The 487,587-nt window shown below is 41.0% G+C and overlaps 9 protein-coding genes across 24 annotated transcripts; 4 read left to right on the top strand and 5 right to left on the bottom strand.

Moving 5' to 3' along the window:
- Window positions 1-20,137: 20,137 nt before the first annotated feature.
- On the bottom strand, window positions 20,138-75,021 carry FBLN5 (fibulin 5). Its single transcript, XM_072864876.1, has 11 exons — window positions 74,507-75,021; window positions 72,296-72,350; window positions 69,788-69,839; window positions 68,384-68,626; window positions 41,675-41,797; window positions 38,344-38,460; window positions 37,259-37,378; window positions 34,311-34,433; window positions 33,642-33,768; window positions 30,555-30,750; window positions 20,138-28,515 (listed from the first exon to the last, which is right to left on the bottom strand). Exons 1-11 carry the CDS (start codon window positions 74,521-74,523, stop codon window positions 28,354-28,356), a joined length of 1,335 nt encoding a protein of 444 aa, XP_072720977.1. The 5' UTR covers window positions 74,524-75,021; the 3' UTR covers window positions 20,138-28,353.
- Window positions 75,022-90,839: 15,818 nt separating this feature from the next.
- TRIP11 (thyroid hormone receptor interactor 11) lies at window positions 90,840-123,968 on the bottom strand. Its single transcript, XM_072864126.1, has 20 exons — window positions 123,525-123,968; window positions 120,857-120,933; window positions 119,611-119,721; window positions 118,178-118,453; window positions 117,267-117,335; window positions 116,378-116,543; window positions 114,302-114,667; window positions 113,586-113,626; window positions 112,076-112,279; window positions 107,969-110,998; window positions 107,087-107,227; window positions 106,679-106,872; window positions 105,019-105,182; window positions 104,583-104,686; window positions 104,145-104,244; window positions 98,085-98,166; window positions 97,281-97,395; window positions 96,601-96,723; window positions 95,132-95,279; window positions 90,840-92,996 (listed from the first exon to the last, which is right to left on the bottom strand). Exons 1-20 carry the CDS (start codon window positions 123,661-123,663, stop codon window positions 92,788-92,790), a joined length of 5,859 nt encoding a protein of 1,952 aa, XP_072720227.1. The 5' UTR covers window positions 123,664-123,968; the 3' UTR covers window positions 90,840-92,787.
- Window positions 123,969-126,101: 2,133 nt separating this feature from the next.
- Window positions 126,102-147,250, bottom strand: ATXN3 (ataxin 3). 8 transcript variants are annotated; one of them, XM_072864134.1, is made up of 11 exons: window positions 146,679-146,836; window positions 142,813-142,977; window positions 142,236-142,280; window positions 140,805-140,890; window positions 140,327-140,393; window positions 137,817-137,904; window positions 137,432-137,564; window positions 133,205-133,380; window positions 132,633-132,784; window positions 131,819-131,907; window positions 126,102-131,162 (listed from the first exon to the last, which is right to left on the bottom strand). In XM_072864134.1, the coding sequence occupies exons 1-10, from the start codon at window positions 146,700-146,702 to the stop codon at window positions 131,860-131,862; spliced, it is 984 nt and encodes a 327-aa protein (XP_072720235.1). In that variant the 5' UTR covers window positions 146,703-146,836; the 3' UTR covers window positions 126,102-131,162; window positions 131,819-131,859. The 8 variants fall into 8 exon arrangements, 7 of the variants coding, with proteins under 7 accessions (XP_072720235.1, XP_072720238.1, XP_072720234.1 ...); XM_072864133.1 differs by having other exon boundaries at window positions 126,106-131,162; window positions 132,665-132,784; window positions 146,679-146,835; XM_072864131.1 differs by having other exon boundaries at window positions 126,108-131,162; window positions 132,665-132,788; window positions 137,432-137,546; window positions 146,679-146,835.
- A 123-nt stretch (window positions 147,251-147,373) lies between these two features.
- NDUFB1 (NADH:ubiquinone oxidoreductase subunit B1) lies at window positions 147,374-150,233 on the bottom strand. 2 transcript variants are annotated; one of them, XM_072864139.1, is made up of 3 exons: window positions 150,100-150,233; window positions 148,919-149,063; window positions 147,374-147,712 (listed from the first exon to the last, which is right to left on the bottom strand). In XM_072864139.1, the coding sequence occupies exons 2-3, from the start codon at window positions 149,056-149,058 to the stop codon at window positions 147,676-147,678; spliced, it is 177 nt and encodes a 58-aa protein (XP_072720240.1). In that variant the 5' UTR covers window positions 149,059-149,063; window positions 150,100-150,233; the 3' UTR covers window positions 147,374-147,675. The 2 variants fall into 2 exon arrangements, with proteins under 2 accessions (XP_072720240.1, XP_072720239.1); XM_072864138.1 differs by having other exon boundaries at window positions 148,919-149,060; window positions 150,100-150,230.
- A 6-nt stretch (window positions 150,234-150,239) lies between these two features.
- On the top strand, window positions 150,240-163,757 carry CPSF2 (cleavage and polyadenylation specific factor 2). Of its 2 annotated transcripts, none has more exons than XM_072864128.1 (15): window positions 150,240-150,379; window positions 151,049-151,234; window positions 152,729-152,888; window positions 152,980-153,085; window positions 154,643-154,772; window positions 155,104-155,219; window positions 155,799-155,986; window positions 156,372-156,662; window positions 157,817-157,917; window positions 158,257-158,457; window positions 159,129-159,281; window positions 159,865-160,090; window positions 161,956-162,255; window positions 163,241-163,375; window positions 163,482-163,757. In XM_072864128.1, exons 2-15 carry the CDS (start codon window positions 151,086-151,088, stop codon window positions 163,572-163,574), a joined length of 2,349 nt encoding a protein of 782 aa, XP_072720229.1. In that variant the 5' UTR covers window positions 150,240-150,379; window positions 151,049-151,085; the 3' UTR covers window positions 163,575-163,757. The 2 variants fall into 2 exon arrangements, with proteins under 2 accessions (XP_072720229.1, XP_072720230.1); XM_072864129.1 differs by having other exon boundaries at window positions 150,273-150,383.
- Window positions 163,758-237,264: 73,507 nt separating this feature from the next.
- SLC24A4 (solute carrier family 24 member 4) lies at window positions 237,265-334,054 on the top strand. Its single transcript, XM_072864900.1, has 17 exons — window positions 237,265-237,421; window positions 239,894-240,004; window positions 294,783-294,859; window positions 296,046-296,120; window positions 298,207-298,291; window positions 302,569-302,672; window positions 303,394-303,468; window positions 304,474-304,499; window positions 305,203-305,256; window positions 306,330-306,472; window positions 311,329-311,498; window positions 313,529-313,673; window positions 326,665-326,831; window positions 329,081-329,195; window positions 331,335-331,447; window positions 332,091-332,156; window positions 333,902-334,054. Exons 1-17 carry the CDS (start codon window positions 237,265-237,267, stop codon window positions 334,052-334,054), a joined length of 1,836 nt encoding a protein of 611 aa, XP_072721001.1.
- Window positions 334,055-343,978: 9,924 nt separating this feature from the next.
- Window positions 343,979-414,417, top strand: RIN3 (Ras and Rab interactor 3). 2 transcript variants are annotated; one of them, XM_072865637.1, is made up of 10 exons: window positions 343,979-344,284; window positions 364,451-364,637; window positions 368,369-368,483; window positions 386,708-386,780; window positions 389,836-389,927; window positions 394,536-396,023; window positions 398,491-398,799; window positions 407,479-407,610; window positions 411,028-411,191; window positions 413,133-414,417. In XM_072865637.1, exons 1-10 carry the CDS (start codon window positions 344,238-344,240, stop codon window positions 413,439-413,441), a joined length of 2,916 nt encoding a protein of 971 aa, XP_072721738.1. In that variant the 5' UTR covers window positions 343,979-344,237; the 3' UTR covers window positions 413,442-414,417. The 2 variants fall into 2 exon arrangements, with proteins under 2 accessions (XP_072721738.1, XP_072721739.1); XM_072865638.1 differs by lacking the exons at window positions 343,979-344,284; window positions 364,451-364,637; window positions 368,369-368,483; window positions 386,708-386,780; window positions 389,836-389,927 and adding an exon at window positions 393,348-393,507.
- Window positions 414,418-421,099: 6,682 nt separating this feature from the next.
- On the bottom strand, window positions 421,100-449,658 carry LGMN (legumain). Its single transcript, XM_072865229.1, has 14 exons — window positions 449,504-449,658; window positions 442,145-442,326; window positions 434,086-434,183; window positions 433,117-433,198; window positions 432,494-432,579; window positions 429,723-429,798; window positions 429,185-429,247; window positions 428,184-428,250; window positions 426,402-426,520; window positions 425,628-425,717; window positions 424,753-424,950; window positions 423,921-424,091; window positions 422,803-422,870; window positions 421,100-422,007 (listed from the first exon to the last, which is right to left on the bottom strand). Exons 2-14 carry the CDS (start codon window positions 442,280-442,282, stop codon window positions 421,968-421,970), a joined length of 1,296 nt encoding a protein of 431 aa, XP_072721330.1. The 5' UTR covers window positions 442,283-442,326; window positions 449,504-449,658; the 3' UTR covers window positions 421,100-421,967.
- A 16,546-nt stretch (window positions 449,659-466,204) lies between these two features.
- On the top strand, window positions 466,205-484,811 carry GOLGA5 (golgin A5). Of its 6 annotated transcripts, none has more exons than XM_072865209.1 (13): window positions 466,205-466,346; window positions 467,147-467,762; window positions 470,592-470,813; window positions 471,873-472,107; window positions 472,687-472,810; window positions 473,658-473,861; window positions 475,039-475,209; window positions 475,862-475,990; window positions 477,942-478,040; window positions 479,696-479,921; window positions 481,181-481,286; window positions 482,578-482,641; window positions 484,304-484,811. In XM_072865209.1, exons 2-13 carry the CDS (start codon window positions 467,198-467,200, stop codon window positions 484,382-484,384), a joined length of 2,226 nt encoding a protein of 741 aa, XP_072721310.1. In that variant the 5' UTR covers window positions 466,205-466,346; window positions 467,147-467,197; the 3' UTR covers window positions 484,385-484,811. The 6 variants fall into 6 exon arrangements, with proteins under 6 accessions (XP_072721310.1, XP_072721313.1, XP_072721314.1 ...); XM_072865212.1 differs by having other exon boundaries at window positions 471,888-472,107; XM_072865213.1 differs by having other exon boundaries at window positions 470,685-470,813.
- The last annotated feature ends 2,776 nt before the right edge of the window (window positions 484,812-487,587 follow it).

Below are 487,587 nucleotides of genomic sequence, written 5' to 3' on the forward strand. Positions count from 1 at the left end.
AGCTTGCTGGTTCACACCTCAGCCAAACACCATGTTTATGCTACCTCTGTGCCTTTCTGCCTTTCACATCCAGGAGATGCAGTCAATCCCAGTCATATAAAACCTTCAAAGAGCATAACAATACCACCACAGCTCTCCAGATGATTAACAAAAACACACAGAGCAAAAGCTGCTTCTGCTGCAGGTGAGATGGACTCTCTTTGACCGTGCAGATGCTGCAAAAGGTTTAGCTTCCATGGCCAGCTGTTCTGTAGTTTTGTTTCTGGGGGAAAGCGTCTGGGAGCTGTGCACCAGTCTGATCAAAGCTCTTTGTCTGAAGAGGGGTGGCTTGTGACCACTGCATCTCGAAACCGGTTAACACTAGTAAAACAGCTTAAATGGTTTTGAGAAATTTGCCTCCAGGTACTTTGCTGCTGTAGCAGCAAGGACAGCAAGTGCACCCACCTACACACATAGTGCCGTGCATGGGCATAAACTTGCCAAAGACATAAAGCCCACAGTTTAGAAAAAAGCCCTATTTTGGGGGGGACTGTAGGCAGGTCTGATTTGTACCATCCACACAGGGGAGAGAGGCACTTCAAGTGGGTCTGAGCACTTGAAAAGACAGGACACAAGCTTTTGTTCTGACTCATTATAAACCTAGGCAGTAGTGGGTTGTCTGGAGGAAGAGGAAAAAAAAAAAGGAAAAAAAAAAAGTCACGCCAACACACACCTACCAGGTGCATGATAAAAGGCTCATATCTATGCCTGTTTTAGGAGAACCCCACAACAGTGATATCTGCAGTAACTAGTGGGTGTGTGTGTACATACACCTTCCTTCTTCTGCTTGTAACTGCCACTCGGGGAAAAGCATGAAAGCTCTGCGAATTTGCACACAGAGATTATTACAGTTCTTCTGCCTTCCAAGAAAATGAAGAAAACATGAAGCTTTCCTTTCTTTTGTGCCTGCAAAGAGAAAGGGATTTCACCCTGAAAGCAGTGGATCACAAAGGAGATGCTGAAATAACACAAGAGAAGTTATGAGAAGGCTTTTGAAGGACCAGAAAGGCATTCTTGTGAGAGACATCTTAAAACAGTTTGACAGAAACATAATAAAGAGATGCAAAGCTCTCCCAGTGCAGCAAATAAATGAAGAAAAAGTGTAATTACATATTTAGAACTGAAAAAAAAGACTATGCATCATTAATCTAGTTTAGATGATGGGGATTTTATGATGGACCGTTGCATAGCTTTCCTGGGGCAAAGAGCCTAGTGGCATTGTTTAAGCAGTTACACAATTAAATCTGGTAACAGAAACAGACGGTAAAAAGTTGCTGGGAAAAGTGTCACGCTCCATGATGCAAACAAACCACTAACTGCCTAGGCACAGGAAGCACCTTCCCGCGCTGGTAAGTGATGGCACAACGGCCCATCGGGGGAAGCTTTATGGGTTCCTCTCGCTGATGCCAGAAACAGGAAACTGAGCTGAACGGACCACTGGTCCAAACTGGCACAGTCCTGTCCTGCAAACTCCTCTCATTCACTTACAGTTTGCTAAAGCAGTATCTTGCTTTTGGAGACCGTTATGCGTCCTTGTCCCACCCTCCTCAGTTACTAACACCACTGGATTTCAACCAGTTACTCCTGCACTGAGCAACTTAAGCAGGAAGACACTTGGGTGCCAGGTTAAGATATTGTTTGCTGGGCTCTCCTAGAGATAACAGTTGCACGTAAAGTTTAAAACCCTTGTAATCAGCAGGAGTGCTCAATACTTCACTGCTATCAGTCAGGATGTGACAGTTGTACAAAAATATTACGTATTCAGCTTTAGCAGGCTTCTCCTGAGGCAAAGAAAACCACCTCTGAAGTAAATTCTTAGCTGACCTGTTGTCATAACGGTAAAAGCTGAGCTCACTGCGATCCCACAAGCTGCTTTACATGTTCTCCTGCCAAGGAGGTCTAGCTCTAACTGAACCAGGGCAGAAGCTTTGCCTGGAACGGCCACATCTTCCTACATGCAGTTGTGAGAGACCATGCCGTGTCCCACTGCAACTCTCCCTTCTCCCTCCAGCTTCTCTGCCCAGACAAAGATGATCTAATATATGTCTCCCTTCGTGCAAGCCCTGAGCTGAACCCTACAGAAGGAGCACTTGTGCAATCTAGCTGTGGTCTCCTTCAGCTCAGCAGCTGCTTCTTCCCAGGGCTCCAGACTGGAGGAGGCCAAATGGCCTTCAGCGCATCTGCACACGCAGCCCAGGCACAGACCACCAAACTGAGAGTACGTCACAGAGAAGAACTAACTGCTCTTGCCTACTTCCCTGAAGAAAAATAAAGCTGAGCAGGTGCATGTGCTTGAGCTATTGTGCTACAGGAACAACTGCCTCTGCTTTCCAGGCACCCCTTGGAGAAAGGGAACAAGCCCTGGCACAAGTACATGATCCAAAGTCGTCCGCCTGACACGGCCCCCAGGGACACCCTGACTCTGGCTTAGCATTATTGCCTTGCACCTGCAGCCCTTAAATGCAGACTTAATCCAAGCCTGCCCCAGTACGCAGAAGATTAATAATATTATTTACAAGGGCCAAAAGAACAATTTTCATAAATCTGAGCCAATTTTTCTCATGCAAGATTTATATTTGAATTAAGAAGGGAACATTATAAATCTATCCCATGATAAAGCTTAAAACTTGGGATTTTAATATGCTGAATCCCCTATGCTCTGGGCTGTAAAAGTTGATAGAGAGAGTGTTTCTTCAGAATGCTGCATTAGGCAAGTAACCAATTCATCCAATTACTGAACTGACAACACTGTTCCTGTGAACTGTAGATAAATTCACTGACTTGGACAAGGATGTACAATATGGTATGTATTGGGGCAGTAAACACAAAAGAATAAATCCATTATGTTGGACTGCAGATCATTTTGGGCTCAGATGGAAAACAGCAAAGCAAGAGTTGAAGTCAGGACACCAGAAAAGAAAACTTAGGAGGGTGAAATATCTGTAAAAAGAACTTGGCTTTTGATGAGAACATGGAAATAATTCAACATAAGATAAGTCCTTCGCTCTAAGCAGATTAGGAAAAAATAATGACCATCACCGATGGTTACTTTATAATCTAACTTAAAACTTAAGACTTTCTTTATGTATTCTGTGTCAGGTTTTAATCCAATTTTTTCTCCTTTTGCAGTAATGCCAGGAAGCAACAAAAATAGAACTGTCAGCAGTCCTTCTATAGCCCTGATACCAAAGAGAACTGGAAACATCTGGATACATTTTTCAACAGGACAGCCAAGAAGAAGGTATTTTAGGCAAGAGCATCTGCCTGTGCAGTGGAGTTCCCTAACATGGCTAAACGTGTCTAGCTTTGAAAAGATGGCCCTTGGAAACCAACTCAAAGCAACACTGAAAGAGAGCACTGAATGGCATTCAGGACTCCTCAGCCTCTGCCATGACCATGGAGCCACAGAGAAAACACATGGATACACATACCATATCCAGACAGCTAATGAAAAATAGCTCCTCCTGTATATATGAAAAAAGAAGAAAACCCAAACAGTTTTGCATGCAAAAATACAGTTTCATTACTATTAAAACTATTTAAGGGAACCTTGTTGACCTGCAAGAGTCAAGACGGAATATTTCTTTACATATATATATATATACACGCATACACACATCTACTGCTTTGTTTTAGGTGAAGCAGTTTTTTATTAGTTATTGTACATTAAATATTTAATAGTTATTTTACATATCATTATTACTCTCTTTCATGATGAAAACAAAAATCTTTAAATTATGGAGTTTCCACAGGATGAGGATTCCCTGTTCAGCAGTTCTGCTCCACACTGTCACTCTGTAACCAGTTACAGCATTGTGGTGAGAGGAAGGAAATATGTAAGTTGTATAAATGAAGGCTAAAAGACTATAGCGGAGATTAAGAGAGGAAACAGGTGACTGCAGTACATCTCATATATGAAAACAGAGTAAATGAATGACTCGAGAACAGGAAATGGGAACTGATCTTAATTAATTCAAATCCAAAACAGATTGGGAGTATGGCTCTGCAGGGCACGTGCACTGAGCTCAGGAAGCTGCCTAAACATACTTTAAAATAAAAGCCCAGGAGGATCTCATCTTTATAAGGTACAACTATTTATTATTTTTTGGTTTAAATCCACCCAGACCAGGGGCCCACAACCACTTTTAACAGCCCCAGGAGTGCCTCTCAGAGAGCTGTACTGGCTGGAGTAGTTGGCAGCTGCCCAGGCAGATGAGTGGTAACCAGGCACTGCATAAAAGAGGTATTTTTAAAGAATTTTGCATAGACGTTGGGAGAAACCAGCAGAAATCAGAACTGTCTCAATTTTATGTGAGCATCTAACATCCCATTATTGGCCAAATGCTGCTACAACTATGGGGCACGGTGGTGGGGCTCTGCTCCCTTCTGAGAGGACAGAGGTCCTGAGAGCAGAAGTTGGCAGCATGAACTTACCATTCTCTTTTTCCCCTCAGGACAGATTTGCTTAAAACAAAGTGAACAATAGCTACACCATGAACGTACGGGGTTTTTTTATCCTGTTAAGTTTAAATCAACACTCTTCACAAGAGATTTTTGACCCATGATTTCACACATTGGTGAGACTAGATCTGGAAGTACACGTACCACTGAACTAAACGAAAGGCAGGATGATTCAGGGAGATATTCTGTATTTAGTCAAGGTTTCATGGAGAAAACTTTTTAGCTACTCCAGTCACTGCTGAGCAGACAGAGAACCTGAATGGGAGAATGACAGAGAGTTCCCAACCTAGAGGCAAACAATCCCATTTTGCAAAAGTAAATTGGAAAAAAACCAAACAAAAACCCAACCCAGAACTAAAAGGTTTTGAATTTTCCTCTACTGCAAAATGAAACTGGCCTTGAGAATGTTTTATTGTCACCTAGAAGAGCAGTACTAAACAACGTTTTATGAATCTCTCAGAAACAGGAAACAATTTGGTTTTCTACCAGTTCACCACCAACTACAGAAGCACTGCTAGCTCAAGCTACTTTTAAACCTTGTTCTGACTAACCCTCCTCTCTGTATGGCAGGTGCTTTCCTCATCAGTAGAGGTACACACACAGCAGACTGGATGCCTGAATTTTGTCAAGAGAACCTGCCCTTAGCCCCCCTTTATCTGCCCCCTCCAGCCCCTGCCAAGCCCTGGTCAAGGGTTGGGCCATCTTCTGGCCGCATCAACCACCTGATGCTGTACATGCTGGCCCAGCTTCAACAAGCAGGGTGGACAGGGACACATCCAGCCCCCTCGGCCTGGAGGCATGAGGGCTCTGTGGGAGCAAGGGGTTGCATTCCTGTAGGTGGAAGGGACCCTCCCACAGCTCTGGTGACAAGGCTGCCCCACAGAAGCCAAGCAGCCTTCTAGCTCTCCATGCTTCAGATGAAGCTGAGGCACTATGCCCTGCTGATGAGGCCGCAGGGCTCCGGGGCCCAGCATGCCGCCCTCTGCCTTGCCGGGCACCCAGGGGAGCTGGGCAGGGAGCCAGGCACCCACCTGCCCAGGCTGAAGCGTACTGTGCAAGTCCACATCCAGGCTCTAGGCCCCAAAGCATAGGTGCCAAATTAATTTAAGTGCCTAATAGGTTTTGAGGCGACTGGGTCATGGTCCTTCTAGATTGCTTTCTTGGACTTCAAAGCTGGTTTAACTGCCAAAGCAGCATCTCCAGAACTTGCTCTTCAGGCTGGACCCAAAGCTCATTGCAATGACCACAAGATCCCCCCAAACACCAAGGGCCTTTGTTTGGGGCCCAATTATCTGTTCTCTCCAGTTTAAGTGTGGCTATTAGATCACTGAAAAACAAAGCTTCAAAACAAAGTCACCAGGGTACAATTTACAGGAAAGATAAGCATCAGATTGCTGACATAACTTTTTTTGGCACTGAATTAATGTAAACTTCAGCTGCGATGACAGGCAAACAAACACTCGTACTAAGCTTAAAAGAAGTGTCCTCACTAATTCTGCACGGTTTGATGTATTAATGTGAGTAAGAGATATGACGCAACACAGATGAGTTCAAACCAAACCCAGGATTTGAACCTCTTCCCACATGAGGCTCCTCAGTTTAGGTCCAAAGATTCATCCCGGACGCAAAAGGCTATCAACATAATTTTTCTCTGCATAAGCAATCTTGCTGATGAAGCCTGAATAGCGTTAGTAACCAGAATGACAACATGACTTAACCCAAACTCAGCCTGTCCTACTTAAAGTCAAAGCCCGCTTTGCCTTTCACTTTAGAGAGACAAGATCTTAGGTTCTCTGCTGACAGAGATTGGGTGTTGTCCTACTTAGATTAGAGAGAGAATATTTACCAGATTTAAGGTATCTTGGGAGATAGCAATTCAGAGTAAACAAAGTCATTCTTTTATAAAATTAAACAAGAGTCCGAAGAGGGGAGCAATAGGTCAGGATATGCATCATGCAAAATTCACTAAATGAAGTAAATAGCATTTTAATCAAGCAAACAAGTTCAATAAATGTTTCCACCAAAGTGAAAGGGTACTTCTGGTATAAGCCAAAGCGGGTAGGATTCCCAGGAAGACAGTAGGCCTAAGCTAGCCAAAGCCTGGCTTCCTAGTGCAGGCTGCCCTTCTAAGGCAGGTCCTCTGGCTCTGCCCACACGACACATGGGGGCTGCGTCTGCCTGTCCTGAACTTGCCTAAAGGGCTGGCTGCTACCGGAGGGGCAGTTTGGCTCTCCCTTGCCAACAACTATTCCTGTTGGAGCTAGTAAACGTGCAGCTGCATGATGAGCTGGCCCAGCTCACTGATTAGATGCAAAACTAAACCTCCAAAATAAACATTTTTTTTTTTTTAAAGTAGTTTTCTAACCCACCCTCTGGTTGACTGCAGAAGGCAGGGTCAGAACGTGCAGTGGGGAAAACGGGGGGCCAGAGCAGGGCTGCCCTTTTCACAGCCAACCCACAACCCTGGGGAGTACATTTAGAGTAACGTACATCTGAAACTAAAACACCTACAAGGATGATGAAAAGAGGCTGAGCAAAAAGCAAACCAGCTGACAGGAAACACAAGTGACAGAACAGGCAAGTAAAATGACTGAGCCTAATGATTAGGACAAAGAAAAAGAGACCAGAGTCTGAGCTTTTTCTCCAACACTGTAAATTAATAGACTCCACACTGACTGACTGAACAATCCTGCCCACATTCACTCTTTCCATAGCATAAGAAGAAAGAGGATTTAATCACCCGGGGATCCATCACCTAAATTAAGTGCAGGGAAGGGCAGTGGAATTGATGGGACTTCTGTGGAGTCCAATGTACCCTGGGTGCAGTGCTTTTAGTAGGTGTGATTTTTATAAGTATTTGCAAGAATCAAGGGACACTTTAGTAATAAATATATTTTTCTTGAAATTCAGTATTGCTTAACCACATGTATTCTGCAAATATATTTTTAATATTTAACATACAGCTGGAAAAAGGACTAGAAATTAAACGTCCCCACTCCTGGATTCATGCCCTAGCTGCTGAGTTGTAGGATCAGAGCTCACCTAATGAATATTTCTGTATTGAAAGCAAGGCAAAACAGTTTCATAAGTAAGGAGTCAGAGACCACCAGCCCAGAACAACACACAGGTTTATGGCTCTAGCACTCTCTTGAGAAATTAAAGATGCAAATTCAGAACTTAGCTCCTCACATCAGGGTAACAGCTCTAGACAAAGCCTAGAAACAATAAGAAAAGGAAACAAACAAACAAAAAGCATGGCAATATACTCCCCTGCATGTTTTTAAGTGGTCCTAATCATCTATATGTAATCTGAAGACACTTGGACTCTCCAAGAGCAACTTCTCAAGGAACACCTCGCTTCTGGATCCCTGGACAGCTCGGGCACCTAACTAATCAACACTGTCAAAACTAAAGGCACATCAAGCAGCAGACCTCAATGCATTCAGCAAATATTACTGGGAAAAACCTGAGCCTGCACAGATCAGAGACCAAGGGTTAGGACTGCAAGGATCTAGCTCTGAGGAGTGGGTGCCCACAGGATCATTTAGATGCCCAAGCACTTCACAGCTGTGGCCCAGCATATGTCCCTTGAGATCTAGTTCTCTTCTTGCACAATTACAACAGCACTGACTGGAAGTGTACGTTGTAGGAACAGCCACGATATCAACCTTTCCATTCTTATCTAGAGAAATGCATCACATGAGACATTGGGCATGTTTCCACATCGAAGGAAAGTCACAAGACCAGCTTAATTTAAGATGATACTTATTTCAGACTGCTGTTTAATAACCAGAATCATCTGAAGCACCCAGGAATCCAGCTGTATGGTATGCATTAAAAAAGTACACTGTGGCTTTTGAACAGGACAGTTTGAAGCCGCACACAATTATGGCTGCTCGAAGCTGCACACGATTTAACAGTGCTCTTGGATACAGCAGGTTATAACTTCAGTAAATGTAATGTATTTTCTGATGCTAATTCCATCCAGTACAGAAGGGAAACTCTGTCTAGCTATATTCACAACTTCCTTCTGAGTTTTGGCTAAACCATATCTTTAATTACCTGAAGTGTTCCTAGAGAAGGTGATATAGTTATTTCTTTCCTATGGTAATGCTTAGAAGTTAATTCACATAGAATATTTTTATTTTACAAGGACATTTTCTTATAGCAATACCAGTTTGAGACTGTTAAGTACAATTTAATCTCAGACCTAATTTATATGAAGATTTGATTCTGTAGTAGTTCAATATAGTTACTATTTTTCTACCTGCCTCCATTTCTCAAGGTCTGTCACTTGATAGAAAATATAGTCCCCAGCCAAATCTTGGAAGCGCACTGTCAAATTAACACTCATACAGCCATAAACAAAAAAACCCCAGGCGCTGAAAGGTCTTCACTCCAAAACCCCCACTGATACTGTAGCATGGTGGCAAGGCACTACAGCTGTGCAGCATCACCTGTAACACAAACTGCCCAACAACACTACCTTTTGCAATTCACGTTCTGCAAGTTGAATTCGTCCGTCAAGTTTTAGCCTACTTAGAAAAACCACATAGATCAACATGCTGACATCCTTAAAGAATTCTGACTTTAAATGCTGTCCCATTCAATATACCTATCAGTACGCATCAGGTGAAATGCATCAGGTGAACTACATCAGGGTTTGTAAAACAGATCGTTAGTTTTTGTTTCTCAGCAGCCTTATATTCACAGTGAGAAAATAATAATTTACAAATTGCAAAAGTATCACTGTATATTCACGTTTAAATACGCTAAGTATCAATGCACAAGGCAGTTATGTCATATTCAATCACATCAGTGATATATATGGAAGAGTCACTTCAGCAAGACAGCCCAACAAAAGCCAACCTTCCCGGCTAGTTTTGTTCCCGTTCACTCTCATGCACGGCCCATGTTGCGATACTGAGGTGTGCCACGAGTTACAGAGGCTGCTGCAGAGCGGCGATCAAATGGTTCGGCTGAAAATATAAAGCCCAACTTTACATGTCCGATGAACAGCTAGGCAAGGAAAGCAAACCACCACCTCCACCATCCGCCGCGGGGGCCCGCGGAGGGCCCGCCCGCGGGGGAGACCCGCGCCGCCTCAGGGCGGTACGCCCGGCTGCGGGCTGCGCCGGCGGCCGCCACCGCGGGGCCTCGAGCTGCCCGCGGCCGCCGAGGCAGCTCCCCCGCCCCGGCCAGGCGCTCGGCCTCGCCGGCGGCCCCTGCCCGCACCTGCCGCCCCCTCGCTGCCCGCGCCGCGCTCCGCCGCCCCCTTCTCCTCTGAGAGCCGGCGGCGGGCAGCGCCGCCGCGGCCTGCCGGGCGGAGGCTCCGGACCTCGCTCCCCGCTCCCGCCCGCCCCGGCCCAGCTCCCCCGGCCCAGTACCTGCTGGGAGGGCGCCCAGCCGCCCCTCCGCCCGCTCGCGGCTGCCGCCGGCCGCCTCCTGCCCGCAGCTCCTGCGGGACTGCCCTGCCCCGGGGCTGCGCCCTGCCCCTCGGCTCCTGCCCGGCCGCTCGCCGCCTCTCCCGCCCAGGCCTCTCCTCCCGCCCGGCGGCTGCCGGCCCCCGCCTGCCCTTCCCAGCCAGGCACTGCCGGGCTCCCCGCCCGCACGGCCCGTCAGGTGCGCTCCGGCAGCGCTTACTCGCCGATCCCTGTCGCGGAGGGGCAGTTTCCCCGCTGACTTGGGAGTCACCCGCCTCACCAAAGCTACTCACAGCGGCAGATTTATCGCCAAATAGCTGCCAGCAACTTTTCCTTGTCGCTCGCTGGACTCTTACACTGGCAAAGTCAGTGCCAAAGCTGCCCCTCGCTTTGCTAGAAGCAAAGCCAGGCCTATATTTTAGAGAGGAAAAGTGAATTTTTTACACTGTGCTTAGTAAATGGCATGTCCAGCTGGAATATGGATCCTTGTCAAGTTAGGCTTTACGTAGACACGCGAGTGAAAGCGCCTGCCACAGAGCGCGTAGTCTGTAGGGTAATCTACAGATCACAGACAGTGGATTGGTTCAGAAATTTCAGCAGGAAATTCTGGTTCAGAAGTTTCCTTGCAGGAAGCAAAAGTTTTGTGAGACTCAAGGTGGTCTCCTCTCCCTCTCCTCTCCCTTTCCTCTCCTCAATTCCGGTTTCTGATAAAGAACTAGAAGTGCTAAAATACCCCAGGAGGCAAATATGAGCGAGAAGTGGGGCTGCGTTAGTAGGAAAAAGGGATTATTTCCTCAAGGAAATGCTGTTTACACTCTAAGAGCTTTAAAATTTCCAGTCAGTGAAGTTCCGCACGGTTGCCCAAATAGCTCTTGAAGTGCAGCCTTTGGTGGATTCCCCCTCCACCAAGACTGTAGTTTTCTGACGATATTTTTTAATTTTAAATTTAATAGCACCACGGACCTGCTGCTAACTAAGAATTTCATGCCTGTCATCATGTAGTGTAACACAGCTACTTCGAGCTCCAGAGCCACTGTAAGGGGAGACCCTTTGCCAAAAGCACAGACTCATAATATTTGAGCTAACAAAGCATCTCTGTTCATCTCTGCACAGAGCCAGTCGCACAGTACTGGGGTATCACATAGCGGAGCGGCTCTGATGCCTGTTAATGGAGCTCATGAGATTATGTGTGGTCCCTATTTTAAAGAAATACCAGTAACCTGGTATGCTTCCAAAATTACCTGAGTCCTCCTGAGGTGCGCATTAAGCACACATTTCAAGGCATCTCACTGAATTAATTTACGTGATCGAACAGCTTTATTTTCACTGTTCATAGCAGTGTGCTGTTTAATTACCGATAAGGTCCCTGTATGCAGCTTGCTGCTATCAGGTTACATCAGCATTTTCATGCGCAAGGGTTTTTCAGGCTCAGCGACTACCAGTCCTGCCTGAGTGGCTCTCCAGCTGCTGGAGTCGGCAGTGCAGTAGCAGCCAGCCTTTGGGACTGCAGGTTGCCTCTCTGATGAAAGAAAGGACATTAAAAATGGTATTTTTGACAAGGCAGTTAAAGGAAAAAAACAGTTTGCAAGACTACCTTTCTTCTTTCTCAAGGCAAGGCTGTCCTCTGTAATTTGAGGGGGCCTCTTCTCACATCCCTGGGGCTCTTTTGATGGTTTGGGACACACTTTCCATTCTGCTTTCAGCTGCTTGAAAATTGAGAAGTTTGTTTCAATAAGCACAAAATTCAGCTGCACATGGTAAGGGATGTGGCCGACCTGATTTTGTATGGAGGGGGAGAACATTATTGTGCTGTGAATTTTTTTAGCTGGGATGGGAAACAAACCTCCCCCCTCCCTTAGAAGATTTTTGTCCCAAACAAATTTAGTCTGAAGATCAGCAGTGAAACGAATTTACCTCTGTTCTTTGCTCCCTAGACCTCCTTGTCAGCTGCAAATATGATCTTTCTTCCTTGCCAGCCTCCTGGCAGCATAGAGAGTGCTCCAAGCTCTGTTCTAGCACTTGCTAATCTTTCTGTAACTAAACCTCGCTTGAGAAACCTGGTGATATTCCCATGCCTCACTGACGCCTGCTCTCTGCCCCTCTCTCCTCCGTGTCCATCCCAGACTGTCACTGCAAACACTCATCCTCACTAGTTCCCAGTGCGCTGCAGCTGCTCTTGCCTCTTCATGCTGCCTCCACCCAGGGCACCCCCGATGCTAAGACCCCCAGTGCTAAGACCAAGCTAATAAACTGGGCTGGTTTTGGCTGGCTGTGCCAAACCACGGCGCTCTCAGCTCCAGAAATGCAGGGCTGAGACACTTAGCAGCTGTGTGCAGAGCCAACAGAGGAGAATTTATTAGTCTGGGCTATGCTTCACCTCTCATATCCCCCAGTGAGGCCTGTCTCATCTGTTTTGAACCCCTGTACAGCACACTTTTTCACTTGTTGCTGAGGCTGTTGGATTACAACTTCCCAGTGTTTTTCTCGGTGAAAGAGGAGTAGCCAGAAGAGAAGACTGTAGAAAGTAGCTACAAACAGGAGTGCATGTTACCGTCTTTGGGCCTCAAACCTTTAGGAAGTAGACCTGAAACAATTAAAAACCCCATGTATAAATACTGACACAAACGTTCTTGAGTAATTCTTTATATCTGCAAAAGCTTTCAAATAGACTAAGACCCTTTTTCTTCACTTTGTGCAAATACTCCAGTGAACAAGGTTTTAAGCAGGAATGTTGATGGAGGCTGCAGGTTTGCATAAACCAAGCCTGAATTCTCCCTCGTGATCTTTTGCATCAGAAATCTGATCCCACCACTTGTGCACACTCACTGAATCATGCCAGCTTCCATGTTAAAAATCAAGCAGTTCAGAGGTTGAATCATGTTTGCACAGAGGACACTGAAATCTTTCAAGCAAAAAAGTGGAAAACATCATTGCTTAGTAGTTCTTGCCTAGTTTGCAAAAGATTAAATGCAATTAAGCATTTGATGATTGCAAATAGCTTCCCCAGCTCTGTTGAGAATCCTTCAGAGCGAGCTTCTAACACTACAGCTTGTGAAATATTTTAGTTTCAGAAACTAACACAAAGTGATGTACTTAGGATCAGAGTTAAAATCCAGTGTCTACTGCAATAGCCAAGTGATGAGCTCAGCTGTCGGGACCTAAAAGTAGGGCGTTATCAGGACAAGTCCAGCACACAGCATACAACCTCTCACAGCCAAACTCCATGTGTAGTCACTAAACTAAGTTTTCTGACGCAGAGACTTTTTGAGAGAGAAAAAAGGATTTTGCAACTTAGATTTCTGAAATAGCGGAGTCCTTTTCAGCTGAAGTCTCTAAGCAGTTAATACACCTTCATTATAAACAACTTCTGCAGCCAGAGGCTTTTACTACCATTAAAGTTTTTGCAGCAGTAATCTTTATCCCCTGAGGTTTTGCTGGGAGAAACATGAAACTGTTTCCTCATCCTCCCTGTCCTACTCTCAGCTGGAGCCTGGCTTTTTCCATTCCCATCATAACCTTTTGGTTTAGCAGACACCTTCCCTCCTCTGCCACAGAGCCTGGGTGGGGTCCACACACTTCATTATAGAAAGCTGCTATAATTCAGTCTGCGACTATTATTTTTTGTTTTCTCCTTTTTTCAAATGCATGTTTAACGTCATGCTTTCCTGACATAACCCGTTGTAATTCTGTCCACCATCTGAGACTGCAGCCAGTCGCCTCCTTCCACAGCGCTGCAGAAGAACAGCATTATTGCACAATGTCCAGCATCTTTTGGAAATGTTGCTAGGATGCCTAGAGAAGCAATTGCATGGAGATACTTTGTTGTCCAAATTAGACCCTCTTTTTGCCTCATTTAGATTTGATGTACTGTGAATTTGAAAAGAGATTTTCTGGCTTGTTATGTCTTGCCTTATGGTATAAGGCAGATTTTCTTTGTACATGCACGTGTCATTAATACATTCTGATAATAAATCCAAGGAGGGCTCATCCTTCGTGCACCACAATGCTTTGGTCCTGTCTCTCCACAGCCAGTCCCGCATCTGTGAAGGCCGGAGCAATTGCTGCTGAGCCACATAGCAGTCTTCAACCTCGTAAATGGCTACCAGTCCCAAACAAGCCCAAGGCAAGGTGAGGTTCCTGGGTGGATAGCCAGAAACTGTGCTGGCCCTGGGCTAGAGTTTTCAGGCCATCAGTTTCAGCCTGGAGTGACAAAGAGGGGTGACTGTGGGTGCACATTTATGCAGGAGCAAAAGGTTCAGTTTCCTCCTCAGGAGGCATTTCTTGCTGTTGCTAGGAATGTCTAGGAATCCAAGATGATGGATCCTGTAAACTCCAGAGGCATTATAAACCTTCACCTACAGTTGACAAAAGGATGAAACAGAGCCAAAGCATACTCCTTCCAGTGTTTTCCAATCGCATCCTTTTCTTGCCTGGCTTCATTAAGAGCCAGCTGCTCTTAATCCCAGCACAGGTTTGAGAGGACATTGTCACACCTGCTGAAAAAAGATAATAGGATTAAATGTTATCAACGTATTGACAGCTTCCGATATTTTCTAGAGCTCTTATACCTGCAAGATTGTGGGTAGATGGTGCTACCCCAGATTTAAAATGAGCATGCTACATGCAAAAATCATTTGGCATATCAAATCTGTCGTTTGGATCCAAACAATTCCAGTAGTTTCCTGTTTGATTCAGTGCTTTAAGCCAATATATTTAGTGTTTGTCTGGATCCATGCAGGCTGCTGTTTGAAAACTGCATTTTCAGGGTAAAGGATAAAAGAGAAAGGAAGAACCTTATCTGCTGCTAATTTCAGGAAAGATTTGAAATCGGAGATATCTTTGAGTTCGTGTCTACCTTTCAGTGCAGTAGTTGGACTCAGTTCAATAACAGGGTTTCAAATTGTCCCCAAGCCTTCATTGTTAGGGGAAAAAAAAAACAAACAGGAAAGACCTGTTTCAGGAAAGGCTGTTGTATCACTGAAAAAGGCCCCATGCAGCACCTGACTCTGAAATACGCTTATTTATTATAAATAATTTCCATGGCGTCACATTAACAAACATAAAAGGTCATGAACTCCTGTATTTGAAGCAAATGTGTTTGACATCTGGGATCTGGCAGCAGTTCCTCCTGTGGAACAGATTGTTTGCGCAGAGTTTTATTGAAGAATAATATTAAGAATGAATTATGAAATATTAGTGTAAGCTAGTAAGAAATTATTGTCTTTTACAAGCCAGAGACATAATAGATCTCACAGAACTGTTTTAGTTCATCTGATTCAAAAGCACATCAAGGAATGATAGCTGTGACCAGCTAACAGTGAAAATCTGTGGGGTTGAAGCACTGCAGTTAGAAATGGGTTGGAAAGAGAGGTCCAAATGCAGGCAATTGCTTAAATGCACATCTGTATTTTTGTTATGCCCCCGCTCTACGAAGGGAGCGAGGAGGGAATTGGCAGGGAGCCTTGGTAGCTGGGGAAGCGGGAGCCGAGGGGGCCAGGCCACCCCTACGCACAGGCAGCCAGGGAGCAGGGCAGCCGCGCAGCTCCGGCCCCGGGCATCAGGCACCTCCTTGGGGACTTGGGGACCGGGATGGTACGGAGATGGGCAGGACACCGGGGCTGTGGGGAGCTGGACAGCGTCACAGTTTCTCTCCTCTCTTGCCCAGGCCAGTGAAAACCTCACAGGAGCAGCCCTTGCCCAATACCCAGGGGATGCTCCCCGGGCCGTTCGTGAAGCGCAGCCACCCCAGGAGGTGCTCTGCCATCGGGCTGGGATGGTGCCACCTCCTGGGGTGCCTCTGGGGTGTCTCCCCAAACACTGTTCCAGTCCCACTTGCCTGTGACACTGCCCAGAAATGCCTCTTTCAACGTGGAAGACGTGATGAGAGGCAGCGCTCCAGGTCCTCCCAGTCTCCTCGGGGCCTGGGTACCCGCCTGCCCAAGCAAAGGGCAGAGCAAGCAGCCGACCCAGGAGATGTCCGAACGCCTGCCCGGCCCCTTTCCTCTTCGCCCTTTTTTGGGACCTCAGGGCCAGGTGCTGCTGCCCTGCCCTGTTTTTTCACACCATTGTCTCTCTGGGGTCTGCTCAGGGCCTCAGAGCTGGCCTCTCTCCTGAAAAAAGACACAGGCCTGCCCGAGGACAAGCAGATGTTCCTCTCCCCAGGATGCAGGGGCCAGCCAGGTGTCACCCGCGCACAGAGCGAGGGCAACACACAAAAGGTCCTTCCTGAAAGGGACTGAGTCAAGAAACAGGCCCAAATTATGAAGCACAAAAATAATTTATTGTTTACAGTTGTAAAACTCTTTTTTTTTTTCCCCCTTCTATTTTCAGGTGAAACCAAACTTAATTTACCTTGCTTAAAGGGGGTGAGGGCAAAAAGCTGTCCCAGAAATCACAAAACTTTAAAGCCTGCTGGCCCTGTGGAAATGAGGGAGCCAGGAAGAACATCCACGGAGACCAGTGACCGGTCGCCCACAGAAGCTGGAACACAAGAAGACCAGTCGCCACAGAAGACCGGTTGCCCACAGAATGCTGTTCTTCCATCTAAAATAGCTCAGTTCAAAACGAGAGCGCACACTGACCTTCTAGCTAAAGCTTTGGGCTCATCCTTCAGGGAAAGGCAGGGAGGCAGAAACAGGCCAGTCTGGCTTGGTACTTAAAACCACTTAAGAAACAGCATAACTAGAAACAGAGGTTACCAGCCCACTCTACCCTAATTTTAACACTTTAATCCAGCTGCAGGGTGTTTGGCCGTCTTCCCAGACAAACAGACCAATATGCAGCCAACCTGCTGCCCACCTTCCCGGCCTTCACTTTGCAGGCCCGCCAGCAGCATTGGCTGCTCCTCACCCCTGCACCCAGAATCCCTGGGAAGCAAACATGCTGCAGCCACAACCCTTGCTGATATCACTAGGGATTTTAGGGCAGGAAAAAGGATGCACTCTCACCCCAAGGCAGGGGATTATGCATATTTAACTCATGTTTGGTTATACGCATAAATATCCAGAGAGGGGAGAACATGCAGCTCTTCAGAAACCGCTCCGCTGAACAGACTGAAGTGGGTTACCTTCCTGGTACAACGTGATCATACGCCCAACCTGAATGGTGCAGGTGTCACAAACCTGTGTTTTAACAGAAAGTTTAACAGCTGCAAACTGCAGGATGTTTATTCTCAACAGTATTTTCTTGACAGATTATTTTCAAGAATCCTGAGTCAGCAGTAATAACTGTAGGTACAAATACGTGTTTGCAGGACACAGTAGCTTTGCCATGTTATCTGCCTGTGCTCCCCAAGCCAAAAAGTTTATATGTATATGGCTAAGGCTGGCCTTCAATGATGAGCAAATATCCACTCGCCTCAAGTATTACATTGAGCTGTCACTATTGCTTTAACTCTTAGCTCCATAAGAACGAGATCATATGGTAGCAAGGAATTCAAGGGTGAAGGGTTAATCATTTCACTGCAGCTCGGGGATTAACTTCACATTAAAAACATGTGCATTTGTATCCAAGTGACATAATGAAAAATGCAGTGGGAGATGGAAGGTACGCTCATTCAAGCAAGCAAGAATTTATTGAACTAGTTCTTCAGGATCCTAGGAAACCTAACTGAACGTTTCTCAGCCAATGCAGTGGCTGCTCCCTCGGTTAAACTGATGTGGTGATCCCATGACTGACAAGGATTTTCATTAGCAGGCAGATGGAGGCTGTGTTTCGGTACTAGATTTTAGGGGGCCCTGGCAATCATTCCGTAACAGTGTGGTGACTGAACTGTGCAAGAGCCCAGGAAAGGAGAAATAACACAAGCTAGAAAGAGAAAAAACGGAAATGCAGAAGTGCCGATAAAGATCAGCAATCAGCTGCCATTTGGGACAGTCCTTACAAACAGTGGCACAGACTATGAACCTTGGCATCAGTGTGAACAAGCTGAGTTCACACATGCTGTCCTAATGAGTTACTGGTGTGAGAAAATGTTCACCTGTATGAGATGGGGAGCTGCCATCCAGCTTCCTGGAAAAACCACACAGGGCTCATTTTTTCCATCACTGATGTGGCTATGTGCAGGCTGACACGGAGGACAGTTTAACAGCATTCAGCAGCACCTGCAGGCCCAAGGAGTAACCAGGGCCACCAAAAACAGAGGGGAGGAGAAGGCAGGAGTTCTGGTACACAGAATACAGCCCATGGGACTCCTCAAGGAAATATGATTCATAGCTCACCCTTAAGGAAGTGCAGCAGGAGGTTAAATCCCTGCAGGATACCAGTTTTACAGCCCAGCCAAACCCCATCTCTCCAGCAGCACAATGTCCTTTACCAGCTGGCTGGACAGCACTGACAGAAGAGAAAGTACAACCTCCTTCTCCTGTCCACACTTGTGAGTCAGCTCTGGAGGTACCGTTGCCTTATCCACAGAGCTCTTGCTGAACAAAGAGACCCTTGGCTGGGAGGGTACTGTCAGAGCAGATTGGTCTTGCATTGTGAAAAGAGCAATAAAAGGGGAGGGGGTCATACTATTCAGTCCCATGTGAAACCCTGTCTAAGACAAACATGACAGCATGTATAATAAGAACAGCCTGAAAAGCAGATTGTAAGCAGCGAGAGAAGGAAGGATGCAGTGGCTCAAGTCTAGAAACCTCAGATTAGGCTACTTGAGCTGTATGCAAACAGCTAAATCTGAGAAACTTTGTTTCCTAAAGTGTCCGTTCTCCACCAAATTGAGTGGAAAGCCCAGCCGTTCAGTGACTTCACTGGTCAGGCCACTTCTACCAAGGCACCCTGGTGGGGACTGAAGAACCGGAAGTCCTTGATCATGGGTCACAGACCTACTTTCTCATTTTCTTTGAGCAGTTCTAGAGAGTTGTTTGCTTCTCCTGAAATTTTGCAGCCCAATGTTCCTGCACTTGGCCTCTCCTCTTTTGCTTTGCATGTGTGCCTGTTTCAGTGTAATTTTTCGTGAGCATGTGATTCAGAATTAATGCGTTTGTAGTGGAGGGAACTGACGTGTCCTTGTGATACTGTAAATGAGCAGCAGCAGTTCCTTTGAGTTCAAAACAACTATAAAGATCCTTATCAGCTTTGTGAGTGGCTTCTAAATCATCACAAGCCCAGTGAATGGCGTATTACCTACCTCACCTCTGTAGTGAGTTATCTGAGTGATGAGACTGCGAGAGAGCAACTGTGTGACACAAGTTCATTCACTTCCCACAAAGCAAACCAGAGCCAGGCTTGGCTGCCCTTGCAATTTGCTGAAATAAGAACATTCCACCCTCAAAACACAAACCCAACCAACAAACAGCCAAACCTCATTAGGCATGGGCCATTGAGTATGGTGTGGGTGGAAAAGCCTTTCGTGTACTAAAGTCACAAGCTATGTAGTGCAGGTGGGAGTGAGAACTAGCTACTAGTTAATGATTTATGTATGAGGAAACCAGTTCAGTCTAAATTATCTTATATTAACACTACTTGTCAAGAAGACAAGTTTATTCTGCAGAGCTAAGCCAAGTTCTGCCCGTAGCCTCATGTTCACTGCACAAACCCCTGCCTTCACTGGTCCACGTTGTGCTTCCAAGACCCAGGGCAACTGGGAGAGGAGAGTGGCACCACGTCAGGCTGGGAGGAGAGCTCATCTCCTTGGATCCGCCGGGAACGCCTCCAAGGCTGCAGCATGCAGCCTGTACACCCTCCCATACAACCTCCGAACACGTGCTGGGTAAAGCATGGCTGGTGCTTGGGGGAACTGGGCAAGGGAGCCATCCCCACCATCAGAAGCAATGACCTGCTCCAACCTTCAGTGGAGTTGCAGGGGAAAGACATGCCTCAGATACGTCAAGCTCCTGGTACAGATAAAGCGGTATTACACAAAATGTTAATTTGAGCCTTATCATGCATAAACCCAGCAGGAAATGAAGGTAAAATACACATATGTACCTCCAAGTATGGGCAAGTTTACGACATCAAAACTGTGAAAGAAAATTAGCCTCTTGAGAATTAATTGTATTTTGCTTTGAAGTTTTCTCTGCTACTGTATATATGTTACTAGTGTTTGTGACCAATAGATGTACCAGTATCACTGATCCTCACTCAGCTTGCTTTCCAGAGGGGTTACATGATTCTGGCATGAATGCTTGCAGTGATCTTACATGATCACCACTGAACCAGGTAATGATCAAAATAAACTATAATTCACTTATAATTTTTATTAGCAATAATTTTTTTTATTTTAAAAAAGCTTTAAAATAGTCCCTACTGGCGTATTCAATGTAAATTGCTCACAAGTTGTAAAAAAATACAAGAATTAAAAGCTCATTTTCTGCTACAAATGAAGTAATGGTTATAGGTTAAATGGGCAGGACGAGGGACATTGAAACCATCCATTTTAAATTACAGTATTCCTCTTCTGAAAAGAATGAAGACTACAAAATATAACATGTTTATTAATCTGGGCAGCCTGCAAGTAAGAGTTAGGGAAATGACTGTTTAAGCAGAAGCAGAAGTTCTGTGGAGCATCTGTCGAGCTGGGCAGTGAGTCCTTCTCCCTGCACCTCTACTGGTTGCAGGAGAAACTGTTGGTATAAGGTGGTGCTGTATGTGCTATAACTTAAATTGTACTTATAGGCTTCCGGCGTCCAGTGCATCTCATTAGGTGACAGGTTGGCCAGGGCAGCGTGATTTTTTTGAAAATTGATGCTGCATTCAAACACATGAATGCTGCCCTCCTATTTTTACTGAAGTGACTGTTAGCACTTTTCTGTCTTTCAAAGGCCGAAGCAAAGCTAAAACGCTTCGTACAGCAAGAGAGAGACTTGTCTCAGGGATCCTGCACACTGAGAGCATTCCTTAGTACTTTTACATTATCCTGGTTTGTCCCCCCCTTGCCTCTGGCCATGCCTGCCTCTTCCTTGGCCCATCCATCAGCCAGCCATTGTGTCTGTATCCTGGAAAGGATCAACCGTGCTTAATCCTGCCAGTGGGAGACAGGGATGCTGGAGGTCAAGGAGTGAATTCTTCCTTTTCCAGATGTTGCATGGGATGTCTTCATTCCAGAGCTATTTATAGGCTACATGGGCACTTATCTTTCTAAGGAGATAATCTCCTTTTTAATATTTTGGGTTTCTGGTTGGTTATTTTTGTCCACAGCAATGACATCATAACCAGAGCACTGAAGGTTAACTAATGCCCAAGCTCTTTTTTATTAACTTTCTGGTTCAACTGTAATTTTATCCCTCAATAATTCTCTTTTTTCACCTGTGGGAATGACTTTACACCGATGTGAACCGAATGCTGTCACTTACACCATCGTAACTCACACCAAATCAGACTGGGTAATTCTAAGTGAGCACAACCCTGGGGAATGGCAGAGGGATATGCTAGAGCTTGCTGCAGGTAGTATGCATGTGGTAGGCAACAGCTTGGTCCTGTCATTTTAAATTTTCCATAGATTTCAATTTCCAGTAAAAACACAATGAGAAATTTTATACACAGTATGAAGTAAATCTCCACCTGACATCATTAAGGAGTCCATCTCTCCTCCAGCTGAGGACATGTCTCTGAGTTTTGTGCCTTCCTCACTGACCTGGGGTTCAGCCTTGGGCTGACAGGTGTTTCTGATCGCTGTAGGAGCCCTGGGATCTCTGTAGAGCTGCTGCTGCTGTTTTGGAAGCAGCCAGTTTTTCTGTCCCCCTCCCCTCCCTGCATGGCATCAGATATCAGAGTCCAAAGGAATATTTTTAAATGATGAACTAGATTCAGGTTTTCTTGGGGATACTGATTTGAATAACAAATCTGTGTAATCCTGGCAGGCCTCCTGCCTCTTCGTTTGCATTTCACATAATCTGCAAAATTAGTCTCCTGACCAAAATGTTTCTTAAAAACAGAGATTTCTTATGAATACTAGAGAACTCTGGTGCTGGACTTCTGAATCGTGTTTGCATTATGTGTAGCCAGCCAGGAAACACCATACGTTTTGAGGATTTTGTCAAAACTAACCTTTGTAGCTATGATTTCACATATTGAATACAGAACACTTGCAGCAAGTTGCTGATGAACAATCTCCAGACAAAGGTCCCAGCCTTGAAAACCACCTGCACATGCATTACTTTGAACACTGCAGAATCTCAAGGAACTCAACATAATCACTTACAGGTTACAGAAAGGAACAATTTCTATGAATAATGCATGAGTTGTGACTCTGCAAAGGCTTGGGTGTAGCTTGATCTTTTAACAATACGTAGAGTCAAGTGCCTGCATTGGCCTTGAAGAACAGGGGTGAGGAATCATTCATGGAAGCACATCAATGGATGGCTTGAAATACCAGAGGAAATTTTGAAGTATCAAAGGATATCTCAGGAAATCTTAAAGTACCCAAAGACAGTGCCCACAGAGAAAGAGATACTGCAATCATACTACTGTTTATTTACTGGAAACAATCGTTCAGCTCTACTGTAAAAATAATACATATCTGTTTACATTTATACCACTGACACTGAGATTCAAGACTTAAAATAAATCTGGGCTAAATCCAGACCTGATGTAAGGTGGTTAGCAATCACTGACTTCAGCATAGTGGTGATCACATTGCACTCTCTCTGACTGGGCCAAATACTCTGTTTGCAAACTGGGAAAAACCTCATCCAAGGTGAGAAGAGCCTAAGGATGTATTGCATAACCATGTCCTCATCAGGCTTCTTAAAAAGCCTTGAGACTATCAAGCCAGCATGATATAGATGCAATTTCAGGAGAAAAGTGATTCATCAGGACCTAAAATAGCATCTATCACCTTCAAAACTGGGGGGTTGTGAGGTTTTTTTTAATCCTTTTCATGAAGCCAGGCTCTGCGAGCAGGCTGGGCAATCCCTTCAGCCATTCAGACCTAATACTTTGCTGTAAGGGTGCCTACTGACATTGCAGAGGGAGGGGGGTACAAAAGCAGCAGTTGGGCCAACAGCAGTGCCTGCATTTCCAGTGAAACACATGAACAGCTTGTTGTATGGATGGTGGGTGCAGAGGAACCTGGCGGGGAAATAACAGATCTGCCTTGGCTGTGAGAAAAGCAACTGAGGTCAGTCAGAGCCTAGAAGAGACGCATAGCTTGCAACTGATCTCCAAAAAGCAAAGTGAAAAATGTTATGTAGTGCCAGAGGAGAAGCGGAGCTCACTCAGCACGTGCTTGCAGTGCATGACCATAATGAGATCACTTGTCCAGGACAAACTCAAAACAGAGAATGAGTGACTTCTGGGATACAGGAGGGAATTGAAAGAGATTGAATTTTTCAGGCATTTTTGGTTGCTGAAGTGTTTTCTAAAGATCCCTTTGCTACCCAGCTACATTTCTCAATTCTTACATCAAGGTTACTGCATCATTATTCACTTGCTGGTGTAAAAGCATTATCTGCCTTGTACCCAAACTCTCCCTCGTGTGCCTTCACCAATATTAGTTGAGTTGCACGGGGGGATCAGTTCGGCCAATGGAAACCACTAGAGGGATCTCAGAAGTTTGAACTAAGAACTGGGATAGGTGAGATTTCCACCTCTGATGTGCACACTTATAAACATCAGATGCACCCTGCACTGAAACAGGTGAGGAAAGAGGCAGCTGCAGGACCAGAGACAATCCCACACAAATACCTCTGGACCATTACACTCCCTATGGCACTGACCCTTCAGCACAGGTCACCTTTCTGGGCAGGCTTTCTGCAGAATCCCTGAAAGTCTAGTTATGACCATCAGCCTCAGTCTTCATGCATGGCACCTGCTTTGGTGTTGAGCTATTCAGAATTGGTTCAAAGACTTAAAACAACAAAATGTGATGGGTGTAAATCACTTGTCTGCACTCATGTCAGATGAGGAAACACAATTTACTTGTGCCATGTCATCTTACAACTCTTTGACTTCCAAATGCAGAGCCACACTACCACAACTTCTGTAAATTCTCCTTGTATACAGATACATGCACAGTGCTTTAAACACATGCAGGGAAGATCCTAAGGACAGTTTTTATCTTTCCCTTAAAGAGCAGCAGAGTCATGCAAATTAACACCAGCTGAGGGTTTTGTCCATCCAGGGTAGAGATTTATTTTAACAATAGCGCCTGTCAGGCTTGAATAACGTTAGGGCATAATTCTATTCCTTTTTTTTTCTTAACATCTTTGTGCTATGAAATTTTCATTGGGTTCTAATACAGCTACATGCTATGGAAGATATTCAGTAGCATATTCTGTGAATAAACCAGACTGGAGAACTTGAATTACCACAAACTGTACTGATTCTATTTCTCTGCTTGCTCTAGACAGAGAAACATTAATATGTAAGTTCTGCTGATGCTGATACCATCCTCATGAGACAATGAAAGTTGACTCTTCTAAAAGCTGAGCCAAAAAAAGGTAAATATGACTACAGGCCCCCAACTTGAAAAGGAGAAGGCTCTGTGTGAATGGCCTGGGACACTACACTTGGTGATGGTGGGTGACCAGGCAATCAAAGAAGCTTAGTTATTCTCAACAAAGTTATTGTTATCAGAGAAGCACGAGTTGAAAAGCAGTTCTGTGGGATCCAGCAAACTCTTAGGTGAAACAACATTTTGTTGTCTTTGTCAAAAAAAGTCAATCCCCTAAAAATATCTCAAAGTCAAATAGGCCAGATGATAGGCCTATTTGAAAAGTAGGCCTATCAAAGTCAAATAGGCCAGAGCCCATTCAGCTCTACAGCACTGTATCATTCGTCTCTTGCCGTTCTCCTCCCTCTGGTACCTAACGCGACTAGCATGCATCACTTGGTTCATTTAGCAGAATAGATTCTCCTTCCCAATCATTATGATCTGTATCAAGGATTACTGCCATTTCTGCTTTTGTTTACTTTTATTCCAATTATTGCTCTGGCAATAGGTGCTGTACAAACATATAATGAGAGGCAATCTTTCTCCCGAGGACCTTCATTTAAACAGACATGACAGCTGACAGGCAGGAGAGGCAAAGAGCTGTCCCTCCCCAGCTCGGCCAGGAACGGCTTTGCCACCCTGAGCGAGGAGCATGTCAGAGCAGAGCCGGAGGGAAGCCACACGTACCCAGACCAGCGTCAGTGCCCTCATCTGGTGCTGGCCAGAATATTGTCTATTAACCGTATGGCAAAACCCTTTGTGTTAGAAAATCCTCTGCAATAGGTTAGAATAAAGAATCATTTTCTGAGCAGACCTGGAATTCTGTCTGCTTTTAGGGAGGCCTGGCCTCAAAGGAGAACATGAATGTATACAGCAGTTGCAAGTTTGCATTTTTAACTTTCATGCTGTAAAAAACTGACATGCATAGTCCTTTTTTTTATTTGGTGAGAATTGCTGTAATATACGAGCCTGCGATGGTCTATTGGAAACAGACCCCTGACTAGGAAATGGAGAGTTTAGATGTTATAAACTGCTAGTAATTTATTGTTTTGGGATTGGCATATATTTTAGCAAAGTTAAAGTTGGCTGGAGTGATAGTGAGTGATGAAAGATGTTATGGTGGTTGAGAAGTGGCTGAATTCCTTTGTTTCCAGACTTTTCACTTTTTTTTTAAGGTGCAGAATGTTTGTATAGAAAGTGTAATATTGTTTTATGAGTATTTGCTGGACCCTGCTAAACCCAAGCATTCAAGCTTTACTCTTTTAACAAAGTGTTTTGTTACAGAATTCCTCTGGGTTTTGATGTTTCTAAATTAGGGTTAAATCAGGTTGGTATGTGGGGGCCATGGGAGAACAGCTCAGAAGTGAGAAACTGTCTGATGTCTAACAGGGTGCAGTTCCTCTCCAGAAGGTGATGTGATTGCAGAAAGAGAGAGGACTCCTCAACTGGACATGAAGAAGCCATAATGTAGAGGCACAAAAGGGGCTTTTAAGCACTGGGAAAACTTTCAGCACATTAAGAGTTTAACGTCTTTAATGCAAGACCCTGCCTGCCCCTTGTCTGGTCTCTGGGCTACCAGAGCCTGCTTGTTTCCCATGCCTCAATTCCATCATCTGGGACACATGAGCACTTTTAGCCCCATGGTTATAAACTAGCATTCCTCCTTCCTGGTCATCTCCATTTTCCCCTCCAAGACTGTGGTATACAATGAGCCATGATAGACTCAGGAAACACATTGTTGTTTCTGATATTTCTCTGCACATTTCCTCTATATTTATCTCCTCCAAGTCAGCTACTCACAAAGCTCATTGGCTTCCTGCCCTCAGCTTGGCCCACTAAACACTGGAGTCAGGCTCCAGCCTTTTTGTTTTTACAATGAAGGACAGCCTGTGTACAGAGCTCTGAGCCACAGGATCCCAGGACGTTGTAGCAGCACGGAGGAAACTTTAAACCATTAATAAATGGAAGCTGCTAAAGAACACTCAACTCAGCATTTCATTGCTGTGAGCCATTGCATCAGGGCTTCCTTCAAGCTGAGTACAAGGAAAAGGAGCAGAGTCTGTACTAAAGCTAGGGAAAAACAACTCCAGACTAACTCACAACACTTATTAGGAACAAGAGAGTCAGTTTTCTGATGGTGTCATGCAGTCTGTGTTGTGATAACTTTCTGAGTCTGTATTCTCCCGTTTAATACTCCACTTCAATGAAGACCTCACATAATGCTTCTAGTCTGCTCCAGCCTGCCCGCATTGTAATCTTCATAAACTCCTTTTCCCAAGTAGCATTAAGCACTTCCAGTCCTCAAAAAGACGAAGCAAAGGTTATCTTTCCTGCCCTAGCGATGCTGGAGGGCAAATGAGCCAATAAGGAAAAAGCAGGGGGAAGAAGCAAAAGAGCTTGCTTCAGAGAAACTGAAGAACAAGGCATATGAACCCTCATCCCTACTAAAATAAAAGACCAAACTGCCAGTGGCTTCAACAAGGTAAGCATTATACCTCCAAACGATACAATTTTTTTTTCAAACTCCTAAACATATATATAGATTTAGCTTAGCACTGTGAGGCCTCAGCTGGAATACTTTTCACAGTTTTGGGCACTGCACTTCAAGACAGATGTGAACCAACTGGAGAGAATCCAGACGAGAGCAACAAGAATGATCAAAGGTCCAGAATATGTGATGTATGAAGAAAGACCAAAAGAATTGGGTTTGTTTAGACTAGAGAGAAACAGTCTGAGGGGAGACATGACAACAGTCTTCAGACATGTTAAAGACTGCTGCAAAGGGGAAGATAAACTGTTCTCTATTTCTACTGGAAGTAGGCTAAAAAGAAATGGATTTAAATTACAACAGTGGAGATTCAGATTAGACTTTAGGAGAAACTTTCCATTGGTTACAGCAGTTATACCTGAGAAGACATTGCCTATGGAAACTGTGGGATCCCATCGTCTGAGGTCTGGGTACTGGTATAGTGGGGTCTGCTTTGTGGCTGAGGCATGAACGATAAGACTGGTCCAAGTCCTTTTCAGCTTATTTTCCCCAATGTTAAGAATGTAGGAGAGAGACTGCACGTGAGCAGAACAACTCATTTTTTCTGAAGGAATTTGAACAGGTCTGAGCTGAGTGGTCCTTGAACCGGAGATTAGCTGCAGCCTTAACTACGGTTAGTATCACTACCTTATAACCATTACAAACTGTTTGCAACTACCACACTCAGGAAACCAGGGAAAAATGAAGTTCTGATTCTCATCTGCTCTAAAGTCCCTGGACACTACTCCGGCAGTGGAGGCCTGTGTCAGAGTCTGGGTGTAAATAGGCATAACACCCTAAACATTGTAAAACATACCAACCAGTGATAGATTTCTACGAACTCTGTTATATGGAAAGATTTAATACAGGAAGGAACCCAAACATGTGACACTTTGTTAGAAAGTAGAAGGTTACATAGTACAACATGTATTTTGGAATGAATTTACAATGAATTTTAACTATAAAATAGAATCAAAGAAAAAAGAGGTGAAACTAAGACAAATGTAGGGTGAATTGAGACAATGTGCCTGACTGATAATTCCAGAGATAATTGGCAATGTAAGTTAGCATTTCTGAGATCCCTTGTTTCAATAGGTGGCTTTTTGTTTCTGTTTCTGCTTGTTTGTCTGCTTTCCATTTATAATGAAAAAAAAGCAAGATTGCAAAAGCCAGCTTTTTCCTCAGTTTCTTTGGTGCTTTTTGCTAAGCAGCCTTGGAGCTACAAAGGTTCACAGTCTTTCAAACATAGACTCATTCTCTAGAAGTGCTTACAATGGAAAGAAGAGTCCTTAAAATATATGACCACATAAAGAATCATATGGGATCTGCTGATAATACATCTTCAGATGTCTGCATCCTGCTAGGGACTGTGCATGAAGAGGCCTCCCTCCTCAGACAGGCATAGGTCACTGGGCCTGTGGAAATACTGGTTTGGTTTAGAGCTGCTATACGTACTGGCTTCTGAGGAGAGAGTTCTGCAGAGGAGGAACCATCTCTTTTGTTTTAATGTTTCCAGGGCACAAACTCAAGGTTTAGAAGGAGTACTGTGACACATATATCCTCAGCCGGATGACAGAGCTTCCTCTGAAGTTGATGACGGTGTTAACAGTGATCATTTCCAAGTCCAACTGAATAGTACGGGGCCCCTTCACGGGGCGGGTCATCACCAGAGTAGCACTGATCGGTCCCGTTTGCTGTGCACAAAACAAGAGGAAACAGGTGAGATTTTGAAAAATGGCTCTTGAAAACTGTCATCTCAGGTGAGACCACTTTATGGCCATGGTCTTTGAGCAGCCAAAATAACACTGTTTTCTGCTGCATTGTTGGAAGCTACTGCAATTCATGGGAGGGAGAGCTTCATTTCAGCATTTGGCTCCATTTCAGTGTTTTGTACGAACTATCACCTTCTACAGTTTGCAAAGCCTTTGGGAGCACTGCACATAAAAGGAACTATTGAACATAGAAATGTGCTATTGTCCAAATGGGAAAAGATTAAAACATGGATTTAGGGTATGCACAAGCAGTGACACCTTTTTTTTTTTGTGCGCGAGGTATTATTTTGTTTGATGTAAAGAGCACCGTTACTTTGAAGCAGCAAACACCAAGGAGGGTTACGTTAACAGAGCTTGGAGAACAGATATTCCTATGTGAACACGATCAGAGTGTGTTGTATAATTGCGTATGTTAACATTGCAAAACCTTACCCTCTGAAGAGAGCTTTAAATATGTGAAGGCGCATTAGAAAAATCAGTCTTTTAGTAAGTGGAAGCAGACCTTTGAAATGTCTGGCCAGAACAGTGGATTATGAACATTTAAAAATCAGAGCTTCTGACATTAAAACCAAGTGCAATTTGTTTTCCAGCAGAAACACAAAGCAGGACCTGCTTTACCACAAAACAGAGCGTTTGCATTATCTCTGATCAGAGAAGCCTGACAAAGCCGTGAGGAGGAGCTGGGTGGGCTGCCCGGGCTGGGCCGTGGGCCCTGCTGCCTCAGCCCCCGGGGAGCAGCATCCCGGGCCTCGCTCCCCCCAGCGCCCCTTTCCTTCCCGCCCGCTGCTCTCGCTCTTCCCAAAGCAATGGGTAGGCACTACCTGCTGGCTGCCAGCCTGGCATGGGAGTGCTGCTGCTGCCAGCGGAGGGGCAAGGACGGCTTGTGCAAGCGGAGTGTTTTGGGTGACAAATGAATGGGTGTGTGATAAATAAAGAAAAGAAAACTAGCAGACTCAAGCAACGATGCTGATCGCTGAGCCTTAGCGTCTGGTGGATCGACCGAGATGAGGAGAAAAGGTTGGTGGGATCAGTAATGACTTTGCAACAGGAAAGATCTTGTGCGATGTAAGTGATCGTTCTTGGACCACTTGTCATTTCAGCATTTTGAAACATTTTATTTTTTTTAACAGTGAGAATCTGAGGCTCTCGGGAGAAATGTGTATTGGAATCTACCGAAATCCATCACGCTACTGCTTTCTGTGAGGCATGGGAACCATCAATAGCCACTGAACATCACTTAATGTGAATATCACAGCCAGGTTTTGCCTAGGGTTAAAAATCAACCTTCTGAATGCCACCACCCCCGGTGGCTGTGCCTCATTCCGTGCAGACACTTCCCATCACCCCTGTGTGTCAGAGGTGCAGTGAAGATGACTGGGGAACAGAGATGTCTTCTGAGGAAAATTCAGATTAAAAAAAAAAAGTAGTTGTGTTTTTTCTGTCAGTGTCTACATAAAATGTGTGTTCTCAGTGAAAAAAATACGTAACAAAAGAAAGCAAAGAACCCAGAAAGTCAATTCTTGGGATAAAAGGGGGGGCGGGGTTTGCTTACTTTTTTGGTTTTCAGATTTTTCAATTTCCCATGAAGAGTTTAATAAAACAAATGAGAAACGTTGACTCTTTCAGTGACAATTACTAATTGTCCATCAAATAAAAAAGGGTTTGGCACAATAGTTTCTCATGAGCATGGGAGACGTAAGCTATTCTTAGACATGGGTACAGCCCTGGACTTTCCTGAACCTAATGTCTCATAAAACAAGTGTGTTTGCTTTGAGTGGGTTACCTTCCCGAAAGAGCCAGCAGCCCCTGCAGATCAGTACACCGCTCTGCGTGTCTGCCTGTAAAAATGCCTCATACTGAAGGTTTAAATGGTATTCATTAAAACTGACTTTGGCTATCAGAAGGGTATTCAGCTAATGAGAAGATACTCCATGTTTTCTCTCAGTGAGCGCCAGACTTACCCGCATGTAGAACTCCCTGCCCTCATTCCCTGATTTGATTTGGAAGATGTAATAGGCTCCAGGGTAGCGAGTCGTTGCTTGCATCTGAAAAATGTCAGAAGGCACAGACCGCCCGGACACCATATCCATCACTCTGTACAAGATGGTGAATGGCTGATCTCTGCAACCGGCGTTTTCAGCTGGACACATGCAGCGGCTAATTGTCAGAGATAGGATTGTCATCAGGGGATACAAATTGCTGTAATATTTGATTCTTTATATGCAAGTACAGCTGCATAAATAAATAAACAAATAATGTTGTCAACCAGCTAAAAGAATCAATGAAACTTGTAATGGATTTTCTCACTTTTAGTATTCTCTGTGTTGCTATTCTGGCCTACCTATATCTCTGCCTTCTTTTTCTTGTCTTCTACACCAAAATGTCTTGGCATCCTTTGTCTCCTTAGATCACTCCAAAATCTGTACTTTCTTTAAAGCAGCTCTGCAGGTGTACAATACCCGGTACATGTTTGTTCTGATAGTAATTTAAACTGAACTGCCGCAAAATAATGTTAATTATTGGATCATTTCACTGATGGTGCTACATAAATGTTGTATTCTTTGTTTAACAATCTTTTACATACTACATGAAGACATACAGTGAGACATCCTGGATCAAACAAAGCTCTAGCATCAAATGCAGAGCCCTAAGGAAGAGCAGGATAGCAAGCCAAGCGTATGATGCTTCCACCAACAGCCTCCAGTTGTGTGTGACTCAGGAAATTCTTGAAACAAAAATGTCTTCTGTGTATTCATCAGCCCTTAATGCATTTCTTAGCCATTAACTTGTCCAGCTTCCCCTTACGCCCACGTGAATGTTTGGCATCCACAGCCCCCTGTGGCCAGGAGCTCCACGGCCCCCTTCACCTCTCTCTGCACTGCCCCTTGCTGACTTCGTCTGATGCTTCCAGCTCTTCTATTGAAAGGACAGCGCCCAGTCAATCCCTGCTCATCCTCCTCACGCAACTCAGGGTTTCATATTTGACCCTGTTCATGGCTGAAGAGTCCTAACTTAGTTGTTTCTCACAAGGAAGCTATTCCATACTTTTGATCATCCTCATTGCTCTTTATGAACCTTTGTCCAGTTATATTTCTTTTGAGAGAAGGGGAAAGAACTGCACGGTCTTGAAGATATGGGTACACTATGGCATGTGCTCTAAGGATATTCTCTACCTATTAACACCTCAAATTCAGATTGCTTTTCTGACCTCTAGTGAGTACTGCAGATCATGGAACTGTCTATAACAACCCTCAAATCTCAGTTTGGATCAGATGATGATCAGATCAGTGCTCTTTATTTAATTTGTGAATTTGGGACTGTCTTTTTACTTTACATTCATCTACACTGAATTACTTCTGCCATTTTTATTGCACAGTCATTGAGGCTCCTTCTGTAATTCTTTTCTGCCCACCATTTTCTCTACTGTCCTCAGATACTGTTGCAGACTTTGCCCATCTCATGGTTTATCCTTTTTCCCAAGTTGCTTACAAATATGTTGGACAAAGTAGGTCCAGCTTAGACTCTGCAGAACTTCACTGTAAAAGCTGACAATTTAATACTATACTCTATTTTTTATCTTTCAACCTCTTATTCTTCTGTGCCTGGGACTTTGCTCTTACTTATGGCTGCTTAATTTCCGTAATAACCTTATATGAGGTTCTTTTCAGAAGCCTTTGGCAACCCAAACAGACTGCATCAGCCCATATGCCCTAGCCACATGCTGCTGATTTCTTCAGAGAACTCTAATAAAGTCGTGAGGCAGGATGTCCCTTTATAAAAGCCATGTTGGGGAATTTACTTGAAAAGAGTTGGGTCTTTTTGCCTATTTTTTCTATAACCTCCACTAGTGACACTAATTTCAGACAGTTCATCTGGCATGTCCCCCATAAAAAGGCTCCTGGCATTACAAACACCCAATTCCTTCCCCAGAAAACACAGATGCAAAGAATTCTCGTGGCTTTTATACTGACCACTTCTAAACATATGCCACAAATTAAATGCAGTCACATTTAGACATGAGCCAAAGCCACCAAACACAAAGCTCAAGAGATCAAGAGTTCTGGTGCAAGTTGATCTGCAAGGACTCCCTAGTTGGGCTCTGGGGAATTCAGATACAGGGGCTTCAGATATTTCAAATTCCAGTTTAAGACTCTACCACCTCTGAAGGTAGGTAAACCCAGAACTGGAAGAATAGAATGTGTCTGCTCCTCAGCTGCCCTAGTTCAGAAAGCAATTCAGAAAACATGAATAAATTATAATGGAAAGAAACTGATTCTTCATCTCTTGCCTTTCTATAAAATACATTAGGCTAGCAAGCAATCCCAAGTAATTGGGTTTAGTGCAAACACTATGGATGAAATACTATGGGCTGCAATATATAGAGATCTGTCTGGAGCTGAAATATTTTGAGCCCCAGGCAAATACCTACAAAAAATGTAAAAGAAACAGGCAATTTTTAGAAATGTGTGATCTATTTTTTTTCTCGCTCAAATAATTCCAAATTTAGATAGTAACAGTGCTAACAGCCCCATCCAGACATACCCAATTTCTGGACAAGGCAAATCACTCTGTGGACTTTTCAGCACTTTTAACCTTTAAGCAGTAGGAAACTACTTGTATCCTGCCATAACTATCATCTAATTTTTTAAAGTACTTCCCAGACATAAGCTAGTTAATATTTACAGGAAATACTCATACTAATAAAACAGTCTGCATTTGAGCATATATGAAGTCAGTTAGTAATGTAAGTAAATGTCTCTTACTACATTACAAACCTTGCTGTTTTCTCTACTCACTGGTAAGTGTTTTTCCAGTCTAACTTCCCACACATCTGAGTATTATATCATATCCCACCTGGTGACCCAGTAAGGAATTGCACTTTCTTATTTTTATAAAGCTTACCAATGGTAAATGCAGCAACAGCATGTATGTATAGCTCTCTAGACACACTTCATGTCTGTGTTGTAAAAATGCAGCTTATTTGGTTCACTCTAGATACACTTCACACAGATAGAATTTGCTTTTGTGGCTGTGGGTATGTTACTCACTTCTCATTAATCTGGATATAAGGATCCTCACATCTTACTGGGTCTAAACATTTATATTCTCCTGGGATATTGAAACACGTTTGCTGCGGAGTGCAGGTGAAGTTTCTGTTTTCACATTCATTGATATCTAAAACACAAGAAACAAGAGAAAGGCTAAAACAGGGAAATATGTGCAAGACACCACTCTTACAAACCGGTTTCCATCTTAAGGAATTGTCCCAAAATTCATAACACTCTTGCACCATGAGAAGTGGCCTTTTGATAACTGGCCCCTCTTTTAAGATCAGTTTTTACTCCATTCATTTCTGCTTATTGGAGTGCTCCCATATGCTAAGTGCTGCAAAAATAGAAGAGAAATTGGCTGTTCAAGCTCTCTGACCTCAGAGAATGGGAAAACTAAAGAGATGTGCAGCAGAGAGGAGAGCATCTGAGGGCTTTCCTGTGTAGCTGTTTCCTAGTCAGTAAAGTCTTGCTTACGCCAACACACCATTCACCTCAGTGGGACTATTCACGTGATGACATTCTTACCAGAATTACATAATTGGCCCCTACGAGTATTTCACTGTGCAATGCCAAGACCAAGCATCTCAATTCTTGAAAACCTCTTTCCAGACACAGGACCTATTTTCTGGTCCCCTTGGGTTTTAATCAGCGCAGGAATGTTCTTACCTTGGCAGCTTCTGCTATCGTCAAGCAAGTTATAGCCCGAAGGACAGATACAGTAGTAAGAACCAGGCGCGTTCACACATTCATGCTGGCAGAGGAACTCTGAGAAGCTGCATTCGTCCATGTCTGCAGTGGCAAAACAAAGTTTAGTGTCTTTGGCTTTAGAGTCAAAAGAGCAGTCCCACAGGCAGGAGGCCATCCACACTACGTGCCCATCACCCCAGCTGGAGGTTGGCACCCTCCAGCTCCCTAGATCTGCAGCAACCTGGCAAAATACTATACAACAAGTTCTTGGTTAAACATTTTTCTCCTAGGGAAACCAAAGCTGCTGCTGAACACAATGCATGGCTTTTATTTATTTATTTTTCTTTTTGAATACCTGTCACCAGTTGGCAATGTTTTCAGTTCTGTTTTACGTCAGAGATAGAGCTACTCCAACAACAAAGCTGCAACTGTAATTTGAAAGGAGAGATTTGGCAGTGGTTCTCTTTTCTTTTTTTTTTCTTTTTTCTGGAGAGTAAACTTCCCTTTCCCAGGGCCACATGGGTCTCAGCACTACTCCTTTAGCCAGCCTTGGCTGTTTTATGTTTCTTAGCCTCTAGCCAGTTACTTCCAAGGCATTCCAGCAAGACTACAGAGCTCATCCCAGCTTGGGTCAGACCTACTGGAAGGCCCAGCCATCTCCCAGATACCCAGGAAGCTAAGCAGTCTGTCAAATCTCTGACTGAAAGCAGAAACTGTGCTCTTTTCGCCTTGCACTCATGAATTGACCAGTCATTGTATTCTGCAGAACTGTGCTCAAGCGAGAAAGACGAACTTCAGAGCTGCACATGGAGGCACGGCGACTGAGGGGAAAACACATGCAAAGGCGCTAGACTGAGGGAGGCTGCAGTTAATCATTTCCTTATTTCCCTGGTCAGGGGAAGAAAGAAACAAAGGCCAGAGCCCCAGCCAGGAACTCCCAAGTTCTTATTCCCAGCTCTGACATGTTGATTCTCCCAGGCAAATCACTTTTACTCTTCAGACTGAATTTCCCCTTCTTCTAAATTGGGCTCAGTCCATTTATCCATTTTTGGTGTTTTGTGCAGATGGATTGGAAAGTATTTGAAGTCCACATATGTTAAAGTGGCTTTATGGCTGCAACCAGTTCTTATCAAAAGGGAGATGAAAGGAACTCTACACCTCCTGTTATTGTGTGATTTGCCCCAGCGAGTTCGCTGAAAAAAACACCTTCCTGACAAAACATGGACCGAGGGCTGACTCCATAAAGGGACCGATATATCACCCACCTCCTCGAGGTGTCCTAGCCCAGACCTCCAGCACGTTGGATTCATATAACCTGTGCTCAGCTGCTGTCAAGTGCTGGAGGGACTTAAAGCCCCGAGGATCCTACATTTCTGCTGCTGAGCCCACACAGGACAGACATACCTTTGCTGTTCCTAAACACTTTTGGCATTCTGCTGAGTACCTGCAGAGGACAAGATGGTAGGCATTTCAGACCACATCTAATGCGTATGCAAGACCTCTGTGATTAGAAAATAATGCCAGTGTTGGGAAAGCCAGGTTGAAATCTCTGCCTCTCTCCTTGAAATGGGGCAGGGATGCCTCCCATCTTCAAGGTAAGCTGGCTGCTAGGCCATGGACTAATCCAGCAGCTGTTGAAGTACATCTGGATCCTGGGTGTCTCATAGGAGTGTGCTCCTAGCCAGGCAGTCCCTTTGCAAGCCTCAGCGATGTCTAGTGATGGCTTGTGAAGAGAAAGAAGCTCATCCAGAGAAATTTGACCTGCTTTGACAAGCATTTTCTTGGACAGAATTGTCAAGAAAAGGTTTTCTGCTTGCATTCTGGGTGGTGGAAAGTCCTTTTTGCTGGCTTAACTCTCAGACATGAATGAGGCTCAAGCACCACCTCTTCTGTCACCATTTTGTACTGGCAATGTTTATGTGGCATTGCATTAAACTTAACTGGTTCAGGCCCCCAACTAGCTCAGGAGCACATAAAAAGGTGCAGGAGTCTAACTTAGAAGCAGAAAGTCCATTAGAAAGCAGAAAACATAAGTTAGGTGTTGCAGCTCTAAATGTTAAATGCATAAGACTCTTCGGAGATTTAAGTTTTCGTTCCTTCCCTTTCAATAAGGAGGTTTGCAGGGAAGAGCAGCTTTGGAAACGCTAATGTATACAGATACTGCATATCACATGTCTCTCTCAGAAACAGCATGTTACATCTGTTTACTGTAAATTAAAAAACAAGTATTTTCCAGTGCATTTTTCCTTCCAAGAAATATTGGCGGGATTCTCTAATTTTATCAGGCTGTGAGAACATTAAGCACAGAAATAAGTTTTGCCTTCAATTAGAATAAAGCAATAAAATAAAAACAAAAACAAGAGAGGAAAAAGCACAGTGACATAAGCACAGTTTCTTCTGCTATGTGCTGAACAGATTAGCAATAGCTATACTACGAAACCATATACTGTTTCTGAAGTGTAGCCGGAGCCATACAGGGGAAACTGGGGAAGGTTTCAGGCAGAAGTGTGCAGTCGTAAGTGCAAGAGGAATACATACATTCAACAGACAAATGGAAAAGTACTTTATATAAAGTATTTCTTTAATCATGGAAGAACATTCTAGGACTATCCCTACTTTACTTGCTCTAATAAAGCTTCCTGTTCAGCATTACAAAGCATTTTCTTACGTTTTGCTGTTATCTTGGAGCTTTTTAATATTGAGCTTATTTCTTTAAAAGCATTTGCAGCCCTCCTCCATTGTGCTTTTCTGGGTATTTGCTGTGTGCTTTAACTGGAAAGAAGATCATATGAGTTGCAGCTATCCTGCTGCTAACCATGGACCAAGGCAAAAATCTTTTTAAAAAGCATGTACAAAACAATACATTGGAAAAAGAAAACTTAATAGAATTAAAGAAATCAAAACAATAGATAACTAAAGACAGTTACCACTGCAGTTAACTCCATCGGCTTCCAGTTCGTAGCCAGGTTCACAGCGGCAGAGAAAAGAGCCGTAGGTATTGACGCAGGTCTGAGTGCAAGGATTTTCGCTTGTACATTCGTTCATATCTATGGGAAACCAATGCGCAATGCACCAGTGACTTCTCCTCAAACTCTATTTTCAATTAATTACTGTAAAGCATTTCAGAGAGATTAGCTGTACAGTCAGAATGATTTGTTCTGAAAAAATATAACCAAGTCAGTATTGTTTATTGGGATTCAGGCTGATGCCTGGAAATAGCATGGTGGAAACACAACATGCATGGAAATGAAGCATTTTGGGAATGTCTTCAATCAAAAAAATAACATGGAAGATGGAGATGAACTATTTATTACAAATGCTTCTGTCTTTATCCTGCAATTTTAAAACCATTGAACTGATTTTGTCATAACAGACCTGAGACAAAATGCAGCAGGATATTCCTGAGGAAGATAATGTAATGAGGAATGGTCCTCATGGAAACCTAGGGCTAAGACAAAACCAATTTTTTTTTTTCCTTTTAGGACATTAACAGCTTCTGGACATTATTAGCACAGACCATTTCCTGCAGCATGTGGGAAGATGCTCCCTGCTTAGCTAGGGAGAGGTTTTATGAAGAGGTTGTGTTGACTTTGTTTGAGGTAGCACATCACAGCAAAAGGTGGTCTAATGCTCAGGACCCTAGTCTGGAACTTGGGAGACTCAGATCTAATTTACTGATCTGACAGAGTTTTCCTGTCTCAGGTGTGTCACACAGCATCAGATTTTAAAAGTAAATTCAGTGCCTAAACTTGGTAATTTCAGTGAATTGAGTAACTCTGTATTTCAGGGGGCTTGGGCCTCTGTGCATATTTCTCCTGATACACTGGTCACATTGCACCTGTACCCCTCTGAGGTACTGTGAAACTACAGAAATATCTCAGGCTGACAAACCTATGAACATTTTTAAAAGCAGGGTTGGGAAGGTTACTTGTATTCTAAAAACTAAGCAAGTTTCAAGGGTGTTGATGGGTTGGGTCCAAAGATTTCAGTCACGGTTTACCATACACAGTACCTTGGCATGATCTTCCATCATCATTAAGGGTAAAGCCTGGGTTGCACGTACAGGAGTAGGAACCGGGCACATTGGCACACAGCTGCTGGCAGTAGCCGTAGCGACATTCATCTATATCTATAGATGGGAAAGATGAAAAGTAGAGCGGTCTGCATTTTCGCATGCAGGTACAAAGCAGCAAACACACTGAGTCAACAGTAGCAATAACATAGAAATAACCCAGCATACTGGCTACAGATATAACAGCCAAACTTTCAGGTGTTCAGACCCAGAGTTATAGTTAAAATACATCTCTATCCAGAAGAACGTAGTAATGTGTTTTTATCCACAGCCAACATCTATCAATATGTCCTATGAACTGATTGTTGTTGCTGTAATCTTCAGCTTAATGTGATGTCCTCAGGAAGCCCAGAGTCAGTCCCTTTAAGCAGCTTCCTCTAAGCATACCTGATAGCTGGCACAGCCCGTCAGCGCAAGCACAGCCAACGTTGTAGCAAAGTTTTGTCAGAATCAAAATAGAAACCTTTTTTACCTCCACATATACCAAAGGTACTCACTAGAAAAGCAATAAGTATTTGTTACCAAATACTTCTTTTTTTAGAGAGGATATTCTTTAAAGGCTTTTTTTTGAATAGTCACATTCACATTTTATATGAATTTTTAACTGACAAGTTACAGACTAAAATGTAAACAGTAAATTTAATGCCAAAACAGCAGTTTGGGCTGAATTGCAGCATTAGCAACACATGCAACTGACTGTTACAAGCACAAGAAAATGCTGTAAGATACGTGTGATGGTAAGTGCTGAAGAATTTTGCCCCTGGACTAACAACTGGAATGAAACACCTGGAGTAGTTGTCCTTTCCAAGGCTTTACATTTCCTTTGGTATCAACTGGCTTTTGATTTATGGAGATTTTTTTAATGGCTACTCCAGTCAATTTTCCAGAAGGAGCAAAGCAGGAAGGCACAGATTTTGGTGAAATGAGTCCCACCGTAGGTTCCAATGCACGTGAAAATCAAAATTACAGTATTTGTCCTATGGTTCACATGTATACATATATATCTGCATGAATTCCAGCAGTTCATTATTTGTTAGCTGAATTGGCTACTTCCTGTTTTAGTGTGAAATATTAAGAATGTGTCGGGAAACTGAATTCTTGAACGACTTGAACATTGACATGATGTGGTAATACCACAAAAACAACAGCGTTGTGAGTCTGTTGTATAAGTAGCTACATCCTGCAATTCAAGTTTATGTTGTTGGCCTCATTGGGGCAGTTTTGCCATAGAAAGTCTCAGGAAACCGTTATGAAAATGTCAAAAGTCTTGGAAATACTCTCTCTGTGTAAAATAACAGGGACACTGACACCCAGTTTTACCCTTACTAGCTTTTACTTCCCACTGCATTCTAAATAGCAAGATAACCTAAAGGCGAGGGTCAGCTATGGTATGTACACCAGCACTAGGCTTGTCCCAAATCCTGCAAAAAGTGACATGGGTTTTGAGTAAATTAATACCTCATTTCACTGACACAACCCATTACTTTAAATACATGCTTTGGCTTTTGCAGGGCTGTTATCTCAAGAGTGCTACATTTTGAGGATAAAGACTTTTACAGGGTTTCTTCTTGTGGGTGGGTCGTGTGGATACTGCTGTACTGGCTCCTCCTGTATGAACTTTACTGGGATAATTAAAACAGATAGAAGTGTAGCTTTTTGTAACCATGGTTTACTAACAGTGCACCAAAAAACCTGTCTCTAAAACTCAACCCAGCCCTCTGGTTACAGTAAATGGTCTTTTACTGCTTTATGCCAGCAAAAATCACTTCTCCAAGGCCAGTGGCAAGTGTGGAAAAGTGAGACTTTTTTGACACTTAGGGAAAAATATCACAACTCTAAACACAATTTGCTTTTAGCTCTTTGCATTGCCTTGTAATAATCCACCCCATGATTACTTAAAGTGGGCAATGCTGGGATGTTATTGCCTATTTTAAATAGCATAAGCAGATACTTGAATCAATTCAGCAATGAAGCCATTTCAGTTCTCTGGTATATCCATCAAGCAGTAAAGTACTTTAGATCCATGTCCAAATCCTGAATGCTGCACACAACCCTTTCGTTTGGGCTGTAACTGGGAGAAGTAAATGGGTAACAAAACAGGTGATGCAGAGCAGAATCCCCCTCCCTGCCCTCCCTCATCCCCACCCCATCACGTATGCCTGTACAACCCCCGGCACAAGTTTTTTTTCCCAAGAGAAGAGGAATTATCAGAGATTAAGGAGCGGGGGGCTTGGAGACTTCATATCCCAGGGGCACTACAAGACAGTGACTCCCCAAAGTGGCTATGGCTGCACGGACCCCAGCTTGGACGAGGCTCAGCTCTGTCCCTGCCAGGTGAGTTACACAGCAGCTGTTGGCAGTAGTTAGGAAAGCAGCCGGGAGTCAGTCCTTCACTGGAATTGGTTCTTGGGAGGAGAAAGTTGGAAAATAACTGGAGAGGCTCCAGGGATGAATGGGCAGGGAAAGCCCGTTCTCCTTCCAGCGGAGGTGTTGTGACAGGACGGTCCAGCTCCACAGAGCTGGCAGGCAAACAGCCTGTGCTGAGGGGAAAAAAATAATAAGCAGCAAACTTTAAAAAAAACCCAGTTGTATCCTACCTCCTAGGTCCTATCTATATACCTAAAATTAATATCTACTTCATCATCCCATGGGCATGTCAAGTGAGGGGAATGGGCTGGAGGAAAGGGGAGCTGGAAGGTTTTCCTGTGCTGTTTGTTGAGGGATGGTTTTTTCAACAGGGCTGAGCTAAAAGGATGAACAGGACATTGCTGCAAGAAAAATAATAAAATTGAAATAAAACTGCTTGGAAGCTACCAAAACAGCACCCAGTTCAGAGGTGATTTTTTTTCTCACCTCCAAGCAAAAGGGTTGGTTAAATCTAGGGTTTTACTGGCCTGTTTCTTGGTATCAAATACTGATCCCTTCGGGTCCACACTGTCACGGTGTCAGAAGACAGGTCTGTTTGGGAATAAATCTTTTTGTATACATGCTTGTGATTGATCTTATACGAAAGGGAATCCGTCAGACCGGGAATATGAAAATCCCACATGTTACATGGATGCTAGTCATATGGCATTTACATCTAAATTTTTGTTCCGCGAGGGAGTCTCTCTGCCAAGCATACCATTGGCACTTACAGAGATGAAAGACAGGTTCCACGTAGCCGAAGGTTTAACCGTGTACTTGACAAAGATGCTCAGTGACATTGTTTCAGCTATTCATAGGTACACATACACAGATGCTCAAATACCATATTGCACGAGGTTTTTACCTAAACACTGGCCTTCTAACAGCCAGTAGCCTTCAGTGCAGGAACAGGTATAGCCCCCCTCAGTATTTATGCAGATCTGGGTGGGGTTACACTGGTGAGAATCTGAAGCGCATTCATCCACATCTGCAACACAGAAATACAGCAAGAAAATATCAGAAATGGCAACAACAAAAGATTGTTCACACTGTACAAGGACTTGTGCTCACAATGTGTACACTGGCTCCGTGCAGGGAACCAAAGCGTGGTGGAGTAGAGAGAATGACCATAACCTGAAGTAAAATTCATAATAATAAATGTCTGAGGGCAGTGAGAACTGAGGGTGCTCATCAAATCTCTCCTGTTTGCAGATGACCCAGTGTTTCTCAGAGCTCCTCAAGAAAGCGATTGCATTACCTCGAGCTTCTTATTACTTCCACACTTGCTTTGTCACTGAACCGTGATTTCCCTGCTACAGGGCAGTGTTCAGCCCTAGGGAAAGGCTGCTGAAAGGGCTATGTAAGCCCACTGCGGAGGAAGAGATGAACGGGAGTTTGAGATGTACAAACACAACTCAGACATATAAAAAAATTACTTCCTACCCCCACCAACACAGAATATCTCACTGTAATTTTTCTGACAGAAGGTTCAACCAAAATCAACCTTTACCTGACAAAAAAAAAAGTATACTTTCCTGGAATCAATTTCCTGAGAATAAAACTCTCTTCTTTTTAATTTTTTTTACCATCCTTACTGTTTTTAATGTATTTGGGTTTTTATTACAACCCCGTAGGGTGTTTTTGTTGTGGGCTTTTTTTTTTTCCCCAAAGGAGGTGAATAGCATTCCTACATTTATATAAGCCAGGACCCTGGAACCTAACTGATTAAAAATGCCTTCAGAGTCAGAAGTTCAATTTGAATCCCTTCTTGCTCAATCTCTTCCCTGATGTTTCTGGCATCGGGTTTGCCTCTAGATGTCAGAAATGGAAATATCAAAAGATAAATTATGTAATTTTTTCAGCCAACTCAGATTTCTATGTTTTATTTATTGATACCTAAACTATTTTTTATTCCAGCATACTGTGCACTGGCCTTTGCTGAAGTACTATGTCATCCAAGCAATGCTACTCCCTTGATCCCCCCCGATTCTTATTAACCCAGACTTTGTTGGGTCATGACTGAAAGTATCTCACAAACACGCTGGGCTGGAGCAGGCAGCAGAGGGCAGGAATTACGTCTCAGTATCTGCCCCTGAGGCACCAAGCCCAGCCAGTCGGCTGTAAAATCCCAGCAGTCCTGAAATAACTGATCCAAGCTACCACAGCAGCATATCTAACATGTTCGGATATATAAATAAATACATACATATTATATATATGGAGAGAGTCTAGAGTTCTTATCTTGCCAACATCTGTACCAGAGCAATTTATGATCAGTCAAAGCTGGTAAGATAACAAGAGTGGCACAATTAGAGGTAATTAACTCTGTCAGAAATCGGTTCCCACATATTTATTGGCCAGATGAAGGTTGGCAAAATGGTGGGAGAAGTGGGAAAGGGGGCAGATAACAAGTCTAGACTATATAGGTACATAGATATGTTGTTCAGTTCAGCTATTGCTTCTGCGATTGGGCTACAAATTCTGGATCCTCCCTTCATACAGCGTATCACACATAATTGGTAGTATTTGAACACAGATTTTATCTAACCATAAATTTAATAAGAATGACATTAATGTTTTCTAAATGAAAAAGCTTTCTATTTGTCATGTTTGCTTATTGTTTGAGGAGTGGGACCTTGGGATCTGGCCAATTCTGCTGTTTCTAGCCTACCCCGAGCTTAAAAAGGAGATTTTCTTTTTCCATGCTCCCTGTTTCCATTAACATTAATAGGTGAAGCACAGTGGAGACAAAATGAGGGTCTTGCCACCTATGGTATATGGTAGCAGTGCTGTTTGAAGACTACAGATCCTCCCCTCTTCCTAAAGGTGCATCTTTCTTGCAGGGGTACAACGTGCATCCTTCCCCAAAAGCAACGGGTGGCTACGGGATCCTTTTTGTTCCCAAGTCATCTTTGTAGCAGTTGCATGAGCAGCAGTACAATCACTCCGGAAAAGTAAGACATCGATCCTCTTTTCTTTGCTTTCTACCAGGCATATTTCTTTGCTTACTCCCAGTCTTCACCTTTTGTGGTGGTATTGGAGACATATTTCCATTTGAATGCAAAATTTTTTACAACGGAGGCTGCCTGTGGAGTTTCTGCTGTCCTTAGAAAAACCTGATCAACCTGAAGTTGTCTATGCAGAGCACCTGACTCCCCGCATTTTACCCGGAATAATACCTCACTGACTTGATTAATGAAGTTTTATGCAACTAACAGGTATAAACAGCTTTACTGGTAGCATCGAATCTTTTTGCTTGGGCTGAGCGCACACACCCAGTTCTATATTACATGTCTCTGGCTTTCTCTAAGATTGCCCCTTATCGTGATGCGCCATTAAACTCTGACAGACCCAGCCAATTAAATCAAATCAATTCTTTTTGGCAAGCAGCCTTCTCAGTTCAAACAAGTAGTATAATACCAGCCTGTCTGCCAGGGGTTATTTACATTACATGGGTTCTCTAAGTGAAAACTGATATTTGCACACAGAGAAAAATGTTAGTGCAACAATTGGCTAACCATTAGGTATCCTCTTGAAGAATATAGGAGCTGGGAGACAGAGGGTGCCTTGCCCAGCCCATTTACACAGTGCAGCATACAGTGAGAACTGGTGTGATTGATAAAGTCAAAACTAGACATTTTACAGGGAAAGGAAAATAAAAAACACAAATTATTTCCACTGGGGAGAAAGCTAGCCATAAAACTTTGAGAGATTGCCTATAATGGATTCACCAGACTTAAGTGCCAGCATAGAAACTATATCAAAACACTCCCAGGGCATGTTTGGCTGAGTGGAAAATTGCAAGTGGAAACAACCTGACAGCTAGTCAATAATGTGTAAATCATTTCTTATTCTGGTTGCACAGCTTATTTCTGTCCCATTCAAACATCAGTCTTAGGTGTGTTCATGCCCTGGGACTATCACTTCAAAGCTCATTCGTACCACCTCTGCCCTTGTGATGGGTCATACACAACAGCAGAGTAAAACTGTTATGCTAAATGTGCATGATACTAAATTGTCAATCGTTTTGTTAGGTTCAAAGCAGACAAGACAAATTCAGAGAACAGAAAACTGTAAGGACTCCTCAATACGGATAGCATATGTGGCTAAGAAGTCCCTAAGATGCAGTTTTCTGGAGCCTGGAAGAGTGCCTCTGACCCAGCATAACTTGTGTTGCAGTCTTCACCATGGAAAGAAATACTACAATGAGTTGTCTGAGCCTCAAAATGAAGTCTAATCAGCTGGAGAGCAGAAGAGTTACTACAGTGAAGCAAGCTAGCAAGAAACCCTAGAAACCCCACTAACCCCATTCAAGGAGTTAAAAGATTGTGATATTTGATGATTTTGGCATCAATACCATGAAAGTATCAGATGGTGTCACCTATCACTGATATCCAAAGATGGTTTTCATTATACTGAACCTACTTTTAGTACCTTTCATTGCTGAGATCCTTAGAAAACATTATTTGCATCCCAAGAGCAAGTCTAGGTTTTACTAATAGCTGGCATTATTTAATACCTCTTCTGTGATTTTGGCTAGATTACTCAATATGTGGCTACAAGAAGAATTGCCATGAGGTGAACTAGGAAACAAATATAAATTAGATCTGTCCTCAGTGAAAACAGTCTAAGGTACCTGGTAGTTACTATGCAGGACAAAGAACTGGCACAGCAGCAGTGACCATCCTGTGGCTCATGTGCTGAGAATATATCCTGTGGGAACTCATCCTTGCTCTTCATCTTCCACTGCCCTGCTTCCTATTTGAAAAATGTGGATAACAAAATCTCTGTCGTAGTCCAGCCTCCCTCACTGTTCAGCATCTAAAACTATTTGGGGCAGGGCCTGTCCTCATACAGATAGAGCCAGTTCACAATTAGTCCATTTTTATTTGAAGCCTTCCAATCCTAACACAAATCAAACTGTACTACGAAACCCTGCAATCTCCCACTTGGTGATAAATATCAATGCCCCTGGATTTTAACCAGGAAATTCAAGACTAAGGAATTAAAAGACTAGCCTGCCACCACTCAACCAGACAGAAGCAAGAACAGGTCACAGATGTTTCTGACCTGTAGTCCTTCATGTAGCCCAATACAACCTGCCCCTATTATATGAACACTTAAAGATACGACTTTTTCAGAAATTTTGTGCAGCCTCTACATTGGCTAATGAGATCTAAAGTAAAAGACTAACCATCATTCTGAAAGCATTATGTTCTACTAGGAGACCTCAGAGGCATCAAAGGCTCTTTCAGCTAAACTCTATGCTACTCACAATGTTACTATTCTACCCTAATGGTGCATTGAACCTCAAAGTTTCCAGTAGTTACTGAAACAGAGAGAGAACTATTGACACAGTCAGTGGCAAATTGAAAGAGTTCTCTAGCTACCACTCCTCTTCTTACCCTTACAGACAGGACTGGGACTGTTGCTGTGAAATTACGTATGAAAACAAGAGGATGTTAAAGATTGTCATACCTAGTAATTTTGAGTAAGTCCAAATTTTCCCAAAGTCACTAGTGACTGGTTGACTCCTTAGTGTGCTGGTTTTGGCTTGGGTAGAGCTAATTTTCTTCACAGTAGCTAGTATGGGGCTATGTTTTGGATTTGTGCTGGAAACAGTGTTGGTAATACAGGGATGTTTTCATTATTGCTGAGCAGTGCTTACACAGAGCCAAAGCTTCTTCTGCTCCTCACCCCACCCCACCAGTGAGTGGGCTGGGGGTGCACAAGAAGCTGGGAGGGGACACAGCTGGGACAGCTGACCCCAACTGACCAAAGGGCTATTCCATACCATATGACGTCATGCTCAGCATGTAAAGCTGGGGGAAGAAGAAGGAAGGAGGGGATGTTCGGAGTGATGGCATTTGTCTTCCCAAGTAACCGTTACACGTGATGGAGCCCTGCTTTCCTGAGTAATGTGAACACAAACTGTGTTCACATTACTGCTCCCACAGCTAGTTCCAAGGGCAGAAGTTCAGGCTGAAATCCAGACTGAAATGAAAATTTGACCTGAAGTGGGAATGATTCACTTTGTTACTTCCCAACTGAATACTGAGAGCAACTGCATGGCGCATCCAGACCACTGCTCTCTGCCTCCTAAGAAATACCACCTAGAATGAACACAGAGCCTCATGGCTCGAAGCCATGAGTTTTAAAGATCTTTGGTTTACTGATGGAATGAGAGAATAGGTAGGCGGCATCTCCACATACATTTGTCAGGAAGCCCTTGCTGCAAGAGCCTGAGCCCAAATACTCCAAAATTAACCACATCCCTCTCTCTTAGCTCAGAGTGTCTGCCTTAAAAATTTATGGCTGTGGTGGTTTGGTCTAGTGACCCTGGGGTGTGATGTTCTGTTTACTTGACATTTTGACAGAGGTGAGGTGGCTGGGGCAATGGGGTTTCATTTGGGGATTGGAAGGGTGGAGAGTGTTTTTTTATATTTCTGGCTGACTGGCTGCCTTTTGTGGGATGTGATGTGCTGATGCTTTGTTTTTATTGGTACAGATTGTATTTTTAATGGATGGCAGGATGCCTGGTGACTGGATAGATATAATTTACAATGTCAAAATAAATAAATGAACTAATTGTATTTAGCATGCAAATTACTGGCTTTGTGTTTTATTATCTGTAAAAGCTAGCAGTAATCTTCATGGATTCTTTAGAATTTAGCCACATCATAGAACAATGAATAAAATTTTTAATTAATTGCCCATAAATTTAAAAAAATGCAATAATTTAAAAGCCATGCATACAAAAAAATGGGGCAGCATATTAATATAGTCAGAAAGAAAACCTAGCTGTCAAACTGCAGCTCAACACTGCATCTCACCAGGGAGGCTAATTCTTATCAGAAGATGTAGTGATCTTTTATATTGTCTCATGTCCAGAAAGAATTCAGGACTGAGGCCACTCTCATTTGTATCAATAATATCACAAGAAATCACAGCATAAAAAGAAAACCAATACTCTAATCCATTGAATTAAGACCAGACATATTCAATACTGCTCAAACAAAAGAGGCTAAAACTAGGAGACTAGAAATCTCAAGAGAGAATCATAAATGTGGAATCATGCTGTGAGTGTCTACAGGATCCTGAAGATCTGGTTTTGGTCCACTGTTTTCCACATTTGGGATAAAATGCAGAGGATCACAAGCTGGTGGAGTTACAAACTAAAAAGTGATCAGAGCTCTTATATAAAGGTAATTTGCTAGGTATGGTGGGCACATTTGAAAGTGCATTTCAAGGCAGACAAATGCAAGGTCATATATCAAGAGTAAAAAATGTTGGTCATGAAATTCACTCTGGGGTCATTAAAGATAATCACTTGAACATGAACTTTTCCTGACACAGTGTTGCTGAAAGGACAAGTATAAACATGAGAACACTGAGTAGACACAGGAAATCATTCTTACCACTGTATATTGCATTAGTAAAATAATTACTGAAATACATTTCTGGGGTCAAACATTTCAAAAAGCAGTATTGTGAAGAGATCAGGAAATCTCTGAAGAGTAATTCCAAGTCATGAAAATTTGTCTCAGAGCAAGATAATGCTCCATTTAATAATCTATTTAAGAAAAGGTTCAAGATATATTTGCCTGTGATCTATAAACATCTTCATGGAAACAAAGTTTTTAGCTGGAGATGGTCACTAAAGCTAGCAAAAGACAATGGGATGAAAGTCAGTGTTTAGGAGACAAATTCAAAATAAAAATAAGGCACAAACTTTAGTAGTACTACTGATTACCCATCTGAAAAACATAATAAAGCACATGGTAGATGTTCCCTTACTTTAGGGCCTTATACCTGAACAGTATTTCTTTGAAATATACTGTAGCAAAAAACTGTGTGCTTGAAACACCAGCTGCTGGGTAAAGTTCTATGGCCTGTGTCACAAAAAATACAGATTATGTGGTCAAATGTGGTTATGTGGTGTCTTAGTCTTCATTGAATGATTTAACACCATTCAACGCTTAGTTATTTTTATCTGTATCCATAACCATCACACCTGAGATTTGCTGCTTACCTTACATCTTTTTTCATTTCCTAGGCCATTAGGAGATCTGCCTTGGCCAATGAAACTACTGAAAATGGGGATAGGAATTTGTAAGGAAGTGATTTCTCCTTTGCCAAGATTTAAAGGTACACATGTGCAATTTTTCATTTTTTGTTTGTACTTTTATCAATGAATTTGATTTTTAGTGAGAGATATTGTACCTCTCATGTTTGTAGTAACTGCAGAAAAAATATGGAAAACTTAGAAAATGTTCATAACATTCTTATGGTAGAAGATGTTGAGTCATCAGCCTAAAGATGTTGGGCATGCCAACCACCTTCCTTTCAGGACACATAGATGATTGCATATTTATGAAGCATGAAGCAAGATAAAGAGGAAGAATGCAAGTTATTTCCACAGACAATCTGTTGAATCAAAAAGCCCAGAGACAACTAAATTGCAGGTTAGGGGAAGTGGACATGCAGGAAGTAGGAGATTGTTTGGCAAGCTAAGTGACTTTAAGAAGTGGAAAGCCAGGGGAGAAAGCCAGCAGACAAGAGGAGAAGGAGCAGAGGTGCTTAGGAACTGGACGCACCAGCCCACTGGAAGGTGAGGTCCAAAAACTGTAAGCAAAGACACTGTTCGCCTTTCTTCTGCTCAGAAAAACAGGACTTTGTGCATAAACAGGACTTTATGCATTAAAGAATACAGAAGGAAATAAAGTCCTCAAGATCAGCTCATCAGTTCAGAGACAATATCAAAATCCTTCAGGAAAAGACTTTCTTGCCAAAAAGCTACTTTTAAAAGAAAAAAAAGTTAAATAAATATATTGATGAGTTTCATTTTGGTATTTATGAGCATGTGGTTACAAAATGCATGTGGAAAGCTTACCAAAGAAGCTCCATTCCAAGGAGATGATTTGCACCTGCCACTACAGGAACAAGGGAGACTGCTGCCTTGTTAAGTCCATGCACTGGTGTTGAAAGTGGCAGGATCCGTGACTATGCTTATCTCTCCACAGACGTGGTCCATGCTCAGGGTGCTGTGACCGTTCCACTCCCTCCATGACAGCTCCATTCCCTGCTGGCTGGCAAGGTGATAACGCCCCTAGCAGAGAGCTATCATGGAAGGACGTGGACTTATCATCTCTGAGCTAGAACCACATTCTTGGAGACTTTGGTGATTAGAAGAGAAACTTTGCTTGGACTCTGTATTCAAGAAAGAAGCCAATGTGGATAACAGATTTCCAAGACGATATGCTTTTGGCAATGTGCGCTGTTTCGCAGATGGACTGTTACATTTTGTTCTATTTGGAACATACTTAGCATGCATGACTTCCTTTCTTCAGTAATGAATTCTGATAATCATGCCACAAAATTCTGTGGGTCACAGTAGTAGCTATGGCTGTGTTTCCTTCTTTTGATCAACCATTGACAAAAGTGGGTATGTTTTTGCCATCATGATTATTTGAGAGCCATTAGCACCACGGGGTTCAACACAGTAAGGCTGAAGATTAATTTGACAGTTATGAGAGCACAGGTCTTGCAGATCAAAAAAAGTTTGCCATGGAAAGTCTTCTTCCCCCTTCTGCTAGGAGGTGTGGGTGATTTGGGGGCCCTACTTCTTTATTTTATTCTGTCTGTATTTTAGTCCCGCTGTTGTACAATCACAACCCCACTTCAAGGAGCTCACCCCACTTCATGATACAAAGTTCTTGCAGAGACGCTCAAGGCTGTGACCTCGTTCCAGAATCTCTGTCTGCTCAAACACTGAAGCTCGTTCAGTCATTTATAACCCTCGGGGCTCCATTTTAAAATAATACAAAGATTGGATGTCTGTTTTTTATAGGAATAATTGCAGGCCAGGACTAAACATCCGAGCTCAGTAACATGGGTATCAGTTCCAAGATTACTTGGAACAGAGCACTTTCCCCAGACTTCTCCCTCACTCCTTATTTGGACACTGAGAAATAATTTCCTCAGTAGTAGATTTTTACTCAGTGAAATCACATGTTTTCTCAAAACTTTTTTTTCTCAAGATAATTACATTTGATAAGAAAAGGGGAGAAATAACAATGCCACATTCCTAAAGTGCAGACTGAAGCCAACTTCAAACTGCTGCTGTGTGGGGTCAGTGTTTTTCTCCAAGGATGACTGACCCTGCTGAGCTTGGACACAATCCAAGATCAACTCCCTAAACACCTGTTTAATTGCATATTTCAGTGTCTGAGGACTGACTGTTGATTGCTGAATTCATTTTCTATCTGCATCCCATATGCATTATGTTATTGGTTGATTGCTAAACAAGGATTAAAGGATTTTTTCACATAGATGGTCAACCTGGAAGTGGATACTAAATAGTGTGAGGCTTGAATCTGTAATGCTGCTCCTTCTGCCTGGTATGAAAATTGCTCAACATGTGTCACAGGTTCTCGATCTCCTGCCAGCTATCTGAGCCTTTCCTTAGCTAGCACACTTTTAACATTACTCAGAGATGATAAACAACAGCTAAACCGTGAAAGGACTTCGCTCTCTGAGCACAGTTCTAGTCCTGCTTTTGTGATTGAGATTTATAGGACAGCCATGCAGAGCAGCATGCAAGTGCCTAGCAAGGGACAAAAGGGGCAGCTGCCTCTTCCCCTTCTGCTCAGAACAGACCTGGGCATGGTTCATACACTTGGCATCACCTGCATGACCACAGCTCCTCACTCCCACCAATTACCAGGGCTCCCTGTTGGTACAAGATCACACCCAGTTGTGTGGACTGTTTTGGGTGTCCCATGAGAGCTTTTGCACAAATGCACAGTCCGCATGCTAATTCTGGGATCAGAAATGAGACAAACTTTTCAATTAAGGGCTTTGCTTAAACATGGAAACTCCATGGACTGGAGCATAACTGTACTCTCTGGATTCATGATTTCCTGTTGCAGGTTTTGCACAACTTATGAAATCCATGGTCAGTGCATGTGATTTGGGAATCTCAGTTATTTCCCCGCTGCACTTATGCTACTCCAAGTAGCTGTGGTACAGCAGAACAAGAGTGACCCAATTACCCTTCTGGCGTGGGGTAGAGATGTGTTAGCATCCTACTGATGACACTGAACCTGCTGAATCAGGAAGTACCAAGCAGCTGCTGCTCAACATGGTTTCATCTTCATCAGCAGGAAACATATTTTTCAGCTGAATAAATGGAGCGTTACTGTTGTACTACCCATTTCTCAAAATTACTTATTTTGTATGATCATATGCTACAGTGAGATCCTGTTGGTAGGGTGATGAGAGGAGCCAGTGAGCACTTACTGAGAATACTCCCAGCTGCTGGGAGGTTATGTAAGTGACACTTTCTATTGCAATGGAAATGAAAAAGATGTGCAGTCAGAGCCAGGAAATGCACACTAAGAAATTAAAAGATACTTCTAGCAAAAGGGCCTTACAGTGCTCCCTTTACTGCATGATATGAAATAGTCTCATGCAAGGACCTCTAGAGAAGGCTTATAAAATTTCACAGAAGAGAAGTAGAACCATTAACACAGAAAAAGTGAATTTGCTATGGCTGAATTGTATATTTTCTCTGCAATTCTATGGGATAGCTTAAAAAGACCCTGTAAGAAGGAATATATTAAAAATATCGGAGTTTAAAGCACTATTTTTAAACATGTCTGTGAAATCCTATTGGCTTCTCCTCCAACAAAGTCTTTCAAAGACTTTTCTGTTAGGGTACAGAGCATGAGAGAACTAAAAGAAGAGAACTGCTATTCCCACTTTTGCTCCCTGGGGAGCTTTGAGAAATCACTAGCACAAATAGTCCGGCCAGCTGTTTTAGCCAACTGGTGGTCAGTTTACATTTCCTCTAATAAGTGAACTTCTTGACCGTACATTTTAACTGAGTCATTAAGAGCTCCTTTTCCAAGTGTTTTGGCAGGCTAAAGAGGTCTGAGACTGTGAATAGACCACAATAACTAGTAAAGAGGAGAGCGGCCCTACTTTTAATACGGCAGAAGAAATTGATCCAAATGGATCCAGAAATTAAAGCCGTAATGGAAACAAAGGGATGCAAATATCCACCTGCAGGATATAACAGGAACTTTCATTGGAGGGGTTGCTTCTTCCGTTCAAATGCAGCACTTCGGATATGCGACATGACAAAAGCTTTAACTATTGCTCAGGCATGTTGTGCAAACAACTGTGGGAGTGAAGTATTGGAGACCTGAAAATACAAGAGAGATTCTAGGTCTGCAATATGTACATACCCCTAGAGAGAATTCAGTATGGATGCTCTAGTCACTCTCACAGAATACCTTGAAATCTTTAATATACATGAAAAAAGAGGACCCCATGCATATATATAAATAAGGGATCTCCATTATGGGGAACTGGAATAGTAATATGAGATTCGTCACTAACTAGTCTCTCACAAAGCTTCAGCAATCATCACCAGCATCTCATTCAGGAATGGACTGGATTCAAAGCTGCTTGGCTGGAGCATGCAAGGAGGCTCCAGCTGGAGGTGGCATGGCTGTAGATTGCCTCATGTCACTTGACCTGTGTAAGACAAACACACATGCAATGGAGACTACAGTGCTTTGTCTTCCTCCAGGAATCTAAAACCTTATTCCCTGAACCTAGCTGATAAAACCAGGGTAAAGAGCCTGGCTGCACCAACAGTGCTTGCAGAACGTGTGTCTGGACAGTGGAGCAGTTTTATATTTGCTTTAGAGGGTCTGTAGAGCTGAGCAGTTATACGTGACTCAACACCCACATCACTAGTCTGCCCAGGCAAGCTCTGCAGGCAGTGGCCGTTAGAAGTCCTTCTTAGGAAGGGAGAGCTTCAGATCTCCACCCATGGCAGCAACCCTTGCCAGCTGCTTTAGGAGCTGTCATGATTGACTACGAAGAGTGTCGTGCTTGGCACTCAGGACATTGGGGAGCTTATCTGGGGAGAAAATTGTTTTTCATAGTTCATCTGAGTTTCAAATCTGTCCATGTGTCAGCATGCTTTATAACAATCTCAAAAGCACCACAAAGCCAAGGTAATTCTTGTATAAATGTTAGGGCCTTTTGGGCTCTTCTGTGAGCAAAGAATGGGTAGTGGACAAAAGCCAGTGGAGAAGAAAAATCTTTGAGAATTATCCTCTGCAAATACTGGCTTCCAGGCTCAGACAGCTGTGTCCTCATTACTGTTAATAGCAAAGAGCTATGCATGTTGGGCAACATTCCCCTTTGAGTGTATACATAGCAAGCCATCTATTTATTTATTTCTGTGGTGGTGATCATTGGAAAATGCCTATAATCCCTGCTCAAATAACTGGCTTTAACTCAGATTTGGCATTCACTGGTTTGTAATGATTGAGCCACATTTGCTTGCAATGTTCCAAAAATCGCCGCCAGCCAACTGCGTTGCAAACCTTCCTGGATAAATGAAAACTGTGTGGATATGGGAGGTTTACTTTGTTCCAATTAGTGTGTGATGTGGATGTCTACTGGCAATTCTCCTGCTCTCCTTACTCTCAGTTCACGACTCCCTGGAAAAAGAGGTGTTTCATCTCAAAGGGCTTTTTCCCTTTCTTTCTCTCTCTCTCTCTCTCTATTTTCAAACCCATTCAGTTACCTTTAATGCATAAATTAAGACAGAAACTTTAAAGATTTGTGAAATCTTGAGATAACAAGCCCTCAAAGCAGATATGCTGAGCCTTTAGAGGCAGACAGTTGTGTTTCATTTAGCCCCAAGAACTGCCAGTTTTGAGCAGGACCACAACAGGTTCTGGATGGTTGTGAAACTCCCAGGCAGGACAAGATGTGAGGCTGAAACTGCAGCAAAGAAAATTTTTAATAAAAGTTACCTAACACTTGCAGCAGTCCTGTCCCCTGCCTGTCAATCAATAAATAAGTCGAGGTAAGGGCAGATCTTCTTCCCCTGTACTGATCCTGGCATAAAACAGATCTGTTGATCTGGATGGTCTTGACTGAATTTGCACTCCATGAAACTCAAGATTCACTTCACTGAAAAGCTGAGAATAAAATCCTTCATTTCTGATTATTGCTTCTACTTCACTATATCAGCTTCCATCCAAAGATCTTACAGCACTTTAAAATCAATGCTAAAACTCAAAGTCTATGTGACAAAGAGAATATCACTTTCATTTTATGGAAGTCTTAGATAAATTAAAGGCTAGAACCAGTATCAGACACAGGCTCCTGCACTTCAGGCACTGCAGTCTCAGAACCATTGCACAAGGCATGCTGGAGTTGACCTCTGGAAGTCACCTGGTCCAAGCCTCCACTCAAAGCAGGGCAAATTCAGTCAGGTTTCTCAGGGCCTTCTCCAGCTGAGGTTTGAACTTCTGCAAGGATACAACCTTTAGCCACAAACTTTATGAACCTCTGTTCCAGTGTTTGACCACCTGCACAGTGATAACATTTCTCCTTATATCTAATAAGAATTTCCCATGTTGCAACTTTTGCCCATTCCTGTCCATGTGCACCTCTGAGATGAATCTGGCTTCATCTTCTCTACACACTCATATTAGACAGTTGAAGACAGCAAGTAATACAATTCCCTCACCAGCCTCATCTTCTTAAGGCAGGGTAAACCCACTTGTCTCAACCTCTCCTTGTATGTTATGTGCTCACACCCTCTAACCACCATGGTGGTCCTTTGCTGGATGCCCTTCAGTATGCCCATGTCTTTCTTATGCCAGGGAACCAGTATGATTGGGAGAACTGGGTGCTTGTGAAGGCAACAGGAATCCACTGCACACTGAACTCTCTCCTGGAGGTAGCTAAGAGAAGATACTTAGAATGCTTGTATATACAGATTAGTTGTAATCCTTGCTATCAGTGTGGTTCATCACAGCAGCAATATTTTGTGAATCTTTGCTTAATTTACTAGAAACTGTTGACGTGGGAGGACTATTTCATCAGATGCTGTGCAAACACAGCTAGAATCAGGACTGCCCTGCTCACACATACAGATCTGCACATTTTTATCCCCAAGCTTCAAGGTAAGTCTACCTTCTTTGCACCAGAATTCAGAAATTGCCGATGAACGCGTGGCCAGTCATATTACCAATGTCACAGGCAGTCCCACCAGCTCTCACAGTACCCATGAAAGCTCAGAAAGACACATGTTCACATTGAGCATTCCCAAGCCAAATGGTTCAATTCCAAGTAGCCCGGCCTGAAAAAACATATTTTGTTTAGGTAATTAAAAAGGAAAAGAAGTAAATAAATAAACAAAAAAGGCAATGTTCCCAACCAGCAGGAACATTTAATGTCTGTGTTTATTCCTGGAGCAAACTCCTGCTCTTACTCTCCACAAGGCACATCCCAGTGAGTTTTCCATCATGTGGGCCTGCTCTAGTGAAAAGCTAAATTACATTTTTTCCTTTATCATAGTAGTTTCCTTTATTAGCCCCTTATTACCACATGGTCTCTGGTCATACTCAGTCATGCAAGAGAACAGGCACATTTTAGAAGGCACATTCTCCAGCACAGAAGCATGCCTAGCAAATCCTTAGCATAATTATAATTTTACCGTTTGTAGTCTTTCTAATCATCTCCAGTCAAATACTGCAGACAGTGCTTAATTCAGTGTTTCACTTCCCTCCCCAGGTCAGAAGGAATGAACCAAGGATGGATCATGTATTTCTGAAATGGTTTCATGTCCCAAGCTTCTAGATGTCAGCTTGAAATTTTGGTGGAGCAGAGCATGATGGTATTTTGTATCTTGTGACAATATACATCCCTTATCAGCTTCAGAATGCACGTGACCTGCTGGGCCATTAATGGATATACTGCAAATTGTCAGCTGCTAATTACATTTAGAGGTATTCTGCAGCCTGTGTAGGACACATCTATGCCATAACTCTCTGTGCTCAAATCTACACTCAAGTTTTCAAAATTGCCTGGGGAATAGGGAGATAAAATTTTCACTTTTTTCAGTTAAAATCATAGGCAGTGTTGGAAGTCTTATGTGCAACCCTGTAAAAAAAGTCTTATTCTCTTATGCCACTTTTCATCTGTGACTAGTTAATCCTCTTGAAAATGTCAATGATCCAAATTGTCATGTTGCAAGCCAAAAAAAAAAAAAAAAAAAAATCACTGATTTCACTGAGAATTTTGTCCCAAAATGCAATGTACTACCTGAATAACATAATACAGGTTTTACAAAACCATGTCTTCAAATAGCACTGATTTAGTGGGGAACACCTCCTTCCTAAAGCTGGCATGCTACAGTCTTTTGGGATGACTGCATGAAACCAACTGATAGCTGTCAACACACAGTTCTGGTTCATCACAAAGTCAGCCCTGCTTTTAATTCAAATAATTTCAATAATTTATTTCAAATACTTTCAATAAAGCTCCAGTTGCAGTGCTTAGTGATTTGCTGGCAACAAGTGTTGTATGTATTGCTGCACTCTGCCTTTGAAATATATGAGCATGATCCAAGGCTGCTCCAGCCTATGCCTGGTTTGGGATTCCCCACAGGGATTGCGATAGCAGGAAATTAGCAGCGTGCTATAGCTTTTGGACCACATCTCCTCTCCCTGGCCCAGTTCCTGCTCCAGGAGTAAGGAGTGGCAGTCTGGCAAACTGACTCTGCACTGCTCCGAGATTCCTCCTTCAGAAAGGGGATGTCAGGCTACCCGTTTAAGCTATCTCAGCTTTGCGTTGCTCCACCATGGTGACAATAACTGTTATTTAATGGGTGGAGGCTCTTATGCTATGAACTTTTCTCTGCAGCTAGGTAAAGCAAACAGTTTTCTTTTGTGCCTCTGTGCACACTGGAAGCTGGAAATACATCAAAAGACTCAGAAGTACAGCAACTTAAAGATACCTGATAACATCTATCCCATCCCCAACTTGTGCAAGACTCTTTCTTGCTAACAATTGTTCCAGGCAGTTTTTAAATGCTTCTGCTGATAAGTTTTCTACTATTCCTCCACTACAACATACCTAATGTATTCTTGTATAACCTGATACACTGCACTGTCATAAAGGGCTTTACTATGTTCAGTCTAAAAGTAATTTTCCTTCAGTTCCGCAAGTTATACCCTAATCAGGAATAATCATTCTTTTGTACCACCCACCATACACAACTTCTGCTTCTCTGACATTTGCAGTTCCAAGGGCTGTCATCTTACCCTAAGCTTTACAATATACTTAACTCTTTTAATCAAAGTCAGTCTCAATAATGCCCCCAATTTACTGTTGCTCTATACTGAGATTTCCATAAACTTATCTCCATTTATCTGGTAGTAAAGTACTTACACTTAATGTCAGTAGGTTGGATCCATTCTCAGCAAAACATATTGAAGGACTATTCCCTCTCTGTCCTGGGATTAGAAGTCTTAGTAACACTGCCAGAAACTGCCCCATGCTACACTGCTCTTGACATCACTGCCTTCTACTATTCATCTTCCATCAGATGGCCATGTGTTAGGTTATCTTTTAATCTGCTGCTGGGTTTCCAGTCCCTTAATTTCCTAACCACAACTGTAGCTTTTCTAGACTTCTGTGTTTTACCGTTTGTACAATCTTCCCATTCAGTGTCACCTATAGATATGTTGGGGTTGTACCACAAAATCAGTTAATGCCTTTGATCCAACCAGCAATGTACCGGCTCACCAGCTAATGCTTCATTTACTCAGGGGGCTGGCTGGAAAACAAGAATTTTACTTCACGAAAAAAAAAATAGAAAATGGAAACAAGCTCAAAATATTAGAATAAAGCAGTCATTAAAATTATTTATTTTTGTGGAAAACCAAAACAAAACCCAAACCAAACAACACAGTGTCAGACCAAGCAGTAGATCATGGATTCATTCAGGCCCTGCAAGTTTATGATGCACTCCTCTCCCCCTCCTCCTAGGCTCTCCCTGTTTAGCTGAAGCACTTCTTGTATTTTCAGTATCTGAATGCCTCATGCACACAAACAGATTTATTCTCACTGTAGTGGCATGTTATTGATGTACAGCTGAGCCATAGAAAAGCTAAGGAAATTTTCCAGAAGGACTTAAGAGTTTGTATATACACACTTGCAGGTGCCCAAATGAAGACACCATACACACCCTGACTTTCAAAAAGTGCTGAATGCCTCTGCCTGAAAACCTAGACCCCTCAAGGGTTTCCAGCTGGTTGCTCAGATTTTGAGATTCCTCAGATAAGTAGTCAATTCTGAAAACAATATTGAGCAAAAAGGTCTGAGGTCATACTGGCAGACTGTGGCAAAGACTGCAGGCCAGATCAACGGGCGTTTGCATACTAAACTTCCACTGAGGATGAAGGTCAGTGAGAGCAAGGGACCTAACCAAGCTTTGGGGACCTGGGCCTTCATTTCAGCTGTCCTGTCACCTATACGACTGCCCTATCATCTGGATCATCCTTCTCCTCACACTGCAGCATAGCCTTATACCACAGGGCACCTGCAACCATGAGTTATGGTTGAAAAGAACTAAAAGCAGAGAGGGTTTTGCTGGTGTTAAAACTGAAGATGGACTTCAGTGCATCCTGTCATCCCCAACGGGCAGCACATCCCAACCAAGAGGCAGAATGCTGAAACTACTCCCCTGAACTGGGCTGGTGATGTGTAACTCCCATTTGTCTTCTGGTAGCTTTATTTTCTTTGAAAAATTCTCTCATCTCATTGAAGTACTAAAATGGGAAGTCAGTCAACTGGCAGATGAAGGGGTCGGAGCATATTAAACTCCACACAACATCAGGCAGCTCTTCTCTTTCTGTGTGGCAGGTCTGTCATGGGTCCGGTGTCTTAGGGACAAGACAAAGGAGCAATGCCAGCACATTACCTCTGCCTATAGAGTCTGGCAAAACATACGGTCCATCTGGCTGATTTATATTGGCAAAGGAGCCAATTCATATTTTCTATATATTTTGGCTTAACATCTTGATTGTGACATATAACCATGGCCAATTTCAGGCTGGAACCAAGCAAAAAGAAACAAAGCTGACCCAAAAAATATAAGGGAGAGGCCAAGAAAAACGGTGACTTTTAAGTCATTGAGAACACTGCCATCTCTGGGCACTGTGGGTGCTGCAAACATATGCAAAAATTAACACGGGCCTGAGCAGAATGCTGGTGCTATGAAGGGCACTGAAAATAAATACGCCTTCCAGGTAAGGAGGGACACTCTATCGCATACTGAACTCTGCACGCTATGCCACAGGGAGGCAGAGAAGGCGTCACTCATGCAACCAAAATCCCTGAGGGTCTCAGCAGAAAGCTAGGCATGGACTGTCATCCACAGCCAAAACAGACGCCCATAGAAAACGAGAGAAGAACAAGACACAGAGACAATGGATTGGGGAAGAGTACTCATGAAGTCTGTCAATCTTCCAGCACCATTAAGTGACTTAATTTTCTTTCAAGCCCTGTAATTGTCTAGTTGGCAGGACTGCCTTGCATGACAGCTATCCCACAAAGGAAAGCTCACAAAAGCTGCTCCAGAGCAGACAGAGCTAATCGGTACATAGTGGCTTTAACTGATCTGGCACTGCTGAAATCCCTGGAAGTAAGACATAATAAAGGCAAGGCAGCCACAAACCCCACATATGAAACCGCTGTTAGCAGTGAGTCTAAGGAATCATTGAGAGATTAACAGCAGGGGTGAGAGCCCTGCCCTGGCCAGCACATACCTGAGGATACGGCAGGCTGGGCACGATTACTACTCCTCTGAAGTAAGTCAGATACAACCTCCTGCCAACTAGCTCTTGGTGACAGCTGAAGTCTATGTATTATCTGGCTCAGAGCCCAGGGACCAATAACCCCCAATTCAGAGACCAAGCTTAACTGAGGCCATTAAACTAACCAAAACCCAGAGTATCAGTTAAACCCCTTTCCCTTGCATACCCTTTCCCTCTGCAGTCTACAAAGCACAAGGGAGATGGGATTCCTGGGTTCTTGCCACCTTGTATACCAAAGTATCATACAATTCCAAGAAAGAGGGAAAACTGGAACACATCATGAAATAGAGAGGTCACAGTCTAGAGAGATTTTAACCTTCCTGTGTCTGGACTGTGGCCTGCACATCTAACATGGACATTGTCCCTTCTGTGCTTATGCCCCTTCTCTGCATGCAAACCAGTTATGTTTTGTAACGTGACATATTCTCATTCAGCTGTCCCCCTCTGTATGCCACTGTGCTTCCCTCCTGGCTCCCAGCCTCAGAACAGAAGAAACCAGAAAACTTTTAATCACTACTAATAAGCAGGTGAAGACACTTCCACAGATAGAATCAGTTTAGCTCAAGCTAAAGTTAAAAGCAAATTCAAACACTCCTGGTGGCCACAGTTTTTAATCATAAGGTGATCTTCTGACCAGCTGTCTATTCTTCCCTCACAATGTCTAGGAAATCTTTACCATAGTATCAGGAGTCTGGCAGGAGGAAAATCTGGTGCCAAACTCCCTGACCATAAGCTACTTATGGTCAGTGGCTTAGGCTCAAGACAGATTAACTTAAACCTAATAAATTCACTGCAAGAACTTCTGCTCCAAGATCATAAAATCTTCACCAAAGTCAATGGGGACCATAATCAGAGGTCTAAGAGTTTTTGGTCTCCAGTTGACTACCGAGCTATCTACCCAGTATGACTGTAGTTCAGTCAAGTTCAGTTGTGGCTATACTGTAGTTGTCTTTATTTTATTTTCCCTTCTCACATCATCACACATAAATACAGTCGGTCAGTGACGCTCGAAGGGCATTGACATGCAGAATGATGGACTTGCATTTACTGTTACACTTTGCCATACCCAGGAGCCTGCTATTTTTAATTCCAGTACACAGAGATGCCAGTTTTGTTAATAACATGCCAGCCTTCTTGGCTTGCGTGTTATATGTCTTGGTTCAATTTTACTAATTTCTTTGTGAGTAGTAGAAGCTTCACAAATAAACGAAGAACCCCCCTGTGCTTTAACCACCAGACCGTACTCCTCCCACACTGCACTTAGCGAGGAATGAAAGAAGGAATAATCCAAGCCACAGAAGGCTCAGTTTACCCTGCTAGAGAGAGATACGTACGGCAACCTTTTCTATCAAGCCAACTCCTCCACCACAAATGGATTCACTTCAGTGAAAAGCAGCATTTCCACCCTCATTCTCCTCGGTAAATTCTGCTGGGGGAGGATATGTTTATTGATGATCAAATTTCTGTAGGAATGACCCTACTGATGGACCCTGCTGGAAGGACTAGCTGAATCTTGCCTTTCCTCAGCCCCAGCCCATCCTCTGTGCTGGTGTAATGGTTTCCTGAGGGAGGAAGGTGCTCTGAGTGTTTTCAGATGTACCTTTTTGCCCATGAATATTTTATGGTCAGCTGGTGATTACCTTTATGAAGGTTGTTGGGGTTGTGAATAGACCAGGACATCAGATCAGAATCACTGGGGCTGGACCCAGAAGAATTACAGGTATGTTTTTCTGGAGCTGTACAATGTGCGTTTATCCAATGGGACAGGGCTATGTTAAGTATGTCTGTACTCTATGATGTTAATGATCCTTCTTCCATTAGTCCCCTGGCATATGGTCTTCTGTCTTAATATACGTAGTTTGTATTTTCCACATCTTTGTTTTACCTGGCTTGTCTAGTCTCGTTACATTAGATAATCAAGGGTCAACCATCTTGAATTGTGCTAAAACATGAAATGAGCACAGCGTAAGTAGATGGTGACTGAAAAACTCCAGGATGAAATAACCACTGAAAGCTTTTGTAGCACAGGTATTCCTGAAGTAAATGGGAGATACTGATAAAGTTCTGGGCCTTCCTCTCTCCTCTCATCTATGCAGAAACATAGACAAAAGTGCCCAGTGATTTCTAACCAGTTTAGTGCACTAGGGAAACAAACAAGTTCCACATGTCTTACTTTGAGCTTCACTGTTGTAGGATTATTAAACTGGGCCTTTTTTCTCTTGTTTGCATATTTTTACATGATATTTGTCAGGGAGTTATCTCAGCACCTATCATCTACTTGTGAAATTATCCTTGATACAATCCTGAAAATTAATTATTATTTCAGGTTACACAGAATGACCTGAAGCCCGAAAATACCCAGCACGTTTATCTATGGCAAAGTCAGGAACTGAATGCAAAATCCTCCAACCCAAGCCTTAGCCACCAACTATAGCTTCTTCTTGAGATGCTTCAGAGGCAGCTTTTCTGTTGCTACAGCAGCATGAGGTCCAAATTTATATTTCCCCATACAAAACCTGACAGGAAAACCATCTTACGAATAAAGGCTACACATCGTGGCCCTTAATTTAATCAGGAGTTGTCATCAATTACATATCCTTTCAGGAGGCTGCCCTCAACCTCTTGCAGAACCTATTCTCATGCAATCTTTCTTTTTTTTTTCCTAGTTAATCTGGACATGATGGCAGTGCTGCCCTAACAGGGACCATGCATAGCCTTCAGGAACTGGCCCTCTGGAATAGCAAAAGAGATTGTCTCACAGACCAAGAGGAAAAGGGAAAGACACAGAGCTGAACCAAATAAGGTTAAAAAAGGCAATGGCAGGAGCAGATTCCATTTGTTTCTCCTTTATACAACCCCTTCCAGAGCATAATCTCCTTGCTGCATTTCCCTCCTTTTCTTCCTCCTGTTTCTGTATGCCCAGAGAGGTGACTAGAAAAGTCACTATTAGGAGACAGCCTGGCTTAGTGGCTAAGCCATGGGATAAGGAATTCTCAGCTCTGTCTCCAGCACAGCCATGGGCCTGCCACAAATCCTGGGCACCTCCTTTCATTCCTTGTATCTTCATTTCCCTCCCTTCTCCCCAGACGCACAGATCTGGTTCCTTTATTTTGCTTGAAAACTCATCTAGGCATAGGCTGTTGTTAATGAGATTGTGCACAGGGCAGGTCAGTACAATTGCAGGCTTGGATGTGGGTTTTAGGTATGCTTGCAATATAAATGATAATGATCTAAACCCCATCTGTGCAAAGGTAATGTTTTGAAGGAAGGAGTTTCATTCCACGACAGTAGGACTGGGGACCTGTAGGTGGGGAATGTAGGAGGTCCTGGCAGTCTTTGAGAAATTAGGAAAGCTGAAGCCATGACTACTCCACAGATGAAGCTTTGAAGAACAATTGTCTCTTACGCTTGGAAAGAGAATCTTTCCATTTCCCTCTGTTTTCATGCTTCTTCCTTTTAGCTTTTGTTTTAAAAATAAAGATGATGCCTTTTTTTTAATTTTTAAATTAACTCATCTGGCCTCCTCCCTCCTTTCTGTCTCTAGATTATACTCGTCTTGCGTATACCTTTCCTAACATCTGCTTCTCTGTCTTTGCGCTCTGCTTGCTCCGATCCCTCCATTCAACCCTCTTAGATGCCTCCCCACCCCCATAATCTCTTCACATTGTGCGTGTGCATTAATGGGAGAGAAAGCAAAAATAAGAGCCCACCCATTACAGTTCTTTCCACAATGCCCAGAAGGATCTGTGTTTGAGGCATGTTTTAAAGATCATTGTAAATCAGGAAACAGCAAGGTGGAGTGAAGGGAAATTGGAAAGAGCTCTTAGCTTATGAATGTATAATGCAAGAACATGGGCCCTTGCTCCAGTTTAATCTTGCCAACAGTTACTAGACCAAGTTCCTTGAACAAAAAGTCATTATTATGACTAACCATTCTGTATTTATAGAGAAGTAGCATTAGAAGACAAACAGTTCAAGCAGCGCTCTTGTGCTAGATGTTCTTTGCTTTTTCCTGTATGTGGTCTTTTATTCCAGCGTTAATTGTGGTTATAAATCATTCCCAATCTGCTTTGGAATGAGTTTACACAGACTTCGTGCTGTTGAAAACACACATACAAGATATAAAGCATTCAGCAGCTCCAGGGGTAAAAATACCATGTATTGGGAATCAAACCCACAGAAGAATTAAAAAGTAACTATCATTAAAATATTTCTCTACCTGTTGCCTCAAGTGGCTACAGCTACTTCTGCACCATGCAGAGGACACCGGCATGGGCAAAGTGGTCACTGACAGGTGTCTTTGAGAGGCACTTGTGCCAGGAAAGCTTTTGTTTTCACAAAGGATGAGATCTGGAGATAAAAGAGTCTTGTTAAGACTGAGCGGTGAACAGGATGGGGGAAGGAACATGGACACCTAACCCCTGTCTATGACCATCCCGGCCAGAAAGAATGAAGCCAAAAAAGCTTGAAAGGGAGAAGAGTGGCTTGTATTTCTTTTTTTGCTGTGTTGGAATATATCAGTCCCCACGAGGGGGAATGTTATTTGAACCACCCGGGGTGCACATTCCTCTGAGAGCCAGGGAACGTGGGGCCTTGGCAGGCAGGCCAGGTGCCAGGCCGGGACAGAGTGACCCTCTCACGGCCTTCCTATGTTTCTGTCAGCTCTAGCAAAGGGGGGATAAAAAAAAAAAAAGAGCTTGTTAAGTCTCATACAGCTTTCAGATCAAATTTTTATCCTGTTTCACTTTGGAAGTGTCTTGAACAAGCTCAGCGCTTCAAAGCTGAGGCTGCAAATCTCCCAGGGAAGGTTCCTGTGTTTAATAAGCTGTTTTGACTGGAATTCAAAGAGAAAGTAAAGATTTCTGTTGGCCTAGCTATAGAAAATGTGGCTCAGACCTGTAACCCCATATCTGACCAGACAAAAATGTGTACTCTGTTAAAAATTGGAGACTTCTCAGAAGCATTGGCATTAGAATAGCTCTGGTTCCCCTGAAGTCAATAGCAAGAAGTCTCATCATCTCTCATGGAAATACCTGTGACTAATTTTATTTGGAAAGAAGGTGCTGGAAGGCGGTGCCAGAACACCAACATAACAAACGTGTAAGTTACATAGTGGCTCAGCTACTGGGCAAAATAGCTTCCAGTTTACTCTTTTCAACCATTCCACCACAAAATTAACCCTTGAAGGGCTTCGTATCCTAAGAGCATGCTGAATTCTGACAAGCAGGGAAGCAGAGAGCAACTGAAATACTATTAACATGATGCAATGCTTATAATTAACTTATAATAAGATGGAGCCATGACTCATGCGATTCAGACTTTCTTGAATGACCCGAGTGAAATTTTGGTGGTTTCTGAGGACCCTGTCAAGGTTCCCTGGTGCCTCATCTCCAAGGCCTTCAAGCACAAGGCTGCACATCACCCCTGTTAACTGCACCAGAAGTCCTGGAATCGGGGGATCAGTCCTTCCTACCACTGCTGCAGAGAGACATGTACTCATACCACGTTCCTTGGTGCTCACACTTGCCATCCTAGGGCACACAGATAGATACAAACACAGATACTGCATCAAGACAGTGAACGTCTCCAGAGGATTTCATTAAAAGAAAAATGAAATCTAACCCCAGCAGAGACCCCTTCGCTCTGACAGGTCTTGTTTTCTTTGTTTTTCTTCCTCTCACACAGATATGATCCACCATCTGCCCAAATTCAAACCTGATGTAGACTTTCAAAAACTGCTTCCAGCTAACTGTGGTACTCAAATGGCAGTTGGTCCTTTCCCATTTATTCTTGTTAATCTCTCTATTCACCAAACTTTCCCTCACAATTAAATTCCCATATTTGAAAGTTAAAGTGACAGAAGTGAACAGCCCTGGCTGAAGAAAGCATTAGTCCTCATGTTTCTGCCAGCGCGGATAGGAACATATATGCCCTTTGCAGGCTGGAAGGTCCACTGTAAAAGTTTCCAAAATCCACCTGTTTTGATTAGTATGGTTTGTGTGCAGCAGGCCAGAGAGAGTAAAATATAGGGCTTTCATTTCCCCTTTGATTTCAGCACTTCTTTTCCACTAACTGCTCCATTTCCTGATTCATCTACATCAAAGTTAGCAAAATGAAAACATGCCCGTAAGCCTACAAATCAGTAGATAAAATAACTAAGGTTGATCAATTTGCTAAGATCAGAAGGACTAGTGGCAATTTTCAAAGGACTGAATAGTATACATGCTTATTTTTACAGCAAACTCATCAGTTATCCCAGGACTTCAAAACACCTCATTAAAAAAACAGTTCTTTTAATTTTCCAGTAGGTATTACTACTAACGCTGGTTAGAAAATACGTTTTTCCCACCTTGGAACATAATGACGGCAATGATTCAAATACAGAAAAATGTGCCCCAAAGTAGCTGAATTTAAATCTAGACTCTCACATCTCCCATGAAGCATCATGGTCTCCTCACTAGGGAAGCAAACAAAGTACATCATCTGAAACCAAGTCCTGCCAGAAATTTCAGACAATAGGGCAGAATCAGCCCAAAAGACAAGTCAGTTTTAGCTCTTGTGTTGTTCTGCAGTAGCATTCAAAAAAGAAATGTTCTGAGTTAAATGCAGTTCCTTAGTCTACAGACAGGCAAAATTATCTATTGAAAGCTCGTATCTACTGTAGTTTGGGCTTTTTTTCTTGTCAAAGACCAGTCCTATTTCAAAAAATATTTTGATAAAAACCTTCAGACTATTAGCTACATATAATAACAGATAAAAAACTCACTTTACCATTAGGACAACTGAGACACAGAAATAAGTAGTGATTATAGATTAACTTTGTGGTAGACCTGTGGGCGACATCTCCAGCATTTACCCTGAGCAGCTGCCAATGATCAGTTTGATCCTGATCTCTTGATTCCAAGTTTGGCATCAAATAAATATTTTGGCCATTGGAACTTACTTTAGTTTAGTTCAGAAATTTTCTGTCCATTCCTTCATAACATGACATTATCAAAAGCAAGCAAACCAAAGGGATATAATCTAAATCTCCCTTAAATTTGAGTAACACAGGACCAGCTTATATCCAAGTTAAACACAGTATAAAATGAAATAAGTGAAATCAGAATCTAGGAAAAGATGCAAAAGTAGAAAACCTACCAACACAAGAAATTTTTCATAGCGTTATTGTTTTTTGTATTGGAGATTAGGGAATATCAAGGTGCTAAGACAATGTCAACACTCTGCTGGGGCAGCAATTCTTTCCCTGTGTGTTTGTGCAGTGCCTCAAACAAGGGAGTTCCAGTCTCAGCCGAAGTCTATAGTCATTAAAGCAATGGTAGTGCTAACAGTTGTGTACCACCCTCTAGATAAGCAGCGTATGTGCTCCAAAGGGCTCACAGTCTAAGTGAAGAACGCAAAGCATGGGAGGAAACAACTGCTGTTTATACCATTTAAAGGAGGAAGACCGAGGCCCAGAAATCTGAACAAGGTCACATACTGCCAAGAACTGAATCAAGGTTTCCTCAGTCCCCATCTAACGCTTCAAATGGAGGGCCATCTATCTTCTCTCTCAAGGACATAATCATAAGCATAAAGGGCATGCCTTTGATGCACTGACAAATCACCTGCCATCAGATGGTTGTTTATCTCATAAAAACATTACTTCTCTCATAAAAGTGGGTTTCCTGATTAAATAATAAATCATATCTTAGCTTGCACTGAATAATGACTATATGAAATGTAGAGCTCACATCCTTTAAAAAAAGTAGCTGAACTTCAAAAGGGCTTGAGTGATACAATAACTAAAGGACAATTGCAGGACATTTGTTTCTCCAATGTCGGACAAGCTTTAATATAAATAAAAATATAGAATAAAGATTTATACTACTTACCAGCACACTGATTGTTTTCATCCAACTGGTAACCAAATCGACAGATCAGAGGTCTTGTAACAGTAGGGTAGTTAGGAACGGGGCCTGGTGCTGGGGGCGGTGGATAAATATTTGAATAAGGATTCAGATATGGTGACCGATACACTGGGTTTGTTCGGGGTACGCATAAATAGCCACCATTCTGGTTCACACACACCATATCTCCTCTGCAGGCCTCAGGAATAGTCCGACATTCATCAATATCTGGAAGGAAATTGCAGAAGTTAAATGAGTGATTACTTCTTAATGGGACCCATCAAAAAAATAGTTAACATGTTTTTCCCAAGACTTTGTTAAAAAATTTGATACTCTCTTTGAACGGAAAAGCTAATCCTTCCTCGTGGAGCCTCACTTTGAAGTTAGGTCATACTAAAACAGGAAACATCCCATATATTCAATATATCCTGTGTTCTACTTGTTTTACTTCACTGTTAGAGGGTAGAGGGAGAGGGGAAAGCCTGCTTTGTTATTCTATAAATGTTCAGTTTAAACACTGATTTACACATGGCTACAGCATGCTACTGCCTGTTCCTGCTAGAGGGTCTGTCCAAACCACAACATGCAGATCAGGATTTCAAACACTGGTGGTTTGGTTTGCCCAGCTGTGAAACTTGGATCCTGATTTGGAACTCCCAAGCTCCCTCCCACAGAAAAAGTTAGGGATGTTCAGATCTGGGGATGTGGTTCAGGCCTCTTTCTTGCTCTGATTGAGATCATTGCTGAATTAAATTTAGAAAGATACAAATGGTTTAGCCAAACTGAGCCTTCACTTGGTTCTCAGAGCATAGAAACAGTAGGTTGCTATGACAGGGCAAGAAATCTGTTGCTGGTTTTTCCCTTACTGTTTGAGTGACTTCAATGCATGCAGAAGATGCTGCCCTGGAGACTGAATGCCATTGATAAAAAGATGCTGTAGGGCAAAGTGCGTGTTTCCCTATATTGCCTCAACAATTTACTTGGAGTTTCAGCGCTGAGCAGTGGTAGACTTTATCTGAGCCTCCAGGTGGAGGCTGCTGACAAAGATAGTAAATAGTCTGGAGGAGAAGGAGGAGGGTAAACAACCCTTGTAATTTGGCAACTAGATTGAGCTTCCAAACTCATCTCAACAGCTATTTGAGAAGCACTGATGGCCAATTAGTGTCTCAACAATGTCAAAGATCAGTATATACTTGTGCTATGTCAATACACACGCATATTTATAGATATACATATGTATTTTTGTATATACGTATACACAAACACACATATTTGTCACACAGCAATAACTTTTCAACTAAAACATACTAACAGCAGCACAATGTTAACTCAAGAAAGTCAGGATTTCTGAACCCCGATTTAAATGTATTGATTTAATTAAAGTCCTACCTAAGCACTGCCCAGAGGCACGGTCCAGGTCAAACCCGTTAGTGCATTGTTGCTAAAATGAGAAAACAAAGGACACTCAGTGGAGAAATGAGAGGGTTGCAGAGTCAAATGTTCATCTGGATTATTATGCTTAGTACAATTGCTCAGCACTATACAGTTCACCAAAATACAGTCCTTTCCCCAAAGGACAGTCAGCAAAGCATGGACCCGAGACCTCAGCACATATGCCAGCCCCTTAACTCAGAAGGTAGTTCCCTCAGGTGGTGACAGCGGCAGGCTGTTCATCTCCCCAGGGGTAACCAACACATAATATGTGATGGGCTCCATACCAGTTGTTAACAAAGTACATTCTTCTATTTTGAGGTCTTGTTTTTGCCAGAACAGGGGGGGCTCAGTTAAAAGGTACTAGCTAACTTCTCTAACAGGCTCTAAAATGACACATATAGACCATTCAGTACATACGTCTCAACATGTTAGCCATCTGACTGAATTGAAACCATAGTTAAAACATAACAACCTTAATAAAAGTAAGGCTTTTACTTTGCACCAAACTTTTTGATTTTTAGAGGTTAAATCTTTACATGACACATGTTCTAGGCTTGCAAAGTTACTTGTTCCTTCCTGTCCTATGGTGCTGGTCTTTATCAAGGCTGCAACCTGGAGTCTTCAGCACCTCCTCAGGGACCCTCAGCAGTTCTAAAACAGTGACAGTCCTGGTGATGATTGTGTCAAAGCCCATTAAAATGATTCCCTGCTCTCCCCAGTTTTTGACTGGGCCTCCAGCTATTTAGCAATGGGCCAAGCAGTTTTCACAAGCACAGGATCCTGCCAGTTAATAGGTTATACTAAGGAAGGTAAGCAAGATATCCAGAAAACAGGAACCACTGAAGTAACCAGAGGGCAGACGGATGGAGTGTGTTCAAGATTCTTCCTTTTTTGTTGTTAAGTGATAAAGACACTTAATTTTGGACTTTGTGGAAGAAATCAGTGGAAGAGCAAAGTACTTGGTTCATGTTTGGAAAAGTAGTAAGTTGTAGATGGGAGACAGGGGTGAGATGGATAACTCAGTGGAAGCAGGCCATTGCAGGAACTAGGGAGGGGACATGAGGTGAAACACATGGCACTATTTGGACTGCACCTGCCGCTTGCACACATGAATACACAAAACCACTACTAGAAGTGTCAAACAACTGTGAAGGAATTCTGCCTTCATTTATTTTGGCATTCCGAAATGTTTTGGTATCATGCTGTGGAAAGCCACGATATTCTGATGGGAGAATGTATAATCAGCCTCATGTTTTAAAGAATGTATGTACTCTACTTCTTGTTCTCTTTTCTGTGCTGTGGCATATAGACTATACCTAGGTTAGCAGGAAAAGTTAAGATGATAGTTTTTAACAAAATTATTTTCTTTTAGACAGTAGATGGTGATTCAGCAACACTGAAACTAGTGTAGAACTGGTTTCAACAAGTTTCTAGAACTTTATTCTAGAAAAGATTCCAATATTGTTGAAATGACCAGTTTCAATATCTTCAGAAAGAATTTGTTGCTATCATCTTGGTTTCAAGTTGCTTTTTGCTTAGACTTCAAAATCAATTTACGGTACAAGATGTTTTTATAAAAATAGCAATGGAAACAATATTTTTTAAATTATAAAAACAAACCCTTAAAGACATCTCAAAAATTCTCCAGGGGCATGCAAAGCATTTCCCATACAGATCCAATGTTCACAAAAATATCAATAAGCATGCCATGTGCAGGAAATTTTCAATGTAATACTAAAAAAACAACTACATTTCAGAGCCTTTTGGCAAAGGTGTTTAGAAACGCAGCTCTGGACACTGAGTATATCTGGATTATCAACTAGGAATTCAAACTTAACATGCCTTTGGGAACTGTTTTTCCTAATTTAAAGTCCACTTGGAGCCCAAGAACACAAAGAACTAATGCTTCTGCTATTTCAAGAACTGGATTGCTTTACTTCCACCCACCCTCAAAAGCCCTGCCTCTTGAACAAAAACGGTTTTGGGCATAAACTAAAATGAAAACTAGGATGCAGTCAGTCAGGATCACAGTCCAAAATTAAACAGTCTTAAGACAAGATCCTGCTATACACAGAATATACCTATTTATATGGATAAGTTTTCCAAACGTGGACGTTCCCCACCACAGAACTGAGCTGTCCCTGCTCTCGTGGGATGGCTTTTCTTATTTCCTTTTCCAGAAGTGTTCAGTTCAGAGGCAGAATCAGGTTTTCAGTGAGGTCCAGGTTTCTACAGGGATATTTTGCTGAGCTGGCAAGGATGAGTCAATAAGCTCAGTCCATGTTCAACTCCAGAATCCTGCTGGCTCCAAGTTCTCCCCTCTAAACCCTTAGACCACACAGCTTCCTTTTCATGTAAACCCCAGACCACAGAGCTTCCTATTCACCTGCTAGCCAGTTAAGTTTCATGCCATATAGCACTTCAGTACAAAACAGTACGTAGATCTCTGTGTGCACCTCTCACCTGTGCTTTTCCAGGGCTTGAAAGGCAGACGGCCAGTGTGAAAGCAGTCAGTATCCTGTAATGTGCACAGAAAATAGGCTGAAAACCTTCTGATATCCAGGCTCATTATATAGAATTAAAAACACATGGACAAATTAATTTCTAGTGACACTTCAGTGTATTCCACAGAGATTTGCTAACATGAATTTGGCCTCTGGAGAGGGAGTAGTAACACTGTGGGCCAGATTCAGATCTCAGAGTCACTAATTTTACTACGGTTTTATGCAACTGGGATCAGAATCAGACTGAACATGTCTATTAACTAATCTATTTTTTACGAAACCCCATGCAGCAGCTGCTTAATGAACAAGTGCGTAATATTCAATCAAGTATTTTTGCCCCTCTCTGACACCTTTCTTTTGAGAATATCAAGGTTTTTCTTGCATATTATGCACATTTTACAGATGGGTAAACCAGAGCACAGGCCCTGCCTAAGCTCACAGTGCAACGCATTGGCAGGGCTGCAGACATGTCATGCAGGAGGTCCTGAATCCAAGCCAGTTGTTCTAACTGCTAAACCGCAATTTCATCCCCCGGAGACTGTATCTGAGATTAATCCATTTTCTTAGGGCCAGATTCTGTCCCTTTACTCAGTCTTGAGTAATATGTTGCTCTGCAAGTAGACACACTGTGCCAGGTCATCAGCTACTAGAAGTTGCTATCTTCAATGGAGCCTTCCCCAGTTATATCATCTTAGCATCTAGTGGGACCTACTGGGTCTCTTCACTGCAAATGGAAGAGAATCCCTCGCTAACAGAGCTCCACGGCTGTATTTGGAACTCCTTACCTGGAGCATGAAAATTGTGGTCAACTAAGCTCCCACCCTCAAGTATTTACTAACAGACAGAAAACCAGGAAAGGCCAGTAAGAAATTATTTTTTTCTATGTACTATGGATTTCAGTGCTTTGCCATTGCCTTATATAAAATTTCTTCTCAATACCATTAGACCCACATCTTGCTTATCTTGGATTCTAGTTCTGAATGGCAATTGTATACAATGCGTTCCCACAAAACCAGTACAGGAAGCAAGGGATATTTTAGGTAGCCTTAGTTCTGCTACCCAAGTGAGTTGCCAATTTTCTCTCTTAGAGCTGTCTCTGATTTCCAGTGCAAACTGAGCTGCTGAACAAGACCTACAAATGCATCAGACTAAACCACACACAAACAGTGACCAACACATTTGAACAAATTTGTTTTAAATGAGGAGACAGGCACAAGCTCTGGAAAGTAAACAGAAGCCCTAAAATGGTTGTTCGTAGTGCTGCAGAGACAGATCGTGCTTGTTGGCAGCTTTTGAGTGACAAGGAAAGGCAACTTCTGCACAGACTTTTCCTTAGAGTCGGATGCAAAGCATTCAAAATACAACATTATCCATTTAGGCTTGCACTTTATTTGTTCATTCCTCAAATCTTTTTGAAGAGATTTTAAAGCATGCACTGGTATAAAGACTGCATACTCACTTTGCATATAGCGAGCATAGCACTAGAAGGAAATACAACAGGTTGTAGCTGAACATTAACTTACCTAGCAACTGGGCTACACTCTACGTTACTGCAGAGCAGTGCTTGCTAACAAAATCCCCTCTAAAACTAGTCAGACTAAACTCATATGTTTCTAGACAGTCTTTAGTTTCCGTTGTTAGAAGATGATATATTCTTTCCTCTTGGGGGGGGGGGGTGACCTTACTGCCTCATACATGTTCTGCCTGCCACCACCATCTCAAATTGCTTGTTACTTTAGATCTCAAATCCCCTCAAGAATTATTACCAGACATGCAGCACAACCTATCAACACTATATTCAGCTGGTCACAGTAGTTTGCCCAGCAGGCAAAATGTTTTAAACTAGTAATTAACTTCTGCAATAGTAACTATATTAGCTTCAAATCAATCACTGTAGCCAGTGGGATCGTTTGCTGTCGCAATTCAGCACTCCTGCGGATGCCGGGGTTCCTAAAGTGCAAAGTATAAGCACAGATCAAGAAGGAACTTGTCAGAGACAGCACAGCTTTAATAACAGACAGATTGTCTTTCCCCACCTCTGACCACTGAGATCCCGTCTCTTTGCAAATGGCTTTAGCAAGTGGATTGGCATACCGAACCCCTGCCACAGATATTTTCCACAAGTAGGTTTCCCTTCAGTAAGTAAAGAAGTTTCATGCATGCCACTTACCTTTTTAATCCTTGCATGTCCAAAACCGTTGGGGAAAGGTGGAAAAAAACCCAGAGTCTGTGCTGATGAATAACTAGAAAGTTTTTCCAAACATTACCCTCTGCTAGCACTTCAGTTCCTCAGTCATTTATAGTCCAAAGAATGAAATAGCAAGTAACGGAGAAGATCGGGAGCCGTCTGTACCTCCTCAGACACTGGAGAGAATACAGAGAAAGCACCTGGTTTTGCTTAGTTCTCTTCTGTAATTCAGCATTAAACCAATTGGAGGAGGAATGTTAAAAATGAACACTTCATTTTCTAAGTATGTTAAACAATGCAAATGGGGGCCTCAGCCTGGGACAGCTGGTTTAGATTACAAAGCTCACCAACTGGCTAGACTCCTCACAACAACCTCGAGGAGCCTGCCAGGATAAAACACTAACAGCTTGAAGGAAAGCCTCTCCCGCTGCAAACTTCACAGTTAAATGTGCCTCAGAGCAGAGAGCACCGTTATTGGACAGAAACCCTTATCAAGGGACTGGAGAAGGGAAGGGATTGTTTTCCTTGCTCTGAGAACAAAAAAAAGTCAGGCTTTTTGGAGGCCCTCTAGCCGGTGTCTCGGACGATGAATATGCAGCTCTCGCTGCTTCGTGCCAATGGCATACTGATGAAAGGTTTGACCCTCTGGGAGGTGAATAACTTGAATTCATGATGATTACAGCTACAGGAACTATATTGCTTGGGGATTATTTGAAAACAGGAATAAACAAATTAAATGCTCAAAGGAGAACAAACGGCTTGTCTACAAACACTGGCCCTTTTTAAACTGACCCCACGCTTAAGGGAGCGGTTTGTGAAATGAAATATTTCTCAGGAAAGACATATCTTGCAGATCTCCAGTTATGATTGAAGAGGAAGGAAATAAAATACTTTTTCAGGTGTTTTGCGACTTTGCCACACGCAAAGCTTTAGTAGGTCAAGCAGAACATTTATGAGATGTGAGAGGTAAGCAATCAGATGCTGCAAAGACTATGCTAGATCCAAAGATGAACACTGAAATTAACTGGAGACATAGACATTAAATGAATACTTTGAATTTCTGTTGAGTCTTCCATTTGAGGAAACCCTTTATTCCTAAGGAACATGAAATGTCCGACAAGATAGAAATCTATCATACATCTCTCTGTAACAGATTGAGAAACAGAGAAACAGAGTTGTTATAACAGATATTCATAAAACTGGCCTCTAAGCATGGACACCCAGCTTGAGATGCAAAGATTGAGCTGCTTCAGGGTTGCTGAGCACTCACGAGTCATGTTGGTGCCAATGGGAAGTGCAGGAGCTCTGTACCTCACTAACTGGCTGTAAGTGTCCAAATTACGTTTCAAAAATGACGGCACCAGACCCTCCGTGCCATTTCTGGCAGGTTGTCTCTCAGTGACTTGCTTACATCACTTGCATTGCATGGAAAATTAAACACACTCCTAGAATTATTCAAACAGTGTCAATACATTTGCAGATAAACAAGAACCAATTAACTTACTTTAAATAGACTTCCCAAAAGCTCAACAAAAACTCCTACAAGGGACTTCTGAAGAAGCTCACTGGGCATGTTGCGAGAGGAAAGTTTTGTCATGGGTCAGAAAACAGGCAAGAGAGAGAAAGCAAAGACTGGGCAAATTTGCATTGTGGCAAAAGGTTAAGTGAGTATTCTCATTACTCCGTAAGTCCAGTGTTTCTCAATACGCTCAATGATCTGGAGAGCTAACAAGTCTAAAAGTAGCAGTGCTTACTGTATGTCAGGTGTGTGAAGATCTGCTGAAACTATGAGAAACAGCTCTACAGCAAAGTAGATGATCTGAGCATCCATTTGTGTGGATGAAGAGCTTGCTTCACATACTTGTTGATACTTCATTTGCCAATCCACTGAATTTTTCTCACCATCAAATGGTAAAACCATTGTACGTGTGCCAGAATCACCGTACGAGCACAGCACCAGTCTGCTCCCAAAGAATTGCCTCAGACTAAAGAGTTCTGATTCATCAGCCAACTGGCAGAGGTGCTGCACCGCTGGAGACGGGAGGTGAATCCAGACCTGACCACCTACAGGGCTCCCTTAAGAAGGAATAATGTATGAATGTTTTGATTTTTCCTATCTCCATCTGACAGCTGGAGTGGATAAAAAGCAGAGTATAAAAAGTGTACCAAACCACAGCTTGGGCTAGTTTACAGTGTGGTGACTTTTTTTTTCCTAAATAAAAAGGATTTGATGTTACAGCTAAGTGGAATTTCTGCAGCACCTTTCTGTAACTACCATCAGCCACAAAATAACGAGATGCAGCCACACCCTTCTCACAACTCTCTTTGATATGAAGAGTTGCGTAAAGGAAGATGTTTGTGGTACATAAAACCTCTTTTGTTCACCCTATAAAAACATGGACAATTCAACATATCTTTCAACACCATCTGCTGACACCTTCACCATTTGTGCTTAGGATAGTGGCTAAACTTCAGGTCTAGCAGCACTCTCACTTCAAGGGTCTCAACTATCTCCCCATGTTAGAAAATCCACTAGTTTATTTAGATTTCCTTGACGTTTTCTTTGTCTTCGTGAGGAGGTGCAGAACAGTCCACAGTATAAAATGGGGCTCCGTTAAGTAACTGAGTATGTTCTTACGAGTTTGCTTTGTGCATAGCTAGGGTTGAAACTATAGCTCTAACTACATTTGAGCCTTGGATTTCAAAAATTGTGTAATATATAATCATAAGGGGCACATGCTACGTCATGTAACCTTAACTCTACCCTCCTTTGATGAGACGACTGAATGTATGAATTACACCATGCTCCTGCACGGAATGAACAACAGCCGGTTAGTAGGGACACTCAGCCCAGAGAACATAATCTAACGGCTTCTGAATGCTAAGACAAAAGCTGTATTTAGGTCAGGGAACTCAATAAGAGTTAACTACACTCAGCACTCCTGAACAAAAACTCTGCTTCACAAAAACAAGTCCTCATCTACTAACTTTTACAACACTTCATCTCCTTTTTTAATTCTGTCTGAAATTATACTTACACTTCTCCGGAACTGTGTCTGCCAAACACCCTTCTTAGATGTTCTTGTCATTTTTTAAAGTTCACTCTCTCTGAACATTCTCAAGGACGTCGTCAAACTGCGGGAAGAAGAGTCAAATCACACCGATCTGTACGGTGACCGGTGTGCGAGCCCAAAGTCACTGAAAGTGACAAGTCTTAGACATCTTTCACACAGCCATACAGACCTGAATTCACTAAAGGACTTTGCCAATAACTGACACTTTAAGGGCCTATGTCCAAGCTGTAGATGCTTCAAACATCCATTTTGCTCCTACCAAACCTTATGGAACCAAGTTTTCTACCAGCAAAATTGGGAAAACACTTAGAGCACAATTGCCGGGCATTTGCAGGAACAACTGCATCTTGATATTGACATGGAGCACCTAAGCTCCATGAGATTTACAAATTGGGCTTTTGCCTGACTATGGCGATCGATCTAAGTGTTCTTGGAGACTGCCAAATAAGCAAACTTTTGATATTGCCACATGTTGATATAACACATGACAGGCAGCGATTTGAACTACACACTTCTCACCCTACTGCCACATTAATAGCACTAAACACATGGGAAACTTGGTCTCAAACCCTAATTCTGCCTGAAAAAGAGTAGGGCTTGTTTCTTCCACCTCCCAGGTCAGAATCCCAATTGCAAACTCTTGGTGTTTGGGGAGGGTTCCCTCTCCTTTTTCAAAGATGGACTACCTTACGCTACCACCTGAGGTCTGCTTCATTCAGTGTCTGAATTGTAATTGCCATTTCATAACATGAACGATGCAATAACCTGTTCCAGATGGCTATGGCCAGAAGCTCAAAAGCACAGTCCCACACATATTTTCCTTTCCTAGCCAAACATAACACAAGCAAGAATTAACAGTGAAAATTAACCTAATATGTAATTTTAAAAACATCACTAGTGCTAACTAAAACTGCGAACATAGTCTCTGAGATGTCTTGTCATGTTGCGGCGATTTGCAGGTCACGCTGCTGTTGTTAGGAAGGAGAAAGCGTAACAGTTCCTGTTGTGCTGCTGTCTCTTGGGGCTCAGTTGTCTCAGTATGGTACAGTTACCACCTGTGTGAGATAGCCATGGCAAAAAGAGCCAATACAGCATCCCTTCCTTCCCTCCTGTATGGGGATGTCACCATCTGTCTGAAGCATGTATTCCTTTGGGATGACAATACCGCTGACAATACCACTGCTTCCCAAGGACAATAAGCAGAGTGCCCCTTTAATGTTGTAGCAGATGTTCTCAGAGTACCCCACCAGACGAACCACATAATTTAAAGTTTTTTTTTACCTTACCTAGCTCTACATCTTATAGATATAACTATCTTTACAGGTCTGTGGTCACTCTGATACTGGTTTCTAACAGCACGTTTTCTTTTAGGAAAAAAGTAATCAGTGGAAAATCCAGGCACCACTGGATCCATTCTGAAATGTAACAACACTAAACATGGACTGGTATCTGACTCCATTTTATTGCTTTGAAAACATATTAATCATCCCATTAAATGAGGAATAGTAGGATCTAGCAGGTACATACTGAAACCCAAACAGCTTAAACCTATGCCCAGTGAACTGCATCTGCTGCAAGACAAAACTGTTCCAGGTATAGTTCCTTTAGTGAGATCAAGTTTGATGTTCATGACTGCCTATTTAGCTGTAGTGTTTTCTAGGAAGGTCTAGGAAGGCTGCCTGAGGCAAAAAAAGAGTAATATTCTTTCTTAGAAGAATGCTTCAGTATTGTTCAGGGTTTTTTTCCCCAACAAAAGTAAGGTAAGTAAACAAACTAAAAGCTTTCTATAACTTTCCCAGGAAAAATACAGTCTTTCACAGCATTTTTGGTGCATGTGACGATGCTGAGCAGGTTCCTTCATATTACTACTCATTTGCAACAGCATGCAACATTCTTCTTGATTTTTCAATCTTAAATGACCAGCATTTGTGCTTTTAGAACTATTTTCCTGTAAAAAGTGTATAGAACATCATCCTGTAACTAAAGACATAAGATCTCCTTCAGAACTCACAGCTCCCCCTTGAGTTGTTGTGAGTATCCGAGAACATGATGCCCCAGACACTGTTAATACTTGTACTTTTTTTTTTTCTGTTGAATCTCATCCTTGGACATAGCTCTGGTAACTGCAATTCATATTTTGCTTGAAACTAGACAGACATTTTAGCTTGGTTTTGTTTATTTTATAGGATTGACATGTATATAAGCTAGGATGTGGTCTTTTCTCCTCTGCATTTTTGTCCAATGGTCTAGACAGTGTGGTTGAAAACAATGCTCTTTAATCTTATGACAAGATGTTTACCAGCCTCCTTTAACAAGAAGCGTAAATCCTTTGTGGCCAGTTTCAGCTCAGAATGACCTTCCATAAATAAAGACCTAAAACTCTTAATACTTCTGGACCAAGACTAAAGTCTGTTTCACTATTTGAGCAAGCCAACATTCAGTCTTCACAAGTGCCTGGAATAGATAAACCATTGGTCTCCAATTATGACCAGACTGAAGTATGTACTAAAACCTCCCTTAGAAATATTCAAGACCAATTTATTTTATGCTTGAATGCCTCAAGACTGCAGTGTCTTTTGCAGTTTCTCAAGATCTTCATTAACTTGTGCTCCACACCATACACGCTGGGCACGTCTGGCACAACAGCATCAGGCTGCACGTTAGAGCAGCTGACTGGAGACAGCAGTTCTCCCTTCCAAGTCAGCCTGGCAGCATTCCCTGTCTGCTGGGGCATGTGTACTGGTAAAACATCAGCTTCACCTGTGCTTCCTCCTCTCCTGGGTACTTTATTTCCAGCACATGGAATTTACATTTTGGGTGGGTTTTCTTTTTTTTTCCTTTTTTTCTTTTTTCCAGATTTTGTTGTGCATCCTTTCTCCTTTTTTTTTCTTTTTTTAAAAAATATTTCTTTTAGTCTGCTTAGACAATTCACTTTGTTTTTATCCAGAGCAAAAGATTACCCTCCGTAGCATCGAGTATATTTTGCATTTTCCATTAAAACATTTCAGGTTCTGCGCAAACCCAAACAAGTCTGTGGAAATGCCATCTCTCAGCGGGGATGTTTGAATGTTCACAAGTATGTGCACTATTTTTGTAAGGGTACCTGCCAGAACCCTGCTGATGAATCCAGAGTAGAAAAATACTTGACATCAGCCCTCTCTTCCAGAGCTTCTCTCTTTCCAAGTGGTGGAAAACATTCCCTTTTTAAACGTTTCACTCTTATAGGTGCACATATAAGCAAAGGCTGCTGGTTTCTTTTTTCAATAAAACAATTGGCAAAGATACCCACGTTTTTGGATCTTTTCCTTATCTTATGATTTCCAGGGTTATATATTAGACAATATATAGAGGTGGCAGAAAGTTTCTGTATGAGGAGAGGGATAATTTTGACTGTTTTGTATTTACTCAATTGCTTTCCTAACCCCAGAAGACATTTATAAACTTTTCTTCGATTTAGAAACTACTACACTCAATTTACTTATTCCCATAGCAGGGATTACACCATTTCACAATTTACCTGTTTACTTTTGGGGTTTTGTAAGTTAACCACACTGTTTGGAAATAAATTGGCTATGAAACGGGGTGATAAAAATGATGCATGTTGCTTATTTGCTTTCAGACTCATTATTCACCGCTCGGCAGCAATGAGGGGTGCTAGAAGGAAGCGATTCAGAATGCTACAGGTAGAAGTTCCACTGAGCAGGGGATGTACTCCTGTTGGCTAGCTCTGCTGTACGCGCGCTGCAGTGCTTACAAAGCCTTGCAAAAGGATGCAGTTTACAGCACAGATTGTTTCTTTTTTTTTTTTAATCTGCCGGCCTTTGCTTTGACTTGCGCTGGTTGTCGGAGCACAAGGAGCTCAGCAGTACCAGGAGTTCCCCCTGCAGAAGCAGCCTGGCTATTCCCAGGGACTCCAGTCTGTTCAGGTGCTGTGGGGGACCAGAACCTCAAGCAACCATGTGAAAAGTCGGTGGAACTGGACCCTGCTCCCAACAGAGGCACTTGTACTGCTAACTTGTACTGCCTGATAAAGCAATCAGTCCCCGTTTTGTCCACTGTTTCAGACCAAAATTCAAGAAGCTCAAGTTGTGCCAGATGAAGAAAATAGAAAGGAACAAAAACTCTGACAGGTTAAATGTAAAAAACAGAAAAGCAGGCCAAGAAAGTTTGAGAAACAAATCGTAAGAGGCATAAAAGCTAATAATAAATTCTTTTTCAGACACACCAAGAACAGGAAAACTGCCAAACAGTCTGCAAAGCCAACAGATGAACAAGGCATAAAAATAGTGCTTAGAAAAGATAAAATCACAGTAGAAAGTTAAGTGACTCTTCTTCATCTGTATTTGCTAGAGAAACTTCATGAGGTTCCCATAGTGGAATTAAAAAAAAAAGAAGAAAGAAGTAAAACCAAAAAAAAGATCATACTTGGGAGGATCTGCCTAAAATTGAAGTGCCAGCAGAAGAGGTTGTATAACAAATCAAGCAAATGAAGAGTAACAATTCATCAGAACTCACTTGACATTTAGAAATTAAGTGTTGCAACTGAATTTAATGTGAAGGTATGTAACAGCCAAATTATTTACCATAAGTGTAACCTCTCACAAAATTGCCTTAGTGCTAGAAGAACAGAAGGTACCAAATAAGATACTGTATTTAAAAGGTTTCCATATAATGCTTAATAACATACAGAACAGTAAATCCCATATACCAGGCAAATCAGTAGCACAGCACAGGAGACTTAGTGTTGATCTTTTAGGCATAGATTTTCTTGGAGACTATCCTTAACTACTACGTTATCTCAGAAAATTAGCTCTGATCCATGGTATAGGGATTTATTTTTACATTTACTCTATTACTCCATGCAACTGAAACTGGCTCCAGCCAACTCCTAACTGGCACCGGTAAATAGCAAACATGAAATTTTCCCAGCAAAAACTATGGAATTTGAGTATAATAGTTGTTGTTTCTTTCTAGGTCTAGGATTTAATCTACAGCCTTTGTAGCCACCCTTGGTAGCCCAAGAAAGGGTCCAGGGAATGGGCACTGAAGATGAGTTAGGTGTGGCTAAGACTCCCAGGGGTCTTGGCACTGGAACATGCCATTAGGAGGTCTGCTGAGATACCTTTGGAAGACCAGAGAAGGCAGGGAGAGGGAAGGACCCAAGAAGGTAAGTCGAACTGCTTTTTGAAGTGGAACTTCTCAGCACTAAGCCCAGCCCATCTCTTCTCCTCCACACTCTATTTTTGATAGCAGTCATAGATGCATCAGTACCCCGGGCAACTGGGGGACTCAGTGCCAAGCACAAAGTCAAGACCACGTCACCATGACAGAGTAGATGTAACCTTCTTCCTGTGAGTTACAGGCTCAGTTCAGTCTCAGTTTGGCCTCTCACCAGAGTTTTGTTTATACCTCCAGAACTGGAAGGTTTGCCATTCAGGTTTTGATCAATTGCAATGATTTCTGATGTTTCCCTATTCCATTTTAGTTTCTAATGAAAATCTTTTCTTCCATGAGCTAGATTTACTAGTCACATTTGGCCAGGGCAGTGTGGGCTTCAGGTTGACCTGCAAAGCATCTGACTATTACAAGTACCAGAACAAGGAGGTTGGAGCCACTGATTGAGTTCAGGAGAAGAACATCGCAGCCAGAGTGCTGAGGGCTCCTGAATCCCCAGTCCAAGTAGGCAGGTTCTGGGCAGCACACCACAGTCGTCGTTCTGTCAAGGGTCCAGTAAAGACAGAGGTACCCTCTACAAGATCTTTGCCTGCAGGTGGCACTCTGTAGGTCCTTGATCCGGAGTACTCTGCAGACAGTGTGCTATTCAGAGTCTGGGTTTGGGTCCAGACAGATCTGGCAAGCCTAGTTATGACTCATTCGTTTTCTTTAGAATCCTGTACTCCTCAAATTTTTGTAGTTTCATAATAAGCCTCCTCTAAGTTAGTTGAAAACAGTTAAACACATCTGTTCCTGCTCCTATTGTCAAAAATAAGGCAGTCTTCTGTTTGCCTGCATTTTTATTGGCACCCACTACTTAAGCATACAGAGCAAAGTGCAGTCTAAATATTTTCCAATTCTATTTCCAGAAAAAGTTTCAGTTTTGATGACTATTTTTCAGTGCTTCAGTCTACCATTCAAGACACTTTCTTTACTATGTTTTTATTCCTGGTACAATTTAGTGTTGGATCCATGGTATGGCATGTAAAGCAAAACATATGGATGAACCAGAATCCACTCAGTGATTTGCTCGTAATTCTGAAAACACCCTTTTATTACAAATAAAAGCGTTGCTCAAGTACTTTAATACCTTATAACAATAGAGAAAACTGCTGCAGGAGACAGGGAAACATTTTCACATAAAGGTTAATTTTACAACCAACATTTCATGTGGTTGGCTCCCCCATGACTAGCTGAATGCTGAATCATTTATTTCCCTTCCTATATGCAGTTTCTCAGACACCTGCACCTGAAGGCATTCGGGATCACTCTCATGGTCACTACTTATTCTCCTGAGAAATAATGTTTGCAGCTCTCATATTTTATACATGTTCCCATTTATATTCTTATCCACCTTGCTTTATTTGCTCAAAACTGCTACTATCTTTTACTATTGCCCTATTTACATCCAATTGCCACTTTGTTGCTTAGGCTAAATATATTTTTATTGGTAATACTATACTGACTGTTCAGGAACCACATGGATTCAGGATACCTAAGTTGTATAAATCAGGGTACCTTTATTTAGGTGTATAAATTCAGTTGCCTCTGCCAAACTTAACATGGGCTTCTGTCTATCTGGGTAGCATCAAAAGGTCAAATTCTCAAAACCTTAGCATGTCCTTAGCTCCTTACTCCCTAATTTACAAAAGTTTAGATTTGAAGCATTATGACTCTTGGCCTCCTGTTCTCAGAGAGTTGTGTTTAGCAGTGCTTCCCATTCTAGGGAGTCAGGAGCTACTTTTGCTAGGGTCTGCATTTACTAGGTAAAGATCAATCATCTGACTTTGCTCACGTGATAGAATAGTCTTTGCAGAAAGCTGCCAAATGATAAAATACACACCATTTTGAGTGTGTTATGTGCTTCTTTTCCCTGACCCCTTGGACTATTAATTATTCCGTCAACAAACACTAGGTACAAAGTGGCTGTGCTACAGTGATGGCTAATAGTTACTATTTCATAATGACATAAAAGAAATAGTTCCTAGCTGCCTCAAGTCTGTAAAACCTCTTTGGTCTATGCCCCAAACCTGGTCATGCTGTAATTCAATCCATCTTGCATGACCATCTTGAAATTCACTGAGGGGAAGCACAGGCAGCACCTGATGTTGCAAATGAAAACCTTAGGGTTAACCACACACGAGCACTGCCAGATTCCCCTTACCTTGACGACACCGGTTGATACTCAAACTGTATCCAGACAGCTCTCTGAAGAGTTAGGTTTCCTTTACACTTTAAGGGAGACAGAACAACGTTCTAGGTTGTTGGTACAGCAAGGGTCAGACTTGCTCACTTTGTTAACAAACACAAAAAACAGGCACAAGTAGTTTGTTTCCCTGATACCATTGATCTGTAGTCTGTCAGTGCTTATTGAGAAGCCATGTGACAGGGCTTCTAAACTCTGTTCTGTCAATCATTGACAAAACCCTCTAATAATAGTTGACCATAACTCAAATATTATAATCTTTTCCACTTTTCCATTTTTCCCCACAGACTTTTAAAATACTTTAAAATACTTAAATACTTAAATAATTACTTAATTATTAATTAATAAATATAATTAATTAATAAATATAAACAAATAATTAAATACTTAAAATACTAATACTTTTAAAATAGTTTTCTCATTAAAATAAATGGTTAATTGCAAGCACTGAAAACTAGATTGAGCCACAGTGAAATATGATTTCTGGTCTATTCCCTGTCAAAGACTGCATACAATTTCTTTCATTCATTCATACGATTCCCACCTGGTACACATACAAAACTCTCCACTGCTGCCAAGTTCAGCAGCCACGTGAAGTACTGACACTAAACCACAGCGCTGCTTTCTTGGTAACCAGAACGGTCTTCTCAAAGCCTGAGGCACATTGTCAGGGCTGTTAAAAAGCAAGTCTTGAGTCTCTAGCTGTATTTCTCTGGGGGCAAGCAGAAGACCACAGCCTGTCTCACACACCTCAGCAGGAGCAAATGTACTGACAAAAGTGAAGCCAAGAAGGTTTTGATGCAAGACATACAACAGATTCTTCCCCCCCCCCCCTTTTTTTATATATTTTTTTGTTATTGTTGTGGGAAGTTGTAGGAAGGCAACTCTCACGTTGCACACACTGAACGATACTAGTTATTTTTGGTTTTGTCAGGATACTCACAATGGCAAAGTACATTCAGAAAGACATTTTCTAGTCTTGGTGGCAAAGAACACCCTTTTCTTCGGAAAAAAATTCACCTTCAAAGTTTCTGCTGTCAGATGCACATTTTAGTTAGACTTCAGTAAAGGAGTGTGGATGCTAGCAAATGCATTGCATCTTCTCATCCACTTGCAAGAAGTGCACACAAGCTTTTTTCAGCAGGCTAGATTAAACTAACTCACACAATAAGCATAGAGGCCCTAAGATATTGTGATTGATCTACTCAAATATATGGCCCATACGAACATTATAGCTGGGTTTCACTATTGTGCATTACTGTGTCTTCAGTCAGGAAATCTGTTGTCCCACTTGTTTGCCAGTTTGACTTGTTCTCACACCTTCATGAAACATGTGTTAACTTCTCTGTTGTCACTGACTCTGCATGTACTTGCCAGTTAACCATTAAAATACTTAAGAGAATTTGGGAATATATTCTCCATATGTTCCTTCAGAGCAGGGGGTGTAAGTCCCAAGATAGGCTGGTTCTTGCCAAAGCAAAACTGGACTTCATTAAAATACACTACGCTAGAAGTAGATGATTGAGGACTCCTGTGTACACACAAGCTTCCTTCCTGGGTCTCTTTCAGCTGACTGGGCATTAGAACCACAATCTGAGATTGTACAGGTTTTAGGATTGTAGAGAAAAAAAAGTGTTTACACTCATTTCTACATCATTCAAAGGGTAAGAGGTTTATACTCCTAATATTTGGCAGCAGATTGATGGTTTGAGGAAGACTAGCAATGTGCAGTGTGATCCAAAGTCTGCCAGTCACTTAAGAAAATGGCAAGGTGTCTCTCCCAGTATAAATCAAATCACAAGGATCCAAGGGATCCTTTCTCTATGATCTCAGATAAGGAAACAAAGCTCAGGCCACAGCTTCTATTGTTGAATAAGAAGCTGCAGCCATCTTTTCCTTTCTTTATCAATTTAGGGCAAAATTCCATCAAAATGGAACACCGCTACAGAGGTTTGTGCAGCCGCTACCATAGGTGACCAGAACCTGTCTACTGAAAATGTGATTATCTGGGCTGTGGTCAGTTTCTGGGGCTCAGCTCAGCTGGCACGTGGCTGAATGGTCTTGAAGGCATAACCTTAGCTGTGAAGTTTCCTCTTTTGTGTATTCAGCAAAGTTCCTTCAAGCCTGAGAAGATGTTGAGTTTGACCTTTTTTAAAATGTGGCAAAGCTCCAATCCCTACCAACAGACACTGTATCTTTAAAATGGGAATTATTCTTTCATCTCATGAGCATAATGAACAGTTCTGAATTTGTCAGGTAATCAATGTTAAATTTGATCAACTTGTAAGTGTATTGAATTTATCAGATTAATTTATTCTCACTTCATTCAAAAACAAGTCTTCTGGGACCATGCTGCTACATTCACGTTTTTCTTGACTAGTGTATTTTTCTAGTCCAACTAATAAATGACAACAGAAATACAGCAAGAGAGAGTCATGTGATGTCCCATCCCCACTCTTTTTTTACCTTGAACTTTTGACTTGGTGTGAATCTGCATCTCTCTTCCAGCAATCTGAGATGTCACTCCATTTTCAGCTGTGAACTCCACAACTACATGCAAACATTTGAAAGACATTCTTATCTCTAGTTCAGTGATCTAGTAGCATACATGCTCAGCTTCTGCAGCCACAAGAGCCATCCCAGCTGTGGTACTACGACATTCACAAGAATTTATAGTTATAGGAGGAAATCTAAGAAGCGTACATTCACATTGGAAGAAAATATTGCCATGGTAATAGGAATAAAACAGAATTGGCAGAAGCAGACTTAAAAAAGGGAGCACTTTCTTTCTGGGTGTAACATTCCACATAGCTGGATCTATGAGCAGCAAGGGAGCTGCATCATGTTCCTCAAAGGGGGAAACATTGTATATGGTTCCCAAGGAGAACAACAACAAAAAAACCCCACAACCAAACCCCACCACCCCCAAAAACCCCAACCACCCCCAAAAACCCCAACCACCCAAAGCGCAAAAGAACTCAAATCAAAATGGCTACAAACAGAGAAAAAGGGGTGTTTTCAGTCTGCTTAAGTGGCCTGGGAAATGTTTTTGGTGTTACTGTGGATATTCAGAGTACTATTTATTAGCTGACCATCAGACCTTTTCAAAGGCAGGTTGGCACAGACTGCCAGAAACCTCAACGCAAGCATAGTAATTTTAAAATCTAATCTGTGAGAAGCTGCTTAATGGCAATCTTAACACAAGAGCAGAGAAAGATTAATTCACTATCAGTGCTCAAGGATGATGGACAACATCTGTGAACATTTAAAAAGAAATTAGATTTAACCAGCAATGTCCCCAGCTCAATAAGAAGGCACAGAATGACCCCAAATTACTTCATATGGTCACTTACTGAATAATAAATGCGCCTTTTTATGTATGAAAAATTAAGTTATCTTCCGATTGTTATTTCTGACAAGTAAAATAAGCCTTTAATCACTTGATACAACTTTCTTCTGCGTGGCAAAATGTTTCAGAGTTTTAGCAGTATGGCTGAACTCCCCATTTGGAATACATTTGTCCAAATTAGCCTTTCAACAGATCTAACACAACCAGCAAACAACAGGCCCATTTCTTGGACACTTATGCTGATAACATGCTTTAACAACTACTTGCTACAAAATGTATTTCAGAGTTAGATAGGTGATGCTTTCAGATACTGAAATTTAGAATGCCATACTCTTCTATAAGCTTGAGACAAACACAATAGTCCAAGATTCAGTGTTGCTGCCACTGTAAACAACATGCCATGTACAAATTATTTTTTCCTTTAAATAAAATGCCAGCAGCTGTCTATTCCTTTATTTTTTATTGAAGACTAGTTCCCATATTTAAGCTTTGCAGGGCTGCAAATAAATTCAGCAGTATATAATGGCACAACACAATAGAACAAAAATTATAGGCTGGTAATTCTTATATATTATTTTCTAAGAATGCTAATTAGAAGCTTTCCACCTGAAAGACAACTACTCAAGGCAACAAACTATTAAATTTACTACAAGGGGAAAAAAAAGAGCCAAAATAAAACAAATACATACAATGTTTTTAATTCCTCAAGCCTTACTGCTACCCCTGCTGTATGTGTATATATACATATGGTTTGTTTGGTTTTTTTTTTTAAAACATTGACAAAAGTGGATTGACACAAAGACTACTTTGGTTTGAATGTCTAGATAAATCAAAGACTTCTCTCTGTTTGAAAGAATGCATGAAGCTGTTATCCCTGCTATTTCCACAGTATACTAATGTCTCTCCACATTAAACAAATGTTTTTATTTTTTTTGTCAAGTAGGTGACAAAAAAATTTGATTTTATTCTAGTTAAATCTACTCCCAAACTGGGAGTGTTTGGGAGGATGCAACATCAAGTTTACAAGTATATCTGATTAAATGAGTTGAGAAAATTATTCTTTAACTTTTATACGATAATGTGGCAATAAAGTCATCAAAACTGGTAGTAAGACGACATCAAGGCTTAAAATTGCAAAGCTTTCATGAGTTATGCGATAATATGAAATACTTACAAGGCAAGCATCTTCCATTCTGCCTCTTCTGCTTTATCAGTCAGTCACTGCTATACATATTCCAGGTAGCCTGCCTCATTAGTAACTATTTATGCAAAATGGGTCAAGAACATGAATAAGAAGCAATAATAAAATGCAGGCTGGGAACTGACATTTGGTAAAAAAAATAAAATTTCTTTCTACACCGGTCACTATAATGTGGCAAATTATATGGCTGTGACTAACTGGTTTAATGCAGGAGAGTTTAATTTAAAAAAAAACAAAACCAAAACCACCTGTGCATTCTTTTACAGTAACAATTAGAAAGATCAACCAGTTATTCCTTCTCTTTGCATAGAATGCAGGACGAGCAAAGAACAGCAAAAAATTAGAGTCTAAAGAGGAGAACAGAAAATCCTAACCCTTATTTTTTCCACTTATATCAAGTTTGCAAAATTAATTCTGTACTAGAATTCTGTTACCTCACCACTAAAGATAACTGACAGCTTCTTAGACCAAAACTAAGATGACCATACTCTTTTTTCCTTGCAAAAACAAGGTGAAAGAGGACAATTAAGTTAAATGAAGAACTAAAATTTTCAACTACTGCACCTGCTCTTAAATTCCACAGAGAATTTTTTTCCCCCCCCACTGCTGTGTGAAAGACCCACAAAACTAACAGGATAGACTACACGAGTCACATACATACATGTGGGAAACTGGTAAAGTAAATATATACGAAACAGTTATCAAGCACAAAGTAAACACAGAAGAAAAATTAGAAGAAAAAATATATCCACTAATCTTTCAATAAAAACAAATCTGGAAGGTTTATAATAGTCTGTGAAACAGTCTAAGAAAGAAGAGAGAAACAAGGCAATGAAGTTGTTCTACACTTTCAGTGGGAAAGTACTGCCTGGAACACAGAGCGCATTTGATTTCTAACAAACCAACAAAACCCACCAATGCTGTTGTGGAATAAGCCCTAGAACAGAAACCTCTCAACCATCGGGATTTTCTCCATAGTTCAACAGACCTCCTAGGACTTAGGGACTGAAGCCTCTTATATCTCTCCTGTAGAGGATTTTCTTCTCTCTGAAGTAGCTTAATGAGGAACTCTGAAGTTCTTCAATACTTCGGGTTGGTTTTAGATTTCCCTCCTCAAACTCACAGCTTACTGTATGAATGGAGATGATTTACAGGATGCAGAAACAAGTTGTCTTACCATGTTTTATTTATTGGCATTTATAAAGCTCCTGGAAGAGAAGCATGTACGTATTAAGTTCTCTGCAATTAAAGAAAAAATTTGCACAAAAAGGTTAAGATCTGCTCAGTTAGTATATTTAGAGGATAGTGAGCAGCATGAGTCCATTTGTAATTTATAATAGGTCCATAATTTTTAAAAACTAAACATTTCCTTCTGCTCTGGCTCACCAAAAGGCAATTTTATTCTGAAGCAGCTATATATCCTCAAATAGACATGACTACAAGAACAAGAGAGACTGCACAGAAGCCATCTGATTTCAGTTTTCTTTATATTTGCTGTAGAAATAAAGGTACCTCTTCCAGTCCAGTTTAAATTAAGATGTACATTTGAAGTACCAAACTGAAACGTTCTCAGCCAAGGTAATTTCAAATTCTTGTTACATTTATGATGTAATGCAGAATTTACTTTGGTATACTATGTGTGGCTGCTGTCCTTTCAGAAGTCAAACTGCCAAATTAGTTACCTTGTCTATAATGCAGTAAAAAATTAAAAATAAAAATTCAATACAGTCAATCCACTTCCAAACTTGCATACGTCTGCCATGAAACATTAACATACTGGAGAACAGGGACTCAACCAGTTCTTAAAGTAAATACAGTAATTAAAAAAAACTTTGCTAGATTTCAAGGCAACAAAAGAAATTCATATTTGACCTCTACATAAATAAATGCAAAGATTTCTTGCATTATTTTGGTTGATTCTGTACAAGTTTCAGTAATTAATTTTATTTAAATATAACTCTTACAACAATTTAATTCAGGATCTTAATGAAAATGAGAAGTAAAGGTTGACAGTTCTAATATAGAACTTGCACAACAGTTATCTTAACACTGACTAAACAAGGAATGACATATAAAAAGATTTAGAAATTACATATTTTAAACTGAGGATGTTTCATCTCAAGTTCACTATGAAGATGACTTTTTGCAAGATGACTTTTATCCTTTAGTATGCAACTTCATTCCTCACCTGCCAAAAACAGTGTCCAAGTTATCACAGCAAAATTTACACAATAATTGACTTTGGCCTTGGTCTTACAAAGACCTATTTACACATTTGAGATAAGTAAGCTTCTTCTTCCCTTTAAATTCTACACATGTGTTCAAGCTTTAAGCCTATATTTGGATTTACAAAATCCTGCAAGATAAAAAGTTTCTCAAATATACATCTTAGACCATTAGAGTACAGTATCTTTATATATGTGAACCTATCTTTTGCTAAATTACCCACTCTTCATCATATGGACACCTCTAGAGAATGAAGCACTCACTTCCACAGTTAACTCCTTGGTGCTGATGGGTTTGACTGCTGAAAGCAGCTATTAGTCAGGGGGGAGGGAGGGGATAAAATCATTGTGCAAAAGGAGATTAACATGCCTCAAATTGCCCCCAAATGTGACCAATCCTGTAAATAAGAGATACATGTTCTAGTGTACATTAAGTAAATGTCAAATCATGTGTGGGAAGACTGCAGCTGCTCAATAATCACACTCTCATATGCTCACCATCTTATTCTTTGGAGTTTGTGTCCTTAATTGAACACCTCAAATAGGATAAATTTTAGCTGGAGACTTTTTTTTTTTTAAATTCTGGTTCTTGAAGGCCCACTACCAATGGCAGATTGTTTTAATGGAAAAACGGATCTCAACACCAAAGAGTTAACGCTGTCTATGTGTAACTGAAACAACTCAGAGTATAACTAAGGTTTAAAAATCCTTCTATTTGTCTTGAGACAATCTAGCAACAAGATAGATTTTTTTTTTTCTCAGTTTAAGATTTAACCCATGCCCAAAATGAATGCGTGCTATAAAGAAGGCAGTTATTCATGCCACCATTAGAATTTCCAAAGCACTGGTTAGTTTGTAATTAAAAGAAAAGCAAGGTACAATTGCAAACAAGTACATGACTTTTTACAGAAGGCCTCATTGTGGTAAATTATATACAACATAGTGTTCTCGTTTTCTGTAAAGTGCTACTATCATCATATTGATACAAGATCATCTATTGTTTTAGGAGGTCTTTTAGTACAGCACCAGCACTGGCATCAGGGGACACTGGCAGTGGTGTAAAAGTAGGCAACGCATCAGAAATAGGTTTCATAAGCAGATGTCCAGAACTACTAGCAGGTGTTATGAGAGGCACTGCTGCAGATCGAGGTGCTAAAAATGGATTTGTATCTGGTCTTCTGCTCATTCCCGAGACTGCAGAATCTGAAAAGTAAAAAAAAAACAAAAAAACAAAACAAAAAAACAAAACCCAACAACAAAAACACATTGTTAGAAAGCATGCATAAGTCTACACAATTTTACAGCATTTGCTCACAAACAAGGTCTAAATTTGCCTTTTACTTTTGCAATGTGAAAATCCTATTTTATTGCCATGGACTATAGACAGTCTTAAAGACTTTCATTCTCCCTATCTCCTCTCATCTTGGATCTCATCTGCCATTGCTTCTTTTGCTGAACAATTTCTGTATCTATACTTCAAGCCACCAGTTGCAAGACTGACTTAAAGATTCAGGACCTGCCAACCATATCGTGCTTGTTGGCAGCTGAAACTCAGTAACAGCTGAGGCTACCCAAAAAAAATCTATACACCTCTGTGACAGGCAACGTGAATACCCTTTGCCAAGGTTCACTTCACATGTGCAATGTCAGACATGAAATATCTGTCATGTTGACTCCAGCACTATGGAAAGGCATAAGGGCCCTTGTGCGTGCACTACAGTGCAGCACACAGGTAGGTTTCCAACCCCATGGTGTATTGGCACAGCTTCCCCAGGGTCAGCCCCAAGAAAACCTCTGTAAATAAACATCATGGACAGTGAGTCACAATTCAGTCTTGAGACAAAACTTAATGTTCGCTCATTAGTCAAATTCTAACTGAATTTTCATTTTAATAAAGTATTAATAAACTATTTTTTTTAAATCTAACAATTGACTTGCCCCTCCTCACCTTCCCCCATCAAATCCTCACTCAGCTCCAGACGTAACCTGTTCTCAAGGTTCCTACACCAGATGTAGAGCAGAAACTAAACTGACATTCCCGTATCATACTAATTGTTTGGATAGGTGATTTTATTCAGATTTTTTTGTTTTTAAAAAAGGGTCTTTCATCATGTAAACATCCTGATTCTCATAAATTCATTTCTGTGTGGATATTATACTGACATTTGTGTCCAGCACTTAAAAACTGCTACCATATGGTTTATTTCTAGGAACAAAAAACTTAAAGCACCGAAACAATTAAAGGGATATATATATAATGGGTGTCTAGTTTTAGAAGCCAGCAATTTATCTCCTGAATGGATAAAAGGAACCAAGAATTTAGTTCTTCCAGGCAAGGAAACTGGTTTTTTGCCAAGTAAAATAGGTACTTTACCTCTGAAAACAGTTATTTATTTATTTTTTAATAAACCTAAATTAAGTTTAATTTTCTTTTTAATCTTCTTTCTTGTAGTATAACAGTAATATAATAGGTAAACTGGTATTTCACAGTAGACATTTATACTTTGTAACATCCAACTATTTTAGGCAAATTGAAAGAGGGTTTTTTAGCATACATCTCTCTCTGTAGATCTATATAATACATAGGTTTTGGGGGTTGGTTTGTTTGGTTTTTTTTAAGTTTACAGTTAAAAGTTTCAATCAAAATAAGCTTCTGCAAATCAGCAGGACTGTATTAAGGTGAAGTCTTAAATGCACATAAAAAATTAAGTACAAACTGGATCAGTTAAACTGAAGATATGGATCTTACATTACTTAGACAAAAGTGCATTAATTTCAACATGCATAATATAAGCATAATTGTTCTCTGCCTTAGAAAAAAAAAAATCAAAGTTAACACTCATGCACAGCTTACAGAGATTTCAAATCAGGCCATATACTTAACTGATTTTATCTCAGTCCTCTGAGCAACCAGGTTCTACATACAAGAGAGGCACTACAAGGTTGGTATTACTTGCATTCTTCACTCAGTGAGACCCAAGCTAATCAACAGGGATGCTGAAAGTCAGGACTGGGTTTACTGATATACCATATGGAGTTGTCTGCACAGCATCTGTTTGGCTCTAACAGGTGCTGTTAAAGCCTTTCCATATCAAAGGGAATTTGGTCCCTCTAATCTTCCATATGGAGATTTTAGGAAGCGGGGTGTAGAAACAGTAGGAAGGAGGGGTGGGAGAAGAAGAAAAAAAAAAGATAAGAAAGCAGGAAAGGCATGGGGGAAGAAATCAAATGCATAGTTCACAAGTGAGGAAGCACAGAATCATTGAAATCCCCTTGAAAATTCCACCTTTAGTTATTTATGTTCTGTGTAAAGATTCAAATTTTCCTTCAAATGTTACCTTGCATTTGACTGTTGGATGGAGTACTGCTAGTTTTACCAGTTCCTGCTGCTCCTAAAGGTTTCATATCATGAACAGAGAGCTTGGGTGGAGGAAGGCTTGGGCAAGATTCTGTTTCGAGGAATTTCACAAACAATTCTGAAAAAGACTACAAGAGGCTACTAGTTATTATATTTTACTGATGCTCTGTTGAAAAGTATGTAAGTTAAAAATACATATATACATAAAACAAGAAGCTGCCAACAGCCTCCAAAGAATTTTGTACTGGTACTTAGTACTTGGTACTTAGCGAGTGACATTGAAATTTCACTTGTCACTTAGTGAGTGACAATGAAATTTCTTTTCAAAATACAGAGTTTTTTGTTGTCTCAGTAAGTGGTGTTTATGTGAAATTGATAAACTCTAAAGACAACACACATACTTCCACTATGGTTCCATTATTGATTTAAGCCGATTGTTTCAAGAATCCCATGCTGCTACTGACATTGCAGTATTTCCTGTGTCCATGCTCAAGCAAATCACTCCTCCAGAAACACATAAAACTTCAACATTTCTCTTAAAACCCACTGCTTGGTTTATTTGACAAAAGTCTCGAGCAAAGGAATCATGGAATGATTAAGGTGTCAGTAGCATCACAAGATAAAATTTTGCTTAGTAAAGCCTGTACTATACATACAAAAGCATTAATTTTCCTCTTTTACATCCATTGCTAATCAGACCACAATCCTCTGGTGGCCTAAGTGCCTGCATTATTTTAGTGGGCAAAAAACAATCCCTACACTTCAAGATAATTTACAGGAATCAATTCTCAACATGCTTTTCTAGCTCAATGACCAAAAAACCAAAGTTAATCCAAAAAGCCCAATCCCTTAGTGCTCTATCCTTGAGTGCATTACTCACTGGTTTGCAAAATGGAAAGTTCCATAGATTAACTGCTCCCATGGACCATGCTATGAGAACTGTTGCTTTACAGTATTTGAAAGCTTAAAATATCAACTTTATATGCTCTACATAAGAGGCACTGGTTGCAGCAGCTGAGAAAGCTTTTCAAATGAAATTTAAAGGACATATGGGAACACAGTCATCAGAATACGATGTCATGGGTCTTCTATACTGTTGAGTATTGCAGAATTCCAGACTCCCACATGTATTTAACCTCCAGCACTGTCAGTTTGCAAGATAAAAGTCCATACTGTAAGAAGCCAGTGATCCCAGGAACCAGTGAACAGTAACTGGATTTCTGTATTAGCCCAACACTTAGTATTGTATAATTTTCATCAATGCCTACATATTTATTTAGTGCAGAAAAAACCTTATGCCAAAGCAGTTGCACAAAACAAACAAATAATGCAAGATACAGTAGCACCAGTAAATGAAGCTCAATAAACTGATGAACCAAACATCAGCATTAACATGCAACTGCCCCATTTTTTGGACTCAAACATAGCGAATGCACAATTAATTCTTACACTATTAAAAATGTTCTGATGACTCGGCCTCAAAGGTGTACTAGGGACACTCTTTGACCCAGCTCCTCCACCAAGCCAGCCAGTCACCCATCTCGTAACTCCTCTTTGGTCTTCAGATAATAACTAGAAAGTGTTAAAAAAAAAAAGGGTTAGGAAACCAAAAATAAAGCAGCAGCTAAAAGAAAATGCAACATTGTGCTCATTATATTTATTCACCGTAACTATGAGGGAATCCTACAGATAAATAAAAACTTTAATTACCATCGAAACCTTATTCTCTGCTTCCCAAAGACTGGCAGGCTAAAAACCTGGCTCTTTTTTTAAAAATATAAGCCCCACATTCTTCACAATACCTAGTGGTACATATAAAACTGGCTTACTTTTCTGTAACTGACATATTACAGCTATTATACACAACAGCACAAAGTTAAATCCCTTCCTTTCTGCATTAGCATTCCTCAGCAAAATGAGATCCATTCTACTAAAATAATGTTATCAAAAGATTCCATTAAGATCAGCAAGTCCCGCATAAAAAATTAATTCACATGAGAGAACAAAACCCATACTTTCCCCACAAGAAGTGCAGGGACAGTGACATTTAATTTAGCAGCAAGTCATTCTATTTTCAGGTAATGATACTGCAAATAAAAAAGGAAGTCCAGTTTTCTGCAAAGTACTACCTGGTCAAGTTCTTCCTTTTTTATTCCCAAGATACTTCCCATTAACCTTAATACTTCAGGACGTTTATTTTTTGGAGTATGAAAATGTCCAACAAAGAGATTTCTCATCAGGAGCCTGCAGAACAAAGGAAGCTTGTTATACAAACTGCTCTTACCTAACAGTTGATACTGTAATACTGAGGCATTTATTCCTCATGCTCTTGCCTAACCTACAATAATCCAAATAAACAAATCTAATATAAGGATCTAAAAGGGTACTTCACCAATTTCCTTCCCCTACAAGTTATAACATTTCTTACACAATTAGTGTCCATTTGGACAGTATTAGAAATATTGTATGCAGTAAGGTGAAACTGAATTGTACATGAGCAAGTTTTGATGTAAGTACTACAATCAGGGAAAATGTTTATTCTAAGATCTTGACTCAGGAGAGCATTTAAACAGATACTTATGTGCAGTCCCAAGTCAAGACACAAGGAAGGGGACAGGGGAACCCATTTGCCTATCCCCGTTTCAGTTCTAATGGGTAAAGAGAAGAAAAAAAAAACCCCACAGATGAAGTGTACTTCTACTTAAGAAACACATCAGTAATCCAAATTTACAAGCACATTGGTTTTACTAATCAAAATTACTATTTACAACCACCAAGCAATTGAAAAATGTCAAAATAATCAAAGTATAATTACAAGATCACATACAGAAGCCCAGTTCTGCGCTACTCTTGCAGCTGTGTTAGTAACATATCTATATGTTGTGAGGAATAAAAACCAAAAACGTATACCAAGTCTTTCATTAAAGACTTACTTGTCCACTTTTCCTTCTGTGCTGTTCATAAGATTCATTAGTTTATTTTGTACATCTTCTAACATTTCTCTTCTGATCTCACCTATAAAATGTTATGTCACAGCAAATAAACAAAAATTGAAACTTCAAAATTTTGTTGCAAAACTTATTATTAATACACACGTTTTAAAATAAAAATATGCTAATATTGTTATGGTGCTTTTTAAAAAAAACAACAACAAAATCAGCTTGATTTTTTATTTAAAAAGTGTCAACTTAATAAGTGATTAATATTTGAAATCATAAGCTAAAATTTCCAGAACAATACTCAATTCTAAAGTACAGGAACACACAGAAAATAAATCAATTGCAGAAGGTGTGATGAACTGCTCTGTTCCACCTAGATAATACAGAACTGGAAAGAAACTCTGGATCAAGGTCTATAGTCCTGTGGTGGCAATCTTTTTCAAAATCTGAACAAACTGCATGTTGGCATCAGGTCTTTTGATCTCAGTACTTAACCTCAAATACTTCCTAAACCCAGCTATTCTGCATACTCTACTATCAGGTTGCTAAAGCCTTGAAGTACTAAGGAGTTCTCCAGTCTCCCAGGAGAATTACCGGCTAGCAGAGCAATATCAGTAGCTTGTTGTGGGTCTCTTTTGTTAGGACCTTTCCGGCTCCTGTTAACTGATGCAAGCTCTTGAAACAGCATGCTGGGATGCACTAATGCATCCTAGAACCAGTGCTGTGCTTCACGATTCAGTATACTGGCAAGAAAGGCTCTGCAGAGATTTATGCAAGATTCCCCATACTTTTGTGAATACAAACATTCAGTTAAAAATGCCAGAGATGAAATGCCACAGCTACCAGGAACCAAAGATAAAACTGAGGGGAAAATGGCAAACGCTTTCAGTCAGGCGTCATGGTGCCTGCAAATTAAGTGAACAGGCTAGTATTATAAGTTAATTAATATGAAGTTGTCTAGGAGTCACTACACAGATTTTCTGCCTTTCTTTGCACACTAACTCCAAGTTCCGATACTGTTCTGTAGTGGCTGCAATGAAATAAATCGGTTCATCTAGGATATCACAACACCGATAATGACATTCTTGGCCTACACAAAGGACCCTATTCTTCCTCTTCACAAACCCAAACCAGAAACTACTAGAAGAGTAAGAGAAGAGTTTAGATCCTGCATTCACTAGTGCTATAACTTTTCAACTTTCTGAAATTCCTGACCTTAATCAATGATTTGTCTACTATCGTGTAGACTCATGACATCAGAGTGTTTAATGAGGGAGATACAAATGTAGTAGCCCATTTCATTAAAAGGAGCCCTGGCATGATACTGCTATATTCACTCTTGCCCAATAATTTCACAGCACCAACTTCTCTACAATTCTAAAATTCCACCAACACAAATTACTTGTTAGCTCAAATACAGAATACACCCAATTACTCCAATCGTTCTGTGTCAGTAACTCAGGCTTCCTCTGACCTCCCACAAAACTCAAAAATAAAGCTCGTAATAAAAGAAAAAATTTCTCCTACAAGTTTTACTTGCCATAAATATTGTACAACATTCTGATTGTAAGGAAACAAGGCACAAAGTTTGCTCTTTATAAAAACTCAGATATACTAGAAACAGGGTAAGAGTATCTGATGTTCAGGTCTATACAAGTTTGTACAAAAAACACAGAGTAAAAGTGCTAGAAAAATTTATCTCACTTAAATCCCCAAACACAGGATTTAAGAACGTTGGCCGTAAAGTGTTCTCAGACAAGAAAACAAGTAATTACAAAGTACAAAGAATTCTTAGAAGGTGAACTACAAATGGCTTCACCTCAAGGCAGCAAAAATATAATTTTTCACCAAACTGGGGTTCTGCAAGATATTACCTTTGAAGTTACTTTTTTCCTAATAAAAGTACAAGTCTTAATCACACACAAAAGCTTGGCAAATATATTGTAACAGGGACTGTCCACGTGAAGACCAACTCTACCCTACAGTTAAATAAGCAGACGTTATGAGCTTTTTCTCCCCTCCCTCTATAAGGTTAAATGCTTATATTCAAATCCTATGGAAAAACTGCTGATCAACTTAATTTCCCTACCATTTTAACACTTCTTGGGCTCATGCTAATTAAAAGCGCTTCATTTAAAAAACAAAACCCACAAAACATACACTTTTCTTGTATCTATCTTGTAGTTAATTTCTAAAAAGCCTCAACATCTTTGTAAGAAAAGTGACTTTTATAAATTTTTATAGCCTTCAAATCATCTGGGATGCATGAAAAACATTCCACTCTAGTTTCCACATGACTTTCAATCTTTAATAAATGCATGCCACAACTATGTTGACACAACATGGTTCTCAATTAACACCAATAACTCCATGAGAACCCAGAGTTTTCGTACATATAGATCAAAGAGCTAGGCTGTGAAATGGATACAACCTAGTATGTCCTGTTCAAATACTCCCCGTCTTTATATAAAGATTTTACTTCACAAATATGAATTTTAGAGAGTACAGAGTAGAACAAACTAACTAGTGTCATGCTGGGAAAGTTCGTATTCAAGGAACATAAGGATTAAGCTCCTTATTCAAAACAAGTTTAAAAACAAACAAAATTATATCTATTATGCAACAATATATCTTGTAACAACTACATCCATATGCATGGAAATCCATTCCAATAACGCGACTGCTCTTTAGCACTCCTCTCCCTCAGAACACCAGGGTGAGGCACAGGAGAATTAATCCATGGTTTCAAGGTTTAAACTTACTTAAAATTATGCTACTTTGTAAGTGTGGTTAAATAGGACCCCAATACTTGAAGGAAAACATTTGCAATATAATTATGGAATGATAATAGTTGTAGGAGCATACATGGAAGCTGAGTTATCATCTGGGTCTCCATAGAGTAAAAGGGAATTTAAAAAGTTAAACTACTAATGCCACAAAAAGATAAACAAACAGCATCTGAAAACAAGTTTCAAGTAAATCTCTCTTGCTATTGCTCTACAAAGCAGGACAATCACGAGTTTCCTTTTCAATTTTTATTCATATTATGAATTTTAAAACAAATGTATCAATAATTTAAGTGAAATCTTACTGTTGTTTTCTATTTTTTCCTGGAAAAAAGATTTATATAAAAGAGGACCAACTTTTAAGGATAGCTACCCAGCTATATTCCATCCACAGTGACTATGCAACTGTATCATTAAACATATTTTTTAAATGGAATATTTCCTTCTAAAATAGAATCTTACAGTTGAAAAGGACTTAAAACACATACTTCATGTGTATGAAAAGACTGAATAACAAAAAAGACCTGAGCCAAAATTCAGCATGGACTGCTGTAAACCAGACATTTACAATAGTCTCCAGTAATTTGTTAACCATTTATGGCAATCCAGAAAACTGCATCTGGTACATCTTATACTTTTCCATTAAAATCACTTCTCCTGCCAAAAAAATCCACAAAGAAATCCTTCAAAAGATTTGGCCAACAAAACCGTGTCTGGGAATGTATTTGGCCAATTTTCAATAAGACATTATATGTTTTCTTGTGTAAATAGAGAAAACTGAGTGGTCTTTTTTTTTCCTCAATAAAAATTATGATTTATTCTACAACAACATTAAAGTGCTGTTTCTTTTATGCAACAATCCCTTTTCAATTTTTTTAACAAGTAAATCACTTGCCAATACAACATAGCTTGATAAAATACTGAGATTCAGTTTTCTCTCAAAGTTCAAACCCCTCCTGCTTTCATATGCAAAGGTTTGCAACCAAAATTAAACAGTTATGAAGACCTCTCCATCTGAGAGTGCCATATTTGCCTATGCCAACATTAATTTCAATCCAGGGTGTTTGAAAACTTTTGCTATGAATGTCTGTAGTGAGACAGAGATATACAGATCAGTCAATTAAAAAACAAATCAGTATTGAGTTGCACATTCATGTAGCAGCTTGAAATTTAATTTAGCGTGTAAAATTCGTATGTGAACTCAGGGAGCAGTCCTATGATGCCCACTTGAATGCCAAATTGCACTTAGACACAATTAAGTTTAAGTAAGTATATGTTCCATTATCTAGTAGAAAAGTCATAACTTTTTTTTGTAGAGTTCTTGCTGAAACTGTGAAGACTTTCAAATGACTTTTCACACCAACTATCTGATCATAAGCAAGTATGCTTTAGGAAAGTATTATTTATTTCAAGAGTAAGACAAATTATAATTTAAAAATGAATAGCAATAATTAGTCGTATATGTTCAGAATAAATTATCACTGCATCCAGCAGAGATGATCTTCCAGGTCTTCCCCCAGCAAGCCTTAATTAAAGGCATTTACCCAAAAATTTCCCACAGACATGGGGGAAAAAAAACCAGAAAGAGCTGTTAAGTAGCCACATAGAGTGAGCAAACCTTTGTGCTTCAAGCTCCCTTTTTAGAGCCACTTCAGGGACCAATCACAAATTTTCCTCTGATTTTGCATTTAGCCCATGTGCTCAGTGAAAGCCTGACCACAACAGAGGATGCTGCAGTAATAGCAAAATATGGTGACCCGCAGAAATAAAGAGAAAAAGAGAAAGTAGGATTCAGCTGGGAAAATGGAGGAGGAACAGATGAAGACAACAAAAAAAAGAGAAAAAAGCCTAATATTCCCTCAGCAGTCGGTACTGTTAATAAATTTACCCATATCAGAACTGTCATGCAACTAGACACAGAGAAGTAACTTTCCCTCTTGGTTCAACGAAACATTGCAGACAAAATTACAAGTCAGGGCTGAGATGTACGTACAGAAATCCAACAAAATTATTATTAGTCCTAAGTCCTGCTTTAGCTAATGCTATGACTCCTTTTCTCATTAAAACTAAAATTAATGCAGTAATGAAAAAAAAAGTGACCTTATACTCATATAGCTATTTTGTCACCTCCAAGTGAGTCTGAGCTTATAAATCTTACTGAAGTTTGATAGTCAAATACATTGTATAGAATTACCTTTCATTTTTTCCATTTGATTAGACTAAATAGCGTAAGGCCATAAAACAGAAATACATTTAAATGTATCAGTTTTTAGTAAAAGGTTATTTTGCCTTTTTAGGCTTTCCTACGGTTCTAAATGCTTAATGTGTTTATGAAAGAGAAGGCTATGTATCTCTTACTGAATTCACATTTCAGTGATGTCAGAATAAGGGGAAAAAAAAAACAACAACAAAACCACACCCCAAAACATTCACAGAATCACAAAATCAAAGAAACATTTATGTTGTAAGGGACCTCTAGATCATCTAGTCCAACCCCTCTGCTCAAGCAGGGTCATCTACAGCAGGCTGTCCTGGACCATGGCCAGTTGGGTTTTGAATATCTCCGTGGATGGACACTCCACGTCTCTGGGCAACCTAGTGCAATGTTTGACCACCTTCACTGTAAATGTTCTTCCTTTCAAAACTGTTTCTTCTGGCAAATTCCTCTACCATTTGGCCAAGTTTTGTCTTCCAATCCAAAGCAATGACATTCATCAAATTAGAGTACTTAATCTGAGAACAATATAAAAGGCATCTTTCTAAATATGAGCAATCAGGAAGCTTATTTGAAATGAGATCTAAAAATACAATCTAAAGATGTGTCCAAGACCTTTCACATAATCTCTTCAGACAGTCTCCCATCTGTGCAAGAGCTGCTCCCTCTACATCTGTTACCAACAGCACACCCTTTCTCTCTACCTCACTGTATTCCTGTGTCTATGTCAAATATGGTAGTTAGTTACTTTGGAAAATCTGACAACATTTGGTATTTCACAAAGTTTTTACAAAGACACTTACAGAGCTAAATCAAGGGCTTTGGTATTTACAAGGGGAAAAAAAACCCCAACAGGGCTTTGTTTTGAGAAAGATCCCTAACAGAAGATAAACACACTTTTTCAAATTTGCTTTATAAACAAGGAAGTCCTAAAAAGGTGGCACAGAATTACTCTTTTCCTCATAGAAGAATTTTGGTGAGTTTCTAGGAATACTAGATACCCTCCTCAGCTGCTTGGAATGTTTTAAGCAGAGATTAAAAAAATGTAGTTACCTTCTTTCTTAAGCTCTTCAATCTGCTCCTCTTTGATGTCGAGCTGCTCAGTAAGCCTTGATGCTGCATCCAGTGCAGCATTTGCCTCTTCTAAACTTTCCTGAATAGAGGGCAGGACAGGGACACAAAGAGAAGCAAGGGAGTTCACTGTCACAATTACACTAATACAACACAGATCAAACATAACAGATGCAGAGACTTCAATCGCTTGTTCTTTACAATAACTGGATTGTAAACATCCTCAGAAAATGGATGGTCAGCAGAGGAATGCTATTTTGCTGACCTTTTAGTGCCCCCCTCTCTTCCAAGGAAGAGAGAATAATTACATAACTTGATGTATTCTTAGACAGTCACACTTAACACAGCAGTTTAAAACAAAAAATTCAGTCAAGAATTAGCATTCAGTTTCATAGGGTTCAATTTCGTTATTCAGCCCACCTGCAGTGATATGACTTTTTCTTCTAAGTTTTCTGCCTTTTTCCTCCACTCTGCAGTCTGTTTTTGGTGTTTCTCCAGCTCTGCTGAATACATAGCTTTTTCTTCTAAAGGGTTAAAAATACAAAACAAAACAAAAAAAATCTTGATTCACAACATGTAAGTCCCTTTGGGATACACAATTGCAAAACCTCAGCATTATCATATCTAGTCTTCATAAGGTAGAAGTGGAATTCAAATTTCATAAATGGGATATTGACTGTGAGCTTTCACTGGGTCAGAATTGTTTCTGTAAGTTTTTTAAAAGACAACAGATTCAGAAATTCAAGCTATCAAAAAGGAAACCAGGTAACTAGTATTTTAAAAGCACCGAAATATGGTAACTATCCCAGTTGAAAAATGCTTGTTGCAATCTTTGGTATTTCTTGACAAAACTTACCCTGTTGGAATTGCTCTAGTACCATCTGCAGGTTGGCCAGTGACAATGCATACTGCTTCACTTGATCCTGTGAGATGGTGAGCTGTAGCACAGTTTCATCTCTCTGCTTGGAAACCAGGTTTAATTGCTCTTGCAAAGATTCAACTTGCAGGCTAGCTTGATGGCTTAATGAAAAATAAAATACATTATTTATGAAGACAATAACAGAAGTGATCACAGAGAAAATTAAATCCCAGCAAAAACAGTGCAATTTATAAAAATGAAGGCCATTTTTTTCCACTGATTCCTCTTAAAACAAACAAACAAAAAACAAAAAACCAACCTAACAACAGATTTTAAATAATTCTGGTACTAAAATTTTGGCAATCAAAAAAACCCCACCTACTTTTGTTTGAAGTACATTAGAAAAAGAAAAAAATAATCTTTGTTGTCCATTATTGTAACAGTATCTTTACCAAAAAAAGAATCCGTACCTTGCTAATTGGCTGCTTCAATTACTACATGAATCAATAGGTCTTTCTACCAATTTTTACTTTCAAAGCCAGTCTCCAAAAACTCAGTATATCTTGCTCCATACTGACCACTGAACGCTTCATTTAACTTCCCATTATGCAAAAATATTATGAACCTGATTTACTCCTATACCAGTCTTTTTAAAGAGTGCATTATCAGGTGGGAAATAGGCAGTATTTCTTGAATGGTATCTGACAAGTTTGATGAAGAATTAAGAAGCATTCTGATGAACAGTTTTCACAACCTTCTCCCAACTCTTCCTCTTTTTTCCTCTTCCACAATTTTTCACAACAAATTCTGCTCAACTCAGAAATCTCTTTGCTGAGAACGTTAAGAGCAGAATCCATCTTTGGCACTTAAAGAAAAAAGAAAGACTGCAGCTACATACATATTTTTTGATTAAAATACTTGTTCATTTGGATGACTGTAGTAAGATGAAAAAAGAATTATTTTGCTCAAAGTAACCAACGTTCCTCTAAATAAAACAATATTAAAGCAGTCAAGATAAGCATTGAGTAATTTTAATACTTGGGTTTTCATTGTTCTGGCTGAAAAATGTGTTTATGGCAAATAAACAAAAAACCACAATTGGCTCTAGCCCCCCAGATTCTGCTACCCATGAGAACTTCAATGCATCTTGCTTTATATATATATGCTAAAAAGAAAAAAGCTTACAGCAGTGTATACTTTCCATGGTATCAGGTATAAAGTAAGGATGTGTACTTGTCTCAAAAGCAGTTCACAAAGCATGACAGTCACATCTGTGCATTGAAGTGTATAAAACAAGACTCTCTCAAACTGAATGAAGACTTGACTTAAAAGTAAGTTAAGTCCATCTTTTTTGATTTGACAGACAACTAAATTGATGGGTTGAGGGATTTTTGTTGTTTCTAGTTCTAAGCGCTGTCAAAGATGTGACATTTCAACAGTTGCTACTAAAAGGACAAATACTTAAGTTCTCAACAGTAGCCAAGTATATTTCAAATCACCTTCCTGATTTAGAGTAACAAAAGTTCGTATCTTTTTGTTTTATCAAGTGCTTAGCATATAATAGAATGGTAATTCAGTAAAATAAAGCTATCAGTACCAGTCTATCTAACTGTGATATTTACAGCCAATGCTACTGCTGTCTAAATTAAAAGACTACCTGGCATTCTCCACTGCAGTAGATGAGGACACGAGTTTTTCTTCCAATATCAAAACTTTCTTTCTTAGCTTGACCTCTCTGTCTTCTGCAGCTAAAGCTTCTCGTGTGTAGGAGTCTTCCATTTCTAAAAGGTGATTACGTAACCTCTCCAGTTCCTGATTCAGGCGCTGCTCTTTTTCACGCAAATGCTGTATCTGTGTAGAACATACCTTAAGTTGCCTGTACTATCACTTCCCATAAAAATAATTTAAACAAATATAAAACATGTCCATTGAAGCACATTGCGTGTGTATCGACTTCAAATGCTTCTTACAAGTGATTGCTACCAAAAATAATTCAGAAAATATTACAGATGCAATTTATTATTCTTTTTTATTACTTGCAACTGTAAATTATTTGGTGGTGTACCTCACTCTGCAGGGCACTGCTCTCCATTTGCTTCTGTTTGAGTGCTACCATGACTTGGTCTCTCTCTTGCTGAAAACTAACAGCCTTTTCCTGCATTGATTTAACTTCATTTAGCAGTTGATTCAGTTCTCCTGTCTTGCCCTGTTGAAGACACAAACAAGCATTTCAAACATGGCAAATAGTTTTACCAAAGGAGACACAGTCTTTGCCCAGAAGAGTGTAAAGATAATACTGCTCTAACAAGGAAAAGGGCAGGACACCCATGGCCCTACAGCATAGAACAACATTCAGGGAGAATATTATTTTGAAGTTATTTCACTCATATTACAAGACAAAGTTATTGCTAAAAGACACTATACACATGCCTTGTCTTAACTGACTGCTGTGAACAGATACCTACCTATCTTTGGATGAGGGATATATATTATGTACATAGTGTCTCAAACACTTGTATACTTGAAAATTTCACTTTCCCCCCAGTGTTTGGAATCTATTCTCTGTGATACCCATTTATTAGGCCATGCACATGTAAAGCAATCAGCCTAGGTAGGTCAACTTGTCTGAACTTAAGACAACTAAACACATGAAGAAATCTAAAAACAAACCATAAGCAAAATATTAAGCAGCTGTTCAGTAAACGACCAATTTCCAAATAAATGAAAAATGTAGTTTATGGCTGCACAATTAACAGCTAACATTGTAAACCACTTACCTGCTGACTTTTAATTTCCTAACTTTGCAGGGGGAGGATTTTTGTTGTAGTGTAGTGCAGTAAGGAGTCACAAACGGATTTCAGGCAAACACTTGATGGCTACATACACACAGAAATGCATTACCATGTGACTAATTTTAAAAGATATTCATAAATATGAATGCACATACCTGTTCTTTTTCTTTCAACAGCTTCTCAAAAGCAAGAGCTTTTTCCTTCATTGAGTAAGACTCAAACTCTTTCTCTTTCAGCATCATTGAAAATTGCATGTTAGTCTCCTGAAGTGCTCGGAATTCTGTTTCTTTTTCCCTACACCTTGCAACTATTTTTTCATTTTCTTCTTTCAGTTTTCTAATATCCATTTCTAAAATTAAATTTCTTTCCTTAAGATTAGTCACAGCTTGCTTCAAAAGCTCATTTTCATTTTCTTTGTTACTAAGATTTTCACTCACAGAAAGTAACTGATCACTTTTAGATTTAATTAATATGTCTTTTTCCCTAAGTGATTTCTGTAAGACATCATGTTTTTCTTTGATCTGCCTCATCTCTGACTCAGTCCCTTCTTGACTCTTTCTTTCAATCTCTGATGCTGTAGCCACAGAGTCAGATAATCGTTGATTGTTTTCCTGAAGAGTCCTAATAGTTGAATCTTTTTCATGCAACTTTTTTTTCAGTTGTTCCAACTCCTTTTGAAGGAGTTTAGACTCATCACTGAGTACTTCAGGAGCACTGTGTTGAACGCCTGAAAGCTGTGAAATGGTGGAAGTCGTTGCCACAGATGGTGTTACCAAATCAAGTTTACTCAGGAGAAGATCCTTGGTGTTATGAAGCTGTCCTATGCTATGTAGAACTTGTGCTAATTCCTGACTAAAACTTTTCAGCTTCTTCTCATTCTGTTCATAACTCTCAATCAAGCCATTATAATCTACCTGCAACTTTGAATTACTATCGCTTTCAACTGAAATTTGTGCTTGAAGCTTGTGTAACTCTTCTTGGAGGTGAGCTGACTCATGCTGCATGTTCTGAACCGTGGTTATTACTTGTTGCTTCCACTCTTCCATCTTCTTTACTTGCTGTTTTAGTTTATCACGTTCTTGTAGAAGTTCTTCAAACTGGTTACTGTTAACACCTCCTGACCCGTTATCAGTACCTGTATTGGATGTCTGCAAGACAGTCAATAAGGTTTGGCATTTTTGACTTAGAGCATCTATTTCAATATCTTTTTCTCGAATGATACGGGATAAATTCTGAATAGTTTCTCTAGACATGTCTTGACTGCTGTTTTCAGATCTGTTAGATAACTTTTGATTCTCCTCTTGCAACCTTACCAAAGCTGCTTCTTTAGCAGCGACCATATCCATGATATTACGATACTCTGTTTTTAACTGACTGTTTTCTCTTGTCTTTTCACTTAGAACTGCTAGCACTTGTTCTCTTTCAATAACATAAGCTTGTAGCTGCTGCTGAAGACAAAGAACATCCTGCCTATAGGAAGCTGATGAAACTCTAGCATTGAGAGCTTGTATTTCTAAATCCTTCTCTTGAATGATCCGAGTAAGTTTGCCAACTTCATCCTTAGACAACTGATCAATTTGCTGACTTAGAGAAACATTCTTCTCATTTAGAAGCTTAATCTCCATCTCCCTTTCTTTAATACCTTTTACCAGTCTTTCAATTTCAGCTTTAGATAAGTCATGTTTTTCATTTCCATTTTCTCCATTAAGAGTCTGAACTTTGGTTTCCTGAAAAAGATTAGAGGAATCAGTCTGAATAATCTGTCTCTCTTTGTGCAACTGAGTTTTAATTTGTTCAATTGTTTTCTGCAAATTTTTAATTTCCTCATCTTTCTCTAAAGAAAGTCTCTCATGTGTGACATTCATTTGCTCACACTGAAATTTAGACTCATCTATTTCCTTTCTTTGCTCCTGTAAAGACTGCTGAAGTTGCACTGTAGTTTGATTCTGATCTTCTATTGTTTTTTTGTGAACTTCTATTTCTTCTTCAAGATTATTCTTTATCACTTTTAACTGTGTTACCTCACTTTCAAGTTCAATAATAATATCTAGAGTTTTAGGCTCAACCACAGGCGCAGATCTACTTTGCTGATCCTTAAGGCGTTCAATTTCTTCTTTCAAATGATTATTTTCTTCCTTCATGACTGCAAGACTTCTGTCTTTTTCCTCCAAGTTCTGTTTTAAGACATCCTGCTTTTTTGAAACTTTCATATATTCCTCAAGTTCCTGTTTCACCTGTAAGGCTTGATTTTTAAATTTTTCAATAAAAACCTCTTTTTCTTTTATGAGTTCTGTCAACTGCTTTTGTCCTCCTAAGCTAGTAGTCAACATCTCTTTTGTTTCTTGATGGTCAATTTCCATCTGCTCAATGTTCCTTTTAAGTTCAGCAATCTTAAAGTCTTTCTCTTGATTGAGTTTAACTAGGCGCTCATGTTCAAGCTGCAATACACTGGTATCCATACTACGTGCATTTGATAATTCCTCAATAGTTTGCTTATACTTATGTGCTTGTTCCAAAAGCCTCTTTTCTGTCTGGTTTAATTCGCTCTCTAACTGTCTTTTTTCCATTTTCAAAGCCTCCACAACAGTGTCTTTTTCCAAGTAAACTTTATTTTTCTCAGAAATGGCATCACTTAACTCTTGTTTTAGTTCTTCAATGGCTGCTATCAGCTTTCCATTTTCTGTTCTGAGATCAGACAGAGATTCCTCTAAGTCTTCATTTAGTTGTTTATTTTCTGAAATGTCATTTTGTAGTTTTGCAATTTCTACTTCTCTTTCTTTCAGAATTAGATCTTGACAAGTGTAGTTAGATTCCTGATTACTTTTTTCTGTTAACTTGCTCAAGGATACAGAAAGTTCCTCCTCTCTTTCTTTTAGTCTCTGCTGCAATTCTCCAATTTCTTTTTTATTATGCAAATTACAGTCCTGGGCTTTCCTTAATTGTTCCTGAAGATCTTTAATATTATCTTGAAGCTGCTGCTTACTTATATGGAAATCATTAAGTGCATATGAACATTGGCTTAGTTTTTCTTTCTGACTATCTAACTCCTTAATAGTTTCCATCTTCTCAGTTTCTAATTCTGATACTTTCTTTCTTTCAAAATCTATGTCAAATTTCAGTTGTTTGATGATACTATCAGTTTCTGTGTGTTGTTTTGACAGCTGCTCTTTCAGTGTAATCATATGCTGAAATGAACACAGACAAGAATTCATTAGGAGAGGAGACCCAGCTGAACTACGCATTTCATTCATCTTTATCCACTGAACGATTAAAAAAAAATTGAGAGGAAACAAAAATGTTTCCTAGTTGCCAACATAAGTTGGCAAGTAGTATCAACTAGTCAGCGCTAAATTAATTAAAACCAAATATCAAATAGGGATAAATTACATGTCACTAAAACCAAGAACACTATCTCCCCCAAAAGAACCCTAACTACCTAAATCAAGGAACAAAAAGAGAACTACCTAAGAAAAAGAACTGTCAAAATTTGTCAGGGCAGTTGGAATAGGTACGCAGCAAACACCCATTACTTAAAAACAGGGAGACACTAAATTTAAAATAACAAATTACAGAAGTGAATGCATATTTGTGTATTCTACTTTCAATTTCTTGTTTGAGCTTATTTTTAAGCACACTTGCTGTGATTAATTTCATAGGAAAACACTTTAAATGTTCAATTCCATAAAACAAACCAATATTGAAAACACATGGCTTGCAACTATATGTTCATAGGTCAAATATATCAGAACAGTGACAAAAATGTATCATTCAATTTTGATTACATATAATCAGTGACCTTTTTTGCTCCACAAATGCTTGTATTATGAGGAACTTGTAATAAAGAAAGAATTACTCAACATAATTTAAAATAATAAAAGGAAAAGAAAAAAGTTTAAAAAAATCATTCATGTTATGCATACTGTCATAACACAAAGGTCAAAACATTAGCAGGATAAAAACCGTCAAAGTCTTGTAAGGAAAAATCAAGTAGTACTTAACTGGACTTCGGAAAGTAACACCCCTTATGGATAGCTGACATGCCATATTATTTCTTTGTCCATAACGAGTGGGTTTCTTGCACTTCAGAATTTCGCATTGAGACAGCAGATATGGAGAAAGACTGGTCCCAATATTCTTTTTAAGCCTCAGAGGATAACTTATATTTCCCTGCTATCTACGTTCAGTGATCAACGTAAACACACACGCATACAAACCTAAACATTTATTTTAGCAGTTCAATAATCAGTTGCAATATTTATTACCTGAGTAGCTTCTTGATTCTGCTTGTCTAGTTCTTCCAACTCCGCTATTAATGTTTCTCTTTCAGCAATACTTTCATTTAATTCATGTTCTTTCCTTTCCAAATCTTGTCTTAACTGACTTAATTCTGAATTCTGATCCTCAGTATACGCAGAAAGAATATTCTCATTTTTATGTTGTGCACTTGCCATTTCCTTCTCAGGTCCCTCAAGTTAAAAAAAAATTCTAAATATTAGACTTTATCTTGCTGAAATGTATAAACTGTTTAGATTTGAAATGGTTTCTTTTTTCCCCTCAATTAAAAGCAAAGCATGCATTTTCATGTTAAAATCTCTAAGCCTACGTGAATATTATCCCAGTTAAAAATTCTTCATTGTGAAGTATTTGTCTCTACCATTCATACATACACATTTATTTTCTCATCACTAAGTTTAGGAGTGCAATTTACAGACTTCTGCACAAAAAGCCATGGTTTGACAAGCAAAGTTATATCCACCTCTGAGGTATGGATCCACAGCTGGGATAAACTGTTATACCTCCAAGAGATACCCTAAATATGTAGTATGCTGCATGCATAGATACCCTAAACTTGTAGTATGCTGCATTAGGACAAGAGGAAATGGCCTCAAGTTGTGTCAGGAGAAGTTTAGATTGGATATTAGGAAAAATTTCTTTACTGAAAGGGTGGTCAAGCATTGGAACAGGCTGCCCAGAGAGGTGGCGGAGTCACCATCCCTGGAGGAGTTCAAAAAACGTGTAGATGTGGCACTTCAGGACATGGTTTAGTAGGTATGGAGGTGTTGGGTTGACGGTTGGACTAGATGATCCTAGAGGTCTTTTCCAACCTTAATGATTCTATGGCGAGACAGGAATTTTTAATCAAAAACACCTGAATAATGTCCTTATGAAAAATGCCATGGGAACTCTTGAATGCATGCAAAACACAGAAGACCCCAGTTGAAAAATACTCCTGGATACAAAGTAAACTAAGCCAAATCTCTCAGGCCTGAGTTTATAAAGGACTAAGTCAACCTTGCCAAAAACTAAAGGTGTGTTCCAGAGAAACTGTATGTTCCATTGCTTAACTTCATTAGTAAGATGGAATGTACTATTGTTAGAGTACTACATGGAAGATGAGAGATATTTTACAACTGATAACAGTGTCAAAACTGAAATGTGCCAAAGTAGAAGAGGTGAAAAATGACAAATTTCACAGAATGTACTATTAATACTTTAAAAATGTATGTTACAGCAGCCTAAGTAGCAATGGGATAGGTGGAACTCCACTAGTTTTCTTTTAAAGAGTACACTGTGAAGTTTCACAAGTCAAAATGTATCATTTCTATCAATTCCACATGTAATTATAGAATTAATCTACAATTATTTCCTTGATTACAAGGTTATTTATGTAGAAGCATGAATGCTCCAAAAAAGTATAGTGCCAGAATGTGTCTTCCATCAGCCACTGTTGTTATGAACTTTTTTGTTGGCTTAATTCAGAAATTGTTTTACCTGATTTAAACTTGAAAGTCTTGCTATTTCATTTTCTGCTTCTATAAAGGAAAACAAAATAATACATAATTTTACTACTTTCCAAACAATAATAAAAACAAATAATTCTCCCACCTTGACCCAACAGAACTCTGCTGCTCAGAAAAGAATAGTTTCACAGTATTTTGTGATAAGCATCAGTGCTGTAAAAGATTCAAATGCACCATCAATCACCACTACAAAGTAGAGCATTACTTTTACAACCAAGTCCACATTAGGAGGACTTTGGTACTACAGTGTATCAGTTATGCAATATTAAAAGATTTTCTACATACAGATATACCTCTTAAACAGATGTGTTTCAGTGTTTCTTTAAGGAGGAGATACTAGCAACAGACTGTCTTTACACACAAAGTGTACTTCTGGAATTTAAATAAACAACTTCTATTGAGGCTTACTTAGTTTTAAAGAAAGAAAAACCTATCAAACAGTTGGCAGGCATGATTACTTACCTAATCCGAAACCCTTATGATAATCACGCTAGTCCTAATATGTCTCCTTTTCTGCTTAGCCTTACCTCAATGGACAACCTTTTCCTAAAGAAGGAACTTTTAAAAGGTACATATTCTCATATTTGGTTCCAAATTCCTAAAATAAATTCTGAGCATTAAAAGTGAAAACCTGTGAAGATATACTAAAAATAAAAAAATTCCAAAAAAAAATACTCATCTCTGTACCTAACAGTGCTTGCTGTAGTCTGACAACATCTTCTGGTAGTGATGTCTTTGACTGGAGCTTCTTCTCCCGTTCTTTCAGGAGAGCATCTTGCTCTACAACAGAACTTTGAAGCATACTAAAGTCAGACTTAAGATTTTCATATTCTTGCATTATTTGGATTTTTTCTACCTTTGCAAATTCTTGCTCTTTCAGAAGAATTTTGTTTTCTTCTTTGGCAGAAGACAATTTGTGATTTAACTTTCTTATTTCATCCTCTAGGTCCTTTACAACCTGCAACTCTTCTACTTTTCCTCCTTCTAGACTCTGAGCATTTTTTTTCTGTTCACTAATTTTAGAGTCATCCATGGCATCCGCGCTCACACCATCTAAAAAGCAAAAAATATTGTTTGCAATATTAACCAAAGCCAGCACTGTACATCTTTTGCTTAAAAGTCTCTTCTTCCATCTCTTTGGTTTAGACTATCCCTCTGTCAGGAGAAGACATAATCATTCTTACTTAAGTAGAAATTAACATTTGAAAGCTTACTTAAATAGAAATTAACATTTGAAGCAGTGTTATATATATTACTAGTTTGATAAGCAGCTTTTCAAATACTTACACACCCCTGGCTCAAAATAATTTTATAAGGTAAGTGTTGCAAGACATACACTGTTCACAATTTAATTAAAATATACTTGACCCCCATCTCTCTTGGTGGGGAGATGACAAAATCTAATTTATCAGGATTTGAAATCCCTCAATTTTCTAGGAATAATTTATCAAACCCCATCTAATTCAGCCTGATGCAAAATTGGTTTTTAATTTAATTAACTAAATTTCAAAGGTTTGCTGAATGGTTGTTGTAGAGAACAATTTGCTAAAAATTAGTACATCATTTGCTAAATGATGCACAAAGTTTTTCACCTAAAGATCTCATTTTGCAGAATTGATGTTTTTACAGACCCACCGTACTATCATGACATTCACCGTTCTGTACAATCCTCACAATGTAATTTCCAGGTAAGTTACAGAGTATAAAAAGGCGTAATCAAAAATGTACAGGAAAAAAAAAGTTAAATGAAAGCACACTGCTTGTGAATTCATTTCAGTGTAAGCTCAAACACTTACCCCCACCCCAGACTGTATTATCTTGTTGAACAGAACCAACAAAATAAAAATATAAAATACTCTAATTCTTCAAAAGCTGTGAGTGGTATTTATTTTACAGATAACTTGTAATGTTAAAGATATGGGATTCCTGCCTCTGACTTCAGTAAATTAGTCCTGCCAGTGTATGTACATGCAGTATATATAGTACGTGCAGTAAAAGACAGATTACATCTTTACAGACATCCAATTTTAAGAAATAAATTCCCTATCAGTACTACCTTAGAAATTAAGATGCTCTGAAAATATTTCCCTTCTTTCCAAGAAAAAAATAGATCTCTCTTTCCAAAAGGAGAGTATACTCTTTAGAAGTCTGAGTTTTAACAGATAATAAAATAGAGATTTACAGGCAAATCTTATATATTTGTGCAAAGAAGTCCCTAACGGAAACCTAACTGACATGACTGTTTTTATGGAATATGAAATACCTATAAGACAACAAAAAGCTCCTTGTGAGAACTACTGAGCTTCTCCTACAATCTAGTCATGCCACAGACTAAGGCATGGTCCTTATGGCAATATTTGAGCTTTTTCCAAGTAACCCAATTGGCAAACAGTACTTCTCACCAAAATTATTTTTGTGCTGAGATTTTCTTATCTTCAACTTTGCATGTCTCACCCACACCTATATTCAGTGTAAGTTAAAAAAACAGGAACTGTAGAATTTAGAGCACAACATTTGATACGCATAGAAAATTACCCTCTAGACTGATACATGTCAGCAGATTAAATGTAGCGTTCAAGCCAACCACAGTGAATATGAGATACTAGGACACACATGTCTTAAACATGAAGCTGAACTAAAGTTGAAATTCAAATTCCTAAACATAATGTATTTGATATCTATTGCACTGTTACATACAATTTGATGCTTTAACCAAAATTCACTGTACATTAAATAAAAAAGAAAGCATGTGGTAATAAAGACCTTGCTGTAATTGATTCTCAAGTTCTTCAATTCGCTCTTCATATTCACTCAGCTCTTCTCGGTGTCGACGACTTATCTCTACAAGCTTTTGTCTGTGTGCATCCTGCAATACTGAAAGTTCATGTTGATGTTCATCTATTTCTTGACTTAAATTCCGTTTGAGCTCCTAAAAATGTTATTAGAGAAACAGAATGGTAAAATACAGTACAGAAGCTTAAGAGAGAAAAAATACAAAAGAAAGAAAAAAAGTTTTCCCTAATAAAATTAAAGGATTTATTAAAGGATTTCTCACAGGAGAGGTCAAGTTTCTTGGCTTTTGTTGGTTTGGGTTTTTTTTAAACATGTTAAAAGACATTCCTTTTAAAAATATGTTTACACAAATAGTATGCTCTACACAACAGCAAATAATAAACCAATGTAGAGAGATCGCAACTCTTTCATAGGAAGTAGATACAGTAGGACTTATTTCTAGTAACTTTCAAGGATAACATGCAAATCCATATTTTGCATCTCCAATGAAAAAAGGCAAGATGTTTCTGAGAAGGGAGAAGAAATTATTTTGTCTATCAAAAATTCAGTCTCATAAGTCATCAACAGCTTCTGAAAGTGATTTGCCCTCATAAATACTAATGTAATTCTTTTAAGCTTACGTACTATATTCATCAAATCATATAAATACCCTTTCTCAGATAACTGACTGTTTTTAAATATAGCACAGCAACGTTTCAGTCAGCAGTACAATTACATGCCCATACACATTTTTAATAGAGAAAATGTAAGTGCTAGTGTTGTCAATATTTTAACTACGTGCACAAGTCATGCAACCATATGCAAAACCATCAAGAATAAAGCATAAGAGAAGACTTGTTTGTCAAAGTTGTCGCCTTACCTTAACAATATTTTGCAGTTTGCATATTTCACTTTGTTCAGCATCATTTGTCCCCTGCACTTTGGAAGACTGAGAAAAGAAAAATCACATATCCACATGAAAATTGTGACAAATACATGTATTTTTCACATAAGCGCTTCCTCTACTGATACTCAAAAGTAGGAAACAAAGCTAATGTGAGGCAAAATTTGAATCTACAGGAATTTTGATCAAAAAAAGATATTTTAATGGAAACATTTTAATTTTCCATGGATTTTTTTATTATTACATGCAAATGTGTAAGAGTTTGGGGTGGGGGGGTGTTACTGCACCTAATGAGACAACAGGGTTGCTTAATTTTACTTGAATATTTCCACATGGGAAAAAGTATACCTCTGGAATCAGGCTGTAGCTTGAAAAATGGTGACTCACATCAACAGCAGCTTGAAAGATTATATTCTTTCTTGTTGCAGACCATGAATTATAACTGACTCTTCTGTCAGTCCTTGATATGTAAGTAAAAACAGTATGGAAGTATTCAACTATCACTTTGAACAGTATTGTGCTGTCAATAAATAATCAATATCACAGCCAGGAAGAAGAAAAATATTTTTTGAAAGGCTGCACAAAAATGAAACCCTGAGGTAGTACTCTAGGCGAATGTTTATGAAACCCTTTTCCTAACTTGACAAATCATACATAAAGGCATCACAAAGAAGCATTTGGAAGTTAGTCACTGAATGTGTCCCTAGTCATGTGACAGCAAGAAAATTACTAAAAGATCACTAGGTTTCAGCTTTTCCATCAAATCATGTTGCTTCTAGAAATTGTACAGCATGAACTTTCAAAAGACCCACTCCAAAAACACCAAATGCAATGAAAACACTAATTTGGAGGGAGAGGGGAGGGTAAGATAGAGGGGAACCACTCACCAGTGCAATCTGCTTCCAGTGGTCAACCTCAGATTCAAGCCTAGAAACTTCATTTGACAATCTGTTTATTTCTTGTTGTGACCAGATTATATCTCCAAAATCCATGTCATCTCCCTCAAAACCTGAGGAATGTCTGACCACTGGAACATAGGAAGCTGATGTGGCAGCTGGTGGCAAAACACCAGCTCCTAACTGTGCTGACTGAGCAGCTGTCTGTACTTTCTGCAGTTGTTCCTGTAGTGCATTCTGTCTTGCTTTTAGATGGCTGATTTCCACCTGAATATACAGAATACAATGCATTGTTTCAATAAGAAGAACATCAAAATACACTTTTCTTTACCCTTTGTGGCCTTATAAAATGTGAACCAACCAACGAACTCTCCCCCCCCCAGCACAAATTACTGATCATTTCCAGTAAAAAGAAAAGGAAAAAATCCCAAACACTATCCTAATGGAGAAAAGCAGTATTAGCTGATGTTTTAAGTACTACCTCATGCAAGGACACATATTAAAAGTTTTAATAGTTTTCAGTTGAGTAAAACTTCAGTAAAAGTGTTTGCTGATTTTTTCAGCAGCCAAGGTACTCAAGTACTATAGCAAGATTCAGGGTAACAGGTAGTACAAAAAAATTAAATATTTAAACAGAGTATTCAGATATGAAAATTAAGCAATATAAGATGCTAGTTATTTATATTACATTTGATTTCTTTTACCCTTAACAACTCAATGTATTGAAAATTTACTTAATTACAGTAAACTGAAATTAGCTGCATGCACTTTTCTCATAACAACTCTGTTATTGTATTTACTAAGCAGAATTCTATACATCTCAAAAATCTCCTTCCTCTAGTTCCCACATGCATTTACAAACAAAGCAGAAATAAAAACTCCTTTTGTGTAATTCTAAGCATACTGGCAACTTTCTTCATTTAAAAGGCTATGAAATTTCATATTACAGGTTATAAAGCTGATGTTTCCATCACAAAGGGACACTTAAATTATGAAAGCTAGTTCTGTTCCCTTTAATTGTATACATTTACGATAAATAATTATGATAGCTACAGACAATATTACTGCTTCTAATGAGAATTTCCTCCTGTTGCCTTCCTTAAAGATAATTGAATCAGAAATACAAAGCAGTTTAATTGTCCTTTCTCACAGCGATTCCAGAAACAACAGAAATTCTCATTATGCATGACATTCCCAGAGAGTTTTCTCTTGTCTCAACTATCTCCTGGCAGCTCTGCTTATATTACATGATTCAATGAAATATACATCTTAGTCTCTCAGTGTCTACATTAACAAACTAAGAAACCATAACTGTGACCAATACTCCCACTGAAAGAGCACAGATACTACAACAAAGAGATTAAACAGCATAATACGTAAGTTTATTGGACATACTCACGCAAACATTTTACTCTGTATCCTACCTCTTTCTGTTGAAGCTGAGTTCGGTACTCTATAGATAACTGCTTTATTTGAAGCTCTGCTACTTCATGCTTTTCTTCTAAATCACTACAAACTTTTTTCAGTCTCTCATTCTAGCAAAAATGAGAAATGAATGTTGATAAATTCAGAACAGTTCTTACAGAATTAGAAAAGTCTGCTGAACAGTAAAGAAATCAAATTATACAGATTTCTCATGTTATTTCACTCAAAACACACAGTAACAGGAACTTCCAAGGGTGGGCCCAAAATCACGTTCATGTCCAAGCTTTCCATGTTTATATGGCATGGACTCGAGCTCACTTTCAGAAAAAGGTTTGTGGTGACCAGATGTAAATACCAAGAAGAAAAATTCAGGGCTGAATTACATCTTAGCATGATCCACAGGTGGAATTTAGCAACAGCCACAGAGCACAAACTGGAGCTAATATCTGTATAGTCCAGTATTTGCTCTCTGACATTAGCCAATAGCAGATGGCAAGAGTCTACAAAAAGGACAAGCAGGAACAGTTACTTCCCCAAAATACTATCTTCACTTCTCAATGCTCTTAAGGGCTGAAGACATACATGAAAGTTGTGGGTTTACAGCTGTAAATAAAATCACAAGACCAACAAGTCCTTTGTAAAAATACACAAAGTCACTTTCCACAAGAGCACGTGGGATTTGTAAGCAGTTTTGGAAGAGCACAAGCATCCGTAGCTATGTCAAAATGACCATACAGTAGGGCAACACAGAGAGAGAACTGCATCAGGGAACACGCACGCTCTATTCTTTGAAGCTTGCTGCGAAAGACATGCCGTCCAGCATAACCAGGCATTCTAGACCTGCTTTTATTTGTGGTCATATACGAAACACCATAAACCAAGTTTAACTCTTTACCAGCTAAAATTTATGAAAACCGAAAAGATTTTTGCATTCGCAAATTTTTCAGAGCTAAGTCTATTGCTACAGTCCAAGTCCACATGATAGGTAGGAACAGTCACAGGATGCAGCAGTTAGTTAGCGAAAGATGAAAACTCGCGCCACATGCATACTCCAATAAACAAATGTGCCCTCCTAACTGTGATGGCAGTTTGTCACAAAAAAAAAAGCGCCACATTATAACACCACTGTCACCCTTGTTTCTACATTTACCCAGGGACAAGCAACTTCAGTGCAGTATTTCACCTTTACAAGAAACAAATGTTATTTATTGCCTTTAATTACAGTAGTGTTCCAAAAATTCTTACTTCAAACTTTTGTGCTGCATTAATACTTTCTATTTCTCTGAGTCTAGAATTGGACACATGGAGTTCTGTTGCTGCATCTGAAAGAAAGTGAAAATTTTCATTTTTATTAAGCTACTTTTAATCTGTTAAGTAGATATCAGTTAAGACCACAGTTATTAATAAGTATCTTTCTTTAGACTGCTTCAATGTTTCCTAGGCAAATATCAAAAGCTGCTTTTATCAGAACACTGACAGAACTATTTTTCAGACCAGAGGGTCTTTCTGAACCTAATTTAGTTCTCTCTTATCTAGGCTTTAAGTCAGGTCACAAAACTAACAGAAAAGCACGGATTTAAGCTTTAAAATACGGGAAATGAAAATTTTTACTTGACTATTTTGTGTCACTGAATCTGTTTTTCATTTAGGGACTTTGCCCCTGATATGACAGTTGTGTGTTTCTCAGTAATCTCATGTGAGGTTTCAAAACAATAATTAGTTGCACAAAATACACACCAACCGTGACTAAATTTTCAGAAAAAAAAACACAAAACAAACAAACCCAACAAAAGCCACAAAATAACCCACACAACAAAACACCAACCCTGCCCCCCACATAAAGGCACAAAACCCCCATAAGACTTGCTTTCATCTACAAAGATGACACAATCTACCACACCAGTTTATGTAATACAAAAGCACATAATTCTGTCCTTGGATAGTCTTCCTTTAATGAGCAGCCTTCCTCAAAGAGGCTATGTTCACTTCTCCCATGTCCCACTTTTAATGGATACAATACCACGTTTCCTTTTATTCATGAGAAATCATCCTGAATTGACTATAAAGCAACCTTTACAATTTTTCAAAATTTGAAATAAATATAATTTTCAAGTAAATACTGTATTTCCTCATTTCCTATGTGCTGTTTAAAACTGATGCAGCTCAAGTGCTGCACAGGCAACAATCTACCCATGAAAACTGCTAAACTGAAGATGTTAAAGTCTATAATCCACAAACACCATCTTCAGTTCAAGTGGCAGTCAAAGCAGTGAATGTAAGGGATAATATTAAAAATTAGGAAACATCAGAAAATTAGGAAATTAAAGAAAGGAACGTAAGGAATTGCTTGAAAAGCGTTCTTTAGGCCACATAGTATTTAAAGGTCTTTACAGAACAGTACTTAGATGCCACTAGAATTTTACACCCTCAAGGCTAGTGACCTATAAAAATGTACTATTCCGAAATTTTTAGGAAACAGAAGGTGTTCATAGCAGTATCTAGCAGTGAAGTACACCTGGAAGTAACTACTGAATGTCAGCACATCTCTCTTGCACAAAATAAAGCACAAATGTGTGAATTGGAATCTCAATTTATCTTTTAAAAAGGCAAAAAGAATGCACTAGATGACTATACAGTTTAGCAGCATAATGTAAGTTTCCAAACTAAACTACTATGGATTTTAGAATTTAAAACAATTCTAATTAAGTCTTTCAGAAAAGTGAAAAAAAGATAACTTCGCAGTTATCAGAATAAATTTCTCTTCCAAGCATTTTACCTGTATACCAAAAAACCCCATCCATATGAGACTAGTTGTATCAGCTTGCCAACAAGATTTATACAATACTTTCACAATGCTTCATAGTGATGAAGTAGCAAACAAAGTAGAATTATTTAATTTCACATTTAAGATGAGTATTCAGAAGTCTTAGCTGTTCTTTGTGGTTGCTATTCTTAACACTGTTTTGAGAATGCGCATTTTCTCCAAGAAGTTATAGTTTCAAGATGGTAGACAATACCAGTGGTATTAACCTATTGATATTTATTATCACGTTATAAAATTGCCTTACTAGAAAAAGTTTTATTCAAAAACTCATAACAAAAAGCCATTAAAAATATAAACACTATAGTGTAGAATAAATTTACTATTACTTTATTGAATATCTTACTATGATGTCTCAGATTTTTTGTTTCAATTTTCTGTTTTAAATATAAATCATCCTAGCTTCTAATCCCTATAAAACAAGGGCCATGTTCTCCTGCTTGGCTGTAGGAGAATGGCAGAACTCGACAGGTTCCTCTGGGCCCAGATGAAATATAAATAACAACAACATCAGAAACACTGGACCTTTGCCTGTGTGACACGTCAGACTTAGATCACACCAGTGGCAAAAAAACCTCTGTACTACTACTACTCTGCAGTTTTATGAAACCACTCTAAAAGCAGCTAATCAAACGGGGTTTTAGATAAACGAAGCAAACAGAATGGACGAAGAGCATTGTTTGTGTGCTTTCGTTACTGATCAACACAACGCTTCACGCAATTCAGAAACTTCCGAATAATAAACCGAGAACAGGTTTACCTCTGCTGTTATAGCCTGGGAATATGTTTGTTTATTCTCCAGATCCCGAGGTCACAGGGGCGGAATAAAAACGTAAACAAAGCCAGAAAAGCCAGCAGCTCTCCCGAAAGGCACCAAGCCGCGGTTCAGCGGGACGGCTCAGCTCCCCCGCGGCCGGCCGGCAGGTGCAGGCAGCGCAGGCCCCCGCCGCTGCCGATCCCTGATGCAATCGGCGGCCGGAGGACGGGCTCCCTCACGAAACCAGGCCTACCCTCGCAGGTACGCACTGAGCAGACGGCCCCGGCACTCACCCCCCCCGCCCCGCCCGGCCCGCCGCCTCAGCCCCCCCTTACCGCCCACTTCCTCCGCGCCCTCCAGCAGGATGTCCTTGGTGAAGCTGGAGATCTGGCCGGTGAGCGAAGACAGGCTGCCCCCCACCTGCCCCAGGGACTGACCCAGCCCCGAGCCCAGCCCGCCCAGCCACGACGCCATCGCCGCCGCTCAGAGGGCTCCGGGCCTCACTCAGCCCCGCGCCGGGCGGCTCCCGCAGCTGGCAGCCGGCTCCCGCGGACCAAGGGGCGGCCTCCTCCTCCCTTCTCCTCGCTGGGGAGGGTCGCTCAGCAGACCGGTCTCGGCGACTCCTGCGCCAGCGCCGCACGCATCCCCCCGGCTCAGCGGCTCCTCCCGGCGGCTCCAGACTCTGCCACCTCGACGGTCGCCATGACACCCCCTCCCGAAACACCATGGACACCGGCCGCAGCCGGCTGGAGCGCCCCCGCGGCGGCTATGACGCGTACACGGCAGCGGAGGCTGCCGGGATACTGGCGGAGCAGCGGGGGCGGAGCCGGGGCGGGCGGTTGGTGGCGGCGGCCGGCGGCTGGGGCGGGGGCGGGGCGGCGCAGGGGGGCGGGGCAGCGTCCGTGCGAGCCGGCCGGCGTCACCCCCCGGCGGGCAGCGGGGCCGGGCCCGTGCGGCCCTGGGACGGGCTTTCTTCCAGGGGAACAAAGCCAAAACCGCGGAACGCGGCTGAGTTTGAGCTGGGCCCAGCTCGCCGGCAGGCGCGTCTCGTCGCGCGTGTAACGAGTAAATAAGTCTTAGTCCGTGTCAAAGTGAAGTTGGGGGAGCCCAGAAGCTGCCGGAGGAAGCTGTGCCGGTCAGAGCCGGTAGGCGAGGCCGGGCGAGCAGCCGGCCCGCAGCGCTGGGCGAAGCCAGCCGCGGGCGGCGGCGGGGCGGGCAGGCGGCGGAGCTGTCAGCCGGGCTGGCGCGGGGCCCGTAACGCCCGAGTAGGTGCACATACGTGGGTCACGCCTCATTAACAGAACACAGCGCCCGACTGCTACAAGAATAGAGACATGCTGTAGGTGAACATGTGCTTTTACACAATATGCAAGTTCCTGAAACACGAGGCCCCTTGTGCTTTGTACGTAGGTGCAACAGGTGCGTGGCTGGATTTCCGGCCCCAACCCCGACACTGGTCCGACGCAAAGTTATTTTTGGTTTTGATCAAATGAGGTATTTAAATTATTGGGGACTACAAGGAGTACTGCACTGTTACAGAAAAGGCAATATTAAAACAGTAAGAACAATACTGATATTAAAAAATTGCCTATGTTGGAAATAAAATACAGGGCAGCTAGCTCATTGCTAGTTTCAAATTAATAGCCACATAAAAAGACTAATAATTAAAGCACCACATCAGTGGTAAAATGAAGCTGAGAAGAAAGCATTTCTCAGGTGAAATCTTAACATTTTTTGAGAGGAACTGAGAACACAGCAGGCACAAAACCCTTGCTCTGGAGTTACGAGCTGACAAACATTACCAGGCAGCTATGGAAAAACCGGCTTGTGGCTTCCTAATGGTTTCTTGGCAGAGCCTCAGTGAAGGGCGCGTAGCTGGCCTGCAGTACTGGATTGCCTTTGTAGCTTTACTGGCTGCTGTCACTCACAGGCACCTCTGCGGTTGGGCATAGTATGTGGTCCAGGAGTTTAGCAGTTAAATAGCTGTCAGGTTTGACAATTTTCTAATAAAGATTGCTTTCCTTCTTCAGTGAAGAATTTTTCCATGAGGTTTATACATTACCAAGTTTTAAATTTAATAGTATATTTACCACCCTTACAACTCTGGAGCAATTTTTTTGAGCTAGAAATGGAGTTGAAGTAGTGTATGATTGTTTTTATTATGGATAATTGTAGGAAGTATTAGTGCTGTGATATAGCATGGAATGTAAACATGTATCTTAGTTAATTTTAATTTAAAACAGTGGGTTTAATGGAGATGAAAAGTTTACAATGCTCAAAACACCCTGTACCATTGTTTAACAAAAAGCATATGGGTCCACAGGAGAGAAAAGTTGTGTCATCTTTTCCAACAGCGTTCGGTTAAATAATTTCTATGGGAATATGTCTTAACATTTTTCAAGTAAGACCAGGGATGGCCTCCAGACTTTTAACAATATTCGGAGATGATAAAAATGTCTCCTATTGTGGTTCATTTCATAATGCCAAGTAAGGCAAGAAGTCAATAAAGTAGCACAGAGGACTTTTTTCCCCCCACTTCTTTTAATTACTACTCTTGAAAAACTAGAAACTGACTATTTAGCATTGCAACTCACCTTTTAGCTGACTGGCTTCATCCACTGTTGATAAAGGTAGACGGAAATCATCCAGTTTACTCTGTGGATTAACTAAGCTACAAAAACAGTGCATTGTGTCACAAAAAAATGTGTATTCTGGTAGCAAAACAGGAAATGTTAGCTTATTTTAAAATTAGAAAGCATACAATTTTTAAAGATGTAGCATAACTATAATCAGCACCAACTTTCTTCCTAACAGGAGTGTCTACATAAATTTTGGAGTATCAACAGATGAAAAGACAGAGATGATGAAATGTCAGTTATGAGCAACAGAAAACTACCCCACTGCTAACATATATACACAACATCTGGTGCAAAGCCCACTGATATCAAAGATGAGATTTTAATGTTTGATGATTCTGTACCCAATCCACATATAAGGGAAAGCACATATAGCAAATACTTGGGTCAAGAGAGAAACATTAGAAGCTATAATCATATTTATTTAAAAAAGTGATATCAAATACAACCATATATATTCGTGCCTATTTGGAGAGAATTTTCAAAATACCAAACAGCACTGCCATTTTCGAGTCAAAACAATGACAAAGCATTTCAGCTTTTCTTTTTTTAATCTTTTCAGTATTATATGCTTTATATACACAAAATAGTGACAAAAATTGTCTAGGAATCCAGAGCCAAAGACATGATACTGAAAGCAGAGTCTCAAGACAAAAAAAAAAATCTATTCCTGAAAATGATTTCTAAAATACACAACTATTAGGCAAGAGATGAAAAAAATATCCCCTTACAAAATCCTAACTCTACACTGTTTTGTACACATGGGGTTTCATGTAGCAAAAACCCAAATTTTATCAATGCTTGCATGCTTTAAAGACAATATCAAGGTTCTTTTTTTTTTTGCGCAGTGGCATTTACATATTACATCCCTTTCTGTTCTAACTCGTTTCCCCTCCTGAATTCACACAGTGGCCATAGTGGACAGGGTTTAAAAAAAAAATATCTAAGTGTAGTAACAATTACTTGCTTTTCTTAACAAAGGAAATAAAGTAAAAACATTTTGATTTGGTAAAAGCAGTTGGAAAGTCACATGTACTTTAACATTCTGAAGAACTGTAACTGGGGAAGGAGGCAACTATGGCAGGTTAAATACTAAAGCATTCCCTCCATGTCTGAAATGCAAGTAAGGCAAAATGTGTGTATGCAGGTTAAAAAAAGTTTATTGCAAAACAGCTCATGCTTTTAAGATGCAAACCTGGATACAGCACAAAGCAGCTACTAAAGAACTGAATATTTGGACCAGGCCAGTTTGAATGTATTAAGTATTGTTCTTACTTGAACAACCGATTATGTGTATGTGGGGAATGGGTATATATGTATTACCTGTTAGATGCTCCCCCCCCCCCTTTTTTTTTAATTATTTGAGTAACTATGAGGATTTCCCAGGAGTTGTTTATGCAAGACAGTAATGGCTTACCAAGTGAGCAACATAATTTTATATCTAAGCCCTTAAAAAAAGTTTCCACTTCAATTTTTCTTTTCCACTCCTTTAAAAGTATGTGCTGGTAACACAAATTCTACAGTAATACTTCTTTGTAAGTGTGAGTTCTAGAGTTCTCCAATCCCATTCCCCATAATATTTCTCAGTAAAAAGGCCACCATTTGTACATTTTCATCATTATTTGAAATGGTAACTAAATTCTAGAAAATTTCAGACATTTTAGAACTGTAGCACGTTCTTGTTCATTTTTTAAAAACCTGTCAGTTTTGTAATAAAGCAGCTTGCAAATGACAGTATTTGTCTGAGATACAGAAATAGAATTATTTACTAGACATGTGTAGAAGCCATTTTAAACTCCCCACCATTTTATAGATTTGTAATAGAAGCAATAGTCCAACATTGAAACACATTGGAGATTTACCTTTGTATTGGTTATTTTTAAGTAGTCTGGCAAAGTAATTAAGTACGAAAAATAAGAGTACCTTAGCTGAAAATTACATTTAAACTTGCTGAAGTTGTTTGAAGGGCATAAGGAGCCCAAATGTTGGAGGGTAAGCCAATATTGTATCAGATCAGTTTCAAGCCCAGAAAAATGGGAGCATTTAAAGAGCTCATTGACACCTGCTGTGCTTAACAAGAACTGCATTCAAGCATGACTGCATTACAACACTTTTTCCTCCTGCCCTCATTACAAGACCATGAAAGCAGTTTACAGAATTATACTTACAGAACTAATTTTGGAAGATATTTAATGTAAGTATCACTCATTCTCCCTACCCCCTTGATTTCTATAGACAGAAAAACACAAATTACAAAACACATGAACCGTTCACTGTGAGGAAGACTATAAAAATCTGTTGGATGAATGAAGTCTGAAATTCCCTCAAATATCATACTGTAATAAAAAAATAAATCAATTTCTGCTCCTTTACAATGGACTTTGGCCTAAAGCTACAACATGGGAAAAAACCTTCACCTTGACAGAATATATAACACTAGGAATAGGCTCTAAATTAGTAAACCCCTTATGAGCATAGTTCAGCCATGTTGAGAACTGTTTATCACTAAAAGAATGCACACCAAAAAAATGAGATTGGCTTTTTATTGACAGCTTCTTGGCAGGTGCACACATTTTGAACTTTAGGCCTGGGTTATAAAATATGTACTGTCAGCAATTAGTATTAGTCTTTTCCTTTGGTGCAATTAACATACATAGCTTAAATTGCTACCTCTTACTGCTTGACTAGGCAGTTATGCCTACTTCCTTAACCTTGACATTCCTCTGAAAATCAAATTGGTATTTGTAGAGTGACAATGTTTCTACATCAAAAGGAATATGGTTAGCCCTGTAATGACTGACACAGCTGTGCTTTTCAGGCACTGTTACTTTATATTCCTTACTTATTTGGGGCGATGAAGTAACTTAAAGTGACATGAAAGTTCAAATGCAAACCTCCATGCTTTAGTGATTATAAAACCATGTAATTGTCACAAGTTACAGTTAATGCAATTCAAGGGGCTTAGATTTTTTTTAATATAGGGCTGCTACACTATGTAGCTATAGAAATAATACATTTTTATTATATTCTTATAGTAGAGGATGAAAGGTCCAAGTTCAAGTACTGGTATCAAATTGCCAGCCTATACCTATTTATAAAAATGAAAGTCTTATTTCAGAATCAGTTTATGGCACAACAAAAGAAGGGAAATTAAAGCTGTGGATAATTTACAGACAAGCAAAGAAGTAATTCAGTGCTTTAGAGATTCCTTTCCTGTTTTCAGTTTCATATAAATCTTAAACCGAAAGCGGAAATTTACATCCTGAAAAATATAGCATTTCAAAATGGCATATGCGCACATGGACTTTTAAAGCCATTGTTTAGCTGTATTAGAGACATTACAGATATTAATTATAATGTGCATGACAGGATCATTTAAAAAAGACAAAATTTAAAATCAGTTTTTAAAGAGTAGTGCTGTCTCATGTCAAAACCCATATTGTCCTACACATACCAGTGGTTCTGGTGACATTGGTGGAAATTCAGCACACAGGTAAGGAAAACAGAATTTAGCCCAATTATGTATAATATAATAATATCCTAAGCTATCAAGAAACCATTGCTGTAAACAAATCTTTACTGAGAGGTAAGAGCCCTTTCATGTACAGTACTACTTGATACTGAATGTACATTTCCATCTAGCTACCATTCATTTCATACTAATTTTAATTAAATGTTACTATTGTGCAATGATATAACTTTAGAATATTTTAACAAATAAATTTGGGGTTATCTTCAAAAGATTCTTAGAATGCCTGTGCTAACTGTTAATGCATTAAGTGGACTACAGCTTACATACTCTACCTACAACATATTTCCATATAATTTATATGTAAACAGAATTTGTATTTCAAGCACCATTTAGGAAAATGAAACATTATCTCAATTGTTGCACTGAAGTTGAAAGTCAGGTTTGGTCACCCTGTTACACATTCATCCTGGATATCAAAGCAAATGTCTTGCAACATACTCATTTGTAAGACAAATGTCTTACAACATGTCTCTCACATACTTTGTTCCCCAATTTTTCTCAAGATCAGAAACAGCATGATAAAAAAATTGTAAGGTGCGTGAATAAAGGCCATTCCTGAAAAAGCTGCAACATTCTGACAGACACTCATAAAAAGCATTTCAGAAAGAACATCCACACAGACATAAATATTCATTCTTAAGAGAGCTACTTGCACAGGGGTCACTTCAGACTGCAGGAATGCACCTTATATGTGTGGCACTGACTTTATGGCACCTAAATCCCCTCCTCCTTTCTCCTAGACTCAGCTACAGCTCTTTCATACTGAAAGGCCGGAATGAAGGTTTGAGCTTGAAGAGGAAAAAAGACTCCAGAAGAGGTAGAAAAGAAAACCTGTTTAACCCAACTGAATATATGCTACTTCTACAGTAAAGACAGTGGCATAACTAGAAAGAGCATAAAGAAACAAAAACAAATAAAAAACCAAACCAAAGGCAGCAAGTTATCTGCCAAAAAGACAACAGGGCAATGCAAAAATCCTACTTGAAATATGGATCTGAAAATTTTACAGTTGGAACTGAAAGTAAAACCAGAAAGTGTTAGAAGGTCAGAAGTCACCAAAAGATTCCGGAGTAACATCAACAATACACTTAAGATTTTCTCTTGAATTGCAAAGCATGAATTTTATGGATTCATGTTTCTCCTGCAGAATGGGACATTTCGAAAGTGGACAGCAGGATCGAAAAGTTGACATTAAGTCATTCAGAATAAACAATCACAAAATAAATTATCCAAGATAAACAGAATTTAATTCTTTTTCCCATTTTAAGTGATTTCTTATAAAGAACTTAGTCATTTATGAGCACAACTTATTACTTGTATCTATTTTTCCATTAGTACTGGAGGAAATCAGTTGACGCTGGTTTTCAGCACCTTTTGTATTTTCTATAGAATTCTTAAAAACAATTTAAACTTGCTTTTTAAATGCAAGTTACAGCTGCTACACGTGTCTAACTTTGTTCATGTAAATAGTTTAAGTAATTTTAATACAGCTACTCTTGTGAACAGATGCTCTGTAGTACGAGTGCTACAGTTTTCTAAATTAGTGCAATTTTTTGTATTTGCAGATTCCCTCTAAACTCTGACCTCCAGCCCCCCTTTCATTCCTGCTTCCAGAACTCTGAAATGAACCCTGCTTGTGCAACATCCACACAGTAAAATTATAATGGAGACTTAGTGTTTTGACAATAAGAGGGAAAAAAAAAAGTTATGTCATTTCTCCTCTTCTGTATTCAAGTGGTTTCTAACAGATTCCAGAGACATATTCATGGCTGCTTGAAGCATGTCTTCTTCACTCATATCACCTCCTAAAGAAAATAAATGCATGTAAGTTGTAATAAATGTACAGAGCTATTTCTCAACTGTAGTTAAATGCTTTCATTGTTCCTTTTGTCCACACCCACCTATTCCCACCCCACCCCCAAAATTGGTGGTTTTTTTAAAAATCATTGGACATTTTGCACTTAACTTTCCATCCACAACAGTTAGTTTGTAACAAGTAAAACACATTAATCTGGGATCAGCAATACCTAATACTGGTAAGGACTACATACTTAGTTCTACTGAAAACTAGTTCCAATAATTTTGTTAGATATTACTCCAAGTTTATTACATTGTCATACAACTTTAAAAGTCATTTAGAAACCAAATTGTTGTCACAAATCCCAGAGATTACAATTTGTAATGCTCAAGCCAAACAAAACAACAAAAAGCAAAGCCAGAATTCAAATAGTCTAATAGTAAAGCTCTTCACTTTGAAACAGAATATTGATATTCAAAGCAGAACAGGCTTCAAGACAGTGATCCTTTCCTTCACTTCCAAAAAGAGTAATGGTTGTGATACATAGTCTGAATGGCTGCTGGAGTGAGAAAGAAGGCAGACAAGGAAATTTAGGAAACAGCACAACACAAAGGTGAAAGAGACAAATATTTTAGTGTTAGAAATAAGTTTAAAAGACAATACCTGGGTCAGCTTCTGGAGTGCTTGAGCTTGGAGTTGGCTTATCACATAGGTTCGGGGTCTGACCTTGCTGCTGTAGCTGTTGTTGCTGCCTGAAAGTGTTATAAATTTATAAGAGAGTAAGATTAACATCAGCATGAGACCTGTATCAAGTCTGTTTCATTGTAAGGAAGGCCAAGAGTGAGAAGTAGAAGCTGTTTGGTACAATAACACCCCTGCACCTAAAATCTCTTCAAGCACTGCACCCAGCTAACCTTCAGACACCTATCTTCCCAACATTATATTCCAAGCCACATTACTATTTTCCCAGAATTCAGATGTTCTGCATTCTTATCCTCTCATGCAAAGTCTAACTCCTCCCATCCACAGCATTTCTCCCTGGTCTTTATTTCCTGCATCATTAGGAGACAGAGATAAGAACAAGCTACAATACCCCAACTCTGCATTAAGAAGGTACTCCAGAACAGCAACATAAAATATCATCTAGAATACTTTCACGTGATGCATATTAGAGGCATCATTACCAGAAGCAAAGTCTTAGAGAAAGAATGCTGTTCTTCAGGAAGATAATTAACAGAAATTTACAGGATTTCATTTCAAATACTTCTAAAAAAATATATGTTTTCTTTCTTCACAAGACTGATGTTGCATTACTAACAGATCCCCTCTTATTTACAGGTTTCTTTTCTTCATAGGAACCACCTGGGAATAGCAAAATTCAGGTACTGTTAGGAAAACATGTGAGGAGAGAAAAGTTAAGCTGGACCTCAGTCAGAAACCCATCCATGCCCCAAAAGCACTGAAAAATGACATGTACTTTCACATGCAGTTTTCTGTCAACTACTTTACTTTTCAAAATATGCCTGTCTTCTCTTTCGCAGTTCTTCTGAAGAAAGGGAGTCTGGCTGGCTGGTGTGAGGAGACTGAGGAACATTCTGTGGTAATGAGTCCAAGAACTCACTTCGACGACTACCTAGAACCAGAACATGCCATATCCTACTAATTACAGTAAAATTAAGTTGAATGAAATATAACTTAAGAAAATGTATCCAAACTCGGGAGAAAGAAAGAGAGTTGTTGGAGAAATAAGCTAACTGCACTTGATACGATCTCTCCTCCTCACCTTAGGACCGTTTCCCTTCCCTCCTGCCACCCTTTGCCAATTTGTTCTTGCTTCCTAATGATCAATGGTAACATGAAAGTCACAACTTTTCAAAAAGCAGAAGGGAGATAGCTACAGGAAATTCTGGATTGTCCTTCCATGCCTCAAAGCCAGTCTTTTCAGAGAGCTTGATGCATGCTGGAAAGAGTGGCTGACTGAAACTGATTTCAGTATCTCCCTAAAGCATAAGCAACATGAACACTAAGAAATTAAGATGAGCACTGCACCTTGCATGCTGAGTTGAATGGCTCTGCGAAGATCAGCTTCTTCATCTTCCATATCAATTTCCTGCCTACTTAGAGCCAGGGCTCTCTGAAAATTCTCTTCATCTTCATCTAACATTCCTGTTCCATCAAAAGGATGGCTAACTTCTATTGCTTGGTCCACATCACTTCTGGGTAGCCTGTGAAATGGATACATTTATGGCAGAATTCAGACAGAAACATTAACTTCTACTGTGAGATTTAAAATAAATATTTTCTGCTTATTTAACTCTACTTTTTTTAACTTTGGAAAAAAACATTTCTATTGTGAAATTGTTATATAAACAAATATTTTAATTTCTATATGAAAAAGCACAAGAGGGCTGCAAGCAGAACTTGCAGCTGTAAAAATGAAAATATTGCAACTCTAAACCCACACACATGTTGACAAGAATCTGTTCAATAGGAAAAAACTTCAAAAACAATAAGCCTACAAAAAGCAACAATACATGTTATTCGAACCTACTCTATATAAACAGTTACACCAGCAGAATATAGTGCATGTGGTCTCCTTCTTAGGAAGCTTTGATGACCACACTAGAGCAACAGGTCCTCTGTAAACTATACACACTTTCCATGTCACTGCGAAGTAGTTTGTTTTCATTCCATCAATTTACAACACCAGTTTACCTTTACAAAGTGGAAGAAATAATAATGAATTAATTCCTCTGAAAAGCCTTAAGCCTTTTTATCAGTATGCAATTTATTCACTATGAAAAGGTGATAAAGTTATTGCAGAAGGAGTACTTTATATGCTTTCAAGGATGTTTTATATTATCAGTATGCGTCACAACAGAGCAGCACCACAACATTTACAGTGAAATTATTCCAAAAGGAAATGCTGTATGATTTACAGAATCACAGAATCGTATAGGTTGGAAAAGACCTTTAAGATCGAGTCCAACCATAAACCTAACACTACCAAGACCACCACTACACCATGTCCCTAAGCACCTCATCCAAATGTCTTTTAAATACCTCCAGGGATGGCAACTCAACCACTTCCCTGGGCAGTCTGTTCCAATGCTTGATAACCCTTTCAGTGAAGTAAAATTTCCTAATATCCAGTCTAAACCTCCCCTGGCACAACTTGAGGCCATTTCCTCTTGTCCTATGGCTTGTTACTTGGGAAAAGAGACCGACCCCCACCTCTCTACAACCTCCTTTCAGGTAGTTGTAGGTCTAGTTGTAGTTGTAGAGTGATAAGGTCTCCCCTCAGCCTCCCTTTCTCCAGGCTAAACCACCCCAGTTCCCTCAGCCGCTCCTCATCAGACTTCTGCTCTAGACCCTTCACCAGCTTCACTGCCCCTCTCTGGACACGCTCCAGCCCCTCAATGTCTCTCTTGTAGTGAGGGGCCCAAAACTGAACACGGTATTCAAGGTACGGCCTCACCAGTGCCGAGTACAGGAGAACGATCACTGCCCTACTCCTGCTGGCCACACTATTTTTGATACAAGCCAGGATGCCGTTGGCTTTCTTGGCCACCTGGGCACACTGCTGGCTCATATTCAGGCAGCTATCAACCAACACCCCCAGGTCCTTTCCTGCCAGGCAGCTTTCCAGCCACTCTTCCCCAAGCCTGTAGCGTTGCATGGGGTTGCTGTGGCCCAAGTGCAGGACCTTCCACTTGGCCTTGTTAAACCCCATACAACTGACCTCGGTCCATCAATCCAGCCTGTCCAGGTCCCTCTGCAGAGCCTTCCTACCCTCAAGCAGATCAACACTCCCGCACAACTTGGTGTCATCTGCAAACTTACTGAGGGTGCACTCGATCCCCCCATCCAGATCATTGATAAAGATATTAAACAGAACTGGCCCCAACACAGAGCCCCGGGGAACACCGCTTGTGACCAGCCTCCAAGTGGAGTAAACTCCATTCACCACCACGCTTTGGGCCCAGCCATCCAGCCAGTTTTTTACCCAGTGAAGAGTACATCCGTCCAAGCCATGAGCAGCCAGTTTCTCCAGGAGAATGCTGTGGGAAACTGTGTCAAAGGCTTTACTGAAGTCTATATAGACAACATCCACAGCCTTTCCCTCATCTACTAGGCGGGTCACCTTGTCGTAGAAGGAGATCAGGTTGGTCAAGCAGGACCTGCCTTTCCTGAACCCATGCTGGCTGGGCTTGATCCCTTGGTTATTCTCTACATGCCATGTGGTAGCACTCAGGATGATCTGCTCCATCAGCTTCCCCGGTACCGAGGTCAGGCTGACAGGCCTGTAGTTCCCCGGGTCCTCCTTCCGGCCCTTCTTGAAGATGGGCATCACATTAGCTAATCTCCAGTCAACTGGGACCTCCCCAGTTAGCCAGGACTGCTGGTAAATGATGGAAAGGGGCTTGGTGAGCACATCTGCCAGTTCCTTCAGTACTCTCGGGTGGATCTCATCAGGCCCCATAGACTTGTGAGTGTCTAAGTGGTGCAGCAGGTCACTAACCATTTCCCCCTGGATTATGGGGGCTCCATTCTGGTCCCCGTCCCTATCTTCCAACTCTGGGGGCTGAGTACCCAGAGAACTATTGGCCCTACTGTTAAAGACTGAGGCAAAGAAGGCATTAAGTACCTCAGCCTCTTCCTCATCCTTGGTCACTGTGTTCCCTCCCCCGTCTACTAGGCACTGCAGATTCTCCTTAGCTCTCCTTTTGCTGCTAATGTATTTGAAGAAGTATTTTTTGTTGTCTTTTACAGCAGCAGCCAGATTGAGCTCTAGCTCAGCTTTGGCCCTTCTAATTTTCTCCCTGCACAACCTCGCTACACCTTTGTAGTCCTCCTGAGTTGCCTGCCCCTTCTTCCAGAGGTCATAGACTCTCCTCTTTTTCTTGAGTTCGAGCCAGAGCTCTCTATTCATCCAGGCCAGTCTTCTTCCCCGCCGGCTCATCTTTTGGCACCTGGGGACAGCCCGCTCTTGCGCCTTTAGGACTTCCTCCTTAAAGAATGTCCAGCCTTCCTGGACTCCTTTGCCCTTTAGGGCTGCCTCCCAAGGGACTCTGTCGACCAGTCTCCTAAACAGGCCAAAGTCTGCCCTCCGGAAGTCTAAGGTGGCAGTTTTGCTGACCCCCCTCGCCGCTTCTCCACGTATCAAAAACTCTATCATTTCGTGATCGCTCTGCCCAAGACGGCCTCCAACCATCACATGGCTCACAAAGTCCTTCTCTGTTCGTGACAAAGAGGTCCAGCGGGGCACCTTCCCTCGTTGGCTCACTCACCAGCTGTGTCAGGAAGTTATCTGCCACACGCTCCAGGAACCTCCTAGACTGTTTCCTCTCTGCTGTATTGTATTTCCAGGAGACATCCGGTAGGTTGAAGTCCCCCACAAGAACAAGGGCTAGCGATCGTGAGGCTTCTCCCAGAAGTCTTACAGAATAGTTCGTCAGTCTCCTCATCCTGGTTGGGTGGTCTGTAACAGACTCCCACCACAATATCTGCCTTGTTGGGCTTTCCCCTGATTCTTACCTGTAGACACTCCACCCTATCATCACCATCATCAAGCTCTAAACCATCCAGACACTCCCTGACGTATAGGGCTACCCCACCACCTCTCCTGCCTCGCCTATCCCTCCTTAAGAGTTTATAGCCATCCATCGCCGCACTCCAGTTGTGCAAGTCATCCCACCACGTTTCCGTGATGGCAACCATATCATAGTTTTCCTGATGTACAATGGCTTCCACCTCCTCCTGCTTGTTGCCCATGCTGCGTGCATTGGTGTAGAGGCACTTCAGCTGGGCTGTCGTCCGTGTCTCCTTCATAGAAGAACACCCCTTTATTACACCCATATATAACACCCATTTATATAATGTGGAATTCGGATATGGGTTTCGCATTCTTTTCTACCTATGACAGAATGCACAAGCCAGTCGTAATTATAGATTGATTACTATTAACCATAGTTTGGTAAGATTTGCTAACCCATTTTACTATAATTGGAACAATATCATAATCATGAAGTTAAAAATCTGCACTATACAACACTTACACACATGGAAAGACTGAATCCTTGTTAAGGTAGTTTTTGCCCACTTAAAAATGCACCATTTTTATTCTACCAACTTGCTTTTACTGTGTTCAACAGTAGTAAGCATATTGCACTAAAGGTACTTCTAATTACTTAAGGGGGTTGTCTCCATGTAGGCATTAATCATGGAAACCAGTCATACTGAACATTATTGAAATGAAATCTCTATTTACCTTACCTCTGATCTCTTGACTGTGCTGTCTCTTCTCCAATTAGTTTTGGTCGCTGCATCTGCTGTACCCGAATCATCTGCAGTAGCTGATCAGCCTCACAGTCTGGCAGGTCACCTTTTACTACAAATATGGAATAACCTGAGAAAAATAAATCGTAAGTCTACAGCATTAAGGTGCATGCATAAACACTCTAAAATGCACACTATATGGAACACAATGATGTGCAATTTATTACAATGTAAGGCTCTACCTTTCATTATAAGGACTTGGGTTATTTCACTATTTCAATCATAAGACTAAGGGTAGTTAACTGAATACATAAGTTCTAATAAATAATGATTATTACCTACTTTTAATTAATGAGATTTAACATCTGCAAGTTACTATTACCTTCCTGTTGTAATTGAGCCAAGAAAAGTGCAAGATATGTATCTGATATTAGTTCTGGACCCATCAAGAGAGAGTTCAAGTTAAACCACTGTAATTAAGAAAAAAAAGGTTTGAGAGAACAAATTAGCATAAAGATTACTTGGTAATCCATTTCTGTACATTGTGGTCATTTTCTATGATGGAATATCCGAATAAGTCTAATAAATTATCAAATTAAAAGTCTTTTGAAGCACAACACCTATACTGCTAAAGGTTACCCTTCAAATACTCTTCAGTTAACAGGAGATCTGAAGTGCGGAAATTACTGCATGCTCTCTCCCATTACTAAACACTGGTACCAGGCAAACAGATTAAAACAGATAAATCAAAATATAATGGTAGAAGAATTATTATTTCAGACATCATTCTAAAATTCTGCCTAATCCTCATTTTAAATCTGTTCAGAGACTAATGAAGAAAGAAACCCTTCATAAGTTAATGCTGTATCTTAAGAAATTAATAGATACAGGAAACAGAAGTTGAATTCTTTCCATGAAATACTTTCATTAAACATTCTACCTTTAATAGCTGGTGATGCTGAAAACTATTGTTTACTTCTGAGATAATTTTTAAATTTAAAAATTAAGAAAAATTAACTCAAATTTAATATGCTGATAGTATAGCATAATATTACCATAGGGGACACATGAGATAAATATACACAGATCATTTCTAGTTCCCTGAAGAAGACTAGTCATTTATAATACTTCTTCTAGACAGAAAATACATTCAACATGGACAACAAAATATTCTACCTTTAAAACCCCATATATATTGCAATCAATCTGAAGAACTTTTATGCCATACTCACTCGATATTATCCAATTTTAACCAGGAAGCACCATTTCAGATAGCAGAAGGAGAATTCTATCTCCATTCTCACAAAAATGCATTTATCTACCCAAACTTCCATATATGCAGTCACACACTTGCAGTCAGACCCATACTATAATTCACCTGGAATATAGGTAAGTGACTATCTACCATTCTGTCATTTAGTCACTTAATTTGTCAAAAACACCCTTTGCCACTAGGAAAGGGAAAGACCACCAGCAGCGTAGTAGTAGGGAATAAAAAGTTATGTAAACAAATACAATGGACAGGTTACAGACAAACTTTTAAAAGGGAATATGGAGGAGGAAGGTTTGGTAAACTCATTTTGCTTTAACTGTAACAGAAGATAAGCAGGTCAAATCTAAGTCAACCTATTTTGTCTATCTTTTCTCATTACTCTCGAGACAACAGACACCTAGTATTGTCTTCATGTGGTTACAAGCCGCATGTACAAGCAACAGACATCCCCCCTCTTAACTTAAAACATTGTGGGCTAGAATGCTATCTCAAAATTTCACCCAACATGGTTGTATATATAATAAGGAATATTCCTGTACGTTTAAGAGACCATTCAGCCTTTTTGATGTCAAATATACAAAAACTGCCTGTAAACATTAGCCATACTTTTAAACTAAAGCAGAACAGCAGAGTTTAGTTTGTTTACTCACAGGTTAATTTTTTTATTTTGTTTTTGGTTTTTTTCTGGGGTTTTTGTTTTTGTTGGTTTTTTTTTTTTTTTTTTTTTTTTTAATTTGAATGACAACATAGGTAGCCACCACTTGGAAAGTGAACCAAATGGGTAAAGAGACTCTTGTCCACTATTGTGGAATCTAAAAGCTTATGCTATGAACATTTTCTATGACAAAAAACCCTGAAAAAAACCAAACACCAAAACAGCTTATGTTGTATAAAACCTTATGCAGTACAATCCACAACAATGATTGGCTACTGAAATAAAATGCTGTGTTGGCGTTACAAGGGACACAGATGTGACTTATTATATATGTACCATATACTTGTATGGCCATCCCTTACCTTTAATAACTATTTCTGGCTTATAATACAAGTGTTTCAGAAAGTTTTCTAAAATAGTGCAAAGTTGTGATTCTACTTTCCCCAACCTTATCCTGATGGATACTCTTAAATACTAGCAATCATAAATATTAATACATTTGAAATCTGAACTTCTTATACCTACTGTCCATTTAAACAAGCAAAATTATTTTTACAATGTCAATAATTTAGTGCATTAAAATAAGTTTGCATTCTATAGGGATCCTAATCCTTGTCTAGGACTTGTCTTCCCCTATCCCCTGCTACAATTTTTCTGCTATTTTGCATGCAGAAGAGAAAGAAAAGAGCTTAAGATGTCACACAGACTCTACCAGAGCTGCAGCTCCCTAGAGGACAGGTTCACTGGGGAATTGATCCTAGGGTCTTTCCCCAGGCTAACATTCATAAAAAGCTACCTGGCATTTTTGTGATATAACAAACGTTTACTATTTTTTTAAAATATGGGATACTATTAAAACAAACTGCAGCAAAAGCTTGCAAAAGGCCAACATATGGTCTACTCGCAACCACTTTTCCACCCCCATTCTCAAGTCAATTTTTAAATAAAAAAAAGACAATGTCACCTGTTTTCCTAACTTTCGAACTGTAAACCAGTGTTCCTTATAATTACAAATAAATGATTTTTCATTTCTGTAAAAAGAAAAACAGATAGATAAAATTAAGTACTCTAATATTGCAGTGCATATTAACATTTAAGTTGTTTGCTACGACTAATTTAAACTTAAAAAATAAAATTTCAGTAATACAACTGTTGATGTACAGAGTACTCATACTGCTTTTATAACGTTTAGGAAGTTGTCAACATTACTGAAATCTCCATATACCTATGATGCCACAGATACAGAGATATGAACACACAGAGGACAGATGCTCATATACACCCCCAAAAGGAAAAAATTAAAGACAGAGGGGATAATAAAAACATCAGAATGCAACAGAGGTTGAAATAGTAATTTTAAAGAAATATTTAAATCATAGATTAAGAGTATTATTTTTCTCCAAAATGAAAGCAGGGTGCTAAGAAAAAAAAAAGAATCTTACATAGGGTCGATCCCAAGCCTCTGATACTCTGGGCTGTTGAAGAGGATTAGTTCTAAACCCCAAACTTTCAAGGCATTGCTTATAACCTGTCAAAAAATAACACTTTTCATGAGTCAAAGCAGTCAAATCTAAATTTAAGCAATGCAACCATCTTAGCTGCTCTAAACAATTATACTGTTCTCATAAAACTTAGATTTCAAAACATTGCTAGGAAACCTAGGAATCACATTATTCAAAACGCCAACTCTCATGAATCCACATGCAAACATAACACACATACTATATCCACGAGGAAGTAACAAAACTAGGATTTAACTGAAATGTGTTAATAAGCTTACTCCCCCAGACAAAGCTGTAACTTCACTTCCCACAGATACTTCATAAGTTGTCATCCCTCTGCTCTCATTGTATTGCTCTGTCCCCCCACCCCAACACAATGTAATCCTTCCCCACAGTAACTACTGGAAGTTTTGTACCACTAGTGTGTCACAGGATCAGTCAGGTACATTTGCAAAAAACTCTTTGACAATAACTCTTTAAAGCTATCTGAAATAACGCTGTTAGAAATTTTAAATTTACAATTCATCCTCCTTTCAGCAAGCCAACTATGTAGCAAGTGAGCAAACCAATGACAGGACAAAAAAAAGTAGAATATAAGGAAGCAGGTTTTTTTCAGCTTCAATATTGAAGCAGCACAATCAAGAATACAAGAAATGCCAAACTGTTAATGGTTTTTCACTGAACAGAATAATAGCCCTGTCCTGCCATAAGGAATAGAGGCTCTCGAGGGATTCTGGAACATTGACAAGCACCTCTGAAAGCTTGGGAGACAGCCAAAGGTGTAAAGCATTGCCTACAGCTCTAGTCTAGACACAAGCCCCAGTTTGGTGTTCAATACCTTTTTTTTTTGTTGCTGTTCTGGTTTAACTATTTCTTATTAATTACTTTTCCATTATGGACCTTAAAATAAAAATAAAAAAAAAGAAAAAAACAGCTCTGAAGTGTGTTATAAAAACTGGAATGCAGATATTACAGCTTTTTCCATTCTGCAGATCACTGATAACCCTGTAACCATTGCCAAGGGCTCTACAGTCTATAACTTGAGAAAACACTCTCAAGTCTGCTTTTTCACCTGTAGTCTATGAGAGCCAAGGTCTACACCTGAAGTGCCCATAAGAAGCAAGAAATCAAGTTTATTGCCAGCAGGTGTCATTTCACAGTTCAGGAGTCCACACTTCTACTATGTGTTTAAGGGCCCACAAACTGAAGAACTGCAAGTCACTGCTTTTAATGGAAAACACTCTGAAGATTTAGAAGTCCAGCACTTAATCCCATTAAGCCTATAAACTGGAAACTAGATCAAAAAGCTCAATGCCATTTAAATTATATTGCATAAATAAAAAACTCTTGTCAGTACAGAGCCATGCTTACTTGAATTGAGAAGAATCCACTATCATCCATATTGACAGAAGGCTGCTGCTCAGTGTGAGGTTGCGGGGGGAAAACAGGGAAAAAATGGTGTAAGCACAAAAGGTCAGAAATAATTCAGTTTTGAAAATAAAAATAACTGCACATAATTAAAGCAACAACTAAATATGTCCCAGTCTGTAAGGCTGATTACAATGCCCAAATAAGCTTACTAACTAAAAACTCAAACCTGTAAATTAGAAATGCTCAGTGCTTAAAGGACAGACAGGCATGGGAGCTCCTGTTCCTATCTCTGCCACTGGCTTTCAAAAACAAAAGGCAAATCACTGATCCTCCTCCTCGCCATGCCTGACCTTCCTACCTGTAAGATGACGTAGCTCTCTGTAGCATTACTGTAAAGCTGTACTAGTAACATTTGAAAATGCCAAATTTAAGATGAGCAAATGAAAAGGCCTGTAAGTTATTAAGTTCTAGCGCTAGGAAATTAGCCTTCTCTGGCTATGCAAGAATAGCAGGTCTGTGCTACACAATATTAGATTTCAGGCAAATATCAAGCGATCTCAAATTAAGAAGGTTTTACCTGTAGAAACGTTCTATATTCTTCACTAGACACTCCTCCCTCTGCCATTCTCATTCTTTCTTCCTCATCCAACTGCTGTGCAATAGAGGATAACTCAACTGGACTAAAATATTCCCCTTGTAGCAAATTATTCAGACAGTGTTGAGCACACAATGAGCCTTCTTGCTAACATTGGAAGAGAAAAAAATACCAAATACAACAAAACATCATGTTAGTGTTTTACTCTGTAAAATGACTCAAACATTTCATTTTGGCAAACTTCCTGCCCTCCCAACTCACCCAGAATGCTATATATTCTTTGGATGTATTCTATAGCTTGCAGTGTAATACAACCCTCCCACCAATTTGAAGGGTTAAAAAACAACATGCATACTACTTTATTTCCTCAAAGGAAATAAATTTCATGTAAAAATGTTATTTTTGAAAACACTTTAAAAATTGCCAATGGCCTGACCAAATCACACAAGGATTCTGCAACCATCAGGACAATGGATTCTGTCCTCTTCCAAATCACTACCACATGAAAATGAAATGGTTTAGGTCTCTACTTCCCAGCAATAAATGTTTTCTCCACAGATGCTCTTATTCTTTTTAAACTTTTCTTCCCTGCCAGGTGTGGCTATTGGCAATCTGCTCTCCATATGTGGCTAAAGAAAAACAGACTGTTAGGACTTTGGAGATATTTAAAAGTATACATCTACAGAATTTGTTTCCTTCATTTCAGGTTACTCACCCAGTTCATGTTATAACCAATTTATTTATTGCTGAGAAAGTGACTAGAAGCTGGAGGAGCAGTAAAGCTCATTTTCCACATGAAATTTATGTATAGGAACTAGGTAAGAGTAGCTAATACTACTGGTTCTAAAATCTTGATGATGATGATGAGGTGACAAGAAAAAAATTTAATTCTGCATATTAAACAATGAAAATATTTTTTGTTGATAAACCATTTAAATTGAGAACACTTCAGATACTTTGTTACATATCCAGCACATTGTAGATAATAGAAATCTAACATTTTTAGACTGTCAACCCAAATTAAAAATGAGTAAATTAGAAATGTCGGTCATGATTTTGTAACACAAATTAAAAAATATCTAATCTGAATGAATGCATGTCAGGCTCCATCATTTTCATAAGTGCAGATAAAATACTGCCTTGTTAAAAAAAACCAAACAAAACCAACCAAATTACACTTTCCCATGAAAAGAAATCTTTCTTCACAAATAACTAAGCTACAAGGGCAAGACAAGATTAACATCAGTTTTTAAATCCTGCTTTTCTCTTTTCTTTTAACCAGTCCTCATTTTTATTTACATTAAGAACTCTAATGTGCATGCACTCTATTAAAAACAAAACTAAAACCCCTCAACAAAAGTCAAGAGCACCCCTCCCTCCCACCGAACCCACAGAAACCAAGAATACAAGAGCATGCCTTGGAGGAATATTGTTTAAACTTCCATGAAAGCCTCATACAAGTCATATGCACAAATCTCCCATGATCTCCCTTACAGCAGGAACCTTGAAAATTCCCTTTACCCCAGACCACAGAATCTTCCTAGGGCTTCAGCACTCATTTGAGCAATGAATTATTAAAGCTAGACTGGCTGTACAGCCAGGGTCCAAGAGAATCCAGAAACCTCCTTCAACTCATGTCCTTCCCACAACAAGAAACTCAAGACTAAACAACAGCTCCTGTTCCTTCAGGACCACATCCCTGCTGCTGGTCATATGATAAAACTGTAACAGAAGAACCTACTCAAGAATCACAGGTTTCTCCAGCAGAATTATATGAAACTGATTTAGAAACAAATAGGTATTAAAATACCTTTGAAAATGAGTTGTATTACAGGCTTAAATCTTAATTTCACTAAAAAGACATTTCTGTATTTGTACAGTTTTATCTTAATGTAATAAACATTACTTTTCACATGCACAATTTGTACATATTAAGTGCAAAATGCAGAAGAGAAAACTGATCTTACAAGTTTTTAATGGCCATAACTTTTTTTTTTGTGCAGAGAATACTGCATCTTTCCATAATCTGAAATCCCCTTGTTGAAACCTATCCTGATATAAACTGCTGCCCTGCTTTCAGCATTTTCAACCACCTGTATCTTATCAAAGCAAGGGCCAGCTTCTAAGATAGGGGCTTCTTAAGCCCTGTCCTTAAGTCCTACTTTCTGCAATTGTCATTCCCCTTTTAAAAAGGCCACATTGCTTAGGTTTTTGTTTTGTTAGTTTCCTTTATAAATACCATGGTTTTTGTGCCTTTTTATCGGACCATCTGAGGTGTGCAGATTCAAGTGGGGGGGTGTGCATGTACATGCAGCACTCTAAATATTTTGACAGGAACTGAGATAGTGCACTTGATGGAGGAAAAAAAATACCCCTTAAAAAAAGAGACAGAGGTTCAGTTAAATTTTCCCAAGAATAATAATGATAACAAGATAAAAATATTTGGTACTCCAATTTAAAACAGGCATTCAGGTGTAACTTTGTAACTGCATAACTAACTTAACCAGGGAGCTGTTATGTTTCACATGAGACACCTAAGATCATTACCCCCCCCGAAACCTGTAGCAACTACAAATTACAATCAGTTTATAACTTTGAATGTATTATGCTCTGTCACTTCAATTTCAACAGAGTTTTGTTATTAAACTACAAAGCAACTTAGTCATAAAAAAAGTTATCATTTCATTATGCGATAGGCCAGGCCACATAAAAGAAAGGTACACTTGTTTTGAACTCATTTTCAAATCTAGACTGGAACTCAAGGTCACTGTAGTAGAGGCCATAATGGCTGAAATCCAACACTCATCCTCTGAACAGCAGCTGTTTAACACCACAATGCTTGCCAAGTTTTGCTACCCAAACCTAGTTTGAAAGAACACTCCTCAGGTTCTATGGATTTCAGAACAATATTTTTTTTTAAGGAAGTTATACAGCTATCTTGCTTTATTTGCTAAGTAAACTAACCATTATGCATGATAACACTGTATAAAACCTAGTGTTAATCTTAACACAATAAAGGCACAGGGACATTGACAAAGTACATGAAACAAACCAATTCTATTTGAATAGCATTAAAGCATAAATAGCTCATATTTGGGAACCTGGCTAAACCACAGCAGTTCATAGAAGCATTTGTCCTCCAAAACAGGAAACACTGGTCAGCACACAGAAGCACAGCACATGAATTAGGATTTCCTTAACAGCTCTCCCCTTCCCTGCTCATTACAACACCCCAACCAAGCCAAGCCAGGTGAAGAGATGTGTCCGAGAGCACAGAAACAGCCCTGCCTGCCGCTGTTCATCTTCACACTCATTTCTCAGCCACGCGAGTTCAAGAAACAGAACCAGCTGTAGCCTGCACCTTCCCATACTTGAGGTCCACTTCTAAAGACCCAAGAAGAGCAGTCACCATGCGAGAGAAAACGCTAAGGCTCCACCTTGGCCCTCTTTGATCTCCAGTAACAACACTTCCCTCTCCCCGCAGGGCCGGCAGGCCTCGCAGAGCCGAGCTGGGCCGGGCCACGGGCATCGCCGCGCGAGAGGGCCCCAGCTCTCCCCTGGGACAGAGGAAACGGAGCCGCTGTCTCACCCTGACACCGGAAGGATGCCGGGGAGGGGCAGCGCGGCCCGGCCGGGCAGGGCAGGGCAGGGCACAGGCCAAGCGGGCCCCGTGGGGACTGGGCGCTGCCTCGAGGCCAGCGCAGGGACGGGAGACCCAGCCGCCACCCCGAACAGCTCCTCAGAGAAAGCACTCCTGGCCCGGACAGCCAACCGATGGCGCAATCCCCCCCTACGCCGGCCGCCAGGCCCCCGCGAGGAGCGGGACCCTGCCCCAGCCCCTCACTCACCCGCTCGTGGAAGATCGACTCCATGTTTATTGTCAACGGCCAGCAGCCTCCGCCTCACGTGACCCCCCCAGCCAATCAAACCTTCCCTTGCTCAACGACCCGCTGCAGCCAATCCGCGCAGAGCCCCCTGCTGGGCTAGGCCGCCCGCACGAGGCCGGCGCGAGGGCTGGCGGCCGTGGCGGCGCCCCCTGCCGGGAAGGAGGCCGCGGGGCTGAGCCGCAGCTAGCTCCCGCCCGCAGGGAGCGTCCCCGCCCCGCTCAGCGCAGGGGGGCCGGGGCGGGGGCCGGGGCCGGTCGGGCGCAGACGCGCTCCCTGCGCCCCGCGTCGGCAGCACGAGTGCTGGGACACCCCGGGCGGTCAGACTTCCCGCTGCCACCGTGCCCCGCAAACGCCCAGCAGTGCCAGCTCCTTTCTTGTTCTCACCAGCTGCCCGTCCCTGCCACCTTCCCGTTCTCACGCTCGGTCACCAAGCTGCCGTACCGCGCTTGCACAGCGGCTTCTCCTTTAACACTGCCACGCCAGACAGACAAGCCTGCAGGGGAAATCTGAGAAGAAACTTCTTCAGGTTCAATCAAAAAAACCAAACAGCTGTCGACCGCGTTCTGGGTCTATGTTAAGTATTCCTTTGAAGGCTAGTTCATAAGCCAGCTATAAATACATGAATTCCACACCATATGGCTCAATAACAACATAAATAGGTTTTGCATAGTTTTTCTTTATTACATAATTCTTCCTCTCCCCTCCAGAGTACGACTTCTGAGGAGAAAAGCTTCTAGACACTTATGGACTAATGGAATTCCTGGACACATATTAGTCGTGTAACTAAGTCATCTTCCAAAAAGTAAGACTGGAAATTAAACTAGCACTGATGAATTGCAGGTGTCCTTTTCTGTAGCTTTACATATTCTCTCGAGATAAAAGCCGTAATCCTATTCTTTCAACATGTGAGGTAAGAGGATGAATCAAACGAAAGTATTTTCCATTTCATCAGCATCCTTTATTTCCAGGTAGCTTCTTCACCAGGCTTCAACTCTCTGTGTGGAAAGAAAAAAAAAAAAGAGGAAAGAGACTAAAATTAGGATATTTTTTGTAGAATAATTACTAATAAATGTAGCTAATTATTCTACAATACCTTAATTGTGAGAGTTACGTACAAATTTAACTTTCCTTGCAATCATAATCAGTTAAAAATCTTTCAGTACTGATAAGCTTCCTCTATCCTTTCCAAAGCTTCAACGGATTGAGTCCTCTTAACGCCCGTTCATTTACATGGAAGCACAAACCAGCTGACCTCTAAGGAGTTAACAGACTTTTTACATAATGGGATCCAAAAGGAAAAATTCTACTTCTTTTAAATACAAAAAGTCATTACTTTAGTGGGAAGAGAACTAGGTGTGAAAGCAGAGGGGATTTTTGCAATATGCTGAAATACCAGCTCAACTTTGCCAGCAACTGCAGTAGGAAAAAGGCTAAAGTAACAGTGGGGTGGATTATGTCATAAGCTTACTTTCTTACTCGGAACTAATTTAGGTGAGGCCAGAGTAAAAAAAAACTCCACCTGCACACTGATAATAACATTCCTACTATTAGTCCATGCTATGCAGCATGATTTTTTTTTCTGTTGTTTCGTTAACCGTATGGTCTAATACAGAATTAGGAGAGCTGACATAGATGAGGCAATGCATGATGTTATCTAAATTCTCCCTGAGAAGGCAGCCAGTAAGCCCAAACTGGTCAGTGTGTATAATCACATCCTTCAGTGAAGATACAGCAGTTGCCAACATAGATGTTGTGTTAATTTTCAAAAACTTGTTTGTTATTGCTAAATGACACAAATTCATAAAAGTAGTTTAAAAGTGCTGTGATAATTTGAAATTTAAGAGAGGTTTGCTATAATCCACTGAAAAGTTGAAAATTAAAATTGAAGCACTGTGTTTCCCACTGAAGTTTTAGAGAGAGACAAAATAATGGTTTCCACGTTTCATGACTAAGAACTTGACAGCAGTTAATGATCCCTTCTTTCATGACTAAGACTGCTCTTAAAGCCTCAATTTCCAGAGGGCATTAGTGACCTAAATCCCTTCATGAATGCTTACTGAAATTCTTAGGGCTTTCTTCCCTTTAACATTTTAACAGCATAACTGATTTTTTTTTTCCATACTTAAGACTCTCAAAAAAACCAGAGAAGTACTTTGCAAAATAACAATATATACATATTTAAGAGGCATCATAAAGTAGACCTTCTATATAATAAGCTCTTGTTTCTGAAGGCAGCGAGTTTTTCATCATTCCTTCTGTCCAAATAGCATCCAATCACAAATCCTAAGGGAACAAAGATGTGAACCCAGTGGTCACGCACAGCTTGGGCGAAATTCACCATGACTGCTAGAGAGAAAAGCATAACAGGTGAGAGTTACTGATAAATCTGTACATGGAAACTGTTGCATACCTGGCACCTTTAATCTCACTTACTAGGATCCTACAACAGCATAATAAACATGAGGGCCATCAAACACTTCCTACGAGACACATGCTGTTCTCAAATCCATACACAGGTTTCTTAGAAATAATCCTAACTAACTCTTGGCCCCGGGAAATAGGATTTTATCCTAAAATGGGAGAGAAATAGAACATCTCTTTTAAGATATCCCTGGTAAAATAGTTCAATTTACATGTTCTACAGTAATTTACCCATTAAAGTAACTCAAATGATACAGAAGTCTGCTGTTCTGTAAAACACTACACATGCATTTATAAACTCCTGTAGATGAACGCTTTATTATCTGTAACAAGACCTGAAAGATAAGCTGCACATTCAGCGGGGAATTGACAGATAAGGAAGAAAGGGCATTTCCAAAACCCAGCGAGCCTTTTCCAACCTAACCAAAGCCCTCAGATGAGCGTCTTGCTGGAAGTTATAAGAGACACCGAGGAAGTCATGCAGCTGCGAGCCCAAACCCACACGCCAATTACAGAGGACAGACACAAACGGCGCCGTTCCTCTCACAGCCGCTGCGGGCCGCCGGCACACCAAGCACCTGAGCCGGCGTGGGGGAGCACGGCGGAAGGTGCTGCGCTCTCCAGGCCGCTCCCTCAGCCGGCCGCGATAGCGGCTCGGGCCGGCGCTCACGGTACTAACCCGCGAGAGGGCCCTGCCAGCCTCCCAGCTCCGCCGGGCGCGGAGCAACGCTGCCCCTAGCCTGCCTGGGAACCCGACCGTCCCCCACACGCCCGTGCCCGCAGGGGCAGGAGCGCCATAAAGCCCCGGGGCTGAGGGGCGCTCCCGCTCGGCGCGCCCGGCCCTGTGTCCCGGCCGAAGGGACAGGCGACAGGGCGAGGCGCTCCCGCGGAAGGCTGACACCGGTACCACGGAAACACCCCCTCGGCTGCTCCCGCCCCCCACGCGGGCCCCAGCCGTTACCGCTCCTCGCCGCCGCCGGGCCCCGCGCAGCGGCCACACCAAGGGCAACAGGCAACGGGCGGCGCGAGCAGGCCGGGAGAGCCCACCGGCTGCGCAGGCAGAGGGGGAGGAGGGCCTTCGCCCCCGGCGGCCTCGCGGTGGTGCCGTCCGCTGCCCTTCCACCTTCCCTCCTCCTTCTCCCCGCCTCCCGCAAGATGGCGGAGGGCGCCGTGCGGGGCGGGGGTACCGGGCGCGCGCCCCGGTGGGCTTGAGGGAGGCCGGCGCGCGGGCGGCCCGCGAGGCAGGTAGCGGCGGCGGCGCGGGGGGCAGCGCTGCGGGCCGGCCCCAGCGCTCCTTGCTGAACGCCCCTCTCCTCCCCGCGGGAAGCCGGGCTCGGCCCGGTGCTGAGGCGTGAAGCGCTCGGCTTGTCCTCGCCGAGCTCGCCCTTCTCTTCCTCCTTCTCCTCTTCCTCTCGGGACTGGAGTGGGCGCAGGGCTCGCCCCCGTAACGCTGGGCCCGGCCGCCGAGGCTCACCCCATCAGGGCCGGGCCGCTGTCTCGGCGGCGGGCCCGGGCGGCGGGGCCCGGCGGGGCGCAGGAGCCGCCGTGCGGAGCCTCCGGCCCGCCTCGTGCTGGCCCCCCCCCCCCCGGCAGTCGCTGGGCTTGAGGGGCCACAGCCCTGGATGCGCCATGTCCGGGTGCCCCCATCCGGCCCCCGGGGGGGAGCTGCTGTTAACTGTACTGCTCCTAGTGATCCTTTTCTTTTTATTCTAAAAAAGCGCTCTTTCTAATAACAAAAGATCTACAACGATCAAAAGTTAATATCTGAGAGTTAATTGATGTCCAGTAGCTGTACTGGACAGTATTCACAACTGTTGCCCTGCATATTCTCAGGAATGTATGAGGTTAGGTCTAAATAAATAGACTTTTCCTTTGGGTTAGTCACTGAAACGTTTTCTTCCTCCATTCAGATTAGTTCTTCTGGAGATTAAACACTTGGAGAGGAAAATGACATCGATTATCAAGTTGACTACACTTTCAGGGGTGCAGGAGGAATCTGCCCTTTGCTATCTGTTGCAAGTAGATGAATTCCGCTTTCTTTTGGACTGTGGCTGGGATGAAAACTTTTCTATGGATATTATTGATTCTCTGAGGAAGTAAGTAGTTCAGTTCATACACTTTTTTTTTTTTTTAATAGGTCTTGTCCTTTTCTGAAGTTTTCAAAATACCATGCAATGGTATGTGCATGGTGATGTTAAATCCAAAGTTGTTCTTTTTTTGTTTGTTTGAAATATGTTTTATGTGAAGGGAATTACACTGCTGAAACGTTTCCAGTAAAAACTTGGGGGTTTTCTTGTGAGTCTAATGAGTTACGTCTATTAACTTTAATTTTCAAACTGTTCTGTGTTTGTTTTGGCTTGGGTGTTTTGTTTTTTTTCGTAAACATGATACAGAGCAGAGTTTATGGGAGACTGACTTTGGCTCTAAACTAATTTAGAATGGTTAACTAAGTTTTAAATGAAAGAATCCTTAGTGTATGTAGGCTGAATACAAAGTGGTTCAACTCTCACCTCTTGTTTCAAGTTGGATAGACTGTCAGTCAGGAAAACAGCTTCTGTTAGTTATCCCAGCCCTGCAAAGAAATAAAGCTGTCTAGACTTCAGTACTGAACTTCTGCAGGCTTACAGCAAGGAGCTGTGCTGATGCAAGCATTGATTACAAGGTTAGGACTGCAACATGAAAATTCGTGAAAGAAACTAAGCTTTGTGATGCTATTTTTATAGATTCACTTTTCTAGCATTGACACACTTGTAGTGTTTGAACTCTTTTAACTGAGGATTATTAGGTACTAAGGATAATTTATAAAAATTTTCAAATGTCTTATCTGAGAAGCAATTAGAAAAAAATCCCCTTTTTAATAACAGCCATCAAGAAGGTGTGTGCCCCAATTACTATGTGAGGGAACAAAAAGCTTTCAGTCCAACTTGTATTTTCACTTGTTGCATATGTTTTATGCTCTCAAGTTTTTCAGTTATGATAGGTAGTAAGTTTTTAGTCTGAGTTCTTATTTTATGCAACACTTTGCAAGAAAAAAATCTTGGTTTTAAAATGAATAAAACTCCCCAAATTTTTGTGCCACTTTTCTTAAATGTTGTATTTGACCTTTTCTGTTTTTAAAGAAATATATTTTGATTTGATCCTTACCAATTTAAGGATTGTTGTGTCTTTGGTCCTGTTATTTGGTCTTTCTTATCAGAAGAAAAGTTGTAGTCTGTTTTAACTTTTTGGATGTATAAACAATTTGTAGCCTGTCTGCCCTGAGAATATTTTTGGCCCCTCAATTAATGTACTTTCTGGTGTCCAGGTATGTATTAAGGTCTTTCTAATCAAGAATTTGATGTGAAACTTGTGTCTTCCAGATCTTGAAGTTACGTTTTCAGAAGTCACTTGCATTTTTAAGTACTTGAACATTTGGAAATATCTGTAGTTTTTAATTATGATTTTAAAAACTTTGTTCTAAACCTGGAAGGATTTAAGTTTTCTTGTTTGGTATTCAGACTGTGTATGTATTCCTAAAATAGCCATAATAGGGAGTGTATAACAACATACAAAACTCTTTTCACCAACTTTTGTTGTCCCTCTTTTTGTAGACATGTACACCAGGTTGATGCTGTTCTTCTTTCTCATCCTGACCCTCTACACCTTGGTGCTCTTCCATATGCAGTTGGAAAAATGGGGTTGAATTGTGCCATTTATGCAACTATTCCTGTCTATAAAATGGGACAGATGTTTATGTATGATCTCTACCAGGTATATTTAAGTTGCTATTTTCATGCACAACGTCTTTGGTATGGTAGAGTGCTCAGGTTCTTGAATGCTCTGTATTTCTTATTTGTTTTAGTCCCGCCATAATACTGAAGATTTCACGCTCTTTACATTGGATGATGTAGATGCAGCCTTTGATAAGATACAACAGCTGAAATTTTCTCAAATTGTGAACTTGAAAGGTAAAGTTGTCAACAAAGTTTCAATAAATGGCTTTTAGTGAAAGGCAACAGAGTCATTAAGAGTTAAAGTAACTTTTTTTTAAACTGAGTAAGTTTTGAAATGTTGTGCATTTTGCAGGGCCAAATTCAGTAGCCCTGTGTTAGTCTGTATCAGCTGAATGTTTGCCTCAGTAGTTGTATGTGGAAATGAGTAGAATTTCCACTTAATGAGGAGGAGGTCGTGCCAAAGCATATTTAGACATTTGTTTCTCTCTTGTGTTTTCGTAACTTTTCTTGGAATTTGCTCACCTCTCTCAAAAGCATTTACTCATGCCTGGTGGTAGATACCTCAGAACTCTTCAGTAACCAGTAACACAAAGGAGAGCTTTCTAGAGGATGAATAGGTTGCAGAGATTAAGTTACAGCATATGGATGATTTAATGAAGAGGTCTTCACTGACTCTCATACTCGGTGTAGCTTATTGCTAGGAACTGTGGCATCCAGAGAATCAGCAGCTTTTCACTCTTGTTGAATTTAGAGATCAGAATGAAATGGAAGCCCTTTTCTTAAACAAAGACACGTACAAGCTGACCGCCAGCACCTTGTCTCTGAGATGCAGTATCTCCCAGTTCCTGAATGCTGCTTACCAAAATACTTGCCCTGTAATTTGGAAAATAGAAATGGGATGCCATCCATGAAAGGCTGCTGACCTTTTTTCAAGATACTTGCAGCAAGGCTATGTCTGTGCTGCCAACTTTTACAGCTTAAAAGTAATTTTAGTGAACAACTTTTTAAAAACATCCTACTTTTTTCGAATCACTTCCATTAAATATGAAAAGACTTGATGGATGCATCTAAGAAGATAATGTGTGTTTTAATTATTATTAAAGCTATGCAATTCTGTTCAAGTTGGTGGAATGGAGCGAAGTCAGTGAGTAATGGTGGTCTAGTTTTTCTCTGACAAAGATATAGGCTAGCACCAATGATGAGGAGCAACAGTGCATTAAAAAAAAAAAAGGGATCAGATGCTGGTAAGATCTGTCATCCCTGACTGCAGCACATGAACACCTTTCCTGGTATTGTTTGACTTGTGTGTTTGTCATTTTGGAAAACTTCCAGTTTGTGTAATTTATATGTGTTTTTGTAAGTATCTAGATAGTGAATGATATAGTAAATGCTTTGTGTTGCCCCAGAGAGGGTTCTGCCTTTCACCAGTGTACTTGCTTTCATGTGATATGTTTGTTTTTTAATTTGCTGTTGTTTAGGTCTATAGTTACAGCAGCTCTGCAGTGCCTCTGAGTACTGGTGGGAGGTGGAGGGAAGAAGTGATCTTCACTTTAGTTTATTTTTCTTTTTCTGGAGGCAAAATAGAAGTGAATTGCAAAAGATTTTGAAGTTACTGGTTAGGTGGGAAGGACAGATATGTTACTGATTTTTCATACTTCATTTGACTCTTTAATAATTCTGGCGTTCTGGCATAATAATTCTGGTGTTCAGTTGTTTAAAATTACTACCTGTTATTCAGAGTAATGGATTTTAATACATGTAGTGTACCTAAAATACTGAAAACTTTTGTAGGCAAAGGACACGGTTTGTCAATCACACCATTGCCAGCTGGCCACATGATAGGTGGCACAATTTGGAAGATTGTCAAGGACGGAGAGGAAGAAATCGTTTATGCAGTTGATTTCAACCACAAGAGGGAGATGTAAGTTCAACATAGCATTATAGATTTCTTAGACGTTGTGTTAGGTGTGCATCATTTAGTGTGTGATAAACAGGTGTGAAAGTAGCAGTGCATTTCCAGCTCTAAGACGACCACTAATTTCACTTGTGTTCAGATTAATCCATTGGAAACAAGCAGTAGCTCTGGGTTTCTTCATTCCACTCAGTTTTATTTATTTGTAAGTTTGAAGCAGGAAACATTCAGCTACTGAGGAGTTTGATTTCTGTACATGCAAACATCTGGAAGCTAGCTGTCTTATTTTTTTCTCATAAAATAGAAATGCAAAAAGTGAGATTTCACCTTTTTTTTACAGTCATCTGAATGGATGTTCCTTGGAAATGTTGAGCAGGCCTTCATTGCTTATTACAGATTCATTTAATGCTACTTATGTACAACCCAGGAGGAAGCAAAGGGATGAACAGCTACTGAGTATGTATTCTGTATGTATTCTGTTTGGGCTTGAAAATAGCACTAATGGGATGTATTAGCCACTGTAAATTATTTTTCTATGAGAAATTAATCAGCATCCAAACTAAGAACTTTTATAAAACTTTAACAAATTTTGAATTACTCTTTTCTGATGGTACTGATCATGTGGTTAAACACTTTCCTGAAAACAATGAACTGTATTTGAAAACAGTGTATTTTACCCAGTATCGATTAATCTCTTCTTAAGGGATTTTTAAATGACCTTCCTCAGCGCATTCTTTTTTAAACTCCATTTTACTGGTGGGTTTTGTTTTTTTTAAATAAAAAAAGAAGAAGAAAGAAAAAGTACTATCAAGGCAGTGAGATCTTCAGAGCTACCAAGACAACTCCAGCTCCCTTTAATTTTGGTGGAAACGTGGTTTTGGATCTCTTTTTGAAGTTTAATTTATTTTTGTGTTCAATTTGCTTTTGATTATGATTGCTAGTGTGATATAACAAACAAAAAAACCCAAGCCACAAACATTCTAATTTTGGTTCAAAGTATAAGTAGGTTTTTGTTTTGTTTTTAATTCTTCTTAGCTAATGTTTTGGAGACATTACGAGGTGATGGAAATGTATTAATAGCCGTGGATACAGCAGGCAGAGTTCTGGAACTTGCTCAACTTCTTGATCAGATCTGGAGAACGAAAGATGCAGGATTAGGAGTCTACTCTCTAGCACTTTTGAATAATGTCAGCTACAATGTAGTGGAGTTCTCTAAATCACAGGTTTGTTCTGATTTTAAAATGCAATTATGAAGAGGGTAATGGAACATGCATGCAAAAGCATTTTGTTTTTCTTTTTAACAGTAAAAAATGGCTAAATACTGGATGTTGTTCTTATTCTATAGCACGTGTTTGTGTCTCAGATCTTTCGATCAAGTAACACAGAGTCCAGTCATGGCTATGGGCATGTTAGCATAGTTTATAGGTGTTAAAAAAGAGGACTTAAAGTACTTGTTTCCGTGTTGTTTATGCTCAGCATTATTTCCACATTTGCTGAGAAACATTGATGTAATCACATGCATATTGCATCCTGTACTTCATATCAGGTTTGTACATTATTGTAGATCTTGCATTCTTATAGATAACTTTTTCTTAATACGTATTTTAGGTTGAATGGATGAGTGACAAGTTGATGAGGTGCTTTGAAGACAAGAGAAACAATCCTTTTCAGTTCCGCCATCTCTCCTTATGTCACAGTCTGTCTGATCTGGCTCGAGTGCCTAGTCCAAAAGTTGTTCTTGCCAGTCAACCTGACTTAGAGTGTGGGTTTTCTAGAGATCTTTTCATTCAATGGTGCCAGGATTCCAAAAACTCTATAATTTTAACTTATCGCACTACACCTGGAACATTAGCACGATTCCTGATTGATAATCCTTCTGAAAAAGTTATAGATATTGAGGTAAGAGTTGTCTATACATCTCAAAGTTTTTTATTGTGGGCCATATGGGGGAATATGAGCAAAATTGAACTTAGTTTCCTTTTTGATCTACTGAAAACACTTCTAGTGGCAGAGGGAAATCTGAAATCAGTATGTTGCATGTTTAACCAATTGTGGATAAACTTACATAAAAATAGGTCTCATATTAGGAACTGCAAAATGATTTTTGGTGGTGTGGCAAAATTAATACTCCATAGAGATGAGCGTGAAGTTGCTTTTACATATTTATCTTTAGACAACACTTTCCTTTATGTTTTTGTTATAATAGAAAAAATTCTACTTGCAGTTGACATACAGATCGCAATATACAATGGATTATTCTTGCTGGAAAATACTCTGGTTTTGGATGAGGGGAGGATCAAGTGAAATTAGTATAACATACCCCAGCAGAATTAAAAAGATAAGCAAAAACTAGGAATTAGAACACAATTAATTGTTATTCATGCTTTCAAATTAGTTTCAATAATTCATATACCTGTTTTAAATTATTTTCAATAATTCATATACCTGTGTCTACTTCTCTCTGGTAAACATTGTTAATTTATGGGAGTCCCCCGTGATCGCAGTGATAATATCAATCCTGATGATGCAGCTTTATTTTAGTTTTAGAATGGATTGGAAGCATTGAATTACAGTATTAGACTATTACTAGAATTCAGTATTATTCAAAATGACCTATACTCTAATTTCATTTTCAGACCACAAGAAACAAAACTTACCATTGTTTTGCCTGCTAGTATGACTTTGCCAGGTTCTTCTGGTTTGATGTCAGTGACACAAAAATTTAATAAAATACTGCTCTTCTCAGAGTATTTGCGTTCACTTATTGCAGAGATATTTCCTGAGGATGTTTTAAGACATTTTTGTAAAGCTAATTGATTTTAATACTTTTATAAATGCTTTTATCTTAAAGTAGACTCTACTAATTGATAACGTTGTCATGATGTTGCCACGCCAAGGTGCCACATGTTTGCGTAATCTTGTCTTGTATGTGATGTACAAGTTGTACTTGCCCTTGGTACTTAAATACAAATATTCTTGTCAGCAGCGTGTAGGAAAGGTATTAAAATCATGTCAGCTACTCACAATAATATTAATTTTAATTCTATTTGCAGTTGAGAAAACGTGTCAAGTTGGAAGGAAAAGAGCTTGAAGAATACCTAGAAAAGGAGAAACTGAAGAAAGAAGCAGCTAAGAAGTTAGAACAGTCTAAAGAGTAAGTATAATGGCTGTTCTTGCATTCTGCTGTTATGGTCAGAGTTGAGACTTCTGTGTGATCATTCTGCTGCTTCAGCCATTTATAGGGATAAATGAAAGTCATAGTTTTGATAGATTTGTCTGAGGGCACTGAGGAATCGGGAACGGTTGTCTTTAATCTGTTGTTATGATAGACCTGTTTCATCTGCCGTTTGACTGTGAGCTCTTTCTCAGATACATAAACTGCCTTTGTCCTTGGTTAGTGTTGTGTCAACTGTTACTTTCCAGTCAGTGTGTTTATGTAATACTAAACCTGAAGAAAAAAGAAAGTGAGGGGTTTTTTTGAATGTCATTTCAGGGCAGATATCGATTCCAGTGATGAGAGTGATGCTGAAGAGGATATTGATCAACCAACTGTACATAAGACCAAACATGATTTGATGATGAAAGGTGAAGGTAGCCGGAAAGGAAGCTTCTTCAAACAGGCAAAGAAATCTTATCCAATGTTTCCAGCCCCTGAAGAAAGAATTAAATGGGATGAATATGGCGAGATTATCAAGTATGTGGTGCCTAATGCCTACTAACATGTAGTAGCTGTGAAATAATTCAAAAATAGAAGCAATAGAAATAAAAATGATCATTTAATCTCTGTTGCAGCACTGTTATGTACTCTTCCAACCACAGTAACTTTTGAACAGTTAGGATGGTTTGCGCTAAGTCTCACAGGAACCTTATGATAGGATTGAAGCTGCAGAGTGCTGATCCTTGTCCTGTGTTCACACCTCTTAGGATGTGTTTCCACTCCAGGCTTTTTTTTTTTTTCTTGTAAATCTTCTATCTTATAAATTTTTTTTTAACCTGACTTTTTTTCTGCTTTAAATTACACATAATTTTGATAAATGTATAATGAGGGGAAAGAACATTGTTCATGCTAGAAAAATCTAGCAATACTTGTCCTATCTGCATAAGGAGCACTTGCTAGAAAAACCTCAATTTGCTAGTATTTCCCAAGATATCAAAGTTCTTTTTTAGGATAGGAGGGTGATATTTTCCAAATGAACTCTGTTCGAATATGGAAATATTGAAGGCAAGTGTAATAAAATTGTTAGCAATAACAATTTCACAATAAAACATTTCAGTAGTAATAGTCAGCATTGTTTGTTTTTATATTATGTAGTGCTTTGGTTTTACTGTAAGACTATTAAAAGCAAAATGCCTTTCATTCTTTAGACCTGAGGATTTTCTAGTTCCAGAACTTCAAGCAACAGAAGAAGAAAAAAGTAAATTAGAATCTGGTTTGACAAATGGAGAAGAGCCTATGGACCAGGATTTATCAGATGTTCCTACCAAATGTATTTCTGCAACAGAATCCATGGAAATTAAGTGAGCGTCTTTGTTTTTGTCAGTTCTGCTAGAATGGTGGCATAGGTACAGTGCAAATTGGGTAAAAGGCTAATTTGGAATTAAGAAAGTGGGGAAAGAGCTTGCTTTTTTGTTTTGGTGTTGTTTTTTTTTTCCCCCAAGCTATCTAAGTTAGTTTTTTACTAGTCTTTCTGGGAGCACAGTACAGAGTCTTACGGTTTCCCACTCTTAAGAAATTCACAGTTTGTTCCCTGTCTGATGGAGACAAGTGAAGGAGGAAGAACAAATGATACAATAGTATGTTAGCATAGGTACTCAAATGTATATATATTTTGTTAAAAGAAGAACTTATTCAAATGTGCTTATCTTGTGTTTTGGATAACTATGTAAGTGAATTTTGGGAAATTGTAATGTTAAATACACGTACATGCTGATATTTGACAATTCTGCATTTTACTGATCCATAATACACCTTGTGCTGACAGCTTTTGATGTAGAATAATTTCAAAATATCTTCTATTTTTGAATGAAATATTTTGGACTGCTCGAAGGTTTAATCTTTTAAACTAAAAAATGTTATTCTTGGGTTTTTAATTCAAACTAGAGCCAGAGTTACATACATTGACTATGAAGGACGTTCAGATGGGGACTCAATTAAAAAAATTATTAACCAAATGAAACCAAGACAACTGATCATTGTCCATGGACCACCTGAGGCCAGTCAGGACCTTGCAGAATGTTGCAGAGCTTTTGGTGGAAAAGATATTAAAGTTTACATGCCGAAACTGCATGAAACTGTAGATGCAACCAGCGAAACTCACATTTATCAGGTAAGGTACTGGAATTTGTTAGTTGTGTAACTACTGTGAGGTGTAGTAGAGCTGTATTGGCAGACTCTAATTTGGCCCTCTGTTCTTTGGGAGAGGAGGGATGATACTACCTATGTGTACACTTGGTTTCATGTGATCAAGACATTAGTAGCGTTTTTCTGTCTTCTAGGTAAGCATTCTCCTTATGCTTATTATTCATAAGAAGTGTTTGAAAGCTTAAACATGAGATCAGTGTGTTTTTACCCATAGTGCAAAAGGCAAGGTTCGTGTCCATGGGAACATCAGTTTGCTTGACTCAAGTCTTAATAGATTTATAATGCCTCTATTTAGAGTACCACTGTACACTACTTGCAATTCAGGATTCTGTTTGGAATCTGAAGGGGAGCCTTAGAGAGCAAAGAGGAAAAAAAAAAAAACCTTCGTACCTAAATAGCACCTAAGAATGAACATGTAAAGTTAGGAGCAAGTTAATGTTAAAAATAAATTACACCCCTACCCCCCAAAAAAAGTTAACGTGATGGTTCTGGGACTGAGGTTATGATAATGTGTTGCACTATGTTAATATATTGCATTTAATTTTCATGGTTAAGCTCTAAATAAGAAAACTTGGATAATTTGTGTGGAGTATGTGAAGATTATGTATGGTCCTGATTCAACTTTTGAAGTTGCTTAGAGGAAAGTCTCTCACATGCACTTTAGGAATTAGTCCTTTATTCCTTCTGTCCTTTTAAAGTTAATAGAAAAACATGAGTAGAATTGTTGAAAGAGGTACTTCTGCTTCTTTCCAGAGAAAAATCTGTTATCCTGTAGGAAGTGGAAAGTTCCAGTTATTCTAAATTATCTAGTTCTGACAGTCTTAAAACAGCAGTTTTCTGGTTTGGGTTTGTTTGGTTTGTTTTTTTGTTTTTTGTTGGCTTTTTTAAAGCTATGAGGAGTGCTAGTGTGTAAGAAATTACATGATTGTAATCTTTCACAAGATATTTATCTGAATAAAATTGTAATTGCTCCATATTTAATTTCAATTTTTTTTAATATATAAAGGGGAAATTAAATCTTCTGCATAGCTTTAGTTTGTTTTTCTCTTTGAAGCTTTCTGAATAGATGAAGTACATGGGAGACATTGAATTAGAAAATAATAGATGTGAGTGGGGCATCAAAATCCCAGTGTCCTTTGAGTCGACTGTGCTGCAGATGGATAGTTAGTTGCAGTATCCTTCATACAGTTGCAGCCTTGATTCCGCTGTGGGGATCATACACAATCTCATGTGGATAACAGTCTTTCAGAGTAGGGCTTTATTTAATGGGTTAAAGTCCTGGAATGCACCAGAGGAATCAGGGTAAGGTAATGTTTTGGCCACTTTAAAATCTGATGTTTACAGCATCCCTTCGTACAATAAGATATTAATTATAATTTTTTTTTTGAGGGTTGAAATTTGGAACTTCTGTTCAGTAACCTAAATGTATCTACAGCAACTTTCCTTAAATTCACTAAGGCCAACTGAGGAACTCCTTGCCTGCAAAAATGGTTTCTGATGTTTTAAAAAGAATTGATTGCTCTTGCTGTAAGTTTAATTCAGTTTTGCAGTTGTGTAGGTTCTTTTTTAATTTTAACCAAGACAAAAAAGGTATTGATCTCTGCTGCTTTTTAAGTTAAGTAGTGACATGAGGGTTATACAAATTATATTTTGAAAGTATAGAACATCTTGCCTTGGTGATACCAATTCCCTCCTTTCCCTTCCCAAAAGAGTATGGATCAAACCTATGTGGAGAGACAGTGAAAGGAAAACTGCTAATTTTTAAAGCTTGAAGAACTCTCTCTGTGTTTTCCATCAAACTAACAGTACTTTTATTTTTGTGCAACCCAGGTCAGGTTAAAAGATTCTCTTGTCAGCTCCCTTCAGTTCTGTAAAGCCAAGGATGCTGAGTTGGCTTGGATAGATGGTGTTCTGGACATGCGGGTTTCGAAAGTGGATACTGGAGTTATTTTGGAAGAGGGAGAGCTGAGAGAAGATGAAGACTTAGAGATGCAAGTGGATATGCCTTCTTCAGACTCTAGTGTCATTGCACAACAGAAGGCCATGAAAAGCCTCTTCGGTGACGATGACAAGGAGATGTGTGAGGAGAGTGAGATCATTCCTACTTTGGAACCTCTGCCACCTCATGAGGTACAGAATTTATGCTGGTCTGCACTTCTTTTTTGAAGATCTCTGTACTCATTTGTCTTTTTCTAGTGCTTAGAGGTTGATACTGTGATCTTATTCAAATGAAAGCCTAACTGAAACTGGATTTTCATGTTTGGTTTTCTCTTTGTTAAACCTGGTGCTGTTCTTTGTTCAGATTTTATGCTTTTCAGCAAGGATGATCTCTTGTATCCACTAACAGTGCCTAGTACACAGTACCATCTATTTGTGAAGATAAGATTTTAATTAGCATGTTTCATATTTGTGGTTAGTACTTGCAGATTTGGAAATTAGTTGGCGTTTAGTCACTCTTGGATTTTATTATGGTTTGTTGATGCTATGGAAAATACTTCATATACTTGAGATATAGATCTTTGAATTTCATATGTCTCTGCTTTCTATAGTAGTGATTTGAGAGTTCATTAAATTAATCTTTTCTATAAATTTATCCTTACTCTTCAATTAAAATACTGTATATGTGAGTAGATATTATTTTATCTTTTCATTGAATGATTACAATGCCTTCTAATCCTAGAATTGCTTTTTAAGATACTGTTGCACAGTCCTAAATGCAGTCTGTTCTAGGAGGTAGATAAATGTGGAGACAACTCTAAAGTCTGTTCAGATTCATGACAGCTGTCATAGGGGTATGCACTGATCAGCAGTACAGCTTACTGCAGCTCTGCCCCTGGCATACCATGGCTTGGAAGAGGGATCTTCAATGATAGCTTTCCATTTGTCTTCAATATGTGAGCAAAGAAGGAAACTTTTCCTTTACTTGATGGATAACTTCTAAGGCCTTCCTATCCTGGAAATGTCTTGCTGCAGGTGAACAGAAATAGAAGCTATCTTCTCATTTATAGTCCTGTAGTCTAGGCCACACTGCTGCCAACACAATGATGAGGAGATATTTGGAAAAATGGAAGGTATTAAGTATCAGAAGTATTAAGATTGTGTGTGTTGTTTAAAGGTTCTTGGACATCAGTCTGTGTTTATGAATGAGCCAAGACTGTCTGACTTCAAGCAAGTTCTCTTGCGAGAAGGTATACAAGCTGAATTTGTAGGAGGAGTGCTTGTGTGCAACAATCTGGTGGCTGTTCGCAGGGTAGGTGTTCTGTGTCTTTACACTCTTTGGTAAATAATATTCTAAATGAAAATTAAGTTTCTCAATAGTGTAAAGATAATAAATTGAAACATTTCTTTTGTTTCAGACTGAAACAGGGCGCATTGGATTGGAAGGCTGTCTCTGTCAGGACTTCTATAGGATAAGAGACCTTTTATACGAGCAATACGCCATTGTCTAAGGAAAGTGCTGCAAAGATGTTTTTACTGGAACTTTTAAAGACAATGGGGATTTCTCCCACTTCTGACTTTTTGTAGTTTTCTAATTTATACAGGGGAAATCTAATTCATAAACAACAATTAACTACCCTGAACATGTAAATAACTGCTACTGTTGTTCTTCATAAACCTGTTGGTACATTCCATGTTGTTGACTTTCAAACTCTTATGACTCGCCCTCTCCCACATAACACATTATAAATGAGTTTATGACTATGAACCCTTCTCAGGAAAGGTTCAGTTTGTCGGGACATGTTTTGGTTTCATAGGTTCCCTGCCAAAGAGTACAAAATATATAAGAGTCATTCTTCTATTCTGAAATAAGATTAGATAGGGAACTATGGGTTTGTTTTTTGTTTTGTTTTGTTTTTTTTTTTAAATAATGCAATTTAGGGGACGGTCTTTTTTTTTTTTTTTTTTTTAAATGGAGGCTAGCTAAGTACATTTTTAATAGCCCACTTAAAGCTAGACTACCTAAACTTTCCCCCAGTGTTAATCTGGCTGCATCTTAATGTTGTATCTGCTCCATGTTACTGATTTGTTCCAGAACAGCATTTCAGATTCTATATAAAGTATTAATCCGCAGGATTGAAAAATTACTTTGGAAAGGTACTCTAAGATGACTGGAAAATATTGTCAGGCAGTTTAAAATCCAGTAATTGTGTGCTTCAGAGTAACTTCTGTACAAACTTACAGAATTTGTAACCTCTAGCTTTTGCAAAATTATGCCAACTATAAAATCTGTTCTGAGTTCTGATTGTAGTACTTTCAAAGTCTAAAGCCTTTATCCATGCACTACTGTTTGTTCAGAGTGCCATGAGCCAAGTTCAGGAAGATCCTTTATCTTGAAATCTGAGTTCATGCGATGTATTTAATGCTTTTGTGCCATGTTTCATTCTAGTTGCATGTTTTGTGCCATTTTTCATTCTAGTTGGCAGTGGGACTTAGTGTAGCTGCTGATGCTAGGAATTGACCTTACTTTTTAGGTGAAGATGAGCACAGTTCTGGGCGCCTTAATTTCTCAGAAATTAAATTATGCAAACAAATGGCCTTTCGAGAGTTTATTTAATCCCTTTTTCCCCTGTCCACGTGTGAACCACCAGCTTTGGCAGTGGAGGGTTGCCTGCTTGTTTTTACATACAACAGCAATGTAATATGTGCTCTCTGTATGTATATTTAAATAAAAACTTTTGAAAACATGGCAAAAAATAGCCCTGTAGGTTATCAATGGAAAGATAATTTACTTTGCAATTCATTCTTGACAAATAGTTTTCTATCTGATCTACAGACTATTTATTCTGTTTAAAATAGTAACTTAAAACTGAAGGCTGTGTTAAAAAAAAAAAACAACCATACAAACAACTGCTAGAACTATATACTAGAAATGTAAAAAACTTGAAAATTTAATGCTGACTGAGAATGTATTTTGTTACACAAAGAAAATCTTGGCTAGGAATGACTGAATGGCTCAGCACTTTTTTTTTTTTTTCTTAACAGTGTAGAAAAATGTTTATTTTCCATTATATTGACAGCCAGAACTTCATAGAAATGCTCTGGTTTTGTAGCTGTTTTGTAGCAATGCTATGTAAATCTATATGATACTGGATGGTTGTTGGTGAATACTATTGTATTACTATTGTTGCTGATACTAATTAACTTTTATAAAGCGAAATACTTTGTACATAATCATATTGGCCTTAGGACTTTTATCTTGAGGGCTTAGGGTGAGCAGAGATCACACATGCCTGCATGGAATATACTAACAAAGAAAAAACCCTTTAGGAAATCAAACTACAAATAGTGCTGATTTTAAGAAAGGGATAACAACAAGACAGTGTGATCATACACCTTTCTATCAGTTTTGTTTGGGGGTTTTTTTTAACCTATTGATTCAAATTCAGCTAAGTTTAACAAAAGTTTAGTGTTATCAGTCACTACATTCCTGTGTGTTCTGGTAAAGAGTACCCCAAATTAGTGGCATTACTAAGGAAAAGGCTCAAGTATGATCAAAACATCTAGCTGTTCTTTTTTAGTCTATTCAGTGTGAGCGTGGCTTGAAATCAGACCTGGAAAGCTGATGTGCAAGGCCAGTAGTAGGCATCTGAGTGCTGGGACTGGGGAAAGCTGGGTTTGTGGACAATTCTGGTGGTGAGAGGGATGAAGGGGAATACAGGACATCTGTAGTAAACATATTACAGGCTGCAGCTTTGCTGTGGGGCAGGTGTACTCCTCAGCTATGCATTCATTACTTGTAATCACGGAACTGAAGCAAATTCCCATGAATTTTGCCTACTCTGCTATCAGTTCTCTGCTAGATTATTATTGTTCTTTTCTGTTTGTTTTTTTGTTGTTGTTCTTGACTGTGGTTCACTTTAAACAATAATTTAACTTCTCTGTGTAATTTTCAGAGTTACTAATCTGGTTCTTGTTTGTATCTGAAATGAAAGATTCATTTTCCCTTGCCTCCACAAAATGCCAGTGCCGCCATGGACTGTAAGCTGTATTTTCTGACTTCTGTACTTTCTTCATTAGCAGTAAAAATTCAGTAAGGAGTACCATTTCTTACTCTTCGCTGAATTGCTGTCGTGGATGGAGTGAGAGTACACTTCACTTGTAAGAGAGAAGAAAAATACACTTTATTGATGTAGAACAGGGAGTTAACGAAGTTCAATGCGACAGTGGTTTAACAAGATTCGATGGCAAGGTACACTTGATTATTTACTGCATAGGGGACAGGGTCAGACAAAACTGTCAGGGAGACCCTCCCATTGAGTCATGAGGTTCAGAAAGGACTCCCTTGCTTTCTAAACTCCTTCTCAGAGAGGAGTCTAGGTGCGGCTGGATCCAGTCCTGGTCCCAGACCTGGTCGATGGTTTATGTCTAAAGGATTATATATGCCAAATCAATCCTTTATATCACTTAGCTGAGGTTTCAAAGTTTAGCATGCTGTTAGTTGCTTACCGAGGATCTGTTGCGGTAAGGAATCTCTCAGTCTCAAGGAGTAACCTTGAGGGGCATCCCTACTCAACGGGAGATCCTGGTGTGCAGCCCACTGCCATGCAGGAGAGCTCAAAGGGCTCTTGGGCTCCTCACTATTTATGGGGGTAAGATGATTGACCCATAGTCATATTTGCATACCAGCCGCAGATTTTAGTTTCTTCACTGTGGTTAGGTGGGCACATTGCACAATAGCCCTTGGCTATTGTTATCTGTCTTCCAAATCCACTTTGAGTGGGATGCAGCCATCATGACCATATGCTTCCATTATGACCATCACTGGTGGTTATCACCTTAGCAACGTTATGGGAGATAAAGGTCAGGAGCAGGGGAAGCACACTGTCACGATTGCTCTTGAGGGCAAGAATATTAACTTCAAGTCAAACCTAGTTTTGGTACTTGCTGCCCATTTAAAAATACTTCATTCCAGGGGTCTTGGATAATTCAGATTCCTCAGCTAAGGAGAGCCAAGGGAGTGTGGAGACACAGGAAAGGCAGAAACTTGCCTTCCCCCATCTCCAAAGTCTGTAGTATTTGTGGGTAAATCCTAGCTTTTGTGTTCTCTTCTTCTTGTGCCTATATAGTAGAATATGAAGACATATTTCAAAAGATTAAGGGAATGTAGAAGCAGAACTCTTTAATAATAAAAAATAATTCTAGAATGAATTGGCTGTTCCCATTGTCTAAACATAGCTTTACCCTGAAGTTAAATAACTTTATGTGGGTGACAGTCTCATTTTTAATCATTTTACGTTGACAGTATGTACTGGAGGTGAGGTGACGCTGAAAATCTTTTTTCTTCTCCTTCCCTGAACAATATTTAGACTTAACCAGATCCACTTCTCAAAATATGCTATAATGGAAAGGTATTATGCCCTGCATTCAGTCAGAGTAACAGTCTCATGAGAGCATTTGAGATCTATTTGCTGGTAAAACTTGCTTGGAAAGGTAGGAATTCGCCTGTATCTGTACTAGCTTTTAATGGCGGTCAAACACTATTTATTTGGAATAAACAAGCGAAGAGACACCCTACCCCACCCCCCCCATCTAAATAATTGTTATAGATGGTTGTACCCTCAAACACTTAACATTGTGCAGAATCAAGATTTCTTTGATAAGGCATGACATGTATTAATATTTCAGTTAGGAAAGGGGAGTGTATCGCCTGGGGAAAACACTTAAACCACTAAAATTTTTTGAGACTTCGGCAAAAGAAATCTTACTGTAAGGATCTGAACATTGCACAATATTCTGTTTTATGGCTTTTACAGATGTTTTCATAGTTTTAAAAAGGTGGTGCTGGGGACGATGATCTCACAGTCAAATCTGATCAAGAAATGTATCCAGTAAATGGAATTTTAGGTCTTGATCTGAAAACTATATAAGGAACCGATGGTAGTTCAGGATAATGAAATGGGATCAAAAGAATCTTTAAAATTGCCTGTTGAAATTTAGTTTTAAAAATACTTCAAACAGTCTTAAGTCTTAATTTCTCTGAGACTCTTTCTGATTGGAAAATAGATAGGGCACAAAGATAAAAATTTGCATCACTAGGATTTATTTTGTAAATGGGAGTCCATTGTGAGGCTTGTTTCCTGCAAGTACAGAACACTGTTGTTAGCCTAAGTTGATGTGAGCAATATTCATCTTAAAAAAGAGTACTTTTATTCCTTCTAGTGAAGTTGAAAGCTTTCATTATAATAACACAAGCTTTTGTAGAAAATCATCTTCTATGAAGTTTGCCAGCAGGGCAAATATTCCATTGAATGTTTTGGATGGTCTAAAATTGCATCCTCCCTGCATGACAAGCAGTGTATGTTGTGAACTTTTAGCGTACATCATGCTGCTTGACCGGTATTAACCAAGGGATCAAAGAACGCATTGTTTTGGATCAATCTAAATTACTTTAATTACATGAGTAAAATTCTTAATTCCTTGTCAGAAAAGGTGTCTTAGTGTTTCTGGCAGAGAAATTCTGAAGACTGGTTGCCCTTCAGTGGTAAGTGAACTGATCAATCCTTTCAGCTCAGTAGGGCTTGCTCACAGTGGTAGAAGAGGAATATAGAAGCAGTATCTAAAAGATCTATTAATTGACAAGTATGTGTTCTTATGTGTAGTGAGAGTGTGGAAGTTTGATAGGTATGGGAGATATAAAGATATGGGAGAACTAGATTGTTCATGCAGTCCACTTTACATTTTACTCTCCTTGATAGGTTATATATTACCACTGTGATAGGAATTAAAAAAAAAGACAACTGCATTTTTGAGTAGAACTTCCAAGAAGCCATGTAGCTGTTTTCCTGGAAAAGAAGGACCCATAGAAATGCAAAACATTAAGAAGCAGCAAGTTTGGTCTATGAGCTTTAAGCAGTAATAACCTGCCTGTTGTTGCATAATCCTCTTACATGATGCAAGCTGGATCTGTGCTTCAACAGCTGAATGATAATGAACTAAGCATCTGCCAAAAAGTATAGTTTGTAACTGCAATCTGGTATTGACAAATTTTGATAACGAGCAAATACATGATTTCAGTTGTGTAGGCTTTTCTTAAGTATTTCTCATTTTCAGTGCAGTTTTTCTGAAGTGCTAAAAACTTCTCTAAAAGGTATTTTTGACAAACAGTTCTAAAGAAATTTGCAATGATGGTAATTTCAGTTAAAAAATAAAAAAACCCAAACCACAAACTTTCTGCCCAACTCAGCCCAAGGTTGATATCAGTTTTCATAAAATTGACTGTGGAAAATTACACAGGGAAATCAATGGAAAGAGTTCATCATGTGGTAGTGGCTATGGTGCGCTGGCTGGTATTTAAGATGTAGAAAATAAAGCATAATGTTTACTGTCAAGTAACAATGTCAGAACTTTTGCAGCTAAGTAACTGTTCCATCTCCAATGTATTAAATGATTTTTTAGATGCAACCAAAATTATTTTTTCCTTTGTTTGTGGCTAATCAGTTTATAGGAGTATTTAGGTGTCAATTCTGAAGAATGAACTCTTAGCAACACAATTGTTAAGGAGCAACACCTGGAGTGATCAGTTTCTCAAGCTGGTGGTTTCATCCATACCTTCATAGAGTTGTCACTTAACTCAGTTGCCTTGCCTGCAAGGAGTCTGGTCAGTCGTCTCACGGGTTCTAAACCCTAATGTTGTGACACACAGCACAGCCATTTTCTAGACTGCTTTACAGCTATGTAAATCGGAACAAGAACTCTAATCTAGGGTGAGCCAGCTTAGATCACTGAGAATGAGTTCCTGTGAAGAAAAAATGATTAATAGCTTACAAGTTAAAAGCTAGCCTTTTACTGGGGTTTGTGTAAAGTTCTAGTTTTATGTAAAACCATTGCAGTTAAACTAATCTGGAGAAACTACTGCTTCCTCTCCAGATATTTATCTTTTTGTAGAAAGAACAATTGGCTTCAGAAGTGACTGGCCAGGTGTCAGTGATAATACTTACTTTAAGGTATATTTTACAGTAATTGCTTCAACGTTAGTATCTTTTTTTTTTCCTTTTAAATCCATCTGGATAAGTTTTATAGTATGCTCATCTCAGCTGTTACTACCAGTGTTTCTCAGAAATAATTCTGAAGGGGGTAGGTAATCTGTCTTTATCAGTAGTAACACTCAAATTGTATAGAAAAATTGTACAAGGGGATTTTGAAAGATCTTTGAAAGAAAAAAATGGAATGTAGATAGAATTTAGTCATCACTAAAACTCAGTAGGACTAACTGTCAGACGTTTAGCTTCTGTATCTGCTAGTACGCAGTGGTAGAAACAGGCTTTTACGGAATACTTTCTGACGACATCGTGCAATGAACCATTCAAGTAAAAAACAAAAAAATATTACCCACATTTAGCTAACAGGCCGGTTGCATATGCTTCAAGATTTGAACCTAAAAATGTTTTCATGGTGTAGATTACATATCAGAAAGTGGGAGATGGGACATATGATAACATTGCCACCTATTTTGCAATTTTACCATATGTCTGGGGCAACAGTTGTAGCTTATCCAAGTAATTATTTGTATTAGGACAATATTGTTGTGTCTTCAGTTGTTTTCAGGAAACTTGTTTAGCTGCTATGGAGAAAAAACACTGAGCATGATGTGATCAATACTTCACTAATTATTGGCAGGTGCTCTGCAAGCCATAATAATGAACTATCCTTAAAAAGTCATCAGGGAATTATATTTTTTTTGCCATTTCGCAGCTCCTGAAGGAGTTGCACAGCTGGCAGAGCATATTGCCCGTCACCATGCCAGACTTGGCATTTGAAAGCCTGCCAGATTGCTTTGTGCTGTTGCGCTAGCCATGGATCAGCAGTGTGCAACAGTATGAAGATAGTAAGCGTTTTATTTTTTGCCCTTTGTAGGATCACACAAGTTAATACTGCATTTATAAAAAGTCCAACCTGTTTTCTGAACCTACCAGGTACTTGTGTTGCATTACCTGGGTAGGTTAGCCCTCATGCTGCACGAATCTATAAAGTATGTTCTTGATGTATTCTGGTAAAATTTCTATTAGTATCAAAGTTTGGAGTCACTCTGTATAGCCTGCTTTTCATGTTTTATGTAATTTTATTATGCTTCAGTATTTCTTTCATAATCTCCCTGATTTTACTAATGCACAATATTGCAAATGCAGTATAAAACTAGTCAACAGACTTTAAATCATTTGTGTATCTCTAAACCTCTTATGCTGATTAAAAGTGTTAAGGCTATTAGTATTTTTTATGTAACTGGGTCTAAATTTAGTTTCTGTTGCAGTCAAAAAACACTCTGGTATTGCAAACCATGATCCTAATCTGCTTCCTCTTGGAGTCAATGGCAACAGTTCTTCAGCGCAGCTTTTGTGTTTCTGTGTATTGGTGACTTGAATAGTTAATATCGTGTTTATCAAAGAAATTCAGTAGCAACTTTTCATACTTCGGATTTCTCTTCCAGAAGTGTCAAAATACTTTTGTTCTTGTGTGAAATAGGATTTTAATTACTTTTGGGCATTGTTTTCATTAATTGTTGACTTTTTAAAATGTGATTTGAGTAGCCCATAGGCTTCTGCTCCATTGGTTGGGAGGAGGGGACTGTCGATATTTTAACTTATGTTAAATTCTTCTGGTTCTTGTATGAAGAGGCAAAAAGAAAAAGAAATATTAAACTGGAAAAAGTAGAAATCATGTATGTAGTTCATACCTTCCAAACTGAATAGCTGTAAAATACCTGCATGACAGCCTCATCCTGCAAAACTGCACCTGTTTGTTCATTCTGTGTACCCTGTTCTTACTGTTTTAACAACTTAATTATTATGAAAAAGCCATAAAGTCATGCCATCATATATTAATGACTTTATTTCCTGCAATATTGTGCATTGTCTTTGGTCAGGCAAGATGTGTGCTCTTAATTTCACGTGTGCACAAGTTTTATGTCATAGCTGACAGCTTGCTGTAAAAAGCCAGCTTTAAAAAAAAAAAAAGAAAGAAAGAAAAAAAGACTGCATTGGTAATTGAGGTATTAGAATATATAGTGAAAGAAGTCATCAGCTTTGTGTTCAAGGAACCCGTTGGAAAGATTGAACATTTGACTAGTAGCCTTGCTGCTATTTATATATAAAAATGAGTGCCTTCAAGCTGATGTACAGAAATGGGTAATTTACATGATTTTTTTTTTAATACCAAATGGAAGCTTATTTTTCTAATGGATGTGTGCATGATCTCAAAAACAGCTAGAGACTGCGTTATGTGAGCTGTATATACAAGAGTCAATAATAACATACCTAAGTACAGAACTTAAGTGCTTCACATTTCTGGTAATTTTACTCCTACATTTGCAGGACTGTTCAGCTCATCATTTTGTAAGAAAGAAATAGCTTCCAAATTATACAGTTCTTTGATCTGTGAATGGAATTTTCCTTTGCTTGTGCAAAAGAAATGTGCTCTTAACAATTTTGGAATTGTTCTGAAATAACCCTTCTGGCTATGGGGGGAATACTTTTTCTTTTAAGTTGAGCTGCCTAAAGAAATTAACCATCTCCTTGAGACTGGGGAATGATATCTGCCTTGGTATTCTTGGTTTGGAAATAAGGTATGGATGGAGGGAAGAAAGAGCTTCAGACAACATGGAAGGTAAGGAGAAATAAGCAAAACTGTGATGACTTTTCTAGGGAGATGTTGTTCTGCTTTGCTCGAAAGGGTTATGGATGTCTTGTCACCTGTTCCCTGTAGAATTAGTCATGAGTTTAAGATTTGGGAGGGGAACTGGAGAGTTTTACTAGCAGATCTTTCAGTTTCTATAAGCCTATCGTGTCAGAAGAAAAGAATGGTTTATGTTTTTCTCCAGGATAAAATTAGGTTAGGATTATGAACAGCATCAGAAAGAGGTAGACTTACTCATGGATCACACAGCAGGGTCTGTAGGTCTAGGTTTGATGGCTGCAAGTGGTTTACGAAATGTTCTGTGCTGGGTGGTTTGGCTTATTTGATTTATAGTTTAGGTTATGGCTAAGGACAGGGTTAGGGGCACCAGAGTTACAAATCTAAATTTTGTACAGTCTTATGGTGAGAGAAGCTAGAATGAGGCTTGGTATTGATAATACAAATGGAGTAGAGCACTGAAGGCAAATCATGGGTCGTCTTGGCAACTTATGCCTTACCAACTGATACTGGGTTGACACCAACAACAAGAAGTTACAAGACTCTTATTTCTTGTCTGTTCATAAACTTGTAGTACACACAGCACTCCATTCACTGTCACTGGTCAAAGCATTGGTCTGTAAGGTTTTGAATACACAGTTTTGTGTTACTTGTTGGACTAAACAATATTTACTTCTGCTTTTTATTTCATTGTATTGATCACACCATTCTGCTGCTTAATAATTATAGTTCAATCATATGCAATGTAACTTTATGAAATAGGGAATTAAAGAGAGTTTTTATAGTGGGGCTCCTAAATATTGAAAAATCTTCTGAGTATTCAAGGACTTCTAATTAAGTTATTAACTTTTTTTTAATTCCTTGAGCTTTCTAAAATTGTGTTTAAAACACTGTAAGCCTTGATTTCTTATTGCAAGTGCTCTGCCACATCTTCTGTGTATTGTGGCTCTAAAAGCCTAAATGCATGGAAGTCTCTGAACAGTGTATTGCACTTTGAAAGTCTGCTGCTTACTGATGTATGTACAAGTGTAAAATCTCTCTCCTATCAGCATTGCAGCACACTTCTTATTGCACAGAGCTTTGACTTTCTTTGAGTGACTGATGAGAACTGCTGAAGTACGGCATTATTTATGTTATTTTGGAAACTGTCAAGTCAACTGCTTGGCTTTGACTCCAAGGTCTCCTTTTTCATTGTCTAGCAAATTTGTAGCTCTGGAGTTGGTAACTAGCTTATGACTCTATGCAAGCAGCTGAGATATAGCTAGCAAGGCACCTTTAATGTCTAGTCTGATGGACATCTATTTATGCTGGCAAAACGGTATGCTTCAGGGAAGACAAGGGGGAAAAGATGGAAGTGGGAAAGCAGGCAGATTCTTACTTTGTTGTCTAATTATACTTCTGTGGAATATGCCTAAGAATTACTTTCTAGATCATCAGCTTCACCCTATTTGTGATTTATGTTTATAATACTCTGCTTTAGCATAACTGTCTCCTCAAGCACAGGGCCTTTTTCTCTTTTCTACATTGGATCTGTACAAGTCTTCCACTCTTTGATCTGCTACAGTGTGTGGGGAGAAGAGCAGTTACTCTTTTACTAATACCAGATATGTCATTTAGGTGAATAGGAGGCTAGTGTTCCCATGCTGCCTGTGGAACCTGGAGGATGTGATTCAGAACATGAGAACCCGGGATTTTTCCTTGGTATCAGCTGGTCTGATTTCTGCACCAGGTCTCCTGAGTTCTTTGTGCATTTCTTTGTGCAAGGAGTCTCTGTTCACTCGTGGATACAGTGGATGGATGGTTGTCCTAAATGTTTTCTGGTTTTTTTTATTTTAGCAGGGGGACTAAGCTTGAGAGAAGAGTGCATTAAAGCAGCATACTTGAATTTCTTCCTCCGGTTTACAGTTCCATACATTCTGCCTTTTTCAGACACCTCATTGGTTCCTTTGGGACGCTCAGCAGCTCTGCTCTTTATCTTTTCTGTGAACTCTTTTACTCAACCAACAATGCTTTGTTGTTTCTACTTTTCTAGGCTTTTCAGTTTGTGGAAAGTGGCAGAGCTTGTGGCAGTTCTGAAATCAAGCCTAAATTAGGATGTAGAGTCTCAGTAGCTCAGAAAGCTTGGGGGTTATCTCATAACACTCGTGGCGTATTGACTGTTTATTGAGAGAGGAGTTGCTGTTCTTTGGGTATGTATGTATGCCTGTCTGGGGCAAGGCTGTTCTCAATTTGACATCTTCAGTCAAGAAATGGGATATTGGGCTAACAGAAGTTGTCTGCCTCTGCATTGCTGCTTGTTCTTTAACCTTGCTGTGCGATTAAACTAAGCAATTAATGGAATAAACATCCCAATAACCTAGTCACAAAATCTGTGGAAGTTATAAAGACTCTGTCATGTAGTGTTTGAACCATGAAGTCTTTTACTCCTAGAAAAACATAACTGAGGAAAAAAACTGTCTTGTTTTCCATGACTTCTAGTGAAATTTGATGTGCAGAACTGTTAAAACCAACACTGTCTTTTCAGAACGTTGCATTCCTAATGATAATATGGAATCTTCTATTGCCATCTTGAATGATAAAATATCAAGGAGGTTCTAGATTTTTTTGAGTGCTCTTCATCATATCCAGTAGCTGTAGAAATAACTCATTTCAGAAACCTCTTTGCTAGTTACTACTAGCCACATCATTAAAGAATATGGTAGAAGGCATTGTAGTTCACAGATGAAAAGTATGTTCTGTTGCTACAGTCAGATGAAAGTAACTGAAGAATTTCAGTGCAAACACCTCCTCTGTGCTTTTCCTGTGTTTGAAAAGAAATCCCAATATAAATGACTGCAAGTGCAAGTCATTTTGATTAAAAAAAAAAAAAAAGGTAGCTGTGATACCAACTCTACAGCTTGCCAGAAATAGACTGGTGTGGCTAATGTTAGTGAAGACCAGTTCTTTGTCATACAAAGAGAACTCAATTGTCCATATGCCACGTCTGGGTGTGATGTCTTGCCTGCCACGTTCATCTCCTCAGTTTCCGGGTCTGCGCTGCGGTTCATACAGCACCGTACCGCAGAGCCTGTGCTTGCGGGCTCAGGGCGCATGTTGTGCCTCAGCGGCAGAGCTCCAGCAGTGGCTGGAGCTTTGAAGGCCAAAGTGGGACATCGATGGTGCAGCTCAGTGTGGTCATAAAGAAGCTTCTTTGGAAAAGCAGGATGTATGTGTGTCTCTGTGCCCAAAATAAAGTCTTTTTTTGGGAAAGTACATAATTAGAACCAATGATACTTTTGTGTTTGAAATTACATTCTGTGTCTGAACAAACTCCTCTGTTATAATCTTCAAGTAACTTAAAAAGCCTCACTTCTGATACCCCACTTAAAAGGGTGTTTAATTTTTTTCTTTAACTCCCCTTTGTACAGATATTTGAAACTTCCTGCAGAAAATGTTAATTTGTTTTCAGTATGTATATTTTTAAAGCATGAGTTCCTTAGCAAGTTATGCAAGCCTTTGAAACAAAAGCAGCTATAAAAAGAAATCTGAATGAAACAACTTGCATAGCAATAGCAGCCCAGTTTTGGTATATATGCTAAAACAAATGGAAATATGCAGGAGGAAAAAATATCCCAAATCTAGAACAGGTAAACAAATCCAAAGTAAATCACGAGAGGATTTTCAACAATTTCATGTCAAAGACTGCTGAAGTATTAGTGCTATTCTACTTTAATATTATTTCTATATTTTGACTTACCCAGTAGTGTAAGAGCAAGGGTAGACTGAGATTACTTTTTTTTTTTTAATAGTTGGGCTCTAACACTTTTAAGCTGTGTGATGCAGAGCAGCTTGTCGCTGCATGGCCATGTACTGTGTTTAGGCAGCGGGGGCTGCGGGCTGCCCTCGTTGGGAGGCAGCCATCACCTGCCCCGTGCCGGTGCCAGCCAGCCCCGACCGGTGCGGGCAGCCCATGGCCATCAGCACTGACACGTCTGAGCAAGAGCAGCAGCCACAAGGGGCCGGAGACACCGTGCTGAGGGGACGGCTGCTCTTGGAAGAAGGTGACCCACGCCAGAGGAGGTATCCCCCGAGGGACGGCAGCCATGGGTGCCCCACACCAGGGTGGGGACCCATCCCCGAGGGACAGTGGCTGTGGGTGCACCACTGGGTTGGAGACAAAGATGTGGAGTGGCAACGGAAAACCAGTAAGAAGGAAAGAGCAGCGGGCGAGACCGTTGCCACACCATCCTGACTGACCGCCTCATCCATCGCCTCGACAGGGAGGTGGGACGGGCTGACCGTAACTGACCCAGGAGAAGTTGAGACTAGAAAGGAGGAGGAGAGCTGTTCGTGGGTGTGTTTATGCTCTTTTTTTTTTTTTTTCTTTTTTCCCCCCAGTACTCAGATCAATGATCGGAAGTTGGTGTTAACTGGCAATAAATTACACTAAGAAAACATCCCTGAGTCCCCAGGCTGTTCTGCCTGTGACAGGCCTGTGACTGCCCTCCCTGAGAGGGTCCCCTCAGCCCCACTGACCCGGCGAGCGGGAAGGTCGATTACGGGCTTGTGTAAATGTTCCAAATGGTGTCAGCCATTAGTGACTGATTAGCAATGTTACAGTCCTCATCAAACGTTCCATTTGCTATGGACACCTTTAAAAGGCTTATGCAGTGTATGATTTTTTTGCCAGATAAGTAAATTACATGGAATGTGGAATTTCTTGGCACCAAACTGCCGTTGGGTTAGCTGTGTTGGTTGCGGCATGGTTAGGCAGGCATGAGCCATCTAGCATCAAAGCAACAGATAAACTTGTCATTTAGGAGCAGACACTAACGAAGTGTGAGCTGCAACCATATGTGGAACAAACATTTTTACGGTGTCAGTCGTGACTTTCTCTTTGCTCTTGTCGAGCTGAGCGCTGCAGTGCACCGTGAGCTCTGGAGGAGGCACATGGAGAGATCCTGGCTGGGGTAAGCAGCTGAGTGCTGAAAGTTGAGAGCACTGAAGTTTTGGGAGACATGGGATTTCTGATAGAGTTGCAAGAGAAAGTTGTTTTTCTTTTTTTTTTTTCCCCAGCTGGTACTTACAGCCTCAGACATAAGGGGTCCACTTGCATTTCTGCGTGCCTAAATTTGTACTACAGTGTGTCTTACTGACTTTTTAGAATTGCATTGCCTACCATATTTTTAAACATTGGAATACATTTAACTACACATCTCTTGCATCTTTCATGATACTGATGCTTCTCTTTGGTATTGTTGTACCCTTTGCAGTTGTGCTACTATTAAACCTGTTGGACAAAGGCCGAACGGTTTCCTGGGATGGTGGATAGGGGAAAGAGTATGTTTATGTGGGGTGGGAGGTGTTAATCTGGCTGCTGGAAAGCCAGAACCTGTCCCAGGGAGACTGCAAGGTGAGATGGCGCTGGCTGTGACAGAGTCCCCCCACCCCTGGTCTGAACAAAATTCCTCCTTTACCTTTTCTCATAGCAGAGCAGTCACATCAGTTCTAGCAGTTTGCTGAAGAAAGGGAAGAATGCCACCTGGTCAGGGAGAGAAAAGAGGGACAAGGCCCACTGTCAGCCTACTAGCTTCTGCCTATATTAGCATCCTAACTAGGGGGGATGGTGTCAGACTTTTTGGGCAAGGTAATACAGAAATTTAGATACTGTGGTATGGTCACAAGCTCATCATTTTGGTATCAGGGTATGCTTAGGCTTGAGGTATTGTAAGTCTAGTAGAGCATTGCCTATTGGTTGTGAGCTGCACGCTCTGAGGAGTTACCTGATGAGAATCTACAGATGTTTTCCTCTGTTGCTGCAGTTGATGTTTTAAACTAGCCAGTCTGGGAGGCCAGGGCTGGATCCTCTGGCCGAATCTTTACCCAGCTTTTTGGATGCATTTGGATGCACCTCTGCTGAGTTTTGTGTTCTGCATTAAAATTCTGACTTGGGTACAAGGTAACTGCTTTTAAGAGTAGTTGTCTGCAGTCGTAAAGGTAACAACTATGCTGCTGTGAATACTAATGTGGGCAGCTGTCAGTCACTGAATATGTCCCACTACAGCACTAAAGTTGGGTGTGATCAAGATGTACGGGTGAATGTCAGCTCTAATGTAAGCAAATGGGACAGGAACTGCAGACTTGGGGTGGGTTAGTGGTAAAATAAATGGGTTGTATTGACAGAAAGGGCCTGCTTGCTGCTGCATTTTATGTTGGCAGGACAGGGATGGAGTACGGGTCAAATGGTTTAATCTAGCTTTCACAGTCTGGAGCTGTTCAACTTCATTTTTATTTTGGGATATAATCTGGGTTCATATGGCCTTGGGTTGGTGGAAGTGTAAAGGTGGCTTTAAGTGCCAGATGGGCTAAGAAACAGGGCCTGGACTGAGGAAGGAGCAGCATTTTCTGTTCGTTTTGGTGGTGGTTTATGTACTTTGGTCTTCTTTAATTTAATTAAATGTACACAGACATGCTTGCAGCTCCAAAGTTCCTGGGTTACGTGGGTTACGTACTGGGTGGGTTACGTACTAAATTTGTTTGGATAGAAATGGGGGAAATGGGAGTTAGTAGAAGAGTTGCACATACACTTTACTTCCTTGACTAACTTTCATGTAAATAAAACGTGAATAAGAGATGCTGTTATACAAGATGTGATTTCTAGCTACTCTTTAAATCTTCCCAGCATGTCAGGAGTTCCAGGAATCTTCTGACATACGCTGTCCTAATATCCACCTGACCTGGACTCAAGTGGTAAGTTTGTTACAGGCACTCATGCATTAGTGTAGGGCATATGGAGAAACTCTGGATTTTTAGAGTGTGTTAAATTGTGTAGTCATGGCCTTTGTAAATGGCCTTCACAAATCAGCAATTTGATAGTGCAGCATAAATATAACTGCTTATAATGATCACAGAAAAAATATTAGATGATGAAAATTAGCCTGATCAAAGTGATTATAGTGATGGGATACAAGTGTATTTTTTATTTTTTAGCATGTAGATGGACTGTTTTCTCTCTTAATTGCTTTGCTTACTTTTCTTTCCACAAGGCTTTAAAATCAGCTATTTATTCTGATGGAGCAAGTTATCAAACCTTGTTACAGTGACTATGTAGCGAATCATTCACTGGAGACCCACATGGATGAGTTACAGTAAGGTCAGAGTATAACTGTTGACCCTGATCCCTCCTGTCATAGCAGGGAATTAAAATTAGGTTTGATGAGTATGTTCAAAGGGATAGCTGCTGACAAAGGAGACATCTCACTGCAACTCATGGCTTGAGCCAAACATGTAGACGAGATGAAGGACAGTCATAAGAACTGAACCAGGAACATGAGCCCGTTCCCCAGTAAATTGTTATGTGATGGCTCATGTGGTATTAGTGATATCACTTCAATTATGTGTTGATGTGTGAAGCAATTTTTTTGCAGGTGAGCCTGAATTTTCTCTTAAAGTGGTAGGAGATACTTGTAGAGAGCAAAAAAAGTCAGCTGGCCAAACTTCCCTCAGTTTTGCAATCAGAGGCTTTAACACCAGGATGGCCATACAGGGGCATTGGTGTCAGAGCATTTCCTCAGCAGAAAGCAAACGCTTGTCCTTTTACCCCTAAGGGGGTAAGGGAAATAGTTAGGAAAAAAGAAATCATGAAAAATTGAAAAACAAGGCCACGCAGTGTGCAGGGAGTGGACTTAATTGGTTGCATTGGGAAATCATCAAGAAAAGCCCCTTCTTTTGATTTGACTCATTCCAGACTTTCTCAAGTTGTCACTTGCCTCTGTGTGTGGTAGACTAAATGGCATCTGTTTCATTTTGCTGTAGAAGTATGCCTGAACATATGAAGTGAAGCGTTTGGTTGATCACAATTATTTTTTTTCTCTAGTGCAAGGTCTCCAGGGGATCATCCAATAAAAACTGGAAAGTGCTACTGTTAGAAATAAAAGCAGAGCCCTTGAAATCAAATGAAGCCTACATGTAATTATAAAACCCACACAGAGATGGAAAACCAAAGCCAATTAGCAAATGGTATCATTTGCCTCTCTCTGGGATTTTAGCTTACAGTCTCCGCTCTTTGTTAATACCAAACACGAATGTAGATTTGATTGTCAGTAATGCTATACCATTTTGCCTTAAGAAATAATACACTGCATGCTTCCATGTGCCTATTTCAGAGACAGAAGTTTTCCAAATCCTGGTGTGGTGGGTTGACCCAGGCCAGCAGTTAAGCACCCACACAGCTGCTTGCTCACCACCTCCCCCAGTGGGGTGGGGGAGAGAATAGGAAGAACAAAAGCAAGAAAATGCCTGGGTCAAGGTAAAGACATTTTAAAAGTGAAGGAAAGAGGGTAGGGGGAAAGTGCTGCAAAGGTGCACTTGCCATCTCTCACGATCAGACCGATGCCCAGCCAGTCTCTGTGCAATGGCTGTGCTGGAAGATGTTCCACCCCCCTACCCCAAGTTTTTTATCACTGAGCATGATGTCGTATGGTATGGAATATCCCTTTGGCCAGTTTGGGTCAGCTGTCCCAGCTGTGTCTCCTCCCAGATCCTTGCCCACCCCCAGCCTACCTGCTTGGGGAGGCAGAGTGACAGACAAGAAAGCTTTGATGCCGTGCAAGCACTGTTCAGCAATAGCCAAAACCACTGGGGTGTTATAACACCGTTTTAGTCACAAACTCAAAGCACAGCAGGGCATGGTCTGCTATGAAGAAAGTGAACTTCATTCCGGCCAGACCCAGTACACCACATTTGGATACCATCTTTCAAATGAAGCAGTCCTTCCTTGTTAGATGAATTAGGTGCTGCAGGTCTGATGACTGATGAGGATGTTAACATTTCTGGCTATCTGAAGCAAGGTAAAATTAGGATAGTCTGGAAATGGGTGAAGTACCAAAAAAAGACTCAAAAGAGTTAGGTAAACCTTTACCTAATCTTAGGCAAAAAGTTTCACTGATTCCCCCTCCACCCCCCCCCTCAAATGCTTAACAGCTTCGTGGAAATAGCTTACAAATGGGCCTTAATCAAATCTCATGACGATTAATAGGAGACTTTCTGATGCATTTCCAAGGATAAACTCCAAAGAGATGAGGTAACATGAGCACTGAGAAGAGGGTAGGACTCTTTCACTCTTCATTGCTTAAAAATTAAAGTTGAACAGGAGGCAAAAGGAAAAAGGAAGGTGAGAGAGAGAAGGAAAAAAGGCTTTTCTGACTAAATCTTACTAAACTTTCTGAAAGTGTGACAAAATATCTAATCAAAAAACAATGTCTGTAGGGAACAGATCAGATTGACTGAGAGATCTAATACTAATTTTCATCCAAAGGTGGCACTAGTCTTTTGCAGTTGGAGGTTTTGTTGCGAGATGGGAAATGCAGATACCAAGAAGCCCTCAACTAATCCAACGCTTACCATTAATCCCAAACAAATCATCATTAGTATCTGGTTTTAGCCTGCTTAGTCCTTGCTGGATGGCGAATTATGTAACCTTTGTTTCATTAATGTTTAATGGAAGCTTATTATCAGGTAGGTTATCTCCGAAAAATGGGAGGGGAAAAAAATGAAAATTTGCTGCTTTCTGTTCTTTATTGTTTGTTTGAGGGATTTTTAAGGTCATCTTAAAGAGGTGAGTGAGTGGATACTTCATGATAGTTCCATGAATAAACTAACTTAAAACTCACTGAGCACATTGCTTGGCAAAAAGCAGCTGTTTGAAAAATTACATAGACCTTTTCTACTTAACTAGCAGATAATGTTGATAAACATAACTTAGAAAAGGACTACAAAAACTTATCTTTATGGTACGAAATAATTTGATCTGATATTCAGGTGCAAAAACAGATACTTTAAAGTCTTCTCAATGAATGCCTGTTCTTGTGTCCTCATACATTGTTGCAGACTGATTTTAGTAGGTATGGTATGAATAAGATGACAAAATTTCCACAGGCACAAAGTATGGCTCATTATGCTCAAGATCTTGGCCTTTTTTAGGGGGAGGAGTTGGTGCTGGAGTTGTAAAAGGAAGTCTCTAGGTGAGCATTGCAGGGAGGGGAAAGAATTCTGAGGAAAAAAATGTCCAGTGCCACATGATGTTAGGATTTTGACGTGCATATGATGCAGTATTGCAGTCGCTGGTAAGCAAATAATTTCAGAGCAGTTATCCCAGTTGCATCAGAACAAATGCTGATATAAAAGGAAAAAAAAGTTTTGTAACCCATGATGGAAATGTGTATGCTGAGCAGCAGACCTGCAGCAGATACTCTGTAATTTGAGCACGTATAATGTGTGATAAGAGAATATGTTTAATTGCATTTGCCAGATGTTTACTTTCAATCTCTCTCTTATTTTTCCCTAATGATAATGGTTCATTATCAAATTGTCAACATTTTCTCAGTATTGATAAAACTCCAGAGACACAAGAAGTCCCAGCAGTCAATGTACATAATTATTTCATGCCCATGTTGAAAGAGATGCAGTTACAGAGACTCTACTATGGCAACTGTTGGTACAGTGGTCTCACCAAAACCATAAACTGGACAGTCCTGACTTGATGTGAAACCTGTGGAAGCTTGTTGAGGATCTCTCAAGTGCACTTTCAGCTGTTGAGTCTTTTGTGTCCTTCTGAGCTTACTCACCCAGCAGTTCAACTCCTGCAAAAGGCTGAAGATTTTAGTTATTGAAACAAAATCCAGAAAGCCCTTTTGCTGTGTCTGTAAGATGTTGCATCAAAGTTGTGCCTGCTGTTGGTTGCCACGTCTGAGATTATCACCTGATGCACCTTGATAAAGCTTAAATGCCTTTCCAAAAGTGACAGACTAATCAAAAGGAAATTTATTTTTAAAGCTCTTCTTGGGAGATTTCATGCCTGTTTGTTTTTTTTAAATAAAAAAAAGCTAGTCATTCCACTCACATAGCAAATGAGTGACATCTTGAGTGTTGATGGAAGAGCACTACAACTGTAGATAATCGTTCCTAATATTGAGTCAAACTTACTGCCTCTTATCTTCTAGGAAACATAACACATTGAGAATAGTATAAGGTTCGAGGAACTTCCATAAAATTTTGAAGGTAAAGTTTGATGTAAACAGAAGTAGAAATGTTCTGACAAATATGTTTGCAACTACCTTTCTGTTTTCCTACTGCAAAGAAGTTTTATGAAATTTGAATGATCTAAAAATGATTCAAGACATCTTGAAAATTTGGTAGAAAGACATCAGCTCTTTTATTAGATTAAGGGATATCTTTTGAAAATACAAACCTTTTTTCATAAATACAGCATTTTTTCTAATAAAAGATTCTGCTTTTACCAACAAATTTTACCTCTGATGTTGTTAGACCATCATAGCTACTGCAGTGGTATATAGCTATGAGAAAATCTTTGAAGCATACAGAATGCTAATGAAGGTGTTCTGATGGTATCTTCAGGCAATATGAGTTTAATCTGTCTATTGCAAAAAAGTATACTAGGAAAATCAAATCACCGAATTATTGGCAAAAATGCCAGCAATTTCGTGAACTAAGTAACAGCATTACATGAACTTTCCTGTGCCTGCTTTTATCTGTGAGCATTGAGTGTTCATTTAGTTTATTTTGAAAAGCTCAGAACAAAAAAATAAAATTAGGTCTTTTCCAGATAATTCCAATGATTGAATGTGTTTGATTTCAGCAAATATGTTGTAGGACACCTAGAAAGCCGTGGATTCAGCACACTGGATGATTTAAAAGACGTTGATGTTACTGCTGCTTCTCAGATTACATGAATCAAAGAATTGTTTCTGCAAATAATTAATTTTGAGTTGACCATAATATGCAGTAAAACTCAAAATGACCATTTCTTATCCTTTGAATCACAAGATACCTTTGTATTAGTTCATCTGAGTTAACAGTTTCCTAGCTGTTTAAAATATTGTTTTTATAATGCATGTATTCTTCTACCATCTTGCACTCTGTATGCTCGGAATTTCCAACACATACCAGCTTGTTGTGTTGCTGTTAAATAGTATTGGGAGAGAAGCAGAAACGTCAGTTTGTTCTTAGAAGAAAGTAATGTCAAGGACAGAGGTTTGAGTATCAGGATCCTGCAAGGCATGTTTGACTCTGCTATTGCCTTGTTTAGATTTCAACCATATCCCTTTTTCCTCTTTATCAATTGGAAAATAGGAATACAAGGGTAATAAAAATACGGCTAGCTTAAAGGGAAGGTTAAGTGATAATTTATTCAGCTGATAAACATCCACATTGTGACACTTCTACTAATAGAGTGTGCTTTGCTTGGCAGCTGAAGGGATGATAATAGCCCATGGTCTCTTGGAAATGAAATTACACTGGAGGTAAGAGGCAAAATGTTGACAGTGAAGGTAATTAACAACTGAGTGCAATAGCAGGTGATAGGGTAGTTTCCCCACTGAGTAGAATTTCAAACTGAAGCTGAATATCTTGTGAAGGCTTACTTCAAATCAAAGTTCTGAGCCTTATAAATAGTGGATTCAGAACTGGAACAACCCTGTGAAATCCTCTGTGCTGAGTACTTGTACATAAGATGATGGTAATGCGGGTATCTGATCATACCTTAGTAGGGAATTGTGAACATGAATTATTATGCCTAATGCTTGTAATGTGTTCCAGGAGCCTTGGCTGAGAGATACAAATAATCATTCATTGTGATTATTTAATCTACTTTATATCAAACTAGATAAACTAAATCAGTTTGAATTGATTCCATCTTTAAAAATATCTAAAAACTGAGAGCGTAGGATAAACTTTCTATTTTTGACAGAATTTTTATTTTTCTGATATACATGGATAAAAGGGTGAATTATAAAGAACATGGACAGAGTTAAACCGCTGCATTAGAACAAGGATTGCCTTCTGATCACTTAATTCAGAAAGATATGAAACCTTAAAGCACCAGGAACTCGTTGATTCTGGGGGGTAATACTGAGAAATCACCAAGGATGTTAGCAGAGTCAAGTTCTCTAACGCAGCAATTGCACTCAGGAAACCTGAATTTCCAGCAGGTGGGGTTGGTGCCAGCAGCGTGCTGAAATGGCAGCGTGCTTGGGGTGGCTGGCAGTACTCTTTGGATATGGGTGAAAACAGTGTCGTCTGATGCCAAATCTTACAAAGGCCTGTGTGTGCCAATGTTCTGACGTCCCAAAAACTGTGGGGATTCCTTTGGTTTTAAACAATTCAACAAGTTGCCAGCAGAAGAAGTGCCAAAATATGGGTTTTATTCCTGCTCCCCCCAGCTCTCTTCTTTACTATAGGAATTACAGTAATGGAGAGAGATGTCTTATAGAATCCTCCTCCAGTGGTTTTGACCCCCTAGTGAATTACAGGAGACACTTTGTCGCTGGTATGGACTTCGAGACAGGGGTTCAGCAAAAGAAACCCACTCTCTTGTAAATTGTATAGATACTCATGTAACTTTCTACAGATGTTGTTAAGTTTCCATAAGTGTCATCTCTATTATGTTTTTAGGGAGTTGTGCCATACTCTATTACTTTCTTTCCTAAACATCAGGTGTTCTCTGCCTCAGATTTGACAACATGTTGGAATAACACTGCAACTGGAGAGAATCCCAAGGTAAAATACTCAGGCAGAGTGGAGAGCAATGGCTTCTTCACCAGCACCGGTTATATGCATAGACTGTGCTAGGTAGCGGGGAAAAGGTAAGTGTGCAGCCCTCTGCAGCTGCTGTCAGCAGCATGGGTGACTCTGTTCAGAGATCTGTACTGAGCAACAAATGCACGTGAAGTAGCAGGTGGTTGTCTGAGCCAAGTTAAGAAAGATGTGCCTAGGCACGTTAAATCCAGCTCGAATAATCTTCATCAGTGAGGACAGCAGATTTATGTTCCTATGAACAGGCTGTGTCTGAAATAGCAGACACGGCTCCCAGAAGGGATTTTCACAGGCTTTGGCAGGCAGCCTCCGGAGGGATTTTCACTGGGTGGGTGTTCCCAGAACAGATCGTGCACATTATTTTAAGGGAAAGTTAAGAAATGAAAGCATTTCCCCTCTACTTGAACACTTGGCTGAGTTTGAAACCCTTCTTTGTCGAGTTCCCGCTCTGCTGACCTGTCCGCGAGATGCCTGACAAGTGCAGATGAGGCTGGAAAATGTGCTTGCAGTCTAATGCTGGCTGTCCTTCTGTTAGGTGTCCAGGGACTGTGCTACTTCTATATGCCTGTGTATAGGTCCAGTAAAGCTGAATTGAGGGAACTGGATGATGCTGGAGGAATGGGAGAGCGCTTTGTTCCTCCTGTCACAAACTGGCTGTGCTACCATAAGTGTGCACAGTCAGCTCTCCCGAGTGTCCGTGAGAGCACGGAACGGTGACTTCTTCGAAGCCCACCAGCACAACCAGCCTGGTGGCTGAGCAGAGGGGGAAGCAATCCAGCAGCAGCACTGAGCACAGAAGCAGCAGAAAGGGAGAGCATCTGTGCAAAGGCCACAGCTTCCCTCCTCTGCCCTACACACAGGGGAAACTTACTTTCCTGTGGCTCTGTCCCTCACTGCAAACCATTCATTACGTTGACTACTGAGAAAGCAGCTCCCAGCCAGTTCCACTGCACGTTGTCCCCGCCACACCCCGTGCTCCCACTGTAGCCTCGTGCCTTCAGGTCAGCCTGGGCTCTGCACCTTTACTGTGCAAAATTGGATCTTGCCCTGGCAAGTTAATGCGATTGATCTGGCAGGTGATTTTCAGGATCGGTTCTGATAACGCCAGGTAGGTGAGGCAGCACGGACTGTGGGAAGCCAGCAGCGTTTGGGAATTATAGTGGGTTTTTTTCTCCAGGGCCTGGGGAAATTTGTGAAAAACTCCTTCAGCCTAAACCCGGTTGCTTCTTAATCCACTCTTTCTTGTCTATACAGTAAATACAAACAATCCCTAAAACAAGTGGTCCCCATGTCTGCTGGTGTCCTGCAAGTGCAATGCTGGTGTGTGGCCCCCATGCCTGTAGCTCCCAACAGTGCAGGTGATCCCCACTGCAGCGCTGCCCTGAGGCACAGCATCCGGGAAAGATCTGTCAGCCCCCAGGGGTACAAGGCTTCGTTCTGTTACAGTTTCAGGAAACCTTATTAGTTTCAGGAAGAAGTAAAAAAGTTTTTTGTTTTGTTTCTATAATGACTCTTGCTGTGCCATCTGCTGCTTTTTATTCTTGAACCTGGTGGGTGCCATGTAGCTAATCAACAACTCGGGTGCTTGCTTTCTCAGGAGCGGTGAGGACCTGCAGCTACACGCTGGTGGTCCTGAGGCCTGTGCCCTGGAGTAGCACTAGCAGGACTCCCTTGCTTCCTGGGAAAGGTGGCCAGATTTTTCCATGCTACATGATCCATACCTGTTTCATTTTACTCACCTGTACTCTGAGGTTCTGGCACATACATTCATGCTTAAAAATATAGTGGCCCTCAGCACCCTGCTGATGTAAACAGGCTTGAGTCCTACCACGACCAGTGGCACTGAATTACCTAACCAGATTTGTAAGTGTGTGTGAGCAGTTTTGGCTATTTTGATCTAATATTTGTTGACTTGAGTCTCCTAACAACTGTGTGGCCTAAGGAAAGTCCAGCCAGTGACAACACAGAAAATTGACCTTATGGTCTATTATCTATACTAGAAAACTCTTCTTGAAGGTATCCATGCCAGGTGTTTGTGTTAAAAATCATAAATCAGGCTTTGCAAATATATGGTTTGGGTTCTTTTATGTCTGCCTTTTGGCTTCTGAACATGCTGCCCAGGGAGGTTCTGCAATCTCCAAATTTGGAGGCTTTGAAGCCCCAGCTGGACAAAGCCATGGCTGACCTGTTCCAGTGTTGAAAATGATCCTCCTTTGAGTGAGAAGTTAGACAAGAGCTGTCTGGGGCGTCCCTTCCAATGGGCATTTCTGTTATTTTGAATCTGAATTAAATTTATCAGTTTTTTCCACAGTCATGAAAACTTAAAATTAACTTTCACAATTACATGAAGTCATGAAAGCATAAAGGAAACCTTCTAATGTTGAGACTTGAAATAACAAGCATGGCAGTGCTAAAGGACAATGGTGCCTGAGCTTCACTTCATAACAAACTTGAACACAGTCTCAGCAAGTTTCCTATGTGACCTTGAGAGCTAGCCCAAAAAAGACACTTTGGGACCTTATTTTAGGAACACTGGACTTGACAAAGTGACTGTCTGTCTTGAACATATCCAGTACAATAATAAAGATCTGTCCCAGCTGCATAACCTTAGGACTCTGTCCAGTGGAGATTCAGCAAGAATAATTCCCTCAGTAACATGGAGCTCCTATGAATACAAACACCTTCCTCTTTATAGAAGTATGTGGGAAAGTAAGGCTTTCGGCTATATAATGTGCTGTGGAATCACCGGCATAACAATTCTGAACAAAGCTGACACCTCCCATCTGTTTCTATATGCAGTCTGTTCAGCATAAATCATAAACAGATGGTGTCATGGTGTCAGTGTCTCACAAGTCGTGCTGCAGTCACTGGGTGTTAGCTAGGGCTCAGTCAATGCCTAACTTTGCCACTTTACCCTTAATTGTTGAGTGTGTTTCATCCATAGAAATAACCTTTTATCCATCCAAAGCCAACTGTTTGCTGGTTTCCATGGCGTGGGTGGCCAGAGAACAGGTTTTTCCACCATCCAAGCTGTTCATCTTCCAAAGCTGCCTGGCTGCAGTACCATTGTCAACAAGTTTTGCAGAGGATCAGGGGCTAGTAATGCATACTGACTCCCTCCAACCCATTTCCCATCTCTTTGCCACCCACACGGTTAGCCTGATCCTCAGAGCAACACATGCTTTCACTCTCTCATCCCACTAATTTGTTAGCTGGGGTAGCTAGTCATCTTGCTTTACTCCACTTGAACTCGCAAGCTAGGCAGAGTGTTGGAAGAATAGCCTACCTTCGCATAAAAACCCTCCCATCACTCAAGGATTTTGAAGGATTGGATAATGGTGATGTAGGGCTTAACCCTTATTATTTGTGACTACTGTTGAACATCTGGCACTTTAATAGGAGTTGTTTCTGGCTCAAAATCCAATCAGCTAAATTCTTCCTCTCTGATTTCTCCCTGAAGTTGCAGCTGAGCATATTCAACTGCATTTGAATGACTGAAATTAATTTTTCTCCTTTGTGGTTTCCTTTTTGGCCATATCAAGGATCGAGTTTGAAATTCATCTCTCTCTTGCTCTGATTTAGAGCCTAATCAGAAAAGCTGGAGCAAACTCCAAAGTTTCTTAATTCTCCTTGATATTGTTACGATCCAGAGTCTTGGCTACGTTCTGTTCAGAGAGAGGTTGCTTCTTCAAAGCTTGGATGTAAGTCCGGACCCAATGAGCTCAAATGGCTGGGAATCATCTGCGCCTTGGTTTAACTGATGCCTCTATCAGACTACTGGGCAACCACTTTTAGCAATGCAGCTGCAACTCTGTGATGTGACATTTGCTATTGACGGCTCTGTCCCAGAGCCCATGGCATGGGATGGACTTTGTCCAAAGTGCAATGAGTCTTAGTTTGCAGAGACAAAGCTCCAGGAAATTAATTCCTCACCTCAGCAGCAGCTTCAGCTCTTGGATTTCTCCCAAGCCTATGAGAAAGCCACCCTGTGAGTGTCAACAACACCTGAATGTCTTGCAAATCAGAACAGCCAAAGTTCAGCTGCTGTCCTCTCGCTTTGACATGCATGTCTGTGTTCAGAAGTGAGGCACCACATCAGTGATTTATTTCAAATAAAGCAACAGCAGACAAAACTCCAAAGCAATTTTCAGCCTGAGTAATCACTGCAAATTTGCTCCAAATGTTGAACAGATGGAATCTGTATATGACTTCTCTGAGTATAAACACAAGCACCCTGTCATATTTCACTTGCTGATGTAACAACACAGTGTGGCTCTTTCTAAAGGGAAAGTACATGAATTTGGGGGTCTGATTATTTGTTTTCTCAGTGCAGTAAAAGATCTGGTGTATTCACTTCTAAATAACACATGACAATTGCCAATTGGTTCCACTCCATTCAAATACTTGCTCAGCAAAGTGGTAGTATGAGTTCTCTGCAAAAGGTGATATCCTTGATATCAAAACCAATTTATGCTTAATTTGGCTCTGCTGTTGCCACATTTGGTTGCTTCCAATATGCAAACCGGCATGAGAACAGAAGTGGAAGAGCGGGGTCTTTTCTTGAGCTGTGGCCTCCTCCCTGGTTGAAGAGGAAGGAGGCCTTGGCAGTCCCCAGACAGGGCTTTCCTACTGTCTCCTCACTTGCTCTCTGGCTTTAGGAAAGTCTCTTACTAATTCATGCCTGTATCTGTGAACTGAGAATAGGTGGTTATTTTCCTCCCATAAAATGTTTTGAGATCTGTTGATGAAAAATACACAAGTGAATGTTCTCACTGTTATTTGGAATTTCAAATGGGGAGAGTGAGACTCTGTTCTACCTCTGCTGCTGACGTTTGTGACCCTGCATAAACACTGTTGTGGCAAAGGAGGAATAGGGGTAAGACCCCCCTACTTCTCAAAGGAATGACTGGAGACCCCGCAGGCTTCTGGTAGGTTGTCTGGGCAGGTTGTCCTGACCGTTCATGGGTGTTCCCCAGAAGGGACCTGTGCCCTCCTCCCCAGTGCCTCCACAGCTGACTGGGATCACAGTTTCCCTATGAATGTGTGGAAACTCCATTGCTGTTCCATCCCTTGATGCCTGGCTTCAACCTCTCTGTATTTTGCTTCTACTCCGAAGAATGAGCTGGGATATTCCTCCTACCTTCTTCCCCTCCACGGTGGTGGGTCTCCTAGTGCTGTTTTCACCTCCTGAGCACCTGGGATTGCCACCCCTTTCCCTCTTCCCCCTCTGCCAGCTCCAGACCTGTGAGTGATGGGAGGCATCCCAATGCCACCTGCCTTGCTGTATCACGAAAGCAGCAGGACTCTTCCTTCAGAAAACTTACTCTGCTGCAGACAAGTCCCCTGAGCTTTTCCTGCCACCTTTTTCCCAATTGCATAAATTCATCGCATCTGAAACACAACCTGAATGGAAAAGGGGCCAAGCAGCCAGACGATTGCTGTAGCTGATTGCAGCATCTGCTAGAGGCTCATTAGTATTTTAGCTTTCGGACGTAGTTGCAGGATAGATTTGCTAGCTTCATTTGCTTCCAGTAAAAGCTGCTTTAGGCCCCACACACGTGAGGCCAAGTACTCTGAGGGAGGATTTAACATGACAGGCCTATGTGTTAATGTTTTGCATAATGTTTAATAAGAAAACCAGCTGTCATTTGCTCTTAGTCAGTTGACTGGATCTTCAGCAGTTTCCAATACTTATGGCAAACTTCTTTCCTGCTGGAGATGCTAAAGGTGTCAAAACCTCACACATAGTATAATGTTTGGGAATGTGCGATATTCTGAAATGTGTGCAGGAATTTCCAGCTTCCTCTCCTTCTTTTTAGATCCTGCTATTACCATCTATATAAATACACAGACATGCAAATTTTCACACCTCAGACTTCCTTTTACTTCTCTGTTAGCCTCCTCCTCTCCTTTTTAATAGATGTCTTAAAATTCTTCACTGTCGGCAGGTTCTCATCACCAGCCTCCACTCTGGATCCAGTTATATCTGCCTGACTTTTTTTGGTTTTTTTTAAACTCTTTTCCACCTTTTCCCCTCCACTAGAAAAAGAGAGAAGGGGAAGGAGGGTTAGAGCAGTGTTCCCAGTACAGATCTCCCAAGGGACCTCTCCTCTTGTGCCTGTGGAAGTCAGGTGCTGGAATCTCTCAGCTCTGCCATTGCTGTCACAAAGCACAGAAGTTGGTCCGTGAGCTTCCTATAGTATCACTTGCTGACTCTGCTGCCTTGTTTGTGAGCTCTGGCTGATCTGATATTTGTGACAGGGGCTTGCTGTCTCCCCTTTGAAATCTCTCATACTATCATATCAATAATATTGGTAACTGAGAAGCGTGTAGTCTAGGGGCTAAAGAGCAATTTGCAATTTTGTTTTTTCACCTCTGCTATTCCAAGTCTGTCCTCTGTGTGTGTGTCCCCTCTGACATGTGAGCAATTACTTTCACACATACAGATTCAGTCAGATTTTTGTTGCTCTGAATTATTTTTTGCTGTTTTTCAGTGATGGGTGGTGTGTCATGGCTCACAAGTCACAGGATGGTGTCCTGATTCTCACATGATCAAGTGAAGGAAATTTATTTTAGTGCCCCAAAGCCCCTGCTAGTCCCTGCTTGCTATGTGCCTTTTTCAGTTACGTTCTGAGTGGCTGCATAAACCTTTTCAGGCCACATCGTTGCTGAGCCTCAACATCCTTTAACTGGAACCTCATCACCCTAAATGCGCTTTGATCTTTGCTGGCTTGTTTCCATTTGACATTCTGCCACTGTGAATTGGGAACTGCTGAGTTTTATCCCACTGTTGCTATTGGGTGGATTTAATAACACTTTGCAATCTGATACAGCACCTTCCCAATACTAAGCTAGGTAATTCTTCTAGTAGTGCTATGTATGAGAATTACATGAAAGCACATTCAAAGATACAGTTATCTTCTAAGTGACAGAAAAGGATAGTCTTGTTTTTCGCTCCACTCCTTGATAGAGAAAGCCACAACCGAAAAAAATGCAGACTTTGGAAAACCAGGGTGATAAAATCTTGTTGAAAAAATGATCATTAATACGTTCAGGGCTAAGCTTTGTCTTGGACCTTGTGTAATGAATTCTGTGGGGAAGGTAGTACCAAATGTTACTGCTTTCACGCTATGCTTTAGAGCTTTATCCCTCCTCAATATCGCTGTCTGTGGGTAGTCTCCAATACCATGGATTTAACTCATACTGCTTGCAACAGGGACAGGCTTTAACCTTGCATGTCATTTACCCTGCTCCTGAGGGAGGGGGCTTGTTTTGTAGGATTGATCTGGTTTAATTTTTCAAGACCCAGGTCATGAGCAAATATTTTTCCTCTTCACTGGTGCCACTGAGAAAGCGTTCACTTTTTCTTTCACAGGTTGGTATCAGATGGAAGATGCTTTACTGAAGAAAGAGCTAGGAAGCGCATGCCCCTGGGGACGTGACCCCAGTCAGGATGTGATACTGCAGATGCTGCTGAAAGAGAGATGACCACTCGAAACATCATGAGATTTGTCTGACGTTTCATAAGCTATCCACTTGTTCATCCACGTGAAACATAAGTAAAAAGGTCGTGTTGTATTTTATTATATTGCTCTTCCAAAATCAGAGTGTATTTTTCCAAACTCTGTAAGTTGCTCTACATGTGTTTTGTCATCTGAACAATATTTAGCCCCATTGGCACTTTTAAACTTTCTGCATATTTTAAACTGCTGCAGATTTTTCTGCAGCTATTTCATACAGCTTTCACTGTTTGAATCCTTGAAAAAAACCTTGAAGTTCCCTGTACTTACACTTTTGAGAGATGAAACTGTGCCAGAATGCCTCCACAGATCCTGAAAATGGTAATTACAGAAATGGAAGTTACATGTACGCACCAGGAACCTGGGGAGCTGCAATGTTGCAAGCTGCAAATAGATACATGGTCTACGAAAGTTTAGCGTGGTGACTGTTGATAACAGAGAGGCATGTAAGAGGACCAAAGCAAGTACTTTTCTTTCTTTTCCGTTGTTAATGCTATTTTCAGTATTACTTTTGGTCACACACGGCTTCTCGGAGGAAAGCCCCCACTTAAGTCTCTTACTGGTCTCTACTCTCTGCAAATTTATGTGACAATCTTAGCTGTGGAAGAAGAGAAAGAGGGGCTATAGTGGGGAGAACAGGACCAGAAGGCTGCTGGGTAAATGAATGCCAACTTAGACATGATGAGAATTTCTTCTCCCTCCATCGAAAATGCTAATTAAAAATAAAATTCATAAAAATCAGTGGTTTTCTTTCAATCTCAGCAATTGAACTCCAGGAAACTGTCAGTTTTTCACCTCAGCTAACTTCATCTATATTTTGGCTTTCCAAAGAAAAATATATTTTTTTAAAAAGAGCTTTACACAGAAAAGTATTTGGCTGAAACATGCTCTAGTTTCTCTTCAGATCATATAAATCTTTCATATAAATTGTATACTCTTTGTTGAAAAAAAGTTTTGAAATAAAATTTCTGGCCAGCCTCAGTCTTTGCACTCAGCACTGCAGCTGGTCTGAGGCCTCAAATCAGACTGCACGTAGATTGCAGTCATGCTGCAAATGACCTTCCTCCAGCATTTCTGAAGGTTGCTGGTTTTCCACCGAATATTTTTGTCTTGGTAGTTCCTGGCATGTGGCAGCTTTGCGTGTTACGAAAGCATGTCTCCTGTGCTGTATATAGCTAGCGCGGCAAGTGCTGTGTCTCTAAAGGTAAGAAAGCAGGACAGAGGAATCTAACATGCACAAAGAGGGCGCAGCACAGCTTTTGCGATTACCGGGGTGTTGATGTTCTCCTAGCAAGTGTTAAAGCAGCTTCGGTGCTGCTCTGACTTGGCCTGGCTCATGATCACTCACAGCAGCACGCCTACACTGGTTAGATCTCCCCAGGGCCCTTCTGCAAGCACTTTTTCCCTACAGGGCATGTACCCCAGGGCATTAACAGCACACAGAGTGTATCTGTCTTGTCTTCTCAACACTACCCGAACATGTCTCCATGCAGAGGCAATGTGTACCTGCTTCTTGGAACAGGTTTACGGCTTCTTTGTGTTCCTGGAGCTGAGCACAGGTACTGTTTTGACAGCCCGGATCCAGTCGAGAGGAACTCGGTAAGAGAGCCATGGGGTCAGCTTCTCTCTTTAGTGGGGAATTTATATTAACGTTTGTATTTTCATCAAATACGTGACTTAGAGTGAAAGGACACATTTAGCTTATAGTGTCCAGAAACACAGTCCTGTCTTTGTTGAGTTGTGACGTCACTGGTGATGAAGGTCTTGCATCGCTGATCTCAAGCAAGGACATTTTCTGCAGCTAATTTTTGAATAGATGAGCAGATACTCTAACAGACACGCTGAAGACATTTCCGTATATTCTGAAACAAATTTAGTAGCTTGATATTTTTCCTAACAAATGATGAATTATTTATGATAATTAAAGTAATTGTTTTCTTCTTCTTCTCCCATCCTCGTGTTGTAAATAATTTCTTTAATCCATCACAAATCTGTTGAGAGCAGTTGGAGAAAAAGAAAAACCTAAAAAGCCATCACACCCAAAATGCTGCTCTGCTTCACTGATCTTTCTCACAGCCGTTAGCTACTCAGTGCCCCAGTTCAGTGGAGATGGCCTCTGAAAAGATTTCTGTTGTTTTCTAGAAACCTTTTTGTAAGAACAGTATCAGAAAGATGACAGGGAACATCCATATATATTATTCACTGTTAATACCAATACCCTCTTTTGGTCTTTTTATAAGTGACACCAGGTGAAGAAATCTGTGACGACCTGCAGCAGAGCAACCTACTTAGCTCTGCTTTGAGGCAGGCCTGTTCTTAAGTAAAGGATGGCTCAAAACTTTTTGCAAATGCTATTCAGTAACTTCTTTTTTTTTTTTTATACACAGACACAGCATTGGATTTTGTAAATGCCTTCCTTGCCTGCAATTGCTAGTAGTTTTTCAGATTATGGAAAATGGGATTGTGCAAGAAACTTTCACTTGCTTTTCTCTGATCGCCTTTTACAATTTGCCTGGAAAAAGTCTAATCCATTTCTTTAATTTTTTTAAAGAGCCTCTCTGCTGCTTGTTTCCTTTGTAGGGCCATATACACGGTCACATTCATGTACAGCATGCTGCTGGCTCTGCATCTCTCAGCTATGACCCTTCTCAGAAAAACAACCTGAAAAGATAATTTCAATTGCAAAATCAACCCTTCACTTCTAGATTCATCCTTCTCCACTGTAGATAACTAACCTAATTGAGGTTTTAGGTGGATCTTACAAAGTTGAGCCTCGTTTCTCTCCATTAGCAGTAGAAGCCAGGGTGACTGAGCTCCTAACTTGTTTGACTCAAGTTACATGTCTGAAGTGTGGTGGGATGAATCCAGGTTACTGCCTCATGCCCTTCGTGCATCTGTAGTGGAGTTAAAAACAGCATCACAGAGCACAGGACCCAGTCTCGTGTGTTGGAGGCTGCTCTTGCTTGGAGCAGTATTTTGCAGCAGTAGGGTTTGCAGCAGTATTTCCTGTGTGCTCTTTGAGTCCCCCCTGAAAGCAGAACTAGTGTTTTCTGGGCAGGCTTTTTCCTGGCCCTTATTGCCCTCTCCATGCTCTGTGGACTGCAGTGAATCGATTGCCCCATCCCTAGTTTGCTATTACACAATTTTTGCTGATAGGAAATTGAGGGAGGGAGAAAGTAAGGGCAAAAATATCCATGAGGTTTGGGCTCGTGGGGTGGCAAGGTTATCTGCACTTTTAGGACTAGTCGCTCTCTTGCCCAGGTACAGCCCTATCCTGGGAAAGTGTTTGGGTATAAGGCTCTGTGTCCACACAGCTAAATAAAACAACATCCAGTAGTGAGCTTAAGCACTGGACAGTAATTATCCATATCACTTAGTTGGCAGGCTACTCCCTGCTGTGGCTGGGCCATGCCAGTTGGCAGTCTGTGTGGCCAAGGGAAGATGATGCTCCAGGATGGAAGACACCGTGCAGAGCCTGACTCCCTCCTCGGTCCCCTGACACACTCCAGCAAGCCTTGCTTCCTCAAACACTGCTGTATGCCTTTATGCCATGCTGCATGGTACGTATCTTTCACGTGGACTTGCTATAAAATTATCACTCTGCTGAAATCACATGATGTGTTTAAGTCCCATGATTTCAGGCATTTTGAATTAAACACCATCCCCTGTCCCAGTAATGTCTTAAGCCCACAAAGCATTACAAGGGCCCCAGAGGACATGCAGGGCCAAGTCTGTGCGGTGTGGCCGTGACCCACTGTGGGTCACTTGGCCTCAGTCTCAGTCCTGTTGTTATTTAGCAGTACAGATATAGGCAGAGGCTGGAGGTCTGGAGCCAGGTACCTCTGTGGGGAAAGGGCAGGTGATGGGGGTGCCGACTGCAAGACCTGGGGCTGAGGGAGCTCCGGTCTTTGGGACAAATGGGGAATAACCATCTGCAGCACAGAGGCACTGGCAAAAGGCTCTTCTTTGGGCCAACAGTGATGTCATTTTGGGATTTATGCAAGCTGATGGTGCAGCCAAATAGCGATGCCCTGAAGGGAAGGCTGAAACAGCCATTGCCTGTTGGGATTTATCTGTGCTAATTGTCCACGTCTCCAGCCCACACTCTAGGGCAAAAATCACATGATTCAAATGTCCTGTTTTAGGTCTCTAAAAGATCTTTAGATCTTAATGAAGTGAAGCACACCCTGAAATCAGGTAAACAACTACACTTGGATGAACGGTTCTCCCCTTTGTGCTGGGGCTTCTGGGGAAAGCTGACAGCCTGAGCCCATTCTGGCTTTTTTTTTTCCCCCAGTGCTATTTGGTTCCAGAGTTAAATGCAGCAGAAGTTGTGCCCAGTGGCACTGGCAGCTAGAACAAAGCGAGGATGAATGAATTTGATCACAGATGTGAATATCTGCCTGTATCAGAATACCAAAAAAAAAAAAAAGCAGTTATTTCTGATAATTTTCCTTCATGCAAGTCTGCAAGGCTTTTTCCCCACAGAAAGAGAAAATGGGAAGTACTTTTTGGTCAGACGTGTCCTCTGTAAATTCTGTGGTTTGTGCTCCTTACAACTGTAGTTACTGACTAGCAACAAGTGGTTACTGTTTTCTATAGTTATTTTTAGAACCTAGATATAAATGGTGCAATAAAAGTAGAAGGGGAAAAATAATGCAGTGCTTCGGACTTGCAATGTTTTGAAACCAGCTACTGGAGTCAGAGGCTCATGCACTAAGCGCTGGTGTACCTGGGAATGCTGGCAGGAGCTGGGTACGCATGTCTGCAGCGTGAGGAGTTAACAGCAAATCTCAGGTGACAGGTCTTGCAAATAAACCAAACATGACATCTGTAGATCACAACCTGTACCAAAACCCAGTGGCTGCATTTCATAAGGCTCACTAGGAGGCATAGGTCTGACATTTTCAGTAGTAAGCCACTAGCCTTAGGCTCTAACAGGTGGAAATTACGGATACTGTTGCCAACTAATGAATGCAGAGTTAGGCCCTGTCAACAGATCACTGAATGCTAATACTTTACTCCTGGCTTTGCCCTTGCAATGCTGGGCATGGTGAAGGTCCTTCTGTAACTAATTTAACCTTTATAACTCCATTTCCTCGTCTGCAAAATAGGGCAGTGGGTGCTCATGTTTGCAGAAAAGATCCACTGATGAGAAGAACTAGATTACAGCTTGGGGGTATGGCTGTTTGCCCACATGCTGAGCAAGCCTTTTATTTGTTCTTGTTTTGTAATGGCTTGCTTGTCCTTTCCTTCACCTTGCATGTGGCGTTCCTCTAAAGGGAACCAAGTGGGAAGGGCCATATGAGAGCCTCGATCGCACCTGTATTCCTGTGCTGAGTGTTATCTGTTAGCTATCTCTAGAAGGGTTTCCACTCAGCCCAGTGACAGGCTCAGCAAATCACTCTTTGGATGTGCCTTGCTCTCTTCCTTGTCTAGAAACAGCAGCAGTTCATTCCCTCTGAATACGGTCCATAATGTCAAAGCAAAAGCCAGTGCCTTTATTTTGCTTGTTTTGTGAAAGCTGAGTGAGAGTAATGTTTACGTGACTTTCATTTGGAATTTGAATTTCACTAAGTTCACTCAAATGTTTAATCAGCATTGCTCAAATGTTTTAGCAACTTCCTACTGAACCTCAAGACTATAATCAAACCTGAAACTGAGCAATTTATTTGCAAGCCTTTAAGACAATTCAGAAAATTATCTTCTCATGCAGAAATGCATCCTCCAGGAGCACAGAAAGTAATAGCTTTCCATTTCACCCGCAAAGAAGAATTAAATTTCATTTTTAGTTAGACTTCTGCACATTCACATCCTTCTTCTCTAGGGAACTTGTTTTACTAATAGCTACAAAGCTTTCCAAGTTCCCAGAAAGAAGCCAGAAAGGAGTGTAACAAGCAGACGTTTCCATAGGACATCAGGGTTACGCATGTACCCCAGACACGGCCCATTTATAGCTCAAACATTGTACCAAAGCCTCCTGCTCCAGCAGGGCAGCCTGCCAGTGTGGAGGCCCTGGGAGGACTAGGGGGTTTAGGTGGGTGCTCTGGTTCCCTTCCACCAGTGCAGCATGCACCAGATGAGGCTGAGCAAAACTCATCTACTTTCCCACCTCAGTTCTGCCACCATTTTTGAGCCTTACCTGCAAGAACCTCTGCCCTAACCTTTTCTAGGCTAGCAAATGCCACTGTCTGTTGTTTTACTGCATTTGTACAAACATCCACTAGTGACTAAGCACTCCATCTACAGAGTGATGTAGGACCAAGATCTGGAAAGGACCGAGGTCAAGTTTTGGTGCCCAGTTCCCAATCTGCAGGAGTGGGGTTCCTCTCTGTTCCTTCTCCCTGCCAATTCCTTCTTAACCTTGAAGGTTTCTAACCTCCATGGGTATCTGCAGTTACTAAGAAGTTCTGCAGATAGCTTCAAAAGTTATTTTTGGTAGGGCCAAGCAGGAAAACTGCTTTGCTTATGTGACAGGCTGTACTGGTCTGGCTGGGATGGAGTTAATCTACTTCATAGCAGCCTGTATGGTGCTGCTATGAAAACTAGATTGCTCAGAGGCTTGTTCTGGTGGTGTATTGGGTGTAGATGGCAAGGTTTTGATACTGGGGGTGGGGGGTGGGAATGCAGGAGTGGCCTCTGTGAGCAGAGGCTGGGGTTGCCCCTGTGCTGGACACAGCTGGTTCCAGCCAGCTCCGCAATCGACCCACAGCAGGACCCAGCTGAGCCCCTCAGCCAAGCTGGTGGCATCTCTGTGAAAGCGTATTTAAGAAAGGGCAGAAAATGCCACAGAGAGGAGGAGGGAACAAAAAGAGTGAGAAACAGCAAAAGGAACAGCAAGGTCAGAGAAGGAAGGGGAGGAGGTGCTCCAGGTGCCGGAGCAGATATCCACCACTGCCGCTGAGGGAGGACCCAAGCCGGAGCAGAGGAAAAGTGTGAGAAGGAGGAAGCAGCAGAGAGAAACTCCTCCGTGCCACTTGGGGTGAGGGGAAGAGTCTGGAGTGGAGGAGTAAAGTTGAGCCTTGGAAAGGGGGCAAGAAAGCTTGGTTTAATGTCTGTCTCCTTGTTTCTCACTACCTAAATCAGTAATTAAATATCTATTTTAACTGGCAACAAATTAAGTTAATTTAGAATCATAGAATCACAGAATGGTTTGGGTTGGAAGGACCTTTAAAGCTCATCTAGTCCAACTCCTGTGTCATGGGCAGGGACATCTTTCACTAGATCAGTTTGCTCAAAGCCCCGTCCAAACTCACATTGAACACCTCCGGGGATGGGGCATCCACAACTTCTCTGGGCAACCTGTTCCAGTGCCCCACCACCCTCACTGTAAAAAATGTCTTCCTTATATCCAATCTAAATCTACCCTCTTTTGGTTTAAAACCGTTGTCCCTTGCCCTGTCACTACAGGCCTTGGAAAAAAGCCTTTCTCCATCTTTCTTATAAGCCCCCTTTATATACTGAAAGGCCGCAATAAGGTCTCCCTGGAGCCTTCTCTTTTCCAGGCTGAACAACCCCAACTGTCTCAGCTTTTATTCATCGGAGAGGTGTTCCAGCCCGCTGACCATTTTTGTGCCCATTTTCCCTTTCTTACCTCAAGTTGAATCTGTTTTGCCCACGACAGTAATTGCTAAGTGATCTCCCTGTCTTTATCTCAACACATGACCTTTCTTGTTCTTGTTTTTTTTTCCTATTTTCTGCCTCATCCCACTGGGGGCGTGAGGGTGGAGAGTGAGCAGCTGGGTGGGAGTTTGACCGTTGGCCAAGGCTCACCCACCAGAGGTAGCATCCTTGGAGCACATTTAAAATACAATGATAGAACAGGTTTCTGCCAAAATGGCTCCTCTTGTGGCTGCAGTGTTTGCCCATGGCATACATTCAGTCCCTTCCTCTGCTTAAAAGGAGTGAAATTCTTACCACCCTTCCCTGTTGGCTATGTACTACTCTGGCTTTCTGCCTTGCCTATTAAAGTTGTGATTTAAAAAAAAAGATCAAATGTTGGCTGGACCAGAGATGGTAGGGAAGAGTAAGTGGTGCACTGGCTTGGCAGGTTGATGCTGGCTACTGTCCTGACCAACTGTTTCATGTGGACAAGTGATTGAAGGAAATGTATAAACAGTCCATGCAGCAGGGCCCAGGATCTGGGACATCCCCTCATCCACCTGTGGAATGGATCTGCTCAGCTGGCCAAAGAGTTGTACTCCCTTTTTGTCTCTCGAGGGCTTCAAGGATGTCAGTCTTCAGTTTGAGAGCTAGTAATGCAGGGAAATTATTTGGTGAAAAAGGACTCTGTCTTCTAGGGACTAGAATTTCCTAAAGTGTCTTTGGCATGCAGCAAGTCTACAGAGCTCAAAGAGATCATGCAGGCTTGCATCATGGAGTTCAAGTCCTTGCTCCAAATCAGCCAAAAGTGGTGATTTGAAATTATCTAACCAGTAGCTGGACCTGTTTCTCTCTGGCTTTAAACAGCCAATCTCAGAAATGGGCTCACAGCTGACATTTCTAAGCAGACACAACCACATGTTCTTCTTGGCGGCCTTCCCTGTTGGCTAGGGTCAGACAGCCCTTTGCTTGGTTTGCCCATTTCCAGTGAAGGCAGCTCCACCTTCTACTGCCCTGTGACATTACCTGGAGAGCCCCAAACACCCTACCCAGGACTGTGAGGTCTCTCCGGTTCTGACTAATTCAGTTCCCCTTTGGATTTAGCCCTCAGGTCAAAGTATCAAATTTTTCTTCCTTGTGACTGATCCTAGTTTTAAAAACAGGTCTCTAGAAAGGTGAAACATTAGTGTGTTGTATCCTGTAACTTTGCACATTACACAGGGGCAGGTTGGAGACTGCAGCCTCTGAGCTAAACAAATCTGAGACAAACTTTTGCAGAGACCTAAGAGCATTCTCAGAGTTCCCTCCTGAGTCCTCTCTTCCTGTGCTAATCCAAACACAGTCTTTTAAAAAGTCAGGAGGCTTGTGCTCCTCTTAATCCCAGCAAGACTCTGCTAACCATGCTGCATTTCAATACTCTGGGCACTATCATCTGATCAATTGTCTTCTCATGGAGAAAAGGCAGATTTTTCTTGTATTACCATCACTCCTGGAAAATAAAGCATAGAATAGAATAGACTAGGCTAGAATAGACTATTTCAGTTGGAAGGGACCTATAACAATCATCTAGTCCATCTGCCTGACCAATTCAGGGCTGACCAAGTTAAAGCTTCTTATTAAGGGCATTGTCCAAATGCCTCTTGAACACTGACAGGCTTGGGGCATCGACCACCTCTCTAGGAAGCCTATTCCAGTGTTTGATCACCCTCTCGGTAAAGAAATGCTTCCTAATGTCCAGTCTAAACCTCCCCTGGAGACAAGGTATGCTAATAAGCTACTTTTTCCATGGCTATACTAGGAAATATCTTTACTTAATTAGCTCAATGGATTATAACATTTACTCACAATCACACGTAGAGGTGCACTTGGGTTCAGGAAAAGGCTATATTGTATGTGCAAGGGTTAAACTGAATCAGTTCTTCCTGCAGAGTAGCCAGATGTGGTTGTTTTCCTCTCCAGGCAGACAAGCCTGGCAGTAGCACTATGAGGATATAAATCACTGTGAAGACTTTCTGTGAAACTCAGCAGTGTGGGCTGATGTGATCCCAGTTTCATCTTTCTTTGATCAGCTGTGAAGCCAAGTCTGGTGAGGATATGGTCTTGTGCTACTTTCAGGCTTGTTTGGGTTTTTCGGGTGATTTTTTTAACTTCTTCATGTCTTAGTTCCAAGTTCCTAAGTCTAGTTTAGTTGTTGACTAAAAATCATAAGTTGAAGTAGTAAGTGTCTGTTTTCTGTGAGTTTCTTCTGGGTCATGAAGAGTTGGACAGTAAAGTAGCTAGCACTGGAAGAAATAACCAGAGTCCCAAGTGCTACTTATAGCCTCTTCAGATTAATTTTTGAAGTTGTCTTTTTAGAAACTATCAGTATTATTTTGTTATATTTTGTTAGTATTATTCAGATACTAACAAAAGCCATAAAATATATTTTAAAGTATTGAGTTTTCTGTCCTTTCAGCAGCAATGGCCCTCTGTACATAAAACCTCTGTACGTAAAAACCCAGACTGGGTGAAAACCAGTGCAAACACCACCATTACTTTTCAGCCACTGGTGACTGATCAGATGAGCACAAGCAGGTGGTCCATCTCTGCTGTCACTCTTTCTGAGCAGTAATGTATCTGACTAAAAACTTTATTCTCAGGTTTTGTGTATGGCTTGAGTCCCTCTCTCTGGGAATGTGCAGTGCTGAGCAATGCAGCTAATTTTTTCCAATGAATCCAGTCATATTTCCTACATCCTAAACTGTCCTAATGGCGTATGTACCTGTTCTGGGGTCATCGTGCCCTTTTGCTTGACTCTGATCAGGCACATGTGCTGCTACACAGGGATCAGCAAACACATCCCTTCTGGACTGTTAGCTCAAACGTGTGTTCTGTTCTCTTCTAATGCGGGAATTTGGGAGAAAAACAAAACCTCTGTGACATTAACTTGGTGAATACTTTTGTTTAAGTTGAATTATCTTGAAAGGCAGAAGTAGGCTGGAACTGAAACTTCATAGCTGAAATACTTCGATTACATCTATTTTGTTGGGCTGTACCTTGCCTGAAGGTAACTTAGACCCACTGCATCTTTAGTTGATACTTAGAGAGTTAGAGTTACAGCTATCTTGTGGAAACACAGATTTGATTCATATGCTAGTAATATTTCTCTTCCCTCTTCTCCATCTCTTGCTTGGTTGAAAACTTCCGTTATTGGTCTGCATGTGTCAGTTGATAGAAAATTTCTTTGGCACATCCACATGAAGCTTGTGGATGATGTTTACTGCTCCTCAGGCTGTAACAGTAATTATCCATCAAATGGCAGGGTGAAGCCTCTAGAGACTGGAATTTCCTCTAAAATATGTGACAATTTCCTCCTGTGACAATGCTGTCCACCTTCTAACCATGTACTAATTACATATGTATACGTAAACTTCTCCCTAATTTTGTTTATGCGTTAAAAAGATTATTTGTATTAAATCTTGTTCTGATTGAAGCATTAGTTCTTAAATGCTATTTTTAGATGTCAGTGATTTAATTCTCACCACACAAGGAGATGCTTTTACCCCTAAGTACAGATGGGAAACCTGTGGCAGAGAACTCCTATGTGGCTGGCAATAGGGAGGGCCTGGTGAATGAGAGGCAGAGGAAAGCCATGTGGGTGTACAGCTGTGCTGTAGTCCCATCTACCCAAGCAGAGCTAATGGGTTTTGAATTGAGGTGTGGGGGAATCGTTGCTTCTCATACCGCTTACAACAGAGGAAACCAGGGGCCCTCACTCTCTGCTCTTCAGTGCCACCTTGTAAACACAGCTTGAGGACCTGAACAGTGCAGAGCCAGGATGATTTAAATTCATTATTTAAATAGATACAGGGACTATCTTATTGAATCTCAATGAACTGTTTACGTGTGAACCTCTGTTTGAAACGTTACCCCTAGTCAAAACGCCAGGAGAAAAGAAGCCTTCGCATTTTCATTGAGCTCCAATGTTTCATTTTATCTCATAATAAGTTTCCCTATTTTATTTCCGTAAGTATTAAGCCTAAGATCAAAGCAATAACTTTGTTAAAAAGCAATCAGTTCTAATCAATTTAATAAGCAGCAAAGGAATTGCTTTGACTAAATGCGAAGCTTTTAGCCAAGTCTCTGTGGCTAGCAGACTGTGCTTGCTGGCACTGCTCTGTGCTGCACGTCTCGGCTTCCCTGGTCCCTGCCCCATCAGTCCCTGGGCAGTACAGGGCCTGCCTCGCAGCGCTGCAGGTATCTGCGTGCTTTTCCCACTCTGGGAGTGTGAGCAGCTTTAGTCTATTCAGCTCACACCATAAAGGCCTGAATAATTACACCTTGGAGACTTTCCCGGAGCGGAGGGTAAACAGCAGGCAAGCACAATTTTATTCACTTCTAATCTAAGCAGAATTTAACTTACCCAGCTCTTGGTATCCAGCGTGGAACATTTCAGTTTATTACGGTTTTCACTTACCACTACCCCGTCCAAAACCAAGCAGTAAGTTGGTGCATGTGCTCAGGTCATTTACTTCCTGGGGCTTTCACATACCAGGGACACATTTCTGGAATTCCTCCTATTCTTTAAAACATAAAGCTCCAGTTATCTCCAAGCTTCTGGTGCTAACTGTGTTCCAGGCACCAAACTTTACCTTTTTGCAGACCAGTTAGTTAGGACAAGATATTGCTCCTCCAGAGGAGGCTGCTGTGAGCAAGGTAGGCCACAGTTCAACAACTTAATTTACTGTTCAAATTGTGCAGCTGATCTGGAATGCCAGGCAAGAAGGCAATGACTGGCACTTGCATTAGCATTATCTCCAAGATGGGAAGCAGCCTTTGCTGACTGGTTCTGCCTATTCTATCCCAAATGCTATTTCTGATATGCACAAGCCTGAAAAGAGAAGCAGGGTAGAAAAAGAGGGAAGAGCAAAATAAATACACAAGACAAAGGCTGGAGCATCAGAAGACCATCATCTGCTGTAGCCACAATTCAGACTGGCCAGTCATGCAGCACACTCTGGCAGCGCTGCAAAGAGAGGCACTCTTTGCTGTAGCCAATGCAAATATTGCACCGATGTATATATCCTGGTTACATAGGTAAAAATTTATGTAAAAATGACGAGCATTTTTATTGCGTGGCCTCAGAATCCCCTACAGAAAAGCACCCTCAAAACTCCTTCAGGTCTCAAATCTGGCTAATTACTGACCTCAGCAGTGAGTTAAAAGACAAGGAGAAAACTTTTATTTTGGCCTCTTCTAAATTAGAACAGTATTTATCAGGCCTCAGATATCTTTGGTATGAAGGCACTATTTCAATAGTTTTAAAATGATAAAATCTGATAAAAACCTGGTAGAAAATGTCCTTATTATGTATTCTCACATGGTCTTGGGAGGACACTTGAGAATCATTATAATGATCTATGGAGCTTGCACTCAAAGGCAATAAATGATTTTAGTTGTTGAGCAGTGAGCAGCCAGCATTGCATCCTCGAAGGAGGCCAGAGAAGTGTTTTAAATGCTGTCAGTGGGAGTTTTAAATCCACTCAGGACTTCGTTAGCGTTTGCATATTTTGTAAGACATTCAGATACTACTAAAGTGATGGGCAGCAAGATAAAACCACAAAGCAGAGTGCTAGTAATAGCTACCACTGTAATAGCTGTAGTTGGGTCAAGGACAGACTAAGTGCATTTGTCAGAAGTAAATTGTTAAAAGTTTACACTCACATGGACTTATTTGATCTAATAGACTTCTGTGGTGAGCTGCCAGTAAGGTTAGCTCTCAGAAAGTGAATGTTAATGCAGAGTCTGTGGATTGCTTTGCCAGTGAGTAGAAGTTCCATCTGCTTCGTGTTACCAGCAGGGATTTCAGAAAAGCTTATCATGACCTGTATATGTTTCCATTGCACAAACAGATCTCCGACCCACACAAGAAGCAAGTGCCTTGTAAAATGAGATTTTTGTTCATTACATAGAGATCATCTTTCAAAAAAGTATATAAATAATCTCAGAATTCAATCCCATTGAAGGTATAGGTTGTAAAGATCCTATTCCTACCTCTTGGTCTTAATGCTACAGACTTCAAAACACTTCTTATTTAAGAACTATCCCTTACCCCCAAGGTGAGCTGGGGGTCACTGTGCTTTAAGAGTTGCCTAATTACATATTTAACTGTAAGGCTGGAACCCTTCCATCTCTTGGGTCATAAACCTGCCTAAAATACATACTGACCCAAGATACAGTCTCTTAAGTAAATGAAAGAGCTTAGAAATTTTCTCATTGGATATTTGCCATTGAGGCTAGAATAGTTCAGAGGGGTCTTGTGGAGAACATAGCAATGGCGTGGAAGATTTGACAACAGAATTGAATGCAAGAAAAGGAAATGTCTTTAATAAAGGGCCTGATCCAGCTATACTTAATGAAGGAAGGTCTCTTACCAATGCTTTTGAAAGAAAATCGAATTGAGCTTGGATGAGATTTGAGAAGTTGCTGATGGATTTTGATACTGCTGTTACAGCTCTTAATCCCATAGGTAGGCTGCTCTGACAAGAAGGTGATCAGGAGCAATCAGCACAGCTTCACCAACAGGAAGTCATGGCTGAGCAACCTGATAACCATCTACGATGAAATGACTGTCTTGGTAGATGATTGTCAAGAGCAATGGGTATTGTCTGTCTTAACTTCAGCTCTTGACACTGTCTCCCAGAAGATCCACATAGAAAAGCTGATGAAGTAGGGGCTGAATAAGTAGACAGTGAAATGGATTGAAAATTGGCTGAATGGCCAGGCCCGGAGTGTGGTGATCAGTGGAACGAAGTTGGAGATTAGTAACTAGTGGTTTATCCAAGGGGCCAGTACTGGGTCCAATCCTGTTTAACACCTTCATTAATGATCTGGCTGATGGGGCAGAGTATACCCTCAACAAAACTGGGAAGAGTGGCTAATACACCAGAGGGTCATGCTGCCATCCAGAGGGACCTTGACAGGCTGGAGAAATGGGCTGACAGGAACCTCATCAAGTTCAACAAGGAGAAGTGCAAAGTGCTGCACCTGGGGAAGAACAACCCCAGGCACCAATATATGCTGGGGGCCACCCAGCTGGAAAGCAGCTTGGCAGAAAGGGACCTGGGGCTCCTGGTGGACACAAAGTTGAACAGGAGCCAGCAACATGCCCTTGCAGCAAAAAAGGGCTAATAGTATCCTGGGCTGCGTTAGGCAAAGCATTGCCAGCAGGTTGAGGGAGGTGATCCTTCCCCTCTACTCAGCACTGGCGAGGCCACACCTGGAGTACTGTGCCCAGTTCTAGGCTCCCCAGTATGAGAGACATGGACACATGGGAGAGAGTCCAGCAATGGGCCATTAAGTCGATCAAGGGATTGAAGCATATCTCCTACAAGGAAAGGCTGAGAGAGCTGGGACTGTTCAGCCTGGAGAAGAGGAGGCTTGGGGGTGGTGCTGGGGGAGGGGGATGTCTTATCAATGTATGTAAATACCTAAAGAGAATGGAGCCAGGCTCTTTTCAGTGGTGCCCAGTGACAGGACCAGAGGCAGTGGGCACAAACTGAAACACAGGAGGTTCCCTCTGAATGTCAGGAAACACTTTTTTGCTGTGAGGGTGACCAAGCACTGGCACGGGTTGCCCAGAGAGGTTGTGGAGTCTGCATCCTTGGAGATATTCAAAAGGTGTCTGGACACAGATGCAGCCTGCTCCAGGTGGCCCTTTTGATCAGGGGGCTGGACCAGATGACCTCCAGAGGTCCTTCCAACCTCAATCATTCTGTCATTCTGTGATTCTGTGACCTTTCCCTGTAATGGACTGTGAAGGCAGAGGATGAACTTATCATTTGATTCAAATTTAATATTGAGCATCTTTGCTCTAGCTAACTTAATATATGAGAACAATTTCTTGGTGTAATTCTTTTCCCAGATCAAATAGTTTGAACTGGAGTGTATTAAAGGAATCATTTACCTGAGACCTTTGGGACTGAAGGAATCACTCACAGGAAGAAGAATGCCTAAAAATAGATGTGGCAGATGAACATGAGCATTTCTGGGTGCCAGATTACATGTTATATAATCATGCTCATCCTTTGCCACCCATGACTTCCTCTGGATGCACACCTTGGCTTGCACAACATGAGAACAGCACTGGGGATCTTGCATCCTTCTTCTTCAAAAGTAAAAGGTGTGAAGCAATTCAGCAAAAGGTGAATCTCAGACAGCTGATGACTGGGCAGGCGCAGGTACAGCAGGGTACGGTGAGGCTGTCTCACAGAGGGCAGAGCTGTACACAGACACTAAGTAGTTCTTTACACTATTAAAGGTCTCATGACACAGCACGTGGACTGTGCTTTTCAAAGTACACTCTGCATAATTTTATTTTTCATTGCAAAGCTGTATAGAGCTTTAGTACAGGAGTGTAATCAATCACTACTGTGTTTTCTGATATTTGCTAATGATCAGCTGTGACATGCTATTTATTATGAAAGCAGCAAGTGTCTCCATCATTTCTACTATAGATTGACACTGAATAACCTGGCAAATATACTAACCTGTTCACTTGACTTTAGTTTGTCTAAATGCTTCAATCTAGGCTGTGAGTTCTTTTACTTAGGGAGCATTCATGCCTTTTAAAACAAAGCACCCTACTTGCCTTCCCTTTTAAATACCTCTACTATAAAGCAGTTGCAAACACTAAAGCCAAACCAGCAAAACATTGTGGGAATCATCAGGTGAATACTATTATTTTAAATTCACTTTCAGGTACTTTTCCTAAAAATATCAGAGATATATTTCTTGTATTTGATAACGCACATCTTGCTGATAAGCCGGGTACTAATTAGCATACCCTGCACTTAAGATTCCCGAGTGACAATCAAAGAACAAAGGTCTGTGGAATGATTAACAATCAAAGCTAAAGATAACAGTTGACTTCAGATCAATCTGATCTTTACCAGAATGCATTTGGCTACAAAGACATGAAGTAACCCCTGTAATCCTTTAAGTGAGGTTACCCCAATCATAAAGAGGCCATAAAAATAGCACTTGAAATTTAAGAGGTTTACGGTGGTCAGCGCCCTAGACTAGTTGTTCTGAAGAAACATCAAAGGAAAATATTCATTACACATAAAGCCTGCTTAGGCTCAGGAGGCCATTTAACACCTATAGCACAGCTTTCAAGCTGGGGAAAATGCACTGCTTTTTCCTGTCCTCGACACAACCGGTTAACTCTCAGTTCTGTCTCCCCCTCTGCCCCCTCATCTTCAATAAATACAAGAGATCTTCTCTTATACAACATTTAGGTGAGTTTCTTTCTTTGGAGTGTGCTGTTACACTCTACTGTAAATATGATCAACTCTTTGCTTTTTCACCTCAATGTTCTGCTTTAACTATGCTGAATCCTAAAGCATATTCTATTTTGGGAGCATCCTAGCTTTTGGCATGCTTATATATCAAGTCCTCAGCAACCTGAAAGTAGAGTGATGGTTAGTGTCCAAGGCTGCAAATCAGCTTAGCTTGGTTGCTGATAGATATGACAGAAACACGTGTCTGCAACTAGTAATTTTCTCTTGCCAGGATGTCTTTAGGGGCAAAAAGGAAGATTTTAACACATCCAGTTGAAAATCTCTCTCAGACACGTTATCTACATCTTCTTAACATACTGTTCTGGGACTGTCAGTGTAGAAAGAGCAGGAAGAACAATTTAAACCTTACTGAAATCAAGCAAATTGGATTGTGGTGGCTAAGTTCAAGTGAAAGCTTCTTGTATATGAAGAGCTTACAACTATTTGGCTGGCAGAAAGCCATGTGATCTTACTCTTATAATTAGAAGGAAACTTCTAGATGGTGATAATTCCTACTGGCTGCTGCTCCTGCTTCCTACCGCTCCACTGGCTGCACTGTGCAGGTGCAGAATCACAGAGGTACTGAAATGAATAGTGAGGGATGAACAGCAAGAAGGGAAGGCAGGATGCCACTGCTCTGTTGTCACTGCTGCCACTTGCTCTCCCTGTGACAATTCTGTTACTGTAGTTTCCACTCTTATTTATCACCTTAATGCCAAAGACTCAGGAATGATGGACTCGCTTCCCAGTGTGGTAGGTACTCTGCAAACACAGAACAAAAGGGCAATTTCTGCCTCTAACCCCGAGCTTGCCATCTAAAAATAAGATACGATCCAGCAGGATGCAGACAGCTAAATGGAAATATGTGGAATCCAGTGGAGACGTTATGCTTAGTATCAGAGGCAGGAGGCTCCAGCTACCAGCAGCCTAGCTAGCTGGTAGCATTTTGGTGACATCATGGCAAAAGAGAATTTAAGAAATATTTGAGGGTGCACATAAGCATGTCTGTGGAACTTCACCGGGTGCCTATCTTGTGTGAGGAACAAGATAAAGAGAGATGATGTGTGTTAGGGCTCCAAATAAGTGTGTCCTGACACACAGTCTGATTAGAAGCATGTTTTGATCCCTCTGAGAATGACTACAAGACACAAGCTAGGATGGGGTGAAGGGCTGAAGAGCTGGGAGTGAAAAGATGAGAAAGAAAAGACATTCATGCCATGCAAGAGGAGGAGAAAGTGAAGGATCTAGGCAGCAGCACAGGAAAATAATTTTCTAGAAGGATTTTGAATGAGAGGAGTAGATAGCAGGGATACTGGTGAAAACAACCTGTCAGGCTGAGATGTTGCCTGGACATGGGGACAGACGATGAGACACAGAGTGGCAGGGGTGAGGGGATGGCAGTGTTATCCCAGCTGAGCTAGGGAAGAGGAAGGAGACATGGTGGGACAGACTGTAGCCCTGTTGACTTTGTGTGAGAGATCACATATGTATAAGGAGGTACCAGAGAGACAGACAGATTTGCATGCAAGTGAAAGGCAGGCCCAGATGGAATAGAGCAATAGATCTGTCAAATACCTACACACAGACAACAAGTGTATGGGCTTGGGTAGTAACTGGCAAGACTACCAGGGAACAAGTATTGATGGAGAGTAGATGATCAAGGATGCAGCTCTGGGAAGGGTGCTCAGGTGACTGCTGCTGCAGAGGACGCAAAGGAGGAATAGTTAGGGAGAGAGGAGAGGGTCGGAAGTCACTGAAGTGAAGCTATGAAGACATGTGTGGTCAGCAGGAGTTGCAGTGGAGGAAGCTGGTTCAGAGCTACTCCTTGAGCTGTGCTTTGAACTAGGTTGTTAGACATCCCAGTGAGTACAGTGCTGCCATATTTTTTCCTCTGTCACCCTCCCTGTCCTGGCACACCAAGTTCTGCTGGGCATGTTTTAGCAGGAACAGGCATCTGGTGAGGCCTTTTTTCATGCAGAGAGGAGGTGCTGTCCTAAGGGCATGAGCTTGGCCAGCCACAGTAGACAGCAGATGTTTTGTGGGAGTTGTCACAGCAAAGCCTTTGCACTTTCTGGCCACTGGCAGCACTTGTTATCCCTTTCTTTTCTTCTCCAGCTGACTGCTGGAAAGAGCTAGTGGAAGAAGAGAGCAATCAGAGACAGAGTTTGCCCAAAACAGAGCTGCTTCTGTAGCAAATTTGTCCACAGAAAGCGGCTGTGTTGAGTAGGACCAAGGTGGGAGAGGGCTGAGTGGGCAGAAGTGTTTCTGGAGAAGTGCTACTCAAGTGCTACAGAAGGAGGGCAGCATTTTTATGGAGAGAGGGCCAGAAGGAGAGGTTGGGGACTTTGGTTTTAGTCCAGGTCCAGTTCATGGTGTGAGTTTGAGTGAATGTCCTACCCTCCTCTACCCTCGCTGTCATTCAGCTACCTGTATAAGGTAAGGGTAGTGTTAACTGGACGGTATGAGGTTTAACTGATACATGCACGGTGCTTAGAAAGCTCTGCATGATCCTGTTCTCAAAGTGCAAAATATTATTTACCCCAATCTTGCAAATACATTCTTCCCACTTTCCACAAGTTATTTTGGTAACTAGAGATTCTTCCACTTCCAGACACCTGTTGTTGTTGCATTGCAGTTAGAAAAAAAAATAAAACTAGCTCCATGAATTTCAAGAAACTTTGCTAGTCTGAAGGAACAGTCTGAAGACCATGAGGTTGTGGGGGATGAAGATCTCTTCAGTTTCCTTTCTGAAAGACACTTTAATCTAGCCAAACTTCTCACATGCATTAAGCCAACAGACTTTCAGTGGTTTCCCAGGTTACAGTTCATTAGTGTGTGTATCACAGAGAACCAGAAAGCACACTAAAATAAGGGCACTGCAGATCCCATTGTTGCGTGGTGCTACCAGAGAACTCGCTTCTCATGCAGACGATTAGACAGGCCGTGGTACTTCAAATATTTTTAACTTGTGATCTGCCGAGAGTTTTAGAAATAGGAGAGCTGGCATAAAGGACCACACGTAAATCCACAGTTCAGAGCATAAGGTGGTGCTCTTCCAAGCTTATGGCATCTAATAGCCACTGTAATATAAATGATACCCGCAGGTGGGGAGGATTAGTTTGCTGAACGCTCTGCTGGACTCCTCTTTCTAGAATCTGCATGCTGGCAGGTTTTCTGACTACCTGAGGGATGCCTTGAGGCCTGAGGGGCTGCTGGAAAACTGGCACTGTGGGCTAAGACACCTACCCAGGTGTGTGGTCACAGAAAATAAACACCCTTAGCACTCTCCCCACCCCACTCCAAGGAAATATCTCCTTCAGCTACATGACAAACTATGTGCCATTTAAAGGTCATGGGGAGACTAGGGAGATTTTCTGCATTTTTGTGCATTCAGAGGACCTGATCTTGAAAGGTGCTTCTTGTGGGAAGACCACAGCGTCTGCACAGGGCTCCAGCAGCCTCAGAGGCCACCTGTAGATGCAGTGATCCAGGCACACAGGGCATCTTCCAAGGACCGGGGCCATCAGTAATCAGTCTAGGTGTTTGGACTGCTCATCTGCTAGAATCAGTGCTTGTCATGGTGACTAGTGCTGCTTCCTTGGTCCCTCTACTCGGCTCCCTGGGTGTATCTCACCAGCTGTCTTGTTCTAGCTCCTAGGGGCATGCAGCTTTGATGGTCAGTGTTTAATAGTGCCCAACACCACGGGCTCCAGCACAGTATTACCACAGAGTAACAGCAGTAACAGAAACAGGCAGGAGGGGACAGTGCACCTTTTGTGCTTGATGCTGTTTCAAAAGAACTGCATAGCAATATGCACTAAATAGCTGGAGTCTGACTCCAGAGACATTAATAACTAAGCTTCATAGTGATTAAAAGCTACTGAAGGAAAAGATGAGCCTGGAAAATAAAAACAGGCTTCCTCAATCCCTTTTCCAACTGTCCTGCGAAGGAGGAAAAGGGATCTTGGTAGAAACTCTCTAAGAGTGTATTCCTTCCCTAGTTACTTTCCTGGATTTGCTGACGGATGGCACAGCTCACTGCAGAGGTTATTGGTACATTCAGACGTCAGTTTTGTAAGCCTATAATTACTAGAATCTGTGGGCTAATTAATGCTTGCATGAGAAGTTAATGAAGGACAAAGATTCTTTACTGCTGATGGTCTCAGTGAAACAACTGTCTGGAACATATGAAAAAGCTATTGTCAGTAGCAAATTACCATTACAGAGAACCACCTGAATATAAATCTCTCAGAAACGGTGACATACTCTTTATTTTGTGGCTCTTATTCTAATAGTGGACCTATGGTCCATGTGCATCCATTTGCTTCTTGGTGGGTGTCTGTACAGTTCAATGTCTCATCATTCTGCAGTTCTGGCAGAGTCCTGTTTACCTGCCACCTGAGACTTGTTCTTCTGTCTAAAAACTCTTTGTCTCTTCTCAGTCCGATCTAACTGTGTCATGACATATGATCCCTAAGCCAAACATCCAGATCTAACACCAGCATTTTAAGCAACATTAATGTCATTGTGTGTCACTGAGAAAACAAGTGTCATGTGCCCTTCACCATTTACTTCTGCAAGGTACTTCTGCACACTGTTGCTAACTTGAGCTTTCATTTGGGTGGTAGCTTTACCTCTCTAATGGGTAACGGCCAGCAAATCCTTGGACATGGACTTGGAGGTACTTTAACTCCTATCTGGTAAATCAGACTGGATGGGAGTGTGCATTACAGCACAAATCCTTCTTGAATTCAAGCAACCTAAGAGTAACAGGATAGAGGAATGTAGGTCTGGTTAACAGTGTTAACTTCATCTTCAGATGGGATTGTGTTTGCTACTCAGTTTAGAAGGAATGCGACATACAAGCGAGATGTCACCAAAAGTGACTACATTTTCAGTTTCTTTTGTCCTCTCTTGCACATTTAAGAAAATGTTATATAAAACAGAATTGCTTCTCCTTCCAAGAAAAAATCATAATTTCTGCTGAGTTCTGCTTGGCTGGTTGATGAAATTACTTTCCATGTGGGTCGTGATTATCTGGCTGGCTGGGCATGAGCTGTTCCTCATCCCATCAGGCTGTGATTCTTCTGAGATTGCTACAAATCCCATGAAAGTCCCTAAACTCTGAGTTTTACCATTAGATTTAAGTTAGCTTAAAGATATGTAAAGGTGCCAAGGGAAAGGGAGCTCCTTGTTCATTTGGTTGCTTGGGAAGTTCTTGTACATTGTTTATCCCTGCTGGTACTTGAAATGACTTGCAAAGACAAATTAGTGCACGGTTTTACTCAAGTTGTTTGTGCGTTTCTTAGGGTTAACCCCTGAAAATGCATACCAGCTAGGGAAAATGCCTTGAATGTGGCCAGTCAAGCTCTTTCACGTAAAACTAAGCCTACAATAGAGAAAACTGGCTCATCCCACAAAGACTGTCTAGTACTTGAGGCTATAGGTGACCCTACGAGCATTCTGTTTTGGGAGGGCAGTTCACGTGTAGACCTGCATTCTGGATCAAACCGTTACCATGTCACTTCTCTTGGTCATTCTTCATTGATCTTGCTGAGACAGGAGCCCATACCTTGTTTGCAGAGAGGTTATTTTCATGTAATTACTTCACAGGGGTTACAGTTAAAGGAAAAAGTGTTTTTACTGAAGAGGAAGGGAAGGGCTGCAGTGCTTCTGTTAGCACCTTCAGCCAGGTAAGGGTACACAATGTGCCCACACAATCTCATCTGTATGGAGAGTTCTTATATATATCCACACAGGGATTGTATCCAAGCCTGGTTGAAGTTTTATTAAAAGCTTATTTTGAAAATATCTTTAACATAATAGAGAGCAAAACTGGCTTGATGTCTGTGTAGCCTTGAGGAGGAAGAAGGGAAGCAATGGGAAGATTTTTCTTCTGTCCTGTAATGGATCTGATTCAGCTTGATGGGCAAGATACTGGTGACTCCTCTGCTGCAAACTTTCTTGACTTCATAATAGTCCCTGTGCATCTGTATCACTATGGAGCAGTCCTTTTTGGCATAAATACCACAATTAAATATTTAGTCATCTTGCTACAGACAGGATGAGTGACTCGTCAAAGGTCATGCAGGAAGTATAGAGCTGAGCAGGGCACTGACCTGTGGTTTTCAATAGGCTCTATTCCATATAGGAGAAGCTGTTGAATGATTACACCTCAGAGTTCAGGGAACTCTACTTTCAGGAAGGGCTAGATGACTGGGCATAGTAATTGGAGAAAGGACTAGCCCGTTGCATGGCCTGGGATGTCTGTCTGTCTTAATACTGAGTAGCACAAAGGCAAAAAAGCAAAAAAAAAAATCAAAGAAACCTGATTATAGCAACACTGTAGATTTTCTGCCCCTGCAGGGCTGGACTTAAGGGAGGATCAGTTTAGTAGCACTAATATGTAGATATATTGCAGATCAGAGTAAGCCACACCATCAGCTGCAGTTGGTAAAAACTGCTACATGTGTTAGCAGGAGCATCGAACCAAGACAAACTGTGTAAAATCCTAGTGATGCTTTAAAAACCATTTCATCTTTCAAAAGATGTCATAAATAAAAGGTTTCTTTGTGAGAAAAGATCTGGAGAAACAATAGACCAGCGCATCACAAAATAGTCAGCTCCTGGATTGTCACTTCTAAAAAGGTGAATGTGTCAGAAATGATAGGGACGAAACGAATGTGCTTGACTAAGGCTGTTCAGGGAGCTCACATGAACTTTACTAAGAGCCTTAGACATGTACACGTGAACACATTCATGTGCAAATGCAGTGCATAAGCGGTGAAGAGACTGAGGTAATTAGTTTGCTCATGAAAAACAAGGAAAATACACCAATATTTGTGCAAATGCAAAAGGCAGAGAAAGCAAACTGAATAGAAAGTAAAAAATGAAGATATGATGGAAAGTGGAAAATGCTAGTGGAAAATGTCCTGCATATTGGGTCATGTACAATAATTATTGCAGAGTTTACAAATAAGTAAAATGAAAAATAAAAAAGCACCATACTAAGACAAAAAGCAGCAACTCCAAACATGAGATTTGATATATATATGATATGATGGAAGGTAAATAATTTTCAAACATCTGACTGGCCTTAACTGCAGAGGTCAGGCAGTGATACACAAGCAAAAGTAGCGCAACATCAAAAGAGAATAAACAGTTTCTTTAAGATCAAGAGGAGAAACTGGTATTGTCACCCAGCAAAAATGAGTCATGTAATGGAGAGAAAAAAGTGAGATAGATTTTGGGCCACAGAGAGGATGGGTAGCTTTCACATCAAAGTCAAGTAAAAGCTATCTATTAGGAATGCTCAGAAAACTTATGTGAACTCAGCAGAGAGCTGTAGACATTAGGTTCTGTATTACCAACAGAGTAAAACTACCCTTGACACGATGGAGGATATCCTACAATAGTGTATTTCCATGTTAGGACTTAGACTCTCAAATCTAAGGACAGGGAACAATTCAAAGCATTTCAGTGTTGCCATAAGGAACCCAAAATGTTTTTGGTGAATGCTATTGGAACTGCAACTCTGCTCTATGCTACAAGAAAGGTAATGACAGGGGGACAGACAGACAACTGTTGTCTTATCTAGAGCAGCCTTCTAGTATGAAAAGACAGCAACAGAAAATAAACTGTGCAAACAATACAGACACCACTTTCTTGTGAACCGTCAATGAACCAGCAAGATGAACACAGTATCTGTACAAACGCAACTGACTCTTCATACTCAGGTCACTCTTTCAAGTATACCTCCAAATCACTCAAACATTGATACTTGGAAAATGAGCTATCAATTTTCCAGGTACATTGGTGGGTACATTGGTAGGTACATTGCCAGGTACATTGGTACCAGGTACATTGGTACCTGGAAAATGAGAAAAGTTCTTTACTGAAGCAAGATAAGCAAAGATAGCAGAGATCTAATGAGCTAGGGTATGGATGTCTGGCAAAATATTAAGGCATTTTTAATTGCAAAAGGTTAAGCAGCAAAAATACCCGACATTTCCAAAGCAATGATGTTGACTCAAGAATGGACGAAGCTGAACAGGCAGATAAAATTGCTAAGATTTTTTAGAGTGCTGCAAAAAGCAAAGAAAATGGGCAATAAGCTGTTCCCAGATAGAGGAACATTTTGAATAGATCTCAGTAAAAGTAACCTGGCACAATGGCTGATACTGTAGCTGATCTGTAGCACAATGGCTGATACAGTACCAGCACTACTCCAGCTCAAAAAGACAGAAGAGAGACACTTGCTGATCAGTAAACTAAAGCACTCTGAGAACTGTGGGGTCATGTAAAGATCTAACTGTTTTTGAGAAAAAGTATAGACTTACATTTCACAGGGACATTAATATGTATAGTCACTACAAACATGAGGCAAAAACATGAAGATGGAAGGTGGTGAAATATTCATTGTCTTGAGATTTGAGCATCAGCTCTTAGAAAAGACATAGGCCAAACACCAGCTATTGGAGGGAGCACTCAAACCAGGACTGCAGAGGCAGGACCAGGTGCCAGGGATTTCCTGCAGTTCCTGGAGACACGCACTCTTGCCACAAGTAGCTTCTTTGGAAAACTATATGGTAATAAATCACAAAAGAGCTACTGTTCTAAACTGAGAGGAAAATATTCTCTGTTGCTAAGGGAAGTCAGGGCTTAGTTAACTAACTCATCACTTTTTTCATGGCGGATACACATACATATGGATACAGAATATGCCTCATGATACACATTCATGGAATGATCACTATATGAATTTATTAACTCCTTTCCTATTTAACTCCTTTCATAGACATGATCTTCATGTTAATTTTGCTATTTACATTCTAGTAACTGTCATTCTTGACTACAGTGCATGGAGATGTTCCTTTGCTAGCTTTGGGCACTGGATACTCGTAGCAACACAGCATATGGTTTGGTGCCAGCTGATCTGGGTATTTACCTGGCTTCTTATGCATGTGACATTTAGCCATTGGGCTGTTCTTCTTACTGATGTCCCTTCTTTAACTCAGTCTTCATAGAGACAGAGAAGAATTCTTCTTCCGCATTTTGCATTTTGCAAATATGCCAGTTTTAGGTAACAATTTAGCTCTTTCTGGGATAACGAAGTATCATCTGGTATAGTGAAAAGTCCAAAGCACCGGTACTGTGATAACTCTCCAAATATTTTTGGCTACTAGTCTTGGATTTTCACTCCCAGGCAAAATGTACACACATCACAAATATAACTAAAATGTAATGGCAACACTTGTCTCCTGCCTCCTTGGTACCAAGGAGTTTGAGGCTTAAAATAGTGATGTGCTTGCCGCATGGATAGTATTAGATAGACAGATGGTACACTGTTCTCACTTTGTAATCATACAACCCATATTTCCATGGACCTACGTAGACAAACACGTATCACCTGCTGCCTGGTAGTCAGCATGCGAATACAAAAGGTTAACTTGCTAGGTGTGCCCTGGTAATTAGAGAATTGTCAAGTGTTTTCTGCACTGCTGAGCACATTGGTGCATGCTGATGATTTTCTCGGGTTTTTTAAAAGATATCTTTATTTTCTTTTAATAATTCCTGCTGGAATGGAGAAATGTAACAGAAACTGATGTGCACGCAAAACAGACTTCCTTCTCCCTTACTGTTTGTATACATGCAACTTGGAAAGTCATGTTCCCCTCATGCATTGTAGTTGCTGAGTTAATTAGTGGCATATCCTATAAATGAGGTCCAGTTTTCAGGGGAATTGTTACGTTTCCTTTGAGGCTCCTTCTAACACACAGACTCATGATGTAAGTATCCTAGTTTGTGCTTTGTTACTCTTTTTTTGCATTAAAAAATCCAATCCATTTTGTAAGTCATTGTCAATAGCGGCTGCAGCGACATCACTGTTTGGTTTAAGCACCTTTTCCCATTTAACTTTGCCAGGATTATACGACTTTCTATCCGAACCGTGTAAGCTCTGTAGCAGTTGTTTTGGTCCCTTTATTTGCAGCTAAGCTTATCTCAATGTGATTTCTATTTCTTTATTTCTGAAATGTTACCTTTGTTAAACTTTTGCTTTCTTAGATAAAATAGGACACAAACATTGCAGAGGTGCATAGGGAAATCTATTGTATAAACACACAGTATCTTTTTCTGCAGATATGGAAAAACTCTGTTTAGGGAATTCCTCAGATATACACACGGAATGAAACTCTGCAGTTTCTCTCCACACTCACTCTATTGGTTTAGCTGGCATTTCTCCAATAAAAAATCAAATTTTAATACTGGGTTATTACCCAGAAATATGTTGCCAGGGCTCTACAGAAAAATTTTCCTTAATTCACACTTCTCTGAACTAGTCTTGTTATACAAGCCTCAAAAATGCTCAGAGCACTGGGAAGACTTGGTGAAGCATATTATCTTTGATTTCTTATGTTGCCCTGTGTACAAGTTTATCTAATCAGATGGTGATTTCAGAAGCCTGAATCCATGACAGTTGTTAACATCAACTGAGGTTTGCTGAGTCTTTCCTTTCATCTTTCTCAGCTTGTCCGCAGCAAGTGGCTTCCAAATTGATCCAAAGCAGCTATTCTTCCTGGAATGACTATAAGGAATAGTTGGATAATGATGACTGGGCAGAATTCATTTATTACTCTTATTCTTTTCTGCATTGTCATCTCTTTTCTATGGCTTGCTATGATGTAAGGAAAAAATCTGATTCCTATGAAGCAAAAAAAAAAAATCCCATTGATTTCTCTAGGTGCTGATTCAGGTTCTGTGCCCCATTTTAGTCATAACCTTGTCAGGGTCCTGATCACAACAATTGGTGCATTGAACAATACAACAGTGTTCAAATGCTGAGAGCTGGAACAGTTGCTGAACTGACAAATGAATCCTCAGTTTTTATGTTCTTCAAAAATGTTGTAATATAGGGCTGGGAGCCATTCAAAGTTTCAGTGTTTTGCTGGATAATAAGAGCTTTTTATGGCTATATGGTTGTGTGTATGTGATGGTATGGAGCAAGGAAAAATATCAGCTTTGTTAGTGACTCTGAGTCCCATCTGTATTCTGCAGCACGCAGCTCTTGTTCTCTATGTGTCTTTTGTAGGAAAGTATTTTAATTCCTACTGGAATTCCTACTGTGAAATCACTTTTGGAGAAGCAGAGAAACTGATACTGATGCAGAGACTAATGCATCTGCCTTGAGGCTATTCTTTTTTTTTTCTTTTTTTTAGCACAGGCGGTCTAGCCCAGCAAAGGGAAATAAGATGTTAGAAAAGGTAAATGGTTTCTTCATACCTTTGCTTTCATAAACACAGAGGTCTCCCTCTTATGTACATGACTGAATAATGCCTTTTCCTCTGACTAGTTTAAAGATACCTGCTAATATCTCCAATCTCTGACAAGTGAACCCATGGGAAAGAGTAAAAGAGAGTGATTTATGTGGTGCTTGTTGAAACTGAAGGGCACTCACTGGGTTCATCTGGGGTTGCTTCCATCAGCCTCTGTGTAATTAATCTTCATTAATATCTGTGTGAGATCAAAATCAGTCCCCCCTACCCCCCCCGGATTGTTATAGTAAAGGGCATTCCCAATATACCCTTAATTTGGGGGAAATGTAGGAAGCAATCAAGTTTCTTAGTGGAATACTATAGCAGGAACTATGGGAGATATTGCATGAACAGACGTGCATGACTGGTCAAAAATGAGTGTTTGCCTGGGGACTGATTGTGAATATAGACACTCTCTGTGTGAGCAGCAGGAAGAAGGAGTAAAATCATTTGGAGAGGATGAGAAAAATGAAGAAGCAGCTTGCCAGAGGGCAATAAGAGTGACACCGAGAAAGACTTTGGAGGTGGAAGGCTAGCCAGACAGGCAACTCTCTGTTGCAGAAGGAACTGGCTGGCTGTGGCTTGGTGTTCTGATGTGATCAGCAAGACAGAATTTCACGTAGCTTTGTAAGTAAATCTAGAAAACCTCAAATATGGATGAATGGCTGCAGACAGAGAGTCTGGAAGACAAAAAAGACAATGTACAACAGGAATAGGTACTCTTTTTTAATAAAAATGCAGCATTTTGTAAAATATTCTCAATAGCTTTTCCAGTGGATAAATAAGCTACAATATTTGAAAAATCTGAAGTTAGCAGTAGACTCGGGTCCAAAATGAACTTCTGAAATGTTTGTGAATATGTCCATTTGGCTCATTACTGGTCAAAACATAGTAGGCTAAATTGTCAAAGTCCAGTGACATCAGCAGAGCAGACAGCAGCAAGGTTTGGTAAGATCAGGATTCTAGAGACGAATGCATTTGAATGTAGTTTGTGTACTGAAATGGAAAATTACAGAATGAAAATGTGTAATTGCAAGGGAAATAAGATGAGAAAGGAGACTTCCAAGAGTAGAAAGATTTTTTTAAAAAATTTTCCAACTTTCTCTCCCTTACTGGCATTGACAAACACATCCTTGAACATCCATGGTTTTTCCTCTTGCTCACAGGGCAGGGTCACAAAGACGCGAAATACATTCCTCTGCACTCCAACCCCCACCCATCCTCCCCAAACCACAAAGGCATGTGCTCAGTGCTGATTTCTCAGTGCTTATTTCTCTTTTTCAGTTATGGTGAAAATAATGTGACTAGTCATGACAATGCAAAATACAAGAATTACTTGGTTGCTAGTACCAATGCTTTAGCGGAAAATACATTTCACCACCCACTGGATCAAAAATACTGATCTGATACATCAACCCCTGCTACTACAGTACTGTGTGAGGCTCGGGGATGGTATGCTCAACAGAAGGGCATATTCTGCCATCTTCAGCAGTCTGTTAAACTAATACTTCAACTGCCTTCTGAGAACCCATGTAATAGGGAGGAAGATGTCCAGCAGATCATGCAGGAAATCAGCCTTTCCAAATTTCTCTGAGGAGATGCCATCCTGGAGAAGATGCTTGGAGCTTCCTAGAAACAAGCAATGAACAAACCTTGGCTTTCCTAACATCCAGTGTTTTCTGTGACTTTGCTTTTGGCTCCCTCTACTTCCTGATCTTCACCCTCCACTTGGGCTGTCCTCTATTCTGCCTCATTACATATGCATAGAAAGCTCCACTGTAAGGCATGTGTAAATTCAGACAAAACATGAATGCTGCTTTGACAGCATGGGACATGTGGGTCTCTGTGGGGCAGGAGGGAGCATGCTAGGCAGGGGGTTACTGCCAGAAGCTGCTCCCAAGCTCTCGCTGAATCACAAGGCTGCAAAGTTCACTCAGGTGGGTTTCCAGAGTCTTCAGGAACAGCATGTAGTGAAATTACCACTTCTCTAGTTCCCAGTTTTGGATTTCCTTCTGCTCTGCGCTGTTCTTGTGCATACTCCCCCATGAAAGGGTACATATCTTCCTGTGTACAGATTTAAAAAATAAAGGGTATGAAATAAACCAACGTCTTCAGCAGCTCTTTAGCCCTACAATGCATGATCATATCAATCTTAAAACCCCAAAGCATATTTATACATCTGCAGAAAACTCTAGCCACATTCTCAAAAAGAAAATACTTTTGCCCACATGGATTTGTAATGTAAATCACATCAATTATAATTTCATAAGCAAATATGCACAGCCCTTTATAAGTCCTCAGCACAAAGGAAAAAAAGTATGAAGCCAGGTTAGGAGAGACACCCTGTTAACTGTTTGTACAGACTAAGAAATTAGCAAGATGCATGGAGGGGCTGGATGTTTATGAGTATAACAGGTACCCGGACTCATTAGCTAGTGTAAACTGGCAAAAACAAACAACCCACAAAAGCAAAAAAGCTACTGAAGGATCAAACTCCTCCAAGTTTCAGGATTTAAACTAATCTCCAGCTACCTGGCATTAGAAACAAGCCTTCTTGTTGAGACTCAACTTCTTCAACCTTCTTTTGCAACCCCCAGTACTAATTGATGCTCAAGATACATACTGGACTAGCTGGATTGCGTATTTGTTTCCACCTGCAAAGCCTCTCCCTATCTTCAATACATTACATTCTTCAGTCCTTTGCATAGATGGATGATCATTAATACTGCTTCTTACTAAGCCTCTACAGACACACACACATACACATATATATTTACAATCTACAAATTACTTTCATTTTACTTGATGGAGTTATAGAGTGATCTATTGAGACATGACAGTGTGGGCATGTTGTAAATAATTCAAGAGTGAAAGAAGCTGCATGAGCCTTCAGAATAAATATTGAACATCACCTAAAATCAGACAGACATTTGATTTCACTTTCTTAAAATTCCTCAGGTAGCAAACCAGATATGACTGAGCAGTTTAAAAGTACAGTTGAGCTAGAGCTAAAACATTTTATCTCCCCTCTAAGCCTGCTTCTCAGTAAAGTCTGAGACTGTAAAATGTTTTACTTGCTAAATAGCACTAGATTTTTTAAAGCATGGTGATGCCTTAGTACCTTTGAGTTCACCAGAGAAATCATGAGTATTCATACTAGCCAGATATTTTATCAAGGCAAAGAAAAGATTATCAGTGTTTTGGAGTCTGTGGTAATGATTTTCTTGTCATGGCTTTTTTAACAGCCTATAAGTAAGAAAAATAGCAGCTAGGATACTTACCTGTTGTAAGTTAGCATTTGAAAATCACTGGTGAGTGCGCCAATGCTCAGTGTTTGTTGGTCACAAGTAACTCAGTGTAATCCCTTCCACAAAGCTCTGAGCCAGGGGCACTGTGTCAGTGACAGCAAAACTCAGTCTGGGTTTCATGTAACTCTACTCACATTAATTGGTTCATCTGCTTGTTGAAACATGGGAAAAAAGTATCAGACCCTGGGCATGATTATTATTCTGTCAGTGACTTTAAGTGGTTTTTTTTTTTCTGGATGATTGGCTTGCTCAGAGACTTGACGATGAGCTGAAAGATTTTTCTTCTCTTAGGACTTGGTCCAGGGTCCATCCAAGTCAATGAGCAGGAACTCAGACAAACATTGAGAAAAGCAGAAGGGTAAAGAGATTTTTCAGACAAGAGATGAAATGGGTCTTCGTTCAGGAGGGGTACTTGATGTAAACATTCAAGAAAGAGTAGCGGTGTATGTGCTTATTAGCTTCCTAACCACCACAAACTGTGCAGCAGTGCAAATCCTGAAGGCTGGGGGTTGCTGCATTCCCACCTCAAGCAAGTGGGCATGACAGGATGCCTGCCATGGCAGCTAACGCAGCCACGGCACATGGCGGGGTAGGCTGTGCCAGGCACGGAGCAGAAGGAAAGCAGGAGGCAGCCTCGCTCTGGAAGCTTCTGATCTGTTCTGGGGGGACAAAAACAACAAAACAAAGCTGTGCCCTTTTGCTTGGTTTTCATGGCAAAGTCACAGCTAAGCCTCTGGAGATTTTGTGGTTTTGTTTTGCATATAATTAAAAATTAATTAATTAGGATTAATTTAAAAACTGAAAATCAAATTTTAAGGCTAGTTAAATCTTCCAGAATACTTGCCCTTTTTTTTTTTAATTAATTTGTTAGAGTTTGGAAGGCTAAGATAGGAAATACAGTTCAGTTACACAATAGCTTGCTATGTTACATACACCTCAATGATCTGATTTATTTCCAGCTTATCAACCATCTTGATAATTTGGGCAGGAAATGTTTGATAGATTTCCAACAGTGAGAAAAACAAATTGCATAAAACACAGCCCATCTCTTCTTTTCCTTTGCACAGTCAATGCCAACAGCATAACTAATTCTGTGAGACTCCATCAGTCACAGGGCTAAATGTAACTCACTACATTTTTTAAACGATTGTGAAATAGACAGCAGATCAGTTTTCTCCAGATAAACGTTTATTTAGCTGTACTGTTATGCTAGTTCAAAGAGACTTGATATCAAATTTTTTTAATGTAAAGAATTGTATAAAATATCTTTTATCAAAAGCTGTGGAGTGAATATATTTTATAATGACCATTACAGCCTGTCTGATGCTCTGATGCTCCGCCAGCCTGTTGTGAATTGGCCTTGCTGTTTGCTTCCACGTGCTTCCAAGCCAGCTGGGTGTGGGTAGGATCTGCTCCTCAGGGTTTGCTGGTATCAAGGTCCTACCAGTGTCCCAAGCCTCAGTAGACCAGTCCCCTCATGCTCCCTCATAGTTTACTTAAGTTGTGGCTATGTGGGTATCTCTTTTACCATCGGACCCTCTGCCCCACCCTCCAGGAGGAAGACACTCTCAATAGTGCATGGTTAAATCAGTGTTTCAGACTCGTAGGATCTGGCCTGCCCTCTCTCTCCTCAAGGCACTCCTAATGTGCAGTGGCAGCTGTTTACCTGCACAGAGTATACTGTCAAGTATCTGAACAAGAAGCTCCACCAGTAATGCTTCCATCTTCTTGTGGATCCATGTGAAGAAGAAAACCATTGTTCCAAGGAGAAAGACTCTTGAGGAACTGAAAGTCAGTAGAAAGCTCAGTTGGTCCCAAGGGTGACCCTTCGAGCAGGTGCTGGGCACCCTTCCTGAGGAGGACAACTGTGGAGTGGATGCTATAGGCCACCCTGGGCACCAACAGCCAGGTGTTCGGCGTACAAGTCAAAACAGAGCTGTCAGTTTGCTAGAGATGTATCCCACTCTGCCAGTCTACAGTGATAGAATTTTTCTGGTGGCCACTGATGGCAGGAACAATTCTTCTTTTAATCATCAAGACAATTTCCAGCCCTAGGGATAGGTTTTAGAGACCTCCCAGAACCCTTCCTTTGCCCACAAGTGAAAGTACGATGGTTTTAAGCATGATCTAAAGGGTTACGAAGAGCAACTAAAGCTCAAGTCTCTAATGTTCCGTTTCTGAATCTGTTCTGAACAGAACATTTTGTGTGTGTGGCATATTTAAATGTATTAAGTGTTTCTGTAGTTAAGTTGCCAATGTGTGAAGTGAATATGATCTTCATTACAGGGTTTTTTTTGAGCTTTTCTTGCCTAACACATAGTTGAAACATTGGATTTTCTTTTGTTAGCTTCACTACAGACAACATATAGTTCAGTAAAGCTAAGGCTGTGTAAAGTCGCAGGAAATAGTTTTATGATGTGAGCACTGGCAATAGCCAAGAGTTGTTCCTTCCCATGCTTGAGAGAGGTAATTATGGTATTTCAGGATATATGGTGACAGATTGACAAAGGTATGCTTTTATATTTATCCACAAGGATAATTTAATACCCACTTCTGAGCAGAATGGCTCTGTGTATTCATTTGCATAATTGGAAGGGGCTTGCCATATCTAGCTGCATTTTTACTTCCACTAATGCTAATCTTCTTTTTCCCGTAGTCTGATTAAACTTTGCAAATATCTTGGATCACAACTCTCCAACACTCACAGCCCACTGCTATCAGTAGGGATTGATTTGTTTGAGGCAGCTGGTGTTGCTGGCCCTTAACAATACCATTTCAGTTGCCCGACCTCGCTGATAACAAGGTGGTCATCTCCAAAGAGCGGTATTATCTCTTGTGTCAAAAAGGACTTTAGGTACTGAAAATTCTGCACAGGGAAATTTTACTTTCTTGTCACAGCAAAAAGGTGGCCTCTTGTCACTTATAAGAAAGCAATAAGAACAAACACATGCTCAGCAGCAGCCCAATTAATTATACATTTTTAATTTCAAGTTACCCCAAAGCATGTCTCTGGATTTACTGGTGGACGACTTTCTTTCATGTTTAGCTGCCTCCTCACTCCATTGTTTCCATGGTAACACCTCTGAAACATTGCTTCTTTCTGAGGAGGTGAAATGTAAAGTGGCTGGAATATTTGAGTGTTTAAATATTTAAATGAAAACAACAAAAAGATGGTGGGGTGAGTCAGACATGACAGGTAGGTGACACCCACAATAGCTGCTATTAAATTGGACTATGGGGTAGCACTACCTCTGCTGTTCTCCTACCACAAGCTGAAAAGAGCAGCCAACTCAGAGGAGCTGTGCTGAACCTGGGCTATCCTGGTGCTGAGAGGCAGCTGAGCACGCTTATGAGCAAGGCTAGCTGAAATAGCCTGCTGCTAACCTCTGCAAGGAGTTAGGAATAGCAAAGAAGTTAATTTTCAGGAGTGCTGCATTTGTTATTTGCCAGTGATAAACATTTCTTGTTAAAATCGGCAATAACTACTAATTGTCTTAGTATTTTACTGTGAAGTCTGTTAGGAAGTTAACGTAGAAATACTGTAAAAAGTGTTCCTGCCAATGCTTGAAAATACGCCAACATTTGCTCTGACCATGACTTTTCATTGACAGTAACGAACACCAGTTATCTGGGTTTCGAGGAGGCTGTGCTGCAGATGTGGCAGTTTTTGTAAACTTAAAGGAAGCTTTTATGGAGGATGTTCTTGAAGTACTGCAGCTACAGCGATGTCTCTCTCTCCTGCTACACCGACCCTTTTCAAATTTGCAGTACAAGACTTGGTCTTCAAAAGTGGATGTAGTGGTGCTCATTTCCCCAGTTAGGTCGTTTCACTCGCCCTGCCAATCCACTTCAAGGTTCCCTTTGTCTGCTCCCACAGATGACTGTGCCTAGCCCACTTGCTTAGAGCCATCTCCCTGTTCTTGTGTACCAAAGCTCTCCCTTCCTTCCCTTAAATGCCTCCTTAGACAAACACCTTTCCCCTCGCTGTTCTGAACTTGGACTCTGAACCCACTTTCTCTGTTCTCCCCTCTCTTGTCTGATCATAATGGGGAGCAAATTAACCCTCCTTTCTTATCCCTTCCACAGGACACAACATGAAGCAGCAATGAAATAAATGACCTGAATTCCTCATACAAAACACTCCATTGAGCACTGTTCCCGCTCACTTGATTTCTCTGATTGCCATTCCCTCTAGACTATCATTTTACATGATTTTATACACTGAATTTATCTTCCCAGGGCAAAGTTGTTTTCTTCCTACCATCTATAAAGGAACATGATTTCTGTTAGCTTTACAGAAATAAATGGTAAGAATATTCTTCCCCTTCTCTGATTGACAGCTACAATTCCTCTTAGCTTTAATATGATAGGTTTTCAATAGAATAAATTTTCTTTTTTGAAAATCTGTGGTCAGATGAGGGGGAAAATTCCCAGAACTCTCCAAGCTCTGCTCACTAACAGTGTTAAAAAAATATGCCAGCCAAAGTAGGAGGTGTAAATTTTCTTAACGTTATTCACCATCATTTTATTTTAAAAGCTTTGATAGGCAGTCAAACAGCAATTTCAGTATCAAGATGGATATTAAGTTTCAGAGCAAGCCCACTCAACATTAGGGAGAGTTGATACTGCCTTAGAAAAAGGGAATGAACAGGATGACCTCTCTGGGTTCCTTCAATATGTTCTAGAAGTCTCTGAGTAAAGACAGTTCTCACCTTTTCAATATTGTTGTTTCAAGGACATCAGTTGCCAGGACATACATTCCTGCACTTGTTTATATAGCGTTTGGAGTCGCAGTTTGGTTTTTCTACAGTCACTAAGGATGAATGCTTGTTCTTCTTTTCTAAATGATTTTGATGGACTAATCTAATGAGGGAAAGGAGCTGCCCTGTTGAATGTCTCTCAGCTACCCCAACAGGACTTTCACTGAATCTCTTCGGCCTCCAGGCTTTCAAGCACTGACATCATCTGAAGCTTTTGTGTGTCAGAATTCTCCACAGCTTCCTCCTGTGTATTCATAAGATCACAGCAGTCTGTGGTTTGGGCTAACAACACATAGCTGTTGAAAATTTTTCTCACTGTAATGAATCAATTTTTGCTTAGTTAATGATCCTTCTCATTCTGAGGGACTAGCAAAGGGTTTTGGAAACAGATCCCGGTAGGTATGAAAGCTGAACAAAAGTGTGGTTGATTGAGGTGTGTGGAGATGTCTCCTCAGTAGCTGTTTTGAATTTCACTTATTTCACAGACATACAAAAACTTTCCAGAAAGAAAACAAATGGAGAGTATTTTACAGAATTGAATTTAGTTCTTTATCTGGGAGAGGAACGAGATTATCGAGAGCAAATAATTGTGTTGTATAGTGATGGAAGAGAGTGCTGCAGTTAACCTGCAGAGCTTTGACCAGCCAGAATCCCTCATGTTTCGCGTGATGTCACCTAACCTCGTTCCTCACAGTTATGGGTAAGCACAGTCAAATTTCCCCAAGCCTCTGGGAAGAGGGCTTAGAGTCAATACTAAGCTCAAACCCACATGTAAATTTAAGGGGAGATTTGAAGAGGAGGAAGGAATTCTGTTTACAGAGTGTGGAACAAATGAAAAATTTACACTGGGCCTAGAAGATCAAGAGGTGGGAAACAAAGTCATGTGGAGCAAACAGAGAAAAAGAATAGGGGAAGCAGAGAAGTAGGCAGAAGAGAAAGTGACTGCGAGGGCAGAGAGGAATAGAAAATCACAGGCAAAATGTAAAACCAGTAAAATCAATTGAGGCTGGGATTCAGTGGAGACAGCAAGCTTGACAAACTGAGAAAGACAGAAATGGTATGTGTGTAGGGGAGGATATGCTGTGTAACAGAGTTCCTGTAATTTAACCCCCATTTCAGTACAGCTTTATGCATGTGCATGAGTTGTTCAAATCTGCAAGCGTTTAAGCAGATGCCTATATCCCTGAGAAATCTAGTGGGCGTTAAACATAGATGCTGCGATGAATTTGGAGGGCTTAGACAACACTGATTTAAGGAGACAAATATTGAGGTTTTTCTAACAAACTCCCTTTTTTTGGTAGATATTGATTGAAACCTTATGGGCAGAAGAAGAACACATTGAATCCTACTGATGATATGCACAATGTCTCTCATTCTGTCCTGCAAGAAAACATTTTGGGGTGGGCTTACAGAAATGAATAGAGCCAATGCACCTAAATTAAAATGTGTTAACAGCACATGTGGGACATCAGGAGTCAACTGATCTTATTTTCTTGCAGCTTAAAGTAGATCACATCAAGAGCCTAGATCTGGTTGGTACCTTTTATTCTTATCGTATAGCAAGAAGATTATATGTAGCAGCCTGATCTCCTTCCTGCGCTTATGTGAGGTTGTTTATGGCATGTAGGATATGAGGAACTCTTGCTTGTAGCATTTCTGCATCCTGTGGAGAATCCCATTATTGTTAAGTGACTATTGTTAAACTCCCAAGTAAGGTCTGGGTGAGTGTGTGGCTGCTAGCTAAGTGTTGACTTTGGGGTGTAACTACAGATGCTCATCAGAAATAGAAAGTAGCATTACCCAAGATTATTAAAGAGAAGTCAGCAGTAGGAAGACTGCAAGATATAAAACACAAGGGAGGAGTTGGGTAAGTTAAAGGAAGAAGCGGTTCCACGTTATAGTGTGAGACTGACTTCTTCATAGCATTTAAATTCTGGTTCAGGGTTGAGTTATTTATAGCCTTGGAAGCAAAACAAAGGTCTGAGTTAAACTACAAAAATAACTCTGTACTAAGGAAAATTTCTGCCTTTGAAGCATGCAAAAGTACAATATGATAACACAGCTGGCAACTGTCCGCTAAAACTGGAAAATGGAGGGGACAAAAATCTGAGAATGAGTAGAAAGACATTGAGGATCTCAGAACAAGGACGAGTCCTTTGATGGGTCCTACAGTTGGAGTTTCTCTGTAAATCCAGTGGTCCCAGTTCAGGGTTTACTCATTGCAGAGACTCTGGTGGAACTCAGCGCTGATGCCAACAATGGATCTGCTTTCTAAATTTCAAGTATGATTCAGCAAAGCACCTTTCACCAATGCTTAAAGAGCCACCTGGGTATATACCTAAGAACATATGGTAGCCTGAATTACAGTTCAACATTTAAATATTGATGTGCTAATATTTGCTTTCTGCAAGCTTATACTGTCAAGTCATATTAGCATGTGCTCCTTTTCCAGGGACCGGTCCTAAATAAGCACAGGATTGCCCCCTTCTTGACAGGCAGGTGATTATGGACAGCACCAAGCTAAGGTTCTCTCCATGGCTCCCTCATATGACCCACCCTGACCAAATACCAAAAGCAGGATCCCAGTCTCCTCCCTCATCAATGCCTTTCCTCTCAGTTGAGTTTTTATGGCTTACAGGAGATTTTCTGGTCTTTTTTGAGGGAACATTGTTGGCTTTTCTTTGATACTATCTCTTGACCTGGCGGACAGGGGTTTGATACTGGGATGCTGGTTATATCAGTTGGAAAAGCTGGACTTGGACAGGCTCTAAGGGCTGGCTGGGTCCCTGTCACAAATGATCACCTTCTAATCCTCTGGGCTTCTCAGTTGATGCACTCTCAGCTCTTCTGTGCTGGAACAGTCTTCATTGCCAACTAACAGGGTCTCAGTTTCCAGTTACCCTGCTGTGCTGCTGCTGCTGCTTTTTCTGCTCCTTTCAGGGGGTGCCACAGAGAATTAATCCAAACATTATACTTCTCCTTTGAGTCTCAGCAGCATCGATATTTTCTTCTCAGATGAGCTGCTTTCATGGATCTCCTGTGAGACGCTTCCCTAATTCAAAGCCTTTTGGCTGTTACTCAGTTCAAGATACTAATTGTGCTTGAGATGAAAAACAAGCAAATTTGGCAGTGCTAGATGAAGCTAGCATTAGTCTCTGCTTCTAGTGAGACATTTTAGTGTGGGACATACATGAAAGTTAAATGATCACAATTATAAGCACAGTAATAAGAAAGAAACATTGTTTCTTGCATCTGGCTTCATTTAAGACAAGTGCTATTTTATATTTTTTCCTCTACACTTTGTTTTGATGATATTTCCCAAATACCTCTAATTTCAAAAATGTAATTCTTTCAGGAGAATTCCTAGATCTAGTCCAGAAAACATTTTTTTCTGATTATAATGGAAACAGAGAACACCCAGAGTATCACCAAACCACTCACTGTGAAGGCATCACTCAGAAAACCATTTGTGTCTTATTTGCCTCCGACATTGGATCACACTGGATCTCATACACAGCATGGATGTCTCAAATCAGAAGAAAGCATTGGGACATCATTCCAGTAATGACCTCTGTGTCAATGGCTTGAATGTACTCAGAACCTCCACGTGCGGTCCTGTCCGCTGTTGGGGGAGAGGTAACTGGAGCTGAATTCTGCAGCATACCACTTCCCTTTGAGACATCCTACACAAATAGTTACCTGACACATTTTCACAGGAAACACCAAAATAAAAGTGATTTGGAATTCTGTTCTGAAAGTTTAGTATTCAAGAACAATTTTGAGGCTGCCCTGTGATCACCAGACTGATTAAAAATGCTAATCAGAAGCTTGCATGATTAGGAGATTAGTACTGTCTGAACTTTGATCTGCCTCATTTGTGTACACAGAGAAGGAGAGACACACACAGTCACACTGAGAACTGCTTTCATGGGTAGCAGATTTCTTTTGTGTAAAGGATTCATAAAAGATCTCTTCACTTTTTTGTTTTTTGTTTCTTGCTTTCAGTTCCTTACAGGGATGGCCCCAGGGTTTCTATAGTCACTAACTGTTACCGCTAAAACAGACAACTTTCCAACAGCCAGAAAAAATAAAAAAACCTATTTCAAAAAGGCAATATTATACTTGCATTCCTGTAACTAACCATGTGCTTTGGTTTGATCCATGTGATGTTCATAGGACCCGACAGAATTAATGAAAATCCCTCACATGTGAAACTCAGGACCTCTAACAATGCTTCAATTCCATGGTCTTTGTGTAAACAACCTATAGTCACAAATATGGAATATCTGTGAATCACAGCCTCATCTCCAGACCCAAATTTACTCAATTCCAGAAAAACTTGTCATTGCATGTCTTAATATCAGTAACTCTTCAGATCAGGAGCGCCATGGCTTTGAAAATTTCTTCAGTGTAAAGAGCAAGGAAGAGAATAAACCTGGTAAATATTAAAATCACAAGCAACCTCTGTCAGCTGTGAGGAGAGACCCAACCATCAGGAGAGCCTCTCTGAAGGCATGGCCCTGGTCTGCTTTATCAGATTATAATCAGAAGATTATAAACTTATGTCAAGTGGATACTGAAAAAACAACAAATGTCTGCAATCCCTTCCAGTGTCACCATCCTTCTGTTGCTAGATAAAATCTTCATACAGAAAACCAGAGTCTTGTCAGCACCGCAACTCTTATTAAACACAGAACAAGGGGATGGCAGACTGATGTTCACATTGCCACTTTGAGTGGAAGGGAAGGCTTTAGTCCCAGAGGTGATAAAAACCCACGTGAAGAATTAGCTCTCAGGCATTATGACAGCTGACAGGGTATGCAGCGGCATCTCTACTGACATGGCCAACCAACAACTTCACTGGAGCTTAAAGGTCTTCAGTGAAAAAAACAGTCCACTATAAATAAGTCTTGATCAACTTGAGCTTCAGCTGCCTTTATCAAGCTTCCCATGCCCCTGCGCCTAATTAGCCTGTAAGTTCTTTCGGTCAGGGATGGCTTTCATCATTCTGGGTTCAACTGTGACATTTCCTACGTGGCCGTGGAGAGAAATAAAGAGACATAAGCTGACTTGTAATCTTCTCTACTACCTTTTTTGTAGTAGGCAAGAGCTTTCAGAGTTGCTTTTCCTCTCTCAGCAGCTATAAAGGGAATGAAAGAGAGGGGACTGGGGAGTGTCTTAGTGCCATTCTTCTAACATGCATTGTTTTCCTGCTTTAAAGTAAATCAGAAAGTCAAAGGCCTCTCAGAGCCTAGGTGCCCCTGGAGCTTGAACAGTTAAGGCACACAAATTTCTGTAGCTGTGTATATGCAAGCAAGCTACAAGGTTAACACAACTGCTTCTCTTTGGTTCTCCAGCTTGAGTAATCCCTTTTGCACTTGAGACAACTGGGCAGCCTTCAGCATGAATCTAGAGCAATTTCACATGCAGTAGGTACCAGAGCACCCTGAGCAGTGTGCTGCTGCATCTCGCTATAGCAGATATAATTCATAAACATAAGAAAAAACCCCCACATTTGCACAAAGATGGGAAAACACAGAGGATTAGTGATATTTTATTTGTGAAGATTTGCTTTTGTAGGCTAGGATATTTGTATTATAATTATGACACCATTAGAAACCATGCCAGATAAGAAGCGTTAGATGTTCTGAAGTAGAAGGAGAGAGATCCAGAGAGAATCCCTGAAAGGCCTTCTGTTGTAAACCAAATGCTGTATTGAAAAGAAGATCAGATGAGTTAATCCCGTTTTGTCTACATACGCTCTCTGACACGCACAGCATTTCTGGACACCTGGAGGGAACACAGAACCGATGCCTGTGCTGTTGTAGGAAATTCCCAGAACTGTTTTCGTTGGCTAACAGTAATCACTTAATTAATGTAAATAACGAAATTAAGTTTAAAAAAAAAAAATCTGCTTTGGGACAGTCTGGAACTAACCACCGTTTCACAAAATGGGTCATTCACTTTGTCGTCCTAAACACCACACGCTCGTTACAGTGCCCACTACGTACAGCGGGGACCAGAGAAGTGCCATTTCCCGCCATGGCAGTCCATCTTGAAACGCATCTCCTAAAGACAGGTGGAAGAACCCAGATGCCATCAATACCCGGCCCGCCCCTCACCGCGGCACCCCGGCACTCGCCCCCTCAGCCCTACCGCCGCTGCCGGCCCCGCCCGCCCCTTCGCCCCGCGCCCCCCGCACCTCAGGCAGCGCGAGCCGGGCCCTGTCCTCCCACCTCCCCAACGGCTCCGCACCTCAGGCGGCGCCAGCCCTGCCCCGGGCCCGGGCCCGCACCTCGGTGCCGCAGCACCCGCCGCTGCCTGTTCCCCTCCTCGCGCGGACGGTCCCGCCAAACGCGACACCGAGAGCGGGTAATTCCTGCGCCGTTTAGGGGAAAGGATTAATTTAGCCAGTTAATTCCGCACCCCCAAGAGGTGGGGGAGGGGAGGGTACATGCGCGTTGCCATGGGTGCCGGAGGAGCACCCAGAAAGTTGCGGGAGAGGGGCGGGGAGAAGGGGGCCGGGCCGGGCGCTCAGGGGAGCGGCCGTCCGCCGGGGCTGAGTGGCCGCTCGGTGCCGCGCTGAGAGCCTGGGGGCCAGCTACTCCCGCGGCGGCGGCGTCTGTTACGCCCACCTGCCGCCAACGGCCGGCGGCGGCGGCGGCGGCGGCGGGAGGGAGGGAGGAAAGGGATAAACTTTAAACTTGGCCGGGGCGGGCAGGGAGCCGCATGGATGCCGCCGTCCCTCGGTGCTGACTCGCAGCCCGCGGCACACTGTGGGGCGGCTGCTGCCAGAGGAGCGCGGGGCGCCGCGGCGCCGCTTCCTCCGCCGCCGGCCATGGTGCGTGTGGGGCGCGGGGCTCAGCCCGGCCCCTGAGAGCGACGGCTCGCCCTCCCCCCTCTTCGGTCTGCCGCCGCCGTCTTCCCCGCGCCCCCGCCTGCCTCTCTGCTTCGCCGCTGCCGACCTGAGGCGTTGGGCATCGGCTTCTCTCCGCGCTGCAGCCCGCCCGACATGGAGCCGTCTGCGGGAAGCCGCCGGGAGTGATCCCCGCTTTCCGACCAACCTGCTGGCCGCCCCCTCGGCGCCCGCGCTTGCTCCGATGGAGCTGGACGAGACGCCGCTCGCCCCCCCGAAGACCATGCTGCTTATGCTGAGGAAAGTTCGCAAGAGGCGGGAGATGGTGCTGCAGCAGCTGGGCTTCATCTGCGCCATCCTCTTCTTCGTCTGGTTCATGTCCAACCTGCTCTCCAGACTGGGTGAGTGGCTGGGGCGGCGGGACCGGCGGACCCCAGGAGGGCGGCCGGAGCGGCCCGGGGACTACCGCTCCGGGGACAGCCAGGGGTTGGCTGGGGTCAAGCGTCCGCGGCTGTTCCCGTTTTGAGTTTCTCAGTGGAAATACCCCAGCGGGCGGGCGAGGCGGGGGAACAGGGCGGGTTCCTCAGGAGAAACCCCCGCGCCGGGCAGGTGCGTGGCCGCAGCCCCGGGGAGAGGAGGCAGCGGCGTCGCCGGCGCCTGGTGGCCAAGGGCTTCCCAGCACCGAGCCCGCCCTGGCGACGGCCCGCCGCGCTTCTCGGAGGGCTTCAGGTGGGGAATGGAAGGGGAGTCACAGGGCAGCTGCGTGCCTTGGAACGGCCCTGAAGTAGTTTCCCCCCTGCCACTGCATTAGAGCTGAATCCTCTCCAGCCGCTTGTGGTCCCCTCTGCAACTTCGGGCCACCTTTCATTTTTATCCTTAGGTTGTAAACCTCCGTCAGCTACAACTGCTTGTTTTCTCCATCTGTTCCCTCCACACCTTCCCCCCCCATTACAGTGTGGATTTGACAGAAAATTCTGTATTTCAGGCAAGGAACAGTGCTTATCTTATGTTTTATAGAGAGAGTCTGTTCCATCCTTTGTGCAAGTGCCATGTTGGTAAACTGATGCATTTATAATTAACTACATCATTCCCATTCAGGTATTTTTTTCCCTCCTGCTAGCACAGTTTGGGCTGTAAGTGTGAAGCTTCAGGCCCTCTTCCTGCAATATGCTTTGCATCCCTCAGATACAAAGTCTGAGGTTGCTGGGACAGCACATGGGTCTCTAGGTAGGACTGCCAACAGTCTTTGAGGATTTAAGAACAAAATCAAGCTAAGCCCAGATCCTACATCCACATTTAATATCAGAAAATCAGATTTCAGCAGAATTAGGATGGGTCATCTGCTAAATTAAAGCTGAAGTTAAAATGTGTGCTTTAGGGAAGAAAAATCTGGTGGAACTTGTCATACTTTCTAATGCTCTTGCGCTCAAATTATTGCTTGGGTTGTTTGAGAGATATCTAGGATGGCAACAAGCCATCTATATAAGAATTCAGTGTCTTAGACCATATTAGCATATTGCTTATCTTGGAACTTTCAACTTTTTTAAATTGTGGTTTTAGAGTACACTGTTACTTTCTTTACTTAGAACCATTTGTCATGCCTGTGCCTTTTTTTATTATTATTATTTTTTCTTGCACCAGCGATTTCTTTTCATAAACTTACTGGTTTGTGAAAGCAAGTAATTGGGGTATGATTATGTTTACATAGTTTGAGGGGGGGAGGGGGTGTTGCAGATAACAGTTTTCCAAAACTTTTTTAGGTTTACATGAAAAATGTCATGACTAATGAAAGTTTTTAATCTCCTGGGTTATCAACTAAATCCCTCATAACCTAATTTTTGATGGTATGCTGCATCAGGTAGTTTTTTTTTCAGCTGGCTAATTTACAGTATATTGTATCCATAAACACTGACCATCTGTTCTCTATGTTTCTTATAATTGTGGCATCAGACTATTTTAGCAAATACTCTATCCAAACTAACTTCCAAGCTAGATTTTTTTGCAAGAGTCACTGTAACAAAGCACAAGTATTACATGATGACTGAATATAAATGCTAAAATCAGCTGTGGAAGAATTTTTGTTATTGTAATATGTTCATTTTAAATGGATAAGGCTGAGAGGGGAGTGATTTAATTAAGCGGTTCTATTCTTCCTTTGATTATTGTAATTGCATATCCTGCATTATCACAAGTGCTCCTTCTGTATTCTATTCAGCAAGTTCCATTGAGAATGCTTCTGCGAGTTTAGGCAAAAGCTCCATTGACTTCTAAAGAAGTTTGTTTTTCTTAAGACTTGTGGGCATTCACAGTGCAGTTATTTTCCATTTTCTTTGACAAGTTATGCAAGGACTGATATTATCAAGTATACCCAGCACTGAAAAGATCAGCCCCTAGACTCAGAATAAACCAAAATGTAACTGTAACGTGTCCATATGAATTTTTATTTTTTGAGAAATCAGTAATGTAATATGTGCAAGTGTAGATGACTAAATGGAAGTGTGATTGTTGCTCATGTCAGCATAGCTGGGCTGTTTTCATCCATAGGAACTTCTAAGTGTTGAGTTTCACAGGTGCAGGCTTCAGCATTTGCTTGCTGCAGAATATTTTCCCCTTGCAGGTCACAGCCAGGTATTCTGATAGCCAGAACATGCTAACAGCTCAGATACTGCACATTTGTAGCTAGTTTCACCCCTTGTAGCTAAGAGCACCTAGCATATGTATGTTGGCATGTGCTCCAGTCACACCTTGATTTTGCTGCGTTCGCATACCGATGGTCTGTCCATACTCCTTGCTAGTGGGGGCATATAGTCCAGTTAAGATGATGCAGGAAAAAATTAGCAACAGTGGGCATAACCTCTTTCTATTTAATATAGGCCGAGAATCAACTATTGCAGATAGACGCATTTTGTCAGAAATATGGAGGAATAGAAGGTTGATGGCATCACCTAATGGGACACATGAAGAAAAGAACTGTACAGAGCCAGGTAAGATGGGAAAACTTTATGATGTCTTATCAACTCTTGAGATGTATCGCGTAGTGCTGTCATGGGCAAGCTGCGGTGATATGTTAGGGTAAACATAAAAGTGTCAAACTTAAAAGAAAAAGCAGGACTGTTCCATGTAGCAATAAGGTTTATTGTGCTATATAATGCCATGATTTTATCTGAACGTTAACTTTTACCTTTGATAGACATACGAATGTTTTGGGGTCATTGCGAGACTTGTGCTGACAGTTTGATTTCTCTGATTTTGTTTCTTTTGGTGATTATTCCTACCTAGCTGATGCTGTGTATATTGTACTGGTAATGAGAGAGGTGTACTCTTCCTGAAACTATGGATAGCTAAACATGCAGTGTTTGAGACACCATACAAGCACAGTAATTTGTGTTCATTACCATTATACATTTAATCATGCTTTGCTAGTTTAATGATAAACTATGTATTCAGAGTAGGAATTTATATTGTGTGGAGAGGGATGATGAGGTAAGTAATATGGAAACCCTGGAATCCATTTTACTTCAGGATATCTAGCCTGGCCAGGCGATAATAATTGATTGAGGGCAGGGATAGATGACGCATTTTAATATCAGTGTTAGTCCACAATGCTTTCATCTTCCCATCTGTCTTTCCAGTGTGTATTTCCTTTCTCTCTCTCCTTGCCTCTCTGTGGTTTACAGTGTGTGGGAGACGAGACATTTTGCCAATGGCACTAGCCAAATTAATTTAAAGTTCAGATTCTTTTTTTTTTTTTTTAAATATGACTCTTTGATCAACTCTTTGATGACAGCAGAGTCTGTGCCTTCTTGCAAACAGTGACAGCATGAGTTCTGGGATACTGTCAGCCCTAGGCACTAGAAGAGTTTGGAGCAGTACTCCCCCCCTCAGTTACATGTTTGTTGTAATGCTGAGGCACCTGTTGGATTGAGGATCACTACTGTGCTTATGCACTTCTGAGAGAGGAGCAGAAGAACATTGCGCAAAGTATGTGGGTCCAAAAGCTTTAACTGTATCATCTTGATGTCCAAGAGCTTCTCTGCACTTCTGTTAAGAATTTTGTAGGTTAGTTTGCTGTTGTCTGTACCTGTAACTTTATGATGCTGTTGATTTGTCTGTCAAAGTTGTTCACAGACAAGAAAGAAGACAGAAATGACCTTTTGGAAACGTGTCATTATTCTTGACGATAGTCAGAAAATACTATTCTTTCCCACTCCTCTTTCATTTTTCTCCACATATGTGGATGCATCAATGTGATCATGTCTGAACACATAGTTGGCAGCACACTTGGAGCCAAGCCAACAAAAGCCACAAAATTGTAGAAGCTGGATCAGAAAGATGCCTATCAATGTTCTTGATGGGGATTTCCATGTAGTATGAATGAGAATTTTTTACAATGATATGATAAAACTGCCAAGGGAAAACATATGTAAATTGGAATACCAGGAGCAGTGTGGACTTCTCCAGATGTTTAGAACAAATAGCTCAGCTCCCTCCATTCCTCTAAAACGGTAAGATTAGTTTAAGGACAATTGGAATAAATAAATACAGTCATGTGATTTTGATGTGCTTTCTGAAATTCAGGTTGTTGAGGTGCACTTTTCTGTGTAACCACAAGAGCTGGCCAGAAGAGAGGCCCAAATATGCCTCAGGATGCTGAGGTTTTAAGAAAAATATCATGAGACTTGCATTAAATTCATGATTTCTAGTTACAGTGATAGAATTAGCCTTTCTTTTTAAAGGTGTTTCTTCTACTAGAACACAGATTTACAGATCAAATATGTCACAGGATTACAATTGTAGCATTTTTTAGTCACTTCCTGTTATTCTGCAGTTATGTGCAGCTTATCTCTGTGTATCTTCTGCAGCTGAAGGGAGGATTTATATGCTGCAAGAGTGGCTAGATGTAAGATAGCTGCAAATAAAGGGAGCATCTGAAAATATCTGAAATTGATGTTTGTTGGACAGGAATGGGTCTGTAAGAACCCACGATTATTATTGCTCTGGTTTGTGTCGCCCCCCCCGCCCCACCACCCCCCCCCATCTGGTAGCCAGAGATTGAGATTTGCCCTCTAATGAGAAGAAGGTACAATGACCTAAAACCTATCAGAAAGGAGCAAGTAGCATAGCTCATCTCCACGGGAGTGTAGCTTCTGTAACCCCATGACTACATCTGGAGAAAGTAGTCCCAGGAAAGACGAAGAGACTTGATCAAGATTGCTTAGAAAATTGGTGAGACAGTGTGGATTTTCAGTTGGAATATGCAAGCTTTCAGTTGTGCACTTATCCCAATGTAATGAAAATCTCAGGAATGTGCTGTCAAACACTTTAAATGGGTGAAATTTATTTCTCGTCCTTTTTTTTTAATCTTAAAAACAGACAGTATGTATATATGTTGTACGAATACAGTGTTCTCTGTATGCTCCTTTATGAGAAGTACTTGTTCTTACCTATGTCATTTCTGTATCTGCCTTAAGCACTAGGGGCCCTACAAATGCATCAGTGTGTATATGATATACAGCAGTTTTCTTATGTTATGTGAATGTTTTTCTATTTGTGTTTAGGATACAAGAACTTCATAATACCTTGAGAAATGCAAGTTCTTGCTGAGAGCCTGTTAATCCTTTGTGTCACTGCAGTGCTATTGCTGTGCTCCCTCTTTATTAGCTTCCCACACAAGTCTGTAGCTTTACTTCCCTTTTCCTAAAGGCTTTCAACAAAGTTAATTTATTTACTACTTCACCTCCTTTTCTTGCTTACATGCAAATAAAAAAAAAATCCCCAGTTGTCAGAAATTGCAGCTATAGAAGTTTATAAGACCATGAGATCCTTGCAGTTCGTGACAGTGGTAAGAAAGGCTCACCCTTGGTAATATATCTTGTGAGGAAAAACTCCATAAGCTTCTAGAAGTAATGTTAGAAGCTTGTGGAAGCCGCTATCTGCTAGAAGCTCACATAGCCTACGCTGTCTGAGATTGTCTCATTTACTGAAGTAGATCATTTTGTATAGTGTTCTTCTGGAAACATTATTAATGCTTCTGGGGCCATTGTATCAGAACAGAAAAAACTTTGAAGTCTTAGCAATGCTGCTTTAAAAAAGAACCCTGAGGCTCTGACGAAGGAAAGGAAAATGTATATGTGTGTATATATACATATATATATATATATATATAAAACTAGAGGAGAAAGGTTTTTCTAACATTTGGAGGTTAGAGGGACTGATATTCATTAAAATCTTAAGAGGTGCTACACGTTTTTTCTGATAGTAACTATTCTGCAGTCATAAAGAGTTATAGATACTATCTATCCCATAACAGCAGCAAAGGAACTGTAGGTCAGCTGCAGGAAGGAGGCGGAGCATTTGTAAGCACCAAGCCTACCTCAGTTCTAGTCTGGACTTAGACCAAATCCTCACCAAAGTTAACATACTGTGTAGCATTTTTCCATTAAAGATCCTCCTGGCTTGAAACTTCCCCTTTGTTGGAAGCTCCTCTGCCATGAAAAGATACAAGTCTTTATATTGTCCTGGAGCCAGACTGGAGGGCTTATAGATTGTTTGTAGAAGGCTCTGGACGTCAAAACATTTGTGAGAGCCTGGGATTTTTTAATTATTAATCTTATGCTTATTTCATATTGAGTAACTCTCTGGATGGCTGCTGTGGGTATCCCTCTGAGGGAAACCAAACTACCTTTTCTTTATGGCTCTGAAAACTTTTCCTGGGTAAAATTCTGTGGGAGGAGGGGTTGATCTGACCCTCACTTAAAGCAGAGTGATCAGAAAGGGAGAATAGTTGTCTCTATCATCTTAACAGATCTCATTCGTTTGCAACCAATTTTTTTGCCTTATCCAAGCTCTCACTTCCATCTGCCATCAGCTTGCTAGCTTGCAGTGCCATCTGCCCAGCAAGTCTGATTTATAGCTTCTCTGCTCCAATGGCTCGCCTCTTGTTTCAAAATGTTCCCATGACTCCATGTCCTCCAGAACTCTGAGTAACGTTTCCAGAGCTGTTACAAACTGGGGTGACTGGGTGGTGCGATGTTTCTAACCATGTGACTCCACTGGGTTGTGTTAGGCTATTAAAGCAACTGATCCGGACTCCTTTCTCTTGCGAATATATTTCAAGTAATCCCTGTATACAGTACAGAGAATATTTAAACTACTTGCTGTGAATTAGAAATGTATTGGAATATATCTCCGTTAGTCTTCTGACACTAGTCAGAGAGCTGCCTTGAAATTGAAAGCATCTGTGGGGTTTTCTGTCCAGCGGTTTGTCAGCTGTGGACAGTTCATGAGCTACATTGATTTTTAAATAGCTGGGGATTTGTTTCAAATGTGCTCCTCCCATTGTTATCAGTGGGTAAAGATGAATTGTGGGTTGGGGGAAAGGCAGGGGTTAGCATTTCTTTCTGAGCCATGCTGCCTTTTTACTTTAGAATTAAAAGGCACATTGTAGCAATGCTTTCTGTTCTTGCAGTGAGAGAGAAAGAATCAGTCCTCTACAGTGAAATAAAGTGTATTTCCCAGCAGCATGTGTATAACTGAGTTCTGAGTCAGGATCAAAAGTCATTAAGTCTGTGTATATTTTACAGTTAGTTATAACCTTGGGGACTCATGTAGGATGTGATGCATTGTAGAGAAACTACAGAAGTCTTACACAGTTTTGTTAACATACCATAGAGAGTACAAGAGCCTGTTACTTTTTCTACAAAAATCGATGATGGTGTTCTCACTGACTAGAGAAGACAGGACTGACTCTTCAAAGTAATTTTCCAAAAGGATAGAAAAAGCTATTTCTCTTATGTTTGTAGTAAAGACACTATAGGAAGCATCGATTTCCATCAATTTTATTTAACAAACACAGTGTTTCGTTAAATGCATCATTCTTAATATGCTGAATTGATGTATCCTTTTTTTTCTTAATCCTTATAGACACCTTAATATATAAGATCATAAACTTTGTGTAATAAATGCTGATCTAAACATACTTTTGTTTCTGGTGGAATATGTCATTTTGTGCTGATGTAACTTCTCTTTGAACAATGTGATAATGTGTCTGTCTTTTAAACAGTGTGCTCATGATCTTCCCTAGATCAAAATTCCATTTTGTAGCAGGGATAAATGCGTTAGACCCCAACTTTTAGGGAGGTGGTATTAATAATTTCACCGTAACCATTTGTTTCATGAACAGTCTAAATTGGTGAGCTCAGCATGACATGCAGGTTCTCTTACTATGCATTGTACAGTACCTAGCACAGAAAGACCATGGTCTCATTGAGGTTTTTCCCCACTAGCCTTTAGTCAGACTTGCTCTCTGCCTTGATGCATAAAAAATGTGCAACTGTGTATGATAGATGTATTGATAATGCATACATTTTGATTTAAAATGTTTCTTTACTCCAGTGTCTTATGCCCTCAAAGACCAGGAAATTTACCAGCCTTAAATATCCTATTCTTGCTTTGGTCTAAAAGGAAATGAAAATGAGGAAAGGTTTAAGAAAAAATTTCTTACTTGCTTTATGCATATGCTATTCACATAACACATAGGTGCAGTGTACAGCAAGTGTGTGTGTGTATATATGCACAGATGCACATACTTACATAGTGGAAAGACTTACTAACCAGCTAGCATGTAGCTTATTTCTGTGGCCACTTGTCATATGGTTGTGGGGTTTTATTTGTTTTGGGTTGTTGTTGTGTCCCGTCCCGTTCCCCCCCCCCCCCCCCCCCCCGGTGTCTCTGCACTCACTCTTGTCCCTGTAGATGCTGAGTGGTAAACTTTATTGATTGTGATCTCACTTGGATGGTTTTTGTTTCCAGGGGGAGATAGATGTGTGACAATTTAAAACCACTTTTAGTGCACTAGTTGAGGACAAATGACAAACGTTTAATGGCAAGTTTTTCTTGTGTGGTTCTCAAGGTCTCCTAATCAGAATTCACACCTAGATTTAGGTTGAACTTCAGATGCTCTTTGCCTAGCTTATTGATGTGGGTGTTAAAAGGGTTGGCAGGTAGATGTCATTGAAGTTAATTGGGAAAAGTGTTTTTTTTGTTTTTTTGTGAACCAGTTTAGGAAATGTGCTTTGTTTGAAGCTAAAATTTAAAAAATAACCAACCTTCTCTCTGAGCTATTCATTTTCTAGCAGTGTATTAATACTGGAATCCAAAATAGTAGAAAGAAATGAGACAAACATCTCTCTGTGCTTTCGCTCAACCTGCCAGCAGCATCCCCTGGAGAGCTGAGAACAGAAAACGAACTCCAGGGTAATTTATCCATTTCCCCAGGTCTAGGTGCCAAGTTTGCAGGAAGTAGTTTAGCACACAGTAAATGTATCTGACTAAAATGCCATTTAGAGATGTAGTAAACAAGGGCAAATGAAACAAAAAGAAATACTGTTTAATATATTACTGTACATTCTTAAACCTAATAAAAATGTTACTTGATAGAATCTTTATTTCACATGACTCAGATTTATTTACAGTTGGTTTTGGTCCAGTTGAAGCACACTGTGGATAAGGACTTTTACAAGCTAAGTCTTTGCTCTGAAACCCAGAAGCAGGCTTGAAACAAAAATCAGAATTTCTAAAATGTAGCAACTTCAGAACCAAATTTAACATCTGTGTACACAGGCCTTTCCATTCTTTAAATGGAAAAAAACACCCAGATTAAATGCTCTGGAGTGGTAGACTAAGATCTAAAGTTTCCTGTATTAGCCCAGCTCTAATATTTAGATGTCTGATTGCCTATATTTCAAACCACATTACCTAAGCATTTCTCAAATGTTAATGTAGTAATAGTGCAACATCTCTTTGTGTGTGACTGCAGACAACTCAGGCAGACGGCAGCTGTGTAAATTAGTGACCAGAGGTCAAAGAGGAAATACGTGGTAGAACAAAGAATCAAATCCAAATACCTCAGTCCTGATCTAGGCTCCTGCAAAGATAATGTTTGAACAGAAGTTTTGACTAATATGACCTCCTGAGGTTCCATCCAACCTGAGTTTTCTTGTGATCTGGTATGGAAACCAAATGAATTACATTTCACTCAGGACATATTTGAAATCTTGAATTGGGGATTTCAAAATAAAAGTTAATGAGACTTGGGCATGCAGATCTCCATGGTATTGCTGACTGTCTCACCCTCAATGTGGGGTAATGCGTGTGTATTTAGATCTGTTCTTCACTAGTATGACCATGCAGATAGACCTTTTTGTGTGGAAATCTGTTCCATTTTCCACTCAGAAAATTGTGCTGTTGGCATAAAAGCCGTGTTTAAATTTACCCATCCTTATCCATGGCAATTTCATTTTCACTCCTTGCTTTTTACCTTATTGTCTGCGACATGTCGCCATGTACTGCGTTTGAGACAGAAAATGCTGCTGTCTTGCTTTGTATCATGCACAATTGTTACCACACCTCACTTTACTGTTGTAGGAAGCGGGTTGAAAAAGCATTGTAAATCAGTCTGTGAGCATTAATCCATACTCTTGGGGTCAGCCTAGGACAGAGTCTTTATGAGGTACTGGATTGTTTGATAGATGTTAAAACTCTGCATTCATTACTTCATCTCTGTGCTCTCAGTGTCTCATCAGTCCATAACTTGGATCACCAATGTGAGGATTCAGGCAAAACTGGACAAGCACAGAACTGGGCTGCAGGGAAATAGATTATGAAAGCACCTGGAGGTAGAAAATGGTCACCAGAAGCTGCAAGAGGGATAGAGAAAGTTGGGGTTTGGAATTGGGTGGTAGAAAGACTGAGATTATCCAGTCGTGGCGCCTGGATTTGAAGGATAGGTGAATGGGACACAAAGACATGAGTGGAGGGAGGCTGAATTTGGATAATGCACCATGGGAAAATCCTAGGAATAGCAGGGCAAGGAGGCAGGCCCTGGGAAGTAGTAAGCAGAGAAAGTGATAAAAGAGGTATGAAAAATCAAAATGCGGTGAGAGGTTTAGTTTTGGTTGGGCAAGGAATCTAGAATGAAAAGCAAAGGGAGTCTCTAAAAAGGGCTTAAGTTACAAAAGGGCTACCTTTTAGCCTTGTGTTTGGCACATAAAACTGGAAGCATCAATTTTTTTATTTATTTTTTAGTTTTGTTGTTTTTTTAGCATGGATTGGGTATCAACGAAGAACATTTTCAGAGCTTGTACTAATGACACTGTCTAGATATAAGGCAATTTAGAAAGCTTCACCAAAACCAGACCCTCCTGAGCCTCAATTCTGTGTCTCTGAATCTCAGAGTTTGTTTTGAGGGTCAGAATGACTGATTTAAAAATACACTTAGGCACAGTGTGCAATTTCATTACAGTAAATTAATTTTAAACTTTGTTCTGCTGATACTTCTGATAAGAACCCTCATAATTGAATTATTTTTTCAGAAGTTACAAAATTTTATTATACATATCTATTACTGTATTCATTAATGCCAATGACTTTTTACAGAATAGACATGGTTATCCACCAAGCAGGCTGAAAATATTCCATGAACCTGCTCGCAATTAAACTGGCATCAGTCTGGTTCTACAGGAAGGCAAGACCTTCAGGCAATAAAGAGTGATGGTTTCCTTTTATTCTTTAAAGTTGACAGACATTGAAGACATTATAGTAGAAAATGTAATAGCCTTAGAAACTGAGTCAAATTCATTCCTGCTGGGACTCTACTGATAAGTTGAAGTACAGCAGAGCAGATGCTTCAGGTAGAACGCAGGCTACATGTATATGTGCTCGTTCAATTGTTTCCTTTTTTGCAACATTAAATTAATGGTTTCATGTTAATGACAGGTGCTGCATTAACGATCTTGAGAGAGTGATATTCTCTACCCGTAGTGGGGAACAGTGGCCAGCGTGCCTCCCTGCAAGCAAGAAGATAATTTAGACTCTGCCTGTTCAGTTTCCATACATACTTGCTTGTTGGACTATTCTCAGAGACTGCCAAAGCCTGATAAATTATTTTTCCCCTGCATATGATGCGCTCACTTGTTCAGTGGGTTGAGGGTAATATGACTGGATCTATTGCACAGAGGTATTTAAACCTTTGAATAGCAAGATGTAAATATTCACAGATGGTGGGAAACATTTAAACTTTGAGCTTCTAAACATAAATTTAATCCATTTTAACTTTACCATTCCCAAAGAGACTGAAATGGGGAAAATAGATTTTATTTTTTTATTTTTTTCATTTACTGTGAATCGGCATGTGCTTTGAATTTTGTGAGTTCCTATCCCAAAACATAGACTCTCAGAGAGAGGCATTTGTTCTTTAGGGCTTCTGGGAGCATATCCATGCTGGCTTACACTACCTTAACTCCACTATGTCATTACAGCCATAACATTTTACAGCAGCTGAGGCTCTGCCCTACAGATTTGTTGCTGGATGGCAAGATGCTGTTTCTGGTTTAGTTATTTGGTGAGAATCTTCTCTCTTTAAATACTTTTCATACCTTTGTAAAGGTTGCATTCTTTGCCTGATCATGTCACGCTTCTTTAAATCCCTCCACAGGTTCTTTGGCTACTGTTGCCTAAAATTGTAAGGCTTTTTCTTACTTTCTTAAGCCTTTCACCAGCCTTCCCCTTCCCTGTTGCTGGTAGCCTTTGTCTGCTTCCTTTACCTGCACTGAAACTTTGAGATGAGTTGCCAGTGTCCATTTGCCTTTTCTTTTTATTGTTATGTAGCCCCTTGCAGATTAGTATGTGAAAGAAACTATGTGGAATATTATAATTCTCTCCTTTTTGAATCTCACTTCATGAGCCATGACTATCTTGGTGCTCTCAGGAGATCAGCCAGCCGGGATTGGCTAGACAGGGAAGAAGTCAAAGCTAGCATATTAATTAGTTCTGTTTCAGTTATGCACAGGGGCTTTGCTAGTTGAGGGTGGAGGGAGAAGAGGACGGTCCCTATAGAGCTATAGGGTTGTCTGTCCTTGTTGTGAGATGCAGTGGCAGTCCCTAAGAGCGCCTAATGGAAATGGACAAGGAAAAGGAAAAAGATTGAAAAAGTCAGAGAGACTTGCCCAAAGTCTGCAGAGAGGGTCAGTAGCTAAGCTGCATTTTTTCCCCCCTTAATCATAAATTGTAGCCATACGAAGTGCATTGAGCCTGTAGCTGTTGCTGCTACCACCATCACCTCTCTGCTCTCCTTCCTGATCAGCTCATAATGACTCGATTCTTTTATTGTGCTTTTTTCATTAGAAATGTAACTTTTCACAATAGAGATGTGTTTTCCCCCGCTGTATGTTTTTACAAAGCCTAACATGGGGCACCAAGACTAGTTACTAGTATAAATGGGGCAAGGATATGCCCAGAACTGCTTCAGTATGCTGAATGTTTTTGATTTGCGGTGATACCTAAAGGTTGTCAAGTGAAGTATCCAGCTTGCCTCTAGGAAGTAAAGTGGTTACCACTTCCCAGCCAGTTATACCAGGTAGCTGAACGCTACATTAGAGAGCAATTATCGTTTCTCCTTCTCCTCCACTTTAGAGGGAGAAGGACCTATGGAGGAACCTTGGAACATATAGGTCTTTTCAATGGCTCCCACAAGGGGGTGAGGAGATGTGTGGCTGGCCCGTCTGTGGGCCAGCTGCTGTTCACAGGAAATGGAGATGAAAAATTGTGACTAGGGAAGATGCAGGTCTCTACTGTGGTGATGGTTCTACCACTGGGGAATGTTTTTTTGGGACCAGTGTGTGAGAGGGACTGTATAAAATACCAACACTCCTTTGCCATACCAGGAATAAAATGAGCACGTCTTATTGCTTGCAGGCTGAAAAAGGAAAGAAAGAGTTCAGCACTATTTTTTCATGTGTGAGCAAACCTGTGCTTGTGCCTGACTCAAAGGTTTTTGAACATATGGGGCTTTTTTTATTTGATTGGGGGGGGGGGTGAGGAGGCTTTGTCTTGGCCGTAAGTGACTTTTGACTGCGACTTGTTTTGGAACAAGTACTTCAGATTTGAAGTTAATCCATTATGGGTTTTTATTCTGTATGGGTTTACTATAGTTATTTGGTTGTCCAGGATTGATTAGTAACAGCACCTGATGGGAGAGTTCTTACTTGGAAAGACTGTCTGGGATCATCTTCAGAACTGCTTTAATCTGTGGATATTCAGGGCAACTAAGTTTAGTGAGTACTACTTAAGTAATTAAAGGTTGGAGCTGGGCTGCTTTCTCTGCAAGACAACAGACTGGTAAAGGGAAATTAGTCGACTTGGTTCAATGTTATCTTCTGTATAGCACAGAGTCTGGTCCCACCCAACTCCGAGTTTGATGTACTAACGTGTTATGGGGTTTTGACAGTAGAAATAATATTACTTTTCATGTAGTGTTGGAGGTAGCAAAACTAGCACAAATTGCTTACGTTGAAAGGAGTATTTATAACTGTTTGTGAAACAATCACGATATCCATTTTGCACTTATATCCATTTTGCACTCTGGATTCAAATTTGCTTTAAAGAAAAAAAATGCAGCCTGACTAAAAAAGAAGTCACTGCTAAATAACTATTTGTGAAATTCTCTTTACTTAGTAACTGTTTCACCAGTTTGTATCCATAGATACAGGTACAAGACCAATTTGCACATGTAAGAGAGATGTTACATTGAAAAAATGACAGTTGCTGTGGTCATACAAGCACTTCAGGTTCTTAGCAAGTACTATGTTTCTATAAGCTCAGTGGCTTTTGAAATTGGTCAGATTTGATGTAATGCATGAAATTATTTGCAGAATCTTTTGGTTTTGTTGGACACTTTCAAAATTTGATGTTTTCTCCCCCATTCCAGCCCCTGCAGGGTTGACTGCTATACACATGCCACTAGTATTACTCTTCTTCTGGGATGAGATTGCAGATGGGATGGGAATAGTGATGCATATAATATATGCTTCTTAATGAATAAAATGATCATCTTCACAACTAAAATTCTTCCCTTCTGTCCAGTAACTGATTCCAAATATTTTGGTCCTACCACATTGCTGACCCCAGACTGGACTCTTAGAGTTGAGCACGGCTGTGTGGCTCTGAGGAGGAGAGATTGCACTTCTGCCAGATACTTTTTGACAGGGGCCCAACTGTGGTTTGTGGGTCAATTCTGTCCTTCTCCAAAGGGTTTTCAGCTGTGAGGGGCAGCACATCTGATAACTTGTGTAAGAGATGAGGACCTCCAAAGTGTAGGGTGGAAAATGGCTATGTTGGACAACATTGGCTGTGTGCCTGTCTGTGCTAAGGCGCTTAGCCCTATGACATCTCACTGTGCTCAAGCTGTAGTAGGGGGTGAGATCTCATGATTCTGGAGTGCCTACAGACATGACCCCAAACTGACATCTTGGTCATTGTTATAAAAAACAGATTATAATCTGTTTTGTATAGAAAACTAAGTTCAGTCGCTGTACTAAGTGGAGAGAGTTTTTTGTTCATCTTGTTTGGAGTTTTTACAACAAAATCTTGCTTCTCTCTTTAAGTTACAGATATGTTTGTCTTTTGTTTTAGAGACTATTTTAATGTAGTAGCTGAAGTTTGTGTTCACTATTTCTGTGCCTTGATGTGAAATGCACAGGGCTGCATAATAACCTTTTACATGGATCTTTACTGCAAGAGACCCAGATCCAGTGTTTCTGCATGGCATGAGGACCAGGAAATCCTCAATTCTAGCTATGGCTGCAGCAGTCACTGCCCTTTGTGATTTTCCCCTATATTCTTTCAGTCCACAAAAAAAAAAATCCCCCCCCTCCCCAGCCCCCCGAGCAAAAAATTAATTGAACACTAGTGGGGAACCTAGATCCCCTTATCCCTTCTACAAATATTATGCAGTTAAATTGGGCTCTGAACATGAAAAGCATCTTTATAAAAATAAGCCTTGTTCTCCATAGAGAATGAAGGTGATCCTGGCTTTCCCAATGGTAGATTTGTACCTACTTAGGTGCCACAGTATAAATTCTGATTTAGAGTGAGTGTAAATGTGGTGTAGCTTGTCAGTGAGGCACCTGTTTCTTATCCTCAGATTATTCAGTTCATTGCTCTGATTGTTTCTTTTTTTCTTCTGCAAAAATACCTTTCCTCCTTTTCTGCCTGTAATATTTATCTTTAACATGGGAAAAACAAATGGATTGCTTGTTTTAGTGTATGTATCTATCTATATATATCACACTATTTGAAGTAGTGTATCAGATTAGGCATTTACAGGAGTAAAAATTCAAATTTTTACAGTCATGTTCCCAATTAATGCATTTATACTCTGCTAGTAAATATATTTGTGTGTTAAGGAAACAACAGTAATTCTTTTACAAGGGTAATTACTAAAAATGATCTTTCTCTTTATGTAAATGGTGTAGCATACCCTTCAGTGACTTGCTATTTTAGTTGCACAGTGACTTTATACACTTAATCTTGAAGAGGCAATTTGGATCGTATTATTTAACAGCCATGGATAAAAGCCTCTTGCAATTATGAGATTAAGCAGAGTTACACTATGTTTTGAGTCTTCCTGAAGTCTGATATCTGAATACATGTGCACTTTGACTGGACATGTGTTTGACTTTGACTTTTTTTATTTTCTCTCTCTCTTCCCCCCCCCCTCCCCTTTTTTCCTTTTTGCTTTAGAGAAAAATTCTGTTAGCTGAAAGATTTTCAAAGAATTTAAAAGGCTTAAATCTATGGGTGTTCCTTCAGATGCTGCTATGAGTGCCAGGCAGCTTTACCACTGCAAAATAACAAAAACCAAGAATAGAAATTTGGCTTTACTGGCTGTTGAGTTGTATGGTCTATGTTTTATGAGAAAATAATCCAGATAATTTGATTTTCTTTGAAACAAACTCGGGAAAGGAGTGTGCTTTTTCTCCCTTCTGGGAAAACGTTTACTCTCCAATATATGAAGATAATAGAAACACATAATTAAAGTTGTGAGAAAAATCATACTGTTGTGAGGTATGCATTGATGATAAAAATCTCTAAAATCTCCAGATTTTTTTTGGTTCTTCTACCACCCCCCCACCTCCGCCCAGCTTACCAAAAGTTAATTCTAACTGTAAAATAGCTCTGACTTTTTAGAGTGTGATGTATAATTGTGTTTATTTGTTCTTAATGAAAACATTTAACTTTATGATGTAAAATAATTTTATGGGGGGAAAATATCTGTTAATTCAGATGCTTGAAAATAGGACTAGGTTGGCTTTCATAAATCAGCACAGCTCTTATTTCTTGATGTTGTGTAACAGCTATTGATGTGATGCTAGAATTTAAACTTCAGAAAAAGCTGATTAGTGTAAACCTCCCACATAGCATTGAGGACAGGCTGGAGTCACATCTCGGCTAAAGTGAAATGACCCACACAAACATGGTTGCACTTCAGTACTACAGAAATAGTCCTATATCTCAAAGTTAGTCTAAATGTATGGCTAGATTTAGAGGTTTATATTTATTTACTTTTGGTGTTTGGATTAATTTTTCATTTAATTGGCATCTTTTTTTGTCCACTTTTTGGAAACGGAGACTATGGAATGGAGTTTTGCATTTGAGGTACTAGCAGACAAACAGCAGTTTCTGGAGGGGACCATTTTTGCCTCAGGACAAAGCCGTCTAGAAATGCAAGTTTGTTACAATACCCCATACTACAATGCATTCGCTTCAGTTTGAAGGGCAGATATTTAAGTATACTCATGGTGGATCTAATTCAGGATTTCACTTGGCTCACTTGAGCAAACATTCTGATTTAGTACAGCATTTATGCACAACTTTAAACATGTAATTAACCTGAAGTTGAAGTTCTTGATCCTTTCTTGAACTGAGACATTTCCAATGCCTTGAGTATCCATCAGGAAGGATCACTCATGTTTCAGCCTGTGTTCAGGCAAAATGGGGACTTACTCATGTAGGAATCAAGGGTTTTGAAGCCCTTTTTTTTTTCCTTCAAAGAAATATTTTAGCGTTGTGGCCCCACTGGCCCTTCCTAAGCCACTGTTTACATCAGTAGGACTTCTCCATAGAAAGCAAATGCAGCATTGGACTGCTTCATCTAGTGGAAGCTAGGATCTTGCTATTATTGCCTGCAGATATTACCTGCATGCAGGTTCTCTGATTTACATCAGGGATGATATACTCTTAAGAAGCACTGCTACTTGAAATGGGGAATGGAGATTTTATATGTCTTTGTCTATTGTATTTACATGATCTGTAAAGCTAGTGTGTGAGCTGACCATCTAATGACCTTTAAAAATGCAGCCTTTGGGGAGATGAAGAGGGATTTGTTAGTTGACAGATTTGTGCTAGCGAGCTCCAGGTTATTTACGGAAGTCTGGAATTTTGTGCTCTTGGATTTAAAGAATACCGTGTAATTCATATCAAAGGCAAAGTATTAAAATCTTAATTCCACTGAGAGAAATATCCTTTATTTTGGCATTCTCAGAGACATTATTCTTAATTTGTGTTACTAATGCACCTTATAAAAGAGAAAAAATTTAAAATTTTCTCTTATTGTGAAACCATTTTTCTTTCACAGTGGGACTACGTAGCAGTCTGTGAAGCTTATTCGTCATTTTAAACAGTGAAACTCTTCTGATATTAAATCATACAAAATAACAGAGTTTTCTGTCAGGTGTTTGTATTTCCTCCACTAATTACATGGTGAAAGCATTGACGTGCTCAATTTTATTGTTGAAGTACTGAAATATCCTTGTGTCATTAAAATGATTAGAGAACATATAGATAAGTAGGAGGAAGGAGGGGAGCCAAGGGAAAGGATGTTTCAAAACTATTATTGCTGCTGTTCAAGATGAGCATTTAAATCGGTATAGATGGAAGATGCTAAACTGGGTTTCTGTGGACTTTTACAACCAACTTAAAATTAATGGGTTATGCATCTGAAAAAGATCACAGTGAAACTAATTTATCTGGTGGAAAGCAAAGTAGCCATTGCTTGAAGTGTTTCCCTCTCGGAGAAGGAGACGATGAAGATTAATTACTTCCAGGCAATCTTCTTGTGCTATCTTTTGCATAGAAGTACCTTGAATCATGGTAGATGACTTTGGGTGGTAAAACAGAAACTGTAAATCTCTGTGCTTGAGGCTGTTTTTTGTCCTTGGCCTGTGGAAAAGTGCCCGATGATGTTAGCAAGTGTTGCGTGTGGTCCAAAAGCACTGTCCCCCCCCCTTAAAAATTAATTTCTTTACCTATTTCTGTGCATCCAAAGCTATGGAACTGATATTGGCAGCTTAATAAAACAAAGTATTACTGTAGTGTGAGCTGTTCCACTGTCCATAGAAATTGTTTCTCTGACAGTGAAATAACTGATATATTACTAAAAACTAATTGATTCCATTCTCATTAAAGTCAATAAGGAAAATTTCCTTGAACAGGAGGGGGAAATGGGGTGTAGAGTGGGATTTTAAGGACCTCAACACTTAGATATAGACAGATTCTCTGTGAAATCTTTGGAGTAAAGTTTCTCAATTCTCTGTATCTCAGTTGGAGTTAGATGTCTTTGGCAATCTCACTAAGTGCATCCTTAGGCACCTGGACATCTTGGCACTTCAACAGTAAGGGAAAGGTTAAACAAAACTTTCTGCCATGTTTTAGAAGAACTGTGTTTTCTCTCCGGAGTGCTGTAGGTCTCTAACCCCAAATCATACCTACAGCACTCCCAGTGAAGTCAGTGAGGACTTCTGAACACAAAATGGGTTTTTGACAAGTACCTCAGGTAGGATTGGATGCCCTCGCTACAGAATCTTTCACACTAAACACAAGAAGCTGTTGAGGTGGGGGACAGTGAAGCAGCAGAGAGCAAAGTCTCTGACTGTAGGAGAAAACTCATGTTCAAAAGTTAGCAGTTCTCATGGAGCAGGTTGGGAACTGTGGAGCTGTTTTGCCTTCCTAGCAACACTTTCTCACTCCTTTTGGACTGACTTATTAGTAAATGTGCAAAGATGCAAAACTGTTGTACTGTATGAATCAACTTTAGGTGTCTCTTTTTTTTTTTTTTGAGAGGTGGTACTCTCTTGAATTAACGACCAGTGAGATGTGAGAGCCCTAGTCTGGAAATTGAAGGATTTAGGTTTAACTTTTTAAATTAAAATGGATGTAGTAACTGTGGCTTGTGCTGAATTCAGTCTGAGATGTGTGAGGAGTACTTCAAGCATACCTAATTGATCTAGCCTCTCTAGGGGCTTTGGTAGATTTTAATATTGTTTTACCCTTTTACTGGAGAGTAGTGTTGCTCAGGTAAAAGCTAGTTGCCTCTTTCCCCAGGTGAAGGTAGCTCTGCGCAGGTGACATTGCCTAGGGAACCTGCAAGATAAACAGGGAGGTGCTGAATTCCTGCTTCCTCCAGGGACAGATAACTGCTAGCACAGACTTTCTGGATCGTTTCTTTAGACTCACTTACTCAAGTTCTGTATTAGTCCTGTTTTAGCCCTAAATTTGGTGGTGCTGATCTAATTCTCTGTGTTGCAGGCCTCATTTATGGAGTTTGACTAAAAATACTTTTCTGTCTCACAAAAGTACAATGAGGTTGCATGCATTAGACTGAGATGCTATGCTACAGTAGTGGAAGCTGCAGAATACTACAAAAGGAAAGTCATAACCACAGAATACTCGACACTAGGCAGTTACATATACCCAAGATACACTTAAATTGTTTCTCAAATTGAACATTGCATTTGAAATAACTTCTCCCTGAAAATATTTAATGACAAAATTACAGACCTTTCAAATGACATACCAAATCTTATGCTATAGCTATTGTATCTGCAAATTTAAAATAATACTCAACCATTCAAAAACAGTGATGACAGTGGTTTGTGGTTTTTTGGTTTTTTTTTTGTTTTTTTTAAACTGTTGAATATTTGGCTCTTTAGACAGTAGTGAGCACTTACCATTAAAAGTTTGGTTCCCTGTAATGCATATCATGTTGCTTGTTTATGATGAGAATAACTTCCATGTGACATTAGCCATTTAAAATTCAAGACTGTTAGTCACATAGTCCATGTTTATCCTTAGTGGAGACAGGCATCCCAAATACATTGCACACTGAGGTTAGATGAATTTGGTGTATCTTACTTTTTTGTTCTAAAACAAGCATCTTGCATAGTCAGTTCTATATGAGAGAAATTCAATCTCCAGAAACACAATTCTAAGTACATTTTGGTAAAGGCCTAGCTAAGATGGTAGGAATATGACCAACTTCTTTCTTAATTTGCTATTGTATTGTATTTCTTTACATTTTGCCCATGACTTTTCATTTTGCTTTGCTTCGTCTTAGACTTTTGTGAATCACTTTCATTAAGAGACCCTTTAACTATAAATATGATTTTGGAGAACTTGTGTATGTGTGACTTTGAAGGATGTTTAGTTATCTCATTTGTGTTGCTGCAGGCATTACTGCTCTGTCTCATAGGACAAGTGACAAGAGATGTGTAACTGAACCTTTCCATTATTCATTTCTTATTGATTACATGTAATAGAGGAAGGAAGTTTAGAAAGTAAAAATTAGGATACTGTGGTTACTGTGGTCACCTTCTGCATATGGAGAATGTGAATTCAAAACGCCAGCTGATTCTTTCTCCCATGGCTCTCATATTGGGCATTAGGAGTATTTTAGGACTTTCGTCCTCTCCTTGCTCTTCCAAGACTGGCAATTTACCCCCTAAGTGTTGTTAATATAGGGTGCTTGAAATCTACTTTTCCCACCAAGTAGGCATTGCTGACTCACTAACTCTAGCACTGTTCGTCGCCAAATTTGTCATGCAGGTTCCTTCAGTCAGGCAGCCCAGCCGCCACTGCTGCTGTCACTGCCCCAGGCAGCAGCTCAGCTCTCTTCTCTTGTGACTGAAACCTGCACGGGAGGATTCAATTCTTCAGAAGCCCAAGCCTACAGAAGCCGAGACTGTTCTTTAGACGCTATATCATGCATCATCTTACTGGTTGTTATCTTCTACAGTGTACCTTTGAGTGGTTTTTTTAATTGATTTCTTTATTCATCTACTGAGCATGCACACACGATCTATCAGTTGCAGCATTGTATATCTTGTTCATACTATATATTTTTAAATTCTGTATTTAAACAATTCGCAGTCTTTATATTCTCACTGTACATTATCAGTAGCTCCTGTGTGGAGTGTCACTAAAATGTGGATGGACTGCAGGCTTTCTGCATGTCTCACTGCTTTATTGGTCTCACTTGCAAAGTATGTTACAGCTGAGTAGCTGAGGTCGTAATTAGGCTTCATAATTTTTGGCCATGCATAGCAATGCTTCTTCCATCCAAAGAACATAAACTGTAATAAACTCGGGGCACTTATTGTAGTGTGGATCTCTCTTTAACTAGAGGAGTTGAACTGAGAGAGTATATTTCATGGAAACCGTGAGGAGACTGGGCCATCACAAGAGATTGATGTGGTGCCGTTTGTGCCCCTCTCCCTCTGCACTTACAGCTCCCCCTTGTGTTCACTTATTTGTCTTATTCCTTTTTTGGAGAATGTCCATAACCTCCCAGTCCCATGTATGAACACCGACATGGTTCTGTCCATTCAGTAGTATGTATGTTCTGATTGAGTGTATTTGACCAGAAAACAATTTTTTTTTTTTTTCTGTAAGTAAGTATGCATGTTTGCTGAAACAGTGAAGTGGAAATATTTTATTCCCTGTCTTTATAGTCCTACCATGTTCTACATTCTTCCCTCTTTGTGAAAAGCAAGTCCACCTCATATCAGTCAGATGGGTGCAGTGTAGCACAGGAAATAGAAATTTGGCTGACTGGCCAAACTCATAAAAATAAATGGAAACATACAGCATTTGAGTAGACACACTCAAGAACAGTGCTCATAGCCATGTTCCTCTGCTATAGCAGAGCATTTCCATTATGTCCTGTTACCTTTGGAACAGCAACCAAGCCTGTCCTTTTCAGGCACTCAGTGGTCAGCATTATTTTATGATTCTGAACACTTGTATGTAAATTGTATGCCCTGGAGCACTTTGTTTAACACAGATTTCTTCAGGAAAGAACTCTGAATTTTGAACTCTGAGAGACAAGATTGCAAGAGCAAGTCATTTTACTCTGGCATAATTATAAAAAAAACCCTAGGGCTAAGATGCCCAACTGAGAGATCCTGTGATGTATATCATATGCCTACTGTCACTGACATGTGCTCGTGTGGTGTGTGACCGAAGCAGGAGCAGAATACACAGTTGTGTTTTGTTAGTGTTTCCAATGTTTGAATATGCTAGTGAGTAATAGAGGTCATCTCAAGTGAATACTAATAAAACCTGTATAGTATACTGTATCCTACTCTGGTTTTGTTTACTCTAGATATTAAAGCAAAATTGCTTGTAAGTAAAATGTTTAGAAGGTTGTATTTTTTTCACAAAGATATTTTTTCCTGTCCCCCTGCTCTACTAAGGCAGGCTGCCTTAGTAACCATAAGTCCAACAGCACAAGCTTCCAAGTGACAAATTACTATCAGTACATTTTTGCAACCTCATTAAATGATCTAAAATAGCTTAATTATATAATTCTACATCTGTGGATGTTTTAAGGAAATATTTTAAAATCAACTGCCAGCTTGATCTCATGCAATACATAATTAAATTATGGCCTTAATTCAGGAGAGCATTTAGGCGCATTGTTAACAGGCTCTGCTGAAGGTAGAGATTTTGAGTGTTCTTAAACAGAGCCCTTGAAGAAAATTTAATTTCTTATTTTTGAACTAATATATTGTGGGAGAGGGATGCCCTTTCACAAACTGTGAAACAATACTATTGAAAAGAAAGATTCCTTGTATAAAAAGAAACAAAATCTATCTTCTAATTATTACCTGTTCCACGCATACATTGGATTACGCTCAAGATTAACATAGAGCAGTGCTTTGAATTTTAAGGAGTGAATGTCATGTCACCACTTCATTTATTCTGAGTTTACGACCAAAGCTGGAGGTTTCTTCTTGCATGAACTATTCACCTCATTCCAACTATTCCCCCTACCTCACTCCAAGTCCCTCTACAGATCATGTAGCATCTGCAGAACTGGTCAGCAGACATTGCTCCAGCTTGAGAGCTCAGTGAAATATATGCTGTGTTAAAGTACCTTTTCTACGTAGGTGGCCTACAACATTCTCGTATGTGAGGTCCTCACTTAATAGATCTAACCATAATGAGTAATATTAAGTAATTTATTCTTATAACCTCTCCTCTCCCTAAAGGCAGAGAATTATTATTGGACCCATTTTACAGACAGAGAATTGAGCTCAGGAGCAAATTTAAGCACATAAAGGACTGAGGCTATGCACAAGTTGAAACCAGAAGGGTTCAGACAGGATAGAAGGCAAAGGTTTTTCACCATGATGGAAGCTAGGAATTGGACCAGGTTGCCCAGAGAGGTTATGCAGTGTCCATATTTGGAGATTTCTAAAGATGTGATTGTATAAGCACTGAATAATCTGGTCTGATTTCACAGCTCACCCTGCTTTGAGCAGGAGGTTGGACTGAAGACCCCCTGAGGTCCCTTCCAGGCTGAATTTTTCCATGATCTTGTGATCCACAAAGCACAATGAGAGAAAGAAGCACCAAAATTTATATCAGAGTTCTGGCATGCACCATGGGTGTTGCCCATGTTCAGTATCCAGGTGCCAACGCTATTTGCAAACCTGAACTTCCCCTGCAGGAGTCATATAATTGTGTGCTTGGAGCACTGAGCTTAGCTGAAAATGGGGAAACCATGGCCATTTTCCCTCAAAGCTGTGGCTGAAGGAGAGGTAGCAGTCTAGGAGTTGAGAGGCTTGCTTGGGGAATTCATAGTGATTTGCATTGTTTCCATCACAGCTGAAGTGGATTCAAAGCCACGTTTCCCAGGAGCATGCCCTAATGACAAGACTGTCAAGTAGTCTGACTGAGAGTATGGTCCATCCTTCTGGCTGAAACTGTATGACTGTGCAGCCAGGAAAGCAGCACTAGTGTGCCTAAGGGTAAATGCAGGTAAAAGGATTTTATTAATTTCCGCTTTGTGTAGTGCAGAGTTTACCACTTCTTGTCTTTCCTGGAACTGACAGATTAATCTTCAATCAAGAAAGATAGCAAGCAAGAGGGGTGCCTTAATCTGTAGCCTCTTGATTCAGCCAGCAAGTTGGATGGGATAGGTATAAAGGGAATTATTTTTGTGTATCCTAGGTGCTATCACTGCCAGCTATTTTTCAACATCTGCATCCAGAACAGAGACAGACTATAAAACTGAAGAAAGAGGGGTGGTTATTTTACTGATCCCCTTTGGCATACCATTACTTCACTATTCCTGCTCCTAGGGCTGGTACCTAACATCAGCAGGCTGACGTTTGGTGTCATACAACCTAAACATCTTTCCAGCTGTGGGTTTAAGTAACTGAATCTTCTTCATCTAGGTCATAAGCTTTTAGCCTAGATCTATTTTTTTGGCCAAAATTAAAGCTTATCATGTATTTTTCTTATATTTTAAGCAATGTGAAATAATTTCATGTGCTTTATGGGTGGTTCAAATACAGAAGGAGGAACTACTGTTTTCCCCTGACTTCTTTTTGAAGTGTCTTCAAAACATTCCACTTGGCAAAACCAGAAGCAGTTTTTTGCCAAGATGCTATTTTTGTAGGTGTGTAACCCTTTTTAATACATCTCTTAAATTCTTGCTGTATTAAAAATAGATAGGAATTACACCTACCCAAAACATCCGTGATACAAAATGGACTGCCAATAAATCAAACATTTGGAGCTAGCAGAAAGCAAAGAGTTGAAAGAGTATGCACCTTACTCTTATTATGGATCTCCCATCAGTATTTTTCTGTTTTTCTCACTGGTTTTTCTATTAAGCAAAAGTATTAAATAAGTATTTGTCAGAAAATTGAGTCATCTGTGAACACATGCTAAAAGACAAGAAATTGCAGAGTACATTTTGATCTAAAAGGCATTGTAATTGTGAACCATCAAAAGCTTTTCCAAATGTCTCTTGAAACAGAGTACCTACTGTACTGTAAGCAAGATAATGCCTGCTGTTTGTTGCTACTACAGATTACTAGATGTGTTATCTTACAGTGTTGAAGCATCGAGCTGAAATTTTGTTCCCAACATAATATTTTTCAGCTTGTAAAGGGGGTATTTTGATTCTGTTCATATTGTGTTTTCTGGTCATGTATGCATGAGAAATGCTGATAGCATAAGAAAATGGAGTGCAAGATGCTCATACACACAATTACTAAAATACGCATTTATTGTATACACAGGCATGGATGTCACGTATTCATTACACAATTATGCCCCATACATACGACATATGACACAATTAAATGAGAGAAGAAAATCTAGTTAACCTCATAAAGGAAGATAGGGGGATCTGTAGCAGACCCTACTTTTATTTTTTGTAGTATTTGTGTCTGTATGGGTGAGTAAACGGATGTGTACAGCTTCCCATATGCCAGTACAGGCAATCTGTCAGAACGTGGCCTTAGGCAGGAGTAGTAGTGCTATGCTGCTACTTCTGGTGCTGTGCAGCTGGGTAGGAATTGTCTGGAAGTATGTGAAATCTTAAAGCCCCTTCTCTAAGATGCTGGCTATGGTGATAAAACTGACTTAAGGAGACCTAACCTTTGACCGCTTGTTTCTGACTCATTACTCCCATTTACTGTTACCTTTGTTGTGCTGTAAACCAGCTCAGGAAAGCTTTAGGTGAAGAGCTGCCCTTATTTGAAGGCATCTCAGAATAGGTGTACATGCATGGCTCGGATGGTGGGGAGAACGAAAGCGGGAAAAAATTGTGTGGCAAGGCAGATACAAGACAGAAACTTCTTACTCCAGCTTTGCCACCACCTGAGGCTTCAGGTTTTTTTAATTGCATGTGGAGTTACAGCCTTGGTGCAGCACCACCTAGGAAGGCTAATCTGCTTCCTGGGCCTGCACAGCCCCATATTGTGCAATACTGAAATGCCCATAGCGTGTCCACAAAAGTGCTTTACTGATTCTGGGGCTTCCAAAAAAATCTGAGCCTATATGTGATTCTTCCTCTAGCAAGAAAATACCTCCACCTTCTGCCCCAGATAAACCAAGGACTGAGCGACATTTTCTGCTCTAAGTCCAGAGACATGGAAAAAAATAGAATGACTTCGGCTCTCTAGAGGGAGAGTAGATACTGAGTGTAGATCTGATAAGTACTGTATTTTGAAATCTGAGAATCATGTGCAGGCCAGGATGATGGTCATGAGCCTCTGATTCCTACCTTAAGCCTGGGCACTGCAAATATGAACTGTTCCTTACTCAGGATGTATTTTTTAAGGTTAAACATTCTTTCAACAGCTGTGATAAACGCAATAGTGCAGGTATATCAAGTGACCAGGTAGGCAGTAGAACAGAGCTGTTTCTGTGTCCCTTGTTACTATATTTTCTTCTCTCTTTTTTTCTTCTACTTAGTGAATAGCGTTTGCAAACAGTATTTACTCTTCTGTAGTATCTAGAGCTTTGAAAGGTTGTTCTTGTCTTGCAGAAATTAGCAATTTTTAAAGGCATAAATAATACCGACTAATTACTTTCTGTGCCACATTAAAAAAAAATTAGTAGTCTTGCAGATAATTTCTTTCTGATGACATGGGCATGAAAATTTTCCATTTTAAATAGCTCCATGACAATATGAGGAAGCTCTGAATATTAAACAGCAAAAAGTTTGTAGATGTGTAACAGGCAGGTGTGTGATTTAGTTGAGGCCATTGTTGCTATTTTGAAAATGAGCTTGAGAATTATGTTGGTCTGGGAAGTAGTCTACTATGTAATTGTCTTTTGATTCTAGATATGGGGCTTCTCTAACTCATCAGGACTGCCTTAGGGCCCAATTCAAAAAAGCTGCTAGATATTATTTAAGCTACTGATGTGCAAATTTAAGTGCTTTGTTGAAATGGTGTAATAAAGAAATACAAACATAGAAGTTATACACAGGTGTTTATACTCAACTTTTTATCACTGAAAACTACCATTAGATTATTAGTTCCTTCTGTCAGTTCATCTCAAAATACTATATAGGTTGTAACAAAGTCAGTCAAATGCAACTCTTCATTTTGCTGTAGGTAGGTACACTGAGTATAACATGTTTGTCTTCTGGGGAATGACAATGCATTGCAGAGACTTTTTTAGAAAATACTAAAACTGTTATACTATATCTGAGGACCACTTAGTTTCCTTTCTTTTATTGACCAAATTATGTGTAAATTGTTGGCTCTTCCATCTCAGTGATCAAGGATTTCTCCATCTAAGCAGAATTTTTAAAATCTACTCAGTTTCATGAATCAAACTTCCCTTGGCATCCAGTGTACCAAAGCCACTGGAACCAAAGAATTAAAGCGGAGACAGAAGTCTTCTTGCTGCTCTCCACATGTCTAGGGGTTACAATTATATACAGTGCCCTCAGCATTAGATGGTGTCTGTCTGCAGTTGTTTCTCTCATGCCTATTTGAAAGAACTTGGAGTTTATTGTCTATGAAATTTGGTCTATTTTATATTGAATCAAAGCTCCGTTTGGCTACAGTCAGCCAGGGTTTAGTGTGGATTTTTATTTAATGACTTAAAGTTTAGGACAAAGGTGGTGGCGCTGTTGAGGTTTTAAGATGAAACTCACTTTGTAACTATGGAACATTACAGATTTATTTTGTTGTCTTATTACTAGCTTCACCACTATTCGCCACACTGTGGCTCTCACTTATTTGGTCGTATGTGATAATTGAGGTACATAAGCATTTTGTGCAAGGAAACAGCTTGATTTTTATTGTTAGTAGAATGCTGGTACTCTAATAGTGATAAGAAGTAATGCTGGCCTGTTTGATACATGTTCTCTTTGCAATTAGAAGTATTTTTAATCTCTAGAATAACCTGGACGTCAGTGCTGTAGGTATGCTCAACTCTTACTAAAAAGCTTAACTCTTGTTTAAATCCATGAGTATCTAGTTTAGGTGTTCTAGTGGCTGTTCAACCTTACATATTTCTCTCTCTAGCCCCTAAGTACTTCACAGTGTGATCTCTTCACAGTAGTGCCTAGCTCTCACTGAACATTCAGGAATTAATTAAAGAGAATTCCTGTATGTCCAGCTGAAGAGACTGGAAAGAGCGTCAGTGTGTGAGAAATGAAGAGCAGGATTTCTGCACCTATTGCTCTTTTAAATGCACTCATTTAAAGGACCTTCTTACAACATGTAAATAGCATGGGGGTTTTTTGTTTTGTTTTGTTTTGTTTCATTGCAAAGTACTATTAATTCCAGGTTTTTTCGAAAGTGATTTGTCACTGCTGTCATCCTTTGGGATCCCTCAGGTGTCTGTCATTGGTATTCTTTTTTCTCTTCACTATTCCACTGCCATCTTTGTGGCAGTGACTCTCATATCTTTCTTTTTGAGTTGTCCTCTGACTGTCACCAAAACCAAGCTGCTCCTAAGCTCTCTCTTCTCCAAATGCATTGGAAACTTCCCTTTTGTTAACTCAGGCTGCCAGCTTTGGTGAGATCTCAGGAGAGGGACAGCTTACGGCTTCATCTCTCATGGCTTGTAGCCAAACACATTTTCTTTTTTAACATTATTATTAGGTAACAATAAGGAATGTGTGTGTGGGTACACATACCACCAAAAGTGTTTGGAAAGGTCTGTTTGGAAAGGCCTATTCCTCAGCAAATCCATGGTTCTTCTTTTTTTCCCACTCTCCCAGTATTTTCTTCACTGTCTTTTTTCCCCCCTTAATGTAGATACTAGTGCTGAGTTGCTGAATCTGACCATTTCCCCATTATCTCTAATTTTATCCTTCCTTTCATTCCCAGTATGCATTCCTCCTGTACTCCACCTGGGTCTGATACAGTTCATGCATGCAATTTCAGTACTGTTATTTTCAGATATACTGTTATTTTCAGATGTGGAAAACAGCTGAAATCTGTAAACACAACAGTCACCTGTTGTATGTGCATCTTTTTGATTCATATGCATATTAGTAATGAGTAAATGCTAATTCAGATATAGGTTTTTTTCTCTTGACATTGGAATCCTTACTTTTGAAATGTTCTTGTTCTTCTCGATATAGAGAAGTTTGCTAATGATGTATAATGTAGCCTATGGCTTCATTTTCCTTATTAAAATTATTCATGTGTATGTGTTTGATGGCAGAATTTGACCTTTTATTAAAAATAAGATCTTTTAAAATGTGCCATTATCACACCAGCCTGAGATGACTCTGAGTATAAATGGGAGTTCTTTGGATTCAGCTGTTTTCTTCATTTTTCATAATATGGATTCACAGCAGTATAAACTGTTTTGCAATTCTGACACCTGAGTGGTGCAGCTGGGGTTCAACACCTCACCAGCAGCTCAACAGAGATCATACGGTAAGCATCAGCCCTTCATTTCCAGGGAAGCTGCAAGCCATGGACCCTTTCCAGCCTTAGTCACTGCAACCGTTTCACTGCAGTTAGCCTCCATACCTGAACTGCAAATCAGAGACACTTGTCCAGCCGAGGGAGGGTTTTCAGGGTGTTCTGAAAAGATGTGGTGTGGGATGTTGGTTTCACTAAACAGATTGCAGCAGGTGTTTACCTCTGGGTAGAATACAAAGGAATAGCATCAGTCTTGCTCGTGATCACTTTGTGCTTTAATAGTACTGGTGTGGGCACATAAGCCTAACAATTTCCCTTGTGAAACAATGAAGAAAAATGCAGATAAAGTTACCTGCTTCATGTATATAAGACCTAGGTAACTGTTACTTTGCCTAAACAAGAAGTGAATTAATTTGCTGCATTTGGTAATTGCTTTATGTTTGTACAGTGATGTCTAATTATGGGTCTGCAACTAAGATATCCTTGTGTAATAGGATTTTACAGCACTAAAATATAATACTGTTTGCATCTATAATATGTAGATACACTACATTAGTCACCAAGAACCCCTGTCAGAAATAGAACCTGCTTTTTACAAACATTTATGGAGATAAACTTGTATCTGCCTCTGTGACTCAGGGACACAGGAATACCCATCCCTGACCAAAAGAGCCCATCATCTTTTTTCTTGTTACAGAACTGAATGCCTCAATGCCCATATGCTTATCAGCAATTTGAAATAATTTATTAGATAAGTTGTTGAATATCTTGCAGTTTTATATCTCATCATGTCTTCAGCAGTAATGATGCAGAACTGTACCCTGGGATATGAGATCCTTACCTGATATAAATGAGTATAACTGTCCTGAAGTCTTTTAAAAACTGGCACTTTCATCCAGCAGGAAATGGAAATCACAAGCAAGTCTATGATAATTTGACAGTAAAAAGCAAATGAATGTTTTAACAATTAATGTAATCCAGCTTCAGAAAAGATTACTTAGTGACCTAATGTATTGTCTTTAAATCCAGAGTGGATTAATAAACAAATGATTATCTAGGGTTTCCTGGCATAACCTATCCTGCAGTAGGTTAAATAGAAGATTAAGAAACCTGGTCAGAAAGGTCCTTTCTAGCTTCAAAATGTGGAAATCTATGAAAACTGATTAGAAAAGAGGAAAGAGCATTTGCTGTGATAGAAACTTATGCTAGGATATCACCTCAGTGATTTTTGCATGTGCTTGAGAACTTGATATGAAATATTCAGAGGACAAACAATATTGCATTTCTGATTTGAACACTGGGAGAACACTGAAAAAATGATCCCCTATCAAGGGGACCATTTAAAAGAAACCACACCAGATGCTTTTTGGAAGAATAGTAGTTAGCATTTAGAAACTGGATGTTAAAAAAAAATCTTGCCCAACATGTGAAAGATGATCACTGCTTGATATTTTGTCTTTTAGTTTTTGATTTGGTTCTTAGGAAATGGGAAAACACACTGAAATTACATTTAAGAGTAACTGAGAAAATGGGCACCCTGCCTCTTCATTTTGGGGAATTGCAGGTGTTCAGATTCTTGGACATATAACCAGTCCCAGTTGAGTCTTTTTGTTTAAAGATTTCAGTCTTCCTGAAGCAGGACCGCCCACAAATGAAGAATGTAATTCTAATAATAGACTAAATAGTTTGCTTTCTCCCTTCTAACATCAAAAGTAGCGGTGGGTGAGCTGGAAGGCATTTTTCCAAGGTCCCTGTGTGCTAAGAGTCACCAAGGCGTCTCATATAGACCAGCTTAAATAAGTAGGCAAAACATTATACCACAGCGAGCTGGACACCTTCTAGGTTCAGCAGTTCCCAAGGACCGTGAGACTTCTCTAAACCTATTTTTGCACATAGTTTGTGTTATTAGGTAAATGTTTAGATTCTGGTGATAAATGTACTATTTATTTGCACTATTTATATTTTATATATCTTTTATATTTATATGATACTATTTTTGGTAAAAAAGCATCCTCAAGTTATTTTTATGGTAACTTTGAAGGTATGTTTGATAAACTGTTAGGCATGAAAGTTTAGATTTAGAAAATTTATACTATGGTTGGAATAGTGATATACACTATTCATTAGTGCAAGTCCAAAAGCACTTGATCTTTCCTTTTCTCTCTTTTTTTCTTTTTTGCTTTGTATTTGGATGCATCCCATGTGACACACCAAAAGAGAAATTAGAAATTTCCAAGGCAAATTGGATCTTACAGAAGAGGTGAAAGGTTCTTGTCAGCTTACTTTATCAAAAGCATAGACCTAATTAGTTTTTCAGGATACTGACAAAGGGTTACAGATATTTTGCTCACTTAATTTTCTTGCAGAGGGAGTAGTTTCTTTGAAAATAATTTTCAAAATTGTCTGATATTGTTTTACCTAATTTAATTGCTGGCAGTTGATGATGTTCTGGCAATGCATACTTTCAACCTCAAAGAAAAGAAGCTGAAAAAATAAGCATAGACTGGTCCTAAGGGAAACTTTAATGACTTATATACACATAAATTGAGAAATGAAGGGGATAAGCAAACAGCAAAATGAATTTTCAATTACCACTTGAGCATTGTGTGTATTTGTGACTAACATTCATGATTTTTCTTCCATTGAAAAATATCCCTCTGTATTTCAGAAGAACTTGGCAGGTGGTGTCTTTTGGGTAACAGATCTTCAAAATTAAAAATGTAATAAAAGAAATTTACTGGTTCCTTTAGGCTGTTTCAGCTTGAGTGACAGTGTTAATACTCAGTCTGTTTTTAGGGAGTTATCTTATGGGACGATGGGTGATGTGTGTGCACAAGCTTTTTATATACAGACTCAGAACTTATGGAAGTGATTTAGCTTATGAGATTTCTTTTTATAATGGCATTGCAATTACAAAAAAAACATTTAAAAATTGCCAAAAGTGTCTGGCAGAATTTGAGAGGTAATTGGAAACTTAGCAAGCTTTTGATTGTAAAGAAAGGCCTGCCTGCAAGTTGCTTGGCCTTTATCCAAGCTCATGACAATGACATAGCAACAATATAGATAACATTACTATTGAGTGTTTTAGAAAGCAGCTGTGTCCATCCTTCAGTGTTAGTTTCACCTTTTCTTTTGTACACATTTATAGTGAGATATGCCAGTTTATTCATGAAAGTTGTATTGTGATTTGTTGTCAAGAATGCTCTTCTCTTTGCAGAATGGAAGATAGTGGATTACCATGTACACAAAAATCGATTTTACAGAATATTTAGACACCATAATTTGCAGGATTAAATAAGATTTCTATGTTCTGTTCTAAATGTCAGCACTTTTGCGTGACAAGACAGATGCTAGCTTGTTCTGTACCTAACCAGAGATGCACCTCCCTACCAGTAGCCTGGGACAAAAAGTAAACACAAGCACTCTAATATCAGCACATTAAAGACAGTTGGTGTAGCTGAGCACAGCAACTCATTTCTTGTCCCTGGCAAGAGAAAGGTCTGGCTGATGGAGTAGAGCCTTTTGGGGCAGATTTTCTGCTGATCTGTATCAGTTCACATTCTACTGGATTGCATGCAATTATTCTTCATTGATGACAGCACAAGAGGTAAATAAGGCCTTTTGCTTTTTGGATTATATGTGTCATACAGTAACTTTTCTTTTTTAGCAGAGGAAGGTAAGGGGAAATGAAACACTTTATAAAGCAATGCATAGGGTGCCTGTGACCCAGATACATAGGCATTTTGCAGTGTTCCAGACATACTTTGCTAGGGCTGTCTATCCTAATATTGATAGAATAATTAAATAATTAATTTCTCTTTTATAATTTGCCAAGCAGCTAAGCATGTAGACAGCTAAGCACAATGCAATTAAGTGTGCTGTGTAGTCCTCTGTGTAATTTCAGCAGAATGCCCCTTCATCACCTGATAGAAGGACCTTCTCTCATAGGATTTGAGGAGTCATGCTGCTTTGTATCTTGATCTTTGCTAATCCATCTTATGTTTTCACATTGAGATTTCCCATTTTTCTGCTTGAAACACTTAGTAAAATTACATTTCTAAGAAGATAGTGGCATGTTTTCTTGCTTGCTTGACAGTCATCATGATGTGGGAAGTCATGGGGTTTACCAACAGCATATTTGTTAATTAAAACTGAACTATCAGTCTTGTAACTGGAATTTTATGAGCCACTTCTGCATCAAATATTGTTCAGAAATCTGATTAGATATGAATTATGTCTTCCAAAACAAATCATTTAAAATGAAAAAGAAAATGAAAAGCACCAAAGGTATGTTATAGTAATGAATTCTGCACTGCTTGACAGGTAAATTAGATGACCTGGTAGGTTTTGTCCACTTATAATTTGTATCCATGGCAAGCCACACCAGGTGGTGCTGTAATACACAAGCTTTGCAATTCTTATTCCTAGCAAGTTAATGCTTTCTTGGGAAGATAAACTGTCTATTGGCACTTTATTTTTTATTCCAGATTGTCTCAAAAGGGAATAGTACAAGCAGTAAGGGACTCGTCTTGAGCCTTGATTTTAGATGAGAGATTATTCTTGAAGCATAGTTATTGGGCTGAAATTTCTGAAAGAATAGATTTCTTAACATTCAGTTTGACTACCTTATTTTGCAAGCGGTATATTTAGTTTGAATACATATTTTAAATTTTGCATATATTAGCTATTAATAGAAATTATTTATTCTCCTCTTCTAAGCACCTAGGAAGTGCTGGAAGGTCTGCCTTTGGCCTTGTATCAGATAGCCATAGAAACCTCAGAAAAGAGTGCATCACATACAGCCAGGTAGTACTAATCACACCCTTCATGACTGGAAAAGTTTTCCAGGATTCTGTTTATTGTATCTTCATCTCCTTTCTTTCTTTCTTTCTTCTTCTTTATCACTTTCTTCTCATATTTTATATACTCTATTTTTCCTTTGTTCCTTTTTTGAGGAAGAAATGGATCAACCTGCAAAAATTTTGGAAGTCTGATTCTTTACATACAGTGCTAGGAGCTGAACTCTTAGACTGTCAATATGGCGGCTTTTCAGCTGGAGATAATTATTATGTTTTACATAACATTTGCAATTGGATTCTAAGGTAATTGGCATGTTAGAAATGTTTAAGTTGGTTATTTTACTTGAAAACATTCAAAGTAGAGTCTTAATGGAATTTCTTGTTAGATCCACTGAGTGTAGAATTTCTTATAATACAGTGCACATGGAAACCAGAATGTTAGACATTTTCCCTCTAGTATCATTGAATCTGAACTTCCTAGCTGAAATTTTCACAGTTGATTAAGGGATTTGGATACACAATTTCAAGAAAATCAAAATAGGACTAATTCCACCAGTCATCTTTGAAAAGTTGCATCTTCCTTCTTTTGCTACTAAGTATTCCTCTTTTGTGCTGTGGTTTTGTAAGACCACGAACAATGCTTCTGGCTTCTTAATTGCTTCCTTTCATTGTAGGGGATAAAAGCTGTTTATCTCAGTCCTTCTGTATCCTGTTGCGACTAGAGTTACCTTAAAATAACTGGTTTTGAGAACTTCTAAAAGATAGGAATAGAAGGAGAAGGGAGAATTATTAGTTATTAAGGGCTATATTGTAATACAGAAGAGAGCTGTATATTGAAAAGACTAGGAAGAATATCTAGGAAAATGTTATATACACTTGCTCAGGCCAACAATCTCTTAAAATAAAAAGCCCCAAACCAATACCCAATACAGTCTATTGTTTTCTTACAGATGGGCTTTATAACCAGTTTCAAATATGTTCTAATCGGTAAATGAAAAGGAACCTGAGACATTGTTCCCTCGTATATTTTTCTTATTTCTAGGGTTCTGTAAGTTTACAAGATGCCAAACAGGATACTGAAAGATATTTATCACAACTGGAAAAAAAACCCCTATCTTTCAACAGGAAGCACAGCCCCAGACCTATAGCACGTGCTAATGTCTGCCCTTATTTGAGAAAGCATGGTTACCCATGCTTTAAGATGCTTCCCTAGATTAGGGCCTAAAATAAAACGTAGGAAAGTGACTGAGGTGCATGAAGGTCCTGCAAGTGCTGGACCTGAGACAGGAAGGCTATGGATTAGAAGTGCAATTTAAAAAGTGCTGAGAGCAAGTTTGGTGCAAAGGGAGTGGGAGGCTGAGGTAAGCATGGGTGGCTTAGATGGAAATGTGAAGCTGAGAACTGGAGAAGTGACAGCAAACAGTCAGGTTGAATAATTACTCAGAAATGGGCATCCATGATCATGATGTTCAGACTTTGTTTGGGGCACCTGCACTTGAATAAATCAGCCAGATGGAGCTTCCGCACCTCCAGTCAGAGAAACATAGGACTGGCAGAAAAATTTTGGGTCATCTAGATTCATTCTCCTTTGGGACAAAACTGGAACAAACACATAGGAGATTCAGGTCTTAAAATGCCCACTCTAAATACATTCTGCATTCCCCCCCCCCCAGTTTTATTTGAATCAGTGTTATAATGCAATTTAGTGGCTGTTTCTTCATAAACATAATTGCAAGATCTCTAATAGTTAGAACTTTGAAAGTGATATTTGATGGTCTTTAAAAGTTTACACCCTACCCCTAATGCTGGGTTCTTCCTTTCTTATTTTGATACGGAGTTGCTTTTAAGTATGGCTGTTCAGCACAGCACTGTCTTCTAATATGTTTCTGGTAACCCATTATATTGCTTGCTCTATATTTTAATAAAAGCTAAAGAGTGCAAGTTATTTTACATTGAAGTCAATTTGATCTCAGCTGATGAAATTCTTCTTTTTATGTTTTCCCTTCTTCAGGAGGGTTACATAATTTACATGGTTGAATGGCAGAGGGAAGATGTATCAGTGGATTGAGTTAAGTGGGGGTTTAATTGTATATGGTAGCACAGGTCTTTCAAACCTGAGCTGACATGCTGTTTTACCTGGTTATGCAGTTTGGGGAAGTCCAAGTAGAAGAGGATGCTTCCAGTTCATTCAACTCCTTATTTTGCTCAGTGTGGTCAGAGTCTGCTTCAACTCACCTGGTAAAAAGCAGTATTGTTTTTGCTGGTGCAATTCAGTGATTCTTTTTGCTAGTGAAAACGCAGATTGCTAACAGGATCAGATAGTCTCAGAGTTTGTAGGGTTTAACACTTCAAAGCATGAAACATAGCATTGTCTAAAATTGTTTTCTCTGAGACCACAATGGCTATTTTGTGCCTCTGCACAGCATGTACTCACATTACAGTGTATTTTTTTCCTTTGCTGAATTTCCATTTAAGAAAGAGGCAAAATTTTGTGACCATTACATTTGGTATCACTAAAATCTGAAATATTTCCATCAAAATCACAAAAATAATACACACACAGAAGCATATACAGACACATATATCAAAAGTAGAAAAACACAGCTAGCTCATGTCTGTTTGATATTGTTAACTAAGCTGTTACAGATACAAAGATTTAAGTAATAGCAAGTCCAACTAACAAATATCTAAATGATTCAGGTCTCCTACATCTCAGTAGATGTCTTGAAATTGTATTTTTTATTCTTATGGGTACATTTATGTCTGATAACATGGAAAGAAGTTTTTTAGCTTGCTATTTAATGCAGATACTATTATTTACAAATCTTCAGTCGTAAAACCTCTTTGTATCCCAATCATCAGAAGAGACAACACAGTGAGAAGGGAAACAGATGATGTGAATCCAAGTGGTTTATTCAAGGTCATGTGTCAGGGTATTGCCTGAGTTGAGAATAGAATAGTAGCCCAACTGTTATAGTTCATTAATTAATACTGTTCAAATGTCAGCCAAAAAGTAATTTGGATTTTGGCAGAGAAAAGATTTTTAAATCTAAAGAAACATGATGTTGAGTTGGGCCAAAATATGCAGTTATTTTTGAGGGGAAAGCTACCATGAAAATAATTTGGCTTCAGTAAATACTGCTGGGTTTATTTTACAGTGGTTTAGAATTCAGTATTACAAATTATTGAAGTCTTGCAGATTACCTGCCCTGAACTGCAAGTTTTACCTGACCGAAGGTGTTCAATCAGGCTCTTTATATGTTATTTATTTTTGTGGGTTCATTGAGGGGAATTACAGTTGGACCGTTTTGGTTAAAATATTTTGAACATCTGTGATTCCCACAGGTTCACTCCTAATGAAATATGTGGGCAATTGCCATTTGTTTGTGTGTCCATCTCCTTAGGGAGATCACTGGGACAGTTCTTGATCTGTCTGTACTCTTCCTCTCATATTACTGTCGCTACCTCTGTTTCTTCCCTGCTCTTATCTTCTTTGGTGTTGTGCTCTATTGGATATCTTCTGCTTTGCTCATAGCTTCCTTGGCCTCCTTTTTATTTTTCTTTTGGCATAATTCATGTTTGTTCCTTCTGTTGCCTTCTCTTCTTTATAACATCTTCAGCTCTGCTCTGATGGGTTCAATCATAACTTCTCTGATGGTAATTTCCACATATGTGTATCTATGTCTGCTTCTCACACATTTTTCTGTTCTCAGATCTTGAACCTTCAGGCATTTCTTCCTGGATGTCCTCGTGTCTCATTAGCACATCCCTGAATGTTTAATCAAAAATGGTACATCATTTTGCCTCTCAGTAGTTATTCCTTACTGTGCATGTTTTGTGTAATTTCCCACTCCTCATTTTATTTTTTGTACTTCTCTCCGTATGCTCTGCACTTGTTTCAGTCCTCTCTTTCTTAGCTCTTTATGTCTTCGTAAAAAGTTTTTGATTTCTTCCCCGTTACATGCTATTTTTTCCTTAAACCCTTTTACTCCTATAGCAATTTCTTTATCAGTAATCTCTTCATCCTGTGTAGTGTTGTCTATGATTTCTTTTTGGTTTTATGACATTAACTATTGTGCTTAGTTGTATTATTATGTACATACCTTTTACAAATAGTGTATATGTAATAATGAATTTTAAGAATGCTGTGAAGATAATCCACTACTTCAGCTTCTCCTAACAAGGAGGACATGCCATAACGATGGCATGACTTTTGTGTGAACTGATTTGCAGCTCTAGTTTGTTGGATTTGAGTTGTAGGAAATTGCTTGCAAAATTAGGCTATTACTTTGATTATTTTTGACATATACGGGCCTGTAATCTCACTTTCATGTCTCAAGGATGTCAGTATGGTAGCATTTAAAGGCTTACTAGAAGGGCAGCTTGCATTTAAGCCAAATGTATGTAAACTGTCTTTGTGGAATCTCCTCCAAACACTTCCCTCCTGCAGTCTGTATCCCTTAACCCAGAGCTATGCCAGGTGGGGTGGGGTTTTTTTTTGAAGGAAAAGGAAATATTTGATTGCATATCAAACATGTGGGGAAATGTGACTTTGTAAAGTCTGTGTATATATTTTTTTTTCTGTAGGCATTAACATTATTCTGTATCCTATATCTAGTTTTCCTACAGTGCTCTTGCTGTCACCACTTTTAACAGTGCTTTATTCACTGAAGGTTAGTCAACGTTCTGATGCTTTTATGTGGCTGCACTTATTAGTAGGAAAAGATTCAACTCATCTCATGATTGCTCATGTCAGTTATTCATGGGTACACTGTTCCTTCTCTAAATGTTAATTTTAGACAATTACCATCCCCTCCTCAGCTTCTTCCAGCTGCCACTGACACCTCCTCAGCCTGCTGGCACAGCTGTGCCATCCTCCTTTTCTCGGAAGCTGCGCCTGCTTTTGGTTTTCAAACAAATTTCTTCCCACTTGATGTGGTAGCAGAGGAGCCCTGTGGACAGTACCCCATCACTCCTCCTTGGCTACAGCCTTCTCTGTCATTATTATATATTGCTGGTATTTGTTAAGGTCTACAGTTATTACTGTATGTGTCAGAATCTGTCATTTCCTTACATTTTCACCATTCACAGCCCAGTATTAAGTGTAGTGTGCCGCATCCAAAAACCAGGGCAGGCCTCTTCCAGCGTGAAACACCACTTGTGTCTTTGAGTCCTCTGATGATCCCCTGTTTTCCAAATACTTCCACAAATAATTTTGTTTATTTCAGTCTGGCAGTCACATTCCTAACTGCCACAGCACCCCTTGAGTAAAAGGGGTAAGGCTTAGCTGGGGATATTATCAATGTATGTTACTGTATATGGCTGGAATTCTCTAATACTCAGATATTATCCTTGCTTCCTTTAAGGACTTATATTCTGATTGCTTTCTACAAGGAATTTATCTTAGGTGTGGCAGCTCTTTTGGCATCACATTTTAAGAGAATGCCTAAGTAATTCAGATCATGTCTATCCAGGGCTACCACTGGTTCACCATGCAATTAGCAGAGCATAGTGCCCACAATGCCTAGATTACAAACTGGAATAAGGAGTCTGGTCTGACATAGATGTCTCAGTACTTTTTGCCATCAGTTGTGTAGAAAGCAGTACGTGGTGGTTCCAAACATTTAGCAGAACCTGTGTGCTAGCTCGGCTTTATTTTGTCTATGCTGTTTTTATATTAGCTACGTGAACTGGACTTCTGTTAACCTTGCTTGTGTGAATCCATTAGAAAAGGGCATCAGTGCCATTGATTATAATTAGTGGCTAAAATGTCAACATATGTTTCTCAATGTGTAGAATTTTGTTTTGCCTACCATTGATAATTCCTTATAATTATTCCTCAGTGTAAATAGTACTGTAGTCTAGTAGAATGTGGTTTTGCTGTTTAGTTACAGCTTGAACTGTCTTCAGTGAAATAAACTGCAAAGGCAAATATGTCTTTGCATGGTGACTTTTTTTTAGATAAGATCATCACAGGAGCTTTATCAGAGTACTTAAATAGATGCCCGACTCAAAAAACAAGAAGTCTAGTTGAAATGGGACCAATATTAATAGTAACTTCTGTAACTGGTGGGCTGGATTTGTGCTGATGACCTTACAGGGACACAGTACTCATAGCCCATTACGGAATCTAGGTCCTTGATTTATGCCTTGTAGTTTTTATGAAAAGCCATGAAAACTTTGTTTCTGTCTGTTGAAATGCACCATCCACACATTTTTTCTACTTCAGAATTGTTTTGTCTAGTTCTAAACTCATACTTGAGAGCAACATCGTGCACTGACAGTGTTTGCACTGTTTATGCCCCTGAACCTTTCTAATTCAAGAAAAATATGTGGGCTGGAATCTCAAGCTGATGTAAATCAGCAAAGCTCCATTAACTTTTGTAGAGCTATGCTTCTTAATTTCAATATTAGCCTTTCAGCAGAAATATGGTTAAGAAATGAGAGTTAAAGAGAACAGAAATTGAACTGAAATGAGTTTTACTCGAATTTGTTATGTCTGCCAAGTGCAGATATGTTAAAATCCCCATGTTGACAAAAAAAATCCATACAATTATTTTGCTCACTGAACCACTTAAGCTGTTGATTCATCTGCAGACACATTTCAAAATCTCCCATTAAATTTAGGAAAAAAACCCCAAACTGAAAAAACCAAGCTGTTACTTGGTCAACTGCCCAGTCTTATATTAAACCACAATATATACTTTCACAGTAAGAATGGGAAGAGGTTTTTCTAGTGGATGGAACAACTGCTGGAAATCAAACTGGTACATATCATTCCCAACTGTGGCATTAACAATGCCATGCTGTTGGGAAAATCATGTTCTCTCATTCAGCTTGTGTCTTCACTGAAAAATTAACTTGAATGATCTGTCTCGGATTAGCTTAACACAGATGAGAGCAACTGCACTGGAAAATAACTCAAGAGCTTCACAAGTGATTGAATGACTGCAGAGTAATTGTGTTGGTGGCTGATGAGATGTGCTAGTGTAAGCTGTAACTAGTGCTTTCTGACAAGCTAGCGAACTTGAGTCGAAGCACTGCCATGCTCAAGTTAAGGATTTTAAAAGGTGTAATCCATTATTAAGCAAGACAGGTTTACCAGGCCTTACTGTTTCACAATCCAGGTAGAACATTTTATGCCCAGTATTTGATGATTGCAAGGTAACAGAAGAAGCATTTTCACAAAACAAAAGACCAGAAAGATGGTAGTCATCTGGTAGTGTCCCTTGGTGTTTGTGTCCCTTGGTAGTGTCCCTTGGTTTGAAATTCTTGAATCCAAGCAAATCAAAATACACAGACAGGTCAGTCAGCTTACTGCATTCATCAGCTACATTCAGCCAGGTTGTTGAAGGGAGGTACAAACAGTATGAGGCATTTTCATACATTTACTCTTCCCTCTGACTGTGAAAGAGATTGGTATTACATGACACAGTGACACTGTAAGTTAAGTTAATAGATTTAGTAAGCCAAAATGAGCATATAAATAACTTCTGAAATGTTAGGTCTGGCTGTCTGGACAGGTGAGATATGATCGATCAGATCAGCAGTTTAAAGCCATGACTCCTGCTCTGCTCTCCTTACATCAGCTGAAGTTTGTGGCGAAGCTTTGTTGTCTTTGAGAACTCACTGTCCTGGTCCACATTTCTTGTTTCTGTGACCACGCTGGTCTTTCAGCACCCTTCTGCTCCTGCAGCCGTGTTCCATCAGATTTCTTACTATGATTCTGGCTCTGTTTTCTGGTGCACAGCAGGAATACAAGCAACTATCTTATTTCTGCATGGCAGGTTTTTTTCACCTAACAGTTTGAGGCAAACCTAAATAGATATATGTAGACAGAACATAAACAGAAAAAAAAAATATTCTGTGTATTTCTAATATATATTAGGAAGGTGGGTTTTCCTCTTCAATTCATCTAAACAAGTGGTAGGAGAGCAAAAACAGTTTCTGAACCACTTGATGCAATAAGATGAAGATGATACAAGCTTATTACAAGCTTATTTTAAGAAAGAAGAGTAATGCAGTATTATTCCTATATGGGCAGGTGTGAAAGCATTCTGTATGTTTTGCAGCTGATTATATCTTGTGTGGTCCTACTGCATTGAGTGGCACTGTAAAGTATGATGTGGGTAACACTGGAGTCTAGCCTCATTCAGAGCAGACTAAAAAGGGTCCCTTGAATCAGCTATTTCTAACTACATGTATTTTGCTGGGCACCATCTTGGTGTGATGCTTCTTGAGAATTTTAGATGGTGCTCCTAGAGGTTTTTTTAATTTGCTGTATATGGTCTCAGAAAGTGCTTTATAATATATCTGTCTTAAATACCTGCTACTGTTTGGTATGATTAGATGAGTATGTAATTTTCCTATTTCTCCTCTTTTTAATAATTTAGTGCATATATTTAACTGATTTTTTTTTCCTTCCTTAGCTTTCAGACATTGATTCTTTTCCTACCATGTTCTGAGACTCTCCGTAATTCCCTGTCTTCATTTATATAGTTACCTCAATGATATTTATAGACAGTGATTGTTTCCCATGGGTGTCTTTCTAAGACTCCAGATAAATGTACCTTTCTTGCCTCTCAAGGCCAGACAATGTAGTTTGGTGCCTGTTGAGCCAAGTGCAAATGTCCATTGGGTACAAATACATTTCTTAGGTGCTGATTTGGGATTTTCTGCTGAGGTATGCATAGTCTGTATGCATGCAGTGTAGTAAACCAGTCCAGGGTAAGCTGGAGAGAACCCTAGGTACCACTTTCATCAATTTGCTGGTCAGCAAGTAAAGTTTGGAAATAAATTAAAATAAAATCTGCTAGCACTCTTTAAATTGTTTGCATTTCTGATGGCTGCTTTGGCATGAGAAGTACTGTTTTCTGACTTGTTTTCAGACAGTGTACGTGCACGCAGGACTGTGACAGTGTGATGCTTGGTTTTAGAAAGCAACACTCCAAACTCACAGCTGGAGTATTTTTGCAGTAATGGAGAAATACCTGAGTTTAAGTGAAATAGCTGTGGTACCAGCAGCAGTGAAGCAGAAGCTCCAGCTGTGACCTATATATCCAGGCTTCCAGCTGGCCTTGTACCATATGTGCTGAAGCTTGTGTGACAGTAGTTCCCCTATTATTGGTAGCTGACCTGGCTAGATTAAAGAGAGACGTGTGTTGTATTAAACTATACATTCTTCTATGCTTAACTTCTAAAGTCTAAAAAAACCCTGTACTAATCTTTCATGATTGGGCTGTGACATCACTAAATCAATGTACCTTTTTTCCCTCTTTCTTTCCTTTTGCTAATTTCACTTCTATAGCCTTTGGCCTTGTACTCAGCTTCATGTGAGCTGAGTACTCAGCTTGTGAGCACTGCTCACAGTAAGATGATGTTTCTCCTTCTTTATATGAATTGGTATGAGCTTCATTGCAACAGTCATTTACAGATACTAAATAATCATGGAATAGGATTTCATGTGGATGAAGACAGTGTGAGAAGGACTGTAAATTTGGATTGTGGAATTATTGTAATGCTTATCTTTTTACCTTCCAGCAGTGGACTCTCCTGCCGTATGCCTCTATTCTGGATTAAGATCGCTTTTATTCTGGAAAAATTACTATGCGTTTAGGAAAAAATTCGCTTTCCCTGCCTCAGATCTTAAGTGCCGCTTAAGATGCTGCTAAATACGTGGAATTCTCCAAATCTTTTAAGAACCTGTTTTTTACTTACCAGATTTCATATCAAATGTGAGGCTGCTGAAGTACATAGCAGAGGCTAGGACTGAAAAGAGATCGTTCTTTAAGTACTCCAGTAGTGTTTACAGCTCCTTATTGAATTTCTAAAGTAAGGAGAAAATGCCCCAAGGGATATTGTCTGGGGAAAAGTAGCAGAGAACTGTGCAAATCTGCCATTTAAAAAATTATTTATGTAGTAAATGACTCATGACATAGGAGCTGGAGTGTTAAATCTTGGTTGCCTTAGGTGGGATTACTTGTGTGGAAAAGGTGAAGTAGGCTTTAGTGTAAGGTATAAGAAACATGTTGGCATCATTGTATATCATCGGGCAGAAACCACATACTGGAATGTGGATGTATTTGTGACTTTGAGCTAAAGCATATGAACTGAGGAGTAATGCTAGTAATCCTGTGTGCTCAGAAAGTGTAAACCTGGCCCTGCAAAATTGTGATGTTTGTTTAAAAGATAAACAACAAGTCTGGGTCTCTCTTTTGTTTGTCTTCTGGGTTTCGTAAGTCTTTTAGATTTTTGGGCTTGGGCCCTCTTCCACAAACACAAAAGCTAGAAGCAGATTTTCTGTTTTAAGTGAAAGCTGATGTTCTTACATAATTGCATGATTCCAGGACCATGGCTTCAGGAAAAGTAAAAAACAAATATCACATGGTTTACAAAGATGTAATGAGAATTGGCTACACCACATGAGCATGGCTCACAGGGAGAAACTGTTGTGCTTCTGTTTGTCCATATGAAAATGAGTTTTTCAAAGCACCAAAGGGTATATGGAACAAAAAATTATCCTAAATACTTGACTCCAAAACCTGACTTCATTATAGTCCAGTGTTTTTTAACACTGTTTTTTTTTTAGAGCTTAATATGTGCAACATGAAACAATTTTTCAAAATTCAGCTTCCTTCCAAAATAAAAGCAAAATTCAGATAATTAATCAGCTGATCTCAGCTTGTGGCATCAACAGCCTGATTTTTATAAGGGCTGGGCATGGTGTCCATGGTGAGCTGAGTTCCTTGACAATCTTGGCTTGCTTGTGCTGAACCCTCTTGGGAATTCTGGCCCCAGAAGGGTCACCTTGAGGGGCTTTCTCTGCCTTATTATTGTGTCTTTGTATTTTACCTGTTCCCTCTTGATTGATGGAGCTTTTTGGACAAAGCACAAGAAAACCCACTTGTTGGAAACAATCCTGAATTGGCAGGGGGTGGAATAAATGTTTGAGTAGGTCTTTTTACTGCTGCCTTCCAGCATTTTCCTTGTATATCCAGAAAGAAAAACTTCTAAGTAAAGAAAGTTCAAACAATACCCATGCCTGACTTTATTTTATGCCTTTCTCTGTTTGGGCTCTGTAGGCCTGACTTAAAGTCCGCTGTTGCTCTGCTACCTTGTGCCCATTTGTTTCTAGAAAACCAGTTTATTTAACTTAATCTGAGCCTAGTAGAAGATATCATTTATAGTTTTTGTGTTGTTTCAACTTGGAGAGTAACACAATTTTCCTGGATGGTTAAAATTCCTACCTGGATTTGGTATCAGAAAAACAGTAAAAACACGTATATTTTAAATATTGAATTTTATTTCCTTTTCCATGCATTTGGGGAAAAAGAATGGCATGTGCCAATACAGCTGCTTTTAAATGAGCCATACTGCAGCTTTTGCTGAAGTAGAAGGGTTTCAAAAGCCTATTATTATGCATTAACTGTGCTGAAGGCACAATAGCACAGTTTCATTTGAAGTGTACTTCTATTCTGGAAGATAGCTGCTCTGGCAGCTCTTGCAGTTTCTTCCTTCTCAGTGTTTTCTACATGTAATCTGTTCAGTTTTCAAGTAACCTGGTAGCTTTTCTAGCTACCAGCCATTCAAACTTAATCTGGGGGCTGACTTTGATCAAGTCAAATTTTGCCAGTCATTTTGCAGTTTGAATGTGGTTGTCACTTCTACTGAGGGTGCACAAGGCAGAAAATAGCCTTATATTCTATGTCATTTGAGGTCTATCTCCAGCAGGTATAAGGAGGTAGTAACACCCCATTTTATTCACTGAAGAAGGCTAGGAAGAAGGAACTTAATGGTATAGAAAAATACTTTTATAGTCAGTTTGCAAGCAGAGATGTTCATTAAACAGTATTAGTGATATCTTCTAAGGAAAACTGTTACTTCCTGCCACTCCATCTATATCCATTCATAAATGTGATCGTCTTTCATATCAGCTCTGTCACTGGTAGCCAGCTTTTCTTTTTGTCTTTAAAGGGCAGTTTTGATCCCATTGTTACGTGGCATCAATGGCGTAAGAATGCATACCAGTTTTGAAATGGGTGACATCTGCCAAATGAGCTCTTCAGATGTTCAGAGAGGAAGGAGACTTCAACCTTGGGCCAGATCCGTCTTGCTTGCATATTCAAGCAGCACAGAAAAGACATTCTTCCAGCTATGAAATTCTGTAGTGTGGGGAAATCTGTCAAGGACAACTTCTGTGGTGGTTGTCCCTTGTACACCTGCTGAAAGAGTCATATTGGTAACAAAGGGGGAGGTAGTGGTCTACTCTGATTGTCGAGCTGTTCATTAGGCATAATACAACAACAGTGTATATCAAAGCAGCTCCAATGTATATTCAGTAACAAAATTGGGGAGTTATAACCCACCTTCTGTAAAAATGTCCTTCTTTTGTGCCAAATAGAGTGTGTTGTTTCAAAGAGGGTTACTAGTCCACAGTGTCCTAAAATTATGTTACACTTTTCATAATCTTTTCAGTGAAGTGCTACAGCTTGCCTGGTTGATATTCAAAGCCCACTGGTATTGAAACCAGACTGTCATTTTCCCTGGCTATACAGCTTACTAATAGATTTGTAGTGAAATCCCCTTGCAGACGTCATTGACATTGCAGACAACGCAGCCTCTCCTTGGCAGCAGACTCTGGCCTAATTGTGTAGAGGTGAACAAACTGAGTTTATGAATGGTTAGGCTGAACAACTAGCATAAATACTTTCCATCCCTTAGTTCTGGAAGAGATTTTAAAGTGTGTCTGGGAGAAAAAAACACCCAAAACAAGGCCTCGTTGAGCTTGAGGTGATAATACCAAAAACTCACAGAAAGCAAGCAATGTTTGATTCTCCAGCCTGTTTGCAGCTGGAAGGCTTGCCTGTGAAAAACATAAGGAATGATTCTTTTTCTGTTGGGATGAAAAATTGCCTGGCCTTTTAATAACTGTCCTTTCTTATGTGAGTCACAGTATTGATAGTTAATCCAGTCATTATCCCTTTTCCAAAACTTTTATTTCTGTCAGGTAGTGATCTTGCCAGGGACATCACTTTCTACCTGTATTTAAAAAGGATGCAGCCAAGTTGAGTCCAAAACCCTGCATAGGCAGAGGGCTCCCTCCCTCAAATGAAACAAGAGGCTGTTGACCATAGAAACCATCAACTTTCAGGAAGCAAAAAATGAGGGAAAGGTGCAGGGGAGGGGGGAGGTCGAATGTATGAAGCTCAAACTGAGAAACCAGAGGGAAATTCCATGTAGAAGACACCAGTTTTTACTGGTGACTGATGTCTGTGGTTAATTCACAGAACAATCATGAGGCAGTACAATTTAAACCTGATCACATTATTTCACAATGTTTATTCAGTCCTGAGTGGAGGATGAACCATATTATTGCCCCTAAGCTGGGAAATGACATGTCCAAATAAGCCGCACCAGTGCTGGACACCGCTAGTGTTTGAACTGCTTTGGCAGCCTTGGCTCAGAGTAGTGTAAACACAGCTGAGGCAGTATGAAACAGAAAGTAAAAAAAGGGAGAAGGTGAAAAATGTTTTAGTATCCTGGTTTAGGAATCTGAGGTGTAAAATAAAAGGATTGGTGTCCTTGGGTGGGGTTTTGAAGAATACACGTGCGCTTTGTGGAAAACCAGTACCATAATCAAGGAAGATGTTAGCAGAGTTCAAAAATTCTGTGACTAGTCACTGAGACCAACAGCTTATTCCACATAAGCACTTGGAAAGCTGTCAAATGGAGGCAGGTTTAGGGCACTGCACTACACTGAATTCAGATTATTTAATGTAAGTTGTTCTTAGACTGTTAAAAAACTAGGTGTTAGTAATTTCACCTCTGTTCAGCACTGATTTAGAAATATTCATGTCCTCACTCTTAGTTAATTTGAGTGGACTTCACAGTTTTATAGCTGTACTGAAATCCTGGATCATGGTAGAGGTGTTCCAGGCAGGTTCCAGCCATCTTCTGTGGAACTGCTACTTTGCAGTAATAAGGTTGAGATAGAGCTGTATGAAGGCATCAGGCAACAGCTATCCATATGAGAAAATAATGTGAAATAACTACCTGTTGTCAGAAAGAAAAGAAAACTCATCCTGAGGTTCTTGATCTCTAGCTCTTTAAAGGCAGTTTCTAGAGAGTATATCAGCTGGAGGTCAGGGAGAAAAAAAAAATCCACGATCCCAAACCTTGGGGTCCTTTCAAAGTTATCTTGAGGACATTAAAACCATTAACACAAAGCCCAGTACACATGAAATGCTGCACTCTGATATGCCGATTCATCCCCATGTTGTGCATCCGTGTGTCATCACTGACTCCCTAGATCGGGAGATGAGATTTCATCATGCCTTTCAATTTTCTTTTTGTTGGCAGAGAATTGTTAACGTATTTTTATTTGATTGTTTGACGTTGCCTTAATGAGTGCAAATACTTTTTTATAAAAGAGAAAAGAAACTAAATGTAAGTCCAGGGTTTAATAAGGTATTAATGTTACTTTTTATTGTAGCTAATCCAGTCTTGTATAGATATTTTCATAATTTCATACTGATGGAAGGAGAGTTTTGAAGGCTATTTCATTAATACACCATCCTTTACAATACATATATTAAATGGATTTAATAGTTTAGAGTTGAGTCAGTTATTTGCTTCATAAGCTGCCACTTACCATTGCACAGATAATCGCATTTGGCAGTCCTCTTTTGGTTGAGCAATGCAAATTGAATTAATATACCGCAGAGATAAAATTTGCTCATAATTCTACTGTTTGTGAGGTGAGGGCTATGGAGGAGGATGCTTACTGTGCCTCCTGCCATATGGTACTTTGCCTGCAAATAGAAAGCTTGATCTTTGGCATCACATGGCGTTACACTGATGCACAAATGTCTCTCAAAGAAGTTGGGTGGTATTTCATGTCATTTCATTGCACTTCATTTGGATCCTCTGTTGCTGTCCAGGTGGTATAATCCATGAAACCAGTTTACTAAAGAGTTATCTCTAAAGGAATTTCCTTGCAGAATATTTCAAGTAAACGTGTGCGTTTCTTTGAATTGCCCATTCCTGATTTGCTTTAACACTGGTGCCTAGATTAGTATCGAGCAGAAGCTGAACTGAGTATTTGAGAGAAAATCCACATGTCATCCTGCTACAGAAAACTGGAAACAGCTGTCTAATGGGAATGGGAGCTTAAAGCTTGGTAATTCTTTTTTTTTCTGGATGGCATCCAGGATTGTCAGTGAATTGTTCTTTTTTTTCTTCTTTGGTCCTTGTAAGATTTTTAAGTTACCAACTTTCATGTATAAAAGCACTTGCTGAGTATACCATTTTTCTCAACTGACAATTCAGAGTTAAGGGCTTGTTAGCTTGTGGTGTTAGAAAGGGTTATTTTAAAATTTGAGATTTATGTGATTTTTTTTTCATGAATTTAGGCTTTCTGCTATTCTGTAAAAAATATAGTTTTAATGTACTATGGCACATTTATGATTTTCTAATGACTGTTAAAATTTATTATATCTAATTTGGGAAGTAGTATTTAAAAGGAGAACTTTCGTATGACACATTTTATATATGAGTAAACTAGTTTCACTGTGATAATATGATCTTTAGGTTGACTTTGTTTCCAGTGTTAACACTGGAATACATAACTAAAACAAGTCAATACTTTTCTATGAGCAAAAGCAACCCTGCTCTTCTTTCTAAAGTACACAATTGCTGTCACAATACTGACAGTGCACAGGTTATGGAAGAGGACCAGATAAGTGTATTATGCCGTTCCCTGAGACTACCTACATGTCTGTTTGGCTGTTCTGAGCTCACCACAGTAATTTCTGAGACTGTCACCACTTCAGCACCTGAGCTAATATGTGAAACGTGACAGGGGACTGACCCTCTTGACATCAGTGGTAAAGAGAATATGGGAGTGTCCTGGTTTCAGCTGAGATAATTTTCTTTATAGTGGCTGGTATGGGGCTATGTTTTGGATTTGTGCTGAAAACAGGGTTGATAATACAGAGATGTTTTAGTTGTTGCTGCACTAGTCAAGGACTTTTCAGCTTCCTATGCTCTGCCAGGTGCAAAAGAAGCTGGGAGGGGACACAGCCAGGATAGTTGATCCAAAATGACCAAAGGGCTATTCCATCCCATATGATGTCACGCTCAGCATGTAAAGCTGGGGGAAGAAGAAGGAAGAGGGGACGTTCGGAGTGATGGCGTTTGTCTTCCCAAGTAACCATTACGCATGATGGAGCCCTCCTTTCCTGGAGATGGCTGAACACCTGCCTACCGATGGGAAGGAGTGAATGAATTCCTTGTTATGCTTTGCTTTGCTTGCATGCGCGGCTTTTGCCTTACCTATTAAACTGTTTTTATCTCAACCTTCGAGTTTTCTTACTTTTGCTCTTCTGATTCTCTCCCCCATCCCACTGTGGGGGAGTGAGCGAGCAGCTGCGTGGTGCTTAGTTGCCAGCTGGGGCTAAACCACGACAGGGAGGAATTTCTCCCATTGCCATCAGGATGCTTTAAAAGTGGCTAACCTTCCTTTTGTAAAAATCTTCCCAGTGCACTGATTTTGAAGAACAGTATGGGCCAAAGCCACAAATGTTTTGAAAGCAAGAGTGATTCTAAGGTATATCCCATTCATTGCAACTCAGCTTATAAGGACCCCTGCATTCAGGGAGATGTGGTTGGAAGAAGTGATGGTTTTTTGGCTTTCAGTCAAATCTTCTAACAGATTATATTAGTACAGAATTATAAATTAGTGCAAGTTGCAGTACTGTGAAGGTTGTTGCAAGTTCAACTCTTGGTGCACAACTGTTGACATTTTACTGCTGACACCAGGTAACAACGCATGCGTTTGCTTGACAGGTATAAAGAAGCTAAATTCTGCACACAGTGAGGAGTTTGCTATCACTGAGGCACAAATACATGTGCATGAATGCAACACCAAGCCTTACTTAGGAAGATGAGGCTCTGCAATGTGAAAAGGGAATTGCATATAGGCAGAAATAAACTGAATGCAGAGGTGCCTAAAGCTGCTTGCAGTACTTAAACAAATGACACAAATTTGAAGTATTCAAGCTGGCTTGTGAATATGATTATAGAGGGGGTAAAAGTGGAAGTATGTAATTCTGTCTTCTGTCTGTTCTTTTTCCCCTTATACCTCTGCCCTGAGTGAGTCTGATGATCAACAACCCCTGAATGTCAGGGCAAAAGGTTAGGTATTGCAATCTCTAGATGTAACATGTCCTGAAGGAACAGAGGAACACGGGCAGAGGAGCAATATGCAGGCATTAGAAGGAGAAGTGGGCTTCTGTGTATATCAGTTGCCTAACTCCCTTCCTGCAAAGGCAGAGTGGAGCCGATTGCGTGTGTCCTTTCAAACAACTACAGCTCCCTTCTCCCTATGAGGAGAAGTTTAAGAGTTGTAACGGGCTTGAATGCTTAGCAGGTATTAAGAGTTGGCATGTTTGTTGCCTCTGTGAGTAAATCAACTGCTGATAAGGTGAAGAAATCACATGTCGAGGCAGGTTATAAAACCACAGATCCACGTGGTTGTTGAGATGTTCTGTCAGGCTTAGGAGATTTTGAAACTTAACTTCATTGGCAGACTGCCTGTCACAGTATGGATAGGGCATATGGGAACAATGCTCTGATGGTACCCAGAAGTAATCCGGTAACAGCCTAAGTCCAGGCAGGTGTCACTGGCATGCCTGGCTTATCCTGGCTCCTGCATACCAGATCTTCACTCCAGAGTCATGCAGACAGCTTAAGCTGTGCGGCTGCTACTATATTCTGTTCTGAGGCATGTTATTTGCATGCCTTGTGTGGCTCTTTAGCCACAGACATCTCAGCCAGAGCTTTTTATCAAAGGTGAATCATCCTTTCTGTCATGGCATAATCAAGGATTTTTTGTTTCCATCACTCAGAGAAAAAGGTGGTGTCCCCTCCAAGTTGTGGCTGCATAAGCTGCTTTTGTTCCCCCACTCATTTCATGACTGGGGAGAGGGAATGAGCTGCAGAATGATGACAGTTCCAATATAGACTTGGCTTTCTTGATGCGCTCCCTTCCCCCTCAATAAATCTGTGCTTGATAAGATAAGCTGCAGGAGCCATGGGTTTGCAACAGTACCAGCAGGATAAATATTTCTGTAGTTCTAGCTGAGTTTAAGATGATTGGTGTATGTTCCCCTCCTTTTTTTGGCAAAGGTTAGCCCCATTAGATGTAATGCTCTTCATTTCATCTCCTTCTCCCATCTGTTCTGTCTCTTTTCAGTAGAAACCGAGGAGATGTAGCTCCCACTCAGGCTGCCAGATAGCTCTGTCTCCCATACATGAGAAAATATCTCTGTGTGAAGTAGAGCGGTGCCCTGCTGTGCACACACATGAGGGCAGACCATTCTCTCTCAAACTCTGTGATAATGTCATATCCCCTCTGTCAGCTCATACAGATGAGGCAATACCACTGCCCCCGTCAGTTAAGTGATGTTGATTCCCAGGCCTAAGCTAGGAGCCAAGGGAATCCAAACAGCCTTTTCCTGAGCAACCAGGTTATCATAGAAGTAAGGAAGAAAAACAAATCTTTGTTTAAAATATTAAAATCACGATACAGCGAGTAAATAAAGAACAGTGCATGTAGGTAAAGTATACAGAATTTATAGATGGCAATTATACAAAACCTATGATTATCTGGATAATAAAGCCATAAAGACAGCAAATGCTTGTACTGAAAAACTCCAGACTTTACCTTGGAACTCACTGGCAGGTGGCCATTTCATTAAGGAAGAAATCTTACTTACCAAGCTCCAGAGCCTTGCTTAATTTCCCTGACTTTTAAAGAAGATTTTGTAGTGTCTCTATGTGAGAACAATTGCATGCCATGTGTTCTGTGTAGAGAGGAGCATTATCTTTGAGAAAAGCTGTCTTCATGTTAATTCATTTAAAATTACCTCTGTGAGGCAAGCAGATATTTATTACAAGTAGTTATTTATTATGAATAGTATATCACCAGACTATATATAAAACAAGATGGTTTGCAGTGAAGGTGGTTTGCTTTTGCTTGGTAATCAGATGCCTGGGCTCATTTCTATCTTCTGGCTCTCACCTTTGACATCTTCTGGTCTTCTGATTTCCTATTTAGTATTAACTTGGAATAAGTAAAGTCACATTAGAAAGATTAGAAAGATTAGAAAGATAGTGATTGTTATTCATGCTTCTTGAAACTTCAGTTTATATTGACTTAACCATTTTTAATGTTATACTGTGAAATATTTTACAGTCAACTGGATGAGATTACCAGCGAGGTAATGGCTTCCCAGATGACACATCTGTTTTGCCAAATTACAGGACAGGAACATATTCCCTCTGCTATACGGTGGCAATAAGGGGGATGGTGCTCCTGGCACGAGCACCTGTGATGGGAGCTGCAAACCTCTGCATAAGATTGTGTGAAAGGATGTACCCCCTGTGCAAGGTCATGTTATCATCACTAGAGCCTTACACCAGGGCTCTGGTCGCTGTTGTCCTAGTGTGTTGCTGGAATACATGTATTCTTACAGCCATGGCTTGAATGGAGGAGACAGAGGACAAATGGGGGATGCAATAAGAAAAATAGTATACATGTCCTGAATACATCCATGTGGGCATGGTGTTTTAGCCAGTGATGCAAGAACAACCATATTGTGTAAGATGCCAGTAGCTATAGCTCTGGGTCTTTTCTACCAAAGGAGAAGTATCCTTAATGCTTTTTTAGTTATTAATCATTTTAGTTAATATTAATTGTTAGTGGGCAGAATTTATTTAAAACCACATGCTTTGGGTGCTGATTAACTTTTTTCCATAATTTATTTCATGTGGTAGGGAATAACTCCTCTGAGAAATTTTGCTTTTGGCAGCTAGTGTAGCTGATAAGAAGTTCTTAAATTTGATGGTATTCCAGTATTATTCCAGAAGGGTATTCCTCCCTGATTGCTACATGGGGGGAGCGATATTACTGTATTTTACTATATTACATATTACTATATTACTATATATAGTAGTATATTACTACAGGGAACCTGCTTGGCTGTTACATACATATAAGGTTCTGTTGGCATCTTAAAAGGTTTATCTGTAGATAAAAGCATTGCAGATTGCTGCATCTTCACCAATAGTTTGTGAATTATCCTGCACCGTCTTCCAGTAAAAGACTAAGAATGTCAACTCTAAATACAGTGTCTCAAAACTACATTGCAACCAGTTTTCTCCCAGTTTAGGTATATTTCCACTATCCTTTTCCTTGTTTGAGGGTAACAGTGATGAAAACCAAAGAGAAAGGAAGATGTTTTATTCACATCTCTTGATTTTAGAAGTACTTGAATTTGTTTGGCTCAGTAGGCAAATGTCTTTTATTTACGGTGTGGTTTGCATTTGTATAGCAATGCTATTTCCTCACACTGTTTCATAAGGTCACAAATCTCTTTACAGTGCAAATCATGGCCCTTGAAGACTCTGGAGTTCTGTAGCAACCCAGACCCACTTTCTTGAAGCTAGTCCTGCTAAACACTAGTGTGCTGATGGTCTTTAGGCACTGAAGTCTTTAGGCACTCTGCATACCCTTGAATGGTATCCCATAATTCAGTGAGTGATTGGGTATTATTGTGCTGTTGTGCTGATGCATTTGTATATTTATATCCACTATTGCTTTCATTTTTCCTGGTGATTACAAAAGGAGGACCAGGAATAGAACATTTACCTAGGAGTAGGAAATCACATTCAGGAATACCTAAGCAAAATTTAGTATAGACTTATATAGTTTTTGTTCTCTGAGATTTAAAAGAAAAGATGCACCTATATCTTGGGAAAGCTCTATTCAACATATCAAGTGTTGATATCGGTTCCAGTCAGAATACAACAGTAAGAACAGGTCTTATTGAAAAGCCTAATGAAAATCAGTAATGGAATTGCAGTCAGTCATTGTTGATGAACTTTTATTTTATGCTAAATATTTTATACACCGTTAGTGGTTTTAAACAAAACTATAGTGGCTTTCAAATATTAGGTTGGAGGATTTAGAGAGATTTCATAAAATGGTAACTTTGACTTTTGGAAGGAAGGTATGATTTATGTATATAAGGTTTTAAACACTGTCTGCTGCCAGTGTATTCATTAAAAAATAACACATTTATGGTAGTGGGCACTAAGGAAAACACAGAGCTATGGGATCTTCAACTTTGCATGGAGGCACTGCTCAAGTCTTTGTCAAGCTAGACATATGCAGCAATATGTAGGTGTGTGTAGTACAGATGAGAAGAGGCATTTCTGTATTTATATAAAACTCAAAAATTGAGGACATGAGAAGTCATTCAGGTCTTTGAAAATAGATTATCCTCTCACTGTAGATAAGATTTTCAAGTGTGTTTGGTGATTTCAGGTAACTCAAATTTAAGGTACTCTAAAAAGTGTAATCTTCAAAGAGTTACAGTGCAACATGTCCTAAAAATAAGGCTGGTTTAGAGTGTTTGAAGTTTAGTAGCTAAAAACATCAACCATACCTCAAATTCTTGGTTTCTATGTTCATGGTTGTTGTTTGCAGAATTATATTGAGAAATTGAGAGAATATGCCATTGAAATTGAAAATGGAACAGCATAAATATCATATATTGTGCTCTTAAGCATTTCTTTACACTGGCAGACTTGAATATGGGGAAGATGATAATATATTCCCTCTGTTTCTTTCCCTGAGTTTAAGTATATTATGGTAAGTTCATAAGTACCTTGTGGAGCTTATCTTGTTGTCAACCTACATCTACAACTCCTTGTGGAAAGGAACATCTCTTTCTGAATAATAATTTAATGACTTCAGTGCATTTGGATTCCAGTGGATGAAATAATTTTCACCCTTAAACTTCCCAGACTCCTGAGCACTATAGATCTCTATCCCTGCCTGTCTTGTCAATCTGGCTGTTTTTTATCTCATCTATTTCTTCATGCCTTTGATTTGGTTGCTGTCTTTGTCTCCACCATCTGGAATAACTTTTTCACTCTGTTGCCTCTGTGTGGAACATAGATCCTTTAACTGACCTCCACACAACTTCACTGTCACCCAGAAATAACCCCAAAACTCATGTCTTTGCACATTCCTATTGTCCACCTACCATTTCTGTTTCATTCCTTCCTTTGCCAGATTTAGAAAGTAGACTTTCTGGAGAAAGTACTTGGAATCGCTTTAATCTTTGTGAAACGATTTGCAAGACTGTGGAGCCCTATAAAAGTTTGTAGTTAAGAACCTGATGGAAGGTTACAACCACTGCATAATTTTTCAAGCAAGGCACACTTAAAGCCAGGAATATTATTTCAGGATGAATTTTTGTGCCTGTGCCTATCACTTTGGAACTATATTTAGAGGAGACACAGAGGAGATGATAGTAAAAATAAGGCATTAAGAATGTCAAACTCTTAGTACAGTGGAGGTTCGTTTAAGTCACTGGAACAATGATAACTAATAACACCTAAGTATCAGTTCTCTGTTTTTTCTACAGAGCAGAAAAGAGATTCTGAGTTGGCAAGCTATAATGTAGTAAATAGGCAGATACGCTCATGTTTGGTCATATATTTCGATAGATGCATCCTTATTTTTCAGTCTTCTGTTTATAGATGCTGTAAAATTTTTAAAAACCCATATATTTCTCTTTCAGCCATTAATGAATTTCCTGAAGATGTATTTACAAATAAAGAACGGCAGCAAGGAGGAGTTCTGCTTCATATCATTGCCGTAAGTTTTCCCCTACTGTGCTTCATTTTTGTTTTCCTTTTATTTGTCTTGTAAGATGTTAATCATCTTAGTGGCCTTACTAAATAGAGCTCTGTCTTTATCAACATGTTTCTAATACTTTGATTTCAGTATTTCTAATGTGTCTGTATGGGTACAAATGCTCAAAAGGTAACATCTTAGGGACATGGTTTAGTGGTGGACTTGGTAGTGTTAGGTTAACAGTTCAACTCAGTGATCTTAGGGGTCTTTTCCAACCTAAATGATTCTATGATTTATGGAAGAAAATTATGCAAGTCTGAATTTGCAGTGCCTACGCATTCATCCTCTTGAAGATAAAATCCTGGCCACATGGATCACAGACTTGTATTTATATTTCATCTTGTATAAACAGGGATTGGGATTCCTTTGTTGATGACATCAAGCATGATGTGGAAGATTTTTGGTTCTCTTTCTTTCATATTGTGCCTCTATGCAAAAAATGCGATTATTATTAAAAAAAAAACCAAACCCTGAAGAAATATAGAAAATGTCATGTGGACTTTTATATTTTATTGTAGAAAAACCAAAACAAGTAAGGCTTGCAGGCTCCAGTTTTCCATTCCCATTCAGGGAAAATAAAGTAAAAAGGAGTTGTGTTTGATTGACAACAGCAGGATTAGGCCCACTGCATAAGCACAGCACATAAAGCCACATAACAGTGGGAGAACTACATGTATGCAGGGAACCAGGATCATTCCTGAGAGGCTTGGTGCAGTGAGCCATAGTCAGGGTCCGCTTATTTCCAGGTGTGATTATTTCTTGAGTATTGTTAATCAACATGGTGTTACTTTCTGTTTAATTACTTGGTCCGATATTTAATTGAAAATATAGATGATGACTGTGTAACTTTGTAAGCCTTACTCGTTACTGTCCTTTATATGAAGTCTGTTGTGGTACCCTATTCTGTCAAACTGTGGTACCTTTCATATTCTAGGGTCTGGCAAACATTCTTGTTCTAAACTTAATCTTACATTCAAGAATCTGTTTTTACGCCATAAATTGATCAGCAGAGGGATTTTTATTTGGAATGGAATAAAAAATGAAGCTATATATTTCTGCTAGTCTGAATAAATATAGCATTGCCTTCTTTCCTCTTTTCATGTACAGGAAAAATCTGAAGTATTTCCTGAATTTATTTTCTTTACAGGCTCTTTATATGTTCTATGCCTTGGCTATAGTATGTGATGACTTCTTTGTTCCATCCTTAGAGAAAATTTGTGAGGTATGTTAAAGAACTTTATTCCTCTCTTGGAAATTTATTCAGAGAATATTATAGAATCAAACATTTTGTGCCATCATTGTTTGGAGTTCATTCCTGTCAACTTTTTGGCCTCAGTCCTTTTCAAATGATTTGAGCCTTCCATCAGAAAATGAACCTGTGACCTGGGCACATTGGTCCCCCTGGCCACAATCAAGGAGGAAAAATGAAAGATTTAATGAGATCAGATGGCAAACCCACTCTTAAATACCTGAAGCATGTAGCTAGGATGGATATGACATATGGATGAGTTGGGTTTATTATTGTACTCCTAGTTTTAAAAGTCACTTGTGAAGAGAAATCATACATAGACAAATTAATGTATTGGCTATGCAAATTTTATTGCACATCTACCACTGCGTCAGCAAGGAGAAAGCAAGCGTATGCGGTCCTAGCATAAAGTGGAGAAAAGGGAGAATGCATGAGAAAAGTATGTACCTTGTTTTGATATGGAATGAGAATACATATTTTATATGCAAAAAAATAATAAATAAATGTAATTCCTTTACATAATTTTTGAGAAGACTTTGCAAAATTGCCTGTAGGATTCTAATTAAGTGAGTTGATCGGGACAGGGTAGAATTTATACTTGGCATGTAAATGTTGTGTTAGGTAAGGCTTTGATGACCTACTACAAAATGAATACAAAATATGAAACCAGATTTTAATTCCTTTTTGAGGGCAAAATGAAAATCTGATCTCCTTTGCTTTTTACCAAAAATGTGTGGGGCCACTTTCTGGAAAACTCCTGTAGCTAGTTAAAAAGTCTGTTTTCCTATGGATATATGTACTAAATTCCTGTTAGCGTTACTCAGAGCTATATACTTACACTTATTAATAGAAGAACAAATAGAAGAATAAGGGAGGTGGCCAATAATAGTAAAATACTCAAAACAGATCTTTTCTTTCCCTTTTGAGATGTTCTATCTTCAGCATGCACCTTATACTCCATACTTAAGTTGTACCAGTTGGGTTGTACCAATTAAGTTGTCACTGATCCTTCATAAAAACTTTGCCTCTTGTCTCATGTTCTGCTGAACATTAAAACGGCTAAGAAGAATTCAGATATCACACTTAGTTTGAGCTCCTGCAACAGTATGGCTGGTAATAGATCAAATGGTACAGTAAGGGCTTGTGTTTATGTTTTGTCAAGTTCTGTAGGATGCCATTTTCATCAGCACAAAATGTTGCATACAGCCTGAAAAATACAGGATTTCTGTACTGGTCCTTTTGTCACTAATCACTTTTCTATCCTTGGAAGAAAAATAAGGTACTAAAGATGAGTCTAGAGACTCTCAAAAAGGAAAAAGCTCCTCCATAAAACCTTCTTTAATAGTGCAAGGGAAAGATCTTCAGGCAGTATTAAATTGATGCAGCCCACTTGTGGAGCTACACATGTTTCTGCTGGTCTGAGAACTCTAAGTTATCTATATCCTATTAAAGCTTAAGAGACACTGTCATAAAAATAGATCTGTCTACAGTACGCAGGCCTCTCTGTGTCTAATTGGACTAATTTTGTCTGTGTCAGTGGACTCATTTTTTATTAACACAGTTGTAAAGTGAAGCCAGAATCAGGCCTGCTGTTTGTAAGATTTGTTCACAGAGGTTATATTTTTCTCTTATAGACTTTTACTTTCAAATTTTAGAAGCTCCAAGAATTGCCCTTAATTCTTGAATGATTGTGTTTAGAGTTCCAAAAGTAGATTAATTAAAACAAGTTCCAAACGTAGGTTAATGAAAACAATTTGATATGTTTACAATCTTTTTGAATGTGCAGAGATGCTTTTCTACATGTAAGCCACAATGGGCTATTCAGTTGTATATAAGTAAGTAATTTTATCTGACACTTCACTGAGTTAGGGTATAAACATTTTACTTGCCCAAAGTATATTTGCCTTCTCAAAAGGCAGTGTCTAATTTTGTATCATGTGACTGTTCATCCTTTAACAGCACTGTGGCCAGAAAATGAAGAGCTTCTATCCTTGCAACTGTAGAACTGTGCAATGTAAATACAGTAGCAGTGCTGAAATTACCAATGCTTTTCTTCCAGAAACTACATTTGAGTGAAGATGTTGCTGGAGCCACGTTCATGGCAGCAGGGAGCTCCACTCCAGAACTGTTTGCATCCGTTATAGGTATGGAGCCCACACACTAGCTTTTATGAGATCTGCTGTTAAAAAATCAGCATCAGATCAAGCAGAGGTATCCAAAAGTGCTACCATTCTTCTGTCAATTTATAATCAGCAATTGCAGCTGTCAGCTAGTCTGTGGTTCATGGTATAATTAACTACTCAAAATATCTCATGAAACTGTGAATCTCCTCTCAAAACACAGAGAGGAATGGCTGATTCTGAACATAGGAAGTAAAAGAAGAGATTTATTGCAGTCCCCTGAGAGAGAATTTGAGATATTTGATGCCTTCTTTCTTCACAAATAAAGGGAATTAATTTTAGCAAGGAAGTAGGAGAACAGGGAACATGGGAAAAGAACAAATTAATGTATAGATAAGTCAGATCTGCTAAAGGCAGAAGGACATGGTGAACATTATTTACAGAATTATTTTAAGTGATCTCTGAAATATTAAAGATTATTGGTATAGAGAGAAGGTCTAAATGGCAAAAGTAGTACCTATTAAGAGAAGAGAATGAAGGACACAGGATTACACTAATAGAGAAGGGGGAAAGCAGCAAATTTCATAGAATCATAAAATAGTTTGGGTTGGAAGGGACCTTTAAAGGTCATCTAGTCCAACCCCCCTGCAGTGAGCAGGGACATCTTCAACTAGATAAGGTTGCTCAAAGCTCTGTCCAACCTGACCTTGAATGCTTCCACGGATGGGGCATCTACCACCTCTCTGGGCAACCTGTGCCAGTGTTTCACCACCCTCTTTGTAAAAAAATTCTTCCTTATATCTAGTCTGAATCTACCCTCTTTTAGTTTAAAACCATTACCCCTTGTCCTATCGCAACAGGCCCTGCTAAAATGTTTGTCCCCATCTTTCTTATAAGCCCCCTTTAAGTATTGAAAGGCCACAATAAGGTGTCCCCGGAGCCTTCTCCAGGCTGAACAACCCCAACTCTCTGAGCCTTTCTTCATAAGAGAGGCATTCCATCCTTCTGATCATTTTTGTGACCCTTCTGTGGACCCGCTCCAACAGTACTGAGTACTGTACAGTACTGAGTAAAGTACTCCAACAGTACTTTCCTGTACTGAGGGCTCCAGAGCTGGATGCAGTACTCCAGGTGGGGTCTCACGAGAGTGGAGTAGAGTGGCAGAATCACCTCCCTCAATGTGCTGGCCACTCTTCTTTTGATGCAGCCCAGGATACAGTTGGCCTTCTGGGCTGCGAGTGCACATTGTTGGCTCATGTCCAGCTTTTCATCCATGAGTACCCCCAAGTCCTTCTCTGCAGGGCTGCTCTCAATCCCTTCGTCCCCCAGCTTGTATTGATAACTGGATGTTGCCCCGACGCAGGTGCAGGACCTTGCGCTTGGCCTTCTTGAACATCATGAGGTTCATGTGGCCCACTTCTCCAGCTTGTCCAGGTCCCCTTGGATGGCATCCCATCCCTCAGGTGTGTCAACTGCACCACTCAGCTTGGTGTTGCCTACAGACTTGCTGAGGGTGCACTCGATCTCGCTGTCAATGTCATTGATGAAAATATTGAACAGCACTGGTCCCACTATGGACCCCTGAGGAACACCACTCGTCACTGACCTCCATCTGGACATTGAGTCGTTGACCACTACCTTCTGAATGCAACCATCCAACCAATTCCTCATCCACTGAACAGTCCACCCATCAAATCCATATCTCCCCAATTTAGAGAGAAGGATGTTGTGGGAGACCGTGTCAAAGGCCTTACAGAAGTCCAGATAGATGACATCCGTAGCTCTCCTCTTGTCCACTGATGTAGTCACTCCATCACAGAAGGCCACTAGGTTGGTCAGGCAGGACTTGCCCTTGGTGAAGCCATGTTGGCTGTCTCGAATCACCTCCCTGTCTTCCATGTGCTTTAGCGTAGCTTCTAGGAGGATCTTTTCCATGATCTTCCCAGGCACAGAGGTGAGGCTGACAGGTTGGTAGTTCCCAGGGTCATCCTTTCTACCTTTTTTAAAAATGAGTGCAATGTTTCCCTTTTTCCAGTCACCAGGGACTTAACCTGACTGCCATGACTTTTGAAGTACCATGGAGAGTGGCTTGGCAGCTACATCAGCCAATTCCGTCAGGACTCTGGGATGCATCTCGTCCGGTCCCATAGACTGGTGTATGTTCAGGTTCCTCAGGTGGTCACGAACCTGATCTTCTCTTACAGTGGGAGGGACTTTGCTCCCCCAGTTCCTGTCTTGCAGTCCACCCACTCGAGAGGTGTGGTAAGAGACGTTGCCAGTGGAGACTGAGGCAAAAAATTGTTGAGTACCTCAGCCTTCTCCTCATCCGTTGTTACCAGTTTGCCAGTCTTGCTCATCAGGGGGGTACGCTTTCTTTGACCTTCCTTTTCTGGCTGAAATACCTGTAGAAGCCCTTCTTATCATTCTTTCCATCCCTTGCCAAGTTCAGCTCCAGCTGCGTCTTGGCCTTCCTGACCCCATCCCTATACAACCAGGCAGCATCCCTATACTCTTCCCAGGACGCCTGTCCCTTCTTCCACTGCCTGTGCATTTCTTTCTTGCCCTTTAGTTTGACCAGTAGGTCTCAACTCATCCATGCCGGTCTCTTGCCTTCCTTTCCTGATTTCTTACACCTGGGGACTGAGAGCTCTTGTGCTCTATGGAAAGCATCCTTAAAGATCTGCCAGCTCTGTTCTGCTCCCTTGTCCTCGAGGGCAGTTTCCCAGGGGGTCCTGCTGACTAACTCCTTGAACAGCTGCAGTTTTGCTTTCCTAAAATTCAGGGTCCTGACTTTACTCTTCGCCTGATGCATATCCCTCAGGACTGCGAACTCCACCAGTGCATGATCACTGCAGCCCAGGCTGCCTCCAATATTGACATCACCAATGAGCTCACTTGCGTTGGTGACCAACAGGTCCAGTATCGCATCCCCTCTGGTAGGGCTGTCTATTACCCGGCTTAAGAAGTTATCCTCAATGCACTCCAGGAGTCTCCTGGATTGACTACAGCTCGCCACGCTACTTTTCCAGCAAATGTCAGGTGGTTGAAGTCCCCCAGCAGGATGAGACCCTGTGAGTGCGATGCCTCCTGTAGCTGGAGTAAGAAGGCTTCGTCAATAGGCTCCCCTTGATTGGGCAGCCTGTAGTAGACACCAACCACAAGGTTCCCTTTGTTGCCTCGGTCTCTAATTCTTACCCATAAGCTTTCAACCTGCTCATGGGTATTCTTCAGAGGCAGCTCTTCACAATCTATCCATTTCCTGATGTAGAGGGCAATGCCTCCACCCCTCTTTCCTCGCCTGTCCCTTCTGAACAGCCATCGACAGCCACACTCCAGTCATGGTATTTGTCCCACCAAGTTTCAGTAAGGGCAACTAGGTCATAGCTTTCTAGCAGTGTGGTGGCTTAAATTTGATAAATCTGTCTTTAGTAAAGCCTTAGTAGGCTTTCTGCTACTATCCTGACTGACATTTTTACAAACTTTAGGGAAATACAGTCTAAAGGAATGCACTATAACCTCACGTCCAACTGACTAAAAAGCAGCAAGTGTAAGCCTTTAAGGCTCCCTGTAGCGAAAGATTTAAAGTACCAGTAGATACAGCTCTGTAGCGCATTCATGTTATCTTTGGTTCTGTCTCAGTGCTGAAGATTACATTAGATAATCCCTGGAGGTAATTTTTGTCATTCTGATACAGTTATGTTACAGATAGATATCTGAGGCATAGGTGGGTTCAGTACTAAGGGAAATCTGAAAGTCAGTACTAGAACAGGTTAAGTCTGAATCCTGGTTGTCTGTTCGAGTCAGAAGGCACACATTACTGCACCCAAAGTGGCTACCAGTTTTTTGAGGGAAAAATCTCTTACTCCTATGAGACATTGCAAGGAAGAACACACTGAATATTAAATACCTGAGAGAAAGGTTTCTGTGCTTTTTTTGTGCTGTTTCAAATAAATTCCATGCTCCTGATGTGAATGAAGATGTTTTATACTTATTTGAATGGATTACTGTACCACTAACAACCAAGCTGTGAAATACAGGACTTAGTGTTGAACTAACTAGCTAAGAAATCATTTACCTTTAATAAAAATATATATGTAGAGATGTTAAGCCAAAAATGGGGAGCTGCTAGCTAGGCTAAAAGCACAAAATATTCCACAGAGAAGTGAGCATTTATTATGAAACATGTTTTGGTTAAACTTTCAAACAATCTCTTGTTCTCAGGTAGTACATGTTCTAAGTAATTGCCTGTGATATAAAATGAAATAACAGAGGTAATAATGCATGTTTTGCTCCCTCTGCAGGTGTATTTATCACTCACGGAGATGTAGGAGTAGGGACCATTGTTGGTTCAGCAGTTTTCAACATCCTCTGCATTGTTGGTGTCTGTGGAATGTTTGCAGGACAGGTTAGTAAAATACTTATCTTTATGGAGTTCAATTGCTTACAATTTAGGGGTTTCTGTGAGCAAATGGTAAAAAAATAAGGAGTTTTAGTCAAAACCAAAAATGAGCTGGGTTTGTGAAAAATGTCAAATGTTGGAAAGAATTTATGAATGCTTTACAAAGAGCAAATGTTTGCAAAAGTTCAGCTGTAGTTTCAGCACTCTGAACATGTAGCATACAGAGGAAACTGGTTCCTTTTCATACAATACTGTGTTCACAGTCAACTGATCAGTGGCATCTGCTAGTCCTTCCTGGTATTGATGGTGATCAAAGAATCTAGGATACAAGGATGAGATTTGCTCCATCGACACAGTAGACCGTGTATTAAATTTTTTCAGGTATTAAGTCCGATATATCCACAAATATAATGAAGTGGGAAATCTTGATTTGCTGCAGTACAATGAATTGTACTTTACAATTGAAATTATGACCAAATAAAATATCATTAGTAAGAAATGTATTTCATTAATGGAAGTTTCTATATGATTTTTATTACTGGTGGTTATTATAGATCCGTTGTCTAACAGACTGATATGTCTTCCTGTTAGCATAAAACTGTGATTGGTTCCAGAATCGTTGCTAATAATAATTCTGCTCACACACCTAAATGATTGCAAGATAGAGGCCTTTGTTTTGTCTTTAAAATCACATATTTTTGTTGGCTGAAGGTGTGATATTTTTCAGGTGGTTTGTCTCACCCAGTGGGCCGTGTTCCGGGACTCTGTGTACTACACGATATCTGTGATCATACTTATTGTTGTAAGTAGTTCTCTTGCCAATTAATGTGTTTCATTGCTTGAATTTTTGGAGGACCAGTCTGCTAACCACTGATATACACAGGTAAATAATTATTTTCCTAGCTAGTTCTAGTGATGTCTGGAAGTGATGGTTCAGCCCTACAATATGGTCCAAATATGAAAACTTCATACAGCCCCACAGAATGTGCGTCCATCATGTCCATCAATGTCCATTCATTTTGTATCTACAGTCTGTAAAGTTCTGGAGGCTAGCAGATTACTGTTACACAGTGCAGTTAGCACTCTCTAATGCCCTAGGGGACTGCTTGTTGTGGAGATGAAAAATTTTCAGCTGCACCTCTATTTTAAATAGGGACGGTGGCTGTTTCTTGCTTCTACGCAGTAATTTTATTTCACAGATTCTGGGTAAATTTTTCTAAATAGAACACAAGTGAGATACCACTTTGTTCACCTAGAGCAATGTAGTAGTTCCTGAATGTGCACATTTATTGTGTCTTGTGGCAAGAAAGGGAAGACTCCACTTTGTTTTGTAATAAATATGGATCAGTAGCTGCCCATTCAGTTACAAGAGTTATATAGGGTGGAGTAAAATGTGTGTAACCACTTGGCCTAAGAGCAGAAGTAAAATGGCTGCTTTTTCTGCTAAAACTAGTCCTGTTAAAAGGACTCAGAGCTAGGTCTCTTCAGAATACAGAACTTTGCTGTCATTTACACTGCACAGCATGTGGGTACATGTGTGCATATCTGTCTGTCTTTCACATGCTCACACTGTTTTACTGAGTAGTATTTATAACAATCACTGAAAGGGATCCAAGCCTTGTTCACAAGCTTTATGCTTTGTGAGGGGCACAATCCATACAGTGAAAGTTCCGGTTAGAAAGGGTCAAAACTCAAATAGCTTCTAGCTAGGTATGGCTGATATTTATTGAATAAATTTGACTGTTTTTCAAGATAGATCAGAAAAATGGTCGACTTATGTGTTTCCTTTTTTTTTTTCTTCTTCTAGTTCATATATGATGAGAAAATAGAATGGTAAGTTGTGTAAATTATTCCCTACAATCCCATATTTGCCATCAGACTGATCAGTAAATAGAGTTGCAGTGTAATTAGCTGTCATTCATACATGTTGGGAGTATGAGCTGGATTTGACACCTGGGAAATCCTATGTATTTTCTTTGGTTATATTTTTTATGATGATCAGGGAAAACTAAAAGAAAATTTAAGAACCTGGAAACATTAACGAAGTAAATAGGCTATAGGTAAGGCCTGAAGACTCACATGTGCAGAGAGGGTAACCAAAGTTCTGCTGCTCTGATTCTGGCTCTTAAAATTTATGGGGCTGCTAGGTGTCCCAAAGAACAGTCCAAGGTGGGATCCTAGTAGAAGATCATAAGCATCTTCTAAAAGAGTCCTCTCAGAGTGCCTGGCCTGTGCTTCAACACTGAAATGACAAAAGGCCTTGGCATTATGATCCTCAGAGGGTAATATGGTTTCAGTCTGCATAGCACATTTCTGAAATATATGCATTACATTTTCTTTGCATGTTTATTGGAACCTGAGAGTCTGCTTCCCCCCCATTCTGCTGAGATACCATCTAATCTTAATGATGTGAATCCTGTGTACACAAATGTGACTTGTACTAGATGTTTAATGCACACTCCTACATAAAACTTGTAAAGCATACAGCTGTTTGAATGGCCTTTTAACACTTTTTTTGTTTGTTTGTTTCTTTGAGGTGGGAAAGCCTTGTACTCATCATTATGTATTCATTCTACATACTTATCATGAAGTAAGTGCTTTTCTCCTCTGTATGCCTTTTAGGTGTTAATTGACCATCATTCTTTTGGTGTGGTTTTGTCCTTGGCCTTCCTGCTGAGGACAATACAGCCAGTCATGTTTCTGTGTAAGATCTCTTGCTTTTTCATGCTTAATCAGTTTCGCTCTAGATTTGTGCTCAGTCAACAGCAAATATTTTCATGCATCCTTTTCATAGTGCACAGAGGAAAAGTAGCTCTCAGAAAAAGTTGAGAGAAAATGTCATTTATACAAAGATGTATGAAAAAGTCCACTGGGTACTCTGGATTGTAAGCACACAGCATGTCAGCTATTACACATATTTTGTAACCTCTGGAGAACAAGGTTAAGGAACATTAGACAGGCTGCTAAGCATGTACTGATCTTCAGATCTTCTCATACCAAATTGTATACTGACATCCTTCTTCTGTAGTGTCCCTGCCTCTGACAGGAGAGTCAGAGGTCTGACTGTTACTGCAAGGGTCTGTGAGTCCACCGTTCTACTGCAAGTTGCTTAGACTTATCTCTTGGTGGCCTCCCCTCACAAATCACCCTTTTTAGAACTTCAGCCTTCCTTTTCTCCTACATCAGGTCTTAGCAGAGTTCATTGACAGCCCTCTTAGATCCCACCCTAGTGCTAAAATAGATGCATTCTTTCTTTAGAAGGGTATAGTCAACAGTCCCAGAAATGCTCAAGCACCTGCCATGGGCAACACAGTACTGAGAGAAATAGTGAGGTGAATTGCGAGCTGATGCAGGAGGAAAGAAGCCATTGTATAGTGAATGCCCTGGCTCCAAAATCCGCAGCTCCAGTGTTTTGCCTTCACTAAATCTGCTCTAGTGTCTTTTTGCAGTTTGCTCTATCTCATGAGAGATAGGTGCAGCCCTTGCTTTCCTATCAGCTTGCCACTACATTGGATAGTCCTTTCTCTTAACTTCCTATTAGTTGCCAGAGAACATGCATCTAAGCTTTACTGCTTGCCTGCATAAGTTGCTCTCAGATGCTTAGAAGTTTGACAAGGAAATGCAGCAATCCAACCTTTTCAGACCTTTCCTTTGCACTTTCAGGTACAATGTGAGGTTGCAAAATTTCTTCACCCTTAAAAGCAAGAATGTTGGAAATGGTGACACAGTCAACAATGAGCTGGAAGATGGTAATAAATGTTATGCCTCTAGTTGTGATGACCCATCCATTCCATTACTATGGAAAGGTAAGGCTGAGCAGACAGGACTTGGAAAAAGAGTAGTGCAGAGGATATCCTTTTTATTTCTTTAATGCAGATCAAAACAGTGTTACTATTCAATCATAAGCAGGAAATTTTATTGGGTTAACTTGACAATTCAGCAGTCAGACTGCCAGATGAAAAAAACCCAATCAAAATTTTTTTTTAATATTCTGGAAACAAGCTGCTTTGCACATTGGCAATTTTGCTCCCTTTTTGACTCCTGTTCAGTGATGAGCTACAACACTGTGAAAGAAATTTTTTTTTTTTTTTTTTGCCAGGAAGAAGGTAATTTTCACTTCAAAAATTAGTTTGGAACTAGAAGCTGAGACTTGGGTGTTGAAGGAAAGGACATGGGCAGATCAGTGGGCAGTAGGGATTACGTGTTGAGTTCAGATCCTCTGAAGACTGGCTTTCACATGCCTAAATAGCTCTGCATACACTGCCAAGCACATATGTAAAATTGAGAAATGCAGGTTCTTTGCTGTCTGTGTCTTTGTCATAAAGGGGAAGAAGATGATACCCAGCTCCTGGTACTGAAGGTAAGCAAACATACCTGGGTATTTTGGGCTTTTTGGTAAGCCTGTTTTTATCACTGTCTTATCCCTCTTTTCCATTCCCTCTTTTCTCTGTAGAGAAAAATCATTCCTACCTTCAAAGCACAAACCATATAAGTTAGTGAGCTCTTGGGCTACTCTTAACAAGTGAGGCCTCCCTGCTTTGCTCTTTGCAAACATCTCCCATTCTAGGAGACTGAGCTCAGCAGCAATGTAGGTAGCATTTGGAAAGGTCCTCATGTAATAAAAAATAGTGGCAAACAGGAATTTAGAGCAGACTTAGAGAATCCCACTCTTTTCTGCTTTTAGTGTTTAGGCTGGGATCTGTTCAAGGTAGGTACTGTCACTTACTACAGGTTTATGTAATGACAGCACACTGATACTCTGGTCTTAGATAAGGTGTTTATACAATAGTTTAATAGCAATTTTAAATTACTTCTCATGGGACATTGTAGCATAACTAAATGAAGATGTCTTTGAAGTACTTTGATCTCATTTTACAATGAATTTTTAACTGATTATGATGTAGTGAAGTCTGTCACTTGGTTCAGAGGATACCTCCTAGGGCAGTTTTTACTTATGTATTCAAGTGGGGACACAGGAAAAGGGTGATCCAGTGAAAGAACACAGATATTAGTGTTTTTTACCTCTGAGGCATTTGTTGGGTTCTGATGTCATCTCCCTGCATGTCATCTCCTCTCTAGCCACTGCATGGTAAAGGGATGATAGCACAGAGTGCTTGCCTGTCCACCTATTTCCTTTTCAGGAAATGTGAAGATTATTCAGTGCTTGTGAAGAACATGCAGAACTTTTAGGAAAAGGAGCAAGAAAGCTAATAAAAGCCTGGACTCATGAGAATGGTATCTCCACTAGTAACTGTCCACAGCAGATTTCTTCTCTCATTTCTTTCAAAGATGCACCGAGACTGCAGTTTCAGTCAGATTCCCTTTACCTTCTCCAGCACCCATTACACAAATTCATGCTGCATTGGAGGGACCATTGTTCAAAGTGTGAGAGTGTAGATATTATCACAGGCAAACCCACCTGGGATGAGAGAGGACATGAAGAAGAGATTAAGGAGGTGACAGGGTTTGGAGTGAGCAGTGGGAGAGGAGGATGGCAGTGTTAGCCCAGCTGCTTTATAGATGGGTGCTTTATGTGTCAAGAAGCTGTCCTAGAAAACCATCACATGGCTGCCTGTTGCATCTCCCTCCTGTTGAGCCAAAATATGCCATGACCGATCAGTGACTCGCTGTTAGTTGACACTTGGCTGGCTTCACAAGCTGAGCTGTACCTTCCCCAGCAGCACCTTTCAGAAACAGGAGCACTGCTAGTAGCAGGGAGAGAACTAGAGCTGGCCTCTGCCTTACCTCCAAGCAGTGGTTAGCAAGTTTCAGGATCCACGGAAAAACCTCCCTTGGCTTCATCAAGGTGTAGGTCTAACCTTAATCTGATTTTCCACAGGAGGAAAGTCTGATTACTTCCCAAAAAAGAACAATTGCTTTGGGTGAGGAACTTTCTTCCTACCAAGGATGGTTAGTCTGTTGCTCAAGGTGCAGATAAAAGGGGGGTTCACATGCTGCACAGCTCTCTCTTACGCTTGTAAGTTTTATTACTTTCAAGAGCTTCCAATGGTACAATATAAAAGCTTCCATTACTCGAGTTTCAGAGAGAAAAATGAGAGCTTTTCACCGTAGGATAAATTCAATTTCAGGGGCGAGTTCTACACACACAGGTAAAGGTGAAGTATTTGTACTTTGTGAATAACGCTCCTATTTTAAAAGTACAAGCATGTGGCTCGCTGCCCTTGGCTTTTATTATGTTGACCCAAATTTCCACCATGTAGCATGGTTCGATTCCTGCCTAAACCCAGAAACTCTTGAAAGAAGTGGGTTTCTAATGGCCTGATCAGGAGTCAACTGAAGTCAGCAAGAAGCTTTCAGTTGATTTTGACAGGGTTGTTGGTGATGACCATTTGTGGTGAGCAGGAAGTTTGGGTAGTTTGTTAAAAGGAAAAGCCATTCTCAGAAGATATTTTTCTAAGGAATATCACAAAGAAGAAGCGAAAAAGGCTTTTCTCTGTCTCACATTTGAGAAAACCACTTTTGCGATTTTTAGGTGGAGCCTGTTTGTACCATATGGGGCCAACGTATGTATGCTTATGGGCACAGCGAGTGAGACTGAAGAGCTATTACTAAAATATAAGAGCAATGAGCTGCAGTAAGTCAAAACAGCTGCAGTTAGTTATATATATATTTATAGTGATGTATTCTACATCAGTGCTGAGTTTTTTATCATGGTATTTCATCAAAGCTGAGTATGTTTGGTCACTGTCTCCTTAGTGCTCTAAGAAACAGTTCAGAGTAACTGCAGTGCTTCCATGTTTTTCATAACACTGTAAGATAAAGAAGCACTTTGGAGACTTCACTGGAGAAACACACTTGAGAGCAGTTAATCTGATGAGACTGTTATAAAGATATCTTGTCTTTTTGCCTTACCAGGATTGCTGTCAAACATTTCTTTTTCTTTGTCTAACTAAAGCAAATGTTAAGCTACTGTGGTTGAGTCCTTTTCTGTGAGGATTGGTTCCTAGGTAGCCTCTTCTGTGAGGACTGGTTCCTAGGAAGCTTGTCTGGCTATATATTCCTTCACAGAAAGGCTGCTACACTCTAACTGTAAGAGTCATTGGAATGGATGTGCTCCTTATTTGTGCCATCAGCTGCAGTACTTGGCAAGGTTAATTTGTTTTAGATGTCGGGGTGGGGGGAGGATAATTGCTCCTTTATGTTTACCAAATGCAAAATTACTACTAGTTCTGTTCTCCATTAGAGATATGAAGCTGCAAGACAAAACTACAGAGTGGATTCTTTGAGTAGGGCATATTTCTTTGTGAAACCAAAGATCTCTTAATGACACTTCATGTGACCGCAGTGCACTCATTGAAAACTCATTTTAGTGAAACAAAGCAAGACACTCAAATGTTAAAGGGTAAAAGATATAGCTGTTTAGTGGTGATTTACAGGCTTGCTGGGTTTTTCTGGTTGAATGATAATGGAAGGATATACTTCTTCAACTTCAAATATGTTAGAACGTGCTTGAGACAGCAAAGCCTTTATTGCACGATGTTATTTACATGCATGCATGGATCCAGTCTTCCTCCTGAAAAACAAAAATATTTCAACACTGTAACAATGCAAAAAAATAACAATATAGATTTCAGTGTGTTTAGAACAGGTCCATTTTAATTCCTTTGTTTGAGTTGAATGTTTTCTTAGATCTCCTTTGCTTCCTGACTGGAACCATGCACTAATAATTATCTTTCACTTCTACCTCCTAAATTCTCTTCCTCTTCTTAATGTAAGTAACTTAATGCAAAAGGGGAGTGGGAGGGTGAAGTCAAGCTAAGCAAAGCAGAAAACAAGCAGCAAAGAATTTTGTTGGGTTTTTTTTCCATACATATTATTACGTGTAATAATTAATATTTATTACAGTCATATGCGTATTTCCTGCCCTGCTTTCTAACACCACATGGGTATGTCTCCTGTCTGCTGAGCCTTGCTCTGCTTGCTATGTGTAGTCTGTAGCATTTGTGAGAATATTGGTTTGTTGTTGAGCTCTGAAAGTCCTTGCCTGTATTTGTGTTGATTCCCAATATAATTTTGTCTCTCTGTTTGTGTTCTTAACATGGTAGAACAAAACTCTTAACCTTGGTACAAGTTCCTTTATATTAACAAAGGCTTACTTATAACATACATTTGTTCTTGACAATTATTTTTCATAATTTCAAATCTTGTCATGTTAGAGATATTGATAATATTCTGTGACGGTAAAGTGAAGATTTCCAAAAGGAGTGAGCACAACATTAGGGACTTCTGGATGTGCAGCACCTTGATCCAATGGGATAGCTTCAGAGGTTTCAGGAGGACTGTCTACACTGCCACAGTGCAAGTGCTTTTAGAGAAGGATTACAAAATTGTAGTGGGACATAAGCAATGAAAACTGGTACTACAGCATGAATGGCTGGGTAAAAACTGCTCCCACTCATTGGAGAGTGGGTTGGTGGCTACCTTAGCAGAGTGAAAGTCCCCTTTCAGCATGTGATCTAAACAAAGTGCACAACTGATGAGCAGATTCACCAGGCTGCAGAAATATTACAGGAAAGTCACTTGTGAATTCAAGCATTCCGATGAATATTACCCCCACCTGAGCCTGAAAAGAATGACTCTGGGTGATGGGAAGCATGGTAAGATCAATTCCACAACTAACTCTGTCCATTGTGATCATTAGTGAAGGGGATGCAGCAGTACGGCAAAAACAGTGTTGTGATGGTGGATGAGATCATCTGCTCCAGTCCCCCCAAATACCGTTTCCCTGAAGCTGGATTACGGATTATGATTACAAATAAGTTTGGACCACGCACCAGAATGCGGATGGCAAGCCGACTCATCATTAATGAGGTAGGTTCATTAAGAAAACAATAAATGACCGTGAGGCAGAGGGGTTGCCAAAGAGCCGTGCTCATAGTGATTCTGGAATTCAGATTCTCCCAGGTTCCTAGGGATGGGCTAGAGCTATGTCTTTGTCTAGCAGCTATGTCACAGCAGATTTGAAGATGGATTCCCAATTGGTGATGCTGCCTGTCTTAATGGGAGGGCAGTCACCAAGGAGGGACTCCCTTATCTCCCTGTCAGAAAATGTTTGTTTTCAGTGTGTGTGTGTGTATGTGTGTGTGTGTACATTTGGATTTTATCTGCAGCAGAAGAATTGTTTTTGATCATTACAAAAGTGGTCAGGCTAAGAAAAGATAATGGACAGGCAATCAAAAATCTTTAAGAACTGCTCTTATTTTAGCAGCACATCAGGATCACATCAGATGTATGCCTAAATCTTTAGTCCTCAGTGTAGTCCTCAGCTCAAAATGAAAATGGACCAAAATATTTTCATGAGGGGAATTTGCCCTGGACAGTTTCAGTTAACTCTTACTTGATATACTGTCACCACCATATATTGCTTGTTTCATACCCTGCAGCTGAAGTGACAGGACTGGCCAAGTGACGCTCTTCTGAGCTTGTATGAAGTACTTAGGGTGAAATCTTTGGCCTGCCAACCTTGGCTTCTATGAAGGCAGGATTTTATCCTTTGCTCCCAACAATGTCAAATCTGAGAGGTTTTTACTCTGGCAAATATATTAATTTCAGTAGTTTAGGAAATACAAGCTTTTGCAAGTTCCTAGAATTTGAACATCATAACCCAGTTCATGTGTCTACCCAGCATTGTGAATACCCCAATGAAAGAAAGCAGCACTAATACATTTGTAACAAAAGTCCAATTAAACATTTCACTGCTTTACTGTTAATTAGGGAGTCAGCTTGGTGGTGTACAGTCAAGAGCAGAAGATCAGATAGGGCACACAGCAACAGTTGACTCTATAAAAGTTCTGCTTTGAAGGCAATTCATTGATCAGAAAAAAATTCTTTCTTAATGGATATGTGCACAGAGAGCTGATACTTGCTAATTCAACATCTGCAAAAAACATTCTCTAAACCAGAGCATTTTGGATCTATGTTCTTATGTATTCTCACTGCCAAAGTTTTGCAAAGTATTCAGATATGAGTTTTCTCTATTTTTAATTACAGTGTGCTAATACCATTTTCAGAATTTTTTTGCATGTTGTGCAGTTACTTTATTTTTCAAGGCATTTCAGAGCATTTTTTAGGAAGTTGCAACAATTTGTCATAAAAAAGAGAACACCTATTGACCCTGCATTAGCTCATCTAACAAACTAAAAATGTTTATTTTTTTATAAAAGTAGGAAATTACTGTTACATCTCACATTCTCCAGTGTATTAATGGGTATATATACTGACGTTTAAAACCTATCCCTGTAATTGTTGTACTGTGTATTGGAACTGTGGCAGTCTTACACATATCTGCAGGGGCAATTATGAGCTTCATTATAGTATATACTCAGACAAGGGCAACAGGGGTTAGGCTTGCTTCTGAAATTATAAGTAGGACCTTTACATTTACCTCAAGGAATGGGAATGAGAAGAAGGGAGAAGAGTTGGACCTGAGTAGGAGAGATCCTGGGTAATGAGTCATTCATAAGCCAACTCTAATAGTGCAGAAATGTCTTGACTGTTACCACTTAGATTATGTTGCTGTTGCTGGTTTGAGTGGGAACTGGTGAGTGAGAAGTGCTTCAGGATAACCATGCTCATTAAAACATGGTGCAGAAGAACAGATATGACAACTTTCTCCATCATGGCTTGAAAGACTCCTGCCAGTAATTTTGAGGTGAATGGTCAACACTGGCCTGATGAAGACAGGTAGGCCACAGACAGATTTGTTTGTTGCTGACTGGAAGGAAGGCTTTGTGGAGAAACATCACGGCTCATGTGACTGGGGCTGGACAGACAGCAAACCCCAGATTTAAGAAAGTCAATATTTTCCAAACTATGGCAGTTTTGTCTTTGACACTGTGCAGCGTCAGCGGTTAATCCAATCTGCCAATGGCTCAAGCAAACCACTTCAGAATGGGAGACGTGAGAATATTGAAAATGGGAACATCCCTGTGGTGAACCAAGAGGAGGAAAATGAACAGGACAATCTATCTCCCTTTTCATTGCCAGGTAAGGCTTACTTTCCAGGTGTTTATAGTAAGGAAACAGAAGATAATTAAAATGCCAAACACTGGGTTGTAAGAAAAGACAACACATGTGGGGAGAGAAGAGGAAGGGTATTGATTTGACTGTCTGAAGGCTGGATTTGATGACAGTAAAACCAGGCTGGAGGCTACATGGCTAAAAGCAGATCTTAGGAAAGTGTTTTCCAGACATCATGCACAATAACGGTAGAAGTGCTGGTTTGCTAGAGGCAAAGGGAAAGCAGGTACAGCAGGTTTATATTAAAAAACATGTCAGACCAACCCAATGAGCACTGCACTGCTAGTAATTTTGAAGTTAATAATGGCCCACTGGAGATTACTAGGCCAGAGACAGATAGGTGTATAAATATATAATAACTTGATTTAGTGACTGTAGGGGAGGCTACTTGGATGAAGAGGAAGAAAGGTTTAGGAGGAGAAAGAGTGTTTAATATCTTTGACAGTGTTTAAAATTCTTAGAATAGCAGTATGTAATAATATTCACCTTTTGAAATTTTTTTGAAACTTTTTTGGCATGAAGGGCTATATATAGCCAACCTTATTATGTTGGTGCCCTTAGCACATTGCAGGTTGACTCTCCCCCAAATGCTTTGGAGATTAGATAGCAGAAATTAGATCACCCCTCACAGACATGTAGTCAGTAGTCATCTGTCACACAGTTACTGTTTAACACAAATATTACTTGGCATAAATTAATATCACATGCAGTGAAAAAGAAGGAATAATTTTCCATGTTGTATGTGATCCTAATTTCTTAGAGATCCCATTGCTTCAGTTGCTATCATTTTAGAAGAGATATTTGCGACTGAACAAACATTGAAGCATACTATATAAAGACTGGATAAAACCGTGTGTTTTCATGTGTTACTGTACTGTGTGCTCTTACAGGAGCTTCTTGCAGTCAGCAGTAACAGACTTTCATCGGGGGTGAAGAATGGAAACAAACTGATTCACTGAAGATAGGCCCATTAGATGGGCTCCCGATAATCAGCAAGATAATGAAAAAACTTTTTATTGTATGGTGAAATAAGTGGATCCAAGTCAGCAATATGCTTGTGCACTTGAACATGTTGCTAATAATAACAACAACAATAATAACAATAATAACAGTGACAGTAATAAACAACTCCTAAAAACAAAAATGTCTCCCCAGAACCACCTTAAAAATGCAGGATTCAATGCACATATTGTCAAAGAAGATTTTTTAACTGAGTTGTTTTTAACAAGTTTTGGGATTCAAGTTTTAATTAGGGCAGTACAATCATGCATTTCTTCTTACATTCCAGGACAATGCAGAAATCTTAACATGTGACAAACATTACCTGGAGACCGTATTTGGATTTGTTCAAAACTCAGACAATTTCTTTATGAATAAAAACCAAGATTTCTGAGTAGAGCTTCCTAAATGTCTGACATTCACAATAGACAAAATGCTTTGAACTCAGGAGGGAGTTATTAGTTATGCCATTGGCCTTTTTTAAGTGCAGTTTTTCTGCATTCTTGAGAAAGTCTTTAAAGATAATTGAGGTGTAACAGGCCAAAGTGGAACCACTGATGATACAGTTCATACTGGAATGGAGCAAAAGTTCAACATGAACTCAAAGAGTTGCGTAAAAGTGGTAAAGTGATTGTTTAAAAGCCTTATTGTTATCTTCAGATTTTGTTACTCCTGTTGTCTGGAGATGATTACCTATTGGTTGAATTCTCATTGCTCAACTCATATATTCTGAGGGAGAATTCTTTTATTTTTGCTGTCAGAAGTACCACTTTAATAACTTTGCAGAAAACGTAAAGAACCAGCATCATGCTTTGTTGTTGTTTAAGTACTGTGGCACAATCGGTAGCCTAAAAAAATCCTGGCATTTAAAACTGGCTTTAGGGAAAAGGTAGTATGCAGTTTCCCAGAATCCCCTCTGTTTTTCTTTTGATATATTTTCAGACCAGGAATAAGGCACATACATTTTCTAAAGATCAGAAGTTCATGTATTCTTTCAGTACTATAAAGAGCTCTATGAAGAATAGGCTTTCAGTTTCCAGTAGGACTTTCCAAGTCAACTGCTTGTAGTGTCCTAAGTAGAAAATTCACTGCAGTATTTTAAGAGCTGCAACAGAAATGGCTATGAATTGGCCTAAACCCTTTTTTCTGCTGTTCTGTAGTCACCTTTTTTAGCCTAGTTTGGGGTTTGTCTTTCCTCCTTCAAATTGCGTTCTTGCAAATTCCAGATCCTTTTGCAAGAACAAGTTTTTTCTGAAACAGATAAATGTAAGTGAAGTTTAAAGCACTACATCAGCTGAGTGATTCCCAGTAATCATTTGCCATCTGTAAGTTTTGCTTATTGTTCTCTTTTATCCTCGATCAATGGCAGTGCTCAGCAATAAATGTAGGGCTTTAGCACACAAAAATAGAGAATAAAATTGTTACCTGCAAACAGTCTCAAACTACAGCCTAGATCCCAGATGTCAAACATCCAGAGAGATTCACCCCCAGGCTGTGGTTCAGGCCCATCTTGAAACAGGAGGCAACACATAGTTTTTATGGAAACTACCTACAGTATCATACAAAGCAGCCTTTGCCTTTGGTTTCTGTGTGGGAAGAAACATTCTCTTTAAAAGAGGAATTTCTTTCTTGACCTAACCTTTAGGCCATGATTATTATCTTCCAGGAGAAAGGTTCATTTGATGCTTTGCAGTTAGATTACTCTACAGTTGTTTGGAAACAGGTCTTAAACTTTTTAAAAAAACCCACAGATCAGAATAAAGCAGGATGAAACTGAACAGGCATATATTGACAACAAAATGGTGTGTAAAAGCTCTTGCATAGCTCAGTAGTCTTTTAGAGCCCAGACTCGGAAAAGCACTTCTGTGCAGCTCTTAATGGATGCTTAAATCCCATTCGCTGTCACATGTTCAGGATCCTTTAAAATAATCAGTGTTCTCAGCTCCCGCTGGTTTCACAGAAATGAAGAACTCCTTCTCTTACAGGATTGGGCCATGGATGCTTTATATAAGTCGTGATGGTGTTAGCTAAAATAGGAATAATAATTCCCAGAGCTAAAAAGAGATGGCAATAAAGGGGATTAGCAATCCTGCCCATTTTTGTATGGATCCAAAATATGAAGACAACATGTAGGATAGAAGCAAAAAGGAATTAACAGTATCTACTAAAAACATAAAAAATGTTTGTACTTTATCGAACCAAATATTTGTCTTGCCCAGTATTCTGACTCCAACCATGACTTTATGAAGAAGCCTGGGGAAGAATGAGAGAGGACAAGTTGGCCTTCAGCTATTTTCAGCTCAAGGAACTTCCTGGACTGGGTGTAATATCCGAGTCTTTAAAAATCCTTAATGTATTTCTTCTTCATTAATCTGTCTTAATTCTCATTGAATCTTTGCAAATATTTAACACTCACAACATCCTCTGGGAAGGAGTTTCATGGTTGTGTGAAGAACCATCTGCTTTTACTTGCTTTGAACCTGCCTCCTACTAGCTCCATGTCTTCTTTTATTGGAAAACACAGTGAACAAAGCAAACCCCATGTACCTCACTTGAACACTCAGGGTACTGTGGCTCTTTGTTATATCCCCTATGGAGCTGTATGTCCTCAAGGTTGAGCTAGAGACAGAAAAGAATCACAGAATCGTATAGGTTGGAAAAGACCTTTAAGATCGAGTCCAACCGTAAACCTAACACTACCAAGACCACCACTACACCATGTCCCTAAGCACCTCATCCAAACGTCTTTTAAATACCTCCAGGGATGGCAACTCAACCACTTCCCTGGGCAGCCTGTTCCAATGCCTGATAACCCTTTCAGTGAAGTAAAATTTCCTAATATCCAGTCTAAACCTCCCCTGGCACAACTTGAGGCCATTTCCTCTTGTCCTATCACTTGTTACCTGGGCAAAGAGACCGACCCCCACCTCTCTACAACCTCCTTTCAGGTAGCTGTAGAGAGCGATAAGGTCTCCCCTCAGACTCCTTTTCTCCAAGCTAAACAACCCCAGTTCCCTCAGCCGCTCCTCATCAGACTTGTGCTCTAGACCCTTCACCAGCTTCGTTGCCCTTCTCTGGACACGCTCCAGCACCTCAGTGTCTCTCTTGTAGTGAGGGGCCCAAAACTGAACACAGTATTCGAGGTGCGGCCTCACCAGTGCTGAGTACAGGGGCACGATCACTTCCCTAGTCCTGCTGGCCACACTATTTTTGATACAAGCCAGGATGCCGTTGGCTTTCTTGGCCACCTGGGCACACTGCTGGCTCATATTCAGCTGGCTGTCAACCAACACCCCCAGGTCCTTCTCTGCCGGGCAGCTTTCCAGCCACTCTTCCCCAAGCCTGTAGCGTTGCATGGGGTTGCTGTGACCCAAGTGCAGGACCTTCCACTTGGCCTTGTTAAACCCCATACAATTGACCTCGGCCCACAATCCAGCCTGTCCAGGTCCCTTTGCAGAGCCTTCCTACCCTCAAGCAGATCAACGCTCCCTCACAACTTGGTGTCATCTGCAAACTTACTGAGGGTGCACTCGATCCCTTCATCCATATCATTGATAAAGGTATTAAACAGAACTGGCCCCAATACAGAGCCCTGGGGACCACCACTTGTGACCAGCCGCCAACTGGAGTAAACTCCATTCACTACCACTCTTTGGGCCTGGCCATCCAGCCAGTTCTTTACCCAGTGAAGAGTACACCCGTCCAAGCCATGAGCAGCCAGTTTCTCCAGGAGAATGCTGTGGGAAACCGTGTCAAAGGCTTTACTGAAGTCTAGATAGACAACATCCACAGCCTTTCCCTCATCTACTAGGTGGGTCACCTTGTCGTAGAAGGAGATCAGGTTGGTCAAGCAGGACTTGCCTTTCCTGAACCCATGCTGGCTGGGCTTGATCCCTTGGTTATTCTCTACATGCTGTGTGATAGCACTCAGGATGATCTGCTCCATCAGCTTCCCCGGTACTGACGTCAGATTGACAGGCCTGTAGTTCCCCGGGTCCTCCTTCCGGCCCTTCTTGAAGATGGGCGTCACAAGAGTTCCATGTAGAAACCTCTATAGTTTCTGTCTCTGCAAACACTGATGAGGACACTTCTTTTAGCTTCTCTGTAATGCCCCTATCTTCTCTCAGTGCTTCTTTATACTTTGATCACTAGTGGACCCAGCAGACTTCCTGCTCCTAATGTATTTGAAGTAAAATTTATTGTGAATTTTTATTCGTCTTTGTAGTTGTTCCTCAGACTCTCTTTTTGGCCTGCTTCGTGGTGCTTTTGCCAAAGTTTGGAAACGTGACTTACATGGCTGAGTAAGTCATGGAAGTCATAGGAAGTCATAGGAAGAGAGCTAGTTTCCGTAGCTTCTTTGCTGTTGCAGGAGAGAAGTTCTTCCAAGAAGGTAGTTCAGAGCAGGACCTAACTGTAGTATTCTGAAATGCTTTTTTGGAAGACCTTCCTCTTGCCACTGCCTATGTAATGGCACATCTACCTTGGAATTTTGTTTCAGAACACAAGTGTGCTTCTGAGGCACATTTCACTGTTGTCCTCACGTACTGCACTTTGATTTGCATTGTGTTCTTGGAGCTCATGAACCAGACTCATTTTGTAGAAAACTAAACTGGAAAATGTGCTCCAGAAGAGCAATGAGTGTGCTCTACCCTGGAGGAGGATACACAGGATAAATTGGAAGAGAAGTGGGCAAGGATTTAATTTAGTAACTCATCACTTCACTCTGAAAGGGCAAAGAGGGACTTGAGGAAGTCTATAAATCCCAGTTCTCCCTTAAAAAAACATTGATAAAGTAGACAGCAAGGTTAAAACATAGAAAATAAACCATGTCAAAATCCAACCAATTCAAACAACATATGGGGACTACCTCTGCTCAATTACATTTTATTTTTGTTGAATATTGTCCTGTGTAAACCTGTAGTAACTCTGAGAGTAAAGCTTGTTTCTGCATACTGGAGCAAATTCTTTTTCCAGACCAGTTCCTACTGTACCAAGAATGTGTCTTTAAGAGAAAATTATTGGCATAAATCCAAATATGCAAAGTGTGGTAAAGGCACAGGCTGAAAATAGAAATCTGAGTTATTTTGGACAGATCTCATGGTCTGGAATTTGGAACTTGTATTCTGGAAAATGGAACTTCCGAGAAAAGTGTTAGTAGTTTGGAAAATAGTCTGTTTTGGATGAGGATGAGAAATAAAACCTTGGTATTTTCCACAGGAAAAAAAGAATTGTTTCCAAAGCTCTGTTGCAGGAGAATTGCAATAAGAATGTTTTAATATGTCAACTGCCCACTTGGAAGGCTGACAAAGGTTGGGCCTTCTTGGATACCCTTTTACACACTATGTAGCCTGTCTCTAGTGTGGTAACAGAAAGAGTCTCTTGCCTCCACAGTTCCTAGGGAAAGTTGCAGAGCTGAAATCAGTAAGGATTTTCCAAGAAGGTGGAGAGGCAGCTGCTGTGTTAATTTTCCTAACAGCAAATTGAAAACCATTTTCTCAGAAATTTTTTGTTTTGCAACAAAGGCATTTTTCAGTGGAAAATAATTCTGATGGGAAATTCACAATGGATCTAGTTTGTTATATCTATTTCAGTTGTTTCTATGTTGAGTCCCATACTTGGGACAAAAGTTTATATTCCTCTGTTGTGTTTTGGATACCGCACATGGTCTTTCAGAGTAAGCTTTCATATTGGCTAATTTACATATATTAAAGTTTTCCAATCAGTCTCAACTCTGATGAGCAACAGCACTTTCTAGCGGAAATTTACTTGCTGTCTGGATTATTACAAAGCTCCCAGTGTGGAGGTGTGTATGTTACTGTTACACATTTCCAGGTCAAGATTTGAATTAATATTGCTAATGATATGTGGGTGTAAATATATCTTTGTAAATATAAAGCCTAATTAGGATCAAGGGGACAGGTGATTTAAAAATCACTTTTCATTGGGGGAAAACAGTTGGGTTTTGGTTTTGGTTTTTTTTGTTGTTGTTTTTCCAAATGAAAAATGGTAGAGAGATTTAAAAAGATAAGAAAGGCATTTAAAAATGATAAAGTGGAGCACCAAAAAAATTGGCAGCAATAATATTCCTAGGCCAGCCTGGACGTGCCTTATTTTTTGTCTAAGTTTACCATTGTCAAAAGCAAAATCCCAGAAAAATAGAAATCAACAGTAAACTCCAGGAAGCCTTCCTCATTTTGCACGTAGACTTAAACTAGAGAAAACCTTTCCCATTTTCCAAGTTACCTCAAATTAGAGATTTGTGTGAATTCATAACAATAGTTATGAAAATCCTGCGTGCCAATTAGATTCATGCTTTGCAGGGATGTTATAAATGTTTTATATCAGTCAGCTACTAATTGCCTTACGTAAGGAAATGCTTTTTTCACATGTGAAGGTTTAGGCGTGTTCTGAAGTAGCTAATGTGTGGAGCAGTGGTCTGTACTTGACTGCCACATTTTTAAAGGGAAGACTGTGGAAAAGCTATCGAATTTAACTAACTACAGTAACTTAGATCTGACTCCTGACAGTGTAGTTGCAGACTCCAGTTTGTCTAAACTCAGCAAAAATGTTTTCTATGCAGCTTATTGACTAGGACATGTAGGCTGTCTGCACTATATGCGTTTGGAACTTCTGTTTCAGGCTAGCTCTAGCTTGGTCCCATGGACTAAATGCCCATTATTATTTGGAGCACTTTTAAGTTTGTGCCTCTGCTTCAGCTTTATACTAAGGGAATCTCGTTGATGTGATGCAAGGCTGCTCTGTGTTGCAAACTAAAATACAGTAAATTGCAAACCAAAATACAGTAAATGGGGACAATCAGGAGATTTACTTCAAGGGTACACTCTTGATCTGAATGAAAACAGAAATGTAGTTTCACACTTCTGTACTGAGCTCCTCTCAACTCTGTGTGAATGTTGCAAATAGGACAGTATTTTTCCTGTAAAAGGGCACTTCCTTTAGTACCTTAAGGAAATATTCCTTTCCTCTCAGTGCTGTGTGTTGTTGACTTCGTTCACCAGGACACTACCTGTATGTGAAAGTAATTATTGTGAGCATAACATCTGGAAAGATGACAAGCTCAGAAATGTATTGAAAATTAGCAAAGGCCTCTTTGTTGTAGGGCTGCTGCTTCATTTTCAGAAACATTGTAATCAGGCTCTTCTGTAATGATACCTCTCTGAAATACTTGGCATTATTGGCTTCCAGATATCTGGAGAAACAGAAAAATGGATGTCTAAAGTAGGAAAAACAACTTCATGCAAAAAAACTCATATTTTTTTTACAGCATGGTGAAGTGAACAGCATATGGACCAGTGTTGCTTTCTTTAATAAAGCAATATTATTTCATTATTGTCGTAGGAGGTGCAACAAACAAAATACACCTTTCCTCAGCTATGTGGGTTGCCACAGGAGCCTTCAGACCCAAGGCTCACAGGAGTGGCCGGTACTGCTATTAAAACAACTGAGCTAAGGCTTTGTAATGAGACTGTTTGTCTGTTTTTGCAGAACAGCTATGTATTGAATAATAGCCTTAATGAGGATGATAATTTTCTTCCTTGCAGATGTACTAGTGAGCTAAGCAACTATCATAAAACAATTTGTCATGAACTAAAAGCATACCCCAATTTAACAAATTTATCACTAAATCATTTTAATTATTATTTTAGAGTGGGTGGTCAAAAACAAAACAACACAGAGCAGCACAAGAAGTAATTTTGAAAGAAATTAAAAAAAAATAAACATTTTCAAGCTGTATAATGTTTGTGCATTCATCTAAGCCAGGTGAAATGAATGAAGTAATCCTTTTCCTGAGGAAATGAAGTCTCACTTTATGGAGGCTGCTGCTAAACTTACTCACTAAATTCTTAACTACCAAGTTACAGCATAACAGTAGACTTCTTTAGCACTGGGTGCCACACAAGTTCTATGACCCAGCATAGTATCATAGAATGCTTTGGATTGGAAGGGACCTTTACAGATCATCTAGTCCAACCCCCCTGCAGTGAGCAGGGACATCTTTCACTAGATCAGGTTGCTCAGAGCCCCGTCCAACCTGACCTTGAATGTTTTCAGGGATGGGGCCTCCACTACCTCTCTGGGCAACCTGTTCCAGTGCTTCACCACCCTCATTGTAAAAAATTTCTTTCTTAAATCCAGTCTAAATCTCCCCTCTTTTAGTTTAAAACCATTGCTCCTTGTCCTGTCACAGCAGGCCTTGCTAAAAAGTCTGTCCCCATCTTTCCTATAGGCCCCCTTTAAGTACTGGAAGGCTGCTATAAGGTCTCCCTGCAGCCTTCTCCAGGCTGAACAACCCCAACTCTCTCAGCCTGTCTTTGTAGGAGAGGTGCTCCAGCCCTTGGATCATTTTTGTGGCCGTCCTCTGGACCTGCTCCAACAGCTCCATGTCCTTCTTGTGCTGAGGGCTACAGAGCTGGACACAGAACTCCAGGTGGGGTGTCACCAGAGCAGAGTAGAGGGGCAGAATCACCTCCCTCAATGTGCTGGCCACGCTTCTTTTGATGCAGCCCAGGATACAGTTGGCCTTCTGGGCTGCGAGTGCACATTGTTGGCTCATGTCCAGCTTTTCGTCCATCAGTAGCCCCAAGTCCTTTTCCACAGGGCTGCTCTCGATCACATCATCCCCAGCCTGTATTGAAACCGAGGATTGCCCCAACCCAGGAGTAGGACTCTGCACTTGGCCTTCTTGAACATCATGAGGTTCACATGGGCCCACTTCTCCAGCTTCTCCAGGTTGCTCTGGATGACATCCCATTCTTCTGGCATGTCAACTGCACCACTCAGCTTGGTGTTGCCTGCAGACTTGCTGAGGGTGCACTCGATCTCGCTGTCAATGTCATTGATGAAAATATTGAACAGCACCAGTCCCAGTACGGACCCCTGAGGAACACCACTCGTCACAGATCTCCATCTGGACATTGAGTCGTTGACCACTACCCTCTGGATGCAACCATCCAACCAATTCCTCATCCACTGAACAGTCCACCCATCAAATCCATATCTCTCCAATTTAGAGAGAAGGATGTTGTGGGGGACCATGTCAAAGGCCTTACAGAAGTCCAGATAGATGACATCTGTAGCTCTCCCCTTGTCCACTGATGTAGTCACTCCATCATAGAAGGCCACTAGGTTGGTCAGGCAGGACTTGCCCTTGGTGAAGCCATGTTGGCTGTCTCAAATCACTTCCCTGTCTTCCATGTGCTTTAGCGTAGCTTCTAGGAGGATCTTTTCCATGATCTTCCCAGGCACAGAGGTGAGGCTGACAGGTTGGTAGTTCCCAGGGTCATCCTTTCTACCTTTTTTAAAAATGGGCACAATGCTTCCTTTTTTCCAGTCACCAGGGACTTAACCTGACTGCCATGACTTTTGAAGTACCATGGAGAGTGGCTTGGCAGCTACATCAGCCAATTCCGTCAGGACACTGCGATGCATCTTGTCAGGTCCCATAGACTTATATATGTTCAGGTTCCTCAGGTGGTCACGAACATGATCTTCCCTTACAGTGGGAGATCTTCCCTGGTCCCCAACATGTTGTCCATTGACTCGGGAGAGGTGAGGAGAGCAGTTGGAGCTGAAGATAGTAGGAGCTGAAGAAAACGGCCTGAGGCAGAACCAAGGCCAGATATACTTAAAAGGCTTTATACAGAAGTTTATAAAAGCTGGCAAACCCTGACGCAAAAGAGAAACCAATGTAAAGTGTGTCAGGTAGGCTGCTTTGGCGATGGTGGTTCAAAACTATTCCAGGCTAACTGCAAATGGCCAGTCAGCTTCTCTGTTAACTCAACAAAAACCAGAATTGCGTTCATTTCTTGTTCCCTGAAGTCTCAAGCCTGGTTGTCATGTAATGAATGCAAATGTCACTTCCACAAACCATCTAGCTGTAAAAAACAGTTCTGTTTCATGATGTTGTGTGGATAAAGTATCACCACTAATAGAGCCAGGAATTTTAATCTGACACACATTCATTCAAACTGAGCAAAGATAAGGGAAAGGCAAGCCCTCCTCCACTAATATTTCAGTTTTCTTGGAACTGAGCAAGCATAGCAGTGCCAGTGGTAAGGCACTGTGAATTCTCACAGTTAAGCATTCGTTTAAGTAATTCAGGGCACTAGACAGGATCTTTGACAAGGTACATATTCCCCAGCAGAGGCTGAGTGCATCTATTTATTCTCTATTTGTTCTCCAGGCAATTTTGTTTCTTTTATTTGCGTTATTGAAAAGATAAATGAGACTGAATCTCCTGTGTGTAGCAGCACTGAAGTCAGTCAGATTACACGCACATCAGATCAGAACTGGATCCATAATTTTTTCCTGTCAAACAGTCACCCACTCACCCTGCATTTGGAATTACGCACTGAGGAAATTACTGGCCTAGGCCATGCTGACTTGTTTGACTATGAACCAAGCTTAGCAACTTGGGTACACAAAGAGTACAAATTAACTAGCAGGAGTCTTTTAATGATCCAAACTGTAACAAATCAAACAGGAGGAGGTATAAATTACCATAGGATATTTACAGCCTTGTTAACAGAATTAAAGTGAGATGTGAGCTAAGAAGTGTCATTTTCTGGACAGATCAGATCAAAGATAACTGTTTTAAAAATCTGTATAGCAGTATATGTAACCAGAGGGGAAAAGGACTTCCCTGTAAAATCTGTAATAGATCCCCAGTGACATGTAAAATTCTAGAATGAGAATTGACCCCAGGAGACTTCAGTAGTTTTATCTGTTAGAAGTTCCACAGCCACAAGCTAAATGGGAATAAAGAGCCAAGCTTAGACTAATATTTCCTGGTGGGCTGATGGCATCTCAGAATTCCCAAGGAAATCTCAAGTTAAGCAGCTGATTCATAACTTACGCAAGACAATTTAGTACTAGAATACATACAGAAGTAAATGAATAAAGACTTGCGTTTGGACTCACCAAGTTAAATTAGACTAGTAAGTAGCCTCATAAATTACAAAAGCATTATTAACTTTTAAATGTTTAATATTTAATTTCATCGCATCTGGTGCACATTTGTCCAGAGGACAGATTTCAATCTAATTAAATTCACTGACAAAAACTCCCATTACACAAATCCTAAATCCCAATGTCTTTGCTGAAAGAAAATTCCTGGTGAAATTGATAGGAGCTGTCACTGATTATTACCTGCCCTTTACAATTTAGCTAAATAACTTCACTGGAAGATATATCTCATAATTTTCTTCAGTGCAATCAACCATTTTTTTCAAAGTGGCATGTTTTATTAGATCTCATGCATATCATTATCCATTAATGATGGAAATCCTTAGTAGCATAATTCTAAAACAACGTAAAGAAAACCCAAGCAAAAACCACCATGCTGTTGGCTGTGATACTCTGGTTTCGCCTGATAAACAAATACCAGTTTAAAGTTCTGCCCAAGTGACCACAGTGAGGCATGTGAAACAAGTTTGTCATGTTCATAGGTTGGGTCTGTGCTTCTGTTTTCTGTCAAAGTATTTTCTGTTGCTGCACAGAAGGTACAGGTTATTTTCACTACAAGGATTTCAGTCTTCCTTTTTAAAAGGTGAGGGGGGTGAGGTTTTTTGGTTGTTTGGTTTGGGTTTTTTTTTAAATTTTGGATTAATAGTAATACAGGTATTTGAAAGAGCAACAAACCTGACCGGTAATTTTGGTTTTAAAAGCAGCCATGCTTTTAAATCAATGTAATTCTTTCATGGATTTACATAGACCTTGACAAGCTTAACTATATGATTCTGGATGTGCATGCAGAACTTGGCTGAGAGTGACAAGAGCAAGTATAGATGAAAGGTACACTGGAAAATGAGCTGACATGCACAGTTGTAAACATCCTTCTGGCATCTTCTGGGATCATCTGCTGTGTTCAAAGAGGTGTAACTGGGCCTGGGATAGTGATGGAAAAGCTAAACTGACTCTTTCCTTTCTTGTCCTGCAGATGGAAAAATGAACAAAATTAAATGGATTTTGACATGGCCATTGATATTCGTGCTCTTTTGCACCATTCCAAACTGCAGCAAACCACGCTGGGAGAGGTGTTTTATGGTGACATTCATCTTATCCACTCTCTGGATTGCCTTGTTCTCCTACTTCATGGTGTGGATGGTAAGTGCATGTAGCAGGACTTCCCATACTGAGTGAAACGTGCATCTCAAAATAGATAACAGATCTTTTGTGTATTTGTTAAAGAAAGGCATGTAATTGTAGTGCAGTCTCTTCAGCTCATACTCTAATTATTATAATTCTAGCTTTCTGCTGCTCTTTTCTGCACAAATAATTGGGCTTTTACTGTATAGGACCCAATACAGTACAGGAAGGTTCCAGCTTGATTTTCAAGAGAACATGGACATCCACATCCTACTAGTAAAAGGGAGTTTAAATGAAAATGTTTAACTCTCAGCAGCTGAGACACCTTTAGAAATTTGGCTACAGGATCTGATACTGAAACATGCATAAAAGGCAGATGGATGGCAAAATTTGAAGACTCAGAAGTGGTGTAAAACACCTTGAGTGGACTGGAATAATGCAAGAAAATCCTTCTCAGTGAAGAGTATTATGATTGCTGGTATGTTTCCATTTGCCCTAGATTTGCGAGAAGCAGTGTATCAGGTGTAGATCTGTAAATTGTTGTCAATTCAGGAGCACGCTTACTTGCAGATTTGAATAAGTTCCTATTTTTTCTTTCTTACCCTCTTTCAGTTTCTCAAGTTTACGTTTTCAGTCAGAGAAGAGGCATGAATAGGAAAACTCCTCAAATAGTTTCTGTGATGGAAAAATTAGCCATACTTGTGAAGTATAGAAAGTTACCTTTTTCTACACTAAAAGATGGAAAACAAAGAAGTTGTATATACCTGTAAGTGGAAGATTGGTAGGATGTGCTGCTGAAGAATTTATATGCCCATTTTTCCTTTTATAGGAAAATATAGTGAAGAAACTTTCATCTCATTTCATACTGGAATATATATAGTGTCACATATATACACTCATAGTCATATATATATATATACTCCTCTAGTCATGCATATGGAAGAATTTTTGTTCATGAGCTTCTTACCTGCAAAATCTTTTTTGGGTGGAGAACATCTCTACCTGCCTCAAATGCATCAGGCATTTTCAAACTGCTTTATATTTATGTTTCCTCTCATGGAAGATTGCATTTTCTGTATACATTTTGCAACTTTCTGTATAAGTTTTGCGTTGTAAAGTAATCCTCTTTTCTCTTAACGTAGACTGTGTTGGAGAAAGAAATTCATATGCCAGCCACTCATTCTGCCTGGCATAATGGTGCCAAAGCCACACATTCATTTCATACCATATGTCCTTTGCAAGGCCACGCTCTGTACCTTGGTTCCATTTGTAGGTAGCCCCTTCACAAATGAGAGATGTGCTCATGAAGGCTGCAACATAGCTTATTTTAAGAGGCAGCCAGACCTTAATACCCTGTTACCACTTGCAGCAGGAGAATCATGCCCACTCCTTTTTCTGAGTCACAGCTTGCCCCTGAGAATAAGGTTTGTGAGCGGGTTCCTAAAATACACCTTTTCTTTGGCGAAGCGTCCAGTTTTCCTCATGTAAGAGACTGGCAAACTATTTCAAGAAAACAACAGAGCTTAAAGACTTCCACCCTTAGTAGTCTCAGCAGGGAAGCAGCTGCCTGTCCCTGATTCAGTCTTCTCACTCTCACAAGGCTATTTCCTTTTCAGCTGCCTGTTCAGCCTTTTTTCTTGATGCTTTTTCAGCCTTCTTCAGATGTTCCAGCTAAATACAGTTCCCTGTCCTTTCCAAGAGCTTTGCTACAAGCTTCAGCCATTCCCTAAACTCTTTTAAAGCTTCATCTGGACTCTCAGGGGACAATATAACCAGACTTGCTCGCTTTGGGATTATATCAGAAGTCATGCAAGAAACTGGTTCCTTCTTCATGTGTTGGGATAAAATAAGTTCTTTATATCTCTGCCCCTATATCACAACATAAATTGGTTGCAGTCCTTCTGAGAATAGAACCAGCGAGAATCTTGCCATTCTTGGGAATAAAAAAAACCAAAAAACCCACAGGTTGGATTATGTCTGTGCTCCTCCTTAAAAGATCAGTATGTCCTGTTAGAAGTACAGAAAATTTAGGTTTTTGTTTGCTCATAAAATTTTAAATAATATGACCCAAAGTACTTTTCCTTTCACAGGGTTGGTTTTAGGCTGGTTATTCCACAATTATTTAATTTGCAGACATGGATAAGTATCCTGAGTCTAATCCTGTTAGGGTCCACACCAGAAATCAAAGTTAAGAGTATGCCACAACTGTATTGGAATTAAGAGACTTTCCAAATATGATAGGTTAATCTGTTTTCCTCACTGTTCAGGTGACTGTGATTGGATACACCTTTGGGATACCAGACGTGATCATGGGCATTACTTTCCTAGCTGCAGGAACAAGTGTCCCAGACTGCATGGCCAGCTTAATAGTAGCAAGACAAGGTACTGTGTCTGCTGAAGCATAACTGCAATCTGACATACATGCTCTGTGATTTGCTTCCTCCATACACACAAATTCTCAGTGCAATTTTATTATTTTTTTCTTTTATTTTTACTGTTTCAGGGCCTTGTTAAAATCCAAAACACTTTGCTAATTATTGTGAACCAAAAAAATAATCCCTGTCCTGTTATCTTTTGCTTATTGGGACTGGGCACACCCTAACATTCTAGAAGGTCATTCAACACTCAGATATCCCATGCATGGTATGTATCAGTCAGGGTAAAAAGATAAAAGTAGTAGACAAAACTCAAATATCAGCTATAAAAAACTACATCAAAGAATATATGCTGACCAGCACTTGTCCATGTAAAACTTTTACCGATTTCTAGAAGACCTCTCGAACCCAGGGAAGTGAAGTGGTTTAAGAGGATCTGGCAGAAGTGATGTTGCTCCAGGCATACTTCTTATCCAAATGCAGACTTCTTTCCCATTGGGACATATGAATAGCTGCACTGGAAGGGGTTTTAGATAAATGTCAGCTATGTCCTCATCAGCTTTCCTATCGAAATTGTCAAAGGCGTTCTCATGTATCTTTAAGTTTTGATTAAAGTTTTTTACATTTCCTTTTTTACTTGAGAAATACCTGTAGCCACATCCCTTCCTGTTGTTGAAAAACATTAAACCTGACAGTGTGATCTCCTGTACTGCAGTAGAATAAGAAAAGGTCTTAATAGTATTCTTTTCCACTATTCCAATTCCCATAGTCTTTTTTTTCCAGATAATGAGATCTCCAGCACACATCATTGGGCAAACAACAAGGGTTCTGAAGTGATAAATTAGGTACTCAAAAGCCCCACTTTTATAGTTTGAGGTAGGAGTAGTGCTGTTAACTATTGCTTGATTGAAAAGAATTATATATTTAAAATATTTCATTTTCCAGGTTGTATTATCTGTTGTGTGCAGGAAAATCTCACAAAAAGCAGTACAAAAAAGTATTCAGGATTCTTATGGAACTACCTTCCTACTAAATTAGTTTTCCATATGTAGTATTAAAGTGAACAGATTTTTGCAAGAATAGAAGGAAAACATGTTATGTTTTTAAATTAACAGACTGCTTCTTTAGATTAGTTCTTTAGTATTAGGCAAAACTACTGTAGGGATTGTTTCCTCTGAAAGTTAAGGTAAGCACTAGCTTGGCAAAAAGCAGCTCCATTCTCTCAAAGACAATACAGGGACTTCGCACTACTTGGATTCAAGAGAGTTGTTTACTGACAGATTGCAGACAAAAAGTAGAGATGGGCACTACCGTAATATGGATCCAAAGCATAACCTTTTTCTCAGCAGCTTCCTGCAAGAAGATAGTGTACTTATGGTGTGGTAGCGTCTGTCTCCACTCTGTGTACTCTCAAAGTATTTGTGGGACATGTCCCATTTATGTCAGAGTTCCTCTTCCTTTCCAGTATTTACTTCGTGGAAGTGACTGAATAGTTAGGCTAGTGCCTAAGGGAAATGAGCAGGGGCAGAGAAGATTTCTGCCTTCCTCACATCTGTTGACACTGGTGCAGAATGAGATGCCAGCCAGTGATGAGCATTAAGAGTAGATTTTGAGTAATGCCTACAGACTTCACCACCGTTCACTCTTTTTTTCCTTTCCTGTAGCATTTTATTGTTCCTGAAGTGAAATCATTGCTGATTAAGCCCCACAAAAGTGCTCAATATCTTTGACTACCATCTGGTTGGGTTCTTTTCAGGATCACTTTTCATCATTCACATGAGATAAAGGCCACGTGTCCACATACTAAATCCAGTACATGATGTCCAGGTTCCCTGTGGCTGCAGGCTACCTAGAACAAGACTTGGTTTTTTAATTGGCACTGAACTTGGATGCTGAATGGATACCACACACCCAGTAAAGACTCTCCAAGGCACAAGGAAGATGTAGTTGGAGTGAGCAGTTGGTGCGCACTTTTTTCAGAAGTCATGCAAAGATTATGGAAATTGTCTCCCTACCTCAGATACTCTGGCCAGTCCAAGGGGGCTTGGATCAATGCAGATCATTCCCCTTTAGTTTCCTCTAGTACACAGAGTAATGGTCCTATACTTTGTTTTTACCCAAGAGGTTTTTTTATCTTTCTCTGCAGGCCTTGGTGACATGGCAATATCCAACACAATAGGGAGCAATGTCTTCGACATTCTGGTGGGCCTTGGCATTCCATGGGGTTTGCAGACCATGGCAATTGATTGTGGATCAACTGTATGTATACTTGGCAAATCTTTAATTTGTTCTTTTTGTCTATTTAAAAAAAAAATCCTAAAAAGAAAGCATGCAAATGAAATTTAAAAAAAAACACCAAAGAACCCGCTGAGCATGTTATTGGTTGCTAAATAAGGTGTTATTTCTTTGCCGAGAAACCAGGAGTTAAGGAAGCAATTCTCCTTCCACAAACTGCAATTAATTCCCAGTTTGTGAACTGGAGTACATTATACTGTATAGCAGAAAAATAGCACCATGGATATCTGTTCATGGCTCTGTCATTTTCTCACTACACAGCTTCAAGCACACCTGTCTGTCTCCCTGTATGTTAGTATTTTTGTCTGTAAGATGAGAATAACAGCGTATCTCTCTCTCCTGAGGATCTTTTAACATAAAATCCATTATAAATGCTGATTTATTTTTTTTTATGGAGGTGGGATTACTTATCCATTTTTTTTGATTCCTTAATCTTCCCATTCTTCATTACGACAAACCTGTCATGGATTTCCATAGTTTAAAATGTGCAAGTCAGTCACTATTCAAAACAGAAGGTGGACCATAAATCAGTAAATTGATTTCTGATCTCCAAAGCACAGTTATTATATGCTAAGCATTTTAAAGGTCTCTTCTCTAATTCCCACAGGTTAAGATAAACAGCAAAGGACTGGTCTATTCAGTTGCACTTTTGCTAGGATCAGTGGCACTTACTGTAAGTATTTGAGCGTCTCCAAGTATTCAAATTGCAAAATACTTATTAGGTATTTACATGTTATAGAAGGACAAAATGGAAATACTTACTATCCCCGAAGCATTGATTCTTGTAAAGTGTCATTCTTCTAGTGATACCATGAGTTGAAGAGCTACCATAGTCCTCAGTGAGGACTGCAGTCTGACATTTGGTGCAAGAGATGCTGGATACATGTAGGTCCCATTGATTTCAGTGGCAGTGTTGAAATTGTGGGATCCAGTAATACTTCTGTGCTCCTGTGTCCAGCTGCATACCCCAGGCCTGTCTCTACTTTATGTTGGGACAAGACTCAGGTATGCTTCATCACCCTTTGCCCTTGTCTTTGATTTCCAAAACCAGCCTGGACTAATCAAGTGCTGTAGCCATTGAATAGGCATGCTAAATGTCATTCAGCATAAGACACTTACCCTTGTAACACATAACTTGTTAAAGTGAAACAATAATTCTGTTTCAAAAGTCAATTTTGCTGGTACTTAAGGTCCGATCCTGCTGACTCTCAGGGAACCCTCTGTGGGAAGAATCAAATCCCAAAGGTATAAAAATATCCACTTATACTAACATCTTTCACTGATTGCCTGTGGAGGATCTGTAGAGGCTCTGTAGAGGAGGGGAGCATGACTGGAGATTTCAGACTGTTGCATGACTAGGCCTTACAAAACTCCACATCACCTGTGCATGACTTAAGTGATAGAATGACCAGGGCTGTTCACTCTGCCACTAACTTCCTAATGCATCTGATATATCAGCTGTGGGAACCGGTTCTTTTCTTTTCTTATCCCCAGTTCTGCCATACTGCACAGTGCCTGTGAAACAACAAAGATGTTCTGTAGACATTTGTATCTGATGTTGCTGCATGCATATTAGTAATCAGCACTTTGGAAAAAAATGGGAGGATTATGCAGATGTGTTACTCAGCTAGCTGTCATGCCTTTCTGTGAAGAGTCTTTTCATAGCAGAAGCCATATCACCTGAGTTCAAAGCATCTGTTATTGTCTCATCTGTTTTGCTGGATACTCTGATTCACACAGACTCTCCCAGCAAAACTCAGTGGAGAGTTTTGAGCAAAACAAATAATAATTCAGAGGCACTCAATACCATTTAAAATAGATGCCTTTGTGAGGACTTCATTGCTTCGCTACCTGTAACTTGTAACTCCCCTTAGTTCTGGAGCTGAGCAAAACATCAGTGAAAGCACCTCTTCTGAAACTGTTGAAAGAATGAACATTAGGTGCTGGTGTACTACTGGGACATAAAGGATCTGTAGGGGAACACTGGAGGGAGAGGCATTCATGTAGTTCAGTGCATTCCTTTAGTTCATATTGTATCAGTGAATGAGTGCTGCCTGACTACAACGTGCCCCATGTACTGAAAATGCACCACAGACTGAAACTGAGCACCTAGGGGCCTGTTTCTCAGTTACATGAGGAACTTGTGAATGGGCCTTAAAGTGGGTTCATTTAATATTTTGTAAAAGGATCTTAGGACAACTGAGAGTCAGGCCAGAGTTTGAGTTCTTAGTTTGGGCTTTTACATTCCTTTTCTTGATCAGAAAAACATATGTTGCCTTTTTGGTCTATAAAATACTGAGAATATATTTTTATCTTTGTTCAGGATCTCTAATTCAAAAGGCTCATTTTTAGCTTATAGTGGTTGTTTCCAAAAGTCTCCTTTGGGGCTTAATTAACTAACACTTTGTTTGCTTGCAGGTGTTTGGAATCCATGTAAATAAGTGGAAACTTGACAGGAAATTAGGCATCTACGTGTTGTTTCTTTATGCTGTTTTCCTGTGTTTCTCTATATTGATAGAGTTTAATGTCTTCACCTTCGTCAACTTCCCTATGTGCCGAGAAGAACTTTAAACCCCAACAAGGAGAGAGACTGAAATTCTTCTGATTATATGTGCTGTAAATGACAGGAGGCATTTCACATTTCTACCTTCTTTCCATCAGTAATTTGAGTGTCGTTCCTGCTTCATCAGCTGACAAGCACTTTTATCTGTGTGGAAGGAAAGCATACCTTTCTTTTAACATGCTAGCTCGAGGCAACCAAAGCATCTTCCTCCTCTTTGGACATTGCTGCTCAGTCATAAAGCTGTGTGGATCTTAATTAGAACTCTAAAATGACCCATTTCTGGGACATTCTGTTGTGGTTTTCATTCTCCTTTTGCAGACAATCAACCACCACCACCAAGGTTAGCAAGAGGACGGGAGAAAAATCTTTATAGTTCTTTTGGTTTTGACATCTACTTTCCATGGAAGAATAAGAGGCAAGTTCCGAACTTTTCTTGGCTCAGTCAAAATATCTCAACTACAGGACCAGAAAGTCCAAGGCACATATCATGGCATGCACTGTTGAGGACATCATTTCCCCCTTCAAGTGCTCTGCTTATAGAGGAACTGCACTGACAGTTTTTGGTGGCAGTGTTGAATATTTATCACCATTTTCAATGAACATGAATAATGTGGCAGAGAAAGAAGAGGAAATGGTTATATGTTGTATCACTTGTGATGATGCACTCTAAAAGTCAGAGTATCTGCATATTGAAGAAGAGAATTATATGCAGAAATTCATACTTGAAAAATATGTTTTACCATTAATGAGGAATGCTGTATACATAAATATAAACTAACATTTGTGGACTATTACACCACAAGAAAAACTTTGCATTGGCCCTTGTAAACCCATTGTGTAAATTTAGAAGAAACTAAACAAATAAATTATAACTGGGTGCTCAGTAACTATCAGTTACTGTTATCAGCGGAGAGTACTATCTGAACATAATCCAGACTTTCTGACAACAAAACCCACCCTGATTATGATTTGAGTTGATTGGTGGAGGGAAGAAGCTTATTTCATCAGTCAAGCTGGTGTATTCTTCTCCATTTTTTGTTTATTCCCAGAAGCTAAATGAAGATGAGTGTCTGACACTGAGCAGTGCAGATAAGAAACACCTAGACAAAAGCAAGTCTGTCAAGAGAATATGGTCCTTGATTTGATTGCATGCAAGTTTTGAAGCATGATATACTTCTTTTTAACTCCCAGTAGAAGCCAAGTTTTGATATCCTTTCCACCAGCATAAATCTGATATAAAGAGTTACTCTGGATGTAATTGACAGCAAGATCTGGCCCAGAGTATTAAAAATAGTGGGTAACATTCCACATTGTAGCAGTCGTATGATTGCAAATCACTGAGACAGCGTATTTTGAATTGCTACTAACTTTAAAAATATTTTAAAGCCGTATGTGAATGATCACATAAAGTTTCTAAAGAAGCACAGTTAACTTTATACATAGATTTTTTTAATTTTTTAATGTTTATAAACCAAAACAAATCTACCAACTAACAGTTGATGCATTTTTAAATATATTAATATTTTGCACTTAAAACTATATATAAAAAATCCCATTATTGTGTAAATGAGAACATACTATAAAACCTTAGCAAATAAGCACTAAATCAGAAAGTTCCTTATTTTGACATATACGACAAATAATTCTGTTTAGCCAGTTCACATGCAGAATACTGTTTACACCAGGCAATGTGTTTACAGTTAAGGCTATTTAAAAAATTATTTTGGTACAAATTAAGGAGTGTATTCTGCTGTTGCATTTTTGGGGGAATTGGATCTTTTCAATGTAATCCTAAGGATAAAAGAGCAACATATTTTTTATTTCCTTTACACTTTGTTACAAATGTCAGTATTAGTATCCATTTAGGGTTTTTCATTAATTAAGTAGTTATGTAATTAAACTAGCCAGTCCTAAAGATGGCAACAGATACAGCATTATTAAAATGCTTTATTGAATAGGCAAGCATGACAGTAAACACATTTATCTCAAGTATGCCGGTGACCCCATTTCCAGGCATTCAAGACATTTTTGCTGCAGTGTAAAGCTGAGGAGATGGACTTCATGTTCATCTTTATGAGTCTTCTGTTGCAGAAAGACTGTGAAGATGCAGCACACTGCTGTGCCACTGTAGGAGCATCTCTAGTCTTACTCTTTTCCCTGCTATCTTTCAGGAGGACATTTTGCTGCTGAAAATCTTGTGATGGCTTAGACATGAGGCTGAAAGGAGCAGAGAGAGAGGCTGAGCAAATGTTTTTTTCCTATGTTCTGCTGTTGGGTGGGCTTGGAGAACTAGCTGTCTCCAAGCAAACATTTGCTCTTCTGTGCACAGCTCAGGCAGCTCAGATGTCTTTACACTACAGAAGAGTAGTTCCAAAATCTAGTTTTGAATGCCTAGTCATCAGCTGAGTTGACAGTGATGAGGGCATCAATGTTTACAGTGCCAGACCTAGCAAATTGTACTGTACCTTCATATTTCTGAGCCAGGCAATTTTGGAAGACTAGGGGCACCAATTTGTTCTGTAGCAAATATGCCCAAATATGCATGAAATTGTGTTTACTAATGCCGTGAATCCTTCAGACATAATTTAGAATTATTCTGTCTAAATTGAATATCACCGGCTCCAGAAAACCAGTGTTCTGTTGTAGCAAGAGACAGTTTCAGAAGGTAATACTGACCTTAAATTGCGTGGCCGGTCCTGTCATCTATAGCACTCCCTAAAACATAGACCCACTTCAGGACAATTTATATTGAATTTTAATACTGCATTTCGTGAAGTGATCTCATATGCATCTGCTGCTATGAGACAGGTATCATGCCATCCTTATCATTATAAATAACATTAGTAGGATTCTCCTCTGACACCATGACATGACCAGCAATGTATTGTTTGCCAAAGAATTATTAGGGCCTTGATGACACATAATCATATAAAGTAGTTTAAAGAGTCCCTATGTAGTCGTTATCCATATGCTAAAATAAATAAAGATGGCAGTTATAGACCAAGCCATGCAGATAAACTGAATGGCCCGAGAAAGATCTGATTGACAAGTTGTTTTATGTCAGATAAACCCACATCAGAATGTATCAGTAATTCAGGAGGCTATTGCCAAGTAATAGCAGACTAGTGCCTTTCATGTGCATACAAAAAAAAAATAATTTGCTCATGTGGTCAGGAAACCACTACAAATTTTGCCATTTTCCAGTCAAGAAAAGGAGTGATTTGTGCTTGGCTCACTGCAATTAGTACAGTTCTATATCGCAGCTGTTCAGATTGTGTCTGTAAAATTTTGTAGCCATTTTGTTGTACTAACCATTGCAAAAGTTAGCTGGCTGAGTTTGGAATGTATGTCATAATGTTGTGTAAGTCAATGTTCAGCTCAAGAGTGAAAAGAAAGCTGGTGGATGTGAGAGGGAAAACTGTTACTGTGATCTGAAAATTGCCAGCATACTAACACTGAAGAGTAATACAACTGAGAAAAAGATATCCCATATCCAGCAAAGCTTAATTTCAGTAGGATTGATTCCATGCTTAAAGCTAAGCATATATCCAAGTGCCTTGCTGGATTTTGTCCTAAGATGACAGTGGAGCATGGTTTCTGGGTTTTCTATCATATTCAGATCTTTTCATATTTTATTGGGTTTGTAGTCTAAAGATTTTATTTCTTTCTCAAATTAAAAGGTTTGGCCAAAATCTGGGGACTTTGCTCTGCTTATACCACTTTGGATTTCCACTCTTGTAAATAAGAGAACTGGTTCCTTGTCTCAGATTTCAAAACTGTCTATCTGTCCTGGTGTACAAGCAGGATCAAAACTGAATTACAGCTGGCCAAGGAGAGCTTTTAGGAGCTCTTTTCCACTGCAGTTTCACTGGAGTAGCACAGTCCCACATAGACCCACAGGGTGCAATCCTGTCTGTAGTGAGCAAGTGGGAGTGTTTCCATTGAGTTCAGCAGTGTTTGATTCCCTTTATTTACCATAACAATTGTACTGCATTATAAAGTATTGCCTGAGTAAAGATTTCAGGCTCAGGATCTACATGTCTAAATCTAAAAAGCTACAGTTATGGTTATCTTAATGTCTATTTGATGATCTAAGGGCTGCTCTCTGGGCTGAAGTCCAGCCTAGAAGAACACCTTAAGTCTTCCCAACAGGTATGGCATAGTCAACCATCTTTCTCCTGGCTCAGTCATCGGCGTGCCAATTTTATTTTATTTTTATATGCTTGCTGCAGCTGTAACAAACATGTAATTAGTTTCTGGATTTAGATTATATTTGTAAACATTCTGTCAACATGTAAACAAATGGAAAAGGTCTTTACTAGTCTAATACTTAGCAATTATAGAGAAGATTCTATTCTGTCTTTGATTTCCTTTGTGACTCTGCTTTAATTACACACACTTGTTTCTATTATGTGTTTGCTCTAGTTGCACAAATCCCTCATGAGTCTTGTTGTCTTCCTTTCTTGGATTTCTTGCAATTGTAATGCCATTTATTTGCATCCTACATTTAGATGTTTTTGGTAGAATGCTTTAAGCTGTGTAAATACTGCCTAATTATTCATGCCAAGGAAAGATCAGACCTAATGTAATATGAAACAGACACTAAAATAACACTGATAGCCAGGTGAAACCAAAGAATCTTCCTAATTGAAATACATCACCTTTGAGCATAATGTTTTGTCATTGCAAGTCTCAGATCTCTCAGTTATTTGTATTTAGGCACTCAGAAGAAAATCTCTGCAGCTCATGCATTTACTACACTATTTCCTTTCTATTTCTTTGAGTCTGAACTCCAGATTTTTCATTTTGTTGGGTGCTGAGATTTGTATGATGGTTACACAGGTAAATGACAGCATTTAGTTCCAGCAATTCTGTACCAAACCCTTTATTGTTCCCTTGAACTATTTTGAAAACTCTGTATGCAAGTGATCAATGTTCTACTGAAGAGAATGTTGTTCAACTGACATGTGCATTCCAGTTTCTGACCGACTGTGTGCATGTTTAAAAACCTCCTTTTGAATAACTTGAGCATATACTTTTCTCACATTTCCCCCTGTGTGGGGTCCTCATATTTTCTCCCCAGAGAACGCTGTAAAATCCTATACATCCCTGTCCTGAAATGTGAGATACACGTAGCTCCTTCTCCACAGGCTGAGATGTGTAGGGATTGTGGCAATTGGTACATCACGTTGTTCTGCTTGCTACCATACTTCTGACATACAGTGCACTGTCTGAAAGAAATGAATGATTATGGGAAACTAATGCTGTTTGGATATTTTCTTACAAGAACTACCAGTTTGAATTTAATTGAATTTATTTTTCTTTTTTACTTGCACAAAGAATGCAAGCGATCATTCCCATCTTATCACTGAGATGATCTTGGTAAACTTGAAAGACAAATATACAGGTTGATTTATACCAATAGGGAATTGTGACAAAATCTAAAGGTATCAGAATATATCAAAACCAGACAGGTATAATCTCTAGAAAGACTAATACCAACTGAGATGCTTCCTTTCAGAGGGTTTTTACAGCAAGATTATGGCCTTCATTCATATACCACTTGTGTATGCAAAGAACACTTGTAAATCTGCTTCCCCAGCAGCATCTATGTTTCAAATGGCTGAAACTCTGCAACAAAGTTATGACCAAATTCTTGCCTTCACATTCCTGGGAGTGGTGCCAGTGTTCGTTAATGTCCTGGTAGTTGGCACAAATTTGTATCAGTGGAACCAAGAGTAGAACTTGGCTTCCACTATCTCCTCCATTGCAAGAAAGTATTTAAAATAATTTATGACCACTGAAATAACTTCTGAACCTTTTAAAATTCCCTGTGTTTCATACTTGCAGGCATTTGCAGTGCACCCTTATGAGGTGCAATACCTCTTTAAATATTATTAAAACTTTCTAGAACTGCTTACTTTGAAAACAGAAAGGGATGGGTTTGTAAACTGTAAATAACAGAAATCTATTTATCATGTTATTTATTTTTTCAATGACTGTGACCTTATGCACTGTGAATGCTCTGTGATATGGGGTCCTTTGTACAGATAAATATGTCATGAAATCCAAATGGATTTAATGTGATAATTTGTTACAAAATGTTGGCATGATATTTGATTATTTTTGTTGTGAAAATTTTAAAAAATAGTTAATTCAGCATTTGTAAAAGATTATAGCAGTCAGTATTGCAATGAACTATGTAAAAATATGTACACTGTCAATAAATTATATAAACAACTAGAGTGTTTGCTGTTTTTTTCTCAGATTATGAGAACATGTGAAACATTCTCATATTTATTGTTGAAAATCTAAAATTTCAGGACCCAACCAGGATATGTGCCTGTACTTTCTTGGTGAAATCTGGACCCCGCTGAACTGAATGACAGAAGGCCCACATTTTCATCTATTCCAGGGAGTATTAGCTGGATCAAGCTATTATTTGGGGTGAGTCAAGTGTATCAGTTTGATTTGCAGCAATCCTGAAACACACGATTTGCTCTTTTGGAACTAGAAATGTGTGATTTGCTGAGAACCCGATTTGCTGTACTGATCCAGAAGCAATTATGGCAGTCTTAGAACCACCCTGATCAAGAGTATTTTGGCTGCTTCATCCCATGGTATAGTGGTATCCAGCAGGTTCACACTGAGTACTGGATGCTGACTAGAGGGGATGGAAGCAAGGTCCAAAAGCCGCACAGTACTATTTTCCTTTCCCATTTATCTAGGCTCTGGAGATACTGTGAAGAGAAGGAAACCCTCTGACCCTTGGTTGCCCATTTCCAACATCCCTGTAGTCCACCTCAGGGTCTATGATGACTTCCAGTATACGTACATAGTCTCTGGTACAGTCTGTTCTGGGCTGACAAAAAGCTTTTAAATGCAGTTCTTGGAAAAAGAGGAGCTAAGAGTTAACTTCATCTCATGTGCTGGTGTATTAACAATTTCATTAGACAAGAGTCTTCTCATGAATACTCCTAGCCAGTTTACTACCAGGAGATGCAAGTTAAAACAAAGCTTAACCTTATTTTTCTTAACCGCAATGCATGCTTTTGGAATCCCTGTTGCTGTATAAACCTGTCATTAGCCACTGTGGTTTTTTTGCATCTACAGAAGAGTCCTAGTGAAGTGGAGAAAAGGGATATCCTGCATTCCTTGACTTTTGCGTAAGGGTTCATTCTTTGGTGTATGCTAGGCTAACTTTTTCTAAGCTGGGGAAAGGAATAGATTCCTTCTTACACACAGAATTCTTTTAAAAATCAAATCAAATCCTGAATGTGGGAAGTACCTCTTTTAGTCCCCCATAGGTTTGACATGATGACCCATCATGATCTGTTATGTAACAGGCTCTATAAAAGGCACATAACCTATGGATTAGTGACACAATAGGCATGACAATTCCTATGGGCTCTTATCATATGCCATATTATTGATGCAGACGCTTCCTATTGTATAGAAAGCAGAACTGTCATATAATCTGTGCATATGCTGAAAGCACTTTATTATAGCCAAAGAGCTCATTGTACTTAAGGGCTTCCCCCATAAGCCATTTTTAAACCCTTCCAACTCAGCTGCATAAAAATACAAAAAAAGGGCTGCAACATGCTGGGGGATGGAAAGGGTGAATCAGTCCTAGAAAAGATAAGAATTCCCCCATTTGGCTTGGATCTGTCACAGAGAAGCAGCATTTTGCAGTAACTGGATATTATTTCGTCATTTAGCTTTGATAATTGTTTATTTACAAAGCGTGATACTAGAACACAGTGCCACATTCCAAAACCTGTCAAATATCTGGCTTAAAAAAACACCCAGCAAAGCTCAGACAAATTTTTTTAATGTTAAAATTTGTCTTCATATTTTAAATATTTTACAGAAATACTTAACTATGTGGCAGAAATACTAAATATTTTGCAGAAAAATATGAGATTTTTTTCATTAAGTTTGGTCAATATCTTTAACAAAACTAATTTCAAAACTTCACATTTCTGAAACTCTACATTCTTTAAATTGCAAATAGTGTGAAAAATTTCACAAAAAAAAACCAAAAATGAGCTTCTCTCAAATCATGTGAAACTGAAATAGCACCACAATACTGGATTTTTGTATTTTTCCCAATTTTTTCCTGGGTCCTTTTAATAGTTCTAGTCCTTTTGTTTCTTCTTCCCTAACAGTATCTTTGGAAATGCCTAACATTCTCTGAAAACTGATGTTCTGCATTTGCAAAATCTTAGCTCTTTGCCTAGGATGGCTGGATATTTGTGTAAACACAGACTTCCCCCATCTGGGCAGGTCCATGCAGAACAGAACACCTTTACAGTTTTTTGTGTCAGAAAACTTATTTTCCAGCAAAGCAAGGGTAAGCTCTGAGTGGGCCTGGTCCCTGTTGAATTGCAGTGGAGGGAAACAAAAACCTGGGGTAGAGTTGAATTTGTGTGATGCATCTAGGAGATTGTTCTTATGCCAATAGCCAAGGTGCATTTCAAAGGTGCCCAGCTGGTGAACAAATCTAGAGCATATTTTTTTCTTGGACCTCTGTGCCCAGAACCAACAGAAGGATTCAGAGCTGAGATCTGACAAGCCTGCAGTGAGGGATGAGTGAATCTCAGCCAACCAGTTTGTCTAAGAGGGCTAAATTCTTCATTGAATGAGTTCATCATCGTCTGAAAATGACTACATGAGTTGGAGCAAGGAGCTCCTTAATTTAGTAGAAAAGAGCATTATGTGATACAGTAGCTGAAAATTTAAAACTAGACAAGTCAAGGCAAAAATCAGGTGTGAATTTAAATAATATCAACAATTAAGCACTAAGACACCTTATGTAGAAGGGTGGTGAATTTCCCATCATGCAGCCTTTCAGTGAGGCTTTTTGACTTTCTAAGAGAAATCCTTCTAAAAGCTAGAAGATAATGTTTCTAATGTCAACAGAAGTTACAGGCTTGATCAAAAAACCCCTGAGAAAAGTTTGTCTTGTGTTACACAGAAAGTGTGACCTGATGATTGTAAAGGTCCCTCTGACTCTCCCTAGCTTAGTGCCAGCAGAATTGGCTCTGTGTTCTACACTGAGATCTAGTTTCCCTCGTGCTGACACACTGGCAGCTGCCTGGCATTTGCATTTCCACTGTGGGCTGTGTGGCACAGTCTACTTACTCTTAGAAAGCTGGGAAATTCTTTCTGAAGATAAAAGGGGCAAAAAGTGACCTTTGTCTCCCTCTCCTTTCCATGCAATTGCTTTTCTCTGCCTCTGCTTCATACTTCTGCCTTATTTTTTCCATTATGTATTCTCCTAACGTCAAATATTTCCGGAATGATAGGGCTGCCAAATACGAGTGCCACCAGCCCTGTCTAACAGCACATCTGTCAGTCCCCAGCCTCTACAGCTGGTCCGTATTCAGTCAGGTTTCCAATACAGCAAACACTACTCGACCACTTAAGTAACTCCAGGTCAAATGTGTTCTGAGACTGACTGGAGCTTCACAGCATGGATAGCTGTTCATTTACTAGCAGTCTTGCAACCTTATCATTAGCTTTTGCCTTAACTGGGAATTTTTTTGTGAAGCTGTCCTCTGCCAGTGTTAGACATTTCATTTTCTCAGGTCTTGTGTAAATATAAAGGTTTCCAAGCTCCATCTGGTTCCAGTTACTCAAGCAATAGAAATACACATGCTTCAGGAATTTGCAGATGGAGACTTACTGCTTTGCTGCCTTATAAAATCCTTTACAAAGTTCACCACACTCTGTTGCCTCCTGGTATACCTGTAGTCTGTAAAACAATTTCCCCCAAAATGTACTTAAGTTAGAGAAACAAACAAGCTGACAGTCTCAGGCCCTTCTTTCTGATAAGGTTAACCTGCCTTCACTACTAAATATGGCTTTATAACGCACGCAAGCACACACACACCCTTGACCACCAAAGACTGCCTCTTCCTGAAATCCCCCGTTCATATAAATACAGGAAGTAGAAATAAGAGAGGCTAAAATCAGACCTTCTTGGTAGTTTGCTTTCATTTCAGTGCATGTTTAGTCCTCTGCCCTCTGATACTACTGAGTCTGAAGCTGCCGCCCCTCGAAATATCATCTTCAGTACAAAACCTAAGGATGTGGAGGTTCTGCTCAGCGATGGAAAGGAATTGCTTTCTTTACCAAGGAATTCTAAAGCCACTGTGAAACAGAAGTGTCTTAAAGTTTGCTGTAATGATGAAAACATCAGCAGGAGACAAGGGAGCCAGGGATGACTCAGGGTAAGTCCTGAATATTTAGTGACTGCTCACTTTTAATAACTGTTGCTTTCCTTTTCCTACTTAACAAAGAGCTCTCGGCTGCATTTGCGAGCTGGCTGCCGAGTTGTCAGCTACACAATCACAATGGTGTGGCATGATTGTACTGTAATTTACAGTATTTCCTTTAGCTAACATGTTCCAGCTGAAAACAAACTGCAATACCTTTATTTAGCTTGAACCTTAGCTATTTAGGGAAGAAGAAGGACGAATTCCAAGCTGCAGTTTAGGGCAAAGGACAGAATAAGGGAATGCTGTGCTTTTGGAAATGTGACAAATCTTTTCTGGGAGGCTTGCTTTGTTTCTACTGAAATGCTGAGAAGTGGATAAGGGTTCATCCCTATGAGCTGATGGTCACTCCAGCTCCAGCATGCTAAGGTACGCACAAACCCTGTCCACAGACTCCCAGGAGACTTCAGATGTGCTTTCTGTTAGGAAAAGACTCCAGGCTTTCCTTGCTCCTGGCCAACAGACACTGCACCTTGCAGCGTCGAGCCCCAAGAAAACATAGTGGGAGAGAAAATGGGTTTTGACTGGGAGGACAATCAGCTGCTGGGATTCCAGGATAAGGCTGGAATCCGCCCGAGGCTCGGTTGTATCATAAAGCCCATGCTGAAGCTGAGCGTTTCTGTTTCCTGTTGAAAACAATCAGGGGAAAATTACATAGCTGCTGAAACCTTCGGTCACCCCCTTTGGAAAAACATGTAATACCAGATATTAAGTGTTTCTTATCTGTCTGGCACACTTAGACACCCTGTTTCCCACGAATAAAAGCTCCCAGATGTGTCTGTGATGGGTGCAATAGAAGAAGCCGTATAGGTGGATAGATATGGGATACTTGCATTTTCAGTCACTGAGTGTGCTGCAAGTCAAAAAAGGGATAAAATTGCAGCTGACAGGCTAGTGTGATATAGTTTCACCATAGCACTGTTCCCTAATATGCACATGGAGTGTGGGGGATGGAGGGAGAACCCTGCATTACAGCTGTCACTGTTTTTGCCTTGTTCAGTTGTTTACATTAAGTGGAACAATGACACTCGTGTTCCAAGGTACAATGCTTCAGTTCCACTTAATGTTAAACACTGAGGGACAAAGATCACACAGCCATAAGGAAAAAATGAAAGAATCCAATCCCTGTAGACCAGCAAGAGGAATTTAGTAGATGGTAATCCAAAGAATTTGCACTTTGCAGATATTCCCTGCATTTGTGATAGTTAAGATGCCAAGTACTAAGAAGCTGAAAGATTTACACTGTTTATCTCTTTTTCAGCTTGTCTGAAGGGAGCCACATGCTTCCAAAGGTTTCCTTTCAGTTTAGAGTTGCAGGAGAAAGTAAACAAGCCATAGACCCTGGATTTGGACTGTAAATCGAGTGGTTGCAGGACTATTGAAGCATGAATGGGGATGATGCATGCGTTCTGCATAAGTTTATGAGCATCTGAACAATTTAACAGAACGGCCTTGTATTTCATTAACTGATTGTCTTTATTTTCAATCTATCTCCCGCTCATAAAAAGGAATTTAGATATTTAAAAAATCTGTTTTAACTCTCTCTGTTTATATGCCACAATGTTCCTGAAGATCCTCAAAATTACAATTCAGCATACATACCTTGTGGCATCCAACACATTACAGAATTAGAAATGTGTCTAAGTGATGTTTAGCTAATTTCCTGTTATGGTCACATTGAATTAGGTGCCAATTTCACAAAGTATGCGTAGATAAAATTGGTAGCTTTCAAAAGAGATGGTAACATAAGGCAAGCTGCCGATGGAGAATTTGGACCTGATTTTAAAATTCTGTGCACAAAAATTGCACGAGCAATTGCTGAGATTGCACCTTCATTCACCATAGTCTTCAGGTTATTAATTAAATGGAAAAGCTTACTCACATGCACAGAAACTATGACAATGCAAATTATCATAGAAGTACCCAAGTATCATTCCAAGTACCCTAGCAACTTGGAAAGTATCCATGTATCCATTCCTAGTAATGACTGAAGGGTCTATTCTGCATATGGCAAATCAATAAGGAGGTTTTGCTGACTTATACCTCTGAAATGGCAGAAAGACACTGGGGAGAAATCTGCCTCCAGAATTAGTAGCTCCTCAGAGAGGAATGTGGGGAGAAGTGTAGCTAGGGGCTGGGTAGAAATCAATCTAATCAAATTCTTCCAAAAGGGGTTGGGAGAGAAACGGGAAAATTTAACCAGTAATTCTGACTTAGAGTCAGGCTAACTCCTAGGAACGTTAGTAAGTGGTGAGATCACAAACATCTGGAGAAATGCGAGCTGACTGAGCCTGGTGACCACAGTTTCATGAAAAGGTACATGCCTTCATTCCAACATCTGGCAAATGTATGGAGGAGATGATGAGGAGAGCAGACAGGAGCTGAGACAGAGGCATAACACGCAAATATTAAATAGTCCTTTGGCATAATGGCTTGTTCAGGTAGCTGGGATGGGTTACAGTGGTTCTCATTTCTGGGGCACCAGGCTGCCTAATGAAGTAATGATTGTGTAGCTTTTCAGTGAAATGTCTTTTTGGCACAAAAACCACCATCACAGTTGACAGATTTCATGTGAAGAATGTAGACTTAAAGAGGTCAAGCACTGGAGGAATCTGGAAACTGAACAACTGTCATAGGTTCACAGATTTTTAGCTTCAAAAGGTACTGTTTTGATTGTCTAGTCCAATCTCCTGTGTAGAGCAGACCAGAGAACCGCTTTGGTGAGCACCCTATCAAACCCATGACTTCTGCTGGAATGGGAGCTTTTAGATATTTCTTGGCCACAAAAGCTTTCTATCAAATGATTCTTCTGCCCAGGCTACATATCTGTCTTTGCAGTGGGGTAAATAAATCTAATACCAACATTTACAGGTTTGAACAGAGAAAACAATCTTTAAAAACTCCTCAAGAGCCATCCTTTGTAAAGGACTTAATCTAAGCTTATTTGAATCAGTAGAACAAGTCCTGTTGGCCTCAAGAGGTCTTGGACCCAATGCAAAGTACTGCTCAAAGAAAACCTCAGCCTAGGACATGTGAGGTGCAGTGTTGAAGTGGGGAAGGGACAGTTCAGGCAACTGAAAACAAATCAGTGTCATCAAATCTCTCTGCTGTCTGTCAAGCTCTGATAAGGGGTACACTTTCCAGTCCTGGGGGATGGTGCTTCTCAGGAAGGAAATGTCTGTGCTCAAGATGCATTGCACCAAGATCGGGATATTACTGTAAAGATACAAAGAAGGAGGTGCTCTCCAAAGATACCTGAATTTGGTGCATCCAGAGAGGAGACATAAAATCTCCTGAAATTCATTTATCAGAAAAATATGTTTACAACCAAACTGATTTGTTGGTGAGTACTCGCCAAACTTAGCGGATGCTTTGAGCACATTGTGCAGTGATACTGGTGGCAGCACACAAGGCAACTGTCCCTTTGTTTGCTAGAGGGGAGACCACACTGGGAATATTACTCTTGAGTAGGGAACTCCTCATCATTGCAGACAGTCTCATACCAGTGTTCGCAGGAATGGGGACACGAACGTAAGCAATATTCTGCTCATCTCCTTTCTACTACAGTTTCAGATGAATATAGTTTTTCACTTCCTGTCCTAAATGGCTATGTGCTGGTTTGTATTGTTGACTTTCAAACCTAGAGGCAGCATAGGCTGAAAAATGTACACACGTGTGCATGCTTCTCTCTTGCTCTGTGTGTACAAGTATACATGTAGAACAGTGTGTCCTGGAGAGTAGCTATGAGGGTTGCTTGGCACAAATTTGGGCTGGCTCCATCCCTTATCAAACCATGTGTACATAGTCCAGATATCTCAGAGATTATCTATTTTATAGCATTTTTCCAGATGATAGTAGGACTATATTTTAACTCATCCATCAGTAAATATAGGCGGCTTCTCTGAGATCAACAATATAGGCTTGTGAGACTCAGAAGGATATCTAAAACCACCTGAAAAATAGACATAAAAGCCAATACCTAAAACCAATCCATTAGAAAAAGAAGCTGCAGCAAGATTCACTTCCCAGAGTTTAAAATGCTTGCCCGCTTTGATTGCTAAAGAGCACAGAAACCAAAGTGTCTTAGTTTCGCTGTTTCACTAGGGCAAAATATTGTCCATCGCAGACCTTTAGCCATTATAATTTTGGAAGGGAGGATGGTTTTTGCATTTGGCAATAGAAAGAAATAGTTCATTGGAAGCATAATTAGAAAGAAAAGGCAGCTTCTGGAATGACTGACCAAATTCTAGTGCAGATGGATCTGTGAGTAGAGGGTAGCTAAGGTTATCAAAAGCCCTGTGATGTCCCAGAAGACTCGCGCTTTCCCAACTGTATCACAAAGGTATTCCCCCTGTGTAGGGAAGGGCGTATGTATGTTTGTAATTGTTTAGGTTGCCCTTTGTGAGGAATTACAAATGAATGACAATGAATGTAGGTATTTAAGAAGTCATTATGAGACTTAGCACATTTAGCGCATGTTCTCTAGAAGACCAAGGAGAGGTTATAATCCCTCTTGCCATATTATCATCAGTACAGAGTGGTCCTACAGTCAAAGGGGGTGGGATGTGCTGGGGTGGACCCAGTCTTGGCAGCCCTGGTGTTCAGAGCAGCAACTAGATCATAGATCACTGTGCTGGAAGGGACGTGGAAAGGACTTCTGAGGAATAGTTACAAACCTGAGATGTTTGGTCATTTAAAAAAAAAAAAAAAAAAAAAAGCATAATATTCTGTAGGTTTGAAGTATTCATCCTACCAAAGAAGACTTGAGATTTATCTTTCTGAATAGTTATGGATCAAAACTGAGAAAACAAGAATGGAAGAAGACTATGTTTCACTGCAGAAGAGTAGCTTTAAGAAGGCCTTCAAGAACAAGTGGAAGCAGTTAATGCAAAGTCGTGCTAAAAAGGCAATTAAGCAGCAATTCTTGGATCTCAGAGTAGGCGCTGGTCTAAGCAGTGGTCTGCAATTCAGCCTGTGTCCTAGATTACTTCCTAATCCTAATTTTGAGATTAATTCTTTCTGTGGTGTTGGGCAGGTATTTCACCATGAATAACTAAAGTGGAATCTCCAGAGTAAATCCTCATCTAGAGCCAGGTAGGAGCTAGACTAAATCACTCAGTTGTCTTTAATTTAACTTCTGTCCACCCATCCACCCACATGCACCCTCCAAGGAGCTCCTGTGACCTCTCACAGCTGGCTCTGGTCCCTACAGAGTCACTTTTCTGGTAACCAAGTATAAAATCCACCTGTCTCCTCCTCCAACTTCTTCATCCATGGGGTTCTGACTGGCTGGCAGTTCACACCAGGGCTGGCCCCCAAGGCAGTGGGATTGTGCATGGATTTCGCCTCAAGGATGCTGCAGCCACATCCATTTGCCACAGCTGCACATTGGATTAGTGATCCAGTTAGAGGTAAGGGCCCTCTCCAGCCATGAACATGCCCTTATCCTTAGGGAGGATTGGGAATGCTATTGCAATACAGAGAAGTAAGTAAGTAGACCCCTAAGTAAATGGTGCTTATTTTCAAAAATCAACCGAAAAGTCAAGACCTCGTGCTTGCTGATCTTACCCTCCCTGTACCACAGTTGTCACAGATATGAATAATAACTGAGTAGCAGCACTACAATCACCAGAGCAACATAAGAATTGATTAACTGAAATTTGTTAAGAGTTTTTAAGGTGACAAAGGCAAGATGATACTGATGTTTAGAGGAGAAGAGCTTGAAAACCACTGTTCTGTTCAGAGGAGGTACATACATTAGTTTCTCAGGGTTGCAAGATCTATAGCAGAAATTCTGCTGGTCAATTAATTATGTCTATTTTAGGAGAAATAATTTGCTCCTATGGGCCGTTCAATTTGAGGATGAAGTGATCAAAATTCTGCTAATCTTTTGTTTCGCCAGTTACATTTTTGCAGATTTTTAGGGGGGGTTGTATGTGGACAGGTAAGTGATTTTTTTGCCACTGTGAATATTTGTTGATCATTATGTCTGGGCTGGAGGGGTCTGGAGTGCTTGTTAGGTATTTTATAATGCTAAAAACCTTCAAACATTAATATTCTAATATCATTCCAGCTGTCTAGCTGTATGAGAAAATGGCTTTCTTAAAATTTGGGCACAGGTGGTACATAAGAGAATTTCATAAAGGTGCTTTCTGGTCCAGAATTTGCTGAATGAGAGGAGAAGAAAGCCCACAGCCCTGGTGGGCATGGCCTGGGTTACTGACTATGTTATCAGAGCTGTAGCACTTGTTCAAAGGTGGGTCAGTTTATCAGAATTAATAGCCATGGGCTGCATGGGACATAGTATGGCACTTGTGGGGTGAAATCAGTAGGGGCTGCCCATGAATTTGAAGAGCAAAGTACTTGAGATATGTATTACTGAGTCCTGGCCTGCATGCATACCACCTGAATGAGGGTGCGCAGCTCTTGTAGCAGAGCCAGCCAGCAGTGGAGTACTCTGAAATTCATGGTTACAGGGGCAGGACACATCTGTACTGCAAAGTGGGAGATGTAAGGGTGCTGGGCACACCCAGGCTCTGGCACTGATCTAGCTGCACAAAGAGAAACAGCAGTGAGAAGACAGCTGATCAGGCAGGCAGGCATCCATAGGAACTATCCGCCAAAAAGGGTGCACAGCATCTGCAGGAGTTAAAACCTGGCTGTCAAACCCTTTCTATACTTCCCTGCCAGAGAGGGCTGCCTGTGGTATGCGGGGTAGACAAGCGTTGTCCTTGTGCAGTGGTTGCACACCATCTGCTGGGGAGGGGTGCGGGACTGTTATGCAAAGTTGCTTGTGTGTATGCTGTATTTTCTGCAAAGACCCTCGGCACCCCACTGTCCCTTCACCACTCTGTTTAGCATGCATGGTCTGCTCTTACAATGTAGGAACACATGTGCCAACCCCATCCTCCCCCCTGACAGAGGGAATCCCTAAAACACAAATATGCACATGGCTGAGTTGGAGCCACGTGCTGGTGTCAGTCCGCAGTTGGAGAGGGGCTGCGTTCAGAATCCATCCCAGGCTGTCAGCTGCTTGCTTCTCAGAGAGGCAAAGCAAGCTTTCAGCGGGTGTTTTTTAACTGTGAAGCCTGGGGTGTGCGTGTATGTGTGTGAAAGAACATGATAAAACAGCACTGCAAAGCAGCTGTGGTGAAGCAAGCAGTGCTATTTAAGCTGTGCAAATATAATAAAGCTACAAGCATCACCCAGTATGGTAAATATTGTAGCCGCAAGCCTTTCCTCTGTCCATTTTGTTCCTCTCTGAGCTATCTAAAGTAATTCTACCCACCTCCAGAAAGGAGATCCCTGCATCAATATACCCTGCTGGAGTGGGAACGTTAAGGCAATACTTCCCTCAAGAGGTTTGGAGCGCTTAGCTCCTCTTCTCCTGCACCCAAAATAGTATAAATCTTTTTGCAAGTGAAGATGATTACTTGAGCAGCAAAGGATTAGCAGATGTGAGCATTGCATAGCTAGTTATGCTAGTCACATTTTCCTAAATAGATATTCTATTAGATGCATGCGAGCCAGGGAGTGCTAGGGAATGCAGCTCTTTTCAAATAGTTGAATATATACATGCATATCTCAGTGTGCCTTTCCCAGACTTTCCATCACCTTTCTCCTAAACAGGGAATATATTTATGTCTGAATAAAGGATTTCTGCTTTCTGCATTACTGGTACTTTTAAAAGGGACAAGGTGTTTTCACGAATCGTAATGACATTGTATGATTAATATAAAGCCCTTGCTTATATGAGAGAATCTCTGGGTGTTTCATGAATATTAAGCCTCCCAACAGCCAGCCGAAGGCAGGTATCTACTACTGCTACTGCAGGAAGGGAAACTGAGGCACAAGCTCATGGAGCTGATTTGATTATAGTCACTTACTTTGTAGCCCAGTCCCCTGGATCCTTGTTAAGCAATTAAACCCTGGCCTTGCCCCAGACCACCCTTTAGGTTTGGGGTGATACCAGGAACGGAATCCAGTTCTCAGAAAGCCTTTTCTCTTTAGTGGATGAGTTCCCTGCTGGATTTCGAAGCTGAACCAGCTTCCTCAGTGTTTACACAGCCTCTACAGCTGAAGCAAGAGAAGCAGCAAAAGTGTGTTGAGAGTGTGTGCGAGGGGAGTCAGGGGACTGCCCTTTCTGCAGTATCCTGCCATTGCCCTGGATTAGGAGGAGCATGAAACCACACCCTGAGAGTTGTTCTCTGAGGCAGGGCTGCAATTCTGGCTCAGATAATGGCCCTGTGGGGGCTGGGGCTACTGGTATTTCCTCTAGGTGACTCGTTGGGGTCTGTCGATCAACGCTGCTCCTGGTAGGGTTGAAAGACCTGTCCTGCTGCTTGAAATTATCTCCTGATCATATTAGTACTTTCTATTTGCTTTTACAAGGCTAATGAATTGTTGGGGAATTTCAAGTGCTTTGTTGAAACCAACTGAATACGTACAACCTTTTGGATGCTGGGAAAACCTTGCCAAATATAGGGAATCCGCACAGGTCAGGTGCACCCCTCCTGCGGCCCTCTGGAGAAAGCCAGTCTTTTGAAGCCTCTGTCTTGTAAAAGCAGCTGTTGGGCAGAACTGGAAGCAGCTGCAGCCCCTTGTGAACTGGATTAAATTTTGTGCTGCTTGGGAAAATTCACCAAGGAAACAGAGAGAGACCAGAAAATAGCAGAGCCTGGAGACTGACAGTTCTGCTGGCTACCTGCAACACTGTTCTGCAAATTGCTAGCAGACTTCTAGGCAAAAGAAGGTTGTCCCACATATTTGGCTAAATGACAGCCTGGGACCTGGCCCAACCTTTCATCTTGCCTGCCAAGAATTTTTCTCTCTCTTCTCTCTCTCCTTTTTTTTTTCCCCTTGAGTTCTCTCAAAGGAATTTGTCACTCCTGATACCCACACAAAAACAGAAACCAGACAAAGCTTAAAGCTTCTCCTGCTGAATCAGCAGACAGGAAAGAGCCTGGCTTTGGACAACTTTCCTTTCTGTCCAGAGGACAAATCAGTAACACAGGACATTTTGGTGTAATTCTGTACCAAACTTCCATTCTAATCCTTTCTAAGGATTAGAAGTTAGTTTTAGACTGGATCTCATTGGTAACCTTTCCAGTGAAAAGGGAAAGTGACTGTGTTACCCTCCCAGCAGGGATGGGTCCTCTGGGCTGGGAAACCGTGGTAGAGCTTGCCTGAGGGGCACTGTGAAGAGCAGCCTGTGATAGGGATGGATGGTAGGGGTTAGTGCCTTGGACTGGTGTTCTGGCATCTCCTTTTGCTATTAGACCTAGCTATCTAGGTCTAGCCTGGATTTACCCTGCCTAACTTTAGGTGTTTAATTTTTGTGTCCCATTTAGGAACCCGTGCACCCATGAGGATCTCTGGTCTTACTGGAGAAGAAGCAGCTCCAAGGGAGTAATTCAGAGTGACTGGTGTCAGTGGGCTGAAACCAAGCCAAAAATTTGTTCATGCCTCACCAGGCTGAGCAGAGAGCCAGACCAGAGAGCTAGGTCCAGCACAAACCTTCTTCCACCCTCCCACCCCCTGAGTCAGATTGCCCCAGGGTCAGACAAGCAGTGGAAGCCTGGAGGAGGGGGTGGGTGCAGCACTTATGCTTTGGGGAGGACATGACCAAGGCAGCCGTGTTATGGATTGTCTTAGGCTGCTGTGAACTCACAGCCTTTGGCTCATGATTTATTTGCATTGTAGCCCTGGTGACCAAGTGACCCATAAACACTGTTAAATGAACAAGCTTGAGGTCCTAGCAATGGTTTAGCTGGGTCCATGGGAGCTGACAGACTTGCCTTGCTGCTTGGCAGGTTTTGTAGTCATGTGCTGAGCTCCCAGCCACCGCAGGGACATTTCAGCAGTTTCTGACACTGCTCCACAAACCAGTCCCTTGGCCTCAGGCTGTCCCACCAGCACAGGATGATGAGGGCCATGCCCACCCACAGGGCAGGTTGCTCAACTTAGCCCAGCAAACTAGAACACCTCTCTCATCCTTGTGGCGGGGGACCATGCCCTTGCACCACCTTTCCATATCCCCGAAATACCCCAACAAGCCTTTTTCTTCTTCCTCTCCTTCCCCCAGGAAGGCAGATCTCTAACCTTGCCTCAGTGTGAATGCAGGCAGGGATCCTATCAGATCATAAAGCAAGAAATAAACACATTTCTCCAATGCCTAATCAAAATTAAATATGAGGAGTATGAAATTGCTGGAGTAAGGCTTAAGGATGACAGACAAAGAGTAGGTTCACAGATTTAGGTATTTTTTTTTTTTTTTTACTAATAGCACCATGTATTGAAATGCATTCACACCGATATTGGAAGGAGATCTTACCCAAAATATGAATATTCCTGTGTAAGTATGTCTGCAGATCGGTGACTGAATAACTGATTTGAAGACCCCTTGCGTAGTGCCTGAACGAGAGGGAGGACCTCTGAAGGCCTGTGCTCTGCTCCTTGAGATACCACAGGATGAAAGTTCAATGGATTTATTTCCCTTGGCAAAATGGCCATTTCTAGTTCCAAATCATGACTGAGATAAGCGTTTGCAGGTATTTCTTAGAAGAGGGGATGACTGCTCAGCTTGTGCAAGTCTGTGTGGTTAGCGCCTCGTATCTTGTGTGTCTCATATGTCTACACTACATTCACACACAGAGTGAGGAAAGCCATTGCTTTTTATAACTAGTCTGACGTTTCTCTTAATATTTTGCCCAGGGTTTTGGCTCTGACACGCCATGCAGCTTCAAATAATTTTTAATATATAGGGTTTGAAACAGAATGGCTTTATTTAAGCAAAACTACAGTATATTCTTAATGAAATTTGAATTTGGGAATTTCTCCCTCCCCTTTATTTTCCGTTTCCTTTTCCCCTCTTTGTTAAGTAAGTACAATACAGAAAAACATTCCCTGGGTTTTCATTCCTGTCTTCCTTCCTGGCCAGGTGAGCTGGGAAAGGGCAAAACCTCTGTCAATAGTCCTGGCCCTGCAGTCAAAACAGGGGTGCTCTGGGCTTCCAACCCTTCAGGTGTTTTTCAAAGGCACAGAACAAACCCATCTGTCTTCTGTCCAGCTCACAGCTCTGCTGGACCCTTCTAGAGCCCTGACACCAGAGGGTGAGGAAGGTCTGTGACTTCCTTGTGTTCTTACAGCTTAGGAAATAGTTTCTCTTCTTCCAAAGAGAAGAGTTTGCTTCTGGTTCCTGCCCCTCACAAGTCTTTCCAGAGAAATTGAAGTAGAATTATCCAGCACACACTTTCACAGGTTTTTGTTACGGAAAATGTGCTTTCTTTGGCTCCTCTGACCTTGCCAGAAATGACTCCTGGCCAGGCCTGTGTTTCAGACGCTCTCTTCTTTGCAGTGAAAGGGCCTTGCAGAAGTATAAATTATCCTTTGTTGCCTGAACACAAAGAAAAATCTTTAGTTTTGCTGATATGCTGAAATTCCTAAGAGAATCATTTGGGTTTGAAATAGGCAAAGGACAAATGACCCGAAAGTTCTGATTATGAATACGGGGGAGAAGGGCTTATCTTTAACACAGCAACTGTTTGTTGTTAGTAAGGGAGTAGGCTAATAAAACTTGCAAAGTGGTTTTGACTTGCAAAAGTATGTTTTGACTGAGTAAAAAGAGAAAGACGGTTAATAAGATATTTTGAGACAAATTGCTGAATGCAAAATATATATGTGCAAGGTTACATAAAGATAGCAGTGTAATTTGTGAGGTGAATACAAGCCAAGTCATGTTACACCAATGGGATGTAGTTACACTGTGGGGCCACAGGCAGCATATACCATCTGCATTAACTTCTGCATTAATGAATGCAGGAAACAGCTAGACTGAAGAAAAAAAAGGTCTTTGAAAGAAGGCCTCTTCCTTCAGGGAATTTCTGATGTTTGTTTTTTATCTTGTTTCTGCCCGTGTCATGGCTGTGAGTGTGAGAAGACTTGCTTGTTAGTAGAGCTGGCCTCGGTACTAGCAGTAATGTGAATTGGCTTGTATTTTGTTTGGGGTTTTTATGCATAAGCAGTTCTTTATAATATATATAACTTTGTGTATGTAAATGGAGGGACAGACCTACTGAACCTAGGAAACATAGTGAAGCTAGCAACTTAATAAACATTTAGTTGCACCTCCCTGCTCCTCGAGAGCACTCATGCGCTGAAAGATTGCTGACAGGGTCAAACAAGAGGCTTTAATAGGGGTATTGCCACTGCTTCACTGTAGGCACTTACAGCCAAGCTTGACTGACTTAGGAGGAAGAGCAGCTCTTCTAGAGGAGCTGCGAGCTGGCCCCTAACACCTGAGATGGGCACCCCTGCAATGGGAGCTCTCTCTGAGTGACTAGAGCAGAAACCCGAGCAGGTAACGCCGCTGCTGCGGTTGGGTGATTTACGGGAAGCACTGCAAGCAGCCCCTCCTTCTCCACTCCTGAGTGACTTGGCCCTGCCGCTCATGCTGCTAGAGAACGATCATTAGTCTTAATCACCGGGTTTGCGCTCTGATGAGTGGCAGTGGTTACGTGTCCCTCCCAACATCAGTAGCTCCCATCCAACAAGTCTCCTTCAGAGCTGACCTGACTCCTGACCTTTGAACGGGGGCAAGATTCTGCTCAGTTCAAAATCCAGATAAGCTGAGGTCATGTGCTTTGACTGAATGATGGCAGTAATGAGGAAAAATACATTTGCTAGCTCTAAACCTGGTACACGGCAGCAGCCAGGGCACCAGAGCTTAGCACAAGCTAAGTTATTCTGCCAGCGAGCTCCGTGTTTTTGCATAGAGCCTACTCCTGTGGCTCAGCTAACCTCCTGAAAGCTAGCTCAGCTATCCTTGCTGTGTTCTGCAGGCAGCAGTACAAGTCCACACAGTTACTTCAGTGTGATGCTGGTCTATCAGACCTTCAAACTGATCCCTGTACGGTATAAGACAGCAATCTGGTGTCACCTGTGAGCAGAAAACTGTGGCCACTTACTGCTTAATAGATTGACACATGAATTAGCATTCTTCCACCTGCACAAGTGGCCATTACGCCCTGCCCCCCACGGAGTTTAATAGCACTTGCTCATTTTTGTGATTTCCTCCGTCGATATCTGTGACCAGGGAGGTGAGAGCTCGGTGAGCTGGTGAGTGATTTAAGGGCAGATGAGCTGTCCCACACCTGGTCCCTCTGTGTCCATTAGTGGAGCTCCCAGGCAGGGTGATGACTTGCTCCACTTTGGCAAACGTATGTGAACACGTGCGGGCAGGGTCCAGCTGGGGAGGGGTGGATGCCTGCAGTCTGTGCGTGCAAACCCCTGCTAGCCTTCACAGAGGCGGGCAGTTTGGAAATCCTTGGCAGGCACGGAAAAGCTCACAGAAGTGAGCCTTCAATTGCAGGGTGCAAAAGTTCACTGCTGAAATTGAGGGTACCTGTAACAGAAAGTGGAGTAGGTGGGGAACGGAGAGGTTTGCTGAGCTATGAGGTCTCAGGGTATCTAGGAGACCCTTGGTTTGCCTTACCTTTTGTCAGCTGGAACAGCTGCTGCCTTGGCTGTTAAGCATGGTGCTTTCCAGGCTGAGCAGAAAGGCCTGGAGATGCAGAGCATCAACTGTAGATCAAAGACCAAGCAGACGAAGGGTGGACATAAAAGTAGAGTGGAAACAAGGAGAGCAGTGAGCAAGAGGAAGTGCTCTGCCAACCACAGGTTGTCCGCAGACCACAGTTTGAGAAGCACAACTTCCTGAGCTACGCGTTTGTCACCAAGGTGGACCAGTAACACAAGCATTCTGCAAGGTAGGAAGGACTACTGAAGAGGCAAGCCTGCCTCATGGGACACACTGAGCCTGTCATGTCACTTCCATTATCCAATTTTTCTGTATATCTGAGAACCTTACAATGCAGGAAGCTCCCATGGCTTGCTTAACACTCTACTTCTTTTCCCTTTCTTTTCACCTATCGGACAACAAGAAACTTGTTTTTTATTTCTGACTAAAGGGTGGCAATCAACTGCGTGTGATCTCTGAAGACCTCAAGAACTTTCTTCTCTTTCTGGTTTTTGGGTTTTTCATTGTGTTTTTTTCCTGTTTGATGGTTTTATTTTTGACAGATCTCTTGGCTCTGTTATGAAAAAGCATTTATTAAAGCCTGAATTTTCTGTGATGCAGTGTTAACACTTGGTGCACAAAGTTAGCTGTTGTGCTATGGGTTCTTCCATGTGTCACTTTTCTGCTTTCCCATCTTCCTAATACTCTGCTTTATGATGAAATGATTCAAGAATTTTACAGATGACAGAGCCCCTGTAGCTAGGTTGGGTGCAGTGCCTCAGTTCCACCACCTGATGGAAGAAAGAAACGAGAATCCAGCAAGGTGACCCAAGCCTGGTCCAGAGAGTAAATGAATCCTTCTCTTCCATCTTGGTTTAGTTTGATCTGAACTTATCAAGTGAGCGAAGATGGGATGACTTATGAGAATAACGAGAAGGCATCGAGAAATGACATCTAAGATGGAAGCAAAATAAAGCTTGATGTCCTCTAGCTGGGGCACTGTATAACTTCCCTCCCACTGAACTGAAAGTAACAGCACATGAATTCACATGTGTCTGGACAAAGGTTTTTAATGAGTCTATCTAATCAGAAGTTATATCAAACCGAGGAAAGCAGAAGTAGCTATGTACAGCAAGGGTCTAACTGATGAAACCTTCTTGCACTTGTTTTGCTGCTACTCGGGTAACTCTGATTGTTCCTTCTCCAGTATGCCGGGTTCAGAACTTCATGCTCTTTTCAGCAGGAAGGTGGCTATGAAAAAAAGGGATACGGAGATCTGCCTCTATCACCAGGGGCACAGAGCCCTGCAACCAAGTCCAGCTGGGCTGGTTGTGACACGGGATGTAAAACAGGGCTGTGAGTTTTCTATCAGTCTTTTAATCTCAGCACCATCATCTGATCCATCTCCATGAAGCCCCGTGCTCCCAACTCTCTCTTTTAACCACAGAAATTACCAACATTGTCCATCTACTTCCACTGGGACTGGTGTGTCAGCTTCAGGAGCTTCTGTCTTTTCCTCCTGCTTCACGTGCTCCTTGTAAACCGTGTTGCTGTGCTTGAAGGGTTTCCACATGTGAGCTTCAGACACAAGCTGGCTTGTCCTGAATGGTATCCCTTCAGTACCAGGTGGCTTTGGTGCAGAAGGTTGCTCTTCACCTGGCACATGGAGTTTATGACCACTTGTCTGTCTGTCTCCCTCAGTAGCAAGCCAGCTGGCACACATTTTAAGACCTGTGGTGCCTGCTCTGCTATAAATGTAAATATACCAGAGTATCTCTTTCCTTAAGGACAGCACAGCAAACCCTTGCTCTTGCTCCCTCTTGATGTCTTCTAATATTCAGGGGGAGAAATAAAAACAATAAAACATAATAATAAGCAACTAGCTCCTAATTCTTACACCTGGACTACTTAAGCAATGTGAACACCCTCAGTCTGTACTTATCAGTGCACTACAGAGCATCTGTTCTCCGATTTAAGATTCAGATTTAATGACACCTGACGCATCTTCTCAGATCTGGTCTGGTGACAGGCAGAAGCCGCAAATGTGCAGGAGTGAAGAATTTATCTGACAGTCCCTGCTGCTGTTGCCTATGGTTTCTGTGTGTCTCGGCTGCCTCAGGGAAACTCAGGGTGACCAGGCCTATATAGGACAGCCAGGAAGACCTTAGTGTCAGCAAGTTTGTGGCAATATTTCTAAAATCCTTGCAAAGGTATGCCCACGTGCATTAAATTCAGTGGATTATATCCTCTTACCGTTCTGATGATTTCTGGGAATATTCAGCTGCCAAGTGTGGCTCTTCATTTCTAAAGCAATGAGTCATGGTGGTGTTATTACTTCAGTGTACAGTCACTGTGCAATAATTCAAATCACTATTGTCATCATTATTACTTCCAACAAGCAACCTGATACCTTCTGCCAAACTGGGGCAGGTGTGTGAATGTAATCACTGTGCAATTAATTAACCTGTGTTGCCAGTCAGTATGCAACACACAGCTCCCTTGCATCCCAACTCAGTTCAATTTAGCAGAATGGCTGCAGGATTTAAAAGTACTTTGCAGTAAGAACTCAATAAAAACAATGAAAAGCAGACAGCTCTAGGGCCAGCTTTTCAGCTTCGCATCACACCTAACAAAAATCACACCTGCCTGTATCGGTCAAAGGGTTTTGCAGGGCTGTGGGAGAAGGAGGAGAGAGTTGCATGTTATTTCTGAAAACTGTGAGCTTAGAAATCATGTGATGCATGAATTCTGAGCGAGCAAAATAGCAAAGGTTGGCTGCTCACCGCAGTGTCCCCGCAAATCCCTTCAACGGGCAGCACAGCAAGAACCTGGGAACTGCCTGGGCTCCCTCCTCTCTGTGCAGCTACAGAGCTGCTGCGGAGCCAGATTAAATTGCTGGATTAAGCACTCCCGCAGCCAGCATCTGGATCTTTGTGACAGCTGTGCCCAGGAAAGAAGTCAAGCATTGGTGCCCTAACTGCGTCAGCTGGTGTGGCATGGGTCACAGCATTACAGCTGGAAAAGGTCTGTTAGGTCATTCACTCCTGTTTCTTAGCCAGCACAGGATTTGACTCAATAAAGTGTTTGCTACTGCTCTAAACATGGCATTTTAAGAGATTTGGGCAATGCAATCCTCTTCCCCTTCTCTTGGGAACTTATCCATCATCTGTTATAACTCGCTGCCAGGAAGCGTCTAGCCCAACATTCCCCTGTTTTAATATGATCCTATTAATGATTCTTCTTGCCTTTCATTTTTATCAAGGCCTCCCCTTTTGCTGAGCTGTCCTGTCCTCCCCCTGTACAGGTACAATAGCCTGCTTAGTTCCTTCTGGGCTGGGCTGGCTTTTGAGGGGAGGATACCCCACACCGGGGCTCTGAGGGGCCCCAAAAGGCTGGGTTCCTGTTCTGCCAAAAAGCCTCGTCCACTGCCCTTAATTATCTGCACTGACAGACCCCACACACTCAGATCGTGAAATGTTTCCATTAAGACAAATATTTTCAGATTCTTCTTTTTTTATCTTGTATGTCTAAGTTTGGAATGATTTTCTATTTTTCATCCATTCTCCAAAACTTGGACGATGGGCCCTACATGCAGCCGCATGCATTGTTGGAAGGTCAGTTCTGTTATTTTTCTTCACCAGTCTGTTGTTCTTGTTGCCAAACCCACGTTGCTGCTGTGAGCAGGGCTCCATCCAGACAATGTGCCTGTCGGAGGGAGCAGAGGGCTGGGCTCCTCTGCCTGCATCAAGCCTGGATTCCCCCATGGGGAACACCGCGCCAGTGTCACTACATGCCTGGTGCTCGCCCGGTCCAAGCTGCCTTGTATTACTTCCTTGTCTTTGCTGATATCCCTCATTTCCCTCCAGGCAATGGGATTCCTGAGCGTTAGTGCTTTGCTGGCCCTTTTCTTTTCGCCTTTCGTGATTAATGGGTAGCAAAGTTCAGCATCCTGTCACCCTCTGGTGCCGCAGCAGGACACTATCAGCATTGGCCTCCTTTTGATCTAGGTTTCACACATCACTAGCAAGATCAGATTCATGCTGGTGTGACTAATTTGGGGAGTAGTGTTTGCTAACAGTGTTATGGAACATTTCATTATAACTCACGTTTCTTTTCCTTCAGCTCATTACTTTTTTCCCATTACCGAGCATGAATGTTGCCATCCAACACATGTTTTCCTTTCACATGGTTACTAGGCATTTCTTTTGGTTTCTACTGTAAAGAAAGAAACCAAGAAATGAATCAGGTTCACTTCCAAAAGCTGTCCTCCACTGTTTTACTCTATACGTTCAGATGATACTGATTAAAATCATATACTGTTGCATCTGAAAGAAATTTCCTCACCTGTGTGACAAGCTGGACTTTTATCACAAGTGAAGAGGGAGTGTTTCACATATTTCTATTTGCTTTTTTAAGCATGGTTCTCTCATTCTTACTGTCTTGGCTATGATCTCGGAAATGGATTGATTAAAATCAAGGTTCTGTGGACTAATACCCTGAATCAGCATCTGGGATTGCAGAGGAACATGTATTTTCTAAGGAAGCTGTCTCTACAGGGTTGCAAAAGAAAAAAACTACTAAAAATAAGATCTCACTGATGGTTTTGGGATTTGAAAGGCTGTTTTTATAAAAGCTAACTTTTGGGATAAGCATGCTGTGTTAGGTTAGGCCTTTGAAGGACCCCTCTTTTAGTAGTTTAGGTCTGACCTTATTTGAAATGTACTACTTTAAGATCTGTATCTCTAAAAATAAAAGGAAAACGAAAAAGACTTGAAATAAGACCAAATCAAAAGTGAGAGCCCTCCTCTTTTCAGCTCTGACATCTAAGCAGCAAAGCTGGTGCAGAAAAACATATTTTGTGTATGTTCTCCTACATTTTCTTTACTTTTAAAATCACTTAATCGAATGACAAGCCCATATCCATGAGTCTGTAGTCTTATCCAGTAGAGCTCTTACCACCAGGCCTTTCAGCACAAGTATTTCCACTGACTGCAGTGCTAAGCACATGTATAAATACTTTGTTGAATGAGCACCATAGCTAGAAAACAGCATTTAATACCAGTCTGCCATTAGACTGCAGGGACTAAAAATAAACAGAATTAGTTCTTTGTGTCTCTGATCAGAACAGGAATCTAAAGGAGAGCGTGTCCCAGATCTTTAATATTCTCAACAGCATAATTTCAGTATTCTTTATGTCTTGTACAGCTGAGAATAAGCTCTGAGATATAAGGTGCGACTGGGCATTGCTAACGTGGTGCTCCAGGATGGCCCCTCTCTTGTCACTCAGCATCTCCCATGCATCTTTTTGGAGCTTCCAATTATGTCTTTAGGACTGGCCAAAATGACAAATGTGGCAGGAAAAAAAGAGGGAAATCAAGTCTTCGTTTCCTCCCTCCTGAAGGTCTCTCTGGTGTTTCCCCATGTTTCCTGTGCTCCCTCCGGTTCCCCTCGCTTGGCGCAGGGAAAGGGTTCACTGTGTCTGTGCCCTTTGAGTCTTGTCCTGCAGGACTTGCTGCGTCGTGCTGAGCAACCTCGGGCTGTTTGCAGGGCTGCACCCTGAATTATTCTCCTGCTGCAGATCAGCCTTTGGGAATCAGCAAAGATACCTCTTCTGTAGTGGGTAACTTGCTGCTGAATGCATCCTAACACCTCCTCCTCCTCCTCCTCCTGTACTCTGTGAGTGACAACGGAGGTGGAAGATTTCCCCCTCCCCATGAGCAGCCGCCGGTGGCTCCCTGGGTGCAGGGGTGGAGGAGTGTCCACCTCTGCAACCACCAGCACCAGCACAGACTCGTCAGTGGCGACGGGAGGGCTCAGTGTTATTTTTAAACAGTGAGATGTCTTAGTCTGCCTTTTTGCAAACTACCTAAGCTGGGCGCAGAGGGTCGCTGCCAAAACGCAACAGCAGCTGAGGGTGCCTCTAGCTACTGCTGTCAGGCTTCCTCCGAGAGGCTCTGAGAGCGGGGCGAGACACCACACGGGTGCCCATCACAGCTCCTGCGTGATCAGAGAAGTGCTGACAGTGGCATGGCCACAGGGTGAGCTGCCTGGTGTAGGCTGCCTGGCCCCTGCACGCCTCAGACGGACACTGTGGCTCGGTGTGTGCCTATTCCTGGCTGCGGGCGAGGTCTGCGGCCCCTTTCCTCTGACACATCACTCCCTTTGAAGCTGTGAAACATTGCTCTGACCCCTCAGCTGGAGGATGGGGTCCAGGAGACAGGCATGCTCTACCCTCTGCAGTGCTGGCTGCCTCTGTGCATCCCTTACCTCTGTATCTAGGTACCTGTGCTTAGGCAACGTAGATGGATGAGCTGAAACCAACAGACCACAGCGCAAAGCACCCTGCAAGCCTGTCGTCCGCAACCCAGGTGTGCATCATTAGCCTGAGGCTGTAGTCCTTAGGACGGGGCGTATCTGTCTGCTGGCCTGCGCACCCACTTTGCCCCTGTCATGGCAAGGCGTCTGTGGTCTGATGCCCCTTGAGGAACTCTCCTGGTGTGTAAGTGCCTCTGTGTGTGCCTGTGTGTTTGCATTTACAGTCCTTACTCCCCCCAAGTTTTGCATTTGCAGTTCTGCTTATAAGGGACTCCCTTGTTGTGTTTCAGCCCGATCAGAGATACCAGCGAAGAGGGAAAAGAGACACGTTTCTGTCAGGCCACTGCCCTGCGAAGCTGCCTCCCGCTTCCAGGGATCAGCATCCTTGATAAACTCATCAAGACCTGTCCCATCTGGCTTCAGCTGAACATGAACCAGGAAAGGGCTGGGGCAATACTCGGCAAAGAAACAGCAGGGGTAAGTCCAAAGCGGTTTCGGTTCAGATAACCACATTTCCTGTCCTTGGTGGAGCTGGTTAGGAGAGCAGTGGTTTTTTTCATGTGGAAGCAAAAGTATTTAGCAGACTACACTGTTTCCATTACGCTTTGATGCTTTAGCCACTCAGAACAGCGCAAGACAGAAGTAATGGCTTTGGGGAAGCAAGAAATCTTGTCTCTGGTTTTATTTACGTAGCATGTAGATTCATGGAGATGCCTTCCCATTCACCACCATACTCATAGGTATGTTGACTATGCTATATTGGAGCAGTAAAAAAAAATCCCTGAAGAAAAGGCCCTTAAATTCTGGGAGCTGCTGGGAGTCGTTTTTATTGCAATAATTGGTATCTGGTCCCCATAAGCCGAGTGTTAGAAAATGGCAGACTCGTGCAAAGCTCAGAGCTTGCTTAAGGAGAACAGCTCTGTAGGAAAGGGAGCTCCCCATTCCCAGGGCCTCAGAGGTGGGGCATGGCAGGGAGTAGGTGGTCCTGGCTGGGTCTGGGGAAAGCAGATGCAAATGACCTGAGCCGATGCCAGAGCACAAGGGGAATTCATTCACTCCTGCTCTGAGGAGGTTTGGACCTGTCCCTTGGCTGAGTCAGTCTATCCCAGGGATAAAGCTGGCACAGCCAAGTGACAACCTCCAGTGGGACTCACCTGACCAAGCTGGACTGTGCAGAGCACCTCACCCTGAACCAGACTTCTCAAATAAGTTGGACAAATTATTCTCTTTGTTTTTCTGCACTGACTGTAAGAGGGAGACCTGAGTGACTGTCTCTGATATAGCTGTGTATGGCCCCAAGCCTCCTCGGTCATTAGCCACTCCCTGCAGGCAGGGCTGCTCCCCACCCACGAGTGGCTTTGGGGACAAATCTTGCCTCTGTTCCTCCTGCTGACACCGTCCTCGGGCAAGGTCTTCAGCTGCAGCTCGAAGCAGGCAGGAGAAGAGCTGGTGCATCAGAGGTGACCCACAGCAAGGGGACACCTTGCCCACGGCAAGGGGACTCTCCTGCCCACTCTGAGCCCACCCAAAGCCAAATCAGCACCGCACCTTTCCCACCACCAGTGAAAATGGAAGAGACTGGTTTGCGTACCGGTCCTGACCCAGGCAGTAGGGTTAGGTACAGCTCGGAAAACCCACCTCCCTCTCATCCGAACAGCCGTGGTCCAATTTTAGCCTTTGGAGTCATGGCAACCAGTCGTGCCCATCAGGAGAAGAGAAGTGATTCATTTCCAGGTTTCACTTCTCTCATTGCTTACATTTAATTTCAGATGAAGCACTTGAGCAATGCAATGTGCCGTCTGAGATCCAAGGTCACAGTAGTCTCTCGAGGTGGGTTAGAGGGACCGTGCTGTCATGTGGGTGGTAGGACCTGGGGAAGGGAGGGCCTCTATGGCTTTTTCCTACCTGCAGACACTTTCTGTGATGCAGAAGGTGTGGACTGCCCTGCGTTAGAAATAGGCCTGTTTCAGGCACGCACCTGTTTGCCACGCATTTGTTTGGATTTCTCTGCACTGCTGGTGGAGCTGAGCCCGTGGGGTTCAATTTCTTATGAAAGGCAGAGGCCAAGATGCGAGGTTGTGAAGCTCCCCAAAACTGCCTGTTTAGCATGGATACTTCAAAGTAACAGGAGATGCCCTTAAGACTGGGACTCATGCAGAGAAAGGTCCTGGTTTCTAGACAAGCGTTTTTTTAATTCCTCTGTCCAATAAATTAATGTTTTCTTGATAGATTTCCACTGCATTATAGTTGATTAATAATTTTATCAACTCACACTTCTTCTTTCTACTATTAATATCCAGATTCCAGCATTATCCCAATTTTTAATTCAGTTTTTATAAAAATACCTTGACTCTCTCCTGCCAAAACCTGCTATCAAAGAACAGATAAAGGTGAAGATTACTTTGTCTTTGTATCTGCAGCTTCAAGGTACAAGCTAAAAATATCCTTGACAATGAGCTTCAATTAGAAACACACTTAGGAGCTCACACAATACAAAGAATGAGATTTTTTTTTCTTTTTTTCTTTTATCTTTTATCTTTTTTATTCTTTATTTTCTATTTTCTTTTTTCTTTTTCTTTTGTCTTCTGTCTTCTTTCTTCTTTGTTTCTTTTTTCTTTCTATTTTCTATTTTCTTTTTTCTTTCCTCTTTCTTCTTTCCCTTTTCTTCTTTCTTCTTTTTTCTTTTTTTTTTTTAATTTCACTGGTCCCATTGGTGGGAACCAATGGCTACAATGGCTCCACTGGTTCCAGTTAAAGAGTCAGGGGTCTCTTATCAATGTGTATGAATACCTGATGGGAGGAAGTACAGAAGATTGAGCCAGACCATTCTCAGTGGTATCCAGTGAAAGGATGAGGTACAGTGCGCATAAATTGAAACACGGGAAATTCTGTTTAAACATTAAGAAAAGCTTTTTTACTGTCAGGATTATTGAACATTGGAACAGGTTGCCCAAGAGGCTGTAGAGCCTCCATCCTTGGAGGTAATAAAAACCTGACAAGACACAATCCTGAGTGACTTGCTGTAGTCGATCCATCTTTGAGGATGGGGGTTGGACTAGATGATCTCCAGAGTTCCTTCCAAGCACATCTCCTCTGTGATTTTGGAACCAGTCAATACACTTGAAGTCAGTGCTGCCATCCAGATGGATCTTAGACGAGCTGGGGGGACAGGGCTGGCAGGAACCTTCTGAAATTCAACAAGGACAAAGGCAAAGCGCTGCCCCCGGGAAGGCAGACCCCCGACAGCGATCCGGGCTGGCACTGCCTGGCTGGGCAGCTCTGCAGGAAAGGCCCTGCAGGGGTGGTGGGCAGCGAGCTGGGCACAGACCCACTGAGGAGAGGCTGTGGGACCAGGGTTTGTTCAACCAGGAGGAGAGACAGCTTTGGGGGGACTGCACAGCAGCCCCCTGGTACCTACAGGGAGGTCATGGAGAAGATGGAACCAGGCTCTGCTCAGCACTGCATGGTAGGAGGACAAGAGGTGACAGGCGTACATTGAAACCGGAGGGGTTCAGACTGCGTACAGGGAAACACTTTCTCCCTTTGAAGATGGTAATTGCTGGGACAGGTTGTCTGGAGAGGTTGTGCAGTCTCCACCCTTGGAGATTCTCCAGAACTGTCTGGACAAAGTCCTGAGCAACTTGGTCTGGCCTCATGGTTTCACCCAGGGGGTTGGATGAGAGCCCTCCTGGGGTCCCTGCCAGCCTGAATGATCTTCTGGTCCCATGAAAAAACTCTGCCATGAGACACTGTGGCCACCAGAGCCTTTGGCCTTATGTTCCACTTGTGGACACTTGAATCCTTTCCCTCTCAACGTACAAGAGACTCCCTTGCTTTAGACCCAGACTGGGACATTCTAGGGTGAATTGTCCATGATTTAGGGCACTTATGTGAGGTGCATCACTTGACAAATTTTAAGTGCAGCTTTATACTCTTCAGTTAGTGAAACAGTTTGCATTAGGCTTAAGCCGGACATCAGTGATGCATAGAAATTTTGCTAGTTCCTTCGCAGGTCTGAATTTCACCCAGGTGAAATGTCCCTTTATTCATTATTTTTGTCATGTAAAGTTCAACCAAGTGGAACAAAGCTAAAATAAGGTCATTTAAGGGTGGATTGTACAGATAATTGTACAATGCCAATGACCTAAAATAAAATTCAGAAGCTCACATAATGTAGCTAAGCTCTTGACTCCTTTCTCCTTTTTCAGATATTCTTGGTTAGGAAAGAGGGTAACGTGAACAACATGGTCCTTGCAGTCCGCCTGCCAGTGCAGAACGAGGCTCCCGGTGTGCTGGAGTACAACATTAAAGAAGAAAAATCAAGTAAGTTCTTTACATTATTTGGTCTTGCTCTGATTATTGTACTGAATCCTCTTGTGATCACCAGTATTTATGTAACCTCACTTGCAATGAGCAGGTTCCTCTTGTGACTGGCAGCAGATCTTGCTTTTACGGTGTAGTTCAGTTAATATTTCCTGCAGCTGCTTTACCTCAGCTCCCCTGTGGTTCTGCACCTTGTGTTATCATTTACAGACTTGCAACAGGAAAATAAAACAGCCCCAGACAAGCAGGCCGGCGCTTTGATCAAGTGAGAGGAGCTGCCTTTCACCAGGTGGAAGTCCTGAGCAAAGCGCAAGACACTGGCAGACTAAGCCTTGTTAACTCACTGTCTCTACTTCTGCCACTGAATTGGGGCCCACCAGGCACCTGACATCTGCTACACTCCCTTTTCATGCACCTCATACACTCATACTGAACAACCGGCTACTCCTGAACTGTTTGACTCTTGACTGTTTTCAATGCCTCACTGTTTCTGGGAAGCAGCTGGGTCTTGGGGCTGGTGGTATCGGTGCTGTTCCTGATCGGACAGCCAAGTCTGCCGTGAGCAAGCAAAAATGAACCCAGTTCACAGCCAGCCATGTCTGATGCAGCCCTCGGTGTAAATGGATGTGTAAGGCATATGATTTCCACTTTCCAAGAAATATTGGTAAACACAGGAATTTTGGGATAGTCATAGAAACACACACTTGAAAGAGTTCATCAAAATAACTTCACACTATTTATTTGTATGAACACATCCAAATCCTCTGTCACTGAGCTCTGCCCCAAAGCCAGCTCCCCCGGGTATATGTTTTACTCTCTGCTAAAACACTTGTGTTTCTGCTGATCAATGTTGTGGCTTATTTCTTCCCCCTTGACAGTTGCTCAAATGAATTTTTTCCTTCTCATATGTTTCTTCGCATACCTCTGCATTGTAAACAGACTTTAAAGCCAGAGGGACAAGTGAATCTCTTGATCTGCTCTAATCTCAAGCACAGACCACAGGCTGTTGCAGCGTTGCTCCTGCATAGAGCGCAGCTGCCTGCCTGGCTGCTGCATACCCCCAGGAAAGCTTTCTCTCTCATCTGCGTGCACCTTGGAGCATGCAATTGCAGAGATGCCGCACATGTTCAGTGCTCCTGCATGAGGGCAGGAATAGCAAACCTTTTGCCACAACTTCAGGTGTCCAGATTAAGAATACAAGGGCAAGGGTTAGCTGCAGGGTGGGGATAATTTTTTTTAGTTATTTGAAGTTGACCTAGGGCTTAGATTTTGCATGGTGGGGAACTGTTTTCTGATGACTCAAGTTTTCCTTTGGATAAAAGTTAAAAAATTGAATCCTGCCATCCTAAAAATGTCATTTATAGAAATGTTACTTCTTGACTTGTGTCCTGTGCCATAAAATCTGATTTCTTTGAGGACAGGCAAAGTAAAATGTCGTACAAAAATTTCACTGTGAGCTAGCCTAGCTAGAAAGACTTTTCTGCCATATTTTTCAAACTTACTTGCTTTCTATTTCTACTTTATCAGTAACTTAACACAAAGAACACAGCTTTCTGGTAGGAACAAGAATTAAATCAGTTTCCACCACTTTCATACAAGTTGCAAAGTAAGTGGAGGAGGGTAATTAAAAATTAGCTCTCATTCAAAAAGCAGGAGAACTGCCACCACATGTGCAAGCAATCCCAGCGGCCATGAGGCTGATGCATTCCTATGGTGGATATTCACATTATTTTTAGCTTGAGTTCTGTCAGTGTTGAGCTGTAGAGAGCCTTTCAGTTCTCCATCCCACACTGTTTTGACAGGAGCACACTGGGCTCAGACATGGTCTTGCTTTTGCTTCCTTTCTCATTTGGGGTAAGTAGCCTGGCTTTTGAGTTTAGAAGAAATCGAATTAATTCCAAGGACTATATCTGGTGCAAGGGGAGATGGTAAATCTTTTGTGTCTCGGAGTAACCTAATACATTAGCTTTGATTTATTGTCTCTGCATTACTCCAACTGCTTTCTAAACTTTTTTAGGAAAGAAAATTATATGTTGTCCAAATGCTTTAAAAGAATTAAGACTAGAATCTGAGCTTCCTTGCTAAGTACCCTGGTACATTTGGATTGCCTTAGTTTAATGAAGTGCCCTTCACTCTTCCCTGGTATTCTGTAAGTGTCAGGGTAGGAGACCTCTGAGCACCCCCAGAGACGTTATCTTGCTGTGGAATGCAAGTCTGTTGAAAGTTAGGTGTTAAACTTCCTGAGAGTGTGTAAAGCACGCCAGCTGCATAGCCTGAAGACCACTGTAGACTGGCAGGGTTTTTCCAGGCATCTAGTCTTTAACTTCACAAAGTCCCTCTTTAGTTCTTCTGTGCTTGCTAAAAGGAGGCTTCAGCTTGCCACTGAACACCGCAAACACCAGGTGGATCCTCCTGATAGCTACCTGTTCTTTGAGTCTGCATGAAGTGGAGTAGAGCTGCTGCCCTTCCAGTGCCCTTCAAAAGGAGCAGCTGTAATTGCCCTGCCATTCAAGAATCCCCCTTCCCATCTGTACTGGGGACAAGCAGCTTTGGTATTGCTGGCCTGCTCCTAGTATTTCCTTTCTGAGTTGACACATAAGCAATGATCTGTGTAATGTGCCCCACGGAGAGCCGTTTGTCCCTTTCTGAGACCTGAGGCCTCCTAAAGGATTTGAAGAAGTGGGAACAAGTTCTTCTCCCTGTTACCTCTGTTCAGCTTGTTAGAATCCACAGACGTGACGCATTCAGATATAAACTGAAAGCTGAAATTGCCTTGACACATATAGTTCAGATTTTGCAGAGATCCTCCCTTCCAGTTAAAATCCAAGTTGCAACCCATCCCAGCTTACTATTTTGGAGCACCTTGCCAGCTGCTTCTTGTCCTTCTCATGAGGACTCAGTGCAATCTCAGCTTCACAAGTGACACAAAGAAGGATGCGCTATCCTTAGAGGTGACAGGATGGCTCTCTGCCATCTCTACAGCGATGTCCATTTCTTACTTTTACCATATGCAGCTTTAAACTGCAAGTTTTACTGCTCAGCTGTTTGTAAAAAGCCATTCTCATCCCCTCCTACTTTTCAGATAGTATCTGAAGAGGTTGTCCCCCGTATCATAATGACGGTGCGGAGGTTGCTGCCCAGACCCAGAGGTCCATATATAGATGGCCATTCAATGAAGTACAAAAAACCAGAAGCTTCCTAGCATTGCACTGGCAAATAATGATGGATCATTGTTTTTTTCTTTCTTTTCCCCAGATCAGGTCTGCTTTGTTGACGTTTGATGAGATATTTAGGGAAGTATAGTTTTCTGAGGGGAAGACCGGATTTAATTGTGATTTTTTTTAAAAAATGGAAATCCCCAAAGAACCCATTAGATAAGAGGGTCAAGAAATGAAACCTCTTTCCATTTTTTCGTGGGGAATTTTAACCTGTTCTGTGAAGTAGCCCTTAGAATCATAAAACAGGAGAATTAAGAGACTGGATTTTAAAATTTTTCTTCTGGTTCTTCATCTTTGGTTGTAATTCCTGCAGAGACAGGAAGGCTAAAGCCTGGTTGCAGCAGCAGGTATGGTAGAGACCCAACAGCAGATACCACGTGGTTCATCAGAAAGTTGACAAACCCAGCAACTTTCAAAGCCTTGGATCTCTGTGGTTTTGCTTCTTGGCCTGAAGGATCCCTTACTTCTTACTCAGAACAGTGGAAATCTCCCAGAGAGAAGGCTTGTTACAACATTTCTTCCATTTAGAGATGCAGTGTTGGGAGATACCTCTCAGACTCTGCTAAAATCTCAACTACTTTGTGCGCTTTCAGTTCTGAGAACTGTCCCTTACTTCTGCTTCATCCCAAAATGGAGCCCTAGAACTGAGGACCTCAAGAACTGAGGACCATTTCCTCAGCTGAGTCCTACCCTTGGCCTTTCTCAGCAAACCAGTTGTAACCTGTTCCCCTTTATGCGTATACAGTCAGAAATCATTCCACTGACATCCGTGACATTGCAGCACTATTTCTATTAAAAAGAAAAGAATCAGGTGTTTAAAGTAAAAGTGCATGTTTGAAGTAAAATATACTGAGAGCTTGAAAGAAGCATCTGAGTATGATAGACCACTTGGTGCAGGTACTGACAGTAGCTTTTACTTTCACAAAGAGTTATGAAGTCACATGCCACAGGGGTAAACTCCTTTGATAGAAGAATGCTCTAGCACCATATACTGAGTGTAATGGTTCCTTTTTTCTGGGGAATCTTGTGAATTATAGCTGAAAATCATTTGATTTCATGAAACACATGAGTTAGCCATGTACTTCTCAGGAGACTTGCACATATGCTTTGGTGTGGAATGTGTAGTAATTGTTTTCCAAAATCTTCTGTACCAAAAAAAAAGGATGTGATTCCTTTCCAAATATGCAAGGTGACGCAAACAGGAGAAGTATCTGCAATTGCAGAGTAAAGAAGAATATATTATTCATATTATTAGAAATTTTTATAGAAATAACTATGGAATTTATTTGCCAAGTCAGTACTGAACTCCTTGGGCTTATGTCCTAAAGGGTTTGAGGCTGGCCTGATCCTGTCATGGATGCCCGCTCTTGTAATCATGCTCCTGCTTCCTGCCTCCCCCATCGTTGTTGCTGGCTTTGCTCACTTGGAGGTTTATTTTCCTGAGGCTGTTCACATGAGCCCACATTGTGGAGTTGCTGTCCTTGTTCCTTATTTAAACCGTACCTGTGTGGGACAATCTGCCACCAGATTGTCTTCCAATGCACTGGGCCAAGGCTGAGTTGAGCCCCCAAAATCAATGAGTGCACAGCTGAAGGAGGGGTTTGTAGTGAAGCCTTGCCTGTAGTGTGGTTATGTCATTTATTACAGGAAAATTCTGAGATTTAAATTAAAACTCTACCTGCTCTGACCCTTCCGGCTTCTCTGGAGACAAACACTGAATGAGCTGGAGCATAACGGAGGTCTTGAAATAACCTTAACACAATCAAATAGGAAAGCCTAAATAAATAATCTCCAAGTAATACAAAAATGTCCAGATGACTATTAATACCACCTTTGAAAGATGAGACACAGTGCCACTGGACACAGTAGATTATACTAAATTTCTGATTTATGGACAGCAGCTGTACTTCAGGTTATATGGTATGGCTTGTGGTAAGGACCCACAATAAACCTTGACAGAAAAGATACAGGCAATTACTGCACTCAAAAGCAGTTTAAGAGCAATCACTGAGTATTGCTGCAAAGTTGCAAGTCTGGTAGCAAAACGGATGTTGATAAAGAAATCCAATGTCCTGCCGTGGTCACCTGATTTGGCCTTTCTTAAAGTTAGACCGAGCTCAGGAAGTACAGGCTGGAGCCTGATACGAAATGCTTGAGACAGTAAGGATTTAGGAGAAGACCACAACTCCAGTAAAACACACAGCAGCAGTTTACCTGCCTGGTTAATTCTCTAACTGTTTTTACCAAAGGAAATCTGTTTGCCGTGAAAGTTCATGAGGACCTGACCACTTTGTACATCCACCACCCACTGAGCTCTGTCCATCAGGACAGAAAGAAGAGTTACACCAGGTCTAGAGGCAGCAGGAAGGCAGGCCTTGCTGGGGGGTCAAAACAGCAATTTAGACAAGCAAAGGTGTTCCTTTGCACACTGGATTTTAAGAAGGGTGGAATCAATCAGAAAAGGGAAGAGATTATTTAAGGGCTGAGATTTCACAATCTACTTTCTTGCCTTAATAATTCCTAATAGGTGCAGTCTAATGCTGTGAAAGCAAGCTTAACTCTCAAAGCCAACTTTGTCCATCATTACCAAGTTACTTCAGCCACTTCTACACTTCCATTCCTCCTTCCCAAGCATATATGGGGGGAAAAAAGTTTTTTATTATAGACTAATGCCATTTGCACAGGATAAAAAGGGCATGTGCAGTCATTCTGACTGGCCTGTAGCAGTAACAGATGGTAAGTAAGCAACAAGTAATCAGGCTGCAGCATGTATACAGAGGGGCATTAGAGTAACATGGGGATGGACTTTGTTCATCTTTGCAGGCTTAGCTCTAAACAAAGCTGCTGAAAGCCCAGTCTTTATAGCCCAGCCAGCCTGATGTGAGGGCTCTGAGCACGCCTGGCATGGTGGCAGAGCTCAGATGCAAGGGATACAAATTCCTGCCTGTGTCCCTGCATGGGTCGGTTGGTCCAAGCGCTGTGTGAGGGCACGCATCGAGTGAGCATGAGGCAGGGAAGAGGAGGCAGATTGACTAGGAACAACTCAGTAGATGCTCTTTGTTGGCTCAAACACCTTCAGATGCTGATAATGACTTGCCTATTGCACTCTGCTGGCACCCTGGCCACTATGGCCAGATATGGTCCATTATGGCAGATTTCCCTGTTTTATTTTGTTAACATTTCTTTTAATACATGTTGCTGAGGCTGGATTAACAAATTCAGAGCCCAAAGTCCTCGCTGCTAACATGGCACAGCATGGTCAGGTGGTATTTTCCCACATGAACTGCATTGAAGTACTGCACAAATGAGGTCATGGGAAAAAATGGGAGGATAGCTCAGTTACTGCAGCCTACTCACAATTTAGCGATTTTAATGAGAGTGGGCAGTTGTGCAGATGATCTTTGTGATATGAATATTTTTGTGGAAGTGTTGGCAGCTCTTGCAATAGCTTCCTCAGTTTTGCAAGTCTTTGCTAACACCCTGCCTGCTGGAATCAGGAAGTAGAGTGAAGATAGACAGAATTTTTTTTTTTTCCAGAAAGAGAAATAACCCTCACAATTGCAGAGAAAAATCTAAAGATGTAACCTTAAAATTTCTTAAAGACTCAGAAAACAGAAGATATAGGAAAACACCCTATAGGAAGACAATCTCCCATTTTAAAAATTAATTTTAATTGCATTTATTTTGGATCCCTTCTGAACTGGAAAGGAGATGGAAAACGTGGAAATCTGTGGTACTGACTTGAGGTCAGAAACATGGGATCTTTCACTTCATAGCTAAAGTGAATGAACTGAAGTATGTGCTGGTATTCCTGACACTGACTTCTAAGATGAAGCCATTTATTTGGGTAGTACTTGCAGATTTTCACAGGAGGTTTTCAAGACAGGGCTGGATGAAGACTTGAGCAACTTGGTTTGATCTCATGGCTGACCTGGCTTTGAGCAGGGGTTTGGGCTAGAGACCTCCTGGAGTCCCTGCCAGCCTGAGTGATCCCATGAGACGAAACCAGCCAGTGAGACTGAGTCAGTCTGTGGGCAAGCTCAGGGCTGACAGCAGTTCTCAGAAGGGATGTCTCAGCAGAGCAGCAAAAGCAGTTCCCATTCTCTAAGACCCAGGTTCTGGGAGAAATACTGCTAAGATTTACAGAGGGATGGTGGGGAAAAAATGAATAAAACATAAATATTTCCTGGGTTAGTGTCTCACCTGTGATCTCCCCAAAAACCATAACCTTCCTTTCTTTGGTAGATACCTTGTGTACAGGGGAAGGGAGAGAATGTGCTCAGTCTATTTAATCAGTGCAGATTTCCACTTGAATTAACTCATATGAGGTATCTCAATGTGCTTGAAAAGGCCCTGTAATGCCCTACAGATGCAATTATATGCCCCTCAGCATATTGCAGAGCTGAGCTTGCTGCGGGCTGAGATAGACTTCATCATGTGGACCTCAAGGCTCCTGGACTGTTTAGCACAGGTGCTAAAGGGACTCTTCAGTTGGAGTAGGACAATCCAAGGAGTAAATGTACCTCCTATCCTTCCCAAGTCGAACCTGTCGAGACAACCTCTGGCTCATCAGAGGGCAGGCAGAAGGGCCTATCAGAAAGTATATTTGGTTACTCGTGTTATCACTGTAATGGTACCATAGTTCTTTTTTAAAGAACTTTAACTGAAATGGTTGGCCATTTCGCAAATGGTTGGCCACTTTAACCGAAATGGTTGGCCTCCTTGAGTGGAAACCCTGCAGCTTTCAACACCGGAAAGAAGAATTCTTAATACTGTAAACTAAGGCATGAAAAGCAGGGTAGGACTATTTATAGCTCTGATTTCCTCTGAATAGATGAGAGGCTAAACCTGACATTATAGAGTGAAAAGATCAAGTTGGTTTTTTGGGTTTTTTTTTTGATACCCCATGCTGCTATTCAGCGATAAAGTAGACAAGAGGGGACTGCCTTGGCAACCACCTCATGAACCACGCTGGAGACTTGTCTACCAGCCAGGAAGGTCATTAAGCATCTTCAACTTCAGGTTCACCATAGAATATGATTTTAATATATATATATATATATATATATATATATATATATAAGGCAAAAACATCAGAACATCAGTAGTCCCAGTAACTAGTAGTTAGGGTACTGCAGCCTCATGAGCACAAGTAGATGGAAAAGGATGTGGGCACTGTCCCTAGGAGAGACAAGAGCCAGGTTTTAGGTTAGTTCAGGCTGTAACTTTGTGCTGACACTGCTGTCACAAGAAGCACTCTTGCCGTCCCTCATCTGCTGGCTGCGTGTGTCCGTACCTTCATGCCCTTCTGGTCCCCATCTGCCTCTCCCTCATGCAGGTTATGGCTGGGAAGGAGTGAGCAGCGTGGACATGGGGACGTGAAAGCAGGACGGAGTGGTGGGGCAATGCTTCCTTAGAAGTGCTACCATGTGCTGGGTTATGTGAAATAAAGCCTGGAAAGGAGAAGAAAGTGATACGAGGGTGGAGAGACGGCTGGTGACTTTGGGAAGGGTGGTAGCAGACTGGAGACAGAGGTCTGGGAACAGGGTGGAGAGGGGAAGCAGGCAGTTAAGGACGGGGTCACATCCTGTAGTGCTGGATGACTGCGTGAGCCTCCGAGATGCTCTGGGAAAAGTCGAAAGCAGGCTGCCCATGGAGGCAGGAGCCCAGCAGAGCTGTCCTGTGGTGCAAGAAGAGGAGGCTGCAGGCAGGGGGACAGCACTGTCAAGATGGGTGGGAGGTTGGTGCAAAACTGTGCCCAAATTGCTCCGTGGCAGCCAGCCTCCTCGAGGCAGAGCATCGCAGGCAGCGTGCTGACGAGCTGCCTCTTCCCCTCCCTGCCACACTGAATTCAGCTTAATTTTCCTAAGGAAGTCGGTGTCATTGCACCCATTTTCTAGACTGAGAGCTGAGGCACAGGTTGCTGAAGGGGCTTGGCCAGCCATGCACCACCAGCCCTGAACAAGGCCAGCTCCTGGCCAGCACTGTATTTACCGGGCTGCAGAGAGGCCCTTTGCCTGCTGAGCACTTGACTGACATACTCAGCACTGAGGTACCAGTGCTACTATTCAGACTTTTTTTGTATGCTTTCTGTATACCCTGACAGGCAACTCTGCTGCCGTACTGTGAGGGAAGCCAATTTTTCCAGTTTACTTCAGAGGAATGTCTTCCTTTATTGTTGTGTGATGGAGTGTGTGATTGAGGCAAAGTAAGAAACTGTTGTCAGCTCTGGGCCTGACTAGCCTGAAAAAAAGCAGAAATTTGCTGGAAAAAATAAAAACAGAGTTATCAAAGCCCTTGGAAGAGAAGATCCCTCTTCCCTTCTCTCGCCAAAAATGGCTGATTTCCCTAATTCCGTCTCAATTAAGCAAATCGTACATTTCAGCAGCAGAACTTGTCCAGACTACTTTTTTCAAGGATTAGCCAGTCGATGAATAAAAGTTTGTGTATTTTTAGCAGGGGAGGCTGGAAAAGCTGAATATGTAGTTAACCTTAAGCTTCAAATTTTAAGCAGTTTAATTGCATATAAGAAGGCCTCTGGGCATGCAGGCTAGGATCCTATTTTCCCGCAATAAATGACTCCTGTTCAGTGTGGTAGACACCTTGCCGTTAAGGAGAGTAGACTGATGAATGTTATCTTTTAAAGCGGTTCGTGTTGCTGACATGGTGTGTCTGTGCAACAGCTTTGACTATGTAGAGCTACCCTGGTTATCTTCGGATTAGCCTCGCTCAGACACAGATAACAATCTGCCTGCATCACCCAGGGCTCAGCATGGGCTAATTTCCCCTGTTTATGCATGCTTCTCATCAGTGAGAAAAGTCTGCCGTTACCTACACAGCTTCTTGGCATGAAAAACCATTGAGCAAGTCCACCCCATGGCGTGGGAGAACTGGGCAGCTCTGCCCCAGCCCTGGCCTCCAGCTCAAGGAGTGCCGTTTTGCTGCTGCTTTCTGCTGGATCTCATCTGCCTCCACAGGCAATGCAAGGCCAAAGGCCACCTCTGTGTGGGCTGTTTTAAGGACACAGAAGACATTATCATTGTCTGGTCTACCGCCTGTGGTTTGATTGGAGATAGACTGAATGATTTCTAGTCCCTTAAGGATGTCTAACCTAGACATCTTCCCAAGGTTAGTCCGCCTGGCAAGGATGAGTTCTCCATTATCCCCATCCTTATTAACCCTGAAAATTGAGTTAGTGTCAAGGAGTTCCCACTCAGGAGACTACTCTGAAGGAGGAGCCCAGAGTCTTGGTTTGGCAAGAACAGCGACCGAGGGCTTGGGGGATATTGTAGAACATGGTGTGAGGACACAGTTTATAACCTGTTGTGCAAGTTCATAATTTCTCTTCTAAATGCAGGCATGCAGAAGGAAAGCAGAAAGTCTCACCAAGTCCCGCTCATTTGAGCCGAGTTCCACGTCGCTTTGACACACTGCTTATTTTAAAATATAAAACACTTTTAAAACATAAAACACTTTTAAACCATACGACACTTGTGCAGCTGCTTTTTAAACATGTAACAGTGCCGGGTTTCTGTGTGGTTTACAAGTTGTTTTGGAAATGTTCTAGTTGCTTATAGCAGGTGAGGTTTTTTTCTTTTTTTTTAAAACTCTCATCCTGAAGAGTTACCTCCCCTCTCTCCATGCAAACATTTTCATTTTTACTTTAGGCTTTAAACCGATAGGATTGTAGGGAAAGCCTGTTGGAAAGAAGCCCTCAGGGTCCTGTTAGCTTTGTTAATCCTCACTTTGGCTTTTTTTTTTGCCTTATTTTTCACTCCCAAGAGGCATAATGCAAAATCTGTGTGTAATCAGAGCTAGAGACTATGCGTGCTATTCTAGGATAATATTGTCTTACCCTACTCTGCTTAGTACCTTGAACATAACTCAAAAAGCTTACTGGTTTTAAAACAGTTACTCTAAATCAGTACCCATAATACCAGTGCCCTTGTCTCAGTGGCTAAACTGGAACAAATTATAATTTTTGCCCTTGGACAGCATTTGCTATCTGAAGATCTTAAAGAGCTTAATAAACAAGAGTTTAGACTTGTAAATAAGGTAAATAAGATACTGCTTGAAGTAAAATGAGGGCAGTAAAGACCTCATACTTTGACCTTTGAGTAGGACCCTCAAAGTCAGTGAGGGTGCAATCTGTCCCACTCAGAAGAGTGGGAATCAGAAGACCTTATTCTCTCGGGTTGGCAACTAGGTGGGATCACAGCTCTCAGAAGCAGAAGTATCATTTTTTCCTTTTATTGTCTACCCTATTGACCTCTGCCATTTCAGAGTGGGTTGGTCCCTTTCATCCTGGAAAGGGATGGTCTTTCTTTCTGGAAGTCTCTCACGCAGAATGTGGTTCTGGGTACTGGATGGCTTCCCTTAAGATGCTGAGAAAACTTCCTTTTTCTATATGATTAACCTCAACTCTATAGTATTTCACGATGTTTCTCAGAGCCAGAGAAATAAACCTTTCTCCAAAGTAAATGGAAAAAAATGGTTCTTAATAAAATACATCTGTATGATAACATATATTTTTCACATAAGGATTGATTTTCATGATTATCTGTACAACCTGGAAATTGTTCCTAAGAACTAAAACCCCAGAATTTCAAATCATAGTGTCCTTTCCTGTTACATGAGGCACAGGGGAGACCCTTTATATATCTGAAAGTTTCGTTTACTTCACAAAGTTTTACCAAAGAAATTTGCCTTCTGAGAGCAACTTGCAAGCATCTATATTCAGTTTGTCTTGTCAGCCATAGCCCTGAGCCCTGACAGTTTGAATCACCATGCTGGGCAGCATAAATCTTCTACTGCCATTGTAATGTATGGGTGGATGCTGAATGACCTGTGAAAATGTGAATTCTCCAGCAATGATCCCACAGTGCTCAGCTGCTTACAGCAGGGGCCACACCAATTGAATGTGTCACCCTACTCCCCTTGGTGTCCTCGGGAGACCTCTCAGTCCTCAACATTTCTGAAAGGCTACGTTTTCCCCTCATCCCTGCTGTGTGACAGCAAGAAAACAGACCCTGTGTGGCTACATCTAAAACTCCAGCTAAAGCTCATGTGGCCATCTGGTCCTAGGAAGAAGTCCTGGATCTCCCCAGCCTCTGGATGAAGAATCAGTGCAAACCAGGTGTGGAATTTCCACAGAGTTTAAGGTGTTTATTCGAGCACTGAAAAGGAGATGCAGGGTGAGGATCTGACAAGGAAGGCAAGTGCTTTCAAACCGAACAGCCATTCGCCAGACTGTGCTCTGCTCTTCACCCCTGAAATGGCTGGCAGTGCCTATGGGCCTGCCGGGACTGTTCACATGGGTATCTGTAAGGAAAGCACTGAGGATCTGTGACACTTTTCTTTTATCTGGGTTAGCTGTGCTTGAAGTACCCTTGAGAGCCACTCTCAACCCTTTCGAAACACTAATCGCAGTAAGGAGGAAACAGAGCAGCAAAATGACTGTAACACGTTTCTGCTCAAGCATCCTGCAGCAGAGGCAACGAGACCAGGCAGCAGGAGGATTTTATGGTGAACTAAAGGCACAAAATCTAAGTGGACACCAAGGTGCTGCCCATCTGCTTGGGTGAATGCGGATGAGCCAAAGTACAGTAGAGCGGCCAAGACCACTGTGGCTGCGAGATGTGAGGACGGTCCTTTTTCTTAGCACCAGGATACGCACATTGTGCACAGGGAAACAGTCAACTCTACCAAGTGTCCCCTCCACTCAACCCCAGCCTGAGAAGAGTGCAATAGCCTGTGTTTTGCATCTTCTTTAACAGCATTAATTTTGTTCTTCACAATGCAATTATATTTTGTGAAAAACATAGTCTAAAAATAGATTTCTCTTACACTCTAGACCCAAGCTCATTAACACTTTATCACTTTCATAATTTCTTAGTTTCAGTTTCCCAGGAACTGCCACCAGCAGTGATTTTTTTCATCATGGCCTACAGATTAATCCATGTAATCCTACAGATTAAACTCTGTAGGAAACCATAAAATTGAAATCCTGTGAGAAAGCATGAGTTGGATGCACAACAGAAGACTCTGGCAGAAGGCCAAACTGGGGAAGTTTCTGCCCTTCCTTGATGAGGGGAAAAAATAGAAACAACTGACAGTTTCATGAAAGAATCACTAGGGAAGACAAGAAAGACAAAACAGACCTGGGTCACCCGAGACAGTTTAGAACTGTGCAACCAAAAAGGAAGCTACAGCTTAGACATCAGATGGAAGAAGTCGAGGCAGCAGATTACAGAAGAAATAAAAAGGCCTTGAGAAGAGAAAACAGATAAACAATGGCAGTGTTTTACAAGAACATAGCACTTGAAGGTCATACAGACCATCCAGAAAGTCATCAAAAAGTAATGCAATGTCAGGGACAGTTACTAGGAACTTTCAACAGAGCTGTTGCAGAAAGACTCTGTAAACACCCAAGGACTTCTACCAAGGTAATCTAAATTTCCCTCTATCCAGCTAAAGCTCTTTCTCTTAATATCACCACCAGCCTAGTGCATGAATAAGGGCCAGAAGGATATTTGCACATGCTCAGGGAACTGAAGCAATAACCTGAAGGAATTATGTCACGCTCTCACCCATCTCTGTAAAGCACAGCAGGTATGACAAGCGCAGTGTATCGTGACAAACACAATAGCCTTAGCACCAGGGTTACAGTAGTCACTGCAGTCCTCTATTACAATACACAGGGCTCATTCCCCAGGGGCAGGAAACTGCTGACCTGGCCCATGCAACAGCTAAGAACGTCAGCATCTAGAAGTAGGAAAGTCGGTAACCTCTGCCTTGGAGTGATCCCATCTTCATAGTGAGTAAAGGGCTGAGGGTAGCAGAACAGCAGCAAAGCTGGCCACTGCTGCTTACTGCAAAGGTCCGTGCAAGCAAGGTCATGGCAACTGTGGTATCAAGCCAGAGACTTATATCAAAGGAGGGGAACACCAATGAGAGGTCTGGTTAGGAGACTGTGGAGTTATAATCTTAAAGTAGAAACAGAAAAGTAGAATCACTCCCATGATGACAAATCTCACAGTTTGCCAGAATCTGGAAAGATAAGAGCATCTTAAGCACATCCAAGCAGGACTTCTGAGATGGTTGTGTTCTCAGTAGTCCACTGTCAACACAACTGCTGCAGAATAAGGAATTCACAACTTTGAATTCAGATGTCTCTGAAGGATTACACAGGTATCAAAAAGAGTGAATAGGACTAACAGGGCCATTAGAGAAGAAGAAGCTGAAGTAATTGGGTCCCATAAGCCTATGTAAGCAGTAAGAAGATGGAAATCGGGGTGATTTGTCCATGTGACCAGAACAAGACTAGCAAACACAATTCTGCGGGGAAAAATCAAAAAGGAAAGGAAGGCAGAATGCCCAGGGACAGTGTGACTCAAAAACATCAGCATCTGGATGGAGAAATGGTGGGGAGATCTAAAGAGTAAAGGAAACATGAAGACAGATTCCAGTCAGTGCCTAAAGATTACACTCTTCAGAGCATGTTGGTGTAGTAAAGGGAAAGATAAGACAATCATAAATATTTATAGCAGCTCATAACCTGGCCATGTCCTGTTCACTTACTGAGTTGCACAAAGGACACAAAACAGAGTATGGTCAACAGTGAACCACTAATTCATGTTACTAATGCTTCCATCACCCATAAAATTTTTTTCAGTTAACTCTGATATCTTTGTTTCAGACTGCTCAAAATTGCCCACTGATCTACACATTTCCCCTTTTATTTCCTGAAGGTGAGTTTTTTCTGTGGGCTTCTAAATGTCAGGTAAAACTCAATATGCTTTGGCAATACATTTGGCTCACAGAACCCAGCCTATTTCTGCTGTTGCTTTTGATCATATTCTTGACATCCTGACACTGTTCTGGTGAGATGTAGAGATTTTTGTGCTCTTCCGGTGCCCTGGCTGTAGTTTTATGAGCCCAAGAAAGGTGAAATTTGTCTCTGCAGTTTTCAGCAGGATTACAGCAGTCTGGCAGAAAAGTGTCTGCTTGTAGCTTTTGCAAAAGTCATGAGTTCCTATAAATGGCAACATCATGATCCCTCCCTGAGCAGCAATGCTCACGTCAGTGAAATGCCCCCAGCTACCCACAGCACATCCATAGCCAGAGAAAAGCACCTCTTCCTGACTGTCTTCCCAGAGCAGGGTGCCTCGAGGGCAGTAATGGCACCGGGGGAGAGATAAATTGTCCCCAACAGTCAGCAGAGCCCTTTTAGCTGTACAAACGTGCTATTTTCTGCATCTTTCCAAGAATCAGAAACATGCTGCAGGACGCACTTAATGGTCTTCACAAGCAAATGACAACCATTCCCACAAGAGATGTTCCTATACTGAATCCATCATCCGCCACCTGACAGCAAAGCAGTCAGGAACCACTGCTTATCAGTGATGCCTGCTGGTGGTCAGCAAGTGTCTAGACAAAAACAGGTTAAGGAAAAAGAGTTACAGTTTTTCCCAAGGAAGACCTTCCCCACAGGAGATTGCAAGGCTTTCCCCATGGGTGCTGTGCTGGGAGCAGGTCCCAGTGGCTGTGGTAGCCCTGTGCAGGCTGCTTGACACTGTCACTGTTCAGAATAAATTTTGGGCAGAGTACCGATCCCGGTGGTGCTAGTATCTTGAGTAATGATCTAAAGCAGTGTTTTGCTATTCTTATTTGTTTGCAGGCCACCCAAAAATGTCCCAGCAGAGCTGTGGGTCTCTCTATGATGAATTCCAGCCTGCTGACAGATACACTTGATTTTGTTACCTTCTATGACCGCTCAGAGCAGACCCAGGACAATCCAGTTTCTATATATCACCTGCTGAAAACTCCTGACCTTAAGCTCCAGCAGCTCTTGTACCTAGACTGCTTTAGCTATATAATTCCTGGTGATTTGTGGTGGTTAATGCTTTTTAACTATATATGGGAGGAAGAGTAGCTGTACAGCGACAAAGCACTTCTATGTGGATACTCCTGACACTGAGGGGCTCGAACTAATATTCTTTTGTCTAAAATTCAAGCTCCCAAGTTGCAGTGCTTCCTGGCACAGAAACAATCGTTAGTCCCAATCCAAGCGATCTGCTCATGTCTGTAAACATGTACAGGTGCAGCCTGCTCTCCTACGTACACCTGCAACTCGAGATGCCAAAGTGAACATGTGGTTCTTAACAGAAGAAAAGTCCTTAAAACCGTCATCCGCACAAAGGGCTTTATTTCATTGCTGGAGATTTGAGTGAGTTCAGACTCTTGGGTTTTGGTTAATTTTCTGGAACAGCACTGGGTTTTGTCTTTCTGTTTCCTGTGTCAGCTGTGAAGCAGATGGATTTCAAACTATAGAAATTGTTCATGGTAGAAGTTTAATGAAAATCCCTGACTGAAATATGATTCTTACTAAGGAAAAAAGAAAATACTTGCTGAATATTTATTTTTCCAGTTGTGGGAGAAAAGTGAGGGAAAGGGATTGTTTTGCTCAAAGTATGTTTTAAACTCCATGTTGCAGTCTGGTATCAGTGTGCACATTGAGGTTGATCTGTTCGTGGTGATCCAACAGAAATTGATGTTAGGAATGACTTCCGAGAATTACATGGCCTTTGCCTCTTTAAAAAATGCCTACATTGGTGTATTCAGCCCAAAATAGGAACCTGCAGGGCCTGGGCTAGGACAAAGGGAGAAGTAAAAGGAGGAAATGCCTTGTTTGGGGAATGAACCGTGAAGCTGAACAAGAGGCCAGCTTCAGCATTTCCTTCCAGTGGGATTCTCTGCTGGCTGGAGAACAAGAGCCAGTGCACGGAGCCGGGGGAGAGGAGAGCCAGGCGGCTGTCTCCCTCCTGCAGGTGCTGGAGGCCCTGCTTTGCAGGGGAACTACTAACTAGGCAGGCAGGGCAAGGGGCTGGAGACGTTTCACAGGGCTGTGAATCATGGCAGACCAAGGAAGCTGAATTATGATAGCTGAGCTTCGTGTCCACAGCTCTGAACTCTGGCCTAGGAAACAGAGCGAAGGAAGATGCAGAGTGGCTGCGGGCACCGCTATGTGGGTTTGAGCTGGTGCTGCTCCCTGAGGACTCCTGGCATGCCCCTGTGGCAGGAACGGTGCAGATTTGGGGCTCCAGTTCTCCACCAACAGTAAGCAGGCATTTTTGAGAAACCACCGCAGATTTCCTTTAACTTGTCAGCCTCTGTTTGCGATGGTGTGTTGTGCACATACGGGCATAGACAATTTGTGAGACTGTAAAGCAGAAGCAAAGACGGAGACCTGTCTCCTGCAGATCCATCTCTTTTTCTCTGCTTGGGGTTATTGGTCAATGTGAAATTTTCTCCACCAGCCAGTGAATTTTTTCTAGCTTAGCAGCCAAAAGCTCTATAATAACGTGTGACATTTGGGCTACACAATGCCATAGTATGCTGTTATAAAGGAGGTCATCTAGAAGAACTCTGCAATGTGGTGTACATTGTATTTTGCCACTTAAAGGAAAGTGCTGTCGCTGTATAACATAATGGGAGGGAGAAGAGAGAGGAGATAGATACCAATAGGCTGTGCTCACACTGCCTGTGTGACCCTGGTCAGAGCCCACACACATAGTAATGAAATAGTAATTTCTATTTTTTTTCCTTCAAAGCGCTTTGTCCATACAGACCAAACCAGATTCCAGCATGGAGAGTCACAAGGTCAGCCCCATATGTATTGCGGATCTGCACATCCTTAGAGATAGATGGGCTTGTAATGAACCCTTTGGCTGTGACCTGGGGTTTTTTTCTTCCCATTGTTTCTATTACTGTCACAACACTCTGATATCTTGAGCTAACCATTCAGAACGCCTGGCTGAGACATTTCTTCTCTAGTGTTTCCCTGAAGAATCTCATTGCGTTTGGCTGTCTGAAGCCAATTCTTTACGCTTCTTCATATTAGCCCATGCAAATACTGGACAAGCACAGAATACAAGATGTGTGAGCCAAACCCACCATACAGCTCAAAGAAAACAGTTGCTGACTGTCTTTTTTGTTTTTCATCAGTCCTGTACCTGGAAGGATCTGTCCTTGTATTTGAGGATGTCTTCAAACTGGTTGCCTTCTACTGCGTCAGTAGGTGAGTTGTATTCATTGCTTCCATGGAGGGATCACTTCACTCTCCCCTCTGGACTGCCTTTCCCCAGTATCCAGTCACAGCACAGCCCCAGCTGTTTCCTCTGGTTTCTTCTAACCTGCCAGACCAGGAGGTATTTCAGATGCTAGTATCTACAGTGGGGCCAGATCACCCAGTTTCTAGCCAGGGACACCATAACCACAGCTGTCCCTGAAACTGGAAGCTTTGTCTGAGGAAGGTCTGTAGGGCTGCACCCACAAAGGACCAAGGCACAGGCCTGGGGCTAGCAGGGCAGGGAGGAAAAAGGTTCCCGGATTAACTATCTCTTATTAAAAGCAGCTTTAAGCATCCACACACACCTGGCAGCGACTTAGCAAACCTGCTAGAGGACTGTTGCCTAAAGAACAGCGGGAGACTCGGAGCACTTAGTCACCTACAGGGAATCTGTCAAGGAGAGTAGTCCTGAAACAATTCCTGTTCTTTAGCCAAAATTTAAAAATAAAATAAAGCAATAAAGAACAGACCTTGGTTGTTTGCTCAGCGCAGAAATACCAAACGTAGTGGGCACAGAGATGGGAAAGACCTGTAAGGTCATTTTCATTAGAGCAAGGTTTGATCAGCAGCTGATGAGTCCCTCTGTGTAATTAAACCTGCGTGTCTGCAGCCTCCTCTAATCTGTGTGTTTGTGCTCAGCACACTGCAGTGTTACCTCCACAACCTGCTTCCCCCATTCCTGCTACAGCAGGCCTGGTTTTGAGTTGGATGTAAACTTTTGACCTCCCCTATATAAACTTAGATGACTCTTATTGTAGCTATTTCCATTTAAGAGAGGAAAGAAGATTCAGGATATGTTTACAAGGCAGTCGTGCTAGTGACTTGGTTAGGTCACATAGTAGGAACAGTCTATCTATGGTATGATACAGCAAGCTGCAGCTTACCCAGCCAGTAATACTGGCACTATTTTGGGGGCTGCTTCTGCAGCCAGCTGAGTTCAACGCTGCTGGGCCAGGACTGCTACCCACATGCAAGGGACCACGCTCTGTCTCACCCCCGTCAATAAAAGACATTCAGACATCGAGATGTGTATAGACCCTACAGAATGGGCATAAATTAACCCCTGGCCATATAGAAAGATTTCTGTCTTACCAAAGGAGCAAAGAAGAGTCCAAATGCAAACAAGAATTGGGCATTTCTAGTCAAATGGCTGGTGGGAGGGAAAATCTGCTCACTTCTGCTTTCCTGCAGAAAGGATCATGGCTTAAGAAAGAGTCCCAGAAAGAAAGAAAAGCTTTTCTGTTAGTTCCTGTTATAGATGTTACTTCTGAGTGTCAAATACACATTCACATGGTTCATGTAATTTCTCAGGTCGCTGTCAAAAGACAGGGTAAATAGGGAATAATTTTCTGAGAGAAGCAGGTATTAAAAAGGCTGCTTAGGCACTGACCTACCATTTGCTGGCAGCTTGCAGGAGCTCTCTGTGATGGTGAGTGGAGAGGCCTGTTCTCAGGGCTGTAATAAATAGTCATCTATAAATAGCTGGAAACAGGTTATCAGGGCTGACAGGCTCTTCTCAAAAGAAAGTTTGGCCTGCCTAGATTACCTTAGATCACAAAAATAACACCTGTAGGTAACAGGTGACTTGGTGGCTTTTCTGCAAGCTGCTGCCCCATGAATAAAACCAGATTTTTTTCTATCAGGGTAATGTCTTCATGTTTCCTGATTTTTAGATGTATTTTTCTACCAAAAAAAAAAAAAAAATAGAAGGGAACTACTCATGCATATAACAATAACAAACAAAGCAAGCAGAAGGTCCATGGACCCTCTTCCTCTTTTAAACCTGATATCTGCCATGAAAAAAAAATAATCCTGGGATCACATCAGCTTATGCCAGACAATGTGACAACAGAATGCTCAGTGGTGCACGGAGAACCCATGGAGTACGCAGTACATCAGAAAGATATGTGTCTCTTAATAAGGGCAAAAATAGCCCCCCTGCATTCATCTGTCAACAGATCGGTCCTCCCCAGGTCTGCAGTCACACACATTTTTGGGGTGTGCATTTGCGTAGCAGAGACCACCGAATCACAAGGGCAGCTTTTTCTAAAATAATTTCCTGCAGCTTGCAGAACATTTTGTTAAATTTTTAATGTGTAAAATTACCCTGCACCATTCCTTGCTACCTTTTAGGGACTATTATTAACTGGCTTTTGTAGTCCTCGCTAGAACAGGAATTGAGGTAGTAACAGGTTTAGCGAATTGCCATTGGGCAAGAGGCAAACCTGAACTGTTCACCACCAGCCCAAGAGCTCCACTAAATTATTTGAGACTTAGGGTGTATTTCAGTGAAACCCAACTAACATCCTCTGAGAAAGTGCATCTTCTTTTCAGTAAAAATACAACATCGTTCAAGATGTCAGAAGTCTGAGAGTGCAGAGTAGAGGGATATATGTGTTTTCTCAGTGTCATGCAGCACTTCATTGTTGTCGGCCACTTCACCCAGGGGCTTCCCTTCCCCAGGAGGGGTCTTCCTTCCCTAACCCCACTGTGTCTTGCCGTGTCCCCGTGCCTTACACTTACACTGGTTTTTAAAAGAGGAAGCAGGGTGGGGAGAGAGGGATAAACAGAAAGAAAAAGGACTGAAAATCCCCTCCACACCAGAAAGAATGGCTTTTCTAATTACAATAATTACCATTTGCAACACCTCACTTTTCATGGGAAGGTATTTCAACCCTTGTGGCCTCCTCTGAGGTGAGAGCCGTTCCTGCTGTTTTCAGAGGAGGAAGCCAAGGCACAGTGATTAAGCCAGCGGCACGGTATGAAGCATCACCACAGGAGCTGGTGATTTCTTGTGAAACCAGAGCAACTCAGGCCGGCACAATGTCCCTGATGTCTTACTGGCCATGAGACCTTCCTTTGACAACATCCAGGACTTTGCAGAACAGGGCTGAAATTGTGAACCAATTCAATCAATTCAGTAAAACCAACGGTAAAATCTGGAGTTCCTAACAATTGTGGGGTTTATTATTTTGTTGGTTTTTCACTGTGTTTCTTTTAACAGAGATTTGCTGCCCTTCACCCTGAAGCTGCCACAAGCAATATTAGAAGCCAGTAGCTTTCAAGACCTTGAAATTATCTCTAGTCTGGGGATAGGTAAGTCCCTCAAAGCAGCCAGGGTTTCACTCAGACTTGTGAGAACCATGGTGCCTCGCACAGACATAATGCAACTGGTGGACAGATGAACTATTGTCTTCAGAATAGCTGAGGAGACCTGAATGCAAGAGAGAAGATGTTTATGATCTTTATGTTTATAGAAGCACACTGAAAAAAAGGCCACTCACCCCTTTGGACATAAACCTCCGCTTGGACTTCTGTGCAGGTCATGGGACCTACAGTCTCACTGTATAAGCTGGGGCTTTCAACAACTGATGTGCGGCACAGCCTCTCAGGATAGCTTACACACGTTGGAAATAGTTGGCATCTGAGATATACGAAAAGAGGAAAACACCTTTGCAATTTCCCCTTCTGATGTGCGGGGGCAATGCTGATGGAAGTGTGATATTTTTTAATTTTGATATTTCTGCTTCCTCTTGTAGAATTTCTAGTTGGCAGAGAAACGTGTAGTGTCTCAGCATGTTCTCTCACCTCACACTAATCAGATAGAAAAAGGAATGTTATTTTTAGTGACAGCACCAAACGAGCAAATTTTAGATCAGATGTATAAAGTTACAGAGTTGAGAAATGCAGTTCTGTTAACTAAAGGAGGTCTCCTTCCTATTCCTTCCCATTTAACTTCACTTGAGACAGCTATTACAGTTAGCCACTCTCAGCTACTTTGCTTTTCAGTTTTCCCTTAGCTGTTGAAAACAGACAAACAATGGTGAAAGCTGAAGAGTTAGCTCACTTAGAGATACTCACTACCTCTAGTGAGTATCTCTAGGGCTTTGGGGATCTATTTTTTGATCTTCTGCATTATACCTCCCAGAAGGCATGGGCAAACCCCACTGGTTTCAGTTCAGGCAGCTTTGTTGAATTTGACCATCAGATCTGCCTCTAACACTTTCTGCATCCTCTGTTTTGAATATGTTCCAATTTGTCAAAGCATCTTTGAGTATGGGTTTCCAGCCAGCACTTCTTGCTTAAAGAAAGCTCCTTTGCACCTTGAGATAGCAAGTTGTAAACTTGTTATTAATTTTATTATAACAACTGTAAACATTTGGATTAAAATGTAAGAAGTGTATCATGATTCTCCAACCTTCTGTCTAATTTGAGCCAGCAGAGGAGATCCTGACACAGGCAACAGTCTCCAGCAACTTCTGAAAGGAAGGATTAACTAAAGCACAAGCACCAAAGCAATGTTAGTTGTAGTCTTCTTCTTTCTCTCCTGTACACTGGTGGTCATAAAAATGGTGATGCTTGGAGGTTTGCTTGCTACAGTACATTGCATGCCAGGAAAGTTTCTGGCAACGGAAGAAAACCTGCTGTTGTGTAAAGGTTTCCTGAGAAATTATGCTAGCTTCTTGGAATGCCATGCTGTCTCAGTAAAGTCAAGTCAAACAGGCTTAAGTAATGAGTGATGCTGTTTACTGCTTCCTGGAACAAATTTCCATGGGTACAAATGTGCACACAAACAATAAGTGCTGCCCAAAGTGGAACTCCCAAAGGAAAGCTAGCATTGTTTGAAATTCTCACATGTTTCTTTTTAGTTATTTCAAAGTTATATGTTTTTTGAGGGGGTAGAAGTAAGATGTCTACCTCCAAGCTGGATTGTTCCACAAAGGATCTGGCTGTTATGTACATTGTCAAAGAGGATGTACTGCAGGCCCTCTAGTCCTGACCTCACTGGTACAGAAGGCATTTTAGCAGGAGAATTAATATGATTGCACTGCACAGAGCACATACCATCACAGACATGCCAAAGTCTCAAAGAACTGCTTAATTATCCCTCCCAGAGTGTAAGCTAAGGGAAGAGCCAGGACAGCAATGGGAGACAATCAAAATGCTTTTCCTGCTGTATGAGCCAGTGTGGCTGGGCTGGGAAACACCCTCTCTGAAGCAGCTGTGTAACCCTTGGTAAGACCACCTCATCTGGTCCTTCATGGTCTGAGTGGAGCATTGCATTTTCATCACAGTGTCTTATCCTGACCACTACTGAGAAAAATAACCAACTTCCCTTTTGTAGATTGGTTTACTCACCATTTCCTCAGCCCATGAGACTCCACAGCATTATATTCAGACTTAAGCAACTTGCACTGTCTTGCATTTGCTGATACCCAGCAAAGTTGGAGTGTTTAAAGGAAATCGTACCCCAGACAGCCTCAGACGTGAGGGAGTTGGCAGTGCGATGCTATTATGTGCAGTTGCATCTGCATGTCTACTCCGAAATTTTGCTGTCAAGAGTGCTGCTGTTCCTGGCAGCACTAATTTTAAGCTTCTTTGTTCTCCTCCCTCTCATGGTAGGAAACCAGAGAATAAAGCTGTTGTAACCTCAGCCTCCCTGAGAAAACATGCTGACATGCTTACGAAGTCAAATTAGCCAGGGACGCTAGCCTAGGCGGCGAGAGGCTAAATCGGCAATTTTATCCTGAGGGGAATGGACAGCCTTTTAGTTCACCTGTGCATGGCTTACTCTGTGCCTGTGTTATAGAAATGCTTGGTTAGAGGGAGCAGAGCGGCAGCGAGGAGTCAGCCTGCCCGTCCTGCCCTGCCTGCAGCACTTGCACCTGCTGGAGGGAAGGGGACAGTCCCTGTCCCTGGGGCAGCTGGCTGTGCCCCGGGGACCACATCACTAGCAGAGGGAGGCAAGGCCAGGAGCGGGCTCAGGGCACTGAGGGGGAAAGGCACAGCCCCGCAGAGGGCAGGTCATGGCGGCAGCAGAAAGATGGCTTTGCAGCAACGGCGTGGAGCTGGCTGCAAGTAGGAAGCCATCAAAAGTCACGGCTGCACCGGGGAGCAAAACGGGAAGAAGTGGCCTGTCTTTGGGGATGCAGTGGGCAAGGGAGAGATTTTATCTGAATGTGTTTCACTCCCGAGTTCTGCGTTGGCTTTAGTTGAAGAGTTTCTTTGCTCTGTTTTGAGTTCTGCTATGACCTTCCTAACTAGATGTCCCTTTGAGCTTTTCTGGGGTGTTGGTTTTTAGGAAGAGGCACAGGCAGACCCTGCCCAGGGCTCTGTCCAGCTCAGCCCTGCACCCTCTTCACTGTGATGGGCTGGGGGCTACGCTGGTACAGCTGACAGGAGAACGGGGCCCTGGCAAGGCACAGCTGAAGGCACCGTCCCAAGAGCTGTACCGCGTGCTCAGCACTGAGGGTCATCCCACGCATATGCAGCCCCATCCATCCCCTCTTGGGCCCAGCATGTGATGTTTTTGCAGTGAGACAGGCTTGACACCAAGCACAGGGCAGGGTTCAGGCGCTGTGTGGCAGCCCCCTTCGCATCCCCTGTAAGTCCACCCAAAAGAGTGTGCCATCAGTGTCAGCTCTGTGTCCAGGGACCAAGCATGCTGACATAGTTATTTAGTTATCTGCATCCTTGTGTTTCCAGGATTTCCCATCTTCCCCTTGTCCCTAAATCTGTGGGCATCTATACAGTCCTCACCCAGTGAACACCTTCAGAGGTTTATACCCTTTTCCTTGGTCAGAACACATGAGGTTTGCAGGATCCTGTTTCCTGATGCTTCCAGTAGTGGACCCTGGATTAGCAGCTCTAAGAGTGATTAAAAGCAATCAGACTGGTAAGACAAGCAGGTTTGAAAACTCACCTCTGGGGGAAGGGAAAAAGGTTAAATGTGATACTGAATCTATTCAAAAGATGCACAAACGCTTTGTAATTTTTTTAAAACAAGTTATTCAAAGACAAATTCTAATAAGAGGTTTGAGACATACAGAAATGACTACTTCCATCTGAAACACCATCTTCCTTTTCCAGTCACAGCTGATGGCACTGAAGTACTTAACTATTCTTTAGTCCTTCAGTATACAACCTTCCTGTGTACACAGTCTTTTGCACCATCTTTCCTCTCTTACACCTTCAGGCAGGCAGTGTCAAGGCAAGGTACAAAACAGAGAGTGGGCATGGCTATGGATAATTGTCATCCAGAGCTATAGATGTTAATGGTAATTTTAATCTGTGGAGGTATTTAAAATCATATGTTTCTGGACTGGTTGTACTGCAAAGCAGTATCAGACCTCTGTGTAGAACAGACTCTGCCACGTGAGCTTGCTGCATAGTAGAGTCATCTTCTGATGTCTCTTGTGCTCCTGATGCATGGTGGATCCAGGCTGTATATCTCAGCCCTGCACCTTCCCATGGTCAGCAAGAGAGAGACAGAATTCACTTGAGGTCTTCACACCCTCACCTCAGGTATCCACAGCTATTTGCATTTGGAGGGCAGTGATCACTGAACAAGCCATAGACCCCTTTTCACAATCATTCATATTTCTTAATTGTACCTTCCTGTTCACACTGCATAGACTGCACAGCATTAACAGTTTTCACTAGATGAGTGTCCTAAAATTGGCAAGAAAGAGGTTTCTGGTGAAGCTTCTGAGCTTGTCCCCTGGTTTGAAGTATCTCACACACATAAAGCAGGCAACCCTTTCTTCACACTGTTTTGTGCAGAGGTGTGAAAGTTTGCATACCATTTCTTTTAACAAAAAGTAGGACTTCTACATACCGTTAGCAGCTAAAATTCTCTCAGAGCATTTTTTCATTCTTCTTTTCTTTCTTTCTTTTTCTTTCTTTTTTTTTTTTTTTTGACAGATTTCTGGGATTCTTCCTTAAACCACAGAAGAAGAGGAGAGGAGTTATCCCACCCTGCAAAAGACTCTGCTTTCAGCACTGCCCAGGCAGACAGTTTAAGATCTACACAGTGTTTTGCAAGTAGCACAAACCACTGCTCATGTGAAATTGAGCTGTCAATAGGAAATGACAGGCTGTGGTTCGTGAATCCTATTTTTATAGAAGAGTGCAGTAATCCTTTTCCTCCAGATGTACCTTCTCCTAAAAGCCATGCTGTGAGTGCTGATCTCCCCCCTGCCACCATGCTCGCTGAAAGAAAGTCTCCCCGCCGCCCCCCACCACCTCCACCGTCTCACGCTCTCGTTCAGAAACCTTCTCTGAAGCTCCTGTGGGATCCCATGACTGCCTGTGAAGAAAACGAGCTGCTTCTTCAGCCACTAGGAAAGAGCATCAAGGAAATGAAAATTGAGGGCGGTGACAATAAAGAGAAAGAAGGGAAGCGGAGCTGCTCAGTCAACCAGCCCTCGGCAGTGAGCCCCAAGAAGGGCTCCCAGCCCTCTGTCCCCCCACGGAGGCGGCTGTGCGAGAGGACCTCAGAGGAGAGCTGTGTGGGTAAGCCTGGAAGTTGTGAAACGCTGAAAGGGGAACGGACAGAAGAAAAACAAGATACAAATACAGAGAGCAGAGATAAAAGGTTGCTGTGCAAAAAAGCTGTAGAAATGCCTGGGGAGGTTCCTGAAAGGGCCGTATCACGGTTTCAGGAGACAAAGCCCGAACCTGCAGAGAAGAAGGAGGACATGCCTGAGATAAAAAGCAATGCCATTGAGAAAGGAAAGTCCCCTCCTATCCCACCACCAAGAAGGAAGAGGCTTTCCCAGGTACCGAGGATCCCCAACTCCTGCCAGTCGAAGCAAAGAACAGTGGCAGAGACGGCCACAGCCACGGCGCAGGCTTTGTGCACGAGCAGCTCAGCTACAGTGGCAGGTGGTCCCACTTGCACACACACCCAGACTGAACCGGGACATGGCCGCAAATTCATCAACTCAACTGAACTGAAAGGTTCGCGCTCCTCCCTGGAGGGCCCGGGAGGCAGCACCGTGGCTCAGGCGTCAGCGTCCGAGCCAGACTCCTACTCGACCAGCAGCACAGAGGATGACCTGGAGGTGCTGAGTAGTTCGTCCGGTAAAAAGACACACTCCATGATCTTGGTCAAGGCCAAGAACAGGCTGTCCTTTGTGAGCCTGTCCAATGTCTTCACAGTCTTTTTGTCTAGTGACAGGAAGCTGCAGAAGAAGATAGTGGAGCTGGCACAGGACAAGGATTCATACTTTGGCAACCTGGTGCAGGACTACAGAGTGTACAGTTTAGAGATGATGGCAAAGCAGAGCTCCAGCACAGAGATGCTACAAGAAATCCGGATGATGATGACACAGCTGAAGAGTTACTTAGTGCAGAGCACTGAGTTGAAATCTCTGATAGACCCAGCCTCCTACACCGAGGAACAGTTAGGTAGGTGACTGTGCTTTACTCATCCTCGGGCAGAATTTGGGAAGGTGAGGAGGAAGACAGGATTATGCAGACACAGGTTCTGCTTTACAGAGTTATAAACCATCTCCTAAAAGCTGAGGGGTGCGAACTGAAGTCTACTCTGTGGTTGCCAGTGCTTGGAGGAGCAGCTCTAAAAACTGGGAGACCCATGAGGGGGAAAATCCCATTATTAATGTTTTAAAGGGAAGAGTTTAAGGAGAAGAGATGTGTGTTTGTGTGTGTGAGACATATATGTCTCTATATATATGCATATGCATATACACACATACAAACATGAGTGTGTGTGTGTATATATGTGTGTATGCATAGGCACATACACACAGAGCTGTGTTCACTGGAAACACAAAAAGCCAACTTCCCTCTGCACAGCTGTGTTTCCCATGGCCTTCCACGTCCACTGCCCCACACTCTGCAGTGAGGATGGAGAACTCCCTGCATGTGGCAGCCAGATCAGGGGTCAGTCACTGTCTCACAAGGAGGGAGAAGACTATGATGATTTTGAAGGGCAGGTTGGAGGAATCACTTGATCCTGCTCTGTGCTCCTCAGAGCTCAGAGGCTCAGAAGAGCTGCCTGCTGCAAGACCACTGCTGGCTCCAAAATGCAGCATTCACCTCTCTATGCCACAGACGTAGTTTGCCTTTGGGGAGGAAAAATAATGTTTTTGGCTGTTTAGGGGTGTTTTGTTGCTTTTCATTCAATATTCTGCGGGGGAGTAATGTGCTACTTCCCTCCTTGCTAAGAAATGGACTAGCCTGTTTAATGTACATTCATGAGGGAATATACAAAGAGCTGTAGGATTTTTTATCCCAGTCAAAGCCGTACAGCCAGAAAAAGCATGCATGCATGCACTCACATGCTCTTTTGACTTAAAACTGTTTCTTGAGGACCTGAGAACCAATGCAGAGCTATTTATGAGATCCCTAAGTTGGCTTAAAGCAAGCTGGGAGCTGGAAGACCCCCAACACAGAACATGGGCAACCACAGAAGTCACCAGGGATTCCAGGGGATCCTGCAGCTCCAGTATTAGGTGGGACCCAGCTAAGTGGTGAGCCAGGACCCAGAGGCACTCAGCTGACAGTTTCAGCAGGCCCTGCTGACTTCTTTCTCACCCAGCAAAGGCTTCACATGACCCTGCAGTTTCCCTAGCAGAACAGACCTGCTGCCAGCCCCTTGCCATAGCTGGAGAGGGGAGCTACAGTTTCACTTCTCATGCACCTCATGTAACACCTGCAATTTTTGTCCTAATAACCCCTTTCTTTGAGGCAGAGAGTGCGTCAGCACAGAGAATTCTGTCTTGAATCTTGATTAGGGAAGGAGGCAGAAAGAAGAAGTGTCCTTGTTCTGCTTGGTAGAGCTGTGTGTATGCAAGGATCCCCCCACGTTGACACAGACATGCCTGGTTAGATCTAGCCCTGTTCACTGGCAGTTCCTTAACAGGATGACATGGCCCGTCAGCCTCGGGAGGACTGTTGTCTTCTGTGGAGGACAGGGATTCCCACCATGGGAGATTTACCCTTTGAATTTGCCCTGCTTTAGGCTGACTGAGTCTCTGGATTCTTTAAAATAGTCACATTTTGTATACATGTTACTGCCCTCTGTTTCATTCCTCACTGAGTGAGTGGATGAACTCTTTGACAGTGACCTCAGTGCAGGGGTGACAAGAGGATCCCTTGCAGTCCCTCTAGCTCTGCCTCTTGTTTCTAGGAGTCAGACAACAGACTTTCTCACAGTCTCTCATGCTTCCTTTTGTCTCCTGCTAAATATTAAGCAAATGCTCAACCCACACAGACTGTTTCCTCATCCACAGGTGGCGTAAGAGGTGACTTAAGTATCAGTAAGTTAGAGTCACTTGAGCAGTAAGGGTGAGAAACTTCTGACCAGATGTTGGTGTCTGCCTCTGAGCTGGTGGCTACAGCCCCTTTTCAGTCACTGCGGAGAAAGGGGTGGTTTGAGGATGAAATTTATTTTGTCCCAAAGAGAATATCTCAAACAGGTCAGAGGGAGATGTCAGAAGGGACATGAGATGAATCCCACCTGGGCATCTGTAAGGGCAGGGCAGTGAAAAGAAGCACAGTTAGGTGAGGTTCCTCATCTCTTCCCAGAGCTGGCTTTCCTGCTGCCTGACAGTGCCACACCGCTCAGCCAGGAGTCAGGCAAAAGCAGCAGGGGCTGCTGGTAGCAGGAGCTCTCCTACGGCTCCAGTGGCAGAGTCTGCACATTGATGTTCATCTCAAGCCCATCCAGGGCTTCTGGAGGGTGTTGGTAATTAAACATTTACTTTCTGGGGTGTAATTTCTGTTCCCTGCTCACAGCTATGCAGTAATGCATGAATAACCAACCACATGCTTTCTTAGGAGTTTTACTTGCACCAGTACTACTGTGTTGATTATTTGTCATGGATTTTTGTGTTCTCCCTTCTCTATGCAGAAGTGATTGCTGAGACAGCTTTGTACAAATGTGTCCTGAAACCTTTAAAAGAAGCCATTGATTCTTACTTAAAAGAAATCCACAACAAAGACGGATCTTTACAGCAGCTAAAAGATAACCAACTTGTGATACAAAACACAACTACCACTGACCTAGGCGTCACGACCAGTGTGCCTGAAACCGTTGTGCTGGACAAGATCTTTCACAAGTTCACAACAATGCACAAGGCCTACTCCCCAGAAAAGAAGATTGCCATCTTGCTGAAGTCCTGCAAGCTCATCTATGACTCCATGGCTCAGGGAAACCCAGGTACAGCACTGCTACTGAAATGGTATCCCTCACTGGTCCTTCTCCATATATCAAAGGAACAGGGTTTATGATACAGTTGATGTGATAATATTCAGATTGGAGGTAACAGCGATTGTCAGTGTGTTTGATATCAGCTGTCCACAGGTTGTGTTCAGAATGGGCTGGTTAGTGACTGTGAAGTTCTCTGCACTAATAACAGGTATAAGATGTTACCTGGTTAACTTTAAGCCCCAGAACTCCAAAAAACAGATGTCTGTAAGTATGTATTTTACAGGTAAAGTCCTTTTTGCACAGGTCTTCACACAGCTCACCATAAATCCTCAGAGCTCTGTCTCAGCTTGTAGCAGCTTAATGGTAAATTCTAGGAATGGGTCTTTGGGAAAAGTCTCTTGATTTGGCCTTTACGAAGTTTTGCCTAAATTCAGGAGGCGATGCAGAATGCTAGTACTGTTTGTTACTAATTACTGATGCTCCAGTAAATTCCAAAAGCCACTACTATGCTTCTTCAGTGTGAGGAATTATGTGCTCTGAGTATAAGTATAACCTGAGCCTCAGGCCAACCACTAAATGCACACATTAAGCCCTTGGCCTGCAGACAGGATGCGTACTTGCAGATAGGTCAGGAAGTCCCTTCCTCCAGGAATCTGCCTTGCCAGATTAAGAGCTTTCTTTGTATACTGGTGAGCTGATGACCAGCCATGCATAAATTTGGAGAGAAGCCAGATATTAATTTGCAACAACCTGCGGTTGTTCAAGAACTCACAATCTCCAAAGGTGCTTTTAGCTGTTCTGCTTTATTCTGTACTGACAACAGCCTTGGAGCACTCATACAGGAATTGTAGTGTCCCTTCTGAGCCTCACCTCAGGGTCATCCCTTGGACAGTATGCAGCAAGTTTCAATGACCAATCTAGACACATTAAGAGCAGAGCAAGAAGCCACCGCAGGGCTGAGCCTATGCTGCAGGGCGGGTAGGACCTCTGACTGTCTTCCAGTATTATGAGAAGATTTGGACACATGTAGGGGAATTTGCTGTAACTTTGTTAAAACAGTTGTGTTAAGTTTGAGAGTAAATTTGGTATAGATCAAAGACTGACATGCCTCATTAAAACCCACACAGGAGACATGGTCTCCTTCTGATGCTGATGGTACGTTACATGTCTCTCACACCTCAGCTCAGGGCTGGAATTTCTCTGTTGCAGGAAATGCCGTTGTGTCATTTTATGTAACAGAAATTAGGGGTCAGGGAAATAATTCTAAAAACCCTACATGTTTTAAAAGATTGGCATTCATTAAATCAGAGGATTTCATCGTGGTTTGCTATGCTAACCAAGGCACTTCATTTCGGCCAGCTCAGCTGTTTTCTCATGTTGAGTGCTACTGCAAGCAGGGTGTAGGTCAGAAGTTGACTTCACCCATGTGTCCAGTTCCCTCTCCAGTATATATGATCAGTGATGTGTATCAGGGCCTGGTCAGAAGAAAACTGGCCTGGCATTAAGGAAATGTACCCCAATGAATTCAGACCAGAAAAAGAGATTAAGGGGAGGAGAATGCTATAGTCTAACTTTCCAGAAGACAGTGGACTTGGGGAGAAATTGAGTGAAACGTCCTGTAGACCCACTTAGAAGTGAAATGTGTGAAACCTCTTCCACAGAATGAGCTGACCCCAGATCACTTTGATTTTCCACCTGACAAAGACAAGCATTCAGCAAAGAAATATTTTTCTGACAGGGAATTCCCAGCTGGTGGTGTGCAGAAGAGCACGCTGCGGGCTGCTCAGACCCGATTTCAGGGGGTAGGAATTCTCCTCCTGCTCTCTGCCCATCTCGAGAGCAGCGGCCCAGGGCCCCTTTTGCTTTCAGCCAGCCCTGAGGCAGCACAGTGCTTTTTGCACAGGAAGAGCAGAGGCCATGCTTAGCTTCCTGTGCAATAGTCTGTTCTTCTTTTAGCTCCTTTTACTCACTGCTGAATTAGGAAGTTCCCTCCCCTTCCAAGATCAGTGCAGGTGGAACACAAAATTAATAATTCCCTTGGCCGCAGGACCAAAATCAGTCTAACTCTGTCAGAAAAATTATCTGTTCAGTAACATAGTAACTATTTATGTCATCTGGTTTAATTTGCAGTTTGGCAACTCAGGCCAGGTCTTTATTCACTTTAGGCTGGCTGTAGGATGAGCTGACCTGAGAATATGGTTTCGTATCTCGAAGCAAAGTGCAAATACCACCAGATCAAGCACCCTTTTTTTTCAGACCCATATGAAAACACAAGTTTTTTAACATTTTGAGACCCGTGTACAGCAGTCCAGATTTGGCCAGGATGTCCCAACAGGTACCAAGTTTTCTTTAAAACTAGGGATAGGTTTACTCAGGAACATCTGTGCCTGTGGTAGTGTCCATCTTTGCTCTGCTGAAAGAGTCAAGAAACTTTGAAGTCAGCCTTGACTGACTCCATGTATATTGAGCCATTTTAAGAAAGGAGTTCTTTGGTTTGATTGCAATTCATACTACATGACAAAATCTGCCTGAAAAATTGGCTGTGATTGAACTCCCTGGTACTTAGACTATGAACTGAATGGGTCAGAACCTCAGCTGGTTTAAACTAACATTTCTCCCTCAAGTTGAAGGCAATCAACTTGTGGATCTGATTCATCACAAGGAATTAGGAAGGCAAGTTCACAGTCTTTGTCAATACACCTTTCTCCCAACAGACCTCTGAGTACAACTACAAGATATAGATCTATGTTGAAGTAGGACTCATCTACAGCTACATCTAGCTGTAGGTGGCCACAGATGGTTATCATGTCTAGCTTCTCATAGACAATGGGGACTTAGTCAATGGAGTTCAGTTGATTCATCTGGCTAGATGTAGGTGCATGCTTTGGGGTGAGATGACTCATGACAAACTCCACTGACGATATCGATTACTTCATCACTGGCTATAAAAGGAGTTTAGGGGTACTGGTTCAGATATTCACATGTACAGTGTAGGCAATGGTATTAGTAAGTGAATCCTCCCCAAAGGGACAATTATGATAGCATTGCAGTGTCTCACTGAGCTTTTCCAAGTTCTGTGAAAACTTAAATATTTAACAGCAACATATGCCTCCAAGAACATAACCTACAATCTAAAAATACGTAACCTGCCTGCTAAAGATACTAGGAATAGTTAGTAAGAATAATATGGCTTAAAAGAATAGACAAATAAGAGTTTGGAAACCCACACCACCCCCCACAAACTGGCTGGCATTTTTTGGTGGCATTTGTTTATCTGTGCACTAGAAAAAGTAAGAGGCAGGACTCATGGGGAGCTGTAAGCTCTCAACTCTCTGACTGCTCTTACATTTGGAAGGCATGCCCCAATACCCACAGGGAGAGTTGGGCGCATAGCTGATTTATATAGAAGCACTGTAATCTTATGTAGAAAAAAAATGCTTATTATTTATCTTTCAGAAATACCTTTAGTCAGACAAAATGTCAAAGATATATTGTGTGATAGGAGTAGAATGAGAATCTCTGCTTTTTGCTCTATCAAAAACACAAGTGACACTTGTGTCGTGATAAACAAGATGCAAATCTGCAATATGTGTGGTGTGTACTGGCAGTGGTGAGCCTGGAGCACCCAGCCTTGTCCTACCTGGAAGCTGCCGCTCCGTGGAAGAGAACTGATAGAAAAGCAAAAGTAGAGGAGCAGTAGGCATTGGTTTATGAAGAAATACTGTGTGAGACAAACAGGCCAAACTTGGTCAGTCCATGAGTGGGGAAGATCAGGCATGGAAAGGCTCTAGGCTTAAGTTGGAAGTTTGAAAGATGGGGAGACTGCTTTCTAAGGAGATTCAAGAAGAATGAACAGAGGAACAATTTTCTTACTGCAGTATTTTTAACTTGTGGACTACCTAAGGTTATGAAGCTTCATTTTTGGAGCATCTTTGAACTGCACAGGGAGCTGGAGTATATAGTTCAAAACCAGTTCTGTACTAGTAACGGAGTTGGCTAGGCGACTGGCCCTAAAACATAACATTTAATAATTTCTATTGCATAGTTTTGCATGGCTAATGCATAATCTGCTTTTGGAAAAAGAGGATAGATAGGACATGTATTCCATTGGAATATTTCTCTTCCTTAGCTTTTAGGATTGAGTTTGTCATCCCCTATAGAATTGAGCAGGATATTAGTTGCCCTAATGCACTCCTGTATGGCTCTGCAGTTGACAAAGGCATGGACAGGAAGCAGTGTGTCTTCAGTGGGATAGATAAGCTTATGAAAAGGAAACTGACCTCAAATACTTCAGCAGCCAGTGTAGAACCGATGCTAGAAGCTCCTAAAACTAAATCAGAGCAATCCCTCCACACTGCTCATTATCACATCTCACTTCTGAGAAGGAAAATAAAGCTATACATAACAGTTTTACTTTGTTACCTTTAGGAAGAGGATATTTGTATTTAGGTTACTATTAATGAAGGCTGATGGACTAGAGATTATATCTTTTTTCTGGCTAGCGCAATTTCTACATTTGAATTAAAGAGCCAGTTCAAATTTTTCAAGGGGAACGAATTCCTCTGATCTGTAAAACATATGTTTTTGAAGTGGATTCATGCTGCCTGCATGTATTAACTCTCTTAATTCAACTATACCATAAATCAAACCTTGCTGAAATAGTATGGGATAGACAAGAGACAGCAAAATGCTACTGAGTGGAAGGATGGTCACAATCTTTTCTTACAATTTTGAACAAATGTCAGTTAACCTTAGGTTTCCCAGCTATAAACTTAGGCTAAAATTCATATTTCCTGGAGAGCTGCTGCTAGACATCATGCCAGTGTTTGTAAACTATTAGAGCAAGGTACAGAGCATCATCACTGGCTGCTGGTTGTCAGAATATACATGGAGGGAAAAGAAATGCATGAATGTGTTAAAATAGGCTGTAATTTCTTTATGGAGGCTTGGGCAGAATTCCAGTTGCTTTAAATCATGTATTTAATTAATACCCAACTATTCAAGCACTGCATCCCAGCCAGGAGCTGACGTTGTATTTGCTGTGCTATAAACATAATAGGATGAGTTTGTGGCAGAAGAGAAGGCTTATTTTAAGCTTCTTATAGATATTTATGAAATAAATGTTTCCTGATCCTGCAGGGAAGAAGGGGAAATAAAGCAAGCAAGTCATATCTGGAGTAGGACAACACCACCTTGAACAAGCAAGCTCAGCGCCAGTGTCACTGAGACCACTAGCAGGGTCAGAGCTACATTTAACTCTGACAGCTGCAACCATACCCCTCTGTGAGAGACCACAGATGGAGCTAGACATGCAGGTCTGGGAGCTTGGCTCTGGCCCAGATTGAAAGTGGAGCTGAGGAGGCAGCAGCCTGCAGAGGACATCCCTGCTGCATCTCCCAGATGGACACTGGTTAGTGCCCTGGTGCCTTTCATGGCACAGGGATCATGTGGGTTGCAGGATGCTGAGCAGCACCAACCTCTCAGCCTTGGCTCACAGGCATTGTTTCATGTATCGTTGTGCCTCCTGCTTCTGGTCATATTTGAGTTGCTGACAGCACCTATGGATGGACTGAGATACAGGGCATCTCAGGGCCCTACTTGGTCTGACAGCTGTACATGTCTAAGCTAGTCCCTGTGCCTGCTGTGACATCCAAGGCCAGGAGAACAAGGTTCAGAGTTCTGCCCTCTCGGGTACCTGTCCTTGGCTCCATGTGCAGTCAGTGGAGAGAAGCTGTTACGATGCCTACAAGGAGTAGGCACAACATACCACGCCTGACCTGCCCTAGGCAACACTGGAAGTTTGTAGCAACACATGCAGTCAGAGCTAGATCCTGATGATTAGCTTTGTTTTTCTCTTGTGACACCTACAGCTCCTGCTGACTTCAGCTTTAGCTACAGACATGGGTATTTAAGAATCAGGCTTCATATTCCCACAAGTGAATTAAAATGATGTCTAGTAATTTATGCTGGTTATGAGCATATAGCATATGGAGAATGAGTACTCTTTCCATTATTGCAGTCAGACATCCCTACTCTGAGTTTATTAATCAAAAAAAACCTGTATATCAGATTTTCATATTTCAGCCACATAAACAGATGGGAGTCCAATAATACTTCTATGAAATCTTAAAGTTGAGAAAGGTTTATAACAAGGGCTGGTGGGCAGAGGAGCTCAATCAGCTTATAGAAATGAGATAGACAGCAATGAAAAATAATTGACTCAGTGCCTGCTTGTACATACAACCACTTCTCAGCCAATAAAAAAAAATAGATTCTGTAGGAGTTCTTGAAAAGTGTCCTCTAACTTTCATTTCAGTTGACACTAGAAGCTGATGGCTGGAGACATGGAATTGTTTAGTTCCAAGTTTCTGTTTCCACTCTGCATTGGTTGGTCAGTCCGTTGTCTGGTTGGTGATCTCTTTCAGTGACATTTTATAAAAAAAAAACAGCATTTTTTTTCCAGTGGATAGGAATTCATGTTGTGAAGTAGCAACTTTCTTGGATGCCCTAGCAGACACAACATGGATTGGTCATGAAAAAGAAGTGGTAGGGAAGAGAAAATTCTGCTGTTGGTGTTGCACTGGAAATCCCTTCGCCTTCAGGAAACCAGAAGCACCCAATCCATGCCATTGGTCAGTAACTACTACATCATAAAGAAAAAGTTTTTAAAGAAGGGAAAAAGATGAGACTCATAAACTCTTTGGTACTTCATCTTCCTTTACAATAGTTTTATACAGAACTAACTCTGTTGGCATCTGATTTACGCAAGTCAAAAGGAGAAAGGACTTTTCTCTGTGCAGTTTTTCTAGTACATTTTCATTTCTCAGTTGTGTCATCTTTTTTTGCTAGACAATATTAAATAACTGTAATACTAAGCTGCTTGTATTAAGGTAATATATATGACTGTAATGAATTGGACCCCTCACAAAGCTAAAGCTTTCACAGAGACATAAGCCAAGGCAACAACAGACAAACAAAATGTCCATCCAGATGTTAATGAAACAAAAAAATAATTTTATATTTTGGTTGAAGACCTAAGGCTGTGTCATTTAACTAAAGGCAGCCATAATAAACAGAATTGAAAGTGTTAATCCAGCTTTCATTAAATAAATTGTCTATGTTATGGCGTGTGCAGATTCTGTTAGAAACAGACTGAATTACAGCCCTGAGCCCTGACAATCTCTCATCCTCCAACACTTTGTTTAAACTGGATCAACTCTCTGTTCACTAGATATATTACTGGGTTTATTTGAAAGCCACACTTTTTTTTTTTTTTTAATCAGGGGCTAAGCTCATGTTTATTTGAGGCTTCAGAAGAATATCTTTCTTTGCCAGGGGAGAATCTGTGTCAGCGATGAATGACAAAAAAGGAAAGCTGACTCATGGCAAAGATTTGAAATAAGTCAGTGGGAACATTTGAGAAATAGGAATTTATGCTCAACCATGGAAGAGCATGTGGACTATGGGCCAAAAATGGCTAGGGCATAATTTCACCAAAGCTACATCTAGGGTAGCTTTGATTCTTTGAGGTAAGGCAAACTGTTCTCAAGTGAGACGCACATGGCCCATGAAACCAACACATCCAAGTGCTCAGGTGAGGAAACCTGCCCACTGTCCGAGGGAGGACATTCAGAATGAAAGCAATCTGGGCTTAGGTTAAGAGGAATGGTCAACTCTGAATGTTGGGAAGATAGGCCTGTGAAGCAACTCGTTATTATGGGTTGTCCATGATGAATTTATGACATGTTGGTGGAAAGTTAAAGCATCTTTCAAATAAGAAAAGTTATCCTTGTGTTCTTTGCGGTTTATGCAGTGCAGCTTCAGTTTGGATTCTATTTTAAGTAGTAATTATTTATAATGATGACTGTTAACATGTATGCTTTTTTGTCCTCAGAGATCCCAAAGAGCTCCTACAGATTACATGTAAGATCACTTTGTTGACTTTGTTGATATGAATGTTTTAAGCACAGGAAATCTTGAGCCCATGAGGATCTGTTCCTCTAGCACCTGCTGAACACCAAGTCCAAAAACTAGTCTAAGTCCAATGTGAAATGCTTTTTGTTTTCTTAGCTAGACACCATGGCTGGAAAGATGCTTCCTCTTAGATCCTAGCTCTTGGGAGACTATTTTAATTAGGAACATGTAGTGCAATGTTTTGCCTTCTGAAGGAACATAAACACAGAAGTCCTCAGTCCTAAAAACCACTGTCTCAAATTCTGTTTTCTGCTCTTTGGTCCCACACAGAGCGAACCTAAGAGAATAAATACCCCTAATGCATGTAGGCAACTTTGCTGCTAATATTGCAAACTTGAATTGCAGTCTTGATGGCAGTGTCAAATCAGAGGGCTAAGCTGGCAGCCTTTGCATTCTTCAAGGATTGTCACTTGTCTGTGATCCATGAAGTTTAAGTTTCTCTTTCTCCAGTTAATAAAGAATGGAGGAAATGGAGCTCACTAAAATTTTTCAAGCTCATATTTTGGGCTTGAAACAAGTTTACCTACTTTTTAAGTGAACTAACTTTCCCTTTTTCAGCATTTTTTCTTTGCTGACGCTTTCGAGCTTTAACTTTTCAGATAATGTAAGCTAAAGTCTGCAAAGGACATGCCAGCTGAGAAGCTGTCACTGTTGTGTGGGAACGTGTCTTTGTGGTGAGTTTATTGGGACCTCTCTGTGTTTCTCTTTGCTCAGGGAAGCCGTACGGTGCCGATGACTTCCTCCCCGTGCTCATGTATGTGTTGGCCCGCAGCAACTTGACTGAAGTCCTTCTGAATGTGGAATATATGATGGAGCTCATGGACCCTGCTCTGCAGCTAGGGGAAGGTAGAGTATGGTGTTTGCTCCTGGGATATTCGCTTTGGAAATCATTATTTACTTTGCTTCAGTGCAGCAAGGCGCTGGCTAGATTTTGTGGATAAGCTTTGACCAAGCTTTTCAAATCTGAGGCTCTAAAATTATTGTCAAACACTTAACTGTTTTTAGCAGTACAGTGCCCTTAGACACCAGCTAGAAAGGCAGGGACCCAGCATAAACGAGAACTGAGTTGCTGGATTAGTAACCTAAACAGAGACATCTAGTGTTCCTTGGCCCAAAGGCTGAAAAGTTAAAAGGTCTTTGCCTAAAATTAAACTGCTGATGCAATCCATTGTGCGGACACTTTTATTTATTCCAATGAGAAAAGAGCACATTTCTTAAACTGCATTGTATGCCTGGGGCCATACATCATTCTCATGGTCGCTCTACTCTTAAATTTGAGTGACCCCTTTGACAAAGTTCTCTGGCTGAGTATCAGAGTGAGGCAGAGAAAAGTAAGTCAGCTTAGAGAGGCATATTGGGTTTGGATGTGAATAAAGACCTCTGCTATTAGAGGGATAAATACCCCAGGGAACTGTGGGCCTTTAGTTTCTTAAATATAGCTTGGGAAGCAAATGCTACTAACAGTGACAGGGTTACGCACTCTGAATTAGGAACACAGATCATTTTTCACCAAGTAGTCACTAAACCAATAAAATGGGGTTTGTTTTAGACTTTGTTTTGGTAAATACTGAGGTTCTAGAAAGGAGTCCTGGATGAACAACAGCAGACTAATTTTATTTATATTAAATGGAGTTATAAGGCTTAATGAAGAGCATGTCATCCCAGCACAAGTGCAGAGGTGGGCGAAAGTAAATACTAACAGAATGAGCAGTAGCAATAAAATTGTATTAGTGAGGGGTTTCTGCACAGGCTAATTTTCCTGCTGAAAAGAATTGTTAGCAGAAAAATGTTAGCCCAAGCACAGCATTTTGCTGACATGACTAAGCTGGTTTTGGTGACTACACTGCCCACAGGTTCTTCATTTCAAAAGGGCACACTACCAGGCTGGTTACTGAAGTCAGCTGGGTTGGGAGCTCAGGGTATCGAAGGCAAAGCTGGGTGGAAGTTCTCTTAAGTCAAAGATGCAAAGACTGTGTGAAACGTGCACTCCAGTCAAAGGAGAAAAATTTTGTGAGGGAGTTCCAGATCAAACTGGCAGAATATCACATCAGAAAGGAGACTGAGAGTAACTGAAGATACAGGGAACGGAAAAAAAGAACGCCTCAGTGAAGACAGCTCTGAGATCGCGCAGCGCAGGGCTAAAAGAGGAACTGGCAAAAGTTAACCTGAGTGAGGCCTTTCAAAGTTAAATGGTACAAGGTGACTCAGTCACAGAAATAAAAGGAAAAAAAGGAAAGCAGAAGTGAGAAAACTGTGAAATTACGTCAGGTCAATACACAAAATCATTTAAATCTGACCTCCAAATTAAAAATGTACTTTGAATGAATTTTATAACAACAGTGATGTTGACTACTGGGGCAAAGGCAAGGACAGATGATGGGGAATGACTCTGTGGAAATGAAGATACTGGAAAGTGGAAGAAAAATTAATTCTTAAAGAAAATGTAATGAATTCCTGTTGTGGGGGACTGGGAGACCTTCCTCCCTGGATTCTGAGTGAAGGGATACACCAAGTCGCAGGTCCCCTGACTCTGCCAGAGCAGGAGAAATACTGAATGACAGACGAGGGAAGGTAGTAACTATATTTAAGAGGGGAAAAGTGGCACTTGCAGGCTCGTTAGCCTGTTCTCAGCAGCACTTTGTGGGAGACAGTAAAGAGAGAGGTTTCGGTGTATGCAGACCTACGTAGCTGTGGCACATTCCTCATCGGATCCTCCCAAGTACAGAAAGTCAAATGGCAATGTCTTGGTATCTCCTCTCATACACCAAACTTTAACGGCGCTCTAAAAATACTGCTCTTAAATAAAATGCTGTCTTAGCCACCACTTACGCAACCAGCCACAATGGCTGTGGAGCTCCTCGGAGCCTGAGGGAGGGCTGCGGAACTGCCGGCGGGCTGGCGGGAGGCTTGGGTGATGTGGGAGTGCCATCTAGGGGCAACTGCAATTATTACGAAACTTCTTAAAAACGGGGAGCTCCGCCCAGCTGGCGGGCAATTTGTATTCGTCCCTGTGTTGCCGGCACCCGGGCTGAGGGGGGCAGCAGCGGGGGATGGCGCAGAGGCCGGGGCGGAGGGCCCGCCCGCCGCGGGGCTCGCTGTGGCGCCGGCCCCGCCGAGGCCTGGCCTCTCGCCGGCTGCAGGCCGGGCGTGCTCTCGCCTGGAGGCCCAGGGGACGCGTCCCCTTCCCCGCTGACTCTGGGACACTGCGCTGCTGCTCGAGCAGCTCTGCAGGCTGACTCCTTCCCTCTGTTCAGAGGAGACCCTGGCCCGAGCCTCTCCCTCGTCAGCGGAGCTGAGCCCGGGAGGCAGCTGGGAAAATGAGCACTTTTAATTAACCCGGCGCTGGGGCGGTGCCCTGGCACGGGGCTGCCCCGCAACCAGAGCAGCAGCTTCCTCATATTCAACTCTGCTCTTATCAGGGCTTATCTTCATCTCTGTTGATGAAGCCTGTTCTTACCATGCTCCAGCTGCTTCCCTGGCTGCTGCAGTTGGTTATTTATTACCTGCTGCAGCCAACAGCCCAGCAGTCAGGGAGTTTCTGAGGGAAAAGGGCTGGCTGCAGGCTTTCACTGCTTTATCCCGTTTCTCTGCTTTACCAAGATTTGTCCCACAACTCCGAACAGTCCAGGAATTACTCTCAGCCAAACATCTGGGTACCCTGTCTAGTTGATAGAGATGAAGGGAGTGGAGGGTAACTCGTCCTTGCGGGTCTGAGACATCCTTCAACGGTGCTGAGCCCACAGGGGACCCAGGCTCTAAACATTTCAGTGAGGTAGCTAGAGTTGGAGGGGCTGAATCCAGGCCTTGTACTTTTCCTACAGAGTACACTACAATTGTTACTATTTCCTTGCATTATGGGGACCGCTCAGGAGCCCGAATTACAGACCTGTTGCACTGGCCCTGTTAAACACAACAAAAAGATGGCCATGCCCCAAAGAATAAGCCGTCTGTGGTCAAAGGCGTTGGTTTGGGTTTGTTTGTGAAAGCAGCTTTTGTAGTAGTTTACGTTCAGCCTGTGTTTCCTCCTAAGGCATCTACAGCCTCAGCATTCTGGGCTGTGAAGCAGAAGCGTGTGGAGGACACTGGTCATTAGGTCTCCTTTCTCTTGGGTTAAGGTCAGATACCCCTGCACTCCCTGCAGCGAGGCACAGACAGCGCAAGTGTTAGACAGCTGCACTGCACAGGCACAAGCAGGCAGGGTCGAAGTGGAAATGAATGGCCTGTGCTGGTGTGATGTTCATATAAGACCTTCTCCTTTCACAGGCTCCTATTATTTAACCACCACCTATGGGGCCCTGGAGCACATCAAGAACTACGACAAAATCACCGTCACGCGGCAGCTGAGCATGGAGGTGCAGGACTCCATTCACCGCTGGGAGCGACGGAGGACGCTGAACAAGGCCCGGGCTTCTCGCTCATCAGTGCAGGTAGCTGGCATTATTTTCTAGGGAAAAAGCCTGGAAGATGAACATGCTCTCTCCATACTTACAAATTTTTAATATGATAATTATTTTAAAACAAAATTAACCCAAATCACTGTTGAAAAAACAAGAGTACATATGGTGCAAGATTTCCAAATCTTAAAAAACCACGCCTCATTTGAAATACATATTGCTTACAAAATGCATTTTGAAGTCTTGAAGTACCCTCATAACAATATAATTTTAACTATAACTGCAGTGATTTTGTTGTTCAATCTCGAAGGAGGCATGCTAGGAGCCTTCGCATGTGGAGAGCTGCGGCAGGGAGCCCCTCTTCTCCATCACCCTTAGGGCCTGGGAAAATCGTGGGCTAAGCTGAGGAGATGTGAGCAGGCTACACAGCGGTAGTTCCTAGATGGCATAAAGCTGTAGGAGGACCTGAGACACCCCAAGGGCAAGTCAGACAAGCATCTTCCAGAGCCTGGCTTCTCCTGTCTGGCAGCAGGGAAGATCCAACAACGTCTGGTTAGCTTTGAAGCCCAATGCTGGATATGGCCCGGCAAAGACCTCCCCATGCAGCAGTGGGAGACGTCCCAGGATGGATGGGTGCTCTGGGCCTCTGGCTATGGTGAGGCTGGATGTAGGACCAGACCTTCGGGATGCCCTGCCAGCCCCATGTCCTGTGATCAAATTGTCACCCACAGGGAGGCAGCAAAGGCCACGTCTCAGGTTCTGTAAAGCCTTCACAAAGCAAAACTGAAAGTTGTGAATGCCGAGGGGAAAGCCAGGGGAAAGTCTCCTGAGGGGGAGACACAGTCCATATAGTCCTGTGAAAGCATGGACTTGAATATGTTTCTCATACTGCAGTCAAAACAGTCCCTGATGATCTCAGAACTTGCGAATGGTGGATGGGATACACCAAATATCCATCCAGCCCCGAGTGCTGCTCTGGCAGTAGCTCATAGCAAGTACCTAGCATGGAGCATAATAGCTGAGCGAGCAAATGCCACATTTCCCCAGAAGATTCCCATCACCTCCAGCAGCGTAAGGGCCTGAATGAGGGGTAATATCAGAGATATGTAAGCCCATCCTGGCAGAGGTAAAAAGCTTGCTGATGTGTTCAGCATGTCCCTGCACATCCCTCTGGCTGCCTTAATCATCTGCAGTGATACTCCATAAATGCAGTTTGGAAACCCATAGTCCACATATTTGGCCAATCTCACTTCTGCTGGGGAACCTGAGTATTTTCTGGCCAAAATGGCTGGGAATTTTTTTGAATGTCACAGATGCAAATTAAACACGCAGATTCCACTGTGACCAAAAGCTCTCTAGATTCTGTTCCTCATGAGTTTGGCAAAAGGAAAGTCATCCCAACAGTCATTATTGCCTGAAAGGGGATACAAGTAAATCAGCCTCCCCAGCATACTTTTTCTTCTGTTTCCTCAGTGATGGAAGGAAGTTTGGAGGACACATTCTCAAGGTGCTGTTTGGGTGACAGTGGAGTTACAAGGGTTACTGCACTGCCAGCCCTTTCCTATTTCTGTGAGATGGGGTTTTCAGGCCAGATGCCTAAGGTTTTTGGCTTGTTGTTATGGTCTGTTACTTCTCTGCATCCTATTTCTTCAGGAGCTGTAGAAAGGTGGGAGAAGGAACTGTTGCAGACTGCTCATTAATGACATTCACCAAAATCAGAAAAAAGCTTTCACTTATGTGTCTTTACAGGGCTAATTATTTGGTTAAGTGTTTGTTAGTTTAAGTCTTTGCTGATTCAGAGCTTGTTCATCAGAGGGGAGAAAGGAGAGAAAAACTGGGGCATTGGAGGATGACTGGAGGATATTTGGGAGTGTTTAGGAGCTCTAGGCAGCTAGAGCTTTGGGCTGAATTCTGCCGCCTTTGGTCCCAAGTCACTGTGTTAACTGCAAGATCTATCCTCATGTTTCTCTTCAGGATTTCATCTCTATCTCCTTTCTGGAAATCGGTGCTCAGTCAAGGACACTTGCTTCCCGGAACGACACCACGGCTGAGCAGCTGAGCCAGCAGTGTGCCGAAAAGTTTGAGGTCTCCCATCCCAAGGACTATGGACTCTTTGTTTATGTTGATGACCAGTGGCTGCAGCTGGACAAAGATGCCCTTCCTCACCATATCAAAGCCTCCCTGCTGAAGAATGAAACCAAGAAAGATTTCCATTTTATTTATAAACCAATAGACCATGAAAACCCACCAGTTCCAATTGTCAAAGAGTCAGACTTTCCCTAAGGGCTGTGCTGCTCTTTTGTTGTGTTTGCTGTCATCCTGGAAGGGCTGGATAGTTTATCTCATTAGATCTTCTGGTATCTGCAGACCTCAGAAGGTCTCTGGAACGTGGCCTTCAACATAGGGCAGATGTGCTAATTGTAGATGCTGTCTGAATACAGGGCATTTCTCAGAAGAGTTAATTTGCAGAAATAAAAGGAGCATTCAGGAGAACATTCATCCTCTGGAAAACTTGAAGTATCAAACCTCAGAACCTCCCGCTGGCAACCAGCCAACGTCACAGAATGTAAATGGACAATGGAGAAAATCCAGAGATCTTGCGGAAAAGCGGACATTTACTCGATAATAAATTATGGCAGGTGTGAAGCGCCTCTATGCACAAGGCCTGTGAAAGGTCTGCACACACCTCAATGCTATCTGGAGGTAAGACTGCGTTTATGCCTGACAGCATCTGTTCACCCAGTTTCAATAAACTGAGTCTTGTCTGATGTATTCAGTGGCATATCGTTGCCACCTGTAGCAGAACTCCATCTCTGTCTTGCTGTCTACAACGTCATTGCCTTTGAAGTCCACATAATTACAGACCATGCAAGATGATCCTGTACCTTCACTAAGAATACATTTTCTGCCATCTATTTGTCACTGAAATCAGGTAGTACAGGCATTTTCATCAATGTATTTTTCTTAAAGATTGAAAGTCTTCACCATCAGTTTTACATGTACAGCAGTTTTAATCACATTGGTTGTATGATAGTGTCTGGTTAAGTGTATATTTATTTCCATGTGTGATATGTGCAATTATTTTAAAATAAGCGTTTGTAAAGAACTTAATAATTTGCCCAGTGTAGCAAACCAGATTAAAATTTGAAAGTCAAAAAGAGCTAGAATTAAATACCTGTCCCTTTTTACCGGGATGTCATTTTCTCTAGTGTTTTCGTATCTATAAGTCCCACTAGGTTATTACTTCAATAAATTCAGGCTGTTGCAGACAGAACTTGCTAATTCTCCTTTCTATGTGTGCTTTCAGTCATTCAGCCATTGCAGACTTAAATTTCCCTGCAAACCTAAATTCCCACAGAATAAATTGAACCAATGCAAAAATGCATTTCATGAAATTTGAAAACGATTTTTCAGGATTGGCTAATGGAAGCAGGAGCCTTAATTGCAAGACAGATCCGTGCCTTCTGGGTGCCTTCATTCAGGCAAGATTCCCACTGCAAACACAAGATACTGGATTGTCTGCATGCAGGAGGCAAGTAACCTCTACTGCAGCTACACAAACTTGGGATCAGGCGTAGCAAAGCTCTGATTAGAAAAAAAGGGTGTTTTACTATGGATTTTGCTCAAAGCTGCCGTTGTTTCCTCCCATTAACATTCAAGAAAGAACTGGGACACGTTCGGCCAAGTTGCCCAAGGTCCCTGCTTTACTTGTGAAGTTCCAAAGGTAAAATGGCATCGCGTGTAGCTGGTCACTCTCTCAGTTTCTGGGGCTTGAAATGTCCATGGTTATATGTGCCCCAGTTATAGCATGCACTGGCCAAATCTGCAAACAGATAGCAAACCAGTGCTGTGCATCTGCCAGCTTGGGCTGCGTGCACATCTTGTCACGAAGGGACAACAACCAAGCAAGAGGAACAGTGAATAACAGCAATCTTGATTTCGAGGACATCATGTGCAAAACTCGCAGTGTGTGACATCAGCACTGAGCTGACTCCAAATTCATGGTTATTTCTGCTCACGTGCAGCTGTCAGCTCCTCCACCTTGCCTCTGGGCAGCACACCCGCAGGATGCCGGAGCTGAACCCCTCCCTTGCACTGCCATTAGCCTCTTGCAGGGCAGCGTGCTCCTGCTGGGAGCCTGTGCTGCTCTCAGGGTGGCACTTGGGATGCCATGACCAAACCAGAGATACAGGTTTCCAGTACTGATCTGACAGAGGAGATGGTGCTCCCAGTGCCCTGAGGGCACTCACAGGCGTTGCTGCCTCCAGTGCCTCCCCAGGGCTACCCCACCCAGCCCACGGCTCAGGACCCCATTTCAGCCTCCCAGGGCTGTCAGCCCCTGCCCCAGTGATGCTGCAGCAGGGCTGGTCCCTAGCTCCCCACAGCTATGTCCCAGCCCGGCCTCAGCCTGTCCCCGTCCTCAGGGGGGTGCCCGATGCCCAGGACTGGGGCTGCCCCTGTTGCTCCCCGCTGTCCAACTCCTGGCTGTAGCAGTGGGACAGGCCCCCAGGGAGCCCCCATGGCCCCAGGAGCTGCTGGCCTCTCTGCCCCAACAGCAGCTTCCCCATGTCCGTCCTGCAGGCTGTGGCAAGGGCATCAGCTCCTGCCCTTCTGCCGCTCTGCCCTGGATGTCGTGTGCTGATGGCTCAGCAGCAGGCTGTCACCAAGGGCTGGGTACAGGGTCCCCTGGGTATTCCGGCTGTGAGGCAACATGTCCTCACCCTGCCTGGCTCCTCGGCCCACCACCATCCCTGCGTGTTGGGCGAGCTCGTGGCAGTTTCCCCTCTGGTGGAAGCAGTGCCAGTAAAACCCTGACACACTGCACAGAGAGGCCGCTTGTCCTGTTTCCACTGTAGGTGTCATCACTGATGTCCATATGTCCTGAGGGCTGACCTGCTCTGTGTTGCCCATACTGAGGACGATCTCGACTGTCACCCCTGGGGCTGTGGCAGCAGGAGAGTCCAACCTCTGGGCAGCGTCACTTACAAACCTTCCTTTTTTCTCAACCCCCCCACATACTCTCCAAATCCTCTGTTTTGCACCCACTCTCCCAAAGGAGACACCCCACCGCCTCTTGCTTCCCTTCCCCACCCAAACCATGGGCCCAGACTGGCTCTCTGGCCCACCTCCCACCGGCCCCCTTGGTAGGACTCCAAGCCATGTACCCACCTCGCCTCCCACCACCTGTGCACAGGTATCACACTGCACGGGATCCATGTACGGTGGGACTGGGGGTCCCCAGCGCCAGACCCAGAGGTGGGGGTTCTGACCAGCAGCTTAGTTCTGCCATGGCTTCTGCAGGTTATTTTAAGGCCCAGGAGCAAAGATGTGTATGTCTGCCAAAGTCCTTGGCCTGATGAGGTTATCTTTATACTGTAACATTCACAGTTAATGAGCCTAAAGTAATCTGATGGGGATGAGGCTAAAGTAGAAACATGCAAGGAAGGAAGCTAGGACTGATCTTCTGCCGGGTATTTCTGGAGAGCAGTCGGACTTCGCACTGGCTGGGGTCGAGCAACAGATTGATGAAGTGAAGCGCCCTGGCACCTCGCAGCACCCTGGGACGTCTGAGTCAGCAGCTGGACCTCGGGCGAGGGGGAACCATGGATCATACGGCTGGTCAGTGCAGCCCATGGCAGCCATGACAGTGCTAAATCACTGCAATCCAAATGGGCTCAGACTAAAACTTACCAAAGCCTAGTCCCAAAATCAGACCTGCAGATCCCAGTTTTCAAAATGCAAGGAGTGCGAGCTGAATTTCTGTGGGCTTTTACAAAGGCTCTCAAATTGCACATGCCACATTTTCCTCTAGCATAACAACTGCAAAGCTCTGATTTGGTTTTCAAAGGTTGCCATGGCTCTTCCGAACTCAGAGATTATTGCCAGTAATGCGAGTTACTGTGCCTGGCCGTGAGCTGCCTGGAAGGAAATCCCTGTGCTGGGGCTCAGTGCAGAGCGGGGCTTGCTCAGAGGCCGTGGGGCACCTGGCCTGTTTGGTCATATCATATAAACCACCAGCAGCAACTTTGATAAACATACATCTCTGGGGTACAGGGGTGACCCGGCTCCCCCAGGGCCCGACCACAGCTGTCCCTTGTCAGGGAACACAAGCTGGGAGATGACCCAAATGACAGGATCCTGGAGGACCCAGGACAGAGACGGCTGCCTCCTCTCCAAGCTCACAGCTCAGTAGTGGGACTCAGGCTCTGCACGGGCCAGTGTCATACAGAAACAGCCTGTCTGGAACAAACGTGCTGTTGTTTTGGTGACCCTAGCAAAGCTCTGAGGCCCCAACGTGGAAACTGCTGGAGCGGTTCAGCATGTCCCTCCCTCCGGACCCTGGTGCCCAGGGTCCTGCGCTGCTTTGGGCTGGTATCTGACTTTTTGGGTGGTGAGAAAAAAAAGTCAAATGTGGGAATGAAATGGGCATTTTTAAATGCTCCATGGGATTTTATTCGTTTGCTTTGCCATGGGCTTTCCTCATGCTGCAGCCCAGGCGAGGAGGAAGCGGTTCAGTCTGGTGATCTGCGACCTCCCCTGGTTAGTCAGGATGGTCACGTCGTGACTCATGCTCTGGCCCTCACATGAGCCATCAGCAGGCAGGAGTATTTCAGGAGACTTTGACCAAGTAGGGTTGTGCAACCCAGCCAAGGCCTCCTCAAACACTTGTTTGCAGAGAAATGTTGTGCAACAATCACTCATTTACTCACAAGGAAAGGATCCCAGTGTGAGAGAGAGGAAGAGGGAGACCTGCTGAACCTGGCAACTTCTGCAAAGAAAAAACAAAAGCCCACATGGCCGCTTTGTGCACAGAGCTGATTTAACGCCACTTTGCACCCAGTGATACAATCTGTCAATAATTCACTGAAGTAATGACACTGGCAGGTCATGTATAACCTAAAATAAAAGCCATTGACCTCAAAGGCAGTCTTCCTGCTGAATTCCTGCTTCCTGCTTTTGGGCCTCATCATGCATCAGTCACGAACTGTACTTCGAAACCCGGCAGAAGACTGGCTTTTTTCCACAGGTTTGTGGAGCGATTTGGGCTGGCAGGGACCCCGGGAGGTCGCCTGTCCAACCCCTGCTCAAGTGGGGCTGCCTCCCAAGGTTGCTCAGGGCCTCATCCTTTCAGTGCTGCAGGTCTCCAGGGCTGGAAATCATAGAGCCACGCTGGGGCCCTGGTCCAGCATTTCAACGCCTTGCACTGTGAAAAATGGTGCTTCCTCCTATGCAGCTGGGGCAAAGACCCTGCCTGCCCCACCGGAGTCCCTCCTTGGATGGGTGTTGCTGCTGTGGGATACTGGCCAGCTCTGCCTGCGGTGCATGGGATTACAGACTTGTAATATTTCTGTAGTCTCCTGCCTCTTTTGGGTATCGTGTCCTTAGGAAGGAAGCGGCCTCTGATTCAGAACTGCCTGAGCTCTCGGCACGAAATGCTGCTTAGTCAGGACTTTAGCTTAAGTGTCCTTTCCCTCTGCTGCTCCTCCGCCCCTGTTCTCGCAGGGCAGAGGCTGAGCACAGGAACGAGAGAGGCCTTCAGCCTCCTGCCCTGAGATGGGCATGGCTGCTTGGCACTTACCTTAAGCCGTCCTGGTGAGAGAAGATGCAACTTGGTTTGGACAGAGCTAAAATAGTATTACCTACTGGAATCTCTATAAAAGTGCATTATCTCCAGCTCCAGGTGAACTGCTTTCTGCTTTATCACTAGTAGAGAAGGGAGGCTGGTTACATGCGCTCTGAACAAAACTGTGTCTATGTAAGCTCACATTATATAGAAAGAGCATACAGTGTACTATGGAGGCTGATCGAGCCTCCTGCCCTCCAGGTCCTCTCAAAGCAAAGGCAGTGAACCGCTGTTTGCGGCAGGATGTTGGGTAGAAACGCACGGCGGATTTGGCACAGAACGGCTGGGAGAAGGGCCCTGAACTCTGCTCCTAGCAACGAGGAGGGGGAGGACAGGAAGTCCTGGCTGCTGCGAAGGACATTCTTGCCAGGGGTTACAGATATACACAACTATTCTCCTCAGGGAAGGTTTTTGTAAATAACGCAGCCTCAACTTTGCCCTGTCCTGCCTGTTGATGACAATTTGCTGGCAACCTGACAGCTTTCCATATTTTGCAGAAGTCATTCCTGCACCCCAGCATTCTAGGAATGGCAGCCTGAGCAGCTGCATGCCTGCGGGAAAAGTGAGGGTGTCTGCGCTTGCCCAATACACCGCAAGATACTCTGGCGTAAGACTGACCTTGCACAATCCTAAAATGATTTTCTCATCAGGTTCTGTTACCATCCTAAAATAAACAGCCTGCCATGCAAGCACTAAGGCTGTGTGATGCTATTTGGAGGCCTTAAAACAAATATATTGATCAGTGCAGGTGGAGGTTGTTGGGTTTTTTCCTTCTGCAGGGCTGTTCCCTGAGTCACTGCAAAGGAAATGGGTCTCTGGATACAAACTGGAAATTCAATAGCACATTAGTGCTTTTTGCAGGGCACGGATAAGACCCCGCTGCATCTCAGGCAGTATTGTGGGTGCAGTGACACCTTCAGCAGATTGCCTCTCTTTCATTTCGGCACATCCCTGAGGGAAGGGGTTACAACGCCACGCGTAGCATTTAGGATGGTGAAGCTCTGGAAATCACTCTTGCAGGAGGAAAACGGACAGAACAAAACCCCACTCCTTCACATTTCAGCTTTGCATCCTCAGAGCTACAAGGGTCTGCAGGAGGGCCAGGGCACGTGATGGTAGTGAGGTACAAGTACCACCTGGGTATCAGTAATGTGTGAAAATAAAAATGTGTGCTAGCAGCTGATTTTTCATCTGATAATCACCTTTTGAGGCCTACTTACTATGGCTGGAGACTCTTGGCTGTAAAGTGATGCTATCTGTGAAAAACCTGGAGGACTTTTTTTTTCCCCTCTGTATTCTAGATATGAAAATCCAAAAGACCAAAAGCCTCTTCTGAATACTTCAGAAGAAAACGGGCATTTCTAAAGGGTGAGGAAAATTGTTAAAACTATGAACTGATGATGCTAAGTGCTTGAAAAGCAGGCTGGATTTCTAGGGCAAAGAACAACTCTAAAAACAGAGATGTGTAAAACTTAGCGGATTTAATGTATATATTCAAACAGGGCTTTGAAGGAGTTAGTTACTTTTCCTGTTCTTTCAAAATGACTGGGGGTTCTTGGTACACTCTTTCATAACAGCAGCCAGACTACGTAAAAGCTGTCCTGTGTGGCCAACCCTTCCTCCTTCCATCAGGAGAACACCTGCAATACATTCAGGCACTCAAGAATTTCATTCTCTCTTATTTTCAGATTTCTGCTAAAAAAACCCCCAGCTTTACAGCTGAAAAGAAGCAAGAAGCAACTCAAAAGCAGCATATATCTGAACTTTCAACAACCCCCAAGGTGCAAACTTTCATTTCTTAATGCAGTAAAGCCTAGTTCCACATACTTTTAGCTTTTCCCATCCATCTTGACATTAGCTGTGCTCTGGGATTTCTCCCACTCACTCAGCAGACAGCTGAAAGTGCTAATGCTCCTGGCTTTAACTGGCTCTTCTTTATATAAAAGTAGTTTCAGTTACACCCCCTATACTCCTCTCCTCTGAGTGGAGCTACCTAAAACTCTCTCTACCCTGCAGATGCTGGTTTAGTTTTTCCCAAAGTTTCTTCTTTTCCTATGGAGATGAGGTAATTTTGCATATTTTAACACACTTTGGAAAGAACCCTAAAGTATTTCTGTATCCTGTCTTCATGTGTAAAAAGGTATGGTCAACCTGAAACTATTTTGAATCACCTTATAACCTCTAATTTTCCCCCTGCTTGTCATTTACTGAGTCACCTCTAAGGAGTGGTGCCTTCAAATAGGATTTTGGGCTTTTGATATTTTGTTGTTGTCGTTGCTTTTGGGTTGGGGTTTGTTTTGGGTTTGTTGGTTTAGGGTTTGTTTTTTTTTTTTTTGAGATGACCTGTCTTATAAAAGGCTTACAGGGGATAGATAACCTTTTAATGCAATATCATAAAATTATTTAGCTCTCATTCATTTTCAAGACACAAGATGTCTAACAGTGTATTGTCCTGTAGGTTGATGAAACTGTCAACTTTATTTTTATTCACAGGCAATTCCTGTACTCTATGACTTCCCACAGGTTTGTGTGTATATATATTTAACTATAGCATACTGGTGCTAAATTTACAGCATTAGATATTTGTGTTTTTCTTTGGGAAACAGTGCTTTCTGCCCACAAAGACTTACTGTTCACAGTTTAACTGTGCTGTTCACATCCAATAGTTCTTAAATGCAAGTCATTTCTTTAAACTGTTAAGGAGTTAAAGCTTAAAGAACAAGCTTTGGTTTCTTCACTCTTTAACCAATCTGCAAATTAGTCACTGTAATGGAATTCATTAACTTTTTTAAAAGGTATTAATTAGCAATAATATAAAAAAATTTCCAGAATTAATGACTCAATGTTTAAATTTAGCATAGATTTAGCAATCACTGATAGGTGGCTTGTAGTGTTCATCCAGAGGTTCTTAAGAGCATTGCGCTTTGAAACAAATCATCCATCTTGAAAGCTCCGGGTGGTCTGCCAAAATGCCTCTGTCAAACCAGCTGGCTGTCAGCAGGTGGGGATGCAGGGGAGAGCACTGGCAAGTGCTGTATCGCTCACGGTCAGGTGCCTCAGCTCCCAGCACAGTTCCAGTGCAGTGGTTGACTCTCTTCATGTTGCATGCATGTAAAGTCTGGATTATTACAGGTATGAAAAGTTATCACTTGTAGTAAGGGTTATATTAGGGACTGTTGTTTCCATCAATACCCAAGGCACACTTGATCCATGGCCAGGCATATTCTGCAACAGAGAACAATAATGATGCAAAAACTCTTCAGGTGCTCTCCTCTCAAACTATCTCCCAAACTGACTGCAGTGGGATGCCACCAGGAGTGGGGACAGCAGTCCTTCACCTTCTGGGTTGCATGTGCACGCTGCCTAAACTACCAGTCCATGCTCCCACTCCCTACTCCTCTGCTTTCCTCTCTCCCTCTTCTTCCTCTCGTATGACTCAAGCTAGGATCCCATCCTCTACCACAAACTTCCAAGACAGAATTTCAACACCATGCTTCCCTTGCCCCTACCACACCACCAGAAGGGTCAGCCCGGACCATTATTTCCCTGCTTTCCTACCACACACTCGCAGATGAGGGCCCTAGCACCATATTGCCTTTCCTCACCAGAACCCAGCAGTGCTGTGGTGTTCTGAGCCAGCAGCTGAGAAAATACAGCAGTTCCCAACCTTGCTTCAGTGGAATCATACAAGAGTTACAGGGCAACACCCTTGCACCAGTCATGCTATTTCATGTTATGTGGTGCAGTGGGATCCTCTGACTGGCTATAATTTCCCCTGAGGGTCTTCAACAAGGAAATTAAAGGGTTACTGGGGAAATGAATCATTATGAGTGGGAGGGGACTAATAATAAATATGTTTTCCAAAATAAACATTCATTAATTTTAGAGTGAGAACTTTACTGACAAAAAGGTCAGAGCAGAACAAGTGAGATGCTTTTAGCATTAGGCTTCATCTGCCTATTAGCTTCTGCTTTTTTAGACACAGGTAAAACTACACAGTGTATCTGGTAACCTCGTTACCTGTCAATGGGGTATCCTCCTTCACAAACGTTGACCAAGGCATACAGCTGTCTCAGTGCATACTCATACTGAAATAAACAAACATTGTTAATAATTTCAGTGATGAAGAACAGGCATTGTTTATCCAAACTAAACTGTGGAAGTAATTTAGAGATGCTATTAATATTCAAGGTGTTTAATTGATGGTCTTGACGATCTAATACTAGGCTAAGCGGATCTTTCTTCTGTTCACTTTAACCAATTTCATTCAAAAAACCCCACAAAACAAAAAAACCACTAAAGAGGAACTAAAAGTTTAACAGGGCAATGTGGCCTCCTAATAGCCTGATTGATGAGAAGCTCCAACTGAAGGAGTGCATCTGCTTCTGATTTGTATACAGTACTTAAATCTGGGCTAACTGCCAGGTAATCCCATTGCTTTCTGCTAAAACCAATTCATTTGCTGTTGACTCATCTTACCACACACTACTGCCTGCTTAGGTTATCTTGCCTGACATCAGGACTGGGTTTTCTGGAATAGGAACTGACCTCTCTTATTCTTGTCTAAACAGTGTTTAGGACAACAGGATTTGGTCCTCAACTGGGACCCCAGGAAGAGTAGACAGCAATAAAACCCCTAAACTAAAAAGTGGCTCTCAGGAATTCAACAAGACCGTGGAGTTAGCACCTAGGCTATTGCACGGAACTATGCAACACACAATCATAATACAGAAATCTGAATGTACCAGGATTATGAATTCACACTGGTGGTGCTTGTGTTTGTTTTGCAGTAGAGATTCTTCAAGCAGCAATACAACATGACTTATTTAAATATTAGGATTTCTGAGGAGGGAGTTGATGAAGGGACAGCACTAACTAGTAAAAACTAGGGAATATTTTTGTGGGGTTGTTCATTTTTTTTTACTAAAAGTATTTTTAGTAATCTTCTTGCTTATCTGCAGGTGTAGTGGAAGTGGTTTCCTGCTTCCAGAAACATTACTTGCTCTTTCTCCAAAACTAAGCTGTATGACTGCCCTCAAGCTAGCTTTTTAATAAAAGCTGATTTTGCAGATATGCTTATGACTACTGTGCTTGTTTTACTGGTACATTTATCAGGTTATATCTAATGCTTGACTTACCAAGGGTAAGTGCCAGTTGAAGCAATGAGCTTTGAAGTGGTTCACCACTGACTGGTAGCAGTCATAATTGCTGATGGTCAGCCTGTCTGACAGGATTTGGTTGGTCTGTTCTTTTGATCCTGTTACTAAGGTGATTATCTTTCGCATGGATTCTTGGATAAATTCTTTCACCTGCACATAAAACAACAAGAACTTAAAACATGCTCTTTCTAAACTTAATTTGAAGACTTTGACATTTCTCTTTCTTTAAACCTGCCTCAACTCTTGGGCTCTTTAAGGAACCCCATTTTGCCATTTATTTTTACCACAGTCTTTTGGACCTGCCTCTTAACACACAAATGAAAAACAGGAAGACAGAAAGTCAGACTCCTGGCACCCAAAATCACTCGCTGTCCTTCTAGTGTTCTGCCAGAAGAAAGAAAATGCCAACAACACCAATACCGACTAGCATTCTGCAGGAGCTATTTGATTTGGGAGACTTCAGTTCTACCGAGACAAAAGTTTCTCTAATACCAAAGTGTAAGTCCTCCCAACAATAATCTTTATGGATGCAGATGAGGAATTTCCTGGCAATAAAAGCTGTGAGACTGACTTTTGCATTTGCTTACATTTGCCTAGATAATCACTACTGAAGTGCCTTGTGGAACAGATCTCCTCCAAATTTTAAAGGAAGAGTAAACATCAGCTAGAGGTTACCAGTCTGAAGAGTAATTTTGTTCAAATTTGCAAAAACTAGAAGCAATCCCATTGGCTTCAGGAGTGTTACTTCTGCCATTGCTTATGATAGAAACTAATCTGACCTGAAGTGTAGTTCAAATTTTTTTTTGTTTACCTCCAGGTGTGTTTTCATCTCTGCAGCAATCTTCTTAGCCTCATGAATGTCATTGGTAGCCATCAGCTTTCGTTTCATGATTGCAAAAGGCACATCAGGACTAGGCGTCAGGTCATAGTGTTCTACAGGTGGCAGAGAAATGGGGATAGCTTTCTTCCCCATGCCCTGAAACTGCATCACTTTCATGGAGGAGATGCTCTGAAGGTTAGAGAGTAAACAAATGGAAACTGTCAATCACTTACAGTAGGTAGTCTGTCTTTGCTTTGCCATGCAAACCTAACTCTCTAAACTTGCTTTATTAGAGAAAACAAAGGAGATCATAGGGTTATAAATGTGTGTGCATGTTCGTTTCTTTTTTTTAACACAAGGTCAAAGCTGCCAAAAAATCGGGGAACTTTTATTTCCAAAATTCACTGAGGAAAAAGACTGTCAGGTTAAGTAACCTGACTTCTTTTTTTTAACAGATATTTAACCTGTTATATAATGGGACTATTATAAATTATATATGACCTCTTAGCTCTTCCCATTTGAGGGATCAATGTACTTATATTAAGTATTAATGAAATGTTAATATGCCTGGAAGGGGTAAATACCCTTCTTATACTTGATTGAAGTGTTAAATCACTGGCAGAGCTTGGAAGACAACTCGTATCCTGATTCCTTGGATTAAAGCATAATACAAGGCTGTATTTCCTTTAGCACCAGGACCATTGTCTCTTAAATACTAAGTGGTCTTCTGAGATGAAGAGTTTCATTTTCTAAATCAACCCTGTCAGTTTACAGTGATGATTTTTTTTCTTTTCTCCCAAGGGATGAAAGTGTAGGGCACAAAGTTTTAAGATATATCTGACCAGGAAGCCCACTCAAATACATACTCTGTTTCCATACTGCATCACATGGCTGGTGTTGGTGCGTTTCTTCACCAGCTGAAATTGCTTGTGGAGTGTTTCTTTTCTTAGATCCTCCTGCATGAAGAAACTTCCATGTGGTCACAGATACTTAAATTCAGTTATTCTAAAAATGCAAGGGAACCTGGAAAGGGTCTTAGCTGCCAGTATGTAGAAGGAAGTATAGGGCAAGAGCTATACAACCTTTGAAAGACATAAAAGTAAAAACTGAAAAGAAGACTTGACAGCATATTCTCAAATTGCTTTTGGTGATCTCCTAATCTCCCAGCAAATGGGCAAAAAGGGAGTGGGCTAGCATACAAATCCCAGACTTGTTTCATTAATACTGTTTTCCGTTATGCTAACAAATGGGTTAGCCACGGGTCACTATTTAAGGATCCCTGAAGTAGAGGTACAATTTACTGAAATGCCCAATTTGTTAAACAAATTTGGAGATGTGGTCTCAGACTAGCAAATCAAGATCATGTGAATTTGAAACTAGAAGTCAGACAGTTTCTAACCTTATAAATAACAAAAGATAATGTTTCTGAAAGTTAGTTTCAGAAATAACTTTAGTGGCCCAAACAAATAAAGATTACATATGGTTCCGAGTAGTACATAAATACTTTTACCAACTCAATTTGTTGATTTCAGTCTCACATAAAAACAAATATTTTCACAAATCCTGTAAAGGAGCTATTTTTAAAAAGCCTAGTGATTTTTCATGTATGGAAGTGCAGAAACCTCATCTAAGTAACTTACCATATCTGAATCTTCCATCCAATTTACACTGTACCAGTCCCCAAGATAAGTCTGCCTTTCATCATCATAGTAACATGCATAAGATGACTCTCTGGGATTGGCAGCTGTTGTTGCATAAACTGTAAGACAAAGAAAGTAATTTTTTCTTTTTTTTTTTAACCCCCCACATGATTTAGTACTTTGCTGCATGTGATATTTGCCTAAGTATTTTGGCTGTCTTCTATTTACTTCTAAATAGCAGGAAGGAAAGCTGCCTGTTAATCATTCTGTTCAGTCAGCCTCAGTGCTGTTGTAAGAGCTCCTTCCTTGCTGCCAAATGTGTGGTCTGGGGTGTTTAAAGAAGAATATGCACTTCTGAGGGGGAAAAAATCTACTATTCGAAGAACTGCCTGAGAACACTATCCACTGACTACCATCTATACATTCATTTTCTATATTACAATAACGAGGACTTTTTCCCAAACTTGGAGTAAATCCTGTAAATCATCTTTTCTTCCAGAAAATGCCACCTTCTAAGTAATATCCTTTCTTGGATAACACTCTACACAGAGAAAAGCAAAACAAACCTCTACAACATCTGCCCCAAGCACAGTGTTCCCAGTAAGTCATCTCTAACACAACAGAAATACTGTAAACACATCTTTACAGGTATTATTAAGACAAAAGCTATTTTGGCTCTTTGCCAAATTCATAGCATGCTTGTGTAACTGAAGGGAAGTCCACGTTTCAAAATGAAAAAGTGTTAGGCATGCTTTTATATAGCTATAGTTTTGTTTCTATTCAGAGTGAAGTTCAAAAGCCAAAAAAAGTCTTAAATCTTGTGTTTGTAGTAAAGTGCTGTTCTTAGCACCCTTTAAAATACTTGCTAAGTAACTAGTTAAGCTTTGTAGTTCCCCATTGAAGGCTGCCAAAGACAGCTTCGTAGTATAATACATAAATTGTCAGTTTTCTGCCTTTGTAAGTCTGTGGCAGAGCTGGTGGTAAACCAGAGATCTCAGACTGGAAATTTCTAATAGAACAAACTTTGACAATTGTTCAAAATAAATGCTCAGTGAATCAACATTTTTCAATGTGAAACATTGCGTGTGAACTTTCTGTAAATCCTTGATAGGGCTGTAAGAAGTCTAGGTGGGTGCCAGGCAGCATACTCCAGGGCCCAAGACCCAGGAAACCATGGATAGGCACGTGGTTGGTCTTCCCTGGAATCACAGCTTCAAAACTACAAGAAAGCCAGAGCACACTCTCCCTGCCACAGAGCAGGAGTTTAAAAAGCTTGTGATTCCTTGTCCTAACCAAGGCTGAGATCACAGCTCTGCAGCTGAGAGCTTAGAAACCCTGAAAAATCCAAGTTCCATTTCCTGGGTTATTGTGCAAATGAGCGTAGCAAAATTGCCTGGCAATGATGTCTCCCAAGTGCCTTTGCTACTCAATGAAACTGACAGCAGGAACTCCACACCTGCTGTTAGCAGTGCTGAGGCTGAGAAATGGCAGTATAATTTAACTGCTACCAGCTAAGGGCAACCACACAGTTCCTGAAAAGAAACACTTTTTCATCTTCTCATTTGCAAGAAACTGAAAGACCTGACAGTCTTTATAAGACTCCATTAATTCTTTAAAAGGAACTTCCCATAAATGGAAAATATTACTTTCTCTAATTCTTGTGCTCCCCTGCTAAAACTGTACGTAAAAGTGCCTTGAACCTATCCTTGACACAGTATCTGTTTAGGTCCTGCCTGTGACAAGTTGTGACATTTGAATTCAGTAAGTTAACTGATCACTCACCGTTGATATTATCAGCCAAATGATTCATCATAGATCCAGACTCACATGCTTCAATGTAAAACACCATCTATAAAATAAATCAGAGATCATAAGAAATTCCATGAGGAAGTGAAGAAAAGTCCTTCAGTACTTTTCAGCTGTAGCTAGTTGGCCTGTACTGCTATCCCTGAAACAAAAGCTATGCATAATGCTACAAAACAAAACACAAAAGGAAACAAATCAATTTTTCATTTTGGGACCTAAACTATGTGGAAAAGGGAAACATAATCACAATGAAAAGATGCTATTAATCTCTGTAGAATCCACAGGGATCTACTGACTAATGTACAAAGCACAAATCAAATAAACAGTCACTCTTTAGGCACAGCAATGTATGACTACTGAATGTAGCATTTCTGGAACCAATGGCCATTTATGTGTTCCTAAATACAGCCAGCCATAGTAGACGGATTACCACAGAAAGTTGCTTAAAAAAGGCAAGCTACTAAAACATTCTAAATATTAGTTTTTCTGCTTAAAAATACTTGTGGTGAAATAAATGCACAGAATTTTCTGACAAGAGGTACAGTCTCCTAAAGAATATTAGTAACATAGGAGAAATAAATAAGAGAAACATGAAGTATATAGAAACTTCCTGTAGTAACAGTGCAGTCTGAAGTGAACAAAGCACAGGAAGAACAAGTCAGGTACGTATGAGGGTGCGGTAGTTACGGATGTTGTTTCTCCACCGTTGGTCAGAATATATACTGTTGTCAAAAGGCGGTACACTACATCTCAAGACTGACTGCAAATACACAGTATTTTGTAATATATACAGTAAACTAAAAATGGAAAGAGAAAATTTGGAGAGGATCAATCCTTTTAAGTGCACAATCCTAATCCAAATTTCATTGCATGACAACAGCTTCCTCCTGCTTTAAACGACTCTCAAAATGAAGAGAAATCTCTCTCTTCCATGCCAGCTGCTCTTTTAACCTCACAACTTCTGATATGCTTTTTACCTTCTGGTATTTTTTGTGACGATACATGTACCAAATAGTCTTATTCAAGTCCTTCACGTGAAGCTGTAAAATAAGAAGGCTTGTGTTAAAACCACTTATGTTGAATAGACACACAATTCACTTAATAGGAATAAATACTAACTGTTGCGAATATGTTTACTGTTTCCCCTTAAATATATCCAGTGCTTTGCCCTTCTGAAATACATAATTCTAGCATTTAACACTTCAGAAAAGATGAGTAATGGTCCCAGACGATATACATAGTGCACCAGAAAGCTAAGTCATACATGTGTGAAACAGTCTGCTTGGACCACTGAAGTCCAATGACATATTAAATGACATAACTTAATTGCATCTTGAATGCTTCAGATGCAAACTGGAAAAAATCCAAACTGGGGTGATGAGGAGACTATTGCTCCTTTTCTGCACCCCCCTCAATATGGCATTGCATCAAATATTTTTGTGTTTTACATTTATTATTTTAGTATGTCATTAAAAGGATATTTTTTATGACAAAGTAATCCCCCAAAATGCTTACATCGTCATCAGGAAAAGCCAGAAGTCCTGGAGCTCCATGGTCAGTGAAATAAACAAACACATGATCCTTGGGACCACTGTAATGAAAAAATTGCAATCAAATTCTTTCTAACAACTCCAACATAATCTTCACTACAACAAACATCATCTGCTTCTCAATGCCAAGACATGTCAATATTTGAAAATATAGCTGAAGCACCTCCTCCTCTTGGTAATATTTTTTTCCTCTCAAAGCATACTACTTCAGGTGCTTATGAAAGGAGATGAGTGTCTGCAAGAGGAATGAAAACAGGGATATAGGCTAGTCCCTCAAGCATGGGGCATTTGGCAATTACACTTCACATTTCAAACTGTAAACTGACTGCTGGTTAGGCAGGGGCTGGTATGTCAAGTATGGCAGGAGCACAATTGTTTTTTAATGCCTACCTGAAGAATCTGCTATACTGAGGGCATTTGTAGCAGTCTGGTAAAAAAAGAATGCTTTTGGTATATGGTATAAAAAAAGGTATTGGTATAAAAAAAGAATGGTATAACTAAGTTATAACAAAGCATCAATAATGCAGGGATGAACTATAAAAACTTCTTTGATAAGATCCTTAGGTATGTTTATGTACTACCTTGTTGTAACCTGTATGGCCATACTTAGCCAAATCAGCATCAGCCTACATCTCTGTGAAGAACTGATCCGCATACAAACTCACCCATTAGGCCAGGCTGGCGTTTGTACTAAGTGGCTCTGCAGTCAGCTGAGCACTGCATGCTCACAGGCTTTGATTCCCTAACGTCTGTGTAGTACACTGTTTGCCAGAGACTTTTATTGCACTCTAAATCAAACAGATCATGTTTGGGTGATATTAAGGTCTTGCCCTAACAGCCAGATCTGCAAAGGGATTTTGCTTTTAAACTGTATTCAGGGACAATTAAATATAAAATAATGTGAACAGATTGGAAGGAGTCCCCAAGCCCTCTCTCTTCCTCTGTATCAGTGGCCCAGAAATCCGTATTTGCTCTTGCTCTTTCCTGACTGCAAAGAGGTAGGGCTGCAGCAGCTCAAGGGGACATTGTCCAGCCGTCTGCTTGGCTGATAACCTGCTGGTTAGGGAACAACCTGGAAGACAATCTAGAAGCCTTTTGGGCAGAGGATAACTGAGTTCTTGTCCCACCCAATAGCAGAAGTCAGGCCACTTGGAAATTCACACAACAGAGCCTAACAAAGAAGGGTCGGGTGTTATTTTTCTGGCTCCCACTCTTGACCCTAAGTGCAAAAAATTCAACCAAGGTGAAATGTAAATAACTAAGACTTTTATATGTGGGTTCAAGTTGTCTTCCTGAGTAGCTAAGAGTCTTTGGCCCTCTGCATAGCCACTCCCTTATTTGACTTGTAACATCAAGCTTTCACAGGTGAGGTGTGCTCTGAAGTACTTTTTTTTTTTAAATGAAAAATGCCTTACAGTCACCTCTTCACTCATTCCAGCTACTAGAAGAGAACAATCTAGTAACCGTGCAGCGATTTATTAACTTTTTGCCTATATGCCTTGCATATATCATTTTCTATCTCAGCTTTTGAGGATAAAGTTTAAACAATTGAGAGCAATAACTTATTCGACTACGACTACTGTCCTGCTCCTTCTTTTTTTTTTTTATTCTCCTCAATGCCAGGACAGGATTCTTCTCTTCTGTTTCATTGCTTTGTCTCTAAAATTAAACTGTCAGATGAAGATAGGCACTTACACAATTTTCCTTTAACTAGGTTAGCTCTTCCAAATGGTCAAATTTAAATTCTTAAAGGTTTTACGGGAAATACTGTACATAGAAAAATGTAACATGATATAACTCTTTACTAGCAGTACTGAGTTAGAAATATAACACACCTTAGTAAATAGGCATCATACATTCATATCTCTAACTCTGTAGAAGCAAGATGAATAACTGACACCAGGTATCTTTCCAAGAGGTCTTCTAATTAGGCCCTCAAATATATTGCTTTTATTCCTGAATAATCTAAATTATATAAGCCTTTATAAACTACACTCATTAATTATAGATCTTACATTCTACTTAGCCAGTCTATAATTTATTATTGTTCATATATTAGAATATTGCCAAACTTACAATCATTTCTGTAATTTAATTTACAAATACCTTTAGCATAATACATCAATTACAAAGTTAATTGCTTACACTACTTTTTCAATTGCAAAGATTTTTTTGCATTAAATATAAACCGTAATTCTATTTCTTTACATTCAAAGCCTCAATAACCTTACATCTGCCACAAAGACCATGGCTGGGATTAGACATGCAATTCTTTCAGCTGAGGAGCTGTTTAAGCTATCTCTGTTCCTCTCCCACTGACTGCTAAGTCTCACCACTTCAGGTGACTAATACAACTGTTCACATAGATTAAGCCAAGCCTTAGCAAACCCTTCCTAGAGGTCTCAAAACCTTAATAAAACTCTCTTTGAACAGCCATTCTTGCAAAAGACAATAGTCTAAATAACAAGTACCTTAATACAGTTGACACTATCCTCTTGAGTTTTTACAGCTTAATGTATACTGGACTCCATACCAGTCAAATATCAGGAGTTCCTTCTTGGTGCTGGATAGTTTAAGAAACCAGAACCATTGTACTTCTAATGTGAATGACCTGGAATTGCCATCGGTAGTCTTGCTGGATTCTCAAGTTGCTCTAATTTACCCTCTTCTTTTGTTGAAATCAGTGCCAATGTTCAACTACACATGCAATTATTTTCTTAATTATACTTCTCTTACCTTTTCAATACTTTTCCTGATCCCACCCCCTTCATTGCTTCTGCATCTCCTCTGAGAACAGCAAGGAAATTCTTTGGAGTAACATCCTAAGATTTAAGAGGATTAAAGTGAAATCTGATCATAAAAACAACAACAAAATCTTCATTTAGAATGATGGCTTCTGAAAGTCAGAACCCATGCATGGATGGCAAGTTTAACAGGCCATCCTTTTCAATCTATCATTATATAATGTATTAGCCACTGATGACTCACTCGGATAGTGAATCATGAAATCACCAAGTGATTGGATTACTGTTCTGATTTAATGAAACAATTAGCCTTACACAGCTGTTCTTCAGATTGAGTGACAACATTTATGAGTGCAAGACTTTCCCTTCTTTTATTTCGTGTGCCAGCACAGAAACAGTGTAAAGGTTTACCTTTATGACCACTGCTTCACTTCAAAGCATCTATTGTTTACATTCATCTTACGAACACCAAACTTCATTGCCAAACCATGTCGGTGCATAAGCTGGAGGCTTTATACTATGTGCATTTTGGAGTTTAAGCTACAGGCTGAAAGGATTTATTCCGAACATTGGCTCATGCTGAACCTTCCCTAGGGAATGGTGTTTCATTCCTACCTCCTTTGTATAGTCCTTGGGCACTCCAGCATACACATCTGTGCCATTAGGTCTATTGATGACAATGCCTTTTGTTGGATTTCTGAAAGTTAAATGGAACATAAATATGAAGAATAAGCCATGTGCCACACAATGACCACAAAACAACTAGGAAACCATTTAAACTGCCCTGACTGGCCACCTTGCCTGAGAGTATGGGTACTTGCACCATGTGTCATTAAGTGATCTCAGAATATAAAGGCCTTTTCACTTCAGTCAGTTACATATGCTCGCCTCAGGTGTCCTTGCCCTCAGAGTACCTTCAAGTATCCTGTCTCAGACCATGGCGATTAATCTGAAGACGTAGGCAGGTGGTCTCTTACACTATCATCTCTCTACTTTCAGTCTTGCCTTTAGTCCCCTTTCCTCTTTGCTCCCAGTGCTGCTGTGCATGTGAAGTCCACCGATTTCTGCTGAAGCTGTGTCAGAATTAGAGGCTGTATAAATAACTCAACTGTTTCATATAGAAAGCAATGATATGCTCTAGACAGTCACCAAGAATGGGACATGTACACTTCTTTGTTAAATGCACATTCTGGGAATTAATCTGATAATGTCCTTTCAAAAAAGTCCTGGAAGTCATACAGGGAGCTTCCCTATGTTTGTGGTTTTAGGCTATTTATCTGCTGTAAACTGTTACTCCTGGGAGTTAAGATCACTTATTCCCGTAACAATGAAGTTCTGCAGTCCTCAGTACCACAACTGACGCTGAGTTGTGGAGTAAGGCTCATGAACTTATAGAAAGCTCATGAGCACATTTCAAAGGAGCTCATAAGCACATTATGCTGATGGATAAAACGTCTCTATGGATATCACAGGTGGGTTTTAAGGCTTCTCTTACAAAACTACTACAAACTCAAAACACATTGGTGACTATGGCATGTTTGTAGTAACCATATAGTTCGTGACTAGTGCACGTTCATCACTTACTCGTCATTATCAGCAATGTCATCATACATCATGACAATGATCTGTTCATCTGGAATTCCATTTCGGTGTACAATCTGGTACGCATGGCACACGTCTGCCTGAAATTAAGCAGATTTTCATTACTAGCTCTAACAGAGATTTCACCTTTGAGACCAGAAGAAAAATAGCTTTGCAGGCCTAAGAGCAGGCTATTGTCCAAAAGAAACTGCATTCAAATATAAGAGATTGAGGGTTGCTAGAGGGCTGATATGCACAGGTTCAACCAAAACTTAATGTCTGTAGTTGCATTAGTAATAGAGACTATGATTAAAATCTCTCTCATTTAGCTATTTTGATTTCTTATTTAAACAGAAACCAGAAGTTACTTCAGACTTGGTACAGATAACAAAATTTAACAAAAGGTTCTCAGCAATGTTCTGCATTATGTGAGAAAATCTAAATGAAAACCTTGTGCACTGACAGACAAATCCAAAGTGTGCCAAGCAGAAGAACAAAAGAGTTGGATTTCCACCAATTTCAGTAAGTTCTGTACCAAGCCTGCATGACTAAGCAAAGACTGTCCTTGGCTTAAGCAAGTATGGTTTACCAATCTCATCTCTGCAAAGATTTTATTAAATTTTGTTTTACTAGATGAGAATTTTAGTTAAGGAAAATTTCATTTTTAGTTAGATATTTCTTGTAGAGTAACACTGATGCAACTTCAGGGTAAGAAAACAGATTTCAGTGGGAAACAGAATTGCAGAATTTCTATTCAGACTCTTTTCCTGACTTTTACAGGATATGAATAAGCAGATTTTCTTTACAGAACCATCTTCCCATGACTCAGAAATAACAATACTTATCAAAGTGATATTACAGTAAATGCAAACCTCTATCAGAATGCTAAATTCTTAGTAACCCCAACCCAAATAATTATCTTCTTTTAGACTTGTAGTTTGTGAATGACCTAATGGGATATCAACAATCATTCCTAAACTCTAGAACTACAACCTACCACATGCTAGAAAAGCTGTGCAGATTTAATGGAAGAAATCTCATCTAACAAAAGCCCACTCCAAATGCAGGCAAGAAGCAAGCTTTAAAGCTTACTTCTGTTGAACTAATCTAATTTGCTAGTTTGTAAACCAAACTGAAGTGGTTTAAGTGGACCTACATAAGTTCAGATGACTTAGGAGTATTAGTGATTTTCACTATTTTAACTGAAAGGACAGTGTAAAATCTTGTCACTTTATAATCCTTGGTCTCGTAAGTGTGGCTGAAGCTGAAAAGAGATGGTAGTTGTGCAAGATTCTGGGAAGGGTGAAGCACATTCAATGCTAATGAACACTCCCACAGCAAAATCTCTTCATGTGACTAACCCTGAACATTAAATTATCCTTACTGGAGCAGTTTCATTTCCTACTACGTTCTCTTCCACCTCTCCCAGACAATCTCCACTGTTTATAGCTCTCCATTTCCTTGTATGTCATTATACCAGCTGCTGCCTCAACAAGTCAAAAGGTAGAGGTTAAACAGAGTTATAAAGGCATCACATATAATATGAAACAGCAGAGTGCTGATTTGACTAAACTATTTGATTTTCAGAAGCAACCCAAACAAAAGTAGAAGGAAAAACTAATCAGGGCATCTCTACACTGATTGATGAATAGATCATAGAACCTCTCCCACTCTCAAGACATAACACACTTCGGTTATGCTGACAGAAAGTTATAGGTTGGCAACACACGGAAATCCTTAGGCATACAATAGTGATATAGTATCAACATATTCAACCAGCAAGTGTCTGTGCTCCCACAGACATGTGGCTGGCCAGTAGGGACTTCAGAGGTGTTTTTAATTAATACCAAAGTACCCAAAATTAGTTAAGCTTTGTAAATGCATATTATCAGCTTTTTTTGTCTCCTCTCTCCTTCCTTCCAATTCATTGACTGTTTGCTCACTATGTCCTGTCTTAGTAAAGTAGACACTGGTGGTAAATTTAAATGGGTTAAATTCCCTACTGTGGAGGGAAACAGATCAATGTAATCAATCCCCCTCAACCTTAATCAATCAATTCCCCTCAGCCTGTTTGGGGACTGTCCCAGCCTTTTAAGGCTTTTGCTAAGGGAACTGTACCTGCTGGTAGCATAATGATATCACCAACATAGGCTAGAGCAGCAAAAACATGTTTTGCTGCTAAAACTCCATTGGCTAAAGTAGGACAGTTCTGAGTAAACGGTTGGGTTTTTTGCACAGAATTAGCTGACTTGACTAGCCACCTTTGATGTTGGTCACATGCTCCTCCTGTTCCCTCCCGTACACGTAAAAAAAATAAATCTCTATAAAACCAGAATAGAAACAGTCTGCTGCTAGAATACGGAGGCATATGTGAATCTAGAGTATTTCCTGTTGATGTGTAACTGCCTCGCAAATACTGCTATTTGAGCCTTGTTTCTTCCAGAAATATTTCTGGCATAGCTGCACCTGTAAAGCACCCTAAAAGAGACAGCTAATATTGTTCCAGATCTCTTGTTGGTATTATTCTTGTTGGTTTAGTAGGTGAAATGAATGCTATAAACATTTACTGGATAAATCGTCACTAAATGCAAATTACGCCTTTGTGGCCGTGATTTGGGGTGGGTAGCAGCTGCCCTGCCCAGAAGAATAGAAGAGGAGAAGGTGTAGCTGTACAGCTGCTCCTGCACAACTGACCTCACATGCCAGCTCCAAAATGGACACAGTTAATGGCATGGTTCAGACCTTTCAACCCCAGGTTAGTCTAAACCTGTTGCTACAGCAAATTTCTATGGAAGATCTATGCTTAAATCTGCTTAAATCATTAACTCCTAGATTTTGAAAGCATGGGGATCAGAGATGGAATTCCCCTGTTTTCCTGGGATGGGCATTTTGTTTCCCAAAATGTACATTTGGGGGAAATTCTACAAGGAAAAAAAAAATCCACCCCAACTTTCCTCTGCCATACAGCTGTTTACACATTTGAGTGACACAGCTTTCAAGGAGACTGCTGGGGAGGGGCAGGAGGAGTGTGGAAAAATCAAGTTGTTTTATGATACATGCATGCATAAATAGTTCTTAAAGGGAAAAGCTTGGACTTCTGTGAAATTGGTTACTTCTGGTCTTATGACTGCTAGGTTCATGGCTAAAAAGCATGTGTAATGAACTGTCAGCTTCATTGCAAAGTGCCACTGTTCCCATTACAGGTACACTGAAATGCCATGGTCTAAAAAAGAATGAACTCTAATATATAAGCATGTTAGAAGAACACGTCTGAAATGCTAGCCATGTTTCATTCCCTTGCTTAAACATACATCAGTGAATCAGCCAAAAACTATAAGTGTATTAAGAACTTAGGAAAGGTTTTCCCATAGCTTCAGTTACAATTTTGTAAGCACAGTGAGGAAATGTTAAATGAAGCCAAGTAGCCAAGGCATCCTTAATGTCTCTTGCCTGCAAGACTGGAGAATTTAGGACTGTCCTGGAAGAAGATACTGCTCTGGTTGGTAGTGTCCAAAACCCTGAATAAATACAGTCCCTGGCCCGTAAAGCGCAGTAAGTATAAGACTAAAAAAAACAACTGAAAACAGACCCATGTATGCAAATTCAAATGCTTTTATTTTCAGCATTTTAATTTTGCCAGACTCTTTCAGCTATTTTTCTCCTCAAGTACGTACTCCACCTTTAGTAAGACTGTGTTTCATATCAGGCTTTCCCATTGACTACGTCTTTTTGAGTATCCAGAAAGTCTGCCTCTCTTTCTGATCTGTTTGTGACGCCAGCTTTAGGTTGGAGTTAGCTGGTGCGATAATCTCCCAGGAGAGGCAGAAGTATATACAAAATTCTATTTCTTTTAAGGAGAACTGGTTTGTTGGCTCATTCTCTAAATCTACCAGTAGCATTTAGTGCTGTATTTGCTCACATATGTCACTAAGCTTTCCAGGGATATATTGTCTAGCTCTTTGCATAGTAGAGAGCTGAGCCACCTTCCCAGGGAATGGGGGAAGTACTCTTTCTAATATATATTATGAGTGTTTAGCTGCATTTAGGGAATAGCAGCCAGTCTGGTAATAAAAAAGCTGCTATAGAGAAGTCAGAATAACTGCTGAGGAGCAGAGAGGAGCACATCGATAGTCCTTCCACAGCCCAAGCAACTCTAATCAAAAACACTAAGACATGGATAAAAACATCAAAGAACTGAGAAGCCACAAGCATAAGGCAATATACAAGCTAGCTGTCCAATGACAGTAAGCCTATCACATTGGGCTGTATACTATTCAAAACACTTAAAATTTATTTTAGGAACTTGATGAGATAAATGTGTAAGAAGTTTAGATCTTACTGATTAGGAAACAGTCCCAGTTCAGGCATCACAGAGGAAACAAGTGCCTGCAAGGTGTGAATCTCATTCATAGATAAGTGCAAATGGTGGGTTTTTTCCTTATCTTGTCTACACTTGAGGTTTGCACCACTGATAGTGGATCCTGATGACTGACGGATGAATTACAAGTCTTAGAAGGAGTTTCAGATGCCTTGAGGTTACAGGTGCAAACTCAGCGTTTACAGGGTCTGCGCAGTCTTTACAAACTGACTGTTCATGGGGTCTGTACAGCATACAATGATGGACTATTTTTCCCACAAATCTTCATGTATGAAATCAGAGACCTTTTTGAGGGTGTAATATTCTTCTTTTACGGTTGCTTAGTCAGATGAACACATCAGGCTGTCGGGTGTGTTGCAGAAGGCAACAGAGTATGTTTTGCCTGTGTTGTGCACAGACAGCATGCAAAACAACCGGAGCTCACAAAATATAAATGTAATACAAACATGCAACATCATGTACTAACTGTACCCTGAACAGCTGAACTGAGCTGAACTGAAACCCAGAGATGTGTCAGCTGAGGTCTCAAATTACACAGGGATATTATGAGTGCTTAGTTGCATGTACGGAATAGCAACCAGTCCAGTAATAAAAAACAGTCACACTGAGTAACTACTTACAGGAAGATTCACATCTACAAATGCACTTGTACACAGGTTAGATCAGAGAAGTTCGGAGGAAGAAAGGTGATGGCAGAAGGACAGTGAATTAGAGTACAACATGTTTTCTTTTGCAGTTTCTCCCTTGGAAAGCAAAGAATTACACAAATCTGCAATCCTGGAGCACTGCTTTGCTTTCTGACAGTACAGTTATTATTCTACTGAAAAATAACATGCGTTTCTGTGTGTGTTCACTATGGAATGACTTTCATGATGGATGAAGCACAGAACTGGAAGTCCAAGTCCTATTCCTGGTTGCACTGCAAGTGATTTGAGCAAATAATTAAAATACTTACAGTGCTTTTGCTTCCATTGCTGGAAGGTAGGGGGTACTAACACGTGCAAAGACATGGTGATCAGTCTGCATAATGTTTCCAAAAATCTATTATAACTCTTGAGATTCCTGTAGTACCTTTCCTCCTCTGTACAACTCTCCTGGAAGTCTGTGGTTCAGCTGGTTTTGCTGGGAACAATTTTCCCCAATTTTTTGATACCCAAGGCACCCTTCTCTGGATTACACTTTGTGGAACACACACAGTGGATGTTCCATGACTAACTGCTGGGTCTGTCTCACAGTATGCCCTCCCACCATGGGTGCTCACTCCTGCCAGGCCCTTAGGGTTGGCCACAAAAGGCTGCTAGGCAAGACAGCACAGGTTGCTGATGCAATGCATCTTCTGGGAATTGATTCTTTTCGTAACAAGTTAGAGGCACAGTATCTTGCACAAGACAGGTAAGTAGGAGCTCAGCCCCATTCTGAAAGATCCTTTGCACAGACTCTTTTATTCTATGACGCTGATTTCATGACTTCAATAGGATTATTAGTGGTGTTCTAATGTTCTTTTTTTCCAAATGTTAATACTGTACCTGAACCAAGCGGTAGAGGTTAAAACACAGAAATTTCTAGGACTGAAAATCAGAACAATCTGACATTGCAGATACTTTGCAGTTAGTTGGTGTTATCTTTAAAATGAAGGTATTTAAAGAAATCCCATTCTCATTTTTCTAACCTTGAAAAGCAATTACTTAATAACTGTCTGCAAAGCATGACCACACCCAAAAGTTAATTTCCTTCTGTGAAACTGGCATATTCAAAAGACTTGTTGTTGGACACAAATACGTAAGCATGCATCTTGTGTTCTTCATAACTCCGTTATACCTGGCAGATACACTTGCCATTGAAGGCTCACTGACAGAAATGTTAAAAACTCTATGCCTGGGCAACTGTAGAAAAGTAATTCTCATGAGCCACAGCTTCAAAAATGTAATTTTATCTAAAGAATGAACATTGCGGTATTAACTCCTCCTAGAGTGGAGGGGAGCCAGCGAGACTGGTTATACAGCAATAGCAACAACCAGAGCACAACTCAGTAATTATATTTAGACACCCCAGGGCGGGCAGTGATCAAGTATAACACTAGCATTTTTATAACTGTTTTCTGATTTCAACTTTTAAAAACCTCTTTTTTCAGATTTAATTTGAAATAGGAACGGTTTATATTAAGGCTGTAATATCCCAACTACAGTTATCAGATGATAGCTACAGCGCAAGGAGCAGGCAAAATCCCTAAAACCAGTTTGTCAAAGTGTTGAGCTAGCATTTGCCAGCAACAGGTTCTTCTTGAGATGCAACAAGGTTGTCAGGCTGGTTCATTTAGTTTTAAGCTCACCACTGTGCTGAAAGTTACAAACCAGTTGTGAGCTGAGGGGGAGGAGAAACAAACATAAAACCCAGCGTGCCCAACACAGGGAAGGCTTGTTTCTTCCTCAATCAACACAAATAGAGGACGAAGCCTCTCTAGATTTAACAAGCAGTTACATTAAAAATAATAAATATTTTAAAAGCTTCAGTGTTCAGCAAATCAGCTTAATATATGTACCCAGTACATTTAATACAGTTTAACTTCTTAAATGCTGGTTTTGTACACTAGTGTTTCAATCTCTGTTCGAGTTCACCTTAACCAACAATAGTTTAGTAAACTATTTTTCTAACATTTAGACATATATAAATGTATACATAAATCAGAATTAAATGCACCATGTTCTCCAGGAAAGCAAGAGGTAGTTCCAAGTTTAGAGCAAAGACTGCGTGTAAGCGTAGATTAATCTGTTTAAGGGATTGCCCAAGAATTCCCCAAAGGGAAAAACTGCCGTAGTCTCCTGACTGCTGATTATAAGTCTTGAACTTAATCAGAGTTAAGTCACTTGGATTTAATCCTGTCCATCCTGACACTCACACTCAGACCACAATTCCACAACACATGGGCTTTGACAGCAGTGTCGAACTCAGGAGTTCCTGTTCCCTTTTCCTTTCTTTCTGCCATTCACCCTGATCCCTGCACCCCGGTGCTCCGCATCCTTGTTGTGCCACCACAACTCTGAGGCCATGCTGCCGAACACAGTGAGCAAACGGATTCAGGTTAAAAAGAACCCCTTTCTGCATGTCCTCCACCCCACAAAAACACACCGTGCATTTGCAGGCTTTGCAGATTTTTTACCTGGCGAGAAGAGAGCTTTTTCATAACATAAGGAAAAGAGGAAAACAAATGGAAAGAAACATGCAAGTGTCTCAAAATGAGGTTTAATTCAAGACATCATTTGTCCACCTGCAAGCTGGGGTCAGATCCTCTAGCCTAGTAGTAGAATATTTAGCCTAAATGATACGGGTCTCCCAGGATGCAGAAGCGTGATTAGACAAAGAATATTGCTCCTCCTACTAATGACAGCTTTTCAAAAGATGAAAGACTGGACAAAGTTGTAAACAAAAAAAAATTCAAATAGTAAAAGGAACACTGGAGAGGAATTATTGGGGTGAGAATGACAAGAATTAAGACCAGGCTGTGAGTGAATCTTGTTGCTGTTCGTTTTGAATACTTCACACACTCCTGGAAGTCTACAAGTAGAAGCACTTGCCCAAATGGCAGAAGAGTTGAACTAGTCTAGGCAGCTATCATCTCCCAGAGTCCCAGAGCAGGCATTTTCTGGAGTGAGGCCAGCATTAGCATGTGGGACCAGTGGTCCTTACCTGGTGTCGATAGTTGTACCAGCCGTTTGAACCTGCAACAATCACCACCCAGTGCTTGCCTCCATCTTCAGGTTCTTCCATGGGGAATGTGCTGATACCCAGAGCACAGCCCAGCAGCACAACTGCTTTCAATATCATCTCTCTTCTTTATTTACTCCACAAATGGAAGGAAAAAAAAATCCCTAATGAAGAAGTTTGAGAGAAGTAGATCAGAGGACATCAGTCAAAAATAAACCCAAAACGAAGATCAGTAGTATCACAGCTAGAAGCTTTTCCTGCTTGTGGGGAGTTTTTGTGTTTGACAGACCATTCAACCCACAGTACAATTTCTGGTCATATCGTCCTTTAGCACCAAGCTGCTACTAGTTACAAGAGTTTTCTGTCAGCTTTCAAATCTGACTGAAAGCAATTCTGAATAAGACAGCCAAGTCTTTCAGCTCCCTCTGGTTGTTTTGTTCTTTAATAGCTGGTAATGAATAAGCCTCAAAAACAGAGCAAGCCTCACTATTAAGTATTTCACAGATAAAATTTTTTCAGATTAATGCTATTCTCTTGGTCTCTGCTTATGCAGTTCAGTGGTTTCCAGTCATTGGCAATCAGCCCGTTATTATTGAGTCAAATCCTGGGTGATGTAGGCACAAGAATGCATAGACATGGAGAATTGCTTGGCAGTTGGAAGGTCAGAGTGCTACAAAAGCACCCTGTGCCTGCAAAGCCAGAAAGGGTGGAGAGAGGCCATGCTGCTGTTCTGCACAAGATAGAGCCCTAACTGCTGGGGCTGGGGGGAAGTGCAGCTGTGAGAGCCTCATGCTATTTGTGCAACCTCTTATGCTAGTGGAGAGCAAATGTGAACCGGTACCACATGAAAGAGTAGCATTTTCATCTCTTTTGCACAATGGTTAAGTGTTTGCACAAGGTGCACAGTGAGAGAATCGGGTCTGAGCCTGTGGATGTCAAATTCAGAAAGGCAGAGCCAGAGAGGAGGTTTGAGCCCATGCAGAAATGGCTCTTTGCTTTCTTGAGAGGACTAGAAGTAGTGTTCCCACTAGTGATCTTCCTGAGCACCTTGATTGTCTGATAAGTGTTTGCTATAAAAGCAAACAATCTGGCCATATCTTATCAAAGACTTGCTTTGGGTTTTGTTTTCTTTTTTTTGGGGGGGAGGGGGTAGGGGGAGGGTTACGTATATTGGTCACAGTCTCAGGTCTGCTGCATCCAATGTGTCCTCATAAAGCAAACTCCCTTGAAGAACTGCACGCTCTTGGCACACGCACAAAAATTACATACTTCCTCATGCACTGAGAGATGGGATTTTACACTGGTCTGCTTACAAAAAAGAGATTCTGGAGGTCGATCATTGCTGATATGTAAGAGGTGTTGTAGTAAGAGGTGGAGTAGCCTACTTTAGCATAGTTTTCTCTGGAATAAAAGCTGGAAACTCCCAAACCATGCGATATGGTCACAAGGCACAATGTCAAAGCTACTACTAAACCGAATAACTAAACAGTATCTGCCAGCCTCAGTTCCCCACAGCCAAAACCATCCATCTGCAGTCACTCAAATGAGGCTGAAACAGAGAAGTAGCCAGCTCACCTCCAAAGCAGCTGTGTACAGTGAAGATTGCTAACGTAACATGTACTATCGGTCTTTCCAAGACTGGATCTTCTGGTCACTAAGATTAAGTCTTGCAGGCAGTGACTGCAATATATTATATATATATATGTTTGAATATATATTATATATATTTTTGGAAGGTTTTGGGGTTTTTTCTTTTTAATGGAGCTAGCACAAAGTAAAGGAAGTCATGTTAGCATATCAGCTCCTATAGGAAGAGCTGTTACCACACAGAAGAACTCCAGAACAGAAAGGAAAAGACAGAACCAAACATTAAGTGCTATGACACCACTTCTTCCAAAAACTCGTTTGAACCTAGGAAACTTATCTTTCAGGAATAAGCTACTCCTGTCACTGCCTGCAAGCGTGAGATTTGGGACTGAGAACAATACATGATAATTTAACAGTTTAGGGTTTCTTGAATTATTAGCTACTTCAGCAGTTAAGCAGATATAAAAGAATAAGCAGAATTTTTATGCAGTCTTATAGACAGTTATAATCTCTCATGTTGAGCTGGAATTGTAAATTCTTGTCATTGCTGTTGCCAGTGACATGTGGCCTTGTATGGCAACTCTGCCTTGTCTATCTTGTCACTTCTTCAGATGATTAAGACAAATAACACACTAACGACTGCATTGAAGATATACTGCATTTACAACATCCACAAAACCAGCCTATTCTGTTGCCTACAGCACAGCTAAGATTCAGACCAAGTTGTTTAAAACTTTTGTAAAGTGCCACAATACACCATGGGCCAACAAGCCTATTCATTCCCAACATTCAGTTTCAGGTATCTCTAACTCCTGAAATATTAGACAAGAAAAGAAAATCAATACATTTTAGACAATCTGCTTAGAAATCTTAACTGAGTTTGACTTACTGGAATATGGAGACAAATTTCATGCAAACAGATCCCTCAGAGCTCAGTATCTGTTTCACAAGAAGAAACTTTCTTCCATGTTCATTAAAGCATAACTTTTCATTTCCCCAACTAAAAACATTACTTATATTTACATTAAAAATACAAAGAGAAAATAAATGGTTCAAATGATTTCTGAAGGGCTGGAGATCCTTTCACATGATGCTTAGCTCTTAGAGAAGTAAATCATTAATTCGAATCCAGGACATATCAATAGAAGTTGTGTTGCTGCCAGCTGTTCACTGGGCCATATAACATGATGGCTAATGTCAAGGCAGAACCTAGCAGACAGGCATCCATCACAGGAAACGGTCACTGCCACTGGCTCTCAGTTACTGATATACCATGCAACGGAGACTAAAGTAGCTTCAGAAAAAATACGCTACGGAGTGCTAAGTCCTGAATTGGAAACAGTTTGATGGGACTGTCTTTCCTGACGAGTTCACACTCCAGACTATACTAACACAGATCTATAGCTCTCAGGATCCCAGCCAGTACCTCTGCACAGGGCCGCACTGTGTGGGACACATGTGTACGAGATACCAGACCTTCATTCTGCCTGCAAATAGGCTCACAACAGAAAAAGCCAGGGCCAGATCAGGAACGAAGACTTAAGTTATCAAGCCCCTCAGGCAGTCCCTCCATGAGGAATTCAACAGTCTCCCATGTGGTACGCAGATATCCAGGTCCTCAGGTTTCTCACCTCTGCTGAGACAAAGTTGTGAAGGATGCAGAAGGCCCAGGGAAAAAAAAAAAAACCACAAACAAAAAAACCCACAAAAAAACACCCACCAACAAAAACACCAAGAAATATTTGCATTGTATTAGAAAACCACATATGTTTTGTTATGGGTTACTTAGAATAGAAAAAAACACCTCTTTTATACCAATTAATGACATATAATCCCACTTATCTGTCTTTTCCTATACTATAATTAAATCCAATTAACACCAGAAAGAAGGGGAAAAAAACCTAGACATACCACAATGCACTAAGCAGCCATGATTAATAAATGTTCAGCGCCCCAAGGTTCTCTGGGCAGCATTTAAAATAGGTTTAACCATTAAACACATGTGCAGTGGGAATAGGTCCTTCATTGCTTGTTTCCAACTACTAAAAAAACCCCAAAAAAACCAAACAAAACCCCCCTGTCCTGGTTTCGGCTGGGATAGAGTTAATTTTCTTCCTAGTAGCTAATACAGTGCTGTGTTTTGGATTTAGCATGAGAATAATGTGATAACACACTGATGTTTTAGTTGTTGCTAAGTAGCGCTTATACTAAATGAAGGACTTCTCAGCTTCCCATGCTCTGCCAGGTGCACAAGAAGCTGGGAGGGGGCACAGCCAAACTGGCCAAAGGGCTATTCCATACCATATGGCGTCATGCTCAGTATATAAGCTGGGGGGAGTTGGCAGGGGAGCAGCAATTGCTGCTCAGGGATGGGCTGGGCATCGGTCAGTGGGTGGTGAGCGGTTGCATCACTTGGGTTTTTTGTTTTTCCCTGGGTTTAGTTCCTCTCTCTTATCATTTTCCTTTTCATTACAATATTATTATTATTTTATTTCAATTATTAAACTGTTCTTATCTCAGCCCACGAGTTTCCTTACTTGTGCTTTTCTGATTCTCTCCCCCATCCCACCGGGAGGAGGGAGGTGAGCTAGCAGCTGCATGGTGCTTAGTTGCCGACTGGGGTTAAATCGCAACACCCCCATATTTCTGCTTGTTTTAAAGAAAGCCTTTGAGTGCTCAGGCAGGCAATTTAAAAGATTGTGTTCTGGGTTATGTTGAATGAGTTCTTGACCTTCAGTAGAGAAGAGAAAGTTTCCATCACATGCAATGTCTTCAGGTCATAGTCAAACAGAAACCAGCTCAGCTGACCAGCTTACCACAGGTATGTAAGAAGCCTTTTTCTGAAAGCAAGCAATCAAAGATCTGCCACATGTGATCCTAAATGCATGCAGAGTGAGACTACATGGAAGAGCTGAAAATTCACTACAAGATTATTTTAGAGCTTTGGCTGGCCCCCCAAAATATGACATGATTTGATCAGCTCTGCCTAGTCTTTCTGGTAGAAGAGTGTGAATTATTCAGCTCTTCCTTCCAGTGCACTTGAAACCCTTCTTTATTTGGTTTTGCCTCAAGATCAGGACCCAGTAGCGGTTTGCACAGACTTTATCTTTGTGAAGTCTTTACTCAATAACATTGCTTTGGAGACCATGTCAGGAAAAAGGCACATGTCTCGGACATAGTGGGTTCAGCATCAGATCTACACATGCAGAACCACAGCATGCACACACACAGGTAGGCTTCTGCACAGTTCGCACGGTCCCTGGAAGAAGCATGGCCAGAACTGGGTGGCTCTTTGCCAGAACAATTCACTCAGCTCTTAAAGCCTGTCTTTCCTGACAGAGGTACCTTGACCACTTCCCATTACATGGTTAGCACACATCTCTGACTTGATAAGAGAGAAAGACCGCATCTGGAAGTGGCTGGCTGCTGCTAGAACAATTCTTCTGGTCAACAGCCTGTTCCCTGTGTTCCCAGCTTTCCTTTGGGAAAACAGTCCACTAAGATCAAAAATCTTAGAACAACAGGATACCACCCTAAAGAAAGGGGTCTGAGTTGATCAAAGTATTTTCCCCTAGTGTTTAGAGTAATGTTGACACTTTGGTAGCTTAAACTCCAAATACCTCAAGCACAGCCTTTAAGAGCTACATAAACAGAAACCATATACCCATTTTCCCTTCATGTGAAATAAGTGAGTTAACAGTAATCTTGGGGGAAAATAAGAGCCTTAAGCTAATCAGGTGATCATCCAGTTTTTCCTGGAAATCTCTATTTCTTTTCAGCTGCTCTTATGACCACTAGCCTTTTAGTTTTCAGAATCAAGTCACAATTCCTTTTCCCACACGGTGCTTGCACATTGCCTGTCACTGTAATATTTAGATGATTTCCACAAAATATGTGACTCACAATAGCCCTCCTCACAGAAAACTAATGTCTGCAGTTCTCTGTCAGCAATGTTCTGCCTACATATTGTGCTGGCTGCTACGCAAACTGAAGCACCTAAACCCATGATTAAGCCCCTGCAGAATTAGTCTGATTTTCTTTATGCACTTGTATGGTAGAAAGAAAAAGTCTTTATCACTGTAAACTCTGATAAACCACATTCTGAAGGAGATTATGGTCTCTGTTGCAAAACAATTCTTCACAAAGTCTACTAGTAACCATTTTATGAATCAGCTTAATTTGATTAGAACTTGTGGTAAAATAGTTTAGTATAGCTACTGAAGACGTATAAGTCACTTTTACTGTAAAAACAATAATTTGTAATTATGTTAACTCAGAATGGTCTTAAACATTAAATAAAAGTATTTAAAAGTTATTTTAAATAAAGTTCATTCTACTGTTTGCAGATTTGTCTTTCTCAGCAGCAGAGAGATGGCACCATTTACTAGGAGGAAAAAAAAAAATCATTCCTTATGCTTCCTAGGATGGTGACAAATCTAATACACTTGGTTTAGGGGATTTTTTTTTCTACACACTTCAGAAAGCTGAGATTCAAATTTGGCAGATCTTAAGGCTTAAAACTGCTTCTGTTATTTACTTTCATATCTGTCTACAAATATACAAAGCCTCTGCAATCACATTCTGATGGCAGAAAAAACGGCTACTGCAACACTGCATGAATAACTTTAATTTATTACATTGCATGATTCGGGGGGGGGTGAGGGTAGAGGAATAGATCAGACGAGGGTAAGCATTTCTGCTCAACAAACATGGAAATGTTTGGAGCATGGACAGAATGAAATCGTGGAGAAGTGATTATGCAGAAAGTCTGAGATTCCTGCACTCCACATGTCTTTTACTATGGTTTATCTTAGCGTTTCAGATCTTCACTGCAATCTTTGTTTTAAGCCCCAAATATAGACACCCGGCATAGTGTTGTCCCATCCTAATTAGGAACTAGTGGTGCTACTACCTCCGAGCAGACCTTCATGTTACGGCAAGGTTGTCTACCAGCTATAAACAACTAGCCTCAGTGCAGTACCTTTCGGCACCATCAGCTCTTTGCAGAAAACCCAGAAATTCTTACTCCGTCGTTTTCCCCCATTAAAAGAGTATTACCAGGGACTAAATCTGGGCTGCTGCTACTGCTTCCCCCCAGATCTCCCTCTTCTCTCCTGTGCAAGCCCTGAGCAATGCCCCTCTGAACGGGCCGCCGTGAGCCCCCTCCCCGCTGAAGCCCTTCCAGAAGGGCGAGCTCAAACACAGCTCCCGGACCAGAAGGGCCCCGTGACAGGGGGGACAACTGTGCCCAAACCCCTTTCATTAAAGGCATCACCGACGAAGCAGCTCGGCGCTCTGCAGCAATGCCCACAAGGCACGGGCGAAGGGCGGGCTGACCGACCCCTCTCCCGCGTCGCAAGGCGGAGGGGGGTGTCTGCAAATCGACCGAACCGTCGCCCCGCGTCCGCCCCAGCGCTGACTAACGCTCGGGCCCCCAGCAGCCCCCGCCAGCCGGGGGACGACGGGGCGCCGGGACGAGTGGCGGGGGCTCGGCAGCGCTCGGAGCCGGTGAGGGAAACCGGCGCCTCTCGGCCGCTCCCCTGGAGCCGGCGGGGCCCCTCGTCCCTACCCCGGGCAGCTCTGTCGCCGGGGAGCGGAGCGGAGCGGGCCGGCACCCCCTCACGGCTCTCCTCACTCAGGCGTACCCCTGCCTCCTCCCCGCCACCAGCCAGCAGCCGGCTGCGATAGAACCCTCTCCAGATAACGCGGTCCCGCGGCTCCCCCGGCGCCCAGCGCAGCCCGGCCGGCCCTTACCGCGCTGCCTGCGGAGGTGTCGCCGCCGCGGCCGCTGTGATTGCGGCAGGCGCCACGCGGAGCCAAGCGACCGCGGGCCGCGGCGGGCGGAGACTGGCCCCGGCCAATCGCGGCCGGACACCCGCCTGGCCGCACTACGCGCCCCAGCAAGCACGGCGCGCCCCCGCGCTCCAAGGGCCGCGGGCCTTGCGCGCAAAGCGCGCTGGGAGTTGTAGTCCGCCGGCTGCCCGGCGAGTCGCGAGGCCCCGCCCCGGGTGCAGCTGGCGGCCGTGCCTCGCGTGGCGTGGGCAGCCCGGCTGGGGCAGGTTGGAGGCCGCCGGGAGCTCGCGGGCCGTGCCCGCCCGTGGTGCGTTGGGCACGTTGTGCCTCGGGCACGAACAGGCCGGTGCCGGCTCAGCTTTCCCGTTGGAACTGTCCTCCTGCTGTTTCCCGGCAGGATGGAGGCCGAAGGCCCAGAACGGGAAGGTGGAGGAATGTGTCAAAGGGTAGTTCATGAAATGACGGAAGAAGACCAGTGCCCCCACATCGTCGTTGTGTATTTCAGCAACGATGGCCAGCGGAGTCCTGGCTTCTTACTGCAGGCTGCGCCAGCCCTTGCTCACGGCCTGCTCCCTGTTGCGCAGGAGTGGCTCAGGTACGGTACTGATCTGCACGTATCAGTAGAGAGAGGTGTTGGGGGGGATTGGTTACGTACTGCAAAAAAGCCTGGTAAACACTGCTGTAAAGTCTTCTCCATTTTTAATGAAAGAGAAGCAAAGATTCTTTTTGAAAAGTACAGACGCATGCTCTTTGCCTAATAAACCACACAGAAAGGAGCACACCAGCTTCCCTCTTGCACGCTGACTGTCGGTTAAAAAAAACAAGTTTGCATTCGGTTACCAACCAACTATGTTTTTGAACGTCTGCAGAAAGTCATAGTTTTGTTCTGAGTTTGGCATTTGCATTATATGCACCGTCTCAGCTTTGCTTAAGATAATAAATGTAAATAGTCATTATGGGTTAATCATCAGTTCTTTTCTAGAAGTTGGAGTCCCCAGTAACCTGGCATGCCTCCTGACAGAGCCAAGCTGTTAAAATTCACGCTGGTTCAGGGATGGCCTTTTTGAACTAACAAAGACGATCATGCTGATTACCCAACAGGAAAAAACAAGCCCTAAACCATCCCTTCCCCTCAATTTAATTTGAGCTTAGTAACCACATGGGTTATGCTTATGTTTTGAGTATTATCCCCCAGCCCTTAAAGTTATCTAGTATCAGTTAAGAGCATTGCTGACCCATCATCCAAGTCCAAAGGTGTTTTTCCTATTGTTTGTCATAGCTAGGCTATGTGAGGTAAGTACACCTTGTGTCAGCTGTCACTTCTAGGAAGTCTAATAATATCATGGCCAAATAACCTGTCTAGAAATTCTACATTCATTAAACATCAGCAGGATGTTCCTCATTGTGAAAAATAATAGATGGGAAGACCCCTACAGGAATCCTGCATGTCAGTTAAATGTATCAGACAGGTACTGAAGACACTCAAGTAATATTCAGATTTTTACTACTGAATGCAATTATTGCTTTAATGGTGTTAGAAAGTTAGCAAGCCTTCCTGAATCGGGTGTGAATTTTGTATAAAGGAAAGATATGAATGGTGTTGCTGGCTATGTGGGCTGAAGTAAGCAGAGAGATTGCTAAGATACAGTTGTGGGGAGTCTCAAACAGAAGTGACTGGATCTCCTGCAGCAGGAACTGAGCATGATCCTTGCAGCCACTGACACCATGGAAGAGAAGAAATGAAAGAAATAATGTTTTGTCAATCACACAAACACACATTTAATGGCTGTGTAAACAAACATACATATCACAGAATGGTATAGGTTGGAAAAGACCTTTTAAGATCATCGAGTCCAACTGTAAACCTAACACTACCAAGACCACCACTATACCATGTCCCTAAGTGCCTCATCCAAACGTCTTTTAAATACCTCCAGGGATGGCAACTCAACCGCTTCCCTGGGCAGCCTGTTCCAATGCTCGATAACCCTTTCAGTGAAGTAAAATTTCCTAATATCCAGTCTAAACCTCCCCTGGTGCAACTTGAGGCCATTTCCTCTTGTCTTATCACTTGTTTCCTTGGAGAAGAGACTGACCCCCACCTCTCTACAACCTCCTTTCAGGCAGTTGTGGAGAGCGATAAGGTCTCCCCTCAGCCTCCTTTTCTCCAGGCTAAACAACCCCAGTTCCCTCAGCTGCTCCTCATAAGACTTCTGCTCTAGACCCTTCACCAGCTTCGTTGCCCTTCTCTGGACACGCTCCAGCACCTCAATGTCTCTCTTGTAGTGAGGGGCCCAAAACTGAACACAGTATTCGAGGTACGGCCTCACCAGTGCTGAGTACAGGGGCACAATCACTTCCCTAGTCCTGCTGGCCACACCATTTCTGATACAAGCCAGGATGCCATTGGCTTTCTTGGCCACCTGGGCACACTGCTGGCTCATATTCAGCTGGCTGTCAACCAACACCCCCAGGTCCTTCTCTGCTGGGCAGCTTCCCAGCCACTCTTCCCCAAGCCTGTAGCGTTGCATGGGGTTGCTGTGGCCCAAGTGCAGGACCTGGCACTTGGCCTTGTTGAACCTCATACAGCTGGCCTCAGCCCATCGATCCAGCCTGTCCAGGTCCCTTTGTAGAGCCTTCCTCCCCTCAAGCAGATCAACACTCCCGCACAACTTGGTGTCATCTGCAAACTTACTGAGGGTGCATTTGATCCCTTTGTCCAGATCATTGATAAAGATATTAAACAGAACTGGCCCCAACACAGAGCCCTGGGGAACACCACTTGTGACCGGCCACCAACTGGATTTAACTCCATTCACCACCACTCTTTGGGCCTGGCCATCCAGCCAGTTCTTTACCCAGAGAAGAGTACACCCATCCAAGCCATGACCAGCCAGTTTCTCCAGGAGAATGCTGTGGGAAATGGTGTCAAAGGCTTTACTGAAGTCAGATAGACAACATCCACAGCCTTTCCCTCATCCATTAGGCGGGTCGCCTTGTCATAGGAGGAGATCAGGTTGGTCAAGCAGGACAAAAATATGTTTTCTAAAAGAGAAAAGCACGTAAGTAGGTAAAAACATGATGCATTTCTGAAACGTTTTGCTCCTTGCTCTGACAGCACTAAAAAGCAAAAGTAGCCGTCACCCATATGTCTCATAACAAAACTTCGACTCTCTTGAATGCAGTTCTACCAACCCACCAAAGCCACATGCTACAAATGAGAACTAAGATGCTAGCAAACTCTGAAAGTGTTGACCAAATGAGAACAAAAAAAAAAACCCCAAATGTGAAACATAAAAACTGCAGATAAGGTGGGTTCTTTCTTAATAGTGAGATTTTACCGACCAAGGATGGGAAGTCCTACAGACCACAAGGCTGCTATACAGTAAGGGTGGGTAGTTTAGCTCTGGTTGTGTTTTGCTAAGAGTGCTCTCAGAGGAACCTCACTCTTACCTCCAACATTGCTGACACTGGGCTGGCTTAAAGGGCTGGCATGGTAGTAGTAGTTCTGGTAAAGCACAGGTTTCTCCAAAAGAGGTTTTACAGATTTCTGGCAGAACTCTGCAGATGTTTTAACAACAGTATTTACGGTACCATGCCGCTAACCTTATGTGACGGTGTGCTTCCCCTGCCCCCGACCTTTATCTCCTGCAACCCTGCTTAGGTGATAACCACCAGCGGTGATTGTAATGGATGCATCTGGTCATGATGGCTGCATCAGCTCAAAGTGAATTCAGGAGACAGATAACAACACAATAGCCTAGGGCTATTATGCAATGCGCCCACCGAAGAAACTAAAACCTGTGGTCGGCATGCAAATATGACTATGGGTCAATCATCTTATCCCCATAACTAGTGAGCAGCCCAAGAGCCCTTTGAGCTCTCCTGCACGGCAGCGGGCTGCACGCCAGGATCTCCTCTTGAGCAGGGACGCCTCTCAAGGTTACTCCTCGAGGTTGAGAGATTCCTTGCCGCAACAGATCCTCGGTAAGTGACTAATAGCATGCTAAACTTTGAAATCTTAGCTAAGTGATATAAAGGATTGATTGTGCATATATAATCCTTTAGATATAAACCGTTGACCAAGTCTGGGACTAGGACTGGATCTAGCCGCACCTAGACTCCTCTCTGAGAAGGAGTTTAGAAAGCAAGGGGATCCTTCCGAACCTCATGACTCAACGGGAGGGTCTCCCTGACAGTTTTGTCTGACCCTGTCCTCTATGCAGTAAATAATCAAGTGTGCCTCGCCATCGAATCTTGTTAAACCACTGTCGCATTGAACTTTGTTAACTCCCTATTCTGTATCAATAAACTATATTTTTACTTCTCTCTTACGAGTGAAGTGCACGCTCACTCCATCCGCGACACCTTACAGCTGATGGAATTTAGACTGAAAAATCATTGGTTTTGCTTTTAATCTGCCAGGAAAGATATTTATAAAAATGTACAGGAAGCCATTCTGGACTGCACATACATTTCTCCTTTAACAGCAAAAAAAAAGATCAAGACTTTTTTTTTTTAATGAGTCAAGGACATTTTTAGCTGGGAGAAAATGGACTGGAATCATGAATCAGGCTCACTTAGGGCATGTACCAGGGAGCAAGATGCAGAGGTTATACACTGGTATAGTAAGTAAGTGAATGGAAATCACGTGACTATTAGATTGAAAACCAGCTAATGAACCATAACAGTCCCATAAGACTTTATCAATTCGGCGGGGAATTTTTTTAAAGAATGTTTTCTACTTCTTGGAAAAATTGTCACCAAATGTTATTGAACATTTTCAAAGGGAAAGATAGAATGAATCCATAAACATGTCCCATGTGGATGAATCTGGGAAAAAAAAGAGAGAAAAGGATTTTATTCATTAAAAGAAGATTTTTATATTATTTGATTCAGTAGCAATGTTTAAGAATGCAGGGGGCCAAGACCACACTAGCTGTCTTGGACCCAGAGCTGATTAATATACTGTTATTGTGATACCCAGATGCTTATTCAGCCACTCAACTATAGGTTTGCTCATGCAGTCGCTTGTTTCAGGACATTTTAGGCTTTAAAGAGCTTTGCCATATAAATCCCTTTGTATGTTTGCATAGTATTTACCAAGACGATGCCTTGAGTAGGGGAGATAAAAGGCAATCTCTGCTCTTCCGTCTCCTCTTTTGTGCTTAAAAGGATTTTCCTGAGCCGCTCTGTACCCAGGCAGCATGGTCAGCTGCTCCCAGCCCCAACATGGCAACGAACTGCTTCTACAAGATCATCAAGTTCTATTAAATGCTGGATTCTTAATCCAAATTTAAATGATTGCTTAACATTAATCCTAGATTGCAGCTATTCGTGTAATTTTAAGCTTCCCTGACCTATTTTAAACTCTTTAAAGAATGCTAATCTTTGTAGTTGCACTAACTTGATAACTATTAGCAAAGAGTTAAAAACAAAATAAGAAATTCTGAAAAAAAACCAGCTAATATGTAAGGTAAAGAGTAGGAGAGATTCATGGTTAACAAAACAATGTGCTGAGCATGGACTTTCAAAATCTTCACCAGCAATGAGATTAGATTTGTCAGACTAGTAATGATGCCTGACTAGCTGCCTTGTAAAGGCAAACATCAGACATGGTTATCCCACATGTTTGGAAAGAGGGAAGATTTAGTTCTCATTTTAGCAAAATTAATAGATTAACAAGGGGGTGAGTTTAGCTATCAAATGATTCAAGGAAAAAACAATGTTCATCTTTATTTTGGGAGGAAAATCAGAAGAGACATACATGAAGTTACCTTAATTCTGACAGAAAGAGAGTTAATGGCAGGCATATCATCATGGAGATAAACTGAGATGAAGCAAGTCTGGGAGCCAGAGGGATTCAGAGGTTTAGTTCACTTACATCACTAGGGGAATATATACACATACATTTTGAGAGGGAGTGAGGGAAAACCTTATCCCTACAGTTTCATACATGCTTTCTTCAACTGTTCTGACAGATTTAACTACATTTGACAGTGTTCAAGATAGTGGGTTCCTATATTTTTCTTGGAAACAGGTGGGCAAGTAGAGAGGAAAGGCTTGAGACAGCACCAGAGAAAAACAGTGAACACAATGGCCCTTTTTGGAGGAAGGGAGAGGAAGGTGAGAAGAGTGAGAGCAAATGATCAATTTGTTCCTTTTATATATATTTTTAGAGAGAGAAATCTATATGTATGCATCTTGATATAGAATATCTATATACTATACATATATGTGTATATACGCTAATTTTATTCATTAGCATAAACGCTCCAATTGGGGGAAAGATTTCCAGATCAGAGCCTCACTACATGCAGAACTCCTCAGCACTTAGTGGTTCCTAGTTAAGTTTTGTGTATATCACATCAATAAATAACTGAGTGAACTGTAGTGTAGAAAAGAACAATTAGAGGTTGCAGAAGGATCACTTACGAGAAAAGATTGAAAGACCTGGGGCAATTTAGCACAGACAAGCAAAGATCCAGGAGAGACACTCTAACATGACACATAACAGCCTGCTGCAAGAGGAAGGAAAAAATGTTTTAATGTCTCCAGAAACAGAACAAGAAATAACAGTCTTAAAATGCAACAGGTACCTGTAGATTAGACAGTGGAAAATATTTAGTGGAAACTAAAGCACTGGCCCAGAATGGTCCTTAGCACTGAAGCCTACAAACATGGCCATACAAACACAGTTTCTTCCAAGACTAAAAGTTGTTAGATATTTTTTAGCGTTCCTTTCTCCTATCGGCTTTTTGGGGAAAGACAACAATCTCCCAGGAAATGTAATATTTCTATCAGGCCAGTTCTCCAGGAAGAGCTCTGCCGGGGAAGGAGGAACTGAGGTTTACTCTGTGAGACTTTGTGTCCATTTCTGTTCCAATAAATAAATAAATAAGCAAGAGTATGAAAGCATGCCAGGAGAAGTAAGTCACTGATTTCTGCATAATTGCAAAAGGAGCATGTGCAGCACTGACACTCAATGAAAGAGTAAAGATATGACTGAAATGCACCTGGTAATTTTCTTTATGGTGGAAGCATAAATCTGATGCAAAGAATTTGAGGCATACACTTCTACCCTGATCTGTGTCAAAAGCAGGGGAATAGGAACACATGTAAACACATATGTTGAAGAAGACAGAGCTTAGAGACATCCTGATCTAGGATCTGTCTGCACATACCAGTTTTATATTTGTATCTGGGAAAGTCTGAATAAGTATGCCAGAAAGTTTAAGTGCAAGACAGTGTGGTCACTACATACACATACAGAATAGCATCAGCTTCAAACCGAGAAATGCTTCCTTGAACGTACGCTTGCACGGAGAGCTGAAAAAGGCTCATCAGAAAAGCTAAATGCACTCAGTTCAGGGTTCAATCTTTATCCTACAGAAAACATGAAAATGACTCCCATCCCCTTGTGTATCTTTTCTGCAGATGACACCTTTCTACCTTTGTAGCCAAGTGTTAAGTGAGTTGTATGGAAAAAACAAGGGTTGGGAGTAGAATAAAGGTGTGAGGTGATGGCCTCAAATATCCATATGATCAGGAAATTCAAGGGAAGGACAATGTGTACTAGAGAAAACAGGCAGGGAGGAGGGAAAAGGGGAAGAAGTCTAAAGATTAAAAGACTACAAACACGTCCTTGCAGACAGTGGCTTCCAAATAACCTGTGTGACTATGCAATGGGGAACGTATTTAAAAAATTGTGAAATAAGGTAATGGCCAGCAGTAGGCTTAATGGTGTTATTTATTGCAAATCTAGTTCATCAGCATTTTCATACGTATAAAATATTCACTGAAAACTGTGAAAACAAATGCCAATTGTGAAGTGTATACACCCAGAATAGGATTCTCTGAACTTGACTTCTGTTGTCTTCTTTCTTAATCTCAGGCAATCATGGGAATCCTCATATCTGACTGACATACTTCCTAAACCTCACTGCATGCATCCCCTTGATAATGATGTTTTTCTTGCACACAATTAATGTCTAAATATGTGATATGTTTGCAGTATCATTGTGGATATCTGCACTCGGATTCCAAACAGTCGAATGACCCACTGCCACAGTCAGGAAGAGTGCTCTTTTCTTTCTCTGTTGGTTAAAATACACTTCCCTCCATATTAGATTCAGGCTTGCTCAGTCAATCTACATATTTACAGCTCCAGGATTAATCCATGTAATGCACAGTTAAGCCAGGAAATTGCCAAACTGGCTGAGTGAAGACCTTCCACCCAGCACTCACATCACCAGCTGCCCTTGCCTTTTGTGCTGGCAGCCTGTTGAATTTTTTGTCAGGCTTGTATCTGTTACCCTCCTTTTCAAAACTTCTCATAGCCTATATGGGCCATTTCAGTGGAGAGTGGTTAGGAAGATCTCGGTCAGTTATATTGCACTGGAGTTGCTGAGTTTTCACCCACAGGAGTGAGAGTGTGTATGTAGCAGACAACAGTTTCTTAGTAAAAAACTCCTCCTAGAGACACGCTACATGCAAACTTAGGTGCCTTCAGGACAGATAAGACCTTTTCAACTTGTCTTCCACAGTTCTGCTGCCAAAAAGGGAAAACATGTATCTTTACTGAGAGAAAGAAAAAGGAGAAACATCTTCAGTATCAAATTAGTAATTGCAAGAGGAGCCAGATGTAATAGAGGTGAACAGCAAAAGGGTTCAATTACTTTAAATCTTTTTATTGAAAAATGCCTGTTTGCAAACATTTTCACACAAATGTTTTGCCTTATCAAGCTTCAATAAGTATCAAAAAAGAAAGAAGAGAAACGCCATTGGTCTTTCATTCTTTACATCAAATTGCGTCCTTTTGGTAGAGGCAGACCTCTACCCTGTTAGAGCATTATTCTGAGTATCTTGAGTTCTTTTCAAAAAATAATGCATGAAAATGCATAAAGAAAGGCATATGGCTGAATGCAAATAAATCCCTAAATCCTCAAATGGCATTTTACTCTCCAAAGTTTGTATTCTCAAAGTTGCTATTTTTTAAATGTCACTAGGCACTTTTGGTCTCCTAACTTCGAGAATTCTGGCAGTGTCTAGGAGGGCTGGCTTTGTTTCTCACTAAAAGAATAATATGCTAGCTCTGTCATTTGCATATGGGGAAAGGAAATAAGATAGTGAGGAAGGACACTGCAGGAAAAGTTTCATCATGATTTATTACAGGAAAAGAAAGAAATAGGAGTAACAAAAGAAAAGGAGAGCAATAACAACAGAAAGATTGCAAGAATGTGTGTGTCTGTGCATAATACAGTTGATTTATACTGTGGGAGAAGGAATACAGCACAACCTAACTTTGTGTATTTCATTTTGATGCAAAAGTGAGGATTCAACAGTGGAGACAGAGCAACCTTTCCAGGGCATAAATGAGCAGTGGTCTAACTTCAAATACCCCAGCCATGAGTCAGCTACGTGTTCTAGCCTGGGTCCATTGCATTGCACCCCTGCACCTTGTGCATACTCATCTACCCACAGTTACAGCCACTAGCTAGAGTTAAGAATTTCCATCATTTCATGTTAAAATAGAGCTCTTTTAAAAGTCCTCCCCAAACTTCTGTCATTTTACCCTAACATCTTCCATGCTAGCTGTTTATGGAAGATTTGCTTTCTAATAATTTTCAGTTTATAAATCATTCAGCCATATTGAGGAAAACAAAAGGTGTGTGTTCAGGCAAAAGGAAACAGAATTGTGCCTCTGTTTACAAATTCTCAAGCTGAGATGCTATTGTTACCTGTATGCTTTGAAAAAGTCTATTTGTTATTAAAGAAATTAAAAGAAAAAATCTTTGAAGGCCTTTTAAATGCAAAGACACCACCTCTGGCTCTGGAAGTCCCTGAGTTAAAATCCCAGGGAGTTAATGTAGCTGGGAAGTGTCTCCTGTCCTGTTCTTCTACTGTCCCTCATCACCTGCAGTTGGCCACTTTCAGAGAGGGATTTGTGCTTCGACTGACACAGCTGCACTAATATAACTGAGAGGAATTTTGTTCAAATCATGGCCAAGACTTTTTGCTCTATTTGTGAGAGGCCAGTCACATCTGGACAAGTTATATACCTTCCGAACCTAGATGTTATGTTGAAGGCTGGTGATTAAAATTCTCCGAGGAGTTCATTAGCACTGAGCATGATCCGTCCCTAGTGTTTGTACATTTTGACCAGACCAAACCTGCTTTGCTCTGTTCAGGCATGGAAAAGGACTTTCTCTTTAGTTCCTCCTCACTGTATCTCAGTTCCCCATCTGGAACATGAAGATAGTTAACACCACTTCCTTCAGAGGCTGTGGGTGTGTGAACCACGTATCATGGGCTAACATGACAGCTTGAGTGAACGTAGGCTTACTTGGGAGTGTAGGTGAGGTCATGCAAGGTAGCTAAAGGAAGAGGTTAGGTACCTTAATTTACCATGGAGTACATGTGGGGACATGGGCAGATAGTGTAGAGCTGTAACTTTTCACCTTAACTTTTCCTGCAGTAACCAATTTCTCTGCCCATACTCAGTCATGCAAAGTCATAGGCAACAATCACACAAACTTATAGGGCAAGTTCATTCAGCGATGCATTTAAGTGATGAATGGCATGAAGCCACATACTGAATGTTGAGAATGAAATAAAAGTTTAAATGACAACTCATCCAGTGACCATCACATTATTTTCCAATCCTTGACATTTGGTATGTTTTCAATATACTGCATGAAGCAAAGACTTTAGTCCAGATATGTAGTTGTGTAATAATATATCATGACACATATGCAAAAGAAGGCTGAATTAAGATGACATGACCAACCTTTATTTTTTATTGCTATATTTTGCAATTTTTATGTTTCCCAGCACATTTTAGTACAGAAAATAACTGCCAAAGCCCTATTTCAATATACTTCGAAAAGAGAATCATTAACTTTCTAAGTAAAAGTCGTGTGACTATGTATCTGTTTTGCCTCTGCCACCTAACAGTTTCCCTTCATGAACAATGAAAAACCTGGGAATCTGCTCGAAGTGGAAAATGGTAATTTTTAAAAAGAAATAAATTTGTCAACTGCAAAAACTGCCTCTTTTTTCATTAAAAAAATCAAAACTAAAGCCTCAATTGTTTTCTTGCTGTGAATTTTGAGGAAGTGATTTAATCTTGTTGTGATATAGTTATTGTGGCAGATATTTTCTACCTTTGTTATTTAAATCGCCTTACAATGAGAGCTATAATAGGAAAAATTAATGTGTGCAAATTATTGGTAAAAATTACTTCTACTTTGAATATGAATAGGGATCTAAAGGCTTTGTACAGAGAGTCTAATTTTTCATCTACAGCTAGATATGAATCTCTTACTTTTCATGGTTGCAGACAGAGAAGTGCAGCCAGAACCTTTCAAACTATGCAGCAGCCCGTGTAGCATATCAGATCAAGGCCTGGACTCTGGGGAGAGCACCTGTAAACTGAAAAGGCACCTGTAAAGTTTTTTGTGGTAGTTAATGAAGCTGTATGCCCCTTGTGACAAAATTAAATATTCTCACCACTCAGCCTAGCAGTCACAGGATGCTTGGAAGCAGCTGTTGATACAGCAGACATAAGGGACGTCATAAATAGGTCAGTGAAACAGACAGCAAGTTCTCTTTCCTTCCTCTTTCTTCCCTGCCACCCTGCAAATCCTTGCAACCCGAGAACACCAATTATTGGAATAAAAATACAGACCTCAAAGAAGCACCAAGGAAAGAGATATCACTACTCCAGATTTCTCTGTATTATTCAGGGTCTAAAACATTAAACTTTCTGCTTTTTTTTTTTTCTAATTTTGTAAATGGAAACATTTTTTGAGACTATCAGGAATTGTGAAAATGTAAATGGAACAAACTTTAATAGTGTTGATGTAAACTTTATGTCTTTTTGAAGATCAGGCACTTGCAAAGATTACTCACCATACTGGGAGATACTAAATATGGGTAAAAATTGTAGTGGAGTTACTACATTTTATCAGAGCACTTGGGGAATAAATGTGTTTTGCAGGTTACACATAAAGCATGATTGCTTTTATGGAATGATTCTATAAACCAACGATTCAATATAAAATCTATACAGGATTTACAGGATTGGGTTATCTCCATTCCCACCCAGTTCTTTTATCAATATGGGATCCCAGTTTTTAAGATTTTGCATTAACAGGGAAAGAGGGTTGCCATGGAATTTACTTAAAGGTAAATAACTATGTCATCTGCAAGAACCAGTAATTCTCAGGCTATAGGCAGTTCATACGTGGTCCTAGGAGTCTGCCTATATAATATTGAATAAAAGACACTTCTTTCCAACCATTCATTGATCTAAACTCGATTACATCTGTAAAATGTTCCAGTCAAACAAGCACCATGCAATGGCTGTAGAGTGGAATAGGACGTGTTAAAATGTGTGTTGAATTCCACTTGCTGCTTATATATCTCTGCTGTGGGTGTATTTCCTAAAAAGGTTTCCAGACTCTAACTAATGCAGAGAAAAGCTTGTTAGATGCAGTGATGCAATTAGATATTTTCTGGATTGAAATATGCTTTGTCTATATCCTCTCTGTAAAAAACAGAGATAATCTAGGGCATTGGCTTTGGTCCTTCTTGGCTTTTTCCAACATTGGGAATAGATCTGTTCATGTCACCTTGGTCTTCAAAGATCTAATACTTCACCAAACATTCACAGTCACATGTGGATTTTCCACTGAGGGGATTTGTGATGTGTTTTGAAGACCAAACAAGTGGAATAAAACTAGAATTAATTTGTAATTAATACAATCTCTTAAAAAACCTCCTCTTCCTTATTGGTTTACATGAAAATTAATTGTGCCATTGCCTGTTGAAACCTGAACAGATGGTACTATAACACTTAAAAACGATCCTGTCACACTCCACAAATGCTTTTAGCTCTAGGATATTACGATTAACTTGAGTGGTCTAGATGAGCTTCCCATCTGACGCTGGTGGCATTGGTTGTTAGGGTTTTAAATATTATGTGAAGAGAAGATACTCTACATGTTTTGGACTTCTGTGGGGTCCTGAACTCTTTTTTTTCTTAGTGTCTGAGAAGGTTTTTTAATTGAAATTATGATTATGTGCAGCTGAGTCACATAATATAGAAGTTGAAGGTTGTGAATTTGTTTGGTTTATTATTTCCAATGTGTTGCTTAATCTATCATGAGGCAGGATGGCTTTTCTATTCACTCACACCAGTACTAGTGCAGTGAGTATGTTCTGAATAGACAGCAGGGCTGATGTCTCCTCCTTGGGTTTAAGTCCTAATGAGGCCCAATTATAATTGATAATTCGTATCTGTAGACAAACATTTTGGAGCCTTTGTCCTACACAGGAGCTCTCCATGATCTTCCCAAACCTTGTGGGTTCCCCACAGGAACAGGATTACCATGATAAGATGTAAGGAAACTTCTGTAAAGCAAAGCAGGGTACTTGATAACAACAGTCAGCATACCTGTGAATTTAACCAGAGAATACTTGTAAGGTGTGATCTGACAAGATGACATCTAGAGCTCTGGGGAAACGTAGATGTAAGCCACCAACCATGCATTCAGCATTATAATCAGAAACTCAGGAGGAGAACAAGTCCTCAACAGAGGAGGATCTGAAGTGGCAGGAGCTGTAAGTGTTGCCTTCATTCACATTCTTGCTGGTACCTCAGGCATGACTAGAAGTTTAGTTGCAATATATTTGTATAGAAGATTGTTCAAGGAAACAAATAAAGGGGGAGGGTGGGAGAAAGAACAACAACAAAAAACCCCCTAACCTAATATTACGTACACTTTAACAGCTATCCTTCCTAAGAACAAGCATCTACAGAAGAGGAATAACAGCCATAAAGCTTGGAAGAGTTCAAGTACTGCAGGTTTGGGACACTGAGTCACAGCTGATGAGAGGGAAAGAAGTTACAGTCACAAGTATGGGGACATCCACAGTGCGGGAGTCCCTCTAAACAATGCTCACCAAGTGTCTTCACTCAAAACACCTCATTTGAGAGAGTCTAAATAGTAAAATGTATATGGACAAGAATGTGAGAGGGATCTTGAGCTCTCAATATAAATCTGACATCACCCAAAAGGTTTTGACTTGAAACAGTGACTGAAAATTACTGAAAATACTGTCTCTAAGTCAGACTAGACTTACCTGTTAAGAGTAAGTGTGAAGTTTGTTTTGTCAAGGGAATTTGCCATATTATACATTTGCTTTTAGGACTGGAGCAATTGTGAAAGAAGATCCATTCTTGCTGTTTTGCATGTGATATGAGCCATATTCCTGAAACTTTCTGTTCCAACCTTTGCCTTAGCTGACCTGTCAGATAACTGAAGTTGCAAGATAGCCTTCCACAAAAAATTTTGTTTTCCTTCTTCTTTGCTCACCATCATGTGCTTAATATGCAAAACAGATGTCTGGGGCTCCATTTCCCCTTTTGTTGTAATAATAAATGTAAGTATACAATTCACATAAACATTGATTCTGCTATAGAAATCCACTGTAGAGGCCTACCCTGTCTCCATAGGAACTTATACAATGTCGCTTTGTCTAATAAGCAGGATGTGGCTGTTGAAAAGCAGTGTAACTGATGTATTACTAGTCTAGTTAGTAAACCATGAAGAACTGCTTAGATCTGTCAAAAAGGTAGGAAACTAGGGGAAAGGTAATTCTGGCAGAGGGAGATTGCGACCACCGATTCACAGACCACCTACCCCAATTATACCACGGACTCAAATGATGAAGTTGGAGAACAACAACTAAGCATGCATACTAATTTACTTGCGAGGCGAAGAATTTTTAACCAATCATTTAATAGAAGAATACTGCGTATGTATTAGGAAGTTGAATATGTTAATGCTTTGTGTATAAATAACTAACTGTTAATTTGAAGGCTGGGTGTGCTGTCTTGGGACAGGCACCCTTATCTGCACAAATATGCAATAAAATACTTCTGCTCTGTGTGTATATGGGCATTTTGCACACCAGGTAAACGAACCCCAATTTTTGGGACAACACTTTCAGGTAATGAGTACAGTAATTTCGAGACAGATGAAACAACATCACAGGAGAAGTGTTCTTTTCTTCTTACCCTACTATAAAAACTGTTCTAAAATTAGCTAAAAGTTACTTGCTGTTTACTTCAACCCCGTACACACAGTAAAAGTCTCCTGTTTATCTGTCAGAAAAGCCAGAATCCTTCCTTCCTCCTGAATGTTCCTTTTATATGATAATTTCTATTTTTTATGATAATAAATATTCATAAGTATCACTCACTGTTGGAGCCGTATTTTATTCCTTGTAGGACGTTAGTAGTTTTCGCTTAACAAAAGTAATTTTTGAAGTCTTTTTTTTCTTCTCTGGGTGGAGGCAAAACTTGCCCAATAGTGCAAATTTATCCCAAAAGAGTGCTGAGCACGTTCTTTATGCCAAGCCCCTTGGTTTCAGTGTGTGTAAGTGCCCTTTTTTTGTCATGCAAACCTCTACATCATGGGGCTTTGAAGAAGGAAACGGGCCACTTGGTCATCAGGAAACGGCCTCAGAAAATCCTGAGAGTTTTTGTGGAAGGGAAACTGAAGACTGAAAAAATCGGGGCTTTAGAGCTTAGATTATTTCTTTACTAGTCCCAGGATACTATCTTAAAAGGAGTCCCTAAGCATGTGGGAAGCCCTTGTGTTAATCTCAACTAATGTCTCTTCTCAGACTAGTCATGATACCTTATGTGAACTTAATCTGAAAAAAAAGTTAAGACAACCTCAGTATACTTATCTCTTATCCAAGTAAGTCACCTTTGCTTGCACAGCACCTTTCAAGTATTTTCAGCAGAAACAAGGTGATATTAGTGTTATCATACAGGGCAAGTGCATGGGAAGGATTCTTGCAACAGGGTAAGGGTGAGCCTGGACATTAAAGCTTCTGATAAAAGTTTTGTGAATCCAGGAGGTTAAAAGGACACCTTTAGTTATTTGTATTCGTTGTGCGGGAGGGGTGGGGGGTTTATATCTGGGGGGATCCCATGTTCCTTGGTATTTTACAGTTGCCCTTGAGGATCAGGTCATCCCCTTCACATCTTCCCCAAGTTGTGGAGAACAGAACATAAATGACCAATGTAGTTTCTTCTGGTCGAAATTCATATAATTTGTTTGCAATATCAAGGCCAAGGTGTTTTTTTCCAGTGGGCCCGTACAATGGTCTGACATCCCGACCTGGGGAGCAGAAACAAGGAGAAGGGCTTCCCGGGCCTGGAGCAGACCAAGGACACCCCGAACGGGTCACCCGCCATTTCTGGGCAGAGGCAGCAAGACAGTTTCTGTCAGGTCAAGCAGCCATTTATAAACCACCATCCTTAAATCCCGTGTCGGGAAAGGCAAGATCACGCTTGGCTGTTTTTAACAGCCACGGCGAAGACCTTCCTTGACCTCTCGCACTGCGGGGCTGGAGCTCCTCCTGCCATCACAAGGCAGAAGTGCAGGAAACGTGAGCACCGGGGACCGCTTCCCTCAGGGGGGCCGGGGACCGCTTCCCTCAGGGGCGGGCCGTTACCGGGAGGGAGGGGCAGCGCGCTCGCTTCTGCCCCGCCCCGCCCGGTAGGAGGGGGGGGGCTTGACGCGCTGCACCACCTCACGATTATCCCGACGCTTCCTGCGCCTGCGCACTGCGTCCCGGAAGGCGGCCACGTCTGCCGGAAGATGGGGTTGCGGCAGCGAGCCCGGCCCGGGGCCTCGCAGTGACCGTCGTCGCCCGGCGCCCCCTTCCCCCTTCCCCCCCTCACGACTCCCCTCGGGCCAGGGGTCTCCCGCGCTGGGAGGAGGTGAGGCCGGGCTGTGCTGAGGCCTCCGCCGCTCCTGAGGGCCGCCGGGTGGGGGCGGGGGGCCGGGCCGGGGACAGGCAGCCGTGCTAAGGGGGGGCGGGGGGTGGGGGGAGGGGAGGGGCAGCGGCCACCCTGAATATCGCCCTCCCGCCCGGCCTCGCCTGCCTCTGTGCTTCCCCCTTTCCGCTGTGGGTGTGCTCGCCAAGGGACCCTCCACAAGCTTGCCCTGGGGTGAACGAGCCTTTGCCGGGAGCTGGGATAGAGGCACACGTCGCCTGTGTAGTTTCGCAGGCCCTTGCTGCAAGTGAAGGCATGCACCTGTGCCCCGTGTTGGTGTCACAGAAGGGACAGCAGGCTGCAGAGTTTTTTGGGGAGAAGTTCCTCTGTCTGACCCAGGTTATGAATCTGCAGGACAAACATCTAAGGCTTTGTTGTTACCTGAAATAAGCATCTGGCCACTTTTCCTCCTCCAACTGAGTTTGGTTTTGCTAGGTGCAAGTAGATTTTATTTTCTGTTATTGTTGTGGATTGGCTAGCAGGCTGGATGCTCTGCAGCAGGTGCTGATGCCAGAAACAGATATGGTGGTCTGATAGCTAAGCCTTGGTTTTGTCTGTTTTCCTCAGAAACTGATTTGATTTATTTCCATGAGTTACCAAAACAAGGAAATACCAGGCGAGTAGGAGAAAATTATTAAAATCATTATAGCACTAATTGATTGACACACCAGTTGTTTAGGTAACCCATACATCTCGCCTTATCAACACCAGTCTGATTTGTAATCATTCTATGTCTTTTGCAGCATATGGTCCTGAAATTTTAATTTTATAGAGTTTATCAACAGATATCCATCATGTCTTGGCTTGCTGATCTTGCTGGAAAGGCAGAGGATCTACTCAACAGAGTTGATCAAGGAGCTGCATCGGCTCTGAGCAAAAAAGACACAGGAAGCAGTGCAGTTTATGATAATAAGAATTTGGACTCTGCCAATGAATATTCTGAATTGTGCCAGCATACTGGAGAACTGAAATATCAGACATCATCCAAAGCAGCCTACATCTCCTCAGCAGCTGATAATATTAAACATCAAAAGGCCACAATCCTAGCAGGAACAGCAAATGTTAAACCAGCACGTAGGACATCTTCAGAGGTTGCTTCTCCAGGAGAAAGTGTTTCCATGCCCAGAGCTGCCTCACATTTTGTGAGAAGAAAAAAGTCGGAACCTGATGATGAGTTGCTATTTGATTTTCTCAATAGTTCAGAGAAAGAGCCTAACGGAAGGATGGACTCTAAAAAAGAGAAGAGCAAGGCACCTGTTCTTCAAAATCACTCTCGGACTTCAAGCATTAGTTCTGTGTCTACCAGTACACAGAGTGCAAGAACTAATGAAGACAATTCCATCAGGAGCCAAGGCAATGGTAGTTAAATAGTATTGAACTAGAGATATTTAAAACCCAAGTATATCTAGGGTAAGGCTAGGTAATGGATTTACTGTCACTTCATGAAACATTTAGTGGTAGTAGTATGTCAAATGTGTGGAGTCCAGCGGGGTCTTTAACGTTTTTTCATCACTGGGATAATCTTAGATACCATGCGAATTTGACAAGCTGCATAATTAATACCTATATCTTTTGTGTTCTTGTTCTACCTCACTGCTACGGCTCACCTTGACCCCCCTGAGCTATGACCTAACCTTGCATCACCCCCATACATCCCCACTTAGAAGCACAGGCACTGCTTCATTTGTTTGATCACTCACAACACCTTACTTGTTGCCATGTAGGAGAGTGAGTGACTTTCACTGGCTGGTAGATGGTGCTGGCTGTTGCCCAATGCACCATGTGAGGTGATGTGAGGTTTTCTGTGTTCCACCATGGAAGACGGGTAAGCTGTCAAACTTGCTTGTCCTGCAGAGTGGGAAGTTGGATGTGGATAGCCTGTTGTAGAGCTACAGGCATGAGAGAGCAAGATAGATAAAGCCTCCAGGTTTGCCAGAAGCAGTTCATTACTGCAGTCTAAATCCAGATGCCTGAAAGAGCCTCCAGGCCAGATGGTCAAAAGTTGGGGCTATTCTCAAATCAATGCAAAGGAGAATGTGTCTGGGAAGTGTCAGGAACTTGTGTTCTCTATCAGACTATCTAATCTATACTCGGTCTTTGCTGTTGCTGTGCTACTTTGCTGTTTATTCTATAAAATTGAAGCAAATGGTTATATTATTTCTTAATAATGTAGTTAGAATACTTTATTATTTGTTCAGTACTTTGAGCATGTAAAGCATTGTAAATGCCAGTTTTCACTTACTACATTAAGTATGCTGAAAACTTTTAGATGTAAAAAGGGATCATTTCCAAGGATGTGAATATTTTTGTATTTCTGGGTCTGTAACTTTTCAATAAGTTTTATTACTACTAATAATAATTCAAATATGTTAGACCTGGCTATGTGGCCTTGCTGATTGGTGCTTAAGGAGCATATTTGTTTCACTCAGTGTAGCCTGTTGAATTTTCTTCTGAGGATTTTTGAGTGGAGTTTGCATTGTGGAGCTGCCAAATGAGGAAGCACACAATTACAACATAGAGTTTGAGCACCCTGGTTTCGAAGTTGATTGTATAGATATATCTGTGTCATTTAAATGTTCTGTATAGCATCTGTTGAAGTAGCTTATGATACATTAGCTGTAGACAAAAACAGTTAACGTTATACTTTGTATATTGCCATGGATATAATCTAATATGTGCTATAAATGGCTAATTTCTTGCTTCGTTAGCTTCATTAATCTATTGAGTTTTCCAGACAAAGGAATGAGGATAAATTGTCTGATAGTTTGGAAATTGTGTAAATGAATCAAAAGGAAGGAAACAACACTTCTTAGAACCGTTTAAAGAGGAAAGGGGTTTGAGAAAATGTGGAAGAAATCTTGCTGTCACTGCTGCTACTTGTCGGTGTGGTGTTGTTCAGAATTAATAGTCTGCCCCAGCTCCCTGGGCTCTGGCTGATAGGGGCTGTTGCAGTGGTAACAAGGAAGGTGGAGCAGGTTGGTTGGTAATCACAAGGTGAAGTAAATAACGTTGTGACTAACCTGCAGTCTTGCTGGTAATTAGTTGTGGTCTGTCCCTCTGGATTTTCAGCAGTTACTCATCTGGGACATACTAAATTCAGAAGTAATTATTTTTGGATTGCGTGCTTGTTTGCTCATTGCGTGCTACGTTGTTTTACCTTAACACCGCTGCAAAGCTTCCAACTATCTGCGCGCTGGAATCAAGACTATTACAGTGGATGTGTCAATTTCACAGCATTAATCCAGGACGCTCTGTGTGTGTTTGTGCATGATGGGGAAAGGCTGTTGGTTCCTCCTTCCCTGCAAGGGACTGTTGTTCAGAATGCTGCCAGGAGTTCCCTTACTGTTCTCACCGAGGTTCTAAGATTAAAAAAAAAAAGAAAAATAAAAATCTGTGGTTTGATTTCCATAATCTAGAGAATTACAGTTTGTATTGGCAGAAAGCTTTTAACAGTTTGACAGAGTATATCTACCTTATATTTTTTCATTAGAGAAAGGAGAGATTATGTTTCTGCTTCAAATCACTGCAACTTGATTTCTCATAGTAAAAGTGCTTTTGAAAAAATATTTTGAGAGAATTATTAATACAGTATTATCAGTAAGATGATGTTTTGACTGAAATTATTCTTAAAATGCATTTTTACGTGAAGGTAACTAAAATATGTAGCTATGTGGCTGAGTTACATGCTTAGGTTTCACATCAAAATGACTAAGTATAGTCATCTGAACAGATTTTTTTAGAATAAAATTTACATCCTCAAAATCAAAATCTTAATGGAAAACCAGAATGAGCTTGTATTAAAAATTCCCCTAGTTAGTTGCTATGTACATTTAATCTCTTCTGTTACTCTCTCAGCTTCTGAAGACATCTCTGGGCAGCATAATCATAGAAAAGTATTAATGTTTTGAAATCCTAAATTTGGCATTAATGTAATAAGAAATTTTATAACTTCCATGTCTTGTCTTGCAAGATTAACAAAAATGCTGCATGATGCATGTATACTGTATAATAGTCCTGTTTTGTGCAAGTCCCTCAGGAGAAGCAGCTCCAAAATAGCTTATACTGAAATGGAATATGATTTTTTATTATTATTATGCATTTAACCATTGATGCAGAACATGGAATTGCTGTTTATATCAAGGCAACTTACAAATATATATTAGTTCTAACTTGCACCTCTCTGTACAGAAACTCCAGACAGTTCAGATTCTGGACTGGGAGCACAAGGGGATGGCGTGAAGGATTCATCACTAAGTGCAGTAACTAATCATAGTCTTTCAGCTAATGATGATTTCAAATCACATGAGCTATCCAATCTTCGCCTGGAGAATCAGCTGCTACGGAATGAAGTTCAATCTTTAAATCAAGAAATGGCTTCGTTAATTCAGAGGTCCAAAGAAACACAAGAAGGTACTGTGGTTTGGAAACTCAACTGTAACATATTACGCCATTTCTATGTTAGTGTTTTGTATTTATAATAAAATCTTTCTAGTTAAATTTGCATGTATGACTTACCAAGCAAAATGATTCTTGGTTTCAAATAACAAGCTGGGAGAAACTAAAAGGCTTGTTCAACTACAAGCTTGTTCAACTACGTAACACAAATGTTGACTAAAATGATGCGATCAAGTTAGTTCCAAATCTTACATCTTATTAAAACAGTGTTAGCAAATATTATCAGTATTATCAGTATTAAAATACTTTTCCAGCATTTTAAACGCTATTGCAAAGTACTCATTTTTAAATGAGTAAATCCCTTTAAATACTTCAGAATCTGACTGCTTTCTGGCTGTGGACTATAATATCTGATGCCTAGAAAGTGACAGTAGAAATATAAAATTTAGTATTTTTATATGACTTCACTAGCTTTTTCAAAGCCAAATGCAATGACAAATATAAAAAATGTGAATATAAATTAAACACTTAAATGATAAAACCTTGAGCAAATTCATGCTGTTATGCATACAACTGAGGGACTGCATTTTTTTCAAAGTAACCATATGAGCCAGAGAATTTTAATTTCTGTTGAAGTTTAATATGTGATATTTGATGAAAACCAGAAGCCGCTGTAAGTATTCAGGCATTATTTCAACACTGGTGTATTTTTCTACTGTTTTTTAGGTTGAGCTTATTGTCACATTGAGTTGAACTAGATGCTTTATGCAGAGGTTTCCAAAGGCTTGCTTGCACAGGGGTATTTGACAGTAGGCCATTGCAAGGGGTGGGGCAGGTAAAATTTGTCATCTGCAGTGTGACACAGAATGAAATGCCTGTTTTGAGATCACCTGCAAAATTTTATGGGTCATGCTCTGACAGCCAGTCTGGCATTTGTTACTTCTTGGTAGCTTATAAAGTTTCCATGTTACTTCAACTTGGTTGTATTTAATTTCTTTCTTTAAGAAATGTGATGTGTGCATCCTGACCATTTACAAGACCTTGCAATACTGACTTCTATAAACTTCAAAGAAGCTTCTTATTTTGTAGAACTGAACAAATCCCGGGAAAGGGTCGAGAAGTGGAACGTTGACCATTCAAAGAGTGACAGGATGGTTAGAGAACTTCGAGCTCGAGTGGATGATCTGACAGAAGCTGTTGGTGCCAAGGATTCACAGCTAGCTGTGCTGAAAGTACGGTTGCAAGAAGCTGATCAGCTCTTAAGTGCTCGGACAGAAGCCTTGGAAGCATTGCAGAGTGAAAAATCACGGTACTTCATAATTTTGTACTTCATAATTCTGCAAATAGTAATAAGTTTGAAAATTCAAGATAGATAATTTAGTCTCTTTAAGAATAAAAATGAATAAACTAATGGGGAAAGGGATTGTATCAAGTTTTGAAACAGAAGGATTAAAGTTTGCTCTGAGCCCACTATATCATAGCTGGTAGTGGGAACAGGGCAAATGAGTGTTAAATAGGAGCAATTGTCACCTGATTATTGAAATCCATTTTGTATAAAGTATTTATGTTTGTGTTAGAGGCCTGAAGCTGAAGATGTCAAGAAAAATGTTTTTGTCTTGAAAATTACATTTGCTTATCCACAAATATGAAGACTTTTCTGACTTACCTCAGCACTGGGATATGAATCAGCAATTGGATACTCCAGAATATAGGTCAGGCAGGAGATGTGTGAGTCATTAACTCCAGGCCTCACACCTGTAGCCAGCTGTATTCAATAATTTACTGGGTAAATTTTCAAAGCTGGTCTGAAAACCAGGTATTCATATTTCTACCTGAAAATCACACTAGATTTCTTCTTTTTCAATTAATATGTATATCGCTCTTTCAGGATAATACAAGACCACAGTGAAGGGAGCAGTTTGCAAAATCAAGCCCTTCAAACTCTTCAAGAGAGGCTGCGTGATGCAGACTCCGCACTCAAGCGAGAGCAAGAAAGTTACAAACAAATGCAGGTTAGACATGAACAGTAAGGAAGAGTTTCACACTCTACTTTTGAGGTCAAATCTGTGAGGTTCCAACTGCTCTCTTCCCCTTGACTTCAGTTCCTGTACAGGGTACTAAGTGCTTGGAAGCATGCAAGTCTACTTCCGTCTACTTAGTCTACTGCACTAAGTATCTTTGTGATGCTAGTTTACCTTTTATATGTTATTTTGAAAGCTTTGTGATTAAAAGTTTTTGAGGTTTCATGCTGATGATTTTTACTGTTTCTTCCATGCTAACTTTAATGTTAAAACATGTTTTAAAACTAAATGAGTAATCAATTTAATTTTCCATGCTATGTTGTTACACAACAAATTGTTACACAATTTTAATATGTAATCTTAAGAATATTAAGCTGGATGATCACTTCTGTGGTACAAATGTGAGTACATCATTGCTAGATACTGCTTTCCACACTTAGCTTGACCTTTGTTATGTATAATAGCATCTTTGAAAATCTTTATCAACGTCTGGTTGTTTTTTTTAGTACATCAAAATATGGCAGAGTACATTTGATAATATTTTTTGAGGGGAAATCTTGCTTTTTTTTTACCAAATAAACATAAATAATAGGAAGATTGTTATTCTGTCACTATTTCTGGTGAGGGGAAGAAATGCGTATTTTTACTGATATTATTTAGCACTTGCTTAAGCAAGCAGGATTTCTTTCCCCATAGCACTAATGCATCTTTAAGTTGGAGGTGGTAGATAATGAAGTGTTGTTTCACATGTAGTTGCTTTTAAACTTTCTTTTTTCCTTTCTAGGTTAAAGTTGAGACTGTGTTTAAACACAAAGTATTGTTTCTTTATTGCTAATAGAATGAGTTTGCGGCTCGTCTAAGTAAAATGGAAGCAGAACGTCAGAACTTGGCAGAAGGGATAACCGTAGCAGAAAGAAAGTATTTAGATGAAAAGAGGCGAGCTGATGAGCTTCAGCAGCAAGTCAAAGTAACTAAAAACCACCTAGAATCTGCAAAACAGGAACTGACAGACTATAAACAGAAAGCTACTCGCATACTCCAAGTAAGCATTTCTGTAAAGAAATCCAGTTTGATTTGTACACTTAACTTTTTTAAGGTGTTATGCTTCAAATAATCTGTGGTTTTTTTCATGTGACCTGTAATATATTTTGGCGCCTATCTATAATGATACCTATACAGAACAGCTACCAGTCTGCATTTTGTAAGTGTAAGTTTACAGATTGACTTAGGTAATTGAAATGGAAGTTCAGGTCCTGAACTTAAAGAAAAATCCAAGTAACCATTGCACTTGTGCAACATCTGTCAGTGTGTTCTGCATCCAAGAGTCCAATCTTCGGCAGATAGATAAATTGATGTAACCTACAACTTGTTCCACACCCAGTATTCTTGAGTCAAGAATGTTGCTCTATTCTGCTTGAGGCTGAAGCATAGCATATAATGGATACTTATGTGTAAACCAAAGAAAATATTTTTGTATATTCTGAAAGGTTGCATGTGATCAGCATTATATAAACAATGGCAAAATTAGGTATTTTGTGCAGAGGTCTGTGCTACTTAAGTTGTCAAAGATACCAAATCCAAACGTGGTTAATTTGAGTCTTGTTTATAAAAGTTAGCAAAATGTTGAAGATAAAGGTGTCTTTTTAGAATAATTAATTTAGTCTGATATCCAAGGACAGGTTTTAAATCATCTTGATAAATATGAGAAGCATGAGATCAGAAGTCAATGTTGAGCTGACATTAGGTTGACTCTGAATAAAATGGTTCATCCTCTTTCCCAGAAGAGTTTTTGCTGTATTTGGCTCTTATTTGGCTTTGTTGGCAGGAGAAAGGATGGACTGAAAGGGGGTAAGCTTTGTCTTTAGTCTCTGTTAGTGTCCGTCTTCTCTCTTATGGTAGCTGGAAAGCCAGAATTGTTATCCATGACATGTTTAACATTCCAGGCACTTCTAAAGAGAAAAGCTGTACTCTTCCTCAGATAACACAGGCTTTCAGTAAATCCAGTCTCATGGCATACAGGAAGTCAGAAAAATTATCAGTAGGGGAGCATTTTCTTTTTAAAATGTGTAGGGTCATTATTAACTTGTCTAAAAGAACAGATAAAGCAGTTCTTCTACTGTATGTCTACATTTGAATCTTAGAGCAAAGTCATTTTGGCATATTCTAGTTGAGCACTTGTTAAATACTGCAATAAATAATATATTGATTTATTATTTCAGTCTAAAGAAAAGTTGATAAACAGCTTAAAAGAAGGCTCTGGTATTGAAGGCCTGGATAGCAATACTGCAAGCACAATGGAACTAGAAGAACTGAGACATGAGCGAGACACTCAGAAAGAAGAAATACAAAAACTAATGGGACAAATCCAACAGATGAGAACAGAGCTGCAGGTAGCTATGTTTATATACACATGTATTTGTAGTTAACCGTGCACAAAGGACTGCTTTCTTTTATACTTCAGAGCTGTTGCTTCTAGTGTTTATTTCACCTAGTATTAAAATAAGCCAGCTTTTGCTCAAGGTGAGACAAGTGCTTATTGATACCCAATTTATTTCCATGTTCTCACTTCAGGTCATGTGGGAGGAATACTATAGATACCACTTCTCTCTTCCCTCACTACCATGTGCTATTTTTGAGGGAAGCATTTCTTTCCAAACAAGTGTGGTGATTTCTGTAGAGATCACCTATATCCTTTTCTGCAAGGGCTACTAATCCTTGAAGCAACTGTAATCCGAGACATCTTCTGGCTGAATTGGCTCAACCCAGCAGTTGCGCGCAAGCCTAGTTTACACAGTTTTAGCCTGTAGACAGTAGAAGGGAAAAAGTGGAGGCTTTTCATGTTCACAAAATGCATTTATTTTATTACTATATTAGTAAAAATATTCTGTATAAAATGACCAAATGTCATTTATTCAATACATACTCACCTTCATTTTCTTTTGAAGCAATATTGCAGATAGGTAACAGCAAAAAAAAAGTTCTATGACATATTGCAGCATTGTTTGAATGTTAGTGAAATGGCAACATTTCTGTTCATTTCAGGATATGGAGACTCAGCAGGTAAGTGAAGCTGAGTCAGTGAGAGAGCAGCTTCAAGACCTACAAGAGCAAATAGCAGCACATAAAATGGCCAAGCAAGAGGCAGAAGCTGAACTAGAACGGCAAAAACAGGTAAGGAATTCTTAAAGCTGATTGGTCTCATTTTAGGCCTCATGTGGTGTCATCAGTAAAGCATTTGGCTTGTTAAGAGAGTGGCATATACAGTATTTGGGTTATTTTTTGTCTAGTATTCCAAAGAAATCCCCAAAAGCTTAATGAATGTCACTAGGCCAAACAAAGCGCAACCAGTACTAAGCAATGGACAGGGCCTTCTGGATACTCCTGATAAACAGAGATCTCGCTGATGTATTAAAGATGAAAAGTGATCCTAGGGAGTGCACGAAATTCATCATGATCCTAAATTTTATTCAGCAGGGGACAATCAAACAGTAGGGATATAGTAACATTTGTAACCATTATTTATATCAAGAAACTCAAATACTAAAAATGGTTACTGTGGAACTTCCTGTGCTCAATTACTATATAAGATTTAGCTCGTAAAACAATGTTATTGTAGTACCAATTCATAGATTTTTTTTTTAATCCACTTGTTACTCAGTTCTGAATCTAAATGTTGTTACTTCCAAACTGCTCTGTAAGACAAACTGCTGATAAAATTATATTAATGAATTTTGTCAGATTGTGTCATCTTTTTAAGCAAACTCCCCCTTGATTTAAGCAGTTTTGTGCTAAAAAGAGGGGAAAAAAAGGCAAACTCATATTTCATATGAACAAACTTATTATTCAGTAGAAATCAGACAAATGCTTTGCACGCTATTAAAAAATTTCTCTGTAAGAAAAAGCTCATGTAAAGAGAATTAATAATGAGGAAAGCAGGAGAGTACACTGTATCTGCTAGGAACAATTTATCTTATAGGATTATCTGTCCTTCCAGAAATTACATTTTAATGAGATGCTAGCAGCTTGAACTAATTAAAAGGCAGAAGCTGAGGTCTGCTCTTGATGGATAGCTGATGTTTATTATATCAAAGCAGATGGTAAATTGTATTTTGTTACTCCTGCCCTTCTAAGGGGTATATTTTAAGTCAATACTACATATAGAAAAAGTGAGGTGAATTAAAAAGAAAAGCAGCATTATCAGTTATTACAGAAATGGAAGTATTCCTTTTGATGACACACATTTACATGTGTAATTGTGTGCATTGATACTTAATACAATTATGGTCTGTTCTATCTGGGAATTCCTTTAACTATTGCCATAAGATTTCTGAGACTGAAGATGGAAAATAAGTAGAGGTGTTATTTCTTGTACATCTGATGGTTTGAAGGGAGAAAGAATAGGATTATCTGTTCCCCATAGCACCTGACATCTGACGTGATACAGTGATTTGAAGACTGTCTTAATTTAAAGGGTAAGCATGACAGGTCTTTAAGTTGGAGTTAAAATAGCCACTAAATCATGGGAGTAACAAAACTTATAGTTAGATTTGCTGTTCAGTAAGTTGTCCCTTACTAATATTCTTTCCCCTTTCACATCTGTTATGTTAATTTATCCTAAACTGTAAGGGAAGATCCGTGTCATACAGAATTATAGATAGATACGCCAAGGGTTTTTAAAGACTTTTAAAAAATTGTATCTCAGACTGATAGGTTTATTTTAGGAATACAGATTCCTCCCCAAAGTATTTCCTAATTGTTTAAGTTACATTATTGACATCGTTTGAAGGTAGCAATATAAGAAACAGTGAGAGTATAAAGAAGATAAATCATGGTCCCAATGAAATTGTGTGACTCTTAGTAAACTAGTCTGGATTAATATTTATATTAGGTCAGTCTCTACAAAAGAATTTGATAAGTCTTGTAGGTTGTATCTTCATACTCATCTTCCCTCCCCCCCCGCCCCATTCTAGCCAGACACTGAACTAAGATTAAATTTCAGTTTATATTTGATTGCAGCATATTGCCTTCTTGTGTTCTACTGTGAAACTCTAGGTAAGAGAATGTCTCTCAAAATACATCTATGTATAAAATCTTTTATTTGTGATTGTGATGTGTTTTATAGGAACTCCATTATACTGAAGAAGAATTGTATCGAACAAAGAATACTTTGCAAAGCAGAATAAAAGACAGAGAGGAAGAAATTCAGAAGCTCAGAAATCAGGTACTGTGTGTGTATAGAAAATAACTTTATCACCTTAAATTATGAAAACAGTAATGAGAACTATTAAATTGATTAAACTGTACAAAAGAAATGTAAAGGCTCTATTAATGAGTTACAGTGTACTTGTTTTCAATACAGTGTAGAGTTTTGAGTGGAGGGGGTAAAAGAAGGGTACCATGAAGTGGTAAATAGCCTAATTTATAATTGCATGTGCTTTTGTCTTCAGGGGGGAGAAAAAAATCAACCTGTGTCCCAACTAGACCTGATGGGGTGGTGCTGGATCAACATTCTTCTTTTTGAAAACTAAAATAAGTAATTGGCGCTTGATTAGGTCGTCATGATTTCTGCAAAGATTCTTTTTACTAGGCATAAGAACATAAGTTATGTCCTACAGACTCTCAGTGATCCATCTAGCCCACTGTTCTATCTTGGACAGTGGCAATGGGGCCAGCATGTGAGCCTGGTCGCTTTCTTCACTGCCTTGTACTCGTTCAGCGTCGGCAGCTGAATTAGGGACGTTAGTGTTTAAGTTCCTACTAAGTCCCACCAGTATGTTTATGGACCTATTTTCCTTGAATCAGTCTAATCCCTTTTGGAACCTTCTCATACTTGTCAGCCCCCACAGTCTCCTTAGGCAGCATGAAGACATAGGTCTCATTTTGTGTGGATTATCTTAGCATAATGAAAAGTAGTCTATATGTCTATATGAGAAATTGATAGTCTAGAGTCAGCTATGGTCAGCTGTACAGTTATAGTGTCAGAGGATTTGGCAATTGTTGTGTTGTGATACAAATTTCTCAAGCCTGTTGGCAGATGATTCTTCTGGTAATACTGGCTTCGGGACTACCTGCACCTGTCCTGGTGCATTGCATCTGATTTGTATTTTTGATATCTCACTGCCTCTGGTTCCTGCTGATTCTGCTTTTTCATCATTGAACCTACATCTTTGTGGTATATGATGCTACAAGTGGCTGAGGTCCAAGACTAGTGAATAGACAAGCTATTGCACATATGGCTAATCTGGAGATTCCCATTTGCTTTAAATATTTTCTGCAAATTGAATGACATGATCCACGTCTTCATTTGCTGTCCTTGCAGTTTCTATTTGCTAGTACAATCATGTTTTCTGCTTCACTGCTCCTCAATTCTTCTGCAACATATCCTGCATTTTCACCATTTTAATTCAAGCTTTCCTGTAGAATGGCATCAGATTCTCCCCGTTTGTACTGAGTTTTTCCTTCCTCATTTGAAAACATTTTACGTACTTGCTTGTTTTGTGAAGTTGCAAGTGTGATAGCCAGGCTGGATTATCTTGCTATTGTCATGCCTACCATTTAAACTCAGCTCTGAGGCATAGCATTGATTTTTGTGATCAAACTTATGAGTATACAGAAATGTTCATATGATTAGAGGTGGAAAACACAGGAATACATTTTTACATAGAGTTTCTTGTGTCATGTAAAATCTTGTTTTAGCAACTAAGTTTCTTCTTTATTGTGGTGCTCATTGGTGATCATTTTGATAGCATTATCCTGTAAAAATCCTGCAATGGGGTAACTTGGTTCTTGGAAGGCTTAAATTTTTAGAATTTTGTAATATGTTGGTTGGTCAGACTTCGAACTTATTCTGATTTTTTTCTTTGCTTTGTTTTTTAGCTCACAAACAAGGCTCTAAGTAGTAGTAGTCAGACAGAATTAGAAAATCGGCTTCATCAGCTGACAGAAACACTAATTCAGAAGCAAACCATGTTAGAGAGCCTGAGCACAGAGAAAAACTCACTTGTCTATCAACTGGAACGACTTGAGCAGCAGCTGAAGGCTATCCAAGGCACTAGTACTAATGGACCTTCCATTAATATGGCAGGCATTGACAGTGCTGAAGGTAAATAAGAAATATAATATTTAAAACTCTGTCCTCCTGCAGTTCAGGCTTTTATATTTCCTAAGGCCTTTCCCTGAAAGTCTGAGTTTATAAGGAAAAAAAATGCTGAAAATATGCAGCTTATGCCAGAGACCTTGTCAACAGCAGCCAGTAACATAAAAAATAGTTAAGTAGAAGGTCCTTTGTGTGTGTAAATAACTTTAAGTAAATTTAATAAAGCCAATTTCATCTTTAATTCTCAATGCTATGGCACTGTTGGAACAGTCATATTTACAAATCCTTTCACAGGTGCAAATAAATCTCTCTTTTGGGGTTTAAACTGAATGTCAGAAGCAGGATATAATTCTCCTCTTGTAAAAAGGGTTTGGGAGGTCAGCAAGAATGGGGTACTTCCTTTTGAGAGTTGATCAGAATTCTGGTTGAAATCAATTGCTTCCTTGCTTTCTGTTTTTCTTGAAAAGCAGCTTAAAATATGGTGGTTCTGCTGAGGTTGGTTTGTCTGTACTGTGTAGCGATCATCCTCTATCTCTAGGAGAACCTCAGCAGTTGATCCATGGTTTTGAGATGTTACTTTTCAAAGTCCAAAGTTTGTAATTTTGTATATATTGTAAGTAACTATAAAAGCAATGGACAATTACTAAAAGGTGTAAACAACAATCCAGACTTTTGTTTCTCTGCTTATGAAAGACTTTTAAAGAAATAAGGCAGGAGAACTAGCAAATTTGAAATATATTTCCTTTTGGCTTGTTTTTAAGTAACTTCAGTAAGCTTATGTTTAGTTGCACAAAGGTAACATTATCTGAGAGACTTTTAATAAAGTTGATACATAGTAAAAATGTAAAGCAGAAATTTTTGGAATATACAAGTCAGTATCGGAAATGCTATTGAAGTTTTACTGTATGAGAAATAAAAGCAAATGGAGAAACTGTGACAGTATCAAACCCATAATTTTATACACCTAATAATAGAATTATTATTACATGGTAGAATTGAATATCAAGATGTCCATCTAGTGAACTAAAATAAATTTTAAAACTACACTAAGTTGAAGAAATATTTGACTTGATTGTAAGGTTATCAAGAATCCTGTGCTCAAAACACAATCCTCTGCCCCCAGCAAAATGGCACTAACAGATTAATCACTATTTTTATATTATTTTTATATATCTTCGTTATACATTATTGATTTGTTTTACTTAAACAACAACTTAGCTGGTTTTAGACTAATGAGATTTTTTGCCTTTTTTCCCTTCAAATAGGTGCTCGCATGCGTAATGTTCCTGTCCTGTTTAGTGACATGGATACTAACATGGCAGGAATGTATGGGAGAGTTCGCAAAGCTGCCAGTAGTATAGATCAGTTTAGGTAAGAGTGTCCTCAGGGAATACATTTTGTAATTGCTGGAATCCTTTGTCGTTTTTCAAGTGGCACACCTTCTGTTTTGAATTGCTTCTGTGAAGGTAAAAGTAAAAAATAATGAAGCTAAAGTATGGTATAAATTACTAAATATTGACCCAGTTCACTTGTGCTTTCCTATGACATTAATATCTTCAGGCTTTTGCAAATTACAGTCAATTACTTAAACAACGCTCTTGTAGATTTCAATACAAGAGAATCACTAAACTGTGGACAAAAAACCTAACCCTTTTCATTACCACCTTCTACCTTTTTCACTTTCAGAGGTTTTGACTGTGTCCGTGATACAAACTGTAAGAGTGTATTAGTGGGGAGTATCATACGTATTCTTTTACTCCTGTTTAGGCATCCTGATGAAGACAAGGTTCTGAATTCTGACCCAGTGCAGCTGTTTACCTTGAAAGATAATCTGTTTGAGGAATTAGTAAACAAAAGTCATTCTGGATCCAGCAAAAGACTTGCTTTGATCCCTTTTCTGAGCGGTTAGGTTAATTGTCAATAATCACAACAAAGGTCTGCTCCAAAACTTGGATCAAATACCAATAGAAAACAAAATTAAGTAATACTTCTTAATGCTTTGAAAGGAAGATACCTTGATAGAAAGTCCTTCATGCTTCCACGGTACTTTAATTTCATTGTGAAGAATGTCAGGATTTCCATGATTGGAACCCATTGTATGTGATGTTTTAATACTAAACTTCATTTGGCAGTATCATACTAACTTCAGTACGTGCATGGGTTTTTTTAATGACATCACTGAGCACACATCTAATGCAGTATGCTTTGTAGCACTGTAGCAGTAAACTTGGAAAACCCACGACCTTTTCATCTAATGAAGTATAAGAATGGTAGGGATCTATCAGTTTTTTCAAAGGAATCCAAGGTTTTAGTTGCTTAAATCTTTTTGAAAGATTCATGACAGCTCCTCAAGTAACAAAATTTGACAAATATATAGCATATTTGTGAGTTTTAAAATACCTGTACAAACCTTAGCTCTTTTTCACAAACTCTGAGCCTAGCATGTCACAGAAAAACTTGGGAGAATATGTTTTATGGTCTGAATTCTGAATTTTCTCAGAATTATGTCTTGGATACATTAAGTAAAATTCAAGTCAGAAGCAAAGCCATGTGTGTAACATCAGCTGATGTTTATGAGTTTGTGGTGAGTGGAATGAGAGGAACAGGAGTTTATTGCTCAGTGCTAACTTGTGCATTTTGTTTTTCTCTTGTACTTGTGTAGCATTCGGCTGGGAATCTTTCTAAGGCGGTATCCCATAGCAAGAGTCTTTGTAATCATTTACATGGTGAGTAAGCTTTCTTTAAAGTAGGAAGTTTAATGCAAGATATCTATAGCCAGTTTATATAATACTTCTTAAATTGCAAGATGTTTGATGTTCAAAAGGCTATATAATTAACTTCAACAACTCAATGCATTTTTTTGTAAAGCAGACTAAATAGTACTTACATAACAGCATTTTGGAGTCAAGTTGCTTGGCAGTTTTCAGTTTTTCCCACGAATTCTTAGTATAGCAGTCTTAAAGACATTTATGTAACTACCATTTAAAAGACTGTAAAAGTAGAGGTTTAGTACTAAAATAGAGAATAATAGTGACCTGTTGGCAAGGTTAACCCCCCACACCTGCGTGCACTGCATTTAGGAAAATGACATCTGTCACAGCTTTTTTAATGTTTGACACTTCACTTTTTGTTCAGTGACTAATAATCACACTTCTCTAGTAGTTGAAAAAGTAGCAAGAAAAGCTTTTCTTACTAGACTTAAACAAATAGTAGAAAGTTGCTCATCCATACCAGGTGAGATTGTCAGATTTGAAATTGATAAAAATTAAATTCCTCTGTTTTCCACTGGAGGGCAGATGTCTGTCAGTTTAAGTGACCTGTGGTAAGGTAGATGTGCAGTCTACCCTGCTTGAAAATATTCGACTAGTTGAGCCTTTGAGTCTTTGAAATGGAAAAAAAAAATGTTGCTTGAGAATGCATAATGATTCTTCTGAACAGAGTTTCCGAGAACAGCTGTCACTATTTCAGGATATAAAGCAGACACACACGAATAAAGGAAATGACAGTTTCCCCCTGCAATTGCTTCTTCCAGCCTATTAGGTACTGGAAGGAACAGAGCTGTTTAATTCCTAACCTCTCTCTTTCTTCCTGTTCATGACTTAGCCTTACCAGTATATGAATAAAATGCTTTGTACCGCAGCACTGAAGACTTCTACCACCTAAGCTGCTGTCTGAGTGAAACTCAATGATGGTTGCATAGGACCTGTACATTGGGCAGTCAGTGGCAGTTACCCTTTTTCAGCTTGAACCTTGACTATGACTAAATTGAATTTATTTATTTTTTTTTTTAAGGAAATGTGGCTTATGTATTCTGTCAGTTACCTACCTTGTTGCACCCCCAGCAACTTCTACTCTGATTGGATAGTTTCAGCCAAATTTGCATGAGAATTAACATTAACATCCTAAAAAGATCATAAAAATGCCTCAAATCAGTGTCTGCAGTAAGGAAAGCAATAATCAGCTGTTTTACACAGTCTGCTATCAGCCAGTTGGCACAGGAATAGTGGCTTACCAGTCACTTGAGGCAGATCACATAATGTACTGGCTGGGGGCTGGATATCAGAGAGAACAGCTGGAGTTACTGGGGCATGGAGGGAAAGAGAAGCCAGAGGACATAAATCTGTAGGAAACTAGGCTGCTTTAGTTTTGCTGTTTGTGTAAAATCTTTAGTTTTCTGCAAATGGCTTCTTCAGAATCCGACTCAGCATTTCATTGTGCAAATAAGAATTCTTTTTTTAGGAGTATCTCAATAATATGAAAAATATTTAATCAAAATATTTCTACAAAACTAGGTTTTATTAACTCTCATTGAGAGCTCTCATATTTACTGCTGCTGTGAACTATTATTGTCAGTGCTGATAAGTTAGTTCTTTCTTTTCTTTTTCCAGGCATTGCTTCATCTCTGGGTCATGATTGTTCTACTTACCTACACCCCAGAAATGCATCATGACAGTCCCAGTGGCAGATAGACTGAAACAGGACCGTATGCTGTGCTAATGTAATTTGGACTGGCAGTGTCTTTAGAATAATCAGTTGTGAAGTATCAGCGAACTTTTCCTCATGGTTTTTAGGAAGAATGAAAACCATCATGCCTGATTTATCACTACTTTTCAAATACATATATAATACTGTGTAGCTTTTTCAGTTTACCTAAAGGAGCATCACTTCCTGGAGAAATAAAGCTATTGAGTTAAGCTATGGTTAGCCTTTACATTTTATGTAGAACTTCTGGTGGTTAGTGTAAAAGATAAGGGTTGCACCTACAGAGAAATGCAAGGATTTCTGAAATTACAGATATATATGATACAAACTTTTTTAGATTATACTGGATGTGGGCTATGGTCAGGTAATAAACTGTACTTAGCAATTTAAATAAACTTTATTCTTTCTGGTTTCTCTCAGTCTGCTTTTGCACTTCTGTTTTTAACTTTGTAAATAATAGGCTTTTCCTTAACATCTTAAACCGAAAAAAGGACAATGGGTTGGTGCAATATCTTTTTGTAAATAAGTTTAAAATAAAATATTATGCGTTCTTCTTAGCTTTGTACTTCTAGTGCAAAAGTCTCTTCCCTACCAGCTGAATAGTTGCACTGCCTATTTAAAGGCTAGTACTTTAGCTTTATTAGAGAGAGAGAGAGAGATGGTTTTGAGAAAGGTTGACACTCTTTGAAATAATGGTGGGTTTTTTTGCACTTGAAATTTATATATTTTAACTGCATTTTCTTATACTGCTCTCATTACTATGTGTCTTAATCAGATCTTATATTCATCAAAATATTTATTTTCTAAAGCTTTCGGTACTTAATTAAAACTATTTCTATACAAAATCTATCAAAACATCAAAAATTTCTCATGTCTAAACACTTACCAAATATACTAATAAGCAAACCTCATCAAATATTTATTGTAAACTCCATAATACCAAACCAAACCTACAGTAATAGTTCTATTGTTAGACCGTGGCATTTTGTAATTATGAATTCTCAATACATAATAATACAAGGTCACTTTCTTCCCCTAAGAAATTTCTTGTTTTCTTGTGTGGTGCTCAAAGCTGAGTAATGAAAAGATGACTACAAGTAATTTGTCACTCCTCCTTTTAAGAATACAGTTCAGTTTTCATGTGACCTGAACACACTAAGCATTAGTCTGTGCACAGAGTCTGTCATGCTAACTCCTATGGAAATGTTACAGTAGACAAATGACTGTATTGCTGCTCTGATTCAGATCTTGCAGAGAAAACAGAGATGTTTTGATGAATTAAGTAATAAAAGAAAGCATTTACTGTAAGCTGTGTCCCTGCCCTCTGTCACATTTGCTGCACTTTGCCTAATTCCTGTTGCCTGTTTTCTTTTCAATTCTGATATTAAAGTCACTTTTGAACCCTGGGGAGAGCTGATTGCTATAGAAGGAGATCAGGTAAGATCCTTTGTACAATCTTTTTCTATACACATGCATTTTTTTCATTTAAAACCTCCAAACCACAGAATCTTTGGATGCTCCAGTATACTGTGACAATTTGAGGGGAACATTCTTAGTGGTATAAACCCCTTACAGCTTTGCTGACATCACACCAACTGCACATCTATTCTTGCTTCCTTTCTCCCTAGGTTTTTCTCTTTTTCCTTCCTTTTTGATATTTCTTTTTTTGTAGAGATCACCTCTTGGAATCCACAGATACTTTTTTTTTTTGGGGGGGGGGAAGGAAGGAGGGTAACTTACTAAAGCCGCTACAGTACTTCTAGAACCCTTTATCATAGATGAGTATTCTTGTCTTCAGTTCTTCTAGATTTCATGCTAGAAACTTTACAGGGGTGAGCACTGAAAGATTCCTCATGGCTTTTGCCTTTGAACTAGGCTCTTGTATTCCAGTACCAGTTTGGGCTTAGCTAGTGTTGACCCCTCTGATGTCTTAGAGTTGAGAATAATGTCTTTACTGGAGTAGCATCAGCCTTGTGTTCTTGACCTCTGTGTATGTTGCTAACATGTTTCTGGTTTTATTCCTTCTCCATGAAATTATGTATAACATACGTTTCTTGTTGCAACTTCAGTTCCCATCTTTACCATCTATTAATTTTCCTTTTTTTTTTAATACTTGTAAAAGAAGGGCACAGCTGTTTGAGTACCTGATTATATTCTGATTTTAAAAAGGTGTGATGTTAACAACAAAGCTGTGAATCAGTGTGTTTTCACTTAGTAAAAAAAACTGGAAGTAGGCAATTCCTTGCCAGACAAAGGGCTGTTCAGTGCGGAGAGTAACATGGGATGAGGAAACAAATGGTACTGTGCCACTAAAGGCTATACTACAGTTTATGTAAACACCTTTAAAGCTCTCTTTAAAGCATAGAAGGGTATGAAAAGCCTTTATTATGATGTTAAACTGTTTCAGAGCTATACAAGAAATAGAGAACTACTCCTTAAGGCTTTTGTTTAAACACACAGGAGTTTTGCCACCATAATTCATTTTAACAAGCTGCACATGACGCAGTGCAAGAGTACGCAAGACCATCTGATGGAGTCTATCTGAATATAAATGTCAAATTTTGAGTTGAACAGTAAGATATACTTCCTGCCTCAGATTAGCAAGGTTGGGCTCCAATGTAATCTGTATAGATTTGCAAAGTGTGCCGCAGCTACAAGTCAAAGGTGACATAAGGACACCATTTCAGCAAGCAGCTCCTAATGGTGTCAGGAGGTTGCTTTGCTGAACAGATGGCTTTGGAGCAAACAAGAAGCTTCTGTTTGTTAGCCTCTATCTTAAGAGGCAGGAGGATAAGTCTGTTCTTGAGGGACTAGCATAGTACTGGGCAGTGAAACTACCCCCACTTCAGAGACCAGCATAGCAATTTAGGGTTTTAAAAAATATTTTACAAATGCTGAGCCTATCTTTCCATGTGCTGTAGCCTAGCACTGGAAATAAATGGCCATAATAGAAACTCACAAAAAATAGGAATATCTGTCTGCCAGCTGCAGTATCTCACTGTCTTGAGAGCACTATAGACTATTGTGTGGCTGAAGAAAAGTCCTTTTTCATTTCCTTTCTGCTAGGACTGAAACTGCTCCAGGTACCAAGCACACACCTTGAAAGAATAAAAAAGATGACAAATGAGGAAGAGAGGGTTGATAAGGAGCATCAGATTATTTATTTATATTTATTTTCCCCCTCCCCATT

This window comes from Ciconia boyciana, chromosome 6, assembly GCF_034638445.1.
Source record: "Ciconia boyciana chromosome 6, ASM3463844v1, whole genome shotgun sequence".
NCBI classification, from domain to species: domain Eukaryota; kingdom Metazoa; phylum Chordata; class Aves; order Ciconiiformes; family Ciconiidae; genus Ciconia; species Ciconia boyciana.

What these genes read in the sequence shown, in the direction of transcription:
- FBLN5 (XM_072864876.1), bottom strand. An exon ending in CAAGCCCTGGAAAAGCACAG is followed by an intron (nt 69,840 to 72,295) that starts GTGAGAGGTGCA and finishes TTCTCATTTTAG; the next exon opens with CAACAATGCACTAACGGGTT. An exon ending in CGATGGAGTTAACTGCAGTG is followed by an intron (nt 34,434 to 37,258) that starts GTAACTGTCTTT and finishes TTGCCACTGCAG; the next exon opens with ACATGGACGAATGCAGCTTC.
- TRIP11 (XM_072864126.1), bottom strand. Translation starts at nt 123,663, where the DNA reads ATGGCGTCGTGGCTGGGCGGGCTGGGCTCGGGGCTGGGTCAGTCCCTG. An exon ending in GGGCGCGGAGGAAGTGGGCG is followed by an intron (nt 120,934 to 123,524) that starts GTAAGGGGGGGC and finishes ACTTTCTTTCAG; the next exon opens with ATGCAGCAACAGAACTCCAT. An exon ending in ACTGGAAGCAGATTGCACTG is followed by an intron (nt 117,336 to 118,177) that starts GTGAGTGGTTCC and finishes TTCTTTTCTCAG; the next exon opens with TCTTCCAAAGTGCAGGGGAC.
- ATXN3 (XM_072864130.1), bottom strand. Translation starts at nt 146,702, where the DNA reads ATGGAGTCGATCTTCCACGAGCGG. An exon ending in TTCGAAAGTTAGGAAAACAG is followed by an intron (nt 137,905 to 140,326) that starts GTGACATTGTCT and finishes TCTTAATTACAG; the next exon opens with TGGTTTAACTTGAACTCTCT. An exon ending in GGCTCAATTACAACAGGAAG is followed by an intron (nt 137,565 to 137,816) that starts GTAATAGTAACT and finishes TATTTTTCTCAG; the next exon opens with GTTATTCCATATTTGTAGTA.
- NDUFB1 (XM_072864139.1), bottom strand. Translation starts at nt 149,058, where the DNA reads ATGGTGAATTTCGCCCAAGCTGTGCGTGACCACTGGGTTCACATCTTT. An exon ending in AAGAGCTTATTATATAGAAG is followed by an intron (nt 147,713 to 148,918) that starts GTCTACTTTATG and finishes CTTTCCACACAG; the next exon opens with AGAGTTGAAGCCTGGTGAAG.
- CPSF2 (XM_072864128.1), top strand. Translation starts at nt 151,086, where the DNA reads ATGACATCGATTATCAAGTTGACTACACTTTCAGGGGTGCAGGAGGAA. An exon ending in AAGGGATGAACAGCTACTGA is followed by an intron (nt 155,220 to 155,798) that starts GTATGTATTCTG and finishes AATTCTTCTTAG; the next exon opens with CTAATGTTTTGGAGACATTA. An exon ending in ATCTGGTGGCTGTTCGCAGG is followed by an intron (nt 163,376 to 163,481) that starts GTAGGTGTTCTG and finishes CTTTTGTTTCAG; the next exon opens with ACTGAAACAGGGCGCATTGG.
- SLC24A4 (XM_072864900.1), top strand. Translation starts at nt 237,265, where the DNA reads ATGGAGCTGGACGAGACGCCGCTCGCCCCCCCGAAGACCATGCTGCTT. An exon ending in CTGTGATCATACTTATTGTT is followed by an intron (nt 303,469 to 304,473) that starts GTAAGTAGTTCT and finishes TTCTTCTTCTAG; the next exon opens with TTCATATATGATGAGAAAAT. An exon ending in CCTACTTCATGGTGTGGATG is followed by an intron (nt 326,832 to 329,080) that starts GTAAGTGCATGT and finishes CTCACTGTTCAG; the next exon opens with GTGACTGTGATTGGATACAC.
- RIN3 (XM_072865637.1), top strand. Translation starts at nt 344,238, where the DNA reads ATGATGAAAACATCAGCAGGAGACAAGGGAGCCAGGGATGACTCAGG. An exon ending in GGAGCCAGGGATGACTCAGG is followed by an intron (nt 344,285 to 364,450) that starts GTAAGTCCTGAA and finishes GTTGTGTTTCAG; the next exon opens with CCCGATCAGAGATACCAGCG. An exon ending in TGCTCTGCAGCTAGGGGAAG is followed by an intron (nt 407,611 to 411,027) that starts GTAGAGTATGGT and finishes CTCCTTTCACAG; the next exon opens with GCTCCTATTATTTAACCACC.
- LGMN (XM_072865229.1), bottom strand. Translation starts at nt 442,282, where the DNA reads ATGATATTGAAAGCAGTTGTGCTGCTGGGCTGTGCTCTGGGTATCAGC. An exon ending in CCAAGGACTATACAAAGGAG is followed by an intron (nt 432,580 to 433,116) that starts GTAGGAATGAAA and finishes CTTAAATCTTAG; the next exon opens with GATGTTACTCCAAAGAATTT. An exon ending in AGATGAAAACACACCTGGAG is followed by an intron (nt 424,092 to 424,752) that starts GTAAACAAAAAA and finishes TTTTATGTGCAG; the next exon opens with GTGAAAGAATTTATCCAAGA.
- GOLGA5 (XM_072865209.1), top strand. Translation starts at nt 467,198, where the DNA reads ATGTCTTGGCTTGCTGATCTTGCTGGAAAGGCAGAGGATCTACTCAAC. An exon ending in GTCCAAAGAAACACAAGAAG is followed by an intron (nt 470,814 to 471,872) that starts GTACTGTGGTTT and finishes ACTTCAAAGAAG; the next exon opens with CTTCTTATTTTGTAGAACTG. An exon ending in AAAGTTACAAACAAATGCAG is followed by an intron (nt 472,811 to 473,657) that starts GTTAGACATGAA and finishes TATTGCTAATAG; the next exon opens with AATGAGTTTGCGGCTCGTCT.